A 576716-nucleotide genomic window follows, 5' to 3' on the forward strand; every position below is an offset into this window, starting at 1 on the left:
TAACGAGCTATAAGCTCAGTGCAGGCCTGGTTCAAATAACCAACATAAAATGTCAGTGAATTTAATCATAAAGCAACACAATACCTTTTCTAATCAACACTAGTGCTATCATGACTTATCACTTTACCGGTTCCCCATAATTCTCGTGTCGCAAACAGGGCGTTCCAATCAATACCCTATTTACTGCTGAAGCGAAATATAAGAAAATCATTCGCGTTCTGGTAGCAGATCCAAACAGAGTAACAAATATTATCAGGCTCGATGCCTTTAAACTTTCGGATTCATAATACAGGGCGAAGTAAGTTAATCCAACGGGATATTCCAGCCAACACTAAGTCTATTCGCACCAGGCTTAGAGTATACTAACGATCTCATGGCGCACGCTAGTTTAAAACCTGCATTAGCACCAAAATTCTGTAATGCACACCCAGTTTCAATTATAGTAGATAGCCAATTAAAGAAGATTGTGTGTCATCGAAACAGTGACGGCAAGTAATTGGGCCACTCAAAAAAAAAAAAAAAAAAAAAAAAAAGAAACCATTCAAATGGGTCTGATCACGATCACTATGGGATTTAACATCTGAGGTCATCAGTCCCCTAGAACTTAGAACTACTTAAACCTAACTAACCTAAGGACATCACACATATCTATGCCCGAGGCAGGATTCGAACCTATGACCGTAGCAGTCGCGCGGTTCCGGACTGAAGCGCCTAGAACCGGTCGGCCACCGTGGCCGGCTACTCAAATCTCAGTGCGGTAGTAAAAAAATTAAGTAAGTCACTAAGATCACGTAGAGATTTTAAATAAACATTTAATGCCGAATCAACCATAGATTCATCAGCAGGAAAATGCTCTTGTCGAAGAAAAAAAAGGCGAATGTGTTCCTCTTTAAAAAAAAAAAAAAAAACTGTGACTGAGCTGTCTCAATCCTCATCCACCTTCCTCATCAAAAGTTTTGATATGTGAACATCTTCGTGCTCTTTTAACTCTAAATCCTTTCAACCAGTGTCTCTTTGTAGCTTGTAGCTAAGCCTTCATATTCAGCATCTCCCTGTCACTGCCTCTCTCTATATATGTCTCTGTCACACGGATTCCTTTTTCTCCTAATGATTTACAGTGTATCCCACTGACACTGTCTCCTCTGTCACTAACACTGTCTCGTTTTGTCTTTCTTTTGCAGTGCCACTGTCTCCGCCATACCTAAGCAGCTCAAAAATTCTAGGGGTCCACCTTATTTTTCCACCTATATCGACGTATGAGGTCTGTTGAAAAAATTCTGGAACATTCGTAATTTCGCGCCGATGGTGTTTTGGAGCCAAATGCTGTTGGCATCTCTGAACACGCCTGTGTTTAATTTGTAACTGCCGCCAAGTTTCATTGTTGTATGTCTATTAGTTATTGTTCAGTGCTTTATTGACTAGAACGTTGTGTAGCGTACTTTGCGAATTTCTATACGGCAGAGTTAGAGGAACAATGTGTCTGCACTACATTTTACGGCCGGCCAGTGTGGCCACGCGGTTAAAGGCACTTTAGTCTGGAACCGCGCGACCGCTCCGTCACGGTCGCAGGTTCGAATCCTGCCTCGGGCATGGATGTGTGTGATGTCCTTAGGTTAGTTAGGTTTAAGCAGTTCTAAGTCTAGGGCACTGATGACCTCAGATGTTAAGTTCCATAGTACTTAGAGTCATTTGTAAATCTCTCCCGAATAATGCACTTTTCGTTTCGATTTCCTACTGTTTGCGATGTTAGCCATTAGTTTGATGGTAGCCACAGGACGAATCGTATGCGTGGTGTTCTCGTACACATTAAGTACCCCGCGATCAGCAGCGAACAGCCGCCACAGAGTGAAATTGTGTGTCGACTGAGTGTGGTTATCACATGGCGAGTACGCACAGATTTAATGCGGACGAACTCTTAAGGATCCACGCAGGATAAACTACCCGATGCGCAGTGACCATTTTTCGTCCAAAAAGCTGGATGAGTTCATTCGTTTGTTCGGAAGGGCAGGCCGACGATGTTTGCCAACTATCGGCCAGTCAGCGATGACAGAATCGAGGCGCACTCGCTGCGATTTTACAGAAACTACTCTGTAAAAAAATAAAAAAAAACATTTTCATGATGCTTATAGCTTTATATGTCAGGTTCATGATGATGCGCCCATCATTTCGTTAATGGTCACAGTTGTTGTGATATTTACATCGAAGTAGCACATTACACTAAATTCGAAAGAGTTTGCAATGAAAAGTGGGGGTCGCTATGATTTTGCATTTGGTGCATATTACGTAATATGTTGCTGAATACGAAATTTACTTAACACATCGACATTTTCTTTAGACTTGATTGGAGATCTATATCTGTCACCAATCTCGAGAAAATTGATCTGACGTAGCGCACTTATTTGCGACCACGCTCACCAGTGATAAGGACAGAATTAAATATCTACAACAATCCTCGTATTTCGTAAATTGTTTGAGATATGCAAATGAGATTTTGGCAAATGATTACACATAAAGAGGAGAGTGTTTTATCACATGGTCATTATGCAAAACTTAATTATCCACTGTGTGAATACACTAACTACAGACTTTTTTGATGAAGGAATGTGAATTTTTGGCGCCATCTATAGCTGGTGAAACGAGAAATACGATCGGTTTTGGAACAACATAATTGAAGATATTACACGATTATTTTACGCCAAGGATGTGCTTTTTTAATAAGCTACTGCTTATTTAAAACGGCACTTCGCCTTCAGTCCTTGGCGTTTCCCCTACAGCACCCGCCCACACCCCCACCTACCGCTCTGCCCACACCTGCGCACCAACAGCCACAGTGTTCTGCATTCACTGTAACCTGCGTGTTAACAGTCGTAGCAAGAAAAGTTAAAAGCGCAGCAGAACTTGTGTGACTTCATTATACTCGATGATTCACCTGCCTCTACCGATGTCAGTTCATTTAATCCACAATGTTATATTTGGCCATCGAAAACCACGTGTGAGATTTTCATATATTCTCACTCACTATGCACAAAACTTTTATAACCGTATATCCACTGAGTGCAGCTGTCACATGTAGAGTCTGTTCAGAATACCTACCGGTAGGTGCACAGTCGCCAGACACTCTATAGATGGCCCTTAAAATTTATATTCCTTCATTGGGAAAGTCTGTAGTTAGTGGAATAACATGGTAAATAATGAAGTTTTGTATAATAACCATACAACAAAACACTCTCGTCTTCATGCGCTATCATTTGCCAGAATCTCCTTTCAATATCTCAAAGCTTTTATGAAGTATGTGGAATGTTGTGGATATTTCAATGCGACTTAATCGTTGGCATGGTGCGATCGCAAATGAGTGCATTATATCAGATAAATTTTCTCGATGTGAGCGTGGGGTCGATCTGAGATTCTGTTATTCTGTGCAACGGATTAATATGGGATGTACCCTTTACCTTGTGGCTCCTGCAAGATGCAATTTCCACCCCCACACTACTACAGATCAGACAGACGCTCCTAACGTTCTAAAGAGAAATGCCTGAAAAACTTTCAGCAATAAATATCTTCTGGAGTCGTCCGCTGTAATGAAATGACACAAAAATTCACAAAATTTCTTACGTAACTAGTGGGATACTTGGGTACTGGAGTAGTGCTAGTTAGTGTAAGAAAAACATGAAACTAACGAAAGTTATTATTTATTTTGCAAAAATTCTGAAAAATCACAATGGCACTTTCAGTTATGAATTGAACAAGTTATATCCTGGTTCTTTTCGGAATGTGAAGTTACCTCTCAAGGATAGGATTCGCTAATGAAATTTCTATACAAAGTTTCAGATTGTTGTTGACTTGGGAGAATGGCTGAGAGGCGCGCCTACTCAACTTGAATAATTATCCTTTAGAATGTTGTTAGGTACGGTTGAGGCTGTCGCGTGTGAAATGCAGTGAAGTGCACTGTTGTGGAGGAAATATGGGGCTCGCAATAGCTGTAGCGCACAATACCGTAAGCTGCGATGACTGCTATCTGCGCCGCTCGCTGCTGACAAATAAGATAACTCTCGTTCTATCTGGATTGACCTTCGCCAATCAAACTCTCCCTACGCCTTGACGAAGTCAAGGATTCCTATTCGCCCCTAGTCTAACTATTGGCGTGGTACACCCGTCAGATAACCAGTCCACCGCGATGCCACTCAAAAATTCGCTCGCAGGCGTTTAACTATAACTCTGTCCGTTCACACCGCACAATAAGTGTGTCGGCCAACACAGTGAACAACACTTAATCCCAAGGACTCAATATAGAGAGTCGCACTTCGATTCGCTCTCGACAGAGGTGCTCTCCCAGTGAAGTACCGAGGAGAGACTTGTTCCTCGCTCCAAGAGCGACAACGGAACGGCTCCTCTCCACGCCAGACGTGAAGGGGTATATCTTTTGGTCTCTTCCATTACTCCTTCAGCTCAACACATCAGAAATATCGTCTGCCAATCAGCATTGCTCTTCTAAAACGGGAGAATGACGTTTCGTTTAAGGCGACCAACCCAGAAATCCGTAGCATTGGTGTTTGGCGTTTGCTGTCTCCCTGTGAAAATCTCTGAAACTGCGTGCTATGTGTAAAGAATGCGTAGGCTGGCCGCTCCCACACAATGTAGCGGCATTTGCTTTTAAGCCGAACACGGGGTCGTTCCCCCTTTCACTCGGGCACCCGCTGTCCGCTTCACGGGCGGTCACCTCGGCGTTTGGCGTTGACTCGTCCTCTGAAGGTACTGGCGTCCCGTTGTGCGGTTTGCGTCTCCCGAACTAAAGGCTCCTGTGACCGTCGTGTCTGGAATGTATGTGTGTACGACAGCCTCGAGTATTTCAACCACTGTGCGCACTTGCGATTTATTAGTTATTTGCATATCGTTTACATGAATCAATACAACATTGACTTTATCTTATCGAGTTTCGGTTCGAATGAAGCGTCTTGATGTGTGGAATATGATTGTGAGGGCGGAATATGTAAGCAATGAAGGTCAGGAGACCACGACGTCTTACATCGAGACTGGTGACAAATAGAGACCTCCGCACAAGTCTAATGAAAACTTCAACATGTTAGCTAAATTTCATACACAGAAACATATTATGTAATATACACCAAACGGAAAATCATAGCGACCCTATTTTTCATTGCATTCTTTTTCGAATTTCGCGCATTGTCTCACTTCTACGTAAATCTAACAGTAACTATGACCATTAACGAAACGATGGGTGCATCATAAAGAACCTCAAATATAAAACTACAAGCAAAGTAAAAATTATGTTTTTAACGAATAATTTCTGTAAAACCGTTGGGAAAAATTGCAAAGCGTGCGCGTCGATTCTGCTATCGCCGACCATCCGAAAGGTGGCAAACGCCTGTAGCCTCCTCTCGTGAACAAACCAATGAACTCGCCCAGCGCTCAGGACGAAAACTGGTCACTAGGCATCGGCCACCGCATCCTGGGCGACCCATTTCCACTGGTGCTATCGCTCAAGATGCTGCTGACACTGTTGTTCAGGTTGCTGCTGTGTCTGTTGATCTGGTGATTGTTATTGTTGCTCCTCTGGCTATTGTTACTGCAACTTCAATTGCTGGTGCCAAGTCTTTAAAAATTTGGATTTATTCCGCTGGTTGGAAGTTCGAAATTCCTCATTGCCACTGTAACATTAGCCTACCTTCTCGCTCAAGTGCCACATACAAACAACTTACAGCACTGAACAGTGTTTTTCGCTCAGAGTAGTAATGAGAGTCTGTTCAATTTGCAAACGCAATCTAGGTTAAGAATTGTCAACAGAACAAGCACTAATTGTCCAAGTACATTCGATAAGCCAAATCACATAGGAGTAGCAGCGTTTGTTGTCGTAGAAGCAATCTAAATAGATCTCGTAGGTAGGGAGCACACAGGCTTAATACTCAGGTAACCAGACTCCCTTGGTATCCCTCTTTTATTAGGCGAACGAAGCGTCGTCTATGAAATCTTTGTCGCATTTTCGCGTGATGGCACACTCTCTTCTGGTTGAGTGACCACAGTTGCATCTCGCTGAGGCGAGGCTGTGCGTCAGTATATGTGGTTCGTGACACGCTCGCCTTACTTGGTAGTGACGCCAAATGATGTGTTCTTTAATGCGACTGTGGCAATCTGTAACTTAAGAGACGTAATATTGCTTTCGTTTTTTTTTTTTTTCATGTTATGACAGTATGGCGTTTCCAGGCAATGACACATTGAGATTTATCACAAGCACGTAACCTTCATATCATTTCTTATAATTAAATGTCAGTTAACGAAGCATCAGCAGAAACAACCTTTAGCAGATCGTAACATAATGGATTATATTACGGAAACTATCTGCATTCATCGTGGTCCTATGGTTAGAGACGTTAAGTTCTGATGTGGAAGGAAGTGATTTTATGTTCCGATAGATGCTAACTATTTTTTTTCATCTTTGCATTTGCAACTTATTCTGCAACTGAGCTATTAATGTGATACAAGTATATTATTATGTATTTGATGTCTGCTCTTTTGGATATGTCTAAAAGAACAGACACTATTAATGAGTCAGCAGCCGTAAATATACATGATGTAAGTGAAACACAGACATCATCCACAATTGCTCATTAAAATGAATTCACCGGTAACAAGCGAAGTCTGTACCGAACCAGGACACGAACCCAGATTTCCCACTTTATGCGAGCAGTCGTCTTAACTACTTTGGCTGTCTGGGCACACTTCCCATCCAGCCCAAATTCCCAACTTGTCGCATACTACACATGTAGCATCCACTGTCCGTTATCCTCATTGCTCGCGCGTTCACCTAATTCCCACAGGAGCTACGTTGTAGTTTGCATCCACACTGAAGATATCATTAATGGCCACCAGACCATATATACTATTAGATATCCAAAAGAACAGACACTACTTATGATTCAGTGGCTGTACATATATATGACGTAAATGAAACACAGACATCAGCTGCAACTGGTCATTGAAATAAATTCGTTGGTGACAAGTGAAGATCTCTAAGGTTCCAAGAGTCAAACCCAGATTTCCCACTTTCGTGAGTGGTCAGCTTAGCTGCTTCAGCTATCCAAGTGCGCTTCCTATCCAGCTCAAATTCTCAACATGTTGCACACTATATATGTAGTGTCCACTGTCAGTTACCATCATTGCTCACAACGTCAGCTGATCCCAGCAAGAGTCCAGACATAGTGTACACCCGCACTAAAGATATCATTAACGGCCGTCAGGCCCATATATTTTATTACAAGTGTTGTAACGTGGCTAAAATTTCGCACCTTACAAGCACTCATCTACATACTTTGCTATGATTTAAAACCGGAATTATGTATCATCTGATAGGTTGTACACTGTATATACGAATATTTAAAGAAAACTGACACTGTCACGTACACCTTATAGATAGTTGTTAACGCTTACTGCATGAAAGGTGATGGATTGTCTTTATTATCAAAACGGCGTAATGACTGATTGCCTATACTAGCAGAGGTTGGAACGCCAGTGATAATGAAATAGCAGTCGTAACTCACGCCCTGGGTGGAAAAGCTCAGACAGATGTGTTGGTCTGCTTAACACAGGAAGTAGCCCAAGATGGATGGTTGGGGCGCCTGAGGGCTGAAGCACAATACAGCGGTGGCCAGCCGGTTTTTAGTGGGGCTGGAAGGATAACTGGATAATACTTCGGAAACTCTGAAAATCTTGGACAACACAGAGAGGAACGAGGAAATCACGCAGGCTGGGTTATTTCCGAGGATTTTTACTCTGAGAAGCGTACCTTGGTATGAATTCCTAATTAACAAGTATAGGTATTCTTTAAATATTCATATATACGACGTACAACCTGTCAAATAAAACCTAGTTCCGATTGAGATAAGTAATAAGAGCTCATTCGAAAATAGTTGAAGTGTTAACTCGATGAACACAAAATAGAAACACTATATGCAACTGTGTTATACTTTTTACAGCGTGCTACATATTTGTTTGGCTCTGGGCACATTATCAGTAGATCTGATGCTGCAGTCGTGCCCTCTGTCGACCACCTGTCGAATAATGAAAAGAAGTGGAGGGCTGTGGTGAGATGAGGATAAATGAAGAGTCATGGGCAATCATAGCATGAGACAGAGACCAGAGAAATCAGTTGGGATATGCCCTTACTTACCAGCAATACACTAATGCATTGTGAAATTAAGGAAAAGCACACAATGATTCTTCTAATATCCAGAAGACATAAAAATGCTTATTGTCCTTCTGTATCAACGAACATGTTACAAATTTGAGAGAGGTTAGCAGAAGGGTTTTATCAGTGGTCCACCACTAAACAGGAAAAAGGATTGTCTATTATGCCGCTGAAATTACGAAAGAAATGTAAAGTACATGATTGGCAAACAGATGAGTGGGCAACAGAGGATTGCACCTTATGGAGAAACGATTATTCCTTAAATATACTAAAACACAGTGCATACAGCTTCCTGACAGGGAACTTACGTAAAAGAAACATTCTCTCACCATTAGATGATCAAATAATCTGCTATGTCGAACAACTGAAATACTTACAAGGAGAACATGGCAAGTGTCATTACCTGACTTCCCAGAAACTTTTCTGAGTGGAAGAGTGGTCAAAATAAGCAAACATATGTCTCGCCATAGATACTCGACCGTTTCTGAGAAAATCATGGTCAACGTTTCCGCCGGTATTTATATGCCTTTTAACATATGATAAGCTCAAGTGAAGTTGTGGCACAGTGGCTAGCGTCACAGCTACACGCGTATGTGCCCTGTGTTCCACACGTGATTATTGTTTTTATTTTATTTTTCATTCATCGACCCATGTCTGTGGAAAATTACTATATCAATGCTTTTATCAAATTGTGGGATGCAAATGTGCAATATTAATTGTAAAATTACAACTTTGTTTCACAATAAGTATCCTGCATTTATTATACTCGATGGAGCTATTACATGCAGCCTGCCTCCCTTTTGAATGCAAGTGCAATATTTCTACATCTGAAATAGAATAAATAGCTACAACAATGGATAGCTTTATGCAGTAATCTATTGTTAGCATTCTTCTGTCAGCATTTCAGTTTATTTCATCAGTAAATTTAGGCGCTTCCCTTTGCGGCCTCCAAAATGAATTGCTCGATAGAAGAAAGAATTTGAAGTCGTGGAAGCTTATGTGTATACAGGTTCGATTAAGGAAACTCGCGAAATTTTCGAGGTCAAGTGCCCAGATAGAAATCTACAAGCAAAGAAAGCATTACATAGCCGGCATAAAAACTGGGAAACCTACGTATCTGTGTAAAACGACAAAAAATACCTTCAGTTCGTACACCAGAAGTTGTTACTGACATTCACCGAAGTATTATTCAGAGCTCAAAGAAGTCTGCGTGTAAATTGTGCCAATAGGTATATGTAAGTAGGAGGAACTGCCAGCAGATGTTGAAACCATATTGTGTGAAGGTTGTTCAGCAGTTACTTGAGGACGACCGTCAGAAACGCATAGATCACTGCACATGGAATTTGAATAACATCAACGATAGTTCGTTAGACACTTACATGATCGGAAAGATGAAACCATGCTTCATGAGTGATGAAGCATGGTTTCATCTTTCTGATCATGTAACTTCACACAACACGAGGTACTGTGCAATAGAGAACCCTAATATTGTGTGTTAGCAACCATTTCTCGATGAAAAACTCATGGTTTGCTGACATGTAACAGGAATGTGCATTGTTGGACTGACATTTTTTGACAATACTGTCAACTAAGTTGCTTATATAAAGATTTTTGATACATTTTGTGCTCAACTCACTGAATATGAAAGACAATACTGCTTCTTTCAGCAATACAGGGCAATGTACCACATATCTAAGGTATCCATGGAAAAGTAAATCATGTCTGCGCTCAGGACAAACTGTCAGCAAACATTTATGGCCACCATGTTCGCTATATCTAAGAACATGTGATTTTTTCCTATAGAGACACTTAAGCAAGTTCTATGTAACAAATTCACACACAATATAGGAAATGAAATACAAGATCAGCTAGATGGTGCCATCATTGATATCCAAACTTAATGCCAGATACATCTGAATATGCTTAGACATGCACAACTGTGTATTGATGTTGCAGGGGGTCACTTTGAAAATCTTCCACAAATGTATTTTTCACTGTATTTTTCATTGTAAATAAATGGTAAGTCTAGTTCAGCTAGTCATTTCTGTAATTCCACTGCATTTCGTTTATGCCTATATGGGCTACTTTTATCTGCAGTACCCTGTATAATATTTATGTTTATGGTCTTTTCATGAGCTACAATCTTTTTAAATGGATATATTATTATATTTCATTCTTATATCAATTCTTATATTAAATTTTACATTCTATTCTCATGTTTATTATTCAGGAAGATTTGGTCCATTCCCTTGGATGACAGTGACAGTAGAAATATTCGAAACACAGAAATTTCCAACGCCATTAACATTGCACAAAGACAAGTTTGCTGCAGCAGCATTTTTTCGTACGAATCTCACTCAGGAAAAAAATGTCGTTAACTTTGCTGAAGATTTCATGCATTGGCAATAATTTCACAGCAAACCATGCATAATGGATCATTCTTCCGGTAACTGGTGCTTGCAATTACGAATCAAGATACAATACAAGAATGTCAACAATTTCTAATAAATTTCTCATTCATTTATTTTTTGAAATTCATTCACCATATTAGTTGATGAAAAAGGAAACGTTACTTCAACAAACATTGGAAGACGTTCTTGTAGTAACCTTCTACAGATATGACGTGGTGTACAACATGATAGGGACTTTCCAGAATTTAATGTGTTTTCTACAACTTCGCGGGAAAAGGTGTATGGTCAATTTTTTATGCCGAGAACACTGTTACAGGAAGCACATATCGCGATGTGCTTGAGAACTTTCTTTTCCCACAGCTGGAGACTGATTCGAACTACTGCACTTATCAACAGAGTGGGGCACCATCACACTGGCATCTGGAAGAGTGTGAATTTTTAAATCAAAGGATTACTGAACGGTGGATTGGTTGCTCTGGATCAAATGATTCAAACGTATCTTACTGGCCTCTGAGGTCACCGGACCTGACTGTGTGTGATTATTTCTTGTGGAGGTTTATCAAAGACTCTGTTTATGTGCCTCCATTACCAACAACAATGAATGAACTAAGACATTGCATAACAGCAGCTGTGGAAGCTCAAGACATACTTGCTACAGTGTTGGAACAATTTGAATACCACATTGACATATGCTGTGTATCTCAAGGAGGGCACCCTCAACACTATGAACAAGTATGAAAAAAAAATTTTCGAGTGTTTCCAGCTGCACGGAGGTTTTAATAGGCCACGTTTGTCTGCTCGCCTTCGGTAGCAATGAATACTTAAAAACCTCCCATGAGCGGAAAGTTAATGGCAGATATGTACCGGTATTCAGACCTTGTAAAAGCTTCAAACGCTTCTCGTCTGCCGCAGTGATGTTTGGTATTTTCCTTATAATTTTATTGATGATGACCTGATTCTGCTCTTGAGCTCCTTGAATGTATGAGTTTCTATCTATTGCACTCTGTACCATCATAAGTTCTTGTTTAGCAAACATAATAATTCGCTGCATGTCCTCAAAGTATCCCATAAACATTTTAGAGGTTTTCATGCAGTAAATGGGCGGTACTCTCATGATGTTCTGCCCACAGGGTCGTCTATGAACCATGCTGCGTTTTCTAAATCATTCAAATCCGGGGGTGACGACGAGACATATGTTTTGAGGGTTGATGCTATGTCACCATCACATGTACGATCAGTCTCTATCCCATTAAGGTCATGTCGTATTTATGGAAGTCCGCTGCTCATGGTCTAGTGGCTAGCATTGCTGCCACTGGATCACGGGGTCCCGGGTTCGATTCACAGCCGGGTGGGGGATTTGCTCTGCCTGGGGTCTGGGTGTTTGTGTTGTCCTCATCATTTCATCATCATCAATAATCATCATCATTCGTGACAGTGACTAGATTGGACTATGTAAAAAATTGGACTTCGTAAAAATTGGAACTTTTTGTGGGCGCTGATGACCGCGCAGTTGAGCGCCCCACAAACCAAACACCATTGTCATCGTATCGTATTTATACAAAAGGAATGGCAAATCATTACGTGTCAGCTTTGATCCTACGGCATGACTACCATCCTTTTCGTACATGATCCATCCAAATATATAAAACTCTTGCATGGAAGGGTTAAAGCGTCTTGGTGCTGGATGACAATCCTAATTTCGTCTTTCTTGTTAAATGTCGTTGAAGCATAAGGTTTACAGGAGAAGTAATCCTGGAGTATGACTCGCTCATCGTATTCCACTGGGTGAGATATAATGAGCGACAACAACATTGTGAGGTTTCAAGCCTACTGATTTAAGAAACTCGTGGTTCGCACCTGTTATCGCCTTGTGGTTCTGGTGCGAAGTGCTGTGCTGTGCACTGGGTGCGCTGGTTTTATACCTTCCTCCCATCCTGTCTTAGATGTAGTCGTACAATGATTTCTCACCAAGAAAGTCAACTAGTTGGTTATTCTGGCCCACAATACACAGCTCCAAGTAGTCCAGTGTCTGAACTATCACTGGAAGGTATATAGCGTTGGTATTAGCGTTGGTGTATACCCTGTTCTTACTGATGGGAAAAATCTGTAAGTTGAATAAATCAGTTTATCGTTGAGATACGAGTTCACTGCAGTGTTACACTCAACACGGATTGTACTGACAGGGAGAATATCCACTGTCTGACCAGATCTGTAAAGTTTACTGAGATCCGTCTTGAAAACCTGTCCAGTTGTGAAACCCAGTAGTGGGCCTACTGTATCTTTCTGCTTAAAGTCAATAGCTACTTTCACCGTCCTTATTTCAGATTTAAGCGTACTGATGTTTGCATGGAGCTCAACCCTTTTCCAGGCTATTTTAAAACTTCATTAAATCGTCAATATCGTATGAACAGGTGTAATTTCCACAATTTCGTTTTTACCATTAACTTCCAACCGCAATTTACTGTTAGGCTCTGTGACACTTGGAATGGTCTTGCATGTCTCCAGTTCAGTCAGTGCGATACTCTAATCTCCCCTGCTTGAATCAATTGGTGGAAAGTAATTCGCACGTAATACACACGATCGTTCTTCTAAAGTGAGAGTGTACTACAGTGCATCGAAACATCAACTGGTGAATGGATGCTTAATACCCGACCTTATATATCATTCGTAAACGTAAGGAGGAAAAAATGTTCAAATGTGTGTAAATTCCTAAGGCACCAAACTGCTGAGGTCGTCGGTCCCTAGACTTACGCTCTACTTAAACTAATTTATGCTAAGAACAACACACACCCAAGCCCGAGGGAGGACTCGAACCTCCGGTGGGAGAGGCCGCACAATCCGTGACAATCCGCGCGGCCGTAAGGAGGTACACGATGCATAGACGACCACACAGGAATGTACTAAAGTCTTAGTAGCGTCGAAAATTGTAACACACATGTCTTCCGCCTGTGACGTATTGTTGTAATTCTTCTGGAGGTTGCTGGTCGCCGAATGAGTCGAAATAATACACGTTGTTCGTATTTCTTTTTTTTTTTTAATCTACGTTACCCAATGAACAATGTATCGTAGTGAAACATGGACTGTGGAAAAACCGGAACAGAAGAAAATCGAAGTATTTGAGATGTGGTGCTACACACTAATGTCGAAAATAAAGTGGACTGATAGGTTAAGGAATGAGGAGGTTCTGTGCAGAATCGAAGAGGAAAGGAAGATGTGGAAAAGGCTGACAAGAAAAAGAGACAGGATGATAGGGCATCTGTAAAGGCATCAGTTGCATGGTACTAGAGGGCAAAAACTGTAGAGGAGACAGAGATTGGAATGCATCCAGCAAATAATTGACACCGTAGGTTGCAAGTGCTACTCTGAGATGAAGAGGTTGGCACAGGAATTCGTGGCGGGCCGCATCAAACCAGTCAGAAGACTAATGACTCAGAAAAGAAAAAAAAGCCCATTGAGTTCCAAGTAGCCCTGCTACATCTAGATTCACAATTCCACATTCTCCCGATTTCCACATAGTCTTCGGTAATGCATTCCGCATAAAAACACATCGGAATCTCGCAGTGTTCAATTTCTTCTTAAGGGACTTAAGCAGATCTGCATTTGTGAGCGCCCTGTCGGATGGGACTGCTAGAGGGCATTTTTTGTTTATGAAGTGGCGTGGTCCTTTCTTGTATGCAAAATTTATGGTAACAGTTTCGGAGACAGCGATCTTGTAATTTATATAAAATCCATGAAAGACAGACAAGATTACGGTGGTTCTTTATTAAACTGGCCGGTTTTAGCCTATACTTAGGCCATCTTCAGAGAGAACCATTAGATGCAGATGGCCAAGTATAGGCTGAAACCGGTCATTTTAATAAAGAACATTCGTGATTTAGACTGTTTTTCCACAGGTTTTATACTTTCTTGTATGGTTTCAGTTTTAGCCCTTTTCCGATGTCTGCTGCCTCCATCATACAGTTATGTCTTCGTGCCTCCTGCAGTTGCTTCTGAGAGTTTTGTGCATTCTCTACTATCCGGGCAATAGCCACAGCAACCCTAGCCAGTGAACCCACAGCCGTTAGACCGGTTAGGGCAGGAATGAGGAAGGAAATAATTCGACCTGACGCCTTGGGTATTGATAGAACCCTGGGTGGTTCAATCGATCTTCTTGTTCTCCTCCTTTCTGCTTCAGAGCGCTTTTAGCTGCATATATCGGTGTCAGGACGCAGTTTTTCATGCACCCTTTGGGTGTCATATTCTTCCTTAGCGCCCTACGTGCTGCACTCATAACTTGGCTGAACTTCTTCACACCCAAACTCAGCTTAACTTCACCACGTATAGTCTTTTCAACTGCAAATGCTGCAGTGCGTTGACCTATACCAATATCCCTTCACGCACGTGTTGCCTTAGCTTTATGAGCTGAAATTCAATCGGCTGTATGACGATCTTTATTTGCTGTGTCTCTGATGTTGTGTTCCATACACGCTACGCCGAGCAGTTTTATCCCATTATCACCGCTGCCAAACCTTTTTGAGGTTTTGTTCCAGGTACACAGCAGTTACATCCGGCAATGTAATACGACTGCTAGTTTGGCGAGAATACCGCCTCCTCCTCTAACGCGTCTTCTATCACGCATGATATGCTACTGAGGTGGTTGTGAATGCGCACCCTGTTATATAGCAAATCGTCAGCGTCGATCCAGCTGTTGTGTGATGCGGGAAAACCAAGCCATTTAACTAACGTTCTATTCTCTCGACGCCGATGACCCTCTCTACAAGATACACATCTGGTTCCGAGCTCTTCTGTAACTCTTCTGTGTGTACGCATGCTGCAGTGTCAGTATCACTGCTATCCTTTACGAGGTAGGTTCTGGGATTAGTTCTCTACACTTTGGAAACTGTGAATATCTCGGTTGACCAATTTGGCATGTATGACTTCTCAAATGCTGTCTTGTGTTTTGAAATACGTACTAGATCACCTACATTAAATTGCTGTTTACGTGGATATAGCATTTTAATACGACTGTGTACTGTATCTAGAAATCTACAATGAAAAACATCGATTGGTCTCATTTTTTGTGCGATGTTTGATTCGGTTATACTGTGCAATTATTTGCAGGAAGATATTGGTCCATTTGTGTGAGCCACGAAGATTGAATCGCATCCACATTTGGGCTTTCACTGATCTGTCGAGACTTGCCACGATACTCTTCTCTACGAGGGAGAATGTCGAGTAGTGATGTATTCCACACCTCCCCATCACGGTTTTGAAATATCTATTGCAAAACTCGCCACCGTGATCCGTTTGAAAGTTGTCAGGGCTTCGATTCGTCACCGTCTGCAACAATCCCTCAAACACACACGCGGCATCATTCACTGTTTTCGCTTTCATTGGTAATGCTCAGGCAAATTTAGAATAAGTATCAACGACCATTAAAATATATTTGAATCCGTTAGTCACACATGAATATTCCCTAATGTCGACAAGCCACCTTCCATAAATCGTCCAAACCTTTAAGCATAACATATGTAGATGAGTTTGTTTTGTGTGCTGGTTTGTGCAGTTCTCGAACTACAGTACCTATACTTATTCGATGATGCCTCTCTCTGTAAGCTCAGAACTTATTGAAGCAACTTCATTTGGATGAACTGTATTACCAGCGGCAGCTGAACCCAACTATTAGCTCATTGGGGTTGTCGTATTACACATACTGTGTGAATCGATTGCTCATTATTTTGTGCTGAATGTCAATACCATCACCACTGCTATTTTTTTTCACCATCCAATATAGGTTTTATAATGGATTTGTATTTCACATTGCTTCGAATTTTTGCATTCTCATGCAAATCAGTCAGCGCAATATTTCACTTTACATTTCCAGATCTTGAGGCGAATAATTTACAGTTTTTGTGTGTCATAGGAAAATAAGGTTGAGTAGACCAGATGTTCTTTGAATTTCCCTATCCCCTATCTGTATCGTTTTTTCATTTAAAGCTATAGGCTGTGAGCCCAACATGTATGGTTTTTCACCACTGACAATGAGTGTTTTGTCTATCCTAGCGTCGCTGTGATGGTTAATGAAATCGGCAATAGCGCCATTGTCGTCGCTGAGAGTGCATCGAGAGATTCAGTAACTGCTTTAAAGGTTTCTCACACTGTCTGCTCCTGCTTCAAATGCTCTAACCTCAGCAACCGTAACTTCTCTCGAACGGCCTTCCGTGTCTCGGTGTCTTTATGTTTAGTCGACGTCTTGTTGTACACTAATCGGACTTCTGTGTAACGTGAGGTTTTGTATATCTGCTCTTCTTCTTCTTAAGTTGTTCCCCCTTCTCAGTAAGAGCTATTTTCCCTTCAATTAAGTCCCCTACTTTCTTTCAGTTGCATGCACCGTTCATACAATGTTCCCTTCTCGATAACATCTATTTACCCTTCAGTCGAGTCGTTTACTTTTTTCCATTGCATTAAACCGATCATTCACCCCTCTACAACAACAACTATTTCCCGTTCATTTAAGTCGTTTACTTTTTTTCGGTTGCATTAACTCGATTATTCAATGTATTGTTCAGTCTCAGAAGCAAATGCAATACGTCTCTAGTTCCTTGTGTACATCTCCAACTTCACGTTCGAGAGTTTGAAGTGTCACGTCCATGCACAAGCGAATGTTTTGTTTATGCACACCCAGCCTATTAGACTGAGCTCCCGAGATGCGTGTTAATTCATCCATGGTGATGCATATACTGATCTCGGTTTTCCACAGCAACATCGTCAAATGTGAACGCTGTCTTTGGCTTTCCTTTTCCAGAGGGAGGGATATCACTGTTCTCAAACCATCCTCACTCTGAAATATCTCCTGTAATAGATGGCATTTCCACTCAGGTTAGGTCCTTTGTAAAGAGACTCCTATCTGCAGCAGAGAAATGTGCTTTAACTAAGTTTTATATATATATATATATATATATATATATATATATATATATATATATATATATATATATATGTGTGTGTGTGTGTGTGTGTGTGTGTGTGTGTGTGTGTGTGTGTGTAGGAAGAGATATCCATATTGACTGTACAAGGGACAAATTATATTTAATCATCTAAGTTGCGCCTAAATGAATTTCATTTGTGCAGTATCTTACCAGTTGCCATTCAGTTAAATCAATTCCTTCACTATCCCCCCCCCCCCCCCCCCATAATACTGAAGAATTTGTTTAAAGCATTTGATTTTAAATTCGGAATCAAAACGGTGTCAGCCATTTTCTTAAAATTCTCGAAGTTTACATGTTCCAAAGCCTTGTGCTATAACAGAGCTAATGAGACAGATGACGCACAATATGCTTCTTCAGTGTTTTCTATATGAAACAACATTCCATATTGCTGATTTTTCAGGTTGTGTAGCAACTGCCATCAGCCACTCACTAAATAAATCAATCTTATTGTTGTTAAATGCGACTGTTTTATCTTTACTGGCTGATGCTACCACTAAAAAAAGAGTTTGTTTCTCTTACAGGGAACATATAATGTGTCCTGCAATGTACGAGGTTCCCATATGCCATTTACTACTTGACTGATCCAATACCTTCAGCGTAGTTGGATGAACTGTCTCTAGTCTGGACATTTTATTTTTTTTTTATTTTTTGCTATTTTCTTTTAGTCTGTTGTCTTGATACTAGAACAGACGACATGTTTCAGCTGAATTGGTACGAATATAGCACATAATATTTTAGCCTAATTTCAAATGCTTTGGTGAAATTAAGCATTATAGCGTTTAAGGGGAGAAAATCTACACAAAATATCTACATAAAAAGAAAAACGAAATAATTTTTGAAATATAAAAAATCTACAAACTCCATCTGGCTATCTGGTACACAGATACACGTTCATCCGGAATGCAGAAGTCACAAGCTGCTAGTCTGCTGCACTATGCTACAGAACTGGATCACAAATTTTGTAATTTGTAATTTTGGACTGCGCTACTCTACAAATCTACTCTACACTACACTACTGTACATGATATCAGAATCAAGACAGATTTCTTATTTGTATGGATAGATAGCCCCTGGTATGCTGAGGTGTAACTCAGGATTCACAGGAGCTCTGCTGCTGTGCCACCCAAGCTGTAGAGAGAGGAAATCTATCCTGGTCCTACCCAAGGCTCGTCTTCTCTCTGCTTCCAGAATGTTTCGTGGTTTATGGCCCCTCCTTCGTTATCTCTTGGCCATGTAGGCTTGCAGTTCATAAGCTGTCTTTTACCTGTCAGCAAGTTCAGCTTATGCCACAGTTCCTCATTCCTTATTATGTTATAAACTGTTGTGTTATCGAAGTCGTTCCTGTCCTGGTCTGTAACGTATTGTCTAATCGCACATTTCCAAACAGTGTAGCCTGGGGTACTGATTGCTCACATTCACACGTGTCTGTGGTGCATTGTCGCGTTTCCAGTAAAGTATTTGGGATATGGACCCTGTCCAGACAGGTAGTGGGTAGTGTATAGCTCTCTTGGTCGGAAGAAGTATGACATCCCTGATCTTTCTTTTACGTTGGGATGGGACTGGCATGTTCTCATCCCTGTTTCTGCCCTGTCCCAGATTTCTTGCCATTCTCTATCAGTGCATGCCTTTATTTCCTTATTAGGTGTGGTTCTTCTTAACTTCATCATATTTGACCTTTCTGAGGCAATATTGTGCATCTCTCTTTCTTACAGCTAGGTCTAGAGGTAGCAAGCCTAGAATCACCAGTAGCGCCTCGGTCAGTTTTGTTCTATGTGCGCCTATCAGGCGCAGGAGGACACTTATCTGTAGAGCATGTGTTTTCTTTCCCTTTTTGGCTCTATGAGCCTAAATGCTCGACCCGTAGCATACAATAGCGATTAAGATTGCGTTGTGGTACGTTCTTACAGCACTTTAGTCGCAACTGGAAACTTCTTTGGCTATTTTGTTCAGGATTTTAATGCCTCTCTGGCAGACAATTTCTACAAATGTCTGAAAGTTTTGCTTTTCATCGATGTTTATGCCAAGGTACCTACATATGTCCTTTCTTTTCACAGGCTGGTCATTCCTTCTGGACAGGAAATACGAAATTCCCTAGCAGCTTAAGCGCTGAAAAACATTCCTTGTGTGATGACACGAGTTTTGATGCACCACTGTCAGCAAGTCAAACATTTTCACAATTAATAGCGAAACAGTATCCGATTTTTGTGCACTTTGAACTTGATGTTTATTTCGTTGAGTTTGTCTTGAAGATTTAAACATATTGCACTCGGCCTTTCTTCTGACAATAATTGCCCTCAAAATTCTCGTCGATTACAGAGCTTTTGGTTTAACAGCTTTTTGAGCAGCGACTTTCACCCTTCTTGTGATCAACCTGAACAGCAGCAAATGCAGTTGTCGTTTCTTCAATTTGTAACAAACCCTGTTCTTCTTTCAGTATCCTTGCTGTTAAACTATCGAAAGTCTGCCTGCTTTGGCCACGCGAGTCCCAAGTTGTAACAAAGGAACCACATTTCGCCAAATTCCTCCTAAATCTTATCTTTATCTCCCTCTTGTTCACAAACATCTGCAAGAGACTGTGCTAATGCTTCACCTTTATTAATATGTTGCTTAATAGTGCAGAAGAAGTCTCTACCAGGTGGTGGGGAACAGCCCAATGGTGTAGTTAGAATGGCTGATAAAATAAAAAATTTGTTCACAAAACACAATATAGTGACACATCCACACTCGATCATGGCACAGAATGCATTGAACTCTTTGCTCCGTCCACAGATATACCTCTCTCCGCAATGTGTGTCAGTATCAATATCCCCATAGAGCCCCACTTGTAGTGTGGAGCATAGGTGGGAAGATGTGAACTGCCTCATAGTTTGGTTGTACAGGTTGTACAGGTTTGTGTGAGCAGCTGTGTTGTGGCTGGTTGCTGTGGAGGGCACAGCTGGACAGTTTCTCGGAGGTGTGCGTGTGTGTGCAGAGCTGGTGCTGTAGAGCTGGCGGGGGAGCAGCTGGCACAGAAGGCTCCTGGTGCACCTGTATTTGGGCACTGGTGGCTTGTCGGAGTGTAGAGGGAGTGGCAGTGGTGTGGTCACCTCTGCAGTGGAGCTCCCCTTGTACTTAAGGTGGGGACGTAAGAGATTATCATGAGAGGATTCTTGGACAGGTGACAGTGAAGACACCTTCTGTTGAAAGGTGGTATGATGTGGAACCATAATCTATATCATTGGCGAGGCTGTGCATGTGGTTGAGACATCGGATGCACGCTATCTCACACGTCAATGTGTTTTAGTTATCAGCTGTCAGGTACAGATGTTAGCAACAAGTCTGATGGTGATACTCCTGAAGCGAACTCGCTGAGATTGAGCCGAATTATGACAGGGCCCGGTGAGCCAAGGTCGGTCATCTGTGCACTGAGTAGCGGTTTGTAGGCATCATCGCTGTTTGTGGCATTTCGAAGGATGTTCTCTTGAAGAACCATATCTGGATTCAAGTCATTTATCGAAAGAGTCGTTGGTTTGACATTAATCATAATGTAAATGTATGTGTGCCTCTTCTAAGTACTTTGAAGGGAGCTGTGTATGGGAGCTCCAGTGTTGGTCAGACTGTGTTGTCTTGTAGCATGACACTTTAGGCACGTACTACTTATTACAATCTTCAGAAAGACTCACGAAGTAGTTAGGCTATAATATTTTATTTTTTTTATTGCAACGATAAGCTCATATTAACATTGAATCAATAACAAAAGAACTATTATCTATACTCAAATAATAAACAATCTGTCCCTTGTGCGCGCCGCCACAGAATAATGCTATCCTTCACTATGCGTCTACGGATGTTCTGCTGGCGACTCCCACAACACGTTCATATGTAATGTGATCTATCGCTTGCTGGACTGGAGCAGGTAAGTCCATTTGCTCATGGCCTTGTGTAGGTAGGATGAAATCAGTGGGGAGAATTGGTGATCATATAGTATCTCAGCAAGGATGCTTGTAAATGCTCCTTGAAGACCGTTTGGAAGCCAAGTAGAACCCAAGATAGTGCTTCAGTTCACACCATAATGTGACACATAACGTTGCTTTGAGAGTCCAATGCCGCCAGTTGACTAACCCTTTACTCTGGGGATGATAAGCTGCAGTGCAGCTACATTTGATGCCACAGAGGTTACACAGGGCGGCAAGGAGTGCCAATTCAGACTGGTGGCCTTTGTCTGTAGTAATGATATCTGCTGTGATGAACTGCGCTATCTGTGCCTGAGGAAAGGAAATGAACTCTGCTGTGGAGTCATTGAGTGGGACCGCTTTCACTCACCATGAGGCTCTGTCTATCATTGACAACAAGTATTTGAATCCCACTGACTCCAGGGGAGGGTCCAATGAGGTCGACATGCACGTGGCGGAAGTGAGCTTTCGGGATTTCAAACCGACCTAACAGTTGTTGCAAATGCCTTCCGACACTACTGCGTTGGCATGGTATGACCACCTGTGCCCAGCTGTGACCGTCCTGTCTGATAATGGGCCACAAGAAGCATTCCATTATGAGGCAGACTATGGGCCTTACACCAGGACGAGAAAGACCATGCAGCCAGTTAAAGATTTCTCATCGCATTGTTAGCAGCACCAAAGGCTGGATCCTATTTAGAAAGACATTGTAGATTATTATTGTTTCAGTCCCTGGGATGGTATGTCGTTCGATTTATAGTCTGCTAGTGCTGTTGTGCGTAAGTCCTGCTATGCTCACCTCATTGTGCTGGTCAGTGGTTAGCTTCTCCTAGTCAAAATTGAGGGAGATGGGGTTGATTCCTGATAAGTAGTCAGCGGTGAGATTGCCAGCTTTTTGTAGTGATGTATATCCATCACACACTTGTCAATAAGGTCCAAGTTCTGATAGTGTCAGTGGTTGACATCCTTCAATGGGTGTCATATGGCATTGATGAGTGGTTTATGGTCTACGAAGACTGCAGCATGATGGCTTTCTATGTCTTCTCGAAAGTATCTCACAGCTTCATAAACATCAAGAAGTCTTGGTCAAATGCTGATCGCTCTGACTGAGAGGAGGTAAGTCTCCACTAGAAGAACTGGAGGAGTTGTGTCTCACTGGACAGTAGCTGTTGCAGTGGTGGTGTCGCTTATGTCTGCAGTGGCAGTGAGATGCGCATGTGGAATGGGATGGGTTGACATGATTACATGGACAAGGCAGTCCTTGGTGAGATTGAATGTGTCTTTCATCTTTGAAGTCCATTAAGTCTTCCTTTCCCTGTGTTTTTTAGATCCTGCTAGTTTATTGGCGAGAGGTGCTTGTAAAGCTGCTGTTTGTGGCAGGAGGCACTGGTAAAAGTTAAAAACTGTAGGAAACTACAGAGTTCATAATAATTCTGGGTGGGGTCAGTCTGATTCCTGCTGTACAAACTAATTGTCCAAGGGAGGAAACTTCTGGTTTCTGTAACTAAGATTTATCCTCATTGATCACTATACTGCTCTCTCTTAGGACAGTGAGAACTTGTTTGTGGTGTCAGTCACTGTTTTAAGGTATAGCCGAAAAAAAAAGGCTGTCGCTTAAACAGGCATAGCAGTAATCAAAATGAAAACGAATCTGATGAGTGAAGTAATGCCATGTCTGAGTAGCCTTCCTTAATCCATCATACATGAAAAAATTATTAACCTGTCCAGCCAAGTCAATATCTATTGCTCTGAGTGTCTTATACACTGGAGCGCTGCGCCGCCAATAACGACGATAAGCTTGTCGCAAAGACATTGCTGAGGCAATATTCAAAGAGGCCAAGTGGTGTGATAATTGCAACTTCCATGATGTCGTCTTTGTCCATCAGAATTTGTCGATAAGCGTTTTTACAGTCAGGGGTAATGGATGTACCTTCTAGCGAGTGCATGAAGTTTTGTGCATTGGGTACTGGGTATGTGACATGCACCATATGGGTGTTGAGCACCCTGTAATCACCACAGAGTCTCATATTTCCTTCTTTTTTCGTTATAATTTGACTGGCAGTGCCTAAGAGTTGTCATGCGGGTAAACAATTCCTGCTTGAACCATTTGGATAATTGCTGCCTTAGCGGCACTTACGTTAGCCACGGGCCAGTCAGTGCACTTTTTGATGTACAAGCGACCCAGCAGTTGTTATGATACGATGCACCTTGCCATTATGTATTGCACACACTTGTGTCTTTGTGATGGAGGTAAGTTATATGTCCAATGTGCTGCATGTCAAGGTAGAGTGTGCATTACTAACCCAAGCAGAGCTCACCATCTGCAGCATGCAGCATCGTCGACAGGACTGACTGCGGACCTTTGGTACAGAGCCGAGTGGAGGGTCTGAATCAGAGACTGAGACGGTTCTGCGACTGTGTGGGCTGCAGATTCCTCGACTTGCGCCATAGGGTGGTGGGGTTTCGGGTTCCGCTGGATAGGTCAGGAGTCCACTACACGCAGCAAGCGGCTACACGGGTATCAGAGGTTGTGTGGCGTGGACTGGGCGGTTTTTTAGGTTAGATGGCCTCGGGCAAGTACAGAAAGGGCAACAGCCTCAAAGGGTGCGGGGCAAAGTCAGGACATGCGGGGACCAAGCAGCAATCGGTATTGTAACTGTAAACTGTCGAAGCTGCATTGGTAAAGTACCGGAACTTCAAGCGCTGATAGAAAGCACCGAAGCTGAAATCGTTATAGGTACAGAAAGCTGGCTGAAACCAGAGCTAAATTCTGCCTAAATTTTTACAAAGGCACAGGCGGTGTTTAGAAAGGATAGATTGCATGCGACCGGTGGTGGCGTGTTTGTCGCTGTTAGTAGTAGTTTATCCTGTAGTGAAGTAGAAGTAGATAGTTCCTGTGAATTATTATCGGTGGAGGTTACACTCAACAACCGAGCTAGGTTAATAATTGGCTCCTTTTACCGACCTCCCGACTCAGCAGCATTAGTGGCAGAACAACTGAGAGAAAATTTGGAATACATTTCACATAAATTCAAAGGGAAACTACAGCCGTAATTTTTCCTGAGGGTATGCAGCTTTACTGTATGATTAAATGGTGATGGCGTCCTCTTGGGTAAAATATTCCGGAGGTAAAATAGTCCCCCATTCGGATCTCCGAGCGGGGACTACTCAAGAGGATGTCGTTATCAGGAGAAAGAAAACTGGCGTTCTACGGATCGGAGCGTGGAATGTCAGATCCCTTAATCGGGCAGGTAGGTTAGAAAATTTAAAAAAGGAAATGGATAGGTTAAAGTTAGATATAGTGGGAATTAGTGAAGTTCGGTGGCGGGAGGAACAAGACTTCTGGTCAGGTGACTACAGGGTTATAAACACAAAATCAAATAGGGGTAATGCAGGAGTAGGTTTAATAATGAATAGGAAAATAGGAATGCGGGTAAGCTACTACAAACAGCATAGTGAACGCATTATTGTGGCCAAGATAGATACGAAGCCCACACCTACTACAGTAGTACAAGTTTATATGCCAACTAGCTCTGCAGATGACGAAGAAATTGAAGAAATGTATGATGAAATAAAAGAAATTATTCAGATAGTGAAGGGAGACGAAAATTTAATAGTCATGGGTGACTGGAATTCGAGTGTAGGGAAAGGGAGAGAAGGAAACGTAGTAGGTGAATATGGATTGGGGCTAAGAAATGAAAGAGGAAGCCGCCTGGTAGAATTTTGCACAGAGCACAACATAATCATAGCTAACACTTGGTTTAAGAACCATGAAACAAGGCTGTATACATGGAAGAACCCTGGAGATACTAAAAGGTATCAGATAGATTATATAATGGTAAGACAGAGATTTAGGAACCAGGTTTTAAATTGTAAGACATTTCCAGGGGCAGATGTGGACTCTGACCACAATCTATTGGTTATGACCTGTAGATTAAAACTGAAGAAACTGCAAAAAGGTGGGAATTTAAGGAGATGGGACCTGGATAAACTGAAAGAACCAGAGGTTGTACAGAGTTTCAGGGAGAGCATAAGGGAACAATTGACAGGAATGGGGGAAAGAAATAGAGTAGAAGAAGAATGGGTAGCTTTGAGGGATGAAGTAGTGAAGGCAGCAGAGGATCAAGTAGGTAAAAAGACGAGGACTGGTAGAAATCCTTGGGTAACAAAAGAAATACTGAATTTAATTGATGAAAGGACAAAATATAAAAATGCAGTAAATGAAGCAGGCAAAAAGGAATACAAACGTCTCAAAAATGAGATCGACAGGAAGTGCAAAATGGCTAAGCAGGGATGGCTAGAGGACAAATGTAAGGATGTAGAGGCTTATCTCACTAGGGGTAAGATAGATACTGCCTACAGGAAAATTAAAGAGACCTTTGGAGATAAGAGAACGACTTGTATGAATATCAAGAGCTCAGATGGAAACCCAGTACTAAGCAAAGAAGGGAAAGGAGAAAGGTGGAAGGAGTATATAGAGGGTCTATATAAGGGCGATGTACTTGAGGATAATATTATGGAAATGGAAGAAGACGTAGATGAAGATGAAATGGGAGATACGATACTGCGTGAAGAGTTTAACAGAGCTCTGAAAGACATGAGTCGAAACAAGGCCCCGGGAGTAGACAACATTCCATTGGAACTACTGACGGCCTTGGGAGAGCCAGTCCTGACAAAACTCTATCATCTGGTGAGCAAGATGTATGAAACAGGCGAAATACCCTCAGACTTCAAGAAGAATATAATAATTCAAATCCCAAAGAAAGCAGGTGTTGACAGATGTGAAAATTACCGAAAAATCAGTTTAATAAGCCACAGCTGCAAAATACTAACACGAAATCTTTACAGACGAATGGAAAAACTAGTAGAAGCCGACCTCGGGGAAGATCAGTTTGGATTCCGTAGAAACAGTGGAATACGTGAGGCAATACTGACCTTACGACTTACCTTAGAAGAAAGAATAAGGAAAGGCAAACCTACGTTTCTAGCATTTGTAGACTTAGAGAAAGCTTTTGACAATGTAGACTGGAATACTCTCTTTCAAACTCTAAAGGTGGCAGGGGTAAAATACAGGGAGCGGCAGGCTATTTACAATTTGTACAGAAACCAGATGGCAGTTATAAGAGTCGAGGGGTATGAAAGGGAGGCAGTGGTTGGGAAGGGAGTAAGACGGGGTTGCAGCCTCTCCCTGATGTTATTCAATCTGTATATTGAGCAAGCAGTAAAGGAAACAAAAGAAAAATTCGGAGTAGGTATTAAAATCCATGGAGAAGAAATAAAAACTTTGAGATTCGCCGATGACATTGTGATTCTGTCAGAGACAGCAAAGAACTTGGAAGAGCAGTTGAATGGAATGGACAGTGTCTTGAAAGGAGGATATAAGATGAACATCAACAAAAGCAAAACGAGGATAGTGGAATGTAGTCGAATTAAGTCGGGTGATGCTGAGGGAATTAGATTAGGAAATGAGACACTTAAAGTAGTAAAGGAGTTTTGCTATTTGGGGAGCAAAATAACTGATGATGGTCGAAGTAGAGAAGATATAAAATGTAGACTGGCAATGGCAAGGAAAGCGTTTCTGAAGAAGAGAAATTTGTTAACATCGAGTATAGGTTCAAGTATCAGGAAGTCATTTCTGAAAGTATTTGTATGGAGTGTAGCCATGTATGGAAGTGAAACATGGACGATAAATAGTTTGGACAAGAGGAGAATAGAAGCTTTCGAAATGTGGTGTTACAGAAGAATGCTGAAGATTAGATGGGTAGACCACATAACTAATGAGGAAGTATTGAATAGGATTGGGGAGAAGAGAAGTTTGTGGCACAACTTGACCAGAAGAAGGGATCGGTTGGTAGGACATGTTCTGAGGCATCAAGGGATCTCCAATTTAGTATTGGAGGGCAGCGTGGAGGGTAAAAATCGTAGAGGGAGACCAAGAGATGAATACACTAAGCAGATTGAGAAGGATGTAGGTTGCAGTAGGTACTCGGAGATGAAGAGGCTTGCACAGGATAGAATAGCATGGAGAGCTGCATCAAACCAGTCTCAGGACTGAAGACCACAACAACAACAAATTTTCTCAGCATGTTATAGTCTTAGGTGGAGGTTTCAATTTACCAGATATAGACTGGGACACTCAGATGTTTAGGACGGGTGGTAGGGACAGAGCATCGAGTGACATTATACTGAGTGCACTATCCGAAAATTACCTCGAGCAATTAAACAGAGAACCGACTCGTGGAGATAACATCTTGGACCTACTGATAACAAACAGACCCGAACTTTTCGACTCTGTATGTGCAGAACAGGGAATCAGTGATCATAAGGCCGTTGCAGCATCCCTGAATATGGAAGTTAATAGGAATATAAAAAAGGGAGGAAGGTTTATCTGTTTAGCAAGAGTAATAGAAGGCAGATTTCAGACTACCTAGCAGATCAAAACGAAAATTTCTGTTCCGACACTGACAATGTTGAGTGTTTATGGAAAAAGTTCAAGGCAATCGTAAAATGCGTTTTAGACAGGTACGTGCCGAGTAAAACTGTGAGGGACGGGAAAAACCCACCGTGGTTCAACAACAAAGTTAGGAAACTACTGCGAAAGCAAAGAGAGCTTCACTCCAAGTTTAAACGCAGCCAAAAACTCTCAGACAAACAGAAGTTAAACGATGTCAAAGTTAGCGTAAGGAGGGCTATGCGTGAAGCGTTCAGTGAATTCGAAAGTAAAGGTCTATGTACAGACTTGACAGAAAATCCTAGGAAGTTCTGGTCTTACGTTAAATCAGTAAGTGGCTCGAAACAGCATATCCAGACACTCCGGGATGATGATGGCATTGAAACAGAGGATGACACGCGTAAAGCTGAAATACTAAACACCTTTTTCCAAAGCTGTTTCACAGAGGAAGACCGCACTGCAGTTCCTTCTCTAAATCCTCGCACAAACGAAAAAATGGCTGACATAGAAATAAGTGTCCAAGGAATAGAAAAGGAACTGGAATCATTCAACAGAGGAAAGTCCACTGGACCTGACGGGATACCAGTTCGATTCTACAAAGAGTACGAGAAAGAACTTGCCCCCCCTCTAACAGCCGTGTACCGCAAGTCTCTAGAGGAACGGAAGGTTCCAGATGATTGGAAAACAGCACAGATAGTCCCAGTCTTCAAGAAGGGTCGTCGAGCAGATGCGCAAAACTATAGACCTATATCTCTGACGTCGATCTGTTGTAGAATTTTAGAACATGTTTTTTGCTCGAGTATCATGTCGTTTTTGGAAACCCAGAATCTACTATGTAGGAATCAACATGGATTCCGGAAACAGCGATCGTGTGAGACCCAACTCGCTTTATTTGTTCATGAGACCCAGAAAATATTAGATACAGGCTCCCAGGTAGATGCTATTTTCCTTGACTTCCGGAAGGCGTTCGATACAGTTCCGCACTGTCGCCTGATAAACAAAGTAAGAGCCTACGGAATATCAGACCAGCTGTGTGGCTGGATTGAAGAATTTTTAGCAAACAGAACACAGCATGTTATCAACGGAGATGCGTCTACAGACGTTAAAGTAACCACTGGCGTGCCACGGGGGAGTGTTATGGGACCATTACTTTTCACAATATATATAAATGACCTATTAGATATTGTCGGAAGTTCCATGCGGCTTTTCGCGGATAATGCTGTAGTATACAGAGAAGTTGCAGCATTAGAAAATCGTAGCGAAATGCAGGAAGATCTGCAGAGGATAGGCACTTGGTGCAGGGAGTGGCAACTGACTCTTAACATAGACAAATGTAATGTGTTGCGAATACATAGAAGGAAGGATCCTTTATTGTATGATTACATGATAGCAGAACAAACACTGGTAGCAGTTACTTCTGTAAAATATCTGGGAGTATGCGTGCGGAACGATTTGAAGTGGAATGATCATATAAAATTAATTGTTGGTAAGGTGGGTACCAGGTTGAGATTCATTGGGTGAGTCCTTAGAAAATGTAGTCCTTGAACAAAGGAGGTGACTCACAAAACACTCGTTCGACCTATACTTGAGTATTGCTCATCAGTGTGGGATCCCTACCAGATCGAGTTGACGGAAGAGATAGAGAAGATCCAAAGAAGAGCGGCGCGTTTCGTCACAGGGTTATTTGGTAACCGTGATAGCGTTATGGAGATGTTTAGCAAACTCAAGTGGCAGACTCTGAAAGAGAGGCGCTCTGCATCGCGATGTAGCTTGCTCGCCAGGTTTCGAGAGGGTGCGTTTCTGGATGAGGTATCGAATATATTGCTTTCCCCTACTTATACCTCCCGAGGAGATCACGAATGTAAAATTAGAGAGATTCGAGCGCGAACAGAGGCTTTCAGACAGTCGTTCTTCCCGCGAACCATACGCGACTGGAACAGGAAAGGGAGGTAATGACAGTGGCGCGTAAAGTGCCCTCCGCCACACAACGTTGGGTGGCTTGCGGAGTATAAATGTAGATGTAGATGTCGATGTAGAAATATTACTGGGTGTGCTCAGTGTCACTGCAGCTGGGAATGTGGGCAGCTGGGCATGGTCGGTCGGCAAGAGTGAGAATTTCTTGTGTTTGTTGGGGCAGAGGGCGCATGAGATGGCCTTGAGGCAGTTGTATGTTTGTGCAAGTGTAGCTGATGTGTTCTTGATGCATTGTAGGAGAGATGTGTTCTCAGTGTGCAGTGCGTCAGAAGCTGCGCGACGGTCGTCGTAGCATTTATGAGCCAAGAGTAGTTGTTTTGCCAGCATGATACAGTTCTTGAGTGGGTCAGTGTATGTGAAGTCGTTGTCCTGTTGCCTGGGTGGGCTGTGTTGTGTCACGAAGGCATGGGGTTCTCAGTGTGAACAGCATTGTATTGTGGCATCCCCTAACATGGCGCAGAAGTGAAGCATGTTGGATCTCCAGTGAGAGCTGGAAGTGATGGACGAAGTGAGTTCTCACTACCAGTTTTGTGACACCATGTGAACTGGTGCTGTGTTGAATCTATATACCTTGATCTTTGAATTGCTAGCCTTATAAAGTTATAGTATTGACATTTTGTAGAATGTCGATGTGCTCTCCAGTGGTATGGAGCTTATGTCAGATCCACCAAAAAGAGCTTTCTTTAATTGAGATTGAAAACTTACAGTCAGCTTCCAGAATGTGCAGTTGAGCAGATGTATGCTTGAGTCACTGACAGTGGCTGTTCGTGACGTGACGTCTGTGTATGGACTGATGCACCTACAGTGGCATGTGTGTGAAGTTTGGGAACCTGCAGGGAGAATGACAGTTACATGTGGTGTTGCTGAACTTGGCATGGTACCAGCAGGATTGTGACATTTAAGCAAGGATGGAAGTCAGATTAATGTTGCCTATGGTGGAAGTGGCGCCATGCACAGCCTGCAGGTTGGAGGCTGGGTTTGAAGCAGTGATGCCATGTCAGTCATCCTCAGCTCTGCTTGGGATGGTTCAAAGAGGAGGTAAGGGAGAGGGGAGGGAGCGGCGATTGAGTGGTAACATAGTGTGATGGTACTGTGTCTTTGTAATTAGTGGTGCCTTTGTTGTAGTACCACAACTATTCTGTCCACAAGGGCCACTGTTTTCCCTGGCGTTCAGAGTTGTGTGGTATCTTTGCCAGTTGTAGCTGTGGCGGACTTGAAAAATTCAGAGAGTCCAAAGGACAGCATCTGTCATGAGGTTAATGTTAAGTGTGGATCAGAGTCATCACAAAATTTCGGACGGTATTCTGTCATTCAACCTTTCATCATAGATAGCCTGCTTTAAGTGTTGCTTGGGTGTCAGGGAAAGCTGTTTTAGCAGTGCTGACTTGGCTGCATCGTACTTGTTGTGGGAAGGTCGCGCTAAGATGACTTCACCTATTAGGTCTGCGTGTTCTACCAAATGACAATTGTGGATAGCGAATCAGGTGTCATCATCAAGGATGCTTAATAAACTAAATACACATTGCGCAGTGGTGAACCATTAAGTCGGTTGTTCAGCTCTAAATGGAAACGGTTTAGCTTTTGAACTGAGTCTGTGACGTAGATAATGGCTGTGGTATGATGCAGTTACTATTGACCAAATCAGACTTGGTTATGAGAGAGCTTGTTGAGATTGAGGTGTGGTGAGAAACATGGCACCTGATGCATCATAGTATCCAACTGTCTGTATGGCTACATGCAAAATGGATGAATGTCTGATCATGTTACATGGCACGAGTGTTGCAGTTGGCTCATGAAGCATATCAAAATTTGAAATAATTTCCACTTGGTGATTTTGTACGCACTGTTGCGGATTTGAAGTAAATCATGTTTGAAGTCTAGTAGCAAGTTGTCTTCTGTTGGTTGCTATTGTCAGATCATAGCAAGTGTCATGCTGGCTGGTAGCATTTCAGTTGTAGTGGTGGTAAACTCGTGTTTTATGACAGTTTGGTGGTCCACACAATGATTGCACTGTTGGTACACATCACTTGCCTTAATCACAGATGGAATGTTCTGTGGAGCTGAAAGAGCTGTATTCACAACAAAAGATGATCGCATTGTTAATGCACAATAAGATGTTTGTTATAAAAACTTACGTGATGAGTTTTGTGGTTGACACAGGGTCATCATTGTAGAAGAATTCTCTACCGGGAGACAGGAAACATCCTTATGCAGTAGTCACAACAATTGATCGTATAAATAATTTATTTACAAAGCACACTGACACATCCATGTTCAGTCATGGTATACAACACACTGTGACTTGTGAAAAAATAAAACGCTACTTCAGTGACAAAAGAAACTTTGGTCTTAGCCCATAACCCATTGTGCAGACTATAATAAGTTTACAGCAGCTTAAGATGGATGAGTTTTATTTGAATAAAAGTATACTTTAACACTAGATACAAAATACTTACAATTAGCTACGATTATGGGAAAATGGTACACTATGGAATAAAAGACCATGTGCAGGTCAGATGTGACAAAGATAAAATACATCACACACACAAGAACATCACATACCTATACACATAGATATTCAAAGTAATCAGAAGAAAATTGGTGCAACAAGGTACACTACGAAACAACCCCAAACTTCCCGCCTTTCTTTCCGCTGTTTCTTGAATACATCCTCAAGGGATACTTATTTGTTCAGTTTAATGTTCATGGTGTGTAGCTGTGTGGGAATTTGAGTGCACCAGAAATTGTGAAAGATGTGCGTACCATTAAATTACTCATATCCACTGACCCTGTAAGAGCGTTTCAACCAGCGATCACTATATTACCTGGATGTTGCAGTCCAGCTGTCCGATCGTGTCGACCAAATAGCTCATAATGCGTTTTTCTGGCAAACTACAATACAGTTGCCACGAAATGTCGCTAGAAACAAAAAGAAAACACTTTCAGATTCTACTCCCACTTCAGCCTACTATATTGCATGTTGATATAAGGTTCAAAACCAGAAATACGTTAATAATTCTTTATCGAGTACAGACTGATAGAAATTTGCCAAACTACAAAACATCAGATGATTCAGATGACAGGCATATGCAGGCACATTGAAGTGCTATGCTCAGAGAACAGAGCTATACATCTAGGTAGCATAGTAATCATTGTCTTCAACCTATACAACACACAAACAAGCTCAGACAATTGAAGAAAGTCTGAGGACTGACAAACTTCCGGTAACACAACCTTGGTTTGTTGGCAATCCACTTGGAGCAGTGCAAGTTTATTATCGTCCATCTCGTTTTCTTAGTTGGTGATTTCAAGTCGTTCATATTTGTTTTCATCTCTTAGTTAACAGAAGTTGGTTTCATCGCATTGTGTTTGAATTACGACTTCTTGTGCTCTTTGATTTGCTTTGTAAATGTGTTGCTCATATTCCGCTTAATTTTTGCTCATATCTGTAACACCGAGTGGAGTAAATGATTCCATATTTGTTTTACTTTCATAGAATCTGGTTCCTTCACAAGGTGTTCTGTTCCTGCCTATGAATTCCTGTGTGAACTAAATGACTTAAATGTATTGTAAGTATATTTCTCAAATTCTACTTTAGAACTGATATTCAACTTTTATACATCTTGTCATGGAATTCTACTTTGAATAGTGTTTCTTCCTGGCACTGAATATGCTTTGTAATATTAGCGACCAGTTCTGTCAAAATATGTTAACTTGGAGTTCTCCATTAAATGCGAATAAGTACAAAAAATGGATGCAAACCAAAAATAAAGTAAAATAGAACACAATTAAATCGAGCAATTCACTCATGGATTTGTAGCTGTGAACAAATGTATTCATACATCAGCCCACAGAACATCATGTGGGAAGACCAACTTCTTTTTTACATGAAACAAAAACAAATGTGGAATCATTTACTCTACAGAATGTTATGGGCGTGTGTAAAATCAAACGGAATACGTCGAATATACCTACAGTGCAGTCCAAAGAGTGCAATACACACAGGAAGTTACATCAACAGTACAATGCAATGAAATCAGTTTCTGCATTGTGTTATGTCAGATTATTCTTAGTTTTGGCATGTGCTAAACACAATTATTTCCGCTTGATAACGGCCATGTGATCGAAACGGCAATATTGGGTTTTATAAATATATAATTTTACGGTCAAATGCTGACCATAATGTCATTTATCAAATTTTACATGACTGTGAACTCCAGCTACAAGAAGTTAATCTTAGTTTTGAATTGAGATTCCTTGAAAAAGACCTCTCAGTTTCGAGGCACACACTTTACTATTAGACTATGGGACACACAGATGAACAATGTTGTTACCTAAATCCAACATTTGGAATTAAAAATATAGATTTTAGTGATATATTTTCCTGTATTCAAAGTTTCCTGCCACACCACTTGGAGTATTGCCATCATTCTCTGTTCCTGGATTATAAAATGGGCATTGCACTGCATACATATTTTGGATTTCTGTGTACTCCTTTTCCTTATTTGCAATGTAAAGTTTCAATGGTACATGGGAATTGTGGCACTGTGAAAGACACTGTTCTTATAATTTCGCAAACTGTACAACTGCCTGTCATGAGTACATTTCTGGCAAGTAACAAGCTATCAAATATGTTAATATGTCAAAATTTGGAAATAAACTGAAGATGATGAGTAGGAACTCTGAAGCAGGAATAAGAGGAGATTGTCATTTACAGTACAATTATCTGAAGAGTCAGCTTTACTGACACACCCACATACTATGTACAGGGAGGAGTATGGTGACGTGAAAAGAGAAAGGGTCTGTTTGCAAAAAAAGTGAATTTATTCATTACAAATCAGTACACAGCCAACAGACAAATGAGTTCGATTTGTAAATGTGAATGCAGTTGCGACTGCACGGCCACAGTAAAAACTGTTAGCACAAATAGTTCACTACTGTCGGACATCACAGGCCTCGAATAGTGGTCCATGAGGGTTTAGACTCTTCATTGTTATAAGCACCATGGTAAAAAGTGGACTTATGGCGGAAACGAATGATCTCCTGTCTAACCTGCAAGGTACCATGTCTTTGGTGGACACGTGAAAACAAAAACATAGTGTTAAACTGAACCTGCATGGTCCATGATTAGCAGAATCATATTAAGAGATGAGATCTGCATGGTGCCATTGCTCGGCTTGCACACCTCGTCTTCTCGCCCTGTGCACTTTACACCATTGCAAAAATTTAGCCTAACGGTAAATGACAGCATGTGCCAGCAGATGCCAGGCACCACTAGTTTTGTGCTGGTTGTGAATTGCAGGTCTGCTCTTCTTGCATTCCTGATGTATGATTGCCACACAGAACTCCCCTCCCCCACCCCGCCTCCCCCCCTCCCCCCTCCCCCCTTTGGAGAGCAGGGCTTGGAAGCTGTGAGAAAGTGCAGCCTGCATCTAGCTCGTGTGATGGATTTTGGGGATTGCTTGCCTCATAGTGATGTTAGTGTAAGCACAATGGCAGCACTTGGGACTGGACAGTGGTGAGTGGGCAGCAGCGCAGGATGTTGACAGGTCAGAACCTGTTTCAATAAGATACTTCATTCTGGAGCCCGTGCAACTATTAGGAGACACTTTGATATAGCACTTCAGCTGGGTGTGTCTCAGCATGATTGCAGTTGACATTTGGTGCATCATTGTCATAGTGGACATGGCACCAACAAATCCCATTCAACAGCTATTATGATGTCTGCAGAGTATCCCTAGAATGACCAGTACTTCACTGCTACTTGTGAGAGTAGAACTGCCAGTAACTAGCTCTGCTGCTGCTATAGTGTCTGCTGCCCTCTGGCTGTGAGTTTGACAACTAGTCGAGCTGTATGATTAGTGCCGCCACCTGGGTGGCCAGATTCTGGACTAGGTGATGGAGTTTGGTACCAACGCCGGCAAGTCCAGAGGGCTTGTGTCACTGCAGAGAGACAGCTGATGCCAAGGCCACAGCATTGTAGGTTTCAATGGCTGCAGTATTAGCTGCAGTTGCTAGCATGTCATGCGTCTGCTGAGTCGGAACTACAATGGTGTTCAGCTGTGTTTCTGTCTGCATGGCACTTGCACTTGAGATGGGAAGCTGCAAACCCAGATAGCAAACTGATTCTGGAAGTATGTCAGACTGCAAGAGGCTCCACAAATTGTGTATGAAATGAGAGGACCTCCTTTCTTTGTATTCCTCTTGTCACAGCAGCTAACAAACCCTTAGTTCTCGTGACAATGAAATCCATCAGAGTAATTCCTTCTTCAACAGTCTGTATGAGACCTCTATCAGTAGATACACTTTGGGTGCGTAGTCTTGGTCAAGCTGACTCACAATGTAATCGAATTTGGTGAGGTTGCAGGTGATATTGTTCCTTAAAAAAAACCACCTCCCCTTGGCTGAACCACACTAATAGATCATGAGGCCAAAAGGGCGGCAGCTTAACTGACACCCATCCTAGGCTTATAGGCCCTCCATAACAGAGGGTGTCAGTGTGGTGGTGCTTTATCCTCTGAAGCTTTTTTTCAGCTAACTACGGGTAGGCAGAGTCCATGTGTGCGGGATGCGCCTGTGGGTTGTTCTCCAGCCTCTGGTTTCAAGCCAGCAACTTGTCTATTATCTTTTGCATTTCCTCTGTGGTCGCCATTTTGTTTCTGACGGAGTTCTCGTCCAAGGCTGGGGAAAATGCAAACTAAAAGTAACACAACACATACAAAGAAAAATTCGATGTTCCAAATAGTGTCTACATGTGACTATCAGCAACTACAGAACTGTTTGTTCGTAAGATAATGTTCGTCAGACCGAATGTCAGCGGCTATAAGGAACATAAAAGGAAACACTAGAAAAGTTTACGAGCAAAGCACACACCAGAAAAGGACTCGATGACGTGTCCACCAACTAAGCACTGTTTGTACTTAAGGACATAAGTGTTTGTCAACTCTCGGTTCTGCATCCTTCATACCACTGAGAGTTGGTCACATCACATGTTAGCCTATAGACCACATCTGGTCTGGCTCCACATTAGAAGCTTGCATGCTCAGATCACTTGAGGGTCACCAGTGGGTTCCATTTGTAACAGTCAATGCGCACGCGATGTGTGGCGACGGTAAAAGCATTAGCACAAATAGTTCATTCTTACTGCACGTCGCAGGGCTCGAATACTGGTCCAGGAGGATGTACACTTTCAAATGCTACTAGCAGTCGCTCGATCGCGGGAAAACAATGGACTCATGGCTTCCTGTTCGACCCACGGGGCACCGTGTCTTTCACGGACACGAGAAAACGAAACGAACGACGCCAAATTATCTTCCTGTGCCCGTTGGTGCGGAGTTCGCGTAAAACTCGACACACGTCGTCCGCGGCTAGCAGAATCAGACTTACCGGAGTCTCGCACTCAGGCTCAGCTCGCACTCCTTGTCTCCTCGCCCCATGCGCGTCACACTTTTGCCAAAATCTAGCCTAGAAGTGCGCACGCCGATGGATACCTACCACTGCTCGCTTTATCCCGGCTGTGAAGTGCAGTTCTACCTTACTCTAATTTTAGTATGGCGGCCACAAACTAGTCGAAATGTTGCAACAACACGACGCCCCGACTCGGCTGATAACACGGGAAGATTTCATCAATGATATTCAACGAGAAAGCTTGTATTCCCATATCAACTGAACTTCTTTCGAGTTGCAATAATACTTTTCGGTGTGGGAAAGGTGTACTGGCGTTATAAAAAAAAGAATTGCCAGCTTTTTTGGGCGCAGTCATATTTGACGCGATGTTGTTGATTACGATACTTCTTATGTGATTGTAAATTTATTGGTCTAGGTTTATCAAACAGTATAAATTAGAGAGATGATGTCCGAGAAGTAAAAGTCACTGATGTCAACAACTGTTTAATGTGAAACACATGTTTGCAGCGATATGTCCATCGTGTTTTCCAGTCCGGAAATCTTTATCGTATTGGTTACGACTAATCGAGAGGCAGGGACGAGAAAAGAAGACATATACATTTATTTCATAAACTTAGTTAATAATTTATTTGTTTTGACACGGTGCAGTGTGCGGTATGTACTGTTCGCCAGGACATTACAAATACTGCGCTCAACATACAGATGTAAGAAGAAACGTCTGTTGCATACCAATACTGTCGGGTTTTTCGATCTCAGCTTCTCTCAATAACCCTTTTTGCTGCTCATGTGAGAAGTGATTCAGATGCATGACTCAGATCCACTTCCTTTATTTAGCGTATTACGTTGTAGGGATCCTCATCGGCACAACATGCACTTCGAACAGTGAAGATATCTCCTTTAAATTCACAGAAGAACTTCGCGATTGCCAAAGAAGATACAGGATGGGTGGTGTTTGTTGTTGACACTTGACAGATATGAACTGATAACACAAGCAATGTGGAATGCATTCATTTTCCTGTACCTGTAAAGTAAAATTAAAAGTAACAAATAAATAAATTCCTGGAACAGACACCTCCTAACTAGGCAGAATGGTGAGTGTCACTATCAGATTAACTCTTTTGACGTTAGTATAGTTGGTGTAGGTTCATAACAAACAAGTAGCATTGTTTCCTAAAAATGTTATTGAAATAAAAAGCCGGTGTTTACACTACAGCTTCACATATTGGCCCAGATAACGATTATCAAGAAGTGACTACGAGTAAAAAAAACAGTTCTTTAACGTTTACGGTAAAATCCCCTTTTGTGACCAGGACAGAAGTTTATCAGAATAGTTGCTTATATTTCTATTTACGTAGCTTTGTAAGTGAAAATTTGATACCATTATGTGACATTTACAGTCAGATGATTAGCCTAAGGAAATGTATAGAAAGCATAGAGCTTGTACTAGTGTACATCAGGTTAATGGAAAACACAACCATTTGCCCACAGGTTTATCACTGGCAGTCCCACAATGTTAAACTTTCAGGAGTGGATGATATGGTGTTACTGCCGAAAATTACAGAAGATTCTATTGTTGAAAACCTGAAGAAACGTTATATGGATGATTACATCTTTGTATCCTTTTTGGTACAAGTTACTGAAGTTCATATTTATTGTGCCCGTCTCACAAAGTGAGAAAGAGATTAAATGACTCTCTGCTTCTTTCTTATCACCTTTTTTGTTGCATTGTGGTAGACAAGTCATCCTTTCAGTTTTTGAAATTTGATATTGTCTGTTGTGGGATATTGCTTTTCAGTGTTTATTTTTTTTGTATACCTGTATGCTCCTTAATTTTCTTAAGACATGCATTGGCCCAGTTCTTGTGTCAGTTAATCCATTCAAACAGATGCCATATTTTGGAGAGAAAGAAGTAGAGATGTATCAGGGAGCAGTAAGTATGATGTTCAAACAACACTTTGTGCACAAATTACCTTTGTAAACTTAGTTGTAGGAAAGTTATTTCTGTAAGAATAATAATAATAATAATAATAATAATAATAAACACTTTGAGTTGGTTAATTGTTGTTCAAGCAAGATGGCACATGCACCCGGCATTTGGCTGAAATGATATACGAAAACTCTGTCCTCCAGAATATGAGTCACTGTCTTACGTGTACAGCCTCATTAGGTTGGTCGCTATTCTGTGATGATCTTCGATTTATGCACAGTTGTCTCTAGGTAATTTATCATGTAAAACAAAGTTTTGCACTTGGTCACTGGACACTCTGACACCTGCTAGTGACTCCTGGACCTCGAAAATGCTGCTAAGTCCCTCAAGTCTCTTTGGGAAATGGATGCCATGCTGAGAAACAAGCAGCTACCCCCAATGGCGGTCTTCATGTTTTCCTCAAGGTCCAGCTGAAAAACTGAGTCGGTATACCCCACGATGAATGAGATGACAGAGCTGAGGAGAATGACAAGACATTAGTATCGTGTGCTATAGATTGTGGCACATGGTTTTCTCATAGAAGCAGTACTTGCAATCATGAATTCTAATGTGAAGATGTGATGCAGCTATCCCTTTTCATTATTAATCACTACTCTGAGTCATCTAAGTAATCTTTGTGTTGTACGCATTTCTTATGGAGGAGGTTTCGTCTGCCTTTTCAGACAGGTGTATTTTAGTAATTTTATCCATCTCCTTGGGCAGTTTATTGTGCAACTTTATTCCCTGATAGAAAATGCTGTTTGAGTCTTGTTTTTCCTTGGTAAACGTATGTCCAAAGGACTGATCCATGATTATGTATAGAACTATTAGTGAAAGACATAGTAACATTTTCCTTGATTTGCACAACACATTGGAGGTCAATGGAAGCGTCTGATTCCACCCGTCTGCTGTGACCCTAAGGATATTGTGTTGTGTGACATCATTACAGCGGGGAGTTTGAGTTGGTTGTGTTTGTAGGTGTTGTCTTGTTGTGTTTGATGGTGCCCTCCAGTGTGGGTGTGCGTATAGGCCTATGTGTTTCTTTTTTGTGTTGGGTTCATCTGAGCCTTGGTGTGGTGTGTGTGGAGTCGTTGGCAGTGTTTGTAGCTCGTGACATAAGGTTTGGAAGTTTTTCCAGTGAGTTATTAATCAATTTTTTTTGTTAATGTGTTTGGCATTTTTATTAGGTGTTATTGGTTTGCTGTTTGTGGTGCCGTAAGACATTTACTTTATGTGTGGCTTCTGGTGTTAGGTATGGATATGATGATGAATATAACAGTGTTATGTTGTGGTCGGAGATGGGGGAGGATGTGTCCGTTATTAGATTCCTCCAGTTATTTGGACTGGTTGCTGAGATTGTGTAGTGTAGTATTTGTCGCGAGAACATGAGGTTGACCAGAGTTCCTTCATTTTGGGTCTGGGATGGGTACATGTGGCAGTGTCTTCGTGCGTGCGTGTGTGCGTGCGTGCGTGTGTGTGTGTGTGTGTGTGTGTGTGTGTGTGTGTGTGTGTGTGTGTACAATGAGCACAACTACTACAGCTAGGCTACTTATTTTTCTTATGGCCCTTACTTGAAATTTAAGACTAAGTCCATGGTTTTTGCCTACAATCCTCAGAAAAGGAACCCATAGTTAAGAATTGAGTGTGTGTAGCAGTAGTATGTCACTACAAGGAAATGGCTTTTATAGACTTGTACTAGAACCCTTGGAGCATAATGTGCTGATTACATATTATTATTATTATTAGTCGCAAAGCTCCCAGAGTGAAGGCACTAAGTAAAAATGGTCCATTTTTTGTCCTTGTTCTTCTGGTTCTTTTTATTTGTGCACCAGTTTTTCATTGTTTGCAAGAATTTAGCTCTTCTTTCTTCACTCCATTTTGTTCCAGTTCTTCGTGCTTTTGTCTCTGGTTTAACCTCCCATTTTTCTACTTTTACTCGAAAATTGTTCCTTACGTCAATTTCTTCTTTGATAATTTAGGCTAATTGCAACAATTTTTTAAAATTTTGGATCCATTCTCGTCCATTAGTGAGGCAATCTATGTATTTTACTATTCTTTCTGTTAGTCTGTGTTCGGGAAGCCTCATTATGTGGCCATAGAATTTAAGACGTCTTTTCCTCATGTCTACCTCCATGTTAGAATATTCTTTAATTTTGGACATTTTCTGCAGTCTATATTCATTCTAGGTCCATCTTGGTCCCAAAATTTTCCTAATTGTTTTTCTTCCTTCTTTCTTTAGATTTTCTTTATCAGTTTTCCTGTTTAGTGCCAAGGTTTCACTGGCATATAACATTGATGGTTTAATTACTGTTTTGTAATGTCTAATTTAAGCGTTTAAAGATAAGCATTTTTTATTGTAGAGGTTTTGCACTAATCCTAAACTTTTATGAGCTTTCTGTATTCTTTCTTGTTGTGCATATTTTTCAGAGATAATTTATTCTAGATATTTAAAGTGTGATATTTATTTATTTCTCCATATTTGGTTTGTAATTTGAAAATTTCTAAATTTGTTGTTATAAACACTATCTTTTCAAATGATATCTGCAGGCCAACTTTCTATGCACATTCTTTTAGAGTTTCTATCTGTTTTATAGCCATCTCACAAGATTCTGCCATTATTGTGAGATCGTCCGCAAAGGCTAAGTAGGGGATTCGTAGGTTATTTGTTTATTTATTTATTTTTTGTTTCCTAATGGAATTGGTTTCCAGCAATTTTCTTCAAGTTTCTTTTCCCATTCTTTCATGATTCTGTCTAGAACTACATTGAACAACAAAGGCGATATCCCATCACCTTGTCCAACCACAATTTTTATTTCGGATGGTTTTGAAAGTTTTCCCATAAATTTCACTTTGGATGTTGTATTTGTTAATGTCTGCTGAATGATTTTCTGTATTTTCTGATCCAATCCTTTTTCTTTAAGAATCCTAAATAGTGTGTGTCTGTGGATTGAGTCATATGCCTTTTTGAAGTTGACAAAGACATATACTGTAGGCTTGCCTCGCATCTTCCTTATTCTTGTGATTAATTTTAGGTTTAAAATTTGCTCTGAGCATGGTCTGTTTGGCCTGAAACCAGCTTGGAAATCTGAGATTTTGGGTTCTAGCAGTTGTTGTGCTCCTTCAAGAATACAAGCTGATAATATCTTACATGTGACAGGGAATAGATAAATTCCTCTGTAATTATTCACGTCATGTTTGTCCCTTTTTTATGTAATAGGTGTATTAAGGTACACGTCCAATCTTCTGGGAATTTCTTTGGTGACCCGTATAGTTCGAATAATTCTTACTACTTTCTTGAATTAGGCCCTAGACTTTTGAGAAATTTGGCTACAATTTCATCCTCCCCAGAGGCTTTGTTATTTTTGAGTTTCTTTATGTGTTTGATAATTCTTCTTTCATTGGCAGTGTAGAATCTTTTTGTTGCAGGGCTTTGGTGTTGGATGTTGGGAGGGATTCTGTTGGTTATAGACAGTTTAGTAGTTTTTCAAAAAAATTGGCTAGTATTTCACAATTTTCTTCATCACTTAGTGCTATTTTTATTATTTTTTTAAATTTTTTTGCAGTATCTGTGTTAATTTCACATTAGGTGACAATTAATATTCATCCCTAAGAACTAGGTGTATGCTGCACAGTCTGGAGATCTATCTACATTTAATTTGACAGTTGTTTTCTCTCTTTATGCTGAAGTGCATACTTTTTCTTTTCCTTATGTTTGTGGTATTACGTACTGCCCAGTTGTAAACACTCTTGCTTTCTCTTATAATAGCACTGGTGTTTTCTCAATTACCTTTTACTGTTTGGAGAGTCACTAATATATTGTCAAGATCAAAATTGGACTCAATACAGTATCCTGAGAGGTACCTATGTTTACATTTTTGTCTGAATTTGTTGTCCTAAAAATTTATCATAAGCAGACAACTATTTCTACCTTTTCACCCTGTTTTCTGGATGAGATTTTAACCACTTGTTTGCCTTTCCTCGTACACCTAGCACTTCTCGCTTGTTAAGTAATATTTTATGGTCAACAGTGTCAAAAGCTTTGGACAAGTCTAAGAATATGCATGTAACACAGTCATCTTTGTTAAGAGCTTCAAGTGCCACTTTTGGGAAGTTTGTGATGGCTGATATTGTACTTCTCCCACTTTTGAAACCAAACTGTTCTTCACTAAAAAGATTGTATTCATTCGTGCAACTCATTAGTCTGTTGTTTGTAATTGATTCGATTATCTTTGAGAATGCAGACAGTAGCAAATATGGCCTGTAGTTTTCTAAACTCTCTGTATTACCTTTCTTTACTAAGGGCACAACTCGTATGTGCTTCAGGTATCCTGGGGAAAAATACCTGAACTAAAGGACTAATTTATTATGTTTGTTAATGTGGCTTGTATGATGTCTGTGCATGCCTTCAGGACATGGACTGGAACCTTGTCCAATTTTTAATTTCTGTGTTCTCTTTTGATTTGTGAGAAACATCACTGTATTTGCTGTGTAACTCATTGTGGGTGCTGCAAGTGATTTATTAAGAATTTTGTTGCAACTTCTCTGTAATACCATAGAGCTAATCATTAACAAAATTTGCTAATTCCTGAGAATTTTGTATTATTCTGCTTACATTTTTGGTTTGTGTGTCTTGTAATTGTGTACCTTTCCCAGTTCCATGTTTTGTGACAGCCTTTAGTACTTTGCTTTTATTTTTTGCATTATATATAATTTTGTTGTTGACTTTGCGGTAAGCATTGTGGTTATATGTATTCTTTTCATATATGTGACAGCAATCTGGGAATTGTTATTAGTGTTATGATTTTGTAAAGAACTGAGAAATTTAAGTGCGGATGAGGTCTTTCTAATACCTGCAGTTATCCACCTATTTTTGTAAATGTCTCCTCAGAAATGAATTTAAATGATGAACAGAATTCAGAGATCTTAGAATCTACAATGTTTTCCATATACGCCTCATGACAGGTGTGATTGCCAATGCTGTAGAAAAAATATGTAATTTAAGTTCTGAGAAGTTCCCTTTGTAGGTCTGCATTTTTGTCGGTTTTACCAAGCTTGTCTTTAGCTTTATTATCTGATAGTAATTATCAGAACCAGTTCTGCCTTTCGTTATCTATAAGTAAGTGGTCTGAGACTGATGCTGAACTTTCTGATAGCCTAGTAGCAGGTTTTACCATTTGTGCCAAATGTGTATTCAAAATGTTTAGCAAATTATTAGTAATTTCACCTTCAACACCTGTGTTACATTCATGTCTCCAGATATTATTATGCTAGTTTTGGGAGTGGGGACTTTTGTCCCCAAACCAGTTCCCAGTACCGCATACCACCTTGCCGTTCAAAGACTGTAATTCAGCTTCAAGCTGATGTACTTTATTTTTAATAGACTGCACATTTTGATGAAAGAATAGATAATTTTGAGTAGATTTCTGTGGTGTTTGTGGACTCTTGTATGGACATGCTATCTTTTGTGTACACTTCATAGAAATCACTGAACGGGTTCTCCGTATGTTACAGTCTTCAGCATGCCAGATTGTCTTTTTTGCTTCTTTATGTCATCAATCTTTCTTCCATTAGGTAGTTTCCAGGTCTTTTCCTATAATGAGGAATTCATCACAGAATCTCTTTAATCTATCTCACGTCATTCCATCTTGCTATGTTCCCTGAACCATCTTCATTTCAGTTTCATAAATCAGTATCATGTCCTTAAAATGTGTTTTCTCTTATCCATGTGTTTATTTTCCTGTCACTTCTTGTTACGTTCAGCATGCATCTTTCCATAGACCATTATATCACTTGCATAGGGTGACCTGTCCTTGTGGCCCCTTCACACCTAACTGGGACACCATCGATGTGATGATCCATTGAAACTATAGTGTATACTGCTGTCACCTGCTGGAACTGTGACAGCTGATTTCCTGTAATGCTGCTGTCTGTATTGCCCTCCAAGAAACTCACTTCACTAGAGACTATTCCCCAAGGCTTTGTAGTTACAGTAAAATCTGTGAGTCATACTGGCTTGAGTGGGCAACTGGAGGGGTCTGTATGTTTGTTTGCACAGATACCATGAGCAGATTCCACTTCATATCATGTTGGAAACTAGTGCAAGTGCAAACTATTCCAGCAATCAACATTTGTAACATTTGTAGCACTTGGGTATTTCGATGTACATCACCCCCTGTGGGGAAGTAGCACTTCGTCTGATAGACGCCTTCTGATCAACCAACTTCTTTTAAAAGCCAACCTGTGTCTTCTCAGCGACTGTACTCCTTCCCTCTTCAGTGCCACCCATGGCATCTTTTCGGCTATGGACCATATGAACTCTTCCACCAGTCATGTGGCTTCGCTACATTGGTCACTCCTTGATGATCTTTGTGACAGTGACCACTGCCTGATGATCTTGTCACTTCCTTGTCACCATCCGACTAATGAATTACCACTATGGGCTCTTCAAAGGGCCAACTGGCAGTTATATACATCTGATACCATTTTCACCACCTCTCTGCCAAGATTGTCTCATTGAGGTTGTCGGATGTGTCTCCAATGCAATCACCCGAAATTGCTGTTCCTCTTCCTACAGGCACCTTCCCCAGCTGGTCAGTATCAAGGTGGACTAAAGATTTTGCAACAGCTGTTCAGGATCGCTGTATGGCCCTTAATGCGTTACGTGACATGTGACTGTGCACTAAGGCTTTCTGTCTAATTAAGCACAGTAAAAAGCATGCTGGAAGTGCTGTGGCTTCTCCTTGGGAATGTGTGCCTCTTCCTACTACATATGAGCCAAGCTCCTTGGTCTTCTGTGCCACCAAAGATCAACAGCTGTTTGCATCTTGTCCTTCAGAGTGGTCTTTGTACTGATTTATTGGTCTTTGCTGAACACCGTATGACCAATTTTGCAACGGCATTAGGGTCCTCTTCATGGTCATGTATCTTTCTAATTTAGAAATGATGATTTGAAGACATTGACTCCCCCCTCCTCCCCATTCCCATAACCAAGTTGAATTATATAATGAACCTTTCTAACTCACTGGGAGCTGCATCAGGCTGTTTCCTTGCCCCATAAAACAGTCCCAGGCCCTGATTCAGTTCATAATCAGATACTCCACCATCTGGATATTACTAAGAGGCTGCATAAATCTGTCCAGAGTTTTGTCACATTTGGCTCAAAGGTGTCTTCCCTTTGCAGGGGCTACATAGTATCATTGTCCCAAAACTTAAGCTATAAAAAAACCCCAACTTGTGTTGGCAGCTAACAACAAATTAGCCTCACTGACGTGCTCTGCAAACTACATGAAATGATGGTTGCTTGCAGATTGTGCTAGGTTCTTGAATCTCGGGGTCTTTTGCCACCCTATCAGTGTGGTATCTGGGAGGGATGATCCACAGTTGACCATCTGGTTGGATTGAAAATGGCAATCCAAGAGCCTTTTTTTGAAACACCAACACCTCATCAGTTTTTTTGACCTGTTTAAGTCATATATCACTGCTTGGCATAACATTTTACTTACCCGCCATGATTGGGCGTTTGAGGCTCCCTCAGAGATTTTTATTTGTCACTTTGTACCCCACCAATTGTTGTGGGTTAGAGTTGGTACTTTACTCAGCTGTCCGCAGATCCAATGGAACTCCATCTCCCAGTGCTCCATGCGGTGTGTCACACTCTTCCTCATAACCCTCAATGGGCTAGTGACATCTGTCAGGCCACTGGTAACCCTCACACTGTATGTCAATGATTTTCATGTTTGGTATAGCTCCCACTGTGTAAGCCATAGCAAAATTCTAGTTCAAGGATGCTGTCTGATGTACCAATGCTTAGATCCTTTCCCGTGGCAGATATTGAGACAACTGATCAAGGAATAGAAAAGCAACCATAATCGCTTGGTAGTGGAAAGCTGACTGGACCAGATGAGATACCTGTAAGATTCTACAACGGTTATACGAAAGAAGTTGCTCCCCTTCTAGCAGCAGTTTGTCATAAATCACTGAAGCAGTGAGGCATACCTAGCAACTAGAAAAAAGCACAGGTAAATCCTGTTTTCGAGAATGGTTGTAGAACAGATGCCTATAATTATCTAACATGATTTGTGCTCACATGTTATGATGTGTTTGGAGAATGAAAATCTCCTATATAAAAATCAATGTGGATTCCGCAAACAGAGATCTTGTAAAACTCAGCTTGGTCTGTCCCTCCGTAAAATCCGTAGTGCAGTTGGCAGTGGTGCTCAGGTTGATGCCTTGTTCCTTGACATGTCTTGTATTGCAGTTTAGTGAAAAAATGTGAGCTTATCGAGTATCAAACCAGATTTGCGACTGGATTCGAGACTTCCTTGCTACACAACTCAGCACACAGCTTTTAAGGGTATACGGAACGCCCTATGCTTATAATGTTAAATTGAGCTAAAAGTTAGGAACATTTTCTCATTTGTTATGTGGACGATACTCTTGATTTTTTCACAGAACGCAGAGATATGTTCTGCTTTTATGCTGAATTATTAATTTTGAAAAAATAATGTGTAGTTTTTCAGATATTTTATTTTTGTAAATGTTAAAAAAAGTTATACATTTTAACAAGTATTTTAAAATTTACATCCATTAATACAAAATAATTCCACATATCTTTTAACTCAGATATATTAGAAGGTCTTGAGGAACAACTACAGAAAATTTCATCTTTCTACTATAAATAGGCCGTGAGAAAATGTACCTTATACACAAAAAAACTAAAGTTAAGGGAAATTAGCTTCAAAGTTTTTACTTCAGTACAAGCCTGCTCCATAGCTTGTATCATCAGAATTGTACAACAGCTTCCTCTTGATGGTTCTGCTATGCTGTCTAGCCATCTTTGAATATACTTTTATGGCATTATCTGAAGACCTGAGCCGTTCCTTGTCCAAACAAAGCATAGCTGCGGCAGTTCGTAGTCCTACACAGAGCCCCAACTTCTGCATAACTTTGCACTTTGTTATATTGCCCTGATTGAATGATGAAACAGCATCATAAACACCAAAGTGAAGTGTGTTTATACCCACAAACACAGTTTTAGGTAGTCTATTCCATATCACATGGTTCACACACTCATTTGGATTTTGAGTCCGGCCATGAAGACATTTCTTTAGTAGACTAATATCTGCGAGGTCTCGGAATATTGGTTTTATTTAATCCATTATGGCAGGTGGCAGGTGATGAGGGTGATTGTATTGTTTCTTAGTTACCTTGCCTCTGTTGTACTTGCACCAACTATCGTCTCCTTTTGGACATAGCCCATGTTGGGGATTCTCATTGTTTGAAGCTGTATGAAAAAACAGAGCCCAGACTGCTCTTCTCATTAATTCTGCATCTGCTGTATTCTGTCTTATTGCTAGACCATAGCACTTCTGAATATGATCTATTGTAGCATCTGTCAGTCTATTTTTCCCATCTAAAGTTTTCCCATCGCTCAATTTCTTGCCTTTCATGCTAGCCTTGAGCCGTCGAAGTCATGATCCCATCCTTTTCTGAACATGGCCAACACACTCCAGTTTGGAAATTTTCACATTGTTACCGTAGGGTCTCACTTCCTCAATTTCTTTGAAAGCCTTTGAGTCACCATCTCCAAGATAATTTATGTATCTAACGTTGTACCATTTTACTGAGCGTTGATAAATACTTCTTACACCAGCAACTTCCATACCACCACTTGACCCATAGTAATTTGCCATGCACTCCTCTTCATGTTTATTTTTCATTTTCTCCTTGCATCTGAAATGCTTGGAAAGTATTGCCACATCAACTACCTTACCAGTGTCCACACTTGCAGCTGTTACTACACCATTCAGAGATGTGTGGCCTTTCTTCTGCCAGCTTCCATCAAAAGCTATGGACAAGTCTCTGTTATTATTATTTCCAACAACTGCTTCCTCAACAGCATCTTTCATGTTTTCCTGTGCCACATCTTCTACAGCAGAGCCGATTGCAATTGTGTGTTTGTTAAATTTTGAAGGTGGAGGAGGGAGGTTCATCACACCACACAACATGGCACCTGCAACCCTGCCCTTTCCTATACACTGTAAACCATAAACCAGTCTAATGTTTATATCGTATAGTTTACCTGTATCTGCAGTAACATGTGAGGAATTGAAGAAAGTAACACTGTGTTTGCAATAACTGCACATCAACTCTAATTCACAAGCAAGTCCTACATGTAAGTTTGTTTTCAATGAAACACCACATTTTCCACATTGTTTGCAGCACACATTGTTCTCCAAAACGTCTGATAATAAAGAGATGTTAATTACCTCATATTTTGTAGTCCCAGCATTTAGTTTCTTGTATTCTTCTTCAATTCCAGCTAGTTTTCTTCTTGAAGCACTTTCCGGTGTAGTGGCAGCAGCATCACTCAATGTATCACTATCAGTGTTGAGGTTAGTCGCTACTGGGACATCAGATACTGATGAAGATGAATCAGACGAATTTTTAGTACACTTTACTTTCTTGCGCGAATGTACACGTTTTCTAAATACCTTCAGACTAGGTCTTGGCACGTTGAAGGAAAGAAAACTCAATGACTTCTCCACATACGACTTTCACAACAATTACATGGATGTACTCACAAAGGAAACAATACAAATGGTGCAGAATCTATTGTCAACTGTCTAGCAGTGTAGCCAACAGAAAAGCTAACTCTCTTGTGCTCAATTATATCTCTGGCAAGGCTGTCTATATCAGGTATATTTCGCGTGGAGGAGTGCGGAACATCGTGTGTCAAAATTATTTAAAATAGTTCTATTCACGTCATCCTAAATATTTTATACATGGTATTAAACGGGAGAGACTAAATTTTTTGAAAATACATTTACCCAAAAATCGATTTTTTCATCGAAAAACTCATTCCGTATACCTGTAAGGAACAAAATTTACAGATGTAAAGGTATGATAGGACCATTACTGTTTACAATGTATGTAAGTGATCTAGTAGAAAGCATCGGAAGCTCCTTAAAACTGTTTGCAGAGGATAGGGTTGTCTAGCAATTCCAGAAGACAGTATCGATTTGCAGAATGACATGTAGAGGATTGATGAATGGTGCCTCCTCTGGCAGTTGACCATGGACATAAATAAATGTAACATTTGTGCACACATAGGAAAAGAAAGCCTCTACTGTTTAATTTCACTATTGCTGATAAACTGATGGAAATAATATCTACCATAAAATATCAGGGAATTATTATCGAGAGTGATCTTAAGTGGAATGACCGCATAAAACAAACAGTACAAAAAGCAGATGCCAGACTGAGATTCATAGGAAGAATCTTAAGGAAAGGAAGTGGCTTACAAGGCACTTGTTCAACAGATTTTTTAGTACTGTTCATCAATATGAGATCCTTAACAGATAGAAGAGAGAGAAAATATCCAACAAAGAGCAGCATGTTTTGTCACAAGTTGTTTAGTCCACACAATGATTACAAATGCCAGTGGCAGACACTACAAGAGAGTCGTTGGGTGTCACAGAGAGGTCTACTGTTGAAATTTTGAGAGAGCACTTTCCGGGAAGAGCTGGCCAACACATCACTTCCTCCCATATACATCTCACAAAATGTCCATGACAAGAAAATTTGAGAAACTAGAGCTAATGCAGAGGCTAACTAACAATTATTGTTCCCACACACCATTTGCAAGTGGAGCAGGAAAGGTGGGTGGGGGATCAGGTAGAGGTACTCAAAGTACCTCCCCGTATTAACATACTTAGAATGTACTTCTGTGTTTTCCTGCACTGTTCGGTGGCTTCGTGGGTACAATAAAGGTGTGGATGGATCGTACATTCCTGTCATCGCACCATGGTCCTTCCTGATCCAGAACTCAACTTGGGCACCCGGAGTTTGTATGTTGTTACACAGTTCCATGTTTTGAGCCTTTTCCTTAAAAAAAGACTTGAATGCCCCATATTGGTCATCTAAAGTCTAGATGTACGCAGAAGCTTAGAAACTTCTGTTTTCTTGTCCACACCTCTTGAGGTGCAGATTTTCCTACTCTTCTCTGTATTTACCACACCCTGGTCTTGTCCTGACTGGATTGTGTTTGCCAGTTTTATGGCTGGGTGGCACTTTTAACTTTGAAATTGTTATACTAAGTAAATCATTCTAGCATCTGACTGGCCATTGCTTCCTTCCGGACTAGTCCCATAGACAGTCTCCTCCCTGAAGCAGATATCTCCCCTCTTCACTTCCTACGATACCATCTGTTGATCTTCAGTTCAGATGGTATCAGCTGTTGATCACATACACGATCGCCATCGACAATTTTCTCATCATCCAGTGTATCAGGTTCATTTTGTAAGTGAGGAGTATTGACCCCTGACACCTGCTCTAAGGTGGGATTACCAGTTGGAATGTGTGTTGTAGCCTTCTGCCAGCCCCACCTCTTAATTTGCTTGGAATGTGCTCCCTGAGTTTTCCTGCATAAACCGTTTTGGTTGGTACCCAGGCCACAAATTAGGACTGATTTATTCCATAGTCCTAAAGTTAGTCAACTCCATGACCTTACGACATGTGCTCCTTTCAGTTCTCCAAGAATACCAGGGTGTTGCCATCATTTACTCTGATGATTCTAAAGCCATAGATAGGACAGGATATCATTTTACATCTTCTGTCAGTTATGGACAACATTTGTTGCCTGGAACATGTAGTTCTTTTACGATAGAGCTGGTAGCCGTGACAGAACCTTTCATTTTGTTAACGGAGTTAACCAAGTTTTAATTTGCAGTGATACTGTGAGCAACCTCCAGACCATTGATGACTGTTATTCTCTCAGCCCTGTGATATCTGCTATTCATCAACTTCTCTCTAACCTTAATTATACTGCCTGCTCAGATGTCTTTCTCTGGGCCCTAGGTCATGTGGGTATCCCAGGGAATGAACTTTCAGACTGTTTGGATAGAGAAGTGATTACTCATCACACATCCACTTTGATGATCACAGTTACAGATTTTCAGATGCAAATAAGGCCTTTGCTCACTCAGAGGTGGAACAGCATGTAGTGGGGTACTGTTGTCTCAAATAAACTTCTCACTATTTAGGAAACAACTGCTCATGATGCTTATCTGTCCATTCATCTCGGAGGGAATCCACCATCCTATGCCACCTCCACATTGATCATACCAGACTAACTTATACTTTTACTTTTACTTTATGTAATGAGCCAGTCAAACATTGCGATAGTGGAGTGTTACAGACATAGGACATTCTGGTTTAATACCCCCTCCTTCTGGCCCTCCGTGCTAAGTGTGTTCTTTTGTATTGTTTGCCTCTAATATCGTTTCAGAAGAAGATAAATTGTTAACATCGAGTATAGATTTAAGTGTCAGGAAGTCGTTTCTGAAAGTATTTGTATGGAGTGTAGCCGTGTATGGAAGTGAAACATGGACGATAACTAGTTTGGACAAAATGTGGTGCTACAGAAGAATGCTGAAGGTTAGATGGATAGATCACATAACTAATGAGGAGGTACTGAACAGAATTGGGGAGAAGAGGAGTTTGTGGCACAACTTGACTAGAAGAAGGGATCGGTTGGTTGGACATGTTCTGAGGCATCAAGGGATCACCAATTTAGTATTGGAGGGCAGCGTGGAGGGTAAAAATCACAGAGGGGGACCAAGAGATGAATACACTAAACAGATACAGAAGGATGTAGGTTGCAGTAGGTACTGGGAGATGAAGAAGCTTGCACAGGATAGAGTATCATGGAGAGCTGCATCAAACCAGTCTCAGGACTGAAGACCACAGCAACAACAATGCCTCTAATATTGAGAGACGATACACAAGCTGTTGACCTGGTTCTCTATTTTCCCCAAGTCAGTGATTTTTATTATCCTGTGTGAGTTCTAAACTACCTTTGGGTTGGGGGTGGAGTGGTTGAGTTGTTTGTGTCTCCTGCTGCATCTTTCAAGACTCTTTTACTCTGTTGTAGTCACTTTCAGATGCAGTTTGCATCTCTTTCTGCCACAACCTAATTTCCATTTTAGGGTTAGCTCACTGTTGAATAGTGGGCGCTCTTTAACACTAGATTTTAATGGATGAAGAGTGAAATGGCTATGGATGGGATTGCTCCTACTGTGTATGAGGCCCTGGGTACACCCATCCCTGCCTTACACATTCCTCTCATCTCATTTTTATTAGTGATGCTCCAGCTGATGTCCATTACATGTTTAGCCCTCTCCCACATAGAAATCATTCATTGCTCTGTTACGGTGTTTGGCCTTAACCAGATTGGTGGTGGTTGGATGCATGTGGGGTTTCTCTCACTACACATGAGCTATGGGAAACCCCTTGTCTGCTGTGACCTGCGTACCGGCCTGATTTGTACATATTTAAAGCTCCTGTGTGCTTTCTTCATCCGAACAAGCTACTGGTTGATGTCATTAACTCCAGATGAATTACATCTGGACCGAGAGGCTGATGACCTCACTGTTTAGCCCTTTAACCCCCAAGCAAACTACCTACCAGCCATAACTTCCAATAGTGTCAGTATACACAGGTTGTAGACTGTCATTTCTTCTGTATTCAGCTTTCCAAGTGAACTCCAGCCCATATTTAGCCTCCTCCTTATTTCTATCCACTTGCTGGTTTCAGCTTTCCAAAGTATATAAATTTCTTGACTGTTACTAAAACTTCATGATCAATCTTTGTCATTCTCCTATTGGCATACTGGTGGTACATAGTTTTTTTTTTTTTTTGTTATAATTAATCTTTCAGGTGTACTATCATACATGCTTTGGTTGGTCAGTTTCTCCATCCTTTGTCAAAGCTCTTCCATATCCGAAGCAAACAAAACAATGTCAGCTGCAGTTCAGATAAGATATGTTTGCATGTATTCCTTCTTCACCCCAGTTTAGTGATTTTTAGAACCCTTCCAAGTCTTCAGGAAATGGTTTACCTGAAATGGGATCTCCATGCCAAACTTCTTTATAAATTCTGAATGTTTCACCCTTTGGATGGTGTCGAATAGAAATTCCAGTCTTCTGTATCTTCTCCTACAAACTAACTTGTGTAGATTCTATTACTTGGTTCTTAAATGGTGTCAGCAAAGATTTTTTGTAGTGGAGTCAAAACTCTCTTGTAGTCTATAAACCCCTTTCAGAATTATAACTGATATTTGTCACTTGTTTTATAACTTTTCTCACTTGACATCCTGAAAACCATGGATGAAGGCAGTCAAGTAGCTGCAGTATTTCTTGATTTCCAGGAAGCATTTGACTCAGTACCACACCTACACTTATTATCGAAAGTATGATAGTATGGGGTATCAAGTGAAATTTGTAACTGGATTGAGGATTTCTTCATAGGGAGGATGCAGCTGTTATCTTGGATGGAGAGTCATCTGCATATGTAGAAGTAACTTAAGGTGTGCCCCAAGGAAGTGTATTGAGACCCTGACTGTTAATGATTTTGCCGATAACATTAACAACAACATCAGACTTTCCGCACATTATGCAGTTATCAGTTATCTCTAATGAAATGCTACCTGCAAAAAAAAACCTGCAAAAATATTCAGTTGGATCTTGATGGGATTTCAAAATGGTGCAAAAATTGGCAGTTTGCTTTAAATGTTAATAAATCTAAAATTTTGTACTTCACAAAATGACAACACAGACAAGGGTAATCCCAAAAGTAAGGTCTCCAATTTTTTTATAAGTACATAGACCTGTTTATTTCTACAATGGTTTACATCAGTTTACAGCTTGAACATTTAGCTATTTTTCGATATCATTACCATTCCTGTCAATTCATTTTTGTAGCTGCTGTGGCGGTTTTTGTATGCCCATGTCATACCAGCTCGCCACCGTGCTGTTCAGAAAGTATGAACCTCTTCTTTCACCTCGGCGTCGGAGCTGACTCGCTGGGACCACAATTAACGCTGACAGGTAGTCTGAGACTCTGAACAAACTCAAACAGGCAATTCAAAACCAGAGAAGAGGAATGTTTAGCAAGGGCATACACATTCTCCATGACAACGCTCTCCCACACATTGTCCGGTAAACCATTGCTCTCCTGCAACAGTTTTAGTGGAACATAATCACCCACCCACCCTATAGTCGTGACTTGGCACCCAGTGGTTATCACCTGTTCCCTAGGTTAAAAGAACATTTGGCCGGAAAGCAATTCAGCTCCAATGATGAGGTGAAAGAAGAGGTTCATAACTTCCTGAACAGCATGGCGGCGAGCTGGTATGACATGGGCATACAAAAACTGCCACAGCGTGTACAAAAATGGATTGACAGAAATGGTGATAATGTCAAAAAATAGCTAAATGTTCAAGCTGTAAACTGATGTAAACCATTGTAGAAATAAACAGGTCTATGTATTTATAAAAAAAAAAAAAATGGGAGATCTTACTTTTGGGATTACCCTCATATTATCCTACTACTATAATATTGATGACTCACAGTTGGAATTGATAAACTCGTACAAATGCATTAGTGTAACAATTTGTAAGGTTGTGAAATGTAAGGTTCACAAGGGCTCAGTAGTAGGTAAAGCAGGTGGCAGATGTTCTCAATTGCTCACTTACAGTCCCCTCTTTATACTTCTGTGAGTACTAATGTGTAGTTCAGGTACTTCTATCTGACTTTTGTTACAAATAATGGAAATAGTAAAGGTAATGAGTCACTGCACAGTTGAGATGGTGATAGGCATATAAACTCTAGCTGTTTCCAGTATGATGCTCGTTAAAACACCATTTCTACAATTTCTTCATTCTGCATAACTGTTTACTTATCTACTTCCTTTAAACATAATTTTTTATTAATTGAAACTATATTTTTACATAATGAATATAGTACTTTCTAGCTTGGTGTTGTGGCGAAATAAATAAAAAACATTTTACATTTTAAATTCCACGTCATTGTTGATTTAATCAGAGTTCTCACCTTAGACGTAGAATTAGTCCTTCTGCCACAATATTAATTCATTAGTCGCCATCGATGTTCTCTTTGTTGACCGTGTGTACCATCATGAGTCGGCATCGGTTCACTTCACGAAGACGGTGGAAACCAAGGAATACTATGCTACGTCGCTATAAATAATTTTCGTAACACTTCGATACTTTTCACTATTTTTTATTCACAACACAATAAGACTTGCTGTGCTCATCGCACAAACCATAATTACCAACCACATGGCTGCCTTTCCGCACAGTCCAAAAATCACGTCCATCCTCCACAAGGCAACAATCGAAAGTGTCCCTTAGCTCCTTGGAGTATCAAACAAAAGAGAATCCAATGTGAACTTTACAAAGATTATAATATACATGCCTCTCAATTTATCTTTGGCGCAGCTTTTAAGATATCGTATGTCTCTGCATAGGAATGTGTCATTACAACTGCCCCCCTACTGTATACTGTCACTAGAAAATTTTATTTGATTGACAGGATACAGTAGTCGACCTTGCAATTGATAGGTTTGGGGGTCTTTTATTTACAAACTTCATTTTTATTGTCTCATTTTCATGGCACTGTGAATTCTTTGGTATTTCTGAGTGTGTGTCAGTTTTTTGGTATACTTATGCTAATATTTACAAACCTTAATCCTAATATACAAAGTTCTGGTTAATACTGAGAAAATGACATCATGTAGTAAAGTTTGTACAATAAAATATACACTGAATACAACGTTACATACAAATGTTTCCTTCCTCATCCGAGGTGAAAATTAAGTCCTTGTATTGCTTTCTGTATTTATTCTGGGGCGACGAGCTTTGTTCGCTAGCCCGTGTTGAATATGGGCGGGTGATACGCGCGCCTGATTGTTTGGTCGTCCGTTAGCTGGCGACGTTGGTTGAATGCGCGCGCCAGTGCACTGAATATACACCGACGTGCGGGTACCGTCAAGACTTCCGAACCTCAGTATGCGTGTGCTTTTTGTAGTTCCTTCCAGTACTTAGACTGGATACAACGAGGTACATTGGAATATGTGCCCCGAACAACACACCACACTATGTGCGAGGCGGAGGACGATCCCGTCGATGCAGCTCCTGGTAAGAAGCGTACCATGTCAAACTTGTTTGGCATTGTCCTTTCCTACTGTGACGCCATGGGTCGTTTGACGATACAAGCTTCAATTTTCGCTGTCACTTGTTTAGGGTCGCTGACATTTGCAACGTAGCACTACTTTGCACAATTTTAATTTCTACACACACACCACTTTAACCGCGAGTATTGCGATCGAAACTTCCTTTTCACTACACTTTTTTTTCTTCGCATTAACCCCTTTTACCTATTGTACTGAGATTCATTCCCCTCAATACTTCTGGTCAATGCACATAATTTGTAAGTCACGGGACTTGGCATGAAATACAAAATACATCACATACAATGGAATAACATATAATACATACAATACATTGTTTACATTAACTACAGGAAAAAACTATCGACTAAAATTGAAAAAATTTTTGACCACTCATAGTGGCTTCTTCGTCTTGGATTTTACTGACACACACGCTCGCCTTTTTCCATTAATCTGTTAGAAGGAACAAGTCCTTTGTTTTCCTTCTTGAACTCGAGTATAAGTAAAGGTTTACCTCCGTTACGTATTCTTCATACGCAACGACATGCATCAGCATGCAGAGAATACAGCTGTAGCCGCTCCACTGAAGCTTGGGAAGGGAATTTTCTACCTTCTACTTAGGGTAGTGGCAACGACTACGTGTATGCTACGGTTTTTTGCGTATAAAATCTGAAAATGCACGAAATAATCATTTATATGCAGCATAACCCTAATATGTACAGTGTTTTGTGCTTAAGCACGTTCTGGTGTGCTTGTAAATCATTACCTCTAATAAAATTTTCTACATTAACATGGACATATAAACATAAAATTTTGAAGTTCAGGGTGTAACTACTATTACTATGTACAGAGTTTCATAATAGCGGCACGCCCTTGGTTGCGTGTATCATCTTCAATTAAAGTGCGCTTATAGGCGTCTTGTGTTATCATGGGAGAAAAAATACAGACATTTTAATGCATCGGTTGTCATAAAAATCTATGTACACGAACAATCAGACCTTCATAGCTTCAGTGCAGCATGAAATTCTTTACGACGCTTTTGTTCATAATTCATTTTATAGACGATTCCTTTGCTTACAGGTCGTCGATCACACTACTTACCTGTTTCTCGTATAGCGGCGACATCATTTTCATTCTTTGTGACTGTAAATTGTTATATGTGTGAAAGATATAATTTTGACATGATTTTTTCCTTTCATGTTTCAAGTGGGTAAAGTAATTCATACCTTCCTTTTGCATACATGAGTGAAGCATCGCTAATGTTACACTTTGTATCAGGTTTTTCGCATTTTCTCGTAAACTCGTAGAGTCTTACGGTTTTAATTAAGTTGTTTCCTGACGTTAGGTATACCTGTTTATACGAGGTTGTCTTACAGTTTAATTTCCTTATACACTTCTACGTTGTTTAAGTTCCGTACATGTACAGGGCTTCTTTCGCCTTTCACACGTTCATACATACGTTTATACACAAAAAAATATCTACCACTATAATATACACTTTGCTGGTGGGGCCCTTTTTCGGTACCCTGCACCATTCCTTCAATATTCCAAAATAATTCAGGGTGTGCTGAGCATCGTCCCTTATACTAATAATACTTACAACTAAATATTTCTTCTTACATACATAACTGCCTTACAGTCCATTAATGCGCAACATTCCCTATTTTCCTCCTTTACACTTTAGCTTTCGTACATGTACCCTCGTGTATAGCTTATATATTCTACAAAGTTGTTTGCTGAGTGCTTCAGGTGTTTCCTAACGTTAATGTGTGTGTCTCTCTCTATAAACCCTAGGTATTTGTTTTGAGAGCGATTCAGTTCATTACTCACGCTGCATAGGTCTGTTTATTATTACCCTATTTTAAAGCTTGTGTCACTCTTTTCCTTAGTCACAAAAATTCCCGCGTTTACCTTGTTGTTCATTCTGAAAATCGCTATCTACTGTGTAATGTAAATGTATGCGTTATCTCTTTGATTTCCTCTTTGCTGCTTTTTCCCTATATGTAATTGTGTGCTGTTCTCGTGTACATAGCCTTTCTTCCGGTTATATATCTGCATTATTTATTTTTTTTCTATTTTCTTTCTCCTTCCGTACAAGCTAAGATTTTACTCAGTATAATATAATATTACAATATTACAATACCGTCCATGACCAGTATGTACTTGTATGTTCACTTTCATTACGTAATATCAGCTTATAATTAAATTTTCTAAGTTACTATTTACAAGACTTGTGTACCCTTTCCTTTCTTGTTTTTGAATGACTTTCGTCTCTGTGTCTCATAGTAAGAGTGGTCTCAAAACTTTTAAACGTTCCGCGCATGAGCGCTTACGTACCACGACTGGACTGTAGGTGCGGGGAAAACTCTGCATTGTTGGTGAACATTATTCGTGATAGCCACCATCGTGTAATAGTCACGTGACACCTGGACTCGACCGCGCATGCGCCTTTGCGCTTTGTATACGCTCAGCTGATCGGACATGGAAGGGGGGAAGATTTCTCCCCGGCTCGCTGCCTACAGCGCGGCCAATGACCTCGTCTTGACATGCAGCTATCGCGTGCTCATGAGCTGAGCGTTGGATTGCAACTTCGACGTGTGGTTTGTTGCTCGTCTCAAGCGAACAAACTCTGACCTTCGCGCTAATTTGTCTTTGTTCCCCTCTCTTAAATAACTGAGTTAGACTACAAAAGTACCGTATGGGTTATTTTATAGTGTTAAGACTCACAGTAACACATGTTTCATTAGGTTTGGTTAAATATGCGTTTTTAAGCTGGCATATGCCCCCAGTTGTTCGCACGTTTCTTGGGTTAATGACAGCAATTTTACTATGTGATCCAAGGTTGTACAATTTCAATTTTGCTAAAATAACATATAACCTTTAATGAAAAAATTCCTTGATGTCCTTGTGGGGGTATAACCCTTTCATCTTGCCCGTTCGTGTGTTACCTAACAGATAACATCCTGGGTGAGGTTTGTCTATTATAATGAAACTGCCACTTTTTGTTTAATGCCTTAATTTTAGAGGATTTTGGGTGGGTACGTAATAGTACTTCCTGTCCAATGTTAAATTCTGTAACGTTTCCTATCTTTTTGTTGTTATTACAGCCTGCACGAGGTCACTTACCTTGTCCGGTGCTTTCGTCTCTTCTTCACATAGATCATCTTCTACGGTCGCATCCTAATCATATCTTAAAAATAATTGTCTAAGATGTAATGTGTGCTTGTTTGTGCCCCCTGTTGTCAAATCGGTCGGCCGGTGGGGGCTCATTACGACCGATTGTTGTTTACCGGGGGAGACAAAGGCGTTGCTTCAGTACTGTCCGTTACCTCTACAAAGTGTACTGAGTGGTTATTCTGTCGCCAATTAGTTTCCGGACCGCTGCGTGCAACATTTTCTTGCGACCGGCCGTCGCTATTCCTCCTTGGTCTGTCATTCCTATTACTGTAACTATTGTAATTTTCATTTGTGTGCCGCCTTTCATCACGCGGGCCTGACCAATCATTCACGTGATTTCTATCATTTCCATACCGGCGTGGACCGTAATCTGTACTATACCTTCGGTCTTCACGTCTCTGTGGCGCCGAATTCCTCCGATTTCCGTAATTCCAGGTTCCATTATTTGGCCTTGTCGCATACGGATGCCAACTGTGTGGGTTTTGTCCACTGCCATTAAAATGATATCCGTTACCGTTGTTTTGATTGGTTCCGGAATATTCATTCCGATTACCTGTGCTCGGCTCTTCTTCGTATATTATATCAATTGAGTCAAGCACGGAAAGAAAGTATTCAAGGTCGTTCTCCGGTATGGTTACCAATTTTTCGCGTAAGTTCGCGGGTAGTTTGTTTTTCAGAATTTTGAGAACATCTACGTGCGGTATTGGATTGTTCCAATAGCGCGTCTTATTCAAGTACTTTTCGAAATACTTTCTCAACCCGCCGTTTTTGAGGTTGAACGGTTGTGGGTTGAATACTTCACGGCGCAGTCTTTCTTGGACCCCAGCAGACCAATATTTCTCCAAGAAAGCCCGTTCAAATTGTTCGTAGGTGACGCACTGTTCAGCCATGTCTGTGGCCCACAAAAGTGCGTCGCCTTGTGTGAAGCCTACTACATATCTAATCTTCTGTGCCTCAGTCCAGTTTCTTGGTAAGACATTTTTAAATGCTCTTACAAATACGACTGGATGAGTTTTTCTGGATTCTGTGGAGAAAACTGGAAACTGTCTATGTTTCAACAGGCTCTCATCGAGTAGAATCGTCGAGATGCAAGGCGACACGCCTACTGCCTGTTGCAGCACCGCGTTTGGCGAATAGCCATTGTTTGCCTGTGCCGGTGCGTGCACATACGCCGGACAGGGCGCGTGATGTTCTGCGTTATTGACATCGTAATCTGGCACGGGCGAATAAGTGTCGCGCTGCTTGTTGCTTGACGTAGGCAAGTCATTTGAAACGTTTAGTCTACCAGCAATTTCCTTACGTATTCTGTCCTCGGCTACTTTGATTTCATTACCTAATTTTTCAAAAAGTTTTGTTTCCCGGTCAGTTATTGATTCATTTACATTACCGTTTTCTAAAGTTTCATTTATTTTGATAATGTCCGCGTTGATACGTCGAGTCTCCTGTTTCAGAAAACCGACTTCTTCGTTAACTTTATTAACTTGGTCAGGTATTTCTTCACATGCGGACTGTACTCTTGTTAAATTTAATTGAATAGCCTGTACGTTTTCATGTATTTCTTTTTGTACGGTTTGTGTTTGATTGTGTGTTTCTACTATTTCTGACAGTTCCTGTTCCTGTTTGGTTGTAAGATCTGACAATTTCTTTTCTAAGTCATTTGCCAATACATTGTATACACTATTGACGGTTTTGATGACTTTGTCTTCGATCTTTTGATCGATTTCATTGGTGAGTTTATTTAAGCGTTGATCGAAATGTCTGTGTATGTTTTCAAATTGCGTGTTTACACTTGAAAACTGCTGTTGGAACCCAATTTCCATGTTTGACAATTTTGTGTTTGTCATTATTTCTAGATTCGCCAGTTTCTCGCTCACATTTGACATCAGACTATATAATGCCTCAAGCGTAACTGACGAAGCTTGTGTGTTTGTATTTATGCCATTATTTGTTGCCATTGTTTCTCTGCCACGGTCTGATTGAATCGAAACCGGGCTAGGTTCACTGACTTCACGCGAAATATTTTCATCTGATCTGGTAATCGATGCTTCATCGACTGTGCACAAGGTTTCATTTGCAAGTGGTTCGTTATTGTTAATCCCTGTGGAGTGCAATTGAATTGTATTTACTTCTACATTATGTTGTGCTGAAAAACTAATTGCGTCATCATTTACGTCACTATTGTCAGAATCGGTGACGTGTCCATGAACATTTGTCAAATTAAAGTTCTTCGATTCCATTATGAAGATATTATTTTTATCTGTACTTTACTGTTAATCTAAATCTTTAAATTCTCTCGCAGTTGAATTAATAAAAATATCTCGCGATTGTTATTTGTTGCGCGTCGGAAATTTACAAGATGGCGCACTACGTCTTCTAATTCTGCGATTGTTGAACATAAAAAAGTAATTATCAAAGTGTAATTGTGTGTTGCCACAAACACTACCAGGATTTTAATATGGACAGGAAAAGGTTGTGCTTTAAGTGGAGCTAAGCCAAGGTGCAGCCACTGCATGCGTTTGCGCTTTCCTACCTTAATTCCGACTGAACTGCATCACTCACGATTACGTTAGTTTTGTAAATCCTTGTCCTTGTTCCTTCTGGTTATTGTGCCATCCGTTTATACAGTTAATATTGTTTCACTTTATTCGTCATTTTCCATGTGCGTCATGTAACAGAGAAACAGTAATTAGTACAAGTACATTTGTAGCACAACAATGAAGTACTTACTCTTTGTTCCACCAGCACTGTCCCTGTCAGCGGTCGCCAGTGTGGCGAAATAAATAAAAAACATTTTACATTTTAAATTCCACGTCATTGTTGATTTAATCAGAGTTCTCACCTTAGACGTAGAATTGGTCCTTCTGCCACAATATTAATTCATTAGTCGCCATCGATGTTCTCTTTGTTGACCGTGTGTACCATCATGAGTCGGCATCGGTTCACTTCACGAAGACGGTGGAAACCAAGGAATACTATGCTACGTCGCTATAAATAATTTTCGTAACACTTCGATACTTTTCACTATTTTTTATTCACAACACAATAAGACTTGCTGTGCTCATCGCACAAACCATAATTACCAACCACATGGCTGCCTTTCCGCACAGTCCAAAAATCACGTCCATCCTCCACAAGGCAACAATCGAAAGTGTCCCTTAGCTCCTTGGAGTATCAAACAAAAGAGAATCCAATGTGAACTTTACAAAGATTATAATATACATGCCTCTCAATTTATCTTTGGCGCAGCTTTTAAGATATCGTATGTCTCTGCATAGGAATGTGTCATTACAGTGTACAGTTTTATTTTGAATCGTAAGAACTTGTGGTCACCAGAATTCCTGAAGTGGTTCAAGACCTGAAAACATCCATAATTTGTTTGTTATTTGGCAGTACATAGTGAACTTAATTTTAATTATATTTGGTCCTTTCTGTGCCCATTTTCTTCTTGAAGTTTTCATGAAAAATGTGTTTTGGTTTTTGTGCTTCCTGGCATTGAATTTGAAGTTTACAACTGAAGAGTCACTTTTCAGCTTTGTCTCCACTTTAGCATTAAACAGTTATTTATTTTTAAAACTGTTAATGGCATTGTTTCTGAAACCACTTCAAGGTCAACAGCTTGATCTTTATTGTGATGATGGAACTTTCTTTGGTCTGTGGCTGAAATAGGAAATCGTGTATATAAGGACTTGGTCATTTCTTAATCCAAATTGTGGGTACTATGCTGCTTTTCAAATAATTCAAAGTGAACATGAGGATGATTCTTAACGAAAGGCTGTACCTAGAATTCCTTCCCTTCTTTCTCCATGAGCAGTAGTTTTAAATTAACATATTACACAAACATATTACTATTATGTGTCAATGGGAATTTTCCCAATGTGTACTACTGGTCATAAGCTCTTGGGCATTTCCAGCTAGGTGACACTGTTGTAACTAATGTCATAATCATCATCTTTTGGCAAATTTTCGAGATATTGCAGAAGTAGTTATATTTATACACATGGACAGCCATCCCCTACACATTACTGTGAGTACCAGTGTCTTGTGTGGTTGGGGAGGAGGGTGGGATGCATTGCTTGGATTTCTGCTCCAACATTCTGGATCCAACTCATATTTTGGGCTTTGCTGAGTGTTCTCTAGGCCTGTAGCTGCTATTGCGGGACTCCACACCAAGTGTAGTTAACAAGCTTCATTTGGTTCTCATGAATCATTATTTATTTCTATAGATTCTTTATTATGTTTGCCAACAGCCATTGGCTCAGCACAGCAGTGAGTTGGCACCATCATGTGAGAGGCATTCAGTGATAACCATTCTGGTACATAGGGCGTGTGACATCTGTGAAAAGCAGCTTCCCAGCTGAGCCGCAACATCTGAAGGAAGTGTTCTATTGAAATGTATACAGAGAAGTCCAGATTAGAAGGATGTTAAAGAAAGGAAAGATGTAGCAGCCCATAAGCTCACTTTTCTTCCCTATATGGGGCCACTCTCAGCCAAGATCATGGTGCTGTTTGTAAACTGCAACACCAAAATTGTCTTCCAGCCACCACCAAAGACAAAAGATTTTCTCAGCTTTGTGCAGGATCCACTGAGACTTCACGTATCAGGAATATATAGCATCTTAATTGAGTTTGACCACCAATATATTGGTCAAATACAGCACTGTATCTTGAAACTTCATGGGGAACACAGAACACACATTTGACATTTAGAAAACCCAAATTACTGTGCTGAGCTAGCAATTATTGGGAAAGTGTAGTAAATGAATCTGTAGAAATAAAAATCCTCAAGAATGTCATCAATAACGACAAAGATTGTCAGTATAAGTTGTGTGTGGAATCCCCTGCAGCTACAGGCCGAGAGTGCACCCAGCAATGGTCATTACACAAGACCAGGGTGGCGATTCTTCCTGAAAACCTGGAATTCTCAGTGAATTATATTTTACCTGGAAAAATCAGTGAAATGTCATAGAATTTCATAAAATCTTAGGGAATTCTGTGTTTTTAACTTAGCATTGAAATTGAATTTTATTGAGTTCTATGAATCAAAATTTTTTAAAATACTTATTACTTCAGAGCATATTAATTATATGAATATTATCATATATAAATTATTGATGTTTAAAAACTGCTGTTAAATACGGCTTATGGCTGGTGTATAGCTCCACTGAGAGGCAAGAAAAGTCGTCATTGTTATGGTATTCTGCCACGTGCAACCCCCCCCCCCCCCCCCTTTACCCGTGGCACTCGCCATTTTTTTGTCAGGAGCTTCTTGACATTCTTGACACCACCTTCCTCCTGACACCTGGAATCCTCAGGAAATCTTTTTTTCTTTTCCAAGTTTGAGTAGCCACCCTGAAGATGGATAATAATGCTCACGCAGAGATTTAAGTGAAGCCTACAACCAACTCCAACCATACTGGTCCACCCACGGTCCCTCCCTGCCTTTGCAAGATCACTTATTGTCCTGGAAATATTGAAAAATAGGAAAGCATTGTGACAAAATATTATAGTCATTGGAAATATGATGAGTTAATAGTATAGAACAAGGCAGTGCTGCTATTAGGCATTTTGCATCACTCGCCATGAGACATCAAGAATACTGGAGGGAGGGGTTGGTTGGGGGGAGGGGGGTGCTGTATTAACAGCTGTTTGTAACTACCCCATGAGAGAATGATAGATAGATGACATATCTGTTGTACTTATGCCAATTCCTGAGGTGAATATAACACATAACACAAAGTATTTGCAGGAATAGTATTTCTTATGCCTCGGTTCACATCCCCCATAAATTTTGTGAAACATTTTCTTATGCAAGTCTCTTTTTACTTAAAAATTTTGCCTCTTTGGACATTATCGAAAATTATGTAAGATTTACAAGATGTAATGATCCACACAGCATTGTGGTAGGGACATGGTGTTCTTGAGAAAGGGTCTCAAGCATTTGTCTCTGTTCCTCACAAATTTATCTTAGGCTGTAACAATCACTTGTCAGTTACATCATCATTATGACATGCTGGAAATGTGAACTGCTGCAAGTAACAGTAGTTACTTCAGAGGGACAGCTTATGTTGCTTTTAACCATTCTTCTTCCGTTATTAGGCAACCTGTACTGCAGGCTGAAACTCGTGACGATGATTGTGGTAGACCTGTTTTATGACAATTGAGTTGTTTACCATGTGTAAAAAGAGCTGATGGCATGAATGCTACTATCTTTAAATGTCTTAAAATACCTAGGTCACAGCCTTGTGGAGCAACAAGAGGATAACTACTGCTGTTTTCTAAAGCCATTTCATGTTTTGAGCTTAAGTATGAGTGCACAGTGTAGAATTCGGCAAGGTTACCACATCTAATCATCTTGAGTCCAGAAGATACATTTGTGTACATCAAGTATGGTTGAAGAATCTGTTCTTGTGCACGTGGTGTTGCCAAGCCTGCAGGAAACCAGCAATAACTGCTGTCAAATACACTGTAAAACTTCACATTTGAGGTAATAGGTATTGCATTTGTTAGGGTATAAAATGGCAATAGACCTTTTTTACAATAATGCTTGTACTGAGTTGCAGCTTAGGCTGTGATTTGTGTAGTTCAGTTTTACTGTTTGCTTTCTTTCATCCAGTTGCAAGAGGTGAAGGTCACAGATAAGTCTGTATCACTGTACTATCTGTAGTAAATTTTTATGATTGACACAATCAAAGGCCTTGGCAGTATTTAAGGAAATGCTGATAGATTAATATTTCTCCATTAAATTTTGCAGAGCAAATTTGATTTTGCCTTTAAGGGATTTTATATGTTATTAAACTAAGATGATTGTATTTTGTCTGAAATTTTTCATCTGAAAATTGAGTTTTTATCCTGGCTTCGACAAGGAGATTAAAATTGTAAAGATTAGGGGAAGTTGGATGTATTGAGATAGCCTTTGGTATTTCAATAATTAATGGTTGTTAAGGTTATAGTTAAGGAAAGGGGAAGTGCAAGATGGGATATTTTTATCTGCTGAATGTTGTTTGCCAACAGGCAGTTTCACATAACTATTGGAAACATGGCTTTACGTAAATGAGAGGTGAATAAAGGGGCTGTATGTTTTTAAGGGTGATGTTGAAAGCTTTCAATGTACTTCATAGTTTGTGTCTTGTCCCATGCTGTTCCTTGGAATATATAGGGAAACATGAGGTTGTGATTACATTGGGACTGAAGGAATCTGCTTAAATTGATGCCATTACAGTGTCTTTGATTCAGGCTTCCAAATTAGCTACTGCATATTTCCAACTAAAATTCTTGTAAAATCTATTTTCTTTTTTTATGTATTTGTTTGGTTACATTGCACCTATCAAGGTTGTATTGTGATCAAGAAGTATAGGGTTTTTTTTCCCCTGGAGTGAAGCTCTGTAAGGAAGTGAAACATGGATGATAAACAATTCAGACAAAGGGGAATAGGGAAGTTTGGTGCAACAGAAGAATACTGCAGATTAGATGGGTACATTTGGTTATTAATTAAGAGGTACTGAACCGAATTGGGGAGAAAAGAAATTTATCGCACAACTGGACTAAAAGAAGAGACCTGTTGATAGGACACACCCTGAGTCATCAAGCAATCTTTTTTTGGTAATGGAGGCAAGTGTGGGGGTTAAGGCTAAAAATTGTAGGTGGAGACCAAGGCTTGACTAAGTAAGCAGGTTCAAATGGATGTTGGTTGTAGTAGTTGTGCAGAGGAGGGGAAAGGCTTGCACAGAATAGACTGGTGGGGAGAGCTGCATCAAACCAGTCTTTGGACTGAAGACTGCACTTATAACATTGTGATAAGGACATCAAAGGTTAACCTCAATTCATTACTAAGAAACATGTGATCTAAGAGATATGTAATCTGCCTCTCATTGGTAAACTGCGGTCAGCTGTTGGCACATCCCCTTTCATCCTCTTGGCAGTACTATGCAAAACTTGTAAGTGGAGCACTAAACTTATTCTTAATTTTTATTATGGCTAATAATACTGGATAACAACTCTTCTCAGTGATTTACCTATGTTTGTTATTTCATGACTAATTAGTTTTAAGAGGTTTTTATTAGGTCACTTTCTAGTCTGTTTGTTTGTTCAGTACAAATTTCGCAATTAATTTTTAACTCCTGATGAGCTAGCTGTAAAATTTAAATCTAAAAATGTGTAGGGCATGAAATAGATAATGAGTGTAGAGTGTAGTTCTTGGGAAAAGTCCCAACATTTCATATCATTTGCAGTGCAATAAAATTGTTTGTGATTTATGTGAACTGTTCATTCATCAGTTATTATTGCATGTTCCTGACAATCATCATTATAAATTTTACAAGTATTGTCATAGCTATTAAAAAGTCACATGCATGAAGTTTCATGACTATATGCATGGGGTTAGGATTCTGTATGGGGCTAGGAGAAATTATTTTATGTTTTTTAAAAAACATGTTATATTAAAAAGATTTTTGTGTGAACTTGTTGCTTATGTAATTTGTGTCTAGCTATTAGGTGAAATTACTATACTGTCTAGTCGCATTAATGTGACCACCTGTCAGAAGCTTGAATAACCAAATTTCGCAGTGTGAATTGCTGCAAGACTTGCAGGAAGAGAGTCAATGATATTCTGGAAGTTAAAGACAGGGATGTAGAGCCATGCTGTCCAGTTTTGTGCCCAGCTGCACTAGGTTTCGCAATTGAGGATTCATGGTGCAAATAACCCGACTGAGATGGTCCCTCAGATTATTGATTTGAGTTTAGTGGCCACGGAAGAATGGTAAACTCATCCTGGTACACTTCGAACCATGTACACATGCTATGAACTGCGTGACATGTTGCTTTGTCCTGCTGGTAGATGTCATTGTGCCACGGAAAAACAAGCTGCATATAGAGGCAGTCATTGTCCCCAAGGACAGGTGCGTACTTGTGTTGATCCAGTGTGCCTTCCAGAATGACGAGATCATCGAGGGAATATCACAAAAGTCATGATTCGTCTGAAAAGGCCACCTGTCGCCACTCAGTGGATGTCCAGTTGCAGCATTGGTCCGGAAATTCCAGCCTTCATCACTGATGAACAGCAGTCAGCTAGAGTACATGAACAAGGTGCCTGCTCCAGAGTTCCATACACAGCAATGTTTAGTAAATGTTCATTGAGGAGACACTGTTGGTAGCTCTTTGGTTCATCTGGCTGGTCAGTAGCTCAACAGTTGCATGTCTGTTCGCCCATACACGTCTCCATAACCGTAGTTCACCTCTCTCATCTATGGCCTGTGCTGCACCACTGTTGCCTCAGAACAGCTTTGGATGGTTCTATTATGCCAATGAATGGGATTGGGGAGAAGAGGAGTTTATGGCACAACTTGACTAGAAGAAGGGATCGGTTGGTAGGACATGTTCTGAGGCATCAAGGGATCACCAATTTAGTATTGGAGGGCAGTGTGGAGGGTAAAAATCGTAGAGGGAGACCAAGAGATGTATACACTAAGCAGATTCAGAGGGATGTAGGCTGCAGTACGTACTGGGAGATGAAGCAGCTTACACAGGATAGAGTAGCATGGAGAGCTGCATCAAACCAGTCTCAGGACTGAAGACCACAACAACAACAATAATTTTGCCACTCATGTTAGAACCACAGCAGAATGTAAACAGTTTGCAAACTTACCTGTTCTTGAAATTCTTCCACCCTTGGTCCAGAAACCAATGATCATGCACTTTTGGATGCCAGGTAAATCACTCAGTTACCACATTATGACAGTGACTACACTGTTTCATGTGTCCCCAAACCTGCCTTATATACCCTCCACAGCTAGTGCTGCCACCTGCTGTCTGTGAGTGGTTATTTCATGTTGATGTCGAATATAGGGGGTGGTTGCATTAATGTGACTGAACTGTGTATATTATCAACACTGCATTTGATTAAATTTTGGAAGAGATGAAACTTGGTTTCATGATAGGAATTTTTCTGATAACGAATATGCAGTATAACTTTCTTTTGAGTAGCAACTTTCCTTCTCTCGTATTGTTCCTTATGAGTTGGTTGTTTGAAAATGCAGTGAAGCAGTTCAAGACAGAGATGTAGTTTTTTTTTTTTTAAATATATGTTTATTTTTCATTTTCTATATATCTTCTACTGACTCATTTCTCACCACAAATTGCCTTCCTTGTGTTATACTAATTGATAATGTTCTTACAAATGTTTCATGACTGTTCTCTGGGTAAATGAAAGGTAATTGCTATTTAATTTTTGCAGGCACCATATGAAAACCCGCCACATATCTATGCATTAGCTGATGAGATGTACAGAAACATGTTAATAGATAATGAAAATCAGTGCGTAATAATCAGGTATTTAATTTCCCATCTTTATCCTCTTCTTGTAAATCATTTTGCACCAGTAATTTCCAATACTAAATTACTGATATTCTTGATTTGGACAACTGAGTTTACAACAAAGTAAACTGTAATATTTCTTTTAGATTTGTTGCACATGAGGAAAGGAGTTTGAAGTTTATGCAGAATTTGCTTTGACCATATTATTTGAACTGCAGCTAATATAGTTGATAGAATACACTTTTCTAAGAAAAGAGCTCCTCTAACGTTAAGATTGATCCCTTTCATAACACACTGATGAGGAAAAAATAATTAATGTAGAGTAATGAAGTTTCTGGAATACATTTGTGTAGGTAAAATAGTTAAGTGGTTTAACATTTCAGGAATGTAAACACAAGAAAAGCCATTGAGAATCTGAAAAGTCGGTACATTGATAACTGGTGTAACTGTCAGAATGTTGAATGCAAGCATGCAAAAGGTGTTGTACCGGTGCCAGATGTCAATTTGTGGTATAGAGTTCTGTGTCTGTTGAACTTGGTTGGTCAATACAGGGACAGTTAATGCTGGTTGTGAATGACACCTGAATTGTCATCTGATGGTGTCCCATATGTGCTATGTGTGGCAATAGAGCAGCCCAAGGCAACATGTCAGCACACTATAAAGCATGTTGGGTTACAACAGCGGTATGTGATTGAACATTATCCTGTTAAAAAACACCACCTGGAATGCTGTTCATGAATGGCAGCATAACAAGTTGAATCACTTGACTGATATACAGATTTGCAGTCAGGATGCGAGAGTTAACCACGAGAGCGCTCCTGTTGTCATAGAAAATCACACCCCAATCCATAACTCCAGGTGTAGGTCCAGTGGGTTTAGCACACAGACAGATTGTGTGTAGGTCCTCAACTGGCCTCTTCCTAACCAACACATGGCCATCACTGGCACCGAGGCAGTCATCAGAAAACACAAAAGATCTCTTGTTGGCCCTCCAGTGAGCTCTCATTTGACATCGTTGAAATCGCAAACGACAGTGGTCTGGGGTTTTGGAATGCACACAACAGGGTGTCTGTTTTAGAGCTACCCTTGAGGTTTCTGTTTCAGAGCGATCCTTGAGGTGTCCGTTTCAGAGCTGTCCTTGAGGATCTGTTTCCTTAATGTAAATGATTTACAACAGTTTGTTGTGTCACTGTAGTGCCAACTGCTGCTCATATTGCTGCTACAGACACAGTACAATGCACCACAGCAAGGAACATGGTAGTCTTTCCTTCTAGTAGTGCCATATGGCTGCCCAGAGCCCAGTCTTCTCATGACCTTACATTCTCATGGCCACCACTGCAAGCAATCATGTACAGTGGCTACATTCCTGCCAAGTACACTACTGGCCATTAAAATTGCTACACCACGAAGATGATGTGCTACAGACTCAAAATTTAACTGACAGGAAGAAGATGCTGTGATATACAAATGATTAGCTTTTCAGAGCATTCACACAAGGTTGGCGCCGGTGGCGACACCTAAAATGTGCTGACATGAGGAAACTTTCCAACCGATTTCTCTTACACAAACAGCAATTGACCAGCGTTGCCTGGTGAAACGTTGTTGTGATGCCTCGTGTAAGGACGAGGAATGTGTACCATCACGTTTCCGACTTTGATAAAGGTCATATCGTAGCCTATCGCAATTGCAGTTTATCGTATCGTGACATTGCTACTCTCATTGTTCGAGATCCAATGACTGTTAGCAGAATATAGAATCGGTGGGTTCAGGAGGGTAATACGGAACGCCGTGCTGGATTCCGACGGCCTCGTATCACTAGCAGTCTAGATGACAGGCATCTTATCCCCATGGCTGTAATGGATTGTGCAGCCATGTCTCGATCCCTGAGTCAACAGATGGGGACTTTTGCAAGACAACAACCATCTGCATGAACAGTTCGACGACGTTTGCAGCAGCGTGGACTATCAGCTCGGAGACCATGGCTGCGGTTACCCAGGCAGGAGCGCCTGCGATGGTGTACTCAACGACGAACCTGGGTGCACGAATGGCAAAACGTCTTTTTTTTTGGATGAATCCAGGTTCTGTTTGCAGCATCATGATGGTCGCATCCGTGTTTGGTGACATCGCGGTGAACACACATTGGAAGTGTGTATTCATCATTGCCATACTGGCGTATCACCTGGCGTGATGGTATGAGGTGCCATTGGTGACAGGTCTCGGTCACCTCTTGTTCGCATTGACAGCACTTTGAACAGTGGACATTACATTTCATATGTGTTACGACCTGTGGCTCTACCCTTCATTTGATCCCTGCGAAACCCTACATTTCAGCAGGATAATGCACGACCGCATGTTGCAGGTCCTGTATGGGCCTTTCTGGATATAGAAAATGTTCGACTGCTGCTCTGGCCAGCACATTCTCCAGATATCTCACCAGTTGAAAACGCCTGGTCAAAGGTGGCCGAGCAATTGGCTTATCACAAAACGCCAGTCACTACTCTTGATGAACTGTGGTACCGTGTTGAAGCTGCATGGCCAGCTGTACATGTACACACTATCCAAGCTCTGTTTGACTCAATGACCAGGTGTATCAAGGCCGTTATTACGGCCAGAGGTGGTTGTTCTGGGTACTGATTTCTCAGTATCTATGCACCCAAATTGCATGAAAATGTAATCACCGGTCAGTTCTAGTATAATATATTTGTCCAGTGAATACCCATTTATCATCTGCATTTCTTGGTGTAGCAATTTTAATGGCCAGTAGTGTATTTGTGCAATATCACGGATGGAACATACAGCTTCTGATAGCCCAATTACACGACGACATTCAAACTCAGTGAGGTGTTGGTAATGATGTCTTTGTCACCTTAAAGGCTTTCTTGACTAATATCAACTCATCACATCCAGTCTCTAAGGTAACTTACACTCACAACGGTTAGTGTGTATTGGAAGAAAACCTGATTTGCATCCTCATAGTGATGCTACTAGTGCCACTCTTATGTGACTAGTGCAAAATTTGAATAGAAATTATCTTTAAGATGTAGAAATGTCCCTACCAACTTTCATTTATCTTGCACGACTCTTTTTTTGATGTCAGGATTGTTTTCAACACAACTTCCAATATCTTACAGAACTGGGCTATCATACAGGGATTGTATGCAGTTGTATTCTCAGTTCTTTTTCAGTGGGGTAGGGGTGGGAGGGGGAAGCAGGATGTTACAACGGTTCTGTTGTAGGTATTTTGTTTTTGTAACTAGCTGATTAATGAAATAATATAGAGGCCAGCTCTTTATATCCTCCACAAACAGCTGTCTTGGGGCATCTTTGTTTCTTCATCTCTTAAAAGTAGGTGCACAATGAAAATCACTGTAAAAATGGCGATCACCCTATTTTCTCCTCTTCTTGATGTTTTACTAGATATAACTGTGCTCCTATGTTTGCAAACAGATTAATGAGAGCACCCACCAGAGTATAGTGTTTGTGCCACACAGATATCTGAAGGCACATTTTAATGGTATGTTTTTTTCACCAAGTCAGGAGGCCTGTAGGTGCTCAACAACTGATTTAACTTCTTATGTTAGAAGGCAATGAAATGAATGTTTCATGAGATTCTTCATAGCATCTGATGCTATACTTAAGGTATTAGGTAGATGATTTTAATGTATTTTCTGGGTAGTTAGTTCTCACATATTTTGAGTGATCAATCAGTCAGTCTGCTGATGAATTATTTTAGGTATTGTGTTATTATTGTACATGTCATTTAACAATAGATTATACAGACTGACTGTAGACTAAGTCTTGTATATTGTGTACTTCTGTTTGAAAAAGTGAGTGAAAGCAAGTTGGAATGGAGCAGAGTGAGTTACATTTCTAGTATAATGCAACTTTCAACATTTTAAACCCTTTCATCTCACTATTTTAGTAAGGATGCTAGTGACCTTGGTGCTGACCAAACAACAACAACAACAACAACAACAACTACTACTACTACTACTACTACAATACTACTACAAACAGCTCAAAATTCATGTTGCTTCAGGCTTTCCAAACAGACTAGTTACAGAAATGGTTCTCAGGCAAAATGTTGGATATCACTGTGAAATCCCCAAAATATTTCATCAGCGCACCTGACTAATATCGTAAGTTGCGACGAACGCACTGCAGAGTTACAGATGGCGTGTCCTATTTATAGCAGTCTAAACTGGAAATTTGCAGGTGTGAAGTCACCAAATTTGGTGGCCAGTATTGAAAATTTCCTGATAGAAAATGGGAAGGACAACTATGCCACCTGTGGATGATGAACCAAGGACTTGTGTGTATGTGCAGTGGCTGTCGTTTCTGTAACCTGCCATCGGCTGTCCCAGATGTTTGCAGCTCCAGAAATCTTTTGAACAGATACAGGATTCCAACATAGCACACCATAATGTCCACTGCTGGCAATATTAAAGTCACAGTAGCCACTAAGGGAAACTATTGGTCATACAAGAGAAGATGCGTCAGTGGTGACGTAAATATACAGATGAAAATGGCGAGACTGTTGACTCATCAGGAATGGATGTGTACTTCAGCATGTGGCTTCCAAAAGAGGGTGCTGTGGTGACCAGTGGCAGCACACAATAGAAACAACAGCATTCGTGTGCACACCAAAGTCCTTGGTTCATCACTCAACAGATGATGTAACTGTCCTCCCTGCTACTGATAGGAAATCTTTGATATTGGCCACCAGATATAGGACATTTGCATCTGTGCATTTCCTATGTAGACTGGCATAAATAAGAGGCATCTGTCATAGCTCAGTTTGTTGCAACTGAAGATGTCAGTCAGTTGTGTCAATGAAATATTGAGGGGATTTCATGACATTTGACATCATGCACGAGAACCATTTCTGCAACTCCACATTCATTGGTGTGCTGTCCCAAGGTATTTCTACGCCCATCAGAAAAACACTGATAAAGAATTATTTTCTTACTTTCTTATTTTTGTAGAGTCCAAGTTTCTGCTTCATAGCTTGTAGTATTCCACTTGCAACTTTTGACGAGGTACTTCTCTGATGGATGGTATACAACCTTAACTTTTAACAGACTTTTCTTTATATTAAAAATCTTTCTTTTCATGTGTTGTAGATCATATTTATGTTTTACAGTGTACAGTATAGCTGATAATGTTATTTAAATAATGAAAGTCCTTCACCCTTTTGAGAGCATTTCTTCATTAAGTCTGCTGATGGCACCTTCCTCGCCATTCTTGTAGATTTCTTTACCATGTCCTTAGTGTTACTGATTTTCATATTGTATTTCATCATATAGCCTGCTCATAATTCGTTAACACTTCCAAGTCCACTTTCAGATTTGAGAAGGCCTTACATACAGTGTTGCAGTTGATGTGATAAAATGAAGGTCAGAAAAACTTTCTCAAACTTCTGTTTACATTGTAAAAGCACACTAATGTTTGTGAAAATTGTGACATGAAGAAAGAATAGTGCGAAAGAATCCAAACTTGAAGGATGTTTAAAGCAGAGGACCATCAGTAAGTGATAGAAATTTGCAAAAAGGATGATGTACTGTGAAGCCCAGAAGCAATCTCCCACATAGCAAGAAGGCTCAGTCTGATGCCAAGCACATCCATTGCAAAGTTGCCAAATAAAGAGGAAATGTGACTGCAAGTGTTTAATGCAACAGAAGTTGGTGTTGGTGTTAGTGTCGAGCTTGGAACTCTTTGTACAAAATGCAAGATTGATAATGCGACTTTTAAAGGCCACACTAACAGGTGTGGGCAAGTGATGTCAGTGGTCTTCACCATAGCTAGTCGACAGAGCAGACTGTTATAAAAAGTCAGGAGGTGGCAAGGAGCAGAGTTACTGGTTGGTTTTCCCCCACAGTAATGAGTAGACAAGAGTTGGCATAAGGTTTTGGCTGCCTTGTGGTCATACAAGGCATGTATTCAGTAATCATCTGCTAAAAACACAGTCATGGAAACTATTTGCACTACATTCGCTCTACATAGTCCAAAAGACAGAGACAGTATAGTGATATAAGCCACTTAATTGTACAATAAAAATTATAAAAATTACAGTGTTTCTAATCTGACAGACAAAGATCAACAGCAGCTAAACACATGAAGCTACAGAGTCATGCATAACAAAAGTTATCAGACAATGGAAAATCCTTTATGGAATGTAACAATATTATGAAAAGGATAGTTGCTACTCACTGTATAGCAGAGATGCTGAGTTGCCGATAGACACAACAAAAAGACTGTCAGAAAGGGAGCTTTCGTCAAACAAGCCCTTTGTCAAAAATAGACAAAAAACGCACACGCACACACACACACACACAAACACACACACACACACACACACACACACACACACACTCTGTACAATTTGGCTACGGAAGCTGGAATAACATGATAGTGGACTTTGTAGACAATAAAACCTGTATAAAGCAACCAATATGACTTACCCTGTCCCTATTCTGATCCCGTGGCATCATTATGTTGTAATGTAGTATAATTTAGTTTGGTAAAATTGATATTCTGTTATACATTCATCTAATTATTTGATGACTGGTACAAAATGATACAAAAGGCAGTCAAGTGAATGGTTCTGCCAGATACCTTATTGAAAGAAGACAGTAGAATGTAGCATGTAATGCAGACCAATGTTACTAAGACTGACGTGTATTCGCATTTTATTAAAACGAGTTAGTTTTATTGTATTAATGAATACAGCATATATACATCTTAAATGTATGTCTAATATAATTTGAATGCTGGGGGTTCTTAAGAAGCTTTGTACAACCTAGGAGTGACAGTAGACTAAGGCTGACACCCAACGGACTGGTGCAGTTGCTCGTATGCAGTCATAGGCAGCGGAACTGTGTCACTTTGTTTTAAAGATGTAGATTCAGAGTTTGAGTTACACTACTATAGTGACAGAATATTTTTGCCATGAAATTTATATATTGATCAGGGATCAGCTGATGCACGTTTGAGTGCAGTGTTACACTGTTGCTCCGAATTATATGAATTCTACTTTTAATGTAGTTATGTGTTTACTTTACATTCTGAAGCTTCAGTAATTTTCATCAAGTTGGAGCTAGTGAACTAGTGAATGTCAGATTGTACTCAGTACTAGAATATACTGTTGTGGAGAAGCTTATGTTTTGTGAAAGTCTGTCATTCATCAATGTTAATATTTGGTGAAATAAACTGTTTACGATGAATTGTTTTTATCACATTACGCTGATTTATTTAAATATTATTGAACTTCTGTATGAACTCGCCGCAAGACATCATGACAGGGTACCATGTGTGGTTACAACAGCTGGACAGTAAGCCACTAAGTCTATGCTCCCCTCCCCCCTCCCCTTCCCTCTCTCCTCCTCCCCCAGCCACAAAATAATGAAGCCAAATGACATTTTATCAGGGCCGTGAATTCACAAATGTCTGTCTGTCTTGTCAGTATAGAGGATACTGGCAAATGAATTTGTCATATTCTGCTGGTTCGACTGGTGCCACACATGCCATTGTGTATCAGCTGTTGTCAAGGAACCACACACACCATGCTACAGTGGACAAATGAACACAGGTATCCACATACAAGGTGCCAAAATGTAGCATCCTCTCATTAGTCTCGCTTCATATTGAGCTACAGTGGTGGCTGGATACATGTATTATGCTACATTGGTGACAACAACAATCTTTATCAACATTTCAAACTGCCTAATGTGATGGTTTGGATGTCCATGGTTGCAGCATGCTACTGCTGCATATTGAGAACAGTAATCCCTACACTGAGGAGGCTTCAGAGTTCAAGGTGCTACTCTGTCTTCTAGCAACTGCACATACCATATTTCAGTGGGGCAATGCTTAACCTCATAACATGAGAAATTTTTGAACCTTCTTCAAAGAACAATGGATGCCATTGCTTCCCGCCTGCGATTTGCAGTAATATTGATGCAGCTTTGGAAACACTACAGTATGGTGGGTTCAGAAGGCATATTCATTCATAAATGTTGCCTCCTATCCATAGAACTAAATAATTCCTATTGAAGAATTTGCATTTGTGAGCACTGTATTCCTGTCTTCATATTCCCTATAGGTGCGACACACAGAGAGCTAAAGAATATCTGTAGGCTCTTCACTTAATACCAGTTCATGAAATGTTGTGAGTAGGCTTTTGTGGGATAACTGGCATCTATCATCGAGAGTTTACCAAGTCAAGTTCAAAACGCTGCTCAGAATGACGTCAAATAGATGGCGTTTCACTCATCTTAACATAAATGGGGTTGGCTACAAATGACAGATAAATTGCAATATGATAGCTATGGTTTGAGCTGCACATTACACTATCAGTACTGTTCAATGTGCAAGATTGCATAAGTTCAGCAGTCAACAGTTGTGACATTGTTATTTAGGTAAACTCATACACCACAGCACAGCAAGGTTGTACCACATGGGAAAAATCAGTTTTTAAGTGTCCTGAGGCCAAAAACAGCATAAAAAGCAAAATGCCATCAGTGTTTGTCCTGAGGCCAAAAACCATACAAAAAACAAAGTGACATTGATTTGTGATTTTGATGAGACTGGTGCAAGATATGTTCATTTTGCTGTCCACTGTTTCCTGCCACAAGTTGAAATTTAGAAACAGCACATTCCACAACAGACTGAAGTGTCTCAGGGGTTACATGCAGAATGTGTTGTGCAATGCATGTGTTCAATTCAGCCACATTCATAATCGGAGCACTAAACATGTCTTTCAAATTACACCATATATGAAAGTCACATGCCTTAAGAGGGGGTCACCTGGATGACCAGGCTGTAGAGAAATGACAGCTGATAATTCTATCATTTCTGAAATGCCTCTGCTGCAGCCATTTCACAGGCTGTGCAATGTGTGTAGGAGAGGCATGGTAGATAAAAACGGTCCTACTCACATAGTCATGCTGTTGAAGCGTTGGAGTGACATCAGTACACAGAAGACTCTCATAGCATTTACCAATGATGGTAGAGGTACCAGGATCCGCAGGGTGCATATCGTGGAAAAAATATGGCCCTTCATAAACGATACTGTCAACCTGCACTACACAGTCACCTTTGCATAATAAAATGGCATCACTTGATGCGTTTGTGGATTCTCCGATGCCCATATTCTACAGATCTACATTTGACATGTCCTTGCAGATGGAAATGGACTTTGTCTGTCCACAGAAAGTTTCATGGCCATTGTCCACTACCATGCGAGCAAGAAATTCCAGAGTGAACATTTGTCTTGCTGGCAGTTCAGCAGGGAGCAACTCCTGAACATAGGTGATTTTATGTGGATAGGAATGCAGGATGTTTTGTAAGATTTTATGCACCGTCATCACAGGCATGTACAATATTCAGGTAATTCCCTGTGCACTGCATGCCTACACTTCACTACTTTTCGAATTTTGTAATCGTTTTCTTCAGATCCTTAGCAGATATTGGACCAATGCCTCTCTTTCTCTCTCTCTCTCTCTCTCTCTCTCTCTCTCTCTCTCTCTCTCTTCTTTTGTACATTTGAGTGTCTTGGACTTCTACAGGGCTACTGGTGCACAGTCACCAATTTGGAAAATAACTTTACCAGCAGCACATGATCCTCTCAAATGCAAACTGAGCAACAGGCATATGTATACATCTGTTGGTTTTTCCTGTGACGTTTCCCCCTGCATCAGTAATATGCTGTACAGATTTGACTTCATTCCGAGTGGTGGTTCTCTTTCTACAGTGTTTTGAAATTGGAACTTTAAATATGGATACCTTGTATATATGTTCAGTTTCACCTGTTAGTTCTGGTTGAGCAGTATTCTAAGATGGGACGAACAAGTGATTTGTATCCAGTTTCCTGTGTAGACAGACTCAATTCCCCAGTATCCTGCCAATGAACCACAGTCTGCCACCTTCCTTACCTATAACTGAGCATATGTGAACATTCCCCTTCATATTCCAACAAATTATTGCATCCAAATATTTGTATGAGTTGACTGATTCTAATTGTGATTCATTGATATTGTAGTCACTCAGTACCACAACTTTCATTTTGTGAACTGCACAATTTTGCATTTTCATATGTTTAAATCAGCTACCAATCTGTGCACTGCTATGGAATCTTATCAAGATGTGATCAGATATTTCAGCAGGTTTGGTCACACAGTACTTTATTATAGATAACTGCATTATCTTCAAAAGTCTGAGGTCATTGTTAATATTGTCTACCACATCGTTAACATAAAACATGAACAGCAATGGACGTAACACAGTTGCCTGTGGCGTGCCTGAAGTTACTTCTGTTTCTGCTTCTGTTGATGACCCTCCATCAAAATAACATGCTGTCTTTTCTTCCAAGACATTCTCATTCCAATCATAAATTGTTCGTACCCCATATGGCCGTACTTTCATTATTATTCAAAGATAGCGTAATCATGAAATCAATGTGCAGAGTTAATAAAATCAATTTGCTGTTAAAAATAATGCTATGCAGCATTATTGAATTACTGCAAGCTAATATTACTATTTGCACCCGTCCTCATTGTCATCTGAATACAACGAAGATTCAATCTTTACTTTTTTGATATCTCAGGGGTCTGGTTGGACTTTTGTTTAATCTATCATTGGGGAGGGGGAGTAATGTCTCACCTCTTTTTAATATTTTGATCATCATCTCTTTGTATAACAATCCAATTCTATATAAGCAGATTTTGCAGTCAAAGTATGACAGTAACATTGCTGTATCTCTGTACCAGAATCCATCTCATCATTAATCTCTCCACCATTTTCTACATTTTGTTTGATACCTAATCACATAAATCTCTAGTTACAACACAATATCTACTGGTTAATTTGCCTTTGTCTTTGCCACATCCATTTGTCACTTGTGCCTTTTCACTTTTCCTTAAGTGGTGCCCTTACAATAGACATTCCGTGCACTTTATACTGCATCTTATCCCATGTGTGAGGTTAAGAGAAATACTAGCATGCATTGACAAAGAACTTCAATCCTAGGAAAGGATAAAATTTAAGAACATAGAGCAGATACTTGTTTATAATCTATTTGTAATATGAAGTTTGCTCTTACATTCATGTTATTTAATCAATAACATACTAACCTGTCTGTAATGCTACAAATATTTTTCATGTGTTAAGTGTCCATTGTTGTTTTGGTGACATTTCTGTATGCACCATTCATATTGTTTCATTTTTATCCATTTACATTGACTGTACTGCATCTGAAGACAATTTTAAGGAATTTCACTGATCCTATAATGTTGCTGACAAAGTAGTAGTAGTAGTAGTTGTTGTTGTTTTAGTTGTTGTTGTTGTTTTGATGGTGATATCCTTTCACTTAGGCGCTTCAAATTTTTGAAGCTTGTACATCATGGGAAATTCACTTTTTTAAATTATTCACAGACAAGATTTGTGTTTTGGAAAGTCATATTAAAATTACTTATTAGCTCACTCCACAAACCTTGCAGTTCAGTTTATTCAACCAGAGCTCCTGAAGTCACACTCAGATTGTTATTCATTGCCAATGCACCACAACAAAATGTCAGGTCGCTCACAGTGTTCAAATAGTACTCTGGACATATGTGCTGTATTATTGGGCACTGTTAGCAGCCCATTTGACTATAGCCAGTGGCATCAGGCTAAAATGTATTTGGTCTGTGTTTGCAGCCTGCTTCCTATTGTTTGAACTTAACCAGTGTCTTGCTGATGGGTTAACACTGTAGCACGACATAAAAAAATGTCAAATAACAAGTAGTCCTAGTCAGGCTTTAGTTTCAGCATTCTTTCTGTTGCAGTAAAATGCAGCTTTTTGTATTTGACACACATGGCAGAATTTCAAGGATTTCTGTAGTATTATTTTCAGCTGCAAGCAGAATTACATGCAAAGTAGGTAGTTTTTTGTATATGAGCAATGATTGTGTGTGTGGACATGCATGCGTGCATTCATGGGTGGGTGCATGATGTGCATTCAGTTCCTGGGAAACGGTACTTTTCATCAAAATGTCACACTAATATCACTTAGTTAAAGATCAGATCTGAATAAGTGGAAAAATATATGTTATGTGGTTAAACCTTCAGACACTTTATGTCAAAAAGATTGTTAAGGTGTTACTGGCTGGAGTATATGATTAATATTTACTCTGTAGTCACAGTAGACTTAATGCCAGAAAGCCAACTTTGTAATTTTTTTCCACATATGATTATTTCCTTTACATCACACTTGAAACAGTGGGATAATTACTTATTTTATGTGTGATTTTTTTTTTGTTGCAAAAAATAAATGTCACTTAAGGTAAAGTAGTAATGTTATGATCACAACGCATTATTTGTGGAAATGTGTATGTAAGTAACTTACAATTTCTTGTTCAAGTGGAGAATCTGGTGCTGGGAAGACCGTTGCTGCCAAGTACATTATGTCCTACATTGCCCGTGTATCAGGTGGTGGCCAGCGTGTGCAGCACATAAAAGATGTCATTCTTGAATCAAATCCCCTCCTTGAAGCCTTTGGCAATGCTAAAACTGTCCGCAATAACAACTCTAGCAGATTTGTAAGTATGAAAAACTGAACTTGGTCTTAGACTGTATAATAAATCTGACATGCGTTTTCGAAAAGGGTAACAATGTTGACTGTGAAATGTCAAATATGATATATATTGAATTAATTGCTTCCAAGTAAGTGAGGATAAAAGTTGAAAATTTTTGAGAGACTCAAGAACCATAATATCGAACCAGAACTTCATGTTTGTATAGAGTAAATAGTAAAAATTTCATTGGTGGTACACTATTGGTTGATAGCATTTGACAGGAAAGATCGAGGCGGATGTTGTGCAAAATTCTATACATTTCTGAATATGCCAGCAGAAATTACAGAGGACTCTCACAATTAACAAAAGCAAGTAAAATATATGCAACAGTTCTGAAGGGAAAATTACCAGAAATATTGGAACAGTAGCTTGGAGGAGAACAATGCAGATTTAGGAAGGGATGTTAGTGTTTAGATACCATATTTATAGCTGAACAATTAATAGAGAAAATAAGGGAAGTTAATTGACCTCTTATCTCTAGGCAAACTTTAGATCTTGAAAAGGTGTAAGATGTAATCAAAATGAGTGCTGTGGCAAATAATAGACAAGTAACAAGATCCAAATAATTTAGTCAAACCATTAAAAAACTTACAACAATTTACACAAATAAAATGTAATTAATCTGTCTTGGCAATGGTATTACTAAGTATCTATAGCCAGACAACTTTTCAGGTGTAGTGGTAATACATTGTACATACAAACCTTTCTCTTCAACTAGTGTGTGTATTAGTGAAAACTGTGTCAAAATCCCTGCAATAGTGCCAGAGTTTAGCCTACGCAAACAGACATAAAAACACAGTGGGGAACTTCAATTTAGTAACACGTATAGACATGGAAATCGTGAAACTTACTCAGGGACTTGAACAAGGATATGGTCTATCACCACTATTAGTTTAACCTGTAGGTGGAAAGAAACAAACCCGCCTATTGTAAAAATTGAAAATAACAAACTGCTGTGAACTTCATACCATTTACAGCAGTAATAATATTCCCTAATATCATGCTGCTTTTCTATGAGTAAGTAATGGAACCTGTTAATTTATGTTTTGCTGGTAAGACGTATTCTTTGAAGCTTGAAATTGTCTTGTCGATGACAACGATCATTTTACAGTGTGCAAATCATTTACTAAATAAAAACTTAAAAGGAAATTACCTCTGTGTATGAGGACTTACAGAAGCTGATAAATGACAGCAGATCCCACTACTAGATCATAATGGGAGATTTTAATGCAAAAGTACAAAAAAAGTGACGCCGGAAATAACATAAGCTATATAGTAGTAGAATTTGTTAAACAACAATTTGTTCATGTTCAGCTCATTTTTCTAGAAGAAAAATCTTCAACACATTCTTGGGGGAGATAACAAACAAAAAATATATTTGGCAAAGAATAAATAATAAACCTTAAGTCTCCCCCGCTCCCACTCCCATCTAATTACCCCTTCGGTGTTTTCCTTGAACTCGTTACCTTCAACTTAGCTTCACCCTCCATTCTTAGGTCCCTTGCCAGTAACACAAAGTGCTGGATGGAAGAAAGAACAGCTATACACAAGGTTCAGCCAGACAGACCCTGCAGGCAAAGGCTTGACCAATGTTACATGACAGAAGGTATCTGCCAGATGTCTGATTCTTCCAACTAAAAGCCCTGCTGCAGGCATCCCACCCCAGAAGTCCAGCATAACTTCCAATCTTTACTCAAATCAGTAGGCCCACCTCAGAATCTCTTACAGATCCAACTACCTCATCACATCAACAATCCTCGTATGTGCTTCCCAAAATCCATAAACCAAATGATCTTGGGTGCCCCATAGTATCAGTTTACTGTACCTGCATTGTATTATCTTTCCCATACAGTGTGGCAACCCATGGGCAGTGCCTCTACAGTGAAGAGGAATCCTGTGTCCAGTATGTCCTGAAGGTGTTGTTAAGATCTTCACAGATAAGTCATTTCAGCCCCCCCCTGCCATTCCTCCCTCCCCCCCTCCCCAACCTAGTCTACGAACAGATTTCCTATGCCATACCTACTTGTATTCCAAATCGTCTAACTACTGACAGGAACAATAAACTATATAGCCTGCACCAGAGCTTTGACTACTTATCACTCTCTGTTCTATCACTTCCAAAGTGATATTCCTCTGTGCACCCAATGTAAAAAAATATCCTAGTCTGTTCTTATGCTACATCTACTCCCACCACCTTGCAATATGAGTCAGACCCATTTGGGAAACTCTGGTACAGGACCTGCACCCACCCAAGACATTGTATTAAATTTCCATCGTGGACATGATATCCTAGGATAGGCAGGGTCACCTGTGAAAGCAGTCGTATCATATACCAGGTCTGCTGTAACTTCTGCAAGCATTTTATGGGGGCATAATCATCAACCAGCTGTCCATGTGAATGAATGGCTAGAGGCAAACTGGCCAAGAGTCGGATTGACAGGGCAGTGATGGAAGACACTGCTGATTACAACAAGATGGATTTCAATGAGTGCTTCTGATCCTGTACAGTCTGAATTCCTTTCCCTAACACCAGTTTCTGTGAGTTATATAGACGGAGATCATCTTTGCAATACATCCTGTGATCCCATAATCCTCGCACCAGTCTCAACTAGTCTCTGCCCCACAACCAACTCCATCCATACTCCAGGACCCAAATTCAGTCATTCTGCACTCTCACTCTCCCTTCCACAATCTCCCTCTTCCTCTGTTCTGTATCCCCTTCACAATGCATTCCTCCGTGTCAGTTGCACTATGCACAACTTCCCCTGCCTGTGACCAGAAGTAGCTCATTGGTGCCACATTCCTGTTCCTTGAGTTTTCTGCTACTCCCTCTCCAGTCAAGCTCCAATGACAGCACAATATAGTCTGCTGGAACAATGTAGCTATGTGGTGTATTTGTATTTACGTATTCTATTAGCTCTGAAGTATTCATTTGAAAGCTAACAACAGTTCAGTTTTGTTTATGTGCCTATTCACGACTTAATGCTTCAGTCTCATTTATGTGCCTATCAGCAACTCAACACCCCAGCCATGTGATGAGTTATTAACTTTGCTCCTTCCATTAAATATTTTACTTGTAAATTCAGGTTCTGCAAACATTATTATTAGACTCAAAATTTAAAATGGTTGTCCAAGAATTAAAGACCGTTTGTCATTTGTGACTATACGGACAAACCATAATGGGAGGTTGTGGGGCTTGGTAGTTTATTCAGTCTGACTGTGGCTGCTGTTGGAGGTGGATGCTGTGCTGCAGTCTCCCGTCAAATGTGAGGTGCATGCAGTTATTTGCTATCTTAATGTGGAGATCATCTTCCCAGTTGAAATTTGATGTCTGACAGGTGTTTATGGCTACATGATTAACCAGCATAATGCTAGGAAGTGGGTTGCTGAGTCCACGGGTGGTAGAACCAGTGTGTATAACAAGGAAGGAAGGGGAAGGAGGTCTTCAATTGATGATGCATTGTTGAAGAAAAGAAAATTGAGCCTAAATTTCATGAAGAATGCTGTCTGACAGTTCAGGACCACTCAGTTACAATTCCAGAAGCCAGCAGATGAACGATCCAAACCATTTTAACGAAAAAATTGGAGTACAGGCAATTGTGTGCTTGTTGGCTGTCGAAAATGTTGACAGAGGTTCACAAAGAAAATCGTATGGGGAGCACACAGAAATTTTCACACCATTTTGAAAGGAAATAAGATAAGCCTTTGAACTCAGTTATTACAGGTGATGAAACGGGCTTACCATGATACAAATGAGTCCAGAAGGCAATCAGTGACATGGTGCCACCCCAGTTCATCTCTCATCTGCAAATTTTGTCGGGCAGTCTCTGAAAAGAAAATCATTGTCATTGTATTTTGGGATTGAAAAGGAGTTGTTCTCACCAAATTTTTTCTAAAGGGGAATGCAGTCAATGCTGATTGTTATTGTGAAATGTTGAAGAAACTTCGAAGAGTGATACAAAACAAGCCCAGAGAGGGTTTGGGCAAGGGCATTTGTTTGTCGCATGACAGCATCGGACCCCATACAGCAGCTGTAACCACTGCTCTCCTGCAATCTTTCAAGTGATATATATTCAGCTATCCGGCTGATAGCTCTGACATGTCACCTAGTGATTTCTATCTCTTCCTTCGCCTAAAGAATCATTTGTCCAAAAAACACTTCTCAATTGATGAGGAAGTTCAGAAAGAGGTATCAAGCAGGTTGTGGACTGCAGTGGAAAAGACTTTTGTCAAAGAAATCAAGGTCCTTGGTCTCTGACTCAGGAAGTGCATCGAATTAGTCAGGGATTATGTAGAACAATAGTGTAGCCATGTACAGATTTTATACAAATAAAATTTTCGTGATTTTTAAAATAAAAGTGCTATTCAGTGGTCAGCTAGCATCTTTTTATTAAGGTAATATTCCGAACTGAAATTCCAGGACTGTGTAGACCTCCTTAATCTCTAGCATGTTATTTATTTTCTTATGATCTTGTGGTCAGAAACACCAAAATGTCATTAAATACATGTATGTTTTGTAAACAGTATAATGATTCTGGGCTGGTATCAAATTGTGCATATTTCATGCTGATGACAGGAGTCTTTGAGCTGAGACATATCATCCAGCTTAGACAAAACGTCCATGTGCAGAGTGAATGCTTGCCTACCTTGCACTGTGGAGAGCATCAAGTGTATACACAAAGTTGAACAGAAGATGACACCAAGTGGATGCACCTTAAGAGATAGTTCCTTGTGTTAAAGGCTTCCTGTTTTTTGTCGATGTGAACTGAAATAGAGCAGTTAATAAACCTCAAAACTCTTCATTTTGCACATTATACCATGTAGCAGCATACGTGTATTGTTCGTCCATTTCCTCCATCCATCCGTCCACCCATCCATACAATTTATCATGGTGTTTCAAAGAGCTCATCAGGAAGGAGAAGCTTCTGAGGTCAAGTTATACATTACAGAAACTAAACCTGTATACTGTATAAACAATTAAATATGTCAACACTGTTGTATACCACTTACACTTGTGAAAGCTAAATTTAACATACTATAACTAGTGAGACAATACTACTTTGGAAAAGACTGTGGTTTCCTGTTTACGATTGACAGGCCCCTGCTGTAAACAGTAAATATTGTGTGTGACTTCAGCTACTTCGTCATAGATTTTGATTGGATAAGGATAGAGAGTGTGACTAAATACTACATCAATAACCAGATCATTTTCTCTGGTTGAAAATAAATCTAAGAATTTAGTTTAAGCGGTGGCAGAACGCATACATAAGAGGTTGGGATTGTGCAAGCTTTCGGAGCCAGTGGCTTCTTCTTCAGCCAGTAGGGTTGAAGAGGGAGTAAGACGGATGGAGGAAAAGGACTGTAGAGGTCTAGGAAAAGAGGTAGATTTCGGGAAAGTCACCCAGAACTGCAGGTCAGGAGAGGCTTACCGCACGGGATGAGAAGGAAAGACTGACTGTTGGGGACTGCATCGGACGAGATTTCAAAACCTGAGAGCTTAAAGGTGGAAGACAGGATAATGTGCAAAACAGGGATTATTGCTTCAACATCTGAGATTACTGCTTGAACTGCTTTATCTATCCAATTAAATTATTTTGTCAAAAACTGATTGTTTTCATTGTTGTAAGAATTTATTTTAAAATACATAAAATAAAAATGTATGACTCATTCCCACAGGAAGAACGATGGGAGACATTTTAGTAGTTGGTAATACATGTTGTGGGAAAGTACTTAGAGCCTTAATCTTTGTTAACATAGCACACGAAATAAAAGTAAAAAACTTAATGAGAACTTAAAATGATCAGAACTTTAAATGATCTAAGACTTGTTTCACTTTGTTTCAAAGGAGTAAATATGTTTGGACTTAAAATGGGCTGTAGTGCAGCAAACAGCCCATGTCTGCTTTAGAGGTTTCCTAGTAACAAAAATCCTGTTTAATTATGCATTTACAGACAAGAGCAATGTCTCTTAGGTCAATTTCAAGAACAGACTTGTTTAACTCAAGATGTTTTAATGAAACAACTGGAACTCATTTCTTGCCTAAATCCATTTTGTGACAGTAGTATTAAAGTCACTATTAAAGATTTTTCGCTTTCTTATTGAAAATTAAGTGGTCCTGTTTATGATGCACATAACACTACGCAGCTCCTATGTGGTGTAAGGTATTTTCATGATTGATAATTATTAAAAGCTGAGGCAAATTTCTGAGAATATTATTGTTGTATCAAATGAAACACTTAATAAGTATTGCATATAATATTGATGTGGCATTGAGAACACAGTTCTCATTCCACTCCTCTTCAAACCTTTCATTTCATTCTCATTCCCCTTGTCAGTTCAGCAACTACCACCATTGCTGTTGCTGTTATTACAACCACCACTAAAGTTAAGTTAAAACATGACACCATGACCATTTTGTAATGTGTTTATCATGTTATGTGAGCTACTGAACACTTACTTGGTTGACACAATAAATAAGATTTAAATGATGAATCTGTTGAAATGGACTGATTGAAAAGTTTGCCAACAGTGGATGATGATTTTTCTTTTTTCCTCTTCAGGTTTTTGCTGTTTAAAATAAAGTTTCACACACTTTTTACACACTCACAAGTTTCACACATTTTTTTATTTTTATTTTCCCAGGGAAAGTATGTAGAAATTTTATTTGGAAATGGTGGCCAACCGGAAGGTGGACGTATATCTAACTTTTTACTTGAAAAGTCCAGAGTGACTACTCAAAATGCTGGCGAAAGGAATTTTCACATTTTTTATCAGCTATGTACTGGGGCTTCAAACAATATGAAACGTAAGTAAAATATTTGGCTTCTTCTTCTTGTTGTGCTACTGCCTTTGTCCCGCATTGTGCGCAGGTTCGGCGGGGTTAAATACTGATGTAGCATGGTTAATTTTAAGGGGTGACCGGATGCCCTTCCTGCTGCCACCCCATAACACCCCCCCCGCCCCCCCCCCCGCCCCCCCCCCCCCCCGCCCCCTCCCGGGATGGAATTAGTGTACCCCAGCTGTCTGTGTCTAGTGTAAATCATGAAAGAATGCGAATGTGTTTCAATTGTCTGCGAGTCGTGTAACTGAGGCGGGACGTGGGGGGGCCAGCCCGGTATTCACCCAGTGGGATGTGGAAAACTGCCTAAAAACCACACCAAGGCTGGCCAGCACACCAGTCTTCGTCATTAATCCGCTGGGCGGATTCAGTCCGGGGCCGGTATGCCTACCTGAGTCCAGGAAGCAGCACATTACTATTTCAGCTAACCTGGTGGGTTGTACGTAAAATATTCAACTACTTCAATTAAACTCCAAGTTTTGACATAGATGTAACAGAGGTGTAGTTTGTGTACTTTGTAGAATAGAAAATTAACACCATGGTATGAAGCACACTCACATGCAGGTGAATTAAAAAGACAGTTGCTGTATTGGAGAAAGTGCTTTGGTTGTTATGGCAAATAGTATTGTACAATGTGTTATGCAACCTGACTAGAGTGCCTCTAGACTTTGTATTAGCTACTGATGTGACAGTTGCTTGCAGTATAGATGAGACCTTCTACATCAGTGTATTTAATTGTGACCATGTCATCTGTTAGACACTACATTTTATATGGAGTTAGTTAGTTCCTATCACATACTGCCATGCCAAGGGTCCACCATGAACACCTTGTTTGGAAAGGCCCACCTAACATTAACTCTGGAAACACCGCCCAAACCACAACAAACACTGAATAACCAATTCCACTGACTGAAAGTGAGGAGAGGAGCTGGTGGAATTGGTTAATACAAACCATTGAGAAATGCACAGAAGTATGATTTTCAACACATACAGGGTGTACATAAAGTGCGGTAACACTTTCAATTATTTATTGCACAAGATCTAAACATTATAAGATGTCATACATATCGCATTTTGAAGAGAAACTCTGAAAGGCTTTTTACAAACATTTGATATGCGAACCATGAGTGACCCGGCCGACGTCAATACAGTAATCGAACTTTTGCCATAGCCGTCCCAGCATGGCATCATCGACTGTGGCAGTCACTTCCTGTATTCTCTCCCAGAGCTCTGCTACGTCACATGGTAGAGGCGGTACATACACCAGATCTTTAATCTGCCCCCACAGAAAAAAGCCACACGGAGTGAGATCTGGTGATCGGGGAGGCTATTTCATGAAACAGCTCACTCTGCACCTGAACTCACCATGTTTGTGACTAGTGCTGACTATTGGCAAATTACCAAACTACACTGTGGCAGTACATATGAAAAAAAAATCAGGATTTCTCTTCAAAATGTCATATGTATGATATCTGTACAATGCTTGGTACTTGTGCAATAAATAACTGGAAGTGCTCGTGGACTTTATGTACACCCAGTACTTATATTTTTTAAAATGGAAACCTGTTAGTATTTTTAACACAACTGAATATAGAAACAAATACTTAATCAATACCATTTCTTACATTGTAAAATGTTAAGTACATCCGGAGTAATTTGTAACATGAGGTTGACACTAAAACCTCAGATGTTCAGTCGTGTGTTGTAACAAACAAGATCTGTACGGGTATGTTTATGAAGACTATGATGTTTACGAGTTTGGCTGTCTCTGTGTCTGCATGTAGCACTTGCCGAATTAGTCTTTATACTCAGAATAACTGTAGTACACTGTTACCAGATGACTGTGATGCTGTACTGTACACAAGTAAGAACAGAAGTGCGCACAGTAGGAACGTGAGAAGGTCGCAACTACAACAGTATGTACAGTGTTGTAAAAACTGTGAAAATGGTTTATTCTAATTCTGAAAAGGCACAGATGATAAACATCTATGGCGACTGTAGACAGGGTGTATACGACCCGGGACAACCGGGAGATCCAGGAAAAACCCAGGAATTTTTTTAGAATTCCGGGAATTTTTCATTGTTTTAGTTTCCTGTTAAATTTTTGGAATTCTGACTGGTAGGAACAGATACTCTACTGTAACCCCCTACTGCAGAATAATACTTCAACAATAAAACATAAACGAGAGAAAAAAACAAAAAAACTTAAATTGCAAAGGAAATGCGCCATATACAACGACGACACACAGCGGGGCAAGCATCTGCCAACAGCAAAATGTGTCGAAGGCCTTAGGAAGACTATGCAATGCTTCATAACAATAATTTCCCTCCGATGAGCATGAAGTCACAACTGTTTTACATTATATTTGTTTTAGCAGTTACGAGCGGGCTCATGCGCATGCACAGTTGAGTCGCGTTTGAGTAGTAGATTCTTCTGGCTACAGGAATGTGGCTGTTGGCTGTGCAAGCAGTCGCAGCAAGCAGCTAGATGCTACTGGGAAAAGAGGGCACCAAATTCATATTCTTGAGTGAAAAAAAAAAACTTGTTTCACAAAGCGACTAGCATCCAGCACATGTTGGTCTGTCGATTGTTCATATGATTTTGAAACGCAGTCCTGTTAATTTTTGAACACTAGAAATAAACTTTCCACAGGCAAAAGGGGATGGGGCTATACGATCTCAGTGGAGTAAAGCTGAATGGATGAATAACAATTGACGTCTGATTATGTGGTTGATTGAGTTTGCGAATGATCAGCGTTGTTATAATTACTAGCGAAATCCATAGATTCAGAGTACCAGAATGGAAATAAACGACTAACAGGAATAACACATGAGAAAGATTACGTATTATCTTCTCGGTGTATCCAAAAAAATGAAATTTTGACAGAATATTTTAGGCCAGATTGCTGCACTAGCAAGGACCAGTTTTACAGTCCCCAGCTAGCAGCCGTTTAAGTTCTATTCTGGAAGTAACGTGGAAAATAATCGCCGGATAACTAAACCTGGGATTCTGGCAGAGTTAGTGAACAAATTTTGACAATGGCCGGGGTAGCTACAGAATTGGTGATGACAAGATTGTTTGTTAGGACGAGAAATGAGAAGAAACAGGAACATCACACAAATTATGGAAGCGTAAGAAGATTCCAAATTTATATAAAAATTTCATAATACTACTTTTCAACCTCATGCTTGAGAAATTGGTGCATAAGAATGAAATGTGAAACTATTTCCTAACATAAAGCTTTTTGCTTTTAGTAGGCCTTATAGGCATTTGATATCAGTATTTCGTGAATTATATTCTGTTGTGTTATAAAAACGACCATTTGTGCCAAATCAGTCTCGTTTATTTGATGTGTGTTACAAAATTGCTACATATTAGAAAGGCCTATTTTGTTTTATCTAGCAGACAGTAACAAAATAGATGTAATCAGATCAAAAAACCACACCAGTCTTGGGTATTATTTGTATTAATACCTTTTTCAGTATTAGATAACGACATTTCGATTTTTCATGTAACAAAACATTTGACGAACTTTGGTGAGGTAATAGATGCTTTTGCAGAAAGGAAAGCACACCATGTAAAGCTGTAGCAAGATTAGAGAGAAAAAAATGCTAGGAGCTAAGGACTGAATAAATGTGTGCTTTCTTACTTGTCTCTTGTCTTTATTGGTTTTACGTCTCCTATATTTAATTGTATGTCACACAAAAAAGCAAGTTATTAGCTAATAGGCAATAAAGAGTGCAAATTTTCTGAAGAGTTCTTGTTCTCCCGATTACAAATAATCCAATTCGTTATTAATTGCGATTATTTATTTATTTATTTAAATTTTTTTTTTAAAAAGAAGAGGGGCAGGCTGTCAAACTGGACGACTGGGAGGAGGAGAGGCACCACAGGACATTTCAACTTCCACTTTCCTGATTATAGTTTGATGGCATCCATTACAAAATATACCCATTTCAATTTCACAGAGCGAAATACAGTGGCGTGCGATAGAAGAATGCATTATGAAGAGGCGTGGCACTGCACTTTGGCACACTTAAGACCAAATAACACGTCTTACATTTCCTCAAACACGTATGTTTTATGTTTCAGACTTTTCAGAAAGATGTGCGCTACAAGATGAACATATTTTTGAAAATTCAATTTTTTTTACTATTGACCTGGTTAGCAAATGTCATAGATCTAGGGCTGATGCGCAGAGCAGTCTGAGTTATAGTGGGTAGTCTCCACGTGACCCGTGTTTACATTTAGTTATTTTGCTGTTTCCCCTTCGTTTACTCTCACATCAAATGAAAACAAAACGGATACCTGTGGCTGGGAGCTATCAAGTGAATTAAAATACATTCAAATAATTACGGAAGACTAAAATATGTTATTAGTTTCAGATTTTATTTTATTTCCACCTTTCTGATAGTCAAGCATTAATTGCCTTGCAGAGCAATGAAGTTATTTTTGTCTGTTTGCTAAAGAAATTTGTCTTTTATTAACCTTTTTTCGCAGAGGCAGTCAATGTATTTGAAACAAAATGTTTAATTCCACAGTACTGGCTAGTTTCAACTATTCACTGCATTTCAGGTGCATGTTTTCATCTTCTAGCATGTATGGCATTATGCCATAATATAGAACCAAACACAGTACTGTTCTTCCAAGAAAATTTACATCCCGAAAACCACACCGAGAAGCTTAATTTCAGGTCGAGGTGTACTGTATTGGGAATCTGCACATACGAATGTGCACTTCAAGTATGCACTTTAAATGTGCACATTTTAGTATGGTTCACAAAATTCTGATGCTCTTGGAGTATCCACTGATGTCGTTTCTTTTATGACATAATGTACGATCTTTCAGCATTTTACAAGTACGTGCATACGGGCTTCCTACATCGTGTTAGCTGCGCAAGTGTGGTGTTGCCTGTTACCTGCGCTCTCTGGCAACTGCTGAAATGAACCTGTTTCTAACAAGTCGTGGGAAAATATTGCTAATGGTAGTTTAAAAAGTGTTACTTTCAAAGTAAATATCCTTTTACGTAAGTTGAACTATGTGCGAGAATGTACCATGAACTTCTTAAATCACAGAGCATTTGAATCTCATTTAAAAATCAACACTTTGATGATGAGCCATTTAGAAGAATTTCGAATCCTGAAGCTAGACATTTATGTCATTATTAAAAATTTTACTGGCTCGTGTGTGTGATACATCTTAAAGTGTAACACACGCAAAAAAGATCAACATTATATGCGAAAGCTTAGCTTCTCTTGCAGCTTATTAAACCTTAAAGACCAATATTATATGTGAAAGCTTTGCTTTTCTTGTAGCAACACCATGTATATTAATTTAAGCTATTAACTTTCCCTGTTTTTGTGTCTGTGCTACTTAACAGTGATGTTGCTGTTGCCTGACTACAACACGTGTCCTAAGCTCTGAATATCTGCTGTCATCAGCTGGCAAGATCACGTGACATGAGCTATGACTGGCTTACAAAAGCGCATCACAGCCTCGATTTCAATGATTCGGAAAGTAACATGCGGTGTTTGGTGGAATTCCAATGTATAATTTCGTAGTACGAAAATATGCAGTGTACATGTTGCTGCATATTTACATACGTGTCTTTTTCTCTGAGTTTCGTTTTCTAAAGTGCCGGGAAATTCTATGCCCATGTATAAAACCGTAACCATTCAAAGGATTGAGAAGTTTTGCAGTTCCGAGGGAAAAAATACTGTCACTTAACACGGAAAAAGTGTGTTTTCACCCGGGAGAAAGTATATTTTTAACTGGGAAATCCGGGAAAAATCCGGGATTTTGTTTTTCCTTGTCCGCGTATACACCCTGGTAGACAAAATGCAGTTGCAGCCTGCAGGTTGTATGCAGAAAGGTACCTGAACAGAGATCATCCAACGCGCTGCACATTTGAAAACATCTACACATAGCTGTATGCAACAGGTATGGTTGTAACACGCAAACGGGTCCATAACAAACCCATCATAGGAGAAGCAGGTGCAGTTTGTGTGTTAGCTGCTGTTGCCGTGAATCCACAAGAGTTCATGTGAAATCGCTAGAGGCAGTGCGATGAGTCAAAGTAGTGTAATGTTCATACTTCATTGTTACAAATTTCACCCATATCATGTGTCTTTGCATCAGCAATTACATTGAGATGACTTTAATAATCTAGTGAATTTCTGTCAGTGGGTATTAACAGAGAATGCGTTGCAGTTCTACCTATTCACCGATGAAGCAGGTTTCACAAGCCATGGTGCAGTGAATTTACGAAACATGCATTACTGGTCTGTGGACAATCCTCGCTGCCTTTGACAGTTAGAGTGACAGTGACCGTGGAATGTAAATGTATGGTGCGTAGTAATTGGCGACCATCTCATTGACTCTCACTTCCTTGAAGGCACCCAAACAGCTGCAAAATACATAGAGTTTCTACAAAATGATCTGCCAACATTGCTAGAAAATGTCCTGCTGGAAATGCATAGGCATATGTGGTATCAACATGATGGTGCTCCTGCATATTCTGTGATGAACACTAGGCTGACCCTTGACAGAATGTTTGCTGGGCATTTCGTAGAACGTGGCGGATGCATAAATTGGCCAGCCTGTTCTCCTGATCTTACACCTTTAGACTTCTTTCTATGAGATATGTTAAAGGAGAACATGTACCGTGATTGCCTACAACCCTAGAGGATATGAAACGTCATATTACGGCAGTCTGTGGCAATATTACACAGATGTACTGCGTTGTGTAAGACGTTGACTAAGCAGTAATTGCAGATGTGTGCAGCAAGTGATGGGTACAACTTTTAACATTTATTGGCCTGAAATGTAAGGACACACTCTTTCACATCTGTAATTGAAAACAAAAAACAAATTTGTAAGTTTAACTACATTCTCATGTTAATGTACATTTTCTTCTAACAAATCAGTGCCCTATAGTATTCTTCAGAGAAAAATACTAATAAAAATGTTCGCATGTGGACATAACATGCTGTTCATGTCTCTTCCGTACTTACTTTACACCACTGTTCTTTTCGTATCTCTAATTAATTCAGTTCTCTCTGATACAAATGACTGAACTGCTGAGGAGTTATTCAAGTGTCAGCTTTATGTTACAATTACTCTTAATATAATTAACATTTTACAGTGAAACAAAGGGCATTGATTAAGTTTTTTTTTTCCTATTTTCAGTTGTGCTATAAATAATAACAGGTTTTCATTAAAAAAACGTAAGTACATGTTGAAAATCATATTTCTGTGCATTTCTCAATGGTTTGTATTAACCAATTACACCAGCCCCTCTCCCCACTTTCAGTCTGCAGAATTGGTTATGCAGTATTTGTTGTGGTTTGGGAGGTGTTTCCAGTGTTAATTTTAGGTGACTCACGCAGTATACATATTCACAAAAATTCAAAATTACTATCCCAATTAGAAAAGAGGGGTGATCAAAACATTGGTGAATCATGCTAAAAGAATCTGTGAATGGCAATCCATGGAGAAAGAGCTTGATCACTTAAGAACTATGTTCAGAAGAAACGGCTACTCAGAGAGGTGAATAAGGCCCCATATACTAAAAGATGTGGGGTTTCTAATGAAAAAAAAAAATACTAGTAAGGGGAAGTTTTCCTCCAAAACAACTAAAGGGGAAGTTTTCCTCCTGTTCATGTAAATCACAGACAGCACCAGCAGAGTACTAATAAGGGAACCTCCCCATCGCACGCCCCTCAGATTTAGTTATAAATTGGCACAGTGGATAGGCCTTGAAAAACTGAACACAGATCAATCGAGAAAACAGGAAGAAGTTGTATGGAACTATGAAAAAAATAAGCAAAATATACAAAATGAGTAGTCCATACGCAAGATAGGCAACATCAAGGACAGTGTGAGCTCAGGAGCACCGTGGTCCCATGGTTAGCGTGAGCAGCTGCGGAACGAGAGGTCCTTGGTTCAAGTCTTCCCTCGAGTGAAAAGTTTATTTTCACAAAGTTATGATCTGTCCGTTCGTTCATTGACGTCTCTGTTCACTGTAATAAGTTTAGTGTCTGTGTTTTTCCACCGCACCGCAAAACAGTGTGATTAGTAGACGAAGGGACGTGCCTCTCCAATGGGAACCGAAAACATTTGATCGCAAGGTCGTAGGTCAACTGATTCCTCCACAGGAAAACACGTCTGATTTATTCTATACGACACTGGTGACGGCATGTGCGTCACATGACAGGAATATGTTGTCGACCCACCTAACTTGTACACTTGGCAAATGGGTAAACAGATTCTTCTACCTTGCCCGAATTAGGTTTTCTTGTGGATGTGATAATCACCCCCAAAAAAAGTGATGAAAACATAAGAGTTTGTCACATAAACTGCAACAAATGAATGCAACAGTTTCACAGTCACACAGTTTTCCCTGTGCTCTGTCAAAACATATGTTTTTCACGTTTTCAAAGTTGTCCGTGTGTAGACCGTCAAATCCTGCATATGTCCAAGCAAATCTGAACATGTCCATGAATTTTGGAGAGCGAAGTTGATTATGTGTGAGTGCCTGAACTTTGATAATTGTCTGAAAATAAAAAATTAAACTTTTCACTCGGGGAAGACTTGAACCAAGGACCTCTCATTCTGCAGCTGCTCATGCTAACCACGGGACCACGGTGCTCCTGAGCTCACGCTGTCCTTGATGTTGCCTATCTTGTGCATGGACTACTCAGTTTGTATATTTTGCTTATTTTTTTCATAGTTCCACACAACTTCTTCCTGTTTACTCGATTGATCTGTGTTCAGTTTTTCAAGGGCTATCCACTGTGCCAACTTATACCTAAATCTGAGGGGGGTACGTTGGGGAGGTTCCCTTGTAAGAAGACACAATATGCCACAGTGTTCAAACCAACAACAAAGGCCTGTGATTACTTGAATACTGCAAAGGACCTATACCTCCCACTCAACCACAACAGAAATATATAAAAATCCTTGCATATGGTCTCAAGTGTACATAGTAACTACAAAAAGGAGTGTTAACACCTGGCGTAAGGAACACGAGTAATTGTTGGCTGGGAAACGTGGATAAATCTCTAATAGTACTGTTTCCAGGAACACTGCAAATTCTATGGTTTAGTCAATATCCACTCATTACTATGCTAGAATGTACAGAGAGGACACAGAAATTCAAAAGCAAAAAACAACTTTAACAGAAAAGGAGGAGTATTGAAATTAGCCAAGTTGTATGCTTTAGTGCTAAACAAAGCAAACAATGGCATCTCTTGTCCAAATCACATGTCAAACAATTCTGTGATCTTATGCAACAGTCTGACGATGTTACAAATTGACAGTTTGGCGTGCTGAGCTTGTTTAACTTTGAAACTCACATCTGAGTGTTAATAGCTTCTGGTGATGTGCATTAGGAGACGAAATGTTAGGTACAGAAATGCGGGTTGAACCATGGCCTAATGCCCGTAAAACAGAAATCACCCAGGGTGCAAATACCAGCCGAGGAAGCCTGCATTGTGTGACCATATGAGGTTCAGGTGACATGGTAGATTCCTGCAGGCATAGTCTACAGTGACAAAAGTCGTATGCATGAATATCATGGATACACTGCTAATTTTACCAGTGTAAAATAGGATGCTCATTTGCTCCACAATGCTTCATCTTTTGATGTGGATCTATTGCTATGCCAAACATTTCCCTGTCCTCTTGCCTCTGGCCAGTCTTCTATTTCTCTGCCCTCACCCACCTCCAGTCCTCCACTCCCCCCCCCCCCCCCCCCCTCCCCACTCCACAAGCTGTCATCCATTCCCATGCCCTTGCAACTCCCCATTCCTTCTGCCTGCGCCATTCTCCTTGCCCCTCATCTATTTCTCAATTCCTCATCCACTCGTCCTCCACTCCATTGCCCTTCCACCCCCCCCCCCCCCCCCCAGCATCCCATCCTCTATTCATCTGCCTTCATTCAAACCCTACCCCCCTACCCCACTTGAAAGATCTTAAGATGTAACTGAGCAAAGTGATCTTCTTACAATGGGAGTTGGCAGTACAAATCCCTGTACAACCATCCAGATTAGATTTCCTGTGGTTACCATAAATGGCTTAAGAAAAGTGCTGGAATTGACAGATCTTCTCTCTTGAGTTATTGCAGTTCTTAGAAGCAAAGAAATGACTGATATGTAAAAGTGTATTTTGAGATCACAGACAAAATGCATTCACGAATTTTCTCTTCTTTTGCAGGTGATTTTGGACTGGAATCATTAGACTACTACACATACCTCAGTTATGGTGGGAACCATAAAGTTGATGGAACGAATGATGCTCATGATTTCCAGGAAACATTGAAAGGCATGTGCTACTAAGACTTTCTTCCAGTTCTTTGTGATTAGGCAGTACAATTTCTTTGGTGCTTGGTAGAATGTGTGCTGAAATTATCATTATACTTTTGGTTTGTGTATGCCAGCTATTCAGCATTTGGGAATTTTGTCATTTTTTTAAAATTTTACTTTGTTGTTCATACACATTAGTGGTTGTAACATGTGAACTCATTTACAATTTGGCATGATGGTACATCTGTGTATGGAGAGAAATTTTTACTGTGCTGTCAATATTTAATTGTATTGCAGTTTCTGTGCATTATTAGGACGTGAACTTGATGAGCTAAAAATACAATCTCAGCCTGATACTGATGGTTTTATATTGCCAAGTTACAGGTGTGAAAGTTGTCTGGAATTGAACTTCCTTAACTGCTCCAACTAATAGTTCATACTCAGTTTCTCAGTTGTGGGCAAGTGCATTGTCCAGAAGACATAAATACTTTCCTATGCTTTCCAAACTCTTCCCATATTTTTTTATTCCTGTTGACCAATAAGATAAGCGTCATTTGAATCATTTATCAGTTCAACCTTGTAAGTAAATCAGTAACAACAATCCTTTGTATTCCAGAAACTATTGACCATAACTAATCGCTGTGTGAAATCAGTTTACCGTGTTTTGAGCTACTGTCCACAGCTTTGAATGATGTCCTATATCTGATATGAAGCAATGGATCTAAATCTCTTTCACACTAACAAATTGGTGCATGACATCAGTTGGAGCCTGTCTGAACAAAAGCCATGAAGATGCCATAATTTACATACATGGCTCCAAGTGAGGGGACTCAGTTGACTGTTCAGTTCCTTCCCAGATAATGTTCTCAGGATTTGTTTACCAGCAGAAGGCCTTGTCCTTGAAGCTGGGCTTTTTTTGAAGTTCTCACAAGTGACAAGTACATGAGAAGTGTCAGTACAAAAGCTTTCCTCATCTGTTGAGACTCATTGCTCTTCCCAGTATCAGGGGACTAGTCTCAGCAGAGAAGGCTGTCCAGGAATCCCGCTCCTTACTGTGAAACAAACGTAAACAGAGAAATTTGGATGGGTATTGTAACACATTGAAATGTGACCAATGATGCAGTAGTCAAACAAGCTTGTGAAAAAAATGTAATAATGTTCTCTGAAATCTTTTCGCATTCAGTGGTGTCTGTTGAATATAGTCGTGGATATTTTTGGGAAAGAGAAGGTCTGAAGATCAAATGAGATGACACTTCAAATTTTTAAATTGATTGACTGACTGTGGTTAACTCCATTGTCAAAGCTATTTTCGCTCTGCTTAGAGGATGTCTTTTCACTTATGGCATTAGAAGTTTGTAATCTGCTATTGCAATTTCAGCATTAGACCATTGTCAAGCATTGCATGCATTTTCCCCCTGTTTGTGTCTAGGGATCAAATGCTTGACGGTGGCGTAATGCCAAAATTTAAATAGTAGAATAAAAACATCTACAGCCATAAGTGAAAATGACATCTTTTAAACAATTCGTATTGGCTGCGGACCCTTGTTATAAGAAGTTATGCTTGTTCTCCTCTGCACTTCATAACAATGCCTCCCTGGTACAACATGAAATTTCTTCAGATTGTGACACATAGGGCTTTGGCAGTGCATTGCACCTTATTTATTTGAGTATATTTTGTATGCTGAAGAGGGGACATTTAATTGCTTGGCTACAGATATACCCTGTATTTTATATTGCAGTGATGACCTATCAAGCTTCGTATGGGTAGCACTAAGTACCTATGGCCGGATGACTTGTCTGGTGTAGCGGACAGTTATATACAAAAACCTTCCTCATGAATCATTCTGTCTATTAACAAAAACTGTATGAAAATTCCCAAACTAGTTCCTGAGATTAGCCTTCACATACAAAAGAAAAATTCAGTGGAAGACTTCAATTAATATTAGGCATAGATTTTTTATACTATTACTGTTGGATGTTTTATTGAGAAAATATTTTATCCCATGATTGTCACTGATCCTTTCACATGTTGAATGGTAGTGTTCTTAACAAGTTTTAAACTCACTCATCCAATAACAATTTTGTGTGGACACTAACAGCCACATGTTGAGTATCAAGCAACTTAATGCCCAGGGTTAGAAGCTCCTCATATTCTACGATGCCTAAAATTCTCCTTATTGTTTGTTGTTTTCCTGTATTTACAATATATTGAGAATATGGGCAGAAATTGGCAGTACTGCATCAGAATGGGGAGGTATGTTTTCTGTACCATTATATTATGGTATTTTTGCCACTCTTTGTTGGATAAGTTTTCTGATGGGCTGTTGGGGAGGTATGTTTTCTGTACCATTATATTATGGTATTTTTGCCACTCTTTGTTGGATAAGTTTTCTGATGGGCTGTTTTGCACATACTTTTTTTCCTAGCATTTCTACTCAGATGTACACATTTTGATATAGGATATACTTTCAATGTCATGTATTAAGTCTGATGTTTTGTTTACATTCACTATTTTCTATTCATATGACCATTTGGGCTCTCAGCTCTGTTGTTGGGGTGACTATTCTTCTGGAAATCTTGGGATTCTCAGGGAATTACACTTTACCTCGAAAAATAACGGAAATCTTGGAGAATTTGAGGAATTAGGTAAAATCCTAAGGAATTCTGCATTTTTAACCTTGCATTGAACTTGAATAATTTTGAGTTTTATAAATCACAAACTTTAAAATACGTAATATTTGAAAGAGTGTTAATTATATGAATATTATTCCAAATAAGTCATGGATGTTTAAAAACTGCAGCTAAACCACTGCTTATGGCTGAGATATGGCTCAGCTGAGAGAAAAGAAGAGAGAGAAGTCATTATTGTCACATGCTGCACCCCCCCCCCCCCCCTATTAATTTATCAGGATCTTCTTACACCATCTTCCTCCTCACACCAGGAATTCTCAGGGAATATATTATTTTTTCCCCAAAGTTTGAGTAGCCACCCTGGTTGTGATTCACAAATGAATATACTCTTATTGCCTTCTTGTTCTACTTTTGCCTATCACCCTCCTTCTCCACTCCTCTGGTGCTCTAGTGTGATAAATGAAGGGGTGTAACATATCAGAGAGCAGTTGAGGGGAAAGAGTGAACTTTCAGTGTAAGAATTTTTTATTTTGTTTATTTTGCACATTTTACATACAACTTTCAAAATGTAAAATTATTTCTATTTTGTATTCACTGTTAATTATGTAATATTATGATTTGCAATCATGGGTGGAAGATGAAAAAATGGCATGAGCAAAAATGTCATTACACTTTTCAGAGGAACCAGTGAACTGGCACATAAAAAAGTAGAATAGCCACTGAATTTAATTTCATCAGAACTGCAAGAACTCCTGATATCTAATTACAATAATTGTGACTTTTTCACTTACATGTCCTCTGTCCTTTACTTGCTCTGTATGACATGTGGTGGCTTTAACTCATATTTTCCTCTGCTAATGATGTAGCAAAATAATGTTAATCGGCTCTCCCTGTTGTATCAGAATTCAGAAATAAGCAATTTTTTTTCAGCAATGAGTGTAATGGGCATGGCAGAAAACCTCCAAACTGATGTTTTTCGTGTTGTGGCTGGTGTTCTTCATCTAGGGAATATTATGTTTGAAGAACGAGGGAATTATGCACAAGTTTCTGATAACAGATGTGAGTATTGAAACGTTCTGCTTTCGTAGTCCATTTATATGTTGTGATTCTTCAGTGTCTCCCGGCGTATTTCTTGCTCGAACAGTCCACAGGTGTACTGCCTGTCCATAGTGTCAAACAGGCACAGTATTTCGGTAATTAGACATATCGCCATCGTCAGGTGCGCTGACGAACTGAGCTCCTGAGGGCACCTGATGATGGCGACATGTCTGATCGCCGAAATATTGTGCCTGTCGGACACTATGGACTGGCAGTACACCTATGGACTGTTCGACTACTTATCTGTTGTTGTTGTGTTGGTCTCCTCAAAAATATGGTCCAACAGCAGTGCATAGAGCAATGAATGATAATTTTAAACTGTGTCTAACATTAGATAGGAAAATTTGCTGATTTTCAACAGATGTGCCATAGTTGAAAAGAATGAAACTTTGCTAATCAATTCACATTTGAAGTGGGAATGTGTGTAGGGAATTTGGTAATTGTTGTAGTAATGCATTGCTGAGGGAATGCCACCCTTATGGTATTTTGCACAACTTTCTAATTTGCTTGGTTCAATCCCGTCTCCGGCCATCCTGATTTAGGTTTTCTGTGATTTCCCTAAATCATTTCAGGCAAATGTCAGGATGGTTCCTTTGAAAGGGCACGGCCGATTTCCTTCCCCATCCTTCCCTAACCCGAGCTTGTCTCCGTCTCTAATGACCTCATTGTGGACGGGACGTTAAACACCACTAACCTAACCTTATAATTTGTTTTGCTCATACCCGTAGAGTTTCATAGTGATTAAAAATATTTTCTTCCCAACAACAGGTTTTCTACATTGCACAGGTGAAAACGCTTCTTGCAAAATACAGTGAAACTCCTTTTTAAATAATCTTTGGGGACCCAAATATTTTTCCGTAAATAGGGATTTTGCCTGGTACACAGGAGGAGTGACCCAGAATCGTAAATCAATCTTGCTTATGTGATACAAGTGCTTTTTAATCACAAAATCAGCAATATTCTGTGCTATAAATTTAAATGCAGCAAGTATATAAATATTACACTTTTCACAGAACATATATTTTATTTTTTTAAAATCAATAAGTCTAGTCTATTTTGTCCTTCCAGCATATTTTAGTGAAAGAAGTTGTTACTCCAGCTGGTTGATATTAGTTAGAACTGATTAATCTACATTATAAGAGGAAAAGTAATTCCTGACAGTATCAGTTCCTTGTACATCAGCAACGAAACTGGATGCATTGCTCTCCCCTTTTCTTCTTCTTCTTCTTCTTCATCAGTGCCATTGCCTGCTCCTACCTGTATTCCTCATAAGCATTTTACTTGCATCAGTCGTGGGTGGGGAAGTCAGGATGTCATTATCGCAACAAAAAATGTCCTGGAATGTTGTATTTTCAGAAATACCAATTTCTCTAATCTATTTTTCATCTGGAAGACTGTTGTCTTCAACAGCAACTAATGTGAAACAATTTAACACATACTGTTGTGTTACAGAATTCCAGGCGACAACAAACATATGCATAACCTGTACAGCGCTGATTCTCATCAGTTTCTTCCTCTCAAAGAATGAAACTGACTTATACCCAAATGCTTCTCTGTATTTGGATTTAACAGAGTGTTTTATGCATAAGTTCAGAGGCTGAAGATGACCTGGGCAGTTTGGAGGAAGGAACACAACATATACTTATTCTGAAATTTTGTCTCCTTGGTATGTACGGTGCATATATCAATAAGTAGTACAATTTTGCTTCCTGCTGCACCCTCCTTGGCATCTAAACAACAGAAAAAGTCATTAAGCTTTCTGACATCTCCAGGGACTATTGTTGTACTCGTAAGTACAAAGAAGTGCTTTTTATTTTGGAAAGATCTGGGAATTAACAGTGGTGGGACTTTTCACTACCATCACTATTTATGCACAATAGCGTCGTCATCCTTTCTGTAATTTTTTACCTCTGTGCCATTTTTCTCACTTAAGAATATGATTTTGCAGGAAGTAAATTATAAAAGACACCATTTGATCAGTGTTCAAAATGGACGTGGGCTGTTACCCTGTATCAGTCATGGAAATATGATGTTCTTCCAGTAGTTCACACTTCCTGTGACCAGGGTCTCACTTTCAGCACTTATACTTTGAAATGACAGCTTATGGTGTTTTTTATATCAATTCAACCAGCTCTTCGATGTACAGAAATTTTCAATGCTGATCTTCAGAACAATTTCATGACTTCTCTTGCAGTATGGTTCCTTTTATAAGAATTCTCCCACTTCTCAGTCCTTGAAATTACTTTAGGATATTTTCCACCTCATTGAATGTGGACATATGAATGAAGTTCCTTTTTGGATCCACAGCAATCGTTAGCTTTGACATTTAAGAGCACTCACTTATTTTTGAATATACGTCACATGTAGAATCGTATTTCTTTGTCTTATTGGAAAGATTCATGTAAGATTGTCATTGTCAGCTTTTGCTGAACTGTAAATTTCCTGTACACTTGCAGGCCATAACTCCACAAAAATTAAGGTGATAATGTAGACAATTCAGTAACCAAACAACTACGCTTTTTGCATTTCATATTCGTGGTGTCAGATCATGGGACCTGGGGCCCATGAGAAATATGGGCCCTGTAATGAACTTGTGACATCACATTAGTCACCTTGCCCACCATATTTTGCGAATGCTTGGCTCCATGCAGAGCCCCCAGGAGATCAGTACCTCAGTGGAAAGGTACCCACTGAAGGTCTTAACTTCGTTGTGTGCTATTGGGAGCGTACATACTTTTAAACACACAATTAAGAATTATTAAAGTTGTCTGAAATAGTTATTTGCTCCGCACTGGGGACGTCTCCTGGCACTCAGAAGACCTGTAGTGTCATGAGCTGTAATATATGCAATGTGGCCTGTCTTTCTCGGTTTTGCATGACCTAAACTGCATGAAAATTGATCTCAATTCTTTCAACACATCTGTTGGTATCAGTAAAAGGGAAGTCAAGAAATTTACTACAATGTAGGCACACATCAGCATGTTGAATCAATTACCATTTTCTGCATTCCATAACAAAAATTTCGACCTGTGTGAAGTGAAAACAAATCAGAATCTCTCAACAGCAGCTTATGAATTACATAAGGAAAGGATTTCAGTTTGCAAAAGTTTCATGTTTATTCCTTAAAAGTGGACTTTTTCTTAAAGTAGGACGCGTTAAAAGCAGGGAGAAATAACATTGCTGTTATGGAAGTTTCTCTGGGACTGATGGAAATATTCGTTAAAAGTGAGATTTCATTAGCGAGTTTTAAATCAGGTTTTACTATATCCTTCATTTTCATCACTCATATGGTCTCAGCCTTCGTTAGCCCTTGTATTCCATGTGCCACCTCCCCCTTACTCCTTTCTTTTCTTGCCCCATTCCATCCAGCTGTCCCCAACTAAACTCTTACTCGTGTCTTTCTTTTCTTCTCCATCATAACATTTGGTTCATGTGCTATAAAATTCATTGTTGGTTTTAGCATTCCACCTTTCTCTATTTCCGTTCTATTTTGTTATTTTCTTTTTGTTTTTTCAGCAAGTATTTCTTCTTTTTAAGTATTATCTTTTTAATATTCTCTTTTTCGTATTCCAACCCCCCCCCCCACTTATCCACTCTTATTTCCCCGATGGTCCTCTGCCTCAATACTAATTTCACTCTTCCAATGGGAGCATCTTCAGATATCGATTGCCCTTGAAAGATCAATGCTCCACTTGATGCCATTGTCAACACAAAAGTGCTGTGAGTTTTCCCCTTTCATTTACCTTTGTTTTCCACTTGCATTTTGCAATTTATTTTCAGATTACCATTCATCTGTGGTGTTCAAATTACCATCAACTTACTAGTAGTTTTTTTACTCTAAAATTTGAATCTCAGCTGTTAGTTTGCTGTGTTTCAATATTTTTCTGATTCAATTTGCATTAATGTTTTCTTCCTTATAATGGCCAAAAAGCCCACTTGTTCTTTTTTCTGCTCCTATTTTTGTCATTTTCTCTGATGAGCAGAGAGGGGAAAAAATGAAAATTGGAGGTTTAGCTGTCTCGAGCAGAGAGGGGAAAAAATGAAAATTGGAGGTTTAGCTGTCTCTTTATTTAATTCCATTTTCAGTACATGGAGCTTCTCTTTCATTCCAAATATTGTATTTAATATTCATGTCTATTTTATTCAATGGCTGCAAGAACAGTGCCTTTGTAAGAAGAACCTTATGATGATCTTGGATTTGGTCACCCTTTCTACCAGAGCACCGTGTTATGATTCTCGTAAGTTGATCAGGGAGAAATTCAGCCCCACAGTGACAACTGTCTTCAAATTCACCCTCGCGTTATATTCTTGCTGCTCAGTAGTGACAGTTATAAATAAAAGGATGGTGTTGCCATGGGGTGCTTTTAGTCACCTGTTGTACCAGACCTGTTCATGATGGATTTTGAAGAGAAAGCCTGCACTGAAGATTGCATGTTGATTACACATTTGTGATGTGGAAACATGGGAGTGAAAAGCTTCACGAGTTTTCCCACATCTGAACTCCCTACACCACAGTATCAGATCACCATGGAGGTGGAAGAGAATTGCAAACTCCCCTTTTTGGATGCCCTATTGGAGCACAAGGCAGCGGCATTATGAGACCGGAAAGTCACTTACGCTTACTGGTATTTCTAAACCTCCAGCTGCTATGATCCTTCATCGTGTGAGGATGTGCTACACATACGCTATTCCACATGGCCCATACAATATCGGATGAAGAAAGCCTACTAATGGACCTCAACTACCTTAAGAACATATTCAAAAAGAATGCTTGTGACAGGAGGAAAATCTGACTTGCTTTCAGGCAGAAGATGCAGGTCCACTAAATAGACTACTATGACTGTAGAATAAGACAATGGCATATCTGCCAAACACTGACCAGGTATTGAACAAGATAGGCAGTATCTTGGTTCAACATAACATTAAATGCATTTTCCATCCATCTTTAAAAATACATGCTGTGTTAGATGTAATGAAAGATAAATTGGGGTGTCATAAACTGAATATGTACCATATGTCATGCAAATGTGGTAAGGCGTACTTTGGGCAGACTGTACTGACAATTGAAAAAAGATGCCAGGAGCATAGGAGGTACACTGAACACAAGCATCCAAAAAAATCTGTCATTGCAGGACACTGCATAGCTGCAGGGAAAGCAATGAAATATAAACAAATGGATGTGTTGTGACAGAGCTTGTCATTATGGGATTGCGTTGTAAAGGAGGCTGTTGAAATAAGAGTGATCAATAGAGACTGTCATTTCACGACGGAGCGTAGGACTTGATGCTCAGCCGTCTGAAGTCACAACATCAGTCAACAGCGAGAAGCACTGAGGGCCTGGAGTTTGCATCCATTATTCTGTGGTCATGTCTCCCCACCACTCCACCAGATGAGGCCTGTGACCAGGTAGTGAGGGAAAATGTGGGGAGCAAGAAGAGTGTAAAGGAGGCATGATGTACCAAAGATGTTCATTCTTCAGATACCACCTGAAATGATGACAAGGTAAGCTGTAGAAATATTGTGTTTCTTAAGTGATTGCAGCAGGCTGGACACCCAAGAGCAATACAAACAACTGGTCCAGCAGGGAAGCTTGAGGTCACACAGTATAGTGAAAGGATTATCATAGAAAATATATACAAGAAACAATGATCCTCTGGAGTAGTAAAAGTGCATGTCTTTTAGCTCCATAGGTGAGGAAGATATAAAAAAAGTGTGGTGGGACTAAAGGAATTGTTTTCTACATTATTGGATATGGAAACTGGTGATGAGGCAACTGGAAACAATAGTGGAGAGAGGGGACAGTGGTAGAGACAGTAGGAGATAATGGTCTAGGTTAAAGAATAGAAGAATGAATGATCTGTTAGAATTTTGCACAAAACACAATTTAACTACTGCAAACACATAATTTAAGAGTCATGAAAGAAGGGAAAGGAAAAAAGGAAAAAGAAATTGGAATTGTGGTCCTTTACAGCTTAATGAATTTCTGTGAACATGTCTCAGCGGTGGTAAAAACTGTATTTTTTGTGTGGTTCACGTTTAGTTGATCATCATGCGGACTGGCAGAGGACAAAAATACAAATGAGCAATTAATAAATTTCAACACTTTGCCAATAAAACTTGTCAAGAAATGCCATTGAGTGCCCATAAGCTCCAACTTGTCAAGAAGTCACCAGAAGCAACTACTTCTTGGTATGGTATTTACAAAAAATGTTATCTGTTTGGTATAGATTTCTGTTATGTAACTGATCCAGCAAAGTTCATATATGTCATGGCAGAAAACATCACACAGTGTTATAGTATATTCATATATGTTCGCACTATAATAGGTTTCAATATGATAAGGAAAAACAGCTTAATGTGCTGAAACATGAAACCTCACATCGTAAATAATATATTTAATGCTTTGAGAATAATTTGACAGAGCACTGAAAGATCAAAACTGAAACAGAGCTCCTGAAGTAAATGACATTCCCTCAGAATTATTAGGATCCTTCAGAGAACCATCCATTACAGAACTACCCCACCCAGTATGCAGGTTGTATGACATATGAAATATCCTCCGACTTCAAGAAGAATGTAATAATTCAGATTCCAAAGAAGCAGGTCCTGACAGGTGTGAATATTACTGAACCATCAATTCCATAAGCCATTATTGCAAAATACTGACACGAACTATTTACAGAAGAGCGGAACCTCCAGCAGAAGCTGACCTGGTGCAAGAATGGTTTGGGTTATGGACAAATGTAGGAACTGCAATGCAACACTTACCCTATAACATGCCTTAGAAGAGAGAATGAAGAAAGGAAAACCTACATTTACATCATTTGTTGATTTAGAAAAGGCTTTTGTGAATGTTGATTGGAATAGATACTCTGAAATGTAGAAGGTATCAGAGAGAAAATACAGGGAGCAAAAGATTATTTACAACTTTTGCAGATCTAAGAATCTAGGTGCGTGAAAAGAAGGCAGAAGTGGAGAAGAGGGGGAGTCAGGGTTGTCATCTCCTCTCAGTGTTATTTCTGTACCTTGAACAAGCACTAAAGGAAACTAAGGAAAAATAATTAAAATTCATGCAGAAGAAATGAAGGTTTGCTGACGACATTGTAGTTCTTTTAATGGAGGCAAAGCATTTCAAAGCTCAGTTGGACAATATGTGCCATGTCTTGAAAATAGGTTATAAGATGAAAATCAATAAAAAAAAAGTCACTGATAATGGAATGTAGTTGAATTAAGTTACATGATGCTGAGGGTGTTGGATTAGTAAATAAGACACTGGAAGTAGTAGATTTCTTGCTGTTTGATACCAAAATAACTTAAAATGGTAGATTAAAGAGAATATAAAATGTAGAATGGCAGTAGCAAGAAACTTTTCTTTGAAAAAACAGATGTGTTAGCATTGAACATAAATGTATTTGTTGATAAACAGCACACAGAGAAAGGGAACAGAAACTTTTGAAGTGTGGTACTACACAATAATGGTGAAGAGTAGATTGGTAAGTTGGGTACTTACTGAAGAGGTAGTGAATCAGATCTTGGAGAATAGTGCTTGATGGCACTATTTGATTGAAAGAAGAGTTCAATTAACAGACATATCCTGAGGCACCAAGAAATAGTTAATTTGGTAAGGGAGGGAAGTGTACCTGGCAAAAATTGTAGAGGGAGCCTTAGACCCAACTACAGTAAACAATTAATATTAATACGAACCACCACAGCTGTATTAATGTAAGTTTATTATGACACTTGTTGATGGCCATTGAACGAAACCGATTGTTTCATAAGTAATGTATATTAACACAGCTGTATTGGTTCATATTAATATCAATATGAATCATCGATGAAGCACTGCATGATCAAGATTGTAGTAAACAGGTTCAAATGGATTTTGGGTTCAGCAGTTACTCGTAGATGAAGAGACTTGAACAGAATAGACTTTAGTGGAGAGCTGCATCAGACAAGTCTTCATACTGGAAACAACAACAGTAGCAACAACAACAAATGAGTTAAGAATGGATCACATCTTTTTTACACTCAATAGTGTAATGATAAGATGCAGGTTTCTTCTTCATCAGTACATGGCATAATTGCAGTGATCTTTGGGCTTCTACATCTCGTGTTTGACTTCAGTGAATGGACAAAGTTATGTAAGAGTTAGGTTTCCAGTATTTCCCTTCAGGAGTTCAAAATCCCAGTACTACCAATAAATATATTTAAAAATAGAAAAAAAGTCTAGCTGTGATAATTGTTAGTGCCTCCCTCAGGGAGGGGACAGAGAGATGTGAGGGAAAGTTGAAAAGCAGGGGCAGGTCATTCGCCTCTGCAGTGAGGGCAAGAGGTAGCATAGCTGATTATTTGGTTCCTTTGAAATTCTGCAATTTTCTGTAGTAAATTTTGCTTTTAATACACATAGTAATTATACCTACCAGTCCAATTACTAAGCTAATTGTCAGCTCTCAGTGCTGTCATTAAAGGAAGTATGGCTCAACACTGCATGAGTCTATTCATCCTTCCTTTGAATCATTCATTCCCACGCTGTGCCCCATAAATCCCATCATGAAGGAAAGTCTTCAGGGACTTAGAAAGAATCAAATTATTCATTAACTGGCAGAATTTTGTAAAATCAAACAATGTAAAGTCTGGGATGGAATAACAGCAATATGGAAAGTATAGGTTCATATTCACCACATAGAGGAGGTGTTGAATCGCAGACAGGCACAGTGAAAAGAATACTGGAAACATTTAACCTTTCTGACAAAGCTCTTCCTCAAACATTTACACAACAATAACAGCAACAGCAACAACTCACACACACGACTGATAGTTTCCAACCACTTAGGCCCGACTGTGTCTGATATGGGCATCACTCTGCTTGGATGAGTGGTGGGGGTGAGGAGGTGACAAGGGGCAGAGAGGGGGAAGGATAGCAGGTTAAGTATGGCGAAGATGCTAGTGCTGTCTTTGGGAGCATCCAGGGACATTGCGGTGACGGGATGGGGGTGCTAGGTGCAGCTTCTGGAGGCTGCCCTGAGGGATGGTGGAGGAAAGGGAGGGGGAAGAATTGGAGAAGACGAAAGGGTCAACATGGGAACATGTAGGGGTTGTCTGATAACGAGCCCCATGTTCACCCATGTGTGGTGAAAGGCATTTTCCAAAATACTTGTATGTGCACCAGCAGTTTACTCTTTCATCAGGACTGATCATATCAGTGATGCAGAGGTGACCTTCCCCCATGAATGATACTGGCAGACTTTTCACTACCATGTACTGCATGCACATGCTGTTTCAGCGACATGTATACTTACTGTTGATATCATTGCTTGCTTTCTAATACTGACTTCAAACATTTTAAATAAAATACAAATTTTTTAGTGCTGTTATGTGTTTTGAAAAAGGATGCTTATGGATTGCATTTATATCAGATTATAGCTTTTCCACAGATATGTTATTGTTACTCTCAATTAGTAGTTACTAAGCCAAAAGAAGTTAGTGACAGGTGGTAATGTACTTAAAGACTTTGAGCTAGTGCAACATGGTGTTATAATTCACAAATTCTCACTTGAGGTTTACTGAACCAACAGGAAGAAGAAAGTACTCTTAGATATTGTTTATGATGTACTGTAATTCTGGAGGTCAAGACTTCTGATAAATGTATTTATTGTCTTGTACCAAGGTTACTAAAATTTTTGTTTAGGCTTAATACATTGGTGGAATTCATTGCATTGTCTTCTTTGTCAAATGTGGGAAGGTTATTGATGTCCAGTGTTTTTTTTACATATTCTGTTTCAGATCTTGATTTCCCTGCCTACCTGTTCCAGGTAGATCAAGGACATCTAAATAACAAGTTAATAAGCCGACGCTTTGATAGCAAGTGGGGCAGTCAGTCAGATACCATTGATGTTACGTTGAATGTGGAGCAGGCTGTGTATACTAGAAATGCTTTAGCCAAAGGTGTATATGCAAGGCTGTTTGATTTTCTAGTCAAGGTAAGAATGTTAATTTTTATTAATAAGGTATAGTTTTTGTAGTGCTATTGTGCTGTGTGAAGAAATGTGACATTATTATTGCAGATTAATAAAGTACGTCCTTTTAATAGGCTTCTAAAAACTAAGTTATACACAACAGATATTGATTGCAGTTTGAGTGCTTACTTTCCTTTGTTGATGTTTCTTTAATTTTCTGATTCTACCTTCCTTTATCATTTAGATGTAGAGAGGCACATAATGAAGATGACATTATAGCTAGGTTTTCTAAATTAGGTGCTTCTGTCAGATATTTGTGCACCCTCATGTACATGCATTTGCGTAGGCAGGCAGGCAGGCAGGCAGGCAGGCAGGCACTGGTATGTAAGATAATACGTTGAAAGTATTTCAGAGTAGCCTCACTGAAGAACATGCACATAATTCCTATTTTGAGCCATTGAAAATTTGTGAAAATAACAGATATCAAAATGAGTGAGCATGGAATTCCAAACAACAAGGTGGTTGATAGGGGAAAGGCTGCTGTACCTGATGCAGTTCATTTGCTCTGTATTAAAGACACAGGAGATGAGTCTCTTTTTCCAGCAACAGTATTCTGTAGAGTGCCAGTACAACTGTGTGTTTCATGTGACCCTTTCTTTCTTTTAAATTTTTTTTTTAAGTGGAGATCATTTCAGTCTATAACCACAAGTGGTCTTGTTTTACTCCAAGAAAAATACAGCACTCTGTATTAACCAAGGGTTCTCAAAGACAACTGTGTATGCTTGAAGATGTCTTGTGTTCGTAATAATGTTCCTCAAGATTCTTTATTATTTCTATTTCTCCAACATATGGTACATCCTGACAGTCTTTAGGCTAAAATTGTGGATTTTGTGTACATGTTTTGCAGTAAAGTACAGTTTCTTTTGCCCACCTAGCATCTTCCAGTTGCTAGATATAACACACTCTTTTGTCTTCGTGGCAAGGGAAAACAGTAATGAAGTATAGTTTCCTGCTTCTTAGCTGCTATGCAGTACCTGTGGACAATACATAGCCACTTCCTTATGGTTTTTTGCTTTGAACTTCATTAAGACATTCCTCCATTATTGTTTAGAATGTAGTAGTGGAAGTGTGAACTATTATTTGATGCATTTGATTTCTTTTTTCCTTTTTTTCCAGTTGTTATGCAAGCACTTTGCATTCTTTGCTGCATCTGATTTTTGTTAGCCTGTGGCATGTGTTCAGCATCAGCAGCTTTCCCTTCTTTTACCGTAATGATATCATCATCCCGTCTTCTTTCTTGAAAATGCATACATCACTTTTCTTCTTTTTAATTTTATTTCATATTTTCTTAGCCAAGTCAGCCCTACTCTTTTACACTGTTCCAGCCAAGCATTTATATATATATATATATATATATATATATATATATATATATATATATATATATATATACCTCCAGCAATTTATTTGCCAGTACTATATTTGTGTATAACCTATTTGTGAATACGGTATTCCAGTGCCTGTGTTATTCTGATGACAATGCACTGTGGCGACTCAGTCATCACGTGACACATCAGATGAATTCGCAATTGCGAATAGTGACTACCATCAGCTGTAGAATGGAATGACGACATAGAAAATCTATGCCGGACCAGGACTCGAACCTGGATTTCCCACTTCTTCCACATGTTGTCAACCATACATCTACGATCTGTACTCACACATACATTAAGTGTATTCCCATAAAGATCAGATGTTTTACTTGAGGTACAATATCTGATCTGTACGGGAATACACATAATGGATGGGTGAGTACAGATCGTAGATCTATGGTTGACAACATATGGAAGTTTGGGTCTGGCCGTGAGTTGTGCACCAAATGGTAAGGCAACTGCTCACGATAAGTGGGAAATCCCCATTCAAGTCCCAGTCTGGCACAGATTTTCATTGCAGTCATTCCATTCTACAGCCGATGTTAGTCTTTATTTACAATTGCGAATTCATGTGATGTGTTTTGTAATGGCTGTGGTCGCCGCAGTGCATTTTCATCAGAATAACACAGGCACTGGTATACCATATTTATCTGCTGATACCGGACATGCGACTTTCAAGTACAAAGTCTGGTCTGTATAGGAATACACATAATGGATGTGTGAGTATAGATGTATGATTGACAACATACGGAAGTTTGGGTCTGGCCATGAATCGTGCACGGATAGCCAACTGGTAAGCCGACCACTCACGATAAGTGGGAAATCCGGGTTCGAGTCCTGGTCGTGCACAGACTTTCATTATCGTCATTTCATTCTGCAGCTGATGGTAGTCATTATTCGTAATTGTGAATTCATATGATGTATCTGTGAATACCAGGTGTACTGGTATGAAATGAGCGTTAAGATACAAATGTGTCGATAGGGAACATTTGTTGTGAACGAGCCTTAATTTTTTTTTGTTTGGTTGGTATGACATCTGTCAAAGATATTTAATATACATCAAGTCATGAAACAAACAACATCATATGTTTTCATCATGTTAACAGAAAGTGATGATTTGCGGAAAGCATTAAGTTTTTGTTTTCATTTGAAAAAAAGTGCTGCTGAGTCGCATCGAATACTTGTCGAGGCATATGGTGATCATTCTCCATCAGAAGCAACATGCAAAAGATGGTTTCAACAGTTCAGAAATAATGATTTTGATGTAAGAAATGAAGAACGTGGAAGACCACCAAAAAAGTTCGAAGACGCCGAATTGCAAGCAATATTGGATGAAGATGACACTTTGAGTCAGAAGAAAATGGCAGCAATGCTAAATGTTGCACAACAAACAATTTCTGAGTGTTTGAAAGCTATGGGAAAGATCCAAAAGTGTGGAAAATAGGTGCCACTTGAATTGAATGAAAGACAGATGGAAAACCGAAAAACCATTTGTCAAATTTTGCTTCAAAGACATGAAATAAAATCAGTTTTGCATCGAATTGTTACTGCCGATGAAAAATGGATTTATTTTAAGAATCCTAAACGGAAAAAGCCATGGGTTAATCCGGGACAACCATCAACATCGACTGCAAAACCAGATCGATTCGGCAAGAAGATAATGCTCTGTGTTTGGTGGGATCAGAAAGGTGTGGTGTATCATGAGCTTCTAAAACCCGGTTAAACTGTGAATACCAATTGCTACAGACAACAAATGATCAATTTGAACTATGCATTGATCAAAAAAATATCAGAATGGGCCAGAAGACATGGCAAAGTAATTTTTTTACACGACAATGCACCTGCACACAAAGCAAAACTGGTTCAGGATACAATCAAAACACTTGGCTGGGAGCTGCTACCTCACCCACCGTATTCACCAGACTTGGCCCCTTCCGACTACCATTTGTTTTCATCAATGGGACACGCAATGGCTGAGGAACACTTCGATTCCTATGAAGAAGTCGAAAATTGGGTGTCTGATTGGTTTGCTTCAAAAGACGAAATTTCTATTGGTGTGGTGTCCACAAACAGCCAGAAAGGTGGTCAAAATGTATATAAAGCAATGGTAAGTACTTTGAATAAAATGTTTTTACTTTTCAATTCAAAATTAGTGTTTCATTAAAAAGAAGAAGAAGAAGAAGAAAAACGCTCATTTTATACTGGTACACCTGGTATGTGGAAACTTCAGCAATAATAATTCCACAAGACTTCATCAAACAAATGGAAAATAATTTGTGTTGTGATTGGAAATTTGGACTGATCATTGTCTTGGTGGTGGAATCGCCATAATAGGGTACAAGACAGCTTATGTAACTGTGTCACAGTCAGCTATAATCACTCATACCCTGTTCCTCTGGTTTTTGTGTATTGCCCAATCTGAAGCTGATACTTCCTTTGACGGATACTTTACTTCCGGCAGTGGCTACATAATGGTTCAGAGTAAAGTGCTCTAGAAATTTTCTTTTCAGGTACTATACGATAGTTTGGATCTTGGCCAGGCAACTTTTAAGACACTGTGTGAGTTCCTCATGGAGGGCTTACAGGTAACATCCAAGGCATTTGCATGATCCTGTAATGCGAAAACACATGCAAATAAAACTGAGTGGAAACAAGTGTAAAATTTGAATAGAACTGTTTGATACTGGCATTTTAATTGACAACCATATTCAGTGTCACTCCAGAACCATTTTCAATTCATATACCATCACATTTCTCCAATAATTCCACATGGAATATCTTTTAATGTGTGCTACACAAGTTTTGATGCAGTATATCAGTTTGTTTTTGTCTGCAATACTCTGCAGAAGTTCAACACTAAAAACAGATGTAATAACAGTCTCACTTTATAATGCATATTTCTCAAACCATCAGTTCATCACTACTTCACTGCCTTTCCACTCAAGTCATGATTTTGCAAAGAATGAATAGCAGTTGGCCCACCGTCAAATTCTTAGCATTCTGTATTACTTATTTCACAGCTGGATAACTCAATGAGAATTATTTGGGCTGAAGAAATACTGTGTCCGACCAAGAGTTTAACTCCAAACCTTTGGATTAATAACCTAAAATGTAAAAAGACACATTGTTGACTTACATATGTAACAGTCTCGTGTCAAGTAAAGGCACAGGTGTAGTTGCAGTATATTTTAACTGAGAAAAGTATATTATTAATTCTTGCTGCATGTAAATTCAACTGCTGACAGAAAGACATGTTTGAATAGAAATAACATTTTGGTATATTAACAGATATTGTGCATTTTCTATTGTGGCATCTGATATTACTGTTTTATTTTACTAGTGTGTGAATAGTGCAATGGAAACAACTGTCACGGGCCAGAGCATAGGAATATTAGATATATATGGATTTGAGATCTTCGAACGGAATGGGTTTGAGCAGTTTTGCATCAATTTTGTGAATGAGAAACTACAACAGATTTTCATCGAGTTAACATTGAAGGCTGAACAGGTAAGTTGAAATGTGCTAATCACTTGAGGTGCTTTTATGTTTTAAAAAAAGAATAATTGAGAATTCTTTTTATTAGTATTTTGATTGCTTCTTCCTGTAGTAGTCCCTGCTAACTTTCTGCTTGCAAAAATATTTGCTCTTTCACTGAAAAATGAAAATAAATGTGTGCTAAATATCATGATGTCCTTGATGACTCTTGTTCTTTTGACAAATTTTACACAACTTAATTGCATAATTGTAGCTTTATTATAGAAATGATAAGCAGATCATGGTTTTGGGAATTAAATCTAATCTGTTGTCATAACCAAGAGACTTAACAAATGCTAAAAGAAAGCAGTCATGTGATAGTAAATCAAAAGCTCTTCTTGACTGATTAACATCACCATTATAGGAAATGAGCTTGGCAAATTCCGTCATCCTACTCATACTACCCAAATTTAGTTACAAAAAATTTGTTTGCAACATTACTAGTGTTCTCTATTTCCATGTTTTATGCATCTTCTTTAAAGAAGTAGGGCCTAGTCACTAAATCACTCACACAGACAAAATGATACGCATCATGGATGTAACGGGATCTATGTCCAAATCTAACAATTTTGTTTGTTCACAGAATTATTTAAATTGAATTTTACCACACAAATTTAAGTAGGTTTCTTAATGAGGCCATTGTTTTCTCTTTTTATCTTAGGCATCTAACATAAAAGTTATTTGCACTTTTTAAGTGCACTTTTTTAAAAGGCAGGTTAGTTTGAGTTCACGAATCATTTATATTGGATAGATATGCAAGTTGTGTGTCACAAATTTATGGATGCTCCTCAAAAGTGATATAAAGTTTTCATGAATTTCCAGTTTTTTTTCCAAATTCTTGAGCATTTTATATTGACAGAGTTGTTTTCACCAAACTAATAAGCCTAAGGAATATCACGTTCCAGCCACAAGTTTATATGTATTTGCCTTCGGTCTGACAATAATATGAGAAGCGCTCAATGAATGTGTGCATGTGTTATGTACTTTAGAAGAAGGCTTGTGGCTGAAAGCTCACTTGTTTAGCAGTCTTTTTCTTGTGCTTGTCTGTGACTCAGCGTCTCCTCTATATCAAGAGTAGCAGTCTATCCTTTTCGTAATATTGTCATTATTCCATACTGAAATTTCCATTGTCTTCTTTCTGTTTCATAATCAGCTGCTACATAAAACCGAAAGTTAAAACTGTGATAAGACCTATAGGTAGTGTATATATCTGCCAAAGTCACATTTCCCAACACTTTGTCCCAACAAATCGTACTAATAGATCCATTTTGCAGAGAGATCTTTAATTCAGTGTGTGTTTGCTTTATTGCATGAGTAATGTTTTTTATGTTTTAAAATTTAAACTTGGGATTTTTAATGTTATGTGTGTGTTCAGTCTGCGGTGTTCGCGAATTCGTGAGACGAAATAATGATGTTTCTGTTATGGTACCAGTCTCGTGCTGTGTTGGCTGACAGAAGCAAACCAAGCAGCTGCCATGTTGATTTGTTTGTGAAGCTAACATATTGTATTTCTCAGATACTAGTGTATTGTGAAAGTTTGTAGTTTCTTTCTGAAATGTGTCATTTTTCATATCGTTTATTGTGCCAAAGTATTGAAAAATGTGACATCAGTGTATGAACATGTTACCACCAATTTTTAAGTGCTTCATGTAGTAGGCTGAATAGGTCGTTACAACAAATTAATTGCTTATCATCTACTAATGCACATTTTGCCTTCCTTAATTCATTTGTTTATATATGAAATCAGCTTGTCTCCCCATCTGTCCTGCAAAATGGTCTATGGCCATTTCATTAAAATTTGGATGGTTCAGTAGTTATTTTTTAAGCTCATGCTCCAAATTTTTGCATATGAAATTACTCATTGAGTTAATGCTGTGCTGTCTTCAGAGTCACGGTATGCTGCAGTTATTTATAAGAGAATAGAACTCACTAGAACCCAGGCACAATACACTCTTGAAACAACTTACTAACAATGCTAAAGGGACATTTATGGTATGCACATTTCCTCTATTCATTTGTGAAACTCCTGCTAGGTAGTGACATGTAATTTCATGGCATTCTACTGCTCTCTTAGTGAGACATTTACAAGCATATGTTTACCGCAGATAGAATTGCCATGACCGGAACAAAAAACTGTCTAAAATATTGTCAAAACATTAATACTGAGCATCAGTTAATGACACATCAAAGCGTAATAGGGATATACGGAGACAGGGATTTGATGGCAAAGTTTCAGCCACTCTGTTCATTCCCTTTTGATGTAAGCAGTGGAACGTGAAAATCGTATGGAAGTTGCTAGGACACTCTTAGGCTCTGTTAGTTGAGCCTTTTTGAAGTGTATAAGAGGTATACCCCACAGAAGCCACGCCCCCAAGGCTCTATTACATAATGCTAATGGGCATTTCAGGTTGCAGCCTTAAGACTAGCTACTACCTGTTTGAGAAACATCAGTTGATATCAACAGTTTCAAAAAGTTGTTTTTCAATATGCATGTGGGAAATAGTCTAAATGCGTGTGATAATTTAAATTTTGTAATCAATACTCTTAATACTGTTTGCAACATTGTTGCAAAATAAGAATAAGATATTTTTTTAGATGTTGGGTGTTAGAAACTGGGCAAAAATTCAGATTGGATAAGGCTGGGATGGGAAATGACCATAGTTTTTCAAAGGAATTGCCCTGGTGTACACCTTGCATGATTAGGGAGAGATCATAAGAAATCTAACTCTGGATTGACAAAATGGCATGTGAGCCATATTCTTCCTGGCTGAGAGGTCAATGCCTTAACCACCATGCCACCATGCTCAGTGAATTAACAAAGTCCAGTACAAGATAAAAGGAAAATAACTACTGCCGCCTACCTGAAATGGTTTTAATTGAATGTTCTGTTTGGATATTACTATGTCCTTTGAAATACATTTTTCTTTCTAATACATTTATATAAGTCACATGGGCATTTAAATAAATGAGAAACAGAAATATGTTTGTAAAAAAATGGGGAAACTAAAACCTTGAGAGACAGGTAAAATGAACTGACATAAGGCTGGGTGAGAGAGAAATGATGGTATCTTCCCATTTATCACAGGATGATAAAACTGTTTTGAATGGCACTGGTTCTTTAATCACTGGTCTTAATCTCTAATGCATCCAGTGATTGCCTGCAGACACCAATGGGTCACCAACACTTGCCCAAAAATATTGTGTAATACTTTCATATATATAGCCACGCACCTTCGTCTTCCAAAGATGTATCTTTGTATAGACAGACTGGATGTCATGGGAGTAGTAGTGTTCATGGCAGTCAGCAAAAATATGGCCTCTGTTGAGGTTAAATTTGATTGTGGCTGTGAATGTCTAGATGAAATAGAGGTAATTGTGAGATTTTTTTCCCCATTACCCGATTCTGCCATGACAGTTTTTGTCATTCAAGGAAAGTCGACACACAGTAATGTGGAAATACCAGATCATACGATATTAGTTGAAGGCAGCTACTAAGTATGGACTGGAATGTCTATGGTTTTGGGACACAGGTTATGAACAGATAGTCTTGTGCAGTACTTTTGAAAATATTTTCTGAAAACTGTCTTATACAGATAGACGACCCACACACGATGGAAATATTTTAGACCTTGTAGCCATAAGAGGTAATCAGAAAGTTTCCATTTGAAGGCCGTGCAGTTCAGAATCAGTATGCCAATCAGGCAGAATCACTGTGAGTATTGAATCGATCAGCTTAACAATACACCAGGTTGAAGATACATGTTGCAGCAACATCATCAAATGCAAATTTTTTGATCGCCCTTTCCACAAACAAGCCTGATCTTATCACCTGGGCCATTATAGAAACAGGGATGAATCATGATTTCATCATAGTGACAATGGTTACTAAAATAAGTCAGTCAAAAAGGCTAGAAGAGTATTTTTGCTAGAAAGAGCAGATAAGCAGTTGTTAGTATCCTGCTTAGAGAATCATTGGAGATCATTTAGTTTCAGTATGATGGATGTAGAGGAATTATGGACAATTGAAACAGATTGTTTATCATGTTGTGGAGAAGTACATTCCAGGTAAGGGGATTAAGGACAGAAAAATCTCACAATGGTTTAATAAAGAGATTGATGCACAAAGCATACAGCTACTACCACTGTCATTCCATAGTGATGGATCTTGCTGAGAACCTGAACGCTTCTATCCAGTCATTTGTTGACCACTCTGATGTGGCAGTAGAAGATAGCAAAAGGATAGCTGAAGTTTCACTTTTAAGAGATCATTCACACTGGAGGATCATATAAACATACCGTCATTTGACCATTGCACAGGCTTCTATATGGAGGACATAGTCATAAACGTCCCTGGCATAGAGGAGCAACTTAAGCAATTGAAAACAAATAAGAATAAGGTGTCAGGTCCAGATGGAATCCCAGTTTGGTTTTACAAAGAGTACTTTACCACATTGGCCCCTTATTTTGCTTGCACTTATTGTGAGTCTCTCACCCAGTGCAAAGTCCCAAGTGACTGGAAAAAAGGGCAGGTGACTCCTATACATAAGAAGGGTGAAAGAATGGGCCTTCAAAATCAGACTAATATACATAAAATTGGTTTTCTGCAGAATTCTTGAACAAATTCTCAGTTTAAATATGAGAAATTTTATTGAGACTGAGAAGATTTTGTGCACAAATCAGAGCTGGCTTAGAAAGCGTCACTTGTGTGAAACTCAGCTTGTCTTTTTCTCACACGATACCCTGCACACCATGGATTAAGGGCATGTTCAAACACAGTATTAATAGTGCGTTATGTTTGGCACAGTCTAGTCAATTAAATGTCTAGGAGTAATGTTGCAAAGCAATATGAAATGGAATGAGCTTGTAAGGCATGTATTAGGGAAGGCAAATGATTGACTTTAGTTTATTTGGAGAATGTTAGGAAAGTGTGGTTCATCTGTAAATGAGACCACGTATAGAACACATCATAGCAGAAATGGTGTAAAAACTGTATGAGGGCACTGAATGGATATTGCAGTCTGTGAAGGGAGATTAGATTTTTAGATTAGATTAGATTTACTTTCATTCCAATTGATCCGTAGTGAGGAGGTCCTCCAGGATGTGGAACATGTCAGAAAAACAACAATACATGACAAATATTTAAACTAAAACAAATAAGCTAATGTACCATTCCACAGGTCCCAAGTGGAATGATCGTCATTTTTTAATGAACACTAAGAGTCATTTTACAAATACTATTGCACTGAATTTAAAATAAAAAAGTTTTATATTTATTTATAAGGTAAGAAGCATGTAATACAACTACTGTAATACTTATTTACAATGAACACATTACTGCACTGAAATGGTGCAGAAGTTAGATTATACTTACACACACACACACACACACACACACAAATTTTCAGTGAACACATTACTGCACTGAAATTGTGCAGAAGTTATGTTGTACTTATATACAAATCAGTTGGTTTTCCTCAGAAATTCATCAATGGAGTAGAAGGAGTTGGCCACCAATAAATCCTTTAGGCTTCTCTTAAACTGAATTTCATTGGTTATTAAGCTTTTTATGGCTGCTGGCAAGTTATTGAAAATGTGTGTTCCTGAATAATGCACACCTTTTTGTACAAGACTAAGTGACTTTAAATCCTTGTGAAGATTATTCTTATTTCTAGTATTGATTCCATGAATTGAGCTGTTGGTTTGAAAAAGTGATATATTTTTAATGACAAATTTCATTAAGGAATAAATATATTGGGAAGCTGTAGTTAGTATCCCTAGTTCCCTAAACAGGCTTCTGCAGGATGTTCTTGAGTTCACACCACATATAATTCTTACTGCACGTTTTTGTGCCCGGAAAACTTTAGCTTGGCTTGATGAATTACCCCAGAAAATAATCCCATATGACATTATGGAATGAAAGTAAGCATAGTATGCCAGCTTTTTCATTTTTATATCCCCTATGTCTGACAAAATTCGCATTGCAAACAGAGATTTGTTAAGACGCTTCAGCAGTTCTGTGGTGTGCTCCTCCCAGTTGAATTTATTATCAAGCTGTAATCCCAAGAATTTAACACCGTCCACTTCTTCTATCTTCTTGTCATCATATGTTAGACATATACTCTTGGGACACCCCTTACAAGTTCTGAACTGCATGTAGTGTGTTTTTTCAAAGTTTAGTGACAAAGAATTGGCTAGGAACCAGTGATTAATGTCTACAAATATTTTATTGGCTGATCTTTCTAAGACTACACTTGATTTGCTATTTATTGCAATGTTTGTATCATCAGCAAACAAAACAAACTTGGCATCTGGTAATGTTACTGATGAAAGGTCATTGATATACACAAGAAAAAGTAAGGGCCCCAAAATGGAACCTTGTGGGACCCCACATGTAATTAGTTCCCAGTTGGATGATGCCTGATAGCTTGATACATGTCTCTTTCCTAATAACACCCTTTGTTTCCTGCCAGAGATATAAGATTTGAACCATTTTGCAGCATTTCCTGTTACACTATAATATTCTAGTTTACTTAAAAGGATATTGTGATTTACACAGTCAAATGCCTTTGACAGATCACAAAATATACCAGTTGCCTGCAATTTTTTGTCTAATGAATTAAGTACATTTTCACTGTAAGTGTAGATAGCCTTCTCAATATCAGAACCTTTTAGAAATCCAAACTGTGACTTTGACAGTATGTTATTTGAGATAAGATGGTTATAAAGACGACTGTACATTACTTTTTCGAAAATTTTTGAGAATGCTGGCAACAGTGAAATTGGACGGAAATTTGATGCTATTTCTTTATCTCCCTTCTTAAACAGTGGCTTAACTTCAGCATATTTCAGCCATTCGGGAAATATTCCACTGATAAACGACTGGTTACACAGATAGCTTAATATGTTACTTAGCTCAGAATCACATTCTTTAATTAACTTTGTTGATATTTCATCATACCCACTAGATGTTTTTGATTTTAAAGATTTTATGATGGACATTATTTCTGTTGGGGTAGTGAGGGTCAAATTCATATTATGGAAGTTACTTGAAATGTCTGGTCTAAGGTAATCCATAGCAGCATCTACCGAACCTGACAACCCCATCTTTTCAGTAACAGTTATAAAATGTTTGTTAAAAAGTTCTGCAACACTATACACATCTGTCACCAATGCATCATTTACTCTTAATGCTATTTGTTCCTCTTCATGTCTGGTTCTACCGGTCTCCTCCTTCACTATATCCCATATTGTCTTTATTTTGTTATCTGATATGACTATCTTTTCCTTGTAATATATTTGCTTTGACATCCGTATTACAGTCTTTAATATTTTGCAGTATTTCTTATAATGTGCTATAGCATCAACATTGGAAATGTTTCGGATTGACAGATACAGTTTTCTTTTTGTTTTACAAGATACCCCTATTCCTCGAGTAATCCATGGCTTCTTTGTAGACTTTGCTCTAACCTTGGTAAGTTTTGGGGGAAAGCAGTGTTCAAATAAGGTAAGCACTTTATTAGCAAAAATGTTATATTTTTCATTCATGCCATGAGCACTGTAAACATCAGTCCAGTGAATGTCTCTGAGGAGTGTCCTAAAATAATCAATTTTTGGCTTACTGATTACCCTCTTGAGCTCAGATTTAACAGATTTTATATCCTGTTCAGTATTAACATTTAACAGAAGGAACTGCATGTCATGGTCTGAGAGGCCATTGACTATTGGTTTTGTAATATAATTTTGTTCATTTGACTTTTCTATAAAGATATTATCAATGGCTGTTTGTGAGCAAGTGGTTATCCTAGTGGGGAACTTTACTGTGGGAATTAAGTTGAATGATAGTGTTACTAACTCAAATAGGTTCTTATTGGGAGAGTCTTTAAGGAAATCTACATTGAAATCACCAGCAACCACTATTTCTTTGTTTTTGGTTGTTAAATGGGCCAGTACAGCTTCAAGGTGGTTTACAAACAGATTAAAGTTACCTGCAGGTGCTCGATATACACTTAATATTATGAAAGATTTTTTGTGAAAATCTAATTCTGTTGCACATGCTTCCATATGCTGTTCTAGGCAAAATTTATGAATGTCTATGTTCTTAAATTTATGACAGTTCCTGATGAATGTGGCAACTCCTCCTTTCTCCATTTCTGATCTACAATAGTGAGATGCTAACCTAAACCCTGTAATACTTAAAAGTTCTATACCAGTGGTCACATGATGTTCAGAGAGGCAGATTATGTCAGCTGGGTTTGAAGACTCTAATTCATCTATGCAGATAGTTAATTCATTAATTTTATTTCTCAGTCCTCGAATATTTTGATGCAATAAAGATAGCTGACATTTCACATTGACTGACTTAAAATTGGATGGAGTTAAAATATCTGCTGACAGTTGAAAATTCTTAACCAATGGCTGTTTATGTTGATGTAATAAGCTGGAATTATGTTTTTTGATTTCTTTCTCAAACTGAAGGTTTGTCTCAGTTCTAACCACTCTTAAAATTTGTTTTCTTTCTGTCCTCCCTACCCTAAAAAAGGGTCTTTTCTGAATCCTATAACCACTGGTATTTTACCACTCATGACAGTGCCTCCCCCCTTTAACTTTCCTGCTATTTCCCCAGCCAATTTACCCTTCCCCTTCCTGTTGAGGTGAAGGCCATGCCTAGTATAATCCCACCTACTGACAGAATCAACATGAACCACACCAATGTGTGACCCCGCACCCGACATGAGCAGCCGTTCCAGCTCCAAATTAACTCTCTTGACAGAAGAGTTCAAATGAGGTCGGTCATGGCGCCCAAGAACAGATACAAACTCAACACTGGTATGCCTCGATGCTGATGCAATCTTCGCCAGGTCACACTCTATGCTGTACCCAGGATCTCTGTCAATACTGTTACCTGCCCCACCCACTATAACCACGGTGTCTTCCTTAGTGAAATCTTTGCAAAGTGATCCTAAATCCTCTGTCACCTGCTCCAGACCAGCACTAGGTTTAAAAAAATTGGTGACCTGGTATTCTGATCCTAGTTCATCCTGCAAGAGTTGGCCAACACCTCTTCCATGGGAACTACCTAACAACAACACTTTCTTTCTCTTTACTGATTTCCCTACATTCTTACTTTTCAATTTGCTGCTGAAAGTTTGTTGTGCCCTGTCTACACCTGTAACTGCTTGAGGCTCACCAGCTTCTAACTGAAGCAACAGGTCAAATCTATTTTCCACATTCACCATAAAGCTGTCAGACAAAGTTCTAGGCCTGTTCCTCCTGTTGCCTGTTGCCACTTCCCACCTCTCTTTACCCTTCTCCCTCCTTAACCTGTCAAGATCTCCCCTGGCCTTGTCTAACTCAGCCTGAAGGGCAGCAATTTTCCCCTCCTGTTCCAGTATCTTCCTATCTCTACTACAAATCCTACAAAACCACTGATGAGTCTCATTTACTTCCCCTATTCCCACGCCACTACAGTCACCCACATGGAAAAAACTACAGCACCCATCACACCAAAGCCCCGACCTAACAATTCTACGGCAAGTCAAGCACTTTTCACTCATGATAAACGTAATAATTTATTAAGAATAAGTCAGTTAAATTGCAGATAAACACGAAAATATGGTTACACAAATTTGGCCTATACGCAACTGTGTGTAAACAAAAACAAAAGTGCAAAGTTTCTGAAACAACAAGTTAAACTTTACGCTACTTTCCGGAAATGCTAGTTAAATAATGAAGAGGTACGCTAAGTTAAATTGCTGGAGAGAGCAAGGAACAACTAAACGAAATTCTATAGATTTGCTGCAGCAGAACGTAAACAGAAAATACGACTGTACGGTCTTTTCGCGTTTTCTGCTATATTACGTAATGAGAAATGAAACCTTCAATGGTACACTTAAACGGCACACTAATACACTTATTTACCACGTAATCAGTACTAATCTATGTGTTTTATTATCTAAAATAACTTATCTTTACGAGAACACCAAACCTCGCGCTAGTCGCTTGGCTGCAGGGCTGATAATCTACTAGTCACGGGGATCTGTATTACGTCATGGTCAGGCAAAGGTTCTGAAATTGCATAGTGGATTGTGAGGTAGGAGCAGTTATATACTTGGATCACAATTTAGTAATGATGAAGAGTAGGTTGAAGTATAAGAGACTTATCTGGAAGAAACAATGTGCAAAGAAGTGGGATACTGAAGTACTTAGGGATTGTTGTTGTTGTGGTCTTCAGTCCTGGGACTGGTTTGATGCAGCTCTCCATGCTACTCTATCCTGTGCAAGCTTTTTCATCTCCCAGTATCTACTGCAACCTACATCCTTCTGAATCTGCTTAGTGTATTCATCTCTTGGTCTCCCTCTACGATTTTTACCCTCCACGCTGCCCTCCAATACTAAATTGGTGATCCCTTGATGCCTCAGAACATGTCCTACCAACCGATCCCTTCTTCTGGTCAAGTTGTGCCACAAACTTCTCTCCTCCCCAATCCTATTCAATACCTCCTCATTAGTTATGTGATCTACCCATCTAATCTTCAGCATTCTTCTGTAGCACCACATTTCGAAAGCTTCTATTCTCTTCTTGTCCAAACTATTTATCGTCCATGTTTCACTTCCATACATGGCTACACTCCATACGAATACTTTCAGAAATGACTTCCTGACACTTAAATCAATACTGGATGTTAACAAATTTCTCTTCTTCAGAAACGCTTTCCTTGCCGCTGCCAGCCTACATTTTATATCCTCTCTACTTCGACCATCATCAGTTATTTTGCTCCCCAAATAGCAAAACTCCTTTACTACTTTAAGTGCCTCATTTCCTAGTCTAATTCCCTCAGCATCACCCGACTTAATTAGACTACATTCCATTATCCTTGTTTTGCTTTTGTTGATGTTCATCTTATATCCTCCTTTCAAGACACTGTCCATTCCATTCAACTGCTCTTCCAAGTCCTTTGCTGTCTCTGACAGAATTACAATGTCATCGGCGAACCTCAAAGTTTTTATTTCTTCTCCATGAATTTTAATACCTACTCCGAATTTTTCTTTTGTTTCCTTTACTGCTTGCTCAATATACAGATTGAACAACATCGGGGAGAGGCTACAACCCTGTCTTACTCCCTTCCCAACCACTGCTTCCCTTTCATGTCCCTCGACTCTTATAACTGCCATCTGGTTTCTGTACAAATTGTAAATAGCCTTTCGCTCCCTGTATTTTACCCCTGCCACCTTTAGAATTTGAAAGAGAGTATTCCAGTCAACATTGTCAAAAGCTTTCTCTAAGTCTACAAATGCTAGAAACGTAGGTTTGCCTTTCCTTAATCTTTCTTCTAAGATAAGTCGTAAGGTCAGTATTGCCTCACGTGTTCCAGTGTTTCTACGGAATCCAAACTGATCTTCCCCGAGGTTGGCTTCTACTAGTTTTTCCATTCGTCTGTAAAGAATTCGTGTTAGTATTTTGCAGCTGTGACTTATTAAGCTGATAGTTCGGTAATTTTCACATCTGTCAACACCTGCTTTCTTTGGGATTGGAATTATTATATTCTTCTTGAAGTCTGAGGGTATTTCGCCTGTTTCATACATCTTGCTCACCAGATGGTAGAGTTTTGTCAGGACTGGCTCTCCCACGGCCGTCAGTAGTTCCAATGGAATATTGTCTACTCCGGGGGCCTTGTTTCGACTCAGGTCTTTCAGTGCTCTGTCAAACTCTTCACGCAGTATCGTATCTCCCATTTCATCTTCATCTACATCCTCTTCCATTTCCATAATATTGTCCTCAAGTACATCGCCCTTGTATAGACCCTCTATATACTCCTTCCACCTTTCTGCTTTCCCTTCTTTGCTTAGAACTGGGTTTCCATCTGAGCTCTTGATATTCATACAAGTCGTTCTCTTATCTCCAAAGGTCTCTTTAATTTTCCTGTAGGCAGTATCTATCTTACCCCTAGTGAGATAGGCCTCTACATCCTTACATTTGTCCTCTAGCCATCCCTGCTTAGCCATTTTGCACTTCCTGTCGATCTCATTTTTGAGACGTTTGTATTCCTTTTTGCCTGTTTCACTTACTGCATTTTTATATTTTCTCCTTTCATCAATTAAATTCAATATTTCTTCTGTTACCCAAGGATTTCTACTAGCCCTCGTCTTTTTACCTACTTGATCCTCTGCTGCCTTCACTACTTCATCCCTCAAAGCTACCCATTCTTCTTCTACTGTATTTATTTCCCCCATTCCCGTCAATTGCTCCCTTATGCTCTCCCTGAATCTCTGTACAACCTCTGGTTCTTTTAGTTTATCCAGGTCCCATCTCCTTAAATTCCCACCTTTTTGCAGTTTCTTCAGTTTTAATCTACAGGTCATAACCAATAGATTGTGGTCAGAGTCCACATCTGCCCCTGGAAATGTCTTACAATTTAAAACCTGGTTCCTAAATCTCTGTCTTACCATTATATAATCTATCTGATACCTTTTAGTATCTCCAGGGTTCTTCCATGTATACAACCTTCTTTCATGATTCTTAAACCAAGTGTTAGTTATGATTATGTTGTGCTCTGTGCAAAATTCTACCAGGCGGCTTCCTCTTTCATTTCTGTCCCCCAATCCATATTCACCTACTATGTTTCCTTCTCTCCCTTTTCCTACACTCGAATTCCAGTCGCCCATGCCTATTAAATTTTCGTCTCCCTTCACAATCTGAATAATTTCTTTTATTTCATCATACATTTCTTCAATTTCTTCGTCATCTGCAGAGCTAGTTGGCATATAAACTTGTACTACTGTAGTAGGTGTGGGCTTCGTGTCTATCTTGGCCACAATAATGCGTTCACTATGCTGTTTGTAGTAGCTTACCCGCATTCCTATTTTCCTATTCATTATTAAACCTACTCCTGCATTACCCCTATTTGATTTTGTGTTTATAACCCTGTAGTCACCTGACCAGAAGTCTTGTTCCTCCTGCCACCGAACTTCACTAATTCCCACTATATCTAACTTCAACCTATCCATTTCCCTTTTTAAATTTTCTAACCTACCTGCCCGATTAAGGGATCTGACATTCCACGCTCCGATCCGTAGAACGCCAGTTTTCTTTCTCACTTAGGGATTATGAGATGTATTTGAAGTTCTCTGAGGCTGTAGATGATAATGAATACAACATTAGACAGTGCAGTTGAAGTATAACAGACATATCTAAATGGGCCAATCACAGAAGTTGTGCAGACAAACCTAGGTACAAGAGAGGTGAAGAAAACTTACATAACTGAAGAAATCCCCTGACTGATTGACAAAATGTGGGCAAAAGGGACATACAGGAATTTGTCAAAATAAGTCACGTAGGAATGAAATAAATAGGAAGTTTGTGGAAGCAGAAGCAAAATCTTTGCAGAAAAAAATGTGAAGACATTGAAAAAGAAATTTTTAATAGAAAGCAAATAAAGGAAGGTTCAGATGTAAAATTAAAATCCGAGGTGACAGGATTTCAATATAATATTTGCTGATGACATCGGTATTCTCAGTGAGAATGAGGAAGAATTAGAGGACCTATCAAAACAAATGAACACTCTAATGAACACAGAATATGGACTGAGAGTAACCCAAAGAAATACTGAAATAATGAGAAGTAGCAGAAATGATCTTCAACATCAAAATTGAAGACTCTGTAGTAGACAAAGTAAAGGACTTCCGCTGCTTTGTAAGCAAAATAAATGTAACAGATGAAGCAAGGAGGCTATAAACAGCAGACTAATGTAGGTGAAGAATGCATTCCCCTCTAAAAGAAGTTTTCTACTATCAAACATCGGCCTTAATTTGAGGAAGAAATTTCTAAGAATGTGCGTTAGGAGCACAGCATTAATCATGGACTGCCGGAAAAGTGGAAAAGAAGAGAATCGAAGTGTTTGAGATGTGGTGTTGGACAGGGATGCTGAAAATTGAGTGAATGATATAATGAGGAAAAAGGAGGCCCTCCTCAGAATTAGTAAGGAAATGAATATGTGAAAAACATCGACTATAAGAAGAAAGAGAATGATGGGACATGTGTTAAGATGTCAAGGAGCTTCGGGGTACTAGAGGGAACAATAGAGGTAGAGACAGAGATTGTAGTGTGTCTCAGAAATAATCAAAAGTGTTGGGTGTAAGTGTAATATCCTTTTACAGAATGATGTGGCTGGACATAGCAAAATGCATACTTTGCAGTGACAGTGATCTATTACAGGAACTAATCAAGGTATTCTGCTGAGAGTGGATGTCTTTACAACTTGATAACAGAAAATTATCTATCCTGGACAATTCGTCAAGGAGCAGGAAAGAGAGTACTACACAGTCTTATAAGGTGAGGACCTTGTAGGGAGCCTTGTAGGGAACCATAGTGAAGCGATGCCCTTGCAAGTGGCTGTTGGAACTGCAGTGCCAGATGTGGCACACAGCGAAGGTGGCATGACAACTTGGCATGACAACTTGTCAGGCAGCAGAAGTGGCAGTGGCCATGGCAGGTGGGGTCTGTCACAGAGACATAGAGCAACTTTTGATCTGTCAGAGTGTACAATGTGTCTGTGTCCAGAGGTGGAGCACTGACCTAAGTAACACTGGCAGAAGAATACATCCATGTTGTCACAAGGACATGCGATCGTGCAGACGTACATAGGCTCCTGTGATCACAGCACTGCATATGGGTGGTGCCAGTGGATGCCATGTCAGCTGCAGGCAGCTTCACTGTACACAGTACCTCACCTTCTATTTGCAAACAGCCTCCAATTTGAGGTAGTGGCCATTTGTGGTCCACCAAACCTGTACTGGCATGTGGGTCTAAATATGCTGGGGCCCAGCCCTGTATGTGCCACAGTAAGAGCTACTCTAAGGTGAAGAAGTTGTCATAGGACAGGAAGTCATTGCTGGCTTTATCAAACAAGTCACTCGACTGATGACAAGTATGTTAAAAAAGCCCACTATATTAAAAAAAACACTTAAATTTTAACAGCAACCTGTAGCATTGCATTTCAAACATATTCAGTTTCTTTTGTTTCACCTTGCTGACTTTTTCTATCAACCATTTATATTGTTAATAATTAGCAAAAAAAAATTTTTTTTTAGCTAGTATAAGGTAGTTCCTGGACATTACATTGCATGACCCATTTTGAGGGGCATGAGCATTGCATGTCCCAGAACACAAACTTTTTGATAATGGACTTTTCTTTGTTAAGCTGTCAATAACAGCATTGTAAAATACTAAGTAGTATAAAATACTTGCACTTTCTTGTCACGGGCTCATGGCCTATTATTGTCCTCTGTGATGGAGTCCTTTGTCACCCTTGTTTTTATTTTTCAAAGTTTAGCTCCCTTGTTTCACTTCCTATTTTTTAAAAATTTAGATTGTTTCTCTTTTTATGTCTATCCTAGTTATTTTTGTTTTGTTTATTCTTAACAAAATTGTGTATTGAGCACCAACAGTCATACATTGATCATTAAGTATTTTGTCAGATGGGGAATATTTTCACTGGACTCTGCCATCATTATCTGTGCTTCGTGTACCTCTATTACTAGTGTGAGGTCTTCACTCACTTACTTCAGTACCTCTTGAGTATAGCATACATGTACATCCGTTTTACGTATTTATTGTCGTGTACTCTCTCCTGCCTCCTATCCGTGACTTTCAATGATTACTTACCATACTTTGTCAATTGTGAATTATTTATTTATATGTCCACTTCATATATTCTGTCATCAGAATTTGAACGAAATGTGCCAGTCCGGGTTTACTGTATGTAACTTCACAAATGCTGTTGCAAAACCATAGTTTACTTAGCTTTGTCTGTCTGTTTGTAGCAATAACCATACTGATTGTACTCCAGTACCTTCATAAATACTCTTGAGGTGCCATAGTTTACTCATATTTTTCTATCTGTGTGTAGTGATAACAAAACTGATCATACTCTAGCACCTCTCCAGCTTTTGTGTACACTGTTCTGGTTATTACCTGAAACTAGATTTGCTAATCTGATTGTCTATTGATGTGATTAGTAGTCTCTGCTGAAGAAAGCATGGTACATCTCACATTTTCCAACTTTTCGTTGGTTAATGGTATATCGAGGAACTTCAAGAGTTTCATGTGAGCTGCAGAATGCTTTCATTGAAGCCTGATGGTGCCTCTGATTGATAGATTGTATTCTGCATATTTAATGTTCTTGTTGTTCTTTAAACACTCATTGAAATTATTTTATAACTTACAAAGTAATTAATAAATACCATTTACCTTGTTGGAACTTATCAAATTCACATCATTGGATTGGGTGCTCTTTAATGTCATTCTCTTTCTAAGAGTCTCCCATGCCAGTGTACAGTCCCTTTTATCAGCTTTCATTATTTTTCATCTGTTTGCTCTTTCTCTTGTACATTTCAACCCGTATTTTTTATGTTACTTAATTGTTAGTCATTTCTCTGATTTTTTCTGGTGCTAAGACAAGGAGAAAATTTCTTGGGATGGCACACTCTTCAAAAATATCAACAGAATCTTATTTCTCTCATTTTAACAATGATGAGTCAATGTTATCTGCAAATATTGCCAAAGGACATTCAATCAAAGCTATTGAAGCTATTGGAGGTTCATAAATAGCCTGCTCCTCCATTTTTCACAATTAAGAAATGTGGCCGATTTCAGACATACCTTTACTTTTCGTGGAAGTTACCCACCTGAACAGTGTTCCAAAATTGCAGCCACATATAAAACTGTCGCGGAAGGGCACTACAGTATATGGTATCAGATGATCAGGAATAATATGGGTGTGAAGGAAGAGTGTGGTACAGTTAACATGAAGAACTGACTGTGAAGTTTTGACAGTTAACCATTTAAAGATCCATTGAAGAACCTCAAGATTGAGACAATTTATTCTCTTACTATGTGATATGTGTTAACCAGCATTTGGAAGATACAGGAAAAGCTCATCTCATCGTAGAGTGTGCCATTATATAAGAAGTTGTGAAATGCATGATGTTGACCATGATAGTTGTGTATGGTGGTCTTGGGTCATATGGAAGTTCAAACTGTGAATGGGGGGTGTGGGGGTGGGGGGGGGGGGGTGTGGGGGGGGGGGAGGTGATTGATGGGTGAAAGAAGAATGCAACCTGCATATCCTTTTGCTGTTCACTCAAGCTGACATGCTGCGACAAAGAGAATTTTTTTCTAAGTATTTGCAGGGAATCAAAGCATATGCACTATGTCATTCAGGTCTGTATTAGGAATCTCGCAAAGTACTACCCAGAAATGATTTTCATCCTTTAGGCAAATAGAAGGTGGACGTGTTTTAACTGAGAGGCTATCTGCAGAGCTGAACTTGTGACTAGCATCTTTAAAGACCAGTATTATTTCATGTGGGAGGGTATAGTGAATTCTTGTAATTTGTATGAGTGAGCAGAAGAAAACTGCCACAGCACATCAGTATGAGGGTATAAAAAAATATATGGTTTCAGTATGTGGCGTGAATTTGCTAATAATATTCCAAAGGGACAGAAGTTATACCTTCAAGACTGTCACATGTGGTTAATGCCTGACAGAGCTCCTGAACAATTCCTTTCCTTTAGACTGGAATGATTATGGAAGTTCTGTAGCGTATCCAGTTGGATCGTGAGACCTAAATCCATTTGATTTCTTCTCAAGGAGCCATCTGAAATTCCTAATTCATGAGGTTTGGTTGTCAGACATCAGTCTATGGCAAAGACTGCAGCATGCCTCTGACACTACACAAAAGGACATAGACCGGAAGGATTGTGTTCAGCCATACTCCCTGCAAGATTCACAGTTTGCTGTGCACACCATTGCCTTTATTCTGATCAATACTTATGGAACACCAGTGTAGCTGAAGAAGTTTTGTTTGTTTCTATATTAGTTTCAGTTTTTGCACTTAAATTGTATTCATCTGATTTGACTGAGCTGTAACTCAATGTTTGTAGCTTGTATTTTAGTACTGTATACCTGCTCCTTAAAACGAACTCCAGGAAGAAAGAAAAATAGAAATAAAAGAAATTTGTGCGTTTTAATACAGTTCCTTCCCAGTTTTCTTTTATGATTCCATCTAGTCATGATTCACGGTAATGGTTGAAGAAAAGAGAGATAAATGGATACTGTCTTTGATTGCATTCACACATGCAGACTATTGTGTGACAGTTCATGACTTGCCTTACAATCTTCAGCATAGCCCACTACATCTTGGACTAGCTGTGCTGTTAGGATTGCCAAGTGTCCCATACAGTAAGGGATTTCCTGTATTTCAAGGTTACAAAAATTATCTCATACAGACGTTGCAAGAGACGATCTCATATATAATAATTTTCTGCTAATTTGTCTTGATTTGTCTAACTCATTTTACAATTAATGATGCTTTATGTAGATGAGCCAATACTAACTGCAGCTCCAAAGCAGTGGCAATTTTGCTTAGACAGTAGATATTAACCATCAGTGATTGACTGTCAGTATTAGTTGTTTGTTGTATGAATATGATTAACTCTTAGTAAAAATATCTAATTCACCTCCTAGGTGAGTTGAACACCTGTGTGTTTATCTACAGAAATGAGAAAAGAAATATCTGTGGCCAACAAGTGTCAATAATTACTTGTCTGAGGCAAAATGTGTAACATATAGATACAGGTTTAAGGACTGTTTTCTTTTGAAATTTTCATGACAACAAGAAACTGTGTACCATAGCAAAAGAAGTATATGAATGTAACTTTGCCAGAGATTAGCCTCATGATGGAATGATATATGTTAATGTTTAACTCTTTAGTATTTGTAGTCAAAGTTAATAACACAGTATTTTACAGTTAACTGATTAACATACATTATCCAGTTACTATATTGTGCATGCCTGATAGAAAACAGCTGTTCAGAGTAAAAATTTGGAGTTATTATTGGTGTCCCATATTGGATGTTGTAGAAGTTGGGGAACTTTATGTGCAGTCCTGCTGCTCTTTCCCCCTGGATCATGCAGTAGAATTGCATTGTAGGAATGGATTCTGTTAACAGGACAAACATTAGACAAAATGAATTGGGTGTAAAGGAATCTGTGTCTAAAAATTTCATAGGCAGGGAAATTTTCTCTTTTTCTCAGTAGTGATATTTGCAGTTTAATGAGGCGGAGCAGTTTCTGTGGATGCCTGGCACAAAGAAATAAGGTGCTATAGAAATTTCTCAAGGTTGAAAATTTTTAACTGTTCCATAAAAAAAGTCTCTTCCATGTATTTAACTATCTGTTATATTGCATCACCTCATCCACAATCACTTACGTCTGATGTAGGGTTGACTGATTCACACTGGCAAAATAAGCTGTAGTTTGTAAGATGTGTTGTGATGGGTTGTGCCATTATTTATACCATAAGATTTTATGAGACATGATAGAGAAGTTTTGAGTTTTGGAAAGAATTTTTATCTGTCATCATCAGTTTTGAAGTAGACTCCATTAGGTAAACAGTTATGCTAGCTTTTTTTCCAATCCCTGAAACACGTCTGTAATTTGATCTTTGAGACAACTTTTAGTTCTTCAGGAATACATTTGTAACCTCTTCTGTGCTTTGATTTAAGGTTTTCTTTATTTTTGGGACCAGGATAAGTCAAATGGTGCCATCCCTGATGGATATGAAGGCTGGTGCATTAAAGCATTTTTTCCCCCAAAAACTCATGAACAGGTAGTGAAGTGTAAGCAGGTGAATTATTGTGGTGCAAAAACCATGAATTGTTTCACCATAAATCAAGGCCCTCTCGCCCTATGCACTCTGATTGCTGAATGTAAATGGCATTGAACTTGTAAGTAGTACCCAGTAAGCAGTAGTAATCATCTGACCATCTGGCAAGAATTCATTGTGCACTATAGTGTTAAAATCAAAGAACGCAGTTTACATTTGACTGCTCTTGTTGAGGTTTTTTTGTTCTTGATGAGGCAGAATGCTTCCACTGATATGTTTCAGCATAGTTTTGAAGTCATATCCATAAACCATTTTCACCACCTGCAATGATATGTTTCTGTAGATCTGCAAAGTTACTGACTTCAAAATTTGTAACAAATTTTGCTGTCGCTTGTTTCATACCAAAAACATATGAAAAAATTTCTCCATAAGTGACTTCTCTGTGATCCTTCAATTGTTCATAAATACTTCTTTCATTTTTGCTACAGTTTCAGTGTTTGATGACGTGCAGGGTGCTCATTATCATGATTGTCCTCACAGCTGTCTTCCAAATGCTTATACCATTTACAGAACCATGTTTTACTTGTAGTTGACTCACCAAATGCAATATTTAACATTTCTGAAACTCTGTTGCTCCTTATTCTATTATTATATTAAAATTTAATGCAAAATTTATGATCAAGTTTCGTACAAAATAAATGTCACCAATACTACTAAAACATGTAAACTTTTTGACGGCTGACACCAGACTCAATATTTATCATAATATCCTAGATATGGAGGAGGACTTGCCAGTAGTTACTGAGCATGCAATGTGCAGTCATCTGTAAGCTGTGGTTCACACCAGTGCTAGTGATGCCTGTCACTTGGTTTCTGAGGCATCCTCAGTTCATACGGATGGCTGGTGGAAGTGGTGGAAACTGCTGGCCTTGCACACAGGGTGCAAGCCAAGCTCGCAATTTGCAGCGTTGTTCCCAGAATTGAGAGGGGTCATTTAGTTTGGAGCCAAGTGAAGGGTCTGTTATTGTCTTGGCTCCAGATTTCTGAACCTGAGTTATTGGGTGGAGAGCTGTAGGTCTCCTCTTGATAGGTCAAGGGTGCACTACACAAAGGAAGCAGCCACTCTGATAGCAGAGTACTTTAGGGTGCACTTGAAGGTTTTGTAGGCTAGGTGATAGTTTGAGGACTTTTGATTAATACTCATCAGTCAGCATGCAGATAGCAAAATGGGATCAGGTTGAGAGTAAAAATGCCTTGACTGTCAAAATTTTATGAGTAAATTGTCAAAGTATTTGTAACAAAGTTCATGAATTTATTGCCCTTCAGGAAATTTGTCATGCTCAAATTATTCTCAGGGCCAAGAACTGGCTGAAATCTGAAGTAGAAAGTTCTGAAATATTTAGCAAATCATGGAGTATACATCGGAAAGACAGATTAGATGTCATAGGAGAGGGAGTGTTTTGCAGTTGACAAAAATATGGTCTTCAATGAGGTCTGTTTTGAGCATGACTGTGAAGTTATCAGGATTCAAATAACAGGTCTAAGTGAAATAATTTTAATTTGGATGTTTTTATCAGCCACCTGATTCTGCAGTTTAGGAGTCATTCGAAGAAAATCTACTCTCAGCAGAGCAGAAATACCTGGATGATTCAGTATTAGTTGTAGGTGAGTTCGACCTGCCGAGCATAGAATGGAATATCTGTGGATTCATTCTAGAGTTTACGGACAGGCAGTCTTGCAAAGTAATTTTGAAATCATTTTATGAAACCACCTTGAGCATCCAATTTGACAGCCCACATGAAATGGAGATATTTTGGACCCTGTATCTACAAACGGGTCTGACCCTACCTTTTCAATGTCATCAATATGGAGACAGGGATTAGTCGTCATAATTTCATTATAGTAATGGTCGTTACTTAAGTTGATAAATCAGTTGGGAAGACTAGGATAGTATATTTGCTACAAAGAACAGATGATTGGAGATCATTTAGTTCCAGTATAATGGAAGTACAGGAATACTGACAAAGTTTAAATGGATTGTAAATCTTGCTCTGGAGAAGTGTGTATTGACTAAGTGGATTAAGGATGGAAAAGATACTCCATATTTTAATAACAAAATTTGGAACATGCTGAGGAAGCAAAGGCCATTGCATGCTTGGTTTCTCGGTTCGAAAGAGAGTGCGCAAAACAGGACAGGCAAAAATTAGTAGAAATTTATGTGTCTGTAAAAAGATTGATGCATGTAGCTTGCAACAATTACCACCATCATGCCTTGGGAAAGGATCTAGCCAAGAACCAGAAAAAATTCTGGTCCCTGCAGAAATCACTGAATGGCTCAAAGGCTTCTGTCTGATCACTTTTGACCAGTTTGGTGTGGCAGTAGAAGATAGCAAAAGAAAATCTAAAGTTTGAAACTTCACATTTAAGAAATCATTCACACAGGATTGTACAAACATATGTTCATTTGACCATTGCAGAGATGGATGACATTGAAATGGGCATCCCTGGTGTAGAGAAGCAACTGAAAGAATTGAAAACAAACAAGATGTCAAGTCCACAAGGAAACCGAATATGGTTTTATGGAGAGTATTGTATCGTATGGGACTGGGGACCAAGAAATCAGAAAGGCTTCGACTCTGCCTTAGCTTGCAGTGGTAAACAACCCCACAACAGACTACAGCAGTCCACTCACCCCACTGCTGCCTCACACCGAACCCAGGGTTATTGTGCAGTTCGCCCCCCCCCCCCCCCCCTCCCCCTGCACCGGGAACATTTCACACCAGACGAGTGGAGTGTAACCCCACTGTTTGTGTGGTAAAGAAAAGATGGTGTACACGGGTTTGCACAGTAATCACTGACATAGTGTAACTGAGGCAGAATAAGGGGAACCAGCCCTCATTCATCAAGGCAGATGGAAAACCACCTTAAAAACCATCCACAGACTGGTCAGCACTTCAGACCTCGACACTAATCTGCTGGGCAGATTCGTGCTGGGCATCGGCATGCCTTCCCGCCCAGAAAGCAAAGTGTTAGATTGCACGGTTAACTGGGCGGGCTTTATGAAGAGTACTCTACAGCATTGGCCCCTTACTTAGCTTGCTTTTATTGTGAATATCTTACTCAGTGCAAAGTCCCAAGTGAATGGAAAAGGTTGCAGGTGATTCCTGTATATACGAAGCATAAGAACTGACCCACAAAATTACAGACCAATTTCCTTCAACATCAGTTTGCTGCAGAATTCTTGAACATATTCTCAGTTCCAATATAATAAAGTTCCTTGAGATGGAGAATCTTCTGTCCTCAAACCAACACGGTTTTGAAAAGCATTTCTTGGGTGAAACATGGCATGCCCTTTTCTCACATGATATCCTGCCAACTATGGATTCCGTATTACATTCCAGAGAAGCTTGTGATATGGTGCCTTACCGCAGACTGTTATCGATGGTACAAGCATATGGAATATGTTGCCAGATATGTGAGTGACTGGACAACTTCTTAAGTAATAGAACCGAGTACATTGCCCTCAATGATGCATGTTCAACATTGACAGGGGTATCATCTGGAGTGCCCCAGGGAAGTGTGATAGGATCTATACACACAAATCATCTGAGGGACAGGATGAGTAGCAATCTGTGGCTGTTATCTGATGATGCTGAGGTGTACAGGAAGGTGTCACCATTGAGTGACTGTAGGAGAATACAGGATGACATGGACACAATTTCTAATTGGTGTGATAAGTAGCAGTTGGCTCTGCATGTAGAAAAATGTTAGGTAATACAGAAGAGCAGGAAAAACAGACCCATAATGTATGAATACAGCTTTAGTAGTGTGCTACTTGACACGTTCAGGTTGATTAAATATCTAGGTATAATGATGCAGTTGAATATGAATGGAATGAGCATGTAAGGATTATAGTTGGGAAGGTGAATGGTCAACTTTGGTTATTGGGAGAGTTTTAGGAAAGTGTGGTTCATCCTTAAAGGGAACTGCGTATAGAACACTGATGGGACCCATTAGTGTAGCTAAAGTGTTTCAGTCAGATTAAAGGAAGGCATCGAAGTCTGAGGTGGACTGCTAGATTTGCTACTGGTAGATTTGATCAACATGCAAGTATTATGGAGATGCGTTTGGAGCTCAAATCGGAGTAACTGGAACTAAAGCAACATTCTCATTGAGGAAAATTATTAAGAAGTTTTAGAGAACCTGCATTTGAAGCTGACTTTAGAAAGCTCCTACTGCTGTCTGTTTAAATTTCATGCAAGGACCACAAAAATAAGAGAAATTATGGCGTGTAAAGAGACACGTAGGCAGTCATTTTCTCCTTGCTCTGTTTGCGATTGGAACAAGAAGAGGAATGACTAGTAGTTTTGTGTTGCAGAGTATGTACATAGGTATACATGTACAGATTCTTTTTAGACGTACATACGAACACAACAGTAACAAAATTTCATGAATCATACTAACACAGAATGTGAAATTACAAAATTCCCATTACTTTTTGAATACACTGCATATTAACTGATACAACTGACATTATTGACTTGTGTGACATGTGCTCTATAAAACCAATGTGGATGAATGTATAATGGAGTGGGTAAAACAAGATGGCAGTACACAGCTTCATCGTTTGTTAAAGTGTCAAGAACATCTTGAGTTTTAATGCTCCATCAGAAGTAAAAACAGTTATGTACACTGTTAAAAATCTCACAGAATAAGGCATCACAAAGAATGCTATACACTTGTTGAGACCATTGGTACACTGATTGCTGAGTAGGACCTGCATATCACAGTCAGTTAGACTTGTTTTTGTGATGTGCATTTCATGTACTCACACAGTTACATGATTTGGCATTTATTATTTGCCATAAGTAATTGAGACAAACAAAGTTTTTTTCCCCCCAAGAAAGTCCTTCATAATATGTATTGTATAGAGTTCTTAAGTTAGGCATGTTTTGTCATCATTACAATTTTATACAGACTCGTACAATTGTTAATTCTATTTGTCATCCAACCTGTTGGAGCAAAAGATATTAGTAGAAAGAACAATGTATGTCTGCAGCTACAATTTTGGTATACAAATAAGGAATTGTTTGTTCACTTGCGTGCAAACTTGCTTGCATACACACGCCCACCTATATACATACACATATATTCAACAACAACTTTTAGACACATTTATAACATATCTTTTGGACAAATCAGTCTTTGCTTTGTTTTTAAAACATAAATTTGTGTTGAGGGTTCCAGCTTATTTTGATGGTATGGGCCATCAAAGTTACAGACTACAATAAGTTACTTCTCAGTAATGATTGCAAATTGCAGCTACTGGTGTGTCTTTTCAGTTAACTCACATTATTAATTGTGTACACATAGGGAGACTGAATGATGCCTCAGAAATATTTCCAAACTGCCACAGATATGGTATCTCTTTGATAGGAAATACAACTATTTCATTAAATTGTTCAGTTTGACAGTTCAGTTGCAAATCACCACCTGATCGTGTTGCACAATTCTACATCTCATCACAGTGAAAACAGTCTTTGAAAATCTGTGCCTACTGTGACAAAGTGGAAGATGGCAGTCAGTTTCATAGAAGAATTAGACAGTGTTGGGCAACAAGTCAGTACGATGTGTGTATCGCTGCACTGTTGGTGTAAAAAGTCTTGGAGGCAGTGTAACTGATGGGCGCTGCCTGTCTTCCCAGCGCAGCTGTAGTTGAATCAGTGCAGGTGTAGGTCTATGCTGCATTACTGTTCGTGATGGTGGTGCTGGTATTTGTTTTGGCAGTTCACTTGATGTCACGTGAGACCTTGGTTCCACAGTTGCTGCACGAATGTCTCTCCTGTTCCTTGGTTCAGCTCCAGGAGGAGGTCGTGGTAGTACTACTGCTCCAGCTATTGCTGTGAGTATGGCAAGCAGCCCCCAGATGCTGCATCTGAAACCAGAAGTGCATTGTGTTTTATGCAGATATTAAACAGCACCAGCATTAAGTACTAAATAGGAATAATAATAATAATAATAATAATAGTTGTGCCTGTGTTTGTCCTAAAAATGTTCCTTTACCAGCTTGTAGGTGCACTGTTTATGACTGTCATGTCTTCCTCATAGTAAGGTCAATGTAATTCATTATTTACAAATCATTTTGTATCTGGAATGAAAATATGTAACCAGTAATTGTAAGTCACTGATTATTCATGTCAATGAAAGACAAAACAAATTACTTTTAGGGAGGAAAATGGGAAGCAAAAACCTTATGAAAATTGGAACTGTAACAGCTGCATGTCCCTTATTAATAATGTCTTCCGATAAATTTATTGTAAATTTACTTATGACAAAGCACTATTGTCCATTTGACTGCTGGTGTCATACACAGAATACCTACTCTGATAGTCATCTGTAAGAGGAAAAAGTTCTGTTGGTGTTGATTGGCATTCTGCTATGTAAGAGCGAAAGGTACTTCTTTGACTAAGAGCTTTCTGTTCATCAGAATTCAGTTACAAAAGAATGAATAAAAACCTTGATAGGCAGGGATCTTTGCTGATTGAGATCTGTTGCCAGTAGAGAGGTATAGTACCATTTTGTATGTATAATGTACAGACAACTGTACACAACATATTCCAGCTTAATGAGATATTGTAGAAGTTAAGGATTTAATCAAAATTGCTGATCGATTGTTGTTGTTGTCGTCGTCGTCGTTGTTCAGTCCAAAGACTGGTTGATGCAGCTCTCCATGCTAGTCTGCCCTGTGCAAGACTCTGCAAAACCTACAACTGTATTCAAGTCTTGTTCTTCCTTTGTAATCCCCCCTCCCCTCCCCCAAACTTCTTCCATAACCAAATTGATATTTCCTTTATACCTTAGGATGTTCCCTCTAAACCATTCTCTTCCTTTAGTCAAGTTGTGCATACATTTATGTCCGCCCCCCCCCCCCCCCCCTTACAATTGAATACCTGCTTATTTCCTACCTAATCTAGAATTCTTCTATAGCACTACTTTTTTTCAAACTTCTGTTCTCTTCCTGTCTCAAATACTTATTGTCCACATTTCACTTCCATACAAGGCTACACTCCAGGCAAGAATTCCTAACATCTAAATTGATATTAGATGTTAACATAATCCTGTTTTTCAGAAACGCTTTTCTTGCTATTGCCAGTCTGCTTCTTATGTCCTTCATACTTCCACCTTCATTAATTCTTTTGCTGCCCAAATAACAAATTTCAACTACTTCTTTGTGTCTCATTTCTTAACCTACTTCTCTCAGCATTGACTGATTTAATCCTCTTACCAAATTTCTGCTTGATTTCCCTTATTGCTTCCTCAGTGTGCAGATAGAATAACATCAGGGCTAACATGTGCTACACTGGCTCGCTCCCTCCCAACTACAGCTTCTCTTTCATGTCCTTCGACTCTTTTTACTGGTTTCTGTAAAAGTTGTTGGTACCTTTTTCTCCATGAATGTTTGCTCTTCTACCTTCAGAATTTCAGTGTGTGTCTTCCAGTCAACATTGCAAAAGCTTACTCTAAATCTGCCAATGCCATGTCTGGAGGTTTGTGTTTTTTCAACGTATCTTTTAGGGTCTGTTGTAGGTCAGTATTACCTCAAATGTTCTTACGTTTCTTCAGGACCTGACCTGACCTTTCCAGATGTCAGCTTCTACCAGTTTATCCATTCTTTTGTAAATAATTTGTATTATTATACTGCAGCCATGACTTATTAAACTGATGATGCAGTGGTATTCGCACCTGTCAACACCTTCCTTTGTTGGAATTGGAATTATGACATTCTTCCTGAAGTTGGGAGGGTATTTCACCTGCTTCTTATATCTCGCACACCCAGTTGAATAATTTTGTCATGGCTGGTCCTCCCAAGCATCTCAGTAAATCTGAGGGAAGATCATATACTGCAGGGGCTTTAGTTCCTCATAGATGTTTCAGTACTCCGCCAACTTCTTCTTGTAGTATCATATCTCCTGCTTCATTTTGACCTAATTTCTGTTCTCTTTCTATAATATTGTCTTCAAGTTTGCCTCCTTATATAGGCCCTCTGTATATTCCTTCCAGCTTTCAGCTTTTCCTTATTTGCTTAGTGATGGCTCCCCATCTGAGCTCTTGGTATTCATACAACTGCTCTTTTCTCCAAATGTCTCTCTAATTTTTGTACAGGTGCCATCTATCTTTCTTCTAGTTGTGCATGTCTCTACAGCCTTGCATTTGTCTTCTAGCCATTTCTGTTTATCCATTTTGCACTCTCTCTCATTCTCATTTTGTAGACATTTATATTCTCCTTTTGGTGCTTTATTTTTATATTTTCTTCTTTCATCTCATAAAATCACTATCACCTATGTTACACAGGGACTTCTACTCCTTATACTTCCCAAAACAGCAAATATGATGTCAAGGCTGTGGTGTTGAATTTAAATAGGAACGTGCCTATCGTAAGTCAACTTTCATTCTGTAAACTAATTCTGTGACCAAGTTGAGAGGACACCACCCATTGTCATCCAATTCCTGCAGTGCCATTTGACATATCGTCGCTAGGCAATGAAAACCTCGTAACTCAAATTGGTCAAATTTTACAGGAGAAACAAAAAACTAATTATAGAAATCACATGAGGACCTGATTAGTTAAATGTAGTGGTTTCTGCTACACCATATGGATCCGGTCATTGGTACATAAGACTTTATTATGCACTTCAAATTGTCTGCTGGTTTTTGGAGTTACGAGGTTTTCACAGTTATTTTTTTGGTAGTGATGGAGATAAGAGGCATGTAACGAGTGCACGGTTAAGAATTAAAATGAACTTGTTTTAAAAAAACTTACTTAAATTTTACATTACTTGTGTATTATGAAACGTCTGTAACGATACATTGTTACAGATATAAAGTGAAATGAATAATTTCACTTTGATCAAAATATTGGAATCTGGATGTTAATAAATTGCAGTGTTTAAAAAACATAGAAACAATGTTGTTAGCTTTAATTAACCTTTTCTTACTGTAAACATTTGTGCAGTTTATTAACATTTATTATTGTTACTATTGCTGCTACACTGACAGTCATAGGTGGCTGTAAACAAGTTTAATTTCGGCTGCATTTTTTTATGCACGGACATGTTCTCTCGTTACAAATGTGAGGCAGTGTGTCATAAAATGAATGCACGTCCTTAGGACGGACCAGCTTTAGTTGTTGCAATTGCATAAACTTTTCTGCGCTGATCTTTAGTGGTGAACTGTAGAGAGGGGGCACTGTAAGTGAGCTGGGTATGTTTGACATCCTTCTTGGAAGTGGTTCCCATGTATCGCTGAACTTCAATTTATATTCCATTTTTCCCGAGGGATCATACTTGAGACACCGGATATCAGTCACTGTTGGATCCCCAATTTTGGATCCTGGCCGAATAGATGAATACAACGAGAGTTTATCATAGGACTTGAAAAACGTGTGGTCCAAATAATTGACAACATAAGGTCTAGGACTTTGTCTTGCGGTAGCACAAACTTCTACATAGCCAGCAGGAGTATAAACGTGTCTGTTCTTTAACTTCTTTTCTATGGTGGAGTGCATAGAATCACACTCCATTTGAGTGTGACCTTTCTCCAGAAATTTTTGCACTATTGTAATGCCTTTCTGATTGGCGAGATAAGCCAGTGCATTACTCATGACTGAGTTTCGATTCTGGTACGTGCATCCGTCGCTATAGAAAATAGCTTCTTAATCATTTTGGACGTACGTTTCTATAAAATGTACGAGTATACTGGCAAATTCCGAAGCTGTTAGTCCACCTTCACTCTCGTGCCAAAGGTAACAATAACCATCGTTACTTTTTAAATCATAGATGGTAAAGTTGTGGACCTTCAGTTTGCTTTTATAGTACAGTGCAGATGCTTTTAGCCTGGGAGAAAGGAGAAGTGCTTGAACGTCCATTGTAAACACTCTAGCTGATCCTAATTTATCACTGTTTTTCGCTTCCCTTGCCTCAGTTTTTGGGCCATATGCAAAGAGTATTCATTGTCTGAGAGATTGCCTATCTGGTGAGAACAACAAAGATCGCACTGGTCCTTTTTAGGCGAAAATAAGTTAAGATTATTTTCATCGAATACCTCGCAGAACTGTTTGTAAGCAGCTGGGATTTGTCCTCTTTTCTTGGAAAATTGTATATATTCCCTATGTAGTTCTGATTTACTCTGCCAGTCAGGTTCCAAGTAGAGTTTTGTGGAAGAACGACGGCAGTAATGCGATTCCAGTTTCGGCAACTCTGCAAAAAATTCTGATGCTGATTGTCGTCCACCTGAAACTTTCGTTGGTCTCTCCTGCAATTGAGGCCCTTCTGCAAGCGTTCTTCCTGATGCACTAGATGCCCATGTTCTGACACTCCATTCGCCTAAGCACAAACTATTCAGAAACATAGTCTTGCAGACAGTTTTTCTTTGCCCTTCTACTACAAAATTGTAATATAGCGTGTTAGAACGGTGAGATTTATTAGATTCTGAATTATTTCTGCGTCTTTTAACTGGAACGTAGTAGACGTGGCTTCTAACAAAAATTTTTCTTTCACCCCAAGACATATCCTGCCAGAAATGATTAAATATTCGCTGTCTCTGCTCTTCTGTAATATCCTTGCAATTCCTGTTCCGATTTAAGGAAGAATGTTTACAAGTACATCGTGGTTTCATTTCCCTCCTGCTCCTGCTCATTGTTGGTCTCTTTTTGCCAAACTCTTTGCATTCATAAATAATCCTGTCCCCTCATACGTTTTTCTTTCTGCAAACTTTGAAGTGATTGATTGCTTTTCCTTTTACGGCGCTGCTTAGTACTCTTCACTCCCACACCAACTTCGTCATCGTCGTCTTCCTTGCTCTTGTTACTGCTATGATCATTTTTGTTTTTATCTGGATCGTACGCATCACTACTGCCACTGGAGATATCATCCTCGCTGCTGTGTTCGAAAAGACTTTCAAACTCAGAAGTGGAATTCGCCTCTGTATTGGCTTCTTTTTCCGCATTATCTGTAGTGTAAACCATAACGTCATCAATAACATTTAAATAATTTAATCACCCCAACTTCCAAACAAGGATCTTACTTCCAGTTACAACAATATAAACTACGGTTTACCTTCATTTTGTAGGTCTACCCTTTCTTTTGGTGTAGGACAACTAGGAACCTGACTAGAATCTTCTTCCGGTGATTTTATACGATATGATCCGTTGTCGGCTTGTTTCACAAGGTGAAGAGTGAATTTACTCTTTTTACCCATAGCTGAAATCAAATTAGTTACTCTAGAATGTATAGGATTCTGTTCAGTTCTAAAATTAGAACCTCCTATGTACCGAGCGCATCCTGCTTTACGCGCGATGAAAAACTCGTAAGTCAACATTGTATTTGAGGTCATTATTAATTCTGTATATTAAAATACAATACATAAATACCTAGAAATACTAACACGTACCTGTAGCAATAAAGCAGTGTTGGGTCTGTCAGTCAAAAACGTTACTATCACGTCAAAAAACGTTTAAATCTCGGAGTATGTGTTCGCCCTGCACACTAACAATGGCGATTATCGGAGATACGAGGTTTACAGCACAAACTACTTATCGCTGGAGATGTGAGGTTTTCATTATTGCCGCTAGATGGCAACACCGTTCAACTCGAAGATGGAAGGTTTCAACAGCCTATGTGGCATATTTTTCTACATTTGGTAATGCAGTTACGTGGATTTCATTGTCAGATGGAGTTACGAGGTTTTCATTGCCTAGCGACGATATGCATTAGAGGGAGCATGTGGTTTGCACACCTCTCTCCCAGCCTTTTACATGCATAGTTCATTCTTCTCATAAGGCTAAGTGGACTAATCTCCTGCTGGTAAACAAAAGTCCTTGATGATGTGGAGCTCCAACACAGGTCATAAAGCAGCTGTTGTGCTGCAGTAGCAAAGTTTCCCATAGAATTAAAAGTTCTGATGAGTCATCCTGTTTTTACTGTCAGTGCTTTCAAATTTCATTCCTGTGGTTTGTAGTGAATAGGTCTGTATGTATATCAAGTGGTCATGCCTATTAGTAATTTTGTTAGTAGACCTTGAGAAGGACTTTGATTTTAGTTCAGTGAGCAATTGAAAAAAAAAATTTAATTTAGTAATGCATTTGGTGTTCACCAAGATACTCTTCCTGTTATGAAACAAGTTGAAAATATCATGTAAAAAAATAAAAATTGTGATCAGGACGAAAAAAGTGGGCCCAAAAGGTGATGCTGCCTTCCATTCTGAGCTGTGAACAGCTTGGGTCAATAAAGGTCTGTTATGGATGACTGAAACCTCTAGCTAGTTAATAAGGTCGGTCAACCTTGGTTACGACAACTTGTTCGCAGTCCACATACTGCATCGCCCACCCGTCCTTAATGTCCACCACCTGTCCTGTTTATGGGTGTTCAGGCGTATGCTTAACGAGTCTACCATTCCATCTACCCTTTCTCTTTTCTAAGGCTGTTGTAAACATTAACAGAATGAAGGTTGTTTTTCAGCTCGAAAACAAAGGGGCGCATAGGTAAGTGTGGGATAGAAATCTCCCTCCACCCACGGTCTCCCCTGGGAAAACTGTAGGCGAATGACGGGATAATTCCTTAAGTATCACGACTCCCCCCCCTCTCCCCCCCTTGCACGGCCCTCACCACATTGCCTTGTTTTCCTGCGCCAGGTATAGTGTTTCATGTCGAAGTGCATCGACCTCACGTTAAATATTAACTGTCCTTCCTCTTTCTCTAAATAGTGTACCGTATTGGGCGCACACCACGTTGGTCAAGTGAAAACAGTTTTTTAACATAGTAATATGTAAATATGAATAGAAATACCACAAAAGAAGTTGCAGTTAATACGTACGTTACTTGGATTTGCGTGTAGATATAAAATGACACACATGACTTGTTTTGTACTTCCGTATGTCCTGAGGGTTTCGTAGAGAGTTTCAATGAAGACGCGACACTAAATTTTGACGATTTTTTTCCCTCTAAATAGGAGATCTGTTTGGAACAGGTTGTGACCCAACTCACTGATTTTGTTTACCGTTCATCCACATAAAGTTGGCATCACGTGACTCGGCTTAAAGTAAGTGGATATTGACGCGCAGACATAATCTGGGAGGTTTAAATTTTTGGAGAACAGTGTGTTGGACAATGCCTTTTCATAGATGGGAAGTGTGACGTGCACAGACAACAATCAGTATCAGAATTGCGTTTATTTTTCTGCTGTACATGATGAAGTTCCATTCGTCATCTCCAACAGCATCCTCGGGGATTATATTTCAGTACTGTGTTGAGAATGAAACATGATAAATAAGAATTATTCCGTGTGCGATCAGTGCCGTTATGATGAAAAGACAGGCAAAGGATAATATCCGTGATTTTTTTTTTTTTTTTTTTTCCTGCGGGCGCGAACATGGAAGCTAGGTTCAAATGGGACCGCGCAAATTGCGACGCGACGCGACGCGACTGGGACGCGACACGCGCCTGCGCCAGGTCATGCGGCGTTGTGGTTATGGCACAGTTTCCCGCGTCGCGCGTGCCTCGCTAGCACCGTGGGAAATTTGAGGCGGGAAGCGGAAAAGTAGCCCGGCCATATGCTCACATCGGAACGGCGCATATGAGCCCATAGTATAAATTTTGCCTTACTGTGTACTACATGTTATTGCCCTTGGGTAGTGTTTCGTTTTTCGCCATTTAAGCGCTCCAGCTTTCTTCGTTAGTACATTATACTTTTCTGTTATTTATATCTGTGTAGTTTTGTTTTGCTTTGTTTTTCTTCTGTCAAGAAAAATGCATACTTCAGTAACTGGTGAGCCATTGGCCGCTGGAATTGTATCATATGCCTCCGCGATGTTTTCAGATCGCAAGAAGGGACAGAGGGTAGTGAATAAGGAAGCAAGGAATATTATAAAATCATGTGGTTAAGAAGCAAGGCAGGAAAGTAAAACAAGGTTATCTTCTCGCTGCCTAGTATGCTGGCGTATATATACGATCTGTTGCAAAAAATTAGAAAGGGATAATCTCCACAGGTGTAATCCCTTTGTGCTCCTGGTAAAAAGCGTCCAAGATCTGAAGTACAGAAGTCTCACTGTGATTACTTGGATATGGATGTAATAATGCAATACGACACACTGTACTACATGCATGTGAACATCACATTTCCACTGAAAGCTAGAAAACAGTCGAAAAGCAGTCACAAATAACAATGTTTTTATTAGTTCGCCGCGATGAGAGAAAGCATTTCAATTGTTGCAGGCACATTATGAGCATTAATAAACTAATTATACAACAGGCTATACAAATGAAGAAAATGGTCGGTATTACTACGAAAGTAGGAATATCCTATAAGAGTGTCATGATTAGATATATTTAATTTGTTGAAATGTGTCGCGTCCCAGTCGCGTCGCGTCGCAATTTGCGCGGTCCCATTTGAACCCAAAATTGCGCGCTGCGGTGCGTCGCGCTACCCGCGTCTCAATGTTGTGCCTAGCCTTGTTGGGCGAACACCCGCTCGCCGCTCACCTCATGTCGCCACCCATATATATGTGGGGCGAGTGGGTTGAGCTCTCTGTTCGACCATCATCATTTATGTTCTTCTTTGTTTCTCTTCGAGTGAATGTTTGGCACTGCGATTGTCTGCTAGAAGAGTCCAGCATCTCAGGTAGCGCGCCGTGTTAATCTCGCGTCGACAATAGTTTAAATTGTAACCTTCCCGTACTGCTGTTTCTACATCATTAGAATCATGCCCATTACCCACATATGCCATCAGATGCATATGAGATGAATACAATGAAGACAAATCAATTTGTCCGTAATCCATCGTGTACAACCCACTCATCTCTGAACAATTACTGCAAACTACATCCTTTTGAAACAGTTTACTGTCTCCATCCTTTGGTTTCTCTCTATAATCCCTCATCCGTCGTCCTTTCAACACTCCTCCCTCTCTCCCTCCCACGCTTTCCCTCCCTCCCCCCCCCTTCCCTCCCTCCCCATATTCGGTACTACAAATTTCTATTTTTCAGAAATGAATTTCTTGCTGTTGCTAGTCAGCATTTTATATCATCTTCACTCCGACCATCGTCAGAAATTTTGCTGCCTATATAGCAGCATTAAGTCTTAGTCCCTAACCTACTTCCCTCATCACCACCTGACTTAATTATACTGCAGTCCATAATCCTTGTTTTGCTTTTGTTGATGTTCATCTTGTATCCTCCTTTCAAGACACTGTCCATTTCTTTCAACTGCTCTCCCAAGTCCTTTGCTCTCTCTGACAGAGTTACCGTGTCATCGGCAAACCTCAATTTTTTTTATATTTTTCTCCCTGAACTTTAATTCCTACTCCTCATTTTTCCTTGATTTCTTTTACTGCTTGCTCAGTGTACATATTAAATAAGATTGGGGGTAGGCTACAACCCTTTCTCACTCCCTTCTCAATCACTCCTTCCCTTTCATGCACCTCGACTCTAATAACTGGCGTCTGGTTTCTGTACGAATTGTTAATAGGCTTTCGCTCTCTGTGTATAATTCCTGCTACCTTCAGAATTTCGAAGAGTGTATCAACATTGTCAAAGCGGTAGATACTGTTGCTACATGTAACACTTCTGTAGGTTATGTTTAAATTCCCTTTACTTATACTGTTAGTTTTATTAACATCTGAGCGATTAACACACCCAGCGAATGTTTTCAGATGATATTTTGTGTCCGCCAGTGCAATATCTTATAATTCTTCAGATGCGCGAGCGATTAACACACCCAGCGAATGTTTTCAGATGATATTTTGTGTCCGCCAGTGCAATATCTTATAATTCTTCAGATGCGCGTTATTTACTTTTGAACGCCGCTCCGAACCTACTTCGTAAATATACTGTCGCGTATGCCTCTGTGATAGCATCTATCAATCTTGACACGCAGTCAGTGATTGAAGTTGAGTGTACAGTGGACTGGTGTAGTGGTGAAATAGTTCTAGGACGCTTAGAGTCGTAGTCAGCCTTCTCTCCACGATCTCACCATAAACTACGTTGGCAAGAACGTCATTTTACGGGAGAACGGCTCCAGCGAAATGCGATGGGTGAAGAACAGCCGCAAAAAAAGTTTTGACCGTAGAGGAAAGTGTAGCGAGAGAACTTTCACGGCATTATGGTGGTGCTGTGGGTGCTTTGGCAGCTGCACTACACCGGCAGGCATGCTGCAACAGGCTTTCAGCAGTCAACATTTTACTGAGAAGTGGTTTGATTCTAGTTGAAATTCATAAGTAATAGTTTCAGAAAGTTTTCCATTTTTCATAGTTTATTTACGAGTACATAATACGCACCAAAATACTTATCGGAGACTCGTTCTCAAAATTAACCATGCAGTCCTAGTTTTTATAGTGAAAAGTGCGCTAAATATGCAAGGTGCGTTAAACATGGCGCGAATGTAGTTATCAAGTTACAAGTTACGCAACAGTTCGATCAGGACCTCCGTCTACGCTACAGGTCAGTTTGTCATCAGCCAAGATTTCAGGAGTAGTCCACTATTACGCTCTAGCTGAAAGAAGTTACCAGTATTAGGACTAATGGTCGCTACTTGCTGAAGAAACAAGCAGTTTTCGATTGATATTAAACTACGTATTTTTATTCAGTGAGCGGAGAAATCACGTCACGCGCGTCTTTGTTCATAACAGGCCGAAAAAAAAAAGTCATACAGACACACGTACAATGTAGCCAAGCAGAAAAGGTTATGTTGCTCATTTTTCTTCCTTTTCTCCAAGTCCATTTGATCTCTTTCTTGTAGAGTCTGTTAGGCACTTTGGTCATATTGCATCGTTCAAGGAAAAATTACAGAAATAGATCAGTAATTGAGTTTCAAATGGTGCTATGCGCAAATAAAAGCGGCGCGTGCGTACAGGAACTGTCAGAAACTGTGGGCTTCATTTTTCTAGCATTGTAAGACATATTCCGCCATAATGTTGCGCCTAAACCATGTTGTTGGCAGCCAGTACTAACTGCTTGATTTCGAGAAAATTCTCTAACGTGCAGTAACGAAACTTAGCGCTGCAGGCTTTTCATAAGAGCTCTCAGTTGCTTCTAGTACGCGTGGGCAGACAGGAGTGTGTGCAAGTTACCAATACGTCCTTTTCTCCAACAGTGGTACCCCATCCACATCTACAACTATACTTCGCAAGCGTTATTGTCTGTAGTGGAGAGAACTTTGTGCAAAATTTTTTGTGCCCCTTTTCTTATTCCAATCGGGATTGGTGGACTATAAGAGGAATTGTTTTTGTGCCTCTTTGTGAGCTCGATTCTCTTCAGTTTTATCTTCTCGGTATTTCGCGAGGAATCAATATGTTAATTGACGGTTCATGGAAACTATGATCTCGAAATTTTAACAGTATGCCACACCGTGATACACAATGACTTTTGTAGCATCTGGCACTAGAGTTGGGTAAGTATCTTCGTGACTTATTCGCGCATACTAAACTAATCTGTGACGTAACGCTGTGTTCTTAGACCTCTTCAATCCTGTCTCGTACGGGTCCCAGATTGACGAGCAGTATTAAAGTAAACTGTCGGACAAGGGTTTTGTAAGCTACCTCCTTTGTTGATGGACCGCACTTTCTGAGGAATCATTTACTGAATCTCAGTCTAGCACCTACCTTTCCTGTGATTAGTTTTATGTGGTCGTTCCACTTCAAACCATTCTAGAAGCATCCTCCAGGTATTTAATGGATGTGACTTTCCATTGATAGTTCGGCAGTTGTGTAATAACATAGTAATACGCGAGTGTAAAACGTGTTCAGAAACTGTTCAACAGCCGGACGTCAGTGTTATAGAATTTATAGTTGTGCGCATCTGTGCGGCGACCCTATTTGAAAATGGGAACTATCTCCGCTTTCTTCCAGTTACTATGAAAGCGTCGCTCCTCTAGCGACCTACGGTAGACGACTGCTAGAAGCAGAAGCAAGTTATACGTATTTCCTCACTAATTCCTTCTAGTGCATACTTATTTCGACTGTGACGGTGCACCCAATTTTTAACATTCTTCTGTCGCTTCACATTAAAAAGTTTTTCTACTTATGGATGAGCACGACCCACGTTCCATTTCGAAACAGTGCTGTGCTGAACACTTACTGTTTCAAACCTTTTGTTCCGTTAGGCTTGAACCAGTAAATCCTTCATCCGCCATTCTTTGAAGAATCGAAGTTCTAAGTATAAAACAGTTTAGAACTTTCGATTTCATTATAAATCAGTTAAATGTTTGACGGTAAGGATGTTTAAAGAGAGAAGCTTAGAAAAGGTTTGAAATTATGCCTAAAGTTTGTTCAAAGTCGGTAAGTGCACTCATTCTCAAATATTTCTCGGCCAATTTCGGTTGAAAAAAAGATTACAAAAAATGCGGAATTTGCTGTGGGATATCGGGGAATATTCTCGCGTCAGCCCATGTAATTTCATGAAGTTCCGATAGGTGGTGGCGCTGTACTTAGCCTTCAAAATGGCGTCTTTAAAGAAGGTGCGTTCCAAGCAGAGAGCTATCGTTGAGTTTCTTTTGGCGGAAAACCAGAGCATCGCAGATATTTATAGGCATTTGCAGAATGTCTACGGAGGCCTGACAGCGAACAAAGTAAGGGTGAGGTATTGAGCAAGGCGTCTGTCATCTCAAGAAGGTCGCGAAAACCTCCCCGATCTTTCGTGTGGCGGCCGGCCGCACAGGCGTGACTCCTGCAATGTTGGAATGTGGGGATATTCTGATTCGAAGTGACTGACGGATCACAATCGAACACGTTGTTGCGCAGCTGGATGTCTCTATTGATTGCGCTGTCACACTCGTCCACTAGTTAGGATACTCAAAAGGAGTGTGGTCGCCGCCTTCCTCACCACCTAACAGAAGACCATAGAGAGCAACGCAGGACCATCTTTGCGGAATTGCTTGTGCATTACGAGGCTGATCATCAGTTTTATTTGTCGAACATCGTCACATGCGATGAAACACTGATTCACCACTTCGAACCGGCAACAAAACGGCAGTCCACCTCTCCTCCGAAGAAAAAGCTGAAAACCACACCCTCAGCCGTTAAAATCATGGTGTTGGTCTCCGTTAGCTCTGAAGGAGATATCTTGTTTGATGCCCTCCCACAGGGTGCAACGATCAATTCAAGTGTATCGTGAAGAAACGACTTCATTCTATTCGTCGCACAAAAATGCAGACGAACTGCTTCTGCATGACAACTCAAGGCCTCACACAAATCTGCACACACTGTTCTGCCTCATCCACCACACAGCTTGGATCTCGCACCGTCCGACTTTTTTCTGTTTGGCCCAATGAAGAGCGGACTCCGCGGGAGGCAGGACATTGATGGCTGTTAGGTTATTTACGCAGCCAGACGTTGACTCCGACTTCGACCAGTATAGTGGTATCTTGTGGATATACAGGTGCTCCCAGTAAGGTGATGTTAGGTTGTTGTATTGAACATATATTATGTTGAAAAATGTTTTTTCAGACAAAAGAGTGGGGAACAATACGGTGTATTGGAATCCTGAATAAAACCAGTCTTCTTTCAGAAAAAAATGTGTCGCTTTACGTATTGAACGCCCCTCGTACTAGGTGAATATGGTCTGGGTAATTTGCGCGCCGTAAGTTAAGCTGCCACAAGACATATACACAGTTTCCAACAGTAATACTTGTCTTACTTCGTTAAGCCTTTAGCCTAAATGGGTAGATACCTCCTAATGGCAGATACGTCTTAACGGAAAGATTATGTCAGCATTTTAAATTCGGTCAGTAATTATATAAAAAACTGAAAATCAAAATTTTGTTGCCCATGGTAGTCTGTAGACAGGTAACTTGCAATTAGGACCGTACATCGGGTTAGCCGTGTAGTAATACAGATATTTGACACCGTCTGGTCTCTGCTTTGTCGAGGATATCTGCTTTGCAATTTCACAGATTGAGAGATAGGCGTTTACAACTAGTCACATCTCGGCGAGATTTTAGACTTGAGACGCCGGCTTCTCGGAAGGCGTCCGTTCCGCTTGCGCTGTCTGTCCAGCGAGCATGCAAGGGCAGCGACGGCGGTAGCGAGGCGCGGCGCGGCGTGCCGCTCTGGTTTCTGCCGACTGCACAGCCGAGTGAAAGTTATTTCGCCTGACCGCCCGTGCCTAGTTGTCGGCGGCAGGCGCTCGGTCTGGTAACCTTTAGCTTAGCTGTACCCGCGGCAAGGTCGGCCGCATGCGCACGCACACGCAACACGCACTGCGCGCATCGGTCGCGCACGTCCCGCCCAGTACGCGGGTGAAAGCCGGGGCAAGGCGCAGCGCGTGATAAGAGAAACTGTCGGGCCGTGCTACGAGCCGCCGTGGCCCGTGTCCGCGACAGGTGCTCCCCTGCGTCCTTCGGCCTGCCGTGCTTCCCAACTGTTATCAGCCGGCCTCAGTGGTGTTTAACGGCCTAGCTTTCTGTGTGACATTAGGGGCGAAGCGAAAACAAGCGGACGTGCGTCAGTACGTCTCTCCGCTGTAAAAGGTAGGCGAGCGCGAGCAAACGGCGTTCGACGGAGTTCGTTTCGCATGCGTTTGTGTTCGCCCGTCTTTCTCTGGTCTTTTAAGCCCCTTTTACACGATGACTGTCTCAGTCGACTACAGTGACACCTCTCAAGACTACACCTTTAAGCCGACCTCCTCTCTAAACTACCATAGTCTTAAGGAACGAAAATAAACTTCCATAACACCAATGCGCCTTTGTCCCCTTTAACCATAGAATACTGTACTAGTTTCGAACCCTTCCGTACGTATACCTTCGTCGATTCGACTACAACACCTAGGTTTGGCCAGGAAAATTAGTAAAAGCGACGCAGTGGTGGAATTATAAACCCTCGCCTTGCTGCGAGGACGGCGCACCCCTCCCGTCCACAACAATTCTGGGGTACTGAAGGGGAAGTTGTTTGTCGAATTGAGTACCACTAATATTCTAGCGTTAAGATGAGCCCCCCTTTTCCCGACCAGCGACCACTCGTTAATTAACAGTGTTCTCCCTTTAAGACGACCACAATCAATCATAGAAGGAATTGAAACACGGTATTACTGTAAGGTTTCTCGATCTTTAAAATTTCTTTGTCATTTGTACGTCTAACCGCAAACAGTTCAGAATTATCCCCTGTAATAAAGAATCATGGCAGCCATGGCTACTCCAAATAAAAGAAAACTTGAAGTTTCAAAAGAAAACTTGTTCTTCTACCAGAACAGTGAATTTCCGTTATTAGAGAAATTGAGAAAGTAATATCTCAGCGTCAGCTAGCTAGTGAGTTTAACAAGTTTAACTGTGGAAAAAGTCAAACGCAAAATACCATTGCGAATCCCTGCAGGTATGTTAAGGAATGGGAAGAAAACGCCAGCAAAAATTCAAAGAAAAACAGTGGCAACCATTTTTAGAGTGGGATTATAGAGCACGTCCCAAAAGATTGCCCGTTAGTGGTCCGATGCTACAAGAAAAACTCTTAAATTTGCTTATGATCTTGGAAGTCCTAATTTCAATGCAGGGGTATGGTATTGTTTTCCGAGCAGTCTGTAGATAACCTGCAGAAGTTAATCAAGATTTATTATCCGACTGGATGTCGAGACTTAATTATAAATACAAGCGGCTATTGCGATAGTGGCATTTACAACATGAAGCTTTGCCAGACAAAGCTCTGAAGGGTGAATAACTTAAATTTAAAAAATGAGCATTCAGAAACGTAAAATCTTACTTTTCGTAGATAATGCAACATGCCATTGCAGCGAAAAGTCTGAGATGTGGAAGTTAATTTTCCTCTCAACACAACAGCGTATTTTCAACGTCTTGACCAAGGATTGATCCGGTCTTTTAAAAGAAGCTTTTGCGATCTGTATTTGCGAAAATGGACAACGCTACATCCGTTTATTATCTAGTTAAGTATGTGACCGTAGGGGATGCTATCAGCTGGATTCAAAGTGCGTGGAATAAAGTGGAAAACAAAAATTAGAAAGTGCTAATTAATTCTGATTTGCAGTCTTCAAAAATGAGGACGCTGGGGAAGAAGAAGGTAACGATGAATCAGTAAGAGTTCTCAATCAGCTGCGCCATGCTGCCAGTATTGAATTGGATGTTTCTACGATGAACATTGTTGGTAACTGGGAAGACATCGTTACAGAAGCCAACCCAGATCTTCAGTGTAGTGGCAACAAAAACAGAGATAGTGAAGATAAAGTAATTCTTGTAGTGGCTATCCCATTGTGTTTTTCATTGTAGCAGTTGTCATTAATTGTGTTTAAATGATTATTTCAGCGTCACATTTTAAGTTGATCACCCTTTAAGAAGACCACCCCTCCAGATGACCACTTTCTCACAAAAATTCGTGTGGTCGGCCTATAAAGAAGTTTCCATTTGTGGCAAGTGAGTTTACGGCGGACGTTTTATTTCCGTACTGAGTCTCACCTGTCACGAGTGGTCGTTCTCGTTTTGCACATCATCGATAAAACTGGGTTGTTTTGAGAGCTGTCTGCTTTGCAGTTTGGCTCCCAACCGGCGGAAGTGAGATTAGCAGGGACCACTCTTTTACGAAAAATTCCAAATATATAAGGGGCGATCAAAATGTTCCCCTTCGAATGCCTTGGATATATCTCGGTGCCTATATACCCGCGTCGGAGTCGCGCCGTTATGCCTGTGTGCTGCAGAAAAGCCCCCAAACGAAAAAATTTTCATCGCCCCTTTCACAGTTTAGTGGACAGTCAAATGGCAACGAGACAGATGGAGTAACCTAACCTAATCTAACCGAAGGTAATCAGCTGTTCATTGTTTGAAAAGTCATCGCGATAATTGTTAATACATTTATTCCACTGCGAGACCAAGACTGTATCTGGGCGCGCACCTCTTCGCCTGAAGCAAATTTACAGACACGAATGTCTTTCTTCAGGCTCCAAAAATATGGAAATCGCCTTTGGGGAGGAATCGGGACTGCATGAAAGATGTCTGAGACGGGCCCGCGTGGTGCCAAGGGTGTGTCGACTATAGTGCAGAATTTCGCTGGGAAGTCCTTACACGGTCTTCTTTACGGTCCCGATCTGTCCCCAAGTGATTTCCATATTTTTGGATCCCTGAAGAAAGACACTGGTGACCGTCGCTTTGCTTCAGACGAACAGGTGCACCCCTGGGTACAATCTGGGTTCCGTAGGCAGCCGCAAACATTTTTCCATGAAGGCATTGATCGTCTTGTCTGACAGTAGGGTAAATGTGTTAAGTTATGTCTCCTTTTCATTTGAGTGCCCCTCGTAGTAACAGACATTAGAAACAAGCAATGATAATGTCCAAACCGAAATTCATAATCGACGTTCAGTACAAAAGTCACATGGTAAATTGAGAACTATAAGAATAGGAAAAGTGCCGGTGAAACATTTCAGAATATCTACATTATTTCCTCGATGAAATATATACTTCCAAACACATCAAACAATATTTATAAGGTGGTAAAAACGCATTTTTACTTTATGCTTTGTAACTTGTTTCCTTTCTAACAAGTGCTAAAAACACTGATAATTATTGTTCCTGATTTTTTTCAGTGTTAAAACACCTTTCATTAAAGTCGTTCATCTATTTACGTTATTATTTATGCGTAGTGTAGGAATTTTTTTGTCCAGGTATTGTAAAACGTAAATATCTTGTTGCTTTCAGGTATTTTGTCTCCCTTGTGGGAGTACACTAGTAGGGAAAATACCATTCCCTCCAGCCACTTTTCCACTGTGTCACGAGAGCAAAACAAACAACGAGATGAAGAAGACACACAAGCACGAAATCCTTTAGAGTAATAGGAGTGAGCTCGACAGGAACAAATTGACTTCTGATGTTGGCAGACGACACCACGGTCCTGTGTTTCTGCACATGCGCAATCTGCAACAGACTCAGGCACAACTCCACCTACTCGCGACGTGGTTGGCGGCTGCTTTGCACGCAAAACACGTGGCGCGCATCCACAGCGAGTAATCGATTTTGACCAGAAAGCCGCTCGTGTAAAATGGGCTTTAGCGAACAATCAAAGCAGTTCACATCCTCTCCGCTTCGGCGTTAGCAGCACAGAGAGTATTTGTCTGCTGTTCTCTTCCGAACTACTGTTGTTGAATTGTGCGAGCGATTGAGTGCATGACGAAAATTTAATGTTGATAAACTGGCATTCTACGGATCGGAGCGTGGAATGTCAGATCCCTTAATCGGGCAGGTAGATTAGAAAATTTAAAAAGGGAAATGGATAGGTTAAAGTTAGATATAGTGGGAATTAGTGAAGTTCGGTGGCAGGAGGAACAAGACTTTTGGTCAGGTGATTACAGGGTTATAAATACAAAATCAAATAGGGGTAATGCAGGAGTAGGTTTAATGATGAATAAAAAAATAGGAGTCCGAGTAAGCTACTACAAACAGCATAGTGAACGCATTATTGTGGCCAAGATAGACACAAAGCCCATGCCTACTACAGTAGTACAAGTTTATATGCCAACTAACTCTGCAGATGATGAAGAAATTGATGAAATGTATGACGAGATAAAATAAATTATTCAGGTAGTGAAGAGAGACGAAAATTTAATAGTCATGGGTGACTGGAATTCGTCAGTAGGAAAAGGGAGAGAAGGAAACATAGTAGGTGAATATGGATTGGGGGGAAGAAATGAAAGAGGAAGCCGCCTTGTAGAATTTTGCACAGAGCATAACTTAATCATAGCTAACACTTGGTTCAAGAATCATGAAAGAAGGTTGTATACCTGGAAGAATCCTGGAGATACTAAAAGGTATCAGATAGATTACATAATGGTAAGACAGAGATTTAGGAACCAGGTTTTAAATTGTAAGACATTTCCAGGGGCAGATGTGGATTCTGACCACAATCTATTGGTTATGAACTGCAGATTGAAACTGAAGAAACTGCAAAAAGGCGGGAATTTAAGGAGATGGGACCTGGATAAACTGAAAGAACAAGAGGTTGTACAGAGTTTCAGGGAGAGCATAAGGGAACAATTGACAGGAATGGGGGAAAGAAATACAGTAGAAGAAGAATGGGTAGCTCTGAGGGATGAAGTAGTGAAGGCAGCAGAGGATCAAGTAGGTAAAAAGACGAGGGCTAATAGAAATCCTTGGGTAACAGAAGAAATATTGAATTTAATTGATGAAAGGAGAAAATATAAAAATGCAGTAAATGAAGCAGGCAAAAAGGAATACAAACGTCTCAAAAATGAGATCGACAGGAAGTGCAAAATGGCTAAGCAGGGATGGCTAGAGGACAAATGTAAGGATGTAGAGGCTTGTCTCACTAGGGGTAAGATAGATACTGCCTACAGGAAAATTAAAGAGACCTTTGGAGAGAAGAGAACCACTTGTATGAATATCACGAGCTCAGATGGCAACCCAGTTCTAAGCAAAGAAGGGAAGGCAGAAAGGTGGAAGGAGTATATAGAGGGTTTATACAAGGGCGATGTACTTGAGGACAATATTATGGAAATGGAAGAGGATGTAGATGAAGATGAAATGGGAGATAAGATACTGCGTGAAGAGTTTGACAGAGCACTGAAAGACCTGAGTCGAAACAAGGCCCCGGGAGTAGACAACATTCCATTAGAACTACTGACGGCCTTGGGAGAGCCAGTCCTGACAAAACTCTACCATCTGGTGAGCAAGATGTATGAGACAGGCGAAATACCCACAGACTTCAAGAAGAATATAATAATTCCAATCCCAAAGAAAGCAGGTGTTGACAGATGTGAAAATTACCGAACTCTCAGTTTAATAAGTCACAGCTGCAAAATACTAACGCGAATTCTTTACAGACGAATGGAAAAACTGGTAGAAGCGGACCTCGGGGAAGATCAGTTTGGATTCCGTAGAAATGTTGGAACACGTGAGGCAATACTAACCTTACGGCTTATCTTAGAAGAAAGATTAAGAAAAGGCAAACCTACGTTTCTAGCATTTGTAGACTTAGAGAAAGCTTTTGACAACGTTAACTGGAATACTCTCTTTCAAATTCTGAAGGTGGCAGGGGTAAAATAGAGGGGAGCGACAGGCTATTTACAATTTGTACAGAAACCAGATAGTAGTTATAAGAGTCGAGGGGCATGAAAGGGAAGCAGTGGTTGGGAAAGGAGTGAGACAGGGTTTTAGCCTCTCCCCGATGTTATTCAATCTGTATATTGAGCAAGCAGTAAAGGAAACAAAAGAAAAATTCGGAGTAGGTATTAAAATCCATGGAGAAGAAATAAAAACTTTGAGGTTCGCCGATGACATTGTAATTCTGTCAGAGACAGCAAAGGACTTGGAAGAGAAGACACTCTTGAAAGGAGGATATAAGATGAACATCAACAAAAGCAAAACGAGGATAATGGAATGTAGTCAAATTAAATCGGGTGATGCTGAGGGAATTAGATTAGGAAATGAGACACTTAAAGTAGTAAAGGAGTTTTGCTATTTAGGGAGTAAAATAACTGATGATGGTCGAAGTAGAGAGGATATAAAATGTAGACTGGCAATGGCAAGGAAATCGTTTCTGAAGAAGAGAAATTTGTTAACATCGAGTATAGATTTAAGTGTCAGGAAGTCGTTTCTGAAAGAATTTGTATGGAGTGTAGCCATGTATGGAAGTGAAACATGGACGATAACCAGTTTGGACAAGAAGAGAATAGAAGCTTTCGAAATGTGGTGCTACAGAAGAATGCTGAAGATAAGGTGGGTAGATCACGTAACTAATGAGGAGGTATTAAATAGGATTGGGGAGAAGAGAAGTTTGTGGCACAACTTGACTAGAAGAAGGGATCGGTTGGTAGGACATGTTTTGAGGCATCAAGGGATCACAAATTTAGCAAAAAATGGCTCTGAGCACTATGCGACTTAACTTCTGAGGTCATCAGTCGCCTAAAACTAAGAACTAATTAAACCTAACTAACCTAAGGACATCACACACATCCATGCCCGAGGCAGGATTCGAACCTGCGACCGTAGCGGTCGCTCGGCTCCAGACTGTAGCGCCTAGAACCGCATGGCCACTCCGGCCGGCACAAATTTAGCATTGGAGGACAGCATGGAGGGTAAAAATCGTAGAGGGAGACCAAGAGATCAATACACTAAGCAGATTCAGAAGGATGTAGGTTGCAGTAGGTACTGGGAGATGAAGAAGCTTGCACAGGATAGAGTAGCATGGAGAGCTGCATCAAACCAGTCTCAGGACTGAAGACCACAACAACAACAATATAAGAATATAGTAGACATGGTAGGTGCTTGTGGGATCTAAGATATCGGCAGCACAGATGCCGAAGGAAAAAAAAGTGAAAAACGCAATTGCTTAAGAAGTTTTATTTGCCCAGATAACAGTGATTACTGGTATAGATGACTAGTTTCGGCAGTTTGGAGTGCCATCTTCAGATCACCTATATAAATCAACTATTGTGCCACTCCACTGATGCGTCTTCTCAAACGAGTGACCCTCAGATATGTTTGTGACTAGTTGAGGTATGTAGATAATTTGAAGATGGCAATATAAATTGCCGAAGTTAGTCGTCTATATATGTAATTACTGCGATCTGGGAAAATAAAATTTATCTAGTAAGAGGATCACATTTTTCAAATTCAGAAATCGCTTACCTGTTGACAATGTCAGGCAACCATAGAAAAGAAAGTTGATGGCCAGAAAATTGCTGAAGCACTTAAAGGTCCATAACCGGCGACATGAGAAAGACAGTAAATTCATTATATGCTTGCATCAGACGGGAATGGGTGAATAAGCCAATCTTTGTATTTGTTTTTGTTAAGAAGTAACAGCACAAAATTTTTCTTGAAAGTAAACAATTGCGAATTTGTCTCTCTTATACTGATTAAAATTAAAGATCCACGAAAGACCTGGTCATTATCGTTGCTTACCTTCACGGTAGCTTTTATTACAGGACTGATGCCGCCGGCCGAAGTGGCCGTGCGGTTAAAGGCGCTGCAGTCTGGAACCGCAAGACCGCTACGGTCGCAGGTTCGAATCCTGCCTCGGGCATGGATGTTTGTGATGTCCTTAGGTTAGTTAGGTTTAACTAGTTCTAAGTTCTAGGGGACTAATGACCTCAGCAGTTAAGTCCCATAGTGCTCAGAGCCATTTGAACCATTTGACTGATGTTACAGATTGTTGATGTAGTAAACGTATTTAACAGCGATCACGGAGATACAAGAAGAAACTGTATTTACTTCTCACTACATTGAGAGATTTTACAGCACGTTTACAAGTTTAGACCGCGGTGACTGCGGAACATTAAGCAGGGAAGACTTTCTTCACATACCTGAATTGGCAATCAATCCTCTTGGCGACGGAATCGTGCACGTATTTTTTGAAGACGGTTGCAGCGATCGCGTCAATTTTCTACCTTTCTAGGTGTGCACAACTGCTCGCCAGTTACGTTGCACACGTTCGTAGTTCTCCTGCGCATCCGAATTACCGTCTCCTTTTCCCAACCACGGCGGTTTATCTCCCGCATCGGCGGCCTAGGTTGGGGCTAACGATTGCGGTTCGCATCCGGTCCCTTCTGTCTGAACTGGATTCCTTCCCGTTACCACCTCTCCTCGAGGTCCATTCACGTACACCTCCATGGTGTACACCTAGGTTGCATATTCTTCTGCACCGTTTGTCAATTGACCACGTTTTCGATTGCACTAGGGTAATCTTCATCAGACTAAAAAATTACGTGGTATACATGTAATCACACCATGGTTTAAAACGACTGAGCAAAAGTGCATTTCAAATTGTATAGAGGGACTGGACTTGTAGGGGTATGAAGGCAACCTCATGAATCCATGGACCCTGCATGTCGGCAGGAGACTGTTCAAGATGGTGGAGGCTCTGCAGTGGTGTGGGGCGTGTGCAGTTGGAATGATATGTAACACCTTATACGTCTAGATACGACTCTGACAGGTGACAAGTACGTAAGCATCCTGTCTGATCACCTGCATCCATTCATGTCCATTGTGCATTCCGACGGACTTTGGCAATTCCAGCAGGACAATGCGACATCCCACACGTCCAGAATTGCTACAGAGTGTCTCCAGGAACACTTTTCTTAGTTCAAACACATTCGCTAGCCACCAGACTCCCCAGACGTGAACATTATTGAGCATATCTGGGATGCCTTGCAACGTGGTGTTAGGAAGAAATCTCCACCCCCTCATACTGTTATGTTTTTATGGACAACCGTGCAGGATTCATGGTGCCGATTCCCTCCAGCACTACTTAGACATTAGTCGAGTCCATGCCATGTCGTGTTGCAGCACTTTTGCGTGCTCGCGGTGGCCTTTCACGATATTGGGCAGGGGTACCAGTTTCTTTGGCTCTTCAATGTATTTTCATCCATTGTGACTTTTCGGCTGCTGCCAACATCAGATCAAAATTTAGAATTCATGAAACAAAATTCATTGTGAACTGCAATAAAAGCTACCCGTATGCCTAAACGTTGCGTTGTGTTTTGAAAGTAGGAGAGAGGTACCAAATCAATGCCTTTGAATGTCGTTTAGGTACTACAAGTAATCGGTCAATGTGGTTTAGATTTTCGGTTAAGGGCAGCAGTCAGGCTATTTACGCCCAAGCTCTCCGCCAAATAAGCCTTTCGGAGTGAATTCATTGCTTCTATAACACCTCGCCGACAACACTTCAGTGAAGCATCGAGCGAGAAGGTAGTTTGCGAGAAACTGGAAACGAAATGAAGTTACGTCTTGGGCTCGGTTAGAGGCACTGCCCCGCTTGGGTATAGGTTTTTATTGCAAATGACACTCAAACTTATTTTCCGGATTCTGAATTTTGATCTGATGATGGCACTAGCTGAAACGTCCTAATAAATAAAGATATTTAAAAACTCTGAGCGACTTCACGCGCAAAAATCCACAACGTTAACAGACTTATACGAACAGCTGTGAATAAATTACTTATGCAGGGTGTCAGAAAAATCCCGAATACTTTGAGAGATGGTAGTACTCACCGAAACAAAAAAATAAGACCAATAAACATGGGCCCGGAAACGCATACTTTCCGAGATAATCACGTGTTTACAGGAAGGGCTACGCGACGCTTTGTTGCGGATATTAGTGCTGTCGTTGCATTGGCGCTCCGTCACATGGTCGGCATGGTATTATGATGTCCTACACACAGTACTCTACCTACCATTAGATGGTCCGCAGTCAGTTGTGTGGTTCGAATCGTGTTGTAGGCTACGTTGGTTTCCCTCGTATTTGTGCGCCTTATTGTACAGGATTGTCAGCACTGGGTATGTATCATGGTGTTTTACCTTCTTCAAACGCGGGTTCACTTCTGTGTTTACTGTTATTGCGCTTCTTATACGTACAAATGGTGTGGTACGTTTGCATTTTCTCTCTTCCACCATTTGTTAGCAATGGAAACCTACTACTCGACAAGTGAAATGGTGGATATGATGTTCTGCTAAGGTTTAGCAAATGAACATAACCTGCGAACCCGTGCTCTCTTGGCTGAGAAATATCCACAGCGCAGAATGCGCTCTGATAATATGTTCGGCAGTCCGCACGCGTGACATGGAAGATGTGTGGTACATTGGGTGGAAGAAGCCCCTGGGACCAGTGTGCGACGATTAGCAGCAACAGAAGGCGTGTCTCATTCTCCTATCTGGGGGTACGTCATGAACAATTGCTGTACCCATGTCATCCACAGGACGCCCTGAATCCGCTGGTTCATAATGACTGACTACTAGTCCGTAGGCCTCAATTCCCTAGACTTTTGGTTAAAATATCACTTGGAGGAACAGGATTGCGTCTTCAAAGTGTGCCAGCAGGTACAACAACAACCGGGTGTACCTCAAAGGGTGCGTCATTCCTTACGCCGGAGCGTAGAGACGTGCATTGTCATAAATGGTTGCCACGTTGATCACCTCCTGTAAACAGGTGTCTATCGCAGAAAGTATGCACTTCCAGACCCATGTTCATTGGACTTATTTTTCTTGTTCGGATGAGTACTACCACCTCCAAAGAGTTCTACACTTTTCTTTTGAACACCCTGTATATTTTCAACTGAAATAAAATGAGTTTTCGAGGCGTCAGTAAAACGGCTGCTAAACCATGGATATATTGTAATCTGTCAAGGATTAACAACTGAAGCAAGGAAACTCCCTATAAAATGTGCCCTAAAGAACGTGGAAACCACCTGGACAGGAAAAGTTTCGGTGAGTGTGTCATTTGCACGCCGTAAAAATTATCAAGAAAAGCACCTGCGGACATATTTTCCAAGGAATTTTTGAAGATGTCATTGCATTTTAAAAAGATCCTCTTCCGGAGGGCATTGCCCTCCACATTCCTATAGTCAGGACCAAAATTACGAAATCGTGATAAGCATTCCTCCCTGATTATCTCCGTTATTGACATTTGGCACTCTTGCGACTACTCCGTCTCCGTAAGATGTGAGAAGTGGCTTCGTTCGAGAAAGTGCCCTTGGAATGAGGAGATTAATAAATCGATTACTTTTAAATGATCAATCACCATAGGAAAATGTGTCCGTTAAAACTACATAGGTAACGTTAAATCTTCCACCCGCCACCCACCCCATCCCGCCGATGTTTCGCCATCGTTTCAGGAACCCTTTTCGTGCGACTTTACCTTACTGAGCTTTCTACGATGGCGTTCAGTGCACGTTTTTGTATTAAAAAATTAAATAAAGTCGTCACTTGTTTTTATGTTTTAACAGGTGCTCTCGTTTGGTGGCTCCTTGGGTCTTATTTGTATTCGTTTGCTTTTTATCGGATGACACAGGAGGAGAAGGTGGCAGCTGCTGATGCAAAGATGTTTGTTTACAAACGTTGGTTAGCTGCCTTACGGCTCCTACAGTTTACGTAGTTTCTCTGCCGCGTGGCAACACGCTGTCTGGGCCGCCTTGTTGTTACATCGAAGCCTGGGACCCATACTGTTAGCAATCTGAAAACGTTTTCCTTGCTGAGGAAAAACAGCCGCAGTGAAGTTTCTACGGTCTCGCACCTCTCCTGGATACTAGACGAGTGGGAGGCAGTAGTTTACCAAAACATTCGAAGCTCTTACAGCAGAAAAGGGGGCGAGCTACTCTCATAAGACCAAGGAGGAAACTTCCCGTCAATCTGAAAATTTCGGCGAAGAGAAGACATCTCCGAGAAGAAGACTCTTCCAAAGATACCAGAATGTTGGAATCAAGACACGATGGTGACACGGTACGAAGTCATTTTAAGCAACGAATGCAAGGTTAAAATTTACCACCCTGACAATGAGAGACTGTATTTTATAGGTAAAAATGTACTTATTTATCTGCACTTTGATTTGGTTTTCAGTGAGTAACGTACAGCCAACGGTATTTTTTTAAAGGTCTGCAAAATGCCGCTACTACAACTTCATTAGACTCAAAACGTTTGCCAGTCTTCAAAGTCCTCAGTTTTTTTCGTTTCCAAAGCACGTTTGTGGTCAAGTGCATTGTTCTGAAGAATTCTTATTTTCTTTTGTTATGAATGCCTGTGTTCAAGAATTTTTTTCATCCATTTGATGCGAAAGACCTACGTACTATCCGCCAGTTAATGCTTCAACTTTTCAAACACTGTGAGTAAAAACATACCAGAGAGCAGTGGTCTTAAAATTGATATCAGATGAAATCATCTTTTTTTTTTTTTTTTTTTTTTGTTTTGATGGACCATCCGCATTCATCACTTTCTTCAGTACTTTTTTTTTCCTCTTTTGCGTGACGTGGTAGATCCGCACATCATACCCAGTAAAGAATCGACGCAAACATCGGAGGTTTTTAAACTACCCAAACATCCTGAGGAACTGGATTATGCATTTGCTTTTGGTCAGCATTCAACAAACACAGCACCTATGTTGCGCATTTTTTTTCCAGTTAGGCCTTATTCTTGGCATAAAATATTTCGCACAGTTTCTCCGGACACGTCCAGGATTTTAGCTGCTACATACAACTTTATTCACTGATGGTTCAGTACGATATTGTGCTTGTTGTTTTTCTTTATGTCTGCGGTTTCACCCCTTGACGTGAATTATCGTCAGGAATTGTAAGCTACGTTTAAATGTCTCTTGTGAAACTGATCAGGGGGAGATTACTTTCGACGATTTAGAGACAACGATTTTGTGATGGGTGATAAAATGCATCGACGTGGTGTGGCATGAACTGCTGCAGCCGGGTTAAACGGTGAGTGCTGAGCGCTACGATGCAGACTTATCTTGAATCGCGCGCTTAAGGACAAACGCTCGCAATACGCTCAGAGAAATGACAAACTACATATTGACATATTGCAAATCGAGTGAAGGAAATGTTGAAAGGACTTCGATAGGATGTCTTACCTCACTCGTCATACTCATCAGACATGACCCCTTCCGATTGCCATTTGTTTTGATCCCTGCAGCATGACCGTTTTGAACAACGCCTCACAGCCTTTAACGATCTCTTAAACTTGTTCCATGAGTGGATCACTTCAAGTGAACTTGAATTTTGTATTGCGGAATCCATCTTTACCCGAAAAGTGGGAAAAGTTGTAGCTGCCGAATACTGTTCTTTTGACATAAGGAATTGCATTCTGCCCAAGAAGCAGTAAGAATTAATTCAAGTACCCAATACTATCGCATATACTATACACATTTTTCACGATGGTACAAACTTTTTAATTTTTGGTTCATAAATCCTCATCATCAGTTTTCTGCTATATTAGCAGGTCCTTTGACTCTCCATTTTCTGCGATCCATTGCTTCCTTCTTAAGGCTGCTGTATGTTGTACCGTCCATCACGTCATCCAGTATCTGAAATCTCTTCCATCCTCGCTTCCTTTTCCCTTCTATATAACCTAAAACTGTTTTCATCAGTCCGTCATTCTTTCTTAGTATATGCCCAATCCAATTTATTTTTCTTCTTTTTATTACATCTAGTAACTGTCTTTTCTACCCACCAGAGAGCGCTAACGCTAACGTGCTGCTTCCTGGATTCGGGTAGCCGCGCCGGCCCCGGATCAAATCCGCCCAGCTGATTAACGACGAGGGCCGGTATGCCGGCCAGCCTGGATGTAGTTTTTAGGCGGTTTTCCACATCCCGCTAGGTGAATACTGGGCTGGTCCCCACATTTCGCCTCAGTTACACGGCTGACAGATATCTGAAGACATTCGCACTCTCCGATGGCTTACACTAGATGCAGGCAATTGGGGTACACTAATTCCGTCCTGGGGGGAGGGTGGAGGGAGGTGTACAGGGTGGCGACAGGAAGGGCATCCGACCACCCCTTACATTTACATGCCACTTCCGATTAACCATGGCCAAGGCCAACCTTGCATCACCGCAGGACTAGGCTCAAGAAAGAGAGAGAGTAACTGTCTTTTCTCTCCCACTCTTGTCAGTACCTCTTCATTTTTTACTCTGTCCATCCAACTTATTCTTTCCATCCTCTGCCATGTCCACATCTCAAAAGCCTCCACCCTTCCTCTGTCTTTCTTCCTCAAAGTCCATGTTTCAGCGCCATACAGAAGAACACTCCATACAAAACATTTTATGAGTCTTTTCCTCAGTTCTCCGTCCAGACTGCAGCAGAAAATTGTCCTTTTCTTATAAAATGCCTCTTTTGCCATTGCTATCCTTGTTTTAATTTCTGTGCTGCACTTCCATTTGGTGTCTATCCTGCTTCCAAGATACTTAAAATTTTGCACCTGTTCTAATATTTCTCCATTCAGCATAATTTTTATTTCTTTATTTCCTCCTAGTGCCAGTACTTTTGTTTCCTTTGTGTTAATTCTCATTCCACAAGTTTCTTCCGTTAGCTTCAATGGTGTTCACTAAATCCTTTAATTCTTTTTCCCCTGTGGCTAGAAGGACCATGTCATCGGCAAACCCCAAACACCTTACTCTTCTTCCTCCAATCTGCACTCCTTTGTTATATTTTCCAAGTAGAGATGGATTGAAAAGGGTAGGTGATAGACAGCATCCTTGTCTTATTCCTGTTACTAGTCCGATTCAGTTTGTACTTCCTCCTCTCACTTTAACTGAGGCTTTTTGATTCAGATATAGTGAGTTTACAAGTCTTCTAGTACAAAAAATTTTATAAGCAAAAATGTACAATATTTACGTATTTTCTGGTTTTCCAGAGTGGACTGGAAAACTGGAAAACCAGAAGATTCATAACTCTTGTACATTTATTCTTACAAGACTTTTTGTGCTTTTTACTTATTCTTTGTAGGACGTCTTTATCGTGATATCCTTACTTGACGTAGGCTCACCCGTGATTTAAGCCTGTATCGAACTGCAGATGACCAGAGATTAATCTGTTGAGCCCGGTAAAGTGCAATAAAAGAAAAGTGCAGCTGACGACTGAGGTTTATTTGGTGAATAGAATCCTTCACTACTTTCGATGAGTTTCCGTTGGTGATAAACCGTCCAAAGCGAGTTTTACGCAGGCTAGGTTTCCCAGGTTATTCAAATGCATTCAATGCGACGCGGTGCCGCTGAGTGACCAGACGTCGTGAAAAGGCACTTGATATGATGTCGGCTGTCAGCCATCGGCTACTGAAGCCTATGGAGTGCATTTGACTCCCTGCAGCGCTGGTAGAAGTGGGTTCCTGAAGCCCCACATTCAAATAGGCGGCGATGTGACTCAGAGCATATCGTCGATGACCCACTATGGCTCTGTGGCGACGACGTGACGTCCGTTCGTCACTTTATGGTCGTCCGGTGTGGCTTTTTACGCTTGTGTAAACGTTGTCTCTGCACTATTGAAGATTCGCCCCTCGACACTGTGACATCGACCTCGGAAACCAGAATTCCTGTGGAACCTCCGATATGCTATAGCCCATGCATCTTGCGCTGATTATCATCCTACGTTCAAAGTCAGTTCTCTCGCGGCCAGCAGCCACGTGCACTACACACGTCTGCAACGCACTGCTCACATATTGCGTCTACGCTCGCGCCATATACATCGTTTTGAAATTGGGCAACCCTAAACAATAAACTGGTGTTGTTTATTTCCGATTTTCTGTTTGCCGTAAAGTTACAGAAAGACAACTTCAGGGCAAGAGAGGCAGAACAACATACACGCAAACATCCAGTAAAATGAATTTGCACTTGATAATGAGAATAAATTCTCGAAACGGGTCGTACTACGCAAGGCAAAATATGTACTTGATACAGTGCAGGCTCCCTAAAAGCATCTCCTGCAATGACTCAAATTAATGTTTTTGAATTTTGGAGCAGTGTTGGTTAAGTTTTTCTTGACTGAATGGACGGTCTAGATTAACTCCAAAATATATTTGGAAACAGTTGTGTCACATTGGTACATTTACGAACGACCGCTGGAGTTAATCTGTTAAGAAAGGCGAAAAAGATGACTCAAGTTTTGCTGGCACTTGGCGGTACACACCATTAATTATTATAGCACTATATTAGTTCAAAACTGCTAAATCGTTGGTTAAGGTGTGTTCAGTATCAGCAAAACATTTTCGGCCATGTCACTAGGATAGTAGAATTTTTTCCCTTGTCTTTGTGGCATGTGATATATTAATAACAGTGATGCCAGGACGGATCCTTGTGGTAGCCTGTACCTTAGTTTAGTCACGTTTACTTGTTTCAGCGAAGCCCACGTGAAAAATTGTATAATGTAGCATGTTGTTGATTGTCCTAGCGTAAGTGTGGCAGGGAATAATTCAAAGCTGTACGTCAACCACAGTGGTTCAACAAGTAGTCTAGGTTAAAATGAAAGATTTCGGTGCGCAGCGTGTCAATCATACGAAGCGAACTGGTCTGTAGGAGATACGAAAGTTGGGCGCGGCTTTTCTCTACCGTAAGTGTGTGCCGTATTGTAGTGGCGAGACCCACGCGTTGAAGCCCGAACGTAACGTCGCGGCAGGGCTAGCGGTCAGCCTTCAGCGGAGCAGGTCGCCCGCGCGCTAGGGCGGCGTCCGTGGCGAGTGGGCAGTGTGGCCGGCGGCACGGCACGGCACGGCACTCCTTTCGCTGCCCGCATCGGGAAGGTGCGGAACACGGGATCCGGTCTGTGTGAGCCGTCTCCAAGACACCAAAGATCGATCCCAGCGGATTAATGCTTCTCGGGAAGGTCCTGTATGCGGGATCGGTCTGTGTTAGCCTTTTCCGAGACGCCAAGGAACGATACCAGAAACTTAATGCCTCTCTGGATTATGCTGTACTTGAGATTTGCCTGTCAGACATCTCCTGCAGGGCAAGAAACAATCCTACACTGAAGAGCCAAAGAAACTGGTACATCTGCTTAATATCGTGCAGGCCCCCGTGAGCACACAGAATTTTCTGAAGTAGTGTTGGAGGGAACAGTTACCATGATTCCTGCAGGGCTGTTCATAAATCCGTAGCAGTACGAAGGGGTGGCGATCTATTCTGAACACCACGTTGCAAACCATCCCAGATATGCTTAATAATGTTTATGCCTGGCGAGTTTCGTGGGCAGCGGAAGTGTTTAAACTCAGAAGAGTGTTTCTGTAGCAATTCTGGACGTGTAGGGTGTCGCATTGTCTTGCTGGAATTGCTCAAGTCCGTGGGAATGCACAATGGACATGAATGGATGCAGGTGATCAGACAGGATGTTTACGTACGTGTCACCTGTCAGAGTCTTATCTACACGTATCAGGGGTCCGATATCACTCCAACTGCACACGCCCCACACCATTACAGAGCCTCCACCAGCTTGAACATTTTACTGCTGACGTGCAGGGTCCATGGATAAATGAGGTTGGTCTCCATACCCCTACACGCCCATTCGATCGGTACAATTTGAAACGAGATTCGTCCGAGCAGGCAAAATGTTTCCAGTCATCAACAGTCCAATGTCGGAACTGACGGGCGTCTTGTGTCGTGCAGTCATCAAGGGTACACGAGTGGACCTTCGTCTTCGAAGGCCCGTATCGGTGATGTTTCGTTGAATGGTTCGCACGCTGACACTTGTTGATGGCTCAGCATTGAAATCTACAGCAATTAGCGGAAGAGTTGCACTTCTGTCGCGTTGAACGATTCTCTTCAGTCGTCGTTGGTCCCGTTCTTGCAGGATCTTTTTCCGGCCTCAGCGATGTCGGAGATTTAATGTTTTACCGGATTCCTGATATTTACGGTACTTTCGTGAAATGGTCGCACGGGAAAATCCTCACGTCATCGCTGCTTCGGAGATGCTGTGTCCCATCGCTCGTGCGCTGACTATAACGCCACGTTCAAACCTGCCGTTGTAGCAGCAGTATCCGATCTAACAACTGTGCGAGACACTTGAATTATATAGGCGTTGCCGACCGTAGCGCCTTATTCTGCCTGTTTACATATCTCTGTATTTGAAGACGCATGGCTATACCGGAGCCGGCCGGTGTGGCCGAGCGGTTCTAGGCGTTTCAGTTTGGAACCGCGTGACCGCTGGGGTCGCAGGTTCGAATCCTGCTTCGGGCATGGATGTGTGTGAAATTCTAGGGGACTGATGACCTCAGATGTTAAGTCTCGTAGTGCTCAGCCATTTGAACCATCTATACCGGAGTTTTTTCGCTTCAATGTACAAGCCTAATTCGCTTCTTAACAATATCGTGTCTGGTTAGTGCTCGTATGTGACCACCACTTCGTCCTCGCTTTGCGCAAATAATGATACATAGCCAGACGGTAGTGGAGAAGGGAGTGACAACGCGGCACAGCGTATCCACCATGCTTTTCGACCCATATATATACAGACAGTAAGTTGTGAAGAAAACCAAGGAAAAATTTAGAAGGTGGTTTAAGGTTCAGGGAGCATATGGTACTCCCCATCTGTTTGTCTTTTCGTCAGGTTAATTAATTGCCCATGAGTCAGAGGTTACTTCGACCGATTGTGCATTTATGCCTGGCAGATTAAGTAAGTGAATGGAATACGGTCACCAGATTAACGTTATCAACGATTTGTCTGGAAGAGTAATTGTACACATAACCTAAATAGAAATAAAAATACTGTGGATCGAAGGGCATCGGTTCGATCCTACTTCCAGGGTTTGGCAGCAGTATTGTAACCGTGGATCGTTTCCATATGTGCTGGATGATATATGGTAGCAACACACAATTATTTTATCTAGGTGTGCAACATAATTTATAAAAACAGAATCCTGGTTAAAAAAAAGTGAGTATTCTTAACGTATTTCAATCCACAATCTGTAATGATACAGCCACAGAAACCCGATGAGCGTGGGAGAGAAAACAGGGTTGAGCTATGCGCGGAAAGTTTACCTTCATAGGGCAAATTGGGTTGTAGCGGCGAGAATGAAAGAGAAGTAGAATTACAGGAGCTGTTAAATGGAATGAACAGTTTAATGAGTACAGAATATTGTTGCAGAGTAGATCGAGAAAGACGAAAGTAATGAGAAGTAGTAGAAGGGCGACATGGGTTACAGTGGCGACAATGACCTCGGTGGCGCGTGGACCCAGTATCGGAAGCAGAAGCTTATTCTTCATGGAGACAGTCGCACGATACGTCTGCTCACAATCATTGTCCATCTGCGAGTGGTTTCTTGTTCCACCACGAAAACTGTTGACCTTCCTTCCGCTGGTGGCTTGAAACAGTCTACTGCACTGGTTTCTCCCAGACTGCCAACACAGTTCCATAGGAACAACAGAAGAATTTGTCCCTGTTAAGACACATGGTAAGGTCGATTTTGCACGAGGTCTTACAGTATATCTGTCTTCTCTACCGAGTTTGATCTTAACTACTTCGATCTCATTTCCTGTCGCAACAAGCCGCCATTGTATAAAAATCAAAATCGTTTCGACACGCAACGAAAGACCACGTGTCGCCAAATACGTGCCATGCTGTCCTCGTGCCATTTCCCTCGCCCACTTCATAACAGTTAAAAAAAAAAGTATCTTGATGTATCTAACATTCCCTCAGTATCACACGTTCATCTATGCAGTGACGAATCAAAATATTCGTCTCACTACAAGCAGAAATAAGCTTTGAGGTTCGCCGATGGAATTGTAGTTCTGCCAGAGAAGGCAAAAGACTTGGAAGATTAGTTCAACGGAATGGAAAGTGTCTTGAAAAGAGGTATGCAGATGAACGTCATCAAAACAAGAATAATGGAATGCGTAAAGTTGAATTCAGCCAGGCGATGCAGAGGATTAGATTAGGAAATCAGACACTAAAAGTAGTTGGCGATTTTTGCTATTTTGGCGGCAAGAGACAAACGATGGCCAAAGTGAAGGGGATGCAAATGGATATGCTTATCGAAAATGGCAAGAAAGGAAAGGAAAGGAAAATTTTGTAACCTCGAAAATTAATTTAAGTGTTAGCAATTCTTTTCTGAAGGTGTTTGTGTGAAGTGTAGCTTTGAACTGAACTGAGACGTGGACGATAAACAGTTCAGAGAAGAAGAAAATTGAAGCGTTCGAAATGTGGCATGCACAGGGATGCTGAGGATTAGCTACATAACTCAGGTAACTGGTAAAGAGGTACTGAATCGAGTCGGAGAGAAAAGAAATTTAATAAAATTAAAAGAAGCGATCGGTAGTAACGGTACATAAAGAGGCACCAAAAAATTATCATTTTGGTAATAGGTGACGACGAGTTAAAGGATAAAAGTAGTAGATAGAGACAAAAGCTTGACTGTAATAAGAAGGTTCACGTGGATGTAAGTTGCACATGACAGACTACAGTGAAGAGCTGCATCAGACCAGTCTGCCGACTCAAATCAATAGCACAGCCGTTGCACTAGAGCGGTGTTCATTGTCCGCGGGCTGTATGAGAGCATCGTCACTGATTCCCTAATCCCGTTGACGGATGCAGTAGTTTTATGTTGTTCGAAAAAAAAGAGCGATGAAGTCTTTCGCCTCTACTGTTCAATCTTTACATCGAAGAAGCAGTGACGGAAATAAAATGAAGATTCAAGTGCGGAGGTTAAAATACAAGGTGAAAGGATATCAGTGGATAAGATTCGGTGAAGACATTGCAATTCTCAGTGAAAGTGAAAAAGAATTAGTGGAGCTGTTGATAGAATGAAGTCTAATGAGTACGGAATATTGCTTGAGTGTAAATCGAAAAAAGACTAAAGTAAAGAGAAGTAACAGAAATGAAAACAGCGAGAAACTTAACATCAGAATTTGTGATCACGAAGTAGATAAAGTTAAGGAGTTCTGCTACCGGGGTACCCAGATAACCCATGACGGACGGATTAAGGACGACATAACAAGCAGACTAGCACTGGCAAAAAGGGCATTCCTGGCCAAGAGGAAGTCTACTACTATCTAACATAGATCTTAATGTGAGGAAGAAATTTCTGAGACTGTACGTCTGGAGCACGCCATTGTATGGTATTGAGACATGGACTTCGGAAACCGGAATAGAAGTGAATAGAAGCATTTGAGATGTACTGCCACAGACAAATGTTGAAAGTAAGATGGATTGATAAGGTAAGGAATGAGAAGCTTCTGCGCAGAAGCGGCGAGGAAAGGAATACATGGAAAACACTGTCAAGAACGGACGCTAGGACATCTGTTAAGACATCGGAGCAAAACGTAGGGTAAAAACTGCAGAGGAAGACAAGAGACTGGAATACAACCAGCAAACAATTGAGGACATAGTTTGCAAGTGCTATTCTGAGATGGAGAGGTTGGCACAGGGGAGGAATTCGAGGCAAGCCGCGCTGAACCAATACAAGGAGGTGGTTTCTATAAATGCTAGGGATGATTGTGGAGTAGCATAGTGATACTGGTTAATTATTCAGTGATGGAGAACTCAACAGTTATGGTACTTACACGCTTCTATCGCTTCAAAAACTACTATTTCCAATCGACGATAATTTCATGTGGAGGAGGAATTTTTAATGTTGCCAAAACAAAGTTTTCGCAAGAAGTATAATCTGAAAAATGCGGAGGATACAGCAGAACGTAAGACGGTTAGATACTTCTGGTTGTGACAGCTGCTGACGTACGAACGCTGGTTGTGACAGCTGCTGACGTAAACGGAAGCAGGTCGTCATGAAAAAGATTCTTCGGTTGTTATAATTTCGCATAAAATTTATTCAGTAAGGATATGTGTAGTCATGTATGGAAGTGAAACATGGACGGTAAATAGTTTGGACAAGAAGAGAATAGAAGCTTTCGAAATGTGGTGCTACAGAAGAATGCTGAAGATTAGATGGGTAGATCGCATAACTAATGAGGAGGTACTGAATAAGATTGGGGAGAAGAGGAGTTTGTGGCACAACTTGACCAGAAGAAGGGATCGGTTGGTAGGACATGTTCTGAGGCATCAAGGGATCTCCAATTTAGTATTGGAGGGCAGCTTGGAGGGTAAAAATCGTAGGGGGAGACCAAGAGATGCCTACACTAAGCAGATTCAGAAGGATGTAGGTTACAGTAGGCACTGGGAGATGAAGAAGCTTGCACAGGATAGAGTAGCATGGAGAGCTGCATCAAACCAGTCTCAGGACTGAAGACCACAACAACAACAACAACAAAAGGATATGTGATAGATTTGGCGCTTTCTCACACACATTCTAAATGCTGCGGCTAGCGAATTGCAAATGCCAGTTTCTGACTTCTTTGAAACATATTTGCTTTAAGGAAAATCTACGCTTCGATTCGTAACTGCTCAGACGTAAGGTATTGTGATTTCGCTCAGACATAGCTGGATTTAAATGCCTCTTTGGGCATACTAAATCGGGTTCAACTCTTTTAAGCTTCGTCGATGGACGAAACAGAATGAGTAACATTGTGGTAGTCACCTAAGGTATGTTATGCTCCACCTGATTATCGTTTCCAAGCAGTAGTTGTACTGGTTTCTTTTTTCCTTTTACGAAAAATCCAGTTTGTTTTAAAAAAAAGTAAGCTAACATTTAGCACTGCAAGTTATTTTTCTAAGATCCTTGCCCTCAAAGTCTGACAGGTATTATTTCTCCAAGTAAAATATACAGAAAAACATCAGGAGCAGTTGCAACAGCAGGATGAAACTGTATGGAGTAACGTGACGTCACTACATTCTAGACTCAAGCCGCTGACAACAGGCGTTTCACTGTGATGGCGGTGTGATCCTAACATCACCAGCTTAGTTCTTCACTGCCAGTTGGACATTTCTGAAGTCAACTGAAACTGGTTTTGACATGTTCCTCGTTTGCGGTAGGTGTCAGCAACACAGTGTCTCGCCGTTAACGGTGGATGAATATCCTCCGTTTGTCTTCCCGGCCTGTGCAGCCTGCGACAGTTTCAAATTGCCGTAATTTCCCACTGTAAAAGCTTTCAGTACCTGATGGTATTTCTTACCCAACCCAGAATGCTGTTCAGTCCCCATCGCAAGCGACAAGGACCATTAGAATACGAGAGGAACAAGCGAACCGCCGCTTATTAGGACTGCGGAAGAGGGAATCCTTATCGGGCAACTGGCCGTGTTACACCGTTTCGCTTTTGCCATTCTCACCGGGAGCTGGCCATGAGAAATGAAGATGTCTTTCGTAGTAATTGGTTGGCCGTTTTAACATAACGTATGCCTTAAGCCGCGTCTGCTATTATACGCAGGGGCATTGCGCCGCACTTCCTCAATCCGGGCAGATTTTTTTATTTTATTTTTTCCACACCTGTTCCAGAGCAAGTTCCGTGGATTACACAGTTGAATAGTTATCTTTCAAACTGCATTTCTCGAGGTGTACTTCTTTTTGGGTTGAGTTTCGTCAGTTTTCTGGCAGGTTTCATGCGGTCCTCAGTGTCTCCAGGAGCAGGAGTAGAAGTCGTGGCGGTGTACCTGATATGCTTGATAATTGGAACTTTCCACGGAAGTATGTTCACTATATAACCTTTTGTGACATTACTGTGCGTATCACTCAAAGTCAAATGAAACACACAAGAGCAAGCATGACATACAAATTAGAAGCGCAAAAAAAGTGATCCCTCCCTCCCTCCCTCTCTACTGAAGCTGCAAACGGACTGATGTTTAGAGAGTGCGAATGGGTCATCATGGATGATAATGACCCTAATACCATGAAACAAAAATGTGGGGAATTAGGCTGAAAAATACATTTTGAAAATACAGAGAAGCTGGTTATTGGATGGCACGGACCAGATGTACACGAGCGAGTTACCCCATTATTGTTTTGAAAATAGATTGGAAACTGTTTAAGCCATTGCTACAAGATTTTCGATGCTTTCCCACCTAAAAAGTAGGTAGAAGCGTCAAACTGGAGCTGCGCTGGATGTCTGGACCTAAATAGTTCGCATTTTTGCAAAACATTTCACTGCAGCTCATAATAAATGCAAAATAATTACATAACTATGTTCCTGTTTTCAAGGACTCTCAAATGCTGTTAAGGAAGCACATAACATCAGTTAACTAACAACACAGCATTATACTCGTCCGTTCGCGAACTATTTCTACTTAGATATCTTGGTGCAACATCTTCAGAATCTCCGGCAATCTTTAACGTTAACAGTTTCGGCAACTCATCAGGTGCTTTGAAAGACGTTATTAACAACTTTAGGGAGTTTAAGTACCTTGGGTATATTTTCGTAAAAGGATCAATTTGTGAAAGATACATACAAGGTGTTCTTAACGTGGGACAAGAGGTCGCACACGAAAACACTATGAAAAAAATGTACATCCCGTCGCAAACCTTTGAGATCGAAATTATTCTTACGGGAGAGAATCTTTATTTACTTCGATACTCAGCAATCCACCGTTCGGCGCGTGGCGGGTATACCCCGTACTGTTCGTAAATTGAGAGTTTAGATAAGGAATGAATGCTCGGGGGTGATCGAAAGAAGCCTGATGGGTACGTGCTTATAAGCAGGTCATATTTTACAACTGCGGGTAACACCCGCTTGCCTCATCGGCTTTGCTGGCGCTATCTGTGATGTGAACACGATAGAGTTTACTACCGTTTGCAGTTCGTGACTGATAGTCGGAGACGGAGCATTACCTGTTACAGGAATGTGCGTACTTGCTTTTAATGTATGGTCCAGCACGACGCAGTGCTCGGAATGTACTATGAGAGGTTTCATGAAAGGTATCATCCTAATTGGAACAACTGATACCATGATGGTGGATCGTGTGGGGGAAAAAATATGAATAAGAATCGGCCAGTTTTCCAGTCACGCCCATAATGCGAGGAAATGCAGTGTGGAGAGGGCTGCAGGAGAAGCTATTAAGCACCTATGGTCAACAGCGTGTGCAAGCCATGGGCAAGCAAGTAATTTTCAGCACAGAGTAATAGTTTCGTCAAAAGTTGGGTATACCATGTCTGTTACTGATGTTGAATGAATTGTTTACAAACAGTTTAGCAGGTGCGTATGTTAAGCAAAGAATCAACCAGACAGACAGATGGATAGACAGGGAGGAAGACGATCTCTGTTAGACAGTGTAGAAAGAAACAGCCTGAGTGGAAGATAGGAGGCAGTCTTTTAAAACATGGATTTTTAAGCACCGGGAAGAGGACGAAGGATGAGGATGAGGAAGAAGGGGAAGTAGAAAGAGAAACAGTCCGTACGAGAAGACGTGAATATCAAGCTACTGACGAAGCATGACAGACACATTTGACGTGATGGTCGTATACGATTAAATATTTCTTTCTGTTTGATATACAGATAGTTTAGGTCAGTTGTACACATCAAAACGCAAATGAGATGTTCGCCAATTAATTGAGAGATGACTCCAAAAATTACTCAGCACTGATCACTTTCCGCGGCTGTTACTGACTCGATTAACACATAGTCTGTTCGGAAAAAAAAGAAAAAAGGGAGGAAGGAAGGAAGTGGTAGAAGGCTTCATCCCGCATTATGCAACAAAGGAAAAGTGGTTGCCTCGCACTTTCGAATTGACTAGGAGTGTTCAAATTATGCTGTGACAGTGAAGAAGTGAATTGCTAAAGTTCACGCAAGCCAGATTGTCACTAATTTCGGGATGGTTCATGCAGTAACAGGGATCGTTAGATGGGCTTGTGAAGGCCATTTGTTTTCACTGTCGGCTACTTGTCTCTTTTTTTTGAAGCCTTTCAAGAGTTACACCGGGGACGCTAAAAGAATTTCCTTCTCGTAGTTCAATTTGTGCCGAAAATATGTACCGTCATGAAACAAAGACCTAAACCGATTATATCTTCCGTCTCTAATGATATAGTTTATTGTCAGCTGGAAGTTAAAACATAGTAAAAAATGGAGTCCAACGCGTCGTTTAATAGTGTTCAGTGCACAAGTTATATCTGAACGTGATTCTAGTTTTTATTAAATGTCAGTAATACACACGTCTGCCGGCCGTGGTGGCCGAGCGGTTCTAGGCGCGCAGTCCGGAACCGCGCGACTGCTACGGTCGCAGGTTCGAATCCTGCCTCGGGCATGGATGTGTGTGATGTCCTTAGGTTAGTTAGGCTTAAGTAGTTCTAAGTTCTAGGGGACTGATGACCACAGTAGTTAAGTCCCATAGTGCTCAGAGCCATTTGAACCAATACACACGTCTAGTCGCAAATTTTGTTGTTCCACCATGGTTTTGGGGGCTTCGAGCATCTTTATATGGACGGCTGTATTTTTGTCTGTATTATTTATATCACACATGGATTCAGAGAGATCCTGCCATATGCTGCATATCAGTAGCATAAGGACAGCAAGAATAAAATGTTGTGCCGACTGAATATTACCAAGAGTGAGTCATAGCTGCTTCTTGCTATTTTCACACTACCCTCCACCCTGATTTTCATTACGGCATGTGTAAGCTAGAAACATGTTGATATTTCCTCCCTCCATTCCGCCAGTGTAGATTTCAAGGCGATTTCGTGTTTAGAATTCTGTTATTGGCACCTTGTATTGCAAGAACGTCTAATACTTTGTAATACCGTCGAAATTTTTCGTTCCAGAACCATTTCGAATCGTGCACGGCGTTCGTTAGTGGCAAACCTAAGTTGGCTAACTGCGTTAGAGGCCGTAACGCTATTTTCAAATGCTTATTTATGCGCTGTCTGTCTGGCACACGCGCACCCGTTCACCTCGTTCCGAGAACATCGCAGACGTTCACTTTCGCTGCGGATCGAATAACGGAGCAGCCATGGAACGATACGAGCGCGAGTTGCACTTGTTTTTCTTTCCTGTTGAAATACAGGTAGCGGCGACTCCTTTCGCTCTGGTTACTTGCGGTGCAAGGTCGTGGCCTCAGGCCCCGGTCTTCCTGGCAGGCCATGCTCGCGCCTGCAGTGCGGGAAGGCTCGCATTGCCATCACGACCACTTAGTCGCGTTGCTTCGTACAAGCGAGTTCGGTGCGTAAATCACATACTTTCTGTTGTCGATTCTCTTAGCACTTCACTTTCTGTTCACGGTTAGCTGCGCCTGATTAGCTGATCGAAATTATCTGGAGAACCTATTAGTGGATATTAACGTGGATTGTTCCACCCTTCACGTTTACGACGGCGTGAATTCTGCTGGGAATACTTTCAGTGATGTTGGACGCTGAGTTTTGGAGCGAAGCTCAAGTTCTAACTCATCCCAAAGGCATTACACCGGGTTCAAGTCGGAACTCTTGGGAGGCAAGTCCGTTTCAATAATATTACTGTCCACAAACCAGTGCCTCGCGGATGCTGCGTAATGATACTTGTCATACTTTGGAAAGCATCGCTCCTTCGAAACGCAACTCGCCCTTTTTTCACATGATATCTTGCGAACCATGGATGAAGGGTATCAGACGGATGCCATATTCCTTGACTTCCGGAAAGCGTTTGACTCGGTGCCCCACTGCAGACTGTTAACTAAGATACGAGCATATGGGATTGGTTCCCAAATATGTGAGTGGCTCGAAGACTTCTTAAGTAATAGAACCCAGTACGTTGTCCTCGATGGTGAGTGTTCATCGGAGGTGAGGGTATCATCTGGAGTGCCCCAGGGAAGTGTGGTAGGTCCGCTGTTGTTTACTATCTACATAAATAATCTTTTGGACAGGGTGGATAGCAATGTGCGGCTGTTCGCTGATGATGCTGTGGTGTACGGGAAGGTGTCGTCGTTGAGTGACTGTAGGAGGATACAAGATGACTTGGACAGGATTTGTGATTGGTGTAAAGAATGGCAGCTAACTCTAAATACAGATAAACGCAAATTAATGCATATGAATAGGAAAAATAATCCCGTAATGTTTGAATACTCCATTAGTAGTGTAGCGCTTGACACAGTCACGTCGATTAAATATTTGGTAGTAACATTGCAGAGCGATATGAAGTGGGACAAGCATGTAATGGCAGTTGTGGGGAAGGCGGATAGTCGTCTTCGGTTCATTGGTAGAATTTTGGGAAGATGTGATTCATCTGTAAATGAGACCGCTTATAAAACACTAATACGACCTATTCTTGAGTACTGCTCGAGCGTTTGGAATCCCTATCAGGTCGGATTGAGGGGGGACATAGAAGCAATTCAGAGGCGGGCTGCTAGATTTGTTACTGGTAGGTTTGATCATCACGCGAGTGTTACGGAAATGCTTCAGGAACTCGGGTGGGTGTCTCTGGAGGAAAGGAGGCGTTCTCTTCGTGAATAGCTGCTGATGAAATTTAGAGAACCAGCATATGAGGCTGACTGCAGTACAATTTTATTGCCGCCAACTTATATTTCGCGGAAAGACCACCAAGATAAGATAAGAGAGATTAGGGCTCGTACAGAGGCATATAGGGAGTCATTTTTCCCTCGTTCTGTTTGGGAGTGGAACAGGGAGAGAAGATGCTAGTTGTGGTACGAGGTACGCTCCGCCACGCACCGTATGGTGGATTGCGGAGTATGTATGGAGATGTAGATGCAATACAATCGTCGTTGCCGGACTGTTCCTCCACTGTATGCAGTACACAACGCTGTACAATGCGGTCGTATCTGCCCACATTTAGTGTTTTCTTGAGCGGAACAAGGCGACCGCACAGTAACCCAGAAAAGCACGCTCATACTGTAACACGATCTCCTCCGTACTTCGCAGTTGGCACTACACTTGATGGCAAGTATCATTCTCCAGGCATTCGCCAAACCCAAACTCTTCCTGCGGATTGCCAAAGGATTTAGCGTGATTCTTCATCCAAATCACTCGTTTTTAGTCATCCACCATCCAGCGGTGTCGTTCTTTACACCACGTCAAGCATCGCTTAGCATTGGCTGCAGAAATGTTTGGCTTACGTCGAGCTGCTGTACCGTTGTTCCCCATCCTTCCTTTTAACTCCCCACGCACAGTCTTTGTACTAGCTAGAACAGACGAGTGATACCTTCTACTGATTTCACGCGATTTTTTACAACCATCCTCTTGTCCCGCAGTATGTGCCCTGGTTTAGATGTGGTTGTTCCTGTGTGTTTTGCACTTCAGCATTACATCATCAACAGTCGACTTGGACAGCTTTAGAAGCGCGGAAAGCCCCTAATGGATTTGTTACTCGGCTGACATCTAATGAGTAGTCCATGTTCGAAGTCGCAGAGCTCTCCTGAGCAACGAATTTCGCTGTTACCGCGTCGCTATTGACAACACAGTACTCCCTGTCTCCTTTCGTACCGGTGGGCCCGCTTCGCGTTGCATTCAGTGGTCAGTTTCGTATTACACAGGAGTGTCCACATACTTTTGATCAGATAGTGTGCACTTTCCTGTCACGTTATTATAAGTCCCGTGTAGCACCGTTTGCTAGACGAAGTGTCATGACACAGATTACATGCCGATTCGCCTCCCTTGATTATCTGGAGTACGATGTTTACTTTTTGTTTTGCGTGTTCCGTGGATCATATCCGCAACAATTCGCCATAACGGCTTACAATTAAGATAAATTTTGTCCTTGAAAATATGGCTGCATGATTCGATTTTTTAAATTTTAGTTTTAATGTCTGACAAAATTTGATAAATCTAACCCAGCCACGTGCTACCTACTTAGAAAATCGTCTGTGGAGTAGAAGCAGTTGTCAAGTACAAATGATTTCGGTTTATTTTAAAAACTTATTTTATCTGACAGCACGTTTAATTCACAATGGATGTGGTCGAATGTTTATATGGCTGCATACGTTGCTTGTTTATGTCTAAGAGTAAGATTGTAGATAGCGGGAGCTATTTTTGTTCTTAGTGTTATGTTTGTAAGCGCTGTTATGACTTTCAGATTGTGCCTGATTCATCACAACAAACTTCACATGAGAGTAAAAAGTTAGCCGTGCTAACAACAGCCGCATCATACATTTAAACAGTTGCTACACGAAGTTGGAGGATGGACACGAGATATTGTACGTTTGTGTGGAATGAATACTTTCTGTCCAACTATTCCATATGATGTAACTGAACGGAAGTATGCGATGTTAGGCAATTTGCTAGTGGTTTCATCACCAAAAACAACAGTTACACGGTTTTCCCTGCTGCGCTTCTAATTTGAAGGGTTGTCGGATGGTAGCAGCGGGGGGGGGGGGGGGGGGGGGGGGGGGGGGGGTGTTTGGATTCATAACGCTTAAGGTCCGTACTTAGAAGTTTTGATTGTGAGTACAGCAATTTTTGGACACTGCGTGCAGTGTGACAAAGCATATCACCTCCGATATGTTTTATCCTCCATAGGGCCAATAATTATGATCTATTGATAAAAGCGCACTCATGGGACGGATTTAAATCAATTTTTCATAGAATGCTTTGCAGATCGTTTAATGATTGTGGAGATGGCCACAAATTATCCAGAGCAAATACTGCCCACATTGACAGAGTTATTGCAGTAACGGTTGTGCAGCATTTCTTCTCAGGTGTTTCCCGCTGGATGAGCCGATCTGTGAAGCAAAACTTGTGACTCACCTGAGGGATCAATACGCTTTCGATACTGCGGTTACGGCATCCTCTCCCAGTGCGCTGCGGGTTTCGCTTCATTACCGCCGTGAAGATGCGCCCGATGGCCCGTCGTGTATTGAGACGACGAGCTATTTCACTTTTGCTGATTACTTCGCTTCGACAGTTGTCATAGTCGATATTTCCTCCAGACTTCAATAGCGCTTTAGCTTCGCTGTTTCCAGTCTGTTATCCACAATGGCGCGAGCACTCTGCGCCTATTACACTTTCACCAAGGATGTGCACGAACAGTTCGCAAATATATTCATATATAATTTCTGTCATTAACCGAAAGTTGACAATAATTATTTTTAGAAATTGTACCTAAGACGACAGCGCTGCTGTGAACTGCATAACAACCGACTGCATGCCAGTTTACTTACAAGGGGTATCATAATTAATAGCAAAAACTGGCGCTGATGAAAATATGCAATAATAGAAGTAAAACGTGACAATTGACCTGGGCCTGCAAAAGAGTGATTTATTGAGTACGCACGGTCACGAGCCTCCACTGGCTTCAGTATGGTATACAAGGGGCGGACATAAGTATGGAAACAAAACAAACACAATGCATTACGGTGTAGGAAAGCCGCTGGCGTTCAAAAAAGATCCCAGTCATCGCGGAACGGATAAATACAGATCCTTTATGGCTTTCGATGGGCTCTTCTTCCCGTAAAATAATAGCAAGTTCAGGTATTGGTGATGGAGGTGGACAGCGATCACACAACAAAGCAGACCAGAAGGAATTAATAATATTGAGATGTGGTAACTTTGATTCTCACGAGAGATGCGACATTTATCCTCGTGGTCACAAAACCATTCCTGGATGATGCAAGCTGTGTAAATAGGGGCCCTATCGTCTTGGAAAACGACATCACCAGTAGGGCAACAAACAACTGTGGGATGGACCTGATCAGCCAAAATTGTCCCACAAACCTTGGAAGTAGTGCAACATTGCAGAGCAACCACGTGGCCTATGAAATAGCACTATATGGGTGCTCAAATCATCACCAAATCTCAGCCAATTTAACGCTTGGGACGTAAAGTCTGCCAGAAGTTGGAAATAGAGTGAAACAAGACCCTTCCGACAAAATGACTTTGTTCCATTGATCCACAGTTCAGGTTTTATGGCTTCCGCGGCATGTTTCGGGCATTTGCATCACTGACGAGTGGTTGTGGAATTCCAGCTCGCCCTTGAATCCTCAGCATATGTAGCTACCTTCGTGCTCTTTAGCTGCTGACGTGGTTCGCGAGTGCGACATTCTACAGTGACTTCTGCAGCTGGCACCTTTTTGTTTTTCATCTCAATCCTCTTCAGTGACCGTCTGCCACGATCACTCAAAGCTTCGATTCGGTGCCGCTCGAGACACCAAACTCTTCGGCTCCTTTGGTTCAGAAGCACCCACCATACGAATATCAACAAATTGCCCACGGCCGAATTCACTTAGCTCTGACATACTACACATGTGCCCTTCGTGGTCAAATACGACGACACAACCTACAGCCTTGACTAGTATTTGCAGTTAGGTTCTCGCGAAGTTTCCATATTTTTTGTTCAACTCCTGAATTTTCCTAATCAGTAGAAATGTAAACTTTTTTGTTAAGTCTCATTTAATTCGGCTCAGATTGCATGCGTGGCCGGGTTAAAAAAAACTTTTCATAGGGTTCCACTATTGCTTCAGCTTTTTACACGCGCACTTGTTAAAACACACCTTCCACTTTTCGCCCTCTTATTTTGATGCAGTGCTGCAGTGAGATACGAACTGTTTTTAACACCCTCAAACCATCTCGCAAACTTGTCAAGACTGTATACAGTTCGCTGCTATAGTTCTTCAACCGTATAAGTGAGTCAGGTGGTATTGACGACCAAAGTAAAGGCCATGTTCGCCCTTATCCACCTAGGACAATGTTGGCGCGTTACATGTCATCTTATATCAGCAGCAAAATGTGTCGGTTCCTATTATTTATTTACGTTTCCCAACCATGAAGCATAGGTGATATATGAATGTAAATAGGTGGGAACTTAACCCATTCGCTTACAGTGAGGGGTACATCCGTTACAGCACTGTAGATCAACACGCGAGTTTTCCATAGCTGTTCCGGATTGTCCCTCGGTTATTAACTGATACTTTTTCACTCGTTGGTGTTTCTTTAGACGTTGCCTACAACTCGTAGTTATCGATGGTTATTCCTTGTTGCAACGCCAAAGCCGAAGCAAGATTTCCGATGTGTCACTGAATGAGAAAATTTTCGTCAACAGCTGAACTTTATCGGTGAATTTCACTTTGTAATGTGATCAATTTCGGAGTTGATAATTCCATCTTTAGGTGTTATCAGTTAAAATAATATGTGTGTCTTATTGCATCTGGCGCCTCTTCATTGCGTGCATTAATTGCTCTACGTAACTAACAGACCTGGTTGAGTGCATTCGATGGCGAGCCTGAGAGAAAGATGGAATCATCAGTTTTGAAAGCGACCGTGCTGTAAGCCTAAGTTCAGCTGTAGAAGAAATCTTATCATTCCATGAAACATTTTGGGGGCAATACCTTTTCGGAATACTAAATTTTATACAGAGAGTAATGGAAAGTAGCACAAGTAAAGAGGAGTAACAGAAATGAATTAGCGATAAACTTAATGTTAAAATTGTTGACAAAGAAGGGTTTTAGCTACCTTGGAGGCAAAATAACACATGGCGGGCGAAACAAAGAGGACATAAAAAGCAGAGTAGCACAGCCAAAGACGTCACTCCTGGCCAAAAGAAGTCTACTAATATCAAACATCTGCGTTGATTTGAGGAAAAATTTCTGAGAATGTATGTTTGGGGCATGGCATTGCGTGCAAATGACTCATTGAGTGTGGGAAAACCGGGAAAGAAGAGAATCGTAGTATTTGAGATAAGTTGCTGCAGCAGGATGTTAAAAGAAGATAGGCTCATAAAAGATGTGAGGAGGTTCTCTGCAGAATCGGCGAGGAAAGGAACATGTGGAATATAATGACTAGAAGAAGTGATAGGATGAGGTGACAGTTCTCAGACATCAGGGAATGATTTCCTTGGTGCTAGAGGGAGCTGTAGAGAGAAAAACTGTAAAGGAAGACAAAAATTGAAATACACCCAACAAATAATAGAACTCGTGGGGTCCATGAGTGTCTTCGAGATGAAGAGAGTGGCACAGGAGAGGATTTCCTGGCGTTCCACATAAAACCAGTCAGAAATCTAATGACTAGAAAAAGGAATAATGCATGATGTAATCACAGATATTAAATTTGACAACAAACGTAGAATAACAAAAACATTTCGTTGACCATAGAAAATTACTGTGAAAAACATTCACGGGGCACTATATTTAAGGAATTTAAAAGAATTTTTTGGGATAACGGTTCTTCTTGTGTATTCCTGTTCAGTTTGGCTAACTCGTCCTTTCTTCATAGAAGTTTTCTGAGAAAATACGCCGTAGGTGAACTTTTGTCGCATCCTTGTTGCCATTCTAATGATTCATTGAACCCGTAGGGAGCACGGGCTACATGAATTCCCGAACACCCTGTAAAAAGCCGCCAAATTATACCCACATTATGGGGACTTCGCATTGCTGTCGTGACAGATATGATTTACCGCCTTTACTTTGAATACAGCCTTTCGTGATCTTCGGCGACTAACTTTTATGACCGAAAGCTCCATAGCTGTGGCCCGTAAATTCGTTCTCCGCCTATTAATACAGTGTTTTAAGCTTTTATTATGACGCCATAGCAGCAGCACATTTCTCGATTCGTTCTTTTGTCGTCTTGTTGTTGTATAGCTGGCATTCTGTTGTTATAACGATGGATGATTGCTTTTCTCCTATTGTACCACCATTTACACGAGTAGTTTCCTTGCTTTTTGTTATTCTGTTTTAAGCGTTGAGCTATTTCAGTAGGGAAAATTATTTCATTATTAAACCTGCAGCGCGAAACACATTCCTCTGCCTATGTAATCTACAGTCGCAAACATTAAAGTTTGCCAAGTACACACACAGAGGTAACACTGTGAGGTGCAGAATATTGTACAAATGGTGGCAGGTAATGTAGTCGTATTTGGTATACAGATCCTCAGCTTCCGTGATAGTTGTTTTATTGCACGTATCTGCTGCCATAAAGTTTCGCGTAATTATCGTCGCTGTTCTAGCTGGTAACGTTGCGTGTGAGGTGACATAACTGGCAGGCGCTTGTACCCGTCTTGCAGCAACAGCAGTGAATCCTACTGTGACGGACAATTGACCCGCAATACTTGGCTAGCTGCGTTTGTATTGATGTAGTCATTACAGTAGGAAGAATGTGTCCTGTGTTAAACGAAGAAAACATTCGTCTGAATTACACGCTTTCGCCTCCCGATTTCATCCACAGAGTATGCACATGAAGTCTAAGGCGATAGTGTACGTCGCCGTGGTTGCGAGGATGTATCGTTGTCGTTCTGACGGTTAAGGTGCTGTTCCTATCTTCAGCACATCGTAGTGTAGTATGGAAATGGTCGCGGGTAGGAATAGCGGAATGTAGGTGTGAACGTGTAGTGAACGGCGACGCAAAGTGATGCCGCGTAGTTGTTGACCATTTAAGATGAAGGAACTCTGCTATCGGATAAAACTACCTGCTGTCCTACCAGAATCGTAATTTTATTGTTAGAAATAGCTTCTCGAAATACGAGTTGTCCATGAAGGACTTGTGGTGTCTAAGTCGTGGTTATCAAAGAAACGGAAATGACGGAAGTACTTTAGTTTCAGTAGCTCCGAAATATGTGGCTCGGTGGCTCATTGACGGAAGACAGATGGAAAGGTCCAACAAGTTCTTTTTCCTCTCACTTGCCGCTTCTTCCACCATTGACAATAATTTGTTAATGTGAAAAATGCCAAATTGCGCCGGGATTCGGACAGTACGCAAAACTTTGGGTCTCCCCTCCCCCCCCCCCTTATAACTTTGTAGATAAGTTAGTTCAGATGTCGGAGGATGACGAAGCCATACCTACTCGAGTATTGTCTAGTAAAGCAATGTGGTCAAACCAAGCTTCAAGTCGATGACGTCTGTATCTCGACACAGAAATACGCTGCTTCAAACATCACTAATGATCAATTAAAATCTGTGAGTTAAGTATTGTCATGTGGATTTGATTAAACGACTGCGATGGGTGCTTTGTCAGAGTGCTATGATTACATTATTTCACGATTTAGTAGCAAGTATCTTTCTTCAGCATTGACATTTTGCTGTAAAAAGATTTCTGCTCTTGAGCTGGATGCAGTTCAACCAGACTCACCTTTCTCAGTTATTCGTATATGTGTGCACTGTATTATAGTTCCTGATTTTGAATCTTGTTCATCATACTGGTAATAGTGGAGGCCCTGTGAAATCATAGAAAAAGTGTGTCTATGAACTTTTGATTGTGCAGGAACTATTCTAGAGTGAAGGGTGGGAGTGCCACTTCGTTAATCTTCTTGTAAGGAATTTTTAGTCGTTCGAGTATAAGGGACTATACCCGCAAAGAAATGAACAACCATGTTGCTTGTTTAAGTGGATATGCGTTTCAGGCTGCAACATCAGTACAAGTAATTTATGATGCAGACGTGATTGTATGCTCATTTCAGACAATTTTTTTCAGTTTGCTTCTTATTTGAAATAATGTACTTATATTTAAAAAGTCATCACGAAAAACCGATTTCAGCTCTTGATTTCTTGCGCGGCCCCTCCCGCCGGTGGTTAGAGTCCTCCCTCGGGCATGGGGTCTGTGTTGTTCTTAGCATAAGCAGTGTCTAAGTTTAGGGACTGATGACCTCGGCAGTTTTGTCCCTAAGGAATTCAGATTTCTTGAAATGAACATTGCATATTTGACGGCGGTGATGTTTTCGCTAGCATGGGAAGAAATTGCATATGGTTACAGCAGCATTTATTTTATTTAGATTTCTTAAACGCTTTTCATTTATGATCTTTCTTCATTTAATGTGGTATATTATTTTGGTTTTGGCATAAGAAAGCGAGAGATAACTAGTGCCAATCATGTCGACAAGCTAAGCCAGGTAATATTGTCGACTGTTAGCTATATGTTCGGTACTACACTCTCCAGTTCCGCACTGCAGTATATTGGCATTGTATTCGACATTACGGTCTCAACTGCAGCATCATATGTTGCGCAATGTTCGGATCTGCATTTTCCCAATCATCTATGGTACAACAAACACCGCGCTTTTTCATTGCGAATGGCTACACTCTACACGCGTCATATGCCGAACTTCAGAGTAGCGGAGAAAGCTCCATTTTACGTCGGACCATTTTCGGGTGGCAACTGGTCCTTAAACTTTATGTTGCAGCGTCATCTTGTTAAAGAAGTGTCGAAAAATGCCTACGGGAGAGTGCTGGACAAGTATAAATGTTTTAGAATTATAATGAAATTTTACTCAACTTTAGCTTTAAAAAATGCTCAGGACTTTCCTCCATGTCAAGGCGAAACACGAGAGCCAGGAGTATGTGAATGACTCTTCAATATCATTGTTGGAGTGTCATTATTAACGTCTCGAATTGTACGTATCATTACCATGCCTCGAATTATACAGTGAATACCTGGCAGCGGATAGCTGTTGTTGGATGCCGTTATGGGGTGCTAATGTCTTTCTGTTCGTCATGAACACTACACCGTCAGTCCAAAAAGTTTTATGATAGGGTAATAAAAAATAATCAAAAGTTATTATAATGGTTTTAATGCTTTGGGTTTTGCACATAGACTCGCCCCTTCCCCCCTCCCCACACACACCATCCCCACCCCCACCGCTACCTCACCAATTAAGTTCAATGTGCAGGACGTACATACAACCATGTTAAACTGTCAGAAAAGTCCTTCTGTGGGATGATGATCAGCTCGTGCAACAAATTGGCTTGAACGTCGGTTATGTCGTCAAAGCGATAACCCTTCATACGAATTTCCGCACTTTGTCGTTTTGTGATAGGTTTGCATTGATAACAACAAGTCTCATCACACGTGACGATATTTTCCTGAAAAAAATTGTCTGCGTTTTGTATTTCAATCAAGTCGCGGTAGGCGTCCACATGTCGCTTTTGTTCGGGAGTCAAGGCATGCGGGACAAAATTTGCACACTCTTTTCTTTTTTTTTTCCAGAACATTCTAGGGAATGTCTGGAACATTTGATTTAGAGATGTTCCCCATTTGCGATTTGTGACACAACAACGTTGACACACTACAGTGGTGCGTCCTCTACTTAACGCTGCCTGCTCACGACTGACTGGTATAATGCAATATCTGTTGTCTGCAGTTGTTAGGTCAAGCTGCTGTCATAGCTACTAAGCCGACGATGATTATACGCCAGGAATAAAATCACTCTCGAACCTTTCTAGGTGGTCAGTGTTTATGCCAAAGATGATAGTGTGATAGGCCTGTGAGCTTTTCCTTGTTGAGCTTTGTAATAATTATGTGATATGCGAGTTGTTTTAGGACTACGCCGATAAAAAACCGTGCGAGGTAACACGCAGAGCACGTTGTTGTGTTGTTGTTGAGAAGCGCACCTCTTTTAAACTGTCGTTTGAGTAATGCATATGAGTGTAGCTCTTTGCTCATGGCAAGCAATATTCCGTAACCAATTCGTTGTTGGTTGTTTTGTTTGTCACCCGCTAAGGTAACCGTACCACGTATTCATACGTATAAGACCATGGATCCAGCGTTCAGCGTAGCTCACCGACGTTGTGTGTTACGGTGAGCTATGAATAATCAGAGAATATCGTAGTGTCTACGAGAATTTATTCCTTAACTGGAGAGATTCACGGTATACGTGTAGTGTATTTGTTGCTCATCATCAGCGCTTGAGCGAAACACAGACTATTACTTCTTTGCATTTTAGTGATGGAAGTCAGGATTTGAGAACTCTGAATTCTATTGCTTTCAAAGAGAAGTGTGACACCTTGTGTTTCTTACAGGGGCTCAAATCACATAATTTGTTTGGAGGATGTCGCAGGAGAACAACGTAGATGACCTTCTAAAAGTTCGAACATAAAACCACTAGATTTCGTATATCGTATGGTGTTTGTGTAGTGATTTGTCCATCGAAATGCAAATAATGCTGCCTTCTAGATATCTGTTATTCACAAATGAACCATATTTTACACGTGTGGGTTGATTTAGTCGGAGTAGTTACATCTGAGAATACATGTGACATAGCTGTCACATATAACGAACAGGGGTGGAGTGATTGATCCTGTAGGGCCTTTGCTGTTACCTGCACAACAGGAGCGGCTCTGTTTCTGCGTGTCACACTGACGTAACTGCTTGGATGTTACCCCAGAATATTTTGATGTTTATACCCGATTTCAGGTAACATTTATTTTTGGGGAACTCTGGATAGGCCGAGCAGGACCTGTCGCATGGCCAGCGAGTTTAACTATTTATAACAACCCATACTTTTGTTTTGCTATGGTGGAATGTCAAGAAGGTGTTGAACGTTAATTCATCAGCCACAAGTGTTGAGCTGATTGCCCGAGTCAGTGCTCCGCATCACCGCTGGAAGCATAATGTTGTCATGCCCGATATAGTTGAAAGGTCACCGCAGCAAAGGCATTTAGCACGTGGTGAGCTCCAGGGCAGACAGTTTGAACAGATCTCCTAAATTTATTCGAACATGTCTTGAATAAAATGGCTTTTGTGTACAGTTGTCGTTATGCGTTCCCAATTTTACGTACTTCTCTTGCGCGTAACTCGATGGTTAAAAAAAAAAAGTGCTATCTAACCAAAAATTATGCTTTGTATGTGATCTGTCATGGTTCTATGTGAGGTCCCAGTACAGCCTATGTAATTTTACTTTATAGTTCGATTAGATCGCAGTAGGCCACCATGACGGTGTTCTTATTATAAAGTGAAAGTTATGCCACTTGTTCAAATGGATAATTACTTTCACATTGTCGGTCATTAGCGCAGGTTTCCGTTCATAACACTGACCAAGACTAGTAAGATACAGCCTCCGGAGCTAATGTGAGAGCTGTTGGCAGTTATCCCCTTTTCGTCAGCCTGACACGTTTCTCGTGTGTACCGTAAACATTTTCTGGGGTGATTTCTTCGACAGTAACAGAGTTCCTACGTCACTCTTGTCTGACAAATGTAACATTCAGTCTTGAATGACGTCGTTGTCGACGGTATTCTACAAATCTCATCCTCCTTACATTCCACCCATAAATTGAAACATACTTAACGAAAATTTACCTGAACGTGTAATCGTATCCGTCTTCCAGAATTAAGCCACACAAGGAAACATCGGCAACATGACCACAAATTATAAGGAGAAAAATGCACACCTCCAAGGTATCGGCTCCTACAGTCGATCCCGCGGAAAAATTTGGGCCATACTCTAAAAATACGCAGTTATGAGCTTCTGAAAGCACAGATTTTAATCATGCGCTCGCACCGGTTGTTTGTCACTCGCTCGGCCCCGCAGCAGCCGCTTTATGTCCGAGTGCGAAGTACTGTGGTTTGCTTTGATCATTGTGTCGGAGTGCTCGGTTTCTAATCTGTAGCTGATACCAGAGATCTCTTTGCTTTGAACATTTTATGTCGCAATTCACAAAAGCTGATTAAGTGAATGAAATGAGTATCATTAAATAAGTAGCGTAGCGCTATTTGCTTATAAACATCGCTGTTATGCGCTCTTTTCTTTGGATTGTAAAGATGAATGTTAAAGTGGAGTACAGTTGGAGGAGTTGGGCTGTTCTTTAGTGTGTTGTGCAAGATTATCTTGTAAACCGAAGTCGTTAACTTCATTTCATAGTAATTCTTCAGTTTCTTAGGTGCGTCAATTTGATTTTGAGACATCTTGAACATTGTTAAAATCATATTGGACATATATGTGTGTAAAGTTGATATCGTACTCTTTTCTGTAAAATATTGAGTACTCGTCGAACAAGATTTAGAAACACAATCGGCAGACGTGGCTGCGTCCTCCCTTCCCTCGGCATCAACAGCCCGCAAGTAGGAGGGCTGTGGTGTCACTCCGCTGCACAGTACTTCGCGTTCGATTTCAGGCGGCGGAGTGAGTGACAAACTGGCGCGCGCGAATATTTAAAAGGTCATAACTGCGTGTTATCATGATTATGACCCAAATTTACGCCCGGGATCGCTTGATGGAGCCGATATCTTATAAGTGCGTTTTTTTCCTCTTGAAAATAAGAGCTCTAATCGGTGATGTTTCTTCATTAGTAATACGATGGTCGGAAACATTCGACAATGAACTTTTTGAACAGGCTTCCGATAACCTGTCTAATGCAGTCAGTTCTACTTCAGATGCAAATTTCTGTGGTACTGACCCACGTCATTATTAAGTTAGTGTTATCTTAACGAAAAAGTTAATATGGCAACATAACATGTTGGCAAATATTTATGATACTCAGTTTGAGAACTTTTGGGCAAGCACTCAGTACGAAGTTGAAATCACTGTTTAAAAGCATGCATATTAATGACATTCGTCTCTGCTGCCGTTCAATAAACTACTTCCGTCAGTAGTGGGGAACGCTGAGCAGATAGTTGTCGGTATAATACACTCCCATAAGAAAGTTTAAAAACGAACTAAAAGTTACATAGACTAGACAGGCACGGTGGAAACCACTGACCGATTAAAAAAAGAAGTTATTGTATTTCTCAGCCTCTGTTGATGGAGGTGATGATATGACCGGTTTCAATTTCTTAGTAAATCTTCATAAGATGACCAGTTTAAAAAGAAGGAAAAAAGTGGGAAGCAAAATACTATGAAAGTAAATTACAAATAAAACTGAGTTCTGTACACAACCGTAAGCACTAGAATACAATACGTAGTGACTCGATTTGTCAGCTGAACAGGCCAGGACAGGTGCCTAAAGTGTGAACATATATTTGGGATTCAAGAGTTACGAACCGTATACTGTTATGTAATTAACCGCAGTTTCCAGTTCCAGCTATCTGAGCACAGATGTGTAACGTCGTCAGATGCCTGTCGTGTTTATAACTTAGTTTCATTTGTAATTCAGTTTTCTGTTATTTTACTTTTATTTTTAAAAATGTTATTTGATGATTACCGCGTCGAACCTGGCCATGATATTTTTTTCGTCCTGAGACAGAAAAATACAATAAAATAACTTTAGTCTAAAAGTGTTTCTGGGATAACTCCTTATGTTCCACTGACAACTTTTTACCCTAGAAACTTGTAGCGTGTTGTAAAAAGAATAGCATAGAATCTATATATATTTTTGCTAGGTGGATACGCGGATTTTGCCTCAACGTAATATGAATCTTTTATTGATGTAGTCATTGCGTGATAGAAGTGTTAGCTTTTCATCCTAAGAAACTACTGAAACTTCCACTACATTGTAATGAGGCACCGAATCATTGGTTGCTGCCTGACCGAAGAATCTTCAAGCGCTGCTGTATGTGTGCATCTTACTATACTTTTTCGTCAATATCCCTAAGTGCTGACGGTGTTGGTTACCGGCCCGTTTGGTAACCCACCCCTTTCCGCTTTCTAACGACACTGAGCAGTGACGCACAAGTCCAAAGTCTTCCAGAGGAGCGTTACAAAATGTAGTAAATTCCTGATGTATCGCGAAAAAGTGTGGTGAGCAACTGTAGGTGTGTGCGCGTGCATCTCGTCGTGTTTACCTGTGTACGCGGCAACAGCTGACGGACATGATGGGCGGGGTAGCGGAGGAGCTGGCCGTGTTTGCGTGGGTGAGCGCGCCGCTTTGCGTTGTGCGAGGTCGCGTGCCCGACTGACGGCGCAGCCCTCAGGACCAGCTGGTTCGGCCGCCGACCGTCACTCCCCCCTTCCACCCCCCCCCCCCCCCACCGCCACTCCCACCGCCTCCCCACTACTGCCGCACTCCATTTCTTTCGCTGCTCGCAATGTTTCACTTAACTGCCCGCTCCGTGGTTGGGGTGCGAGGCACATCACGGGTAAGGTTGGCCTTCACTGTCGTCTCTACCCCACCACGGCGTTATCACCAGACACAAGTCAGACGCATAGCTGCCTAACGCTTCAGTTTTAAAATCAGTCGAAGTAATTTCCCCTGCAGCTTGGTTTTCGCAGCATAACTGTCCCTTCCTTGGAGGTACAGTACGGTACACAACACAGAACAATGCTTGCGGAAGTGAGCCGGGGACCAGGGAAACAGGCCTTCCCTTCTCAAATGGGCTCAAATGGCTCTAAGCACTATGGGACTTAACATCTGAGGTCATCAGCTCCCTAGAACTTAGAACTACTTAAACCTAACTAACCTAAGGACATCATACACATCCATGCCCGAGGCAGGATTCGAACCTGCGACCGTAGCAGCAGCGCGGTTCCGGACTGAAGCGCCTAGAACCGCTAGGCCACAGCGACCGGCCTTCCCTTCTCATCTTTCCGCCCCACGACTGCTCACGGTCTGCGTTGTTGTCGTTATTGTATTTTTTTCATATTTACAATCATATTGTTATCTACAGCATACAAAATGTACTATCGCTTGCACAATGATAGCGTAACATAGTCATCACATACATCCAGGACCGTACCGACGTGGTGGCGAGAAAGGCTCCCGCCAAGGGCGCAGGCACGTAAGGCCGCACACACTGACCGAAAAAAAGAGAGAAAGAGACTCAGTTTAACAACTGAAGAATGGAAATGTCAGACGTTCTAAATGTCAAATCTCAAATTTGTTAGTAGAATCAAAAAACAGTGTGCTCTGTATCTCCGAATCCAAGACGTATTTAACCGAAATTTCTTGCCCAGATGTTAGAGGGTCGTGTTGCATTTGCGGCATATGATATGCAGTTTTTCTTTTCTTTATGGAATAGAACCTCGAGCTCCCGTTACACCGTAACTCTACTCTCTGCCATGACGACCTCTTTAACCTTGAACTTACGCTTATACTTTGAGCATTGTTGTCTGATAACAGGAAGTGTTTACTGCGGCAATTTTTTATCAGCTATTGTTTGGCTTTAGAGATCCCACTTCTAAACTGCGTAGTAAAGTGTGTGATTGATTGTAATGATGAACAACGGGTTTCAACATCGAATTTATCACCAGGATCAGGCGTTACTGTGAAGCAAATTTCGGAGTCATGCTCGTTCGAGATGCAGAAACAACAAATTTACCGCATTGAGGAAGTATGGAGTCACGGAATGCAGTGTTCGGAGGTAGCAAAAAGGATAAACAACGTCCGAAAAATGCGAAGTGGACTAGGAAAGTTTTCAGTGGCGCACAGAGCGGACGTTTCGAAAATATTGACAAGGAAGTAGTGACGTTTGTGCGCGAGAAAAACAAAGTATAACATTATGGAGGATGTCATACTAAATAAAGCACGTAAAATTAGCACAGGAATGTGGTGTTCAATTTAAAGCGAGGTCTGCTTGGTGTACTAGGGTGACGCTTAGCTTCTTACAGCATCGTATGTGGAGAAGTTGGTCGAGTAGCAGCGACACGTAATAAGACTGTGAAAGGAATATGCTTACCTCGTAAGGGAAATCGGAAACGTTGACAAGACACCTATTTACTTCGACATGCCATCCTGTATATCTGAAGAGAAAGGCGCCAAACGTGTTCTGGTCCGCACTGCGGGCAGTGAGAAATCGCGAATCATCGTGAAGTTGTGTTTACCAATGGAGGAAAGACGCGATCCTATATCATCATCCACTGTAAAACAATGCCAAAAAACAGCTGCCGCCTGGCGTCATATTTCGTTGCAACGAAAAAGTCTGGATGACCAATGAGTTGGTTATAGATGGGCTGTTTACTGTCTGGAGCAGAAGTTCAGATACTCTTCTAAAGAATGGCAGGATGTTGAGCCTTGATGATTTTAAAGGGCTTCTGAAAGCAGCAAGGAAGGCAGAATCCTGAAATGAAACACAGATCTTGCCGCCATTCCAGGAGGCATGACGTCGCAGCCACAAGTTTAGATGTAGTGATGAGTTAGCCATTTAAAGACATCTGAAACAGGGTACAGCCATAGGTTACTTCAAGGTTGTCGAGCCCTGACCCCTAATGGGAAGTTAATGAAGCCTTCAGCATATCTGATTGTGGTGATGATGATGATGATGATGATGATGATGATGATAACACAAGCACCCAGTCCTCGGGCAGAGAAGATCTCCAATCCGGCCAGGAATCGAACCCAGGACCCCGTGATCCAGTGGCAGCAACGCTAGCCACTAGACGCGAGCTGCGGACATGAGTGTGGAAGGGATCCAGACTGCTTGGACATGCACATCCAGTGCATCAGTTGTATTGGCTTTAAGAAGTGCTTTGTAAGAAATGCATTAGATGGGAATGAAGACGATGTGCTGTGGGGAAAAAGCAAGATGGCAGTGGCAGTGACACTGCAGATTCTTCGGAACATTCCAGTGAGGAGGTCTAAGTGGCATCTGTATCTGACCAAAGGAGGTCTTAATCTGATTTTATTTTCTGCGTACCGGTACTTTTATCGTTTCCTTCAGTTACCTGTAATAAGATATCCGTTTGCAAAATAAACTAGTATGTGTATACTTGTTTTTCGGCAACTCTTTGTTGCACAGTGGTGAGTCGTCTTGCAATCGGTCACTCTTTTTGTACGTAATTTATTTGTATCCAAAGAAAAAAAAAACTGGGCAGCTATTCTGATACCAGCCAATTATATTGCTCACTTCGTCACTGCAAAAAAGAGAGAAATTAGAAAATAGATAATTTATTAAAAACATTCTAAGTTTCATGCTTGGCAGCTGACTCGTTCTAAACGTCAAAAAGAAAATTTTCGTTTCAGTTGCTGTTAATTCTGAGGCACCACATTTTATTTGTTGTTCTGCAAATACAAAAATACTGCGGTGGTTCTATAACTAGTAGAACTGTAAACAACAAAAATTGTTCCTCTTGTCTATTAAATTTTTTGCTAGAGAATAACAAATTCATATTCAATTAAAAAAGCAGAACTGACTTCTGCCCCCTACACAATTCTTGGGGATCAGATGCTGCAAAGTTCACTTAAAATTCCGTCTGCTGTTGCAAAAGAAATGCTAACATCGTGAACAGGTCTTCCTGTACACGCCTGCGTTGGTGACAGTGTTCCAACAGCGTCATTAAAATCAAAGTAGTCAGTTATACGCATTGGAATCACATGGAATGGGTTCATAGCTTTATGTGAGCCTACAATTTTGTGTAAATCTTGCGGAATAGAGATCTTGTTTACCTTTCTTCGTTTCTCTGAAATTGCAGGATCTCTGTAACGTATCAGATACCTGTGCCCACTCACCAATAATTTCTGTGTTATCCCTTCAAACCGTCCCAGGCTGAAAGAAGATCTTGACGCACTGCTTGCTACAAAGACCAACCACCATCTAGTATTAAGTGTTTGAAATATTTTCTCGATTATTCGACACTTTGAACATGTCGACGGCTACGCAACAGAATATGAAAACACAGTAACGCTGAAACGCGTTTTGAGGACAAATGGCATTTAGAACTTTTACATTTCCACTCTTCAATTAACAGAGAGACGTACGTGAGTTACCTTCGCCTTCGCCTCTTGTTTCCCTCTTGTGCCTATTGAGACGAAAGCCCTTCCTTTAGCCCACAACTTTATAAGTGCACGCTGTTATTACGACGTCTTTTCTACGGTGTCATTTGGTGCAAGTAGCATTATAAAGAAACGAATACAGTACTAGCGAACAGACGTCTATCGACAGCATGGTGTATATAGAAACAGTGCGCTTGGTTCTCTCAGCTACCGCCTACACAATTCACTCAGGTTCAACAATAGAGTTCTTGCTGCTGCTTCGCTACGGTATTGTATGATTTCTGAGGTCGGCGAGCGCGTGCTGAAGCAAATATACTATTTGACTGAAGGCTTCTAGTTTTTTGCGATTTCTGCTGACTCAGTACTGGAGCGAGACGCCAATGTGGAGGAATCGAGCTAAAAAAGTGGAGGGATAGATTTTCTTCCTCCCCCCATGGGTGTTCGTGTTCTCAAGTCTCCTTTGAAACAATCTGCTATGCTTTGGGAGGAAAAAAGCAGCAGCATGCTGTGGCTGATAAATAATAGTGCGTGAGTTGTTACTCGTTGTGCCTGCAGACAGTTACATTCTGTTTACTTGAGTTGAATCATCGTGTAAAGAACGTAAAAGAAACATTTTCTCAAACTTCTTTCTTTTATTTCAAATTAATAATTTATGAACTCTTATAATATCTAAGGAGCAAATAAAATGTTGCTCATTATAGATCGTAGTAATACCAATGTACAGCAACTATCATAATCAATAAGATAGTTTTCATATTCCTTTTTTTTTTTAGATAGTGTACGCAATTTGTAATATATTTACAACACTGATATTTGTTGTGTGCAGTATTTTACTTCAGTATAGATTATTAACTATTACTTTTCAGTAATGTTTCATTTTCATTCAACGTGCTTTACAAAATAGTGTAGGACAGAAAAAAAAGCAGATAGGTAATTTCCGGAGCGCGCGCGCGAGAGAGAGAGATGTCAGGAGCGTAATATCGCTTCGGTACGGCTCGGGGCGTCAGACGAATCCTGTACTAGTATTTTTATATGTGTATTATCTTTTCTTTCGGACATGTCCAGCATCTCGACGTGGCATGGACTCAACAAGTCGTTGGAAGTACTGCAGAAATATTCCGTTGCAGGATTTTGTGCACGATTTGACACCTCGATTATTTCTCATAAATGTATTGGGGGGGGGGGGGGGGTGCAAATACTTCAAATTGTAGACCGGTGACATGACATCGTTGTTTGGGAAGATGAAGTCCGTGAATTACTGCAAGTGGTCTCCAAGTAGCCGAACGTAACCATTTCTAGTCAATCATCGGTTCAGTTGGACCAGAGAACCCAGTCCATTCGATGTAAACTCAACCAATACGGTTATGGAGCCACCACCAGTTTCCGCAGTACCTTATTGACAAATTTGCTCCATGGCTTCATGGGATCTGGGCCACGCTAGAACCCTACCATCAGCTGTTACCAACTGAAATCGGGACTCATCTGACCAGGCAGCGGCTTGTCAGTCGTCTAGGGTCCAACCGGTATGGTGACCAGCCCATGAGGGATGGTACAGGCGATGTTGGGTTGTTAGCAAAGGCACTCGCGTTTGTCGTCTGCTGTCATATCTCATTAAAGCCAAATTCCACCGCACTTCCCTAATGCATTCGATCATCGTCCATCCCACATTCATTTTTGCGCTTGTTTCACATAGTGCTGTTTGTCTGTCAGCACTTACAGCTGTACGCAAACGCCGCTGCTCTGGGCCGTTAAGTGAAGGCCATCGGCCACTGCGTTGTCCGCAGTGAGAGGTAATACCTGAAATTTGGTGTCCTCGGCACACTCGTGGATCTGGGAATTTTGAATTCCCTTACCATCTCCAAAATGAAATGGGCCATGCGTCTAGCTCCACCATACCGTGTTCAAAGTCTGATAATTCCCGTCGTACGGCCATAATCACGCGTGAAACTATTTAATGTGAATCACGTGAGTACATATGGCCTATTTCCGTCAAGGCAATGCCCTTTTCTGCGTTGTGTACGCGATACTATCGCCATTTATATATGTGCATATCACTATCCTATGACTTTGTTACCTCAGTTTATGTAGTGTACGACAAGTTCGAGAATTTGGGTCGGACATGAAGCTTGCTCGGGTAGCCGAAGCGATTAAGGCGAACGCTCGCGTAAAGCGGGAAATCCGAGTTCGAGACCAAATCCGGCATAAATTTTATGTTGTCGACATTGAATTTATTTCAATGCCCGATGGCGGCTAATGTCCGAATTTCAATATCGTCAAACCCTGTACTTGTCGGTGGAGCGAACCTGACACAATTGATCCAAGTTCCATTCAAAGTGTCCCTAGCCCGCCTTCTCAGCGAACCATGGTGTTGGGAGATGTTTACTATTGCTCATAATGGACGTCTAGACATCCAGTTGATCATGTGGAGACGACTGCGAGCTGCTTTGGTAGACACAGCACTCCCGGTATCCTGCAAACAGGCAGGGTTCAATTCTTTTGTTTTCCACTCAGGGTACGTACGCATAATTTGTAGTAGGGATCCTGAATGTTAGGATGACGTCGATGTGGTGTAAGAAGTTCGGCGGGCAACATACGGTGCTGATAAGCTCTCTTGACTAAAGTGATACTGTGCACACAGTCTAAGCCTGAAATGACCTTATGAGGCATGTCGACAAACTGCATTGCCCAGTTCACGATTGGAGACACAGCGAGCTCTAGTGAACTCCTCAGAGAACACATGTTTACCTTTATCTCCATTACCCAGGTAGGTATTAAATTATTGAGAAAGACGTTGCCAAATTGTAGTATACCAGTTAGGTTCCTTTCGGAGTATGCCGATGCAATAGCTCCACACTGAACAATCATATACAACCGCTCTCTCGACGAATGACCCATACCCAAACACAGGAAGGTTGCACATGTCATACCAATATTCAAAAAAGGCAATAGGAGTAATCCACTAAATTACAGGCCCATATCATTAACGTCGATATGCCGTTGGATTTTGGAACATTTATTGTGTTCGAACATTATGAATTACCTCGAAGAGAACGGACTGTTTACACATAGTCAACACGGATTTAGAAAACATCTTTGTTATAAAACATAACTAGCTCTTTACTCACATGAAGTGTTGAGTGCTATCGACAAGGGATTTCAAATTGATTCCGTATTTCTGGATTTCCGGAAGGCTTTTGACTGTGTACCTCACAGGCGGCATGTAATCAAATAGCGCGCCTGCGGAATATCGTCTCAGTTATGCGACTGGATTCGTGATTTCTTTTCCGAGAGGTCATAGTTAATAGAAACTGGTGGAAAGCCACCGAGTAAAAGAGAAATGATTTATGACGTTCTCAAAGGTTCCTTATCTGTATAAACGATATAGGAGACAGTACGAGCAGCCGTCTTAGGTTGTTTGTAGATGATGCTGTCGTTTGTCTAGTAAAGTCGTCAGAAGATCAAAACCAATTGCAGAACGATTTAAATATGTGTGGGTACGCATATTGGCAATTGACTATAAATAATGAAAAGTTTGAGGTCATCCGCATGAGTGTTAAAAGGAATCCGTTAAACGTAGGGTACACAATTAATCGGTCAAATCTAAAGGCCGTAAGTTCAACTAAATGCAGAGGAATTACAATTACGAACAACTTAAATTTGAAAGAACAGGTAGAAAATGTTATGGGGAAGGCGAACCAAATACTACGTTTTATTGGCAAAACACTTATAAATGCAACAGATCTACTTAAAAGAGTGCCTACACTACGCTTGTCTGTGCTCTTTTGGAGTAGTGCTGCGCGGTGTTGTGAAATCCTTATCAGGCAGGATTAACGGAGTACATCGAGGAAGTTCAAAGAAGGGCAGCACGTTTTGTATTATTGAGAAATACGGGAGGGAGTGTCAGGGACATGATACAGGATTTGGAGTGGAAATCACTAAAATAAAGGCGTTTTTCATTGCGGCGGGATCTTTTCACGAAATTTCAATGACTAACTTTCACCTCCGATTGTGAAAACATTTTCTTGGCGCCGACCTACATAGGGAGAAACGATTGTCATAATAATATAAGGGAAATCAGAGCTCGCTCGGAAAGAAATAGGTGTTTATTTTTTCCGCGCGCGGTTCGAGTGTAGAATAATAGACAATTAGTGTGAAGGTGTTTCGATAAACCCTCTGCCAGGCACTTAAGTGTGGTTTGCAGAGTAACCTTGTGGATGTAGGAAAAGCACTAATTATGTAAGTCTTGAGGATGGTGCTAAACTTTTATTGAGCTCTTAAGATTACCCGCAACTTGGATGCATTTCAAAGTAGTTTTTTCCTTGAAGGTACAATATCAGTTTATTGACAACCATTCCCCCCACGTGGCAGACAACTGGAATCATAGTCTTATTTGAGCCATTCTAATTAAATTTACCGCATGTTCTTTGATCGACTTGTGGCGAATTCTACGATAGTTCTGTTGAGAGCCCAGTCAGCTTGTACCTAGTACCTTGAGTCTCAAGACACCACACAAATTATTACAATAATGATGGGTGTGTATTGTACTGTCCTTCACGTCGACTAGGTCTTCAGTTGTACATTTCTATCCCTTTTCGCGACAGATAAGGTAATGTCCTTTTGTTTCACACCTGTTATCTTTGCAGCCCCACTAGGTTACTTGTATATGTTTGAATGTGTAAGTTGTTATTCTTACTCAGTTGAATGTTTTATATAGACGGCACATGAAATTCGTGGTCATCCTTTATCTTCCTCGCAGAGATAAGACATTCTTAAAACTTAATAAGTAGTGGAATAGCTCTTACGTTTCCTTCATGTGGCAGATTGTGATGGCGTGGTTACACTCAGGAAACTGAACGTCTCATATGCAGCTTCCTCACACTCCGGTGCTACACTGCGCTTAAAGCTAGCTGGTGCCGTCCCAGACCTGATGGTATAGCGTGGTCTTACATCTTCGTACCATTATAGTCGCTTCATACAGAGCCTACTCCATTCACTTTGTATGAGAAAATGCTTACCCTGTGACTGCGAAACACAGTTCCGTTGTACTTGAAACAGCAGGATGGTCTCGTCTAGTTGAACCTTTCATATTTCTCATGATAGCGCTTGCACTATTTTTCCCTTTCAGTTACTGGTATTGCACTGTGCGGCAGAGAACTGTCCAGCTTCACTGCTTGCTATTTTGGTGTTTGCATAGCTCTTCGTCATTCTGTATATATGCGTTTCCTTGCCCCCCGCCCCTCCCTTTTTTGCTCAGCAAGTGAAAGGTGGGCACGAGGGTCTTCCTGGGTTTGGGCTTCAGATAACTAGCCTCATAATAAAGGTAGCGGCTTGGGAGGCACAAGTGACAGTTTCTTTTTCCCTGCCATTGTAAAAACTTAATTGTTAATTTTACTTGACAGAGCCAATGGCCCTCTCCTCATAAAGGCTCTCCTGGTTTAACTAAATCACTCGAGGCGAATACACGGATGATCCCTTAACAAGGCCACAGCATAATTCTAGTCCTTATTAACTGAGATGTCGACAGAATTGTAATGCAAACACGATTTCCTTTTTGTCAGGTTAAATGGAATAAGAGAAGCTGTTTTCCACTTACTATCATTTTTCAGGTCGTAGAAAGGAAGAGCACAGTCCCTCAATTAGGAGTAAGCATAGTAATGCACTACATTGTTCAAACAGCATTCAGTTTTTTGGCAGATTTACTGTCGCTTCACTTACGCGGAACAATGACATTCGAGTGTTTGCTCCTTTTGTGTTCCCTTTCGTTTTCCCTTTTTTTCACGATTTTTGGAATATGAAACTTGATACATTGTCATGTGTGATAAATGGGTCCAGGCTAAAGCTATTCAGCCGGATGTTCCTTAATGTCGACTGAGAGTTACATACGACTGGCATCATATGGGATCCATGATTTAGTCTCAAGGTAGGTAAAAAGAGAGAAGAACTAGTGCAGTTAAAAGTCATAAGCCAAAGCAAAGCTGTTAGTGTTGCTTCAATTTGAAGAAGGTAAAATAGTTTCTTAATTTGATGTACTGGATTATGCCCTCATAAGCTTTTCGAAAGGATCCGGAAGAAAGCGGCGTAAAATCTCGTTCAACGACGGCAACGCATTTGTTTTATAGGCTATCAAACACAAACGTGTTATGAGAAATATCTAATCAGTACACGTCTATGTTCAATCCCGCGTCCGGCCATCCTGATTTAGGTTTTCCGTGATTTCGCTAAATCGCTGCAGGCAAATGCCGGGATGGTTCCTTTCAAAGGGCACGGCGGACTTCCTTCCCCGTCCTTCCCTAATACGATGAGACCGATGACCTCGCTGTCTGGTCTCCTTCCCCAAAACCAACCAACCAACCAACTTCCGTGTTCATCGTAACAGCTCGGATCCTTTCACCGAACGAGGTGGTGCAGTGGTTAGTGCACTGGACTCGCATTCGGGAGGACGACGGTTCAAACCCGCTTCCGGCCATCCTGATACAGATTTTCCGCAATTTCCCTAAATTGTTTCAGGCAAATGCCAGGATGGTGCATTTGAAAGGGCACGGCCAATTTCCTTCCCCAAACTTCCCTAATCTGAGCTTGTTCTCCGTCTATAATGACCTCTTTGTCGACGGGACGTTAAACATTAATCCCCTCCTCCGCAGATTTTTTCAGGTGCCTTTAAAACTCTCTCTCACCACTGTTTCGAATTTTCTTAAGTGGCGATCGCTGGTGATCAAGCGTGTCGGAACAATTTTTCCGAGGAGGAATGCTGTGAAATCTTCAGCAAAGTGGGTTGAAGGGGTGAAACAGTAAATATGATTTAAGAGAATTGGTTTGAGAAGAAGAATTGGGGAAATCTAGAAATTTGCATTTCTTTCTCTACATTCTCAAAATGATTCAACTGTCAGAACACTAAGCACCTTGTCTTTGAACACCCTCTGGTAACTTGATAGTGGAGTTTATTTCCATAGTGCTTGTACGTTTATGTTAGGTCGTATTGTACCGACATCAAGCTCATTTTGGGTGCACAGATTCCTTTTACACAAGCTGCTTGTGTGTAATCTACAGTTTTATGCCAAGCAAGAATGTATCGGTAATATGTACTTGAAGTGTAACTTCTTTTGTTTGCAGGGAACTTCCCCCAAAAATTTTTTAGTTTCGTAGAATTCTACGATATCATATCTCCCGTCGCCTTATCGTTGTGGCAGTTTGACTGCGCTGCATTCATGACGTTATGCATGTGAGATGGCCGGTCTCTTCCGCGTTTGGCGAGCCTCATAATGAAGTAGCGGATTTTGTTTAATGCTCTGCTGCGCACGGCTTTCTACTCAGAATAATTCCGCCGCATGTAAGAGACCGAACGCAGAGAGCCGGAAATAATTTGCTTTAATCACAGAAAATCTAAATTAGGATGACCGAATTTAAATTCGAGCATGCGTCCATACAGTGATAAACTATTTAAAACAGTGCAATCTCATTCGTTTTGTCCCTAGTGTACAGTAATGTTTTCTCTATAAATTCTTGCAAAAAACTATTCAATTAACGAAAAAGCTGAAGCTACATTGTTCATTTGTTTCTCATGGTCGATTACTACATACATAATTTCTTAGTGTAAAACTATGCACACTATCACTGACATTGGGACCTTGACGACTATGCGTGGTTTTCATTTTGTGTACCAAACTTCCCGTTTGCTTGCGTAAAATATTGAATGGGTATCCCTCCACAATTTGTAGGACTTGGAGCTCAGAATGAGGATAATATTTTGTGTTATCTGAGAAGTCCTTCATTGTTTAGAATGTGTTGCTTACTAGGTACTGCTTTTCAAAATAAGTTTGTTCCAGTAATTTTTGTAATGCCCTTAAGTCATCCTGGTTCAGGATAGGTTTCTCAGTGTGAATCGTGCCAGATGTGTATTCCAGTGTGGCTGGTGGACGCTCAGACAGTATGTGGTATATCACGCGGAATGTGTTCCTTAACGTGATTTTTGAGTGCAACGCTCTCCACCGGATGTTGGCATGTCTGGCGAGCAAACGACACAACTTGCTTACGAAAATGGTCTCGTATAAAAGAGCTACGTTAGCTCTCTCAGTAGTCTTGCAATCATTGGTCTATTAAAATTTTGAACATGGGTGCGTTGTGAGCAACCGTTATAACGTAAAATTAAAGCAATTACAGCCCTCGGTCGCAAAAAATGAAGTCTCTTTGATCTAGGTTTTGGCCGCTTCTAAGAGTGTCTTCATCAGAAATAAAACATTTAAACTGGCATGTCACGTATAAAATAATTATAAGTAATAATTATGAGTAATTGTGTGATGAGAGCAGGAAATTCAAAGCTGGTCGCACAGATGTGCATGATGTAAGTGGTCGACAAAGGCATTCAAATGTGATACATGAATTTTTGGAACATGTCGAAGAAAATGTATATACGAGACGTGGATTCACATTTACCGAATTTTCTGAACACGTGTCTCAGATTTCAAGGACAACACTGTCACTGAGATGTTAGCTAACCGTAAGTGAATGGTGTGTACCAAAATGTCTAACTGATGTTCACAGACGTCGTAATAAAACTGATTATAGTGATATAGATGTACTAAACGATCTTGGGTCATAAGAAGTGTACGATATCGCACCGAAAACATAAAAACCAAAAATCCACTACTGCATATCTGTGCAAAAATGTTTAAATGTCCACATTTATAAATACTTAATGTAATTACAACCATGACTATGGACTTCTCAAAAAAGATAGACGATTAATTGTATTTTAATTATGAAATGAAATGTATGCTCCAAAGATTGTTTTGTATAAATAGGTCGATAAATGTTAGTAATTTCTTTCTTACATGTTGTTAGAGGTAAATCTTTGTTGTTCTGTGCAGTTGGTTGTATAAGTTTGAAAAAAATAATTGTAGTAAGGACTATGTGACCAACCTGCTGACGTCATCGGTCCCTAGGCTTACACACTACTTAAAATAACTTCCGCTAAGGACAACACACACACACACACACACACACACACACACACACACACACACACACACACACGCGCGCACGCACACGCGCACGCGCGCGCCTGAGAGAAGACTCGAACCTCCGACGGGAAGAGCTGCGCGAACCGTGACAATGCGCCCCAGACCTCACGGTCCACGTTTGAAGTGCGAGGATGGAGAACGAGTTATGTGTGTTCCATTGATTTGTGTTGTGAAGTGAAATGACTGGAAATATATGTGTAATTCTGCAGAATTCATGTTACGTATATTATTGAAACATTAATCCGATGATCCTCTAGACTATTATGGAAAGGTAAACCATAGAAAGGAAACGCACAACGGCCCATTACTATACAACAAAGAAGAGCAACAAAAAGATGAGTATTTTTACTAACAGAACTGGTTATTTAAATTCCACTGTCTCTGTCCCTCGCTGCATTGTCACTATCTTAGCGTGGCAAGTGTTGTGAAAATGCGATCGGCCGCCCAAGCTACTAACTTACTCCGACTTTGGGCAGCAAGAGGATGGAGTTCGGTCAGAACCTGAAAGAATGGATTCGACCTTGACATTTCTCGAACTGATGGCCATAGAAAGAATGGGTTCGACCATTTAATAGTCCTTGTTCTTTACTATGAATAGGGAAGGAAGGTAATGAATAGAGTCGTGACTGGGGACGAGGCATGGGTGCAATACGTGAACTGTGAAACTAAGTAACAGTCCAAATAGTGGATGCTCATTCATTTTCCCAATAAGCCCGTAAAATTCAGACGCTGCCAAACTGCGACTGAATTTTGACATCGAATTTCATGAGAGTACGCTTTAGAATACTGCATCAGAGGTTTATTGAGAGACTCGTAGGAAACTCCTGAGGTCAGTCCAGAACTAAAAGGTGTGGGATTATTAACGAAGGAATCATCCTGCTTTACAAGGCGTGACCCCATTCTGCGAATCGAACGAAGGGGAGAAAATCAAGACTTTTTTGGCTGGATGATTTTTCCTATAGTCCGGACTTGGCAACGAGCGACTTCCATTTCTTCCCCAAGATGAACCCCTCTCTGGCTACTCAACGCTTCACGTCCGGCGACGAACTCAATGATGCTGTCAGCGGTTGGCTGAAGCACCAGGCGGCACAATTCTTTAATGAAGGATTTAGAAGGTTGGTATCACGGCACTACACTTCCTTGCATTTGGGAGGCGACTGGGTGGACAAGTAATGACAACATGTATGTACAGCTGTATCCACATTTTAAGCACAAACCTTCAATCCTTTTCAAAGTACTCTTCACATGCACTAATACACTGGTCTAATCTTGTATTCCATTTTTCAAAACATTGTTTAAATTCAACTTTTGTAATTCTTGACAGCACTCAGTCATTTTTTCTACACCTCAGAAAATCAGCAAAACGCTTTCGTTTCATGTCGCTCTTCATTCTAGGAAAGAAAAAAAAGTCTCACGGGGCAAGTTCGGATGAGTATTGGGAGGTTGGGGAGAGGGGGGGGGGGGAGATACCATTTTGGGCGTACCGACAGGGCTGGAGGCTGTATGAGCAGGGGCATTGTCATGATGGAATAACTAGTCACCCAGCCACCACGATTCACGCCGCTCCCGCCGCACAACGTTGTGCAGTTTTTCAGAACTTCCAAGTAGAAAGCCTGGTTAACTTCTGACCCTGCGGAACAGACTCTGGACGGCTTCTCTCACATCGAAAAAACAAGCCAGCATTGTTTTGTTTAATTTCACCTGGTGAGCTTTCTTGGAGCAAGATGAACTTCCACTGGCTTGATTGCTGCTTTGATTCAGGTTCGTAAGCACCAAGTTTCGTCACGAGTGAAAATTTTTTAAAAAAGTTTGGATCTTCTCGGGACTCTTCTTTCAAACCACATCATGCTTCCACGTGACCTTGTTTTTGTGCATTGAACTCTCAAGCCCTCCACCATTTCTTCAGTGGTCCTTCGTTGATCTTCGGTGATAATTGCAAGAATATTTTCAACAATCTCATGTGTTCGGGTCGTAGGAGGACGACCAGAACGACATTTGTCATCAGTTGTCATTTCAGTATTTTTGAAACGAGAAAACCACCCAAACACTTGTTTCCCCGGTTCTAACATTTCAGAGGTTTCTGTTCTTCTTTTTCCAAGCAAAAAACAGAATTTCACCGCCGTACGCTGTTAACGAAAGTCAGTCATTGGGAAACGACTGTCACGCACAACAGTTGTTACTATAAACTCTGCTGACGCTGGTCCTAACCTCCTTCACCATTGGCACTCGGCTGACTCTGGAATGCTCGCTCTACGCCCTCCTACCGGCAAAATTCGGTATTACAAAAGCTATGTGCACCAAAAAATTCGTTCGCTTTCGTTTGGGTACCTCCTGTTCTTTCTTTTTTTACTCGTGAATCGGATGTTAATTTACGAGTCGCCCTCTTATAAAGACACTTAGTGCACATTAGTTCCGCGCCTCTGGTTGTCGGCGGAGCCAAACGCAGGGAAGAGCCGCGTGGGGAGCACCGCCCGCTCGGAGAAACGGTGAGCACTTCCTGCGGTGCTTCCGCGGAAGGCGGGCAATACAGAGGAGAGCCGGTCGCCGCCGGTAAAAGTCTTTTCCTGCCGCCCACAACCTCATTGTCCCGACTACTGCCTTAGCACTTGTCTCGTATTGATACGGCCGCCGTCTTGAGCTTCCCACACTGGACGGCGGCCTCTGTGTCCTGTGTGAAAGTAAGCGGATACGCCTGTCGGCCGCATGCATAAAGCTGGCGTTTCCGGCGACTTCATCGGGGGCCTGTGTCAGGAAGCGGGTGTTGCAAGCGGGAAACGGCGGAGGTCTTGCTTACCGTGTACGTGAACCTCTCTTACCCAACCTCGCTAGTTTGGCGAAAATATGACGCGAGTGCATTTGAGAGACTATCGTGTTCGCGTATTCGAAACCTTCATCTCTGCTCAGCCCACCGCTATGTTGTCTCCTTCGTATTGAAATCCTCTTCGTATTCCGATAATTATTAATTTCATTGATACCGACTGTGGCTGGACTGAACTTGATCGGGAGTAAATGCTCAGATTAACCATCAACGCTTTTGTCTGTGTCGCCGATCGAGGCGACACAGTGGTTAGACACTGGACTCGCGTTCTGGAGGACGATGATTCAAATCCCCGTTCTGCCACCCACATGAAGTTTTCTTGTGATTTTCCTAAATCGCTTAAGATAAGGCCAGGATGGTTCGCCTAAAAAAAGGACACTACCGAATTTGTTCCCCGATAGCAGCCGGCGTCGGCAGGACGTTAAACACTAATCTCTCTTCTACGACTGTTACACTAGATGTTACGACCCTAGAGTAAGTGATGCAATCAGATTTATGTGATAACACCACACACAGTTTGTCTAGTGGTTTCCTCGTTGTCACGACCCTGTGAAACTGTACTCGCGAACACGCACTGCATCACTGTTTACGAAACATTCAAATGTTCCGCCATCTTGTCTTAAGTGAAAACACACTGGTGTGCTAGACTTAAGGACAAAAGTAACTTTCACGTGATGTGCCACTGCCAAGTAACATAGATCGTTGAAACTTCGACAACACACACAAAAATTGCACATTATGAAACTGATGGTAACTGAAATAAATACGTAATCACACGAATAGAAATGACACTTTTATTAAAAGATAGTCATAACACTGGAGTCACTGCGATTTATGATGGTACCCTGGACATTACAAAAGGCGGGACGTGATTCTTAATACGGTTCGTGATCACCACGGACATCAGTGCATGCTATGCAACGCGCTCCCATGTTGTCGACGAGGTTGGTAAGGAGTTCTATTCCTCCAGCAGCGTTTTGACAACCGGTGAATCGTCGTTGGTGCACGTGGAGGTGCTGCAATACGTGTCCCTAACGCATGAAATGGTTCAAATGGCTCTGAGCACTATGGGACTTAATATCTATGGTCATCAGTCCCCTAGAACTTAGAACTACTTAAACCTAACTAACCTAAGGACATCACACAACACCCAGTCATCACGAGGCAGAGAAAATCCCTGACCCCGCCGGGAATCGAACCCGGGAACCCCGGCGCGGGAAGCGAGAACGCTACCGCACGACCACGAGCTGCGGACCCCAACGCATCCGACATGTGCTAGATAAGATTGAAATTGTGGGTACGGGCAGTCCAGTCCATTCGCTGAATATCCTCTCGTTCAAAGAACTACTCCACCGACGCACTTCGACTCAGTCGTGTATTGTCATCCATAAAAATGAAGTCCCGGGCGAATACTCGAGAGACGCACATACGGAAGGAGTACAGCGTCACAATAAGGTTGACCTGTGAGCGTACCGTGTTCAGAGATTTGCGATGGTGCCACGACGTAGGAACTGAACGAACGAGGACTGCGGTCGCGTGCTCTCCTCTGAGACAGGATAATCGGTCTGAGTAGTGAGTCTGGTTGTACCATGATATGCCGAGATGTGGGAATACGTAATGCATCCAGTAACATTGTCGAAAATGATCGTTTTGGTTGTCTAGGTCGCACGGTGTTGGAAGCCATAATGTTGCATGCGTGTACTGACCTCAAATCTTCCAAAACGGTACAGTCACCTCTCACCAGTCTACGCTTTGTGATAGTGCGCTCCTTTCCCATGTATGTCTTTTGAGGGGGTATTTCTATGGATGACAATGCGCCACTGTGTCGAACTACGTCGGTGGAGGAACTCTTGGAAGAAGAGGGTATTCTTCGAATGGACTGGCCTCTCCGTTGCCCGGATTAAAATCCACCGAGCACGTTTGGGGTGCTTTGGGGAGACACGTTATAGCACGTCCACATGCACCATCGACCATTCAGCAGTTCTCAATCATGCTGGTGGAGGAATCAAAAGTGCTACCACAAGAACCCCTTGCCAGCCATGTGGTCAGCATAGGAACACGTTGCAGAGTATCCGTGTCGTCTGTGGTGATTTCGCACCGTGTTAAGAATCGCGTCCCGCCTTTTGTAACGTCCAGGGTACCATCATAAATCGTAGTGGCGTCAGTGCCGTTATTGTTTCTTATCAAAAGTGTCATTTTTGTACGTCTCATTTCGTATTTCTTTCAGTTATCGTCGGTATTATACTGCAGCAATTCTTTCTTTGTATGGTTAAAGTTTCACCGAGATATGTTACTTGCCAGTGACACATAATGCGATGATAGCTTTCGCCCTCAAGTCTTGCACACCAGTGCTTCGTCAACAGTAATGCAGTGTGTATGTGAATACACTTTAATAGAGTATTAACAATGTTAACTCAGAAGTTGTGGAAAAATTAGAGAAAGGTTACGTCTGCAGAACAAATCTACAAATTAATTAAATTACACAGCAGATAGTGGATTGCCAACTTCAGTGGTCTGAGATAAAACAAAGAAATGGCTCTGAGCACTGTGGGACTTAACTTCTGAGGTCATCAGTCCCCTAGAACTTAGAACTACTTAAACCTAACTAACCTAAGGACATCACACACATCCATGCCCGAGGCAGGATTCGAACTTGCGACCGCAGCGGTCGCGCGGTTCCAGACTGTAGCTCCTAGAACCGCTCATCCACTCCGGCCGGTTGAGACAAAACAGTATCGTATTTCGCCTCATAGGTGGTGATATGGCGCAAATTTGTCAGAAGAATGACTCAGTTTTAATGAGGTTGGGTAAAGAAATCTGTGGCGTTGTTTCTGACATTCGCATTAAGCCGCGAACATGTCAGTTATGCCTCGCTGTCTGGTCCCCTCAGCCGGCCGCTGTGACCGAGCGGTTCTAGGCGCTACAGTACCGACCCGCGCTGCTGCTACGGTCGCAGGTTCGAATCCTGCCTAAGGCATGGCTGTGTGATGTCCTTAGGTTACTTAGGTTTAAGTAGTTCCGAGGGTAGGGGACTGGTGACCTTAGATGTTAAGCCTCATAGTGCTTAGATGCATTTCTGATCCCCTCGCCCCAAATCAACCAACCATGTCAGTTATGTCACTTGAACCAAGATTAAAGCGTTTTGCCACTCAAGTGATGTCTGGAACATTTTAGAATGGCTCTGAAATTATGAGGGCTGTTCAATAAAGAATGATCATAAGTTTTTGACAACATACCTTTACTCATCCTCACAATTTTGATGGTCCTTCTCAAAGTAGTCTCCCATGAATGCGATGCACTTGTCCCAGCGTTTCTGTCAGTCTTGAAATACATGCTGGAAAGCATTTTTTGAGGGATCCTTCAGAATCGCCTCCGCAGCCTTCACCACTGCTTCTGATGATTCATAATGCCTCCCACGAATGCGTTTCTTCGTGTTAGGGAATAGAAAAGAGTCACATGGGGCTAAATCCGGACTATAGAGAGAGTGAGGGATGCACTTCACGTTGATTTTTGCAAGGTATTCTAGCAACAACATTGGCAATATGCGGCCGCGTACTATCGTCGTGCAGCATCCAGCCAGCTTCACGGAAATGTTGTCTTTTGCGCCTGATATGGTCTGGCAATGTTTTCTGGACTTCCCTTTAGTATTGTCCAGTTACTGATGTGTGTGCAGGTACAACATGCTGATAAACCATTCCATGAATATCAAATAATGAGATGATCACATCCCAACAGAAGCGACCACTTTTGCTTTTTTGGTGGTTGATGTTGGAGATTTCCACAGTGAGCTTTGCTGTTTGCTCTCGTGACCAAAATGATATAGCAAAGCTTTATCAGCAGTGATTACATTTGAAAGAAACTCCGGATCTTCGTCTAACATCAACTTTAATGCATGCAGACCTGCTCGCGAATATCCTTTTGTTCGGGAATCAACAGTCTTGGAACCCATCGCTCACAAACACGTGTCAAGTGTAATTTTCCTGCCACCAACGTGTGGGTGGCACTTAATGAAATGTTCAGTGTTTCAGAAAGTGATCTTAAGGAATGTTCAGTGTTTCAGAAAGTGATCTTAAGGTGATTCGTCGATCCTTTCTCAGAATGACAGCAGCAGTGGTGATGTTTTATTTTTCGTTAAGAGCAGTAACTGGAGCACCGAGTCCACCTTCCTTTGAAATTGATTGTCTTCCATCTTTAAACATTTTAAACCACCTTCGAGCTGTACAGTAGGGAAGAACAGACACTCCACAGGCCTTCTGTAACATTGTATAGGCCCCACAGACGGGAACCAGGAGTCCCAACAATGAAACTACTACGGAGTGTTTGTTGCACATTAAGCTAACAGAATATCATAAGATTAAATTTTAGCGCGAGAAACTATGACCATAAAAAATTATAATTCTTTATTGAACAGCCCTCGTAGTAATGTTGTCCTTTGACATTAAAAAGGTTTGTAGAGTGTTAAGCCGACGCTAAGGATTTTTAAGCTCGAGGGAACTGTTCTGTTCACAGCAAGATAGTTGCAGATATAAAGGAGTACGAATCCGGACGAAAGAAACATAAAAATATGTGTTCGCTTCTTATACCAGTTTCCTGTGCGGCTAGTTCTAGAACCAACGGCTACATTACCGCGCTAGGATGTGATGTGTCAAATTTCACTGTAAAATAATATGGCGTGTGTTCCAGATAGAGTTATTAGCAGCATGGAAAACAAGGAACTGAATGGTTGCATCAGGATGTGAAGCAGCCAGTGGCAGCTTATGAGTCCACAAAGAATTGAACTGTATATGGAGAGCAAGAATGCGGGAAGGAATCTCCATAGAAGAGATGTAGAAAAAATCCCGAGAAACCTAAAGCAAGATGAGCGCACAGGGAGCTAAAATTTCTCCAGACTGTAAGCATTTTCACCACCGTGTCAAGTCGCTTGGTAACAAGCAAAAAAAAAAAAAAAAAAAAAAAGGTTATACTGATTTTTTTGTGATTTTACTGCTTCCTGGCAGGTTTCTGGGAGACAGTAGTGTTAGGCAGTAGAGAGATCGTTATCTCGACTGAGGCTGTCATCCAGATTTTTGTCGTCTGGCAGCAGAACGTGGTCCTTCACTTAGTATCAACTTCGATTTTATACAAGGTCTGTGGACTGATCCTACTTGTCTGGGACTGCATTCCTAAACAGAAATAAACATTCTACTGTCAGCATGACAGGCGGGAAATTTAGGACAGGAGGTGAGTCACCAAGCGCTGCAGACTGAAGACAGCAATTGTGCGTGTGCGCGTTGACACATACCAGTGTCGGCCTGTTGAGCTCAGTTATGCCGCCAGGAATCTGACCACACAGCACGCCGGAGCGTGGGAAAGGCCACATAGCAAATAGCTGTCTAAGCGATACGCAGCGCATCTGCAGAGTTAACCGTCTTGTTGGGTTGTTGAATACCTTCGCCGTATGTCGAAGTGAGATAATGTATAGAGTAACTACACTGAGGTGACAAAAGTCGTGGGATACTTCCTAAACGTGTCGGACCTTCTTTTACCCGGAATAGTGCAGCGACTCGACATGGCATGGACTCAACAAGTCATTGGAAGCCTATTGTAGAAATATTGCTGTCTCAATAGCCGTTTATAATTGCGGAAGTGTTACCGATTGAGGATGTTGTGCGCAAACTGCCCTGTCGATTATGTTCCATAAATGTTCGATGGGATTCACGTAGGGCGATCTGGGTGGCCAAATCTTTCGCTCGAATTGTCCAAAACGTTGTTTAAACCAATCGCGAACAGTTGTGGTCCGGTGACATGGCTAATTGTCATACATAAAAATTCCATCGTTGTTTGGGAACACGAAATCAATGAATGGCTGCAAATGATCTCCAAGTAGCCGAACAGCCAGGGAGCCCAGTCCACTCCATGTAAACACAGCTCTCACCCATTATGGAGCCACCATCAGCTTGCATAGTGTTTCGTTGACAACTTGGTTTCGTGGGGTCTGCACCACACCCGAACCCTACCATCACTTCTCATCAATTGAAAGTCGGACTCATCTGACCGACCCACAGTTTTCAAGTCGTCTAGGGTTTAACCAATACGGTCACGATCCCAGGAAAGGCGCTGTGTGCGGTTGCGAGCTGTTAGCAAAGGCACTCGCGTCGGTCGTCTGCTGCCAAAGCCCATTAACGCAAAATTTCGCCGCACTGTCCTGACAGACACGTTCGTTGTACGTCCCACATTGATTTATGCTGTTATTTCATGCAGTGTTGCTTGTCTGTTAGCACTGACAACTCTATGCAAACGCCGCTGCTGTCGCTTGTCAGCTGAAGGCCATCGCCCATGCGTTGACCGTGGTGAGAAGTAATGCCTGAAATTTGGTATTCTCGGCACCCTCTTTACACTGTGGATTTCGGAATATCGAATTCCCTAACGATTTCCGAAATGGAATGTCCGCTGCATCTAGCTCCAGCTACCATTCCGCGCACAGTTCTGTTAATCCCCGACGTACGGCTATAATCACGTCTGACACCTTTGCACATGTATCACCTGAGTGCAAATGGCAGCTCACTGCCTTTTTATTTCTTGTGTACACAATACTACCGCCGTATGTGTATGTGCGTATCACAATCACATGACTTTTGTCATCCCAGTATACTCGTATACTATGCTCCTCATAACAAATGCAGCGTGCGGAGATGCACACAATCACCAGACCTGACTGACGTCGCAGCTTTGCGACTGTAGTTCTACGTCATCACCGCAATCGCCATCGTCATATAGTCAGTATCATTATACAAGATCTGTTCAAAAAATTCCGAAACATTCCTAATTTCGCGCGAATGTTATATTAGCATCCTTGCACACGCCTGTGTTTATAACTGCCGGAAGTTTCATTGTTGTAAGTTTGTTAGTTATTGTTCATTGCTGTATTGAGTAGAGCGTTGCATTGCACAGTTTGCGAATTTCGTGATGGTAGGGTTAGAGGAGCAGCGCGTTTGCATTGAATTTTGCGTGGAACTCAAAAATACCTTTACAGGGACACAATAAATGATGCAGGGAGCCTTCGATGATGAGTGCTTGAGCCGTCTGGGTGTTGTGTGCTGTCCTTAGGTTAGTTTGGTTTAAGTAATTCTTAGTTCCAGAGGACTGATGACCATAGATGTTAAGTCCCATTGTGCTCAGAGCCATTTGAACCATTTTTTTGCTTGAGCCGTACTCGGTATTACGAATGGTTCAGGGGTTAAAAATGGCCGGACGGAAGTTAAGGGTGACACTCGTTCAGGACGCCCTTCAGTGTCTACCGACGACGCTTTTGTCAGGAGCATCAACGAAATTGTGTGTGTCTATAAGGCTGACGGTCCGAGAGATTGCAGAAGAATGTAACAGTTCATCTGGATTATTTCATGAAAATCTGACACAGCATCTTGAAATGCACTGTGTTGCCGATAACTTCGTCCCACAGCTTATGAGTCAAGATCAGAAAGACCTTCGCTTCGCAGTCTGTGAAGAGCTTTTGGATCGCGCAAATGAGAACGTGATGTTCCTTAAGAGAATCATAAATGGTGATGAGACGTGGGTTATGATGTTGAGACCAAGGTTCTATCTTCACAGTGGGTCGGGAAAGGTTCTCAGAGACCAAGAAAAGCTCATCAAGTCAGGAAAAATGTCAAAGCCATGCTGATAGTTTTCTTTGACCTTGAAGGATTAGTTCATCATAAATTCTTTGACTTTGAAGGATTAGTTCATCATGAATTCGTGCCACAGGGACAAACTATCGGGACGTTTTGCGATGCCTGCGAGAACGTGTGAGAAAGAAACAGCCTGAAACGTGGCGAGACAATTCGTGGCTCTTGCATCACGATAACGCTTCCGCACATTCACCCCTGTTGGTGCGTGACTAATACACAAAAAACGCAACCACTGTGTTGCCTCATCCTCCGTACTCTCCAGACCTGGCCCTTGCGGACTTTGTTTTTATTTCCAAAGTTGAATGTTTTTATTTCCAAAGTTGAAAACCCCATTGAAAGCACGAAGATTTGCAACGATAGACGAGATAAAAGAAAATTCGCAGAAGGTGCTCTACGCGATCCGGCAAGAGGCAGCCCAAGACCTCTTCCGTTGGTGGAAACGGCGTTGGGAGCGGTGTATCAACTGTGGAGGAGAGTATTTCGATAGAGAACATGCACGACAAGTAAAAGATAAGTATAGAAAAATTTATGGGCAAAGTTCCGGAATTTTTCGAACAGACCTCGTACACTGCTTGACAAAAAAAGTGAAGCATCCAGAGATATGGTAGGGGTGTCATTGTAACTTTGTGTGAATTGCAGAGTAACTAAGTAGATGTAGACGATTAGAGGCAATTTTGTATGACAGATGGAAGACCGCAAGAGTGCGTTAGTGTTATTTGTATTTAGGGTTGTCACCAGGACTAATAGGAAACGTAACGGCGTGAATGATGTCGGATATTGAGTGATCACTGTGAAGCACAAAGAAACGCCGCGTACTACTGTTAACGTTATCAGCACTTGACATTGTGGGTTTCCGTGTGGCCAGCCGGTCGAACTGTACAATATCCAGATTTGTTGGGCATTCTGATGTCACAGTGACTCGATGTTGGACTGCATACGAACGTGAGGGCAGGCATATTCGTCGTCGAGGTTCTGCTGTACCATGTCGGACCATCATAAGTGTGTCTCGAGTTACAGGGTGGTTATAATTAAACTTTCCGTACTTGAACCAGCGTAGACGGAAAATTGCTTACCGTATGGGTACTCAACATTATAGGAATGATGTTCAGACTGTGCGTAGCAGGATTTATGTTGTTAGTAGTGTTAGTGTCATGACTTTCCGGTAGGTGCCGGTACTGGGACGGCAACGTGCAATGGAAAGACAAGCATCAGTGTGCATTAGACTGTCAACATAGGTCTGGACAAGCCGAGCAAGCTGTTTTATCAAAACAACTGCATTAGCATCGACACATTGAATGAATACGGAGATGTCATCCTTCCGTACCGGAGTTGAAGAACGTGATTCAGAAGTACGAATTAACTGGGGATTTGGCAATAGTTCACGGGAGAAGCCGACAGCCAATTGCGCCACAAATTGTTGAAGTGACTGTTACCATACATGTGATTACTGGACGCAGTGCGCGATGTTCAAATTGTGCACGATGTGTGTCCCGACAGCTGAATATTCCATGGTCCACAGTTTTAAAAGTGCTTCGAACGATTGCGAAACGATATCCGTACGACTTCCAGACTGTCGTGATTGCAGATGGTCGCAACACTGAGCAACGTTGGTAACCTGGAACATAGACGTAAGCGATTATTACTCACAAGTGGAAATTAAAACGTATTTCTTTCAGGAGTTTATTTGTTATTTCTCTTCCACTTGTCCTTACAAAAATTTACGGAAAAAAGTTTTATTGTCCTATGGTAACTCGTTTTCCACAGAGGCCCTCTCAAGTAGCGAAAATGTAATTGCACTACTGACCATTAAAATTGCTACACCAAGAAGAAATCCAGATGATAAACGGGTATTCATTGGACAAATATATTATACTAGAACTGACATGTGATTACATTTTCACGCAGTTTGGGTGCATAGATCCTGATAAATCAGTACCCAGAACAACCACCTCTGGCCGTAATAACGGCCCTGATACTCCTGGGTATTGAGTCAAACAGAGCTTGGATGGCGTGCACAGGTACAGCTACCCATGCAGCTTCAACACGATACCACGGTTCATCAAGGGTAGTGACTGGCGTATTGTGACGAGCCAGTTGCTCGGCCACCATTGACCAGACGTTTTCAGTTGGTGAGAGATCTAGAGAATGTGCTGGCCAGGGCAGCAGTCGAACATTTTCTGTATCCAGAAAGGCCCGTACAGGACGTGCAACATGCGGTCGTGCATTATCCTGCTGAAATGTAGGGTTTCACAGGGATCGAATGAAGGGTAGAGCCACGGGTCGTAACACATCTGAAATGTAACGTCCACTGTTCAAAGTTCCGTCAATGCGAACAAGAGGTGACCAAGACGTGTAACCAATGGCACCCCATAACAGTCATTGGATCTCGACCAACGCGAGCAGCAATGTCGCGATACGATAAACCGCAATCGCGATAGGCTACAATCCGACCTTTATCAAAGTCGGAAACGTGATGGTACGCATTTCTCCTCCTTACAAGAGCCACCAGAAAAACGTTTCACTAGGCAACGCCGGTCAACTGCTGTTTGTGTATGAGAAATCGGTTGGAAAGTTTCCTCATGTCGGCACGTTGTAGGTGTCGCCACCGGCGCCAACCTTATGTGAAAGCTCAGAAAAGATAATCATTTGCATATCACAGTATTTTCTTCCTGTCGGTTAAATTTCGCGTCTGTGGCACGTCATATTCGTGGTATAGCAATTTTAATGGGCAGTAGTGTATAACCACTCTGCATTGTGCGTGGAGAACAAGTAATGGACTCCCCGCAACAATTTGTGTCATCTCCCACCGTTGTTAGGAGACTAGCAACATCCAGACCAAGAAATTATCATCTCATGCATAGGTTACCATTGACACCACACTGCGTTTCGAGTGATACCTTGCCCAGGACCGTGGACTGCTTATGAATGGCGTCGCATTGTGCTCAGCGATGAATCGCATTTCTTCCAATCTTTTAGAGGGGCACAGCGGTGTTGCTCGTGGCGTCGTGGTGTGGTGAGCCACCGGCGTGCGACAATGTAGTGATATTATTGTTCTATAGGACAAGACTCGTCTACTCATGGTTCGTGTCTGTATGAACTGTCTGCGTCATGTTGAGGTATGCCAGTGGCCAACAAAATGCCCAAATCTGTCCCCGATAGTACATGTGTGGAATTAACTCCTTCCCACTGGCAGTATCCATGATATCGAGGACCAATTGTAAGAATTGTGAGCCAGCTTGCCTCAGGAGAGGGTACACTGACTTCCCAATCGAATCAATGCATGCATCCAGCCCGGAGGGGTTACAGTTTCATATGACAAGAGGGTTTATGCTGCCAAGTTCTTTGTAAATTTCATTCGATCTTGTGATCACTGAAATAGCGTCACATACCGTCTCAGTCCGTAAAGTATCATTTCGCTTCCTGCTCCGCTTCTGAGTGCATTACTTTTCTTGTCAGGCATTGCATTTTGGACGTGATGGTTCTCTTTATCCTTTTGTGAAGCCTTATTCAGTAGGTAATTGCGGAATAGAAATTCAACAAAAATAACAGAGAAAGGTGACTGTAACTGATGCTGAGGCAGCCCGCCATCAGAACAAGGTTTTTGACATTTATCAACCAAAATCAGTCGAAATATTTCGGTAACGTTGGCAGAAGGAGAATATGGAAAGAACAATAATAGAAGAAAAGTCCACAGCTGGAGACCTAGAGGGAGCGCGGCATTACTGTGGATAAACCATATTAAGAGCTAGACCGGGATGGGGCTTGCAGCAAGCACGTCACCACGCTCAAGACATAAATTCGTGGAGACAGATCGTGAAGGGGCTTAACTCGTGATGCCACTACACCCTTGCGTAGGGTTAAATCAAAGAGAGTTATGCTCTCGTATTACGACCTTTCTGCAGGCTGCAAATCTGTAGTACGAATCTACGTGGACTTCCGCAAACAACTGTCTTGTGAAACCCAGTCCAGCCCACTCAGTTTGTGTGCGAGACCCAGAAGGCGGTAGAAACCAGTGCCTGGGTTGATGCCTTGCTGCTTGACTTCCGGAGGACTCTACATACTGTTCTGGACTGTTGTTTAATGATCAAAATACGAGCGTGCGGAATATCAGACTAGTTTTTTGGCTGGACTGAAGAATTGGTAGCAAATAGATACAGCTTGCCACTCTTAAAGGAGGGAAATCTTAGGCAGGTAAAGTAACTTCGGGCGTACTCCAACAGTATGCTATGGGACCGCTGTACACTGGATTACATCGGAAACTCCATAAGGCTGTTCACGGATGCTATTTTTCTATATGGAGAACTCGCAACGCTAGAAAGTGGTGGAGTAGCGAAGACCTGCAGAAGATCGAACGTTTGGCGTAGGACTTGGCAGTTGACCTTCAACATAACAAATGTAACTTATTGAGGATAAATATGCCATCATTGTGTAACTACCCGGTTGCAAGACAACCATTGGAAGCAGTTACGCCCATAAAATAACTAGAGTATGCGTACAGAGCGTTTTAAGGTGGAACGAATCCATAAAAGTAATGGTAGGTAAGACAGATGCCAGATGTGAGAGCTATTGGAAAGGCCCTCATAAAATATAGTCAGTCTAGAAAGGATGTAGCTTACAAAATCCTTCTTCGACAAGTAACTCAGGATTGCTTGTAGGTTTGGAACCCTTACCAGATAGGATTAGTAGATCGAAATTGAGAAGATTGAAAGAACAACGCGTCTCGTCACAGGTTCGCTCAGTAAGCGCGGGTTGGCCAGCTAAGCCCAGTGACAGACACTTCAAGAGAGGCGTTGGGCATCGCTGTGTGTTTATTGTTAAAACTATGAGAGCTTACTTTCCTGGAAGAGTCAGTCAGAATATTGCTTTCTCCTGCGTATATCCCGCAAAAGTGCCATGAAGGTAAAACTAGAGAAATTTGAGTTCATATGGAGACTTACCGAGAACTGTCCTTCTCCCGAACAATTCGCGACTTTAACAGGGAGGAGGGAAGTGATAGTGATACACAAACTACCGCCTGTCGACACCATTAGGTAGCTCACAGAATGTACATGTGGATTCAGAAGCTGTCACAATTGTTTTTATGATTCTGCATCAGTATGCATTCGTTTCGAATTTTTTTATACCGTTGTAGACCGACATTTGAGACATTACATCTCATCATGGACAACGCAATGGCCGACGACCTTCACGCAAAGACAGAGAGTAGTGGCATTTGCGTGGAGTTGTCAGTGCTAACAGACAAGCAACAAAACGTGAAATAATAGCAGAAATCGATGTGGGAAGTACGACGAACGTATCCATCAGGACAGTGCGGCGAAATTTGGCGGTAGTGGGCTATGGCAGCAGATGACTGGCGCGAGTGCCTTTTGTAAAGTACATCGCCTGCAGTGTCTGTCCTGGGCTCGTGATCACATCTGTTGAACTCTAGACGACTGGAAAATAGTGGCCTGATCAAATGAGTCCCGATTTCAGTTGTAACAGCTGATCGTAGGGTTAGTGTGTGGCGCAGACCCTCAGACCACACGGGCCAAAGTTGTCAAGGCATTGTGGAAGCTGGTGGTGGCTCCATAATTTTGTGGGCCGTGTTTACATGGAATGGATTGGGTCTTCTGGTCCAACTGAACCGATCATTGACCATTTGCAGCCATTCATGGACTTTATGTTCCCGAACAACGATGTAATTGTTACGGATGACAATGTTCATGTTACTGGGTCACTATTGTTGGCTATTGATTTGAAGAACATCGAGCGAATGATTTTCCCAACCAGATCGCCCGACAAGAATACCATCGAAAATTTGTGGGACATAATCGAGAGGTCGGTTCGTGCACAAAATCCTGGATCGGCAACACTTTCGCAATTATGGGCGGCTATAGAGGCAGAATGGCTCAACATTTCTGCAGGGGACTTGCAACGACTTGTTGAATCCATGCCACGTCGGGCTGCTGTGCTACGCTGGTCAAAAGGAGGTCCGACACGATATTAGGAGGTATCCATGGATTATGTCACGTCAGTGTACGTACACTATGTAGAGGGCTCTCGAAGACGGATAACAGTTCATACCGCCAGTTATTCAGTAACGTATCACCACAGCATCACCAAGAACTGTATATGACAGCATGTCTTTTGGCAAAAAAATTACGCTATATAGTTTTTACATTTATATGTTCTGGACCTAACAACGCTATATAGTTTTTACATTTATATGTTCTGGACCTAACAAAGATGCAACCGGACGAACTAGCGATAACTAGCTATTAGTATTAGTAGCGTAAGTAATATGTATGCCACTACATCAGAGATGATAACTAGTGCTCCGAAACACAACGCTGATAGTCGTAAGATTAATGATCCTGAACATTGTGACCTGTTGTACGTACAAAGTCGTACATGAACCCTTTGTTTCGTCCTTTCATATCACTGGCTATTCATCCAGTGTCCCTATAAAAACTTTTGCACACACTCACAAAACAGGGCATTTATATTTAATTTGGTTAACACATTCACCGTAGCCGTCGGCCGAGGAACACCCCTAAAAGGCGATGCACATTCGAGCTTAATCTTGTAACGCAGACATCTTTACACCTCTCCTGGGTGTACCTGCTCGTATTTCCAGAAGGTGCTGTAAAATTTGATCTATGGAACACGATGTTGTTGTTCGTGATTTTTTGTTGACACATCCTGATAAGCTGTGTTGATATGCATGGCTGTTACTCTTATTCACGCTTTCGTAGTTGCTCTGGAATGGTGAGCGGCCTCAAATGTCCACTCAAGTACGCGCTTACCTCAACAGACCTTGAGTTTCTAACTTTCGCGCGAGACTTGCCGGCAGAGCAATTTTACGCCATTGACGAATCTACATCTACATCCATACTCCGCAAGCCACCTGACGGTGTGTGGCGGAGGGTACCTTGAGTATCGGTCTCGTTCTATTTCTTTACTCGTCTGTTTCCATTAAAAACAAAAACGCCGAAAATATTAATCCTTTGACAGATTTTGTACATATTTTGGAGCATCTCGTGGTAGAGATTCTTCAGTATGCTTGCCTAGTGTCGTCAAACTGTTTATAGGGTGAATCACGTAAAACTCGCACTGCAGATATTGCGGAAATGGAAAGTGCTATTGATGTACGGTTTTCACAAAACGATTTAGTAGTCAAGGACTCGTATTGTTAGCCAATCAACAGATTATAATAATTTTTAATGTAAGCATACACTTTTTTGAATGGAACAGTGCCTGTTGACATCCACAGACTAAAAGTAGGGTAAATTGGAATGTCAGTCGTGTTTTTCTTTTTTTCAGGATCCTAGTGCTAGTCTTTTACGAGATATCGTATTTTGAGAAGTTCCCACACCGACCAGTTGTAGCACACTGAAACGTCCCCTTTGAACAATTATATATGACTGTGCTTAAACTGATACACAATATTTTGTTAGCGCAACGCAATCTGACTTTCAAAATTCCCTACAAAAGAATGGGCCCTGACTAACATTAAACTATACCTTTCACAAATCACTTACCTCACAAAAATCTTCGCTGCTCAAGCTACTGCAGTACAGCGAGCGCCACTACTGCCAGCTAAATAAAAGATTCAAACTACTGAAGGCACTAACTACTGATAGGGGTAGTTAGCAAATGAAAGATATTAATAGAGAACGAACAATGTATTTACCTTAATATCATCACAAGTCATAATATATATATCAGTTCATGACAAATTAGAAACCTCCGCCATCTCTCTCCCCACATCCACCACTGCTGGCGGCTCACCTCCAACTGCGCAACGCTACGCGCTGTTCACAGCCAGCTGCCTAACACTACAATGGCGAGTATTACAACAATGCAAAGCAGCCACAGACTGCACACAGCACAGCCAGTGATTTTTCATTTTCATACAGAGGTGGCGTTACCAATAAAAAAACCTAAACAGCCTACTTACAACACACTAAAGAACTCTACAGGTGCACATTGTAGTTATGTGAACTGGGCCAAGCCGGACAAGGTCCAGGTCCTGTGTGTCCAATCCAACGATTTGGAAATAAGTCGTGAAGACTTGCTGTAGTACTTCGTGCACTGTGGGCTGGATAGCCATCATGTTGGTACCACAGGTTTCTCCTAGTCTGCAGAGGAACGTCAGACGCATGCGTGGAAGATGGTCTGTTAGGAAGCTGCAGTATTTGTGCGCATTCAGTGTTTCTTCCTAAACACTGGCCTATAACTGTTGGTTCACTTTCTCAAAACACATGTTTACTCACCATGGACGCTGATGTTCCACCTGACGAAGCCAAAGGCGGTTGTCAACAGAACAGTAGTGCATGTTTCGGCGGTTTACCAGGCCGTGGTAAGTAAATGTGTCTTCATCACTAAAGAAGATACATGATAAATCTGGAGTATCCTGCCTTGTGCCCATGCGCAGAAGTTAACACGATTCACATTGTTGACTCATGCCACTTCCTCGTGGGGTTGCGCGGAAGCTGACGTGCCGATCCACTGCAGCAGTAGGAAGAACATTCAGTTCCCATCTTCTGTCATCACTTGTTTCATTCTGTTACGTTGTCTAGATGTTGCACTACAACTTTCACGTAGCTGGTTGAAGAGGTCGATACATAATTTCAAAGATGGCTGATGTCTATTGGAATATCTCGCCGCACACACTGTACAAGAACGTACTGCATTCTTGCTACAGTCTGCTTTTTCTGCACTGGTAAACCCCATCGTCCACTCACGTTTATTGCTTGGACTGTCCCACTCTGATTAGCAAGTTGGAGTGTACTCAAGGAACACACAAGCAGATTGTAAGCAAATATAACAACATCCTATCTAACAACTACGCAGGTAGAATGGCGCAAACAAGTATCGGTGTGAAAACTTTTCCAAATACAATATCTCGTAAACGACTCGCAGTAGACTCCTGCAACAAACACCACTGACATTCTAATTTACCCTACTTTTAGTTTGTTAATGTCAACAGGCATTTTCCATTGAAAAAAGTATATATTTGCACAAAAATACACTTTCTAAGTCTTATTACAGTCTGCTGATGGCTGACAATACGAGCTCCAGACTACTAGTCCATTCTGTGAAAACCGCACATCAATAGCACTTTCCATTTCCGAAATATCTGTAATGCAATTTTTAAGTGATTAATCCTGTATAAACGTATTCCGGAACACTTTAATGTCGGAGGGAGGAAATGTGTGTTTAAAATCGTATCGATACCGAAATGAACTGTCTCTCTTGGTTAAAATGTAGCCAGGAAATGACCCTTGATTTGTAGAAGGAGACGTCTTGGCATTCACCTGAAAAGGTTTAGGGAGAACACGAAGAACGTGCAGTAGTTGTACCGAATTGGGACGTGATATGACGTCGATTCTTGACGAGTACGAGTCCACTATTATCGTAAACAGTGCATCACGTCGCCCGCTCAATGATGGAAGCGACGTCGGCTGATTTATAGGTGAGGGTTGATTAGAATATTAGGCTGAATGTTTGAAGGAATCTGGTGGATTTGCTAACTCATTACTGAGTAATTCCATTTCTAAGGGTAAAATGATGATAAAGAGGACAACCTCGTGGGATGATGAGCTCAGCTAGCGCTTAATGGCAGTAATAAAACGTAAACAGGTATATGAAAGAAAATTTTGATTGTAGTCCTTTGTCTTTTTTATTTCCCTTTCGCTATCGGCCATGGATCTCGACAACCATCGTTGATAGAATAGTGTCACTTTCTTCGTTTTGTAAGTCAACTGTAGAAGTATTACTTCTTGGAAGAAGTACTTCATATGTATATTTTAGTGAAGGCTTAAATAGGCGGACAACTAACGCGGTCCCTTTTCTAAGGGCTGCTAAATTTGAAGAGAGATACTGAGGCTTTTGTATCGTTCAGAATCGTGTGAAGGCCTACGTTTATGAGAATTCAATCCCACAGTCGTAAGGGAATTTGAGTTCACTCATCTCAAATGCGAATCCGTTCCCTTAACCAATGCACCATCTCACTAATGTACATTTTGCGAAACAATTGTAGTGTAGAGTACGCCTGAGTGGTTAAGTGGATGCCAACTTTTGAGTAGTTTAACTTCAAGGTTAAGTCGGTCATACGACTTTGTTTTTAAGTCACTTACTGCTTCTTACCCCCCCCCCCCTCCCCGGCAACGATTTGTGTGTGTGTGTGTGTGTGTGTGTGTGTGTGTGTGTGTGTGTGTAGTGCACGTAAAACTCTAGTTCAAAAATGGCTCTGAGCGCTATGGGACTTAACATCTGTGGTCATCAGTCCCCTAGAACTTAGAACTACTTAAACCTAACTGCCTAAGGACATCACACACATCCATGCCCGAGGCAGGATTCGAACCTGCGACCGTAGCAGCCGCGCGGTTCCGGACTGAGCGCCTAGAACCGCTAGACCACCGCGGCCGGCAAAACTCTAGTTCCTAGGGAAGTCAGTTCATTAGCCGGATGGAGGCAACGGCATGCCTTCAATGGGCCCTTGCACTGTGCCGTTTGAATCAACCTTTGGAATGGGGATAGCCGTAGATTAAATTTTGAATTCCTGTACTGCTTAGCGTACTTGTTTTGTATGACAAGACTTTGTGCTGAACTGCGACTAGAACCGAATACTTGGGTTTCGCGAGAAGTCCGCTGCCAGGTACGCTGAACACATCTCATTGATCGATTCGTGTACACTCCACGAGGTACCTTGTGGTGTGTGGCAGAGCGTACTTCATGTGCCAATATCACTCCCCCCCCCCTTTTCTACTCCAGTCGCGAATCGTGCGATGGAAGATTGTTTGTAAGCCTCCTTGAAATGACTCTTCCCTGCGATTTTACCTTCACGGTCTTTTTGCGAGATGTCTGTAGAAATAAGCGGTATATTGATTGACTTTTGTAGTAACGTACGCTTTTTGAATTTTAACAGTAAACCACATTGTGGTGCACAACTGTTCTGTTTGAACATCTGTCTTAACGGTCGGATGAGCATCACCGTTACGCTTTCGCGCTTATCGAACTAACCTCTGACGAAACACGCTATCCTTTTTTTCCTTTTTCTCTGTTTCGTCCATCAGTCGATTCTGTCTCGGGTTTCTCCTAATTTCAGTCATACTCAACAGATGACTCCCCTCGATGATCTTATCTCGAAGAGAATGGGTAGAGCGAGGCACTGGTTTGTGTAAGATGTTTCATTGCAAGCAAGAAATATAATTTACGATCCATGCGTCGCAGCAAAAGCAATTAGATGCGGAGCAGATATGAAATAATTTGGACCAAGAAGTAGAGGCTGGATCGTAGAATACGACTATGAATGGTATTAGTGCCATGTGTAAAATAATACCAATGTTTTATGTACTGCTTTCTTTTTGATCAGCAGAAATGCTACCTCTAATTATTAGATAACCTTCTTTCACAACTACAAATTGTCTCATAGTTAATCGACCTGTATGAATTTCAAACAGATCCGCTTAGTTGTGCAGTTCTATACAATAACGACTGTAGATCATTTGCGGGCTTTTGTCTCTAATGGCGGAAACGAACTCGTAATAATGTATACACTTCATCTTTCTCTACGGAAAGGAAACGTGAGACGGTAGACAGAGATGTGTATTTGATCGTTATCTTTAAGTTTACATAATCTCGGATCGAGGTTACTCATTTAATTACTACTTAAAATTTTATTAAAAATTTACGTCATAATTTATAGCTACGATGGAAGGCGAAATACATGTGATACACTACACTTCTCCACAGCCTCAGGCTTTTGGTTGAAATTAAATTATTCTCCCATTTACAGAAATACCTTGTATTGATTACGCGCTCTACCGAGTATGGTAATCGGATTCCCTATCGTGCGCAGATTACTAACTTTCCAGATCTAGTTAACGTATACTCTTCTAGAGAACAGAATGTTTTCAGTCTCAAAAGAACCCTGAGGAGTCTATAGAGAAGCAAAATTCCTCGTGTAGCTATTCTTCCGGAGGTGTTCACACAGACGGACGTCTTAGATTTTGGAAGGAAAGGGAAGCAGCCCATGATTAGGTGAAGCTTTGAACCGTAGCTGTCAGTACACTGCCACGAAAGGCAAGGTCAAATGTCTCTGAGCACTATGGTACTTAACATCTGAGGTCATCAGTCCCCTAGAACTTAGAACTACTTAAACCTAACTAACCTAAGGACATCACACACATCCATGCCCGAGGCAGGATTCGAACCTGCGACCGTAGCGGTCGCGCGGTTCCAGACTGTAGCGCCTAGAACCGCTGGGCCACCCCTGCCGGCAGGAAATTCACACTCATTCCCTACAGGTACTGGTTTTGTGTCGGGAATTTTTTTTATAACCGCAATGTTCCTTTCAATGTTGAGGCTGTTTGCCCTCTAATCTTGTTATCGCACTAAGCATCACAGAAAGTGGAGAGCAGCATTCTGTACAATGCCAAGACTCATGTATAGGATGATGCAACAGATATCTAATACTTCTGCACCATTTACTCTTAATAATAAAGACGTGACCGGGCATTTGAGATTAACCTTTGAAACACTCTGGGGGTATTTCACTTCTGTCTAGTGTAGGTGATCGCAAAGGATAGAGAGGAACTTTTCGTAATTGCGAGTCCTTGTGATCAGGGAATCGTGACTTGCCTCTCGGTATCGCACAGAGCTCAGGCCACCGAATTTTAAATGTTTTCTCCGGTGCACGACACAGGTACTTTCCAATTCCACTCTTAAATTCGCGCTCTGCAGATTGCTCACACCCTCTTGGCGTGTCCTGCTTCGGTTGGCTGCCCATGTAATGGCCTCACCGGTGGCGGCTTCGAGAGCCTACGTGCAAGTTTCTATGGCGGCGAAAGTTTTAAGGACTCGTAAAGCCTTGTTTGCGCTTATCACTCGAAATGAAAACTTCCTTTCACACATGACAAAGCAGACACCGCACTTACTCTGTTGTCTCGTCATTCATGAGATACTAGCAAGTTATTTAACCGGAATGCGAATATAGCAAGTAAGCCGTCCGACGTCTGTAACAGATGGTAAACGATGCCTGCTGACTGTATTCGAAACTCCTCTGACGTAACGTTTTCTTAGAACATAGCAGTTAAAAGTAGCCTACGTCGCTCGTACGTGTATACCCGAGCGACTGAATACGTTCGTTCTGCGAGCTGGCGGAGAATTTAAGCAGTAGCTGCATTCTAAAGGCAGTGGGGTCTCACTTCACAGTAAGAATGAAAGTGCTTTGAGGACACATACCACTCATCTAGTCCACAATAGATGATGCTCTTCCGAATGAAAGTAAAGAGAACTCGGAAGAATAAATTTTCCTTACTTTGCATTTTGTGGTAAACAACAAGAACGCAGAGGAAGAAATTGGTGAAAGTGTACATTTGATGTACGTCACTCTATGAAATTGAAATATAGACACTAAGAAAACTGGGAGGCTTTGAAATAGGGTGCTACAGGAAGCTTTTAAATGTTTATAGAACTAATTACTATTAAAAACAGTCTTGATCACGATTTATTTAACAAGGTGACCGGTTTCGAAACCCGTCAACTTGTTAAATAAATCGTGATCAAGACTGTTTTTAATAGTAATTATTTATAAGACATTGATCACTGCTGTTCCTGTAATGCATTCAAAAGTAATTCGTTTACAGAACTGATAAAGTACAAAATGAAGATTTGTTACAGAGAATAAGTGAGAAGAGCATAATGCTGAGATAACTTGCCAGAGATGTGGACATACACGTTAGATGATCATGACTCTAGGCAGTGCGAAAATAGGTTGACGAGAACTGTAAGAGACAGGGATTGGAAAACATGCCATTGGTTGTTAAAGTCATAGGCACTAACAGTAAACGGACGTGAGGAGATGATCACTGATAAAAAGATGAAAAGGGAGGGAAAGAAGACAATGACTGCAGAACGACGGTTATACGCGAGCACATGTTTTTGCGTTCCACGCTTCATATGGCTGTGTTGCCAAAGCATAAGGAGAACGAGAGACGGGAGAGGAGTCCACCGCAGATAAGCCACAGTCCTTGCTTTGCGAAGATAGCATTTCTTGCAAACGTGCATCTAATCTCACTGCGTTTACATTTACTCATTTTCTAGGTGCGTACACTGTGTTGCCTTTGTTGGACAGAGTAAATGTGACGCGTCAAGAATCCGCCTACACTCGTACGTCAGATACCAAACTCGTTCGGAGTCTTACATGTACTTGTAAAACACAGCGTTAACGAGTCCGGTAAAGTAGCGTGAAGTCGCTGGGGAGTTTGGTAAGCGGAAAGACTGCTAATAATGTTGACACTGCACCGATAAAGCACTTTACTAAAATAGATGTTTGGCTCACATACAGAGTTTAAGGAAGTTCGAATGGACTCTGCATCAGCATTCAGCAATGATTGTTAACTATATACATTAATTTAAGCGTTATCACACCAGCGCCACACGTTCGATTCATGTTCTCCTAAAGAAAATGCCGATAAAATTCATATATAGTGATGGAAGAGCGTGACGATGGGATTCACTATCGAAATGTTAGGCGTGTCTTAAGAGTGGCTACAGAACGTCCCAAATGAAGAAGCCGAGTGTGTGATGCATGGTATTTTTGACTCCAGGCAAAAGACACTCGACGAAGGACGTTTTCAAAACCGTGCTTGGAAAGTTTAGAGAATAATCAGTTGAACTTTTGTGATTTTTGAGAATAGAATAAATGTAATTCACCACTACGCTACAGAGACCAATTTTGAGTCGAAACAGTAGTTCGGCGCTGGTTAATCTGCACAGAAATCTGTGAAAACAAGCTGTTCACGGCAGTATAAATGACGACGACTGCTTTCTTTGTTTTTTGCCTTATTCTCTGTTTTGTATGGGCTGATGCAGGGAGCGAGCAACTTATGGTTGGAAGTAGGTGAAAGAATGACTGGGCTTCGTTAGGCAAAGTTATTGGACCATTGACGTGGAGAGTAGAAACAGAACATCGAGGGACACGGCGCAGTGCTTAGTAGCCGAAAGGACAGTAGTTACAGTCCTCGCCCGGAGATGCAGATTTAGAGTTTCCGTGTTTTCTCTAACTACAATAGCATAAGACAAGTGGCGGGACGGTGCTTTTTGAAGCAATCTGAGCATGTGCTGTGCCACAAACGAACCAGCCGTCGAGGCTACGTTAAAGCCTAATCTTCCTCGCTTCTTCCAGTGGACGCGGAAGCAACGAGGATTAGCGCACAAAATAGCGGTCCGACACACCGACTGTTCTCTCGATTCAGTCTATTTGGTTCCTTTCTGTTTCATAACCGCAACACATCGGTGAATGAGATAGTATTATGTACAGCCAATGACTATTAGGCGAAGTTGCAAATACAATTATTTTATGAGGGAATAATGAAATTTCACTTTTATTGGAGCAATTTAATGCTGAATAATGATGATGGAGAGACAAATGTTTTGTTGTTTGTAGAAAAACATTATTTATTATGCTTTTTTAGGGTTCTGTATCTCAGTCGGTAAAAACGGAACACTTATAGGAACACTTTGTTGTCTGTCTGGCCGATTGTTAGAAACTCTATTTATCAGAGCGGATAGACGCATCAAGTCGAAATTTATGTCACATGCTATGGTCTGTGATTCCGTGGCGGTATAATAAACTTCAGATTAGATGTCAGTGGAATCAAAAGATACGGTGATTTATCACTTATTTTGTTACTCGCAAACTCACTCGCTAAAACCTATAGGCTACTTCCCAGTGACGTAGAGTGATGAAATTGGGCAATAAGGAAGGTTTCACAGTACAAGTAAAGGAGAAAATCTGAAAATTGTTAATGTGTAATAATATCACACGAAAAAATGTTTTGTAATTTGATTTCTGGCTTCGGACTTGAAGTGAAAACATTCTTGAAAGTCTTGAAACCCCTGGGATCGTTATGTCGCCAGTATCTACGTCGCTAACAGGCAAAAATCGTCAAGTTCCTCGATTCCTGGAATCGATGAACTATCTGCGCGTATATGCGTAATAAAGTGTGCACGGAGCCTCAGTGCGCGTGTCTACTGGTTCCTGGCCTTTTTTTTTTTTTTTTTTTTTTACTAAAGTTATCAATCTGCTAATGTAATACCGAAGTTAACGCGTTATGATTAATTCTTGTTACATTATATTATTGTGTTGGAACTGTCATTCTCATATTATTGCCGCATTTTCTTGCAAGGATCCGGATAAATGTGGTTTATTTTTTAAATTAGGCCTTAAATTTGCCTCAGTAAGGGGTGTATGGCAGACGAAACAGTCTTCTGTCCTTGTTCATCGGAACTCATTGCTGTACTAGAAACTACTCGTGCTGTATTGATTGCACCCCAGAGTAATCGGTACCTGTTTAACAAGTTAGTCTGAGTGACTGTATTTACGTTACATTCTGGCTCTAGTTGGCTGAAAGGAGAACGACCTGCTGCACAGCGAATGTCACGGTTGCTTGACCGTGTGCCGTGAAGACACGCGTGTGGCCGGCGGTTGCCAATCGCACTTAGCAGGGAACTCGCCGCGGAATGCGGGATGGGCTGCGTCGTGAGGCAGGTGGTGCTTTCTTCCTCGTCTCTCGGGCCACCTGCATGCCTTGTTTTCGTGTGCTTTTGGTTGTTATCCTCGCCAAAAAGAGGCGATACACGTGCTGTTCATTTCATAGCAAAAATCACGAACTAGTTTTATTTCCTTCTCTCCTGTCATACACCCTCCTTATTTCACGTATATAGATTAGTCACTGAGAGACCGTGATAGGCCGAGGTTTATTAGGATGTTGAGGTGGTAATCTTACGCCTGTAACGCATTAAAATGCAGTCCATGAAAACTCAAGAATCCAATAAGGATCGAATTGCCAGTAAAACTAATGCCTTTCAAGAGTCAGATTCATAATAAACATATAAATAATTTATATGAAACCCGAAAAATTGCCATAAAGTGAACTATACCATCGTCATACGAAAGCAGGTAATGAGGTGTTATTCTAAGCGAGTACCGGATTTATTTTGGCAGTGCTCTTATACGAGGGTTGGAACTTAAATAGTCGCAACTATTTATTCACAGCCGATACAAAAGAGTTACATGTTTGCACCTGTTACTGTCCTTCAAAGTAGTCACCAGCGTTGTGTAGAACCCGTTGCCGCCGGCCGGTATGGCCGAGCGGTTCTAGGCGCTACAGTCTGGAACTGCGCGACAGCTACGGTCGCAGGTTCGACTCCTGCCTCGGGCTTGGATGTGTGTGATGTCCTTTGGTTGGTTAGGTTTAAGTAGTCCTAAGTTCTAGGGGACTGATGACCTCAGAAGTTAAGTCCCGTAGTGCTCAGAGCCATTTGAACCCGTCGTCAGCGATGTGGAAGACGTAGAATACCGTTAACAGAGCCTGTCTGTTGATGGTGCGAATGAAGCGGTCTACTGCCTGTCGAATCTCTGGAATAGTTCTGAAGTGAATGCCACGAAGTGGTTCCTTCATCTTCGGAATCAAATCAAAGTCACAAGGACATAAGTCCGCGGAGTATGGTGGATGGTACAGTACTTCCCAGTCCCATCGTCCGAACAGAGCTGCCACAGGTTGCGCTGTTTGCGCCCGCGCATTGTCGTGCAAAATGATGGGTGGGTTGCGCAGAAAGTGTTGCCGTTTCTTTCGTAAAGCTGGTCGCAGGTGATGCTCCAAAAACGACCAATCGTGATCCATCTCCGTTGTTCCTGTTTCGAAAACATGGTGACACCGTTACATTAGACCGCTCGCTCACAAGCGACTGTTTTACCCTCGATTGTGCGCACGCCGGTGACGTGGAACGGGGGAGTCCATTTGCTCGGAGGTAAGATAGGTATGTCAACAACGTGGGCTAACAAAGACAATAGTAGATTCCATTGCATAGCGTCTCCACAGCAGTGTTGCCACTATTTAAGTTCGAACCTACGTATAATTCATTGTTTCCTAATATAACATTATATACAATCTGTAGTTCCTTCGTAGAAGAGGTATTTAGTCGATGCAAAACGATTATCTCTCCTTTAATGTGGATTTGAGGAAAACTGGAAACTTTTGTTTGCAAAATACGAAAGATTCGAATCATTACAACAACACTTTGACTTGAATTTATTTCACTCCACTCTTACGCTCATGCAATGCCGTTCGACATCCGTGTTGTCAAATATCCCGTGCTGCACATATGCTCAGAGAGAGAGAGAGAGAGAGAGAGAGAGAGAGAGAGAGAGAGAGACGAATTTTCCGACTGGGACGGAAATTGGTAGATGTAATGTACATGTACAGACAAACAAATGTTGATAATTTCAGAAACATTGAGTGATGTATTAAAGAGAAAGAGCTTCACAAATTGAAGGAGGCAATCACGCGTTTTTCCACCCGTCGGCCTTATGCAAGCGTCCTGCCATGTAAAGAAATGTCACTCCAGACCGTCACCCACGTTGCCACGCAGCCAGGCGTGCGACAGTCACGTCGGTATCCCATCACTGTCCAGGGCGTCTCCAGACACGGCTTCACTGGTCATCGAGGCGCTCGGAATGAAGCGGGAATCATCATTGAAGAAATTTGTGCCACAGTAATGACATTCCAGGCCAAAGACGAGTCTGTACGGCGGTGGAATACCAGCCTGACTGCCGCCCGCCACACGGCGTGATAATCAGGAGTGATGATCCGGGTTGCCATTTCTTTTCATAGCAGGACCCCTTTGGTTGTCATCCGCTGCGCCGTTACAGCGCACCATTATCTCGATGATACTCTACGCCCCATTTTGTTGGCCTTCACGGCGAGCCATCCTGGCCGTACATTTCAGCAAGATAATGCCCACCTGCACATGGTGAGAGTTTCTACTGCTTGTCTTCGTGCTTACCAGACCCTACCTTGACCAGCAAGATCGCCGGATCTCCTCCCAGTTAAGAATGTACCGAGCATTATGGGCACGAGCCTCCAACCCACTCGGGATTTTGACGATGTAACGCCCCAGTTGGACAGAAGTTGGCACGATATCCCTCAGGAGGACATCCAATAACTCGATCAATCCATACAAAGTCGAATAACTGCTTGCCTAAAGGCCAGAGACGGAGCAACGCACTATTGACTTGGTCAATTTTTGAAGCTCTTTCTCATGAATAAATCATCCAGTTTTTCTGGAATTGTGCTCATTTGTTTTTCTTTACATGTAGATGATATATACACGTACAGACAAAAAATGAGCACAATTTCCGTCCCAATCGGATAATTCCTTCGCAGTGGATGGTGTTTTGATGAACTATTGTCATTTCTGTTCACCCTGTTTCTTTCACGCTTTGAGAGATTTATTAGAGTGACCCCACATAACTTCTAGAAGTTCCCAATAATGATACTACGTGTGGATGGTAGTGTCGTATCTGAAAAATACTGCGTCTGAATATTACTAGTTTCGCTGTTTTTTTTCTCTTGCCATTATTTTAAGCTTCAATCGGAAAAACTTCACAAGTCTCGAGAGGTCTGGCGCTTTGTCTACGACGAATATCGAGGTCACCGCTCCAGGTCGCTGATTAATTAATCAGACTGATTCTTATGCCGTCCCAAAATATGCCTTAGGTTGGATTTGTGTTCGGCTTCCGTTGATGCCAGTCAGGAAGTATCTTTTTTATCTCGAGTGATTTTGCTACTTCTCCTATGGTCATTCATTTGTGCCGTAATTCAGTGGAATGTCGTTGCGATGACTTTTGGAGGGAGGAGGGGGAGCGAGGTAGCGTAGCACCGCTGACTCTTGTCTGAAGGACTAGGGTTCGATTTCCATCTGTTAATTATATTTAGTTTCTCCGCCTTTTTAGCGAATCACTTCAGTCGTGCCATGCTGGCGCCTCAGAAGAATTCACGGGTGATTGCTTCGCCCATTCGCTACGGTCGCAGGTTCGAATCCTGCCTCGGGAGGCGCGCAGTCCGGAACCGCGCGACTGCAACGGTCGCAGGTTCGAATCCTGCCTCGGGCATGGATGTGCGTGATGTCTTTAGGTTAGTTAGGTTTAAGTAGTTCTAAGTTCTAGGGGACTGATGACCACAGATGTTAAGTCCCATAGTGCTCAGAGCCATTTGAACCATTTGAACCTGCCTCGGGCATGGATGTGTGTGATGTCCTAAGGTTAGTTACATTTAAGTAGTTCTAAGTTCTAGAGGACTCATGACCTCAGATGTTAAGTCTCATAGTGCTCAGAGCCATTTGAATCATTTTTTTTTTTTTTTAGCTTCGCCCATTAGAGGTAGCGGCCCGTCTTCAATGACACACATGACGACAGGACGGCAGCATTGACGTGTCGTCATATGAGATTCGCACCCTCTCATAAAGTTTGTGACGAGTACCTCATTCAGTCAGTCCGTAGTACGTTAGCGAACGTGTGGTTGTGTGGGGGCAGACAAAAGGGACTACATGTGCTGGGGCCAACGAGATACGCAGGCCCTGCAACGAACTTCTGACGTCACCACTAGTCGGTTTGTCCGCCACACTTCGTGAATGCTCGGCTCCATGCAGGACTCACGGAAAATCAGTATTTAATTGGAAAAGTGCCCAATAAGATTCTTGATTTTGTTGTGTGCTGTCTAGAAATTTCAAACATTTAAACCCGCAGTCAAGAATAAGTAGATTTGTCTGAAATAGTTACTCGCTCCACACCGCAGACGGCTGCTGGCACTCGTAAGACTTGTAGTGTCACGTGCTGTGACGTATGCGCCACGGCTGCTTTTCTCTTGGGCTTCGAATTGTGCTTGCTGAACGGTTGGGGAGGGAGGGTATGAAGGTTGGCACGAAAAATTCTGAACTAGAGATGGGCAAACTGAAACACTTGACTGTTTCGAAACAAATGAAACAGTACAATGTAATGTTTCGATACGCTGTTTCGAAACAGTTTGTGTTTTGTAATCTAATAAACGTACACATTTAATCATCTTGAATGTCTACTGTATAAGTATGTCCATATAAACACAAATGAGGTGCGAGAGCGCTAATCATTTCGCAGGAAGTATGAAACTATCACCTGGGCGTCTTGGCAGTTTCGTATTTCCTGCAGCAAATGCGCTGCTTTCGTGTTGTGTGACTTTCATACTTTTCAATTGGCTGAGGACAGCCATAGATGAAGGCAGAAGAACCACCACGAACGGAACTGGAGGTAGGAGCAAACTGCAGAAACAACGGATATGCTACTGGGATTCCCACATTCCGTTAGTATGGGTAATATACCCATCCTGCTAATTTCCATGCACACAAAGGGAATCATTGTGGATAATAGGCACAGTGACTCTAGACTCACAAATAACGCCAAATAATTCGAATAAATAACAAAATATAACAGAAAAAAATTTTGTCTTTCAAGGGAATCATTGTGGATAATAGGCACAGTGACTCTAGACTCACAAATAACGCCAAATAATTCGAATAAATAACAAAATATAACAGAAAAAAATTTTGTCTTTCAAGGTGTTTCGAACCTTTACTATAAAGTCACCATGCTTCCCAGCCCTTCCCGTTCACCATTACACTATTAGTGATCAAACCGATTGCTTGCAACTATACCTAGATCAGATTTATGTGTATGTCTAATAATTGTCACTCTAAGCCTTTTTTATTCAAAATGTTGTAGGCTTACTTGCGTTTCTTAATACGAGTACTGTACATGAAAAGAGAAGCATATGTTATAAAAAAAGTGTAATTTAATCGAATGATTTTCACATATTTATTATTTTGAATGGGAATAGTATGCGTTGTTTCATTGTTTGGTTAGTGTTTATAAAGCAGATGTTACGCCATTTCGTAATAGGACAGTCAGCTAGAAACGAAGCTTTATTTTCGGATATCTTAAGCTTCATTCTATTGCTTGTCAAAAAGAATTCGACACTCTTGAAAGTGTTTCATGAAGTGTTATGTTGTCTTTCAGTATCTGTGCCGAGCCCGAATCTCGTACGACACAGAGCGGAATGAAACATCACTGTTTCGATACAATTAGTCCGTTCCAAGCGCAGGTGGACTGAAACAGCCTTATTTTGAAACAACGATACAGTTTCTGTGTCTAGCTCGAGATCGAATCTGGTGCGGTTATCCGAAACAGGGGCGGAATGAAACACCACTGTTTCGAAACAGTGAACCACAGCCGTTCCGAAACACTGAAACAGTTCCACGTATCGATACACTGTATCGAAACATAGAAACAGTGGCCAAGTCTATTCTGAACATATCGAGGGACTTTCCCATCCGTAATATTTGTGGTCTTTGAATATTACACATGGCGACAGTCCTCAGAGATTTTCAAACACGCAGTACTTGGCTACTGTTCCGTCTCTGGTGTGAAATAGTGTACCCGTTCCACACAGTGCAGCCAATGCGCTCAGTTTTGTAAAACCGACCAAACATTGTTGAAATATTCGTTTCTGCACACATCAAATGAGACACTCATGTTAATGCTTTTTATCGTTAATTCATTACGTAAAAAATACCAGGAAAAGACCTACGTAGACAAACAATTGTTGTTGATGGTGAATTACTAGAACAAGTATTTCAGCTGCCTTGGATGTCACATTACGTACCAATATGACTGAGATACAGAGAATAAACTCCCAAAATTCTCCAACAAAAAAAAGAAAAAAACTATTAAGGGATCTTAAGATCATGGCTGCTCATACGGTATCATACGGAACTGAGTGTTGGTTACATATAAGCAGGAAGAGAGTGGAATTCAACTTGCAGCAATGACATTTCTTGCAGCAGTAAAAGGGTGTAGTAAATTCGACAGAATTAAGGGTGATAACATTAGAATTGAACTGACCATCTATAAATTAGGAAATAATTTCAGGTAAACAGAAAAAATTGAATGACCAGTTAACATAAGTAACCACTGGTAGAACAAAACGATGAAATGCACCATACTTTTTCCTCTGATGTGCCTACAATACTATCTATCTCATAAATATTAATCCTCGATGAATGCCTCTATCGATTGTAGTTTTCAGCTGTTCTGTACGTGGATAATTTGTGGCGCCTTTGAAATAAGCCACACATTTTTAACTGTTGAAAATCTAAGAGCAGACTGCTTATTAACTTTCATCAATTTTTGATAAATATCCATTTGCTGTAAACAATCAGTTTATGACGGCAGGAATGTAGTTTGTCGATTTGAATTGAACACACACACAAATGTAATTTAAGTAGCCGTACAAACAAAACAGTACGGCACATAGAGTTGGAACTTACTTTAGCATATATTGCGCAAAGCATACAAGAAAATTCATTAATATCTCCTCACCCAGGTGCCAGACATAGAAATTTGGTTAAAATCAGCGTACGGCCATCCAAATTGTTTTTTCCTGGTTCCCCCAAACCGATTAAAATGAATCCAGAAATGTTTGTTTTAAAATGAAACACGTATGACTTCCCGTTCGGGTGCATTCGGTGCGTGAGCTCCTTCTCAAATGATCTCCTCAGCAGGACATTGAAATCCGGTATTCCTTCCTTTTATAAATTTTGCTCCGTTCTTACCGTAAGCCAATTACTAATAGCACAAACTATCCCTCAGTAGTCCTATTAGTGACTTCGCGTGCTCGCTTGGAACGAACAGCTATGTGTCAGGATATTTTTGGCGACATAGTGCACATTTAACTCTATAACTATATTGCGGACGGAGAACAATCGACCAGTAGGGTCAGTTGTTTGTCGCAAATGCTGTGCGCCACCGTATACAGCGACTTTGGTGCTTAAGGACACGTCGTCTTGAGGCTTTGGGCGTGTCAACTTCCGTGTCATTTGGGATTGCCCGCGATTCGTCTCTGGACAAACACTCAAGCACCATCCTCACAGCAGTGTAAGCCAGAGGTACATTTTATGCACAGTGGGGCAGGTTTTCAAGGATCCAATAAACGTGAGGCTTTGCTAACAGAAATTATTTAACGCTGATAATTTAAAAGATACAGATTCTTTAAGTTTTGCAACAGCTTTTATTTGATAGCTTTTTTTATCTGTGCAGTGCTACAGCCCGGGTTCGAATCTCATTGCAATACGCAGTTTTAGATTGTCATATATAATTAAGGAAAGTGAAACTTATACATAGAGGGTAGACTTTTATAAATTACTCTCGGTTGCGAAATTGAGTACGTGATGCAGTATTGACACCCAGTGCTGGACATGCAAACCGTTTTCAGGAATTTAAAGTGCTCCCATTTCATTTCTAAATAGTTAGAAACGTGTAGCAATAATGTGGAGTCGCATACTTGATGCGACGATTAAACATAACATTTCACGCGAACGGCAAGGTTTGGGGTTTGCATTTTAATCTGACGGGAAGTTTAACAACACAGCATGCTCTTCTGCAGATGAAAAATTGCTTCTGCGTTAGTTTTGTTAATGAAATAACGAGAGAGAGATGTGAGAAGGTGAAATTCAATGTTGTTATACAGTCTGTTAGTCTCGAATAGCACCAAGTGTGCCCATACGACGGTGGGATCACCTTCAACAGTTCCACCACACGCCCTCACTCGATAGCGCTCTGCAGAAGGCTTTGAATTGAAGCCAGGGCACAATTTAGCATTAAATATTCCTTTTCTGCATTTGCGGCGTACGCATTCTTTCGTGGTGGACAACATATATGCGCAAGATTGTAAACTGGATTTCGATCGGAACTGAAGCAGTTCGGTCTACTTTCTCTGTAACGTCTCGCAGTAAACAAGTCCACACCTTTACCAACCAGAATGACATATAGCGTACTAGTTTCTGCTGTCTCGAATTTTAAATTGGGTGTTCAAATATGAACCAGTATACAGCCCAAAATAATTGTTTATGGTTTTCGTCAGTTGAGAACTAACTGCCGTTAAGTACATCAGAAAATGCTTTTTAATCATCAGCTGTTTTATTTAGCCTGTATATCATCTATCAGTTTCGGCCATTGACCATCATTATCAAATGGTTCAAATGGCTCTGAGCACTATGGGACTTAACATCTGAGGTCATCAGTCCCCTAGAACTTAGAACTACTTAAACTCAACCAACCTAAGGACATCACACACATCCATGCCCGAGGCAGGACTCGAACCTGCGACCGCAGCGGCCGCGCGGCTCCAGACTGAAGCGCCTAGAACCGCTCGGCCACACCGGCGGGCATCATTATGAAAACAGATCAGTTAAAAACATATCCATTTTTCCATTTAAGCTGATACAACATCAAAGTGAAACCGTCGAAACAACTGTCGTACCTCCTCCTTGAAATACAAGCGAACATATTTCACAATTCTTCAACTCAAATAGACAATGTACCATGAATGGTAAGTAAATTTTAGCACAAAGTTAAGTACTACATGAAACCATCTTAAGCATGTTTCATTTTATTTTTGATTCTCAGATTTTTGTGTACGTTTCGAATTTCATGAGGCTAATAATACGAGTAAGATTTTCGTTCATCCAGGCACACGATATTGTGCAAATGGTAGTAACGAAGTACAGAACTGATATGAATTATTCGCGCTATAGATAATGCATACTACTGCCGAGAGTATCATGTGATATGTCAGTCTTGACATACTTTTTTAATAAGTGCATTTACCTTCAGAGAAAATGGTGAAAAATTTTACATGAAGTGATAAGAAATGAGATAGTTCGTTGCGGTTATTAAAAAAAAGACACGCGCGTAAATGATTTCTTGCTGTATCCTTGGTAAAGACTAGTCATCCATTGAAATAACTCAGGAATATGTGTAGGAGGCAGATTAGTGTCCCGGTGACCTGTCTACATCCAGAAATAGTTCAAAATTAAGTGTTTGCAAACGCAAAGTTTGTATTCGTGAATTGCCGTCTACTGACAGTCGATGTTAAACAGCAACGAATTGTTGAATATTGTATCTGTGAAATCAGTTGTTGGTGCGTAGATGTATTCGAGCGTATGAAGAGATCAAATAATTTACTATTCGGAATATGCACAAAATATGCATACACGAAACAAACAGCTAGTGTCTTAGCTTTCATAGGTCTTTCTCGTTCAGAACAGACCACCTAGAAGGATCTCGACAAATTGTTACGGAAATACAGTACAGATTTCTCAAAATAGGTAACAGTTAAATATGTAAGCATCGGGGATCTGAAACTCTTCCGTCAGTGATTTAATGTTACTTGCAATCAAGTTTCCTATTTATTTATTTCTCTTCGGAGCTTTCCGCACTTACTGTCTGTAGGAAATTTGAGATGCCTTACTGGGAGTTGTGCTATGATCGGTCGTTTTTCTTTGCAATGTTGCTTCAGTATAAGGCCGATGATAGTCCATTGTCTCAGAGTGCATCAAATTGTGTCTTATTCTGACAGATTTCTTTCTACATTTTCTCTTTCTTATTGTGAGTTGAGAGCTTGCAATTTTTTGACCGCTTCTCTCTTGTGTCCTGGGAGCCTAACTTTACGACATCTGCAGGCCCTTGAAGATGTCCCATTCTTCGAGTTACAGCGAAGTGCAGCTGCGTGCAACAGAGACCTTCGCTTAATGCTTGAAGAACCAGCACGTCATAGCAATTGCTTGTAGGCGTGTCTGCTGCCACTATAAACCTCTTTCCGCGTACACTGAGCGACCTGCCGCAGTGCCAAGCAGTTATTTGTGAATTGCATATTAGTCATGTATATGTATGATAGGCATTCAGTAAACAATGCAACACATTTTTATCTTAAAGCCAGTTGGTTCTATTCAGGATTCCAGTACACCATATTATTCCCTACTTTTTTGGCTACAAAACCCTATTTTTCAACATAATCTCCGTTCAATGCGATGGCCTTGCGCCACCTCACTGGGAGGGTCTATATGCCCGATGGCACCACTCTGCTGTTCGAGGTCAGAGATGTCGTCTTGCTGCCTCAATAACCTCCCCATCATCCACATACGACTTTCCGCGGAGTTCATCCTTCATGGGGGCAAACACACGGCAGCCGGAAGGTGCGAGATCCGTGCTGTAGCGTTAGTGAGGAAGTAGTTTGCGCGACCTTGTTTTGATGATGAGAGACGCCTCGCCCAACGGCTCACCGTGCTTTTTTTCACTGCCAGGTCATCTGCAAGGGGGTACGAATATCTGCGATGTTCTGGTTTTCCGTCAAAAGAAAGTCAATGACAGCTCTCTGCTAGGAACGCGCCTCCGTTACAGAAGTATTTTGAAGGGTACGTATAGCGCCGACTACTATCGGAACTTCATGAAACTGTAGGGGCTGAAGCGGTAATATTCCATGTCCCACAACAAATTCCTCATTTTTTCAACCGTAATTGTCCGAGAAAAGAAATGTATTGCATTACTTGCTGAACACCCCTCGTAGATGGTTCGGTCGGAGCAGGGTCAGTCCCCATAAGGTTTCCTCACTTCTACGTTTCCTATGGTTTCCTTTAATAATTTCATGCAATTGATGCCTATGAACTTGCCATGGCAGAGTTTCTTCCACATCCTGTCTAATCCCAGCGTATTATACATCTCTAATGACGTCGAAGTCGACAAGATTTTGCACTGTAATCTTCCTTCCATGCTTGTTTTGGCAAGATAGGCAACTGGCAATATATTCTAATCAGTGCTCTCTCTGTTTCCATTTATGTGCAACCAAGAAGGAACTTATTACTATAGTTTCAGTATGACTGAACGGACTACTATGGATACGCACGTGGAGTATCGTTGATTGTTGTAAGGCCTAACAGCTAACACGGAGTTTTCGATCTTGTGTGACTATGTTGGTGTCGTCTTATGGGTCTCAGAACATGTATCCACAGATTAATGGATCCTAGGGATTTTCTGACGTAGCTTCTACCTGAGGATAAAAATAACGCCGTGTTAATATTGAATACATTCCGTCTGTGAACAGTGCACCTTCCCGGGTGGCAGAGTCCTTATGAACTATGTAAATTGCTGGATGTGCTGACTGTCAGACCGGATGAAAGGAATGGCGTATCATCTTCTACATCAGGGCTTCTCAAACTTTTTCCATTGCACCCCCCTTCTGAAACTTTTTTTTCTTCACTCGCTCTTCCCTATTCTTTCCGCCCTCAGAACTCCTCATAGAAGGCACAAAAACGGCCTGCGATATCTAATTACTTCTAATTATTGGTCATGCATTTGTATTATTTAAAGATGTTGAAGGTTAACAGTTACAACTAGTTCATAAATAACCACACCGGCGGGTGCAGTTATTGTAATCGAACAAATCTAGGTTTTTCACTTCACACATTTTCACAAATTTGTTCAGAAAGTAGTTAGGTAGTTAAAGTTTAACTGTTTCTATCTATATTACGTGTAATTGATGTAGAATGTTTTTACAATATAAGGATAACTACATATAAATGACAACAGGAAATAGTCAATATTAAAATGCCAATTTAAAAATAGTTGGATTGAAACTGGTCATACTAGAACGAAACTAGAGTAAAAATGCATGCGGTTCAAATTCGGAAATTAGCCTATTTGAGATTTGCATATTTAGTGTGATGTGTGTACTTGAATTTGTAAAGAAAGCAGTCCAATATTGGTTGGCTCTTTGACACAGCGTCTCGCTGCTGTCCAAGACCGATGTTTTGTCTTTATTAATGCCATTTCATAAAATCTTCACAAATTGTCATTGGTGATTGTTACATATTCAGCACGTAGTTAACAGTGCGGGTGATCGATAACAGGGGCTGTGTGACGAAACATTACTAGCGACTTTTTGGAGCATTCCTGCTGACAGAATCTACTGGTCACTCCTTGTAAAGTAAAACAGCAAATTAACGATGGGGGAGCTTCCTAACTTGGTTCATGGAAATGAGAATCTGACGTTAGCAATATTTGTTCATCGGATGTCTTTCTTATACGCGCCCTCCGCCAGCGGGGCGCACCCCACACTTTGAGCACGGCTGTTCTACAATACCGTACTCAGTAAAACACTGTGAGTGTTCAAACCAATCTTCATGTTGATGACCGCTTCACTTGATCGTACTGTGAGAAAGTAGAATGGGGCGCCCCGCGGAACTCGCGGACTTCGAACGTGATCAGGTGATTGGGTGTCACTTGTGTCATACGTCTGTACGCGAGATTTCCACACTCCTAAACATCCCTAGGTCCACTGTTTCCGATGTAATAGTGAAAATGAAACATGAAGGGACACATACAGCACAAAAGCGTACAGGCCAACCTCGTCTGTTGACTGACAGAGATCGCCGACAGTTGAAGAGGGTCGTAATTTGTAATAGGCAGACATCTATCCAGACCATCATAAAGGAATGCCAAACTTCATCAGGATCCACTGCAAATACTATGTCAGTCAGGCGGGAGTGAGAAAACTAGGATTTCGTGGTAGAGTGGCTACTAATGAGCCACAAATCACGCCGCTAAATGCAAAACGACGCTTCGCTTGGTGCAAGGAGCGTAAACATTCGATGATTGAACAGTGGAAAAACGTTGTGTGGAGTGACGAATCACGGTACAGAATGTGGCGATCCAATGGCACGATGTGGATATGGCGAATGCCCGGTGAACGTCATCTGCCAGCGTGTGTAGCGCCAACAGTGTAATTCGGAGGCAGTGGTGTTACGGTATGGTCGTGTTTTTCATGGAGGGGGCTTGCATCCCATGTCATACTGAAACTATAGTAATAAGTTCCTTCTTGGTTACACATAAATGGAAACAGCATAGGCCTACATTGATGCTAAGCATCTTCTTGCTTCCCACTGTTTAAGAGCAATTCGGGGATGGAGATTGCGTCTTTCAACACGATCGAGCACCTGTTCACATTGCACGGGCTGTGGCGGAGTGGTTACACGACAATAACATCCGTGTAATGGACTGGTCTGCACAGAGTCCTGGCCTGAATCCTGTAGAGCACCTTTGGGATATTTTGGAACTCCGACTTCATACCAGGCCTCACTGACCGACATCGGTACCTCTCTGCAGTGCAGCACTCCGTGAAGAATGGGCTGCCATTCCCCAAGAAACCTTGCTGCACCTCAGTGAACGTATGCCAGCGAGAGTGGAAGCTGTCATCAAGGCTAAGAGTGGGCCAACACCATATCGAATTCCAGCATTACATATGGAGGGGGCCACGAACTTGTAAGTCATTTCCAGCCAGGTGTCCGGATACTTTTGATTACATAGTGTAGATTTCGATGAACATACTTGCGAGCTGTATCCGTTCACCTACTTTACACGGAGTACCAGATCGAATACATTCTAGCTTCTTGCACCGCTACTACGCTTAATCAACAGGTGTGACGAAGACGACTGTCTGACCTGCTGAGAACCAAGCACGGCACGACTGTGGAGTGAAAGCGTCTGAGAGTTGTTGGTAACAGTCGGTTTCGCGCTGGCCCTCTCCGTGCACGAAGCAGAGATGAAGAGATGTTGCCCGTTGAGGTTGGTTTCTAGGCGCCCAAGAATAGTGCCCGCCGAGCGGATGTAGCAACGCGCGCCGGTCATGAAGTCGTCCCGCTGTCAGGATTGCGTTTCGCCACGCCGTGCTGCCGGGCGCCGCAGAATGCAATCCTCTGCGGTTAGCGTACCGACGCCGCGAGTGGTGAGGGTGTTTCATTTGGCTTGCATTACTTAAGCAGCTACCGTTCGCGTATTGTTTGAGAAGCCAACAAAAATACCGGAAACGAGAAATAGCAGCCGCATTTGTCCACAGGTTTTCTCCTGCCTTTGCTTTTAGTTCAAAAGCTTAAACTAAGCAAGGTGTTACGGAAGTTAAAGGCCTGAACTATTATAGGGGAAGAATGTGATTCGAATTCCCGTCCACGTGTATAGAATTGAGAGTTCCACGGTTTTCCTGTATCACTTCACGCCGTGTGCAATTTCCCTCAATATCCCAGATCACTTCCTTCAACATCCAACTTAATGATCGCGCTGGTGACTTTGGATAAATCCACTCTTACATAGAGGGGTCTCTACATTTAGTACTCCCGCACATCACCCATGTGACAAACATGCAGATGACGTAAATTGTTGCAGAATTATGTTTTTAACACCTTTTGGTGCTGTATGTAAAAAAGTCTCATCAAAGCTCTGGAGTGCAACCTTAAGCTAATCTTATAGATGTGAGTCCTTGTCCAGTTAAGGCAGTGCTCTTTTTCATATCTTCATCGTCCTCATCAGGATGATTACTTAAGCAAGACCACGTAATGTTTCTTTCCTCTTTCTTTACGAAACTGAGTCAGTTTCCCATCTCGCCAGTGTGACCAGTTCTGCAGTATTGTTCCAGTGCCAGTCCTTATCCAAACAGATATGGCAACAGACATCGAAAGATTTCAGATGGGCGGTACTATGACAGTAACATATCGATTTAGCCGATACGTAAGTGCAACAGAAATGTTCGGGGAACTTAAATACGATCCTTGGAAGAATATATACGAAAACACAGCCGAGCCTGCAGGTTGCGCTGACCTCAAACTGCACCTTTACGGTGCAATTGTCAGTCATGGTCAGAACAGTGTTCTGTGTAGTTGTGAGTGCATAATGTCGGAGCCGCGTGAATTCGAACGTGGAAATATTTTTGGTACTCTTGCGATAGATGCTAGCGTAACCAAGGTAGCCTAAGTTTTTGGTGTCCCAAGAGGCACCTTGTACAAGATTTATAGCGCATACGCGGAAAGTGGAAAAACATCAACCGCGTATGAGTGTGTGTGTTGAATGATCGTGACGGACGGTCTATGAAGAGGATTGTGATGGAAAACTACGGGGGCGATAGCTTGAAAATTCACTGCAGAATTGAATGTCGCAATCGCGAACCCGGTCAGCAACAAAACACATGAATATCTACAAGCTGGGAATGTAAGGGCGAGTTATAATCCCGTACCCACTCATCAGTGATGCAAATTCCCTTAATTGGATAACGTGGTGTCGCAGCCATAAACCCTGAACTATGGAGACATGGAAGAAAGTCATGGAGAAATGGAAGAAAGTCATTTGGTTGTTTCACGCTGTTTCCAACTTTTGGCCGAGTTGCGTCCCAAGCTTGAAACATGGCGGTGGTTCGGTAATGATGTGGTCCGCCATAGCGTGGTCTTCCATGGACGTTATGGTTACTCTGCAAGGTCGCATTAATGCGAAGCATTATGTGAGTATTTTGGCTGATCAAGCCCATCCCAAGGTACAGTGTTTGTTCCCCAGTTCAAAGACGACAGAGCCCCTGTTCAGACAGCTCGCATCGTTCAGGACTGGTTTTTCGAGCACGAGGTTGAATTGTCGTATCTCCCCTGGCCACCATATTCACCAGATATCAATATTATTGATCCTTTGTGGTCTCCTTTGGAGAGAAGGGTACCGCGATCACTATCCATCTCCATCATCGTTACCTGATTTTGCCACTGTTTTGCAGGAAGAATGGGAAAAGATTCGCTTGTACACCATGCATGTTGTGTTTATTCAATCCGAGACGACTGGAAGCTGTTTTGAATGCCATCGCTTTTCAGGCACCGTGTGAGGCATGGTAGTGTATTGTGTTTCTGGTGTTCCCGTATTTTTCTCAATCTCCTGTAGTTTTCAGAACTCTGTTGTGTAAATTTAGAGATTCTGTATTCGAAGAAGACTGCGCGACCGTTATAAGGATGTGACAAGGGAGGTTGGTGCAAGGGAGGTTGGGGCACGCTCACACACACACACACACACACACACACACACACACACACACACACACACACACACACACCTTTTTTCGCCCGCTCAGTACGCGAATTGAACAGGAAAGAAAATCTATAATTTTTTTTACGATGTACCTTCCATCATACACTGTGCAGTGACTTTCTAAGTGTGCATACGGATATAGATGGAGAGGGACGTTGCTATCAGCGACCCATTAAAATGTAATACAATAAAGAAGGAAGAAAAGTATCCTTTCTTTAATTTCCCGTGACGTCAGTCTAAGACAGAACGCTTCGCGTGGCTTCCTTTCAGTACTACTGTAGAGGACCTGTCACCCTCACTTTTATTGTTTGCAGTTGGTTTTGATCTTCTGATGACTTTATTAGACAGTAAACGACAGAAACATCTGCAAATAATATAAGCGGGCTGCCATGTTGTTGTTGTTGTTGTTGTTGTTGTTGTGGTCTTCAGTCCAGAGACTGGTTTGTTGCAGCTCTCCATGCTACAATATCCTGTGCAAGCTTCTTCATCTCCCAGTAATTACTGCAACCTACATCCTTCTGAATCTGCTTAGTGTATTCATCTCTTGGTCTCCCTCTACGATTTTTACCCTCCACACTGCCCTCCAATGCTAAATTTGTGATCCCTTGATGCCTCAGAACATGCCCTACCAACCGGTCCCTTCTTCTTGTCAAGTTGTGCCACAAACTCCTCCCCAATTCTATTCAATACCTCCTCACCGAGCGAGGTGGCGCAGTGGTTAGACACTGGACTCGCATTCGGGAGGACGACGGTTCAATCCCGCGTCCGGCCATCCTGATTTAGGTTTTCCGTGATTTCCCTAAATCGCTCCAGGCAAATGCCGGGATGGTTCCTTTCAAAGGGCACGACCGACTACCTTCCCCGTCCTTCCCTAATCCGATGAGACCGATGACCTCGCTGTCTGGTCTCCTTCCCCAAAACAACCAACTAACCAACCAATACCTCCTCATTAGTTATGTGATCTACCCATCTAATCTTCAGCATTCTTCTGTAGCACCACATTTCGAAAGCTTCTATTCTCTTCTTGTCCAAACTATTTATCGTCCATGTTTCACTTCCATACATGGCTACACTCCATACAAATACATTCAGAAACGACTTCCTGACACTTAAATCTAAACTCGATGTTAACAAATTTCTCCTTCAGAAACGCTTCCCTTGCCATTGCCAGTCTACATTTTATATCCTCTCCACTTTGACCATCATCAGCTATTTTGCTCCCCAACTAGCAAAATTCCTTTACCACTTTAAGTGTGTCATTTCCTAATCTAATTCCCTCAGCATCACCCAATTTAATTCGACTACATTTCATTATCCTCGTTTGCTTTTCTTGATGTTTATCTTATATCCTCCTTTCAAGACAGTATCCATTCCGTTCAACTGCTCTACCAAGTCCTTTGCTGTCTCTGACAGAATTACAATGTCATCGGCGAACCTCAAAGTTTTTATTTCTTCTCCATGGATTTTAATACATACTCCAAATTTTTCTTTTGTTTCCTTTACTGCTTGCTCAATATACAGATTGAATAACATCGTCCGCAGCTCGTGGTCGTGCGGTAGCGTTCTCGCTTCCCGCGCCCGGGTTCCCGGGTTCGATTCCCGGCGGGGTCAGAGATTTTCTCTGCTTCGTGATGACTGGGTGTCGTGTGATGTCCTTAGGTTAGTTACGTTTAAGTAGTTCTAAGTTCTAGGGGACTGATGTCCATAGATGTTAAGTCCCATAGTGCTCAGAGCCATTTGAACCATTTGAATAACACCGGGGACAGGCTACAACCCTGTCTCACTCCCTTCCCAACCACTGCTTCTCTTTCTTGTCCCTCGACTCTAATAACTGCCATCTGGTTTCTGTACAAATTGTAAATAGCCTTTCGCTTCCGGTATTTTACCCCTGCCACCTTCAGAATTTGAAAGAGAGTATTCCAGTCAACATTGTCAAAAGGTTTCTCTAAGTCTACAAATGCTAGAAATGTAGTTTTGCCTTAATCTTTCTTCTAAGATAAGTCATAGAGTTAGTATTGCCTTACATGTTCCAATATTTCTACGGAATGCAAACTGATCTTCTCCGAGTTCGGCTTCTACCAGTTTTTCCATTCGTCTGTAAAGAATTCGCGTTAGTATTTTGCAGCTGTGACTTATTAAACTGATAGTTCGGTAATTTTCACATCTGTCAACATCTTCTTTCTTTGGGATTGGAATTATTATATTCTTCATGAAGTCTGTGACTCTCCTGTGTCATACATCTTGCTCACCAGACGGTAGAGTTTTGTCGGGACTGGCTCTCCCAAGGCTGCCATACTGTCTCCTAAATCGTTTATGTACGCACTGCCGAAGAAAACAAAAACATTAGCACATCCTTTTAGAGGCTTCCGATTCATTCAAGATTTATTTTTACAACAGTGCATGAAATGATTGTGTTTACAGGTCAACAGCACAAGCGATTCTGAGGTACCAGGTATTCAACCATGCGGAAACACCCATATTAGTACGGTGGTGTAGCCACCACGGGCGGCAACGTGTGCGGTGACACTGGCATCCAGTCGATGTACAGATAACGAATACCATCCTGGGATACGTTACGCCACGCCTGCTCGACTTGTTCACGTAGTTCTGTAAGAGTTATTGGCTGATGAGTCGCACGGGTCACTTCTCGTCCCATCATATACCACATGTGCTCGATTGGAGCCAAGTACGGAGATCGTGCTGGCGAAGGAGACTGCTGCACGTTTTGCAGAGCACGTTGAGTTTCATGGGAAGTGTGTGGCGAACATTATCCTGTTGCAACAACACAGCACCTTCCTTTTTCAAGAACGGCAAAAAATTGATCTAACAACATTCTGAACCTACTGACCTCTGGTTAGCGTCTCCACCAGAAAAAAAGGATGGACAGGAGTTATATCCAAACGTACCCGAGACCATAGGGCCTGGGACGGGGCCAGTGTGTCTTGGACGAATGCACTCCACGAGACGGCGTTCGCCATGTGTATGTCGTAAGCGCAAACGATCATCATCTGTGGGCAGGCAGAAACTGCTTTCATCGCTGAAGACCACGGAGCGCCATCCCATCTTCCAAATGATCCTCTGACGGCACCAGTCGATCCGTGCACGTCGAAGCTGTGGCGTGAATGGAAGACGGGTTAAAGCTGTGCGTGCCCGTGAAAGGAAATTCCGCCGCTCGGAAGGCCACGGTTTGATAACTTTCAAATTGTTCAGTTTTCTGTAGGAAGCACAGGAACGTTTCCAAGGTATGGTTGCGTGCTTGCTTCACACTTTGCGCCAGACTGAGCCTTCTGGCTGTGAGCATTCTCTATTAAAGATTAGACACAGATGGCGCTCTGGTAGCTATGCCGCTATGCTATTTGTTGGCGGACGACGTTGAAATCCTTATAAATACATCTACTACCCCCACGTTGCCATCGGATCAAAACTGACGCCGTCTTTCCAGGTGCACTAATTTTTGTTTCCGGCAGTCTATTGGCAATAGCAGAGGACCTAACACTTTCTTGAGGAACCCTAGACAACCTCATGAATGAAAGTGGCCGATTTTTTAGTGTATCAACAGGGGCGTCCAACATGTCTATAGGAATGATGTGCTACTCGCAATATATAGCAGGGCATAAGAACAATATATTTACTAAGATGGTATCTGTACTTTCGGACATGTCCGAAATAACGGATACCATCTTAGTAAATATATAGTTAACGCTCACCGGCCACTTGACCATCTTCTTCTTCTGTGCGAATGCACAAACAGTGCCCGAACTCTTACGGGAATCGGCAACGCGCCGCGAGTAATGAGTATAATGGGCGGGAGCACTACGAATGTAGTGCGGGACAATACGTTGAGAATGTGGGTTTCGCAGGAGGCGTGCCAGAGATAAATCCCTGCAGTAGCGCTATCCTCTGTGTCCTCGGTGGCTCAGATGGATTGAGCGTCTGCCATGTAAGCAGGAGATCTCGGGTTCGAGTCCTGGTCGGGGCACACATTTTCATCTGTCCCCGTTGACGTATGTCAACGCCTGTAAGTAGCTAAGGGTGTTCATTTCATTGTAATTTCATAAGAACAATGGTCGTAAAAAGATCCTAGCCGACCATGACCGGACAAGACTGTCAGGCTTTATCAAAGACAGTCTTTTTCAAACCAGATAGGAAATGCTGCTGTAAGTGAATATAAGTCCATCTTAACCAGTTTCTGAGCGAACATTGTGAAGGAAACAGCGTGAAATGGACAGTTGGAGCCGGGCACCTCGCAAAAAGCCACTGCTCATGGCGGCATATCAAGTTGCACGTCTTCATTGAACCAAACAACACACAAACCGGACACTAACTGGCAGGAGACGTCTAATGTGGTGAGGCGAATCGCTATTTTGCCCCTCTTAAAACGGTGTTGAGGCGTAGAATGCACTGACGGTTCAATGAGACGTTTAACTCCGAGGGTCTAGAAGTATGTCTCGAGTTCAATGTCCCGCCGATAGCGTGGTCATTACTGACGGGCAGTGTCTGTAGGGTGTAGGCTATTTCTGGCCGCAGGGGTTCTGTGATATTTCGGGGATGTCTACCACACCACAGCTAGTACTTGAACCGCTCAACTATCCTTATACGCATTTACTCGCTATATTCATTAAATTAACCGGTACTGGTTCGTATATTTGTACAATGTCGGGGTCATTAGAGACAGAGTGCGAGCTTATGATGGACAGCGATGGCTAGGTATTTGGTAACGGCTGTTTTGAAGTAACGTCACGGCATTCACGGATGAGAGATTTCGAAAAACTGTGATTTGATTGCCGTTTCTCTCGCTTTCAAGTCCAGTGTGCTAACCCCTGTACTATCTTGCTCGGTATATGCATGATTACGTACCTCATGAGTCGAATTCTTTACTTAAGTCAAAGTGTGATCTTCCTTCTCCAGGTGATTTAACGTAATCCCACATAAACGATGTAGGGTGATAAACAGCAGCAGAAAACAGGCCAGTTTTCGTCGGAACAAAATGAAGAGTGTCACAGTTTGATAACTTGGCACACCATAAAACGATTGTCTTGAAAGCAGTGCTGCATTGAGGAAATTTGTCAAGTTGTATTCGTTCTTATTACAGCACGCAGTTTTTCAAAGATGACAAGCTAGTTAGTTTTCAGTCTTTAAAACGAAGAAACTGATGCTGCTTCCCAAATAGAAAGAAGCGAAACGCGTGTGGCAACAAAACGAACTGCCCTCAGTTAATGCATAGACGGTACATACCTCCCCGAAAACGAAGAATATTGCAACAATGTAACAGGCAGGAAGTTCTTGCTCTTATCTGAAATTATCAACAGAATAATCACGACTTTTCAATTCGCCCTATTTCCTGCAATTATACACTCTTCCCAGCACCTGTCACAGTGCTACGAAGCCCCCTCGGGACAGTTAAATGGAAGGGTCCTTGGTCTCTAGCGAAACCCTAATTTCTGTCACCTTCTTGCCACGAGCAAAGACTGCTGGCCTCGCCCGGCAATGTCTTCAGCAAGGACGGAACTGTGTCGCTGTAGACCGCGTAACTCCACCAAATAGATTTGAGTTGAAGCCTGAAAAATTGAGCGCAAGCAAGGCTACAGCACCTTGATTGCTACCGAAGACTAGTTTCAATAAATCAAAGCTGAAGGTCGATTTCCATGTACATTCGCAAAACTGAAACAAGAAGTTACGCCTTTGTATTGTCTGCCATATCTCCTTGTCCACGTAATCGCCGTAGAATGAAGGTCAAGTTCGACGTAACAGCTGCGGTAAACCTTAAGGTCGCACTTGTGGGTAAACAGCACAATGGGGGAAAAAAATAAAAAAAAAATAAAAAAAATAAAAAAAACTATAGTTTTTATGTTCTATGATTTCATGGTGAGCGAATACACAATAAATCAGACAAATTTAAAACTTGCCAGTTCAGCTAAATATCTTTTCTTCGGATCATGAGTTTTCTTACCGATTTGGCGCGGCCTGCCACATTTCCTGTCTTGTGCTAACATCTTCATCTCAGAGTAGCTCTCGCGCCCTACGCCTTCAGTTCTTTGTTGGGTGCATTCCAATCTCTGCGTTTTCTCCTTTAGTTTTTACCCTCTGCAGTTTCCTCTCCTTTCCCTGATATCTCAATCGATGTTCTATCATCTTATCCCATCCCGTCTTCTTGTCACTGTTTTCGATGTGTTCCTTTCTCCACTGAACCTACGGAGAACCTCCCCATTTCTTATCGTATCAGTCAATCTACCTAATTTGCAACATCCTTCTATAGCACACCATCTCAGATACTTCGATTCTCTTCTTCTTCTTCTTCTTCTTCTTCTCCTTCTCTTCCTCCTGGTGCTACACCAGTCGATTATTCACTTCCATTCAATACTGTGTTCTAGACATCATCTACTTTTTGATCACCAATTTTGATCTTACTTTTTTTTCCTAATATTTTTTCTACTCCTTATTACTGTCGTCTTCCTTCGGTTTACCCTCAATCTATTTCTGTAGTTATTAGACTGTTCATGCCATTAAACACGTCCTGTAATTCTCCTTGACTTTCACTGCGATCGCAGGTTCGAATCCTGCCTCGAGTATGGATGTGTGTGATGTCCTTAGGTTAGTTAGGTTTAAGTAGTTTTAAGTTCTAGGGGACTGATGACCTCAGAAGTTGAGTCCCATAGTGCTCAGAGCCATTTGAACCATTTATCTCGTAACTCTGTCTTCTATTCCTTCCCACGCCACATTATCGTCAGATTTTCATCTCCCTTCAGGTACTGAATTACCCATTCAACATCATCATGTACTTCGTCTCTTCATCTTCTGCTTGCGATGTCAGCATATATGTCTGAATTACTGTTGGTGGCTTTTTCTGTTTTCGAATCTGACTGGAACAACCCTACTACTGAACCGTTCACAGTAAATCATTTTCTGCCCTGTCTTCCTATTTACCACGAATCCTCTGTCCGGTACAACATTTTCTGCTGCTGCCGATGTTACCCCATAGGCCTGTTAGTCTGACGAGAAACCCTTATATTCTTTCCATTCCACTCCACTCCATCCACTCCACTTCACTGTTTCCACCGTACCTAGACTGAGCCTTTACATTTACCTTCTCAGACTTTATAGTTTCTCCACAACATTCGAACTTCTGTCATTCCGCGCTCTGATCTGTGGAAAGATACCCTTTACAATGTTATCCTTTTGTTGATTATTCAATCTTTTTCTGTTGGTTACTTAGCCCCTTGGCAGTCCTCCCCCAGAGATCTAAATGGGGCACTAATTCGGTATCTTTTGTCAGCTAACGGCTGTGTGTCGTGTGGAAGGAAGAATGTGTGTTTAATGCAGTGATTTCTGTTGCCTTCTGCATCTTCATGTTGTTGATCATTGCTAATTCATCCGACTTTTGGGGGCAGTTTCCCACCCCTAAGGGCAACAGGGTGCCCTAACCCTCTGTCCTCTCCTCAATGACAAGGCCGTTGGCAGAAGGAAATTGACGGCTATGTGAGAAATCTTCGGTCGCCATTGCTGATGATTTTTTAAAATTCAAAATAGCTGTTCCCCTCCATTCATTGCTGTGGCTCATTTTGGTCAAATGAAAAGAAAGTACACGTTTTAAAATACATGAGAACTGGATATAATTCCTAATCTCCTTCTCCCCCCGTCTCTGTTTACCTCTTGCTCCCCCCCCCCTATCTTTGTCAATTTCCTCCCCTTCCCCCCCCCCCCCCTCTCTGTCTATCTTCTCCTCTCTCTCTCTCTCTCTCTCTCTCTCTCTCTCTCTCTCTCTCTCTCTCTCTCTCTCTTGCCCCCTCACTCTCTCTGTCCTCACCTCCTACACCTTTTCTGTGTCACTTTCCTCGTCCCCCCCTCCCCCCTCCATCTTCTCCTGCTCCCTCTCAGTGTCGGTCTCCTCCTTTCTGCTTTCTGTCTCCATTTCCTCCCACCCCTCTGTCCATCTTCTCTTCCTCCCACCCCTTTCTGACCTTGATCTTTGATTATTGTTACTCCGTTTTCAGATTGTGCAGTAGTGCTCTAATTTCTAATTATAAGCCGATAAGCCATAAATACGACTTTCTGTTTGCGAACAACGTTTCCCTAATATAGATATGTTGAAAATATGTAGCCTATGTCTGCCTGAATGCTCATTAGAGTATTGTGCAAAAATTTAAAGTGAATCGGTCAACAATATTTCGAGATTTTTGTAATAAAGTCTCCCCTTTGTGTATTACGTATTTATTTATGATATATATATAAAAAAATGGGTATATAAAAACACGCAACGTTGTCAAAATTTCAAAGCAATCGGTGCAGAACTTTCGGAGATATACGATTTTGAACAAACGAACTTTTACATCTATATTTTTACCGAGTGAGGTGACGCAGTGGTTAGCACACTGGACTCGCATGAGGGAAGACGACGGTTCAGACCCGCGTCCGGCATCCTTTTTAGGTTTTCCGTGACTTCCCCAAATCGCCTCAGGCAAATGCCTCGGTGGTTACTGTGAAAGGGCGCGTCAGATTTCCTTCCCCATCCTTCCCTAATCCGATGGGACCGAGGACCGATAACCCCGCTGCGTGCGTCCCCCCCCCCCCCCCCCAAAACCAACCAACGTCTTTATTTATATAGCAGTGACTGAGTTCGAAATCGGGACCCAGGACATTTTGATTACGTCAAAAACGCTACCCCTAGGCCAGGGCTTGCTCGCTAGGGATTACGATTATGAACAACTGATTTACAACGATCACGTAGGTAAAGTTGTGGGAAAGGCGAACCAAGGACTGCGTTTCATTGGCAGAAAACTTACAAGATGCAACAAATCTACTACAGAGACTGTCCGCACTGCCTACCTGCTCTTCGGGAGTCTTTCAGCGCGGTATTGGATCCTTACCATGTAGAATTGACCGAGCAAATTCAAAGAAGGGCAGCTCGTTTTGTATGATTGCGAACAGGGGAGAGAACATTACGGATATGATCCGCGAATTGGGATGGCAGTCATTAAAACAAAGGCGTTTTTCGTTGCGGTGTGTTCTTTTCACGAAATTTCAATCATCAGTTATCTCCTCCCAAGGTGAAAATGTTTTGTTGAATCCCACCTACTTAGGGAGAAATGATCTTAACAAATTAATATAAATTTGAGCTCGCACGATTTTTGCCGCGTGTTATTCAAATGTGAAACGGTCGAGAAATAGTCTGAAAGTGATTCTTTGAACCCTCTGCAAAGTAGTTAAGCGTGAATGTACATGTAGATATACCTTATTACCATATAGTACGCATGTAATCTGCATGTGGAAGACAACCGTGTCAAGGTAGTCCCTACACGAGCCCAGTGTTTGCGATAGGCTCCGAAAGGCACATCGTAAAACACGTCTCCCGTAGACAAAAACGGAGGGGGAACTGACCTAGTCCAAAGATTAGATATCCATTAAATGCCGCCCTATCCACTGTCGTTCTTTCTCCGCCTTTAACTGTGGAGTTTTACCGGTCTCTTAAGTAGCTCAGTTTTCTTACTGAGGGATCGCACTTTGTTTCTTATTTTTCTGGCTCACATTTTGGTAGGTGTTTCCAGTAGCATCTATATTGATGTGCAACACTTACGGACGAAAGTAAAAATTGGATATTTGTGGTAAGGTCTTATGGGACCAAACTGCTGAGGTCATCGGTCCCTAAGCTTACACACTACTTAATCTAACTTAAACTGACGACAATGCACACACCCATGCCCGAGGGAGGATTCGAACCTCAACGGGGGGAGCGCCGCGAACCGTGACAAGACGCCCCAAACCACGCGGCTACCCTGCGCGGCAACGAAAGTAACTTTGGAGTGATGTGTCACTGCCAAATAACAAAATTAGATAAAACTAGGTCCATATATAGACAGAATTACTGCAGTGTATTACAGAAGGTAATTGAAAGAAATACGCAGAGAGGCAAACAGAAATGACACTTCTATACAAAGTCAGTTATTACTCTGAAGTCACCACGATTCATGTTGGTGCTCTGGACATTATAAAATGCGGGACATGCGGCTTAATAGGGTGAGAGATTACCACGGATAGCAGTGCGTGCTCTGCAATGTCGTCCCATACTGGCTACAAAGTTAGTTGTGGTAAGGCCTACCATTCCCCCTCCAGTGCGGCTGACAACCGCTGAATGGTCGTTGTTTCATGTGGAGGTGCTGCAGTACGTATCTCCAACGTATCCCACACATGCTCGACGTGATATAAGTTGGGCAGAGCAGTCCACTCACCGAATATCCTCTCGTTCGAAGAGTCCCTCTACCTGCGCTGTTCGACGCGGTCGCGAAGGAGTATAGTGTCGCAATATTGTTGACCGGTGAGTGTACCATGTTGTAAGACTGAGGTCAGATTGCTCATGCAGCGCTATGTCTCCCCATACTTTAAGTCTTGGACCACGTAAACTTATGTTGGACGATGTTTCTGGGTGCATAACGTGGTTCCCGTCACTCGCCATATGAGGGTAGGTCCATCATTGTCGAACATTATCGTTGTGGTGGGCCAAGTGTTACTTAATGGGGAGGCATAACGTTACATGGGTTACTGATGTCCAAATCTTTGAACGCGGTACACACACCGATCAGTGTTATTGTGACACTGTAGTCCTTTCCCGTGTGCATCTGCCTAGAACGGCGCTACAAGCGCATCGACCGCTACGGTCGCAGGTTCGAATCCTGCCTCGGTCATGGATGTATGTCCTGTCCTTAGGTTAGCTAGGTTCAAAAATGGCTCTGAGCACTATGGGACTTAACATCTTAGGTCATCAGTCCCCTAGAACTTAGAACTACGTAAACCTAACTAACCTAAAAACATCACACACATCCATGCCCGAGGCAGGATTCGAACTTGCGACCGTAGCAGTCCCGCGGTTCCAGACTGCAGCGCCTAGAACCGCACTGCCGCCGCGGCCGTCGGGTTAGCTAGGTTTAAGTAGTTATAAGCTCTAGGGGACTGATGTCCTCAGATGTTAAGTCCCATAGTGCTCAGAGCCATTTGAACCGGGTGCATCTTCTGAGGGGTGCATTTGAAAGTGACTTCATTTTTATGAGTGAGAATGCGCGGCCGCATCGAAAAACGCAGGTGAAGATAGTCTTGGAAGACTATACTCGGCAAGTAGACTGGCCTGCCCGTTCCCCTGACTTAAGTCCCATAGCGCACGTGTGCGATGCTTTGGGGAGACGTATTGCAACATGTCGACAAGTACCGACGACCATTCAGAATATTGTCAACCCCGCTGGTGGAGCAACTCGTTAGCAACCTCGTGGCTAACGTGGGAGCAGGTTGCAGAGCATGCATTGGCGTCTGACAAGATCAAGCACCCTATGAAGAATCATGTTTCACCTTTTCTGATGTCCAGGGCACCATCATGAATCGTGTTAACCTCAGAGTAATTATTGCCTTTGAATAAAAGTTTCATTTCTATTTGGCTCATAATGTATGTCTTTCAGTTATCTTCTGTACTACACTGCAGCAGTTCTTTCCATGTATGGGCGGAGTTTCGTCGATCTGTGTTACTTGGCAGCGACACATAACTTGAGTGACTTTCGTCCTTTAGTTTTGTACATAATTGTATATATACCGCAACTCACAGTATGGTGATGATGTAGAGCTTTTGGTGTACATCTATCATTTCCCCCAGCTTGATATTGAGTCAACAACTTTTACACTGGAAGTATACCTGTTTGTACATATCATTTACGGTCCAAATAGCTTCTTGCTCTTTGCATTAGATGATGGCCGTTAACAAGAGTTACAGTAGATCCGTCCCAAATCTACAGGTTTTGCGGAGGGTTGCCGTTGTCCTTGCTATGGTCTGAAGGATGGGATGTGTAATAGTGGTTGCGTCGATTCTCTCCTCCGCGAGTCAGCCATAAATATTGTGTGCGCTGGACGGCCGTTTGAGTAGCGGCACCATCTGGGCGCGGAGCAAGGCCGTCCAAGCACCAGAGATCGCGAGGGCCGCTGGCTGCCTTTCTCCCAGGCGCGGCGCTCGCGTTAAATCTGGCTGAGCGGACAGCTCCCTGCTGAGGCACGAGGGACGTGACTCCCGTCTGTGCACACCTAACACGCGCCGCACCTCGCCTGGCCCTAACGGCATCAGTTGAGTGAAGTGCTTTTGGTTGGCTGGGCCCAAGTATTTTTTTGGTGTAACGAAATCGTAGTAGACTCCGGTGTAATTATTATTTTTTCGGTACCTTTCGCTAAATTACATTTGTTTCTGGAAAAATACGTTCCCTGCAGTGAGAAATTCTGTAATATGAAATCACCAAAACGTTCAACACAAAACACAGTGCAATTTACAGGTGCAAAGGTATTGTGATGCTGCGGGAACAGTTCCAAATAGCACCGTGGTGACGGTCGTTTCACTGCATGCTCAAATTGGATATCGGTCGACTCTCTCTCTCTCTCTCTCTCTCTCTCTCTCTCTCTCTCTCTCTCTCTCTTTTTTTTTAGTAAACCTATCGGTACTGCTGTCTACTACTGTTAACGCGCTGCCGGAAGAACAAGCCCGAGCCAGGACAGAGCAGTACTAAAGGTAAGCTGGAGACCAGAATTGTCAACAAAATAGTTTCAAATGTCTCTGAGTACCATGGGACTTAACTTCTGAGGTCATCAGTCCCCTAGAACTTAGAACTACTTAAACCTAACAAACGTACGGACATCACACACATCCATGCCCGAGGCAGGATTCAAAAATGGCTCTGAGCACTATGCGACTTAACTGCTGAGGTCATCAGTCGCCTAGACCTTAGAACTAATTAAACCTAACTAACCTAAGGACATCACACACATCCATGCCCGAGGCAGGATTCGAACCTGCGACCGTAGCGGTCACGCGGTTCCAGACTGAAGTGCCTAGAACCGTACGGCCACACCGGCCGGCAAGGCAGGATTCGAACCTGCGACCGTAGCGGTCGAGCGGTTCCAGACTGTAACGCCTGGAACCGCTCGGCCACTCGGGCCGGCAGTTGTCAACAGCAACTATGGGGTGTGAATGGAACAAGTTTGTTTCCAAACAAGACACACGGCATATGATGTCGACATCATTATTGTTCTTCAGATTTTTCAGTGCTGTACAGGTAATGGTGGTATGAAATCTGACAGAAGCAATTACACTGTAACGAGTCACCGCAAACCACAGGTCTGTTGTATCCAAATACGAAGAAAATATTCCAGAACAGTCTCCGAAATTTTGTTGGTGCAGTTCGGGTTTACCACGTGTTGTGTGTGGAACAAGTATGTTTCAGAGTGAAACTTTTTTTTTTTCATGACCGGGAAAAAACGATGTAATTCTTTTCGAACCAAAAGTTTCAATAGGTGCAAATTGTAAATGTGCGATTCCAGTGCGGAGCTATAAGGGCGGCCGTTTCCGTGCGTCTGCCCAGTGGCTCACCATTATGCAACTAAATGTAGTCGCGCGCCGCTTTGGTGTGTCTGCCGTCATTCTACAGCAGGCGCGCCATTTTTTGAAAGGGTTGCATTCGGCCACATTAAAGGAGTGCAGTTGGACAGGAGCACGCGCGGCTCGTGTCGCCACATTGGAATCGCATCTTTACGTGGCCGTGAAACATCACAGCATATTTGAAATGAACTCTAGCCGTAAAATTTAATTGTATGTTCGGCGATGTTATCCGACTAATAAGAGATAAGCAACTCACACTCGTCAGATGATGTGTCGTAGATAATCCATGTGATGTGCATGTAGTTTTTAAAGTTTCGTAGTACCGTAATAGATGCAGAATGGTGCAATTTGTTCGTTTGTAACAGATTTCGATTTTTCCGGTGCTATTGTTAAATTGTTCTCGTAAGTGCAGTTTTTTCTTCATTTTCCTCATCACCTAATGTTCGTCCGTGATTTAAATTTTAACTTCTTAGTTCACAGCACTTAATTTGCTGAACCAATCAACGTGTTTAAAGAAAAAGACGTAGGTTTGTAACTTGTTTATAGAAATTTAAATAAATTACTGGAAAAAGTGGGTGTCAGATTATAAGTCCAAAGCTTCGGGGTTCAGTCCTCAGTTGCCACTTGCATGTACTTTTTTTGCACTTGGTGCAGCTTGACCCTCTGCAAAGATTTATATAGATATGCGAAAATTCCAAGTCGCTCCGTGGTTTGGAGTGTACATTATACTGTAGAAGGGACTGTCTCAAGTAAAACAACTAGTGTACGTGTTGTGAGGACAGATTTATGTTGTTTTAACATCACGGGATTGCACCCCACTTTCCTCAACGTTTTAGGGGCAACTTCGTTGTGCTACAGCACAAAAAATTGCCATTTAGAGAGTATAGTATATTCGTTCGACCATGTTTGTATGTTAAAGCTAAGACCAGACTGTTGTTACTGTACACACACCATGGGTACATGGTATGAGATGTTACCGTTTTTACAACAAAAGTGTCACAAACCAGTATGAATTAAACTGCCACAACAATTTCTTGTAAGTTATGTTGAGTTCTTGTGTGGCTCTCTGTAAATATAAATTTGGTTGCACTGCGAAGCACAACCCCTGTGTGCATGTCATTCGTCGGGACGTTCGGGTTAAGACAGAGCCGAAAGGATTAGTTCCAATCCTGTGTAGACGGAAATGCGCTTCAACTGGGAGCTTTATTTCGCAAAGAAGTCTCCTTGTGACGAACAGTAATATTGTAATGTAGACACGGATATAGAAACACGTTGTAATGTTACACGTCGTCAGTCATTGAAGAAAACCTTGCAGACCTGTGATGCGATTTATACGGGTTATAAGAAGACATGCGGCGATTTGAGCGGCCGTGAAGCGATTTGCTTCTGGCAGACAGCGTGCCGTATCTACCTGCGGCTCTTACTACAGCATGCTCTCGTATTACGGACTGCCCGAGGTTACATTCCGCTCTGGGGGCTAACATGTTCTGCAAGCGCCGCAATGCTCAAACTGACCCCGACAGTGTAGGCTCCTTTCCCTTTAAGCGTTGTCGGTTGCGTCATTTATCGTTGTGCGTGCTCACACACTGTAGGAATGTACTTAGTCGGCTACTCACTTATCTAGTATTTCCTCCGTCGTTGAGCTTGGTCGGCACACTTTCTGAACTCCGACCATCCAGATTTTGGTTTCTTGTATTCTCTAGAGATCGATTAAGGCGAATCCCCTAATAGCTATCGAGCGATATCGTGGTCTGCTCTTAGCCAAGTAAAACTTTTATTGTGCCTGTAATGACAGTGACGTCTACATCCATAATCTGCAAACCATCCAATTGTGTGGCAGAGTGTACTTCCCATTGTACCAGTTATTAGGGCTTCTTCCCGCCCCATTCACGTATGGAGCTCCGGAAAATTGACTTGTCCACAGGATTATGACTTGTACAGATGATTATAAACTCTAAACCTCGTTTTTCTTTCCATTTCATTTTAATTGGGTCTCCGGCATCTATTCAGAATGAGGTGGCACAGTGGTTAAGACGCTGAAGTCGTATTCGGACGTTTGTATCTCTGTCGGGCCATAGGTGTTCTGTGGTTTTCTTAGGTATTTCAGATGAGTTCTGGAATTGTTTCTTCAGTAAATCCGTAACCAATTTTGATTTCCGTACCAATTTAGATGACTGGTGCTTTTGTGTGTGTGTGTGTGTGTGTGTGTGTGTGTGTGTATGTGTGTGTGTGTGTGATAGAGAGAGAGAAGGCGGAGTGTGTAACTCAGTGTTGCATACGTCCGAAAAAATATGCCATTGTTTTGCAAACGAGCCAGTGCAAATTGTCAGAGTCCTAAAGTATGTAACGTAGGTGGCAGACTTCATTTCATTGGCGGGATATTGAGAATAAGCAGTCGACGAAGGACACTGCTTAAGAAGCTTTTCTGTTTACATGTAGATAGAACGGCAGCACTAAGAGTCACAGATTTGATGGAGCCATTCGAGGGCGCGACGGAGATGCTTAAAAAAGAAACTAGGCTGGCACTCACGTGCATAGGAGCCAACTATCCCGCGAAAGCCTGCTAACAAAGTTCCGAGAACACGTTCCAAGTGAGGAAGCTAGGAATATACTACAGTCCCCTATGACGGGTAGTGACCAAGTTTCAATTATCACCTCGAAAAATCGTCACGTAATGAATTTTTTATTTGTTTACAGGTAGGTGTCTGCATTCGCGGTGTTGAAATTCCAGCACCACAGTAGCGTAGCCCGGCGCTACTAGCGCCGAAACAAAGTGGCACAGCCCATTGATAAGGTGGAGAAGTGCCTTTGACAGTTCGTTTTGGCTTCTGTAGCGATGTGCTGCTAAAGTGTGTTGCGGGGATTTCATTGTCTACCACGACTGCAGACAGGTACAAACAAACAAAGAAGTTGCAATGCTGTTTTATTTCTTCGAGATGATGATTAAAACTTTGATTACCTCTCGTACGTTTTGCTCCCGTAGGCACCGCGGAGACAAAATTAGACTATTTACAATGCGCACACGGGCATTTTAAATAATCATTCTTCCTGCACTCCGTAGTGAATGGAACGGGAAGAATCCCTAATACGATGTACAATGAGAAGTATCCTTTGCCATGCGCTTTACAGTGATTTGCAGAGTGTAGATACAGATATAGAAAGTTGTTCTGCCTGACTCAAGATGCTGCTGATGACGACGAAATTTAATCCTAGAACTCTAAGTGGAGGAAAAGGTTACGTTGCTACTAAACTACCGTAAAGTTTACTTCTCCACAATTTAATCAAAGGAAGTCATAATTTACAAGTTATGCATTGCTTAATTACCATTATTAGATCTCCAGTCGTGAGATACATACCAAATTAAGTCCAAAATGTATATCAACTGCTATCGCAAAATTTACGAGGGTTTAGTCATCTAGGGTTAATATTGTTATTGGGATTATACGAATCGTGTGAATTTTATCTGCGAAACAGTTTAGTTCAACAGGTAAGCAATGCAAGTCTAAATTCAGTCGTGGTCACATTTCTCTTGAAGATGATCGATGTAAACGACGTCCCAAAATTGCAGATACATATTAAAATACTGAGACTGTACGCTGTCTGTTCTGGGACGATCGGGGCTTAAAAGTATATGAAATAGTTCGTACTATAAGTATCCCTGCATACTTGGACGATATTGTGTTTCGTATTGAAAGCTCGTGATAGTGTGACACACACACACACACACACACACACACACACACACACACACACACACGCGCGCGCAGAGAGAGAGAGAGAGAGAGAGAGAGAGAGAGAGATTGATATTTTTTTGTGGAAGAATGACAGCCTCGTAACTGTTTTGAAAATAATTTGGGGCGCAAATCAAGGGAATTTCTTAGAGTAAGGTTTATGGGCATTAGATGAAAGGTGCTTGTAAAATAGCGCTGCGAGATCCAGGATAAGTGAATTCCTGCATTTACGGTGATCGGCCTCGGTAAATGATGTGTTTGTTTAAAACTTCCTGGCAGATTTCACTCTAGATGTGTTTGTTTGTTGGTAAGTGCGAAAGGAGGCTCTGCATGCTACAAATGTGTCTGCTGAGGCAACCATGTTGGTAAATATCCTTTCTCCTGTCCGCTCTCATTTGATCATGCGCACTGAACTCTGTTTCGAGGGCATCGTGTATATCGGAAAGTTCGACAGCCGCCACAGCCAGAATAAGCGGTGACTGAACTGGAATCTGGAACGCAATTATCGTTGGACGAGATCTCTGCGTATGAAAGCAGGACTCTGTGGGGCACAGAAGTGGGCAATAATAGTTTCCTAGATCGAGATAATGGTTTGACTAATACTAGCAGCGCAACGAAGTTCTTGGATAAATATGTTACGTTCAGAATTTGGGAGCACTGTATATGCCGTTGCAGAAGTTTCATTGCAGGTTCTGAGGACGTGGAAAGTTTTAATTCCGCAGAGCACTGAACTACTTAGGCGTTAGCCGTGCGAAAAGCAATGTTACTTAAGTGATGATGGTTTCACTAAGTGCCTCCGAAGTTAATGATTCTGAGAGGTATCACCTCTTGAAATATTCAGCCTCAAACAACAAGTTCTGACTTGGCTGAATCTAAAGCTTTTCAGAAGTATCGGGCGATGATTGTGCTGAATGTGCAAAGCTGAATGAGCTCGTTTGCAGCAGACCTAAGAAGAGGAAATTTGAAGATTGGAGTAGGTAGCATGATACAGCCTCATGTAGCAGCATGGCACAGCTTCATGTTAATCCGAGGTATTTGGATGATACTAAAAGCATCTACGTGAGCAGTTAATGACATAGTAACGCATTGTTTCCATTTTCAAACATCGAACGTACTCACAGCTCATATTTGTGTTTTTAAAAATTTATTTATCGCCTTGTAATAGATCTCTATCTAATGATGATCGGAATAAGTTGAAACTGTTTACAAAGCTAAATTTTATGTGATCGGGACTGTTAGATAAAAGTTTACTCCGATCACTGAAATATTTTCACAAAAGATACGATGTGGCTGCTAAATGCAGCAAAGAACAGCGTCGAAAGGACCTTGGTAAGAAATTGTGTTACCGGAAAGGAATACATTTATTCTCTAAGAAAAAGGAAGAATACCAAAACAAGATATCAAGTAGGCAACAAGACGAGTATGAAAATTCGTTTCGAAATTAGATATGCAGTACGCTCCCTCGTGCGCGCGTGTCCTACAGACTTGGAATATTTAACTGGAATTGGTCAGATTTTACGAAGCCGTGAAATGATAATGGTGAAAAACTATATCGAATTTAGTGAAATTTGGCGTTTGACTGCCTGAGAAGTACTTTCGATTTGTAATTTTATATGCAACGAAGCGTACTGAATACCTTGCTATAACCTACTTCAGGCTTACTAACTTAAACCTATACTGAACTTCGTGCTCTTACATAAGCTAATGGTTCGAAGTTTGATGTACTTCGGCGAATACTAGCACCACGTCAGCGCAGTGTTGTGTGGTTTGGCACCCGCTCACGGTAACCTGGAACGAGCACGAGATCGTTGGCTTCGAAGGCGTGTTTGGCCTATGTGATCGAGAACCCGACACGTGAGGTGGATACCTGGCCGCCAGCGCCTCGTAGCACGTACCGTAGCGGCGATAAACGCACTTCGGCAGGAAGACACCTCCCATTCTGCAAATCCGTTCACGTTTGCGCAGAGCACATATTCATCCCCCCCCCCTCTCTCTCTCTCTCTCTCTCTCTCTCTCTCTCAACGAAAGGAGGCACACAGCTTGCATAATGCAGTCCCTAGGCGGAGCGAGGTCGGTGACTCCAGCGGCGTTTCACGATCTTTTCTTACACGGCAGAGACCTTGTACGTCTGCGAGGCAGTAGCGATTTCCTGTCCTACGACCCAGGTTTATTTGTTAGCGGCTGATATCGACAGACAGTCACCTGCAGCTCACCTGGTAGTTTCTTTTTTGTGTCTCTTGGGATGCTCTGTACGTCCCATTTTTATGTACGTATAAAAAGAATGGCTGATTCGAAGGAAAAACCTGCAAATTTTTCAGAAAGCGGAAGTCGAGAACAGACGGGAGTGTAATCTTATGGAAACCAACGGGAGAAAGATATTAGTAACCCCCTTAAAAGATCACACTGATCGCTTCGGAGTGCCTTAGAGTATGTAGAAGTGATACCAGACGTTCATGTGACCCTTCTCTGCTAACGTGGATCATGATATTGAAGTGGTATGTTTGTCCCAGTCAGCTGTGTGGACTCAGCGCAGTAAGACGTGCCCACGTGGAGACTGGAGAGAATGCCAGAAAGGAAATCGTGTTCGGAAGGGCCCGTGACCACTTACACACCGTGAATAAAGTCGCCCAATTTATTGATGCATCAACGGGGACTATCCGACATGTCTACAAGAAACGGTGACGTATCACCCCAGTGACGTAACACGTCGTCAGAACATTAGTCGTAAAAAGATCGGACGGGATACTAGTGTCACTCTTTGTCAGTGCTACTCAGTTTAAAATCAGACAGGAATTGCTGCAGTCAGTGAATGCACCACGTCAATCAGTTCACGAACGATTATTGCGAAGGGAACTGCATGAAACGGACATTTGGAGCCGGATCTTGGCAAAAGGACATAGCTCACTGTGGCACAAAAAGCTTCTCGTTTTCAAAGGGCCACAAAATACAAATTGGACTGATTGGAGACTTGTAGTGTGATCCGACAAGTCGCGATTTTGCCTCTTTTCAAATGACGCAAAGCGTCGAGTGCACCGACAGTACAATGAAACGTTTAACCCGCAGTGTGTGGAGGGAGTGGTCCGGATTGGTCATATTGCTATGATATTTTGGTAGAGCTCTTCTTATCACGACTTGGGCCCACTCAATCTGGTTACCGTGTACGTGAAGCAGGGTGTTTATTTCAAAATTCTCGGTGATCAAGGGTTGCGCTGTCTTCTACATGTTCATGAGGAGTCTACTGTGGACACAAGCATCTTCCAAGGTGACGACAGCCTGTTTACAGGGCTGCACGCATATGTTCCTGGCCAGACGCCCTATCGCACCTATTAAATCACGCGATTTAACCCTGTACCAATATGTAGACTGTTTGGAACAGCGAGTGAAACACGTGGCAATCAGCATATCCGAAATTTGTCAGTTATTCGGGATCTAATCGTTAATGATTTACTTCAAAATGGCTCTGAGAACTATGGGACTTAACATCTGAGGTCATCAGTCCCCTAGAACTTAGAATTACTTAAACCTAACTAACCTAAGGACATCACACACATCCATGCCTGAGGCAGGATTCGAACCTACAACCGTAGCGGTCGCGTGGTTCCAGACTGAAGCGCCTGGAACCGCTTGGCCACTGCAGCCGGCTTGATTTACTTCAGTTACATATAACGTACCTGAAGAAACTTGTGGGTTCTCTTCCTTGCTGCATTGGGGCTTGTATCGAGCCTAGAGGTGGAGTAACATGGGACTATCGTGACATCTGCCGGAATTATTTATTTTTTTGTTCGGTGTGATTATTAACAGTCATAAACATATACTTTCCTCACACACTACTACATTCGAGAAAAGGAATTGTCTCCCACGATTTTTAAGCATTAGATCTATCTTCAGGCGCTCTGTATCCGAGAACTGTCCGTGGCATATATAAACGGCGTCTGCCTTCCTGATAGCTACGCTGAGGAACTATTGGACTGGTGCATAACTTCGTAGTGTTTTTCCATAAGTTCAGTAAACACAACAGAAAATCATAATAGAGGTTTTAGTCGTCAATAACATATTCTCTATGTTCACCTTCACTATTTACAACAGTCTGCCAACGCCAGGGTAACTTGTCGATTCCACGACTATAGAAATCGCCGCGCGAGGCGAAGAACACGTCGAGCCATGTTCTAGGCGCATTTTCATCCGGAAAGGAAGATCCTTGAAGGTTGTTCGATAGAAAGTGGAAAAGTTGAAAAATTTGAGGGCGCAAGATCAGGTGAATAAGGCGGGTGCGGGATGGCTTCTCAATCCCACTCCTGTGTAGTGTTTCTTGTCAGTTAGCGGAATGCGGGCGGGCGCTACAGTAGAGTACCACCACTTCACGCAGTCTTGCTGGTCGTTCTTATTGGACTGCGTCTGCAAGACGGCTCAGTTGTTGACATGTTGACAATAAACGTCAGTAGTGATGGTTATAACTCGGGTAAGCGATTCGTAGCCCATCACACTGTCGCTGTTCCAACAGAAGGATAAACATTATAATTTGTGGATGCGCACGGTCCTTTGTGCGGGGAGTTGCTTTGTTTGGACTCAACCGTTCCTTTCCTTATGTTAGCATAAAGGCACCATTTCTTGTTACAAGTAACGATACAGGATAGGAATGGTCGGTGTTGTTCACGAGCCATTTGATGAGCAAGCAGAGATACATATGTAGCCACCCACAGATTTTTCTGATTTGGGCGTATAGCATGCGGTACCTTTACAACTGATTTTTGAACCGTCCCCATTGCATGCAAATGTCACACGATGGTCTAATGATCACAGTTCATCACATTTGTCAGTGCCCCAGTACACTGACTTATGTCATTATGGTTTATATGTTTAAACGATCCTCATCAAACCCTAAAGGTGTTCCTGAATGTGGAGAGTCATTAATGTCAAAACGATCCTCCTTAAAACAAGAGTACCACTTTCTTGCCGTGCTCTGCCCAGTGACATTATCCCCATACACGGCGGAAATGTTTCTGGGTGCCTCCGCTGTTGTCACTCCTCTCTTGAACTCAAACAGAAGAATGTGTCGAAAATGATCAGATTTCTCCACTTGGCACTCCATTTTCAAGCGTCCACAGCTCCACTCACTGTCTTCAAATGACAATATGTAATCTCAAATAGTAACAGTGAACTACAAATAAAAATGACAATCGATACATAAAAATGTTCGACTGCTGCCCTGACCAGCACATTCTCCAGATCTCTCACCAATTGAAAACGTCTGGTCAATGGTGGCCGAGCAACTGGCTTGTCAGAATTCACCAGTCACTACTCTTGATGAACTGTGGTATCGTGTTGAAGCTGCATGGGCAGCTGTACCTGTACACGCCATCCAAGCTCTGTTTGACTCAATGTCCAGGCGTATCAAGGCCGTTATGACGGCCAGAGGTGGTTGTTCTGGGTACTGATTTCTCAGGATCTATGCACCCAAATTGCGTGAAAATGCAATCACATGTCAGTTCTAGTATAATATATTTGTCCAATGAATACCGGTTTATCATCTGCATTTCTTCTTGGTGTAGCAATTTTAATGGCCAGTAGGGTACATAAACCGAGACTAACACACAAACACAAAGTCGCTAGAATCTGGCGTTATTAAAAAATTTTAATGACGTCACATCGGGCAAAAGTGGAGTCATCTGTGTCTTACCGCGTGCAATCAGTTCAAGGAGGCAAACCATCAGTATTACTGTTCTAGGACGCAGTGGTTGTCAGCGAACCCTTCATTAGTGAGCCAAAGTTTCAGTGCCGGGGCAACGCTCGATTCGGTCCAGTTCTTTCTTCTAGAAGGAATACAATCATAGCAGCATCGGAGAGGTGGAAAAATAAAGCGCTGATGGCTTGCTAATGCGAGTTCGGCTGCGAACAGCGCTTCGTATAGTCCGGCTGATAGCGCGTTCTTCACGCAAGAGGAAAATCCGTGTTCTGTGTGTGGCACACAGTTCTAATGTTACTGTTTGGTCAATTGACTATAGACTTCGAACAATTTTAAATACCCGAAAATTTCGAGTATTTCGCGTCAGAGTGATAACATGTTACTGAATTTTTCTTTTATTATTTTGCCCATAGAGAGTTGTACCAAAGGATTAAGTTGTTCGGTCTGAATAATACCTTGTCACTGACAATCTCGATCAATTTATGAGATGTGGCGTACTTCGCTTGTTTGCTTCATGTGTTTGTTGTGTTATCCATGTCCACTTTAAATCCTTTGTTTGCCTTGAGCTATGGCACATTTGTCCTGATCAGCCGAACTGCCCACAAAGCGAGATGGTGCGGTGGGCTTCTGTTCGCCGTCCATTAGTCCTTCCCACTGTTTCCGTACAACACTCAAAACGAATGCTGGATTCGTTCGTAAACAAAACCGCAGCCAATTTTCTTTCGTGTTGTTGTCTAACTGAACTAGTACCTGATCGTAGACGGACTTTGATGTCGACGGGACAATGAACTGTTAACTTTCCATCTTTTCACCTAAGATCTCGGTTAAAATGGCTGACGTGTTCCTTTTCTCGACTTCCATTGGACGTGTTACACTCCACCGTCAGTATGCTTCCCAGAAGTAGTTAGCTTGATGCAATAACCAGCACCCTCCCGTATTTCTCGTAGTATAATCCCAGATGATTGTGTTGACATTTGGTATTTATATTTCACCTGATTGTTGCAAGTGACGTAATGCCATCATTTATCCGTTTTGGTGTCTTTAGGAAAGATACTCCATGCTATACTGTTTTAAGAATGTCTTCAGCCGGCACTAGACGTATGCAATTGAGTGCGACATGTCTCTCTTTTGTACCTCATGAGTGCAAGATGGACGTCTTAGAGGGAGTATTTCTCCACCGTCAGAGGAACTGCTGGGCACAGTTACTTGCTGTCTGTCGTCACAGTGGCGATCGCAGTATTCAACAGGTGTTTTGCTTGTATTCATACAACGGTGAATCAGATAGTTGTTCACAGAAGGCGACGCGAGGCAGCTTGTTTCCTCCGTTCTCCAGAGAGCTCCAGATGTCAGACTAGAATCAGATTTGTTCCACTTTAAACACGGGTCATAGCCGTTACGTAACTCTCAATTTGCTCACTTTCATAACCAGAGCAGGCATACTTCTAGCCGCCGCACCTGTTAGTAACTGTGGAACACACACTGTGAACGAGGCGGTATATGTGCTGTACACAGTGTTCTTATGCTTAATGTGTTCCAGTATCATCTGGCAGTTTCCGTAGGTATCTAGATTCTGCCAACGATATCGAGAATCGTTGTGCTTAGGACATGCTGTGATAAATTACTTTAATTGATCCTTGGAAATTAGAAAACCGCTTCAGCCAACATGTATATTCGCAGCTATGGTTGTCCCGACTATACTTTTTTGCGTTTCTTGAAACTGCCAGTTTCTTGTGAGTAAATAAAATTAGAACCAAAAGCTATTTTATTTCCTTCTTCAAGGACTTATAGTTCTTGAAAATAGTTCTTGACGTACGTTAGGATATCGAAGTAATGTGGGAATTGTCAAACAGTGTGTGTTTTCCAAATAAAAGTATACAGTGAATATACACATATTGTGTACCTCTTACCCATAGACGTTTGCCATTATATCTCATGTAAATCCTAGTACGGTAAAAATAAATCTAGAATTGTGAGTTGAGAAAGAGGAAGAGGCTAAAATTTACTTTCACACGATACCGAAAGTACTCTCTCCTCTTTATCCCGAGTTCGAGTCTCGTTTCGGCACATAGTTTTAATCTTTCAGGAAGTTTCATAAACTTCGAGCTTTGCCGATGAGATTGTAATTTTGTCAGAGACGATAAAGGATTCGGAAGATATGTCAAACGGAATGGATGAAGTTACAAGTTGAATACTAACAAAAATGAAACAAGAATTATGGAATGTAATTTAATTAAATCCGGCATTGCTGTTACGTTTGTTATGTTCATGTAAGTGAACGTCACTTTGTTGAGTCAGATCATACGGCGACGTTATCGCGGTATACTGCCTAATAATATGTGATTAATGCAGTCACACGTGGTAAGTTACATGTTAATGTATAAGGTCTGTATTACGACACTGTTTTAGATTCGCATCTGTTAACTGTCAAGTTGGCATGTGGACTTTCCAGAAATGCTAATGGGACAAAAAACGAAGGAAAATCTCAGCGTTACTGTGCTACATGCATATATTTCCGAGGCGCACAGCAGTATTTATTTCGTTGACTAATCAAGATATATTCCGACATGTGCTCGTGCGCCCATGCCCTAGGCGGCAGCACACCTTTGAATACTTACACAAGAAAAATTCCGGAAACTTGTCAGCTGTGTATGTGATACAGTTAGAAAGGAATCCTAGAGGTTTGTTGAAAGGAAGAACCGTCCTATATTTTATTGAGGAGCCTATGAAGGACTCACATTTCGTCAACCCATGGAAACAGCTGATTCAAAATCTCAATTCAACAATTCGTTATTGCGCCTGCTGATAAACAAGTGTCACAACAAAATCGGAAGTTAAAAAAGATGATGGTAGCTTCACATCTCGTCAATGCCTAGATCAATAGAGTCGAAGCAGTTTTCGCTTTGAGAACGGTAGCGGAAAGAAGCGCCCATGATATTTAGTGACTTTGGGAGACCTCTTTAAACATTAATCTGAACGAGTGGATCCCTAAAGCTCCCAGACACGAGTGCAGTACCTTAGCCACTGCTTTACTTCGCTGTATGTGATGGTATTGACAACATAAAAAATAAAGTACTTTGGCGTCAGTCAGGACACGTGCTGACCTCGTACGTGTGCGCCGCGTGCAAGGTGTTGGTACCTGCGCGCTATCTGCATACAGAACAAAGCGACGAAACGGTACGTCACGTTTCGCTATTCCCCACCTGATGGTAGGCACGTGCTCAGCTTGTGTAAATATGGGATACCATTAATGGCTACGGGTACTGATTTTTTTTACGTCGGGTACTCGTAAGGAGGTACGAGGCAAGACGACATCTAACAAGGGAACCTCCCCATCGCACCCCCCTCAGATTTAGTTGCCTCGTGATGACTGGGTGTTGTGTGATGTCCTTAGGTTAGTTAGGTTTAAGTAGTTCTAAGTTCTAGGGGACTGATGACCATAGATGTTAAGTCCCATAGTGCTCAGAGCCATTTGAACCATCAGATTTAGTTATAAGTTGGCACAGTGGATAGGCCTTGATAAACTGAACACAGATCAATTGAGAAAACGGGAAGAAGTTGTGTGGAACTGTGAAAAAATAAGCAAAATATACAAACTGAGTAGCCCATGGGCGACATAGGCAATATCATGGAGACAATTAGCACACGAGCGCCGTGGTCTCGTGGTAGCGTGAGGAGCTGCAGAAGGAGAGGTCCTTGGTTCAAGTCTCCCCATCAAGTGAAAATTTTACTTTCTTTATTTTTGCATAGTTATTATCTGTCCGTTCGTTCATTGACGTCTCTGTTCACTGTAATAAGTTTAGTGTCTGTGTTTTGCGACCGCATCGCAAAACCGTGCGATTAGTAGACGAAAGGACGTGCCTCTCCAATGGGAACCGAAAACATTTGATCGCAAGGTCATAGGTCAACCAATTCCTCCACAGGAAAACACATCTGATATATTCTATACGACACTGGTGACGGCATGTGCGTCACATGACAGGAATATGTTGTCGACCCACCTAACTTGTACACTTGGCGAATGGGTAAAAAGATTCTTCTGCCTTGTCCGATTTAGGTTTTCTTGTGAATGTGATAATCACTCCCAAAAAAGTGATGAAAACATAAGAGTTTGTCACATAAACTGAAAATAAAAAATTAAACTTTTCACTCGATGGAAGATTTGAACCAAGGACCTTTCGTTCCGCAGCTGCTCACGTTACCACGAGACCACGGCGCTCATGCATTTCCGGCGTCCTTGATGTTGCCTATCTTCCCATGAACTACTCAGTTTGTATTTTTGGTTATTTTTTCACAGTTCCACACAACTTCTTCCTGTTTTCTCAATTGATCTGTGTTCAGTTTTTCAAGGCCTATCCACTGTGTCAACTTATAACTAAATCTGAGGGGGGGTGCGATGGGGAGGTTCCCTTGTAAGTGTTGAATTAGAGGAGTCATCTTAGACAATTGTGATGTCTCTCAAGTATCTAGACGTTACGTTGGATCTAGATTTCCCATACAGAGCGAAGTACCGAGAAATAAAATGGAAAATAGTGCAAGGACTAATGTATTAATTATGGCAATACGTTCAACTTCGTGGCTCAGCCAGGAATTTGAAGGACGACAACTGCAGGATACTTTTTCGCATTTGAAGTGTACCCTACACCAGTCTGCAAGAAAACCACCCAAAATCACTTCAGTTCACATAAGATCAATCGCAGTTCAGAAGCTTTATAAGTGGTCTACATAACAACGCACAAAATTTAGCGCTACGTAGTTCCAGGAGTGAAGTCAGGGTGGTGGTGGTGGTGGTGGTGGTGGTGGTGGTGGTAGTAGTAGTAGTAGTAGTAGTAGTTGTTGTTGTTGTTGTTGTTGTTGTTGTTGTTGTAGTAGAAGTAATGATAGATGATTGGCATGTAGAACCGCACCATCACAGGCTTTCTGCTTGAAACCACGGCATAGCTTTTCACAGCGAGCTACTGCACACTACAAATATTTTCTCTCTTTGCGGACAGTACCAAGAGGCAGCGATGATCCGAACGAAGGTTTGGTTTCAGTCCTATAGTTGTGCAGGAGTGCGTGGAAAGCCTTGAAACTGCTGAGTATTGGATACATAAACCACTCTCTAAAGTGATGCTATGAAGATGATAGTTTTGAGTGTCGCGAACAACTTATAATTAATCATCTTCGTACCCGATAAAAGGAAGAGTATACAACTACAGGCAAAACTGGCAAACGACAGTTCAATTCAAGCCTCTGAACATATATCAGTGTTACTTAGTTCGGTACTACTGCGGTCTGAAAGAAAGTGCTCCATCTGGATAATATTTGTCGTTATTTATCATTACAGTAGAATAGTGTGTACTGTTGTATGAGGATTTTCCTATATTGGCCCGAAATCACTGACGCTGTTTGGAAATGAATCATGTCCGATAGAAACCTCTCAGGTACGGTACGGGCATGTTAATTACCCTTCCAAATTGATTGTCAGTAAGAAACGCGGTCGCAGTGGCGCAAGAGGTGAAAGTTAACGTTGGCGTTTATAGCTTCGGGGTAGCGTTTGACCGGGAAGCAAACAATAACACACAATGTGTGCAAACACGCCGTCGCAAAAATTTCGTCGCATGTTGAACGCGTAATCTCATGACATATATTTCCACACTCTGCACGAGCATTAGAAGGTCTACTCTTATTTTTTAATTTTATTAGCAGTCTTCCTCCTGGTTCCACGAAGTTCTTGTATAACAGGTGCTCACGTCTTTCTAGGCGTTGACGATATCCTCAGGGCTACATATATCCTGCGACAATTCTCAGATCTTTTATTTTATTAGTGCTGCAGAAATACTGTTAGTCGGCCCATCCCAAGACGAACATGTCATGAGTGATTTAGCAAACTCGAACCATTTCTTTCTGTAGGAGGTTATACGTCTCCACAAGTTCCGAATATACCCAATTCTGCAAACGGATGTACAGGGTGGTCAAAACAGTCTCGAAAGTTGGTAATAGAATTGCAGGGGAGGTTGTGTTGAGAAATAAATGTTAAAAAACAAATTCGAGATCTTGCCTCTTTCCCGAGTTTCTTTGTGTTAAAGTTAACATATCAGGTCGTTACGCGCGTAAATTCAGGCAGCCTCCCAATGACACCGCCACACTTTTTCTTCGTTTGGTTTCCTCACCTAGCTTAAATTTATCACTTCCGAAAAAGCAAACAATGAGCGTTTGCACAAGTGGTAGCTTACGGACCTACGGAAGAATGTTCATTATCGAATTTTAGCGCGTCCAAGTTCTTGAATTTGCGGGCGCAACGACCTAATTGACTAACTTCAAGGCTAAATAACTCGGAAACGGTGCAACGTATCGATTTTTCGTCTTAACAAAACTTCTCAGCTGAATCTCGCATCACCCTTACAAGCTTTTCACACCATTTCTGACCCCCCTGTGTACATAGTCCATTTGCGTCACCTGTAGCGACAGCGACCAGGTTCTACGAAATTCTGAATATTCGGCCCTTACAGGGAACTAAATGTTTCTGACCAAAACTTTCTTACCTAAAGTAGCCCCTTTTGATGCTGTCCTATCGTTTCTCGATGTCTGTGAATGTTTTTCCCCCACTACTGATATATTAATGAAGTGTGCTTAGAAATAATTGCTAAGAATCAAATTCGAGTGTTTCATTTCACACTTCTCGCAGCTGACACGGTAATGTATTAAGAAATGTTGTTAGAAAGTATGTAGTACAGAAATAATGCACAATATGAACTGGCGGTCGCGTAAAAAAGATTTTTTAAATGACATTTTTGCTTTTAACTGTAACTGTTTCCATTACGCTATTGCAGTTCTGTCCTATGTGCAGCTGTTAGATATGATTTGATGTCTTATTCAAATGGTTCAAATGGCTTTGAGCACTATGGGACTTAACTTCTAAGGTCATCAGTCCCCTAGAACTTAGAACTACTTAAACCTAACTAACTTAAGGACATCACACACATCCATGCCCGAGACAGGATTCGAACATGCGACCGCAGCGGTCGCGCGGTTCCAGACTGTAGCGCCTAGAACCGCTCGGCCACTCGGCCCGGCCATGTCTTATTACAGCATAGAAATGGGCTCTTGCAAGGGTGTGTCACTCTTGATAATAGCCATGGTCTCTGCCCTACATGAACGTTGTTATTTTTACGCCTTTCTATACCGTAATTTGTTATTTTTACCCCTTTCTATACCGTAGTATGACATCAAATCTTATGCTTGACAGTGGTATATAAGCCAAAATTGCAAAGCGTAATAAAAAAAGTTACAGCTAAAAGGGAAAATTAAAGAATTTGTAGAGGCTGTGTAGTCGTGTTACAAGAAATTAACGGACTTAAAGAACTGACATAATTATTGCGTAAATCGTTAGTAAATTCCGAAAACAGAGTTTTAACGCCGAATCTTCAAATATTACTTATTCCGGTGTATAATGATTCCATAGGAGACGTCGAAGATGAAACAAGATTAATAACAACTCTTATAGAACCCGTATAAGTAGGCTGTCTACTCGTTCTCTGTGCACAAAGGAAAAGGAAGCAGACCTTAATATATAAAAACATGTTATGAAGTAGGATTAACTTCCGTCCATTAAAATTGCGACATAACGAAGGAACAATTTGCAAGAAGTGTATTCAAAGGATTAGCGATACAGTGCAACCGCACGAAGTAGACACAATCTACACTTCGTATGTAAGGAAAGATTACACAGTGGATTTCCGATTCAGAAATCGCTTGTAAATGGAAAATCGTGTTTAGCCTCGCGTAAGAACAGGGGAACATCAATCAATACGCACCGGAATTTGATACTGGCATTATTGTAGAGATTGCAGTTTATCGTTTCGCGATATTGCTGGTCGCGTTGGTCGGGATCCCGCGACTGACATTTGAATATAGAATCGGTAGTTTCAGGAGGGCCATGCACGACGCCGTGCAGGATCTCAACGGCCCGAAGCAGTCTGCTCCCGATAGACCAGCCGTATTAACTGCTCGGCCGTATAGAATCTTCATTCCACGTCACGTTTCTTGAATGAGGAAATGCAATTCCCTGTAGCAAGACATCCACATCCACATCCACATGCACAAGCGACGACGTCTGGAGCACCACGGACTGACAGCAAAGTGACCATTGTTGCGACCTCCCTTGATGCGGCAGCTGCAGACAGGATAACACCGACAGGGCATGCCCGAAGACAACACAGGACGCAGGAGTAGCACCAGTCGTCTTTCCAAACGTGTCCTGGTTCAGTGTACAGAGTCACGATGAACGTATCCGAGTGTCGAGGCTCCGAGGAGAACGAACTTTGTCAGATTGCATCCATCATCATGAGATGGGCCTAACGCCTGGCGCGATGGTATAGTATGCCTCTTGGCGCACAACACGGTCACCTCTAGTTCACATAGCCGGTAGTTTCGACTGCAGGCAATACATTTCCGACGTGTTAAGGCTCGTGGTTTTGGGCGTTCTTCGACGGCTCCTTGACTTTCTTTCAACAGAATAACGCAAGACCCCATGTTGCCCTACTGTCCTGATCTACCTAGACACAGAGAGCGCTCGATAGTCGCCGGTACCAGCTTGTTCTTCAGGTATTTCATTGAAAACATCTGATCATTGGTTGCGGTGATACTGACACGCCACCACGCACCGGGGAGTGCAATTAATGAACTCTGGAAAACAGCTGAAGCAGTGTGGACTCACGTACCCACATCTGTCATCCTAGCTCAGTTCCTCTCGATGCACAAGCGGATTACAGCCACTCCTATTACCAGAAGTTGCAGATACTCATCATACACTGTTTACACACAATAAGTAAAATTTCGTTATTTGTTATAGACGTGGTGTTCAGTTTTAGTGACTACGTATGTACAATATAAATAGAGATTAACTGAAGCTTTCGATACTGCTTCTCGTGCTCTCACCCAAATTATCGCCTACCGACGTATCCTAGATCCTGGGCTACACTAGAGAGCAGTATGTCACTACAACTTCACACACACACACACACACACACACACACACACACACACATATATATATATATATATATATATATATATATATATATATACACGCAGACAATTGTTGGTTCTCTGTCATCTTCCTGCCGGCCGGTGTGGCCGTGCGGTTCTAGGCGCTTCAGTCTGGATCCGCGTGACCGCTACGGTCGCAGGTTCGAATCCTGTCTCGGGCATGGATGTGTGTGATGTCCTTAGGTTGGTTAGGTTTAAGTAGTTCTAAATTCTAGGGTACTGATGACCACAGATGTTAAGTTCCATAGTGCTTAGGGCCATTTGAACCATTTTATGATCTTTCTGTTTACGCATACATGACGTCAGACATCACATCAACATTAGATCACAAGACGAAGACACATCCGGCGTCGGTATGGTCAGTTCATCCATAAATGAAAAGTATAATGCAATATAAGGTATTTACGCTGCAGCTATATAGCCAGTTGATCAGTTTTGTATTTAGTACAGAAAAAGAAATTAACATAGGAGTAATACTTTAATTAAACTTCCAATGTGTATGAAATGGAATGTTTATAATCAGTATGTAATAGCGGTATTGACTTAAGGCAGCGAAACGTACCCTTTTAATAAGAGAGTCTCTGAAAACTGAGGGGTATGTAGTGAACTGTGGAAATGTCCATACTTGGGAATTAATAGGCGAGACGGGCTAGGAAATAAATTGATCAGGAAATAGACTCGAGTGGAAACGTAGTTATAGCTTTAAGGAAAATGACATTGTGATGATCGGGGCATTTAGTCTGGTGAATGTACAGTATATGCTCAAAGTTCTTTCTGGATTCCAAGATCTAAGAAAAAAGTCGAGACAATGACGTTATTGAAGGTGGGTAGATGAAGTTAACTACATGTCTGCGTGTATCTGAAGATCGTAATGCCAGGATGAGTCTGGAGGCGGCGTTTATCTAAATATCAACTGCCTGCTATGATAAAGAACCGTCTGCTACAAACTTCACAATGATTGGTAGAGTGTAGGTTTCGATGCAGAAGCAAAAATAGATGCAAACCGAAACGTTTCTCCTATGATGGCGCCAGGCTTGTGGCAGCGTTTTGTAACCGTCGAGCCAGATAACACTGGAAAGTGCAGGCCGTCGTGGCGGTCCACTTAGCCGGCGGCTGCACCGCGGCTACAGATCTAGCTGCAGCAGCCGCCCGCCGGAGAAAAACCCTGGCCGAGCTGGGGCTGTGTGCGTTAACGGCGTGCAGCCGGGACTGCGGACTTTCACGATTACGTCAATGGCGGCTCGCCGAGGAGACCAGTTTGCCCGAATCGGACACCGCTCGACGGCCGCCGAGCGACCGACGGGCCGGCCGGCCGCTCGCGTGCTGCCTCCGCCTTCCTAGTCTTGCGAAACGCCGCGACCCGCAACAGGTGGCTGGCGGTTCGGAACCGCGACCCTCGGCGCAACCAGCACGTGTGTTCCTCGACAGGCCCCACGTGCGCTTAGCGTTGCCCAGAAATGGTGTCCGCAGCCTTCTCACAGCTACACTGTATACACGGCGGAACATAGTGAAAGGATTACTTTTTCGAAAGGTCGTAATTGTCTCCCATTGCGATGAATAAGTTTGAAATTTGGCTCAAAGGTGTCTACAGTAGACCAAAAGCATGGCGCCCTGTAGCGTCACCTTCGGGCTTGGCGACGCTTCAGACAGCAAGGTGTCAAAACATGCTAGAAAAAGGTCAGAGCTCAGAACTTCGGTTGAGGTGCGTTACTGATGCTTTGGCACCAAATTTCACCACAATTCTGCGCAATGCAACCCTGGACATCCTACCCGGTGGGATGGTTGTCACACCCTCTCTTACCCCCATTTCACCCCCTCTTCTGATGTGATGTAGGTCAGAAACATGACGCCCAGCGTTGAAATCACGTCGAGGAAAAAATTTCAGACACATTACTGTCAACATCGAAACGAAAAGACCTGGGGGGGGGGGGGGGGGGGTGAGGAAAATAACTTAAACGAAACGATACCTTTCCTTGGGACGTTGATACCCACACATTCTGCAGTAAAAAAATGACATTGCGATGGGAAATAGGAGAACGTCATTGACAACCTTTAACACTGCTGACATTCCCAGAAAATTCAACCCTCGTCTAAGAACACCGTGGACCATCAACTCCATTTAATCTACTGATATGGATATGGTATCTGTTCTTTCGGACATGTCCGAAAGAACAGACACCATATCCATATCAGTATGTAGTTCTGGCAATACCGGCCATGACCTTCTTCTTCTGTGCGGATGCACACGTATTCCCCGAACTCTTAAGGGACTTGGTAAGAATGTCTTCCACGAGTAATGAGTGTGTTGGGGTGGGACACTACGAATGTAGTGTGTGGACATACAAGGTGAGAATGTGGGTCTCGTGGGAGGCGTGCGCAAGATGGTCCTTGCAATCGCACTATCCTCTGTGCCCTCGGTGGCTCAGATGGGTAGGGCGTCTGCCATGTACGCAGGAGATCACGGGTTCGAATTCCGGCCGGGACACTTATTTTCACCTGTCCCCGTTGATATATATCAACGCCCGTCAGCAGCTGACGGTATTAATATAGTTCTAATATTTTTAACCCCATTTAACGTGATCGCACCCCTGCGACTGCAAATTTTGCTCTTGGTGTACAGGCCAGAACCACTAGGGACGAAATTTGCGCGTGAGCCGAAGCAGCAAAGCGTGCTTGCGCATTTTCAGCCCTTCTGTTCCATGCTGTCCTGTGAGCGTGATCACTGAGGGGTGCGATATTGACACATGCGTGAATTAAACGGCAAAAGGACCCTCTAACACCACCCAGGTCATCAACACCCATGGTACCACTCGCCCTTATTTTTTAAGCACCTAAAATGTACCTGTAAATAGAGAACCCATGACGAGAGCTCAAGGCGCCCTGTAGGCATGCTACGAACCGGAGCGGAGTCGAAGAGGTGGCGTGCCTGCAAACGACTGGGAGTTCATTACAGGTTGTCTCTTTTCAGGTACATTTTCGAAGTCCTCAACAAAGATAACGGATCACAGAGGATGTTGCCAAACTGGGGGAGGGGGTCTTAGAAGGATCCTTTTCCCTTTTATTCGCCCATGTGGCAAAGTCGTATTCTCTGTGATCACGTCACAGGAGCGCGCGAAACACGAGGGCTGAAAAAGCATAAGCAACATTTGGTGCTTCGGATCGCGTTCAAATTTCATCAAATGGTTTTTAACGGGCCCTAGTGGTTTCTCCCTGCACACCAGAGTAGACATCCCAGCCGCACTGCTCTTCTAAGGGGTGACATCACATTCAGTGTAATTGCAGGCCCACGGTGTCCATAGAGTAGGACTGGATCGTTAGGCGATTTCGGCAGCGTCAGAAATTGTCAACAAGGTCGGCCTCTTGCTCATCGCACGGCGAACTGTCGTTTTCGACCGCGAAGTGTGTGGGAATCGACGCTCCAAAGGTAGGGTTCGTTTCCTTGACGCCCTTCATACCACCTTCTAAGGCCTTTTCGTGCTGATTCTGAGCGGCTGTGTGACTGAAATGTTTTCCTCCGCCACCCTTAAGAATAACGCGTGATTTGAACACTGGGCGTCACGGTTCTGTTTTCTATCGCAGAGGTGTCAAAAGAAGGAATGAAGTGTGGATAAGAGCACGTCCGTGGTACCATATGGATGAATGGTGGTGAAATTTGGTATCAATGTGACATTCATTAAGTCACTTTGCACCTCACATGAACTTCTGATCTCTGACCCCTTTTTTATGTGGGTACCTTTCTGTTTGTTTGAAGTGTCACCGAGCCCGAGAGTGACGTCGCAGGGCGCCATCTGCGCAATTTCGGAGGAAGATTTTTGGCACCGTTGAGCCAAATTTCAAACTTATGCATCGCAATGGGAAAGAATTACGGCGTTTGTGTTGGGCAGTGTAATTATTCGGCAAAGCTCTGAGAGCTTCGCTGCGGAGGGTATGTTGTACCAGTAGTAGCGATTTTCTGTCTTATTACTTTCGCATATTGAACGATGGAAAAACTAAAAGTCTGTATACCCGTTGTGCGCACACTCACGTCTTTAATATTATTCTCGTGGTCCTTACACGACTATACGATAGTGGCAACAATTGACGTAATTAGGGTATGGCCGCTGGGACCGTGTGCCCTGGGAGCTTTTTCCATGGGGCATAGTTTCTTGGGGGCATGGTTTTGTTGCAAGTGAAGTAAATATGAAAAAGCGAAAGAAAAGGCGGAGGAGAGAGGGCGAGGAAAAGAGTAAGAAAAAGAAAATGAATGGCTTAGAGGACACAAACATGGGAAGGGAGCTGACGTGTATAAATTGAGCTCATGATGACATTCGAATTGGAGTTTTTGAGGAACATACGACCTACTATGTAAAACAAGATATTAAAAGGAATACATTCGAACAACGCAGTAAAGCTGGAAAACACACCTATTAAAATCAGTACAGAATATCTTCTCACTTCCTTATACATTCCATAACTCCATCAGCGGCCACCTTACATGGGCAGTTCGCCATTTTACAAAGTAAACAATTTTACCAGTTGGTGGCGTTAGTGATAGCAATGCCCATGACATCAGGCAGTTTATTAGAAAAATACATGTATTATTTAAAATAAGAAAATTGTTAATAGAGGAACCAGATTGTGCTAATAAGGCCGTAGCTGTAACTTTGCTACAAATTTGTCAATAAATGTATACTTCAGAATGTTGTACAGTGCACGTAGTACGTTTACAGGGATCTGCTGCCATTTATGAGTTACTGGCAGGGAATGTTTGTAACACCAAGATCTGTCAGTACAAATACGTTGCAAAAAATGATCTGTCAATACAGATACACATTTCTGTCAAGAAATCCGTAGGTCCAGCACATAAAGTTTCTGAAATCGAAAAGAGAAAGACGGTGTATGTTGGACTATTCACTATGCAAATATCAAGCAACCTAATGAAAAACAAGCAACCTAATAAAAAATGAAAAATGTGCAAAGGAACGGAAGGGACATTTATTACGACCAAGGAGGACCAGTGACAGCTGTGGCCTAACAGCAGGTTACACATAAGACATCGTGGTCATCAGTGATTGCATTGTTCAACAAAACAACAAACATCAGTCATTTTGATTTCATTAACGACTCAAATGGGGTGCTACACCTTATCCCAAACGAAACAAACCACAGCCACACCCTTAACACCACAACAATAGATCACAGCGCACGGCGCTGAACGTGAATTAAATGTATGAATGTTTAAACAGTGTGTCATGAATTTTATAAGTTTTTACAATTTGAAATTAGACAGTTAAGGACTAAAATACAATGTGAATCTATAATACGATTCAAAATGTTTTTAATAAACGTTCGTCGCACTATTACTCCTGATGACAGAGGGTTTTCGTCACAGCGCTACCTACTGGCGAATTTGTGTACCTTGTGCAATGCCGAACTGCCTATGCCAGCTGGCCGCTGATGTTACGGAAAGGAGTAGGAAGTGACAAGATATTCGGTATTGGTTTTAGTAGATACTTTCCTCTGCTTTATTCTGTTGTTGCAATGTATTCCTATTGATATGTTGTCTTAAATCGCATGTTTCTTGCCACAGATGTGATGATGATCTCCTGAAACGCATCAAAGTTACCTCTCCCTGGTGCGGAGATGTTTGTCTGCTTTTCATCTAATAGATGGAAACACTCTCTTTAAGCCAAGAAAGCCAACGCGACAAAAGTGCAAAGAAAATATTTTGCGTTTGTTGTTTTTTTCGTTACGGTTTTTCATTGTTCAGCATTGAAAAAATGAAAAAGAAATCACGTTATTCTTCTACCTAGGACCGCAAGTATACTCTCCTTGTTTTGTATTATCCCAAACAAAACAGAATTAATGAAATGTGTACCTTTTACTTCGTTGTAAAGTTGTGTTGATCCCAACAAACGATGAGAGTTAAACGGAAAATGGAATGCTGTCTGTAGGTGGAGGGGTGAAGGAGGAAGCAGAGTTTAAGTTCGCTCAGGGTGCTAATTAACGCCATAGGTGGCAACAGAATTATCGCAAAATCTTCCTCGAATAACTGTTACATTGTTGTTTAACGAGAACAACGTCACATTTCTTTCACGCAATCGCATTTTTGTTCTCCGAGCGTCTCTCTTACACTTTCGTTTGAGTTCGACCTGTTTCGCTAATAGCAGCGCGTCTCTGAATTTGTTAGATGTTTGTTGTCTTACCTACTTGATGAATACTCCAAAAACTATGAGTATAGATTTGATCGCCCTGCTTTCACATTTTCCTAGAACCCTGGACACGGCTATGTCTTCCATTCGCCTTCCGTAACCTGATTTGATGTGGTAATCCCATTTCATTTCGCTCCTTAGTATTGCACATGAATACGTTACACGATGGGACGTGCTCGAGACTTTCACCATTGCTCTTCTTATCGGATACTATCGCGCACTCTCTCCTTGCTACAAGCGTTATCTTGCATTTATCCATACCTAGTGATAGCTGCCATTCATTAAATCATGCGGCAGTTTTGTCTAAAGTCTTACTGCTTTTCCATAGGACACTCAAACAGCGACACTTTCCTGTACGCAAGGGCATCATCAGCGAGTAATGTGATAATGCCGTTGATCGTATTTGACAAATAGTTTGTGTGTATATTAAGAAGCCCTAGTACAGTTCCTTGGGATACGCCCGATGTTACTTTCGCTGCTATTGAACATTCGCCGTCCGGTATAATACACTGCGTTCTATTAGTCAAAATATTTTTCGAGCCAGTCACATATCTACGAAGATATTCCGTACGATCGTACTGTTACAGCATACCGCAGCCTCCAGCAGAGTCAGATATCTGGGCTCGAGTAGCTACCCAGTCGAGTTTCAGTGGAAACGTCGATCTCTTATTGAGTGACACTTCAAATCTCGTACTTGTTTAACCGTCTAATACCGTTTGTATTGGTAGGAGCGCAGGCGACGTGTTGAAGCATAGCTCTTAGGCGTACCAGTTTTAGTTATTCTTGCTCCACTTCATTTGCGAACTATCCACGGCGCTGTAAACCCACATTGTAGTTGTTCGGTGTCGTTCCGACAGCAGAAGTGCGTATTCGTGAATGACCATCGCAATTTGGGGCTAGCTCACCCGAATGTCAGCCGTTCCTAAGCACTGTACAACGATGCGCCTCCATGCTCGTATTTATGCTAGGTTGTGCGTCAGGAAAAATGCTTTAAATTAGAAGATAAATGTTTCATATGTTTAACGACTCATTATTGTGAGAAGGCATAGACATCTAAAGTCTGCAGCGGAAATTATATTTAACAACGATTCTGGTACCAAGATGACCAGTCATGGCAATGCTCCAGAATACACCGTAAACTACGTAAAATCAACCGATTAATTGCTGTTTTGCTACATTTTGAGATCGTGGATCTTGCAGCTGTTCATTTACAGTTCAAACAATAACGTTACTAACACTGACTGCGTGTAAATCGACACAATGGTCCTTTATTGTTTTATTACGCCACTAGAAATAAATCAGTAGAAAGAGTTCAACCATAAAATAACTAGAAGTATCAGTCTGGAGCGTCTCAAAGTGGAACAGCTTCGTAAAACTGTTGTTGTTTACTTCAGTTTTGCGATTCAACTTTAGACGGTAGGCCGTCGTGTGCAAGCGTTTTCATCTCTGCTACCTACATTCATTTGAACCTACTTGCTGCAGTCAAGCGTAGGTCTCCCTCTTCAACTCTTACTCCCCCACCCCCGTCCCCAATCTCTCTCTCTCTCTCTCTCTCTCTCTCTCTCTCTCTCTCTCTCTCTCTCTCTCTCGCCTCTCCTCTCCATTACCAATCAATCAATTCATGTATTCATAAGGCTGTGCTCTATAAACAGACCCCTTCATTTAATTAAACTGCGCCATAATTTTCTTTTTTTCTTCATTTATACCCAGTTTCTCGTTAGCTACCCTATCTACCAATTTAATGATTGACATTCTCTAGTAGTACCACATTGTAAAAGCTTATATTCTCTTCTTGTTTGTGCTGTTTATTGATCAAGTTTCAGTTCCATACGAGACTGGTCACCAAGCAAATACCTTCAGCAAAGACTTCCTAGCACTAGAATTTATATGCGGTGCTGACAAATTTCGGATGACTGCATTTTGTATCCTCTCTAGAACTGCCATAGTCAATTGTTATGCTGTCCAAAGCAGAACTCATTTACTTTTAGTGTCACCTTTCCTAATTTATTTTCCCAGCATTGCCCGATGTAGTTCGATACATTCCATTATCCTCGTTTTACTTTAATTGATATTCTGCTTGTGGCCGCTTACCGTCCGGTTCATCTTCGGAATGATTTGCCGTCGCTGACAGACACAGAAAACTGGTATGACGAACAGCTCTCAGGCTGAGATTTATTACAAGAATGCTAAGGGAATATCAGTCAGTATCGAGGGAAGTAGCTGATAAAACTTTCCTTCGACCTGTTCTTGAGCATTGCAACTCTGTATGGGACTGTTACGAGACATGATTGATATAGGAGACACAGAAGAGCCAAAGAAGAGGTACACGTTTTGTGACGGGTTTGTTTAGCAGGAGTGACGGCCCCAAGTCTAGGCTCATCTGGCCCGTGGCGGATGCTACAAACGTGTCGTTCTGCATTGTGAGACATTTACAGCTAAAATTACGACAGCATACATTCCAAAGAGAGTGAGACAGCGTAGTACTTCGCAGATCGCACGAATCGCGATTGGTGCGAGAAAAGAGGAAAATGATAGTTGTTACGTAATTAGTCTGTGGTACTCCTCATAAGTTAGCTTGCGAAGTATGGATTACATCTCTTAGTTTATGAAGTGTTAATTACCGTCTTTCCCGAGGAACTCTCTTTAGGAAATTCTTTCACTAACAGTTTCGCGTATGTCTACGCAGTCATTTGTCGAGCGGCCTGACGCAGAGTTCACGTTCTTTGCCCTGCGTCGTTCTGTAGCCATCGCGAGTAAATGACATTGTGTACGTCTTCCGTGGTCCGTACCGTACGTCGCAACGGGCGTACGGTAGCGTAGCGTGGGAAACCCCTCCTGACCGTTCTACATGACGACCAGAGACTAGGCCTAACTAAAATGTAGCATAAATAAACGGCGAAAGGAATTCGCACACAGTGACCCATCCAATTTAACGATTATAACTTATTGTGAAACCGCTGATATGTAAAAATAAAAGTAATTTTTTACCGAAATCAATCACTTACTCTGATATTTATACTATTTATTGTAATAAAACAGTGCCACTATCGATTTCATACCTGATATGTTCGTCATGAGACATCAGCACAACTTTTACACGAGCACTTGTTACATTCAGTTCTTAACAGTGGAATGCAGATTCATATTGACTATTTCGTCTACTGCAGTAGAATTCTTTTGGAGTCATAGAGCCCTCGGAAATTCTTTGATTCTTTGACAGACTAGTTGTTTTACCACTCTACATTATACTGTCATGCTATAAGTGCTCAACTGAAATCATTAAGGCTCCCATACACAACCAGACAATGTGTCCAGTTTAAGTATGTTTTCTGTGATTTCCCTAAAACGCTCCAGCAAATGCCACGATGCTGCTTTTGAAAGGGCACGGCCGATATTTTTCGCTATCCTTGAAACAATCCTTGTGCTTCATCTCTAATGATGTCGATGAGACGTTAAATCCTAATTTTCCTTCTTTCCTTCCTTCTTTCCGTTCTTCCTTCTGCCCACGCGCACCTTGACCCCCGCCCACACTCACTTTGTCCCCCGCCCACTTGCACCTTGCCATCTCTGTTCATGACGGTGGACATCGGCATTCATTTTCCCGCACAAAGATATTGAGAATTTGTTGGTCAGTAACATTTTCTGTGGTCATGTGGCAATTTAACGGTGAAGGAATATCTCTCAGCAATTAGGACTCTGCACTAACTCTGTACAGTTAGCTCATGGATCCCACGACGCTGCTTAAATTTTCTTAACTACTGGCAGGAAGCCATCAACTCTTCCTTGTCAAGTCTTTGCGGGAAAGTCTACACAGGCTTGTCTGCTGAAGATGAATGATTCCGACCGCTTTTGTATGAGGTACAATGCAAGACTACCTCTGTCTTTTCATATGTTTTCTGCTCTAAAAGGTCAAATGATCCATCATTGCTGTCCGTACTCCGAACGATCGTCACACACTTTTACTTGCTTTATTTACGACACAGTTCACAATTCAAAAAACTCTCCAGCAGCGTAATTTAATTTCTTTCCATGTTATTTGTCGTCCATGGTAGTGACACATTAAAGATCGGGAATCATTTACGCCGATGACGATAGGTTGTGCACTTATAGCTAGCCGTCTTTTTGCAAACAGTCCAACCCGTACCATCCTATTTCACAACGAAAAAAAAAAATGCGTACTGTATTTATTTGCATGTTTATGCTGAAAACAATGGCCAACTGCGTGAATTAGTTTGGTATACTGCATTTATTCAAAAATTAGATTTCATAAACCTAAGATCGGAAGTGAAAAATCAAGAATACACTGTTAGTTGCATAAAATGACGAAGAACACGCATTTAACACAATATATATGGCGTGAAATTGTGCGTTTAAGTAGTTAAAAATGGTCGCTCACATTAGATTTCATGTACAATTTCGCTGGAAAATAACTGTTTCAGATGAATCTAGTGAACTTATCGGGAGGAATTAAATGTTGTGCAACGTAACATTCATTTGTTAGCATTAATTTTTGGTAATCATTTATAAATAATTAAATCAAAGAGGCCGTCCGTGCTAGTGAATAATTTTGAGATTTTCTTTCTTGTCGTCTATATTTTATGTTAACCCTCAGTAAGTCGTTATCTCCACTGATTTTCCTCAGTGACAATCAGAGCCTCTAAATTTACCCAACGGAAAGACTACATTGTGTCACAGGAGAAACTGACGTTGTGTTATAATTTTATAAACAGAACAAGAACCTACATTTTTTTTCGTTTAGGCTGATTTGGGACGTCTTCAGATTGAGCGCAACTGCACAGCAGTACACTGTTACGCGCAAAGTATGTTGACTTGCTTCCAAAGATTCTTATTTAAGTTCTCACATCATCTCTGATATGCGTTCTCATGAGCTGCATCGACTTGTTACGACAAAAGCCGCGCGTCTCTCACTTCGTTTGATAACACGTCATGCCTACGTACTTGATAAGGGCTTCAAATGCTGGAAAAGTACTCTACACTTTGTCGGATTAGCGTCTTGTAAGCAATTCTCTTTGCTGCACTCCGCCAGAATCCCTGCAGCAAATCTACGTCTTCGATTTGCCTTGCCCGATACTGATTTGGCGTGTTTCTGTCACTTCATATCGCTTCTAAGTATTGTCGCTAAATTCTCATAGTTTGTGACGTGCTCATGATGTTCACAACCAATCTTGTTGTCAGATGCTGTTGGGTTTTTTCCTCTTTGTTATATGCATTATCTTCCGCATATCAACATCCAGAGAGAGCTGTAATTCATTACACCAAGTGGAATTTTTGTCCCCATCTCCCTGAAATACCTTACAGTCGTCCAACGAGGATACTTTCATGTTAACAACAGCATGATCAAGGAGCAACCTCAAGCCGGCCGGGGTGGCCGAGCGGTTCTAGGCGCTATAGTCCGGAACCGCGCGACCGCTACGGTCGCAGGTTCGAATCCTGCCTCGGGCATGGATGTGTGTGATGTCCTTAGGTTGGTTAGGTTTAAGTAGTTCTAAGTTCTAGGGAACTGATGACCTCAGAAGTTAAGTCCCATAGTGCTCAGAGCCATTTGAACCATTTGAGCAACCTCATAGTACTGTTCATCGTATCTAAGGTATCGTTTATGCTTATTTAGAACAATGGATTAAGTTTAATGGGGTCACATCCCATTGTACTCGTACTTTCTGTCATTGTATTTGATGTCAATTAACGTTTCAAGTATTGAAGTTTATTCATGAAATTCAACTTAACTATAATAGGAATAGATGTACTACCTAAAGCGAGATACGAAAATTTGTGTCGTACGAGAACTCGTAACCGGATTTCCCGTTAATCGCGAGCGGTCGCCTTACCACTTAGGCTATCCGAGCACATCTATATCTATAGTTGAATTTCACAAATTTTAATTTTACTTTAGTTTCTGTTGAATTTCTCCATCAATTGTACCGTACCGGTTTATGTTCTTCAGATATTGATGGGGGCCAACGGCACAATTTAAAACTGACGTATTGTCGTTGGCTTTTGTCACAGTCTCTTCGGCCATAATATTTGTAATGATCTTATAATATAAAGTTATATAATTGTACTGGGTGTAGTATACAAAAATGGAAAAGAATATTGTCTGCGTAAATGTTGATTGAAATACCAGTGATTTGTTAATTTTAACCGGCCGGAGTGGCCGAGCGGTTCTAGGTGCTACAGTCTGGAACCACGCGACCGCTACGATCGCAGGTTCGAATCCTGCCTCGGGCATGTATGTGTGTGATGTCCTTAGGTTAGTTAGGTTTAAGTAGTTCTAAGTTCTAGGGGACTGATGACCTCAGACGTGAAGTCCCATAGTGCTCAGAGCCATTTGAACCATTTTTTGTTAATTTTAATCTCTGAATAGGATCTCAATCTATATTCTGCTGGTTGTTTAAAACGTATAACTGAGTATCTGATGGGCAAATTAAAATGAATAATATTACGTTACTGTGATCTTTTTCGTCTTTCCAACTGATGATAACCAATTGTTGCTCCACCAGCTTTAATGCATGTATTAGTGATCTTAGTAAGAACTCTGATGTTGAACATAAGTGGAATTCACGAGATTATTTATTTAATTATCGTAAGATATTATACAGTTTGGCGGCAGTGTGCCTCTGTTATACCCACATCAGTCAGGATCAGTACTGTTTGCGCAAACCAAATTCACAATCGGCGCGATGGCTGATGGGAGCGACTGTAAAGGCATTTCCCGTTTACGGCCGCTGCCATCAGCCAACGCGCCGAGTGTCAACTTGGTTTTCGCTAATAGTACCCATCTGAGTACAAGACAATAGCAGGTTTGTATAACCTCGAGCGCGAATCTAGTCCGCCACCAGGAATGGGAGATGAATCTTTGAGAATGCCATTGAGAATGTTATTCCGTTCTGTGAGACAGTAAGGATGACTGAAGGATAGTATAAGTCATTTCCCTTGTAGAATTTTCGATCTGAGATTGATTGCCGACAGCAAACTTCAGAAGGGACTAAACGTACTTTGAGGCTATTCTCAGTACTGATTGCAGAGAAATCTGCGGAGATACTCGTTCAATAGTTGACGATGTCTGTACAACGCAAGCGCGTCCACTTTTTGAGGCGTAAAACGGGCAAGAAAATTACTGTGGCGTTGCTCCAGTTTCGAGCAGCGCCGGCGTGTTTAACCGAGATACGCGCGCACGCGCCTCGAAGTGTGCTGCCGGCCGTGGGCGTGTCGGAAGGCGAGGTGCGAGCGCTGTGAAAAGCGAGCAACGCCTTCCGGTGCTCCAGCAGCAGCAGCAGCAGCAGCAGCAGCAGCCGCCCCCGGCGCGCAGAGCGTGGGAAGTAGGATGTGACGTGGCGAGGCGAGGCGAAAACTGGAGCGGCGTCGCTAAACCCGCGGCCAGGTCGCCGGTTTCGCCCCCCAGTTACTGCCATGGCCGACACACTGTTTCCGCTGGCCGCAGTTTGACGACAGCTGGCCGCAAAGAACCAGAACTTGGTGCTCTGGAGCGCAGCAGAGGGTATTGCGCGTCTGCCACCTGAGCGTGTTCAGCTTGGCGCGAGATGGAAGGTATAAAATCAAACGGTAGGTTCCAGCCGAAGAAAAAAGGGCGAGCAATGAAGGAATAGCAGGCGTGCCATTCTCTCTCTCTCTCTCTCTCTCTCTCTCTCTCTCTCTCTCTCTCTCTCTGCTAGAATTCACAGGCTTCATTTCAAAGGGTGACGCACAACGTGAAGCAGCTCGTAGGGGAATCGAAATACAACTACTTTGGAATAGAAACTCATGGTCTGGGAATTAATCCTGAACCAGTGAAACCTTTGGAGCGTCAGGAGCAACAGGATAATTAATACACACGTGCCTTAAGCTCCGCAAAGTACGACACAGCACGTTATCTTTGCTGTGTCCAAAATGGCGACGACCACATTCAATGCAGGAATATCTTCATACACAAATCTGGCGCACTCAACCAGGTATACCGGTCATTGCGAAAGCTCATTAGGCGCTCCAAATATCCTGCCGAGAAGTGTTTCTTCGTCGAGAACTGAGTACTGGTGTTACGGGCACAAGGCTTTTGATCTGTCCCCCCCCCCCCCCCCCCCCCCTCACCCAACACACACACACACACACACACACACACACACACAAGACATCAAATCAGGGAACGTGAGGTGACCATGGAATTGGAGAATAGTACCTCACCTTCTGATACAAAACCTGGAATATGTGGCATTGAGTACGTCACTTACTGGCGCAGTAAACTTATCAGGTGCTTCGTCCACAACAGACAACGCACGTTAGGTGATTCCTTTCTCCAGTGGTTTCGGAAGGACTTGTTCGATGAAGAGCTTCCATCTCATTCCATTCAAACGCGATGGCAGGAGATATGGTTCGATAATATCGGCTCGTACATTAACTTCAAACTACTGGTGCTGTTGGCAGTGTTCGCAAGGGATATGAGAATTCTGCCGCGACCACATATGGCTGGTAAGACAATTAAAGAATCCATCTCTGGTGAACTGTACCTGATCTGTGAAAAACACTTTGTTTAGGGCACTGGACTTATTCTGACATCAATGAACAATCCTATACATAGGACCGAACTCTTTATCGGAAAAACATCCACACCAGAACCACCAACTCGTGATGACAGGGGATGCAACTGGTTGTCATGCAAGACTCGCCACACATCACTTCAAGACGTGTCTGTGGCTCACGTAATTGTTGATGGCTGTTCTTCCCCATGAGGCAATATCTCATCTTCCTTATCAATTGCTCGAGTACTCCGCGTTAGGCTCGCATGATGACTGGACGTAAAATACCTGTCTCCTCGACACGGCGGTGAACGATTTTAAACTTAAGGGTGTTGTTCACGTTGTTCGGATATTGAGCGCGGAGAGGCACCGTGGTTGTTGTGCTTTGCCTGTGGCTCTCCCATACGTGAAAGCATGTCTCTCAGTTATGCAAACGTGTACCGTTCTATTGTACTAAGTAGTGTTTTTATTATAAACACTTATTATATACACTTATTATAAACACTTCGGTAACGTCCCCGTGTACAATACCAGTCCACAGCAGTGCTGCAACGGAAACAGCCGATGTGTTTCAGAATGAAAAAATGGAAAGCAGTACACAATACATACACTGCAGATCCTAACAGCATCATGACAGACGGAATGAGCTTATCAGCTCTTCCTATTTGTGCCCAACCTCATGAGTCAGCTTACCGGGTTTCCAAATTCGAAGCTTTGAGTGTCTGACGCTAATTCTTCCTCGTTGACAGTTAGCTACCATAACATCTTTAAGTTCCGCTCCACAGCTTTTGAAAATACACATTCATGGAAGCTAAAGTTTTTATTGTTGTGCGTCTAGTTCTAATATCAGTACCATTCTCAGACAGACTTGAAAGTTATGTGATTAGGAACCATTTGAAACTGTGTGACCTAGGTGTGTCCGTATTATTTTGCCCACAGTCATGAGGGGCGTGAGTTTGTAAGGTACGATGAATAGCAGCTTTTACCTATGCCCAAGATGCACCAAATCTGTTAGGTGAGTGATACGAAATGTGGGCTGATCCGTGTGTAGACTAATTGTCTTTGGAGAGAGCTGGTCCTGACGCTCGACATTGCTGTGTTGATATATTTACAAAGGCTACGAGTTATCACGAATCATCTTTGGTGTAAACAGATGTAACGTATTGCGCTTGAATAAGTGGTACTGCCAGTTATTAGATGATTAATCGATTACCGAACTGATACTGGAGGCAGTCATATCCATTAAGTACGGAGTGACTTAAAGTTCAACGACCACGTAAAGCTAACCTCAAGAAAGGCAGATGCCAGACTCAGATTCATTGAAAGAATTCTCAGGAAGTGTAGTCCATCCATGAAGTAAGTAGCTTACAAAACCGTCGTTTGATCAATACTTGAGTACTGTTGCTTAGTCTGGAATCGATTGCAGATGGGATTGATAGGCGAAGTACAGATGATCTAAGAAGACGACACACTTCGCCACAGCTTCGTTTAGTAAACCAGATAGCGTCAAGGATTGTCTTCGTTTATCACGATGTGTTACACTGTCGTAATTCTGTGTACGAATTTTCCTAGAAGAGTCAGCCAGTCAGTCAGTATGCAATACACTTCCTCTTCCATATATTTCGTAATACCATATCTGTGACGCACTCCCACGGGTCAAACAAACCTGTGATCATTCGTGCTGCCCTTCTTTGTATACGTTCAGTACCCTCTGTTAGGCCTATTTGGCACGGGCCCAACACACTTCAGCAATATACAAGGATCGCCCGGGGATTCGTAAACAGTCTCCTTCGTATGCTGATTGCATTTCCAAATATTCTATCAATGAACCGAAGTATCTGATACCTGCTTTATCTACAACTGAGACTATGCGATCGTTCCATTTCATATCTCTACAGATTGTTACACCCAGGTAATTAATTGTACGAGTTGACCGATTCCAGCTGTGACATTGATATTGCAGTTATAGGATATAATGCTTTTCTTTTTGTGAAGTGCACAATTTTAAATTTCTGAACATTTTAAAGCAAGTTGACAATATTTGCACCGCTTTAAGGTCTTTTCAAGATCTCACTGAATATCTGTGCAGCTTTTTTTTTTTCGGACAGTTCTTCATTATAGATAACTGCGTCATCTGCGAAAAGTCGCAGGTTGCTATTAATAATTTCTACAGCATGAACAGCAAGAGCCCTAAAACACTTCACTGGGGTACACCTGAAGTTACATCTGTTGATGACTCTCCACCCAAGATAACATGCTGCCTCCTCCGTAGCAAGAACTCCTCAATCGAGTCACACATTTCTGCTACTGAATGAATGCCTTTCGGAAGTCAAGCAACACTGCATTTACCTGACTGTCTTTTTCAACAGCTTTCAGGATGTCGTGTGAGAAAAGCACGAGTTGGGTTTCACGCGATCGATGTTTTCGGAATCTACGTTGGTTGATATGGGGGAAGTTATTTTCTTCTAGACACTGCATTGCGTTTGAACTCAGAACATGTTTTAAGATTCTGCAACAAATGAATGTTAAGGATAATGGACGGTAGTTTTGTGGATCACTGTACGTAAATCCGTAGCCGAATGGTTAGCGTCGTTGCATTTGGTGCAGAAAGACCTGATTTCAGTTCCCGGTAACTTTTTTTTTTTTTTTTTTTTTGCTGCTGTAGGGAGGGCTAGAAAGGGGTCTACTCAGCCTCGCGGAGCCAGACGAGCTGACTGAATAAGGAAGCAGCAGCGTCATCATGGTTCATCTACTAGCAATAACGACCGGACGAATTGGCTGATCACGTGTCCCACGATCACGAATCGCTCCTCGTGTTGCCTTGTAGGCAGCAGTCGAAATAGGCGCAGGCCTAATCTTTCAACTGTTACTCAATTCCACTGACGCTAATATCAATTTCAACCATTTCTGCCGTGGTATGAGAGTTAAATTGCGGCAGTACCCAAGGGTTTTTCTATGTAAAGGAACATTTGAAAACTGAGTTAAGTGTTTCTACTTCTGCTTTGATACCCTGATGCTACGAACGACCTTGTTAAAAGATCAACGTTTTTTCGGATTTTGTGAGAGATCATGCGACACTATTCTGCTACGGTAGTCACGGAAGGCTTCACACATTGCCCTCTTGATGGTCAAACGCGTTTCATTCAGCATCTGTCCATAGCCGTATGGTTTGTTATACATCTATTATGCAGTAGTCTCTGTTTCTTTGTAAGTTCCTTTACGGTGACTGTATATCATGGAGGGTGAATGGTGTTCGATAGAATGACACGATTACCATTTTAAGCTCACCCTTGATGGAGAGTCTTCAATATCCGTCTCGGTGGACTTGAGTTGCTTGTCTACTGAAACAGTAACTCCTTTTTCCATTAGCCTATCTTGCGATTTACGCTTAAATTTCCCCAAAAAGTCTCATTGGTTTCAATTTCGAATTTTATCCAGCTTTCTGTATCTAGTATTATGTGAGCACTGCGGTTAATCACTAGGATTGTAAGACAGTACAGTACAGAAAAAAAGAGAATATAAGCTTTTGAAATATGGCGCTTAGAAGAATGCTGAAGATTAGATAGGTAGTTCGGATATCTAACGAGGAGATACTGCACAAAACGGTTAATAAAAGAAATACATAGCACGAGTTGACTAAAAGATGGGATGGGTTGATAAGACACAGTCTAAGTCTTCAAGGAATAGTCTGTTTGGTAATGGACGGAGGTGTGTATATGGGGGAGGGGGGGGATAAAAATAGTTGAGGCCGATAAGAATTAAGTAGGCCCTACAGTACACGGTCACAAGCGGATGTAGGGTGCAGTATTTACGAATAGGCTTGCATGGGATAGATAGTGTGAAAAGCTGCATCAAATAAGTCTTCGGACTTAAACGACAACAAGAAAAACAAAACAACAAAAAAACATTAAACTATCGTTAATGGGTTTTTAAGACACAAGGGAGACCGTTGATTGACGATATTAAAGTTCTCCCCGTGACTTTGGGTCATCAGGTTCTGATCATGCTGGTCTTCCTCTATCCAGGATCGTTTCAGGCTAGTTTGATTCTTTACTTGTTCCATAGCAACATGAATTAAGCCATCCCCTTCTGTATCTTCCAAGATACCGATATTTGTGCATTTCTAACAATTTCTCTGCTCCAATTTTCGTCCTCGAATTGTATTGGTTAAATCACAGGACGATGGCCCAGGCGATGGCAGCTGCCAACGCAAAGCAATGATGTTGCAATGTCTCTGTTCCACGAACCGCACCATTCCAGCCTCTGTTTTGCTAGCGTCGATCGATAATTGCTCCATATTCAACGACTCCATATATTATGCATACTTTTCATATCTGCTGGGACTTAAAATATCTTGTTGTGTGTCCTTATCTAGTCTCGAAATGTATTCTGTTACAGGAAGTTCCATTGAGTCTGCAGCCATAACTTCATACTTGGAGTTACAAAGCCATTTTTACGGTCTTGATTTGTTCTGTCACTTTCCTTATCATGTGTAGGCTGGACGCACACCCGTGCAATTGTTTGCTAGCCGAACTCTTGGGCCACCGGACTAGGCTTCGGTTGCTCACCCTCTGGGCAGCAGCTATTGAATTAACTTTAAGTCACGTGCTTGTCCATTTCCCTCATGTTGTCCCTTCAGAAGACTGCGTCACTCACTATCACGATTCTAATACAATTGGCTAGATATTAAGTGTAGGGATGCAAGCTCTACAAAATTCCTGTAACAACACAGTTCTGGACTGGATAGTGATACCCAGGAAGTCTTATTTATTGATTTGAAAAATAAAGGAAGTACTCAACAGTGATGAATGTCGCTAACATTATTGTTAAGTTATGATGATTATCGTATCTATTTACGGATTTACTACCTTTGTTTCTCATTACTCTTTCTGGTCGAGTGAAGGCACTCGGCTTGCATTTATTTTTGCGCCTCTCTTAACACCATTCTTCATTTAATCAACGTCATTGAATGGAGAGAAGCTTGTGGGAGGATGAAACTTCGAAACAATCCGCGAGCCGGTAGTAGAGGACAGCTGTCAGGTCTACGTTAAAAAGCGTCGCAGAAAAGAAGAAAATTTCGATCCCATCCAGACGTCGATGATGAATTTAACAGCACGCCATATTTCTCTGCGGGTCTTTTTATTTTTGGCATTTGTAGTTGTTCAAGCCGGTAATGTATTGATGTCAAAGCGCTTAAAACCAAAATTGCGGCTAAACAACTGTTTGGTGGGAGAATTAAAATAAATGTTACCGCCATCACTGTACTTAACATTATCACGTCGATATAATCACTCAGTTAGGAGACGATTTAACACCTAATCCTAACCAATAGAAATAATGTAAAATGGAGGACAAATCCACAAAAAGAATTCAATTCTGTGAAACAAGCACTGTGATATGGAAAGTTTTGAGATCAGTGTTTTCTGAAAATGGCACATCAAAGATATATGGAAGTGCTAATGGTGCTGTATAAATATGTAGCCAATGGTAAAGAAAGATCTGTGATCATAGTTTGTTTGTGTAGAACGTTTCTTATTTTATGTGGAAATTATTGTGAACTCGAGTGACCTATTTATTGAACAGCGGGTGATCCAGAAAGTTCCGTTTACGAAACCTGCTGATGCGCAGTATGGCGTCTATTTTGTGCATACGCCACCGAAGGTTGCTTCTGGATGGAAATATACCCAACTTGCGATTAGCTGTGGCGCATTTATTGTGATGACTTTTTGTGAAGAAGAACGAAATCTTGTGAGACTTCTGAAATGCATGCTTAGAACATCAGCAGACAATCTGTATAAAATTTAAGCGCCTAGGCAATGATGAAGTCGTGGTTCGTAAGTGTATACAAACATTCAGTTAGGATGAGAGTATGTTAGTGATGGAGAGTGAAGCGGATAGTCACAGACGTGACGGATGAATTGATGAAAACGACCGATGCGGTGACTGTAGAGAACAGACTTTCCCGCTCTCGAGACTTTCGCGTCCGTGGCGAGGACTAAGTGAAAGGAACTGTTTACCAACAAAAGTGGCAGATTTTGTATGGCGGTGGTAAATTCTTATGGCGGTAGTGTAAAAAGTGGTGGTAAGTGGGTGCTGCACGTAGCTACAATAAACGTCATTGTTATTACTGCTTGGGTTCCATTTATACACTACGACTGGTGACACCTTTGAATGTGCTGAAAATCAGCTGTAGTTTATAGGTCGGACTGCTTTCACATCCATATTCGCACCTATTATGCGTAGGATATTAAAACATTGTCGGTGATGACAAATAAAAAATCGTATAGATGACTGGAACGAACACGGAGAACAGTATTTTCCGCTTATGAATGGTAGCGATTGTTTTGCAACTGTTCTACTTCTGCTGCCAACTCGCAGAGTCGCGGGAAGTCAAGTTTCGTCCAGCGCTAGCCAGCATGGGAACCTACACGCGGCGTGCGCCCTTGAACTGGCAGCTGGTCTTGACACTGCGCTCTGACGACAGGCTACCCGGACACGGCCGAAAATTTATTTCATGCTACATTCACGCCAAGTAGTTTTTTCAGCGAGACGTGAACGTCGAGCTAAATGCCCTATTTAAATTTGAAGGACGAAAACCCTCTAAACCAGATGTCAGGAAACTCTTTTTATTTTTTATTTTGCTACCCACAAAGTGAAAAAATTCTGGAGTCGTACTCTGGAGGACCTGTGTTCGATCCCTTGTTTGGAAGCTGCATTTTAGCTGGAGTCCTGAAAACATTGTAAGATGATACCTCGATGACGAATTAAGGCTTTTCTGAACCTTTCATCCGTTACTTAGTCAGCTTCTTCAGTGAAATTATTTTGCAAGAGTTGATACACCTACTCGGCCAATGTTCAGAAGTTTGTATCTCATACGATTTTCTGAGATGGAGTAAGTATTGACGCAGTCAACTGAGCATTCTGTCAGTTTCGTTTTACATAGTATGTCCGGCTTTGGTGACTATCTGCATTAGTCAAGTGACCATCTACAACATCCTCCGTCATTCTAACAAAACTGTCCCTTACTTAATTAGGTATGATGATTATCAATGTAATAAAAAACAGATAAAATCAATAAGAAATAAAGTGCCCTGTCTGCAGGTGTACTTAGAAATGCCAATAATATTCTCAGCATGATTCGTTACAAGAAATCTTGTACGTCTGATGGCGCTGTAAAGGTCTGTTTACTAATACTTTAAAAGATATTTTTACTGTAATATACACAGATGTGTTGAAACTAGGAGATGGATTAAAGTGCTTTGTAATAGTCCCTCCTCTTCTCAACACTTAAGTACCAGAAACATATGCTGTATACGAAGCAAAGCTAAAAGGTGTTCGGCGGCTAATGGAGATGTTTAAAGTTTACTGTGCGGTAAAGTTCCTTATCTGCTTATATAAGTGTTCTGCAGTGAATACAACATAAGTACACAACACACACCCCAACACTTACTGATAGAAAGTGTCGTTCTGTGGTACCCAGTAATGCTCAGGAATACAGGTAATTGTGTAGCAGGTGCCGCAAGAAATTAGGTGTGGTTGTTGAAAATCGTGTTCGAAGTCGATGAGGAAGGTTGTGAGCGAGTCAGGAAACTTAGTGATCGGCAATAGAGAATAATAAGATAGTCTACAAAGCAAACGACCTGCCCATGGAAACTTCTTATCGGTAGCTTAGGTTGAAGGGAGTGGCCTTCCCTAGGCTTTACATAAGACAGTGCTCAATGACAGTCGTTTCTTCCATCATGAAGACACAGTAGTGTATGGATTCTGGTAGTGAAGTGTATCATAGAATAGTATAGTATATTATAGTACAGTACAGTACACATTTGTACCCATGCACAGGGCCCGGCAGAATGATTAGTAGGATTTGGGTCAGGTAGTACGGTGTCGCTGTTGCCTCTATATGAAATATATATAAGCGCGCTGTATTGAGGAAGGGCTGCCATTTCTAATTACGGGTTCGTGGAGTTGAGAGCATCAAGCATTCGCCGTCCAGACTTATTTTAAAAATGAGTTTCCCATCAAAGTTAAGCGACTCTTTCGTCGCCATTTCCAGTTGAAAAGACATATTAGTCCTGGATCGTCAAACGATTATACGGTGGGTGCAACAATTCAAGACTACTGCATCTTGTGCGAAGAAGGAAAGTCCAGGGCGAAGGAGGACGCAGCGGACCGCGGGAAGAATGGATGAGGCACATAAAGCATTCATCTGGTGTCCTCACCGTTCTTCTGCCAGACATGCCTTGGCGCTAACGACGCCAGATCGCTCCCTGCGGCGAATCATCCGTGATAACTTGCACGTCCATCTATATAAAGTGCAGGTCGTGCAGAAACGAAACGAACAGGATATAGTTGTCCGACGAACCTTCGCCTTACGCTTTTTGACTTCATCCTGAATTCTCCTTATGGGGATGTTCAAAGATTCAAGTGTACGCTACACGCCCTCATGCCGTGCTTAAACCTAAGGAAAGGATATGTACAGCTATGTAGGAGATACTATTCAGCATGCTGAATCAGTTGACAGAAGCTTCCGTTCGTTACGTGGAGAACGCACGGGAAGTGATGGCGACGTTACGTATAGTGTTGTACTCAAAACCAAGTAAAGGGCGTATATAATATGTACTGGGATATATTTTTCTCTGTTTTCAACGTGTAATTCAATAAATTTGTCATTTTGTTTCCAGGTTCGGCCCTTTTTATGTCGTACTGTTCATTCTGCCGAATCCTGTATGTATTCAGCAAGCTTATGTGAGGTGCATGGCGGATGGTACATCGTACCAATATTATGGATTTTCTTTTCTATTTCATTGTGCGGGGAAAAATGACATACTGTATGCTTGTACGTGCCCTAACCTCTCTTATCTCATTCTCATGAGTCCTACGCGAGATGTACGATGGTGACAGCATAATTATCCCATTGTTATTCGAAGACAGGTTCTCTAAATTTACGCAACAGGGTTTCGCGAGATCTGCCTCGTCTTCCGTCGAAGAATTCCCATTAAAGTTTCCCAAATATTTCTGTTACATTTGCGTTTGGGATGTACCGACTTTTTAATATCGTAAAATCAAGTTTTTGAATTCGTCCCTGTTGTCATGCGTACAGGGTAAGGACTTTAAACACTAGAGCAAATCCCTAGAATTGGATGCAACAATGTCTTGTAAGAGATTTCGTTAGTAAACGCACTGCATTTCCCCAGAACTTTTGCAACAAATCTAAAGCTACCAATGGCCTTTTCTTCTACTGATTATATATTTTCGTCCCATTCCATATACCTACTTAGTATTATGCCTAAATTCGTATACTGTGGGACCTGCTAAAGATTCTCACAGCTAGTCTTTCAGTGAGACGATATCGGGGCATTTCTCTTTGTTATAAGCATTGCCCTACGTTTATGCATATTTAAAGAGAACTGCATTACCTTTCACTAAGTGGGGCATTCCCTTTCACCAAGTGGGGATTTTGTGAAAGTTTTTCTGCAGTTCTTTACGGCTCCAACGACGATAGTTTGCTGTGCACAGTAGCGTAGTCTGCGAACCACCTATAGTCATTCTAATCGTGTCTGATGGTTCGTTTATGTATATTGAAAACATTGAGGTCCTATTCTCCTTTCTTGGGATATTTTCTATTCAGTGGAACATTGGCCATCGAGTTCTGTTAGACAAATATTCCTGTCCGCCCCCATTAGCTGAGTGGTCAGCGCGACTGAATGCCACGTCAAGGGGCTCAATTCCCGGCTGGAGCAGGAGATTTTCTCCGCTCAGGGACTGGGTGTTGTGTTGTCCTCATCATCATTTCATCCCCATCTCCGACGCGCAAGTCGCCCAATGTGGCGTCGAATGCTATAACCACGTGTCCTCGGCGGCCGAACTTCTCCGAATGGGGGACTCCCGGCCCACAATGCCGTATGCTCTTTTTCATTTTTTCCTCGAGCCAATCACTTATTTCCGAAGATGCCTTGGTTGGCAGTCGACGATGTACTACAGTGTCGAACGCCTTATGGAAATCTAGGGAGACGGAATCTACGGATTCATCTATACCTGTCGTTTGCAACGTGTTTTCTATTAATAAAATGGTTCAAATGGCTCCGAGCAGTATGGTACTTAACATCTGAGGTCATCAGCCCCCTAGAACTTAGAACTGCTTAAACATGACCAACCTAAGGACATCACACACATCCATGCCCGAGATAGGATTCGAACCTGCTACCGCAGCAGTCGCGCGGTTCCGGACTGAAGCGCATGGAACCGCTCGGCCACATCGGCCGGTTGTTAGTAAAGCAAGCTGTGTTTCATAGGAGAGTGTTTTTGTATTTTTTTTTTTTTAAATCGGTGATGATTCTTTGAGACAAAGTTGTTTTCATCCCGGGACCTCAGCGATATTGGTTTATAACTCTGTATGTCCGATCTGTTACCCAGTTTGTAAACAGGAGTGACTTTGTTATTTTCCGGTACACGAGACTGCTCACTGCGCAAATGATTCTCGATGAGTATGAGCTACGAAGGGGTCTATTCGTGACGTATTTAATGTAAAATCTAATTGCCGTTCTGTCATGACCAGGTGTCTTGTTCGCTTTAAGCAGTCGTAACTGTTTGTCAGTACCGTTGGTTCTAATACTTGTTTCTCTTATTTGTGAGCCGCGCGGGCTTAGCCGAGCGGTCTGGGGCGCTGCAGTCATGGACTGTGCAGCTGGTCCCGGCGGAGGTTCGAGTCCTCCCTCGGGCATGGGTGTGTGTGTTTGTCCTTAGGATGATTTAGCTTAAGTAGTATGTAAGCTTAGGGACTGATAACCTTAGTAGTTAAGTCCCATAATATTTAACACATACATTTATTTGTGAATCCATGTGATGGTCAAACACTGGTACGGCAGGCTCATCTTGGGTCAATACATTTTTGAATGAGGAATTAAAATTTCATGCTTTCTGCCTGCTTTCTTCGGTTTCAGTACCTGACAGAACCGTGAGAGATTTAATGTAACGTTTGGACAAGTCGTTGACTTTACGTAAGACGAAAGCTTCGTATGATTTGCTGATAGATCCGTCTCCAGGATCAGACTATGAAAATTATTGTAGGCTTGACGTATGGTATTTCTTACCAGTGATCAGTATGGTGATGCCATTATCGATGTAAATTATTTTATTGGCTTATGTAGCTCGATGCCTTGATTCAGTGTAAGACAAAAAGATCCAACTCGTCGGTTGGTATATGTGATTTTTTTTTTCTGGCAGTTATCACTTCTGAACCCTCCGACTATTATACGTGGAAAATGTGAAGTTGCACCCTGGTTCGGAGTTCCCCTCTAATTGGCCGAGTAATTCAGTTCGGAGGTCGGAGGGAGGCAAGTGCTTACCGCCTGCATTATTCGTAAGACCGTGACTAGTTAGTGGTGATGAAACCAACCTTTGGGTTGAGAGCTGGTTTGCTGTCTTTTGCGTACCCTGGCAGGAATACAGTGCCACACTTTTGTAGTGACGTGCATTCAACTCGAAAGTGACACGAGCGTGCCAATTGTTTGTTGTCGACGCTACGTCGCAAATGGTAGGTAAGTCTGCCGCCGGCACAGAGTTCGCTACAGATGGCTGCGGGAGTGCTGAAGAGTTGGTTGTTGTGGGACTGGCAGGATGTTTGGCTGTGCAGCTCCGTACGTGCGGTGGCCCGGACAGCAGCAACGGTACCGGGGTCGGGCGGCGCGGCGCGGCGTGCGGACTTCCTGGACACGGCACGGCACGGCACAGAGCGGTTCCGCCTGTGAGCCGTGCTCCGTGCTGCACGAACGGTGACAGCCGCGCCTCACACTCCGGAGCCCTCGCAACTCTGCGGCGTGCTCAGCCAGACGCATGTTAAACCATTCACGATTCTGCGTCAATATTCCGCAATCTCCAGCCAATAGACTGCACATTTCCTTCGCTGTGCTTGCGATTTCGACTTCTCAGCCGATAATTTGACGTATCTTATTCTTCATTCAGCACATAAGTATACGTTACAAGCTTTCCTTTTTCTCCGGCAGAACCTAACAGGCGATTTGAGGCGTGTAAGATTTACAATGACTTGCTCATGAATTAATACCATATTCGAGAAAGTCACGATTGTCCGTTACAGACTCAAGTATTTTATTCAGAAGAGAGTCGTGCTTTATACTATTTACGAGTTCTGCAAGTAGTATCGTCTTGCCGATTGATTTTTCTACGTCGTGACGCCTAAAATGCGAGTAAGAATTTAGAGAACTACGTGAAATCTGTAAGTAGGCTGTTTAGGGTTTTATATTGGTAACGCCACGTAGCGCTCTATATGAAAATCACTGGCTGTGCTGTGTGCAGTCTGTGGCTGGTTTGCATTGTCGCAATTTGCTATTGTAGTGTTGGGCAGTTGGCTGTTAACAGCGCGTAGCGTTGCGCAGTTGGAGGTGAGCCGCCAGCGTTGGTGGATATGGGGAGAGAGATGGCGGAGTTTTGAGAACGGATGATCTGAACTGTGTCCATCAGAGACAGTAAATTTGTAAGACTGGATGTCATGAACTGATATATATATATATGTGACTTTTGAACACTATTAAGGTAAATAAATAGTTTGTTCTCTATCAAAATCTTTCATTTGCTAACTATGCCTATCAGTAGTTAGTGCCTTCAGTAGTTTGAATCTTTTATTTAGCTGTCAGTAGTGGCGTTCGCTGTATTGCAGTAGTTCGAGTAATGAAGATTTTTGTGAGGTAAGTGATTTGTGAAAGGTATAGGTTAATGTTAGTCAGGGCCATTCTTTTGTAGGGATTATTAAAAGTCAGATTGCGTTGCGCAAAAAATATTGTGTGTCAGTTTAGTGATGATCTACATCTATACTCCGCGAGCCACCTTACGGTGTGTGGCGGAGGGTACTTATTGTACCACTATCTGATCCCCCCTTCCCTGTTCCATTCACGAATTGTGCGTGGAAAGAACGACTGCTTGTAAGTCTCCGTATTTGCTCTAATTTCTCGGATCTTTTCGTTGTGATCATTACGCGAGATATATGTGGGCGGTAGTAATATGTTGCCCATCTCTTCCCGGAATGTGCTCTCTCGTAATTTCGATAATAAACCTCTCCGTATTGCGTAACGCCTTTCTTGAAGTGTCCGCCACTGGAGCTTGTTCAGCATCTCCGTAACGCTCTCGCGCTGACTAAATGTCCCCATGACGAATCGCGCTGCTTTTCGCTGGATCATGTCTATCTCTTCTATTAATCCAACCTGGTAAGGGTCCCATACTGATGAGCAATACTCAAGAATCGGACGAACAAGCGTTTTGTAAGCTACTTCTTTCGTCGATGAGTCACATTTTCTTCGAATTCTTCCTATGAATCTCAACCTGGCGCCTGCTTTTCCCACTATTTGTTTTATGTGATCATTCCACTTCAGATCGCTCCGGATAGTAACTCCTAAGTATTTTACGGTCGTTACCGCTTCCAATGATTTACCACCTATGGCATAATCGTACTGGAATGGATTTCTGCCCCTATGTATGCGCATTATATTACATTTATCTACGTTTAGGGAAAGCTGCCAGCTGTCGCACCATGCATTAATCCTCTGCAGGTCCTCCTGGAGTACGTACGAGTCTTCTGATGTTGCTACTTTCTTGTAGACAACCGTGTCATCTGAAAATAGCCTCACGGAGCTACCGATGTTGTCAACTAAGTCATTTATGTATATTGTAAACAATAAAGGTCCTATCACGCTTCCCTGCGGTACTCCCGAAATTACCTCTACATCTGCAGATTTTGAACCGTTAAGAATGACATGTTGTGTTCTTTCTTCTAGGAAATCCTGAATCCAATCACAAACCTGGTCCGATATTCCGTAAGCTCGTATTTTTTTCACTAAACGTAAGTGCGGAACCGTATCAAATGCCTTCCTGAAGTCCAGGAATACGGCATCAATCTGCTCGCCAGTGTCTACGGCACTGTGAATTTCTTGGGCAAATAGGGCGAGCTGAGTTTCACATGATCTCTGTTTGCGGAATCCATGTTGGTTATGATGAAGGAGATTTGTATTATCTAAGAACGTCATAATACGAGAACACAAAACATGTTCCATTATTCTACAACAGATTGACGTAAGCGAAATAGGCCTATAATTATTCGCATCTGATTTATGACCCTTCTTGAAAATGGGAACGACCTGCGCTTTCTTCCAGTCGCTAGGTACTTTACGTTCTTCCAGCGATCTACGATAAATTGCTGATAGAAAGGGGGCAAGTTCTTTAGCATAATCACTGTAGAATCTTAAGGGTATCTCGTCTGGTCCGGATGCTTTTCCGCTACTAAGTGATAGCAGTTGTTTTTCAATTCCGATATCGTTTATTTCAATATTTTCCATTTTGGCGTCCGTGCGACGGCTGAAGTCAGGGACCGTGTTACGATTTTCCGCAGTGAAACAGTTTCGGAACACTGAATTCAGTATTTCTGCCTTTCTTCGGTCGTCCTCTGTTTCGGTTCCATCGTGGTCAACGAGTGACTGAATAGGGGATTTAGATCCGCTTACCGATTTTACATATGACCAAAACTTTTTAGGGTTCTTGTTTAGATTGTTTGCCAATGTTTTATGTTCGAATTCGTTGAATGCTTCTCTCATTGCTCTCTTTACGCTCTTTTTCGCTTCGTTCAGCTTTTCCTTATCAGCTATGATTCGACTACTCTTAAACCTATGATGAAGCTTTCTTTGTTTCCGTAGTACCTTTCGTACATGATTGTTATACCACGGTGGATCTTTCCCCTCGCTTTGGACCTTAGTCGGTACGAACTTATCTAAGGCGTACTGGACGATGTTTCTGAATTTTTTCCATTTTTGTTCCACATCCTCTTCCTCAGAAATGAACGTTTGATGGTGGTCACTCAGATATTCTGCGATTTGTGCCCTATCACTCTTGTTAAGCAATGATCAGAATAAGTAAAGAGAGAAATGTCTGAGTACGTTCAGTTTTGCTCAGCTGTTTGAAAATCAAATAACGTAAGGGGTTTACCAGCATAGTAATTCACTAATTTTTCTAAGGGGACGTTTCAAATCGTCATGCTCCAGACATGACTTATATCAGGGGGCATTTCCGAGACGATCGACTAATAAACACAAAACGCTCTATAAGCTTCATATTAAATGCTAGCGCGTTACACTATTACGACGCTATAATACAGCTTCAGCCATTAGATATGAAAACTGCCCATCTTTCCAGAGTTGAGCCGTGCCAAAGGAGGGCTAACGCACTACTAGTTATTCCATCACCTTTCGGACGTGCATCCGGGATAGTTACATTTCTTCTTTCCATCCGACACAATAATAAACTGTCAAGTGGTTGAAATATTGCCGTCCCGCATGCACACTCGAAAAAATAATGGAATAAGCTGTCTTAGTGTTGCAAACAATATGGGTTCCGAATGAAAAAATAAATGCCTTGAAAATGTCCTTAGTGAATACCAACTTTGTTTTCAGCTAAATAGGGGCATCTCAGGTCAGTTGTCTGTCAATATACAAATAGCAAAAAATGCCATCAATGACAAAAATCTGCTATTCCTATACGTTGATTTTACACAGGTATTGAACAAAATCATCATGTTCGACAACTCCACGTACTTTCATATCGCGAGAGGCGGGAAGAGGTAATGCGCCGAGGAACATTTTCGAATAAATTGTTTTGTTGTTCCAGATGTTAGGCAGTGGCGAGGCATAATGTTGCATGGAAGTACTCGCCTCCAAGTCTTTGAACAGAGTACATTCACCGGTCAGCGTTATTGAGGCACTTTACTCCTTCCCCGTGTACGTTTTTTCAGGTGTGCGTTCGCTCCTGCTTCATTTTTATGGATGGCAGAGCCGACAGCATCGAACACAGTACGTGGAGCAGCTCACCCTTTTAAGAATCATGTTCCGCCTTTTGTAATGTCCAGGGCACGATCAAAAGTCACGGTGACTGCAATGTAATTATTGTCTTCGAATAAAATTTCTCTCCGCATCATTGCGTATTCCTCGTATTTACCTTCTTTACTGTACTGCAGCAGTTCCTTCTTTGTGTGCCAAGTTTCATCGAGTTACGTTTCTTGAGAATAACGCATCATGCGAAAGTTATTTTCGTCCTTAAGTTTTGCTCGCTACTGTATAGGTGCTAATAACCATCATCAATAGCGCACACATCTCTTACAGATGGAAGCAAGGTGCACAAGAATTTACATATGTATGCGGCATTACAGAAACACTAAGTAACAATTTTATTTCAAGTGAAAACGCTATTTTGGAGAGGATTGGCGGTGGTTCACCGCGTCAGAAACACAACTGTCTAATCGAAACTATTGTTTTATATTCTCAGCATGTATCTTGGTCCTTCTGTCTACACTCATTACGATATTGGGTTCCATAGATGCATTAAACAGAAAAGGAGGAACAGTAGAAATGGTGTCACACAGAAACAAAAACAAATGTTTGATTTATGCACTACATAATATTGCCAACAACCGAGAAATGACTTCTTTTACATTATTTTCATGATCGAGTACAGTGCTTAGCTTTGGAATAGGCCAAAAAATTAGAAATTAGTGGGTGACGATCCCTTACGGCCTCGGATGAGCCAGCCTACGTAACTGGGGACATGGTGAGTACTATTGCGGATAGGAAAGCCTTGCTTTCATGTAATTTATTTAACTGACGACTGTATTTCATATCATTTAGTTAACTGAGGATTGTACTTTCCCAAGTGTTACTTGGTAAGTGCGGTAACAAAAGTTAATGGATATCATAAGAATTGCAATGACTAAAAATGCATTCAGAAATAAGAATAATTTATTAACAAACGACCACTGTAATATAGAAACAAGAAAGAAATTCATCAAGACATTTATTCGTAGCTTTTTAAGCTATGGTAGTGAAGGATGGACTCTGGGGAAATGAGAAGAAAAAGCGGTAGGGATGTGGGCATGGAGGAAAGCCATATAAACAGTCTGGACTGAAAGAAAATGGAATGAACAAATAATAAAAGAAATTAGAAAGGAAAGGACGTCGATTAAAAAGATACAGATAAGACAACGACGACGATGATGATAGGCTATTTGGTGCTATTTCAATAATTTTGATACTGACTTGTCTAAGATGGCGACAGCATTGGCGTAGCATTTTGTATCCGGTGCTGATAACGGTCTCATTATATTGCTAACTTCTTATAAGCCCAACACTAAATTACGGTATGGTTATAATAAAAATTTCGCTATTTGAGCCATCGTAGAAAAACTGTTTATCGTATGAGTGCCGAACGTAATAAGAATGATGTTCACAATATACACTGCAGGATTTGCGTTCTTAGCAGTGTTACTGTCATGACTTGGCGTTAGGCCCCGATGCTAATACGGAACTCGCACTCCAAGAACCAAGGACACGCAGCGTGAACGGCACACGTTACTGTAATCTGCTTTGATCCCTGCTCTGCGGGAGAGAAGTGGTTTGGACTCAACTGTTTTGATGCACGATGCAGCTCCAACTTACATTGGTCGTGAGGTCACTCGGTCATTCCGTAACACATTTGGAGAAAACCGAATCATTGGCCGATCGTTCCAAACTCTCTGACCACCAAGATAACCAGATTTGAACAAGAGTGATTTCTGTCTGTGGGGTTACCTGAAGGACACTGTTTATCAACGGGACTCTTAACACACGTTGGAGGTTGAAGATGTCCGTAGCGAGGGTGTAGTCAGCATCCCACCTGAGATGTTTCGGGTAGCAGTAGAGCAATCTCTAACGCGGTTCCAGGCTGTCCTGGTCGTCACATTGAGCAACGTTTGTGACCTGGAACGTAATCATGGTACGCAATCATGGTACGCAATCAACAAACGTTACCCTCTCGCGTGAAAATTAAAATGTGTTTCTTTCAAAAGTTTATTCGTTATATTTCTCTTCCACATGTCCTTACAAATCTGTACGCAAAGTTTCATTGTCCAACGATCACTCATTTTGCATGGGAGCCCTCTCAAACAGCGAACGTTTAATTTTAACCACCGCACTGTGCTATAGTCAACTCGCTCAGCTTCGCGATGAGTTGACGAAATAGTTACTGTTAGCGAGTATCCCATTACATGTCCAGGCTTTCTCTGATACTGAGTCGTCACTTCTGCTTGGCGAGCAGGATCCGTACTCAGCTTACGAAGATTTTTTTTCGTGGCCGCTGCGTACACCCTTGTACTTACACAAAAAGGGAAAGAAAGATTAAGAGGTCAGACACAAGTCAGAATGACTGTAATTAAGGAGGAGCTGTTATTTATGTTTCTAACTTCCTAATCAGCGCTTGCCATACGTTGGTCTGTCGTAGAATTTTTTCCCGTCACATACCCCTTTTAGGAATGAATTTTTAATGAGAAAAATGCCAATCTGACTAGAGGTTAGTAGTTCAGTTCAATCTGTAGGTCTCGCGATTGTTGTCTGGATTAGTTTAGTTCAAAGGGCGGGGAAAAGCAAGGAGATACAAAATCCAGGAGAACTATGGGAAGTAAAAAAAATGGCTCCGAGCACTATGGGACTTAACTTCGGAGGTCATCAGTCCCCTAGAACTTAGAACTACTTAAACCTAACTAACCTAAGGACATCACACACATCCATGCCCGAGGCATGATTCGAACCTGCGACCGTAGCGTTCACGCGGTTGCAGACTGCAGCGCCTAGAACCGCTCGACCACCCCGGCTGGCCATGGGTTGTAAAGCACTCTGGTGTACGAATGAGCATTCGGATTGATGACGGCAGGTTCTATAGCCGATGTTGAACATAAACAGAAATATTTTCCAGTGTTGCATACAAATACGAAACAACTTTTAGTTCAATTCAGCTGTTCGAGAGGATTACTGAGAGAGTAGAAATGTCATTGACATTTTTGTCGTAAACTTACATTGGTTCTCAAAAGTCAAGTAATAGTACCACAGCGTGAGGTTTGTCCACAAGCCTTCTGCAGATTTTCAACGTCGTTACTTCACTCGTGGAGACGTATCTCGTTCAGAAGAACCGTAAACTTTGTACATGCGATGCATGGACAGCGTAATAATTTGCATTAAATGCCTGGGATGAACTTGGCTTAAATTTTTTTGGTACTGCATTTGATCGTATTTTCGAATTTCGGTTTGTTAATAAATTACGGTACGGTGGCATTGCAAAATGGCTTCCAAGTACATCAAAGTGAAAGTGTTCCGAGAAACGTCGTATTTTGATCAAACATTTGGAGTGAATTAGCGATTTCTCACACTGAAAATATTTGTAGAGACAAAGTTCTTCCGTTTTTACTTTCTGGTGCCATATGTTAATCTTGGCTTATCCTTATGGAAAACGGAAGCCTTAAACTCACTTCCTCATTCTTCACGCCGTAGGTTCTAGTATTACAGTTTCTTATTGTGACTAAAGTAAGCACAATGGGTTGGAGATATCTGTAATCTGGGGATAGTGACCCAGTGTCACTTATAAATCGCACCTGCAGGTGAACGTCGCTCGAAATACACATTCAACGGATTGACCAGCAACACTGCATCTAACATTTGTCTCATACAATCACATAAATTAGCCGTATGATTTTATGCCTTCATAACACTGTGTGTCTATGTTAAGAAGTGTATAAAGCGCCTCGTAATGCCTATGATTAGACTTTCGTGGTGTAACTGCCTAAGACAACTTGCATTTCCCGTTTGACAAATTTCGATTTGCATCCATAGCAGCAACGGTTCAGCATTGTTGCTGTATGAAATGAAGGAAGAAACCGCAATTTGTTAGTCATGGTCTTAGCTCGAAATGTAAACAACAGCGTCATATCAAGGTCACGTGACTTTCAGTTCGATATTGGCGACATGCGCAGGATAACAATAATAATTTCGTGTGGCTCAATGGCCAGGTGCTTGTCTATTAATTGGACGTCATTTCGGCAACTTGGGTGTTCCCAATCTACCCCCGTTATCCAACCTGGGAAAGGGAACCACGTGTCGTTCATGGTGGTTTCTCAGCTAGTTCAGAGGTGAGGGCTAGATTAAAGGTGAACCGGTCCGATCGAGACTCGATCCCACGACCTCTCGGTTTTCAGGCAAGCACTTTACCACTAGAGCACCAGACCTGTCATGCGCAGTACGCCTTGATCATGTCACAGATATTCCTACTCTACGGAATCAAAGATTTTGATATTGTTGCTGTGCCTGGAATGTGCAGCAAGCAGGCTTGCTCCACGGGCACGGGCGCAGTATTACGGTCAGCGTGGTCGTTATCCGGCCGCAGATCAGGTTTCCGCGTACGTATTGCGTGTCGTCGGCGCGACCACTTTTACTTTCGCGAGGCGGGGCTGCTGTGCCGAGCGGTCAGTGGGCAATCAGAGCAGCGCGGTGGGGGAGACGGGGCTGGACGGACGCAGGCGAGCCGCGGCGCCAAAGAAACGAGGAAGTGCGCAACGGCAGGGGGCGACCACGCCCTGCCATCTCAGCAGGAGCGACCTGGCGCCGTGTCTGAGATCACGCGCAACACCGGGTCATAGCTAATTACGCCTTACGTTGTGCTGACTCCCGTTCCTGTTTACCGAGGTACTCGAGGGAACTGGAGGCGAGCCAAGGAGAATGTCCACAAACACAAGAGCCGTCGAACGCGGATTCAGGGTTTGGGAGTGGGGGTGCGGGGGCGGGAGCGATCGCAGTTTGCTACTGAAACCCCCCCCCCCCCCCCCCCCGGAAAAAAAAATATTACTTGCCGTCGCTAGGGACGGTTTAAAGTCGCACGGAACTCTTAGTACTGATCAACTTCATGAATATGCAGCGTGAAACATTCCTTTCGTCAGTGCTTCGGAGCTTCCTGTGGCGTCAAAGCCTCAGGGTTTTGGCCAGAATCCACACGCTCTTGACGGTGTGCAGCACGTGAGACAACTTACACTAGATAGTGTCCCACAGATTTACTCCGAAACGGATCCGGATTAATTCCCTGCAGTGCTGTACTTAGGGCTGATTTCATCAACGTCGATTAAAAGTTAACTGTTGTCAAGTGGGCATCTAACCCTGGCCAACGCAAAATTCGCTGCACCAACCTCAATTAATGTTAATTGAGGGAGTTGATTGCTGTTAAAGTTGACCGAGGTCAGAGGATCGATTATCTTGAAGTGATTGCCTTTCAAATAAACACACAAGACAGCGGTACATTTTGATGTTTTGGATGGCATAGAGCAGGGGTACCCAACCTTTTAGCTTATCTGGCCCACATGAGAAGAAGGCGAGCATTTTTGAGCTGCACATAATATCCTTAACATTACTCACTGTTAAGAATAACTGCTATAAAAGAAGAAAAAGGTGAACCAACGACACAATAGCATCGTGTGGCAGGAGCAGATTAAAATACTCAGTTTGCCATAACTTTACGTAAACGTAACTTTGTGTTCTTTCAACTGATCGTGTGATAGATGCTTGTTCCGTGGGCCACATTGATAATTGCTTTGGACTGAATGCGGACCGTGGGATGGACACCCCTGGCATAGAGGATGAAGAAATGTTACAACTTGACCCTGTAAAACGTCGCCGCAACCGTATTGGTGTAGTTTTGGAAAGAGGAAATCACTTCGAAAATGAGGGGGACAGGAAATATGAAGAGTGAGTTTGTGTTACAAAAGAAACTTTCTGGTTATAGGTCAAATCTACGATAGGTTGTAATTTCCTGTCTCGCCCATGAACAGCCTTATGATGACATTAATGGCTTATGCAACTGATGCATTTAATATAGCCATTTGTGCCAGTGTTAATCTATATACTTCAACAGTGCAAAGAATTATCAGTGTTGTATCAGGGATCATAGCAGCAGTATCTCCTTAATACATAAATTTTCCTTCAAAATGGTTCAAATGGCTCTGAGCACTATGGGACTCAACATCTTAGGTCATAAGTCCCCCAGAACTTAGAACTACTTAAACCTAACTAACCTAAGGACATCACACACACCCATGCCCGAGGCAGGATTCGAACCTGCGACCGTAGCAGTCCCGCGGTTCCGGACTGCAGCGCCAGAACCGCACGGCCACCGCGGCCGGCAAATTTTCCTTCTCAAGCAGAATTATACTCCATGATGGTTGGTTTCAGCAGCACACCGGCTGAATTTCCTGGAGTCATTGCTACACTGGATTGTTCTCAGGAGATGATTAAGTCTCATGGGGGACACAATGCGGAACTTCTCCACAATAGAAAACCATATTTTTCATGTAACTGTCAAACCATCACTGACTACAGTTTAATAATAAGGAATACGGTGGCTCGGTGATCTGCCCTGTGTGTGACAGTACAATATTTCATAACTGTGCCTGCAGAGCTAAGTCTGAAAATTCGGAAATACCTGTAGATCACTTACTAGAAGATAACATTACAACCCACCAGCTCTGAAAGCATACCAAGTTCAAATTTAGAGAAATTTGGCGTCCTTTTCTTGCTTTCCGTAGCAAACCAGCCCTTATCTTACCTATGTTGTGATAATAAAGAAGACTGGGTGGTGGTATGTGTAACAGCTGAGTTCAAACTATGAGTGTACAGAGGTATACCATTTAGAATTTTCAGTGTGTGTAATGCTCCATACTTAATGATTGCAAATGGGACATGTTCATAAAACCTTTCTCTTTGTTTCCATAATTTGAAGAAGATTATCACCTTTTGAACTTACATGTAAAGAACTGAATCATTCAAAATTTCAAGTTCTTGTAATAGAAGCAGTTTGTGCTCATATGTGTTCTTTATACGTATTAGCCAATTTCTCTCTTTCTAATTTTAACGATTGTGTTTTCATCTATGAATTTTTGACTAATCTCATTTGCATGTTGAAATAAAATCTACAGCATCTTATTTCACACAGATTTGTTAAACATCTGTACCTCTTAATTGGACACTTTATTGTTTCAATGTCAGATGCTTTATTCAGCTTTTAGTATTTATACTTGCAATCTGTGACATCCACTAAATTATTCAATAATTAGAGCTATGGTAAGAAACAGAAGAAAATAATATAAAATAGGTATACTACATGAATTATGATCATGTTAAACAGTCTGTTGCGTGACCTGCTCAAATAGCATAACGTGCAGACAATGAAGTGAGCAGACCCAGGGCAAATCCACATAGAGGATTAACAACTGCAGGTTTTACACCAACCAGCTGAGTGTGTGTTTTAGGCAATTTCCCCATACACTTTTTTAGGCAATGGATGGGCTGGTCCCTACATTCACCTCAGAGAATACAATATACAAATGGTTACAGTCTTCAACTGATCTTTGACTCAAGTCCTGCACTGTATCAAACAGCTTTCTTTTGCAATTTAATTTTGTGCCTTCAGAATTACTTTAGCCAAGTTGGAGTAGAATAATGCAAAATATGCGTATAATAAGAGATCTCAGTAGCACTGCTCCTCACTTGTATGGTACATAAAAGGGTTTGCTGAAAAGTAATGCCTCTGGAATTATTTTTATGTGAAAACTTTTAAAGCTTTTTAGGTAAAATAAATAGTATTTACATTCTAAATCTTTATTCTTCATGTCTACATATTTGCAGCTCTCTGCCACTAAACGGCTATGAATTGCCACATATATAAGCTGAAAGAAACAGCATGCTGAACAGAGTATCGAATTTGAAGAGCTCGTCCATGCATGACAATGCCAGACCATATGAGCCTTCAACATCTGCAACAATCCAGTGCCTTGGGTTCACTGTTGTGTAGAATGTTAATAGCATTTGTTTTATTTAAAAAGCTTTAAGTGTTTTCTCATAAGAAATTTGGAGGCATTACTTCCCAGAATACCCTTGCAGATCTCACATGATAGTCTGCTGCATTTCTCTTGTGCCATTTCTCTTTTGTATCAGAAGATAGTGGTTATACATATGAAATCAGATACTGAATGGATATTTTGCTTCAGTATCATTACGTTTTGTAGCTATTTTGCCTTAGGGAAAAATCAGTGCTTTGGCTGTAGAATGGACTGCTTATGCACTGGTAGAATGTGCTCAACAATCAATCATTTCTATTTTGATTTGAAACTGAGACAGTTAATGACATAACTCACACACAATTAGTATTACAATGTTATAAAAAGTATGGTGGTAAATGGGAGAATAGCATACGCTGCTTGTACATGTAGATGATTTGTGAACATTAGTGGATCAGAATCTGTGCTACATGGTACCCCAACCACTGCATTCAATGGATACACCCACCAAACCACAAGAAATACGTGATCTAACATCAGCAAGGGAATATGAAAAGCACCAAGCCCTTCTTGGTGCTACCAAATTGGGATGAAGATTATGTAAAGTGAAAGGGAATTGGGGACTGACTAATTCTTGTTAAGTCTCATTAAATTCATTGGTGAAACCAGTTGCTGGATATTGTCAAGCACTTCATGCTTCAACCATAACACCTCAAAATGTACTTAGTTTATGAAGAAATAATTCAATACTAAGTTGTTAGGTCATGATTTATTTGCAGGATGTAAGACCAACAGTGCAAGAGTAAGATACAGCTACCAAAAAGTGAATTTTTGAATTAATCAGAGGACACACACACACACACACACACACACACACACACACACACACACACACACACACACACACACAGAGAGAGAGAAAGAGAGAGAGAGAGAGAGAGAGAGAGAGAGAGAGAGAGAGAGAGAGAGAGAGAGAGAGAATGTCATCTCTCTTCAGAGTTGAGAGAGAGAATGATATGAACAAAGATGCCTCTACACTCTGTTCCAAAATGCATCAGTGTCCTCCCAAGCTCAGTTGGGTCATAAAAGGGGGTGGATGACATTTTTTGCATTGGGGAATGGTGCCATTTTCATGAGCAGTATTTGTTTTGCATCTCTATATTGCTGTCAGGCATGTGTAAATCTGATAAAACATATGGAAACAATAGAAGCTTTCTTTTGGGACAACCCATTAATTTTATACCTGAGTTTGAGAAAAAGAATTCACTTCATAACAGGTAGTGATAAGCGATCAGGCATCTTCTTTGTAGCTAATACTGCATTTTATGTTTGTGTGATACTATAATCGAATAATGCCTTACTCTTACTGAAACTGAAGTGCTTATTGTGTGAACCATTCTAAATGAACGATGTCTGTTCTGTTTAACTTGTTTATTATTTCATTCTCATTCATATTTGCTTTGTTTCTGATGCTCACTTTGCAGTTTGTTTGGAACTTCCATTACTTATCTGATCACATTAAAAAAAATTGTTACAGGAGGAGTACATGTCTGAGAACATACAGTGGACACCCATAGACTACTTTAATAACAAAGTAGTGTGTGATTTAATAGAAAGTAAACGGCCACCTGGACTATTTTCTGTTATGGATGATGTGTGTGCAACAATGCATGCTGTATCAGAAGGTGTGGATCAAGATTTGCAAAAGGTAAGCTAGTTTGTCTACAACATTTGTGTATGTAATTAATGGCATTTAAATGCAAAATGGAGCAGACAGCAAGATGACATTTAAAAAATTCTCTAAATTATGAGCCTGGGACATACCAGAAATTTGAAAAAAACATTAGATGATAAAATCCATGATATTAGCAAATTGAGTCATATATGTAGACAACCAGACATGATGACCTCCTCCTTAATAGCAAGTTGGTCCACCTTTGGAATGCACTACAGCAGCATTTTCGTATGGCATGGATTCAGCAGGGCCTTGGTAGATTTCCAGAGGTATGTGGCCCAGATATATATGCAGAGCTCATGCATTTCCTGTAAATTAGGCGCTGCTCATGTGTGGATAAGGGGCTGGTGCCTGATAGTGACCCATCTGTGTCGTGTCAGGTTCAGTTTAGGCAAATTTGCTGGACGAAGCACCAGTGTAAGTTCACTGTCATGCTCCTCAAACCACTGTAGCACAATTCTGACCTCGTGACAGTTATCCTGCTGGAAGAAGTCAATGCCATTGGGAAAGACATCAGGTACTGAAGGATACAGGTGGTCTGCAATAGTTTTCATGTAGTCTGCAGCTGTTATGGTGCCTTCAATTACTTCCAGAGGCCCATGGTAATGCAGGTGACTGTTCCCCACAGCTTAATATGGCATCTACTGGCCTGAGTCTACTATGGCACATGTTTAAAGCAGCCATTGGCCTGGATGACATGACCATTGACTTGGTGGAAGAAGAAATGTGATTCATCCAACCAATTTCCATTTATCCATGGTCCAATCCGTAATGATCCCTTGCCCACTGCATCGTAGTTGGTGATTTCATGAGGACACCTATGGGTATTCTGCAGCCTCATGTTCAACAATGTGCATTGAATGTGATTCTCTGAAACATGTATGCCTGCACCAGCACTGCACTCTGTCATCAGAACTGGCACATATTGATGCCTATCCTGCTTTACAGAATGGGGAACCCTCTGACATTCACATTCTGTGATGAGATGTGGATATACAACACCTTGTCATCTGAATGTGGTTTCACCATCCTTCAACCACAACCAACCAGCTTGGCCATTCCCGAGATCCTTGTCCCCAGGCAATGGTCCATATCAATGTGCCCTTTGTCAAAGTCACTTTTTCCAGTCAGTTTCCCCATTTGTCACCTGTATCATTACTACAATGATTCTCCATTCATTTGTGCTCAACTTATGTACTTCCCTTACTACACCATGTCAACAATGTGTGGTGGCACATATGCTTATTCAAGGTAGCAACACATGCCAATTCCTTTCTACTGTGCCAATGAAAGATGGTTGCATAGAAACCTTAATTTGTGGTGGTGGTGGTGGTGGTGGTGGTGGTGGTGGTGGTAGTAGTAGTAGTAGAAGAGTGGAGACCGCATATGGTGCACATTTTTTATCAATGCACAAATATGAAATGCAAATATTAGCACAGTACAGCCACAAGGCGTGACGGAGGGCGAGTGTTTTATTGGTGATAAGGGACCATTTACACTTTGACGTTGTGACTTGGAGGTATCGTGGACACCAAAGAAAGAGAGGTCAGGACGGCAATGGCTGTAGTTTCTTAATAAAAACAAAACAAGATTTTATAAAATAACTTAATTAATTATAAATATTTCTTTAATTTGGGATACTAATGATCTGTCAGTCAATGAATCTGATTATTAAGAGCTTAAATGTAAATGTTTAATTGATGGGTTAAAAATGTTATGGGAACTGTTAAACGCATAAGGATTCTGAAAAGAAGTGGTTCTGTGACTTTGTAGCTAGTGAGTAGCAAACATAATCTTCCATTATAATAGCATGTTCGTGCAAATGGTGAAGAAGTTCGATATAATTACAAGTGGCATTGCATAGCAGGACTACATCTTCAAGGAGCACCGGGAGTCCATAAAGAAAATATTTGAAGCTAATTACGAACATATGACTTACAGATCACATTCAAGGAAATGGTACCATGGTTGAGCAGTAACATTCCAAACTTCACCATTCAGCATTCAGTTTAAAGGCAGTGGTCACAATGTTTCGGCTAATCAGTGCATGTTGCATGCCATATGTAAAAGCCTTGTTTTGATCCACAACGAGATTTAGATGTCACCCACAACTGAGTGACACAGCTTCCTATTTATCACCTTTCCCTTTTTTATGCAGTGAATCCGGGATCAGTTTTGTCTCTCACTTCTGCCAGTTTTCTTCCATTTTCCCAGTCAAAGACTGCCAAACACACACACACACACACACACACACACACACACACACACACACACAGAGAGAGAGAGAGAGAGAGAGAGAGAGAGAGAGAGAGAGAGAGAGAGAGATATGCAGGCATATATTGCAGTTGATATGGTCAGAAATATATGTGCACCTAAGCAATTAATCTCTCTCCCTCTGTGATCTGTAAGGCATTTGTCAAAAGTAGAAAACACACACACACACACACACACACACACACACACACACACGCACGACTGCAGTCTCATATTTTCCATTGTTTGAATATTACAGCTTGATAGTTACAAGAAATCAACAAATTTCGAGAATAAGCGTGGCAAATAAAGTGGGTTAGCTGAGCCAATGAGACACAGAATCAAACCTGTCAGCTGAGCTCACTGCTGTCTGAGGTTTCTATTGGTACTAGGCCTGCTCCCCTACAGCTGACCATTAATGGTTCCACTGCTGCTGTTGTTGGTTCTACTTAGGTGGTGGGGGGAAGGTGTTTGTGGGACAGGGGCGTTCACTGCTGTAAGTGGTGCTTGTGGCACTGAATGGTGCTGTTGCTGGGGGCCATAGTGTAACAGTTTCTTCCACCTGGTGTCCATCCTCTGCATTTCCACATCAGGGAGTGATGTAGGTGGTCTGCAGGCATGAGATGTTGCTACTGCAATGAGGTCCATGGCTGTATTCTGAGGATTATCTTGTTGTGGCTTGTCTGGTTCAGTATGTTCTGATGAAAGATTTTTGCTGCCTTTGTTGAGATCTCCCTGTCAATTTCTGTCAGTTTCTGTTGAGGCAATACAAACTCCTCTGCCTTTCCTGTAGGTGAAAAATACAGATCGTCACATGTTTGATGTTTTTGTAGGACTCCACAAAATACTTTGTGTTAATTGTGGTCCATTATGTATCACATTTATATGTTAACTCACAGATGTATATTGCTTGAATTATGATGTAGGTGATAGTAGGAAACATTCTGACACTGTATGGAAAATTGGAGAATGTGTGTTTCAGTCCCAGTCACATGATATTCATGAATGGCCCAGCAAAATTTTGTGGATGTACTCATAGAGCTGGCTGATGTTTTTTCACATATGGGCCAAGTATGGATGAGTTCTTTGCTTGCATTTGTACTTTTCAGCCGTTAAACTCATTGGAATGCTACCTGCCTCATTTGGGTTTTAGTCAGGTGGTTTATGTGTAACAAACTTGGACCATAATGTAAAATGTTGAGAATAATAACTCAACATTTCTGCGGGCTTGTATTAAGTCTCAGCGCTACGTTGACTAGAAAGAGCTTGTTTCACTGTAAAATTATCATCAGTGGCATCTTTGGAGCAGGGTCGGCCCTCCTGGGACACAGTCTTAGGCTGCCTTTTGTAGAGTGTGGGGCTGTAGTGTTGTGCAACTGTACATGGTATTACTGAAAAATCACATCTGTGCTCCTAGAGCTTGGTATAAAAATCCTCATTTTTATCGAATGCTAGCTTGTTACCCTGTAGAAAGCCTGAAGAGTGCATCAACATCGGTTTGTGCTATTTACTGAGGACAAACTCCATCCGAACAGGCCTTGGAAGGCCCAACGGTACCAACCAGGAAGACATGCAACTTTGCTTTATGATTTAATGATGATGGCATCCTCATGGCTAAAGTATTCTGGAGGCACAATAGTTCCCCATTCAGATCTCCTGGCATGGACTGCTCAAGAGGATGTTGTCAACAGAAAAACAGATCTGACATTTTGCGGAGCAGTGTGAAATGTTAGATCCCTTAGTTGGCTACGGAGGTTATAGAATTTAAAAAGAAAAATTAATAATTTGAGCTTAAATGTAGTGGGAATTAGTAGAGTGTTGGGACAGGTCAGGTAACAATGGTTATCAGTACAAAAAGAAATGGGTAACAAGGGAGTAGGATTAGATAATTAATAAGAAAATGACAGTGCAGGTGAGCTAGTGTTTACAGCCTAGTGAACTCATTATTATAGCCAAGATAGACATTGAGCCAAGAAATACCACAGTGGTAAAAGTTTGTGTGCCTATTAGGTCTGCAGTTGATGAGGAAATGGAAAGGAAGTGTGAGGACATACAAGATATTACTCAGATTTTTGAGGCAGACAAAAATTTAGGTGCAGTGAGTGACTGGAAAATGAACGGAAGGGGAAAAAATAGGGGAACATAGACTGGAGGAAAGGAATGAAAGGAGAAGCCATTTAGTAGAATGTTGCACAAAACACAATTAAATCATTGCAGACACGTTTTTTAAGGATGTATACATGAAGAGGCCAGGAGACACCAGAAAATTTCAGGTAGATCGTATAACTGTAAGACAGATACTTGGGCAACATAGAGATTTAGATATAGCAGGAATATAGTAATAAAACATGTAATTAGTTTTAAATACTTGGGTGAATGGGTTACAGCCAATGGATTAAATAAGCATGACTTGAAGCAAAAGCCATAAAATTTGAAATAGCTTTCTAAACCACCCAAAACATTAAAAAATATGTCCCAACTTTTTATGGAATAATCTGTCTAAGTTTGAAATAAAATAGATTAGAGACACATTTGATGCACCTTTCAGTGATGCTCAAAATCATGCACAGCAAACAAGGTGCTGATGAGAATTTAGAGTTCAATATTTAATTTAGATTCCAAGAATTTAAAGAGTGTTCTGCGACATTCCAGTACCTGAAATACATGAATGTATTCGCAGTTGCGAATATGGACTATCATCTGTGTAATGGAATGACGACAATGAAAATTTGTCTCAGACTGGATTTGAGTGCAGATTTCCCACTTATTGCTTGCCTTACCATTTGGCTACCCGAGCATGACTCACTACCCATGACAGCTGTAGTCACTGCAGTGCCTGTTCCTTTGGACATGCACGCATGTCTGAAGGAACTTTACATCATAATTCAGAATAAAACAGACACTGCATTATTCAAACAATCGAAAATCCAGAATGATATCATACTTATCGCTGACACTGGGCAAACGGCTTTCAAGTGAAATGTTTCCCCTCTACGGGAATACATATAATGGATGTGTCAGTACAGGATGTTGACATGTGGTTGATGACATATGGAAGTTTCGAACCATCCATGAGTCATGAATCAAAGGAAGTCATTTTGACAGTTAAATATGACACTAATGTAACTTTTTGTGTGCAAAATTTCTAAAGAGTTTTTTTAATTACCCTGATTTTCTTCGAGCAACTAATTTTTTTCCTTCAAAACTACACCTCACACTGGTCTGTATGATACCCAGTTTGTTTATTTGCCACTCCATGTTTGCCTATGAAACTTTGGACAAAAATATCCCTCAAATTGATAGTTAAATTTTTATTAATTACACTAATTATACTAGAACTGACATGTGATGACATTTTCACGCAATTTGGGTGCATAGATCCTGAGAAATCAGAACCTAGAACAACCACCTCTGGCCGTAATAACGGCCTTGATACACCTGGGCATTGAGTCAAACAGAGCTTGGATGGTGTATAAAGGTACAGCTGCCCATGCAGCTTCAACACAATACCACAGTTCATCAAGAGTAGTGACTGGCGTATTGTGATGAGCCATTTGCTCGGCCACCATTGACCAGACGTTTAGAATTGGTGAGAGATCTGGAAAATGTGCTGGCCGGGGCAGCAGCCGAACATTTTCTGTATTCAGGAAGGCCCGTACAGGACCTGCAACATGTGGTCGTGCATTATCCTGCTGAAATGTAGGGTTTCGCAGGGATCGAATGAAGGGTAGAGCCACGGGTCATAACACATCTGAAATGTAACAGCCACTGTTCAAAGAGCCGTCAATGCGAACAAGGGGTGACCGAGACGTGTATCCAATGGCACCCCATACCATCACACTGGTTAAAATGCCAGTATGGCGATGACTAATACACGCTTCCAATATGTGTTCACAGCGATGTCGCCAAACACGGATGCAACCATCATGATGCTGCAAACAGAATCTGGATTCATCCGAAAAAATGATGTTTTGCCATTCGTGCTCAGGTTTGTCGTTGATTACACCATTGTAAGCACTCCTGTCTGTGATGCAGCATCAAGGGTAACCACAGCCATGGTCTCCGAGCTGATAGTCCATGCTGCTGCAAACTCGTCAAACTGTTCGTGCAGATGGTTGTTGTCTTGCAAACGTCCCCATCTGTTGACTCAGGGATCGAGACATGGCTGCACGATCGTTACAGCTATGCGGATAAGGTGCCTGTCATCTCAACTGGTAGTGATACGAGGCCTTTGGGATCCAATACGGCTTTCCGTATTACCCTCCTGAACCCATTAATTACATATTCTGCTAACAGTCATTGGATCTCGACCAACGCGAGTAGCAATGTCGTGATATGATAAACTGCAATAGCGATAGGCTACAATCCAACCTTTGTCAAAGTCGGAAACGTGATGGTACGCATTTCTTCTCCTTACTCGAGGCATCACAACAACGTTTCACCAGGCAACACCGGTCAGCTGCTGTTTGTGTATGAGAAATTGGTTGGAAACTTTCCTCATGTCAGCACATTGTAGGTGTCACCACCGGCACCAATCTTGTGTGAATGCTCTGAAAAGCTAATCATTTGCATATCATAGCATCTTCTTCCTGTTGGTTAAATTTCATGTCTGTAGCACATCACCTTCATGGTGTAGCAATTTTAATGGCCAGTAGTGTAGCTTGATTACATTCACCCTTTTTTGCATAACTGGGCTTCACACTGGTCAGTTTTATATACCATTTGTCCATATCCCATACTTTGTTTGGCTATGAAAGTTAATACAAAAACTCATTGTATAATTTATAGGGAGACATGGTTTCGTTACTCTCAAACATTATCCAAAAATTCTTTTCCATAAATATCAAATAGTCTTTGTTACATACCTCATATTGCTAATGTATGTAAGTATCTATCACAGTTGTGTTATCCTCTCTGAGAGACGTTTACTAACGAAAGAAGAATGAAAAGACAAACAATACATTGGGTTCAAATTATAAAAAAATAGGATCTACATAAAAAAGGAAAACAAGAAAAAATACTAAATATTATCGACACACAGTTTATTTGATGGAACTTATAATAAATGAATGACTTGAAATGGACAGAACACATATTCAACATTTTGACTTGAAACCAGAAACAAGAATACTCTGCTACTTGAATTGCAGAAGAGATATAGGAGGACTAGTCATTCAATCACAAGACATACAAAATTGGAACGTCTGAAGAGCAGCTGTTGTAACATTTGGGACTTTGTGATATAAAACATTGTCAGCTCATGCCTGATTGTTGAATAAACATTGTCCTGGACTAAGAGAAATGAGGAGAAACATTTGTCTTAAATGAAAAACAATAAGATGAATGACTGTCATCTTGGGCCTGAGCTTATGACGAATTCAAGATGACTGTCTAATGAAGTAGATTAATAATAATAATAATCATCACATTTTATAAAAACGGATATATTTGTGTGTGTGGGGGAGGGGGTGGGGGTGGGGGGTGGGGGTGTAGGTAGGTAGGTGCTTTTTACCACATCTCCTCCAAAACCAATGGAACAATTTCAACCAGACTTGGTACACATATCCCTTACCATCAGGCGACAGTCACGAGGAGGGGGGGAGGGGGGGGGGGTGGTGGTTAAAACCACCTACCTAACGTAGTTCAAGAGATATGAAGTTGCAAACTACCATATCATGCTTGTTGTTTAAACGTTTTACTTCTGTGCTACTGACCATATTTCAATAAATTTCACAGACAGTATCCACATATGCCGCCAAGTTCACCTACAAAACAATATACTATTAACAAATATAGCTCAGGAAGTATGATGTCGTAAACACTGAGATGCATGAAAAACCGCTGCATCATGCATAAAGCTTTAATACATTATTTCTTTACAACTAAGCCACTCGTACAGTTGAATCAACTTAAGGAAATCCCTGATACCTGCCAGTGCTGTTGGCAACTTTCAACTGCGAAGCACAAATGGCTGCAGACAAAAACAGTCGTGGTCTGTATAGTTATGAAAAGGCATTGCCATAGCAACGTTTATAAAATTGTATTGTAGACATGTAAAGCAGCTGCACTGAGTGTACAGAAACTGTGTGGAATCATGTTTTTTTAATTTGGATATTGTACTTACACATTTGAACATTGTGTGTATATCTTTGTATGACTGTTTCATGATTTCGAGGGTGTTTTCATGAATAGGTGGAAATGAAATTTTTTTGATACTTGACTGCAAACACAGTTTATTTTTTGTTTTTGTTTCTAATAGAAAATTGGCAAAATGAATTCCCGGGCAGTGCCAGGTTTGTCAGCTACTAATAATAAGAAATATAACAGGAACATCAAATGGTAGAAAAGTATTCTATGTGTCTTCACAAATCAACCTCTCAAAGAAAGTAAATGATTCACTGTAACAGTTTTGGGACTAATCAGAAGATCAGACTCAATTTTAAAAAGCATTCGATACTTTTTATGTCATCACTCAAAAGAGGAGGAAAGTCCACAGCAAAAAATTTTGGCATACCCTCTTGACTTCATGCAAAATACAGTCAACCAAAATGTGGCATGATGATAAGCATACACCTCAAGTATTACTCACTAGCTGGTCCTCCTGTTGGAGAAGTGATCAGTGATCCACACTTTGTTTGTTGAAAACCTTTTGTTTCTACGTGATCAGTAATATGTACTAAATCAGCAAAAATAATTGGTTTTTGAAAATAGAATGTAATTGGATAGATAGATAAAATCTACTCACCAAGTGGCAGCAGGAGGACACACATATAAAAAGTATTAAAGTTTGCAAGCTTTTGAAGCCGTTGAGTGAAGGGTTGAAGGGGAAGGAAGAGGAGTAACGGGAAAGGTCTGGTGAGGTTTATGAAAAGGGGTAGAGATTGGAGAAGTTGTCCAGGACTCCAGATCAATGGAGACTTACCGGACCAGATGAGTAGGACAGACTAGTTGTTGGTGACTGCACTGGATGAGATTTGCAAACCTGAGAGCTTAAAGGTGGTAGACATGGTAATACACGAGAGGGGATTACTGCCAAAATATTGTGCACGAGTTAATAAGAGTGGAAAGTTAAGTCCTTTGTATGTGATGGAGGTAGGTGGGTGCCACAAAAAATAGACAGGTCAGAAAATGAAAGATGCAGAAAACTAAAAAGGAGTGAAGAAAGAAATAGCTGCTGTGAAGAAATGCTGAGACCAAAGAAATCAACATAAATTAAGACCAGGTGAGTGACAATTACCCAGGACATGTTGTATCACCAGGTCCCACCTGGCAGGGGGTGGGGGGGATTAAACAAAGGCTGGAAAATGTTCCTGTAAGCCCCATTCCAGCCTGCCAATACATCTCACAGCTGCTTTTATCAGCGTCAGGTAATGAATGATGGATAAAGACCTTGAATCGAAGAAAGTGTCTGGATAAGACACAATACACTAATGGCACTGCCGCAGTGGTAACACCGAAGTTAAGTGCTGTTGAGCTTAGCTGGCACTTAGGTGGGTGACTGTCTGGTCTGTCAAGCACTGTTTGGAAGCCGGGAGCACACAGCCCTTGTGAGGCAAATTGAGGAGCTACTCGATTGAGAAGTAGTGGCTTCAGTTATGAAAACTGACAATGGCCGTGAGAGTGGTATGTTGACCACACACCCCTACATATCCCCATCCAGTGAAGCCTATAGGCTGAGGATGACACGGCAGTCGGTCAGTATTGTTGGGTCCTTCAGGACCTGTTTGGACGGAGGAGAGTTACCTTCTCTATACAGATAGTTAAGGCAATTCTGTAACAACTATCTTCAAATGAGATGAATCCGATCAAAAACGGCAGTTTTTTTTTAAAATTTCATCCATTTACTGTTGTGATATCGGAATAAAAGTTCAATATGTTAATTTTATGACCTTGATAATGATATATTCATGTATTATGTAATTTTTAGTTTAGAACTGCAGTTATTATTTTAAATGAATTGTTGATCGGTTTCACCTCCTCAGTTGGGGTGAATCTGATCACCATTGTATTTTGTATGCAGGGATAAAATCAGACTTCCAGTGGGTGAATCCGTTCACTGTTTTGATTTTTAAAAATATATTGCTGTATTTGCAACAAAATTTTACAATTACTAGACTAAACAGATGTTTACAAGCACATAAAACTTGAGATTTTTGCTATAAAAACACTTGCATTCAGGAAATTTGACTAACAAATATTAATTTTTGGTTATTGTATGTCATAATCAATGTGAAAAGTATTTACTCAATGTCATAATCATCTGTTCCTTCAAAATTAAATTTACCTCACCTTCTATGTTCTGTAACATTTTTAATAATTAGGGCTCTTTCTATCTCATTTGCATCATCAATTTCTGGAAAGACAAAATAAACATTACCATAAAGAACATTCTTTCTGAGAAATATCATTTCATAGGTGTTATTAGAGATGCTTTCAATTTTACCAATAAAAAGACCTGAACTTTTTTTCCTGGGAAATTTTACTATGGTGAAATCGTTTTCTTAAATTCATGCCAATCTTTATCCTTCTTCTTGTCCATTTCTTCATTTTCATTTGCCTCGTGCTGTTCTAGAGCACTGTTAGATGTTTCCGTATAGGGACTCCCTGCTTGCAGCCCCATCATTGAAGTCGCTGATAACAATTCCTTTTCCTGGAGTTAATGCTAAATGCTTTGCTTGGCGTGGTTTTGCTTTTGTTTCATTAGAATGAACCTGTTTCAATTGCATTTCGAAGGCTGCTGCCCAAGAAACTTCTGATGAGCTGGTGCCATGTGCATTGTTATCAGTTGCTTCTGGAATCTGTGAAATGACTTCATCAGAACAGAAAGGAAAGATATCTACTTTTCTGAACCCAGATATTTCATTTGATTTGGACATGATAGCTATATTTTCAAAGATAACTCTAGAAATTGTCACCTATAATCACTTTAGGACCCCCCAATTGCAGGGGCATAAGGCAAGACAATTTCAGCAAACCATGATTCAAACATTGTTAGGTCAAACCGACCACTTCAAATTCCTATTATAACCTTCACCAGTTACGCCCCCTTCAGTCCAAGTATCGTAGAGGTGTTTTGCCCTATAAACTTTGTATGGTGGGAGGACTGACATGTCGGCAGCTGCTGTTATCGTCACACTGATACTTGACTTTGAACTATCCACTAACCTTTCAGGATATCTTGTGCCTCGCTTCACTATTACTTTCACTTATCCAGGGTCATCACAAAAGGTTGTCTCGTCATAGCTTATAATGTTGGAGGGAGGGACACCACTGCTTCCATTGCCCTCTTCACATTTTCAGTTACTTTAACTGTTAGTTCTTTATTTCTTTTCAGAAAAGATTTTGCTCACTCATGCCCAGGTCGATTGTCAAGAAATCTTTTTTTCAGTCCTCCCTGCTTGATTGAGATACACATGTATGGTATACCTAACACAATTATTCCTCAGAGGAAACCCCCATTTTGCGCAACACAATAATCCTTTAACCAGGTTTTTTTCCTCACTGTTGGTTAACACTGGTTGGCCGCCTATTTTGTATTTGTACCTTTCCTTGAGTTTGTCATTTAATGTGGTATATGGAGCTGCTTATTGCTCTGAAGCTTTCCAAATGCTTAATTTTCCTGATTTGACAGCTTTCACCACATTTAGAATAAATTCTGGTTTGTAATTAGATTTCCATGTTGGTCCCAGAACCTTTTGATATACTCATGTGATTGAATTCACCCTACAAAAACGCAGTTTTGTAATTAGGCCTGCATAGTGACCTAAGCAGTATTAGCAATGAACGAAAAACAAAACTGTATCACATAAGAAGTTCATATGCCAGCAATAAAATTGCAACTTACCAGTTACACTGAAGTAACAGGCGCCAGCGGAAGGTTGTGTTGGTTACACAAGTGTAGCACAAGAATCACACACCTACTGACAATGCGATTTGCTGGTTGCGTGCACTCCGATTCACCTTTGTTGTTTATAGATTAGTTAAGAATTCATGGCAATGGTCAGCTGCATTGTAATTGTTAAAATACTATGGTCAGTTATCTAAACGTGGAAAAACTGGTAAATGACCAGATTGACACCACCGGATCGGATTCACCTCATTTTACGGTAGATGGCAATGTTATCTTTTCCAGTGCTCTGTTACAAGTTACAGGTAATGTAAATCCAGCTATCACATGAAGGAGGTAAATGCCGTTAGTGGAACTGGAATTCCAGCCATGCCTCTTTACAAGCAGATGGTTGAATCCTGGCTGGTATTGCAGTAATCTAGCCACTTTATGAGCTGTATCTTATCAGTTCATCTTCAGACTTCCATACTGCATCACAACAGTAACTGGTAGTGCCCCATTTTGTTCAGGAATCATCGCTATGTCATGCTGTACTTATATAAACTTTCTGGTAGAGTTTGTTGTGTTTACCAACTAACTTGATTCTATATAATAATTCAGAGGAATTTTGATCATACTGCCTGAAAGGTTGTGAGACGTTTAAGCGTTAAAATGCCTTACAGCTTTCTAGTACAGGGATAATTAGTTACACTATGTCATGCATACACTGATATAAAATCTGCATTTAAGTCAATGAACATTTGGAGTGACAAATAAAATACATGTGACTGAATAATGTCACCTCATAATGTGTTGTAAGACATTCTTTGTCAATCTGGAATTATAACTGATGTTGCTGAGGGTTCACAAACCGCTCATGTTCCCTATCTGCACATCATAAAGAGTACTGAAACATTGTTTCGTGCCCAATTAAGACATAGAAATCTCTTCACTGTGTTTTTCAGGAAAATATAAAAATATTAACATGTACCCAGATTTCTCAAAAATTTAATTTGTTCAAATATTTATACCAACCAGTTTGATCGCAATACGTAAGTTTACTAATGAATTTCTCATGTCATGAACCAATACTGTCAGACAGTTGAAATGGCTGATGAAAGCTTAGACCTCATTGATTTCTTTAACATAGTTACAGTTTTTGGTAGAAATTTGTTTGGTAATTAATAACAGCAGGAAGAACGATGTAGGATTTTATCCTCCTTGTGATTAATACCAAAACAGTATAGTTAATAGAACTAATTTTCCCTGTTATTGAACTGAACTGAAGGGTGAATGCTTTGGAGAATATATAACTGTGATAATCAAAAAGTATGTAGGTGTAGTTTAAACAATAATATATTATTGATTTTTTGAAAAAGTTTTGAAGTGTAGATGGTGAACTAAGGGACTTTACAGAAAGGTTTCAATGAGAAAGGAGAAGATTAAGTAATATTACATAACTAAACCATTTCAAACAATGCAAGCTGCAGCAGACCATGTGTATTTATTGCTGTAGAGGTGTAGGTTCATTCAATATGTCCTGAGATATTAATTCCTCTATTGCCTTTATATTTTACCAAATTTGAGTCATCTGTTTTATTTTTTAGAAATTAACAAATGCATCTGCAGGACACCAACACTACCAGTCCTGCAAAGAAGGTTTCATTATTCATCACTATGCTGGAATTGTTAGCTACAGCATTGAAGGCTTTTGTGATCGTAATAGAGATGTCCTATTTCCTGACTTAATTGAGCTGATGCAGTCAAGTAAAAAGTAAGTAGTGAGTTGTGTAGAATTTGATTTTTACAGATATTAATATCTGATACTTAGAAGAAATTAGTATGTATGTGACAAGACAAGATTAATTTTGATGCTGCATAATTTCCTATCATTAATAAGCAGCATAAATCTCTGATAAACTTGATGTTTTACTTTGTGAATAAATTACAATAGGTATCAAGATGGCAGCTATTTTAGAGTAAATAATTTGTAATTTAATTTGCAGTGAATTTTTGCGTAGCTTGTTTCCCGACCAGATAAGTACTAGTGCAAAGTCTCGACCAACAACAGCTGGGAGCAAGATTAGAGCACAAGCAAATGCATTAGTTGATGAACTGAAAAAATGCACACCACATTATATCAGGTGAGTTGTAGAATTCTGTCTCATGTTTTTGCAAATGAGTTAAAATGAAGAACTGCTGATTCTTTTATCACAGTTCATATTGTCTGATATATTCTGGGGCTCACATTCAAATGGTTTGTTAATGTCCCATTTGTTGTAAAAATGTCTTAGTAATTATTAACAATTCAAAAGTACTTTTACATGATTATGTGGAGCAGCCCTAAGAGCTACGTTACACTGTTAGAAGGGAACAGAACTTTGAAAATCACGTAATAGCTAACAACGACTTTCATGTGTATTATGTGCTCATGTGAAACAGTATACAATGAATATCAATGTTACCAATTGCAAACAACAACTGGCCTAGAAAAGGTGGAATGAAATTGAGGGGGTCAGTGGAAATAAATGCTAACCCACAAACATAATGTTGAGCTGTTTAGTGTTATATGTTTGGTTAAATTTATTAATTATTAATTAAAATGTTAATAATTGTGACTTTTCCTTCCACTATTTATTTAGCTGTGAATATGTGATATGCATTACAAATCTTTGGACAATCACATAGTTTTTTTTTAATTTGTAACGTAGTTCCTACTTTTGTTGGGTAGAAATGTCTTCATCAAAAAGTATCTGTAAAACTTTTGAGACCAAATATGTAACTCTTATCATCATACATTAGAGAAGAATATACCGAAGTTGCTAAACACAATAAACTTTCACAGTATAGTTGAAAGGAAAGTGTGGCCAGGTATCAGAAAATAAGATTCAATTTCTTGAAAGACGTGGTATGAAGTTGGCAGCTATTTCAATGTAAAAAATTTGTAATTTATTATGGAAAGGATAGTTGCTACTTACCATATAGCACAAATGCTGAGTCACCAATCTGCTGAGACCAGAGAGAGAGAGAGAGAGAGAGAGAGAGAGAGAGAGAGAGAGAGAGAGAGAGAGAGAGAGTGTGTGTGTGTGTGTGTGTGTGTGTTTTGGCTAATACCGATGAAGGCCTTTTTGGCCAAAAGTTTATTTGCTGACAGCCTTTTTGTTTTGCCTATCTGTGACTCGGCATCTGTGCTATATGGTGAGCAGCAGCTTTACTTTTCGTAATATGTTGTTATTCTGTCCTGATTTTCCATTGTTTAATTTGTAATTTAATTTGCAATGAATTTTTACGTAGCTTGTTGCCAAGTAAGTACCATTGCAACTATCTTGTAGTTTTAATATTGTGCACCAATGTTGTCCAAAAATAGGATCAACTTCTTCCTCTTTATCTTCATATTATGGACATACTTCAGTAAACAGCTGTCTATCTCATACTCTTTCTAATAGGTTCTGTTTTGTTGACGACCATGCACCACCAGAAAAAACTTTCTGCTCACACTCTGCAATTATTCATATGTATTGATGATAAAATTATATGACTTCCACTCTTGGGAAGATTGTGATGACATTCGGCCATACCACAGGATATGATTTTGCAAGTCTAAATAAAAATGAATTGTGTTGGTCAGTCAGTCAGTCAGTTTCCAGTAGTAATAAAAATATCATTCTTGACATTTCATAGTTTTTCTTAATTCTTCTGAAGACAACTACACAGTTGACCAATAGTTTGTTCAGGAACGACTTCCCATTTATAATGTATTTCTGGTTTATTGTGGTCTATTTGGCATAAGATGTGGTGACCTGCTGTTTCCATCTTTTCTGTCAGTGGCTGTAGACCATGATTGTTTCTCAAAATACACACATACACAAACGTTTGTAGAGAACTAAATCAGGAAAAAAATGTGATAACACACATTGTTTAACATTAGCACTAAAACAATGTTAACCCTCAAACACATGTATAGTAAGTTTTCCTCTTGCTAGAAAGTGAAAGAAAAAAGTTACAACTCTCTGATATTTTTTACATTAAGTTTATACCCTCAAAATGTTAATGAATGCCCCAAGATCATAAGAAATTCTATGCCAAAACCATTTGAGGTTAGACTGGTGGCAATATAGTGCTAACCCACACTTCTGGTATTTTCAACAATTGATGATTCCCAAATGGGTAATAAGGATCTGCAGCATTGTCATCAATGAATGGATCACAGTCGTCATTAACATTCTTGTCAAACAGCCATCTTTTTATTTGATTACAAGATTTCAGAATAACTCGTATGGTAACTCTGTCAGATGACACTTTTCATTCAAAGGTAAGAACAAAACTATGATAAGACAAAATAGTGCATTTATCCATCAGCACTTTCTATCAGTAGAAATGTAGCTGGATGTCATCAACTTGCAATGCAGCTGAAACCATAACAGACTAATTTTCATGAAATTAAGGGTTAGGACTTTCTTCCACTGACTACTTCAATTATCTCAGTACAGTTAATTAATGTATCAACAGAATTTTAAAGAAAGACCACTGCAATAATTGATATTTGAAAGTAGCATTATCATTACATTTGTTTCTTGCTTCTGTTTTGTTCTCAGGAAATGACACCATATGAACTACAAATAATAGTTAACAGAACTCTCTCTCTCTCTCTCTCTCTCTCTCTCTCTCTCTCTCTCTGTCACTGTTATCATTGCTGTCTCTAATAGGGTGACACTCAGCCCTCGGCATTCCATAACTGTTTCTAGAAAAATGGTGTTGTCAGGTTCAGTAGATGCTGCAATGGAATATATCGCACCAGTCATTACGGTATCTTCAGTAATATGAATGTGACGCTCACTACACCAGTAGGAGTAATGTGCACCATAAGATCTTTAAATATAAAAATTACAGTGGTTGTTATTAAAAAAAATCAATGAAGTCACTTAAAGAGTGTGCATCTGAGTTTAACAAAATATTGAGTTATCTGTGTAACCAGTCATTTACCAGTGAATCATCTTCTGAGTGGTTGAAATTTGCCTTTGGTTAAGAAAGGCAATAAATAAATACAGTCAAATTTATGTCCAATTTCACTTTTGCCAACATTCTTGGAAATTTTAGAAAAGATAATAACAATCAACTTCTTAACTATCTGACAACAAATACTTTATTGTCAAAGTCACAGTTAATGTTTCTAAAGGGTTCTGATATTGGGAAAGCTTGCTGCACAAAGAACAGTAATGTACTTCATTCAGTAGACAATAAATTACAGGTGACTGGTATATTTTATGATCTGTCAAAAGCATTTGACTGTGTAAATCACAATATTCTTTTTAAGGAAATAAGAATATCACAGAGTTGCAAGAAATGCTGCAAAATGGTTAAAATACTATATCTCTTGACAGGAAATGAATGATGTTATTAGGAAAGAAACAATATTAAGCTATCAGGTATCATCCAACTGGGAGCTAAGTACATATGGTGTCTCACAAGGTTCCACCTTCGGGGCCTTACTTTTTCTTGTGTACATTGATGACTTTTCACCTGTAACATTACCAGATGTCAAGATTGTTTTATTTGCAGATGATATATGCATTGCAATAATGGCAAATCAAATATACTCCTAAAAAGATTGACTAGTGAAATTTTTGTGGACTTTAATAAATAGTTTCTAGCTGATTATTTGCCAGTAAACTCAGAATAAATGTACTACATGCAGTTTAGAACTTGTGAGAGTTTTCCTGCCAGAATATGTCTAAAACATGATGACAAACAGATAGAAGCAGTTAAGTGATAAATTCTCAGGATTACAGCTCCAAATTCAACTGAGAGGTTCATACCACAGTACTTCTGAAACAAACTTTATACACAATGCAAATGTTGTTAGACATAGGTGATATAAAAATAACCATACTATGAAAAGGAAAGTTTCCACTCAACATATAGCAAAGATGCTGAGTCACAGATAGGCACAACGAAAAGAGTGTCACAAAAAAGCTTTCGGCCAGTAAGGCCTTCTTCAAAAGTAGATGGGGCTGCTGTTCGCAGTGTGGCTTTCAGTTGCCAGAGACTGCAGTCATGTGTATATGGTGAGTGACAACTTTCCTTTTCATAATATTGTTATTCCAACTGGAATTTTCCATTGTTTCATATAAAAATAAAAAAAAACTAACATATTATACTTACTTTTATTACATAATGTCATATAAAATTTTTTGTGGTAACTCATCAAGCCAAGCTAAACTTTTCTGGGTCGATAAACATGCGATAAGAATTGTACAATGAGCGACCAAAAAGTAACGGAAATTTTGTAATTTCAAGGACTCGTACATCTGATTTTAATTTTTTTTCATCTTGTTGGTACACATATTCCTGATTTAAGTTTGCATTTTCAGCTGATTTGAATATTTAGTTTATTGTTGACATTCGAAAAGGTTATATGTGCTTTTGAATCCTTGGAAAATTTGTACTTATGAAAAAAATGGATCAAAGAATTTTCTTTAAATTCTGCTTGAAAAATGGAATAAAGTGCAGCACCACATTTGAAATGTTGACTTTGGCTTTTGGCAAATCTACTGTGTGTAAGACAAGAGCTCATGAGTGGTATAAACCTTTCAAAGAGGGTCTAGAACACATTGAAGGCAATGACAGCCCTGGACGCCCTAGCACATCAGTTACTGACTACAATTCGGGGGGGGGGGGGGGGGGGGGTTGCTAATGATGTTGGCACAGTCTTTGGCTCGTGCCAAGGCCAAGCAACTTCTGTGCCAACAAAGTTTGTTTCAAAATTGTTGAAATTCAACCAAAAACAATGTCACATAGACATCATTTTAAGGTTATTCTTACTGTTTTGTTTGATTACAATAGGATAGTGCACTACAAGTTTTTGCCTTACAGTCAAATGGTCAATAAGGAATACTACCTGGAAGTTACTTGTCATTTGCATGAACCAATCTGAAGAAAACAATCAGAATTGTGGCAAAACTACTCATAGAAACTGCCCCACAAGAATGCTCCTGCTCACACCTCAGTGCTTGTTAGTGATTTTTGGGCGAAAAATAAAACAGTTATGTTGCCTCAGCCATCGTTTTCCCCAGACGTGACCCCTTACGACTTCTTTCAAGGTTGAATAGAACCATGAGAGGACGTGATTTTGCCACCATTGATGAGATAAAAACAGAATTGCTGAAGGAGCTGGACACCATAACTAAAAGTGAGTTCCAGAAGTGCTTCTGAGATTGGGAAAAGAACTGCCACAAATGTATTATATCTGAGGGAGTTTACTTTTAAGAAAAACATAAATTTCTGTCACTCTTTGATCACATTTCTTACATGGTGCGAACTCAAGAACATCGTGCAGAGACCAGTTCAGGAAACTAGGAATACTAACTACTGCTTCCGAGTATATTTATTACTTACTGAAATTTTTCAGTGAAATATATATTTCTCTTTCATCTAAGGCTTGGATCATGCAGTTGGTACTAGAAACAAGAATAATCTTCACAGATCTTCACATCTTACTGTTGTGTCTAGACAAGACAGCCTAGACACAATGCGAGGAAGCCGAAAGGCACGCGCTTAAACTCACGCAGGCTGGCGTGAGGTCTGAATCATGATACGTAATGAATGTTATAAAGAAAAGTACGTAGCTTCTGGAATACTTAACTTTAATCCACATTTGTAGAACATCGCTCTTGATGATACATTAATAGAATCTCAATATCAATTCAATACGGCGCCTTGCTAGGTCATAGCAAATGTAGCTGAAGGCTATGCTAACTATCATCTCGGCAAATGAGAGCGTATTTGTCAGTGAACCATTCCTTACAAAGTCGGCTGTACAACTGGGGCGAGTGCCAGTACGTCTCTCTAGACCTGCCGTGTGGTGGCGCTCGGTCTGCTATCACTGACAGTGGTGACACGCGGGTCCGCTGTATACTAACGGACCGCGGCCGATTTAAAGGCTACCACCTAGCAAGTGTGGTGTCTGGCGGTGACACCACACTTACTTTCAATAACTTATCAGCAGCCATAAAAATTTTAACTACTTCTAAAGTTCAGTGTAAGAGGAGCATAAAGATTTTATTGATGGCCAACTCCTCCTCCTCCATTGATACATGTCTGATGTGTATATGTTACTGATAATGTCAAATAATGTGAGTATTAGTGCAATCTGACTTTTTTTATAATTTCAGGTTGGTAATGGAATAGTTGTAAATAAGGGCTATAAAATGATTTATTCAGTTTGATGATGCATGGTTCAATAGCCTAAGAATTATCATAACTGTGAACAACTGGGAGTTGAGCATTTACATTCTTTGTGATGAATTATTTATTACTTTTTAACTGAAAATATGTTTAAGATATTTTGGACTTGTCCACATCCATGAGGGCCATTTCTCTTTGGATGTGTAGAAGGCTTATTAGCATATTTGGTTTTCTTTGTAGATATTTTTTGTGTCTTCTTGTTTTTCTGACAAGTTCTACATCCTGTTGAATCTTCTCACTGTGGACCTATTGGAATGAAAAGTACATCTAATCAAATTTAATCAGTGGGCAAAACTTAGCTGTCAGTTGTTTCATACACAATGTTCTGCAGTTGTTTATGTAATTTTAATTTTAATTGTGTCAAATGAAAATTCAGGTAAGAAAACTACTAAATTATGTGGCATACTTGCTGATAAGAATTTAGCATTAAGGGGTGAAATGTTTAGCACTGCTGACAGATACATATAAAAGTAAAAGTGATGACACCATTCTAGCTTTTGTAATTATTAGTTCCTTCCTCAGGGAGAGATAATTTGGGAAAGGTGAAAAAGAAAGGGCAACTACCTAAACTCCTAGGATGAGAATTACTTGCTCTTATTTATTAAACCTCCCTGTGGAAGAAGCTAACAGTTACAAAAGCTAGGATAATATCATCGCTTTTGCCTTTAAATATATCTATTGACAGCATTAAGAATGTCCCTAATTGAGGTAAGTATTGCCCAGCAATTCTGTCTCATAATATATTAATTTTCATTTTATTACCTTATGTTTTCCATAGAGTTGGCAATGTCATAGAAATCCATTTTTCAATAATAAAATAACTTGTCAGTAAACCCTTTCTTTAATTCTTGCCAGACTCATAGTTCCATGTGTACTTCTATCTTACTTGTGCAGCGATTATCTTTATAATCATAAGAAATGTAAACTGCAGCTCAGATTGTTGAAAGTGACGATATCACACTGACACTCTAAGATTCTTATTTATTTGTTTTTAGATGTATAAAACCAAATGAAACCAAACGACCACGAGATTGGGAGGAGCTGAGGGTAAAACATCAGGTGGAATATCTTGGACTGAAAGAAAATATACGTGTCAGGCGAGCTGGCTTTGCTTATCGGCGACCATTCAGAAAATTTCTGAACAGGTAATTTAATTTTAGTTAATGAACCATACCCCCAAGTGCATGCTAAGTAAAAGGTTATCAGTCATGCTCTATACATAATGTTTACATTAAGTGTTTCCATTACCAAATGGAAACTCCTGTAAGAACATACATGTAGACTGTGATCAATTGTCTCTTTGCTGCATCTTGTTTATCACGTTTGGTGGTAATAATCAATTTGATGTGTGTGTCAATGTGGTGTGTGGTGTGTGGTGTGTGTGTGTGTGTGTGTGTGTGTGTGTGTGTGTGTGTGTGTGGGGGGGGGGGTGATGATGATGATGATGATGATGATGATGATGATGATGATGATATGAGAGAAGAAAGAAGGTGAAACCCAGTGCCAGCACATAGCCTACTCCTTGCAAACAGCACCAAGGGGGCCGCCAAGCTTAACAACCCTCCTCTTGCTGACCAAATACTGGTAGTGAAAACATTCTCCACAACTAGTATTTGAAGCAGCTTACCCCCTGGTAGAGTGCCACCGCCCGAACGTGCATTAGTGACCTCAGCCACGGAGGCAGATAATTAGGTTATGTGTAAATTGATTTAAAAGGAAAAGGAAATATATTGCTTTAATATCACTTACATAATTGTTTTTACATTGGAACTGTCATTGCATCCTAATATTGTGGTTGTGACTTTTATTAAGTCAGTTCGGTCATCAGTAGTTGAGAAATAAACGATTGTTCGTAAATAACATTGTAACATTGGTATTTATATAGAATCACAGTGAATGTGTTCTAAATGAAGCATCTAGGAATTATGTCATTCCAAACTGAGAGTAAACATGTAAGAAGTAGTGTGCACTTAGGTGAAATAGCCACAATTCTGCTAAAAATGGGACAATGCCTTGTACCTTCCATGCTGACCGTAACCCAAGCATCAGATTTCATTTTCTGTTTGCATTGTGGAATTGAGCATAGGCTCTCTGCTTAACCACAGTTGATACGATAAAAGCTATACTTGCAAAAATAGGACAGGTGAGGATCTTACAACACTTCTGATATAAGAGCCATTCTCACTTGAATAAAACAGATAGATTGTGTTTGTTAGGGCATATGCAGACAAACAATGCTGACTGAACAGTTTAATTGTACCGAAGTATATGACAAAGAGTACCTGCTTTGTAGAACTTAAACACACGAAAAAATTTGGCTGATGTTGCTCAGATAATTTGATAATAGGAGTATGGATAAATAAAAATCTTTAGGTAATGAGGCCTGCAAGTGAGAGATATCATCAAATAGTGATACATTGGCAGTAGATCATTAGACTCTGGAGTCATTTGGACCATCAGCTAGAGAGTCTACCTTCTGTCGCTGCTGCAGGTAAGGCGAGTATATCACTTCCTTGCTAATTTTACTTACGAGCTTCAAACAAGAGCGACTTATTTTCAGTTATTTTAGTGGATACCAGTTTACTTTCTTAATTTTTTGTGTGTTTTAAGTGCTTACGGGCACAGTCTAATGTTCTAACAACTGTGTAGCATGCAATTTGCTGTCTTTGGTGTGGATAGGGACTGTGATTGCTGTGGTCAATTCGAGCTAAGTTGGTGACCCTTAGCGGTGCTCCAGGTAAGTGTTGGCATCCTTCACACAGCTTGAAGCTGTAGCCAATGGGAATCCCTGTGAGGGGGCCAGATGTGGGCATCTGGGCGATGTCCAGTACAATCCATGTATACCCCGATCGGCCCACTACTATGGCCACGGTAGGGGTACTGCCCCCACTGATTAACCCCAAACTCGTGGTCAAGTGGGGGGTTGCCCCAAGGAGAGGCAGGCACCAAAAGACTTTACGGGGAGCCAATCGGAGGGCCATTCTGATTCATCTGATGAGCAGGTTTCGGGCACTGGCTGTAGCTGATGAAGTCCATGAGCCCGATGAAGTCATTCAGCCTGTCCCAAAGGAAGCCTCTCGGGCCACAAAGCTCTTTGTGTATGCTGGGAGAACTCATTCCAGGTGTGAAAAGGGTGCTTCCGGTTGCCGTGAAGAGCACAGGGAGCAGCCAATTGCAGGTAACCACTCATGTCTCTCTGGTTTTGGGCAGCTAACTGAAGTGGTAAAGATTGCCAGTCTTGTTTGGAAGATGAAGCCAGAGCTCACCATCTGTACCATCATTGACAAAAACAACTGTGGTCCTTTGTTACAGAGCACAGTGGAGGGTCTGACTCAGAGGCTCAGGCATTTCTGGGACAATGTAGGCTGCAGATTCCTTGATTTGTGCCATAGGATTGTGGGTTTCTGAGCTCTGCTAAATATCTCAGGCATCCACTGCAAGTAGGAGGGGCTACAGAACTATCAGGGGCTGTGTGGAGGTGACTGGGTTGTTTGTTATGTTAGAGGATCTTGAGAAAGTGCAGAAAGGGCTTCAGTTTCAAAGGGTGCAGGATGAACTCGGGAAGAGGGTAGCCATAGGAACAATCAATATTGTAGCTGTAAATTGCCATAGCTGTGTTGGAAAAGAACCAGAGCTCAAATTGTTATAGGTATGGAAAGCTGGTTAAGGCCGAAAAGAAGTTCAGCTGAAATTTTGACAAGGGACCTAACCATGTTCAGAAAGGATAGTTTAAATAAAGTAGGTGGTGGAGTGTTCATTGCTGTCACAAATAGTTTACCTTATAGTGAAATTTAAAGTAGATAGTTCATGTGAGTTAGTATGGGCAGAGATTATACTTGATAACCAGAATAAATTAATAATTGGTTCTTTTTACTGACCCCTTGACTCAGTTGCTGAACAGTTCAAAGAAAACTTGTTGCATTTCAAATTGGTACCTCAATCATACAATAATAGTTAGTGGTGACTTCGGCTACCATGGATATGTTGCTGAAAATACACATTTAAAGTCAGAGGCAGGTGCAAAATCCTTTCGAAAATCATTCAGAATGTGTTCTCAGCAAATTATTTTGAACAGTTAGTTCAGGAGCCCACTCAAAGTGTAAATGATTGCGAAAACATGCTTGACCTCTTAGCAACAGATAATCCTGAGCAGATAGGGAGCATCATGATAGATAGAGGGATTAGTGACTACAAGGTTGTTGTAGCTAGATTGAATCCTGTAACATCCAAACCCACCAAAATTAAACACATAATACTTCTATTTAAAAAAGCAAATAAAAATTCACGAGAGGCTTTCCTAAGAGACAGTCTCCACTGCTTCCAGTCTGAATATGTAAGTGTAGACCAGATGTGGTTTAAACGCAGAGAAATAGTATCTACAGCTGTTGAGAGACATATACCGAATAAATTAATGAGAGATGATATTGATCCCCCATGGTATACTAAACAGGTCAGAACACTGTTGCAGACGCAATGAAAAACTCATGCCAGATTTAAAAAAAAGAAAAACCCTCAAGATTGACAAAGCTTTAGAGAAGCTCCCAATGTAGTGGCTAACTTATTTGCAAGATACTTTTAATACTTTCCACAGTGAAACTCTGCCTCGAAATCTGGAAGAAAATCCAGAGAGATTGTGGTCATATGTAAAGCACGGCCAGCAGAAAGACACAATCAGTTCTTCACTGCATGATAACAGTGGTGATGTTACTGACCACCGTGCCACTAAAGCAGACTGCTAAATATGATTTTCTGAAATTCTTTCACCAAAGAAGACAAAGTAGATATTCCAGAATTCGAACCAAGAACAACTATCAACATAAGTAACTTAGAAAAAGGTGTCCTCAGTGTAGCTTATCAGCTTAATGTAAATCACTTAGTAAAGGCAAGGCCTCGATTGTATAAGAGTCAGGCTCCTCTCAGAGTATGATGATATAATAGCTCCATATATAGCAGTCATATACAACCAATTACTTGTTGAAAGATCCATACCTAAAGATTGGAAAGTTGCAGGAGTCAAACCAGTATCCAAGAAAGGAAATATGAGTAATCTGCTGAGTTACAGACGCATATCGTTAACATCTATTTGCAGTAGGGTTTTGGAACATATACTGTGTTCGAACATTATGAGTTATCTTGAAGAAAACACTTGCTTGACAAACAGCCAACATGTATTCAGAAAATATCATTCTTGTGAAACACAACTAGATCCTTATTCTCATGAAGTAATGAGTGCTGTTGACAGGGGTCTCAGTTTGATTCCATATTTTTAGATTTCCAAAGGCTTTTGACACCGTACCTCACAAGCGACTTCTAATCAGATTGTAAGCCTATGGAATATTATCTCAGTTGTGTGACTGGATTCATGATTTCCTCTCAGAAAGGTCAGAGTTCATAGTAACTGAAGGAAAGTCATCAAGTAAAATGGAAGTAATATCGGGCATTCCCCATGGAAATCATTTAGGGCATCTGCTGTTCGTGATTGACATAAATGATTTAGGCCACAATCTGAATAGCACTCTTAGATTGTTTGCAGGTGATACTGTCATTTAATGTCTTATAAGGTCATCAGGTGATCAAAACAAATTGCAAAATGATTTAGACAAGCCATCTGTATGGTGCGAAAAGTGGCAGTTGAGTCTAACTAATGAAAAGTATGAAGCCAGAGAGTACTAAAAGGAACTCACTATGTTTCAGTTACACAATAAATTGCACAAATATAAAGGCTGTAAATGCAACTAAATACAAGGTCTGTTCAAAAAATTCAGGAACTTTGTCCACAAAATTTTTCTATGCTTTCAAAATACTCTGCTCTACAATTGATATACTACTCCTAACACAGTTTCCATTTCTGGAAGCAGTTTTGATATGCCTCTTGCTGGATCATTCAAAGCACTGTCTGGGAATTTTCTTTTATCATGACTATCATTGCAAATCTTTGTCCTTTCACTAGGGTTTTCAACTTTGGAAATTAAAAAATGTCTGCAGGATAGATTAGATAAGATTAGTTTTTCGTTCCATAGATCTGTGCTGAGGAGATCCTCCTGGATGTGGAACATGTCAAATTCTATTTTTTTTTTTCTTTAAAAAGCTGTAATAACAATACTAATAGTATGAATATATACAATACATCATTTGTTTCTATTAAAAAATTTGTCAATGGAGTAGAAGAAGTTGGCCACTAGTACGTCTTTCAGGCTTCTTTTAAACTGATCTTTTTTTGTAATTAAATTTTTTATGTTTGGTGGCAAATTATTGAAGATGAGTGTACCTGAGTAGTGGACCCCTTTTTGAACTAAAGTAAGTGTTTTTAAGTCCTTGTGCAGATCATTTTTGTTCCTAGTATTGTATGTATGAACTGAGCTGTTTGTTGGAAAAAGAGATATATTATTTAGGACAAATTTCATTAAGGAGTAAATATACTGAGAGGCAGTAGTTAGTATACCCAGTACTTTGAAGAGGTTTCTACAGGATGTCCGTGAATTTACTCCACAAATAATTCGTATTACACACTTTTGGACTCCAAAAACTATTGTTTGACTTGAAGAGTTACCCCAGAATATAACCATATGACATTATGGAATGGAAGTAGGCAAAGTATGCAAGCTTTTTCATTTTTATGTCGCCTATGTCAGCTGACACTCGAATTGCAAATACAGATTTGTTAAGGCATTTCTGCAGTTCTGTGGTGTGCTCCACCCAACAAAATTTATTATCAAGTTGTAATCCCAGGAATTTAAGACTGTCAACCTCTTCTACCTGCTCTTCTTCATACTTTATGCATATGCTGGGTGGAAACCTCTTACAGGTTCTGAATTGCATATAGTGAGTCTTTTCGAAGTTTAATGTCAGTGAGTTGGCTTTAAACCATTTATTAATATCCATGAAAATATCATTAGCAGATCTTTCTAGAACTACACTCGACATACTATTTATTGCAATACTTGTGTCATCTGCAAACAAAATGAACTCTTTTTCTGGCAGTGTAACTGATGCGAGATCATTAATGTACACAAGTAAAAGCAATGGCCCTAAGATGGATCCTTGTGGGACACAACATGTAATTTCTTCCCATTCTGATGATGACTGACGACTTAATTCACTAGTCTCTTGCACTGACACCCTTTGTTTCCTGTTAGTGAGGTATGACTTGAACTATTTTGCAGCAGCACTGCCCGTGACACCATAGAATTCTAATTTATTCAAAAGGATGTTGTGGTTCACGCAATCAAATGCCTTTGACAAATCACAGAAAATACCTGCTGCTTGTAATTTGTTATTTAATGAATTAAGTAAATTTTCACTGTAGGTGTAAATAGCCTTCTCAATATCAGAACCATTCAGAAATCCAAACTGTGTTCTTGATAATATGTTATTTATGGCCAGATGTTTGAGAAGCTGCCTGTACATTACTTTTTCTAAAATTTTTGAGAATGCTGGCAAAAGTGAAATCGGTCTGTAGTTTGATGGTGTCTCTTTATCCCCTTTCTTGAATAGAGTCTTAACATCCGCATATTTTAGTCAGTCAGGAAATGTCCCAGTTATAATTGACTGGTTACACAAGTAACTTAGACTTGTACTAAACTCACAAGAACATGCCTTAATTAACTTTGTTGATATTTCTTCGTAACCACTAGAATGCTTTGTTTTTAAAGATTTTATTATGGAAGTTATTTCTTTTGGTGAAGTGAGCGACATATTCATGTACCTGAAGCTATTTGTAAAGGCTAGTTTCAGACATTCAAGGGCATTATTTACTGATCCTAACAATCCCATTCTATCAGTAACAGATGTAAAGTACTTGTTAAATAAATTTGCCACACTATGCCCATCGGTTACTAATGTGTCATCTACCCTTGATGCTATTTGCTCCTGTTCCTTTCTGGTTCTACCAGTCTCTTCTTTCACTATATCCCATATTGTTGTTATTTTGTTCCCTGACATTGCTATCTTCTTATCGTAGTGCATTTGTTTAGATGTCTGATTTACTTTTATAATATTTTACAGTATTCCTTGTATTTAGCTAAATCATCAGCATTGGAGCTATTCTTGGTCGACAGATACATTTTCCTTTTTGTCTTACAGGAAATCTTTATTCTTTGTGTAATCCATGGTTTTATTATAGACTTCCGTTTAATTTGAGTAACTTTTAGAGGAAAACAGTTTTCAAACATGGCACTGACATTGTTCATGATTGTGTTATAATTTGCATTCATGTCATGAGCACTATAAACATCTTTCCAGTTCATATCTTTGAGCAGTTTTCTAAAACACTCAATTTTTGGTTGACTGACTACTCTCCTGTACTCAGATTTAGCAGTTTTGATAATCTGCTTAGAATTTACATCTAAAACAAGGAGCTGCATGTCATGATCTGATAGTCCATTTATTACAAGTTTTATGATATGATTTTGTTCCTTTGATTTGTCTATAAAAATGTTATCAATAGCTGTCCTTGAGGATTTAGTGATCCTAGTTGGAAAGTTTACAGTGTGAGTTAAGTTGAAAGACAACATTACTAACTACAGTAAATGTTTACTGGAAGATTGGATTAGAAAATCTGTATTAAAGTCACCATCAATCAAAATTTCTTTGTTACTTCCTGTTAAATAACGCAAAAGAGCTTCTAGATGGTTTATGAATAGATTATAATTTCCTGCAGGTGCTCGGTAAATAGTTCCTATTATATAGGATCTGTTATGGAACTCTACTTCTGTTGCAAATACTTCTAGATGCTACTCTACACGGAATTTATTAATGTCAGTGTTCTTGAATTTATGGCAGTTTTTAATGAATGTGGCAACTCCTCCTCCATCCATATCTACTTTGCAGAAGTAGGAAGCTAGCTTAAATCCTGAAATGTCTAACATATCTATACCAGTGGTCACTTGATGTTCAGAGAGGCAGATTATGTCAATTTGGTTAGATGAATTCATTTCTTCAGTACAAATGAGTAGTTCATCAACTTTATTTCTGAATCCCGGAATGTTATGGTGTAATAAAGATAACTGATACTGCATACTAATGGGATTATAACTGCTTTGGCGAAGATGAACTGGCAGTTTCTGATTACTTTCTGTTGAACATTGTTTAAATGGAAGCTGTATGCTAAAATCTGACTCCTGTTCATCTGTTTTCTCAAACTGAGTGTGTCTGTCAATCTCTCTTTTCTTTCCCCCTTCCCTACCCTAAAAAAGGCATCCCTCTGACACCTGTGACCACTGGTATTTTACCACTTGTGACAGTGTCTCCCCTTAAGTTTTCTGCAATCAACCCAGACAGTTTTCTCTTCTCTTTCCTAGGTCTTAGGTCTGGAGAGTATGGAGGATGAGGCAGGACAGTGATTTCATATTTTGCACAGTAGTCTTGCACCAACAGGGATGAATGTGTGGCTGTGTTATCGTGATGCAAGAGCCATAGATAGTCTCGCCACATTTCAGGTCGTTTCCTTCTCACATTTTCATGCAGGAGTTGCAGCACATCCTGATAGTACCATCAATTAACAGCTTGTCCCTGTGGCACAAATTCATGATTAATTAATTCTTCAAAGTCAAAGAAAACTGTCAGCTTAGCTTTGGCATTTGACCTGACATGACGAGCTTTTTTTGGGCTTGGAGAATCTTTCCAGATTGGTTGTGAAGATTAAACCTTGGTCTCAATATCGTAACCATAGACCCACATCTCATCACCAGTTAAGATTCTTTTAAGGAACATCTCATTCTCCATTGTGAAATCCAAAAGATATTCACAGATTGTGAGGTGAAGGGCTTTTTGTTCTTGACTCATGAGCCGTGGGACGAACTTGGTGCCAACATGATGCATTCCAAGATGCTGTGTCAGGATTTCATGCCGTGATCCAACTGAAATGTTACATTATTCTGAAATCTCTTGGACAGTGAGTCTCCGGTTGGCATGCTCAGTTTAACTGAAATGAGCATTGTTGGCAGACATTGAAGAGCGTTCTGAATGAGAGTTATATTTAACTTCTGTCCGGCTATTTTTAAACTATGTGAACCATTCATAACACTGTGTACGGCTTAAGCACTCATTACTACAGGCTTCCTGCATTATTTGATGTGTCTGTGTAAAGTTTTTCTTGAGTTTCATGCAAATTTAATGCAGCTGCATTGCTCCTCTAAATCTGCCATCTTATAATTTGCAAAATGTGACACAATGTTCTATTTGCATACAGCACTGAATAGTAACTAACAGACATACGACAATGAAACTTCTGGCAGTTACACATTAAACAGAGTCATGTGCAGGGATGCCAACCACATTTCGCTCCTACACACCATTGGTGTAAAATTATGAATGTTCTGGAATTTTTTTTGAACAGACCTTTTATTTACCGAAGAATATTGAGGAAATGCAACAGGTCTACTAAAGAGACTTCCTACACTACACTAGTATGTCCTTTTCTGGAGTATTGCTGTGCAGTGTGGGATCCACATCAGATAGGATCCACAGAGGACATTGAAAAAGTCCAAAGAAGGGCAGCTTGTTTTGTATTATTGTGAAATAGGTGAGAGAGTGCCACTGATATAATACGTAAATTGGAGCGGCAGTCATTAAAACAAATGCGTTTTTCATTGTGACAGGACCTTCTCATGAAATGTCAATTACCAACTTTCTTCTCAGAGTGTGAAAATATTTTGTTGGAGCACACCTACACAGGGAGGAATAATCACCATAATAAAATAAGAAAAACCAGAGCCTGCACAGAAAGATTTTAAGTGTTTGTTTTTTCCCACGTTCCATTAGAGAGTGGAACAATAGAGAAATAGCTTGAAGTTGGTTTGATAATACTTCTGCCAGGTATTTAATTGTGAATTGCAGAGAAATCATGTAGATGCAGATTTAGATTAAATGAATGAATGGCAGTAAGGATGACATGATGGGTCAGTGACAGTCATACAGTGTGCCACCATTGTTGAATTAGCCAATGTGTTAATGTGATCCAACAAGTAACAATACAATTGAAATGATAGTTCATTATAACAATAGCCTTCACAATGCTTCAGAGACTTCATCACTCTGGTAAAATTATTTCAATGTGGTACCAAATTTTTGGTTTGTGTGGTGTAGCAGCATTGTACTGATTGCCAAATCATATGTTTTTCCTCTGAAGTTTAGCTAAAATGTGAACAAAGCTATTCCTCCTAGTCCCTATTTAAAACATCTAGCTCAAAGAAAAACAGTCAACTATCCAGAGTTGCACTAATTTTACGAACAACCTAAGAACCAGTATCGGATGTTAGGCTGCCAGGCATTGGCAACCTTTTTACTGCCAGTTTCATCTTGCAGACGTATCCCTACATATGAAGACAGGGTCTATGTACAAAGATTAATAGAAATCACCATCTTGGTGATCATCTGTAACTTTTATTAATTATTTAATAAGAAAAATCAGGTGGAAAAACACTGCTGTATCTGAAGAACATTATTACATTATTGTGATCTCTGTCACTTCCAGAAAATACATAAGTTTAATATACAATTTTTGTTTCTTAGTAACAGATTATTTTTTTGTAATTAATAATTGATTTCAATTACTTCTCCTGCTTAAATATACGTAGTCCTTGATTTCATGTTGGGTATCACTACCCCTTAAGGATGTGGCATCGCAAATATCAACAAGGAATCGTAATGTCTATAGTTAGTTCATGCATACATGCTCGTTTTGTTTATCTCCTTCAAATCTGTGAAATTTTCTGCTTTTAGGTATGCAATATTGACCAAAGAAACATGGCCACATTGGAAAGGTGATGAGAAACAGGGTGTTGAGGTAATCATGAAGAGTGTCAACATGGAAAGAAACCAGTATCAGCTGGGTATTAGTAAAGTTTTCATCAAAGCTCCTGAATCAGTAAGTGATGATACCATGAACTGTTTTGAACCTATAAACTAGAACTGATTTTTGTATTATTTAATAATAATGGTAAACCAGGCTAGTGGGCACTTGAGGTTATGATTCATAAATAATTCACTTTACAGACAGTGTCATGAGTGTGCTCAAAAAACAATGACCTTGACTGTTATAAATTACATATGCACTCTTATGCACCTTAAATAATTGTTATTGCTGAAATATACACAATCTATTTTGGTTTTGAATCTCTCATCACCTACTTGGATGCTACTTTTAATCTTCATCTCAAACATTTAAACTGTAATCTTGCCTGTCCTCTCCATTATCTGTATCTTCATGAGCAGTCCACCAGTTCTTCACTTTCTAGTACTGCTGGAAATTTGTAAAGGAGTTCTATACCAAGGCATGTCCCTTACAAGAACTACTGCAGGGAGACATCACATTTCCCTGGAATAAGGTGCAACAAAGAGGCCCTAAGGAGGGACTAAGGCAGTAACTTCTTCTCCAGCGCTATCACTGAATGCCATGGCACAACTTCACACTGATGTTAGAGGTTATGGGATAGGTACAATTCTAATACAAATTCAGTAAGGTGCTGGAAAGGTGAATGCTTATGCCTCCAGAGTGTTCTCCAATTCTGAGATGAACTACTCTACACCTGAGAAAAATTGTTTTGCAGTTATTTGGGCCTTCAACAAGTTCCAGCCATATTTATTTTGCAAATTATTCACCATTGTGGCAGATAACACTCTCTGTGCTGGTTGGCTAGCTTGAAGGGTCCACCTGATCAACTGGCAAGATGTGCACTGAGACTTCAGGAGTACAATGTCATAGTGGTATACAAAAGCAACTTCAACACAGGGACACTAACAGCAGAACACAGCAGCTTGGATGAAATCTCAATCATCACTGCCATATGTGACATTGCTACTGAACAGAGGGAAGATCCAGCACTGCTGAAAATCACAGAAGCCTTGAAGGAGAATTCCAATTCAGGAGCAGGTTATTGTATTGTACTGCAAGTGGAACAGGACACACATGGATAGCGTGACTGCAGGGACTTATCCCTTGCATGCTTTCCGTGAGACCCACATTTCCAACTGTCCCTGCAGTTGCGCTATTCATCTGTGTCCTCGGTGGCTTTGCATGTACTGTCATTGGATTCTCCGATTGAGTAAAATCTTTATAGTTTCACCATTGTAAAGTGACACAACTACTGTCGTCTGTTGCCAGTACAAAAGGGCTGGGGCTTCATTAACTTTGTTACCTTTCCCTCAATTGTAGAAGCCACATTTTTAACTAGTGCTTCCATTTTGGTTCTCACACAGTTGTACATGGAGGCTATTTTTGAATTGGGAAACACTTTCTTGAACAAACTTCCTGCATGGTCACTATATGTTAAGGCAATTTGTGCCCAACAAAGAATGTCGTAAATAACAACTGTGCATTTGTCACCAAACTTTCATCTTCTGAGATTTAGTAAAAATTGTTAAATTCTTGTTTGTGTCCCTCAGCTTAACTGTATCTGAATGAATTTTGTTACCCATATGTTTGTGGCAGTCGTCCCTTCCACCATGCACAATTGGAAAATCCTGGCTACACACACTACAAAACCGAGGTAAGAGATGAGGTACTGGTGGAATTAAAGCTGTCAGGACGGGTCATGAGTTTTGCTTGGGTAGCTCAGATGGCAGAGCACTGGCCTGTGAAAGACAAAGGTCCCAAGTTCTAGTCTCGATCCAGCACACAGTTTTAATCTGCCAGGAAATTTCATATTGGCTCCCACTCCGCAGCAGAGTGGAAATTTCATTCTGCAGTGAGAAACTATTTATTTTCTCAATAATAAATGTGATTAGGTGACAGTTGTTTGTTTTGATTGCTGAGAGAGTAAGGGCCATATTGCAAAACAAAATGTTAACAGTTTGGTTCTCAGTTGGCCCTAGGATTTTGTTTCTCACTTATTGCAGTATCTGTCTCTCTCTCTCTCTCTCTCTCTCTCTCTCTCTTTAATCTGAAAAGGCCAGTGCAGATAGGAAATATTTCATACAACACATTCTCTGCTGCAATAAGTATACCGACCTCAACCCATGGTAACATACTGCCCCCCCCCCCCCCCCCCCAAATCCACCTAAAGCCCCTCCCCCCTCCCCGTCATATCGTCTTCTCCCCATTCTGATCTCCCACCCTGTTTATTTGCCACCCTCTGCCAATACGTCCTCCTGTCTTCCCCCATTCCTCTCCTTTGTGCGCCTTTTTTCCCGACCTCCCTACCCCATAACCTCCTGATGCTGCACCTGTTAGCATTCTAATCCCAGCACACTCCACCAGAAAGCGTTCATCTCTCTTCCTGCATAAGCAACTATCCCTTCCCTTTCCCTGCTCTTTTCAGATTGTTGCTTGCATCCCACGTGATAGTGGCCTTCCGTCCCGAGATGCTGTTGCAGTAAGAGCAATCTTTCTTTTGCTACATTTTTGATATTCCTACCTGGAGTTCCCACTGTTTGATTTTGCTGAATGACTTTTTTCCATCCTACAAGCTTGTGGTGTTTTCCTTTGTTACTCTTCTCTGCAGGATGACTCTTCTCAGTGTCCGTTCTTTCTCTTATTTCTTGTGTTTATTCACCACATTTCACACCGCATCTATGTCTGAGCCACACCATATCAAAGATCGTCTGCACACAACACAGAGTTCGTGACCGTGCGGATTGTTGATGCTGCGTCTGATGCCCCAAATTCTTTCCTCCGATAATTATAATTATATTTATTTCTATTGATCCCACTTCATCTCTCATCCTGAGATACTTTAATGTTTTCTTTTCCGTACCTAACCCACCCACCCCACTCCATCTCTCGTCGCTTATTGCAACACACACACACACACACACACACACACACACACACACACACACTCACACTCACACTCACACACTCCCCCATACCTCCCTGTTCTCCAATGTTTCTGTACATTTTTAACATATTTGTGTGTATTTTTATGTGGTTTGCATATTTTTGCATATCTGTGCATATTTTTGCATATCTGTGCATATTTTTGCATATCTGTGCATATTTTTGCATGCCTTGCGAATTTTTTACACATTTTTACGCATATTTTCACTTATCCAGCTCCTCTCACAAACATCAACTGTTTTGCCCATTTCTGCATCATTACCATTTACTTTACACCATTCCTGCCAGAGTGCACTCTTGCTTCATCTTTTTGCACCAGTTAAGAAAAGCATCCCTCTCTCTGGCTAAACCCTAGTCCCACATCCTGTTATTCAAATGCTGCTTATACCATGGAATCTCTCTCCCCCCCCCCCCCCCCACCCCACCCCCCACCCCCCCACCCCCAAAAGGCCTATCCGTAAAGATTCCTTTCTCTGAATTCCACACCTCCTTTTTCACTGACCTACACATTTCCAGATTCTGCAAATCCATGGCCCTCATTAACCTGGTATTGCAGAAACACCTCTCCAATGTCACAGGCATCCCAGAACCACCTCCGTCCCCTCTGCAAGGTACTATTACTCTGCACTCCATACCCCATACATGATGTCTCTGAAATTGAATCCCTTGCTCTCCAGCACCTGGAGGAGCATTCCTGACACCATCTCTGTGTGTTATCCAAACTGATGCTGCCTTGGGGCACCACTACCCAACCTCTATCATACCCACAGTGTTCCTCCTCATCCACCCCTCATAACAAATAAACCCTGGCTAGCTGACCTTTTCAGCTTAACACATCCCTCAAAACTCCCTACCAACTCTCCACCAAATCAGATCCAACACTGTTGTTAACCTTTCCACCAAAACCCTTGGCTCCACAGAAGTTTCAGTCCTATCCAAAGGCCTCACATTTAGCCTTACACCTAAATTTAATCATGTTGGACGAGTCAAAGACCTACCCTCGTTCTCCTGCTCCCTGCAATGGAAGCCCTTCTTTGCCTCCAGTCGCTCCAACCAAACCACCCTAATATCAACACTTGAACCCTGTCTCTTCCAGTTCATACCACCACCCAATTGTGATCCTCCCCCTCTCGCAGCTAACCACCTGATGGTCCTTCCCCAGGTCCCTTCCTCAGAACACCAACTTTTCAGTAGAAGAAAGAATAGCCACACACAACTTCAAAACAAATACTGACCTAATTGTGGTCGGAAAAAGACCCTGACTGAGAGAAACCAGAGACATTTTCCCTGCGGCTTTTGAATTAAAATTGCTTCCAAACCTGACAGGAATTACTGCAGGCAGTGAATGAAGTTATGCCCCAATGTCTTATAAGAGAACATTGCGACAGGAACTGGATGCAATTTGCATTTCGAGTTGGTCACCTCACAAAAGGCAGATGCTCACACAGGCACATGAAGATCACAGCAACAAAGTTCATCAGGCTGGTTTTCTGAATGCTCCCCCACCATATTACATCTCAGTTGGCCTGCATCACCTGACTTGAACCTATAGAAAATCTGTGGGACAGGTTGGAACAGCAGATAAAATGCCGATGTCAGCATCCCCACAATTTGGTGGAACTGCATGACCAAAGCCTCAGTGAGTGGCTTAACCTCTACGCAATGTACCTGCGCAACCTTGTGGAGTCACTTCCTAACTGGATCCAGGCAGGTATCAAGTTCAAGGGCGGAATTACATGGTATTAAATGATGCATCTAAAGATTTCTCTAGGGGCGATTAATCTTTTGTTATTGAACCTGTATCATGGTTTAAATATGTATATTTATGCGGTGTTGTGAATCGTTAAAACTTGTCTCTGCCCATATGGTCTTCTGGAATTCAACTTGTAATTGGTTAAGGTGCTCACTTCTGCGTACACACTCAAATACATTTGTATGCTATGGCTATGGCTATGGCTATGGCTGTGGCTATGGCCTGTTACTTGATGTACCGCTGGCTAATAATCATTAATATACAGCTTATTACCATTATTATTGAATTTTCTGACTTCCTCCAGCTGTCTGAAAAAAAAGTATTGTGAAAAATGGGCATTACTGTGGGTTACTGCTTTCTTATGTCGAAACTGATGTTGCAGCAGAATACAGTTTGGTTTTCACAGTTGCTGCTCTGAAAATAATGCTCTTACAATTTGGTCAGTGTGTTACTTCCTCACTGTTAGTAACAAATGATCTTCCTCGTAAAGATACCTGGAAAACATTCCATTTTCAGCTGTTACTTGTCCGAAGGCACCACAAGTTTTTACAATACACTGATGCTGATTTATTGTAGCATTATAGTGTCATTGAACAGATAAATTTCACTCTTTTTCAGTTCAGCTTTAGATTGGACATATCTAAATTTTTGATACTGGTCTGCTATAGCTTACAGTGGTTCCACAATTGAGACCTCCTCCATCTCCCCCCCCCCCCCCCTCCCCCCTTCACCCCCACATGACATTTCTCTTGACTGTCTCACAGAATATTTTTTCATGCAAATAAGGCTATTTTAACATTGTCTCTTTATAATATTCCTAGTTGTCTTGATCGTCCTTTGTACATGTATCTCCATCTTTATATCTGACCTTTTATCAGTTTTTTTGCATATATTCTCATTTTTATTTTTTGAAATAATACTGTGTTCCTAAATATATCTATAAACAACAAAATCAAATGTGACTGCATAATGTATGCTGAAGAAACAAAGCTGATATAATAACAAATATTAAGGGAATATTAGGAGGAAATTTATGTATATCAGAGGAGAGGGGGGGACTATATTTAGAACTCAAGGTTGGAGGTATCCATTTGGTATAGATGGTAATAAAAATAAAATAAAAATAGTTTCATTTGCAGATATTTGTTATACTTTACTGATGTTAGTTCTAGTAAGTAATAATTACTGAATGTTTAAAGCGATTTTAAGTTGTTGATCTTTCTTTTTTTGTAGTTATTTATGCTGGAAGAACTTAGAGAGAGAAGGTACAATCAGTATGCAAGGGTTATCCAGAAGGCATTTAAGAAATATTTTGCCCGTAGACAGAATGAGAAACAGAAAAATGAAGCTGCAGGTCAGTAAGCTGAATGATAGTGAAACTACATCTTTTCATTACTGTAGCACACAATTTCTAATAAAACCGAATAGTCTGCACATCTAACTGACATTATTTTATTTTTAGAATTAGTTTTTGGAAAGAAGGAAAGGAGACGTTATTCACTGAATAGGAATTTTGTGGGTGATTATATTGGATTGGACCTACGACCTTCTCTACAGAATCTTGTTGGTCGCAGAGAAAAAGCTGCATTCGCTGAAGTGGTTAAGAAATATGACAGGAGGTTTAAGGTCTGTCTTTATAAGCTAACTAATATATTTTCTTCATTCTCAGTAACTCATGCAACATTGGCTTATGGTGTGTTATTCGCTTATTTATGTCTTTTTTTTTTTAATGTAGCCCGTACGCCGTGATCTGGTCCTGACGTCACATTCATTATTTCTTATTGGAAGAGAGCAAGTGAAAAAGGGTCCAAACAAAGGAAAATATGTTGAAATTATCAAACGGAAGCTCAACTTGGAAAATATAAGTCATGTTTCACTTAGTACTTTTCAGGTAATGTATTTCAATGTAGTTTATTTCCATTTCTGTACTATTTCAGTTGTACAGTCATTTTTTAACTACTAAATATACCTTTTGAAATATCTGTTTTTTTTTTACTTTGGCAGGATGATTTTATAATCATTCATATGAAAGAGGAGTATGACAGCTTCTTGGAAATGGTGTTCAAAACTGAATTTTTAACTACTTTGAACAAAAAGTTTCAAGCCCATTTAGCACGAAACTTGCACATAAAATTTTCAAATCTGTAAGTAACTGGCATTTTAATTATTATTTTCAGAATGTAGAAAAATATTGAAATTTATAAGATATTTATGAAATATATGGAACATTTTGAACATCCAGTGTTTCATTAGGAAGAGGGAAGTTACCATGTACAAGGACATATTGAGAAGTAACACCTCTGAATTTTTTGTCCTGTTCTCATCAGTTGAGGTATTACTTGTCATTCATATTACTCTTTTGACTTTCCTGCTGCTTTGCTGATGCAAGTTGAAATCCTCTGCTGCCAGAAGTTTCTAAAATGTAGCATGTAACATCATGGTGTGTAACATAACTATGTCAGAGCATGAGAAACAGCATGCTGTAATTGAGTTTCTAACCACTGAAAGGGTTCTCCACACATTGAGCACTTTATCCTTCAGCATCACAAAGCCAGACCACACAGGGGCACTGAGACATCTGCACAATTCAGTGTCTTGGGTTCACTGTCATAAATCATCCTCTATCATGTGGCCTCATCTGATTTTCATCTGTTTCCGGAACTTAAAGCATACCTTAGAGGACTTCAATATCTGCCAACAAGGTCAAACATTCTACAGTGAAGGTATCAAAAAACTGGTCTCTCATTGGGAGAAATGTGTTTGGCACCAGGGTGTCTATATTGAAAAATAAATATGAAGATATGAAGAATAGAAATGCAGAATATTAGTAGAATTTGTTTTATGTAAAAAGCTATAAGAGTTTTCACACATCAAATTTGGAGGCATTACTTTTCAGCATTCTCTTGTATTATTTTTTTGCATGTATAGAAACTACTACTTTAAGAAAAAGGACAAAACTGAAATCACAGGTGCAAAAAATTCACTTACATTTGGTTTGGTATATGAGATTGTAAACAGCTTTCATACGGGATGTATAAGTATTTTACTGGGTGCTCTTTTTCTCCCCATATATGTACCTTCTGTGCTGTCATTAAGGTAAATTTGTCAACTCATATCTGTACTACATTTCAGCATTTTTCTGCTGTGCATGCTTCCATGGTGATGAAGGAATATTTTTCCAAGAATTACGAAGATGTTTCTTGTTGGTGTCTGATAATTCACTAATAAATATTTAGCAGTTCATATCTTTTGACTTAATGTTCAACAACTGATATTATATAAAGAATTTGTTACTCTATGCTGTTGCAGCCTCGAATTTAAAGTGAAGAAGGAAGGATGGGGTGGAGGCGGTGTTCGACAGGTGAAATTTGTGTCAGCAGCTGTAGGTGACATGGCAGTACTAAAACCTTCAGGAAAGACACTTACAGTGCTCATAGGTCATGGTTTACCAAGTAACACAAGTAAGTATGTTTTATCACATATATTCGGTTGAATGTGGAGCCTGGTAGTTTAAATTATTTCCCTATTGCTAAACAGAATGTGTTATGTTGCTGTTAATATAATTAACTTGTGTCAAATGTGTCCTTACAGTTGTTTTATAAATAATGGTAAGTCACTGTTAACTTTATACGGGATGTTATTCAGTGTTCAAGGAGACTCTGTGTATGTTTAAATAATGTTGGATGCTTTGTTTCTGTTTATCTAATTTTTAGTGGGAGATTTTTTGATGGCGTTTTTGCTTTATTATGTCATGATTCTCAATGGATTTTTCTTGCATAAGCCTCTTTGTAACTCTTTTTGGACTTAACGTCTTTTTTGTACCTATCCTTCCTTAGTGATACGTGCCCGCCCCAAGTGTTTTGTCTCTCTCCAGTTGTCTTTCTTTGTGTTCTTATTTTGGAAATTAGTAACTAATGTTGAGTTTCATTAGCTATGCTCTTTAAGACAAAGTTATTAATTACAAAATAGTCCTCCATTTCAGAATTGCCAAGCTCCATTAGAATCTGTGAGAACAGTATCATCATTGTGTGTAGTTTTATTTCACTTTTGATGACATTCCACGCTACTTTACAGCTATTTTTTTCATTTAAATATGTATCTGTAATTTGCTTCACACTTGACTACTTTAATTTGTGTTTGTTTGACTTCAAGTTTTGCTACAACATCGATCTTCACAGTCCGGTAAGGTACAGACCAATTACTGATATTTAAATGAGGTCTGTATGATACACATTTCCACTGCTGAACATAATCTAAAATATTTTTCATTGAAGAACCCATAATCCCACACTGAAAATAAAACATGTGGTTATGCAGGGTACATATCGTACTAGTCACTACTGTTTTCACACATTTTTTTTACAATACTTAATGCAGTCATTTGATTTCTTGGGCATTTAATCAATGCTGATTTCAGTTTTTTTTTCCTGCCATGTACAGTTTTGTAACAATTTTATTTAACTATAAACTAGAAAAATTAGCAAAGCACTTATAATTACAATGCAAAAATTAATTTTCGATATGAATAAAGGTTTTATGTGAAAGATTGACATGAAAACAACACTTTGTTGTTGTTGTGGTCTTCAGTCCTGAGACTGGTTTGATGCAGCCCTCCATGCTTCTCTATCCTGTGCAAGTTTCTTCATCTCCCAGTACCTACTGCAACCTACATCCTTCTGAATCTGCTTAGTGTATTCATCTCTTGGTCTCCCTCTACAATTTTTACCCTCCAGCTGCCCTCCAATACTAAATTGGTGATCCCTCAATGTCTCAGAACATGTCCTACCAACTGATCCCTTCTTCTAGTCAAGTCGTGCCACAAGCTCCTCTTCTCCCCAATTCTGTTCAATACCTCCTCATTAGTTATGCGATCAACCCATCTAATCTTCAGCATTCTTCTGTAGCACCACATTTCGAAAGCTTCTATTCTCTTTTTGTCAAAAGTATTTATCATCCACGTTTCACTTCCATACATGGCTACATTCCATACAAATACTTTCAGAAACGACTTCCTGACACATAAATCTATACTCTATGTTAACAAATTTTTCTTCTTCAGAAGCACTTTCCTTGCCATTGCCAGTCTACATTTTATATCCTCTGTACTTCGACCATCATCAGTTATTATGCTCCCCAAATAGTAAAACTCCTTTACTACTTTAAGTGTCTCATTTCCTAATCTAATTCCCTCAGTATCACCCGACTTAATTCGACTACATTCCGTTATCCTCGTTTTGCTTTTGTTGATGTTCATCTTATACTCTCCTTTCAAGACACTTCTATTCCGTTCAACTGTTCTTCCAAGTCCTTTGCTGTCTCTGACAGAATTACAATGTCATCAGCGAACCTCAAAGTTTTTATTTCTTCTCCATGGATTTTAATACCTACTCTGAACTTCTCTCTTGTTTCCTTTATTGCTTGCTCAATATACAGATTGAATAACATCGGGGATAGGCTACAACCCTGTCTCACTCCCTTCCCAACTGCTCCTTCCCTTTCATGCCCCTCGACTCTTATAACTGCCATCTGCTTTCTGTAAAAATTGTAAATAGCCTTTCGCTCCCTGTATTTTACCCCTGCCGCCTTCAGAATTTGAAAGAGAGTATTCCAATCAACATTGTCAAAAGCTTTCTCCAAGTCTACAAATGCTATAAACGTAGGTTTGCCTTTCCTTAATCTTTCTTTTAAGATAAGTTGTAAAGTCAGTATTGCCTCACGTGTTCCAACATTTCTACGGAATCCAAACTCATCTTCCCAGAGGTCAGCTTCTATCAGTTTTTCCATTCGTCTGTAAAGAATTCGCGTTAATATTTTGCAGCTGTGACTTATTAAACTGATAGTTCAGTAATTTTCACATCTGTCAACACCTGCTTTCTTTGGGATTGGAATTATTATATTCTTCTTGAAGTCTGAGGGTATTTGGCCTGTCTCATACATCTTGCTCACCAGATGGTAGAGTTTTATGAGGACTGGCTCTCCCAAGGCTGTCAGTAGTTCTAATTGAATGTTGTCTACTCCGGGGGCCTTGTTTCGACTTAGGTCTTTCAGTGCTCTATCAAACTCTTCACGCAGTATCATATCTCCCATCTACAGCCTCTTCCATTTCCATAATATTGTCCTCAAGTACATCACCCTTGTATAGACCCTCTATGTACTCCTTCCACCTTTCTGCTTTCCCTTCTCACTTTATTAGGCAGGAATCATGTGTCCTTTGGCTTATATTTCCTTTCCTCTTCTCCTTAAAGTATCTAATATAAATCTTTCTTTAATGAATTACCTAAAATACATCGTGGTGCAGTGATCTACATTAGTCTTCCATTATATTGGTATTCCAGCAACTCTGACACTATCTTTGAATCATTTTGACATCTTGGTGAAAAGCATTTGTGTCTTACTGATTTCACTCAAATATTGAGATGAAAAAATCAAGTTAACATTTCAAAAATGAATCTTGAGCCTTATTAAAAGCAAAACAAAGTGAACTTTTCAATTGTGTTATCTGCAACAGAAGTTTAATGTGGGTTGTTTTTCATGCCTGTAAACTTAGTAATAACCTGTTGAGTTAGGGGCTTGGCTATCATTTTGTCATTTTTTATTTAAAATTGGAATCAAACACCAATTTTCGAATTTTGTTTGCAACAAACATGCAATCTTTGAATATCATTTCTGATAGATGAGGGAAATGTCACAGAGATACTGGAAACATTTTCCTCTCTGTGACAAGACTTCCACAATCTGGTACATTAGGCCAACTTACCAGTAATGGGTTGAGGTGACAGTAGAATTTTTTTTAGATCCACAAGGTTCTTGCACAAGAAAAATGAGTGTCAAAGCTTGCAATTGTATGAAATTCTCTTATTGTATTTTTCAGCGTTTGGTTTGACTAGATACTGAAAAATACAATAAAAGACTTTCATTTATAATACTTTCACTGTGATTCTCTTAGTATGCATTGCCCGTAACAATCAAAACTTTTAAGATACATTGCAAGCAGAGTGGCCACTGTCATTGAAATTAGATATTAATAACACTAATAATAATAACAGAAATATTATATGAGGTGTATGTACATGATTTAAATCACTAGTAACGCATTTTCAATTTTTTCTGTGGTGGCCCCTGTAATCATACAAACACAGTATATTTTTAGATTTTAACTGAGAACACTTGTAAGTTTCATCTGAAAATATTTTGCATGTTGAGAAACATGTCAGTTTAGCTTATTTTGTGTCAACAAATCTTTCATAGGACAGTGAAAAGTAGAATGATTGGTAATTTGTAAGTAAGTTACATAAACTGTTCTGTTCTCAGAACATTATTAATGATGTCAGTATATTCTAGACTGAGGGCACGCCAACTCTCTTAGATTAAGCGCAGCTTAAATTATCTGAACATTTTAAGTCCTAGTGTGATTTGAAATTATAAGTTAATCCATCCTCTAAATGATGTAAATAAGTGATTTATGTTAACCCATTCACTATACTATTGGTATGTACATGTCATGCAATAGATTATTAGAGAACACGAGAGAATTTTCTGTTTGTTATTGCTATCTGTCAGTGTTCCACTGTTAAAAGGAAGCCTGCTAATGGTTTGCAGAATTCTTATAATTACAAATTGCACCTGTAGGTTGAGCTATCTTTTAAGTTTTGTTGTTGATCCTCTGCTGGGTAGGTGTCTTGTTCTTTATCATTTGGTACGGACCTAGATCACATTTAATTTTCTTTATTTTTAGTGTTTTATCATTTGAACTAATTTGAACTAATTAATTTTTGTCTGAATCTTCTATGCACAAGGGACTTCTTTTGGAGGAACTTATTTATCTCAGTGATTGTGAAAATCATAGTTATTTAGAAAGTGTATTTTGATCATCAAAGAAAAATAAATTCGGGCATCACTGATATAGGAAGTTGAAGACTCAAGTATGTTGGAGATGAAAATCTAAGATTTCTTGAGAACTGTGCAAGTGACACCTGCATAGCTGATGAAGATTATCACAGAGATAGCAGTTGAAGTAAAAGTGGAGATAATGAAACAGATGAAAGTGAAGAATGAGGTGCTAGAGATCAAAGAGTCACTGGACCATCAATGCGTACAGATGTACTGTGGTGACTGGTAAATCCCTCTTTCAAACCAAGATTTTCTGTTACTAACAAATGTATTCCTTCTATTTTGTGTCAGAAAGTTGATAGGTCTTCCAGTGACGTAGATTTGTTTCAGCAGATATTTCCTCATAGTTCTCTTATATCCATAACATACGGGGAAATAGGGCAATCAAAAATACTATTTTGCACAGTGGATGCCAGCTTATCCCATAATATTTGTAGTTCAAGCATCAAACCCTTATATAGATGAAGATATTGTTTGCCTCAAGCAGTCATTTCAGAAAGCAAGAGAGGATAGTCCATACCAAAGTGTTTCTGAACTGATGGTTAAGACCAAAGGTAGCTCTGCTGAAACAATAACTGATACTGAAGAAGAATAAGTGTAGAATAGAATTATGAGGATATTGTGACATGGAAAGTGGTTATGAATAAGATGTGGAAGTCTGTGGTGGTAGGGACAATGAAGGGAATATTTCATTGGCAACGAGTGAGAAAAGAATTGTACATAGCCCACTGAAACAGTTGGGAACAAAGGTGTCACAATGGTATTTGACAGGTTGTTATTTATTTATTTTTAAACAGTCAATCTCATGGATAGTTTACCGATTGAAGTTGTAATAACAAGCAATGGTGCCTGGCGAAATATAGTGTGATTTAGCATGAAACTGCAGAAAAGTGAATATGAATTTCCTGAAAATAGTTCTGAGACTTTAGCATCATGATGGATGGGTACTAAAGATGTTCTTGTTATGAATAATTGCCACATATCGGTCACAATTGTTGCTCAATGCACTCAGAAAGACAAAACCAAACATGGTCTCCCTTGTCCTCATGGCTGTGTCACATATAATAATATTATGGCAGGTATGTCTTTATCTTATCAGAAATCAGTCTACTGTACTTTTTATAGGAAGACAGCAAAATCGTGAAAAGATGTTCTTTGAGCACCCGATGACTTCAGTGGTGAATGATTGGATTATATTTCACAGCTTACACCAAGAAAATATCACTTTTCAAATCTCAATTGGTACAGCCCACAGCAATCAGTATTTCCTCCTCATTCCATCTGGCAAGTCTTTCTTGACCTGGTGTTCTGGACAACTTTTCTGAACTATCCCTGTCTCCTAAACTCGACAGTCCTTTTCCTTCATCCCTCTTCCACCCTTTCAACCATTCTGCCAGAAGGAGTCACTTTCTCAAAAAGCTTGCATATTTTTTTAACCTTCATATAAGTTTTCTCGTGCTGCTGGATGATGAGTAGAGTTTTTATATATGCAGTTACATCAATTTTTTAAACATTGATTATTTGTGCAAAAATTATTTTGTGCTGTATCAAAAGGAAGAGTAGCAGTGTGACTATCACATGAGGCACTTGAATTTGCACTTAATGGTAAAAAGTTTGCCACTTGGAATGATGTTCTGAAATGTCACATACCTGTAATCATACCACTAGTACATAGAGGTCATATGTCAAAATACCAGTGGGACACTTGGAAAATGAAATAACGAGATGTACTTTTTCGTGGTGTTACTGCTGGTTATGACATTGATTAATATAACCAGATGTTGTCGTTCACTCAAAATAAAAGTGATAATGATAAGATTAATATGTACTTGTACTGCAGTTTCATAAAATGTTAATACATATAGATAAATAGAGATGACAGTTTTATTGAAAGTGATATATTGTGACCTTCTGACATATGGGCTATAAACTATTCTTATATATTGGTGTAAATGTTAAATTTCATTGTTACTTGCTTCTTGTTTGTAGCAAATTTTGTCTAACACAATAGTTCATAGTTGCTTGTAGTAATGCCTCAAATTGTAGTGCTGGTTGTTTTATTATTTCCTCTGTCTGATCTATGCTGTATCCCTGGAGGTTGTCAGCTTGATACACTCACAAGGAGACCACATAGCAGTTGGATTTTGCTATTCTTTTATATTTGTGTTATGTGAATTTCAGAACTCAAGTATCAGTATCCAAAAGTACTTCGATGCAACTCTATAAAATTCTCGAGAAAATCAACTTCGAAGTTTTCTGAGCATCTTTAACACCCTAAAGTGAGGTAATTTTTTTCAGTGGACTGCATGGCTGTATGGTAGAATGCTTACGTGCCACAGGGGCAGTCTAGGTTTGTTTCCCAGCTGTGTAAATTTTTAAAGGTGCATGTTCTATCAGCATTTCCATGATGTGAAAGTATATAAAGACAAACAGAAATTTAAGTTGTAATGTTTTTTTTTAACTGAAACAATCTTTGTTAACAATCTTTTATGAAAGGTCAGTAATTGTGAATGTATATTTGCATTGAAAACTATAATTTTGTGTACAATATGTAAGTAGTAAAAATGACATTTAGGTATATGTTAATTAGCAATATTTTATGAATTTTATTTTATGAATTTTATATTTAAATGATGTAGGTATTTGAACCGGCATGGGTGGGTGGACTAAAAGGATAATGACCAAAATCAGACTTGTACCAATGATTACCAGTCCCAAGTGCTACTGTTGTCCCCCTCCATTGTTATGTATTTTATGCTTCATGGAAATGTTCATAGAACATGCACAGGTGTCCGCAAAATTGCATTGATCAGTAATTGAAACTCAGGGCCCCCACATAATGGACAAATATTCTACCACAAAGCCAGGCCACCTGTTGAAAAACCTACCTTACTTTACCGTATTACTGGCCCATGGTAAACCTCAAAGTCAATTTACTTGGGAATTTTTGAGACTTGCATCAAATTGTTTTCAGACACTGGTATTTGAGTTCTGAACTTCACTGCCATAAAATAAAAAATTACAAAATGAATTTTCCATGTGGTCACCTCTTAGTGATTTGAAGTAGGTTATGTTATACATTTTTTGAATAACTGTTTGCAATCTTGCTGTGTATATTGCAGAACCGGATGTACGGCATTCGGTGATGGTACAAGGTCAGCGGAATTTACCTTCAAGAATGCCTACGAAACCACCGCCTAATTACCCAGCACCAGCCCTGCCTGCATCAGCAACACCAGCAACTAGGCGGCAAGCTCCGGCACGACCTCCTGCACCTACCCCAGCACCTTCTCAAGCTGCTACACCCATACGTGCACCTTTTCCTCTTCCTGTGTCAGCAGCCGCACAGAAAGTACCTCAAAATGCACAACAGACACGCCGGGCACAGATCAGACCACCTCCACCGCCAAGTGAGCCGGCTCCCCCAGACCAACCTATTGTACGGCCAGGCTCGAGGCTGCAAGCTGTCAGTAAGTATATAACTTTTTTGAGTCTCTATCACTGTTCAACATCAAATGCTGTTTTTCAGCTAAATTATGTGAATTGTTGATACGCTTTGTCGTGAAGAAGTTAATTTCAGAGCTTAGAATTGGAGTCTGAATTAAAAAAAAGGGGCATTCAGTATGTATAGAGGGTGGTTCATGTGACACCCCTTTTATCTTATGACTGGTTTCACGTATCTAAACAAAGTTTTCTCCAATTGATAGTTTCCTGTGAGGCAGGGAAAGTTTTGTGTGTATAATGCTCTGAACTCTGGTATCAACCAAGACATTGAAACAGGCATGTTTTTTAATGAAACTGTATATGATTCATAACTGCATTCAATAGCTTTTGTGAAGACAATTACATTTGCGTAGCATTTGTTAATATTGTCATTGAAATCTTTCACAAAAGAGTTTGACAACTGTACTAAAACTGGAAAATAGTGCAGCCAGAGTTGGATGTTGTGGTGTGAACATTACCAAGCTGAACTCTCATGACAGGCTGTGTTATTATATGCAGCAAGACAGGCCTATGCTACTAAGATAAAACCTCATTTCCTGAACGGCATAGATGCAGGGTCGACTGCAATACTTTTTTTTAAATTATGGAAGTATGACATTGTCGGCTTCTGTCACAACAATTGGGGCTTAGGAAAACTATTTCACATGTATATACATTTCCAGTTTTTTTAATGTCTATAGCTTCATCAGATAGTTTTCCATTTAAATTCTCGCGTGTTGCTGCTTACTTGTCAAAGCCGAAACAGAAACATTGGTCATTCATACTTCCTAGTCATAAAACTACCCTATTCATAGGGAAAAAGAAACTGCATCATTAACCTTCTTAGATTTGGAAAAACAACGCTGACCTCTCTTTGCCTGGAGGCAATTGAGTGCTTCTTATAGGTAATACACCTGCTGTCAGACAGATATGGGCTATAGGTACTATTTGAAATTGTAATTAGACTGAATACACTTAAAATAAATTAAATATGTTATTCAAAATGACGGACAACATTTCATCCAAAAAATAAATACTGTTCTGATAACATACTTTTACACTTTACTTAAGCATGTGCTCAAAAATGTTTACCATCGACTGCAAGGCACATTTGCGATCACCATTTGAGAGATAGGTAAACAGATCAAGCTGCATAGGATGATATACCCTTGCATGCTGTGGCAATTTGATGGCATGTATCATCTGGCATAGTTGGGGTTTCATGATAGACTGCATCTTTCAAAGCTCCCATAGAAAGAAATCAAGAGCAATCAAATCAGGGGACCTAGCTGGTCATTGTGTTGCTGGATTCCATCCTATCCAACGATAAAGAAACGTTTCATTAATTATTTGCATTGCAACACAGGAAGAGTGAGCTGGGAAGCCTTCATGTTGGAACCACATACACTTTTGCTTGTGAAGTTGTACCTCTTCTAGAACAGTGTGAATGTTTATAAGAAAGTGTGCCTTTGAATTTCCATTTAACAGGTGAGAGATCAAGTAGGGTCCTGCAGTGGAATTTCATATGATGCTGCACTATACGTTTATGCTCCATAGTTGTTGGTGTTGTACTTGATAAAGCCGGTGTGGATATTTAGCTACCCACTAGTGCACATTGCGTTAATTTACATTACCGTGTTATGTAAATGTTACATTGCATCATCGGTAAAGAGCACACATAAAAACGTCATGTCGCCTCTCAGGTGCTGCAGAGGAAACAGATGAAATCTTATATGATGTTTGAAGTCGTGTCCTCAATGCCTGTGTGGTGATTGATGAAATAAGTGGCATTTATGTTGATGCAAGATGCGAAATACACTTATCTGGCTGATCGCATAGCCTATGGCAATACCTTATGCCACCATGCGGATAAAAAAGCTTCTTTGTGCGCTCTGTCAGTTGCAGTCTTTATCCTCATCCTTTATTTGATACTGAAGCTGCTTGTTCACACTAGTAAGCTAATAATTCCTGCACGTGCCTGGCACGATGGACAGCAAAGATCAGTTTTTGACTTTCCTATGCTGCCATACATACCTACAAACAAGTCAGGGGAACGGCCATGGGAACCAGAACGGCTCCGTCGTATGCCAACCTCTTCATGGGCCGCATGTAAGAGGCTTTCCTGAAGACCCAACAGCTGCTTCCCCTGGCCTGGTATAGGTTTTGTAGATGACAACTTTGTGGTCAGGACTCATTTTGAAGAAACACTCCTTAATTTCCTCCATAACCTCAACTCCTTGTTGAATCTGAATTTCACCTGATCCTTCTTCAAAACCCAAGCCACCTTCCTGGTTGTTGACCTTCATCTTGTTGAAGCTCACATCCACACCTCTGTCCACATCAAACCCACAAACAAACAACAGTACCTTCACTTTGATACCTGCCATCCATTCCACATCAAACACTCCCTTCCCTACAGCCTAAGTATTCATGGCAAACGTATCTGCTCCAGTGACGAATCCCTCAACAATTAAACCAATAACCTGACCAGTGCTTTCCTCTCCCGCAACTATCCTGCAGATCTTATCCACAAACAGATCTCCCGAGCAATACATTCCTCCCCATCCAACAACAATGTTCCTACCCCCAGACCACACAGAAGCATCCCCCTTGTCACCCAGTATTATCCTGGCCTCGAATACATCAACAAATTACTCCGCCAGGGATATGACTTTCTCAAGTCAAGCCCTGAAATGAGATCATCCCTTGACAATATTCTCCCCACACCACCCAGAGTTGCCTTTCGTCACCCTCCTAACCTCCGTAACATCCTTGTCAAACCCTACAATATTCCCAGACCACCTTCTCTACCCAGCAGTTCCTACCCCTGTAACTGACCCCGCTGCAAAACCTGCTTCATTCATCCCCCCACAACCACCTACTCCAGCCCCACTACTGGTAAAACATACACAATTCAAGGCAGGGCCACATGTGAAACAACACATGTCATTTAACAGCTGACATGCCTGCACTGCACAGCCTTTTACATTGGTATGACGGCAACTAAACTGGCTGAGCGCATCAACAGCCACAGACGAACTGTCCGCCTAGGAAATGTCCAATGCCCAGTAGCAGAGCATACCCTCCAGCATAATTTTAGGGACCTAGGAACCTGCTACACTGAACGTGCCATTTGGCTTCTCCCACCCAACACCAGTCTCTTGCACTCCAACACATCCTATCATCCTGCCATCCCCCTGGACTGAACCTACGTTAACCAACCTCACTCCCATTTACTCTTCAGTCTTCTCCTCTTTCCCTTTCCTCTTCAGCCATTCATACATCTTTTCATCCTACATAGTTGTGTTTATCTTTATACTATATACCTCTTTACTTCTGTATGCATCCTCTTTGGTGTGAAGCTGGCACAGTACTTACAGTAGAATATCTTTGGCTTCCCTCTGACACCAATGTCTCCATCTTTGCTACCCTCCCTGTTTACCTTCCCCCTGTTGCTTAGTAACCTGAGTTGTGAGTAACTGAATCCACTTTCCCTTCTTCCCCTTTTCTTCCCCTCTCTCCTCCCCGATGAAGGAACAAAGTTCTGAAAGCTAGGATACTTAAATTTTCTGTTCTGTCTTGTGTATCTATTGGCTGTACTGAGCTGAGATAAGTACGGGCCAGCCCCTCTATCTCTTTGTTAGTATTTGTTTCATATCCATAAGTTATTTTGTCTGCGAATCCAAGTGCTCACTTTAGAAATAACCGATGTCCGTACTATAGAGCAATCTTCTCTTTACTAATACAAGCCCTTAATTTAGTATTCTGATTGGACCCTTCTTTGTGAGTGATAAACATATGAGTCATCCATTACATACCTGATAATGTCCCCATGACAGATGGCCTTGGTTATGTGTTCCATTGTTTCGGGGAATATCCTGATATATAACTGATGTACCTAACTGGAAACATGAAATCTTTTACATGTTAATAGGTCAGGGTTTTGGCCCATGGGAAATTGTGATAGCAAGTCTGTATCAACATATTGTACCATAGATATCTAGTGAATATTGTAATTCAGTGCCTGTAGAAAGAGGGTCATATCTGTAGCCTTTGAACTGTTTCTTCTGAAAACTGTAAGTGTGGGCCAAAGTGCCAACAATGGCTGAGGATTGGTGACCAAGTGCAATTTATTCCTTTAGGGTAAACAGTGAGCTGTTCATTTTATTTTAATTTTTTATGGCACAAATAGTTTAGCAGTGTGACTGTTTAAGTTTGGGAGGCTAAACTGTCTGCTGCTCTGACTCACTGGCATTTCTGTATGCTGCTATGACTCCAGTGCACTATTGTGAAGCATCTGATTTGAGCACCAGTTGTTTTCCAGGATGCCATGAATGGAGGCCATGAATTTTCTTTAGTAGCTTATTTTATCGTAAAAGAGTTGTAGCTCTTTAATATTACACTACCTTGTTGGATTATGAATTACAGCAAAACACTGTTGCCTGAATTTTGTGCCTTTCTGTGGTAGAAAGCGCTTAAATATTTAATTTTAGTTTTAAAAATATTTCTACACATTCATTGTGAAGACCACCAAAAACTCAGAAAGGCTAGTGAGATACTATATTGGTTGAATTTATAATTGTAAACCCAAAGAAATTGAAAGAAAGTCTAAAGATATTTTCATGTGTAGTTTTGTTTGAATCGTGTGTCTTCTGACTGGTTTGATATGGCCTGCTACAAATTCCTCTCCTGTGCCAAACTTTCATCTGAATTGCAACCTATGTCCTCAGTTATTTTGTCTACATCTACATCATACTCAACAAGCCACCTAATGGAGTGTGGCAGAGGGCACTTTCGGCACCACTACTATCTGATCGCCCCAACCCTGTTCCACACGTGAATAGTGCGGGGGAAGAAAAATTGTCGGTAAACGTCTGTATTTGGTTTACATTCTTGAATTTTCTCCACAGGGTCAATATGCGAGATGTATGTAGGGGGAAATAATATGTTATTCGATTCCTCCTGAAAAGTGTTGTATCGATATTTCAGTGGTAAATCTCTCCATGATGCACAACACCTCTCTTGTAACATCAACCAGTGGAATTTGATTAGCGTCTTCATATCACTCTCTTGCCAGCTAAACGATCTCATGACGAAACATACTGCTCTTCATTGGATCTTCTCTATCTCCTCTATCAGTTCTACATGATAGGGGTCCCAGATAGATGAACAGTATTTGGGAATTGGGTGAACAAGTGCCTTATAAGCCACTTCTTTCATGGATGAGTTATATTTCTTTAAGATTCTTCCACTGAATCTGAATCTGATACCTGCTTTTCCCACTATGTGTTTTATGTGGTCATGCCACTTAAGACTGCCCTGGGTAGTTACACCTAGATATTTTACGGCAGATACTGTCTCCAGCTGCTTGTCATCAATAGTGTAGCTGTACAGTAGTGTGTTTCTTTTCCTACATATGTGCAATATGTTACATTTATTTACGTTCAGGATGAACTGCCAGAGCCTTCACCATTGATCAATTATCAGCTGGTTGTTCTGCAAATTCTTATCATCTTCTGGCATTGCTACTTTTGTATAGACAACTGCATCATCTGCGAATAGTCTTATAGAGCATCTGATGCTTTCTGCTAGATAATTTATATGTATTGTAAACAGCAACAGTCCTATCACACTTCCCTCTGGTATTCCAGATATTACCTTTACATCTGTTGATTTTGTTCCTTTAAGAGCGACATGTTTAGCTCTGTCTGCAAGAAAGTCATGAATCCAATTGCAGGTCTGCTCTGATACTATGTAAGCTTGCATTTTTTTCATTAAACAGCAATGTGGAATGGTGTCAAATGCCTTACTGAAATCCAGGTGCACGGCATCAACCTCAGCACCATTGTCCTCTCTGCACTGAGGGTCTCATGGAGCAACAGAGTGAGCTGAGCTTTGCAGGATCTCTGTTTACAGAATCTATGTTGATTTTTATAGAGGAGATGTTCATTTTCCAAAAACGCAATAATTCTTTAGCATAAAATATGTTCCATAATCCTACAACAGATTGATGTCAGTGATATATTTATAATTGTGTGGGTCTGTCTTATGGCCTTTTCCAGTCATTAGGTGCCTTTTGTTGCTCAAGTGATCTACAATAGGCCTAAATTGCTGCTAGAAGGGGAGCAAGTTCTTTTGCATAATCTTCATAGAATCTTATAGGAATCTCATCTGGTCCTGACACCTTTCCACTACTAAGTGATTGTAGGTGCTTTTAAATTCCACAATCGGCTATCTCAATATCTGCCATTTCGATGTTTGTACAACGATTAAAAGGAGGAACAGTGTTACGATCTTCTGCAGTGAAACAACTTCAGAAGATCGAATTCAGTATTTCGGCCTTCTCTCTGTTATCTTCCTTTTCGGTGCCAGTGTGGTTGCTGAGAGAATGAATAGATGATTTTGACCCACTTACTGATTTTAGATATGATCAAATTCTCTTAGGGTTTGTACTCAGGTCAGTTGACAACATCTTACTTTCAAAATCATTGAATGCTTCTCTCATTGCTCTCCTTATGGTCATTTTTGTTGGATGTATTCAAATCTCTGTGTTCCTCTACAGTTTACATCCTCAACAACTCTGTCTAGTACCATGGAAGTTATTCCCTGATGTCTTAACAGATGCCCTATCATCCTGTTCCTTCTCCTTGTCAGTGTTTAGCAGCGATTTTGTGGAGAATGTCCTCAATCCATACCTGATCAGTCCACCTAATTTTCAGCATTTTTCTATAGAATCACATCTCAAAGGCTTCAATTCTCTTCTGTTCCAGTAGATTTACAGGGGTGAATGTGGTGGAGCAAATGACTTGCTACAGATGATATTGGTGATGAATTGACCCTTGAGTCAGATCAATTGCTTGTTGTACTGGACTAAATGACATTGGACAACTAACAGTGTTGGTGTTAGCAAATAAATGTGTGCCTAATGATGGGTTCTGCATTAAATGTTGCATCCGTTTTTTCATCAGATTAAGTTTACTTTTTCATTTTAGGAGTCAGAATTTTAACAGTTACATTATCAATAATTCAGTTATCTTTCCATGTAGGTAAAACAGCTGCTGCCAAAACTAATCAGGCAGGTGGAGTCAGGGTGTTCCCAGGTGCTGGTCAGCTGAAACAAGAGATGAAAAGTCCTGTACCAAATGAAAATGCTAGTTTCATGAGAACACCAGAAGCTGGAGTTGCTGGGTAAGTTCATCAATTTCATCCTGTGCTTTTATTTTATTACATTTTATTTTACAAATTAATTATACATTGTGCATACAGCACTGACAGAGGGATGATGGTTCAGAGTGCCATATTGTGGATGGCTTACAAACCACCAAATGCTGAGTCCATAACAGTTATGTTTACCCATAAATGGCACAAATTCAGAGACAAACAGTACCTTACCCAGTATGCTGGAAGTCTTGCTAAGGCCTTCAAAGACAGACATCACCCCTAAACCTAGTACACTCCAAGATTTCCCATACCATATCCATGTATGCACCTAATTTTTTGACCACCTCCAGGAACCAGATGCAGAGGTGTACCTCCATCAACAGTTAGTATCATCTTGGACTGGAACAACTTAATCATTGGTGTCACCGGGGCTTCAACTATGTACCATCAAGCCTGAAAAAGAGGAACATTGTACTTGCACCCTTCTTATACTTCCCAAAGTGGTATTGTGTCACAACTCAGCATATACAATATCCAAGCCCATTCTTATGCCACACTTACTCCCAGCTCCTGCTACATGGGTCATACACATGTGGGAGATTCACATGTGAGACTTGACCATTACACTCACCCAGCATATCCTACTCCAGTCCCGTCACAAACTTATCCTATCCTTTCAGAAGTGGATTGCCTGTGAAGGCAGTCATATCATATACCAGCTGTGCTATAATTTCTGCACAGCATTTTATGTGGGCATGATCTCCAACTAATTGTCCACCTTAATGAATTGCCACCAAAAAACTGTGGCCAAGAACATAGTTGACGATCCATTGGTGCAACATGCTACTGAGCACAACATGCTCAATTTCAGTAGCTGCTTCAGTAGCTGCTTCAGTAGCTGCCATCTGGATCCATTCCATGTGAGCAGCTTTTCTGTATTGCATAGGTTGAAGTTATCTCTGTAACACATCCTTCTACCCCATAATACTCAATCTCCATTTACCCTTTCCTAATAACCACCTTCCCTCCTCTGCCAGGACCCTAACTTATTTCATCCTGCATTCACCCCATCCTTTCTGGAGTCTTCCTATTCCTCTGTTCTGTCTCTCACTCCCAATTCACTACTCCACATTATTGTGTACTGCACACAATGTTCCTTGCCTGCTACCAGAATTAGCTGACTGGTGCCACATTTATATCCCATGCACATGTTGCACTTTCTGACCAGTCATCAGCAATCCTTCCCAAAGTCTTCCTCCCTTGCCTGTCTCTTTTCTCCCCTCTCCGATTCTACCCACCAAAACTCTTCATCTTCATCCCAGATGAAATGCATTTCCAGCATAATGTAGTCATGGTGTGTGTGTGTGTGTGTGTGTGTGTGTGTGTGTGTGTGTGTGTGTGTGGATGGCACACGCACGCATGTGTGTGTTTAGTAATTACCTTAGTAATGAGGATTCATAAGTTACCACTAGCTGTATTTTGATGTTAGCATACTTTACAGGCATATTCTGCAGTGACTGCTTATGCCTCTGTCAACCTATAACTTGACTACTGTCACAATCCTGAAGGCTTGTCATCATCATGGCTTGTGTATGAGTAAATGAATAAATGAAATTACAGAAATGAAATTCATCATAATTATAAAACAGAAGACCAGATGAAAATCTGAACTGCTGGGAGTGAAGGCGACATAGAAGTGCCCATTACTGATGTACTAGGGAAACATTAGCTGTAATGAGGTCATTATTTAATGAGAACGTAAAACAGCAACCAAGTATCCTGATGGAGAGGTTTTAGGTAAAAGACTAAGAGAAAACCTAAGAAAGTGCTGTGTAGATGCAGTTGTGGACTTACTGGCAAGTGCTAGTGCACCACACCTGGGAAACCACATTTGGGAGGAGGTAATTATTTTTTTTTCCCTTCAATCCTCATGTTGTGTTTCATGGCATTCACTAAGAAACGTTATTGAGAATTCATTTCACCTTTGCATTTAGTGTCATCCTAACTTTCATTTAATCACTGTTGTTGGTATCTATTACTACCCATTATGAATCAAACAATGGAAAATCCAGGATGAAATTTAACAACATCATGAAAAGGGAAGTTGCTACTCACCATATAATGGAGATAATGAGTCGCAGATAGGCACAACAAAAAGACTCTTACAATTAGAGCTTTCGGCCATTAAGGCCTTCGTCAACAATAGATGACAGATGCGCACAGGCAGACAGATGCGCACAGACAGACACACACACACACACACACACACACACACACACACACACACACACACTTGCAATCTCAGGCAACTGAAACCAAACTACAAGCAGCAGCACCAGTGCATAATGGGAGTGGCGACTGAGTGGGGGTAAGGAGGAGGCTGGGGCGGGGAGGGGGAGGGATAGTATGCTGGGATGGGAACAGGGAAGATGCTGGATGGGTGAGGACAGTGACTAATGAAGATTGAGGCCAGGAGGGTTATGGGAACATAGGATGTATTGCAGGGAAAGTTCCCACCTGCACAATTCAGAAAAGCTGGTGTTAGTGGGAAGGACCCATATGTCCCAGGCTGTGAAGCAGTCATTGAAATGGATATCATATTTGGCAGTTTGTTCAGCAACAGCATGGTCCACTTGTTTCTTGGCCACAATTTGTCAGTGGCCATTCATGCAGACAGATAATTTGTTGGCTGTCATGCCGTCATAGGATGCAGCACAGTGATTGCAGCCTAACTTGTAGACCACACGACTGGTTTCATAGGTAGCCCTGCCTTTGATGGGATAGATGATGTTAGTGACCAGACTGGAGTATGTGGTTATATGGATATGGTGTCCGAAAGAACAGACACCATATCCATATAACTATATAGTTCTGGCAACACCGACCATGACCTCCTCCTTCTGTGTGGGTGCACACATATTCCCCAAACTCTTATGGGACTTGGTAAGAATGTCTTCCACGAGTAATGAGTGTGTTGGGGTGGGACACTACTAGTGTAGTGTATGGACATACAAGGTGAGAATGTGGGTCTCGCGGGAGGCATGCGTGAGAGAGTCCCTGCAGTCACGCTATCCTCTGTGCCCTCAGTGGCTCAGATGGATAGAGCGTCTGCCATGTAAGCAGGAGATCCCGGGTTCGAGTCCCGGTCGGGCACACATTTTCAACTGTCCCCGTTGATATATATCAACGCCCGTCAGCAGCTGAAGGTATTAATATAATTCTAATTTCGGAGTAGGTGGTGGTGGGAAGATGTATGGGACAGGTCTTGCATCTAGGTCTGTTACAGGGGTATGAGCCATGAGGTAAGGGATTGGAAGCAGAAGTTTTGTAAGGATGAACGAGTATATTGTGTAGGTTCGGTGGATGGCAGAATAGCACTGTGGGGAGGTTGGGAAGAATAGTGGGTAGGACATTTTTCATTTCAGGGCATGATGAGAGGTAATTGTAAACCTGACAGAGAATGTAATTCAGTTGCTCCAGTCCTGGGTGGTACTGAGTTATGAGGGGAATGCTCCTCTGTGGCCGGACGGTGGGACTTTGGAAGGTGGTTGGAGACTGGAAGGATAAGGCATGTGAGATTTGTTTTTGTACAAGGCTGGGAGGATAATTACAGTCATTGAAGGCTTCAGTGAGACCCTCGGAATATTTCGAGAGGGACTGCTTGTCACTGGAGATGTGACGATCACGGGTGGCTAGGCTGTATGGAAGGAACTTCTTGGCATGGAACAGGTGGCAGCTATCGAAGTGGAGATATTGCTGTGGCTAGTAGGTTTAATATAGACAGATGTACTGATGTAGCCATTTGTGAGGTGGAGGTCAACATCTAGGATCCATATCCAGGGTACGGCTGTGGGCACCCTATGGCACCATTCTGTGCCAACCTATTCATGGGCCATCTAGAGGAATCTTTCCTAAAAATCCAGAATCCTAAACCCATTCCCTGGTTCAGCTTCATTGATGACATCTTTGCTCTCTGTATCGAAGGTAAGGACACCCTATCCACATTTCTCCAGGACCTCAACTACTTCTCCCCCATTTGCTTTACCTTGTCCTAGTCAACCTCTATCACCCTTATTGTGTAATACTTGAATCATCCTCTGTTTCTCTTACTGTATTGTTGTTATATTCCTGTTTCTCATATCTTAGGGTTCATTGTGTTTCCTGTCAAATTTTGTAGCATCCTACTTTCAGTGTCATACAGATCCTTTCTTGAATCCACACTTTCCTCAGCTTTCTTCTCTCCACCACTCTTTCTTTGCACTTTATGTTAAACCAAATTTTGTTATATTCTATTCTTCTTAGTATATCTTCAGAAATTACTTCTCAAATAATGTTCTTCAGATGTCTCCATCTGCTTTTGACGTCTTCTTGTTCCATATTAGTCAGTCTAGTTTTTGCTAGCTTATTTTCCATTTGTTTTGTATTTTTTCCACCACGTATCCTATGTTGTGCTTAGTAATTTCCAATTTATTTCTATTTAGTTTCCTTTTGAGTTTTATTTTCGTTTTTAATATGATTAACATATGGTCTGTTTCACAATCTGTGCCCCCAAGGACCGGTTGTGTAAAGCATTAACCTGGAAATCTGCATTGTATAAACATTAATCTTATATATATCATTTGACTGGCGAAAATTTGCGGTTCAAAGTTAAGTTCAGCTCTAATCATCAGTTGATAGTGTAGTCACACTACGATTCATCACTTTTGTGTTTTGCAGATACCAATTGAAATAATTAAAAAAATTGTTATTAACACAAAAAATGGCAAGCAAATATGTGACTACACCATTCCCACACCGCTAATGCTGAAAATACTTTCTTTGATCTGGAAGGTTATGTTAAGGATATTACCAGCTACCATGTGTACTTAATGATCAACCTCATAACAGCTCTTGGGAGACGACTAGTAATTTATGCAATTAGTTCAAAGGCATTTTATAGACACTTAGCAGTAGTGTAAGAAAGGAAAATTCAAAGTATTTGCAGTGAACAGTTAAGTATGAGAATTTTGGCAGCTGCCAACAACGATTCAACATCACTTATATATATTCTCTTTCCGCTTCGGGAGCAGTAACTATGCAATTCATATTAAATTGTTGACTACCGAACACATCCTTAAACTGCTACAACAATTTCACTTGTGTTCATAAAGAGAACGTAAGCAGTTATGTTGAAATATACAAACTACATAACTTTGTTTCATTCAGTTTGGTGGCTCAGAGGTTGTGTTGTGGACTGCAGTGCAGAAGATCGCATGAACCCATGTCAATTCCATAATTTTTTTTCCCATATGTTACTACTTTCTCTACATTACATTAAAGATAATTATAGCAGCATTACCATGCCATTTCATACAATTGAAAGCGTTCTGAATCACTGTTGGGAAAAATTCTGTGTGCAATAACCATATTTGATGTGAATTACATTGTTTCATTCCATTTACCACACAAACAACTGTGCATTCAGATGTGTCCACAGGGGTTGACTATGATGAGATCCAATGAGCTCTTCACATGTCCGTGAAAGGGAGAACCCACTCTTGGAATTAAATAACATATCATTTAAGCTGATGTTTCATTTCGAGAAAAGTACTATAGAGCAGTGGGAACTAAGGCTCAGAGACTATCTGCTGAAACCAGTCGAAAGAAACAAACCACTGACTGCAATGTGTATGTTGCTGTTAACCTTAATATTTTACGCCGCAGGAACCTTTTAAATACTGTTTGGTGATCTGTTTAAAACAGACATAGCTTATTCTCTCCATGCCTCTACCTTGTTGGCCACAGTGTCTTTTTCTTTTTTTCTGCACTCAGTTATATCGTTATACTGGCCCAACATAGTTTCCAGCAGCAAATCTTTCTTGTATTGAGAAAAGTTTGATAATCATCCCTTTTCCTGTTTACTTGTTCCCACAGTTATACCACAACTCCTTTGATAATAAATACTGCGTATTTACGATAAATACCTGCGGTCTAAGTGCAATAATTGTGTCAATAGCCAGTTTTAGCAGTGTTGCCAAGCATGATATGTGCTACCTAAAATCAAATCTGAACCTGGTTTGGTGATCCAAGTGTAGCGTTATACAATAATTCACTTTCTGATCTAATGTCAGATTTCATCTCCAGTCAGGTATGTTTGCGCAGTTGGCCTTAAATGTTCTAATGCTTTTAATACTGTTTTGGAATCTTTTTTGAATACCTATTTGATTAATTTGATTCACTAATTCTCCATCTGGCGATATTCATGCCCCGAATGAATGTGTTTGTGTTGAAATTTTGCACTGCTTAGTGTGAGACCATTTGTCATTGCAAAGTATATAAATTGTACTCAATTATTTGAACTTCCCTTGTGTAACATGGAATTGCCAATTGTTGGTTTGTGAATTTCCTCCTTTCCTACTTTGGAGTTAAAATCTCCTAACATTACTTTTACATTATGTCTATAATGAGTTGTATGTGTGTTCCATTAGAATGTACAAATTTTCTTTCATATCGTCATTCTTATCTCCTGTGTGCGCTTGTGAATTTAAAGATGTAATTTATAGCCACTGAGTCTGGATTGTGGTGTATGATATTGGATTATTGATTGTTTGAATTTCTTTATTAAGTCATTTATTGATTTGTGAATGTAGAATATTGTCCCAAATTCATAGTACTGATTGGAATATCTCTGCATTATTGTCCCATCTCATATTTTCAGTGACCCCATTCCTTGCCACCTTACTTTTAATTTGAGGAACATGATACAGTTGATGTACAAGTCACCACCCCATCAGTAAATGAAAAACAGCAAGCAATAAAGAAATTACAGAACAACATTGAATATGATGAAGACCAGATATACATGGAGAGGACCACAACTGGAATTAGAACTACATTCTTTAATAGATGCACTTTGGAAGACAAACTATATCTGCAGACCAGAAAACCACAGTTATATACTCTGTATTTAAGAAGAATGATCCTCTTATGTGCAATAATTTTGGATCTCACATACAAAATCCTAGCAACAGACTGATCCCAATAACTGAAGTACTAATTGGTGACTATCAATGTGATTTCCACTCTCGGACAAATATATGAGAAGCTGTGGGAATGTAATGTAGATGTCCACACATTATTTCTACACAGTCCTAAATATAATGAAGGAATTTGAAATACAATCGAAGATAATCATATTAGTTAAAATGTGTATAGACAGAACTTTGTTGTATAAGGACACCTGTAGTAGAAACTGAAAATTTTAAGGTGTTCACTCTACTGAGACAAGGAGGTGCCATTTCAATGTATTTTATTAAACAGGGTATGTAGTAAAGCTAAACCACAAAGGATCCAAATGCAGGAGGTAAACATTACTAGACTTGTCTTTGCAGATGATGTAGCATTAATAAGTAGTTCCAAAACAGAATTAATCTGAATGATACAAAATTATTACAAAATGGCTGAGGAAACGGGATTCTGCAGTGTTAGAGAAAAGACAGAATATCTAATCATAAGTAAGAAAATCCAAAGTGATGCACCTTTGGCTGTAGATGGATTCACTTTCATGACAGATGAACACTTCAGGTACTTAGGGAGTCATTTTAGTAACAGCAGTGGAACAGATATTAAATAGATGCCCGTCTAGCAACAGTGACCAAGTCACTTTCTAGTTTTATCAAAATCTTAAGGAAAAGGTCACTTAGTACTAACTTCAGAATCTACTTGTATCAGTCGACTATCACACCAGCAACATTATACGTGTGTGAAGCATTGATATTTATAAATAAAGAGGAAAAATAACTGCTAATATCTGAAAGAAAAATACTAAAAAAATTTTTGGACCAGTATATGATGAAAATAAGTGGAATGGGCGATAAGAAAAATGAAGAATTAAGAGAACTGAATAAATGCCATAATATCATCAACAATATAAAGAAGAGGAGGTTGACCTGGACACGCCATTTAGCAAGAATCACGGAAAATAGACTGCCCATAATAGCATTTGACAGGACGATGGATGGAACTGAAAGATGAGGAAGATCCAGAGTTAAGTGGTAAGATAACATCCAGAAGGACACAGCTAGGATGAACAACAGCATCAAATGGACAAATACACTCGACAGAAAGAAATGTGAGAGGACCGTAGAGCAGTTGTGGCCCTTGCCACACGCAAAGTAAAGTGAAGAATATATATACATACAATTTTTTGTCAGAATTAGAAATAATACATGTGTTACCCACATAATTAATATTTCTCATTATAGTATAGGTAAAAGTCAGTGTACCATACTGTATAAACCGTGAAATAAAACTAAGCGTACTTACTTCATTGAGAGTCTGTCTCTAATCATCGCCTTCATCACAACCTGTAGACCAGCTTCCTCTGGATTCCGTAACTTGTAGTAAAAATTGTAATCAGTGGTGAAATTTGGGAAAGAAATTAAATTTTGGGGAGAAGAAATAAAAACTTTGACGTTTGCCAATGACAATGTAATTCTGTCAGAGATGACATAAAACTAGTAAGATGAGTTGAACAGAATGGGTAGTGTCTTGAAAAGATTATGTAAGCTGAGCATCAACAAAAGTAGAACAATGGTAATAGAATATAGGTAAATTGACCAGATGATGTGGAATGAAGTAAGTTAGAAAATAAGATACTAAACGTAGTAGATGAGTTTTGCAATTTGGCCACCAGGTTAACTGATAATGGCCGAAGTAAGAAGTATATAAAATGCAGACTGGTGATAGCAAGAAAAGCACTTCTGTAAAAGAGAAATTTGTTAACATCAAATATAAATTTAAATGTTAAATCAAACAATGGAAACTTCAGTTGGAATATCAACAATGTACAGAAAAGGGTAGATTGCTACTCGCCATAAAGATTACACATTGAGTTGCAGACAGGCACAATGGGAAGACTGTTACATATTTAGCTTTTGGCCTAAGCCTTCTTCAAAAAGGACACACACACACACACACACACACACACACACACACACACACAAATGTTCATTCACATAAGCAAGCACACCTCATGTATGCGTGACTGCCAACTCTGGTAGCTCGGACTCGAATGCAGTTTTCCTAATGGGTGTTTGTCGGGAGTGTAGTCTTGTACAGAAGCAAAGTGTAGATGATACGCAGTTTGGACAAGAAGAGAAAAGAAGCTTTTGAAATGTTGTGCTGTAGAAGAATGCTAGATTGAATAACTGGTGAAGAGGTACTGCATCATATTGGAGAAAATGAAATTGATGGCACAACTCAACTAAAAGGAATCTGTTGACAGGACATTTCTTTGAGAAATCAAAGATTCATCAGTTTGGTAATGGAGGGAAGTGTGGGGTTTAAAGTTGTTGATGGAGGGCTAGGCATGAATCAGTAAGCAAGTTCAAGTGGATGTACGTTGAAATAGTTACCTGGAGATGAAGACGTTTGAAGAGGACAAGACTAGTGAGGAGAACAACACCAGAGCGGTTTTTGGACTGACGACCACTACAATAATACATGCAGTAGTAGGGCTGCTGTCATATTCCGACCTGCTCAATGAGATAGGTGTTCTACTATGTCCATTCTTCAATTTTTGTGAAAACAATATTCATCATCCTATTCCAAGCCACAAAAACCACAATACAGGAAAGATGATAACAAGTCAGTGACCTCTCATAGGCTATGCTTATAAGAAAGAGAGAGAGGTAGTCAATAAACACTAGTGTAACTGCTGCAGGCGGTTCAGCAAATTAACCATTATTGACAAACATCAAAGGGTAATTGAGGCTACTTTAAAGCTTGTAGTTACTGACAGTCTCTTAGGCAGACCCACAGACATATATATGTGAACTGTAGGTTGTATTAGATTACTGCAGATATAAGCTCCTTTTTAATAAGTGTGTTTTCTGTTTCCATTGGAATACATGTTTCTCATATACCTCAATAAATTATCATAATTCATTAATATGGGAGGAAAGGGTGTGTGAATCATACAGCATGAATGTTGTATTGCTTTGAAGAGAACTATTTGCAGTTTTATAAAAATGCATGTATGTTGTGTTATTGTGCATGACAGTCATACGTAGTGATCAAGGATTTTGGGAAGGAAATATACTGACGGAAAAAATTGCAACACCAGTAGATAATTTTTGTAGGATATTGAAATTTCAGAAGTACATTTGTCTAGGTAACTTTCGTAAATGATTAACATTGCAGGATCATAGGTTAATGTAAGTGTGAGATAAACCATTGCAGATGTGATATGCTGGTGCGCTAATAGCTGGTGTAACTGTCAGAATGTTGAAAGCAAGCATGCAAACCTGCATGCATTGTGACTGTACAGGTGCCAGATGTCAGTTTGTGGGATGGAGTTCTATGCCTGTTGCACATGGTCAGTCAGTGCGGCTTGTGGATGATGCTGGAGCTATCGTCCAATGACAATGTGCTCTAATGAAGACAGATCTGGTAATTGAGCAGGCCAAGGTAACATGTAAACAGTCTGTAGAGCATGTTGGGTTACAGCTATGGTATGTGGGCAAGCATTACTCAGTTAGAAAACACCCTCAGCAATTCTGTACATGAATGGCAACATGACAGGTTGAATCGCCACACAGACGTACAGTTTTGCTGTCAGGGCATATGGGATAATAATGAGAGTGCTCCAGCCATCATACGAAATTGCAGCCCAGACCAGGTGTAGATCTAGTGTATCTAGCACTTAGACAGATTGGATGCAGGTCCTCAACTGGCCTCCCCTTAACCAACACATGTGGCCATCATTGTCACTTGTAGAGAGTGAGCTTTCATCAGGAAACACAACAGACCTCCACCCTGTCCTCCATTGAGCTCTCATTTGGAACCACTGAAGTTGCAAATGATGGCGGTTTGGGGTCAGTGGAATGCACACTATGGGGCACCTGGCTCAAAGCTGTCCTTGAAGTAACCAATTTGTAACAGTTTGTTGCGTCACTGTGATGCCAACTGCTGGTTAAATTGCTACTGCAGATGCAGTACGATGAGGCACAGCCATATGCCAAAAACGACGGCCGACCCTCTCGGAGGTGCCATGTGGCCAGGGCCTTGTGGCCAGTGCCATGTGGCCACTTGGAGCCCAGTCTTCTTGTGAACATACATTCTTGTGACCATTGCTGCTGGTAGTTGTGTACAGTAGCTACATTCTTTGCCAAGTGTTTCTGCATTATTGCAGAAAAAGCATACAGCTTCTAATAGCCCTGTTACATGACCTCATTCAAACTCAGAGAAGTGTTGATAGTGGCATCTTTGTCACCTTAAAGGCGTTCTTGACTAACATCAGGTCACCACGTCCAGTCTCAAAAGATAACTAATGCTCATGATTGTTACAGTATGTATTTAAAGCGAACCTGATGTGCATTCTCACACCACTCTTGTGCATCTGGTGTGATATCTGAATAAGAATTGTCTTTGAGATGTAGAAACATGACTTCCAACTTTTGTTTATGTCTCCCTTTCCTTCTTGGTGTCGTGATTTTTTTTTTTTTCCACCCATGTATATGTTACTGTAGAGTTCATAAGAAATTAGTAAGCGCTTCCAAAGAAAACACACTATTTACACAGTAATACACTGGACTTCAGGCAATAGATGAGACCGAGCGATAACTGGCAGTTTCTGATGGTGTGAATCCATCAGTTCTTGATCATCCCCATCCTCCTCTATATTTAATTGTCTGGCAAGATCAACAACTTCTTCATTCATATTATCAATTTGATCAGTATCTGTTGCAAATTCCTTCTAGGTTTCAGCAGTGGAAAAAAGACAGTTTTTTCCAGATTCCATTTAAAATTTTTTTGTAAAATTTGTTTCCAAGATTGTCCAATAATTCTCATGACATCTAAAACAGTGAATTTCTTCCAGATGTTTTTAACGGAGAGCTTTTTTTCTCATAGCTTCATGAAGATGTGCAAATGGCTGTCTTGTGCAGTTGGCTTTAAAGGTTCTAATAATTCCCTGGTCCATCAGTTGAAGCAATCTAGATGTATTCAGTGATAAAAATACAACTTTCACATGAGTCAGAATTAATTAAAGTAACAGGAGGATGACCTGTTGCATTGCCGATCAATAGCATGACTTGAAACAGGATTTGTTGTAATTTGTAATAATGTTCAGTTTCAGATATGAAGTTATGACCAAGCTAGTCCTCAAAGAGAAAAGCTGTCGTCCAAGCTCCAGCATTCAACTTCCAAATCACAGCAACCCAGCTTTAGATGTATGCTTTAAAGTTCTTGGATTTTTTGAGTGATAAACTAAAGGAGGTTTCAGTTTACCATCAGTAGCTGTTCGCAGCATCCATCACTGTCAATCAATCTTTGGTAGCTTTGAAACATGGGAAAGTTTTTCCAGATGTGGTGCAGGATGAAATGGGAACCAGTGTGTTGGTCATTGTCTCTTGTAGATGAATGATTCAGGTACTTGTTCCCAGCTCGTGAATGGTATCCTGTTAAGAAGAATGTGCGTATCGTGTACACTTACCTTGTCAATCCTGATGTACTTTGGATCACTGTTGTGTAGTCTAGAATCACCACTGCTCTTGTAACACTTTCAGTGTCTTGTGATATCCATACCTTATCAAGAAGCTGCTGTCAAAGTGTTTCTATGAACATATCCCAACATATTTATCATAATAGACGAATTAAAGTTTCATGGTAGTTGACATCTGTCACTTGCTGCTACAGTGTTGCCACATCAGTAGCCAGCTACTATTCAGTTTTAGGTGACAAACAAACATGGAGGATCATTTCACAAATGCTGTTAAAGTGTAATTGCGGAGCATTGTTGGAAGTGGCAGCAGTGAGGTATGTCAGAAGTGTGAGATACTTTGTTTACAACTGATTTTAAGTGATCGATGACCAAACTGCGGCAGATGATGCATTTTGTAGCCCTCCATTACTCATGGTGTAAGCTAACCAGAACCTCATGATGTGCGATGTATCCAACAAAACTGTGGCCAACAAACAGCAGCAGAACTAAAATCATGATCGCTTTGCTGGCGATTAAAGCTAACCTTTAAGAGCATACTCAAGACAGAAAAAATTCAGTTTCGGCACTGATAGCTAACTGTAATTTCTTGCTTTCGTGGTTGCCTGAAACTATCCTTACACTGGCTACATGAGCTGCCATGTTACCAATCAATGAGCAATCCTCTTTGGCTACTCTTGGATGTGGATTATAGGGGAGACAAGCAGATTCTGAATGAAAAAAGAATGACAGGAAGAAAAATAAGAGCAAATAAAGAAGTCAATATGATGATGAAAATGACATGGAAAAGTATTAGAAATAAAAAAAAGTTTAAACCAATTAATTGAATGAAAATGAAAACAATTATCAAACTCTTTTGATTACATTTAGAAAAGAAAAAAAATCACTACATTTGATGAGTTTTGAACCTATGACATTCCACACATCAATCTTTTAGATTGACCATTGCATTAGGCCACTGTTCTGGGCTACGTAATAATAACTTTGGTGATCCAGTCACAATGATGAATTGGCTTCATGCAATGTTATGCGAAGCTTATCTGATGTAAGCCAGCCTCTTTGGTTATGATAACTGTATATGTGACACTGAACTGCAGAAGTATCCAGTAGAGTTTGGTTAGTGCTATGTATGAACATGTGTATTTCATTAACATTGTTGTGTGCACATGGAGGTGTGTGTGTGTGTGCGCGCGCGCTTGTGGGCGTGTGGTTATCACATGTGATGAAATATGAAATGAAAGTGGCAGACTCATGATTCAGGATGCGAATAAGGAACTGGAAGTGAACTGACCAATTGTTGTGGCAGTTTGGCAATGACAGATGGTTCGGATGTGATGGTGAGTGTAGTATCACTGTTCACGTTTACGTCGCACTTCACTTAGCGTAGACCGGGACTGTGCCCTAGGCATGCCCGATGTTAACTGACTGGGCACGGCCCGTGCTGCCTGAGTAGTTGTTGTTACGCCGGCAGAGGTCGCATCCGAATTCTCGTGTGCCCTCTGGTGGACGGGACTCTACTTGCGGCAACTACCGTCCGTGACGCGCCGTGCCGATGTGCACCTCCCGCGATCTTTCTGGTAGCTACTGCACTCCTCCTCCTTCGGGGGGTGAAGCCACTGTGATCCACTGCGTCAGAAGGTGGAGCGTCGGGCAGGAGCGATGACCTCCACATCCATTGGAAGGCCGGAGTCGAGGGGATCTGCCAACCCTCGAGCCGGAATCTTCGAATACGGCTGGAAGTGACCCGCACGAAGAGGCCCCCGTCATCCCACCACCGGAGCCTGGGACAGAACGGGCGACAAGCTGTTGAACTCCGGATCCTGTTCCACCTCGGGAGGGGCAAGACCCAGTGGCGGGGACGATGGGGAAGGGACGACCACAGGTGAACCAGCCTCCTGAGAAACCGGGCCTGCGAGGGGGGCCGGCTCTCGCTGGGGCATCTTGAATGATGGCGATGTCGGTGCTGGAGCTACTGGAGGCTGCCAAGGCTGAGAGTCACAGCGGGGAGAGGCGGTAACGTCCCCTGAGAAACCAACACGGGTGCCGGCAATGGGGAAGCCGGTGTCCGAGAGGTCGGAGGGTGGGTGCCCAAACGTGGACGTAGCTGATTTTGGTGACGACGTACCACCTGGTCCCCTGCCTGCAAGGTATAGAGCCGGCGGCCATTTCGGCACAGGACCGCCGCCGGTATCCAACGTGGATTGCGACCAAACCCACGTGCCCAGACCGACATACCCAGTGGAAAGCCAGGTACTCCGTTTTGCGAAGACTGGCGAGGACCAGGCCGGAGGAGGTTCAGCAGAGTCCTAGATTGGCGCCCATGGAGGAGCTCTGCGGGGCTGTGTTCTCCCATTGGTGTAGTCCGGTATGCCGTCAGGAAAAACGTCAATGCCTCCTCCGCAGGAAGTTCGTGCACATACTTTTTCATCTGCATCTTAAATGTGCGCACCATGCACTAGGCTTCCCCATTCGATTGTGGATGGAAGGGGGGAGAGCAAAAGTGCCGAATGCCGAAGTGCCTACAAAAATCCTGGAAGGTCTGCGAAATAATCTGCGGTCCATTGTCCGAGACCAGGGTGATTGGCAGACCTTCCACAGAAAAGATTTTTGCTAGTGCCTGGATTGCAACTTCTGAAGTGCTTGAGGAGCAGCAAACCACATATGGGAATCGGGAATAAGCATCAATGACAATGAGCCAAAAGCCATTGAGAAACGGGCCTGCAAAATCGATGTGAACACGTTCCCATGCTTGGGTTGCCGGTGGCCATGAAGAGAACGCTGCCCTGGGAGATGCCTGTTGGCTCGCACACTGGGAACAGGCGGCCACCAAGTGCTCAATTTCTCTGTCAATACCGGGCCAGTACACATGTCTGCGAGCCAAGGTTTTAGTACGGGAAACACCCCAGTGCCCCGCATGTAATAACGTGAGGACCTCCCTTCGTAAACTTGCAGGAACAACCACGCGAGGAGCTGTATCCTCAGTAGCCAGAAGGAGAACTCCTTCCAAGACCGAGAGGCGGTTTCGTAGAATAAAATAATTACGAAGAGGGTCCGAGGCCCGGCCTGGAGGGCGGGATGACCACCCCTGCTGAATGAGGCGAACTACTTGCCGGAGAATAGGGTCAGCTGCCAATTCCCTGGCGACTCGAGAACTAGTGATTGGGAAGCCATCAACCGCTTGGCGGGACGCCACATCCAAGTGAAAACACATAATCTCCTCTCGATCGAACGTAGGATCCGGGCCCACCGGAAGACGGGAAAGAGCGTCGGCGTTGGCATGCTGTCCGGTAGGGCGAAAATGAATGTCTTAATGGTACTTAGAGAGGAACAAGGCCCAGCGCTGTAGTCTGTGGGCCGCCTTATCCGGGATCTGAGAGGCGGGGCCAAATAACGATATTAACGGCTTATGGTCAGTGATTAACTGAAACTTCGTGCCATACAAGAAAGGGTGAAACTTGGTAACAGCGTAGACAATGGCCAAAGCCTCTTTTTCCACCTGGGAGTAATGGGCCTGCGCGGGACTAAGAGGGTTTAGATGCAAATGCCAGTGGTTGCTCGGAACCATCTGCGTTGCGATGGGCCAGGACCGCCCCCACGCCATACTGCGAAGCATCTGTAGCCAGGACCAACGGCTTATGGGGGTCAAAAGTAGCCAAACAAGGCGCTGACGTGAGGAGGCCCTTCAACGAGGTGAACGCTCGCTCGCATGCAGGCGACCAATCAAAAGGAACACCCTTGCGCAGAAGGCAGTACAAGGGGCGGGCTATGGTGGAAGCCCTGGGAATGAATCGGTGGTAATAGGCTATCTTGCCTAAAAAAGCTTGTAACTCTTTCAGCGAAGCGGGCCGAGGAAGGTCTACGATACCTTGGAGCAAACTTCCTAGTGGCTGGACGCCGTGCCAAGAGATGGTGAAGCCCACATACTCAATGGACGATTGGAAGAAGTTTGACTTATGCAGGTTTGCAACGCAAGCCCACAGACCTGAATTTGAGAAAGAGGGTGCGAAGGTTGTGCAAGTGTTCCTTCGTGCTGCGGCCTGTGACAATTATGTCATCCAGGTAATTAATACAATGAGGGATTGTCGACGTGACGTGCTCAAGATAGCGCTGGAATATCGCCGGGGCACTGGGTATTCCGAAGGCCAACTGCTGGTATTGGTAAAGGCCAAACGGGGTGTTGACGACCGCCAGCCGTTTGGAGTCCTCATCAGGTGGTATCTGATGATAAGCCTCCGAACGATCGATTTTCGAAAAATATTGGCCTCTCGTCACGGCGGAGAACAATTCATCAGCACTAGGCAAAGGATAGGTGTCCACCACCAATTGGGAATTAATGGTGGCCTTGAAATCACCACAAAGACATAATTTTCCCGAGGGCTTCCTTACAATAATGAGGGGCGAAGCCCACTCACTAGAAGAAATGGAAAGAACGACCCCTAGGGCTGTCAGCCGGTCTACCTCTTCCTTTACCTGAGGGCAGAGAGCCAAGGGGATCTGCCTCGCGCGTAGAAAACGCGGGCGAGCCGACGCCTTTAATGTTAAGTGAGCTTCAAAATCTGAAACACGCCCCAGGCCCTCCTCAAAGATATCTGGAAAGTCTGAGATCAAAGATTCCAATGATTGATAGGGAACGTCTTCGGAGACCGATTGTATGGTGTCAGCGATAGAAAAACCGAAAGCTTGAAAGGCATCCAGGCCAAAAAGGTTAGCGGAGCTTGCATCACTGACAACAATAAAAGTAATAGGCCGAGTGACTGATTTGTAAGTCACGTCGGTAGTGAATTGACCTAGTAGGGGAATTAACTGTTTACCATAACCGTGTAGACGCCGGTAAACTGGCGCCAACGGGGTCGATCCAAGGTCGGAATAAGTTTGTGCATTCAACAACGAATCTGCCGCGCCCGTATCTACTTGCAGTTGTAACCGGCGCGACAGAACCGACACCTCGATAAAGAGTTTGTGTGCCGATGCGTCTGGAGCCTGGCTTGATGAAACTACCTGAATGTCAACGTCCATGTCCTCTGTACTTGCTTCCTTCGATTCTTTTGAGGCTGAGTGGCAAACTTTAGCAATGTGACCTTTTTTATTACATTTGCGACAAACGGCCCAACGCTGGGGGCACTCTGACCGATCATGATGTATATAGCACGACGCACAGGACGGCAACGGGGGCCGGCGGCCGGAATTCTGTTTACGCGCCGTGCGGGAGCGGCCGTAACGGCCGGATTGTACCGCTCGCACGTCGTCCCCCCCGGACACAGTGGACGCGGACGCACCGCCTTGAACCGCCGCGACGTCGCACCACGCTTCCAGCTGTTGACCCCCGTGAGAGACTTCATACGATTGAGCAATGGACAGGACTTCCTCGAGGGAAGGGTCTTCTAACTGCAGGGCCCGTTGCCGGACCTCCCTATCAGGGGCCGAACGAACAATGACGTCGCGTACCATAACATGGGCATACGACACTCGCGATTGCTCCGTGACAAAATGACACTTGCGACTAAGACCGTGCAGGGTAGCGGTCCACGCCCGGTAAGACTGATGGGGCTGTTTCTTGCATTGATAGAACTCGACCCTAGCCGCCACAACATGCGTGCGGCGGCGATAATATGAAGACAGCAATGAACACAATGCGTCAAAAGACAAGGATGAGGGTTCCTGCAACGGCGCTAGCTGCCGCAAAACTTGATACAGCGAGGGAGATATCCAAGACAAGAAGAGAGCACGACATACCTCCGCATCGGCAACATGAAACGCCTGGAAATGCTGCCAAAGGCGATGTTCATATGCGTCCCAATCCTTCGCCGTCTCGTCATATGGGGGAAAGGGAGGAGGGAATGGCGCTGGAGCAGACTGCGTGGAGAGCAACGCCGGAAGCACATGTTTCATGGTGGCCACGAGCTCCGTCTGCTGCTCAACCAAAACCTGCACTAAATCCTCCATGCCGTGGAGAAGCTGCGAAACCGGAACGACGACGCAACACGTGAAAGAACGATCCCATCCTCGTCGCCAATTGTGTAGTAACACTGTTCACGTTTACGTCGCACTTCACTTAGCGTAGACCGGGACTGTGCCCTAGGCATGCCCGATGTTAACTGACTGGGCACGGCCCGTGCTGCCTGAGTTGTTGTTGTTACGCCGACAGAGGTCGCGTCCGAATTCTCGCGTGCCCTCTGGTGGACGGGACTCTACTTGCGGCAACTACCGTCCGTGACGCGCCGTGCCGATGTGCGCCTCCCGCTATCTTTCTGGTGGCTACTGCAGTGAGTGCTCTGATTACAGGAAACCAGCTCCAATGCATGAACTGTCAACTGTTAAGTAATTTTAATTGGACTGTAGTGCAGTACTTTTTTGCTAAAGACTTGTTCCGTATCCATTGTTAATTTCTATTTAATTGTATCGTGCCATATCTACCTTGGCTAGAGGGCCTGAGCAATGACCCTACCAGCCTTCCGAAAATGTTTCTGCATATCCCTCATTCCTTAATTTTTTATCATAAGTCTCCAGAGCAGTCTTCATGGTTATTGGTGTGCAGTTGGCAGCAGCCTTTCATGATGCCAAGATCTGTTGTCACCCATCACTTTCTTTTTTAAATTTGTATGTTGTTTCCACTGACAGTTAACTTATTCTTCATTCATAAAATCTATTACTCTAGAAAAGAAGTCACTTTTCAGTGCAATCTGATTTTGAATAGTGTGTGTTGATTTATTTTTACTTACCTGTTCAGTTACATGTGTAATATATATTTAGTTGCAAAAGTGATATAACATTCAATGCAGAATTTATTAATAAATAACTTGTCACATGAAAGTTATGTAGTTAATGAGGATGATCTCAAAACAATGCAGATGTATTGTTTCAAGAAATCTGACACTGGAAAACTGTTCGTCATTTCTTGTAGCCAGAAGAGAGCATCAGTCAAGCCTGTACCTGGTGGGGGGAAACCAAAACCACCAGCCAAACCCAAGAAGCAAGTAAAAGCAATGTATGATTATTCAGCGCAGGATTTAGATGAGTTGTCATTCCAGGAAGGTGACATCATTGAAGTAATTAAAGAATGTAAGTGATTTAGTTTTTACAAGGTTTGAACAGTTGTTATTTTTTGTAGATAGAGGGAGAGCTATTGTGTGTGTGTGTGTGTGTGTGTGTGTGTGTGTGTGTGTGTGTGTGTGTGTGTGTCTACACACATGTGTGTATACAAGGGTGGAGTGCAGGATTACAAGCAGAATTTAAGCAGAATCCCTTGTCTCTATTTATAAGGTCACTTGGTAATCCCCCCCCCCCCCCCCCCCCTCCCGCCCCCCTCCTGTCGGAGGTTCGAGTCCTCCCTCGGACATGGGTGTGTGTGTTGTCCATAGCATAAGTTAGTTTAAGTATTGTGTCGGCTTAGGGACCAGTGACCTCATAGGATGATGGAAACCAAGGCAATGTTCTGCAATAGCAAATTGGTAGGCTGTTGTAAGAGTGCGTGACACTTATACTCAACACATAGTTCTCCACATCCTTGACGATTTGAACTCTGTATGCCATGTCACAACAACATGATAAGTGGCAGTCTGCCACCTTAAATAAGGATTGCCCTTCACAGATTGTAAAGGTTCCCTCTTACATGGTAGCCAAAAAATATATTCCACACCATGTTTCCAGAGAATATGAGTAATCCTATTGTAATACTTCCTGTGTAAGGCAAACCTTATTCATTTGTGACCGAAAATGGTTCACGAGTTTGAATTGATGAATAAATCTTCAGAAATGCTCCAGATACAACAACACAAACCTACTTAAACCAAATATCTCAGAGACACAAGTTTGTGCTTTTCATATGAGAAATAGAGCGCCTAGTTGCAAATTAAAGATCATGTGGTTAGGTGTCAGACTGTACCAGTGTGAGACCCCAAAATATCTAGGAGTTCTCTTCATTGATCTCTTACTTTCAAGAAAAAGTTCATGAACTGCAGGGCAAAACTTTCCACCAAAAACAATCTTCTATGGAAACTAGCCAGATTGCAGAGGGGTAGTCAGTCTGAAACTATGTGAACTTCTGCAGTGGCAGTAAGCTGTTCTGTGGCAGAGTATGCATGTCCTGTTTGGTATAATTCAACAAATGTAAACAGATGGACATGGCTCTCAGTGACACCTAAAGAATCATAACAGGTCCCTTGAAATCCTGTCCATTCGAAAGGCTTTACCAACTCACAGGAACAGCACTACCCCAGATCAAAGAAAAATTGTTGTAAATGAGGAAAGAATGACAGTGGAGAAGCAGAGAATCCACCCCCTGTATGGGTATTAGCTGCAGTTTCAATGCCTGAAGTCAAGGAGGGATTTCCTTAGGACATTAAAGGCACTTAGAACCACTCCTGAAAAAGCTAGATTGCGACTGAGGAAGGCTACGGCCTATCTTCCCCCTGGCTGGAAAACAGTTTCTGAAACCTTACGTCCTGACGGTATGAGCTAACAAGTAATGTTAACAAATTTCCCTTTCATGTTGGACAATCCCATGTAACCATTTGCAAATCTTCGACATGCTGTAAATCATTTACATCCCTTATTAAGTAACACACAAAAAAATCACTTAAGGACAATGTTATTAATCCCATCGGTGCATTATAATGCAATTAAAGAATCTACTAACATCATAATCCGTGAGAAACACATTTTACCATCTGACATGGCCCTGCAGGCATTAGCAGGGATAGATACCAGGGAAAACACCAGACTACACCCAAAGGACAATGCTTTGAATATTTGAAAGTTGTGGGGGGTACAGGCAAACACTATTTCTGTAATAAATGCCTTTTTTTCTTACCTTCGAAATTTTACAACATTATTAACTTTATTTTAAAATAGTAAGTGAACGTTAGTTATCATGAACAACAAGATCCTCAATAGAGTTTGTTAATGGAAGTTTCTGAAGTATTATTTCCACAGATCAAAGAACATTTCTCAGAATCAATTTACAGTGCTTAAAACTCAAAATCCCTTTCCAAGCAAAGGAATGAAAATACAAATTGCATAATGCAAGGTTAAATAAAAGATTCTAACGCAACATGGCAACACCAAAATTTTCGTAGATATCACCTGTGATATCTAAAGGCAATAAAATATTGATCACAAAATTTTTAATTGAAACAACTTAAATGCAATAAAATCTGATTACTGTCAACGTACACTCAAACCCAGTAGCCATTACGATGTGCGCTGTATCACAAAATATTTTCCTTTCTTTTAAACACTTTACACCATAAACCTCCCTACATGTGATTTATACTACACCCAATGAATTAGGGCAAATAATTAAGCATAGATGTTATAATTTACCAGGGATGTAATCTTTTTCTTTCAAATAAATAAAAAAAAAACACAAATCAACTCTTAATCTCAGTGATTACATCTCTTAAAGAAATATACAATACATGTCTTTTGATTTCCTTGTGGTCACGCATTGTTGTGCACCGTGCTCTCCTTCAGGATCACATGCGGCATGGGAAAGATTTTGTACGATGTACAAAACATTAACAGGGTGCAAACAACTTACACAAATTGCATACTGGGATTATACGTCGATGTGGACACGACTCACAAATCTTAAAACGGGTAAGGGAGCAGATGCGGAACTGCTGAACACTTTGACTATACCGCACTGCACCAAATAGCAGTACGGTGTGGTAGACTAGAGACAAATCAACAACTGTTTGCAAGACAACCTCAGCAAGGCAGTAAGAAAATATTTGGGACTTAAAACTCTTGGGAGGGCCACACCAAACCACAGAATGACATCCCAAGCTAAATTATGAAAGTACTATCGGCGATTTCGCCAGAACTGGAAAATACCATTAGAAGTGAACTGTAATTAATGCAATTCATAAGCCTCTGACTGAATAGCTCGACAGTCAATCTTTCCGTTACTACAAACACTTAACAGTACCTCCAAAGTTCACTTGTGTACGCTACCAGAGTGTCAATTACATGTTATAACTGTAGGTAACAGAGTTTAACACGCTGGTGCCAACTTAGGTTCCTTAATAATACAAGCAATTATTCGGTCCTTCACTTGGTTCCACCTTCGGTCTAAAACAGTCATTTAGTTTAAAGCAGCTAAATAGATGACAATGCTGATATCAATGCTGTCCTCCCAAGCAGCACTCTAACTGGAGACTGCAGTACCAAAGCTTACACCACTCACAATTCTGATATACGCGCCACCAATGTGTACCATTTTAGAATTCTTATGTTCAGTTCATACACCAAACTTGCCATAACTCTTCGTCGGAATCCAAGAGCAGAACCAGGAAATCACTTTTCAGCCCTTGAATGACCACACAATGATTGTCATCGGGACAACACCGGCTCTCCACACTAGTATCTTTGAGCCCACGGCACTCTGCCCCAACCGACAGCTTCTGCAGGGCCCACCGACCAAGCGGATTTGCCCTCCAACACCGACGTTGCTCCTCACGCACAGTCTTGAGCTAACTCGCAGCAAGCCCCTTCTTCCTCCTTCTGTCCACCTCGCAGCACATGGCAACCTAGCTTGCAGAAGATATGCAACGACCAGAGACTTCAATCCGATTTTGATATTGACATCATGGCGAGAACTGAGAAGGCGGGTGGTTTCGAAAAACAAAGAGATTATAATAGCAAGCCGTTCCAACTTAACCTCCCCCACTAAAACAGAAACTCACTGTGCAAAGGACTAACTCTGGCGAATCTGGCTAGCATGAACCTGCATCATCCGCCCGTGCTCTTAAATGCTTGACCAGTAAATTCACCAGACTGGCCACCTGTAGGTCCTCATAAGGCTCCAAAAAACGGGGTTCCAACTTACCGATATAGTCTGCGCCACCCTTCTGAGGTAGGCCCGTGTTGCAGATGAACACCCTATCCCCGGGTTTGCAATTAAATTCCTTCCTGCCCTTATTATACCGCTGTGCCAGACTCTGATGGTCCCACTGAATATTACGCTGTACCCGCTTCCAACTCCACTGAATAACACCAGCATCAGTGCGCTCTGGGAGCAGATCATTAATCGACCACAGATTGGACAGAGCGGAGTTCACCTGGTTCCTTAAGACCAAGGAAGATGGACATACCTTAACCAACTCATGCTGAGCTGTGTTAAATGTAAAGTTTAGCCAGCCCAGTGAATTATCCCACTTGGTGTGAGAACGGCTGTGAAACGCATTTAGGGCAGCTTTTAAATTCCTTTTTACACATTCCGCAAACGAAGGCTGAGGATAGTAAGGAGTTGTGGTGATATTCCAAATGGCCTGTTCAAAACAGAATGTCCTGAACTGTTTGGAAACAAAGGCTGGAGCATTATCACTAACTAGGGTATTCGCTGGTCCAAATATTAAAATAATTCCCAATAAGTGACGAATGGTAGTCGTAGCTGTGACACTACTGGTTGGAATAAGCCATAAAAAACGTGAAAACACATCAACTGCCACCAGAACATACTGGTTACCCTGTTGAGTACGAGGCAGGGGTCCAGTATGATCAATGAACCACTTGTCCATAAGGTCACTTTCTCTAGTGGATTGGAGGAGCTCCCTGGGAGGTCCCGAGTCTGGTTTCGCTTGCTTGCAAATTTCACACTCGCCAACCATATGCAGGACATCTTTATATAAACTGGGTCAATAGAGCTGCCTCTTAATATTTGCAATGATCTTATTCGCACTTAATTGGCCACCGACAAGAGTATGGTGGCAGTAGTGAAGCACCGGCTCCACCAGTTCACTAGACAAATATATGCGAAAACCATCGGCACCCGGGCCGCAACAGCAGACCAACCCCTTACATAGGGCATATCCGGTTACCTGCTTGCCCGCAATTTACCTATCTTTAATTTTCCTAATACATTGCTCACCTTCCAATTCTGAGACCTTTGATAAAATAGCACCTCCTCCAGCCTGACGATCTGGCCCGGCGTCCTCAAGCTCACCCTCACTCTCAAACATATGACTTAAGGCATCTGCCAACTGGTTATCGGTTCCCCTTGTATGCTTTACATTAAAACGGAAGGCAGATATCATAATAGCCCACCTGGTTATCTGACTAGTCGTATGCGAGTGGGCCAGCACTCAGCTAAGGGCCTGATTATCCATTTCAATCAAAAACTTGCTGTGTTCCAAATAAATTTTAAACTTTTACAGTGTGAAAAGCACTACCAAGGTCTCCCACTTATACACAGAGTACTTGGCCTCTATAGGGGACGATCTCCTGGAGGCGTAAGCTACCGGTTTCCGCTCTCCCTCTTGCTCTTGTAGCATCACTGCCACAATCCCACAAGTAGAGGCATCAGTCTGCACAGATCGAAATTTGGGATGGCCAACACATGAGGGTTACTCAAGGCCAGCTTAATAGCCTTGAACGAAGTCTGATTACTCTCATCCCAAATAAATTTTGTGCCCTTCTTACGTAGTTTGTTCAAAGGAGCAGCCAACTGAGCAAACTTCAGCATGAACTTACGAAAGTAGTTTGCCATCCCCATGAATCGTGCCACTCCCTTCTTATTAACTGGTGGACGAAACCTTCACGAATCTTTAGTTCACTCTTGGTCAATGCGACCACCTCCCCAGAGAACAGGTGCCCCAAGAAAGAAATCTGACTACGAGCCAAGGTGACCTTGGATGGCTTAACAGTAAGGCCAGCCCACCTCAGTCTATGCAATACCATCTCCAAATGTTCCAGGTGCTCGTGGAAAGTATGACTACAAACCACATTGTCATCCAGGTAGTTACAGACGCACTTAAATTTTAGGTCTCCAAGCACGCTGTCCAACAACCAGGACAAAACCGCTGCTCCGATTCACACTCCAAATGGCACCTGATTGAATAGTAAAAGATTCCAATTGGTGCAGAAGGCAATTATGTGCTTGGAATCTTCAGCAAGTGGGATCTGGTAATACGCCTAATTGAGGTCCAAAATGATAAAGTACCTTGCCCTAGGAAACCACGTAAAACAATTGTGGATGTCTGGCAGGGAAACCAACTCCAAAATTACCTTTTTGTTGACCAGGCGGTAATCAACTACAGGCCAAAATTCTCCCTCATTAGGCTTAGGGACCAGGAACATGGGAGATGCATACAGAGAGGTCGAAGGTCATATGACCCCTTCCCTTAGCGTGCCCTCTATTACCCCATGCAAACTCTTCATCTTCGGGGCTGACAACGGATAAGGAGGTTGTCGAACTGGTATGTCATCCTTCAGCCTAATCATATACTCTATTTGGCTTGTCATTCCTAACTTGTTGGTCAGCACTTCTGGAAAAACGCTCTAAAACCTGCAAGAATGACTCCCTGTGCTGATTATCAAGATGACTCATATCATAGTTCTCTGTGCTACCACTCATGGAATAAATCGGAACTGACACCCGACATGAACAAAAAGCAATGCGCTCCTCAGGCCGGAATTGAAAAAATAGAACAAGTTCTTGGCCAGCCAACACTAACCCAGCCTTAGCCATAAAATCACAGCCCAGAAGTAAATCCACAGCCAATTTCCTGACCACCAAGAATTGAAATGGCCAAGTAAAATTTCCTATGCCCACACTAACCACATACTCCCCCACTATCTCCAACTTTTGTTTGTTGACTAAGCGACAAACTCAGGACAACTTACACAGGGGACCTAAGCGACATAATGTGCGAAATTCCAAAAACCACTGATAGTCCACTGCTGATAAGGCACTACCCGAATCCGGGAGAGCACAGACAGGTTTGTGATTCAGGTGGGCACACACAAAAGGCAGCTAGGTGTCCATAGCTTCCAGTATTCAGCAAAAACGCTTGGGAATCCTAACCTGCGTATTTGTACCCTCCTTCATGTTATTTTCCTTCTTCTGAGCATATGGGCAGTCACGCACAGGGTGACCTTCCTAGCAACAACAAAAACATACTTTTGGCTTGGAAATTATTGGTTGCACCACCTCACTCTGGAATAAACGACAATTCAGTTGTCGATACCTAATTTGAGAGCTCACCCACTGACTGTCAGCATATGACAGCTTCCCAATATCTGATACTAATACACTAAGTTCGCCCAAGGTGGTAGGTTTCTTGGTAAACGTCATCCGCGACCTATCTTCAGGTTTAACTCCCCCCCAAAATGATTTTGACCACCTGTGTTTCTGACACCTGTAGCTCCAGAGCTAGGATGGACATTTGCACACTTTTGCTGAATTTAGTCAAGGGTTCATTGCCCCCCTGTACCCACCAATAATGCTTATGTTGTAAGTCATGCAATAAATGAGGGGACACCTTACGTGCAATTACCTGCTTATGTAGTTCCCTCGACCCCTTTCCTTCCTGCAAAATTTAAGCAATAACTTGGCTGAGGGTCCCATCACTCATTGAGTATAGTAGTTGGACAACCTGATCCTGGGGCAACTTCAAGGTATCAGCATGGAGTTCGAACTCAACAGAAAGCCACAATAACTATTCAATTTCCAGAATGAATTCCATTGATAATCTATTTATTCCCTTTAGCAAGATTCCCATGGGGTGAGGTCAGTTAGCAAAACTTGAATGCACGCATACTGACAATTTATTTTCCCCTTGTATTATCGGTTCCTGTACGCCCTGCACAACTGAATCGTGTTGCCCTCTCTCATTTGTAGCCTGCTCAACATCTAATAGATTCGACATCGCCCTCAACGCAAAAACCTGATCCTGAAATTGCTGCACCTCCTACACTTGCTCTTTAGTAAGCTGAATCTCACTCAAATCTGTAATGTGCCACTTCCAAAGTGCCAGTTGCGCTTGAGGAAGCGCAAGCTCTTTCGCAATTGATGCAAAATTCTCAAAAAACTCAACCTGCTAATTCAATGAGGACAATGAAGTAAAAGCAAAACTAAAGGCATCTCCTACAACACCAATGAGTTGTGGAGAAATTACCACCAGGTTTTCCAAGGATGCCTTTACCTGTATCAGTAATTCAGGCATGCCTGCCTCGCCTGTCTGTCTGCGCGTATGCCCTTTGTATTCTAACAGTTCGCGCTTCAGTAGCACTAGACCTGGACAACGCCGTGCTTCCATATCAGCTTATAACCTGAAAAGAATTAAAAATCCTAATAAAACAAATATGTAAAATTTTAATAATAGCCAAATCCTAATAGAACAGGTACTCAACAATTTGTTATTATTAGCCAAGTCCTGATGAAACAAGTACTTAAAAGCTTTAATAGAATTTAGAGAAAGGGTGCCCTACAATGCCCCCTACCCAGGTTACGAAAGATCGCAGTCATGCTCTGCTACCATTTGGCATGGCCCCGCAGGCGTTAGCAGGGATAGATGCCAAGGAAAACATCAGACAATGCCTGAAGGCCAATGCTTTGAATACGTGGAAGTTGTTGGGGATACGGGCAGGCACCATTTCTCTAATAGAAGCTTTTCTTTACCTTTAAAATCTTACAACTTTATTAACTTGGTTTTAAAATAGTTAGTGAACATTCGTTATCATGAACAACAAGATCCTCAATATAGTTTGTTAATGAAAGTTCCTGAAATATTATTTTGAAAGATTAAAGAAAAGCTCTCAGAATCAATTTACAACGCTTAAATCTCAAAATCCCTTTCCAAGCAAAGGAAAAAATAGAAACTGCATAATGCAAGGTTAAATAATTGGTTCTAATGCCACATGGCAATACCAAAATTTTTGTAGATATCACCTGTGACGTGTAAAGGCAATACAATATTGACCGCAAAATTTTTAATTGAAACAACTTAAATGGAATAAAATCCGATTACTGTGAACTTTCACTCAAACGCCGTAGCCACTACGATGTGCACTGTATCACAAAATATTTTCCTTTCTTTTAAACACTTTACACCATAATCCTCCCTACATGTGATTCATACTACACCCAACGAATTATGACAAATAAATAACCATAGACTTTATAATTAATCAGTTATGTAATCCTTTCCTTTCAAATAAATAAAAAAAAAAAAAAAAAAAACAGAAATCAACTCTTAATCTTAGTGATTACATCCATTAAAAAAATATACAATACATGTCTTTTGATCTCCTCATGGTCACGTGCTGTTGTGCACCATGCTCTCCATCAGGATCACATGCGGCATGGGAAAGATTTTGTACAATGTACAAAATGTTAACAGGGTGCAACCAACTTACACAAATTGCTTACTGGGAATATACGTCGATGTGGATGCGACTCACAAATTTTAAAACGGGTGAGGGAGTACATGCAGTACTACTGAACACTTTGACTATACCGCACCACACCAAACAGCAGTACGGTGGGGTAGATAAGAGAGAAATCAACAACTGTTTGCAAGACAACCTCAGCAAGGCAGTAAGAAAATATTTGGGACTTTAAACTATTGGGAGGGCCACACCAAACCACAGAATGACATCCCAAGCTAAATTATGAAAGTACTATCGGCGATTTCGCCACAACATGTAGAACTGTAAAATACCATTAGAAGTGAACTGCAATTAACACGATTCATATACGTCTGACTGAAAAGCTCCACAGTCAATTTTTCCCTTACTACAAACACTTAACAGCACCTCCAAAATTCACTCGTAGACACTACCAGAGTGTCAATTACTCGTTATAACTGTAGATAACAGAGTTTAACATGCTGGGGCCAACTTAGATTCCGTACATATATACATACATTAATGCTTGTTCCATAGATCATGAATATGATATTTTGTACTGATGTTGCACATGTTACTTTGACATAAGTTCTCTTTACACAAAATAATTAATTAATTAATTAATTAATTAATTATTTTTTTTACAGTTTCTAAGTCATATCTAAGAATTCATCTATTGAGTGGAAGGAGTTGTCATTCAGAAATTATTTTAATTTGCTTTTAAATGTTGATTGGCTATCTGTCAGACTTTTAATACTATTTGGCAAATGACCAAAGATTTTTTTGTGGCAGCATAATTCACCCCTTTCTGTGCCAAAGTGAGATTTAGTTCCAGAATAGTGTATATCATCCTTCCTTCTAGTGTTGTAGCTGTGCACCTTGCTGTTATTTTTGAATTGGGATGGGTTACTAATGACAAATTTCATAATTGAGTATATGTATTGCGAAGGTACTGTGAATATCCTAAGTTCCTTAGATAAATGTCTGCAAAGTGATCTTGGGTGGGCTCCAGCTGTTATTCTGATTACACACTTTTGTGCAATGAATACTTTCTCTCGTAATGACGAATTGCCCCAAAATTTGATGCCATATGAAAGCAGTGAATGAGAATAGGCATAGTAGGCTACTTTACTGATATGTTTATCACCAAAATTTGCAATAACCCTAGTAGCAAAAGTAGCTGAACCTAACCGTTTCAGCAGATCATCGATGTGTTTCTTCCAATTCAATTTCTCATCAATGCACACATCCAGAAATTTTGAGTATTCTGCCTTAGCAACAGACTTCCATTCATAGTCTCTATTTACTAATGGTGTTATGCCATTTACTGTACAGAATTGTATAAAATGTGTTTTCTCAAAATTTAGTGAGAGTCCATTTGCAAAGAACCACTTAATAATTTTCTGAAAGACTTTATTTGCAAATTTCTTCAGCTGATTCTTGCTTCTTGGGTGTGATTACTATACTTGTATCATCAGCAAAAACAACTAGCTTCGCATATTCATGAGCAAGTCATTAATATATATTAAGAACAATAAAGGACCCAAGACAGAACCATGTGGGAGACCATTCTTGATACCTCCCCAGTTAGAGGACTCTGCTGCTTTTTGCAGACTATCTGTACCATTAATTTCAACCTTCTGCATTCTTCCGGTTAAGTATGAATTAAACCATTTGTGCACTGCCCCACTCATACCACAATATTTAAGCTTATCTAGAAGAATTTCATGATTCACACAATCAAAAGCCTTTGAGAGATCACAAAATATCCCAATGGGTGATATTTGGTTATTCAGTGCTTTTAATATTTGATCAGTGAAAGCACATATAGCATTTTCTGTTGAAAAGCCTTTCTGAAAACTAAATTAACATTCTGTTAGTACTTCATTTTTACAAATATGTGATGCTACTCTTGAATACATTACTTTTTCAAGAATTTTGGATAAAGCTGTCAGAAGTGAGATTGGGCAGTAGTTGTTAGCATCAGATCCATCCCCTTTTTTGTGCAATAAGACAAGCAATGATTCAGTCCGTCTCTGGGTTCCACCTTCGGTCCAAACAGTTATTTAATTTAAAGCAGCTAAACAGATGACAATGCCGATATCAATGCTCGCCTCCCAAGCTGCGCTCTAACTGGAGATTGCAGTACCAAAGCAAAGCTTACACCACTCACAAGTCTGATATATGCACCACCAATGTGCACTATTTAAGAATGATTATGCTTGGTTCATGCACCAAACTTGCCGTAATTCTTCGTTGGAATCCAAGTGCAGAACCAGGAAATCACTTTTCAGCCCTTGAATGACCACACGATATCACCATCAGGTAAACACTGGCCCTCCACACTAGGATCTTTGAGCCCACAGCGTTGTGTCGCCAACTGACAGCTTCTGCAGGGCCCACTGACAAAGCGGACTTGCCCTCCAACACAGACGTCGCTCCTCACACAGAGTCCTGAGTTAACTCACAGCAAGCCTCTTCTTCCTCGTCCTGTCCACCTCCCAGTGAGTGGGAAGCCAACTCCCAAAAGGTATGTGATGGCCAGAGACTCCAATCCGATCTCAATATTGACACCATGGTGAGTATTGAGAAGGCGGGTGGTTTAAAAAAAACAAAAAAATTTAAATAGCGAGCTGTACCAGCTCACCGTCAGTCAAAACAAAAATGTTCACCTAAAATGATGAACCCTCTAATACCATTGCCAACAGATACAGAACAAGCTGAATGTAATACTGTTCTCTCTTAACAAGTCGTTTTCAACAGTACATAGTCAGACTCCATTGATCCTTTATCCCGCATCTGGCCATCCTGATTTAGGTTTTCTGTGATTTCCCTAAATCGCTCCAGGCAAATGCTGGGATGGTTCCTTTGAAAGGGCACGGTCGACTTCCTTCCCTGTCCGATGAGACTGACGACCTTGCTGTCTGGTCTCCTCCCCAAAACAATCCATCCCATTGATCCTTTATGGCCAGGATTTCTGTTAGTCTATCCAGTGGTTTCTTAGCCTGTTGTTTTGGCACATCTTTCAGAACTCTATCTCTGCAACAACAGTTCCTCTCACATTTTCCTAGAAAGAACACCCCTAAGGCTATGCTTGCACAAAACTTGTGTACGGTACAACCACCTACAATACGCTGACAGGTAGTTCCACTTACTTCCCTCACTGTAAGGCTAATCACAGATGGAATTCTTCTCACAATGCTAGACTTTCTTGTACCGTTGCTCACCTAAAGCTACTTCCTGGTGCCTTGCAGCACGTACCAAGTGACTTAAAAAAGGCTTCTAAGTGATATTGTCTGCAGCTAACTGGCTTGTCCATCAAGATAGACAAACCTTGAAACAGTATTTCACTGGTGATAGCTTCCTCCAGGTGGAACAATGTTCCCCTGACTTCTCCTGTACATTGATGAAGGTCAGCTTTAGCGTGATGCTTAAACAGAAAGACTAATCTTTTGGTTACACTGTACCCTTTACCTGCATTACACCCATCATGCACAATGAAGTGCAGCTGTGTTGTAAGCAGCTTCCATCTGCATCAGCAACCTGTGCTTTCTACCACTCTCAAAGCCTGTGATCTAGCACTCGCATTACCATAATCTGTGAAATAAATGTATCTGTGCCACTTCATTCCTTACCCACAATATCTGCTACAATGTCAATCTTATCAACAGCTTCTTGTGCATCCCCTGCTGTATCTAGAACAAAATTAGTTCCTTCAATTCCACTCTGCTTGTCACAAAGAGGATAGACACATGTACTTCTGGCTCAGACTCCATGGCCTCTAAACAACACCCATTACCACCCATTGTAGCAGATACTACTGCACTACTGTCACCAATGTTACTATCTGCACACTTATTTACTTCAGTACAGCTCACACTTACTTCATCCAGCACACACTTACTTCATCCAGCACACACTTACTTCATCCAGCACACACTTACTTCATCCAGCACACACTTACTTCATCCAGCACACACTTACTTCATCCAGCACACACTTAGTTTGTCCAGCATGCAGATGATTCAAACTCCCCAAAAACAAGATCTTGGACCTGGTAATTCTACATTACTACCCTTAAATTCTACAACATTAGTACTCTGTGCATCAATAATACTTACTTTTTTGACTACTTTTTCCTTACTTTTTACTCCTGTGCAAGTCCTATGCTTTTTCTTTCTTTAAAGCGTGTTACGCTTTTTCTTTCTTTAAAGCGTGTCCAGCATCCTCATATTCCTTTCCAGTGGAAGCCTGTTTTCAGCTAACCACTCATCAGATTCCATCTGCCTCTTCTCTGCATGCTCTGCACAAAGTTATGTTTCATTCCTCATTCTTGATTTCCTCAGACAAATATGCATTGCCTGCTTGCAACTGAGCCATTTGGATTGCAAAAATTTGCAATGTTTCATCCAGGGTAGTCCCCCCATGGTGTTGCAAACATGGCTGACCCCCTACCAATTAAAAAAAAAAAAATACTGCCCGTGCTTAAATGTACATAAGCCATCTGTTTAAAACAAAGCACATTGCCCATTCTAAATGACATGCTATGCTAAGTCCATAGTTGTAGACTTAGAACCAGCAGTAGTCCTGGTGTGGTTGGGGCAAAATCTTATGGTGCCCACTTGCAGAAGCATGCTGCCCCATTGCCCAGCATAGACCTCCCTTCGTAGTTGGTGCTGTCAGACTGGGATGCCTTTGACTAGAAATACTGGGTACTTATGAGATGTAATCAGAAAGTAATGAGAATTTTTGTTGTTATCTGCTTATGATCTTCAGAAGTCCGTATAATCGAAGGGGTGCAATACATTAAGAGTTAAGATTCTTGTTAGTTTTCAAGAGGTTGGTAATCTCTTTTTCAACCCTGTTCGTTGAGTCAGCCTTGAGCCTGCGATACGCTGAATCAGATAGCTAACTCTACATCTTTTGAATGTAATCCTTTGTGTCCCAAGCAACCATGGCTTTGCCCTTTTCCACAGCTAAGATAAAAATTTCAGGAGACTGGTAGAACCTGACCACTAGGAAGATTAGTTCAGGTTTCGTAGAAACATAGGAACATGTAAGGCAGTGTGAGCTACCACAGAATATGGACAGAAGCAAGCAACCCTACATTTGTATATTTAGAGAAAGCTTTTGAGAATATGGTGTGGAATACACTGTGAAATTCTGAAGGTATCAGGGATAAAATACAGGGAATGAAAGGTTATATACAAGCTGGAAATAAAACAAACTGAAACTCTAAGAAGCAAAGAACATCAAATTGGGGCAATTATTCAGAAGAGAGCAAGGCAGATTTGTGTCATGTTCTCCACATTGTACAATCTGTACACAGAACAAGCTGTAAAGGAAAATAAAGGAGAATTGGAAAATTAATTGAAGTTCAGATACAAGTGATAAGAACTTCAAGATGTGCCGATGACATTTTAGTGCAGTCAGAGATGGTAGGAAACAGAAAATCACTTATAATGGAATGGGTAGTATCATGATTAAAAAGTGTAACACAAGTGTCAACAAAATTAAAATGATGATAAATGAAATGTAGATGAATTAAATCAGGTGATGCTGGGGGGGGGGGGGGGGGATTAGATTAGGAAATAAGACACTATAAGTAATAGATGAGGTTTACTATTTGGGCAGAAAAATAACTTGTGATGGCCAGTCAAGAGAAGATAGAAAATTCAAAGTAGCAGTAGCAAGGAAAACATGTCCAAAAAATAAGAATTTGTTTGAGTACAAATTCAAGTATTAGGATGTTTTTTCTAATAAGCAAGCTAAACGTGGATAATAAACTGCGTAGACAAGAGCAGAATATGACGCTTTTTAAATGTAGTACTAGAGGAGAATGCTGGAGATTAAACAGGTAGATTGGATAACTAATGAAGAGAAATTGAATTGAATTAAAGAGAAAACTGTGTTATCACTTGACTTCACTGAAAGAGGGGACTGGTTGATAGGGAGATATTCTGAGGCCACAAGGAATATTCATCTGGTCTTGTGTGCATGTGTCTGCATTTGTGCGTGAGTGGGTGGAGGGGAGGGGGGATAATCTGTACAGGAGGCTAAAGCGTGACCTCTGTAATACAGTTTAAGTGAGTGTAGGTTGCAGCAGTTATGCAGAAGTGAATAGGCTAGTGTGGCATGTTGAGCTTCATTTACTGTAGTTGGCCAGCTCTAATCAGAACTTAAAAGTAGACTTCAGTAATAATACAGCATAATTCCTCACATTTCCATCCAAATACTAAAATCATGCATTGAGAATTATAAGATCAAATTAAAGTGTACTTGGATCATTATTAGTTGTGAAATGAATTAACTTAGTAAGTTAAATGATGACTGTTGTTTATATGTTATGTTCAGTAAGTTGCAAATTTAATAATGTGCATCAGTATTTGTTTATATCATGTATTTATTTTGTTCTGGTCTCATTTCCAAGCCTAACTGGAGTGTAGTTTGTAAAATAAAGCAAAATCTATCCATACATGAATCTTAACACCTTGCACTACTCTAGTTGAAGTGGTCTCTGCTATTCCTTAAGCATGAGTTTATTCAGACAATAAAATGGCTGACAACATTTCTTGAATTCCTTAAAGTGTTTATTAGTGATTCTGTCTACAGCTGCATTATTTATATTAAGTGAATAGTTTCAAACCTTACAGATGTATTTTCAAGCCTGGCCTACTGAGGCTGCACTGACTGTGCCTGTTCTTAATAATACACATCAAAGTGGCAACACATACTTCATACAAATGTTTGCAGAATGAATGCTACAACCCACACATAGCTCTTACCAAGTCAAAATCCAAAATTTTGACTTGTTAAGAGGAATGTGTGGATTGTGACATTAATTCTACAAACATTTATAAAGTACATGTTGCCACTTTCATGTTTATTAATAAGAACAGGCACAGTTGGTGCAGCCTCAGTAGGTCAAGCTTAAAATTGAAGGTGTGAGGTTCAAAATTAGTCATCTAACACCACACTACAGTTCTTGACAGAATTGTTAATACATGCTCTAAGGAATTTAATGAAGTTGCTGGTTCTCTGTCAACAAAATGTTGAAACTGAAGAATTGTTTGAATTTTCAGTTGATGGAGGTTGGTGGCTGGGGCGGCTGGGTGAACTCCAAGGACTGTTCCCTGCTAATTATGTTGAAAAAATGTGATGTTTGACTGTTTGTTAGTATTAACACATGCAAGCTGAATACTGAAGTAATAATTTTCCCTGCTGCTTGGAAAAATATTCGCATTATGCACTGTTGTGATTGTGTGAAAGTCATTATCTTGTTGGTGTGCAAAGTAACTGACATTTATTGTGATGATATATTAGGCATGTGAATGATGTTTGAATGTGGGACTCTTCACAGTAGCTAAATAGTATTAAAATTTTATTCAGTATGTTTGTCCCAACGGGAGTTGTTTCCAGCAGGTGAACAGGCAAATGTGTTTACTGTCTACAGGAACATTATCAATCACTGCCATTTTATGTAAGATTTATTCAGTATTCTAGTTAAGAATTCCAGTGAAAATGGATAGTAATATTCCAGTCTAATGTTTCTAACATTGGAAAATAGCAAAATTTTTTCTGTGATGATGAATGTTTACAAAAATGAGAACATTTTCTGATTATCAGAAGCTGTTCATAAAAAGATATAAAAAAGTGTGATTCTGATTATAGCTCATCATTACAACTTTTGGTAATGTCATCTCTTTACACCCACTGGAAGTGTTTCCTGACTGCAGCAATCATTTTGGATCTTGTGAAATCCAAGCATTATGCACAGTTTATTTAGTAAAACATATTCAGTTGTGTAATACAGATTGAATATGGCTTAGTGTGTTACATCACACTTATTTGGTAACAACAGGTTGTGATTATAGACTGTGATGATCTTCCTTCCTCCTACTCCTCCTCACCCTCTCTCTGCCTCCCCCCGGTGTCCCCCCCCCCCCTTTTTTAAAGGAGTATACATGAACATTCCTTCTCTGCATTTGCCTGTTCTGCCAAATGCCATTCATAAGAAGAAGCATTCATGCACATGCCTAATGCTCAAGTTTGAAGGATGTGGAAAATATATTTTATACACATATGTTGTTCTTTCTTTCAGCTACATCTTAGCTGAAATCAGAAAGTGATAAATTGTGGCTGTTTTCCTTGTAGTTATGTTGATAATGTGATACAGTATAAGTGTTTTAAAAATTATATTTTAAACTGCAAATAATTATGTCTTTAACATATTGCTAAAGATTGTAGGTTCCATTTTATACACAGTGTGGTTATTCACATGCATTGAGTACAAAGGAAGTACTTGTAGAACATATTAATGTTGTCCATATTTTCAGAGTTAGTAGAATTTGTGATTATTTTGTTTTTTACATGTTGTATACAATGTTTCATTGTATTCATCAAAGAAGCTGTCACAGCAACATATGCAAGAGCTTCAACAAGTACCAAAAAGAAAGTGAGATGTTTGTATACAATTATTGTTAGATTTTTGTATAAAGCTGTTATCTATTATGTGAAAGGACTTGTAGCAAAAAGATGTAGGCTAAAATAATCAGAAAAAGTGTGTGTGTGTGTGTGTGTGTGTGTGTGTGTGTGTGTGTGTGTGTGTGTGTGTGCGTGTGTGAGAGAGAGAGAGAGAGAGAGAGAGAGAGAGAGAGAGAGAGAGGTGGGGGAGTTTATACTTTACCTTTTTGGGTATGGAATTTGTAACTGAAAAATGACTGATGAAAAATTTCCAGTTTCTCTCCTCTCTGAAATTGGTATTTACTTATCAAAACTATGTTATTTTTATCTTCAAGGTATCTGTTTTCCTATCCAAATGCTAGGAATTTTACACTCTTTATTTTCAGATGGAATGCTTAAACAATAAGGTCATGAATTTTTGTATAATTTTTGTACGTCTGAACTTAACTTATTTTTTATTTTTACAGTATGTCATCAGAAACACAGTTGTGCTTTTATTGTGACTTCATTCTTATTTTTTTATTAGTAGTTTTGTCTGTTCCAAAAACTGTGTTTATATTGAATGTGCTGAGAAAAGACATTATTGCCATATTCATTATTTATTAAATTATTTTGTATGTGCTTTATGTGTCTCTCCAAAGTATTACCTGTATGTGTTACCCTGGTACTGTTTGTGAAATTTCCATCCTAGTTTTGTATATAACCTGGCTACATTTATGTGTGTTACATTTACAGTTCATTTACTTGTATTTACATTTGTCTGAATGTTATCAGTAATGCGAGGTACTGGGGTATCATTCATCAGTGCAGACAGAAATTAAATGTGTGTGAGAAAGAGAGATTGAAAGGGGGAGAGGGGCAAGACAGATAATCATTTTCATTATTATGATAATGGACTAGTTGCATAGAAATGTTTGCACTCCGCACCTATGCGAGATAAAGGGAAAATTTAGTTAGTATCCCAATTTGAGATATTGTCCTGTATCACCATAGTTCCTTTTCCTTGTCTTCTGTTGTTTAATAACTTCCTGTTCTCTCTCTTAATTTTGGACCTATTTGGTCTTTTATTTATGTCTGATTCATTGTAGTCCTGCCTATAACAAGAGAGCAGAAGCGTGCCACACTTCTTTTTGATAAACCGTTTGTAAATATTTGTGCTCTGCTGATCTCAGAGTGTTCTTACTCTCTTTTTAAAAACAATTTAATGAAAGTTCCTGTGTCTCACAAATCTTTGCTATGTGCCAATGTATTTATTGGTTCTATGTTGAAATTGCCGTCTGTCTTTTTTTTAGCTGTAATTCTTATATTAAAGTAGGCTTGTGTTGATTCCACGAAATTTTACAGTACAGATGAATATTCATAGTTCTCTGTCTGTGTGTAAACAAAGCAGTTGCTCATGTTTTAGTAGCAGAAGCCCATGTATTTCTCTCTTTGTCTCTATTTGATTTTTGAGTCATTCATGTGGCATATTTTGTAACATTAATGTCACAGCTTTAAGTTAAACTTTCGTATTTCATCATGTTAGATTTTACAGTTATTTGAAATATATTTGAATGTAATGTGACACTTGAAAAATATGTGGAATAAAGTTTAATATATAACACATTTTACGTTTTTGTCAGAATTAGGATTACATGCCACAATGAGTTCATTTATAGTAAAAATAAAATAAAATTCAGGATAAACACTGTGCCTTTAAGACAATCAGTTGTGTGAAGTTTTGGAAATTCATATGACAATTAGCTTGTTTTACATAGTAGATATACTGTCCGCCTGTGTACCCTGCCAGATTTGCTCATGAGAACAGTATATTTAAGAGTAGGTTTATATGAATGAAATAAAATGTTTATTACAGACCCATAATGTCTAATGTATTGTTGTGCTTATTTTCCAAGTAATAACTCACTTTTATTTCATAATTGTTGTTGAGTAGGTTAGAGCAAGTTATCACACAGTACTGCAGCTGTCACTTTTGAAGTTGAAGAGTTTTGTTGTGCCAAGATTGGATGTTGTGTTACCATAATTGAAAAAAAATGTGCAGTTAAAACAGTTTTCTATAACATAAACAACTAATTTGTAAAAATGAAGAAATATACAATAAATAATAAGAAAGAAATTTTAAAATTGTGTAATATAATTCGTACATATTATAAAAATGGATATTATGATTTTTTGTGTGTGTGTGTGTGTGTGTGTGTGTGTGTGTGTGTGTGTGTGTGTGTGTGTGTGTGTGTTTGCGTTTTGAGAACCCAATAAAGCCAAGAATGGCAAGTGAAGATGGCAAAGCATATTAACCAGTTCATTAAGTGTGCCACACGTGTGCGGTGTATGAATTTCAACCAAACTTGGTACAAATACCCCTTAAGCCATCCTCACAGGGTATGAGGCAGCTAAAGTTGACATGGATGTGGATAGGACATCCAACCTCACAGAAGACTGTGCCATCAGTACACAGGATGAGCTGGTTAGTGTCCTTTGCATTCTCAGATTAGATTAGATTAGATTTACTTTCATTCCAATTGATCCGTAGTGAGGAGGTCCTCCAGGATGTGGAACATGTCAGAAAAACAACAATACATGACAAATATTTAAACTAAAACAAATAAGCTAATGTACCATTCCACAGGTCCCAAGTGGAATGATCGTCATTTTTTAATGAACACTAAGTCATTTTACAAATACTATTGCATTGAATTTAAAATAAAAAAGTTTTATATTTATTTATAAGGTAAGAAACATGTAATACAACTACTGTAATACTTATTTACAATGAACACATTACTGCACTGAAATGGTGCAGAAGTTAGATTATACTTACACACACACACACACACACACAAATTTTCAGTGAACACATTACTGCACTGAAATTGTGCAGAAGTTATGTTGTACTTATATACAAATCAGTTGGTTTTCCTCAGAAATTCATCAATGGAGTAGAAGGAGTTGGCCACCAATAAATCCTTTAGGCTTCTCTTAAACTGAATTTCATTGGTTGTTAAGCTTTTTATGGCTGCTGGCAAGTTATTGAAAATGTGTGTTCCTGAATAATGCACACCTTTTTGTACAAGACTAAGTGACTTTAAATCCTTGTGAAGATTATTCTTATTTCTAGTATTGATTCCATGAATTGAGCTGTTGGTTTGAAAAAGTGATATATTTTTAATGACAAATTTCATTAAGGAATAAATATATTGGGAAGCTGTAGTTAGTATCCCTAGTTCCCTAAACAGGCTTCTGCAGGATGTTCTTGAGTTCACACCACATATAATTCTTACTGCACGTTTTTGTGCCCGGAAAACTTTAGCTTGGCTTGATGAATTACCCCAGAAAATAATCCCATATGACATTATGGAATGAAAGTAAGCATAGTATGCCAGCTTTTTCATTTTTATATCCCCTATGTCTGACAAAATTCGCATTGCAAACAGAGATTTGTTAAGACGCTTCAGCAGTTCTGTGGTGTGCTCCTCCCAGTTGAATTTATTATCAAGCTGTAATCCCAAGAATTTAACACCGCCCACTTCTTCTATCTTCTTGTCATCATATGTTAGACATATACTCTTGGGACACCCCTTACAAGTTCTGAACTGCATGTAGTGTGTTTTTTCAAAGTTTAGTGACAAAGAATTGGCTAGGAACCAGTGATTAATGTCTACAAATATTTTATTGGCTGATCTTTCTAAGACTACACTTGATTTGCTATTTATTGCAATGTTTGTATCATCAGCAAACAAAACAAACTTGGCATCTGGTAATGTTACTGATGAAAGGTCATTGATATACACAAGAAAAAGTAAGGGCCCCAAAATGGAACCTTGTGGGACCCCACATGTAATTAGTTCCCAGTTGGATGATGCCTGATAGCTTGATACATGTCTCTTTCCTAATAACACCCTTTGTTTCCTGCCAGAGATATAAGATTTGAACCATTTTGCAGCATTTCCTGTTACACTATAATATTCTAGTTTACTTAAAAGGATATTGTGATTTACACAGTCAAATGCCTTTGACAGATCACAAAATATACCAGTTGCCTGCAATTTTTTGTCTAATGAATTAAGTACATTTTCACTGTAAGTGTAGATAGCCTTCTCAATATCAGAACCTTTTAGAAATCCAAACTGTGACTTTGACAGTATGTTATTTGAGATAAGATGGTTATAAAGACGACTGTACATTACTTTTTCGAAAATTTTTGAGAATGCTGGCAACAGTGAAATTGGACGGAAATTTGATGCTATTTCTTTATCTCCCTTCTTAAACAGTGGCTTAACTTCAGCATATTTCAGCCATTCGGGAAATATTCCACTGATAAACGACTGGTTACACAGATAGCTTAATATGTTACTTAGCTCAGAATCACATTCTTTAATTAACTTTGTTGATATTTCATCATACCCACTAGATGTTTTTGATTTTAAAGATTTTATGATGGACATTATTTCTGTTGGGGTAGTGAGGGTCAAATTCATATTATGGAAGTTACTTGAAATGTCTGGTCTAAGGTAATCCATAGCAGCATCTACCGAACCTGACAACCCCATCTTTTCAGTAACAGTTATAAAATGTTTGTTAAAAAGTTCTGCAACACTATACACATCTGTCACCAATGCATCATTTACTCTTAATGCTATTTGTTCCTCTTCATGTCTGGTTCTACCGGTCTCCTCCTTCACTATATCCCATATTGTCTTTATTTTGTTATCTGATATGACTATCTTTTCCTTGTAATATATTTGCTTTGACATCCGTATTACAGTCTTTAATATTTTGCAGTATTTCTTATAATGTGCTATAGCATCAACATTGGAAATGTTTCGGATTGACAGATACAGTTTTCTTTTTGTTTTACAAGATACCCCTATTCCTCGAGTAATCCATGGCTTCTTTGTAGACTTTGCTCTAACCTTGGTAAGTTTTGGGGGAAAGCAGTGTTCAAATAAGGTAAGCACTTTATTAGCAAAAATGTTATATTTTTCATTCATGCCATGAGCACTGTAAACATCAGTCCAGTGAATGTCTCTGAGGAGTGTCCTAAAATAATCAATTTTTGGCTTACTGATTACCCTCTTGAGCTCAGATTTAACAGATTTTATATCCTGTTCAGTATTAACATTTAACAGAAGGAGCTGCATGTCATGGTCTGAGAGGCCATTGACTATTGGTTTTGTAATATAATTTTGTTCATTTGACTTTTCTATAAAGATATTATCAATGGCTGTTTGTGAGCAAGTGGTTATCCTAGTGGGGAACTTTACTGTGGGAATTAAGTTGAATGATAGTGTTACTAACTCAAATAGGTTCTTATTGGGAGAGTCTTTAAGGAAATCTACATTGAAATCACCAGCAACCACTATTTCTTTGTTTTTGGTTGTTAAATGGGCCAGTACAGCTTCAAGGTGGTTTACAAACAGATTAAAGTTACCTGCAGGTGCTCGATACACACTTAATATTATGAAAGATTTTTTGTGAAAATCTAATTCTGTTGCACATGCTTCCATATGCTGTTCTAGGCAAAATTTATGAATGTCTATGTTCTTAAATTTATGACAGTTCCTGATGAATGTGGCAACTCCTCCTTTCTCCATTTCTGATCTACAATAGTGAGATGCTAACCTAAACCCTGTAACACTTAAAAGTTCTATACCAGTGGTCACATGATGTTCAGAGAGGCAGATTATGTCAGCTGGGTTTGAAGACTCTAATTCATCTATGCAGATAGTTAATTCATTAATTTTATTTCTCAGTCCTCGAATATTTTGATGCAATAAAGATAGCTGACATTTCACATTGACTGACTTAAAATTGGATGGAGTTAAAATATCTGCTGACAGTTGAAAATTCTTAACCAATGGCTGTTTATGTTGATGTAATAAGCTGGAATTATGTTTTTTGATTTCTTTCTCAAACTGAAGGTTTGTCTCAGTTCTAACCTCCCTTAAAATTTGTTTTCTTTCTGTCCTCCCTACCCTAAAAAAGGGTCTTTTCTGAATCCTATAACCACTGGTATTTTACCACTCATGACAGTGCCTCCCCCCTTTAACTTTCCTGCTATTTCCCCAGCCAATTTACCCTTCCCCTTCCTGTTGAGGTGAAGGCCATGCCTAGTATAATCCCACCTACTGACAGAATCAACATGAACCACACCAATGTGTGACCCCGCACCCGACATGAGCAGCCGTTCCAGCTCCAAATTAACTCTCTTGACAGAAGAGTTCAAATGAGGTCGGTCATGGCGCCCAAGAACAGATACAAACTCAACACTGGTATGCCTCGATGCTGATGCAATCTTCGCCAGGTCACACTCTATGCTGTACCCAGGATCTCTGTCAATACTGTTACCTGCCCCACCCACTATAACCACGGTGTCTTCCTTAGTGAAATCTTTGCAAAGTGATCCTAAATCCTCTGTCACCTGCTCCAGACCAGCACTAGGTTTAAAAAAATTGGTGACCTGGTATTCTGATCCTAGTTCATCCTGCAAGAGTTGGCCAACGCCTCTTCCATGGGAACTACCTAACAACAACACTTTCTTTCTCTTTACTGATTTCCCTACATTCTTACTTTTCAATTTGCTGCTGAAAGTTTGTTGTGCCTTGTCTACACCTGTAACTGCTTGAGGCTCACCAGCTTCTAACTGAAGCAACAGGTCAAATCTATTTTCCACATTCACGATAAAGCTGTCAGACAAAGTTCTAGGCCTGTTCCTCCTGTTGCCTGTTGCCACTTCCCACCTCTCTTTACCCTTCTCCCTCCTTAACCTGTCAAGATCTCCCCTGGCCTTGTCTAACTCAGCCTGAAGGGCAGCAATTTTCCCCTCCTGTTCCAGTATCTTCCTATCTCTACTACAAATCCTACAAAACCACTGATGAGTCTCATTTACTTCCCCTATTCCCACGCCACTACAGTCACCCACATGGAAAAAACTACAGCACCCATCACACCAAAGCCCCGACCTAACAATTCTACGGCAAGTCAAGCACTTTTCACTCATGATAAACGTAATAATTTATTAAGAATAAGTCAGTTAAATTACAGATAAACACGAAAATATGGTTACACAAATTTGGCCTATACGCAACTGTGTGTAAACAAAAACAAAAGTGCAAAGTTTCTGAAATAACAAGTTAAACTTTACGCTACTTTCCGGAAATGCTAGTTAAATAATGAAGAGGTACGCTAAGTTAAATTGCTGGAGAGAGCAAGGAACAACTAAACGAAATTCTATAGATTTGCTGCAGCAGAACGTAAACAGAAAATACGACTGTACGGTCTTTTCGCGTTTTCTGCTATATTACGTGATGAGAAATGAAACCTTTAATGGTACACTTAAACGGCACACTAATACACTTATTTACCACGTAATCAGTACTAATCTATGTGTTTTATAATCTAAAATAACTTATCTTTACGAGAACACCAAACCTCGCGCTAGTCGCTTGGCTGCAGGGCTGCAGGGCTCTCCAGTGCTCTCCAGTGACCAGTGGCTTTATTGGCACAAAACAGCTGTGTTAACTCTGTTAGAGATTGTCAAGAAGAGCAGAGGAAATCACAAAGAAGATTTTGGATCCATCATTGGTGTGGAAAGAAACTGCTGGTAGAGGAAACCTACATAATGTTGTATAATAATCTGAGACACACATGAGTAGAAGCTATTAATTAACTCAATTGAATTTTCATTGTACTTTAAATTTTAAATTAAATGTAGTCAAGGTATAATGCCTAATTTGCACATGCATAATATTCATTTTTTCGATGTTGCATTAACTACCAACACTCTGAAATAATGTACTTCATCCCATAGATTTCAAAATCGAGATTTGTTTCATAATTTCATTCTTCAGATAAATGAGGAAATTTTTTTTTTGAAGCTGCTCATGATATTTGTAAAAGATATTTACTGGCAGGATACAAAAATGAGCCAGTCCAGAAACCCAGAGACAGGTATATATACAGGCATCAGAAAAAGTTTTGCATCACCTCAGTTCTGAGAGTTCCAGAACCTGTACAGAAAATTGGAATAGAGATCAACTTAAACATCATTTTCGCCCTTTTTATTGCTCATGAAAACCACACATTGCATGTTGTACCACCATATAGCGAGACCTTCAGAGGTGGCGATCCAGGTTGCTGTACACACCGGTACCTCTAATACCCAGTAGCATGTCCTCTTTCATTGATGCATGCCTGTATTCATTGTGGCATACTATCCACAAGTTCATTGAGCCACTGTTGGCCCAGATTGTCCCACTCCTCAACAATGATTCAGTGTAGATCCCTCAGATTGGTTGGTGGGTCATGTCATCCATAACTAGCCCTTTTCAACCTATCCCAGTCACGTTCGATAGAGTTCATGTCTGGAGAACAATCTTGCCACTCTAGTCGAGTGATGTCGTTACCCTGAACGAAGTCATTCACAAGAAGTTCACAATGGGGGTGCGAATTGTCATCCATGAAGACAAATGCCTTGCCAATATGCTGCCGATATGGTTGCACTATCAGACGGAGGAAGGCATTCACGTATCGTACAGCGGTTACAGCACCTTCCATGACCAACAGTGGCGTACATCGGCTCCGCATAATGCCATCTCCAAAACATCAGGAAACCTCCACCTTGCTGCACTCGCTGGACAGTGTGTCTAAGGCGTTCAGCGTGACCGGGTTGTCTCCAAACACGTCTCTGCCGGTTGTCTGGTTGAAGGCATATGTGACACTCATCGGTGAAGAGCACATGATGCCAATCCTGAGCAATCCATTCGGCATGTTGTTGGTCCCATCTGTACTGCACTGCATGGTGCCGTGGTTGCAAAGATGGGCCTCGCTGTGGACGTCGGGAGTGAAGTTGTGCATCATGCAGCCTATTGCACACAGTTTGAGTCATAACACGACATCCGGCTGCACGAAAAGCATTATTCAACATGGTGGCGTTGCTGTCAGGGTTCCTCCGAGCCATAATCATTTCAGAGCTCTCAAATGAATCTGGTGATTGGTCAACTGAACCTGAACAAAAAAAAATGGCATGCATGGATTTCTATGCATCTAAGACACGTAGAGCTAAACCAACACAAGCTGCATGTAGAGAATTACATCCACCTGCAAGATGCAATTGCGAACAATGGCAATGAGAATCTGAACAACTTAAGTCGGATGGTCATCCTCCCACTGTCATTCGTGAACAGTACAAAGTACTTACACAAATATACCCAGGATGCGTTCTCTTACATCTGCAACTAAGATCAGCCACACTTGTTCATCACCTTCATGTGCAACACAGCTTGGGCCAATATCAGGGAAGAACTGTTGGATAGGCAGCAAAAGCTGGTGGTCCTCCTCACAGAATGGAACATTTTTCGACAGGCGCAGTGCTTCATATATTCCACTGGGTGGCAAAAACATAGCTTGCCACATACACACTTGCTGCTGTGGTGAAAACAGAAACTGCTGCCAAACCAAATCAATCAGGTGATATCAGCAGAGCTGCTCGACCCCAAGGCGGACAGCTATATGACACAGTCACTAAGAGCCTAATCCACCATCCTTGCAGAGTGCTGAACCATACATCGCTGCTCATGAAGGATGGGAAATGCATCAAAAAGTATCCTCGGGACCTGTTAAGAGACCCACACACTCTAGAGTGAATATCCATTGTACAGGCACTCTGCACCTGGCATAGTCCATATCAGTTCAGACAGACTAGGAAAAAATCTTACCTTCATAGTCTCGAATGTTATTGAAGTTAGCAAATGTTAAAATGAAGGACTAAGTAAGGAACACGAATTTTTTTGTTTTCTCCAAAAATATTTCTGCTCCGAGGTACAGCTCTCCAAAGATAACACTGCACATACCATTTGGATGATGCAAATGTTAGAAAAAATTTTAAAATGCTGTGTCTTTAGAACAGTTCTAGATATATTGGTCTTTTTTTTTTTTAATTTGAAAGATAATTGCTTTATGATTATGAAGAAATCCTCCATTTGGATTTATCTGTCAAAGCTCTTTTAGTACAGCATTCTGAAATTTTTTATAATTTATGGGTAAAATTTTTTTTTCAAAACTGCCAATCCATAAAATTTTGATTTTTTTTTCTGTTGATTAGTACCACATAGTTCTGCATTAGCTGAAAAGGAGAGCTTTCACTTTTAGGTTGAACAGGTTTTATAAACAATTGAAATTTTTGCCATACATAAAACCTGTTTTATTATCACATAACAGGCTCATAAATAAATGTATGTGAAAGGTCCAAAGACTTAAAGGTTTCAACTTATGCAACTTCTGTGCACTCTGTTTTGTACTGAAATTAGTCTGTCAATGAACTAAAAATTTGTTCCACTGCTTCAGAATCTTGCTTTGATCTTCCTGTTGAACCAATAAGAACTGGAGCACTTACAATCTTCAAAACATTGTGAACAAGAAGTGAGCACTGATGCCATTGTTGCCGTCCTTCAGCTCGAAATCTATATCCAGCAGCTGGTCCATGTGCTAGAGTAAGTTCACTACAATTTCATTTAACTCATAATTGGTGTCTATAATCTCTGCAATCCACCAGTCACAGTCATACACACATGCCACAAACATCCCCCTTCTCAAGTTGTGAATCCAAATATTGTCCTGCTGTTTCTGAGGTGTTGACCGAATGAACAAAATTTCTTCTCACTCTTTCAAGTGCATGCAATATGTGTTCACCCATCACTTTGAGTCCAAAAATGTGTCATCTGAATTCGTTTCACAGGAATAGTTTGTTTCGATCATTCGTCTTTTTTCTGCTCACTGAATTCTTCGATTTCCTCTTTGGACAAAAGAATGAGGGCTGTGGATGTGTAAGATTTCGTGACTCTCATAAAATCCTCAGTATTCTGAATCGCAGCTGTATTTGGTTTGTAAAGATTATGTTTTGTAGCATGGTGCTTCAGCAGGCCTCGTACACCATCACATGGCCCATTCCCATGACTAGTAGTAGCACTGTGTGCCCAGTCAGTTGGCACAAGTGACTTATTCAGTTCAAACAGCTGGTAATGATTTTTAAAATGACCAGGAGCACCATCAGAAATAATGATGATCTTCTCTGCCCCTGTTTGCAGCTGAAGAATTTTGCGCATTGCTAGCAAAGCATGTGCTGAGTCATGTCCCGTGTCATCACTTACAACTGCAACGCTTGTGGTCTTGTTTTGAAAATATGTCACTCCTGTAAAAATTGAACCCTGGTAATTACTCCAATGATATCCTTATACTTATTGTGGGAGAGTTACAGACCAATTCTTAGCAAAATTACAGTGAAGCGCTAAACATAGTTCTTCTGACTGTACACATCCTTTTACTTCTGCAATGTGTTGTTACAATATCTTCAGATGCTGGTGTGTTACTGCTTTCACTGACCATTTACCAAGTTCATCAATGAAACTGTCAAAGGCAACAGATTTTTAATTAGTTTCCTCCCATGTCGCATATGTAATTTCTGCAGAGTTATCTGCTATGCCTTCCAGGCCAAGTGTCTGTAAAGACAGTCCTCCCTTTCCAGGGCAGTCACCACATTCTTGAAACAAACAAGTCTCTCGCTTTATGTCACAGGCTACTAATGACTTCACTTGCGCTACCAAGGCGTCATACGTCACGTGCTCCAGTAAGTTCTACAAAGTTACCACACAAGAACAGTCATCTCTAGGCGGGTGTGGAACTACCCACTTAGGTCATAGTGCATAAAATTTTGATCTTCCAATATGTGAAGTTGTCTAGTTGCACTTATAAATTGCAAAAGTTTCTTTAATACTGCGAGTCATGTACATTTTCACTTTCACAACTTTTTGACCTTCAGCTGTTACAGTTATAGTGTCTTTTTTGTTGACACTCTGGCGAGAACAGTCTCATTTATCTTACAGATAAAATGACTGCACCAGTTGCTTCTACAGGATGACCATAATAGTGATCTGGTCTTCCAAAGACTCCTTTTACAGACCTCACATGTCTTGATTTGTCTACCATGTACTTTGATACTGATGGAATGTGGTTCAAAATTGTTTTCTTTGAAAATGTATCTGGAATAATAATTAAAACTTGCACCTTTCCACTGTAGGATGCACAATATTCCACATCTGAATTGACATTTGTGAAAAATTCCTGGCAAGAGGTGCAAGAGTGCTTTGGTTCATTTTCTTCTGAAGATGGAATTTCTACTTTGAAGAGTGTGGTCAGTTTTGCTGTAGTATGTTCATCCATAGCTTTAGTAATTTCTCTGCACTTTCTGACTCGACATCACTGACCATGGTTTCTTAACAGGACTAACGGCTACCTCTGTAGTTGACTGATTCAGGGTATTTAATTCTTCCTCTATTGATGCAAAATCTGCATCATCAGCACCATGAGAGGCTTCACCTTGTTCAGATACTATCATTGTTGTTATTCTGTCAAAACATTTAGAACACAAAAAGTCATCACTGGAAACATCTTCACTTTGAAACAGGGTCTTCAAACGAGAACACTTATTCCCAACCTGAACAATGTCTGTTTTTTTTGTTTGTCTTATACATCACTCTTTTTATGGATATGCAAGTAGTCAACACACTTCATTCTCCTGTGGCCCCATTCAGAAGACATTTCAAACAGTCCTTTTCACAAAACACACAGCAACTGTGTCAACTGGCAAATTCCTCACGAAAACACTGAACTCCCTGGATGGTCTCAGATTTCTTAGAAGCCTCTTCAGTAAACAAATTAGCACTGATCAACTACAGTACAGAAACCTGCAATGAACAACTACTGCAAAGAAACTGACAAGAAACTACAACAAAGTGTAAGAACTGCAACAATGCAAGTAACAAATAACTGCAACAAAGAAAGTGATAAGAAATAACTTCAACAAAGACAATAGAAATAAACATTGTAACAAAGAAATTAGTAAGAAACAACTTCAATGAAGACATACATTACCCTTGAAAGTTAAAAAAATGATTTTTTAAAATAAAACCTGTCCAAGTGGAAGCTTTCCTTTACAGAGAATATAGTACTACATGGTACTAATCAACAGAAAAAAATCTAACTTTTCTGGATTGACATTTTTGAAAAAAAGATTTTTTCTGTAAATTATAAAAAAATTCAAAAGGCAACTGTAAAAGAACTTTGGCGGGTATGTCCAAATGGAGGACGATTGTAATCATAAAACAATTATCTTTCAAATAAAAAACCTCTAACAAAATATCTAGAACTGTTACAGAGATATAGCATTTAAATTTTTTTTTCAAAATTTGCATCTTCAAAATGATGTTCGCAGTGTCATTTTTGGAGACCTGTATCTTGGGGCAGGAATTTTTTGGAGAAAACAAAAAAAATACGTGTTTCTTATTTTCTTCTGAATTTTAACATATGCTAAATTCAATAACATCCAAGACTATGAGGTAACTCCCCTGCCTGAAGTGATACGGATTGTGCTGCCTGTACAATGGATATTCACTCTAGAGTGTGTGGGTCTCTTTTAACAGGTCCCGAGGATATTTTTTGATGCATTTCCCATCCTTCATGAGCAGTGATGTATGGTTCAGCACTCTGCAAGGATGGTGGATTAGGCTCTTAATGACTGTGTCATATAGCTGTCCGCCTTGGGGTCGGGCAGCTCTGCTGATATCACCTTGTCGATTTGGTTTGGCAGCAGTTTCTGTTTTAACCACAGCAGCAAGTGTGTATGTGACAAGCTACGTTTTTGCCGCCCAGCGGAATACATGAAGCACTGCACCTGTCGCAAAATGATCCCTTCTGTGAGGAGGACCACCAGCTTTTGCTGCCTATCCAACAGTTCTTCCCTGACCTTGGTCCAAGCTGTGTTGCACAGGAAGGTGATGAACAAGTGTGGCTGATCTTAGTTGCAGATGTATATATTTGGGTATATTTGTGTAAGTACCTTGTACTGTTCACGAATGACAGTGGGAGGATGACCATCTGACCTAAGTTGTTCAGATTCACATTGCCATTGTTTGCAATCGCATCTTGCAGGTGGATGTAATTCTCTTCATGCAACTTGAGTTGGTTTAGCTCTACATGTCTTAGATCAGGCTATTCCAGCTTGTCGGCTCTGTGGTGAGCCGCGGAGCGCTCCCTGCTCCTGGGAGCCGTGTTGCTCGCTGTGGCCATTCAAGTGGGCCGGCACACCGGTACGTGGCACGGCTGGCCGAGGCAGGTGGCAAGGCAAGCTTTTTAATGTGCCAGCTGCGTCTTACGAGATCAACAATCTCATACTCTTAGCTGCTAAGACGTGGTGACATGCTATACCAGGAAATACGATGTTCAGGAAATAAATAAGAAACAACTGTCTCACAAGAAATTGCATACTAAATTTATTGGGCCTTTGTAGCTTGACATGTTTTCATTACAAGATTGGAAATATCAGGCGTGAAAGTGTTCGCAGCATCAATGCGGAGGATGGCCTTCATTGTTGCATCCTGAAGAAATGATCGTTCCTTACTTTTTACTCTTTTCATTGATGACAACAGCTGCTCACAACAATAAGTAGATCCAAACGTGCACATGATCTGGGCGGCATTGTTGTGAAGCTTGGGAAATGTTTTTTGCTGTAATGAATGATACCATTGTGACAAATCCAACGTATTGTAGTACTCCTCTTTCAACAAAGTTGAATTTTGCAAATCAATAATCTCGAATTGAAGTGACGATGACAAGTCATAGGGGAAACTGAAAATGGAGTGCTGAACACCTTAAGTTCTATTTCCAAACTAGTGAGGTCTCGGAATCGTGTTTCAAACGACGTGATGAGCTGCTTTAACTTTGTTTGGTAATCACCGAAAGTAGTACCTTCAGGTAGTTTTAAAGAAGCAAGACCACTGAAGAACGTTAAATGTCCATTACTCATCTGCCTCTCAAACTAACGTAACTTTTCCATGAACGCTTTGATCTGGTCATGCATGTCAATGCCCTGAAATGACAGATTTAAATTATTCAGATGCATAGTTATGTCAGCTAGGAACGCCAAGTCTGATATCCATTTTATATCTTTCAGATAACGCAATCCTTCCCCTTTCATTTCGAGATAAATGGATATTTCCTCACGAATGGCAAAGAAAACATCAAGAGTTTTTCCCCGACTCAGCCAACGAACAGTACTGTGGTATGGTATATCCCCATACTCCGCTTCCATATCTTTCAGGAATCCTTTGAATTGGCGATGATTCATACAGTGATGCCGCTAAAATTCACACATGTCACGACATCTTTCATTACGCCACCTAGCTCTACTGTTTTAGCACACAATGTCTCTTGGTGAATAAAACAATGAAGAGTCAAAATATCTTTCCCGAATTCGTCCCTGAGCTTATTTTTCAAACGAGAAGCAAAACCTTCGTGATGTCCGATCATTTGTGGTGCACCGTCTGTCGCTACAGAATGGAGCTTATCCCACGGCAAATTCATATTGTCCACTGATTAACAAACAGCTTCAAAAATGTCACGTCCTGTTGCGGTGTAATCGAGTGGTACCACATCCAAGAGTTCTTCAGTTACTTGCAGCTCCATGGCGACACCACGCTCAAAGACTGTAAGCTGAGAACAGTCTGATGTGTCGGTGCTTTCGTCAAGCGCTAGCGAAGATGCAACACAGCTCTCCGCCTTTTTCCTGAGCTGTGTCTCTAAATCCGCTGCCATGTCCAGGATTCGACGAGACATTGTTTGCTTCGACAGGCAAACCCCTTCAATTGCCTGTACCTCCTTTGGAAACAAACATTCTGCAACTGCTACCATGCACTATTTTACGAGTGGTCCCACCGAAACGGCTTTCCACTCGTCGCAATGATGTGAGCGACCCTGTAGCTTGCCCGAATTGCAGATTCAGTAGTGTTTTCTCCGTTCTCATTCACCTGAAAATTATAAACGCATTACAGAACACGAACTATGTTGCATGTTTTGATACCCTCTGTATTACGAAACCGTTTTTAATCTTACGTCTCCTGGTATGTCGTTCTTAAGCCTCGCTACCAGTTCTCTGCGTGCAACTCCTTCTACCTTATCGTAGTACGCTGCGTGAAGACGTGTATAATGTCGTTGTATATTGTACCTCTTCGCAGAATTAAATACTTATGACATACAAGACACTGAGGACGACCATCCCTCTTAATGAATAGAAAAGTATCCTCCAATAGAGGTACAGGGCTCCCGCGGGTAGTCATAGCTGTCATTGAATACGGATTATTGCGTCAGTTGCGGCTGCATGCGGCCAGGGGGCAGTGAGTTTGCTTTCCCCCTCCACACGGGCTCCGAGCTGTCGCAGTGAGCGCTCCGGAGTGCTCCGGCTCCCTGGAGCTCGGTTGGAACAGCCTGTCTTAGATGCATAGAAATCCATGCATTCCATTTTTTTTTGTTCAGTTGACCAATCACCAGATTTGTTTGAGAGCTCTGAAATGATATCATTCTTGCCCTTTTCAAAACATAATGGGATACTGTAGAGCACTGTAGATGTGGTGCATGTCTGCAATCTTGGCAAGAAAATCATCATGCTTGTGCAGGATGATGTCCCTTGGGGTGGTGGGTTGAAGCCTGCGACCTTAGCTGCATCCGGCGCATTGTAGTGGCGCACATGCTGCCCACTTGGCACATGATCTGCGTGTATCACCACCCAGCAGCTCTTGTCGAATGTGCTCTCAATCGCTGTTTTAAACTTGTGCAACACATTGTGATTGTGCAGAACTTCTTGTATTTTCAGCAAAGTCACATGTTCAGCTCCCTGAATAATTTGACACTGCCTATCATTCTCCATCTCAACATCTCTCATAAAGTAAACTTGAAAAAATTGTGCTTGACCATTAGTCATGCCCACATAAAGTACGGTGCAGTCCTTACAGGACAGCTGGTATATGATGTGGCTGCTTTCACAAGAGGCCCTGCATCTGCTGGAATGGCTAAGCCTGAGTGGGACTGGAGTAGGATATGCTGGGTGGATGAACTGGGCAGTCTTGCAACTGCATCTTCGACTGGGATGTGACTGTTGTGGCAAGGGGTTGGGAGTGGGAGGGGCATAAAGATGGATGAGGATGTTGTGTAGGATGAATGGGTGACAGAATACCTCTCTAAGGGAGGTAGGGAGGATCTTGAGTCAGATGTCCATTATTTCTTAGCATGATGATAGACAGTCAGAGTCCTGGTGAAGGGTATGGTTCAGTTGCTCCAGTTCAGGTGATATAAGGTGCACTGTTCCACTGGTTCTTTACTGTGATGGTGGGTCATGAAGTAAAGCATAATCTGGATACACTCATAGAATTCTATTATTCAATCTTGCTCACCTTGTTATTTGTGCACACTCATCAATATCTTCTGACAGAACTTCATATTCGAAGTGCTGCAGTTACTGCTGGAAGCTAGAGAGTAAATCCAACCTCCAATTCTTCAAATAAATACAATCCTTCTTTTAAACAATGTGTATTGTACTCTTGTTAACAATGACCATGTATTACAAGGTTGCTTCCTTATTCAAAACATCATAGGTACATTAATAAGGACTAAGTCCAAAAATGGTCTATCTTATGTAACAGATTCCAATTGAGTAAGTGTATAACAAGTTTTCTCTTGTCCCCATGACATCCTAGACATTGTCACAGCCACTCCTTCTCCACAGTTTGCATCATATCTCCAAGGCTGGACCTGACAACGTGGACTAAAGTGCCCTATTTGCAGGTAACACAAATGCAGTATGCTGTGTATTGTCATTCCAGTTTTGCAGGTATGCTGCATCCACCCATTTCATAATACAATTACAAAAGTGAAACATACATCCAGACAGAAGGCTACATTAATTCATTATGAAATTAATTTTTTATAGTGGCTACTGTCTTTTGTTGCTTTGAAAAATGCTTGTGCAACACATACGTCACTATATAAAATGAAAAAAGATTTGAAGTTCAAAACTAGTTTTAACCCTCTCAGCTACAAGTATCAATATCTTGTGTCTATTTTATATATAATCACAGTTGTAATTGCATCACGCTTTGTAAGAAACATATTTATTCATGTCTGTTACATGTGGAATGCCCCACAATGGAATATAACACGCAATCATCATAAGCATTTATTTGCTTCAACTTCACTTTGATCAAGTTTCGTATAATTGCTACCAGGTAATCGTTTTTTTACTATGGATATGGGACCCCAGATAACAAGTATTTTTTACCAATCCAGATCATTAAACTGTTTTACAGTTTACAGGATCTTGTTTAGAGGATCTAAGTCCACTAGTCATTTTATCTAATTGTCTGTATTTCATTTAATAAAATAGATTTCTTCCAGAACTCATGCTTTTCCAGCCATGCTCATAACATGTTTGGAAACCACTGTATGTGTGCTACACCTCTGGCAAGGCAAACTTTTAGTAAACTGAATTAACACTACTTTTTAGGAACAGTATATGAAATTCTGCAAAACTTACAGGGCTACATTGGATATTGTCTTGTATAGTTGTTACAGAGAACAGAACCTCTCTTATTATGAGGCCAGTTTCCTGAGCAGACATTTTCCACAGTCATAAAACTGCCACCTGAACCAGGGAAGTTACATATTTTAACAATTAACAAACATTTGTTGTTGGGCATTCTATAGTCAGTTATCTGTCTTTCCAAACCTGAAGATTAGCAAACAGTACTCAGGCATTTGTCTCTTTAATATGTCATCATTAAATCAGCATATGGAACAGATTAACAAACTCAGATAAATTTATCTAATTTGCTACTTTTGATGAACCTTGAAAGTAATGGTACTAGATTAAGTAGTAATCATCAAGACACACCTCTTTCCAGACACTCACTCTTGACACAATTTTATGCTTTTCCACAGTGATAGTGTCCCTATTTATGTATCTTCCTTTTTCTCTCAGGTGTACGTCAACCTATTCCTTTAGGTCCACTTGTCCTTACCAACATGCCAGGCATACGTACTGATAGGGTACAATATCCTGTTAAAAACATTTACAACTCTACCTTCTCCTTCTATATACATATATCAAAGTAGACTAATCTTAGTGTAGCCCATATTCATACCTGGTTTTTAATCTGTCTTGTATACTGTATTTATTTTACTCCTCTATACATAGTCACTCATTACTGTAACTCTGAATGCTCTCCTATTGTATGTTTCATCCAATGCCATCCTATTATATTGTTCAACAATCATACCTGGATATTAGCTCATAATTTTTATACTTGATAGCTAAGGATATATCCCCCTTGACTCCACCTTACAAAAGTAACTGAGCTAACATGCAGCTCCATATGGGAAAAAAATATCTTCATTGTTCTGCAGCCTATTTGCTGGCTGTCAGTCATGAAGTATAGGACTGTCAAGAGTAACTACAGTTCTAAAGGAGACAGAGAAAGAATTAAGAGACTGATATACAGAAATCTAAAGCTGAAGAAATATAACAGATAACTCAATACACTGGATGTCATCACACTGAATTCACATGGAATATGAATTTATCTGAGGGATGTTGCTTAAGACACACATCTTTTGATCACATCTATTTAACATTACATTGCATGCCCTAGTTTCTGGTACTGGCTTCAGAATGTTTGGGGTTTACACAGTCAGAAACGCAATTCAAACTCATCTGAATACCATTCCTCATATAAAATAAAATAAATACAGAACACATCTGTATTGCCCTATGCATACAGCAATAATGTAATAAAATCACAAACATAATTAAAAACGATTGTAAAATCTTGTTCATTAAATGGAAGTTTCCGTAGTCTTGCACCAGATTATGGGAGAGATTGCATTAGTAATGCTCTAGGATGCCTCTACCATCCTCCAAGATCAGGAACATAAATTACTCTTAAGCATGCTTCCCAACTATTTTTACAATGTGTCAAGATACTCAAGTGCCAATTTTTCTTGAGTATTAGGAGGCCAGTAGTTGTTTTGAAACTTTTCCTGAAAATTGATCCAAGATGTAATTTCTTCAGCATGAGCATTTCCCAACTCCACCATGTCACTCTCTAAATAAATTAATGCAAAATCAATCCTCTTTGCATCATCACACCACTTGGGTCAAGATTTAGTAATAATCTTAAAAATACATGAGGTGAACCTTCCCACCTGGCTTAAATTTCGGAAATTGTTTAGATGGTCTAGTACCATTTCCTAATACATCTCCTCTATCAGCTCGGGTGATGGTTCACTTATTTCTACTAAACTTTCTTTTATTTAATTTCCTCTTAGTCTTAGTTAATTCACCCCAATTTTCTGTGATTCATTCTCTGTTCTGTTTCTTTATCAAATGAGGTGTATTTAGAGATGATTCAATCTTTTCATGTAGTTTGTGATTGACTAAATCAGTTACAGTCCCTCTCTGTTAACATGGAGAGTGTCATCTGCAGTTGTGATATTAATTAATGCTGTTTATATCTCATTTTTTAATTCTGATTTAGTCTTCTCTATACTGCCAGTTAACTATTTTATGTTATTTCTCAGTTGCACACTAAATATTCTGAACCAAGCTGACACATACACATCCATTCTTCTCATCATCATGGGCACTCAACATCTATAATAACATTTCTTTAATTAAACTCAGCTTAATACTGTAACATGCAGCTGTAGTATACCAAAAAACCCTTGGTTGCAAAATCACTTGCACCTTATGCCACAACACAAACACCAGCACCAAAAAAACTTTTGGACACTAATCATCCTAGATTTTATACAGCTCAACAGAATCTCGCAGTGACCAGATGTTGACAAGAAGCTGGACAAGAGTGTAGATAGTGCTGCATCACCCAAGTGAGTGTGCCATAGGCATTGCCACCACTGCAGGTTGACAAACTACACCTGCAAACTGCGGTGACTGTTGTAGACTCATTGAGAGTTTAATACAATTGAAGCTCTCTGTAAATGTCCAACATCTTCCTGTTCATGGAAAGTTATTTTTTTCTCCATCATAATTGTGCTCAAAGGATTTAATAATTATCTATAAATTGATTTTGTACTGCTGGGTGACAAAGTGACGTCTGATCGGGATTGCTCACCTTGTTGTTTCTGCACATTCGCCAATATCTTATGATTGAACTTCATTTCTCAGAGTGTGCAATTAATGCTGGAAGTTAAGAATACAGATCCAAGACTCAATTCTCCAAATAAATATAATTCATCTCATATACAGTATATCCTACATTCCACTCTTGTTTACAGTGACCGTGCATTACAAGGTTTTGTCCTTATTTGGAACATCACAATAATGTTGATAATTACTAGGTCCAAAAATTGTCTTTCTTATTTAATATTTAATTAGTTACATGTTCCATAGATCAGAATATGTATACATGATTAATGTTAACATTAATCAAAACATTGTCATTTTATTCCTACTCATGCGACTACATTTAAAAAGAAGTGGTTTTTTTTTTCCAGTTGAGGAAGTATGTAACAATCTTGTCCCCATGACATCATAGGCATTGTCATGGCCACTCTTCCTCCATGGCATGCACCATATCTTTAAGGCACAACCCAATGACTCAGAATAAACCACCCAACCAGCATGTACTGCAAACATGGTACAACATTTATCATCATCCTGGTTTGTAGATATGTTGCATCCATCCATTTCATAATTCATGCACACAAATAAACCATACTTTCAAACAGTAGGCTATACTAATTCAATACAAAAATAAACTTAAAATAGTGGTAACATTATCATTTGTCAGTTTGTAAAATGCTTATGCAACACATCATACCAAAGTGATATGCTACACTACAAGGGCGCCTCCATGCAGCTGATTCTTGGGAGTTGTGGGAGGATTAAAAGAGTATGAGGATGTTGCATGTAAATGTGTTTGCAGACTAGATTTGATTGGGGGGGGAGGGGGCTACTGCCTGCCTTTGAAGGCCTTTGTGAGACCTTAGTATACTCAATGAAGGAATTCTTGTCGCAACAGTCATGCCATGCACACATGGGCAAGCTGTATGAAAGCAATTTTTATATGTGCAAGTGGTGACAGTTGCCCAAACGCATGTATCATTCGTGGTTTGTGAGTTTGATATGGAGAGAGGTGTGAATGGAGCCAACAGAGAGATGGAGATATTGTCCAGAAAAATGTCATGTTGGGTTGAGAAGGATGGGGTGAAAAAGATAGGAGAGAAGGTGTTGAGTTTTTCGAGGAATGAGGAGAGGGTGTCTTGGCCCTGTGTCTATATCATGAAGATATTGTCATTGAACCTGAACAAGACAAGGGGTATGGAGTTTCGTTAGACAAGGGAGGTTTCATCTAGATTGCCCATAAACAGGTTGGCTTAGGATGCCTATAGCTGTGTTGTGGTTTTTTTATATACTCCCCTCAGCGCAGAAGTTGTTTGCGAGGATATAGTTGGTAAGACATACCAGGTATGAGGTAGTGAGTTTGGAGTCAGAAGCACTTTGGAAGAGATAGTGTTTGATACTGGCAAGGCCATGTGTATGAAGGATGTTGGTTTATAGGGAGGTGACATGAACCATAATGAGTAGGGATCTAGGTGAAATCACTCCTCTGCAACACTTGGAAGAACACTCCAGACACCACTGTAGAGCAGCTACCCAAAGTAAACACTGTTGTCAACTCTTTAAAGCAACCAGACCTTTCCTTGCTGAGATTTTAAGTTTGCCAAATCCTCTAAAACTCCATCACACTACTCCACTAATTCAAGAACCCAAACAAAGCCAAAGCAATGTTGTTAATCTTTCCACCAAAAACTTCAACTCTACAGAAATCTCAACCCTATTCAAAGGCCTCACCTTCAATCCAACACTCAGGTTTAACCATGCTGCACTTGTCAAAATGTACTCTACTTCTCCCAATTCATACAGTGGCAACATTTCTTTGTTACCAATCCTTCCAATCAATGGCAACCTAATCTTTGCATTGAACTTTACCTCTTGCAGTTCATATCACCATCTAAAAATGATCCTCCCCCCAACCTCCATCCCCCTCCTCTGCCCCATCCCACCTAACAAACCCCTGGACATCTTCCAGGAATTACTTACCTCTGGCTTGGCTGCACCATCCTTCTCATGTCCCTTTCTTTTGACTCAAAACCCACTGCCTCATGTACCTTACTAACTGTATCCTCACATACAACTACTTCTCCTGTGAGGGGAAGGTATATAAACAAATACGCAACATAGCTAGGGGCATCTACATCTCACCACCTTAAGCCAACCTGTTTATGGGCCATCTAGATGAAACCTTGGTAGCCTCCCAAAACCCCCCTAACTCTTATCTGGTTCAGGTTCATTCATGATATGTTCATGGCATCTGACACAGTATTGGTTAATAAAACTGCCAGTGACTCCATGACAAGATGTCAATAAGCTATTGGAACAACACCTTGAAGTCATGCCCTCACCTTCTGCACATATTGCCTACTTCCAGGTTCCCCAGTGGATAGAAACAAGCCTTGCAAGTAAGGAAAACAAACAAGATGTGGAACTTGGTGATAGTAAACAAATGTCCTCATGTCAGCCTGTCAACAACAAGCTTTCCAAGCAGGGCAGCTGGTGTACACAACAGGGGGAAGGTGACAGTCAAGGTGTATCTGAAAGGTGTTCAGAAACTGTGAATCTGTTTCATTTGCTAGAAACACATGGAAATTTGTGCTGTAAAAAACTCAAACCTGGATTTCCCACTTGTCTTGATAAATTGTCTTAACCACTTTGGCTATCTGAGCACACCTCCAGGACTGATGCAAACTTCCACATGTCCTAGTGTCTCATCCAATACTGCTTGCATATTGTGTGGTTCCCATGCAGGATGAGATAATGTTATTCTCACCAGATTGCCTTTGCTTTGGCATGAAATACAGTTATTGCAGTGTCTATATTTTACAGCATGTGTGTAGTTGGATGCAAATGTGCTTCAGACATGCCTGCATAATGCTTGTCTGAAGGACATTTGCATTGAACTACACAGACACTGTAAAAGAATATTAAGCCTATAACCTTTCTTACTATTCTCCATAAAGAAAAACATTGTTTTTCTCTTCTTTTAATTGTTTTTGTTCTGTGCCATAACTATTATTCCTACTATGTTAATTCTATTCATTCTGAGCACTTTAATGCTATCTGCACTGGACAGATGGCTCTTATCAACTGCAGTATCATTTTGCAGCATTTCCCGTATATTTAAATTGTTACCATTTTTATACTTCTGTTGTTAAGCATGGTATTTTGTTATAACTGTTTTCATTTATACTGTAATGGTTTCTTTAATATGTGTTGCTCTACTCCATTTGTGCCCCATAGCTTGAGCGCACTGCGCTGTTTCTAACTAGCGGCGTATGACAAACCTTTGATGTAAGTTCCTGTGGCTTGCTATGCTTGTACTTTTAATGTTGACTGGAGCATTGGCTTAAAGGTGTTGCAACAAAAACTTGCATCAAAAGTTTAAAGGTGGTTCATCCAGAAGATCCCCCCCCCCCCTTTCCTGTTCCAATCGAGAATAGTTCGCGGGAGGAACGAATGCCGGTAAGCACCTACAAGAGCTCGAATCTGTCCAATTTTATCTTCGTGGTCTTTGTGCGAAATATACCCAGAAGAAAGCAATACAAACTGAAAAGCCAAAGAAACTGGTACATCTGCCTAATATCGTGCAGGGCCCCTGCAAGCACGCAAAAGTGCCGCAACATGACGTGGCATGGACTCGACTAATGTCTGAAGTAACGCTGGAGGGAATTGACACCACGAATCCAGAAGAGTAAGAGGGGGTGGAGATCTCTTCTGAACAGCACGTTGCAAGGCATCACTGATATGCTCAATAATGTTCATGTCTGCGCGTTTTGTGGGCAACGGAAGGGTTTAAACTCAGAAGAGTGTTCCTGGAGCCATTCAGCAGCAATTCTGGGCATGTGGGGTGTCGGATTGTCCTTCTGAAATTGGCCAAGTATGTCGGAATGCACAACGGACAAGAATGGATGTAGGTGATCGGACAGGATGCTTACATAAGTGCCAGAGTCGTATCTAGACGTATCAGGGGTTCCATATCACTCCATCTGCAAACGCCCTACATAATTACAGTCCTCCACAAGCTTGAACAGTCCCCTGCTGACAGGCAGGGTCTCCAAACCTCTACACGTCCATCCACTCGATACAATTTGAAACGAGAGTCATCCGACCAGGCAAAATGTTTCCAATTATCAACAGTTCAATCACGGTGTTGACGGGCCTAGGCAAGGTGTAAAGCCTTGTATCGTGCAGTCGTCAAGGGTACGTGAGTGGGCTTCGGCTCCGAAAGCCCATATCGATAATGTTTCGTTGAATGGTTTGCACACTGACACTTGTTGATGGCCCAGCACTGAAATCTGCAGCAATTTGTGAAAGCGTTGCACATCTGTGACAATGAACGATTCTCTTCAGTCATTATTGGTCCCGTTCTTGTAGGATCTTTTCCCGGCTGCAGCGATGTCGGAGATTTTATGTTTTACCAGATTCATAATATTCAAGGCACACTCGTGAAATGGTCGTACGGGAAAAATCACCATTTCATCGCTACATCGGAGATGGTGTGTCCCATCGTTCGTGCGCCGACTATTCACTTAAATCTCGATAACCTGCCATTTTAGCAACAGTAACCGATCTAACGACTGTGCCATTTTTTTTTTTTTTTTTTTTTTTTCTTTATTGTATTTCAATTCCCCATCGGGGCGGGCTGGCAGCAGCATATGCGCTGCTCTTCAGCCGAAAGACATAGAACAAAACAAGAGAAGACATTTAAAAACAGCAAAGGAGAGAAGAAGGCGAACATAGATATAAAAAGGGAGAACATCATGGAAGGCAATATACAAAAAACGGGGTGACTGTAAAATGGAGATAAAAAACTGTTTAAAAGTAGCACACACAAAAAGCCACACACTGCGACGATTAAAAGAACACAAGGCACAGTATGACTGGAGCATAAAGGTGTTGACGGATGGCATAGCACACAGCGTAACACTGACGGCGAACATCAAGGCAGTACACAATTAAAATCACACCTCTTGACGCACACGAGAAACAGCACGAAACACAACACTGACGTGGCACACTGATGATGAGCAATACAGAGGATCTGCCAGGTTCAAGGAGATGAGGGAGACCTGAAGAAGGGAGGGAGGGGAAGAGATGGGGGAGGGGAATGGGGGGCGCTCGGAAGAGGGCCAGGTAGGGAGGGATGTGGGAAGGAGAGAGGCAAGTATGGGGTGCAGGGTCTCAGGGGAGGGGGGGGATGGAGGAAAATCCGCTCTGGGAGAAGGAAGAAAGAGGAGAAGGGGGCCCTGGGGAGGGGCCGACGGTGCCAGACACTTGTTGCCTTATATAGGCGTTGCCGACCGCAGCGCCGTATTCTACCTGTTTATGTATCTCTGTACATGAATACGCATTCCTATGCCAGTTTCTTTGGCGCTTCAGTGTATAAATCGGCTGAAGGCCGCAGATGAACACTTGTAAGTGAAATGATATCGTTTATTTTTCAAATACAACATTATTGTCTTTGTTTTTTAAACTATTAATTTTCGTTATTGTTCGCTCGCTGACAACGCCCATTTCCCAAACCATAGCAGAATATCATATATGGCATTTCACTTGTCGACCGTTAGGCTTCCATTGCTAACAAGTGGTGGAAGAGAGAACATGGAAATGTACTACACTATTTGTACGTGCAAACAGCGCAATAACAGTAAACACATAAGCGAATCCGCGTTCGGAAGAAGGTAAAACACCATTATTTGTACCCAGGATTGACAGTACTGTACAATAAGGCACACAAACACGACGAAAACTAACGTAGCCTACAACACGACTCGAACCCCAGAACTGACTGCAGGTAGGTAGAGTACTGTGAGTGAGACATAATACCTTGTCGACACATTCCATGGGGCGCCAATGTAACGACTGCGATAATATCGGCATGCAAGCGTTGCGCAACACTTTCTATAAACATGTGTTTATCTCGGGAAGTTCACGTTTCCCGACCGATGTTTACTGGACTTATTTTTGTTGTTTCGATGAGTACTACCACTTATCAAAGTATTCGACACTTGTTTTGAACACCCTGTATATATACACTACTGGCCATTAAAACACCAAAAAGAAATGCAGATGATAAACGGGTATTCATTAGACAAATATATTATACTAGAACTGATATGTGATTACATTTTCACGCAATTTGGGTGCATAGATCCTGAGAAACCAGTACCCAGAACAACCACCTCTGGCCGTAATAACAGCCTTCATACGCCTGGGCATTGAGTCAAACAGAGCTTGGATGGCGTGTACAGGTACAGCTGCCCATGCAGCTTCAACACGATACCACAGTTCATCAAGAGTAGTGACTGGAGTATTGTGACGAGCCAGTTGCTCGGCCACTATTGACCAGAAGTTTTCAATTGGTGAGTAATCTGGAGAATGTGCTGGCCAGGGTAGCAGTCGAACATTTTCTATATCCAGAAAGGCCCGTATAGGACCTGCAACATGCGGTCGTGCATTATCCTGCTGAAATGTAGGGTTTCGCAGGGATCGAATGAAGGGTAGAGCCACGGGTCGTAACACATCTGAAATGTAACGTCCACTGTTCAAAGTGCCGTCAATGCGAACAAGATGTGACCGAGACATGTAACCAATGGCACCCCATACCATCACGCCAGGTGATACGCCATTATGGCGATGACGAATACCCGCTTCCAATGTGCGTTCACCGCGATGTCGCCAAACACAGATGCGACCACTATGATGCTGTAAACAGAACCTGGATTCATCCGAAAAAATGACGTTTTGCCATTCGTGCACCCAGGTTCGTCGTTGAGTACACCATCGCGGGCGCTCCTGTCTGTGATGCAGCGTCAAGGGTAACCACAGCCATGGTCTCCGACAGCCATGCGGATAAGATGCCTGTCACCTCGACTGCTAGAGATACGAGGCCGTTGGGATCCAGCACGGCGTTCCGTATTACCCTCATGAACCCACCGAGTCCATATTCTGCTATTAGTCATTGGATCTCAACCAACACGAGCAGCAATGTCGCGATACGATAAACCGCAATCACGATATGCTACAATCCGACCTTTATCAAAGTCGGAAACGTGATGGTACATATTTCTCCTCCTTAGATGAGGCATCACAACAACGTTTCAAAAGGCAACGCCGGATCAACTGCTGTTTGTGTATGAGAAATCAGTTGGAAACTGTTGTGGATTGGCAGGAGACCAACCCACTAAATTGAGAGGAAGCCGAAAGGCACGCGTTTAAGCTCACGCAGGCTGGCGTGAGGTCTGGAACAGGACAAGGAAATTAGAACTTAGAAAAAAGGAGGTAACTGGTAGAATACTTAATTTTAATCCATTAATGTTGAACGTAGCTCTTGTCTATACGTTATTTACAATATCAATAGTAACTAAACATGGCGCCTTGCTAGGTCATAGCAAATGACGTAGCTGAAGGCTATGCTAACTATCGTCTCGGCAAATGAGAGCGTATTTTGTCAGTGAACCATCGCTAGCAAAGTCGGTTGTACAACTGGGGCGAGTGCTAGGAAGTCTCTCTAGACCTGCCGTGTGGCGGCGCTCGGTCTGCAATCACTGATAGTGGCGACACGCGGGTCCGACGTATACTACGAACCGCGGCCGATTTAAAGGCTACCACCTAGCAAGTGTGGTGTCTGGCGGTGACACCACAGAAACTTTCCTCATGTCAGCACGTTGTAGGTGTCTCCACCGGCGCCAACCTTCCGTAGCACGTCATCTTCGTGGTGTAGCAATTTTTATGGTCAGTAGTGTAAATGATGTCGTAAACAACGTCGAAAGTTCCATGAGACTTTCGTGGATGAGGGTGCTGGGTACAGAGAAGTCGCAACGTTAAAACATTGTGGCGAAATGCAGGAAGACCTGCAGAGGATGGACTGTTGGTTCAGGGAGAGTCAATTGACTTTCAACATAAGCAGATGTAACATACTGCGTATACGTTAACAAAAAAAGTATGTTATGATTACACGATTGCAGAACAATCACTGCAGGCAGCTGTTTCTATAAAATATGCATACGGAGCTATTTAAAGTGCAACGACCTCATCGCAGGAAAGGCAGATGTCAGATCGAGATTGATTGGAAGAATTCTCAAGAAATGTAGTTCATCAATAAAGGTAGTAGCTTACAAAACCCTCGTTCAACCGATACTCGAATGTTGCTCCCCAGTCTGGGGCCCGTACCAGATAAGAATGATAAAGGAAATAGAGAAGACGAAGAAGTGCAGCGGGTTTCGTTACGGGTTCATTTAGCAAGCGTAAAAGGGTCTCCATGATGATCAACCAACTCCAGCGGAGGGCGCTACAAGAGGGGCGTTCTGCGTCATTCCTAGGAGAGTCAACAAATACACTGAAGCGTCAAAGAACTGGTATAGGCATGCGTATTCAATTACAGAGATACAGGGTTATTACAAATGATTGAAGCGATTTCACAGCTCTACAATAACTTTATTATTTGAGATATTTTCACAATGCTTTGCACACACACACAAAAACTCAAAAAGTTTTTTTAGGCATTCACAAATGTTCGATATGTGCCCCTTTAGTGATTCGGCAGACATCAATCCGATAATCAAGTTCCTCCCACACTCAGTGCAGCATGTCCCCATCAATGAGTTCGAAAGCATTGTTGATGCGAGCTCACAGTTCTGGCACTTTTCTTGGTAGAGAAGGTTTAAACTCTGAATCTTTCACATAACCCCACAGAAAGAAATCGCATGGGGTTAAGTCTGGAGAGCGTGGAGGCCATGATATGAATTTCTGATCATGATCTCCACCACGACCGATCCATCGGTTTTCCAATCTCCTGTTTAAGAAATGCCGAACATCATGATGGAAGTGCGGTGGAGCACCATCCTGTTGAAAGATGAAGTCGGCGCTGTCGGTCTCCAGTTGTGGCATGAGCCAATTTTCCAGCATGTCCAGATACACGTGTCCTGTAACGTTTTTTTCGCAGAAGAAAAAGGGGCCATAAATTTTAAACCGTGAGATTGCACAAAACACGTTAACTTTTGGTGAACTGCGAATTTGCTGCACGAATGCGTGAGGATTCTCTACTGCCTAGATTCGCACATTGTGTCTGTTCACTTCACAATTAAGAAAAAATGTTGCTTCATCATTGAAAACAAGTTTCGCACTGAACGCATCCTCTTCCATGAGCTGCTGCAACCGCGCCGAAAATTCAAAGCGTTTGACTTTGTCATCGGGTGTCAGGGCTTGTAGCAATTGTAAACGGTAAGGCTTCTGCTTTAGCCTTTTCCGTAAGATTTTCCAAACCGTCGGCTGTGGTACGTTTAGCTCCCTGCTTGCTTTATTCGTCGACTTCCGCGGGCTACGCGTGAAACTTGCCCACACGCGTTCAACCGTTTCTTCGCTCACTGCAGGCCGACCCGTTGATTTCCCCTTACAGAGGCAACCAGAAGCTTTAAACTGCGCATACCATCGCCGAATGGAGTTAGCAGTTGGTGGATCTTTGTTGAACTTCGTCCTGAAGTGTCGTTGTACTGTTATGACTGACTGATGTGAGTGCATTTCAAGCACGACATACGCTTTCTTGGCTCCTGTCGCCATTTTGTCTCACTGCGCTCTCGAGCGCTCTGGCGGCAGAAACCTGAAGTGCGGCTTCAGCCGAACAAAACTTTATGAGTTCTTCTACGTATCTGTAGTGTGTCGTGACCATATGTCAATGAATGGAGCTATAGTGAATTTATGAAATCGCTTCAATCATTTGTAATAGCACTGTATGTAAACAGGCAGAATATTGCACTGCAGTCGGCAACACCTATATAAGGCAACAACTGTCTGGCACAGTTGTTAGATCGATTACTGTTGCTACAATGGCAGGTTTTCGAGATTTAGGTGAGTTTGAACGTGGTGTTACAGTCAGCACAAGAGCGTTGGGATGCAGCATATCCGAGGAAGCGATGAAGCGGGGATTTTACCATATGACTAATTCACGAGTGTACCGTGAATATCACGAATCAGGTAAAACATTAAATCTCCGACATCGTTGCAGCCGGAGAAAGATCCTGCAAGAATGGGACGAACGACAACTGAAGAGAATCGTTCAATGTGACACAAGTACAACCCTTCGGCAAATTGCTGCAGATTTAAGTTCTGGGCCATCAACAAGTGTCAGTATGCGAACCACTCAACGAAACATCATCCATACGGGCTTTTGGAGCCAAAGGCCCACTTCTGTACCCTTGATGACTGCACGATACAAAGCTTTTACGGGTTCATTTAGCAACACTGACATTGGACTGTTGATGACTGGAAACATGTGCCTGGTCGGAGGAGTGTCGTTTCAAATTGTATCGAGTGGATGGACGTGTAGAGGTTTGGAGACAACGTCATGACTCCATGGACCCTGCAAGTCAGCAGGAGACTGTTCAAGCTGGTGGAGGATTGTAATTATGTAGAGCATTTGCAGTTGGAGTGATATGGAACCCCTGATACGCCTAGATACGACTCTGAGACGTATGTAAGCATCCTCTCTGATCACCTACATCCGTTCTTGTCCGTTGTGCATTCCAACATACTTTGGCAACTCCAGCAGGACAAACCGACATTCCACATGTCCAGAATTGCTGTAGAGTGGCTCTAGGAACACTCTTCTGAGTTTAAACCCTTCCGTTGCCCACCAAACGCCCAGACATGAACATTATTGAGCATATCAGTGATGTTTTGCAATGTGCTGTTCAGAAGAGATCTCCACCCCCTCGTACTCCTACGGATTTATGGACAGCTCTGAAGGATTCATGATGTTAGTTCCCTGCAGCTCTACTTCAGACATTAGCCGTGTCCATGCCACGTCGTGTTGTGCCACCTTCGCATGATCGCGGGTGTCCTACACGATATTAGGCAGATGTACCAGTTTCTTCGGCAATTCAGTGTATATGTAAATGTTCTCTCTCTCTCTCTCTCTCTCTCTCTCTCTCTCTGTGTGTGTGTGTGTGTGTGTGTGTGTGTGTGTGTGTGTGTGTGTTTCCTGAAGCGTTATTGCGTAAACTGCTTGTCCGTGTTTGTAACGTAATGTAATTTACCGAGCTCATGTCAAACAGATAAAACGTTAAAATGTAAGTTGAGTTTTATTTATAGAAGTGTTAAACCTGTTTCAGATAATACCAGTTTTCAATATTACGCCCTTGTCTGCTGCAGAGCGAAAACATCGCTGGAGCGCTACGGCCCACCGCCATTACGCGGCACATTTAAAATTTACATTATTGCTTTACAGGCGCGTTACTTCCTGCGCAGATTGTTTAATGATTTGTCTTCTGGCGAAGCTGGAGTCCTGGACCAGGCAGTCATTTTAAGGCATTATGTGGAATTAGGCCCTGGCCTGTACTACGTCTAAAGGACGACGACTTTCATTCAAGAGTGAACATTATATTTGACCTAGCGTGTTGAAAAGCAAAGTGACAACTAAAAGCACGTTTATATTCTCGAGTATTTTATCAAAGTGCATTTGGTTTTCCTTTAATGTATTCGTAAGATATTGATCATATGTGGCTTGCATAGCGTTGCTAGACTGTTTCAACGTTTTATCAGTAGTAGCAATATTACGCCATACAGACTTCAGTGAAACATAATAACAACGTTTTCAAGGAGTATATAAAACATAATTTAATCAGAGTACAAGCACATTAAAATGCTTCATCAAGAACCGGTTTTAGATTTGGTGGCGTCTTCTTGTCGTGAGTGCTTGTCAATGCGGGCTACAATTGCTAGAACTACAGTTTGTGCTTCACTTTTGTTGGTTATATTGTTCCTGCTATTTATCGATATTTTCCGTTGCGCCATTTGGACATATGTCAATGCAATCATTGTAATTGAGATGATTTATTTCAAAAACCTTGTTAATCGTGTTAAAAATGTCTTTTGTGGTTGTGTTAGTTGGTAATTTTGCACCATTAAGCAAGGCTTCCTCCAGTGTATGTTTATACTGATATCGTCTTAATTATTAACAGCAAGTTGGCCAGTCCAGCAACATCAGTCAACTCATCCATTTGCAAGACAAATTTGTGGTGATGAAGGCAACTAACTAGCTCTTGTTTAATATAGCCTGCAAGAGCGTTAATTCGACGCAAAGTAGTGCCATTCAAAAACGGCGCTGTAGAAAGATCCGTTGCAGACTTTTCATCAAGTGTACACGTCTACCACAATGGTTTTATTAAATTCTCAGCTGTAGTGTGCACTTCTCCTGCTTGTGCAATGGGAAAGCTGACCAAATACGATACATTTGCGGCTTTTTCATTCACAGCACGAGTCGCATACTTCACAGTTTCTTGACTTCTTAATAATTGTTCTTTCTTGGGTATAAAAAATTCTTCATTCTTGTCTTTGCAGTTGGGGTGTACAGTTTCTAAATGTTGGTGTATCTGTGCAGATGGAACTATTTGGAAGCAGCTTGCTATATAACATGAAAAAAAAATTATGAAATGATCGTGTGGCGTTGTTGGCCTGGAGGCCCCAAACAGTGAAGTTCGGCCGCCATGTTTTAAGTCTTATTTCAGGTGACGCCACACTGGGCGGCTTCCATATGGGTGGTGATGAATGAATGATGAGGACAAACAACATCCAGTCCATGAGCGGAAAAAATCTCCAACACGTCCGGGAATTGAAACTGGACCCACTGCATGCTAGGCAAACACATTACCATTCACCACTCAACCAAGCAGGCGGACGTAACATGCAAAGAGGTGAGTCGTTAAAACAACAAAACAGAGATTGATCATACTTCCTTTCTTTCACCTTTAACGAATCCATGCAGCTTTTCACTACACCAGAACACAGTGTGATTGTGGTTTGTTACGTGTCCCAGCATTTTACTACGCTATTCGTGGAAAATACTTAATAGTTAAGTATGCATCACAACATCTCAGCACGATACAGAGAATGGAAGTGCTTGCCACACGAAAACGTAAGTAAATACGAAAATAGGCGCGAAAACATCGCAAAATCTAAATTACATTCTAGAAGATAGGTTAACTCCCAGCAAGGAGCCTTCTCATCAACATTGTTTGGTTGCATATGACAAGCTACCTGTAATATTTAACACAAAAGTGGTCCAGAAAATTCATTCTCCCCAAATGTAGAGGTATTTACAAAAAGAAATGATCTGTTGTTTGAACTAAAAATGCACATAATTTTATAATCATTTAACAAAAATGTTCACATTGCAGAATAAATAACAACGAAAACCCACTGATGATCGCACAGTGGTGCCGAAACATGTTTGGGTACTGAGAAAAACGGTATTTTGCATAAGTGGCGGACCTCACATAAAAAAATAAAAAAAATTGATTTACCTGTCACCTTCCATATCTATCTGCTTTGCAGACCCTAGTTGCATGGAACCCTAGTTGCATGGAAACCGCGAAAATGGAACGAAAGTGCCCCACAGAATAAGATGGCTGAACTAAAACAAAGCCGATTCAACGCTGGTAGCAGCAGTCGGAACAAAGGAGACACCAAAAAAAAACGCTAACACAGCAACCCATCCCACATTCTAACGTAAGTACAAAGCTACATGACAAAATACAGGGCATGCCTCTGCAACAGACACTAGTTATATTTACTTCTTCTATATCTACATCTAAAAATTTGTTACAGCAAGAGTAACTGAGTTAAATTGTAGAGTTGATGAAATTATTGGAACTATCCTTATCTTTTAATTCTTTTGTCCTCAATGATAAACTTTACACTCAGCCAACAGGTCTAGTAATGTGTAACTGTTTGGCGGGTACTTTAGCAGAGATTTTTATTAATAATTTCGGATGTGAATTTTTCACCTCCAATTCTCATTTTGTACCTAAGATTTTGTCGTACCATCGTTATGCTGGTGACATATTTACCTTATATGAAGGTGATGACGATGAGATTATCAACTTCAGTTGGTATTTCAGTTCCAATAATCCTAGAATTCGGTTTACTATAGAATCCATAAATTATTTAGACCTCACGATCATTAGACAAGGGACAAAGCAGGATTTCGAAATTTTTCGTAAGCCGATGTACACGGACGTCATCGTTAACAGTGATTCACGCCATCCTACGATGTACAAATGGACATATTTTCGTTCTATTACACATAGACTGCTGAAGGCTGATATGAGCCTGGAAACTAGACACAACGAATTGGAGACGATTATGCAGGAGTATGTCGCTAATGGGTACAAGGCAAAAGCGTTCGTAAATTGCTTAATTCTATGAGTAAGAAAAAATCTATTGCTCAGAAAGAAAACGGTAAACATGTAACACTTACTCAGAGTGGCCCCCTTGCGAAAAAATTGCTAATGCGTTAATAAAAGTCATGATGCAGGGCAGAAGCCATGAAATACGTTTCATAAATCTGGAGAGTATAAGATAAGATGTTGGGACTCTGAAACTTTTACATTGGTAAGACAGGCAGAGATTTTTCGCCTCGGTATAGAGAGCATACCTATGCTAATAACTCTAGCGCGTTAGGAAATAATTTGAAACAGAAAAAAACATAGTATGCTTCCAATCGCAGAGGGTCGAAGCGCGCTGCAGGTCGCTCCTAATGAACGGTATCTGGACATCCTCTTTTTTTCTTTATTATTATTTCATTTCCCCATGCCTCATGTGGGCGAATGGGGGGAGGGGGGGCTGGCATCGGTACAAATAATAACCCGTTCATCAGCCAGTGGAACTTAACGCTAACTTGGATGCTATGAATTTAAAATTATTTGAAAAGGTGATGTGAACGGGAGAAATATAAATAATATAATGCTGTCCTCAGGAATTGTCTAAAAACAGTGATAAACATGTGGACAGACAGCACAGTCAAAAACACTTGAGAAACACTTATAGAACGCTAAACACTTGAGGAAAGAAACACCTGAAAAAGATCAGTAAAAACCGAGCCATTGCACTTTCACTGAAGCTGGAGGACAGTGTATTGCAGATGAAAAGAAGGTGATCACAAGACAAGGGTGGCTGTGGAGGACTGGTGTTGGGATTTATAGACTGGAGAGGAAAAGGGGGCTCGACAAGGCTGGGGGGGAGGAGGAGGGAGGCCTTGGTCGGTGGATAAGATAAGGTGCATTCAGAGTTGGTAGGACAGGTAGATGTCGGGGTTGAGTTTTTGGTCCAGGAGACGTAGATGGTTGAATTTTCTTTGAGAGAGGATGTGGAGGGTGTGCAGGTGAAGGGTAGATGGGGTGTGTAAGTAGAGGCGCAGCAGCATAGTGGAACTGGAAAGGAGAGCGGACGCAATAGGATTGTTGGACTCAAGTTTATGGATGGTGTAGGTTATTCAGAAGTGATCTGTGTGTGTGAGGAGAGGTGGGAATTTTATGAGCTGGTAAAGGATCCTTGTGGGGGGAGGTAAGTGGCTATGGAAAGTAAGGTGGAGAGCATGCGTTTGAGGATATGGGGAGACTTGCAACATTATCAGAGCAAAGGATGGGGCAGATCAGAGATTTGTAAGTATGATTAACAATGCAGGGGTATAGTACCCATATTATACGGGTTAGTAGTTTTAGTCTAGAGTGGGCTTCCTGTTGGATGCTTAGTAGGTAAGGTTTCCACGTTAGTTGCTGGTCGAAGGTGGTATTTTAGTGTGTTAGTTAGCTGGATGGGACAGTCGTAAATGGGTAGAAGTCATGGAGACTGAAGGTGCAGGCGGCGCGTCCTGTAATTATTGCCTGGGTTTTGGAGGGGTTAATCTTAAGGACCCATTGGATACACTAGGAGGTTAACTGATTGAAGTGGACTTCTGGAGTGTAGGATAGAGGGCCAGGAAAAGCGGTGTCATCAGCATACTAAAGGCGGTGGAGGGGAGGAAGTGGTTTGACCATATTAGGAGTGTACAAAAGCTAGAATTTACGGAAAATGGTGTCGTTAAAAATGACATAGTATGGACGATTGGAGAGGAAAGATGCAAAACGGTGGATAAAGTTAATTGGAAGTGCATAGGTCTGGAGTTCGGAAAGGAGACTGGAAGCCATACTTGATCATATGCTTTCTCTACATCAAGAGAGACAAAGATGGTGGAGTTGCCTGCACATCCTTGAGGAAATTTAAATTTATACACATCGAATATGTCATCTGCATCACTTATTGAATGAACAAGAGGGGTTCAGTAGTTCTTTTTCTTTTTAGGAAACTTTGAAAGAATGCATCTGATTAATAGTTCTCATGTGATCGTCTTTTTTATGATAGTTTCGTATCAGTTTCTTGTATGCATGGATATCTGGCAGCAGCAGAATCCACCGCTCTTCATCCAAATGACATTACAAATACAAAGAGGAAACGACACCTATGACAGGCAATAACAAGGGGGCTATAAGAACGTAATAGGAGGAGAAAAATGGGTGTTAAAATTGACACAGAGACGTTCATAGAGCGACAATTAAAAAGTCCACATAAAGATAAAAAACACAATGGGTTATGTGCGTAGCACTGAAGTCACATGCACAAGTTAAAAGTTGGCCACAGTATTAAAACACACCTGAAAGACGACACTTGAAAACCACTGCATGAGACAGAGCACATTCGATGAAGATTAAAAATTACTGCAGTGACCTGCTGAAGGAGTGGAGGCCTGAGGGAAGGGAAAAGAGGGGTGAGGAGCGGCAGTGGGGGAGGGGAATGGAGGGGGTGGGATGAAAAGAAATGGATTGGGAGGTGCACCAAGGGGCAGGAGACGAGCAGGGTGGGAGTGGGAGAGGGAAGGCAACTCAGAAGGGATGCAGAGATGTGGAAAAGGTGCACTGGAGAGGGAGGGGAGTAGGAGGGAGGAAAAAACCGCTCAGGGGAAGGAGAAGGAGGGGAGAGGGAGCCCTGAGGAGAGAAAGGGGGAAGGTGGGGTTATAGTCTTAGAGTTGGTAGGAGGGGTAGATACTAGGGTGAAGCTCATCATCCGGAGGAGGTAGGCACTGGAAAGTACGTTGGTAAAGGAAGAGGAGGACGTGGAGATGGAGAGAGGGCGATACACAACAGTAAAGGCGCGGCTACAGGCTGGGAGTAGAGAGGATAGGAGACACCAGGAGGTGGGGAGGACTGAGCCTGCAGACAATGTACAGGGTGCAGATGTCTTGAAGAAAAGGAGAAGATGTGGGAAGAGGATGAGCTCATAGAGGATCTGTATGGGGGACGGGAGGCAGATATGGAAAGCGAGAGGGAGTGTGTGGCGTTCGAGGATTTGGAGGGCTTTACAGAATCTGGGTGGGGCAGAAATCCAGGTGACACTGGCATAACAAAGGAAGGGATGGATCAAGGATTTGTAAGTGTGGAGGGTGGTGGAGGGCTGGTGGATATAAAAAAAAAATGGTTCAAATGGCTCTGAGCACTATGGGACTCAACTGCTGAGGTCATTAGTCCCCTAGAACTTAGAACTAGTTAAACCTAACTAACCTAAGGACATCACAAACATCCATGCCCGAGGCAGGATTCGAACCTGCGACCGTAGCGGTCTTGCGGTTCCAGACTGCAGCGCCTTTAACCGCACGGCCACTTCGGCCGGCTGGTGGATATCCTTGAGGAATTTTAAATTTATGCATATCGAATATGTCAACAGCATCAGTTATTGAATGAACAAGAGAGGTACAGCAGTCCTTTTTTTTTTAAGAAAAAGAAACTTTGAAAAACTGGACATGATTAGTAGTACCCGTGTGATCATCATTTAGATGTTAGTTTCGTATCAGTCTCTTGTATGCTCCATACGTTCCTGGTTGAATATTGTTTGCAGATCCACTGACGGAGGCGCCTCCTTGTTTCTTTTCGGCCCAGTAGATGGTGCCCTAAGGTGGCTTCCTCTTTACTGTGACTTCGCGAGGTCTACATCTACACCTAGGTACATATATACTACGCCAGCCACCTTGCTGTGTGTGCGACGGAGGTTACTTTTTGTACAACTGTCACTTTCCCCTTGTCCTGTTCCAATCACGAATAGGGCACGGGAAGAATGATTGCAGATACGCCTCGGTGTGGGCTCTAAACTCTATAATTTTATCTTCAAGGTCGTCTTGCAACATTTACGTAGGGGGAAGCAACATATTTGTTCACTGTTACAGAAACATACGCTCTCGGAACTTAACAAGTCACACCGTGGCGCAGGATTCCTCTCTTGCCGCATTTGCCACTGGAGTTGGTTGATCATCCCTGTAATGCTTTCGTTCTTGCTAACCGGCGCAAGGTTACGCTACTGTGCTAAGCGTTTTTCTACTTACTAGAACTGAAGCTTGATACGATGTATTTAAAATGTAACTTCTCTCGTCCATCTGTTTTGTCTATTTTCCAAACTAACATTGCAAGCACTGATTTAGTTGCTACACTGCCTTAATTTATTACTTGTCACTCTTATTGCCTTTGGTGGTGCTTGGCTAATATCATCAGTTTAAAGTGTGATACACTATGTAATTCGTGTCATATACTGTGTTTTTTAGTTCTTTCTCTTGTGCCTTATCTTATGTCCCTTCTCCGATTCCCCCTGCCCCCTTCTTTGCCGACATTTGTGTTGTCAGTTTGATTTGATTCGACAATAATTATTCTGTCGTGACAGAGGGTTTCAAATTTAGTAACTGATAATACCTCGCAGTGCTCTGATCATGTACCTTGCTGCGGTCTCTTACAGACTGGCGTTAGGCCGGTGAATTAGAAAAGGCCTTGTTCGTCTTGCGCTGGATGGTCCGTGATACTTTGGCCTTTACTTTTAGTTTTTGCTTTAATGTAATCTTGTGGCTACTCTATCGTTACTGCTGGTGACAAACTGCCTGTTGGCTCCTGTCTCGGGTTCTTCGCCCGATGTTAGTCTGATGATTTTCCTGACGTTTCGGCATCACGAATGGCTGGTACTGTCAAAGTTCCACGCTCCATTGCTGGTGGTGGACTGGAGCCGAGCTCGCGGTCGCAAACTACATGGACCTGGGGCGCCAACGTCCAAGGTCTTCTCCGCGGTCATTTCCGGTGTGGTTCTCTTCCTACCTGCGACGGTCGTTCGCTGCAGTGCGGGAAGCCAGGATCCGTTTAGCCTGAGACTTTCATCTTTCTTGTTGAATCTATTCTTGTGTTTATTTATTACTATGTATTCTCTGAACAAGCGGTTGTGATAGTCATTCTCTACAGCCAGAACATCCGTGGCGGCGAATTTTTCTACGTAGTCCATCTCACATAGCGCATACTCCGCCACAGACAATTTCTCCACCTGCCCCAACCTGCAGTGTCGCTTATGTTTTGCGATCCTGGTGTTATTGATCAAAAATGGTTCAAATGGCTCAGAGCACTATGGGACTTAACTGCTGTGGTCATCAGTCCCCTAGAACTTAGAACTACTTAAATCTAACTAACCTATGGACAGCACACACATCCATGCCCGAGGCAGGATTCGAACCTGCGACCGTAGTGGCGGTTCCAGACCGTAGCGCCTAGAACCGCTCGGCCACCCCGGCCGGCGTTGATTGATCGTCCAGTCATTCGGACATAAACTTTTTCTCATATGCATGGTATGCGGTATATTCCTAACATTGCAAGAAGATCAAATAGTCTCAGATCGGCAAAGGAGAAAAGGGACCCACTTGCAATACTCGGGAGAATACCTCATACCATGCACATGTGGAAAAGTTTATGTTGGAATGACTGGACGACCAATCGACACCAGGATCGTAGAACATAAGCGACATTGCAGGTTGGGGCAGGTGGATAAATCGTCTGTGGAAGAGCACGCTCTGTATCAGATGGACCATGTAGTAAAATTCGCTGACACGGAAGTTCTGGCTGGAGAGAAGGACTATCACACCCGCTTGTCCCGAGAAGCTATAGAAATAAATAAATACGAGAATAGATTCAACAAGACAGAAGAAAGCCTCAAGTTAAACTGATCCTGTGCTGGAGCGAACGACCGTCGCAGATAGCAAGAGAACCGCACCGGAAATGACCGCGGAGAAGCCCTTGGACGCTGGCGCGCTAGGTACATATAGTTTGCGGCCGCTACCTCGGCCCCAGTCCACCACCAGCAAAGGAGGGTGGAACTTTGACAATGCCAGCCACTTGTGCTGGCGAAACGTCAGGAAAATCACCAGCCGAACATTGGCGCGAAGAACCCGAGACAGAAGCCAACAGGCAGTTTGTCAACAAGTGGCCACGAAAGCCTTAACAATTTTGTATTAATTCTGGTATTATGTTTATTTTACTTACTGAATATCCGAGAGCCGGCCGAAGTGGCCGTGCGGTTAAAGGCGCTGCAGTCTGGAACCGCAAGACCGCTACGGTCGCAGGTTCGAATCCTGCCTCGGGCATGGATATTTGTGATGTCCTTAGGTTAGTTAGGTTTAACTAGTTCTAAGTTCTAGGGGACTAATGACCTCAGCAGTTGAGTCCCATAGTGCTCAGAGCCATTTGAATATCCGAGAAACCTGACGCAACTCAGGTATTTATTTACAGCTGTACGTCCATGCCAGTGCCAGGCAGCGTGGCGCCTTATGCTTAATGTTCGTGACTTCATGTCTTCTGAGCTATGTGTTGTACAGTGACATAATTGTGTAGGTACAATCAGCAGCGTAAGTGGGTACTATCTGCAAAACGTATTGCGAATAGATTTAGTAGCAGTGAAGTAATAAATGTAATCGTGGTTCACAATATGGCGGTTTTTCAAGCACCTCACTGTTTATGATGTCATATCTACTGAATTACGTGTCGTACAATGATATAGTATTGTGAGTACATTCAGCGGCATATGTGGATACTGTGTGCGAAATTTATCGAGACTAGAGTTAGTAGCAAAGATGTAATAAATTTAAGCGTTATGTATGATGCGGCCGTTTTTCTCGCGTCTAATCGTTTATGACGTCATATCTCTTGAACTATGTATCCTACAATGCTCCTCATGAACCATGGACCTTGCCGTTGGTGGGGAGGCTTGCGTGCCTCAACGATACAGATAGCCGTACCGTAGGTGCAACCACAACGGAGGGGTATCTGTTGAGAGGGCAGACAAACGTGTGGTTCCCGAAGAGGGGTAGCAGCCTTTTCAGTAGTTGCAGGGGCAACAGTCTGGATGATTGACTTATCTGGCCTTGTAACATTAACCAAAACGGCGTTGCTGTTTTGGTACTGCGAACGGCTGAAAGCAAGTGGAAACTACAGCCGTAATTTTTCCCGAGGGCATGCAGCTTTACTGTATGATTAAATGATGATGGCGTACTCTAGGGTAAAATATTCCGTAGGTAAAATAGTCCCCCATTCCGATCTCCGAGCGGGGACTACTCAAGAGGACGTCGTTATCAGGAGAAAGAAAACTGGCGTTCTACGGATCGGAGCGTGGAATGTCAGATCCCTTAATCGGGCAGGTAGGTTAGAAAATTTAAAAAGGGAAATGGATAGGTTAAAGTTAGATATAGTGGGAATTAGTAAAGTTTGGTGGCAGGAGGAACAAGACTTTTGGTCAGGTGAATACAGTGTTATAAATACAAAATCAAATAGGGGTAATGCAAGAGTAGGTTTAATAATGAATAAAAAAATAGGAGTGCGGGTAAGCTACTACAAACAGCATAGTGAACGCATTATTGTGGCCTAGATAGACACGAATCCCACGCTTACCACGGTAGTACAAGTTTATATGCCAACTTGCTCTGCAGATGATGAAGAAATTGATGAAATGTATGATGAGATAAAAGAAATTATTTAGGTAGTGAAGGGAGACGAGAAATTTAATAGTCATGGGTAACTGGAATTCGACAGTAAGAATAGGAAGAGAAGGAAACGTAGTAGGTGAATATGGATTGGGGCTAAGAAATGAAAGAGGAAGCCGCCTGGTAGAATTTTGCACAGAGCATAACTTAATCATAGCTAACACTTGGTTCAAGAATCATGAAAGAAGGTTGTATACGTGGAAGAACCCAGGAGATACTAGAAGGTTTCAGATAGATTATATAATGGTAAGACAGAGATTTATGAACCAGATTTTAAATTGTAAGATATTTCCAGGGGCAGATGTGGACTTTGACCACAATCTGTTGGTTATGAACTGTAGATTAAAACGGAAGAAACTGCAAAAAGGTGGGAATTTAAGGAGATGGGACCTGGATAAACTGAAAGAACCAGAGATTGTACAGAGTTTCAGGGAGAGCATAAGGGAACAATTGACAGGAATGGCGGAAAGAAATACAGTAGAAGGAGGCAGTGAAGGCAGCAGAGGATCAAGTAGGTAAAAAGACGAGGGCTGGTAGAAATCCTTGGGTAACAGAAGAGATACTGAATTTAATTGATGAAAGGAGAAAATACAAAAATGCAGTAAGTGAAGCAGGCAAAAAGGAATACAAACGTCTCAAAAATGAGATCGACAGGAAGTTCAAAATGGCTAAGCAGGGATGGCTAGAGGACAGGAGAAAAGAGAACCACTTGCATGAATATCAAGAGCTCAGATGGAAACCCAGTTCTAAGCAAAGAAGGGAAAGCATAAAGGTGGAAGAAGTATATAGAGAGTCTATACAGGGGCGATGTTCTTGAGGATAATACTATGGAAATGGAAGAGGAGGTAGATGAAGATGAAATGGGAGATATGATACTGCGTGAAGAGTTTGACAGAGCACTGAAAGATCTGAGTCGAAACAAGGCCCCCGGAGTAGAAAACATTCCATTAGAACTACTGACAGCCTTGGGAGAGCCAGTCCTCACAAAACTCTACCATCTGGTGAGCAAGATGTATGAGACAGGCGAAATTCCCTCAGACACCAAGAAGAATGTAATAATTCCAGCCCGCATCTCGTGGTCGTGCGGTAGCGTTCTCGCTTCCCACGCTCGGGTTCCCGGGTTCGATTCCCGGCGGGGTCAGGGATTTTCTCTGCCTCGTGATGGCTGGGTGTTGTGTGCTGTCCTTAGGTTAGTTAGGTTTAAATAGTTCTAAGTTCTAGGGGACTGATGACCATAGATGTTAAGTCCCATAGTGCTCAGAGCCATTTGAACCATTTGAATAATTCCAATCCCAAAGAAAGCAGGTGTTGACAGATGTGTAAATTACCGAACTATCAATTTAATAAGTCACAGCTGCAAAATACTCTCGCGAATGCTTTACAGACGAATGGAAAAACTGATAGAAGCCGATCTCGGGGAAGATCAGTTTGGATTCCGTAGAAATATGTCGGAACACGTGAGGCAATACTGATCCTACGACGTATCTTAAAAGAAAGATTAAGGAAAGGCAAACCTACGTTTCTAGCATTTGTAGACTTACAGAAAGCTGTTGACAATGTTGACTGGAATACTCTCTTTCAAATTCTGAAGGTCATGGGTAAAATACAGGGAGCGAAAGGCTATTTACAATTTGTACAGAAACCAGATGGCAGTTATAAGAGTCGAGGGACATGAAAGTGAAGCAGTTGTTGGGAAGGGAGTGAGACAGGGTTGTAGCCTCTCGCCGATGCTATTCAATCTGTATATTGAGCAAGCAGTAAAGGAAACAAAAGAAAAGTTGGGAGTAGGTATTAAAATCCATGGAGAAGAAATAAAAACTGTGAGGTTCGCCGATGACATTGTAATTCTGTCAGAGACAGCAAAGGACTTGGAAGAGCAGTTGAGCGGAATGGACAGTGTCTTGAAAGGAGGGTATAAGATGAACATCAACAAAAGCAAAACGAGGATAATGGAATGTAGTCGAATTAAGTCGTGTGATGCTGAGGGAATTAGATTAGGAAATAAGACACTTAAAGTAGTAAAGGAGTTTTGCTATTTGGGGAGCAAAATAACTGATGATGGTCGAAGTAGAGAGGATATGAAATGTAGACTGGCAATGGCAAGGAAAGCGTTTCTGAAGAAGAGAAATTTGTTAACATCGAGTATTGATTTAAGTGTCAGGAAGTCGTTTCTGAAAGTATTTGTATGGAGTGTAGCCATGTATGGAAGTGAAACATGGACGATAAATAGTGTAGACAAGAAGAGAATAGAAGCTTTCGAAATGTGGTGCTACAGAAGAATGCTGAAGATTAGATGGGTAGATCACATAACTAATGAGGAGGTATTGAATAGAATTGGGGAGAAGAGGAGTTTGTGGCACAACTTGACTAGAAGAAGGAATCGGTTGTTAGGACATGTTCTGAGGCATCAAGGGATCACCAATTTAGTATTGGAGGGCAGCGTGGAGGGTAAAATTCGTAGAGGGAGACCGAGAGATGAATACACTAAACAGATTCAGAAGGATGTAGGCTGCAGTAGGTACTGGGAGATGAAGAGGCTTGCACAGGATAGAGTAGCATGGAGAGCTGCATCAAACCAGTCTCAGGACTGAAGACCACAACAACAACAATCCTACAATGACATAATTTTGGTCTTACATTCAGTTGTATATGTGCTTACTGTCAGTTAAATGTGTCGCGAATACAGTTAGTAGTAAAGAACCAACAAATTATACAGTCCTGCCTGATGCAGTACTTTTACTGCATGAAACAGGGAAAAGCAGCAAGCGATATACATTTTTCCTTTCATTTTGTACGGGCTGTGAGTGAGAAAAAGTTTTGTAAAAGTTTTGTGTAAGTTTTTTGCAAGTTGCCAATGCTATAATTCTCAAATACTGGATTGATTAAGTCTAGGAATTCGCCAGTTGCAGGCTACGCTTCTTTTTCACCCAGACTCCAACCCATTTGATTGGCAGTTGGGTTCTTATCTCCACGGCGATTGTCACCAGATATTAAGCTATGTGTTCACTAAGTTTGGTTGAAATCGTTACGGTGGTTTAGGAGGAGATGTGGAACACACACACACACATTATATATATATATATATCTATATACGGTATATATATATATATATATATATATATATATATATATATATATATATATAAAATGTGTGTGTGTGTGTGTGCTCCACATCAGTGAGGGATGGTGCCATGAAATTACATGTTTATCGTGTCATACTCATACATGCACATTTTGTACTTGATCCTGATACAATACAACATTTCCTTCTGTAATGTTGGGTTCCGGAAGACATCATGTTAATTATTTTATTACAGCATGGTTGACAGTTTTAACAAGCTATATTTCAAGTTATTCTTTGAAATTTTACGTATTGTCTGCATCCCTACACAGCAAGCTTTCGTCAATTCATGTCATCCTTAACCAGTTTCACTGATCATAGTGCTGCGTCGGCGACTCTTAATCGCGTCCCTCAGCAGGTACAACTTTGTCGCCTCATTTCGAAGCTAAACATTTTACATCTCACGGACCCCTATCTAGATAACCTTATCGCTGACGTGTGGGGACGGGCAAGCCGTTCCCAAGGGCAGTATCCCCCACTCACGGACTTACTTCATTTTGGCCCTCAGTGTGAGGCTATTGGCATGGCATTACAGCCTCAGTTCACAGACAATTTGGCGCCCGGCATGAGGCCACACCATTTACATGTCATTACTTCCTTGAATTCACTACATTTTCAGCGCCCAGCGTTGGGACATTTGCATTTAAATTCATTAGGATTTTGGCGTCGTGGAACGACCTCATATGTATTTCAATTCGTCAATTAATTTCACTATGTCTTGACGTCCAGCGTGGAGCATGATTTTGTTTTATCCTCAATTAATTGTAAGTAGGTCGATTTTATAAATTACGTGACATCACTTGGCAAGTAATTAACTTCCCACGACTGTATAGAAAATGCTAAACTTTTTCTACTCTGTGTGAGGTACACGAATAGACCACTGTGTGTGTGTGTGTGTGTGTGTGTGTGTGTGTGTGTGTGTGTGTGTGTGTGGGTGGGTGGGTGTGTACGCGCTACGAATGAACTGTATGCTTTCTTCACTTGATAAATAAATACTTCCACCTACGCGGTATTTAATGAATTGTGGAAAGTCTTGGTCGCAATTTAATTTATTTAAGCGCTTCGACGCATCATCAGAACATAATTGTGATAAAAAGAGAAAGAAGGAATTACAACATGAAATGCCTTAGAACAATTGAATGCACAATGTCAGTCGTTGCATCATTACTTACAAAGAAACACAAGAACGAGCCACACAGCAGTGGGCACGTAAGGTATTGAAAACAGCTCATGCACATATCAAACCTAGATCCAAACTGAACGTACGTAGAGGCCAGCAGTGGTGAGGAAAGCAACTGCTATCTTGCGTTGGCGCATGGCTATCGAAAAATGTAACCGACAGCAGTTCATATGCTGAACATCCATTATGTACTATGCAACTTCCTGGCAGATTAAAACTGTGTGCCCGACCGAGACTCGAACTCGGGACCTTTGCCTATCGCGGGCAAGTGCTCTACCATCTGAGCTACCGAAACACGACTCACGCCCGGTGCTCACAGCTTTACTTCTGCCAGTATCTCGTCTCCAATCTTCCAAACTTTCCAGAAGCTCTCCTGCGAACCTTTCCTGAAAGAAAGGATACTGCGGAGACATGGCTTAGCCACAGCCTGGGGGATGTTTCCAGAATGCCATTATGTACTATGCAGTTTGAAACCCACGGAGGAGCCATTCAGGCATATAATTTTAAAAATTCGTGTATTGCACAGAATAAAAGGTAGGTAATAATAATAATAATAATAATAATAATAATAATAATGTGGAATGTTAGCTGCTACAATTACTAAACATAGAGCACGTATCAATTGAGACTGATACAAGGTGCAAAGTATAAAACACTGAAACAATGTGACTTACGTTCATGATTGATTACGCTGTGAGCGTAGAATGTGACATAGCTTCATACAACTTACGCTGTAGGCATAGAAATAAAGAAATAAAATTTGGTTTCAAAACCAATTACAAGTTGGACAAAAGTATTTGTTTTTTTTAATGTTATTTTAGCAACAAAGTAAGAGGCAGGGCAGACATATATACACCATAGAGTCAACGTGATCCGGCTACAATCCCGAAATCTCATCGAACATTCAGTGCGCCGGGAAAAATTCAAGAATCACTGCAAAATACTAGTTTGGCGTTTACAGAATCCTCCAGACTGGCACACACACAGTCCCAAAGATGTCACTGAATTACATCAAGGAACCAGATTCCTGACTAGCTGACACGGGGGCAGAATTAACAATGTTTAAGTCTCCATATATAATTTCGAATAAATGCCAAGGAGGCCGATAGCTTCGGGGCTCCAGGCAGGCACCGGACAATACTGCCTTCCTGCCTTAGCTGGTAACAAGTTGTCTAGTACATCACAATTGACTAACGCATTTTGTATCCAGGTTGCAAGCGACGACACCCGTTCCTTGCCCGCTAGACTCGCCGGTAGCATAGGTCAACGCTGCAGAAAAACGCGGGCTTCCTTGGCCCAACGGCCAATGGTTTAACTAGCTGTAATCGTCAGGATGCCGAATACCCAGCCACACCCGTCCAGCTCCATGTCCCATACACCGCTCACTACCAAACAGCCCCAGAGGGAACGCATAACCAAGCAAAGATGACACGACGACCGCCGAGCCGAAGTCTATGGAACGCGCGTGCAAGTGGCGCGAGTAGGAGCTCAGTATGCCTTCTGTGTATCAGAAATCCGAACAAGACGGTCATTTCTGCACCAAAATATAGACAGTGGATACGGAGTCAGAGGACATTTTGCGTAGACAGTGGACATACAGTCAGAAGACGTCTTGGAACATACTGTGAAATGTGTGGTGCCTTATAATAGCTTTCCGTTTGGTGACTAGTTAGCTTCGTCTGACAATTTCTTCCTCTCATAGTCATCTCGGTGTTAATGAAGACGCCGTTCCTTCAGTCGCACGCAGTCCAGCGCATTTGCACTCTACTCGGACTGTGTGCTTATTGCCGCTTGGCGCCGACCGGCTACTGGCAATTATCTCCCGAACGGCCGGAGTTCCTCTGAAAGAGCAGCAACTGCCGTAATACCGGTCCTCCGGCATCGCGCTTCGATATTAAAATTTCCGCGAGGGCTCCCTCCACTCTCCTACTCTATTGCTTTTATTCTTCTTCGGTATTCTTTGAATTTTCATTTCACTTCTTCCATACTCATCGCTGCTTGGCTAAAAAAAAAAAAGGGGGGGGGGGAAGACAGAAAAAAACTGAGAAAAAGAAGAGGGCGAGGACAGAAGTTGAGAGTTAAATCGGAGATCTTGCGGCAGAGGATGCAGCGAGCGAACTCGCCCAGGGCGAGCCTTTGGCGGAAGAAAACAAAAGAAGAGCGAGCACTGGGAAAGGGGTGCCGGCGAGACGGGGGAGGGGGTGTGGGATTTTTGCATGCGCGCGGTCGCGAAGAGCTCGGCTGTCGGTTCGGGAAGAACTTTTATCATTAGCCGCCGCTGGCGCCCGCAGTGTTTGCTTCCGGAGGAGGCGTCTCGGCCCGAGATGCTGGCTGCGCGGTGCCGCTTCCGCTGGCGAGTGCGCGAGCTACAAGCAAGTGATTTGACATCACTGTGACTCGGGCGTCCGCCACATGCGTGACAGGGGGCGCTGAAAATCTCCTGGCCAGAGCAAGAAGAAACTAACACAGAGCCAAGAACGTCATCTCCTTATTTGGCATACGTAATCGAACGACAACACATTTAGCTCAGCGATTCACATGTTTCTTTAACTGTGATCTAACAAAGCTGGCTTAACAAAAGTCGGACTCACGATAAGTACAAAGTGCTGCTCCGCTGCAGACTGTTAACGAAACTGCGAGTGTGCGGAATCGGTTCCCAGATATGTAAGTGAATCGAAGACTTCTTAAGTAATAAAATCAAGTACTTTGTCCTGGCGGCGAATGTTTATCAGAGACAAGGGTATCGTCAGGAGCGCGTCAGGGAAGTGTGATAGGACCGCTACTATTCTCTATATGACGGGTGATCAAAAAGTCAGTATAATTTGAAAACTTAATAAAACATGGAAAAATGTAGATAGAGACGTAAAAATTGACACACATGCTTGGAATGACATGGGGTTTTATTAGAACAAAAAAAAGTTCACAAAATTTCCGACAGATGGCGCTCGTCAGCAAAACGTCAGTGACTGCACATAACAATCGTGTATAAAAGAAGCTGTAATGACAGAGAGAATCACAGGCGATCAAAGTAGGCAAAACCACCCCTTCCTTCCGCCTCCTCGATTTCTATGTCACCGTCTATGGCCGTCCTATCGCCCTCACCCCCACCCTTAAGTACCTTAGCGTCACCCTTGACCGTCGCCTCTCCTGGACCCCCCACCTCCAGACAATCCAAGCCAAGGCACGCTCCCAACTCCGTCTCCTCAAGCTCTTTTCTGGCCATACATGGGGTCTAGACCCCTCCACCATCCTCCATACCTATAAATCCCTCATCCGCCCTGTCCTCTGCTACGCCCACCCTGCCTGGATCGCCACTCCCCCTACCTTTTACAAGTCCCTTCAGATCCTAGAACGCCATGCTCTTCGCCTCGCCTGTCACATCTGTCTCCCCTCCCCCACGCAGATCCTGTACGACCTTATTCCGTTCCTCCACCTCCTCCTTTTCCTCGAACGGATACGGATCCTCTACACCTCCTGTAAATTCGATCCTCCTCACCTGCTTGTCTCTCCCATCCTCTCCCACCCCCGCCCACTGCCGCACCTGTATTTCCACGTCCCACCTGCTCTCCATCTCTCCACTCTCCATTACCCTCTCCCAAGGTGACTTCTTCCAGCTCCCCCTCCCTGATGATGCCCTCCTCCCCTCCATCTACCCCTCTTACCAACTTTGATACTCCCTCCCTCTTTTATTTATTTATTTATTTATTTATTGTTCCGTGGGACCACATTTAGGAGAAGTCTCCATGGTCATGGAACGAGTCAATACATGAAATTATAACACGATTGTAGAAACAGATAAAATGAAATATAAGAAACATATTCAGGTGACAAGTCGTTAGTTTAAATAAAGAAAATCAAGAATGTAACACTGGAATTTGCTTAATTTTTTAGCTCTTCCAGGAGCTCCTCGACAGAATAGAAGGAGTGAGCCATGAGGAAACTCTTCAGTTTAGACTTAAAAGTGTTTGGGCTACTGCTAAGATTTTTGAGTTCTTGTGGTAGCATATTGAAAATTGATGCAGCAGAATACTGCACTCCTTTCTGCACAAGAGTCAAGGAAGTGCATTCCACATGCAGATTTGATTTCTGCCTAGTATTAACTGAGTGAAAGCTGCTAACTCTTGGGAATAAACTAATATTGCTAACAACAAACGACATTAAAGAAAATACATACTGTGAGGGCAATGTCAAAATTCCCAGACTATTGAATAGGGGTCGACAAGAGGTTTTCGAACTTACACCATACATAGCTCGAATAGCCCGTTTTTGAGCCAAAAATACCCTTTTTGAATCAGAAGAATTACCCCAAAAAATAATACCATATGACATAAGCGTATGAAAATATGCGAAGTATACTACTTTTCGTGTTGAAATGTCACTTATTTCAGATACTGTTCTAATGGTAAATAAAGCGGCATTTAGTTTCTGAACAAGATCCTGAACATGGGCTTTCCACAACAGCTTACTATCTATCCGTACACCTAGGAACTTGAACTGTTCCGTCTCGCTTATAACATGCCCATTCTGTCTGATTAAAATGTCAGTTCTTGTTGAATTGTGGGTTAGAAACTGTAAAAACTGAGTCTTACTGTGATTTAGCATCAAATTATTTTCCACAAGCCACGAACTTATATCATGAACTACATTATTTGATAATGTTTCAATATTACACACAAAATCCTTCACTACCAAGGTGGTGTCATCAGCAAACAGAAATATTTTTGAATCACCTGTAATACTATAAGGCATATCGTTTACATAAATAAGAAACAGCAGTGGCCCCAGCACCGACCCTTGGGGAACGCCCCATTTAACAGTGCCCCATTGGGACTGAACATCATTACCACTCTCAATATTGCGGAGGATTACCTTCTGCTTTCTGTTCTTAAAGTAGGAGGCGAACCAATTGTAAGCTACTCCCCTTACTCCATAATGTTCCAACTTCTGCAGTAATATTTTGTGGTCAACACAGTCAAAAGCCTTCGTTAAATCAAAGAAAACACCTAACGTTCGCAACCTTTTATTTAATCCGTGTTTGTTCCTATGGGCACCCTCTCTCCCTTCTCTCCCCCTTCCCTCCCTCCTCCCTTTCTCCCCCCTCCTTCCCTGGGCTTCCCCTAACCCCATACCTTCATTCCTCCTGCCATCTCCTCTGCCATTGGCCTCTTTGCTCTCCCCTCTCCCTCCCCCACCCCCTTCTTCCACTCTTGGCAGGTCCCCGGACTCGCACATGTTCAGTGGACTTTCGCGTGCCGGAGGTCATCGCCATCAGTTTCTCGTGTGTGTGCCATCGTGTTGTGATTTAGTGTTTTTCACCGCCACGCTCCTTCGTTCACTTGTACAGTCTAAGTCATCAGTGTTTGTGTGCAGTGCCGACAGTTTTTGGTGTTCTTTCGTCGAGTGTGAACGGCTTCGTGTTTTTTTAATTTTTGTATCTACTGTTCTTTTACCCACTAATCTGTTACTTTTCTATCTTCATTTTCTCTTTTCCTGTAATACTTGTGGCTGAAGAGCGGAATAGATTTATCCGCTGCTAGCCCACCTTTGTCTAAGGTGAAAAATAACAATGAAGAAAAAAAAAAGAGAGAGAGAATCAGATGCGCCAGCAATCGCAGCATGTTGACGTTACCTGAAAAGGCGCTTTTAGTGAAGCTGTATTATCAGAATGGGGAATGTGCTAGTTCAGCGTTACGATCCTATCGCCATAAGAAGGGGATTCGAACGGGTAAAGGTCCGTTGGCAAATGTAGCTGTGGCGAGAATGATTTCGAAGTTCGAAGCCACGGGTTGTTTAGACGATAGACCCCGTAGTGGGCGACCGAGCACAAGACGTAATGCTGCTGAGACAGTTCAGGAAGAAATGGAGACTGTAGCGGGTTCGTCTATGCGCGGGGAAGTCAGCGCTCGTGCAGTCGCACGTCGCACCGGGATTCCATACACTACTGTTTGGTTGCCACCGAGGCGTACCCTCCGATGCTATCCGTACAAAATCCATCGGCATCATGAACTGTTACCTGGCGATTTAGTGAGGGCATTTGCGGTGTGGGCGTTTCAAAAGATGGCGGAAGATGACGATTGGTTGAGTAACGTGTTGTGGACCGACGAAGCTCATTTCACGCTCCAAGGGTCTGTCAGCGCCCACAACTGCAGAATTTGGGCTACCGAAAATCCTAGAACTGTCGTGGAAACTCCATTGCACGACGAGAAAGTCACGGTATGGGTTGGATTTACCACATCTACCGTTATTGGGCCTTTTTTCTTCGAGGAAATGCGTGATTCTGGTTTTGTAACTGCTACTGTGACGGGTGAGAGGTACGTCGATACGTTACAGAATCGCATCATCCCCAGCCCGGCTGATAAACACCTGCTGGAACGTACGATGTTTATGCTGGATGGCGCTCCACCCATATTGCTAGACGCGTGAAAGATCTCTTGCGCGCGTCGTTTGGTGATGATCGTGTGCTCAGCCGCCACTTTCGTCATGCTTGGCCTCCCAGGTCCCCAGACCTCAGTCCGTGCGATTACTGGCTTTGGGGTTACCTGAAGTCGCAAGTGTATCGTGATCGACCGACATCTCTAGGGATGCTGAAAGACAACATCCGACGCCAATGCCTCACCATAACTCCGGACATGCTTTACAGTGCTGTTCACAACATTATTTCTCGACTACAGCTATTGTTGAGGAATGATGGTGGACATATTGAGCATTTCCTGTAACGAACATCATCTTTGCTTTGTCTTACTTTGTTATGCTAATTATTGCTATTCTGATAAGATGAAGCGTCATATGTCGGACATTTTTTGAACATTTGTATTTTTTTGGTTCTAATAAACCCCCATGTCATTCCAAGCATGTGTGTCAATTTCTACCTCTCTATCTACATTATTCCGTGATTTATTTAGTTTTCAAATTTTAGTGACTTTTTGATCACCCGGTACGTAGGGGGTTCAGTAACTAATGCAACATATTTTATTTCTCGGTCAGTTTCGGTTGAAAAAAATGAAGAATTTTCTGTGGGACATCGTGGAGTATCCCCGCTTCAGCCACTATAGTTTCATGAAATTCCGATATGTGACGTAGCCCTCAAAATGGCGTCAGTAACGGAGGTACGCTTCAAGCAGAGAGCTGTCACTGATTTTCTTTTGCGGAAAACAAAGAGTCGCAGGTATTCATAGGCGCTTTACCGAGACCTGACAGTGAACAAAAGCATGCTGAGTAGTTGGGCGAGGCGTGTGTCATTATTGCAACAAGGTCGCGCAAACCAGACAGATCTCCTGCGTGCCGCCTACCACACATTGCTGAAGAAACGAATTCAGTGTGTTCGTAGCCACAAAAATGCAAACAAACTTCTTCTTCTCCATGACTGCGCAAAGTCTCGAACAAGTCTGCTCACTTAAGATCTCAGACCGTTCTTCCTCATCCACACTACAGTCCCGGATCTCGCACCTTCCGACTTCTATCTGTTTGGTCCAATGATGGATGCATTCCGTGAGAAGCAGTACGTGGGTGGTGAGGAGGTTATTGATGCCGCAAGACGTTGGCTCTGTATTCGACCAGAAGATTGGTACCATGCGACCATAAAATCCCTTCGAATATGGTGGCGTAAGGCCGTCGCATTGACCGGAGATTAAGTTCAATTGAACGTCCCCCGTACATAAATGGTCTGACGGACAGCTTGTAAAGCAATCTGCGGTTGGGAAGGCGTCTTCGTTGAGTGACTGTAGGAGGAAACAGGATATCTTAGAAGAAATTTGTAGTTGGTGTGATCAGTGGCAACATATTCTCACTGTAGAAAAATGTAAGTTAATGGAAATGAGTGGGAAAAAACAATCCCGTAATGTTCGAGAACAACATTAGTAATACGCTGCTTGGCACAGTCACACCGATTAAATACCTATACATATCGTTGCAATACGATGTGAAATGGAACGAGCATTTAAGGACGGTAGCAAGGAAGGCGAATTGTGTACTTTTTTGGGAGAATTTAGGAAAGTGTGGTTCATCTGTAAAGAAGGTCGTGCATGGACCATCTATTGCTACCCATTCTCGGGTACTGCTCGAGTGTTTGTGGTCCCCACCAAGTCGGATTAAAGAATGACATCGAGGAAGTTCAGAGACGTGCTGCTAGATTTGTTAGGTGTAGGTTCGATCAGAACTCGAGTATAGCGGAGATGCTTCGGGAACTCAAATGAGAATCCCTGGAGGGAAGACAAGGTTCTTTTCATGAAATACTTTTGAGAAAATTTAGAGAACCGGCGTTTGAAGTTGTCTGCAGAACGATTCTACTGCCGTCAATGTGCATTTTTCTTAAGGATCACGAAGATAAGATAAGAGGAATTAGCGCTCGGACACAGGTATGTAGACAGTCGTTTTTCCTTCGCTCTGTTTGCGAGTGGACAGAAAAGGAAATGACTAGTAGTGGTAGAAGATACCCTTCGCCATGCACCATATGGCACCATATCGTTGCTTGCAGAGTGTGTATATAGATACAAAAGAGCTGTGTTCAAGTAAATACAATTTGAAACGTTTGTGCTTCGATTATTGTGAGGTTTATTAACATCTGGCTAACTGTTTCTCTGTATTTCAAAGGACTACTGATCTGTCTGTAAAGCCCAGTCTTTACAGTCTTTATATTCTTCTTGTCATGGTAATTATGTTTAAAGAGAACGTGAGAGCATGAAGCCACTCAATAAACTGGATATAAGTAACATGATAGTAAAAAGTGATGTGTTGTCTATAGTCAGCGTTTGTTGTTATTAATTAATTATAGAAGTCTTACTTCTGAATATAGTGGTAACGGGATGAGTCTATCAAATAGCTCCTTAGAACTGTGTTGTTCGTCAAACTAGACATGTAGTTGCTTCCAACTCAATAGGCCTAAACGAAGAATCTGACAATGAAATTCTTTTCAAATAAAGAGCTGTGTAATGACATTACAAACAGTGGATATTACATTTAATACATGGTAGCAGATTTTCTCACACCTTACATTTGAAGAGTGGAAATTCCAAACCTTCTAAGTGCCAAATCTCACAGTTATCAGGAAAAAACGAAAAAACAACGTATCTCTTTCAGTACATAACTTTGTATATATAAAAAAGCGAGAACGTATATTACTACCACAGAATTATGCTACCCACCCTCACCACTGCAAAAAGTAATTAAACAAATTAGAAAGTAAATAATGCATCAAGAACGTTCTACAAGCCTCAGCAGGGGACCGACTGCTTCTAGGTCCCAATAAGAAATTTTTTGTTTCAAGTGCCATTACGTTTTATTTGTGACAATACACGTACAGAAATACAGCGGTAATGTTTTAACTAGTAGCACTGTCGTCAACTAAATCATTTCTCATACATTTTAAATTTTTGCAAGAGAAGAAGAAAATTAAATGCAAGAAAAAGAATCTCTCAGTACTGGCTTCCTGTTCTCCCACAACTCAGTTTTTGGGATCAGATGCTGGAAAGTTTACTGTAGAACTCTGTGCTGTTGGCGAAGAAATAACAACATCGTCAACAGATCTTTCTATTTTGCAACTCATGAACTTAACAAGGGTAGAATTCGTTATGAATAAGAAGGTAGGGCAGTGAGCGTGTTACTGTGAACAGGGGTTGTTCTTATCAGAATCGACATCAAACCAACACAGATAACGGTAGTTTAGGTATACATGCCGACGTCGCAAGCTGAAAATGAAGAGATGAAGAAAGTATATGAGGGTAAGGAAAGGGTAATACAGTATGTACAGGGAGATGAAAATCTAGTACTTATGGGGGACTGGAATGCAGTTGTAGGGGAAGGAGTAGAAGAAAAAGGTTACAGGAGAATGTGGGCTTGGGATGAGGAATGATGGAGGAGAAAGACTACTTGAGTCCTGTAATAAATTTCATCTAGCAACAACGAATACTCTGTTCAAGAATCACAAAAGGAGGAGATATACTTGGAAAAGGCCGGGTGATATGGGAATATTTCAGTTAGATTACATCATGGTCAGACAGAGATTCCGAAATCAGATACTGATTTGTAAGGCGTACCCGGAAGCAGATACACACTCAGATCACAACATAGTAGTGATGATGAGTAGGCTGAAGTTCAAGACATCAGTCAAGAAGAAGCGATATACAAAGAAGTGGAAATCGGAAGTACTAAGGAATGACGAGATACGCTTGAAGTTCTCTAACGCTATAGATAAAGCAATAACGAACAGCTCAGTAGGCGGTACAGTTAAAGAAGAATGGACATCTCTAAAAAGAGCAATCACAGAAGTTAAAAAGAAAAACTTAGGTACAGAGAAGGTAACTGCAAAGAAGCCATGAGTAACACACGAAATATCTCAATTGATCGATGAAAGAACGTAGTACAAAAATGTTCAGTGAAACTCAGGAGTACAGGAATGAAATAAACAGAAAGTGCAGAGAAGCTAAGACGAAATGGCTGGGTGAAAAATGCGAAGAAATCGAAAAAGGAATGATTTTCGGAAGGACTGACTCAGCACATAGTCAAAACAACCTTCGGTGAAATTAAAATCAACGTTGGTAACATTAGGAGTGCAACGGGAATTGCACTCTTAAATGCAGAGGAGAGAGTGGATAGGTGGAAAGAATACATTGAAGGCCTCTATGAGGGGGAAGATTTGTCTGATGTGATAGGAGAAAAAACGGAGTCGGCTTAGAATATATAGGGGATGCAGTATTAGAATCAGAATTTAAGAGAGCTTTGGAAGACTTAAGATCAAATAAGGCAGAAGGGATAGACAATATTCCAGCAGAATTTCTAAAATCATTGGGGGAAGTGGTAACAAAACGACTATTCACGCTGGTGTATAGAATGTATGAATCTGGCGACATACCATCTGGCTTTCGGAAAAATATCATGCACACAATTCCAAAGATTGCAAGAGGTAACAAGTGCGAGAATTATCGCACAATCAGCTTAACAGCTCATGCATCCAAACTACTGACAAGAATAATATACAGAAGAATGAAAAAGAAAATTGAGGATGTGTCAGATGACGATCAGTTTGGCTTTAGAAAAGGTAAAGGCACGAGAGAGCCAATTCTGACGTTGCGGTTGATAATGGAAGGAAGACTAAAAAAAATCAAGACACGTTCATAGGATTTGTCTAGCTGGAAAAAGCGTTCGACAATGTAAAATGGTGCAAGATGTTCGAATGTCTGACGAAAATAGGGGTAAGCTATAGGGAAAGCCGGGTAATATACAATATGTGTACAAGAGCCAATATGTGTACAAGATGTGCACAGTGTGTGTATGACCAAGAACGATGTGCCGGGTTAAAAAGGGTGTAAGGTAGGGGTGTAGTCTTTCGCCCTACTGTTAAATCTGTACATCGAAGAAGCAATGATGGAAATAAAAGAAAGGTTCGGGAGTGGAATTAAAATTCAAGGTGAAAGGATATCAGTGATATGATTCGCTGATGACATTGCTATCCTGAGTGAAAGTGAAGAAGAATTACATGACCTGCTGAATGAAATGAACAGTCTAATGTGTACAGAATATGGATTGAGAGTAACTCGAAGAAAGATGAAAGTAATGAGAAGTAGCCGCGCGGGATTAGCCGAGCGGTCTATGGCGCTGCAGTCATGGACTGTGCGGCTGGTGCCGGCGGAGGTTCGAGTCCTCCCTCGGGCATGGGTGTGTGTGTTTGTCCTTATGATAGTTTCGGTTAAGTAGTGTGTAAGCTAAGGGACTGATGACCTTAGCAGTTAAATCCCGTAAGATTTCACACACATTTGAACATTTTTGTAATGAGAAGTAGCAGAAGTGAGAACAGCGAGAAACTTAACATCAGGATTGATGGTCAAGAAGTAGATGAAGTTAAGCATTTCTGCTACCTAGGAAGCAATATAACCAATGACGGATAGAGCAAGGAGAAGATCAAAAGCAGATTATCACTGGCAAAAATGGCATTCCTGGCCAAGAGAAGTCTACTAGTATGAAACATAGGCCTTAATTTGAGGAATAAATTTCTGAGAATGTACGTTTCGAGCACAGCTTTGTATGGTAGTGAAACATGGACTGTGGGGAAACCAGAATAGAAGAGAATGGCAGCATTTGAGAAGTGGTGATGCAGACGAATATTGAAAATTGGGTGGACCGATAAGGTAAGGAATGAGGAGATCCTGCGCAGAATCGGAGAGGAAAGGAATATGTGGAAAAAACTGACAAGGAGAAGGCGCTGGATGTTGGGACATCCGTTAAGGCATCAGGGAATGACTTCCTTGGTACTAGAGGGAACTGTAGCGGGCAAAGCTGTAGAGGAAGATAGATATTGGAATACATCCAGCAAGTAATTGAGGACGTAGGTTGCAAGTGCTACTCAGTGATGAAGAGGTTGGTACAGCAGAGGAATTGGTGGCGGCCCGCATCAAACCAGTCAGAAGACTGTGTAACCTCCCCGCAATATTTCGAAAGACAATATTTAAATGTTAATGAGAATCGTGCTAAGTGTAACCTCCCAGCAAAAAACAAAACTTAATGACAATGAATGAGAACTAGCAATCTGAGCCATGTGTAAGCTCCCCACAAAAATGAAAGTCAATTCAATAAAAATGAAATCTCAGTGACAATGAAAACGCAAATAGACCGAAATGTCGATCTTAGGCCCTGTTCTTACCTCAGTAAAATTGCATCTGCTCTTATTTTTCGCCATAGCTTGGAGGAAATGCATCGAAAAAATTCTTTGAACTTAGGTAAATTTTTTCTTTAAGGAAATGCATGGGAAATTTTCTTTCAATAAAATGTTTGTTTTGTTAAAATGCTTGGTTTGAAAACAAAATTATTATTGGGGCGATTCTTGAACAAATTAATTACACTTAAGATGCATTACATTATCAGATGAGCGCAATGCTTATTTAAAAAATATACCTCGTCCTGAATCTTGACCAGAGTCCCATGTCGACGCCCGCCGACTCCTCACACACAACTGCACCTGCCGACTCCCTACATGCAACTGAACTCTCGCGCGGTCAAGCGCAGACTAGCAACGATAAATAACTTTCTGGTCAGAGATTCTGTCATGCCTCGCCATCGCTGGTACTGAATACATGAATACATACGCGTTTCAACTGATGATAAAAAAGAAAAAAAATGCTTGTCTTTCAGATTAAAGTACGGCATGGTATATATCAGCCGTCTTCTTTTTCCTTTTGAATACATTGACATCATACCATTCTTCTGTTTCTGAGTAATAATAACAGCTATTTGAGATGGATGAGTGTGACGTATGGAGATATTGCGCACTTGCAGTGACAATGTTTCAGCAGCATCTTTAATCTCAAAGAAGTCAGTTGTGTGCATTTGAATTACATGGAATGAGCTCATAGATTTATCTTTAGTAAATTTTATAGAGACATATTTTTATCTGTCGACTTCTTCAACTTTTTTGAAATGCAAATTATCTGCTTCCATTACAAAGAAGTTTTGTTGATGCAGAGAAAAGCTTAGACGCACTCTGCTTGCTACACAAACTGTGCATCAACTAAATGGAAATTTTGCCGCAAGGCAGTTAGAACTCCAGAGGAAAGCATTTCTTGGCACAAAGACCATGTGGCAATCTGATAATGAATACTTGAAACATTTGCTGCCTAATTTGGTTCCTAATACAAGTATAGGGACATGCTACAGAGTACTGTGGACAGTGTAGCACTAAAAAAAAAACGCTTTGTAAAAAAGAGGCACTTGGAACTTTTGGAATTTCAACACTTCGTTTGTTGGCACAGATTTTTTTAAGGTCATGTGAATGCTACACGTACTGCCCAATATCTGATAGGCGCAAAATACTTTATTTTCGTGTGTCATAATTTACGTTATTTATTAAAATTCCTTTCTTGGCCATCTGAATGGGAATAGACATCACTGATTCGATCCTGTGTACACGTTTTAATCGTTCCGTTGCACTTATACACTGTCCAGTCATATTAATGCGGCCACCTGTCAGACACCTGAACCCACCTTTTGCTTCGCGGACAGCTTCAAGACGTGCAGGCAGAGGGTCAGTGAGATTCTGGAGGCGCCGACAGTGGTATGGGGCCATGCCGACTCCAGCACGACGGCCCGCTGCGCTATGTTTCTCGTTTGAGGATCCATAGAGAGTCTGGTGGCAGGGCAGTGCGGCAGATTCATCCTGGTGCTCGTCGAACCCTGCGCGTTTACTGCGAACTGTGTGACACGTTACACTGTCCTGCTGGTAGTTGCCATGGTACCAAGGAAAACAAACTGCGTTTAGGGGTGCGTATACTTGTGATGATCCATTGTACCTTCCAATCACGAGATCACGAAAACATTCCCCAGAACATAACGCTCCCTCCTCCGACTTGGACGCCGGCCGCTGTGGCCGTGCGGTTCTAGGCACTTCAGTCCGGAACCGCGCTGCTGCTACAGTTGCGGGTTCGAATCTTGCCTCTGGCATGGATGTGTGTGATGTCCTTAGGTTAGTTAGGTTTAAGTAGTTCTAAGTTCTAGGGGACTGATGACTTCAGAAGTTAAGTCCCGTAGTGCTCAGAGCCATTTGAACCATTTTTTTTTAACCATTTGAACCGGCATGAACCCTTCCGATGATTGTTGCAGGGTGTTTGCTTTCAAACGTTTCACGACGTACACGCGAACGATCATCTGTCCAGTGGAGCATAAAACGTGATTCATCTGCAAGATGCCACTCAGCGGACGCCGGGCTGCGCTACTATCGTGCCGATAGGCAGCAACATTCGATGAGAGGTAATTGAAGAGACACTGTTGCCAGCAGAACCCTGAAATGTCATCCCTCATACGCTGGTCAGGTGACACTGCAAGTAATTACGAACGAAAATAAAGTACTCAGAAACGAGTTAAAGCTCGGACTAAACGCTCGAAGAATTTAGGTGGATTGTAGAGGGTCTGTAAACAGAAATCCATAGGTCGCCGGTTCGAATCCGGCCCGGAGGAAACATTTTTATAGCTGTAGCTCGGAAGGACAGTCGACACACAAGCTTGCGGTTGTTCGCGCGGGACGGGAATTCTCCTTCACCGGATTGAATCTTCACCTGGGCGACGGTCATTATCGCAAGGAGCCCGAAGCCTTGGTGTGCCATGAGGCGGCTATGATTATTCATAGAGACAACAAGACTAATATATGAATGATTGAATATTAATACTGTAATCAGTTATATTCTGGGTACGATACAGTTTATATGTGTGTTTTGCACTGCTGGAAGTTTGTAATACGTGGCATTATTTTGTACTCTGTGGTGACAAATAAACTCGGTTCATCCGAGCAGTCAGTTGCTCAACAACTACACCTGTATTCGCCCGCACACTTCTCTGCAGCCGTCGTTCGTCCCCATCATCTGTGGCCCACGATGCACCACATCTGCCTCTGCACCGCTGATGGAGAGCAACATTTTGCCATGCACGGCATATGTTAACCACGGCAGCATGCGAACAGTTTACAAACTTAGCCCTTTCGGAAATGCTTCCACCCCTGTCCCGAAATCCAATGCTTGGACGTCACATAAATCGCTCCGTTTCCGCATTGCGACAACGATGTCTCGGGCATGGATGTGTGTGATGTCCTTAGGTTAGTTAGGTTTAAGTATTTCTAAGTTCTAGGGGACTGATGACCTCAAAAGTTAAGTCCCATAGTGCTCAGAGCCATTTTTTTGAGGCTACTGGTAGAAGACGACACGGCGGCGGGTCGGTACTAAATGGCCCCGTAGAGAAACTATACAGAGCTTAGTTTTAGCTTTTAAAGAACAAGCTGGTTTTATGTTTCTCTCTCCCCCTTTCCCTCCCCCCTCTCTCTCTCCCTCCCTACCTCCCCCCTCTCTCTCTCTGTCTGTCTGTCTGTCTGTCTCTCTCTCTCTCTCTGTGTATGTGTGTGTGTGTGTGTGTGTGTGTGTGTGTGTGTGTGCGTGCGTGTGTGTGTAAAAGGGAGGCTGAAAGGGCAAGAAGAAAGTAATTTCGCAACTCTGCCATTTTACAGAGATATTTAATTTGTAAAGGCACTGCCTACCAACCTCAGATGTCTACGACGTACTGTTCACGAGCCACAATAGTTCAGTCCATGAACACTCCTATTCAGAGTAACAAATGCCGTTGCAGGGTGAGCATCATTCAGTGTTTTCTGCGAAACCGTGGGAAAACGACGACTGATGTCGAAGATTCTTTTTACTGAAAATTCATGTCTGGCTAATAAATGCATTAATTTCAGTTGAAGAACAGGAACTTTACAATCAACTAGGGGAAGGATTTTTCCACAGTAAGTGGATTTTTGACGAGAGAGTGTGCGATAAGCGTTGATAATTTCGAATCTGGAGATAAGGGTGGGGTATCAGAGAATCTTTGAGAAAATTACCAGCGAATCTCAGGGTAAGAAGTTTCGATGGGGTCTTGGGGAACATGATATACTGCAACATTTGCAAATTTTGCTTCGCCGATAACAAGGCACGTGATTTTATGGAGTGTGCAGAACCGTATGAGCAACTGTAATTTATTATCTTCGACCGCAGTTAGAACATCCATTTCCCCCCTCAGAAGCTACAGAAATTCGATACTATACAGCAGCTATGCAGAACAGACGTCAGCGCCCAGCTGAGACCATGGAGGTACAGTGACAAATGAGATTCTCTGTTTACAGTAACAGTGCCGCTTATCAATCTCGCCACCCCTTTAGCGATGTTCTGTTCTCACCTTGCAGTTGTTTACCATTTCCGCGCCGGATATGTTACTGTAAACCTAGAGTACTCCCGTGGTGGTACAACTTTGAAACTTACACTTTTCTATGTCTAAGAATCAAAGGAAAGTAAGTAATTTTGATTTTTTAGTTGCTCGTTTGGTTTCTGTTATTTGCTAAGGTACACAGCGATACAATTTCTGCATCAAAAAAACTGAATTTCGGGAACCGTTTCCATCTATCTTGTTTACACGGTAAGGGATGAATCGATTTTTTTGGACTGGTCAGATATCGGTTTTCGACCATCAGTCGTTTTGCACTAATGGTCTCGGAAATAAACTGTTCCTGTTTGGTCAGCACGATGACTGTTTCTCTTCAGTTCAGTATAAGTCGAATAATTCATTGTTCTTCTGCCATGGTACATCAACAGTCACTTTTTCCAAAGTAGCTAATATTTTTAAGAACAAGACAGGAACTGACTACCTCGGTTCGCATCGAAAACGACCGAACGTTTACGTGTACGCGAAAACCGAGCGTGGTATAGGAAATGTGGCAACTGGAACCGCATTTCTGAAGTCGATATCGAACTGCTTACACGACCAGTCGGAAGCGATACTGGAAAATCAGTTTACAGAAACTCTTTTTGGGAGCCCAATGTAAACATAGTACCAGACGCCCTATCTCACACTAATAATCAAGTCCCGAATTTCGTGGGTGGATTTCGTTATTACTGTCTTGCAAGTAGTTTGCTATGTATACTATCATTCGTTTCAAAATGACTGACTCGTGGCTTCGAGCTCCTCTTTTGGCTCCATCGAATAATGACCATAGATGAATCACACATATCTGGAAGCGTAAAGAGTGTTGCTTCATTTGACATGTAAAAATTATATTTTGACTTACAAGTAGACAGCTTGAGAGGAAATAATATTTAAGTGAAAGCATCGTTTGCCGGCCATGTTTTGGGACCTGTCACCTCTGAAAATGGTGAAATCCGCTACTTCACAGGGCGCCACTGGCCGAAGAGTGGAGGCGGCCAAAGGACTCACCAAATGGGGCTGCCCCTGCATTGAAAACATTCTTCTTCTTAAGTAAATGACTGAATGTCACCAATGGAATTATACTGCTACCCACCGTGATGGAAGAATGCCAGTTTGACATCCCACCCATGGTCCTTCTCAGTGTTAGGCAACAGAAAATATGTATTATCGGAAAACGAAAAATTTTCTCAAAGTCCTCTCCAGCCAGCACCAAGCCAACACAATGCCACATGTCACAATCAGAATAAAAAAACAAGCAGAAAACCGACATAGCGAATAGCAGAGCAAACCCAGAAAATATTGCCTCACCTCGCGCTTCGTAGAGGCCTATGTTGTGAACTCAGCAACATGACCTCAGCGAGGAGACATAACGTCATTCTGACAGTAAAGCTTGAGCTCGCAAGAAGACCTATCAGTCGCCGGCCGCGGTGACCGAGCGGTTCTAGGCGCTTCAGTCCGAAGCCGCGCGACTGCTACCGTCGCAGATTCGAACCCTGCCTCGGGCATGTATGTGCGTATGTCCTTAGGTTAGTTAGGTTAAAGTAGTTCTAAGTTCTAGGGGACTGATGACCTCAGATGTTAAGTCCCATAGTGCTCAGAGCCATTTGAACCTATCAGTCTGCTGAAACCGTGAAAGCCAGTCTTGCGAAATGGAAGCTGAAGACCGCCGATGGGCCCAGAACGGGAACATTCAGTCATCGCCGGCCAAGCACAACATCATTGTCTTAGACAAACAGTAATTAGTGCTCGTGTTTTCGGACCTTCAGAGGAATTACCGTTGCAGTACATCACCTACGAAGCCGAACTTGTTATATGGTGCTACCATTCACCAAGATCACTTTTGCCTTCGAAACTGCTACACGTTTCTGGTCATCTGTACTTATTACCACTTGTTAGCAGGTACGTCGTTCACCGGTAAAGACCGGATGGACTGCGTCAGTCTCAGGAGGTTACAACTACACAAGCATTATAAGGCAAGAACAAATTTAGGATAAGTATGCATACTAATAGAAGTACAAATCTGCATAACTATAGCATAACACTTAGTGCCATATGGAGTGAGAACTTTTTAAAAAGCACACTTTCACTTCATTTCATACTGTAGTGCATTGTTTAGATAGTCAAATTTGCTGCTTCACTGTAAAAAAATTCATTCAATCTGTACAGTGGTTTCTGGAGTAGATTTTGTGACATCTTGCCTCGAAATTTCACCAATTCCAAGGACTGCATTTTACTATTCAGATGGTTGATATTAATAGCTATTAGAAAACTGCCCCGTGTCATGGAGAGTCGAGAGCTTGGAATGTCCACGTTTTACTCATTGAACATGTTATAAGTGTCGACGTCACTGCTGTGAATGCTTCATGATTATCTTTCACATGAGAAAGATGAAGACATATTGACTGAAAACTGTTCCTGCTTGATGTTATGATCCTTTTTGCTTTTTGTAGTAGTAATATTTTCTTGCAGCATATAGAGTGATCCTATAGTAACAGGCTATAGCTGTGGATCGGCAAATAATATACCACAGCAGATATTGGTCGGTTTATCTCATGCTTCCGTTGCCTCAGGAGGTATACCACTCATGACAGTTTGTCACACACATGCGCATGTTTTCTTATCAAAGTAGTTTACTACCCATCATGAAACCTAGAAGCTTCACAGAGTTTAGGTATCCTTTGTAACTGCGGCTGCAAACTAGTTTTTACGTTTTTTTCCCTTTTATTTTAATTTTGTTTATAAGAAACCACTCCTTTGTAGCGTTAAACAGTGTATCTGCTTCTTATTGAGCCTTGCTGGCATCAATGCCTTTCGAGTAAAGAGTTGTGTTATCTGCGAATTGCAAGTATTGTCCATCAGAGCTTAAATCATTTAAAAAACTAAGAACAGGAGGGGCCCATTACCAACCACTGTGGCACGCCTTATTCCAACTTCAATTCACGTGATAGTGCTCCTTGGACTGATACAATCTGCCTTCTCTTTTCCAAATAAGATTTGGTGTTCCCACAGCAGTGCCTCCAACTCCATATTTATTGAGCTCTTTTAGGAGAATGTTATGGAGAATCTAGTCAGACGTCTTACTACGGTCGCAAAGTGCAAGTGATACAGATTTTTTCCCTCAAAACTGTGCTTTACCCTGGTAACCAGGTCTAGAGTTGTTGCCGTTGTACACTACTGGCCATTAAAATTGCTACACCACGAAGATGACGTGCTACAGACGCGAAATTTAACCGACAGGAAGTAGATGTTCTGATATGCAAATGATTAGCTTTTCAGAGCATTCACTCAAGGTTGGCGCCGGTGGCGACACCTACAACGTGCTGACATGAGGAAAGTTTCCATCCGATTTCTCATACACAAACAGCAGTTGACCGGCGTTGTCTGGTGAAACGTTGTTGTGATGCCTCGTATAAGGAGGAGAAATGCGTACCATTACGTTTCCGAACGATTGCAGTCTATCGTATGGCGACACTGCTGCTCGCGCTGGTCGAGATTCAATGACTGTTAGCAGAGTATGGAATCGGTGGGTTCAGGAGGGTATACGGAACGCCGTGCTGGATCCCAACGGCCTCATATCACTAGCAGTCGAGATGACAGCCATCTTATCCACATGGCTGTAACGGATCGTGCAGCCACGTCTCGATCCCTGAGTCAACAGATGGGGACGTTTGCAAGACAACAACCATCTGCACGAACAGTTCGACAACGTTTGCAGCAGCATGGACTATCAGCTTTGAGACCATGGCTGCGGTTACCCTTGACGCTGCATCACAGACAGGAGCGCCTGCGATGGTGTACTCAACGATAAACCTCGGTGCACAAATGGCAAAACGTCATTTTTTCGGATGAATCCAGGTTCTGTTTACAGCATTATGATGGTCGCATCCGTATTTGGCGAGATCGCGGTGAACGCACATTGGAAGCGTTTATTCGTCATCGCCATACTGTCGTATCACCAGGCGTGATGGTATGGGGTGCCTTTTGTTACACGTCTCTGTCACCTCTTGTTCGGATTGACGGCACTTTGAACAGCGGACGTTACATTTCAGATGTGTTACGACCTGTGGCTCTACCCTTCATTCTATCCCTGCGAAACCCTACGTTTCAGCAGGATAATGCACGACCGCTTGTTGCAGGTCCTGTACGGGGCTTTATGGACACAGAAAGCGTTCGACTGCTGCCCTGGCCAGCGCATTCTCCAGATCTCTCACCAATTGAAAACGTCTGATCAATGGTGGCCGAGCAACTGGTTCGTCACAATACGCCAGTCATTACTCTTGATGAACTGTGGTATCGTGTTGAAGATGCATGGGTAGCTGTACCTGTACACACCATCCAAGCTCTGTTTGACTGAATGCCCAGGAGTATCAAGGATGTTATTACGGCCAGAGTTGGTTGTTCTGGGTACTGATTTCTCAGGATCTGTGCACCCAAATTGCATGAAAATGTAATCACATGTCAGTTCTAGTATAATATATTTGTTCAATGAATACCCGTTTATCATCTGCATTTCTTTTTGGTGTAGCAATTTTAATGGCCAGTAGTGTAGATTTGGCCTTCCAGAAACCATGTTCTACATCTGTAAGAGTTCATTAATTTCAAAATAATTTGATGTTTGGTCTTTCACTGTAGTATCAATGACTTTAACGAACATTGGAATTATTATTGTTATGGCTGGGTCACCCTTTTTATAAACCGGCACCGTCCGTGCAAGTTAGGTCTAAAACATAGACCTATCTAAACCTAACTAACCTAAGGACATCACACACATCCATGCCCGAGGCAGGATTCGAACCTGCGACCGTAGCGGTCGCGTGGTTTCAGACTGTAGCGCCTAGAACCGCTCGGCCACCCTGGTCGGCCAAGGAAAGGATCCTTAGCATTTGGGAGAGAAAGGTTCTACGTAAAACATACGGCCCAATATATGATCAAGAAAGTTGGCGCATCCGTAAAAATGCAGAATTAGAACAACTTTTTGAAAGACCTGACATTGTCACTACCATTAAAATAAGAAGACTGCGATGTGCAGAACACATGGTCAGAATGGAGAAAGACAGAACATGTAAGACGATAACTGATGGCAAGGCTGGGGGCAGACGACGGAAGGGACGTCCCAGAAAGAGATGGGTCGACGGAATTGAAGAAGACATGAAAAAGCTGTGTGTCAGAGGACGTCGACGGAATGCCATGGACCGGATAGAATGGCAGGATATTGTGATGCAGGCCAAGGCCCTTCAAGAACTGTAGAGCCGAAGAGTAGTAGTTGTAGTAGTAGTAGTATTTTGTGTGTGTGTGTGTGTGTGTGTGTGTGTGTGTCAGCTTATATTTTTCACTTATATATATAATATAACTTGCAAAATACAATGTACATGAAGGATTGAAAAATATTTATATAATAAAAAAGGGTATTATTGTATTCAATTAGCTGTCACAAGTAGATGAAAACTGAAACTTGACTGGTCAGTGTTAAAAAGAACTCACTGGGATTTCTGACATTGTTTGTCACCTAATAAAGAGTCTGTATCTAGATTAAAACTGGTTAGTTGTAGCCTCAAATCACTCTCTACATGCAGTCTATTTTTATACTACTTTTTCACAAAAACTGAAACATGAGAAGACTCCTTCACATAGACAGTTTGTCGAAAAGTCAATCAAGTCTCCCAGTGAATATTAAATCAGCTGTATCTCTACTGGGACTGGCAGTCCCTCTTAGAGAAGGAGGTCAGATTTAGACACGACATAATGGTCCATTCCCTTGTGGAGTGGTACAGGGTAATGATGGAGCATTTCAGTTCTTACTTCATTCTGTACTCTCTGACCTTGACGACTGACTAGTGAAGCTGCTGAAGTCTGAAGCCATTAATTTTTACCTTGTCTTCGATTCTTTACCACCGTTCGCCGTCCAGTCCCACGCTGCCCGCGGCCCGCTTTTTGGGACGCGCTGGTGTAGGGAGTATGACAACAAACCCTCAGCGAAGTGTAAACGGAAGGAGACACAACGTAACGGAACAAATAAGAATGCATAAAACCAGCAACGGATTACGATTTCAGGGAAAGACTCGTCGCTGTTGGTTAAACGGCGTTTTTTGACTACCGCGATGAAACAAAGAGAACAGCGTACGAGAGCGACAGAAAGTGCGTTCTCCATGGAGAACGGGATTCAGGTTTCATTGTTCAGCAGGTAATCCTATGGAAAAAAATCTTTGAGGATTTGGAAGGAGTTGACCTTGAGTGAAAAGCCGCAGCTCCAAGGTCTGGGAAACTGACGACGTCTGGGAACGTGGTGTGCTTACTCCAAGCCCCTTCACACCACATCCGAATGAGCCTACTGGGCCGGCCGAAGTGGCCGAGTGGTTCTAGGCGCTACAGTCGGGAATCTAGCGACCGCTACGGTCGCAGGTTCAAATCCTGTCTCGGGCATGGATGTGTGTGATGTCCTTAGGTTAGTTAGGTTTAAGTATTTCTAAGTTCTAGGGGACTGATGACCTCAGCAGTTAAGTCCCATAGTGCTCAGAGCCATTTGAACCATTTTTTTGATTCTTTCCTTATTTGCAGCCATGGTCCATGTCTCGGCACTATACATAGCAACTGGTCTTGTAATTGTTTTGTAAATGAGAATTTTAGATTTTCGTGACAGAAGTGAGCTCCTAAGCATGAATAGAATGGCAAAGTAGCAAATGTTGCCTGCTGCTATTCTACCTTTCACCTCGCTGGTGATGTCATTTGTCTCCGTGATAGTCGATCCGAGGTATTTAAAGTCTCTCATGCTTTCAAACTCCCTGTCGGCTATCCTGAACTTTGGTAGGCTTCACTGGTTGGTCATTGCCATATATTTGGTCTTTTCGGCATTGACTACCAGGCCAAGTTCCCTTGCACCCCTCTCTAGTTGTTGACAGGCATCAGCCAGCACAGTAGTGTTTCATGCGAGTAATGTCACATCATCTGCGTAGGCCAAGTACTGCAGTGAACGATTAAAATGGTTCCCCTTCTATTTATCTCTGTCTGACTTATGACTTTTTCTAGGTAGGGGTTGAATAGGAGTGGGGAGATATGAAATGATAAATGATATAAATGATTTAAGTTGCTTCACTATCCGAGGATATTTACTTCTACGTTACTCATGTTGGCAGCTGTCCTTGATTCGATTTCGGGAATAATTACTTAGTCTTCTTTTGTGGAGGCATTTCGGAAGGCTGCGTTTAGTAACTGCTTTGGCCGCGATTATCGAAAGTCTTCGCGCTGGGCATTCTCCCACTGAAGTAGTTCGATTCTTCGGGTGCTTACGATATTGTGGCCAAGTATAATCCTTCGAAGAAGTCCGGGCAAAATTCCGCTAACCCGGCAAGGAAACCTCATTCGAGGAAACGCGTCCCTTCTTCACTTCCACTTCTCTGGAGATTTCGCCCTGTATTTTTACTTTACAGTTGGTTTCACTGAGGGTCATCATAGTAAGTTTAACGAGCTTCTTAGGATTCCAGCTTCTTCCATCACATACCGCAAGGTCACTCTAGAGATGCTATCATAGGCTCGTTTAAAATCGATATAAATCTGATGTATGTTTATTTGATGTTTATAACAATTTTCAAGTAGTATGCGTAATGCGAATATTTGGTCAGTTGTTGACGTATTTCTTCTAAAGCCATTCTGATAGTATCCAATTCTCTCTTCCACATAGAGTAAGCCTCCTAGTTAGGATCTTGGAGAACACTTTATATGTAGTATTTAGCAGGGATATCGCTCAGTAATTTTGGATGTTTAATTTATCTTCTATTTACGTATGGGGCACGTAATAACCGTTTTCCACTGCATTTGCATGCTCTCCTCCTGCCAGATGCTCGGTATTACTTTATGTATTGCTTTACACAGTGCTGCCTCACCATATTTGAGAAGTTCCGCATGGAGATGATCTTCTCCAGGTGCCCTATTATTTTTTAACGTCTTAATGGCTTGTATCACTTCTTCCAGTGTGGGTTCTGGTATTACGACCTCTGGTCCATAATAAGTTATTTCTACTAGTTCTTCTTGTTCTAATCCTTCTGCTTATGGGTTCAGTAACTCTTGGAAGTATTCTGCCCATCTGTCAAGTATTTTATTACTCTCCCCTAGCAAATCCCCTTATTTATTTCTACATATATTTGTTGTGGCTTGAAGCCCAGTCTTTCCTTCTTTAATCTTTTGGTACATTTCACGTACTTGCTTCTCTTCCCCTAGCTGTTCAATTTCTTCCAATTTTTTTTTTCTAGTGCTGTTTTCTTCTTTCTGCAAACCCTCTTAGCTACTCGGCGCTTCTCATTATATTTCAGATTTGATCTAGTTCTTCTCTGAAATAATTTCATTCTTGCTCTGCCACGCTCAGTTCTTCTCATACATTCTTCATCAAACCAATCTGTCTTCCTTTGAACCCGTACATGTCCCAAAACCGCCCCAGCTGTCTCGAGCATTGCAGTCTTACATTGTTTTCACATTGTTTCTGATGTGTCGACAGAAGTGCCGACACAGTGTGATTTGAAGGGACCGCAATGCACGCTATAAACACACGAAGGATGGCGTGAGGTCTGAAACAGGATACGTAATGAATGCTATAAAGAAAAGTACGTAGCTTTTGGAATACTTAACTTTAATCCATCCTTGTTGTATACATCGTTCTTGATGAGACATGCTTTATACGATAAGTATCAATTGCTATGTAAGGCTAATGGCGCCTTGCTAGGTCATAGCCATGGACTTAGCTGAAGGCTATTCTAACTATCTGCTCGGCAAAAGAGTGAGGCTTCGTCAGTGTAGTCGCTAGCAAAGTCGTCCGTACAACTTGGGCGAGTGCTAGTCCGTCTCTCGAGACCTGCCGTGTGGTGGCGCTCGGTCTGCGATCACTAACAGTGGCGACACGCGGGTCCGACATGTACTAATGGACCGCGGCCGATTTAAAGCTACCACCTAGCAAGTGTGGTGTCTGGGGGTGACACCACAGTTTCTATACGTTCATTTGATGTGTCGGTATCGTTATTAATTCCCTCTTCTATTTTCGTCTGATATGCTCTCCATATTTCTTCTGACTTTAGTTTCTTAATGTCAAAACTTTTTTATTTGTATCCTTTTTGGTTACTCAGTAGTGAGATCCTTTGCCTGTAATTAATTCTTCTCACTAGATGATGGTCTGAAATGCAGTCAGCTCCACGTTGGCTCCTAGCATCCATTATGTCTCATCCATGCCTCCTGTCAGTCAATATATGGTCTATCTGATTTATAGTTTGTCCATCTGCTGACATCCATGTTTCTTTGTGTATCTTTTTGTGTGGAGAACACGTATTGCTGACAGTCATGTTTTTACTTATAGCAAAATCTAGAACCCTAATTCAATTTTCATTTGGTATTTCACGGAGGCTATGTCTTCCTTATCTTGGTTGATAAGCCTCTTCTTTTCCTATTTTTGCATTCAAGTCTCCTATTAAGATCTTAACATCATGTTTAGGAGCCTGATCACACAACTGTTCTGTCTTGCTATAAAACTCATCCTTCTGTTGTTCATCTGCCTCCGCTGTGGATGCATGTACATTAGCAATTGCTATGTTGAAAAAATTTCCACTTCATCTTAACATGGATATCCGTTCATTGAATGGTTCGAAGCGCATTACAGCATGTTTCGGTCCTTTGAGTCCATTATGTCACTTCCCTTCCATCTAATTTCCTGGAGAACCAGTAGTTTTGTACCGTAGTTGTTTACTCGCGTTAGCATCTGCCGTAGGGCTCCAGCTTGGTATAGACTCCGCACATTCCATGTTCCTATGTACATATCTATTTCTTTTGTTTGTTTGCCGGGGTCGTCATCAAAATATCTGTCCGGCGTATTCCTCTGTTAGCATTCGCAACAAGTGATTTTTACAGGGGAAGAATGTTAGCCTTCCATCCAACCATTTGAGGGGTTGCCCCTTACAGCTCCTCAGGTAGCTGGTTCTATTTTCAGGGGAACATCCTTAGCCTTTGTAGATCCATCTACTGGCTGCAAGGCATCAGTTGATTGTTGGGGGCTCCTCTGCGTTTCTTCCAAACCATTGGCTCTCATACCTCCTGGTTTTGGTCCGCTACAGGTATTTTATTTCCCTGGTACCCTCCATATCTGGAGGACGTTCCCCTATCCGCCACTTGGAGAGGAGCCCGATGGGGGACCAGCAACCCCACACGACACACACAAACACACACTCACAAACGCACGCGCGCGGGTATGAATGTGTTTGTGTGTTTATTTATATTTATTATTTGTTTATTTAGTTACTGCGTCTCTAAGCTTCTTTTACAAAACAGGGGGTCCGCACGACTAGAAAGTTGGGAATCGCTGCCCTACACCAATATTGTTTCGAATATGTACACTGCGCGATCACTGAGCTACAACGAAAGCACCTAACTCACAAAAGGCGGTCGTCTGGGGCTAACCTGCTGGAAACCAGGCGGCAGAAGGGATTTTCACCTCAAGAATTCCCCCAGAAAGTGGAGGACATGTCGCTAAGCATTGCACAAATTTTGTGGATTAATGTGAACACCTCTCCGCAATGAAAACATGTGACACTACTGATGGTGATACATGTGTCGGATGGGGATATTTATCTCGGCGGTTGAGAATATGGAAGGGGCATTTTTGTATTTTCAGTAATTTTCGCTAATTCGACAATTGTACAAGTTTCTCATTACTTCCGTCCATTCCGATTATGTCTCAGGTCGCAGATTTGAGTACTAGTGGCAATGATATTACTATTTTCGTTACAAAAGCATACCATTACATCTAGCCGGCGCCAATGCGTCCTACGTTGCTGCCAGAGACGATTTTTACTTCATAACTCGGCATACGCCTGAGTTACATCCCAAAATATCAAGGGTTCTACCCCATTACGTGTGTTACTCCTCAAGAGATTACGATTTCGAACCCAGACATTGTCATTCAGAACAAAAAGTGTTTATAGCTGGTGGTACTGTACAGCGTGGCGCGGGTTTGAACCTCAGAAGCTATAGCTCCAAGTCTATGAACCATGGGCGTAAGTTGTTGCACGTTATCGACTTGAGAAAAAAAACTGTCGGCATTTAGTATCGAACACGAAACCTGGGACGCAGTGAGGCCGAACAGAAATAAAGAGATGTTTATGTTACCAAATAGCAAAACTCTGGCCACTAGTACTCAAACCCGCAACCTGTAACGTAATCTCAGTAGGTAGAAATAATGAGAGGAAATCACTAAAAATATCACAATATCTCCAACGTATCTTGAGCCCAGTGCCCTGCAGCGTAAATCGGCTTGTGTATGTCTGTCTCTCATTTTATCTTACGGTATTTAGTTCATTGTCAAAAAGAGAATAATGCCCTTGAGGGTCTGGATCCAGGACCTCCTAGGGGCAACCCCATTTAAGGGAATTGCCCGCCATTTTAGCTTAGGAAAAGTGTGCTACTTTTTATCTCCCACAAGAGGAACTGCGAGGGGGGGGGGGATGAGTGGAGGGTTTTTGAGTGGCACAACTGGCTGATTTGGATTTGTTACCCTTGCATTTTCGCTGACTGTTGGTCACGTGAAGGGGTAGCTGCTGAAAATCGACACGGAGCACGAGTTCGGCGACTGACACGTATCAATTGAAACAGCACTGTGGCACAGTTGACCAAGGAGTATACCTTCATCAACAGACAACATGTGCCTCATAAAGTTGCAAAAATCTAGCACGCACAGTATGAGTATACTACAACATATACTCACTACAACGATCTTCTATAGGTTAATAGCGAAAAGACCCCGCACGGATGGCAGTAAGGTTGTTGAAGAAAGAGAAAGATTGTTGATGAATGACAAAGATTATTGGTCTGCTGGGTGACGATTTATATCTTCAGTATATAATGATTAAAGACTGTTTCCTTCAGCTCAGACGACATCTGAGGATTAAAAACGGAAAAATATTTTCCGTAAACTTGCCAGTCCAATTTTATCCGTCGAAATATTTCCTATTTTAAGTCTATGAGACATCAATATTAAATAAATTCATTGTTCTAAAACTCATAGTAGATCAAAGAGGAAGGCAAAGATCAATGGTGGGCGATATAAAGAAAGACAGAAAGAAAACAGTATATATATCAGACGTACAACAGTAAAGAGTAAATACCTTGAAATGGCAGTGGACTGGTCACGTCCCTCGACGAAAGGACGACACTCAAAACAAACACTGGACTGGAGCCTCGTTTATCAAAAAAGATGGAGGGAAAGAATTCCAGACAGATGAGACAAAAGCTTACGAAAGACAGCTGGAATGGACTGCCAAAGGGAAGCTCAAGATTGGCAGAAATGGAAGACCATGCTGGGATACCATGTTGCACGCCGCCTCAAAGATGCCTTATCACCAAGTGACTGAATTGGCTGCTGATGATGATCATGCCTTCATTCCGTGGATTGTGGTGTGTGTGTGCTTGTCGTTAACTGCATGAGGGGATGGTTGTATTGCGCACAGTGTCCACAATGCCTGATGGCGAAGGGCGATTGTGGAGGAACTAAAGTGTTCCATCAATCGCTTGACAGCATGAAGTTCCTCGTTTCGCCCTTATTGTTGCTTTGGAGACTGTGATTGTTGTATTTTGTTGATGACTTAGATATGCTCAGAAGGAAGGATACCTGTGAACTTGGGAAGCAAAATTAATATTCAAAGTTCCGTCGAAGTCAGAGTCATTGGAATGGGATGAGTTAGAAAATACTTTCTAAGTGGGATAAAAGAGAAAAAAAAAAAAAAAAAGACGGCGGACTACGAAGGAATTATTCGAAAGGAAATCGGTACATTTTATGTACATGTACAAACAAACAAATGAACATAGCTTCAGAAAAATAGGATGATTTGTTGAAGAAGCTTCACAAATTGTGCGAAAGTCAACAACGCATTGGTCCACCTCTGGCCCTTATACAAGCAATTATTCGGCTTGGCATTGACTGACTGAGTTGTTGGATGCCAAATTTTGTCCAGCTGGCGCTACAGATCGTCAAAATCCCGTGCTAGTCGGAGTGCCCTCCTTAACGCTTCAAAAGTTGTCAACTGGGAAGAAATCTGACGACCTTGCTGCCCAAGGTATGATTTGGCGATCACAGACAAGCAGTAGAATCTCTCGCCGTGTCGGGAGGGCGTTACATTGCTGAAATGTAAGTTCAGGATGGCTTGCCAAGACGAGGAATAAAACTGTCTCCCCCCATATGGCCCGTCAACCAGGAGTGATGGTCTGGTATGTCATTTCTTTTCATAGCAGGACCCCGTTTGGTTGTCACCTCTGGCACTCTTACAGCACAGCGCCACGTCGACGATATTCTACTTTCCGTTTTGTTGCCCTTCATGGCATACCATCTTTCAACGGCCGTACACGACGATATTTTTTACAGCTTGTCTTCGTGTTTGCCAAGCACTACTTTGGTCAGAAAGGTTGCTGGATCTCTCAAAATTGAGAACGTTTGGAGCATTGTGGTCGGGCACTCCAACCATTTCGGGATTTTGACGATCTAACTCGCCAATTGGACAGAATTTGGCACGATACCCCTTAGGAGTATGTCCAACAACTCGATCAATCACTGCTACGGCGAATAACTGCTTGCATAACGGCCAGAAGTGGACAACTCGTTTTTGACTTACTCAGTTGACAGCTCTATTAGTTGAATAAATCAGCAATTTTTTTCTGAAATTGCAATCATTTGTTTGTCTGTACATTTAAATCGTATCTGCCAATTTCCGTGCCATTCGGATAATTCCTTCGTGGTGCAGCTTTTTTTGTCTTAAGAGTGTATACTGCGGCCATCCCAAAGGAACCGTCGCTATAGTCGCCGTGAGTGATTTAAAGAAACGTGGGAAATCTAAATAAGGACGACCAAATGGAAATTTGAGTGAACACAGGTGCTTCCAAATGCGACGTCAATACGTTAACCACTTCTACGTCTCTGTGTAAGCTACGTGTTGGTCGTACCAGTCCTGCATAGTATAAGCACGGTGGGTAAGTGGTGGGCTTCCAGTCATCGAAGAAACAACCCGTAGACGACATTTGACGACGTTGGAAATCTTGGCACTTTTCCACGCATCATCAACTAGCGTCCTATTCTAAAATAAATGCAGTGTATGCTGTGTGGAAGTCACACAAGTGTACTACAGTCCCAATGGTTTGCTTATGGAATATGAGTACACCTTCTTTGCGGTAACAGTAATTTTTGTCTAAATTTAGTTTTCACGAGTTATTTGATTTTTCATAACTTTTCCCAATTTATTAAAAAGTGGATGAGATTTTGGAAGGCCATTCTACTTCTATATAAACAAAGTACGAGCTCAGAATTGCCATATCTAACGGGGCACAGAGCTTCCACGCGATACAAGGGTGTCATTTGGGTTGCCTGCTTAGCAGGCACTAAGCAGCGAGACGACATACTATTACAGCATATGACATGGTGTCTGTCCTTTCGGACATGTTCCAAGGAACATATATCGTTGTTGATCCTGCAGCTCTCGAAGAATGAAATTACAATGAAATCCAGATCATTAGCTGTTTACAGGCGTTGATAAATATCAATGGGGAAATTTGAAAATATGTGCCCCGACCGGGACTAGATCCCGGATCTTCTTCAGTGCGGATGCAGCCACATTGCTCCAACTCTTATGGAAATCGGTAGACTGATTGCCGCCAGTAATGAGTATAGCAGGCAGCGACACGAAAAATGTACTGTGTGGACAGTAAGTTGGACATGTGGGTCTCACAGGGAGCGTGCCAGAGATAAGCCCCTACAGTCGCACTATACTCTGTGTTCTCGATGGCTCAGTGTGATAGAGCGTCGGCCATGTAAGCAGGAGATCCTGGGTTCGAGTCCCGGTGGGGATACACATTTTGGACTGTCCTCATTGATATTTATCAGTGCCTCTAAGCAGCTAACGGTCTGGATTTCATTGTAATTTCATAGTGTTACAGCTGTTGTACTAGTCTCGTCCTACTTTGCTTGGCCTTTCACGTGGGCAGAAATTCAGCGTTGCTCCGTATCATTCTGCACTCTGGGTGTTAACGTGACCTGCACGGCTCGATACAGAGACTCGCCTGGTGAGTCAATTGCCGAGTCTACTTTCCGAGTCAATGTCCAGCTGACTAGTTACGACGACATCTAGGGAATAATAGCCCGCAACCAGGCGTCGACCGCCGCCACTCGTCCACCAATTCATCGCGTCACGATTGTCTCAAAGAGGAACTTCTTCGACGGGCCTATTAACAGGATTAGGAATTTGACTCAAAGTGATATTGGTCAAATATTGTACCTAACATCGCATCTCTTCAAAAAGAGAGTTAATTACTGTATGAAGGACATTCAAAAGAAAAGGTACGAAGCAAAGCCGTGGGTATAACAAGTTTTTATGCAAAAATAACCACCAAAGGCCTGAACACAGCTGTCCTACCTTTTCACGAGCCAAAGGATTTCTTGTTCGCAGAATTCCTACGACTGACACAGGAGCCAATTATCCACTGGGTCCCAGTTCGTCCAGTTTGTTGTCCTAGTTGAAGCTCTAACTTCGAGTTTTTTTATTTATTATTTTTTTTTAGGAACAAGAACATAAGTCGCCTGGTGACATGTCCGGGCTGTAGGGTATATGCTAAAGCTATTCCCACTTGAACTTGGCATAATACTTTGTGTAACCTTGACCTTGGAGACGTGTGGACGCGCATTATCGTGTAGCAGAATCCTCCCTGGGCAGCCCTGTCGTTTAGTCTTAGTGGACTTGCTCAGGCTGTGGGGTGTCTCACAGCACACATTTCCGTTGTCGAGGGGACCGATCAGTATAGGACCTGGGACGTTGAAAAGGACGGTGAGCTTCACTGTGTCTGCTGAGGGTGCAGCTTGAATTTCTTGATTACGCTACATTCGTGTCCCTAGATGTCTCACTACGTGATCCCAAAGAAGCACATTCAAATTTCAACTGATTTGTCTGTTACGACGTTTCGTGCCTTTTCATTTGTTGTTGCGTTAGTCGTTGCCACTTTGGCAGAAGTGATATAATAACGTTTGCACATGTTCTGTGTTGTACTACTCCGAGGCCTAGCAAACCTCGTTGCTATAGTGTATCCTATAGAAGAGTACAATACAGTAAGAGTAAAAAAAAAATATAAGGGTGTGGCTTTGTTTAAGATATTATTTCTGCATTGCCTTGTAGGGAAATCTCAGAAAACCCAACGTGGGTAGCTGTACTGTAATTTGGATCCTACTTGTTCAGACTTCTTACCATTCAGTAACATCTGTCGGCAAATTTACGGATACCAACGTAAAAGCTGTGCAGAGATTCTCCATTTTGATCCCCGGTATTGCAGTGAGCTTTTTCTTGCTGCAAGGACTGGAACGGGTGCACTCAGCCTCGAACGTCAGATGAGGAGCTACTTGAGTGAAAAGCCGCAGCTCCAAGGTCTGGGAAACTGACGACGTCTGAGAACGCGGTGTGCTTACTCCAAGCCCCTTCACACCACATCCGAATGAGCCTACTGGGCCGGCCGAAGTGGCCGAGTGGTTCTAGGCGCTACAGTCGGGAATCTAGCGACCGCTACGGTCGCAGGTTCAAATCCTGTCTCGGGCATGGATGTGTGTGATGTCCTTAGGTTAGTTAGGTTTAAGTATTTCTAAGTTCTAGGGGACTGATGACCTCAAAAGTTAAGTCCCATAGTGCTCAGAGCCATTTTTTTGAGGCTACTGGTAGAAGACGACACGGCGGCGGGTCGGTACTAAATGGCCCCGTAGAGAGCTTAGTTTTAGCTTTTAAAGAACAAGCTGGTTTTATGTTTCTCTCTCCCCCTTTCCCTCCCCCCTCTCTCTCTCCCTCCCTACCTCCCCCCTCTCTCTCTCTGTCTGTCTGTCTGTCTGTCTCTCTCTCTCTGTGTATGTGTGTGTGTGTGTGTGTGTGTGTGTGTGTGTGTGTGCGTGCGTGTGTGTGTAAAAGGGAGGCTGAAAGGGCAAGAAGAAAGTAATTTCGCAACTCTGCCATTTTACAGAGATATTTAATTTGTAAAGGCACTGCCTACCAACCTCAGATGTCTACGACGTACTGTTCACGAGCCACAATAGTTCAGTCCATGAACACTCCTATTCAGAGTAACAAATGCCGTTGCAGGGTGAGCATCATTCAGTGTTTTCTGCGAAACCGTGGGAAAACGACGACTGATGTCGAAGATTCTTTTTACTGAAAATTCATGTCTGGCTAATAAATGCATTAATTTCAGTTGAAGAACAGGAACTTTACAATCAACTAGGGGAAGGATTTTTCCACAGTAAGTGGATTTTTGACGAGAGAGTGTGCGATAAGCGTTGATAATTTCGAATCTGGAGATAAGGGTGGGGTATCAGAGAATCTTTGAGAAAATTACCAGCGAATCTCAGGGTAAGAAGTTTCGATGGGGTCTTGGGGAACATGATATACTGCAACATTTGCAAATTTTGCTTCGCCGATAACAAGGCACGTGATTTTATGGAGTGTGCAGAACCGTATGAGCAACTGTAATTTATTATCTTCGACCGCAGTTAGAACATCCATTTCCCCCCTCAGAAGCTACAGAAATTCGATACTATACAGCAGCTATGCAGAACAGACGTCAGCGCCCAGCTGAGACCATGGAGGTACAGTGACAAATGAGATTCTCTGTTTACAGTAACAGTGCCGCTTATCAATCTCGCCACCCCTTTAGCGATGTTCTGTTCTCACCTTGCAGTTGTTTACCATTTCCGCGCCGGATATGTTACTGTAAACCTAGAGTACTCCCGTGGTGGTACAACTTTGAAACTTACACTTTTCTATGTCTAAGAATCAAAGGAAAGTAAGTAATTTTGATTTTTTAGTTGCTCGTTTGGTTTCTGTTATTTGCTAAGGTACACAGCGATACAATTTCTGCATCAAAAAAACTGAATTTCGGGAACCGTTTCCATCTATCTTGTTTACACGGTAAGGGATGAATCGATTTTTTTGGACTGGTCAGATATCGGTTTTCGACCATCAGTCGTTTTGCACTAATGGTCTCGGAAATAAACTGTTCCTGTTTGGTCAGCACGATGACTGTTTCTCTTCAGTTCAGTATAAGTCGAATAATTCATTGTTCTTCTGCCATGGTACATCAACAGTCACTTTTTCCAAAGTAGCTAATATTTTTAAGAACAAGACAGGAACTGACTACCTCGGTTCGCATCGAAAACGACCGAACGTTTACGTGTACGCGAAAACCGAGCGTGGTATAGGAAATGTGGCAACTGGAACCGCATTTCTGAAGTCGATATCGAACTGCTTACACGACCAGTCGGAAGCGATACTGGAAAATCAGTTTACAGAAACTCTTTTTGGGAGCCCAATGTAAACATAGTACCAGACGCCCTATCTCACACTAATAATCAAGTCCCGAATTTCGTGGGTGGATTTCGTTATTACTGTCTTGCAAGTAGTTTGCTATGTATACTATCATTCGTTTCAAAATGACTGACTCGTGGCTTCGAGCTCCTCTTTTGGCTCCATCGAATAATGACCATAGATGAATCACACATATCTGGAAGCGTAAAGAGTGTTGCTTCATTTGACATGTAAAAATTATATTTTGACTTACAAGTAGACAGCTTGAGAGGAAATAATATTTAAGTGAAAGCATCGTTTGCCGGCCATGTTTTGGGACCTGTCACCTCTGAAAATGGTGAAATCCGCTACTTCACAGGGCGCCACTGGCCGAAGAGTGGAGGCGGCCAAAGGACTCACCAAATGGGGCTGCCCCTGCATTGAAAACATTCTTCTTCTTAAGTAAATGACTGAATGTCACCAATGGAATTATACTGCTACCCACCGTGATGGAAGAATGCCAGTTTGACATCCCACCCATGGTCCTTCTCAGTGTTAGGCAACAGAAAATATGTATTATCGGAAAACGAAAAATTTTCTCAAAGTCCTCTCCAGCCAGCACCAAGCCAACACAATGCCACATGTCACAATCAGAATAAAAAAACAAGCAGAAAACCGACATAGCGAATAGCAGAGCAAACCCAGAAAATATTGCCTCACCTCGCGCTTCGTAGAGGCCTATGTTGTGAACTCAGCAACATGACCTCAGCGAGGAGACATAACGTCATTCTGACAGTAAAGCTTGAGCTCGCAAGAAGACCTATCAGTCGCCGGCCGCGGTGACCGAGCGGTTCTAGGCGCTTCAGTCCGAAGCCGCGCGACTGCTACCGTCGCAGATTCGAACCCTGCCTCGGGCATGTATGTGCGTATGTCCTTAGGTTAGTTAGGTTAAAGTAGTTCTAAGTTCTAGGGGACTGATGACCTCAGATGTTAAGTCCCATAGTGCTCAGAGCCATTTGAACCTATCAGTCTGCTGAAACCGTGAAAGCCAGTCTTGCGAAATGGAAGCTGAAGACCGCCGATGGGCCCAGAACGGGAACATTCAGTCATCGCCGGCCAAGCACAACATCATTGTCTTAGACAAACAGTAATTAGTGCTCGTGTTTTCGGACCTTCAGAGGAATTACCGTTGCAGTACATCACCTACGAAGCCGAACTTGTTATATGGTGCTACCATTCACCAAGATCACTTTTGCCTTCGAAACTGCTACACGTTTCTGGTCATCTGTACTTATTACCACTTGTTAGCAGGTACGTCGTTCACCGGTAAAGACCGGATGGACTGCGTCAGTCTCAGGAGGTTACAACTACACAAGCATTATAAGGCAAGAACAAATTTAGGATAAGTATGCATACTAATAGAAGTACAAATCTGCATAACTATAGCATAACACTTAGTGCCATATGGAGTGAGAACTTTTTAAAAAGCACACTTTCACTTCATTTCATACTGTAGTGCATTGTTTAGATAGTCAAATTTGCTGCTTCACTGTAAAAAAATTCATTCAATCTGTACAGTGGTTTCTGGAGTAGATTTTGTGACATCTTGCCTCGAAATTTCACCAATTCCAAGGACTGCATTTTACTATTCAGATGGTTGATATTAATAGCTATTAGAAAACTGCCCCGTGTCATGGAGAGTCGAGAGCTTGGAATGTCCACGTTTTACTCATTGAACATGTTATAAGTGTCGACGTCACTGCTGTGAATGCTTCATGATTATCTTTCACATGAGAAAGATGAAGACATATTGACTGAAAACTGTTCCTGCTTGATGTTATGATCCTTTTTGCTTTTTGTAGTAGTAATATTTTCTTGCAGCATATAGAGTGATCCTATAGTAACAGGCTATAGCTGTGGATCGGCAAATAATATACCACAGCAGATATTGGTCGGTTTATCTCATGCTTCCGTTGCCTCAGGAGGTATACCACTCATGACAGTTTGTCACACACATGCGCATGTTTTCTTATCAAAGTAGTTTACTACCCATCATGAAACCTAGAAGCTTCACAGAGTTTAGGTATCCTTTGTAACTGCGGCTGCAAACTAGTTTTTACGTTTTTTTCCCTTTTATTTTAATTTTGTTTATAAGAAACCACTCCTTTGTAGCGTTAAACAGTGTATCTGCTTCTTATTGAGCCTTGCTGGCATCAATGCCTTTCGAGTAAAGAGTTGTGTTATCTGCGAATTGCAAGTATTGTCCATCAGAGCTTAAATCATTTAAAAAACTAAGAACAGGAGGGGCCCATTACCAACCACTGTGGCACGCCTTATTCCAACTTCAATTCACGTGATAGTGCTCCTTGGACTGATACAATCTGCCTTCTCTTTTCCAAATAATATTTGGTGTTCCCACAGCAGTGCCTCCAACTCCATATTTATTGAGCTCTTTTAGGAGAATGTTATGGAGAATCTAGTCAGACGTCTTACTACGGTCGCAAAGTGCAAGTGATACAGATTTTTTCCCTCAAAACTGTGCTTTACCCTGGTAACCAGGTCTAGAGTTGTTGCCGTTGTACACTACTGGCCATTAAAATTGCTACACCACGAAGATGACGTGCTACAGACGCGAAATTTAACCGACAGGAAGTAGATGTTCTGATATGCAAATGATTAGCTTTTCAGAGCATTCACTCAAGGTTGGCGCCGGTGGCGACACCTACAACGTGCTGACATGAGGAAAGTTTCCATCCGATTTCTCATACACAAACAGCAGTTGACCGGCGTTGTCTGGTGAAACGTTGTTGTGATGCCTCGTATAAGGAGGAGAAATGCGTACCATTACGTTTCCGAACGATTGCAGTCTATCGTATGGCGACACTGCTGCTCGCGCTGGTCGAGATTCAATGACTGTTAGCAGAGTATGGAATCGGTGGGTTCAGGAGGGTATACGGAACGCCGTGCTGGATCCCAACGGCCTCATATCACTAGCAGTCGAGATGACAGCCATCTTATCCACATGGCTGTAACGGATCGTGCAGCCACGTCTCGATCCCTGAGTCAACAGATGGGGACGTTTGCAAGACAACAACCATCTGCACGAACAGTTCGACAACGTTTGCAGCAGCATGGACTATCAGCTTTGAGACCATGGCTGCGGTTACCCTTGACGCTGCATCACAGACAGGAGCGCCTGCGATGGTGTACTCAACGATAAACCTCGGTGCACAAATGGCAAAACGTCATTTTTTCGGATGAATCCAGGTTCTGTTTACAGCATTATGATGGTCGCATCCGTATTTGGCGAGATCGCGGTGAACGCACATTGGAAGCGTTTATTCGTCATCGCCATACTGTCGTATCACCAGGCGTGATGGTATGGGGTGCCTTTTGTTACACGTCTCTGTCACCTCTTGTTCGGATTGACGGCACTTTGAACAGCGGACGTTACATTTCAGATGTGTTACGACCTGTGGCTCTACCCTTCATTCTATCCCTGCGAAACCCTACGTTTCAGCAGGATAATGCACGACCGCTTGTTGCAGGTCCTGTACGGGGCTTTATGGATACAGAAAGCGTTCGACTGCTGCCCTGGCCAGCGCATTCTCCAGATCTCTCACCAATTGAAAACGTCTGATCAATGGTGGCCGAGCAACTGGTTCGTCACAATACGCCAGTCATTACTCTTGATGAACTGTGGTATCGTGTTGAAGATGCATGGGTAGCTGTACCTGTACACGCCATCCAAGCTCTGTTTGACTGAATGCCCAGGAGTATCAAGGATGTTATTACGGCCAGAGTTGGTTGTTCTGGGTACTGATTTCTCAGGATCTGTGCACCCAAATTGCATGAAAATGTAATCACATGTCAGTTCTAGTATAATATATTTGTTCAATGAATACCCGTTTATCATCTGCATTTCTTTTTGGTGTAGCAATTTTAATGGCCAGTAGTGTAGATTTGGCCTTCCAGAAACCATGTTCTACATCTGTAAGAGTTCATTAATTTCAAAATAATTTGATGTTTGGTCTTTCACTGTAGTATCAATGACTTTAACGAACATTGGAATTATTATTGTTATGGCTGGGTCACCCTTTTTATAAACCGGCACCGTCCGTGCAAGTTAGGTCTAAAACATAGACCTATCTAAACCTAACTAACCTAAGGACATCACACACATCCATGCCCGAGGCAGGATTCGAACCTGCGACCGTAGCGGTCGCGTGGTTTCAGACTGTAGCGCCTAGAACCGCTCGGCCACCCTGGTCGGCCAAGGAAAGGATCCTTAGCATTTGGGAGAGAAAGGTTCTACGTAAAACATACGGCCCAATATATGATCAAGAAAGTTGGCGCATCCGTAAAAATGCAGAATTAGAACAACTTTTTGAAAGACCTGACATTGTCACTACCATTAAAATAAGAAGACTGCGATGTGCAGAACACATGGTCAGAATGGAGAAAGACAGAACATGTAAGACGATAACTGATGGCAAGGCTGGGGGCAGACGACGGAAGGGACGTCCCAGAAAGAGATGGGTCGACGGAATTGAAGAAGACATGAAAAAGCTGTGTGTCAGAGGACGTCGACGGAATGCCATGGACCGGATAGAATGGCAGGATATTGTGATGCAGGCCAAGGCCCTTCAAGAACTGTAGAGCCGAAGAGTAGTAGTTGTAGTAGTAGTAGTATTTTGTGTGTGTGTGTGTGTGTGTGTGTGTGTGTGTCAGCTTATATTTTTCACTTATATATATAATATAACTTGCAAAATACAATGTACATGAAGGATTGAAAAATATTTATATAATAAAAAAGGGTATTATTGTATTCAATTAGCTGTCACAAGTAGATGAAAACTGAAACTTGACTGGTCAGTGTTAAAAAGAACTCACTGGGATTTCTGACATTGTTTGTCACCTAATAAAGAGTCTGTATCTAGATTAAAACTGGTTAGTTGTAGCCTCAAATCACTCTCTACATGCAGTCTATTTTTATACTACTTTTTCACAAAAACTGAAACATGAGAAGACTCCTTCACATAGACAGTTTGTCGAAAAGTCAGTCAAGTCTCCCAGTGAATATTAAATCAGCTGTATCTCTACTGGGACTGGCAGTCCCTCTTAGAGAAGGAGGTCAGATTTAGACACGACATAATGGTCCATTCCCTTGTGGAGTGGTACAGGGTAATGATGGAGCATTTCAGTTCTTACTTCATTCTGTACTCTCTGACCTTGACGACTGACTAGTGAAGCTGCTGAAGTCTGAAGCCATTAATTTTTACCTTGTCTTCGATTCTTTACCACCGTTCGCCGTCCAGTCCCACGCTGCCCGCGGCCCGCTTTTTGGGACGCGCTGGTGTAGGGAGTATGACAACAAACCCTCAGCGAAGTGTAAACGGAAGGAGACACAACGTAACGGAACAAATAAGAATGCATAAAACCAGCAACGGATTACGATTTCAGGGAAAGACTCGTCGCTGTTGGTTAAACGGCGCTTTTTGACTACCGCGATGAAACAAAGAGAACAGCGTACGAGAGCGACAGAAAGTGCGTTCTCCATGGAGAACGGGATTCAGGTTTCATTGTTCAGCAGGTAATCCTATGGAAAAAAATCTTTGAGGATTTGGAAGGAGTTGACCTTGAGTGAAAAGCCGCAGCTCCAAGGTCTGGGAAACTGACGACGTCTGGGAACGTGGTGTGCTTACTCCAAGCCCCTTCACACCACATCCGAATGAGCCTACTGGGCCGGCCGAAGTGGCCGAGTGGTTCTAGGCGCTACAGTCGGGAATCTAGCGACCGCTACGGTCGCAGGTTCAAATCCTGTCTCGGGCATGGATGTGTGTGATGTCCTTAGGTTAGTTAGGTTTAAGTATTTCTAAGTTCTAGGGGACTGATGACCTCAGCAGTTAAGTCCCATAGTGCTCAGAGCCATTTGAACCATTTTTTTGATTCTTTCCTTATTTGCAGCCATGGTCCATGTCTCGGCACTATACATAGCAACTGGTCTTGTAATTGTTTTGTAAATGAGAATTTTAGATTTTCGTGACAGAAGTGAGCTCCTAAGCATGAATAGAATGGCAAAGTAGCAAATGTTGCCTGCTGCTATTCTACCTTTCACCTCGCTGGTGATGTCATTTGTCTCCGTGATAGTCGATCCGAGGTATTTAAAGTCTCTCATGCTTTCAAACTCCCTGTCGGCTATCCTGAACTTTGGTAGGCTTCACTGGTTGGTCATTGCCATATATTTGGTCTTTTCGGCATTGACTACCAGGCCAAGTTCCCTTGCACCCCTCTCTAGTTGTTGACAGGCATCAGCCAGCACAGTAGTGTTTCATGCGAGTAATGTCACATCATCTGCGTAGGCCAAGTACTGCAGTGAACGATTAAAATGGTTCCCCTTCTATTTATCTCTGTCTGACTTATGACTTTTTCTAGGTAGGGGTTGAATAGGAGTGGGGAGATATGAAATGATAAATGATATAAATGATTTAAGTTGCTTCACTATCCGAGGATATTTACTTCTACGTTACTCATGTTGGCAGCTGTCCTTGATTCGATTTCGGGAATAATTACTTAGTCTTCTTTTGTGGAGGCATTTCGGAAGGCTGCGTTTAGTAACTGCTTTGGCCGCGATTATCGAAAGTCTTCGCGCTGGGCATTCTCCCACTGAAGTAGTTCGATTCTTCGGGTGCTTACGATATTGTGGCCAAGTATAATCCTTCGAAGAAGTCCGGGCAAAATTCCGCTAACCCGGCAAGGAAACCTCATTCGAGGAAACGCGTCCCTTCTTCACTTCCACTTCTCTGGAGATTTCGCCCTGTATTTTTACTTTACAGTTGGTTTCACTGAGGGTCATCATAGTAAGTTTAACGAGCTTCTTAGGATTCCAGCTTCTTCCATCACATACCGCAAGGTCACTCTAGAGATGCTATCATAGGCTCGTTTAAAATCGATATAAATCTGATGTATGTTTATTTGATGTTTATAACAATTTTCAAGTAGTATGCGTAATGCGAATATTTGGTCAGTTGTTGACGTATTTCTTCTAAAGCCATTCTGATAGTATCCAATTCTCTCTTCCACATAGAGTAAGCCTCCTAGTTAGGATCTTGGAGAACACTTTATATGTAGTATTTAGCAGGGATATCGCTCAGTAATTTTGGATGTTTAATTTATCTTCTATTTACGTATGGGGCACGTAATAACCGTTTTCCACTGCATTTGCATGCTCTCCTCCTGCCAGATGCTCGGTATTACTTTATGTATTGCTTTACACAGTGCTGCCTCACCATATTTGAGAAGTTCCGCATGGAGATGATCTTCTCCAGGTGCCCTATTATTTTTTAACGTCTTAATGGCTTGTATCACTTCTTCCAGTGTGGGTTCTGGTATTACGACCTCTGGTCCATAATAAGTTATTTCTACTAGTTCTTCTTGTTCTAATCCTTCTGCTTATGGGTTCAGTAACTCTTGGAAGTATTCTGCCCATCTGTCAAGTATTTTATTACTCTCCCCTAGCAAATCCCCTTATTTATTTCTACATATATTTGTTGTGGCTTGAAGCCCAGTCTTTCCTTCTTTAATCTTTTGGTACATTTCACGTACTTGCTTCTCTTCCCCTAGCTGTTCAATTTCTTCCAATTTTTTTTTTTCTAGTGCTGTTTTCTTCTTTCTGCAAACCCTCTTAGCTACTCGGCGCTTCTCATTATATTTCAGACTTGATCTAGTTCTTCTCTGAAATAATTTCATTCTTGCTCTGCCACGCTCAGTTCTTCTCATACATTCTTCATCAAACCAATCTGTCTTCCTTTGAACCCGTACATGTTCCAAAACCGCCCCAGCTGTCTCGAGCATTGCAGTCTTACATTGTTTTCACATTGTTTCTGATGTGTCGACAGAAGTGCCGACACAGTGTGATTTGAAGGGACCGCAATGCACGCTATAAACACACGAAGGATGGCGTGAGGTCTGAAACAGGATACGTAATGAATGCTATAAAGAAAAGTACGTAGCTTTTGGAATACTTAACTTTAATCCATCCTTGTTGTATACATCGTTCTTGATGAGACATGCTTTATACGATAAGTATCAATTGCTATGTAAGGCTAATGGCGCCTTGCTAGGTCATAGCCATGGACTTAGCTGAAGGCTATTCTAACTATCTGCTCGGCAAAAGAGTGAGGCTTCGTCAGTGTAGTCGCTAGCAAAGTCGTCCGTACAACTTGGGCGAGTGCTAGTCCGTCTCTCGAGACCTGCCGTGTGGTGGCGCTCGGTCTGCGATCACTAACAGTGGCGACACGCGGGTCCGACATGTACTAATGGACCGCGGCCGATTTAAAGCTACCACCTAGCAAGTGTGGTGTCTGGGGGTGACACCACAGTTTCTATACGTTCATTTGATGTGTCGGTATCGTTATTAATTCCCTCTTCTATTTTCGTCTGATATGCTCTCCATATTTCTTCTGACTTTAGTTTCTTAATGTCAAAACTTTTTTATTTGTATCCTTTTTGGTTACTCAGTAGTGAGATCCTTTGCCTGTAATTAATTCTTCTCACTAGATGATGGTCTGAAATGCAGTCAGCTCCACGTTGGCTCCTAGCATCCATTATGTCTCATCCATGCCTCCTGTCAGTCAATATATGGTCTATCTGATTTATAGTTTGTCCATCTGCTGACATCCATGTTTCTTTGTGTATCTTTTTGTGTGGAGAACACGTATTGCTGACAGTCATGTTTTTACTTATAGCAAAATCTAGAACCCTAATTCAATTTTCATTTGGTATTTCACGGAGGCTATGTCTTCCTTATCTTGGTTGATAAGCCTCTTCTTTTCCTATTTTTGCATTCAAGTCTCCTATTAAGATCTTAACATCATGTTTAGGAGCCTGATCACACAACTGTTCTGTCTTGCTATAAAACTCATCCTTCTGTTGTTCATCTGCCTCCGCTGTGGATGCATGTACATTAGCAATTGCTATGTTGAAAAAATTTCCACTTCATCTTAACATGGATATCCGTTCATTGAATGGTTCGAAGCGCATTACAGCATGTTTCGGTCCTTTGAGTCCATTATGTCACTTCCCTTCCATCTAATTTCCTGGAGAACCAGTAGTTTTGTACCGTAGTTGTTTACTCGCGTTAGCATCTGCCGTAGGGCTCCAGCTTGGTATAGACTCCGCACATTCCATGTTCCTATGTACATATCTATTTCTTTTGTTTGTTTGCCGGGGTCGTCATCAAAATATCTGTCCGGCGTATTCCTCTGTTAGCATTCGCAACAAGTGATTTTTACAGGGGAAGAATGTTAGCCTTCCATCCAACCATTTGAGGGGTTGCCCCTTACAGCTCCTCAGGTAGCTGGTTCTATTTTCAGGGGAACATCCTTAGCCTTTGTAGATCCATCTACTGGCTGCAAGGCATCAGTTGATTGTTGGGGGCTCCTCTGCGTTTCTTCCAAACCATTGGCTCTCATACCTCCTGGTTTTGGTCCGCTACAGGTATTTTATTTCCCTGGTACCCTCCATATCTGGAGGACGTTCCCCTATCCGCCACTTGGAGAGGAGCCCGATGGGGGACCAGCAACCCCACACGACACACACAAACACACACTCACAAACGCACGCGCGCGGGTATGAATGTGTTTGTGTGTTTATTTATATTTATTATTTGTTTATTTAGTTACTGCGTCTCTAAGCTTCTTTTACAAAACAGGGGGTCCGCACGACTAGAAAGTTGGGAATCGCTGCCCTACACCAATATTGTTTCGAATATGTACACTGCGCGATCACTGAGCTACAACGAAAGCACCTAACTCACAAAAGGCGGTCGTCTGGGGCTAACCTGCTGGAAACCAGGCGGCAGAAGGGATTTTCACCTCAAGAATTCCCCCAGAAAGTGGAGGACATGTCGCTAAGCATTGCACAAATTTTGTGGATTAATGTGAACACCTCTCCGCAATGAAAACATGTGACACTACTGATGGTGATACATGTGTCGGATGGGGATATTTATCTCGGCGGTTGAGAATATGGAAGGGGCATTTTTGTATTTTCAGTAATTTTCGCTAATTCGACAATTGTACAAGTTTCTCATTACTTCCGTCCATTCCGATTATGTCTCAGGTCGCAGATTTGAGTACTAGTGGCAATGATATTACTATTTTCGTTACAAAAGCATACCATTACATCTAGCCGGCGCCAATGCGTCCTACGTTGCTGCCAGAGACGATTTTTACTTCATAACTCGGCATACGCCTGAGTTACATCCCAAAATATCAAGGGTTCTACCCCATTACGTGTGTTACTCCTCAAGAGATTACGATTTCGAACCCAGACATTGTCATTCAGAACAAAAAGTGTTTATAGCTGGTGGTACTGTACAGCGTGGCGCGGGTTTGAACCTCAGAAGCTATAGCTCCAAGTCTATGAACCATGGGCGTAAGTTGTTGCACGTTATCGACTTGAGAAAAAAAACTGTCGGCATTTAGTATCGAACACGAAACCTGGGACGCAGTGAGGCCGAACAGAAATAAAGAGATGTTTATGTTACCAAATAGCAAAACTCTGGCCACTAGTACTCAAACCCGCAACCTGTAACGTAATCTCAGTAGGTAGAAATAATGAGAGGAAATCACTAAAAATATCACAATATCTCCAACGTATCTTGAGCCCAGTGCCCTGCAGCGTAAATCGGCTTGTGTATGTCTGTCTCTCATTTTATCTTACGGTATTTAGTTCATTGTCAAAAAGAGAATAATGCCCTTGAGGGTCTGGATCCAGGACCTCCTAGGGGCAACCCCATTTAAGGGAATTGCCCGCCATTTTAGCTTAGGAAAAGTGTGCTACTTTTTATCTCCCACAAGAGGAACTGCGAGGGGGGGGGGGATGAGTGGAGGGTTTTTGAGTGGCACAACTGGCTGATTTGGATTTGTTACCCTTGCATTTTCGCTGACTGTTGGTCACGTGAAGGGGTAGCTGCTGAAAATCGACACGGAGCACGAGTTCGGCGACTGACACGTATCAATTGAAACAGCACTGTGGCACAGTTGACCAAGGAGTATACCTTCATCAACAGACAACATGTGCCTCATAAAGTTGCAAAAATCTAGCACGCACAGTATGAGTATACTACAACATATACTCACTACAACGATCTTCTATAGGTTAATAGCGAAAAGACCCCGCACGGATGGCAGTAAGGTTGTTGAAGAAAGAGAAAGATTGTTGATGAATGACAAAGATTATTGGTCTGCTGGGTGACGATTTATATCTTCAGTATATAATGATTAAAGACTGTTTCCTTCAGCTCAGACGACATCTGAGGATTAAAAACGGAAAAATATTTTCCGTAAACTTGCCAGTCCAATTTTATCCGTCGAAATATTTCCTATTTTAAGTCTATGAGACATCAATATTAAATAAATTCATTGTTCTAAAACTCATAGTAGATCAAAGAGGAAGGCAAAGATCAATGGTGGGCGATATAAAGAAAGACAGAAAGAAAACAGTATATATATCAGACGTACAACAGTAAAGAGTAAATACCTTGAAATGGCAGTGGACTGGTCACGTCCCTCGACGAAAGGACGACACTCAAAACAAACACTGGACTGGAGCCTCGTTTATCAAAAAAGATGGAGGGAAAGAATTCCAGACAGATGAGACAAAAGCTTACGAAAGACAGCTGGAATGGACTGCCAAAGGGAAGCTCAAGATTGGCAGAAATGGAAGACCATGCTGGGATACCATGTTGCACGCCGCCTCAAAGATGCCTTATCACCAAGTGACTGAATTGGCTGCTGATGATGATCATGCCTTCATTCCGTGGATTGTGGTGTGTGTGTGCTTGTCGTTAACTGCATGAGGGGATGGTTGTATTGCGCACAGTGTCCACAATGCCTGATGGCGAAGGGCGATTGTGGAGGAACTAAAGTGTTCCATCAATCGCTTGACAGCATGAAGTTCCTCGTTTCGCCCTTATTGTTGCTTTGGAGACTGTGATTGTTGTATTTTGTTGATGACTTAGATATGCTCAGAAGGAAGGATACCTGTGAACTTGGGAAGCAAAATTAATATTCAAAGTTCCGTCGAAGTCAGAGTCATTGGAATGGGATGAGTTAGAAAATACTTTCTAAGTGGGATAAAAGAGAAAAAAAAAAAAAAGACGGCGGACTACGAAGGAATTATTCGAAAGGAAATCGGTACATTTTATGTACATGTACAAACAAACAAATGAACATAGCTTCAGAAAAATAGGATGATTTGTTGAAGAAGCTTCACAAATTGTGCGAAAGTCAACAACGCATTGGTCCACCTCTGGCCCTTATACAAGCAATTATTCGGCTTGGCATTGACTGACTGAGTTGTTGGATGCCAAATTTTGTCCAGCTGGCGCTACAGATCGTCAAAATCCCGTGCTAGTCGGAGTGCCCTCCTTAACGCTTCAAAAGTTGTCAACTGGGAAGAAATCTGACGACCTTGCTGCCCAAGGTATGATTTGGCGATCACAGACAAGCAGTAGAATCTCTCGCCGTGTCGGGAGGGCGTTACATTGCTGAAATGTAAGTTCAGGATGGCTTGCCAAGACGAGGAATAAAACTGTCTCCCCCCATATGGCCCGTCAACCAGGAGTGATGGTCTGGTATGTCATTTCTTTTCATAGCAGGACCCCGTTTGGTTGTCACCTCTGGCACTCTTACAGCACAGCGCCACGTCGACGATATTCTACTTTCCGTTTTGTTGCCCTTCATGGCATACCATCTTTCAACGGCCGTACACGACGATATTTTTTACAGCTTGTCTTCGTGTTTGCCAAGCACTACTTTGGTCAGAAAGGTTGCTGGATCTCTCAAAATTGAGAACGTTTGGAGCATTGTGGTCGGGCACTCCAACCATTTCGGGATTTTGACGATCTAACTCGCCAATTGGACAGAATTTGGCACGATACCCCTTAGGAGTATGTCCAACAACTCGATCAATCACTGCTACGGCGAATAACTGCTTGCATAACGGCCAGAAGTGGACAACTCGTTTTTGACTTACTCAGTTGACAGCTCTATTAGTTGAATAAATCAGCAATTTTTTTCTGAAATTGCAATCATTTGTTTGTCTGTACATTTAAATCGTATCTGCCAATTTCCGTGCCATTCGGATAATTCCTTCGTGGTGCAGCTTTTTTTGTCTTAAGAGTGTATACTGCGGCCATCCCAAAGGAACCGTCGCTATAGTCGCCGTGAGTGATTTAAAGAAACGTGGGAAATCTAAATAAGGACGACCAAATGGAAATTTGAGTGAACACAGGTGCTTCCAAATGCGACGTCAATACGTTAACCACTTCTACGTCTCTGTGTAAGCTACGTGTTGGTCGTACCAGTCCTGCATAGTATAAGCACGGTGGGTAAGTGGTGGGCTTCCAGTCATCGAAGAAACAACCCGTAGACGACATTTGACGACGTTGGAAATCTTGGCACTTTTCCACGCATCATCAACTAGCGTCCTATTCTAAAATAAATGCAGTGTATGCTGTGTGGAAGTCACACAAGTGTACTACAGTCCCAATGGTTTGCTTATGGAATATGAGTACACCTTCTTTGCGGTAACAGTAATTTTTGTCTAAATTTAGTTTTCACGAGTTATTTGATTTTTCATAACTTTTCCCAATTTATTAAAAAGTGGATGAGATTTTGGAAGGCCATTCTACTTCTATATAAACAAAGTACGAGCTCAGAATTGCCATATCTAACGGGGCACAGAGCTTCCACGCGATACAAGGGTGTCATTTGGGTTGCCTGCTTAGCAGGCACTAAGCAGCGAGACGACATACTATTACAGCATATGACATGGTGTCTGTCCTTTCGGACATGTTCCAAGGAACATATATCGTTGTTGATCCTGCAGCTCTCGAAGAATGAAATTACAATGAAATCCAGATCATTAGCTGTTTACAGGCGTTGATAAATATCAATGGGGAAATTTGAAAATATGTGCCCCGACCGGGACTAGATCCCGGATCTTCTTCAGTGCGGATGCAGCCACATTGCTCCAACTCTTATGGAAATCGGTAGACTGATTGCCGCCAGTAATGAGTATAGCAGGCAGCGACACGAAAAATGTACTGTGTGGACAGTAAGTTGGACATGTGGGTCTCACAGGGAGCGTGCCAGAGATAAGCCCCTACAGTCGCACTATACTCTGTGTTCTCGATGGCTCAGTGTGATAGAGCGTCGGCCATGTAAGCAGGAGATCCTGGGTTCGAGTCCCGGTGGGGATACACATTTTGGACTGTCCTCATTGATATTTATCAGTGCCTCTAAGCAGCTAACGGTCTGGATTTCATTGTAATTTCATAGTGTTACAGCTGTTGTACTAGTCTCGTCCTACTTTGCTTGGCCTTTCACGTGGGCAGAAATTCAGCGTTGCTCCGTATCATTCTGCACTCTGGGTGTTAACGTGACCTGCACGGCTCGATACAGAGACTCGCCTGGTGAGTCAATTGCCGAGTCTACTTTCCGAGTCAATGTCCAGCTGACTAGTTACGACGACATCTAGGGAATAATAGCCCGCAACCAGGCGTCGACCGCCGCCACTCGTCCACCAATTCATCGCGTCACGATTGTCTCAAAGAGGAACTTCTTCGACGGGCCTATTAACAGGATTAGGAATTTGACTCAAAGTGATATTGGTCAAATATTGTACCTAACATCGCATCTCTTCAAAAAGAGAGTTAATTACTGTATGAAGGACATTCAAAAGAAAAGGTACGAAGCAAAGCCGTGGGTATAACAAGTTTTTATGCAAAAATAACCACCAAAGGCCTGAACACAGCTGTCCTACCTTTTCACGAGCCAAAGGATTTCTTGTTCGCAGAATTCCTACGACTGACACAGGAGCCAATTATCCACTGGGTCCCAGTTCGTCCAGTTTGTTGTCCTAGTTGAAGCTCTAACTTCGAGTTTTTTTATTTATTATTTTTTTTTAGGAACAAGAACATAAGTCGCCTGGTGACATGTCCGGGCTGTAGGGTATATGCTAAAGCTATTCCCACTTGAACTTGGCATAATACTTTGTGTAACCTTGACCTTGGAGACGTGTGGACGCGCATTATCGTGTAGCAGAATCCTCCCTGGGCAGCCCTGTCGTTTAGTCTTAGTGGACTTGCTCAGGCTGTGGGGTGTCTCACAGCACACATTTCCGTTGTCGAGGGGACCGATCAGTATAGGACCTGGGACGTTGAAAAGGACGGTGAGCTTCACTGTGTCTGCTGAGGGTGCAGCTTGAATTTCTTGATTACGCTACATTCGTGTCCCTAGATGTCTCACTACGTGATCCCAAAGAAGCACATTCAAATTTCAACTGATTTGTCTGTTACGACGTTTCGTGCCTTTTCATTTGTTGTTGCGTTAGTCGTTGCCACTTTGGCAGAAGTGATATAATAACGTTTGCACATGTTCTGTGTTGTACTACTCCGAGGCCTAGCAAACCTCGTTGCTATAGTGTATCCTATAGAAGAGTACAATACAGTAAGAGTAAAAAAAAATATAAGGGTGTGGCTTTGTTTAAGATATTATTTCTGCATTGCCTTGTAGGGAAATCTCAGAAAACCCAACGTGGGTAGCTGTACTGTAATTTGGATCCTACTTGTTCAGACTTCTTACCATTCAGTAACATCTGTCGGCAAATTTACGGATACCAACGTAAAAGCTGTGCAGAGATTCTCCATTTTGATCCCCGGTATTGCAGTGAGCTTTTTCTTGCTGCAAGGACTGGAACGGGTGCACTCAGCCTCGAACGTCAGATGAGGAGCTACTTGAGTGAAAAGCCGCAGCTCCAAGGTCTGGGAAACTGACGACGTCTGGGAACGCGGTGTGCTTACTCCAAGCCCCTTCACACCACATCCGAATGAGCCTACTGGGCCGGCCGAAGTGGCCGAGTGGTTCTAGGCGCTACAGTCGGGAATCTAGCGACCGCTACGGTCGCAGGTTCAAATCCTGTCTCGGGCATGGATGTGTGTGATGTCCTTAGGTTAGTTAGGTTTAAGTATTTCTAAGTTCTAGGGGACTGATGACCTCAAAAGTTAAGTCCCATAGTGCTCAGAGCCATTTTTTTGAGGCTACTGGTAGAAGACGACACGGCGGCGGGTCGGTACTAAATGGCCCCGTAGAGAGCTTAGTTTTAGCTTTTAAAGAACAAGCTGGTTTTATGTTTCTCTCTCCCCCTTTCCCTCCCCCCTCTCTCTCTCCCTCCCTACCTCCCCCCTCTCTCTCTCTGTCTGTCTGTCTGTCTGTCTCTCTCTCTCTGTGTATGTGTGTGTGTGTGTGTGTGTGTGTGTGTGTGTGTGTGCGTGCGTGTGTGTGTAAAAGGGAGGCTGAAAGGGCAAGAAGAAAGTAATTTCGCAACTCTGCCATTTTACAGAGATATTTAATTTGTAAAGGCACTGCCTACCAACCTCAGATGTCTACGACGTACTGTTCACGAGCCACAATAGTTCAGTCCATGAACACTCCTATTCAGAGTAACAAATGCCGTTGCAGGGTGAGCATCATTCAGTGTTTTCTGCGAAACCGTGGGAAAACGACGACTGATGTCGAAGATTCTTTTTACTGAAAATTCATGTCTGGCTAATAAATGCATTAATTTCAGTTGAAGAACAGGAACTTTACAATCAACTAGGGGAAGGATTTTTCCACAGTAAGTGGATTTTTGACGAGAGAGTGTGCGATAAGCGTTGATAATTTCGAATCTGGAGATAAGGGTGGGGTATCAGAGAATCTTTGAGAAAATTACCAGCGAATCTCAGGGTAAGAAGTTTCGATGGGGTCTTGGGGAACATGATATACTGCAACATTTGCAAATTTTGCTTCGCCGATAACAAGGCACGTGATTTTATGGAGTGTGCAGAACCGTATGAGCAACTGTAATTTATTATCTTCGACCGCAGTTAGAACATCCATTTCCCCCCTCAGAAGCTACAGAAATTCGATACTATACAGCAGCTATGCAGAACAGACGTCAGCGCCCAGCTGAGACCATGGAGGTACAGTGACAAATGAGATTCTCTGTTTACAGTAACAGTGCCGCTTATCAATCTCGCCACCCCTTTAGCGATGTTCTGTTCTCACCTTGCAGTTGTTTACCATTTCCGCGCCGGATATGTTACTGTAAACCTAGAGTACTCCCGTGGTGGTACAACTTTGAAACTTACACTTTTCTATGTCTAAGAATCAAAGGAAAGTAAGTAATTTTGATTTTTTAGTTGCTCGTTTGGTTTCTGTTATTTGCTAAGGTACACAGCGATACAATTTCTGCATCAAAAAAACTGAATTTCGGGAACCGTTTCCATCTATCTTGTTTACACGGTAAGGGATGAATCGATTTTTTTGGACTGGTCAGATATCGGTTTTCGACCATCAGTCGTTTTGCACTAATGGTCTCGGAAATAAACTGTTCCTGTTTGGTCAGCACGATGACTGTTTCTCTTCAGTTCAGTATAAGTCGAATAATTCATTGTTCTTCTGCCATGGTACATCAACAGTCACTTTTTCCAAAGTAGCTAATATTTTTAAGAACAAGACAGGAACTGACTACCTCGGTTCGCATCGAAAACGACCGAACGTTTACGTGTACGCGAAAACCGAGCGTGGTATAGGAAATGTGGCAACTGGAACCGCATTTCTGAAGTCGATATCGAACTGCTTACACGACCAGTCGGAAGCGATACTGGAAAATCAGTTTACAGAAACTCTTTTTGGGAGCCCAATGTAAACATAGTACCAGACGCCCTATCTCACACTAATAATCAAGTCCCGAATTTCGTGGGTGGATTTCGTTATTACTGTCTTGCAAGTAGTTTGCTATGTATACTATCATTCGTTTCAAAATGACTGACTCGTGGCTTCGAGCTCCTCTTTTGGCTCCATCGAATAATGACCATAGATGAATCACACATATCTGGAAGCGTAAAGAGTGTTGCTTCATTTGACATGTAAAAATTATATTTTGACTTACAAGTAGACAGCTTGAGAGGAAATAATATTTAAGTGAAAGCATCGTTTGCCGGCCATGTTTTGGGACCTGTCACCTCTGAAAATGGTGAAATCCGCTACTTCACAGGGCGCCACTGGCCGAAGAGTGGAGGCGGCCAAAGGACTCACCAACTGGGGCTGCCCCTGCATTGAAAACATTCTTCTTCTTAAGTAAATGACTGAATGTCACCAATGGAATTATACTGCTACCCACCGTGATGGAAGAATGCCAGTTTGACATCCCACCCATGGTCCTTCTCAGTGTTAGGCAACAGAAAATATGTATTATCGGAAAACGAAAAATTTTCTCAAAGTCCTCTCCAGCCAGCACCAAGCCAACACAATGCCACATGTCACAATCAGAATAAAAAAACAAGCAGAAAACCGACATAGCGAATAGCAGAGCAAACCCAGAAAATATTGCCTCACCTCGCGCTTCGTAGAGGCCTATGTTGTGAACTCAGCAACATGACCTCAGCGAGGAGACATAACGTCATTCTGACAGTAAAGCTTGAGCTCGCAAGAAGACCTATCAGTCGCCGGCCGCGGTGACCGAGCGGTTCTAGGCGCTTCAGTCCGAAGCCGCGCGACTGCTACCGTCGCAGATTCGAACCCTGCCTCGGGCATGTATGTGCGTATGTCCTTAGGTTAGTTAGGTTAAAGTAGTTCTAAGTTCTAGGGGACTGATGACCTCAGATGTTAAGTCCCATAGTGCTCAGAGCCATTTGAACCATTTGAACCTATCAGTCTGCTGAAACCGTGAAAGCCAGTCTTGCGAAATGGAAGCTGAAGACCGCCGATGGGCCCAGAACGGGAACATTCAGTCATCGCCGGCCAAGCACAACATCATTGTCTTAGACAAACAGTAATTAGTGCTCGTGTTTTCGGACCTTCAGAGGAATTACCGTTGCAGTACATCACCTACGAAGCCGAACTTGTTATATGGTGCTACCATTCACCAAGATCACTTTTGCCTTCGAAACTGCTACACGTTTCTGGTCATCTGTACTTATTACCACTTGTTAGCAGGTACGTCGTTCACCGGTAAAGACCGGATGGACTGCGTCAGTCTCAGGAGGTTACAACTACACAAGCATTATAAGGCAAGAACAAATTTAGGATAAGTATGCATACTAATAGAAGTACAAATCTGCATAACTATAGCATAACACTTAGTGCCATATGGAGTGAGAACTTTTTAAAAAGCACACTTTCACTTCATTTCATACTGTAGTGCATTGTTTAGATAGTCAAATTTGCTGCTTCACTGTAAAAAAATTCATTCAATCTGTACAGTGGTTTCTGGAGTAGATTTTGTGACATCTTGCCTCGAAATTTCACCAATTCCAAGGACTGCATTTTACTATTCAGATGGTTGATATTAATAGCTATTAGAAAACTGCCCCGTGTCATGGAGAGTCGAGAGCTTGGAATGTCCACGTTTTACTCATTGAACATGTTATAAGTGTCGACGTCACTGCTGTGAATGCTTCATGATTATCTTTCACATGAGAAAGATGAAGACATATTGACTGAAAACTGTTCCTGCTTGATGTTATGATCCTTTTTGCTTTTTGTAGTAGTAATATTTTCTTGCAGCATATAGAGTGATCCTATAGTAACAGGCTATAGCTGTGGATCGGCAAATAATATACCACAGCAGATATTGGTCGGTTTATCTCATGCTTCCGTTGCCTCAGGAGGTATACCACTCATGACAGTTTGTCACACACATGCGCATGTTTTCTTATCAAAGTAGTTTACTACCCATCATGAAACCTAGAAGCTTCACAGAGTTTAGGTATCCTTTGTAACTGCGGCTGCAAACTAGTTTTTACGTTTTTTTCCCTTTTATTTTAATTTTGTTTATAAGAAACCACTCCTTTGTAGCGTTAAACAGTGTATCTGCTTCTTATTGAGCCTTGCTGGCATCAATGCCTTTCGAGTAAAGAGTTGTGTTATCTGCGAATTGCAAGTATTGTCCATCAGAGCTTAAATCATTTAAAAAACTAAGAACAGGAGGGGCCCATTACCAACCACTGTGGCACGCCTTATTCCAACTTCAATTCACGTGATAGTGCTCCTTGGACTGATACAATCTGCCTTCTCTTTTCCAAATAATATTTGGTGTTCCCACAGCAGTGCCTCCAACTCCATATTTATTGAGCTCTTTTAGGAGAATGTTATGGAGAATCTAGTCAGACGTCTTACTACGGTCGCAAAGTGCAAGTGATACAGATTTTTTCCCTCAAAACTGTGCTTTACCCTGGTAACCAGGTCTAGAGTTGTTGCCGTTGTACACTACTGGCCATTAAAATTGCTACACCACGAAGATGACGTGCTACAGACGCGAAATTTAACCGACAGGAAGTAGATGTTCTGATATGCAAATGATTAGCTTTTCAGAGCATTCACTCAAGGTTGGCGCCGGTGGCGACACCTACAACGTGCTGACATGAGGAAAGTTTCCATCCGATTTCTCATACACAAACAGCAGTTGACCGGCGTTGTCTGGTGAAACGTTGTTGTGATGCCTCGTATAAGGAGGAGAAATGCGTACCATCACGTTTCCGAACGATTGCAGTCTATCGTATGGCGACACTGCTGCTCGCGCTGGTCGAGATTCAATGACTGTTAGCAGAGTATGGAATCGGTGGGTTCAGGAGGGTATACGGAACGCCGTGCTGGATCCCAACGGCCTCATATCACTAGCAGTCGAGATGACAGCCATCTTATCCACATGGCTGTAACGGATCGTGCAGCCACGTCTCGATCCCTGAGTCAACAGATGGGGACGTTTGCAAGACAACAACCATCTGCACGAACAGTTCGACAACGTTTGCAGCAGCATGGACTATCAGCTTTGAGACCATGGCTGCGGTTACCCTTGACGCTGCATCACAGACAGGAGCGCCTGCGATGGTGTACTCAACGATAAACCTCGGTGCACAAATGGCAAAACGTCATTTTTTCGGATGAATCCAGGTTCTGTTTACAGCATTATGATGGTCGCATCCGTATTTGGCGAGATCGCGGTGAACGCACATTGGAAGCGTTTATTCGTCATCGCCATACTGTCGTATCACCAGGCGTGATGGTATGGGGTGCCTTTTGTTACACGTCTCTGTCACCTCTTGTTCGGATTGACGGCACTTTGAACAGCGGACGTTACATTTCAGATGTGTTACGACCTGTGGCTCTACCCTTCATTCTATCCCTGCGAAACCCTACGTTTCAGCAGGATAATGCACGACCGCTTGTTGCAGGTCCTGTACGGGGCTTTATGGATACAGAAAGCGTTCGACTGCTGCCCTGGCCAGCGCATTCTCCAGATCTCTCACCAATTGAAAACGTCTGATCAATGGTGGCCGAGCAACTGGTTCGTCACAATACGCCAGTCATTACTCTTGATGAACTGTGGTATCGTGTTGAAGATGCATGGGTAGCTGTACCTGTACACGCCATCCAAGCTCTGTTTGACTGAATGCCCAGGAGTATCAAGGATGTTATTACGGCCAGAGTTGGTTGTTCTGGGTACTGATTTCTCAGGATCTGTGCACCCAAATTGCATGAAAATGTAATCACATGTCAGTTCTAGTATAATATATTTGTTCAATGAATACCCGTTTATCATCTGCATTTCTTTTTGGTGTAGCAATTTTAATGGCCAGTAGTGTAGATTTGGCCTTCCAGAAACCATGTTCTACATCTGTAAGAGTTCATTAATTTCAAAATAATTTGATGTTTGGTCTTTCACTGTAGTATCAATGACTTTAACGAACATTGGAATTATTATTGTTATGGCTGGGTCACCCTTTTTATAAACCGGCACCGTCCGTGCAAGTTTCAGAAAGTCTGGAAATACACCAACAGTGAAACTCTTATAAATTGTCGCAGTTAATGTATCAAGAATTTCATAGAAAATTTTCTTCAGATGATCGCCTATACATTCTGACTGTCAGAAGGTTCATAAGATTTTACAACCTTTATTACATTATTTTTTTGTAATGCGCTCCAGTTTATCATGGTGCATCTTTTGCCATTTGTTACAGCAGCTGCAGGATATATATTGAGGTCTGTGATTATACCTTTAGTGTTTTCCACAATGTCAATAAAATAGCTGCTGAAGTCAACTGGACTACACAAGCTTAAGGAACAGGGGTTTTCTTCCTGTGTTGATTGATCAGGTCACAAGCTGCCTTGCACTGGTTGCCAACTTATTCAATAAACTTATTGCTTTTCTTTTTGGCTTCTTCTATATCATTTCTATGTTGTCTTCTTGCATGTAAATGTCTGCTGTAGAACATTTCCTTTCCACTGGGTCCTGTTGCTGTTTTGTAGTGATCATGCAATAGCAGTGTCATGCATTTTAATTTTTTCAGTTCATCAGCATACTATGTTTTTTCTTTCACACTCTGGCTGTGATTTGACATGTTTACAGGGAATTTTTTGGTCTTTTGGAGGTAGGAAAAATCAAATTTGGCGTTGATGAACTGGAAATGCAGCAGTTCTTGCCGTTTCTTGCAATCCAGGCTGCCACTTCACTGCAGATACTGCTGCCTTGAAAGCATTCAATGCTTCCTTACATATGACCAGTTTTTTGAATATACAATTAGAATACCAGATAACAGTTGGTTGATTTTTATCTCACTGCGGTCACAGATCATTGGGTCACCTACAGTCATCTCATTTCCTCAAGATCGTTGTGAGCTGTCATCTCTCAACCACTACCTCCGGCTTTCTGAGCCCAAATGATGCTGTCTGTGGCCGAGCGGTTCTAGACGCTTCTGTCCGGAACCGCGCGCCTGCTACGGTCACAGGTTCTAATCCTGCCTCGGGCATGGATGTGTGTGATGTCCTTATGTTAGTTAGGTTTAAGTAGTTCTAAGTTCTAGGGGACTGACGACCTCAGATGTTGTCCCATAATGCTTAGAGCCATTTAAACCATTTTTTGATGCTGTCTGGCGCACCGTCTATCTGCTACAGTATTTGGAAGACACGCTAACCAGTTTTGCCCTTGACTAATACCTGTAAGCAGTCATCGACATCCACAGCCTTTAATATAATAAATTCTTATTCCGCCTGATGTTTTACCATTAGCGCCCAGCGCATCGACTGGCCTGATCCACCACGCTCCACGCTTCGTCATCCTAACAACTGTAGGGATCTCAGCCCAGTCCTCTACAAAATGTAGTCAGAAGAGTTTACCTCGGCTGCTGCGGCCGTAGTAAAACACGTCAGCAGCATAATCGTCATCACCATGTGGACCTCCAACCTGACGGAATGAAGTGCGGTGAGTGAGCATTTTTCCGTAGGCCTTTCAGATTGTGTTATTGTTTGTGGCCACGTCGAATCGTAGAGACTCTAATTCCACTCTTAAAATGACGTTTGTTAAAGCGTAGGAACATGCAGACTTGTCATTGTTTAGAGGAAATTCCAGGGGTATTTAAAGCCAGTGAGGTGCAACTTTTGTAATTTATCAGTCCATGAGTTGCCACGCGCTAAATCAGTAACACCTACATGTGACATTCGTAGAAGGTTTGGGTGCATGGCGCAGGACTGTTCAGAGTTAGTTTGGGCTATTCTCCAGCACAGAAAATAATTTGTTGTGATTTGTTTGTTACGTAAGTGTAGTTTCTCGTACATTTCTTTTGTAACAGTAGGAGTAGAATCCAGAAAATGGCAGACACACTTGCTGTTACTACGGGTGAGATTGTCACCGCTTTAACAGAGTGAGTAAGAGCGTATGAGCAGGAACATAAATACCTACCTAAGCAAACTGAAACCTTACAAGCTGCGCCACACCAACTGCAGTCAGGATCAGGAGAAGCCAAGATCGTGTTAAGTACGCCTTTCCCTCCTCACGATCCGTCCGTAGCAAATTTGATGACTCCCTTTTCTGGGAAAACAACGGAGAATGTTACTGTGTTCAGGAGAGATCTATTAGCTACCGCTGAATTGTGCAACTAGACGAATGTAACATGTCTGTGTATGGCTAACTTAGTAGGCGAATCTGTCATGTGGTACTTAGCAAAGCAGAAACGTTCCACGAGCTGGCTGATGGTTTGCGCCTGCACTCTGGGAGCGAGGGAGCGCTAGACTTTTTAAAGAGAAACTAAGTAGTTTAGTGCAGAAGCCTAATGAGTCAGTGGGATCTTTTTTGCATAGAATCCAGAAGATTAGTGTACAAACATACTAGCTGATACAAAGGCCAGAATCTGATGCCGTTACCCTGCATGAAGCTGAAAATAGGGCTCTCACTGGTTTTTATGGGATATTCCCGCCGAAATGTCATCCAGTCAGGTAGGAGGGCTAAACTGACCTTGCTGAAGCTATTAAAGGTTGGAGGAAATCTCCATTGCTATGAAAGGCCGAAATGACCGCTGGTTCTTCGCCTCTGAAGCAAAGTGCTACAGACGTGAACATTAGATTCAACTGCAGAAGCAATGTCACTACCCAGATTGTTACGTGTGTGGTCGGGTTGGGCATAAATCATAAGAATAAAGGAATGAGAAACAAGGGAAACATCACCAGAAAAAACGGAAATGCATCGCCTGTCGGATGGCATTCCCAGTACAACAAAAAATCGTACATACATGTGCAGCGACGGTATGCCGCTTGTTAGACATAGTGCAGGGCAAGGAACGTAAGATTTAGTAGACACAGGTGCACATGTGTCATTCGTTAGTCTGGACAGAAGAGACTTATAGATCTCCACGATACAGGTCACAGACATGAAGTTGTTAGGGACGACACTGCTCGAATTTAGCACTGGAGTTGAGTTTCCGAGAATATGTGGAAGACCTCCCAAATGTTGGTGAAGGTTATTCTGCAGTTCTTGGACTAGATTTCCTTGATAAATATCATGCCAAAATTGATTTTTCGCCGTGTACAATTGAACTCAGTCGAACTTCGCGTCCACTGGGAACAACAACTGCAAGCAAGACAACGGTGCAAGGTGCATCAATCATAAAGGTGTGGCCAACTGAAATGCGAACACGAACGCTAAAGATTTATTCTCGTAGTAAGGTACCACCAGGTACAGGAAAGCTGGTCTGGATTCTCGTGGATGCCAATGTACCACAAGAAGTGTCGAAGACATTGATAGGACATGTGACGACCAGACCCAGAAGCAAGCCGTAAGTGCATCTACATTTTTGTATATGTTTATGAATCAGAAGTAATCTTCACTTCTGTTTTTACATGAGTAATGTAGGTGTGAACGCAACAGCTTCTTTCGTCTTACAAACTAAGCTACTATATCAACATGCGGCCACAGCTGCATGAACGAGCCTGTAGCCTCCCGTAGCTTGTGGTGAGACCTGAGCCGCACAACTGGTGCGATTGGGACTTGGATGAGGGTGGTGAGCACCCATGGTGGAGTCTGAACTGTGATTGAAGCCTAACTGCGGATACTGACATCTTGTGATGTGTGAGTGGAGGCACAGGTTGTGTCTGTTGTTGCTGAAGCTGGTCCCTGCGGCAGACCATCCACTGTTGTCCAATAATGGCACCAAAAATCTTGCACCGGCTGTGTCCTATGACAACACTTTACACCCGCCCCCCTCCCCCCAACCCAGATATGTAAACCTGCACCATAGCATGAGCCCGATCGCTAACTGTGCACCCTCAAGGACTGGTGCGGAAGCTCTAACAACGTGTGAATACTCCTATGCAAAACTTTAGCTGGTCTGCGACTCTTGATGGATGTAGTTCTGTAGGTGGCGAGGAAGTTGATTTGGGCTTCTTTGGCTGATGACATTATTGCTTTCCTCACCTGCGTCTTGAAAGTTTTGACCAAATGTGTACAAGTACTTCCCACATCTCCTCGTTAGCCATTGTATCGATTTCAACCAAACTTGGTACAAATACAACCAGTTGTCTGGAAAGGAGTACTGTGATTAAGAACCACCTCTTATTAGGGTGGGAGATGATGTGAAAATGGAGTGACATTGGAGGATAAATGAGAGAGAGTTGGGCAGAAAGAGGAGGAGGATGAGGAGGAGGAGGAGATGGACAGAGAAAGAAGGACCCGATAGAAGGGGAGGGGTAGATGGACAAAGATAGAGGTATGGGGGTAGTGGAGATGTATTTCACATATGATACACGCGTACGTTGGTGAAGCTACGTGTAAAAAGCCAGTCTTTTTTCATAACTACGAAGTTATTGCTCGATATTACCATTTTTACCATGTGCAAAACGTCTGATTTTCGAGAAAATTTCGCATCCTCCATAGCACAATGTCTCCAGAAGTATATGAAGAGAAACGTGTCTGATCCTTGACTTTGGTGAGAAGCTACATCCAGTTTAACTGTGACAAAGAAGATGTAACCAAGTGTACATCAATTGTGACAGGCTTCTTCACAGAATTTTAAGAAACTGAAACTAAGAAATTCCCAGGGTAAGTCATCTGCGAATATATTAAAGATTTCTTTGAGACTTTTCACCGTTTTCGTTAAATGCTCCACACTTTTATCCTCACGCGAAGCGATTGCTGCGCTGTGCTTAAGTGCGATGTTGTGGGTGTCCTGGGTTGTACTGTGTTTGTAGACAATTCGAACAGGTCGAGCGATTTACATCACAGTTAGAGAAATCTTGGGATCTGCTCGAGCTTTCGGTTGCCTGTTAATATCGCGACGTCTTTTGGTACTACCTCCACGATGTAACTTACTTGCTAGCATCATACAGGGTGTTTCAAAAATGACCGGTATATTTGAAACGGCAATAAAAACTAAACGAGCAGCGACAGAAATACACCGTTTGTTGCAATATGCTTGGGACAACAGTACATTTTCAGGCAGACAAACTTTCGAAATTACAGTAGTTACAATTTTCAACAACAGATGGCGCTGCGGTCTGGGAAACTCTATAGTATGATATTTTCCACATATCCACCATGCGTAGCAATAATATGGCGTAGTCTCTGAATGAAATTACCCGAAACCTTTGACAACGTGTCTGGCGGAATGGCTTCACATGCAGATGAGATGTACTGCTTCAGCTGTTCAATTGTTTCTGGATTCTGGCGGTACACCTGGTCTTTCAAGTGTCACCACAGAAAGAAGTCACAGGGGTTCATGTCTGGCGAATAGGGAGGCCAATCCACGCCGCCTCCTGTATGTTTCGGATAGCCCAAAGCAATCACACGATCATCGAAATATTCATTCAGGAAATTAAAGACGTCGGCCGTGCGATGTGGCCGGGCACCATCTTGCATAAACCACGAGGTGTTCGCAGTGTCGTCTAAGGCAGTTTGTACCGCCACAAATTCACGAAGAATGTCCAGATAGCGTGATGCAGTAATCGTTTCGGATCTGAAAAATGGGCCAATGATTCCTTTGGAAGAAATGGCGGCCCAGACCAGTACTTTTTGAGGATGTAGGGACGATGGGACTGCAACATGGGGCTTTTTGGTTCCCCAGATGCGTCAGTTCTATTTATTGACGGAGCCGTCCAGGTAAAAATAAGCTTCGTCAGTAAACCAAATGCTGCCCACATGCATATCGCCGTCATCAATCCTGTGCACTATATCGTTAGCGAATGTCTCTCGTGCAGCAATGGTAGCGGCGCTGAGGGGTTGCCGCGTTTGAATTTTGTATGGATAGAGGTGTAAACTCTGGCGCATGAGACGATACGTGGACGTTGGCGTCATTTGGACCGCAGCTGCAACACGGCGAACGGAAACCCGAGGCCGCTGTTGGATCACCTGCTGCACTAGCTGCGCATTGCCCTCTGTGGTTGCCGTACGCGGTCGCCCTACCTTTCCAGCACGTTCATCCATCACGTTCCCAGTCCGTTGAAATTTTTCAAACAGATCCTTTATTGTATCGCTTTTCGGTCCTTTGGTTACATTAAACCTCCGTTGAAAACTTCGTCTTGTTGCAACAACACTGTGTTCTAGGCGGTGGAATTCCAACACCAGAAAAATCCCCTGTTCTAAGGAATAAACCATGTTGTCTACAGCACACTTGCACGTTGTGAACAGCACACGCTTACAGCAGAAAGACGACGTACAGAATGGCGCACCCACAGACTGCGTTGTCTTCTATATCTTTCACATCACTTGCAGCGCCATCTGTTGAAAATTGTAACTACTGTAATTTCGAAAGTTTGTCTGCCTGAAAATGTACTGTTGTCCCAAGCATATTGCAACAAACGGTGTATTTCTATCGCTGCTCGTTTAGTTTTTATTCATCATCATCATCATCTTGGACAGTTTCCAGCCACTGGCTGGGTCTGTCGGGAACACAAGCCTCTCCATCGTGTTCTGTCTTTCCACCATTCCCTCTCTTCCACCTTCGTCCAGTTCTCTCCTCTTCTTATCACACATTCCTTCACTCCCTTCACCCATCTATCTCTTGGTCTTCCTCTGGGCCTCTTCCCCTCCAGTTGCAGATCAAACATCCTCTTTGGAATTCTTCCCTCGTCCATTCTCTTCATGTGTCCATACCACTGCAGTCTTGATTTTTCTATCCTGTCCTGTACTGGTTCCTCCTTTAGTCTTTCCCTCACATACACATTTCGCAATCTGTCTCGTCTTGTTACACTCAACCTGCTCCTCTGGAACTTCATTTCACTAGCCTGTATTCTACTTTTGTCGCTTTTGTGTATTACCCATGTCTCACTTCCGTATGCCAATATGGGGACAAAGTAGGTTCGGTATATAATTCCCTTGGATTTCTGTGGCACCTCCTTGCTCCAAATAAGCCCCCTAATGCATTTGTAGAACTGCCCTGCTTTTCTGCACCTTTCATTTATTTCCATCGCGTTTCCCCCCTTACTTTCAATCATGCTTCCCAGGTACTTGAAGTTCTCTACCACTTGTAGTTTTTCCCCTCCACAAGTTATATCCACATTTGGCCTATTCTTCTTCCTTGTTGTGACAGTTATTTCACTTTTCTTTGCAGAGAAATGCATTCCATATTGTGCTGCCGTTGCCTCCCATACATCTAATTGCTCTTGCACCTCCTTCTCGCAATTTCCCCATAACATCAGGTCATCGGCAAAAAGCACTGCTTTCATTTTATGATCTCCAATTGCATCTGATACTTGCTGTAGGATTTCATCCATAACAATAATAAACAATAAAGGCGAAAGTGCACTTCCCTGTCGCAGCCCATTTTCCAGCTTGAACCATGCAGTACGTTCCCTCCCCACTTTCACACAACTCTCACTTCCCTCATACATTTTTCTGACTTTTCGTGTTATCTCTTCATCTATCCCTTTTGCGTTCAGCACATCCTAGAGCTTGTCCCTATAGATACTGTCATACGCCTTCTCAATATCTAAAAAGGCCATGATTAAGTCCTTCCCGTACTCATAGTGCCTTTCCTGCAGTTGCCTTACCGCAAATATGAGGTCCGTTGTTGATCTTCCCGGTCTGAAACCATACTGCTCCTCTTGCAGTCTACTTTCAATACTGCTTCTTATTCTCTTCTCCAGGATCTTTTCATAGATTTTTCCACAGTGGCATAGCAGGGTGATTCCTCTGTAGTTCTCACATCTCCTTTTATCCCCTTTCTTGAAGATCGGGACTATAATTCCTTTCTTCCAATCCTCAGGAATTCTGTTCTCCTTCCACACCACCCTCAGCACTCTGTATAGCCACTGGGTTCCTACTTCTCCTGCTGCTCGTATCATATCCACTGTTACTTCGTCCCAACCCGGTGCCTTGCCCCCTTTCATCCTCTTTATGGCTTCTTCCACTTCATTCCAAGTTAGATCATCAGTTTCCCCACTATTATAATCGTCTGCTGCCTTAGGCTCTCCATCGCTGTTAGTTACCCGCTTGGCGGCATTCAACAGATCTTCAAAGTACTCCTTCCAAATCTTTTTGAGCTCATGCATTTCCTCCACAACTCTTCCATTCTTATCCATGATCCTCAGGCACTCGCTTCTGTCATTCCTCTTATTTCTTACCATGGTGTAAAGTACTTTTTTGTTCCCTTCACTGTCCTCTTCTAACATTCTTACCCATTTTTCCATCCACTTCTTCTTCTCCGCCCTTACTATGGTCTGTGCCGCTTTCTTGCTTTCCTTATATTTTACCCTAGCTTCCTCTGTTCGGGTCTGGAACCATTCTCTGAAGGCTTTGTTCTTTCGAAGTACTGCCTCTTTACATATGTTGTTCCACCATGGAGTTTCCTTACTTCTCCTCTTTGTGCTAGTTCTTCCGCACACAGTCTCAGCTGCCTCAACTAGAGCCCTCTTAAAATCTCCCCATTCTTCTTCCACTGTTCTCTGATCTTCCTTTGGCAGCTTCTTCCTGATCAGTGTCTGGTACTGGGTCCTCCGTTCATCCTCTTTCAGCATCCATGTCTTCAACCTTTTCTCCTGTATATCTGTTGCCCTCCTATCTTTTTTCTCTCTCAGGGTGGCTACCAACAGCCGATGGTCACTGTCCAAGGCCTCAGATGGAATGACCTTAACATCTGTGAGGCTGCTCATCATCTGCCTATCCACTAGTACATAGTCTACTAGTGAAGTTTGGGACCAGTCTCCACTGTACCAAGTTATTTTGTTTTGTTTAGTTTTTATTGCCGTTTCAAATATACCGGTCATTTTTGAAACACCCTGTATATGTACTATGGATTTGGTTACTAAAAATATCCGTGAAACACGGACTAAAATATCTTTTAGAGTGCACGTCACATGTAAAAACAGCAGCTAATAAATAAACAAAAGATCAAATCACAATTCAGTCGAATTTTCCTCGTCTAATGAGCTGCTGACATTGTGAGTTGGCTCTGGGTCAGAGAGGTGGCACGAACGCCGCCACATACACTTTTAGCCCCACAACAGCATCCGCTGTTTGGTTGAAAGGTTTTGCAGAAAAGCACCGATCACACATAGTCAGAAGTAATACAAATAAAAAGATAAATAAACGACAAGGAAAATAAATAAAATTAAGTAAATAAGTGGGAAGGTAATTGAACCAAGTAGTCAACAGAATGACCAAGCTGATTTAAAATTGAATATTGTACTGACAGTAAAACTCACACAAATAAGATGATGGCCTTACAAAATGACATTAAAAGCGCATCATTTCCGTCTCAAGTTGAAATTTGAAACTGTAGCTAGTTCAGTTAAGTCCACGTAATACAGCAAACCATTTGGCAGCGTTCCCAGTGAATTCAGCTAACCCAGCAGCAATAATAAAGTCCAAATCCCGATGAAATGGCACAGTGAAAGTTCCTCAGTTATGCTGTTTTACTGTTCGTAGAATCTCATCACGTGCTAAGATAATGTTCTTCAGTCGCGAAAAGTACAACACTCGAAAACAGCGAGAAGACGACTAAGAAGGGAATGGTCCAATCCGGTGTCGTTACGTTCAGACCAAGACTCCAACAAAACCAATGAATTATTTTGCGCAAGTCGTGATAAGAAGTACCACTGAAAATTAATCTCTCCCATTTTTTGAGATTTTGCTACGTCGATTACAAGATTTTGAAGTAAACAGTCCTTTTTTTTAAAAAAAAATTGGCCCCAATTTGCCTTCATGTTCCTGAAGACAGATATAAAGCCCCGGAAACAGTAATCCACTGCTACTTATCACTAGAATTGTTGTATAAAAAAGTGTCACATTAACTATGTCTTTCTTTCATACGAAATGATGAAGTGCGGTTTGCACGAAACGAGACTTGCTGGCTTTATACACAGCGTTTCAGAGGATAACAAGACCCTTCGTCTTCACGTCAGCTACGAATTTCTATGCAGTATTATCTGTTAACGATATCTCCCCTACACGTTTACTTGAGGTAAACTTCATACTTTTTGGGATTTGCTGAATCTGTTTAACCAGGTCGCAAAAACTTGGAAATCAGTAACGTCCATCTCACGTGCAATTCAGTGCTCCCAGTGTCCTAACAGAGCCCAGCCACCCACGGGCAGTTCTAAATCGTTCGAACAGATTTTCTTTCACATTTCTACGAGTTTCATTTTAGCGCATATTTTGTACTACGTGTAAATCTTCCTTCTATTTATGTAATCCATGTTCAAATTTTACGAAGCGAAACTGGCTTTGCGCACTGTTTATGTATAAACGTTTTCTCCTTCCTTCGATCAAATGGTTCAAATGGCTCTGAGCACTATGGGACTTAACATCTATGGTCATCAGTCCCCTAGAACTTAGAACGACTTAAACCTAACTAACCTAAGGACATCACACAACACCCAGGCATCACGAGGCAGAGAAAATCCCTGACCCCGCCGGGAATCGAACCCGGGAACCCGGGCGCGGGAAGCGAGAACGCTACCGCACGACCACGAGCTGCGGCCTCTCCTTCCTTCGTTTAAAAATTTATGGACTTTTCTGTCTCACAGAAAACTGTTACTGTAAATTTTTTCTTTGGCCTTAGAAGTTACTCTGTTTTTATTCTGCACTTTAATTAGTACAACAATCACAGTTCAAACAACAACTCACGAGTTCGACGAGTTGTTTCCTATTTCTTTCGATATTTTCACAATGTCGACATCATTCACAATGAATGTCCAAGAAATTTACCGATAAATAACACATATTGAGGTCTTCAGGAGAAGTAGATGATTTAAGTTCCATACGACGTTCTTCATTTTTCACCTGTGCAAGGTTGAAAACGTTAATTGGATTCCGCGTTACTGTGAAACTCTGGGACCTGCACAAAAGCAGATCCTATTACCAGGCATATACGAAGAAATCACAAAGAAAATTAATTTGGTTCCGTCCGCATCGCTAACACTCAGCCATACCGTAAAGGCAACTGCTAATTGTTACGACACTAGATGAGTTGCAAATTCGAGCGAATAATAATTGTGACCAACCATGTCAGAGAAGCTATCAACGGAAGCTTTGTTGGTCACAGTCAACAAGCTCCAGAGTGCCACCTTGCGGTGCAGTGGGGATGGGGTGTCTGGGGCAGCCTCTGCTGTGCTAGATGTGCAGGAGAGGGGGGGGGGGGGGATGTCACAGCTCTCTGTCACTGAGCCGACCGCAGGTGCGACTGAGCCGGCCGACCCACTCTCACCTCAGTGTGGGTGGCGGACTGTGTCGAGGTCTCGAGCCTCAAGGCGATGGCTGCATGGGGGAAGCAGGCTCCTGCCAAATCCCATGCACTTTGTTAGTAGATTCGGTGTGCTATCTGATGCTGGGGTGGGGGGGGGGGGGGAGGCTGAGCCGGATCAGACTGCACCTTCTGCCAGGATAGTGACCGCTCCTTCAGCAAGGTCCGGACGGGCAGGTGGGGGTAAGGTTTTTTGTTAGTTATTAGGAGCTCCAATGTTAGGCGGGTCATGGAGCCCCTCAGGAACATAGCAGCTAGGGCGGGGAAGAAGTCCAACGTTCACTTGGTGTGCTTGCCGGGGGTCCTTGTCCAGGATGTGGAAGAGGTTCTTCCGACGGCTATCGAGCGTGCGGGGTGCAGCCAGCTGCAGATTGTTGCGCATGTCGGCACCAACGACGCCTGTCGTCGGGGTTCCGAGGAAATCCTTGGGTCCTTTCGACGGCTGGCTAAATTGGTGAAGGCGGCCTCCATCTCTCGAGGAGTGGAAGCCAAGCTGACGATCTGCAGCATCGTACCCAGGGAGGACCAGGGTCCTCTGGAGTCGAGTGGAGAATCTAAACCAGAGACTACGTCGACTCTGTGACGAAAATGGCTGTAGATTCCTCGACCTGCGCTATGGGGTGGAAGGTTGTAGGACGCCCTTCGATAGATCAGAGGTGCACTACACACAGGAAGCAGCTACATGTGTAGCACAGTACTTGTGGCGTGCACATGGTGGTTTTTTAGATTAGGTTCCTCCCCATGGGAAACAAACCGCTGGCCCGAAAAATTACCAGTTCATGACACTGATGTGGGTGTGCCAACTGTAAAAATTGTTAGTTCGCCTAAACAGGTCATTCCAAAGGATTTAAATATGCTTGTAGTTAGTAAATTGTCGAAGTGTCTGTAGCAAGATCCCCGAGTTAATCTCCGAAATAAACAGTAGCAATGCCAATATTGTATTAGGTACCGAAAGCTGGTTGAAACCAGACATAACAAGCAGTGAAATTTTGAACTCTGATTGGACAATGTTTAGGAAAGATAGGACTGATGCTATGGAAGGTAGTGTATTCATTGTAGTTAAAAGCTGTATAAATGCAGTTGAGATCGATACTGCGTCGGACTGTGAAATAGTCTGGATAAAGCTGTCAATCAGACAAGGATTGACCATTGTATTAGGATGTTTTTATAGACCACCAGCATCCGCAACAAACGTCGCAGAAAGTTTCAGGGAAAGTCTTGAGTAAACAGGAAGTAAATATCCAAATTATCCATTAGTTATAGGTGGAGACTTTAATCTATCATCCATTGACTGGGAAAATTACACTTTTATCACAGGGGGCAGAAGCAAAGATTCGTGTGAAGTTACTCTAGGAGCGCTCTCAACATACAGCCTTGAGCAATTGGTTAGAAAACCAACTCGAGATGGGAACATATTAGGCAGAAGCAAAGATTCGTGTGAAGTTATTCTAAGAGCGCTCTCAACATACAACCTTGAGCAATTGGTTAGAAAACCAACTCGAGATGGGAACATACCAAATATCTTGGCGACAAGCAGACCTAATCTTTTTGAGGAAGTTAATCTAGAAGGAGGTATTAGCGACCATAAAATCGTTGTGGCTTCTATGTCAGTGGAAGTGGCAAATAAATAAATAAAAAAAACAAAGAAACAGCGTAGAGTTTTCTTGTTTGGGAAAGATAATAAAAGTGTCATTAATGAATATCTTCATAGTCAGCTCCAAGTATTCACCGCGGGACACAAAGATATTGAGCATCTTTGGTCGGAATTTAAAGGTATTGTCCACCATGTGCTAGTAGTATGTGCCTAGCAAGAGTATAGGGAAGGGAAAGGATGCACCTTGGTACAACAAACATACTAGGAAGTTACTGAGAAAGCAGAGAATCTTGCACAGTCGTTTTAAACGTAGTCACTGCCCCGCTGACAAACAGAAATTATGCGAAATGAAAGCAGCTGTCAGAAGGACAATGAGAGACTCTTTTAACGAATTTGAAAACAATATTTTATCTGAAGATTCTAAAAATAACCCCGAAAAATTTTGGTCGTACGTAAAATCTATGAACGCAACAAATAATTCAATACCTTCTCTTGCTGACAGTGTGGGTAATGTAACAGATGATGGTAAACAGAAGGCCGAAATCCTAAACCTAGCTTTCAAAACTCGTTTACGATAGAGGACTGCAGCACCATTCCCCCTTTCAATTATCGAACAAACGAAAGGATGGCTGACATAGTGTTTAGTGTATCTGGGATTGTAAAACGGTTAAGATCCTTAGACACCAGAAAGGCATCTGGCCCAGACGGTATCCCCGTAACATTTTATGTTGACTATGCTACAAATATAGCACCATTCTTATCCATCATCTATCAGAGATCGTTAGAACGGCGGAAAGTTCCACGGGACTGGAAAAAGGCCCAGGTCATAGCAATCTATAAAAAGAGCAGAAAATCAGATGCACATAATTACCGGCCAATTTCACTGAGATCGATTTGTTGTAGAACCATGGAACATATTTTGTGTTCAGACTTAATGACCTTCCTAGACTTTGAGAAGCTCATCTGCAGAAACCAGCACGGTTTTAGGAAAGAGCGGTCATGCGAGACACAACTGGCCCTCTTTGTGCATGATATACAACAGGCTCTAGATACCGGCTCCCAGGTTGATGCAATATTTCTCGACTTTCGAAAGGCGTTCGACTCAGTTCCGCACTGTCGCTTGCTACAAAAAGAACGCGCTTACGGTCTATCCAGTGACATATGCGGTTGGATAGAAAGTTTTCTAACAGACAGTGAGCAGTATGTCGTCCTGAACGAGGTAACTTCAATAGAAACAAGAGTAACTTCAGGTGTGCCCCAGGGCAGCGTAATAGGTCCTCTGCTTTTTACGATTTACATAAACGATCTGGTTGGTGGTATTGACAGCGGCCTTAGACTGTTTGCCGATGATGCTGTAGTCTACAGGAAAGTAGTATCACACAAAAGTTGTGAACAAATCAATGAGGATTTGCAAAAAATAAATGCGTGGTGTAATGACTGGCAGTTATCTCTCAATATTAGTAAGTGTAACCTAATGCGTATAACAAGGCGAAAATCCCCATTAATGTATGAGTACAAAATAAACGATCAGTCTTTGGAAGCGGTAACATCAGTCAAGTATCTGGGTGCCACTATTCGAAATGATCTCAAATGGAATGATCAGGTTACACAAGTAAAGGGTAAGGCGAACTCTAGATTGCGGTTTATTGGCAGAATCCTGAAGCGATGCAGCCCTTCAACAAAGGAAATAGCTTACAATACGTTAGTTCGTCCAGTCTTAGAATATTTTTCGTCTGTATGGTATCCTTACCAGTTGGGTCTGATTCAAGTAATTGAGAAGGCCCAAAGAAGAGCGGCAAGATTGGTGACTGGTACATTTAGCCATCGCGAGAGCGTTAAAAATCTCATACAAAGTTTGACGTGGACACACTTGCAGCTAGACGACGCGCTAAACAGAAGGGGCTGCTCCCTAAATTCCGAAATCCAATCTTCACCGAGGATGTAGAGCTTATATTATTACCACCAACTTTCAAATCGCGTAATGATCATCATTCAAAGATAAGGGAAATAAGAGCTCGTACTGAGGCGTTCAGACAGTCGTTTTTCCCTCGTGCGATCCGCGAATGGAACAGAGGGGGGGAGGGGGGGGGGAATATGACTTTGGCGCGAATTGTGCCCTCCGCCACACACCGCTTGGTGGCTAGCGGAATATAATGTAGATGTAGGAAACTGAAATTCGCTTTACAAATTACGATCACGTTGTGCCGTTTCGTCTGTCTACCGATGTGCCGTCAAACAAGGGTATGTGCCTGCCGTGTTACTAAGTGCGCTGTCTGCTACATCTACGGCAGGAATATACACTTCTATAGCCGTCTGGTGACGTACGACTTCGCAAATTTCAACTTTAAAAAAAAAAAAAAGTTCTTGCAGTTGGTCTTAACAGCCGAAATTTTTACATTGTGTTTGTTTTGGTGTATTCTTTCTATTTAAAAAATTTTAAGGCACATTTCGACCTGTCAGATTGGACACTTCCATTATTTAAGTCCACGTGGCTGCCCAAATTCTAAGTGTAGGAAAGATTCTGTTGTACGGCCGCTCAGAAAACTAAGTCCAGCTCCCGTCTAAACACTGTACCGATTCCCTTCATCGACTGCTGACCAACCAGAGACCATAAGGCGCTCCGGTGTAGCCTACTTCAAACTTTGGATACCAGACCATGTTAATCAAATTCATAACTTGTTACAGAATTGTAGTTAAAATGAACATCGTCATCCATTACATAAATATCATTACAATAAAAATATCAATATAAGCGTCTTCTCATGCTTGTTAGTTCCCCACCTTCTAAATCATTCTAATATAAATATTATAGTAGTTATCAATAAAGGCATTGAGTGGTGACGTCAAGAATTCCCTTAAAATGAATAAAACACGAAGAAAGATCTACATGTAAATCGCGATACCATATCCAAAAGGCACACAGAGTTCAATTCTTTCTTGTGACGCATTCAGTTCACATATAGCGCACATCATATTTGAATTATGGACGATTTACATAATGGCCCGTTTGATTCTACCAAGATAATACAGAATTTGGCACATAAATATCATTTGGAACCATTTAGTGAAAGACACATGCTGATGTCATGCTGCTGGCTCCTGTGAATTACTTTGAGTTGTAGTCCATATGATTCATATGAATGACTCATATTTATTACTCTAATATCACTTGAGTTTTAGATAAACCAATTATAATTCGTTTACAGCATATAAAATTTCCAATTTGTCATATTGATGAAGAGTGTAGCTGCACTGGTTTGCCAGTAATATAACTTAAAATGTTTCTTAAATCATAGTTTATAAAAGCTTTGTTACTCTGAACTAGAGGTCATTAAGTGAAGTGGAAAGCTGCAATGAACTTGTTAAATCAGGACACACAATTCGATATCCTCATATTATTAGTATTTTAAATAATCTTATTACTTTTATGCTAATTAAATATTTGTTAGTTCTTTCGCTTTTTTCGTAGACATATCTCTGTTTTAATTACTGATTGTAACGAAAATAATTGCATAGACGTTTCACTGCGTAAAAAAAACAACATAATTTTACAACACTGAACAGGCTCTGTGTTTCAGTTGCTGTCGTGGTACGTTCAACAAATTAGTATTTCTTCCAAATAATTAGTTTCTTGTTCTTATTCGTTTGTCATTACATATTGTATTTGCCTTTGCGTCCGTTTTAGGCTGAGTATTACAGATTTTGCCTGAAGATTAAAAATGGGAGTGTTATGGACGATACAGCGGTGTTTTACGCTGCTATCTGCATTTATAATAGTACATGTGGTGTGTTAATCCCCCTTATATTTTTTTAATAGGAAGCTAATAGCAATTTTTACATAACTTGTTACTTAAAGCAATTTTTCTTTTGGTTTGTCTGTTCTCAGATCTGAAGATAGTAGTTAAGCTACCGAAACTGGTCATCACTTCGTAAAAATCTGTAATGTTAAATGCGATTGAGACAATATAGAGAAAATTTTTGAAAATTTCAAAAAGTTTTGCAGTAATTTTTTAAAATTATATAACTTTATATTTGATTACATTATACATTAACTCTTGTCCTTCATCCCTGGATGTAAGTAACCTCATCACGGAATCTTCTTGCATACCTCTATATTGATGGCATGCGTGTCAGTTGTAAATTATTTGTGTTGATCAACTTTATGTTCTCCTCACAGTACACAGGTTTTCGTGCCTGTTACGGCAACCATTTCTTAGGTAGCGATATATGTGTTGGTCACATTTCACGCAATTGTCATATATTGTAAACATGTCTAAATTATATGAGAGTCAATACACTCCTGGAAATTGAAATAAGAACACCGTGAATTCATTGTCCCAGGAAGGGGAAACTTTATTGACACATTCCTGGGGTCAGATACATCACATGATCACACTGACAGAACCACAGGCACATAGACACAGGCAACAGAGCATGCACAATGTCGGCACTAGTACAGTGTATATCCACCTTTCGCAGCAATGCAGGCTGCTATTCTCCCATGGAGACGATCGTAGAGATGCTGGATGTAGTCCTGTGGAACGGCTTGCCATGCCATTTCCACCTGGCGCCTCAGTTGGACCAGCGTTCGTGCTGGACGTGCAGACCGCGTGAGACGACGCTTCATCCAGTCCCAAACATGCTCAATGGGGGACAGATCCGGAGATCTTGCTGGCCAGGGTAGTTGACTTACACCTTCTAGAGCACGTTGGGTGGCACGGGATACATGCGGACGTGCATTGTCCTGTTGGAACAGCACGTTCCCTTGCCGGTCTAGGAATGGTAGAACGATGGGTTCGATGACGGTTTGGATGTACCGTGCACTATTCAGTGTCCCCTCGACGATCACCAGTGGTGTACGGCCAGTGTAGGAGATCGCTCCCCACACCATGATGCCGGGTGTCGGCCCTGTGTGCCTCGGTCGTATGCAGTCCTGATTGTGGCGCTCACCTGCACGGCGCCAAACACGCATACGACCATCATTGGCACCAAGGCAGAAGCGACTCTCATCGCTGAAGACGACACGTCTCCATTCGTCCCTCCATTCACGCCTGTCGCGACACCACTGGAGGCGGGCTGCACGATGTTGGGGCGTGAGCGGAAGACGGCCTAACGGTGTACGGGACCGTAGCCCAGCTTCATGGAGACGGTTGCGAATGGTCCTCGCCGATACCCCAGGAGCAACAGTGTCCCTAATTTGCTGGGAAGTGGCGGTGCGGTCCCCTAAGGCACTGCGTAGGATCCTACGGTCTTGGCGTGCATCCGTGCGTCGCTGCGGTCCGGTCCCAGGTCGACGGGCACGTGCACCTTCCGCCGACCACTGGCGACAACATCGATGTACTGTGGAGACCTCACGCCCCACGTGTTGAGCAATTCGGCGGTACGTCCACCCGGCCTCCCGCATGCCCACTATACGCCCTCGCTCAAAGTCCGTCAACTGCACATACGGTTCACGTCCACGCTGTCGCGGCATGCTACCAGTGTTAAAGACTGCGATGGAGCTCCGTATGCCACGGCAAACTGGCTGACACTGACGGCGGCGGTGCACAAATGCTGCGCAGCTAGCGCCATTCGACGGCCAACACCGCGGTTCCTGGTGTGTCCGTTGTGCCGTGCGTGTGATCATTGCTTGTACAGCCCTCTCGCAGTGTCCGGAGCAAGTATGGTGGGTCTGACACACCGGTGTCAATGTGTTCTTTTTCCATTTCCAGGAGTGTATGTTTACATGTGAAATGTGACCAACATAAGTCACTACCGAAGAATTGGTAGCTTCAACATACTCGGTAACTTGTGCACTGTGGAATCAACATCAAGTTGAACAGCGCAAAGAATTTATAACTGACAAACATCTCATTATATGTCACTGACGATGGGATATATACCCGAGCATCAGTTTATCTATTAAACATTTTAGCTGCAGCTCATGATGTTTAGATTATATCCTTTAATGAATATCGTTTGTCTGCTGGTAGACGTGAGATTTGTAAGCGGTCTGTAGAATCTGTAGAATTCGATATAGTTTCAGTCACGAGGCATTAGCTGTTTAGACGTATACGGATATGTAGTGCAGTAACACAATGGCTGGCGAGCTTTCGAGTCGCTCAGTAATGAATACACAGATTGCGCAGTACACGATGAATAGAAGTTTAGAATTTCGATGAGAGGAATTGCGATGTACGCAGTGAGACAGCAGTAGCATAGTAAAAAGTATAATGTATGAAGCGTGTGGAGTGGTATTGGCGAGAAACGGTTCGCGTAAATAATAATCAGCCACGATGCGAACGGTTACGCAAGTTTTGAATACGCTGCAAAGTTAGTAATGAATTTCTGCGAACGATAACTGCGAAACGTTGTGCAGACACGCAGTAGATAATTACCACGACATTTCGGTGTACTGACCGAACGAACTGCCGTTGTAATCTGTTAATCCGTCTATGGAAGACCGTCTGCGGTTTAATCGGAAATCAGTCAAAATGTCAACGTTGAGGTGTGAACAGTGCAGTTAAACATTGCTTCGTTGATATCATTACGAAGAACAGTTTCTTGCCCAGCTGTGTATGCTTTATTAACTTTCCTTTGTCGGTGTCTGTTCTAGAAATGTGTTCACAGCAGAAGCAAAATTGATTACAGGAAGAAGAAATAGCTGGCAGTACATAAGGCCAAGTTACTATATGCACAGCTCGCAGAAATCTATCGATACCCGCTTGTAGAACAACAAGGTCAGAGCACAAAAATAGCAACGAACAATAGGTCCTGTCCCTTTCAGAGCAGCAGCAGCTTACACACTTATTTCCAGAATAAGCATATCAAGAAATATGACTGTATTTCCCGAAAAGATGCCGAAATAGCTAAAGATCGAGGTAAGGCTTAATCAGAGACATTTGGTGTAGAGTAGTGTCCAAAAATGTGAGCCCAAAAATTATGAAACAGAAGATAAACGTTTCAAAAATAGTAACGACACCGGAAGACAGCTTGAGCAGAACAACTATTCTGCAGGAGCCAAGGTTTCTCTAGGTCGCACACATCTTTAGCAGTGTCGTGATGTGTGGTTCCAGAATGCTAGGGGCGGGACATCCTTTCCCTGAGAAGCGGCTGTATGAAAATCTGGAAGAGTACTCATGTGGATCTTCCAGGCTGCAGGTCGTGTCCTCACTGCGCCTCAAATCTCAATCGCGTTCCACATATTTCAGATCAGAGGTACCCGCATCAGTAAGAAATTCATCCCCCACTGAAGCTTAATGCGGACCGACTACTTTGTTTTCCGGCCCATCGTTGTCTCACGGGTTTGATGCGAACCACCACGATTCCCTCTCTTGTGTCAACCTCTTCATTTCACAGTAGCTCTTACACTCAGCGTCTTCAATTACTTTTTGTATATAACCTAACACACCGTGTTTAGGAATAGTTATTAAAATGTCCTCGGTCCCAAGTTCGACCCCGGTCACTGCTTAAATCGATACTAATAATAAAACTAAAACCATCGTGACTGTTGGTCTGTTTGAAAACGCTAACCTCCAAAACCGCTTGCCTAATTTCCGTGGGGTTTTCGTAGGCAACTTAAGCGTAGTTTGGTGCAACAAATGGATTTTAATTTTATCGGAATCGGAACACGTGTGAAAAAGACATCGTAATTCAAAGTTTTATCTGAAATCGTCTGCTTAGCTTAGTAGTTCGAATGCTTAATCATCATGGTGTAGTACACCAAAGAACCAATAGATGGAGCTGTTAGTCATAGTGTATCAATGAATCAAGAGACGGCGCTGTTAACTTTTTTTTAATATAAATTCAGTGACAGATGTATTTTTACAAGTTTACGTCATTCACAGAACTAAGCGCCGGCATCTTGTCTTTATGAATAAAAGCCAACAGCTAATTTAAATGGCTAGGATATACGGATTTATTAACTTCGCTTTGTGTATTAAAAATTTTTTTTCGATAAGTTTTATTTATATTTGCCTTCTTTCCTACGAATTTTTTTTTACCTCAGTGACAGAAGTATTTTCCGAAGTTTACGTCAGTGACAGAGAAATAAGGGCTTCAGTCTTGTTATTACAATTATGAACCAACGTCGAAATTGATTGGGTAGGATGTACGGATTATTGATTTTGCTCAGTGTATTATAAGCTTAACGACATTCCTTTGCTTCTTTCGATACGTTCCATTTTTATTCTTTACCAGGAAAAACGAATTTCTGAAGTTTGCTTCGAGATTTAGGTGCCTCTTCATTATATTTTATTTCGTTTTCTTTACGAATTATTACGCCTAGAAAACGGTCGTGTCTTTTTGAAAACATCAGAATGGCTAAAGGACTGAATGTTAGACACTCTCAAGAACCCAGTGAGGACCGCGAGGCGAGGCTTGCTGCGACTCGAGAACGTTAGCCTCCAACTCACTCTTTGGAAACTCCTTCCAATACCGTGCAGCGACGTTAACTCTGATCGAGAGCGTCGTGCAATACTCGCTCCTCTAACCTTTCACTTACAGCGGCTTAAAGTTACTTGTCTTCAGTGTAACGTCTTAGAAGCGGAATTTTTAACACGAAATGGGGCAGGCGAGCGAGTTTTTATACCCAGGATCACAGTTATACTTAACAATTTACCATTTCGCTTTAAACATGTACTGTTCCCAGTGAGCTTATGTCAGGAACAGAAGCAAAGCATAAGGTCAGATACTGAATGTTGTGGGCGTGGACCTTATTGTCAGCTGCTTTTCAAAGAAGCGAGAATATTTTATACACTTTAAGTAATATCAGTCGCAACAGAAAATGTTGTAAAGAGAATAAGAGGCAGAACAGAGGCTTAGTTACTTTGACCAGTTCAGTTGTAAACTGTTCTCATCAAACCAAGAAAAATAATCAATAAAATTTTTCTGGCTTTGTGACCTCATTGTCAATAATGTAAAACTACCGATGCTTCGGTCATTGTTGCAACAGTTTTCCATTATTGACAATGCGGCCACAAAGCCAGAAAAATTTTATTGACTGACAATGGCCGCGGAAGCCTACGTTTATATTTAACCAAGAACAATAGTTTAGGTTACATACCGACGTCGCAAGCAGAGTATAAGGCAGAGAAAGTATATAATGATACTGAAGGTGCAATTCAGTATGTAAAGGGATATCGAAATCTAATAATCATGCGTGACTGGAATGCTGTAGTAGGGGAAGAAAAAATGGCCCTGAGCACTATGGGACTTTTAACATCTGTGGTCATCAGTCCCCTAGAACTTAGAACTACTTAAACCTAACTAACCTAAGGACATCACGCACATCCATGCCCGAGGCAGGATTCGAACCTGCGACCGTAGCAGTCGCGCGGTTCCGGACTGAGCGCCTAGAACCGCTAGACCACCGCGGCCGGCGTAGTAGGGGAAGAAACAGAAGGCAGAGCAACAGGAGAATATGGGCTCCATAACAGGAATGAGAGGCGAGACAGACTAATTGAGCTTAGCAATAAATTTCAGCAGGTAATAGAAAATAAACTGCAAGAGGAGGAGATATACTCCAAAATATCCTGGAGGCCAGAAGAATTCCAGTCGAATTAAATCATGATTAGACTGGGATTCCGGTCAGATATTCGTTTTGAAGGGGCCTCCAGGAGCAGATAGATCACAGTCTGGTAATGAGGAAAGTGGACTAAAGTTTAACAGAATCGTCGGGAAGTATCATTGTGGAAATACATGGGATAATGATGATATGCATTGAAATTCTCGAAAGCTGTAGATACTGTGATAGTGAAAAATCACAATCAACAGTTCAGTTGGAGAGGAATGAACATCTTTTCAAAGGGTAATCACAAAAATTGGACCGGCAAATGTAGGTACAAAGAAGGTAAGAGGGGAGAAATCTGGGGTAACATAAGAATTACTTCAGTCGATCGACGAAAGAAAGAAATAGAAAAAATTTCAAAATAAGCAAGGGATTCAACAATATAAGTCACTTAGGAACAAAATAAATAAGAAGTGTAGGGAAGCCAAGGAGAAATGCTGCAAGAAATATGTGAAGAAATCGAAAAAGAAATTATCTTTGAAAGTACAGATTTTCCACGTAGAAAACTGAAAGCAACTTTCGGTGAAATAAATAGCAACGCCGTCATATTAAGAACGCAAGAGGAATATCTGCATCTACATCCATATTCCGCAAGCCACCTGACAGTGTGTGGCGGAGGGTATCTTGAGTACCTCTATCGGTTCTCCCTTCTATTCCTGTCTCGTATTGTTCGTGGAAAGAAAGATTGTCGGTATGCCTCTGTGTGGGCTCTAATCTCTCTGATTTTATCCTCATGGTCTCTTTGCGAAATATACGTAGGAGGGAGCAATATACTGCTTGACTCCTCGGTGAAGGTATTTTCTCGGAAATTCAACAAAAGCCCGTACCGAGCTACCGAGCGTCTCTCTTGCAGTCTTCCACTGGAGTTTATCTATCACCTCTGCAACACTTTCGCGATTACTGAATGATCCTGTAACGAAGGGCGCTGCTCTCCATTGGATCTTCCCTATCTCTTCTATCAACCCTATCTGGTACGGATCCCACACCCGTGGGCAGTATTCAAGCAGTGGGCGAACAAGTGTACTGTAACCTACTTCCTTTGTTTTCGGACTGCATTTCCTTAGGATTCTTCCAATGAGCCTCAGTCTGGCATCTGCTTCACCGACGATTAATTTTATATGGATATTCCATTTCAAATCACTCCTAATATCTACTCCCAGATAATTCATGGAATTAACTGCTTCCAGTTGCTGACCTGCTATATTGTAGCTAAATGATAAAGGATCTTTCTTTCTATGTATTCGCAGCACATTACAGTAGTCTACATTGAGATTCAATTGCCATTCCCTGCACCATGCGTCAATTCGTTGCAGATTCTCCTGCATTTCAGTACAATTTTCCATTGTTACAACCTCTCGATATACTACAGCATCATCCGCACAAAGCCTCAGTGAACTTCCGATGTTATCCACAAGGTTATTTATATATGTTGTGAGTAGCAACATTCCTACGACACTCCCCGGCGGCACACCAGAAATCACTCTTACTTCGGAAGACTTCTCTCCATTGAGAATAACATGCTGCGTTCTGTTATCTAGGAACTCTTCAATCCAATACCACTGTTAATTGTCGAAAGTTGGAAAGCTGGCAGATGTGGCCGTGCGGTTCTAGGTGCTACAGTCTGGAGCCGAGCGACCGCAACGGTCGCAGGTTCGAATCCTGCCTCGGGCATGGATGTATGTGATGTCCTTAGGTTAGTTAAGTTTAATTAGTTCTAAGTTCTAGGCGACTGATGACCTCAGAAGTTAAGTCACATAGTTCTCAGAGCCATTTGAACCATTTGATAGTTAGAAAGAGTACTCTGAAATTCTCTACTAGGAGCAAGCACTGATGAAGTAATAGAAGGAGAAATGGGAGTCGATATGGAAGGCTTAGGTCGTACACTATCAGAGTCAGGGTTTAACAGGGCTTTGGAAGACTTGCTTTAAGATAAAGTGAAAGGGATTGGTAACTTTCCTTAAGAATTTATACTACCATGGGGGAAATGGCAACTAAAGGACTATTCGTGTTGGCTTGTAGAACCTATGAATCAGGTGACGTACCATCAGACTTTCAGAAAAATATCATCTACGCCATCCTGAAGGCAGTAAGCGCGAGATGTGTCGTACAATGAACTTAACATGCATGCATCCAAGTTACTGACAAGAATGTTATACAAAAGAATAAAAAAGAAATCTGAGAATCTGTTAAGTGACATTCAGTTTGAGATAAGGAGAGATAAAGGCGCCAGAACATTTCTGACGTTGGAGTTGGTAGTGGAAGAAAGACTTAAGAAAAATCCAGACACCTTATTAGGAAAAGCGTTTGGCAATGTACAACGGTGCAAGATTCTCAAATGCTCAGAAAGATATATTGTGTACAAGAATCAAAGGGAAAAATAAGAATGGAAGACTAACAACGAAGTGCTCGGATTAGAAAGGTCATAAGACACAGTTCAACCTATACATAAAGAAAGCAATGACGGAAATAAGGGGAAGATTCAAGTGCGGGATTAAAATTTAGGGCGAAAGGATATCAATGATAAGATTCACTGATAACATTGCTGTCTTCACTGACAGCGAAGAAGAGTTACAGCATGTGTAGAATGGAATAAAGAGATCTAATGAGTAAAGAATATGGATTGAGGATAAATCGGAGAAAGAAGAAAATAACGAGAGGTAGCAGAAATGGGTACAGCGAGAAACTTAACATCATAGTTTGTGACCACGAAGTAGACGAAGTAAAGGAGTTCTGGTACCTTGGAAGCAAAATAACACTTGACGAACGAAGCAGGGAGGACATAAATAACAGAGCAGCACAGGCAAAGAGGGCATTCCTGGCTAAAAGAAGCCTAACAGTGTCAAACAACGGCCGTAATTTGAGGAAGAAATTTCTGATAACGTACGAGGGTTATTCCAAAAGTAAGGTCCGATCAGTCGCGAAATGGAAACGACTATGAAAATCCGATAAAGCTTTGCACAGATGTGTTGGGTAGTGTCTCTAGTATAACCCCAGTTAGCATCACGTCGCTCTTCTCATTTCTGAGCTCGCAGTGAGTGCGTAAAGATGTCTAGAAAATAGTGTCTGCCGCCAAGTACGAGGGCCTGGTGAGAAATTTCGCCTGAAGCTATGCAGCCAACATTACATAACTGTCGTGCTGTTTCGTCTTCACGACAATTCTCAGCCGCATTCTGCAGGGGCAATGAAGATGCTCCTGCATCGTTTTCAAATGGAAATGTTAGATTACCCACAATACAGTCCGCAATTGTCTCCCCCTGAGTTTCATCTCTGGTCACATGAACCGCTGTCTTTGAAGACAACATTTTGACACAGACAACGAGGTGTAGGCCAGCGTGGAGAATTGGCGGAAAGCACTGGCGGCTGCCTTCTATGATGAGGCTATTGAAAAGTTGGTACAACGCTATGACAAAAGTCTAAGTCAGAACGGCGACTACGTAGAGAAGTAGCAGAAAGGTGTAGCTAATTGTTACAAGTAAAACATTTCTGATGTTCACTGTGGTTTCAATTTGGCAATCAATCGGACCTTACTTTTGGAATAACCCTCGTACATTGGAGCACAGCATTGTATGGTTGTGAAACGTGGGTTATGGGAAAATCTGAAAAGAATGGTTTCGAAGCGTTTGTGTGCCGGCCGCGGTGGTCTAGCGGTTCAGGCGCTCAGTCCGGAACCGCGCGACTGCTACGATCGCATGTTCGAATCCTGCCTCGGGCATGGATGTGTGTGATGTCCTTAGGTTAGTTAGGTTTAAGTAGCTCTAAGTTCTAGGGGACTGATGACCACAGATGTTAAGTCCCATAGTGCTCAGAGCCATTTGAAGCGTTTGTGGCTTGCTGCTATAGAAGGATGTTTAAAATTAGATGGCGTGACAAGATCGGTGGGTAATGGAACACTTGCAAAACGATGAGAAGAAGGGACGGAATGATAGAACATCAAAGAATAACTTCCATGGTAATAGAGGGGACTTCAGAGGGCAAAAAATGTAGGGTTAGGTAGGGATTGGAATGCATCCAACAAATGTGTGAGGACGCTGCGCTCAAGTGCTACTCTGTGATGAAAAGATTGGCACAGGAGAAGAATTGGTGGCGGGTCGTGACAAACCAGTCAGAAGACTGATGATCCTGAAACAAATAATCGTTCTATCGCTTCTTCTCATTGGTGTTTTCTACATATTTTATTCCTCGCTGATCCCTCCGAAAACCCAATTTCTTATTTTTTCAGATCATTTAATTTGGAGGTTCCTTCTGTAACATCAGTCCACCCCGATAGCTGAGTGGTTAGTGCGGCGGTCTGTCACGCCAAGGGGCCCGGGTTCGAGTAGCCGGCACGGTAGCTCGGCGTGTTCGGTCAGAGAGCTGGTTGGCCTCTGGAATAAAAAACTGAGTGGAAGGATCAACAAACGATCTTGAACGGATATCATGTGACGTCCGCAACGACCAAACACAACGATCAACAACGAACAAAATGAAAAAAAAAAAGAATGCTGAGTGGTTAGTGCGGCGGTATGTCACGCCAAGGGGCCCGGGTTCGATTCCCGGCAGGGTCTGAGATTTTCGCCGCTCTGGGACTGGGTGTTGTGTTGTCCTCATTATCATTTCATCATCATCAGTGGAAGGCAACGGGAAACCACCACTGTAATCACTTCCTTAGACGCTCATGCGGTGGACCTCTCTGACGAGGCTTTCCCCATGACAAGACCAGCCGTAAGGCACAACACAAAGTGTTTTTTTTCTATAACATCGCAGAACAGACGTTTCCATTCTCTTCTTCTTCGGATTTCCCACAATCCATGATTCTCTTCCATACACTGCTGTGCTCAAGAAGCATATTCTCAGAAATTTCTTTTATAAATCAAGGCCTGTGTTCGATACTACAATAGTGAACCTGTTTTAGCAATGAACTCTCTCTTTTCCTGTGCTTATGTACTCATATCCTCCTTACTGGGTGCATCATTGTGCTTTCAAGGTAGCAGGATTCCTTCACTTCATCCACTATCCGGTCCCCAGTTTTGATATTAAATCAGTCATCAATCTTATTTGTGTTACTCCTGACTACTTTCGTTCTACTTCGGTTTATTTTCAATCTATGTTTTGTCAGCATTTCACTTCATATTATTCAACAGCTTTTCCACGAATTCGCTTAAGATAGGAACGTCGTCAGTTTAATTTATCAGTTATGTCCTTTCACCCTCAATTTTAATCCCGTCCTGAAGCTTCCTTTAATTTCTTTCATTGGTTCTTCGTTACAAAGGTTGAACAGTGCAGGAAAAATACTACAGCCCGTTTTAGGCCGCTTTTAATCCGAGACTTTAGTTTTCCAATCTTCTTGTTCTCTCTTGTACATATTGTAGCCTTCAGGTCTGATTGTGGTAATAACATTTTTCTAACGTGCCTTTTTGAGTGGCTGTAATCATTAAGTTATCAACTATTTAATTATATTTGATGTTAGCATGTCCCTCGATCCACACAAATTTTACCTCACTCCCAGGGTTTTTGTTTTCCTTGGTGGCTTTCGTAATGCTCATTACCGGTGGATAAGTTTTCCTGACAAGGGCTGGTATGTGCATATCTTGGAACAAGATTGCTACTATGATTCTACCGGATATGGCTTTTCCTCCACGCGAATGTCACAGGAATTGATATATCGAAACTCCCAAATATCTAACGATCAGTCGACCGCAGTTTCTAGGGCAGCACACTGTTGTTCTGCTACCAGGAAAAATTCCGAATAACTCTGCCAAATATCAGAGGCAATGACTTTCGATGCCATACATAAACAGTTCAGCTTTCTCCACATATTCCAGCACGGCTATGCTTACGGACAACGACTTGGCTTCTCTGTAGGACAACGGCAGGGTAGGACTTGGATTTTTTGTGCATTTCAGTTGTGGACTCTATATGTGGAGAGGACTTGAATCATTGACAGGTATTGCAAGGCCAATCTATATTCATTAAATGACTGTCAGAGATACAACAGTTATGTGTGAATCTTTAAACCAAACTTGTAATCGTCCAAATAGAAAAAGAATTATTCTGGAAACAGAACCACAACTACGAATAGTCATTTGGCGCTGCCGACGGAAACGTACGCGACTCCTGCCACCTGGAACTCTCTAAAATTTCCAATGTCTTTAGATATACAACAGAAAGATAAAATGCAGATGGAAACCTATGTCCGAAACTATCATTCACTAAGGCAACAGCGCATAGCAGCTACAAGAGACAAGGCCTTTGAAATACCAATCATTTGCTAATTCAGGCCTGTAGTACATTACGTGCCAATTTGACGTTTATGCAACAACCTCCATAGCGTTGCATTTTAATGACTAGTGGTGTACTTTTCATTAGTGTACTTGTTCAACCCATGATTTTTATCCAACATTGAGAGTTCACGGCCTATATAAACCGCGAAAATCTAAGGACTTGCGAGGCTGATTATGGCGTATGTTGTCCCCAATTTGTCTGGACAGCGCAAAACAGATAGTATTAATTTTCGCAGCTTATTAAATTGCGCGTGGACGTGGCGCATATTGCCGAACACACCTCATTTGTGACGGACTCTATCAGGGTCATGACTGACAAGAGCATATTGCATTTGGATTCTGTTTTCGAACGACTGGTTTAATTACGTCGCGAACTGAATCAGTCTGCAACAGCGTACTGTTTGGTTTATTTATCCCATATCGGGAGAAACAATCCAGCTAATTTCGGCCTGTTATCAATAAATTTTCTGGTAATGAATATCAACAAAGCCAAAGGTAAAATCGGTACTATGTTTACATCTGCACCGCCATTTCCTGTCACGTTTATACACATCATGAACCGTGACTTGAAGATACCGTTTTCCTGATTACGATGACATTAATTGCAACATAGTCCTTGTCAATACACGTTCCACTTTCTATAGTGTTATTAACTGTAGAATTATTCAACTGGAGTTTGTTTATGAAAGTGGGTGTAATCATTTGGTGCCATTCAAGTAGCACAAAGATTAATTTCAGTAGAAATCGCACTCGGAAATACCTTAATATAAGTAAATCCGAGCAAATAGTGCTTTTAAATCATAAGACGTTTTGTCTGTGTTTGCAAGACGTTGGAGATGTATAGGTGAAGAAACCGTATTTTTCGAAAAGAAGGAAAAAACCTGTTTACGAAATGTTTGGCTCTCACTCTAAAGTACAGTAATTAGCAAAAATACTGACTTTAAAAAGCTGTCGTCATCCATTTGCCCTCTCACATTTGTACTTAGTCAAGCTAAGTTTAGATTAGTAAAACACAAAGAAAAGTAATCACATTAAAAAAATGTAGCTTCTTCAGTTATATTAAATAGCTACTGTTTATCCCCCATCGCTGGCTTAATATGTCCAACAACGATCTTCGTGTTAGAAGAAGAGTTATCGATGTGCCCTAAGGAAAGAGACTAGTTTAATCCCCCCTCCCCCCCTCAGTATGCATAACATTTTTTTCATCTGGTTTTTATGAGTTTTAGCTTTTTGTTTCCTTTTCCTAATTAACCGCAAAAATGTAACTAAAATAAACATTCAATAAAAAACGCAAACAGAAAGGTACATCAAAAAATGTTGACAATGGGAGGAATGGTGAGGTTGGTTTATAATTTTTTGTTGTAACTGGGTTTTGTAATACTCAATCTAAATTCAATTATTTATTAAACGCTATCTGCAACAACACTTGTACATGTTAAATATACATTTATTTATGCTTATAAATAAAAAAGTAATAATGCATTTTAAATTTACTGAACAAGCAACCAAATTCGAGACTTATTGTTACAATTATGAGGTGCAACTATTCAAAAATCATAAGAGAGACATTTGTATCATTTTACATAATGGAATCTTCTAAAAGAATGACAATGGCATGTAACGCCACGGTTTTTCAAGGACTTTCTTGAACAAAAAGGGCACTGAATTTCGATCGAATTTGTGGCAAGTACATGTTCTTTCCAATCTGATCAGCAGGAACACGCCGCTTTCCTTTTGCCTTTTGTTGATTTTATATTTAACGTATCACACTTTACCGGCACATGCATAGGGTGTCCCATCTAGCCCTGCCACCATATGTATTTCCGAAATGAAACACAATGTGAGAAGTCCAGCTGTCTAGGGATGCACCTAAGTCAGGGGCTCACACAATGGGTAGGAATACACAATCTATCAAATTAGACAAACATCACCTTCAACACAAAATTACGTTTATTTAAATGGCACATTTGTTTTTTCTGCCGAAATGAAAAATAGAGGTAGAATTTAGTGATATGACTAAACACAGTAATTAGGTGCCTATAACCCAGAGAAACTCCATGTTCGTGCATTACATCAAGCTCGGAAAACGCACTCGTAAACAACCAGTCGGAGGTTCGAGTCCTCCCTCGGGCATGGGTGTATGTGTCGTTCTCAGCTTAAGTTAGTTTAAGTTAGATTAAATAGTGTATAAGCTTAGGGACCGTTGACGTCAGCAGTTTGGTCCCATAAGACCTTACCACAATTTAAAGGAAAAAGTCAATAACGTCATGTCCGAAGAAACTGCGACAGTTCATTAAATGTTCGAAGTGCCCACTGTTTGCATCTGTACGTTTTCTGAGACGCTGAACAAATGAGATTTGCACAGAGTGTAGTGTTTCTACAGATATTGCCACACACACTGCAGTAAAACGTTGTTGCGTATTTTCTGGTTCGCTGGGGATTCATGACACACGTTCTCTTTCACTGCATCCCAGAGAAAGAAGTCTAATGGAATCACGCAGGGGGACCGGGCTGGCCAGCTTATAGGGTCTCCTCGTCCCATTTGGGAACATTCCGTGGAAATATGTGCACAGTGAGGGGGTCGTCCACCGTGCTGGAGCCACACTGATAGACGAATTCCAATCCCACGAACTCCATGAGAAGGGGTAAAAAGTCTAGAAGGAATTATGCATATCAACGAAAAAATACGGGACCTACAATATGGGTACGAATGACAACGCATCAAATATTGATACCCTACTGTCGTTTTGCACGGACCAATAGTGCATGTTCCGTAGACACATATGACAGTGCTTTGTAAACGAAGCCCTATCCGCAAACAACGTACCACTTAGGAATCCAGGATTACGTTGGAACTGCTGAAGTGCGAAACGACGGAATGCAATACAGTCATTACCATACAGTTATTAGTGGAGTTAGATACGAAACGAATGAAGCATATACCCACGCAAAATTCTCCACACACTACAACGGCTTATTCTAGAAACGGGTACAATCTGTCGCACACTGACCTCAGGACTGTGTACTGCAGCAGCCAGAAAAGCAATTTCGTTTCCATTGTTTGTTGTTAAGTTTGGACGCTGACGCTTTCTGGGGGCCCAGCTGCCTGTTCCACAACACTTGCGCAGATAATGGCAATGGTATAGATGAAGCACACCACCGTTCTGGGTAGTGTTCAGCGTACAGTGCTATATATGTCGTTGCATTTCTGTGACATTCACCGTCAATTAACATAATAATCACTTTTTCTTCGTTACTGAAGATCGGTATATCGACTAGACGAAAGCAAATGTAACAAGTCACACCAAAACAGGGAAAGCAAAATACTAATAGTATGTGAAATGTGTCACAGTGTATTTCGCTATTTGACAGCAGGCTTCACATCAGTGCAGACAACCATTGCTCTGTCAATTATGGCAGAAATTGTTGCGTCGTTGCCATCCCTTAAAGTTACAGTATTTCAGAAGGTATGAGGTTTAGACGGTGGAAACTAAGTCCGTCATAACTAATTTATTGTAAGTCTAGTTTTCTTTTCGATGGAAGAAACATACATGTACCATTTAAATAAATGTAACTTTGTGCTGCATGTGATGTTTGTTTAATTTTACAGACTGTGCGTTCCCGCCCACTGTGTGAGCCGCTGACATGAAAGACGGATAATGGGCAGTAGCTGAAAGAACTCGACATATCATATTTCCATCGCAGCCGGATATCCAGAGGCTCCTACCAGCTGCTTACCGCAAATGTTGCGTCTGCAAAGTCTTTCGAGATACCGATACCCATGAATTTTCTTTTTGGGCAGTCGTGCAAAATGTAGTGCATTGTTTGTTTTGATGTTTCGAATTCGCATTGGCCATCACCTGTCATTCCCCATGTGTGTAGTGTTTCTTGGTCATGGTATGGCAAGTGCAGACGCGGTTGAGGGAGCTCCATAGTTTACTTCGTTCGCTCTCGGGGGTTAGATGGTCATAGTTATTCTACCTATCTTCTCATAACCGTAGAAGGTGTCCACTGATTTCTCCATTCTTCTCATATATTATAACTTTCTGTGGTGAGTTGGCCATTTTTATCCAGATTGGTTCTCTAGATTTTAGTGGGTGCTTGGTAAGTTTTTCAATGTTTCATGAACTGGTAGTTCTTTGGATCTTTTGAGTTTCGTCCATTGACGTGTTATTGCCTTTTGTCGTCGGATATTTGGCGGGCCAATACTGGCGAGATCCGACAGCCGTGGTATTGGTATGGATTTAAGAGTTCCTCTCACGATCCCTGTGGTGTCACCGCAAGGCACCACACTTGCTATGTTGCAGGCTGCAAATCGGCCGCGGTCCGTAAGTACAAATCAGACCCGCGAGTCGCCACTGTCGACGCTAGCAGACCGAGCGCCGCCACTCGGCTGGTCTTACGAGACAAGCTAGCGCACTGGCCAGTTCTACAGCCGACTTTAATATGAGTGGTTCACTTGTTATAGCTTCAGAGATCTCATTTGCAGAGACGCTAGTTAGCACAGCCTTCAGCTTAGTCAGTGGCTACGACCTAGCCAGACGCCACACACAGTTTATGCATTGACAGTTGATCTATATGTGTGAAGCAATCAGAATTGTAAAGAAGTATTCGCAGTTCAGTCTATAACTGCACTTGTAAATATTATTGTACAAAGCCAAAATCGACGTTCACCGCTGATGCTGCATTAAAGCAAAGTATTTAATTGTATTCCTGTCTACTAACTTTATAATCACCTAAGATGTTCCGGATACATACCGTCAAGTATATAGTTCATTGATCCTGACGTCAGCCTACGTGATCAACGCGTGCAATTAATGGCCACACCTCGTGATCAAACTAAGAGTCAAATTGAGTGACTCAGCCGGGTCACCCTTTTTCCATGAGGCCCATAGTTCCGCCTCATACAAAACAATCCTCACTGCGTCGTTTATATGGATATCTATTTTTGTGTTTTGTTTTTGGACATGACTACTTCTGCTCCAAATGGAAGTACAGTATTCCGTGGCAGGATACTTAAGTGCCTGTGCTGTAGCTCTTAAGGTATTTGTATTAGATCCCCAGCTAGCACCAGACAGTTTCCTTAATACATCATTTCTTGATTTTAGCTTTCTTTCTGTTAGTTCTAGGTGTTTCCTAAATTTTTCGAGGGTCACAACCACATATTTTGGGCGTCGACAGTGTCATAATATTTTGTTTCGGAGGATTACTTTCAAAAATTTGTTTGTCATTCTATTGGCTGTGTGGAATGAGCTGACTCCTGTTGTATTAGACTTCAGGCAAAATCTCCCCCTTTTTAGTAGTGTTCAAGCTTTTCTAGATCGTTCGTGTGCTGCTTTGAGTTGCTATTGATAGGTCGTCGGCGTAGCTAACCTCTACAGTGCCCGTGGTTATTATGTCGTTGGTATATAAGTTAAATAAAAGTGGAGTCAAAACCGAGCCCTGTGGGAGATCGTTCTTGATGATACTTCTAAGTTCTCTGCTGTTTCTAAGCGTGTTTTCCTTTAGTGCTGTGATCCTTTAGATTGGAAGGGTTTGCCTTCCGTAGTAAGTTCATCAGAGGACAGCCTGATGAAATTACTTCTAACAAGGAGTCTTTCGAGAGCGAGGTCGCAAGTTTACTCTTTAGTAATTGTCGTGTTAACGGTTATGACAGGAAGAATGACTCACCACATGCATCAAGACGATGACAGAAAATCAGTGTCGGAAGGTGCAGAATCAAATTGGTGTAACGGGGTGACGAGAACTGATGGGATGTGAAGGCATGCAACTGAATGCGAAACAGTCTGTCGTGGAGCTTATCGTGAAACTGGCTTAAGACGTAGCTGCAGATACTGCGACAATATGCTTTATAGGCAAGGAAAAGGAAACACCCAGGGGCTGAATTTGTCTAGTGGTTCCAGGTGATATGAATTGCAGTTTCACACACTTTTGGGAGGGATAGTTTGCTCTAAAGGGGTGTGATTTTTGTACGCAGATTATGAATTTAAAAAAAAAGGAAGTTATTTTGACCAGCTATTGGCCAGAAGGAGTGCTTATACCGTAGTTGTAGTTCTCTTACGCCCATTTTCCTTGCTTGCCGTGACGTAAATATTCCCTGCTGCCCTTGCAGGATCACGCACACGAGAAAGAATCGTAGGGGGCAGAGCACCTCTAACTTCTCGCAGCACAATAAACAGCTTTCTAGCCAATTTACCATCCAGATTAACAGTCGGCATAATTGTATACGAATGCGTTAAGGCATTGATGTCAACTGATCTTGATGCAACTCTCTTGGTGCCTCTAATTTGCAGGATTCCTTTCAAATGCATTTCCTCTTCAAATCCCGATTGGTTGGAGTTGAAAGCGAATTCCTTACTGAACGATGGGATAAGTTTGTTTGCCTCATCTACAAATTTTCGGACCGATTCCGCAGTCTGTTGTGCAACGTCAAGTTGATGCTTTGTTTGAAATTTCGTTATCTGGCGTCTCCCAATTCTGTAGCACTGTACGAAGTTATGCAACCGTCCATCGCTTCCCTAGAAATCGCTGTAATCTATGTCGCGTGCAGTCTGATGTGTATATCGTGGTAGGTCACTATGATGCACACGCTGCAAAATTGTATCGAGCGCTTTGAAACGCGCAAACATCAGTTTTTGTAACGAACGCGCCTTGTCCTCCCTTGAATATCCATAGTTTTTCTTATGAAGTGCATGGTTCAAAATGGTTCAAATGGCTCTGAGCACTATGGGACTTAACATCTGTGGTCATCAGTCCCCTAGAACTTAGAACTACTTAAACCGAACTAACCTAAGGACATCACACACATCCATGCCCGAGGCAGGATTCGAACCTGCGACCGTAGCAGTCACGCGGTTCCGGACTGAGCGCCTAGAACCGCAAGACCACCGCGGCCGACAAGTGCATGGTCATATTTCTGTGAACTTATTCGAAATCTGTTCATAATTGTTTTTGCACTATGCTGCGGATGATATTCCGTGTATGTAATCACATTTAGGACCCGCTCCTTGGACAAAGATTATCCTTTACTGCTCTTCACTGGAGACGGGATTTTATGGCTCCCTACCCGAAGGGTGGTGAACTACATGGCTCGACACCTGTTTCAATATCACTTTCACTTGTTACGCACGTATCATCATCATTGTGCTCTTCTTGTACGTTGTGCGCACAGTCGAGCGTATGCGACACCACATATTCTACTGACTCATCTTGAAGAAAAGCTAATATTTCATTTGCTAGTTTTTTCTCACTCTGTGACATGCCTTGGTTTCCTTTCTGACGAAATGTCAACTTCGGCAACTGCTGTTGTAGATATAATGCAATTTTTGCTTTGTTTATCGTTGACATTGCTCTGCTTTGTATCAAAACCACTATCGCTGTAGCACTGTTGTGAGTTACTCATCAAGTAAGCAGTTCAGCTACTCTCTGTAGCCTCATGCTATGCTCACTACCTCGATACCTCCATGTCCGCCTCCTGTTTCCATTAGCAGATATTGTGGTTGCATGGTAAACAATATGTTGGACGTCGAATGGCGGAATGCCGTAAACGCCATTGGCCTTTTGCGGCCTTGCACTCAAACTGTTCCTTGTAAGTATTCTTTAGCAATAGTTCGAATGAAATCCAACAAACAAGGTCCATCCGCTTTACCTCAGAGAGGCTGTCTGTCCAGAAGCCACTCATTGTTCATGCTATAGTTGAAGAGAATTGCCAGTAACAGCTACCGTCGAAGCGCTTTTTGGAAGCAGGAAGAGATTTCTTTTGAGTCCAGAACGTACATGGAACCAACCATGACTACAGAAAGACTTTTCTGCTTTAGAAATATCCGAAATATTTTCTTGTGAAGAAATAATTCCAAACAGAAGCGAGAAATTCAAGATTTCTGGAAGTGGTATAAAATATTTCACTGCCATTTTGTTTCATAGTGGGTATAATAATATAACATTATAGAATGTATTGAGAGGGATCCATTGGTACTCATTATCCAGTAGTCTCAAAGGCTATGAACAGGAACAAGTTTACTGACATTATGGAATATTTTCTTCCCTTTGACAGCTAAACTTGACCCCGCTGATAAGTCAGACAAGATGCGACCGTTGTGGTACATGCTAAATGAGAGATTTTTAAATGCATTCCAGGAGGATGCGAATTTGAGTGTCTATGGAAATATTTTTTGCTTCTATTTTTGAGAAAATTTGAGAAGTTATTGTGGCAGAATTTCTGTTCACATTAGCACTGCTCGATGGTGTGCATGACCACATATCTTAGAAGAAGGTACAATATAATTTTACTTATTTACTTCAGTAAACTGTTGTAGCCCATCGCTGCAAATTTTACCCACACAGCAGCATATTCCGGTGGCTGTAATATGATACGTGCATCAGCAATATCATCCTCTTCCTCCAGTACGGACACGATCTCGTCTAGTGTCAAACTGATACGAAGTTAAACAAAAAATTATTAATTTTGAAACAATCATCCCCGCTATGCGCGCAGATGTAGGCACGTATATTATCATGGTTACTGTGGAATTCATGTTTTCATTTCTCAGTACTCATTCCGATTAGTTGTTACTACGAATGATTATAAGTAATATAAAAATAGAGTTGGTTTTAACACTTAGAAAACGCTTACCTTTTGTTCTAATACACAGATGCTGAAAAAATGCCTTCTTTTCTCTGTCACTTAATATGATGAAGTGTTACAATAACGAAACTCAAACGCAACATATTGTCACTTGGGTGTACCAATTGATGTGCAGTAATTTTAAATTACGTATAGTTTTATCACACAAAAATTATACACAGTGGCATATTTAATGCTAACAAATGTGGACAGTGATAACTAATGGGTCACAATAAGAAATGGAATTAATTTTGCAGCTAACATAAATCTTCAATCCTTGAATTTGCACTATGTGACCAAAAGTACCAAGACACCCACAACAACATACGTTTTTCATATTAGGTGCATTGTGCTGCCACCTGCTGCCAGGTATTCCATATCAGCGACCTCAGTAGTCATCAGATATCGTGAGAGAGCAGAATGCGACCTCATGGACTTTGAACGTGGTCAGGTGACTGGGTGTCACTTGTGTCATACGTCTGTAAGCGAGATTTTCATATCCTAAACATCCCTAAGTCCACTGCTTCCGATGTGATAGTGAAGTGGAAACGCGAGGGGTCACGTACAGCACAAAAGCGTACAGGCCGACTTCGTCTGTTGACTGACAGAGACTGCCGACACTTGAAGAGACTCGTAATGGGCAAGAGGCAGACAACTATCCAGACCATCACACAGGCATTCCAAACTGCATCAGGATCCACTGCAAGTACTATGACAGTTAGGTGGGAGGTGAGAAAACTTGGATTTCACGGTCGAGCGGCTGCTCATAAGTCACACATCACATCGGTAAATGACAAACGACACCTCGCTTGGTGTAAGGAGCGTAAACATTGGACGATTCAACATTGGAAAAACGTTGTATGGAGTGACGAATCACGGTACACAATATGGCGATCCGATGGCAGGGTGTGAGTATGGCTAATGATCGGTGAACGTCATCTACCAGCGTGTGTAGTGCCAACAGTAAAATACGGAGTTGGTGGTGTTCTGGTGTGGTCGTGTTTTTCATGGAGGGGGCTTGCACCCCTTGTTGTTTTGCGTGGTACAATCACAGCACAGACCTACACTGATGTTTTAAGTACCTTCTTGCTTCCCACTGTTGGAGAGCATTTCGGGGATGGCGACTGCATCTTTCAATACGATCGAGCACCTGTTCATAATGCACGGCCTGTGGCGGGGTGGTTACACGAGAATAACATCCCTGTAATGGACTGGATTGCACAGAGTCCTGACCTGAATCCTACAGAACACCTTTGGGATGTTTTGGAACGCCGACTTCGTGCCAGGCCTCACCGACCGACATCGATACCTCTCCTCAGTGCAGCACTCCGTGAAGAATGGGCTGCCATTCCTCAAGAAACCTTCCAGCACCTGATTGAAGATGTGCCTACGAGAGTGGAAGCTTCATCAAGGCTAAGAGTGGGCCAACAATATATTGAATTCCAACATTACTGATGGAGGGCGCCCCGAACTTGTAAGTCATTTTCAGCCATGTGTCGGGATACTTTTGGTCACATAGTGTATATAATCTGATAACTTGCAGAAGGAGTGACTGATAATGTATGTTATTAATTTTTACGTAAATTTATAAGGGTGCTTAATCTCTTGCTTGGTGTTCGACTAAAAATTACGGAATGATTCTGCAACGTAATACAAACTGGAGTATATATCGCAAGAGAGTGGAGTTTATGTCACAAGGAGAGAGGACGAAGCCAATGGTAGAGGCGCATTCAATACTTTTAAAAACCTCGTAGTATCTGTTATGGTTATTACAGATTCCAAATGCGAAATAGTCCTGGGATAAGTGTCTAAGATGGCCAATCTTCGTAATCGGAAGTTTTTGCGATCGAGGTGTAGTGGCAAGACTTTGAAGATAAATGTAGAGAATATCGCACGTAAACATTCTGCTTATCTTTTCCAAATAAGGATAGCTAGAGACTAAATAATGTCAGCTAGAGACTGGGAGAGCGAACGATTAACAAATGAAATGCACTGGGACTGCTAAACATATTTTTAATACAATTAATACCTTAAATTAAACAAAGACGACTGAATGACTTTATTCTCACAATTGATCGGTCTGGGTGTGAAGTTATATAGTAATGAGGTGGAGAATCTGAATGAAATGCCAGTCACCATTTATGCATGTCCCACAGAGGATAAAAATGATTGATGAGTCGGTAACAAAATTTTGCAGCGTTAATATGATGTTTCTTTTCCTGTCCATTAATCATTGTTTCCTGATGGTAGCACTCAAGTTGTCTTCTTAATTATGGCTCAAGGTCGTAATTGGGCAATCGTGGAAATTAAGTTATTCAGTCGTATGAGGGGAAAATGTAATCATCTAAAGAAATAGTTACGACCATGATATATATATATATATATATATATATATATATAAAAAAAAAAGGAAATTAACCTGAGCGCTTAGAGACACGACTTCTCAGGGCGATTAACAGACTACAGACCTTTCTTCTCGATTCAGTTAATGTAATGGTGAAATAGCATTGGTGTCTGTAGATAGGCATTTGGATCTGATGAGGTACCTGTGCGATTCTAAAAAGATTATGTGAAAGAAATTGCTTCTTCTCTACTAGCAGTCTATCGTAGGCAGGTAACATGCCAATCATTCGATTGGAAGAAAGCGTGGGCCATTCTCGTGTTTAAGAAGCGTCGGAGGACAGATGCACATTATTACAGATCGATATCACTGACGTCATCTGTTGTAATTATAGAATACATTTCATGCAGTCATGATTATTCTGGAGACCTAAAATCGTCTCTTTACGGCTCATTGTGGCAGTCGCAGCCTCACGCTGTGTTTTGCTCTGTCTTCCAGCGACTATAGGAGCAGCTTTGTGAATGAATTCATATATCAGCCGGCGCTTTTCATTTTGTGACACTGTTTAGTAGCATCGACTTCAGCACCATATAATGGACACCACAGCTAGTTTTTATTTTTCCTGATTGTCTGTTGGAAATGGATACGGACTGCGCTTTTTGTGTGCAGACGTAAGGAGAAATGGCTTCTGTCCGGAAACCGCTGGAAGCTGCGTGGGTGGCACGTTACACAAATTGGTTTCTTTGTTTTTGTCTGGGAGTTAGGGGAAAGTTCGTTGACTTTATTTACGCCTGCCTGGCGGGAACAAGTCTCAGTGATAGAGGCCAACGTTCTCGAATTTCTTAAAATCGAGTTTTTTGCCTGACCCCTTTAGAATCACCCGCAGATCCTTCCTAGAACTTTTCTCTGTTCGGAAAGAGCGTGGGGGCAACGACAGGTTGCCCTTTTTCAGCTCCCCTCGTTGATCCAGCGGCCGCCTCTTTGTAATAGGCACTGCGATTGGTCAATTGTCGCCTCTCCAGAAAGAACTTACTCTGAACGCTGCATACGCTGGAGTTTGTAATTTTTTCACGAGACACACTCGGACACGGGCAGCCGAGTCACTCATTTCCGATGGAACGTGGTGTTAGGTATGTCAGGTTGAGGTTTTATAATTTAGGTCTTGATCATACCTGACGGTGTCACCACCATCATGTGTAGGAATTGATTCATATTACTTGTTATTACTTTTGCTTTTGGAAATTAATTCTTTCGTGCTGAACCTAGAATGACGAACTTGTGTTGTAGGGTGGCCTTGTAATAAATCAAAAACTGATATTAGTCTTGAACATTGTATTTATTGCTTTTATTCTACCTTACTCCTTTCTCAAAGGCCCTACAAGAGAAATATATGAAAGGGTATCAGTGAAAACGAAACAAGAAAGCATTCAGTGAACAAACACTGATAAAATAAATGAAGTGCATATCGTAAGAAACGAAGAGAAGTATAACTCACACAAATATCTATAACATATTTTTAGCTAAAACGAATCTGAATTTGTCAAGCATGGAGACAAAGTGTCTGATCTACATTCCTTGATGAAATCTAAGTGAAAGCTGAATCGCGGTACACATCGAAGTATTAGGTGAAGACCCGCCAGATGGCTGTTCTTTACGGTGTATGTGAAAATTATATGTTTTGAAATGCAGTAGTACTGATACAATTGATTGGTACAATGTTGTTTTAAATGGCAGTTAATATTATACTGTGACTATTACATCACCCAGTTTATTATTTGACAAATATCTATCTGGTGCAAAGAGACTGGCAAAAATTGGGACCGCAGGAGGGCGTCAATGTATAAAGAATAAGTTTGTCTACTTCTTTGTCTATTTAAAATCCGCTGCTAAGCACTATAATAAATAGCGAGTTTTCAGAACACAGCCACCGTGTCATTTAAGACTGCACAGTTCTAAGCAAAGAAGGGAAAGCAGAAAGTTGGAAGGAGTATATAGAGGGTCTATACAAGGGCGATGTACTTGAGGACAATATTATGGAAATGGAAGGGGATGTAGATGAAGATGAAATGGGAGATATGATACTGCGTGAAGAGTTTGACAGAGCACTGAAAGACCTGAGTCGAAACAAGGCCCCCGGAGTAGACAACATTCCATTGGAACTACTGACGGCCTTGGGAGATCCAGTCCTGACAAAACTCTACCATCTGGTGAGCAAGATGTATGAAATAAGGCGAAATACCCTCAGACTTCAAGAAGAATATAATAATTCCAATCCCAAAGAAAGCAGGTGTTGACAGATGTGAAAATTACCGAACTATCAGTTTAATAAGTCACAGTTGCAAAATACTAACACGAATTCTTTACAGACGAATGGAAAAACTAGTAGAAGCCAACCTCGGGGAAGATCAGTTTGGATTCCGTAGAAACACTGGAACACGTGAGGCAGTACTGACCTTACGACTTATCTTAGAAGAAAGATTAAGGAAAGGCAAACCTACGTTTCTAGCATTTGTAGACTTAGAGAAAGCTTTTGACAATGTTGACTGGAATACTCTCTTTCAAATTCTAAAGGTGGCAGGGGTAAAATACAGGGAGCGAAAGGCTATTTACAATTTGTACAGAAACCAGATGGCAGTTATAAGAGTCGAGGGACATGAAAGAGAAGCAGTGGTTGGGAAGGGAGTGAGACAGGGTTGTAGCCTCTCCCCGATGTTGTTCAATCTGTATATTGAGCAAGCAGTAAAGGAAACAAAAGAAAAATTCAGAGTAGGTATTAAAATTCATGGAGAAGAAATAAAAACTTTGAGGTTCGCCGATGACATTGTAATTCTGTCAGAGACAGCAAAGGACTTGGAAGAGCAGTTGAATGGAATGGACAGTGTCTTGAAAGGAGGATATAAGATGAACATCAACAAAAGCAAAACGAGGATAATGGAATGTAGTCTAATTAAGTCGGCTGATGCTGAGGGAATTAGATTAGGAAATGAGACACTTAAAGTAGTAAAGGAGTTTTGCTATTTGGGGAGCAAAATAACTGATGATGGTCGAAGTAGAGAGGATATAAAATGTAGACTGGCAATGGCAAGGAAAGCGTTTTTGAAGAAGAGAAATTTGTTAACATTGAGTATAGATTTAAGTGTCAGGAAGTCGTTTCTGAAACTATTTGTATGGAGTGTAGCCATGTATGGAAGTGAAACATGGACGATAAATAGTTTGGACAAGAAGAGAATAGAAGCTTTCGAAATGTGGTGCTACAGAAGAATGCTGAAGATTAGATGGGTAGATCACATAACCAATGAGGAAGTATTGAATAGGATTGGAGAGAAGAGAAGTTTGTGGCACAACTTGACCAGAAGAAGGGATCGGTTGGTAGAACATGTTCTGAGGCATCAAGGGATCACCAATTTAGTATTGGAGGGCAGCGTGGAGGGTAAAAATCGTAGAGGGAGACCAAGAGATGAATACACTAAGCAGATTCAGAAGGATGTAGGTTGCAGTAGGTACTGGGAGATGAAAAAGCTTGCACAGGATAGAGTAGCATGGAGAGCTGCATCAAACCAGTCTCAGGACTGAAGACCACAACAACAACAACAACAACAGTTTCCTTTCCCACAGAGGAGCTATCAAAGGTAATAAACAATGTATGCAAGCATGGTCGTGCCGGATCTTCGCGTATCCACTGCGTTTGTCTTGTTTTTGTTCCTTCGGGTTAGACCATTTAGTAAATGTACGGCCTAAATGTGTGATTTAATAAATCCGGACTATGTAAGACACTTGCACATGCAGTGAACGATTTATCCGCCATGAGATATGACCAGTGAAACCTTACCAGTGTACCAACTTAGACACTTCTTTCCCCATTTTCCCGTAGAGAGTCTGTTCAGATTTCTTAGTGGAAATACAAAGCAGCACTTAACAAGCTGACATAACCTCCATGAATGAGCAGCTGTTTGTGAAAATGTTGTCCATTTTTCTAAAAATTAATTTAAAATACTTTGAATCCCACGGTTCCGACCACGGTTTTGGGCAATGCCGGCTCTCTCGTATATACCTGACCGAGAGACCGCATGCTCCACTAACAGTTCGCCTCATACTTATTTTTCCCTCGCACTGTTTGCGAATGGAACAACAAAGGAAATGTAGTGGTGCAGAGTACACACCGCCACGCACCACACGGTGGCTTGCGGAGTATCTACGTAGAGAACCAAGACGTTGTAATGGGCCGGACCTCAGACAGACAGCGTTGTATGTGACTAGAAGTGTCATTTAAGGGTGCATTTGCGTCGTAGGTCAGTACACGGTCGACATACTGTACAGAATCTACAGTACGAGCGATATTTATCTTTAACACTGCAATTAAACTGAAAGGTATGAACAGTTACCTTGAGAGTCGCCTCGCAAATTGCAGTTTCCCGACATAATGTGTATCGTAAGTTGGAAACAAACATCTGTGTGTCAAACTTCCGATTACGTGCGTCCTTATAACGCCAGTGCACAGACGAATCCAGCGACATAGACACTGGACCGTGAGAGAACACAGCAGATGAATCGGTGGGTAACAGATAACACCGCGGGGCAGCGCCTCCAAACGCTACGAACAGCTCGGAAAGCCGAGAGCAGACACGCTACTGGACTGCTACACTGTGTAGAATTGGTAGAGCACATAATTTGTGATTTATATTTCTGGACTACACTACAGTACAACACTACACTACACAGCACTACACTACACGACACTACACTACACGAAACTAATGGTTCAAATGGCTCTGAGCACTATGGGACTTAACATCTGTGGTCATCAGTCCCCTAGAACTTAGAACTGCTTAAACCTAACTAACCTAAGGACATCACACACATCCATGCCCGAGGCAGGATTCGAACCTGCGACCGTAGCGGTCGCGCTGTTCCAGACTGTAGCGCCTAGAACCGCTCGGGGATTCACAGGGGCCGCACTGCTGTGGCACCCATGATGTAGAAATTGGGAGATGACTGTCAGGGTCTCATGAAATCTTTCCTGGTCTTCCCCGAGGGTCATCCCCTCATAACTTGAGGAAATTTGTTGTAGGAGGATGTTGCCGTGGCGCGTCTCGTTGCCGTCTTATATTGGCTCTTGTTGATGGTCTGTCAGCTATGTAGGCTTGCAGTTCACTAATATTTTAGTTGTCAGCGAGTTCAGATTTTTCTTATTTTGGTACAGGTGTTCAAGTCCTGTAACATCTTGTCTCATGACTCATTCCCTGACGATGCGATCCAGGATGTCCATTGCTATACATTCACAAATGTCTGTGGTGCGTTGCCGTATTTTTAGTAAGTAGTGGGATATGGACCATGTCCTAACGGTGTATAACTCCCTTGGTTGGAAGGAAATATGACTGACATTCTTGTTCTTTTTTTGTGAGGAAGGAATTGGTAGGTTCTTATCCCTGTTTCTGCCATCCTCTACCAACGCTTGTCTGTATTTCTTTATTGGATGTGGCTACTTTTATTTTTATTTTTTATTTACACGTCAAGTTCCGTAGGACCAAATGGAGGAGCAAATCTCCAAGGTCATGCAACGTGTCAGTACAGAAAATTACAATATAAAAGTCATAACAGAAAAAAATAAAATGTTTATGAACCCGAAAAAAATCAAGCCATGAGTTTAAGTAAACGCAACCAACAAAAAAAAAAAAAAAAAAAAAAAAAAAAAAAAAAAAAAAAAAAAAAAAAAAAACAAGAATCAGCTTAATTTTTCAAGGAACTCCTCGACAGAATAGAAGGAGTGACCCATGAGGTCAGTTTCGATTTCAAAGCGTGTGGATTACTGCTAAGAGTTTTGAATTCCAATGGCAGCTCATCGAAAATGCACACATTTTGGGACAGGAGTAAGGAAGTCCGATCCAAAAGCAGGTTTGATTTCTGCCGCGTATTAATTGAGGGAAAACTGCTTATTCTTGGGAATAAGCTTATATTGTTAACAAGAAATGACAGTAACGAATATATATATTGAGAGGCCAATGACAAAATACCCAGACTCGTGAACAGGGGCGACAAGAAGTTCGTGAACTTACACCACTTATTGCCCGAACCGCTCGATTCTGAGCCAAAAAAAAACCTTTTAGCCTGGGAAGAGTTACCCCACAATATAATACCATACGATATAAGCGAATGGAAATAAGCAAAGTACACTAATTTTCGTGTCGAATGATCACTCACTTCAGATACCGTTCGAATAATAAAAATGGCAGCATGAAGTCTTTCAATAAGATCCTGAATATGAGCTTTCCACAACAGTTTACTATCTATCCCAACACTTAGAAATATGAATTGTTCAGTTTCACTAATCATATGCCCATTCTGTGAAATTAAAACGTAAGGTTTTGTTGAATTGTGTGTTAGAAACTGGAAAAACTGAGTGTTACTGTGATTTAGCGTTAGTTTTTTTTTCTACAAGCCATGAAGTTAGGTCATGAACTGCACTATTTGAAACCGAGCCAATGTTGCACACAACATCCCTTACTTCCAACCTAGTGTCATCAGCCGACAGAAATATTTTAGAGTTACCCGTAGTACTACAGGGCACATCTTTTATATAATTAAGGAACTGGAGTGGCCCCAACACCTATCTCTGGGGCACCCCCCACTTGACCGTACCCCACATCACAGCCATTCTCAACACTGTGAATAATGACCTTTTGCTGTCTGTTGCTAAAGTAAGAGGTGAACCATTTGTGAGCTACTCCCTGTGTTTCGTAATGGTCCAAATTCTGGAGCAATATTTTGTGATGAACACAATCAAACGCCTTAGTTAAATCAAAAAAATTTGCCTAGCGTTCGAAACTTTTTGTGTAAACCATGTAGTAACTCACAGAGAAAAGAGAATATAGCATTTTCAGTTGTTAAACGACTTCTAAAGCCGAACAGTACATTTAATAGCAAATCGTATGCCAAGTACTCCTCTACCTTATTGTATTCGCCCTTTTTGAGCCAGTATTGTGCACCTCTCTTCCTTACTGCTAGGTTTAGAGGTAGTAAGCCTATTATCACCAGCAGCGCCTCAGTCGGGGTCGTTCCATAAGTGCCTGCCAAGCGCAGGAGTACCCTTCTCAGCGCTCGTCGTAGAGCTTGCGCTGTCTTTCCCTTACTGGGTCAATGAGCCCAGACGCTCGACCCGTAGCATACAATAGCGTGTAAGATTTGTTGTGAAATGTTCTTACTGCATTTAGTGGCAGCTGAAAACTTCTTGATTTCTACGTGTACATGAAAGTTTTGCATTCCGTCGATGATGATTCCAAGGTACGTACATTATGTGATCATAAGTATTTGGACATGTAGCTGAAAATGACTTACAAATTCGGGGCACCCTCCGTCAGTAATACTGGCATTCAATAAGGTGTTGGCCCACCATTAGCCTTGATGATAGCTTCCACCGCTGCAGGCATACGTTCAATCAGGTGCTGGGAAGTTTCTTGGGGAATGGCAGCCCATTCTTCACGGAGTGCTGCACTGGGGAGAGGTATCGATGTCGGTCGGTGAGGCCTGGCACGAAGTCGGCGTTCCAAAACATCCCAAAGGTGTTCTGTAGGATTCAGGTCAGGACTCTGTGCAATCCAGTCCATTATAGGGATGTTATTGTCGTGTAACCGCTCTGTCACAGCTCGTGCATTATGAACAGGTGCTCGATCGTATTGAAAGATACAGTCGCCGTCCCCGAATTGCTCTTCAACAGTGAGAAGCAAGAAGGTGCTTAAAACATCGATGTAGGCCTGTGCTGTGATAGTGCCGCGCAAAACATGTGGTGAAAGCCCCCTCCATGAAAAACACGGACCCACCATTAATACCACCTCCTCCGAATTTTACTGTTAGCACTACACACTTGGCTGCTGACGTTCACCGGGGAATTCGCGATACCCACACCCTGCCATCGGATCGCCACATTGTGTACCCTGATTCGTCACACCACACAACGTTTTTCACAGTTCAATCGTCCAATGTTTACGCTCCTTACACCAAGCGAGGCGTAGTTTGTCATTTACCGGCGTGATGCGTGGCTTATGAGCAGCCACTCAGCCGCTCGACCATAAAATTCACGTTTTCTCACCTCCTGCCTGATTGTCGTAGTACTTGCAGTGGACCCTGATGCAGTTTGGAACTCCTGTGTGATGGTCTGGATAGATGTCTACCTTTTACACATTACGACCCTCTTCAACTGTCGGCGGTCTCTGAAGTCAACAGTCGAGGTCGGCTTGTACGCTTTTGTGGTGTACGTGTCCCATCACGTTTCCACTTCACCATCACATCGGAAACAGTGGACCTAGGGATGTTTAGAAGTGTAGAAATCTCGCGTACAGCCGTATGACGCAAGTGACACACAGTCAGCTGACAACGTTCGAAGTCCATGAGCTCCGCGGAGCACCCTATTCTGCTCTCTCACGATGTCTGTCTGCTGAGGTCGCTGATATGGAGTACCTGGCAGTAGGTGACAGCACAATGCACCTAATATGAAAAACGTATGTTTTTGGGGGTGTTCGGATACATTTGATCACATAGTGTATATATACTAGTTTTCTTTTCGTACAGGACAGGTAAAGGTTCAAATGGTTCTAAGCACTACGGGACTTAACATCTGAGGTCTTCAGTCTCCTAGATTTAGAACTACTTAAACCTAACTAACCTAAGGAAGTGCAACGCGATGCTCCACTAGTACCAGTGGCAGATGCTGCAAGAGATGCGTTCTACGATACGGTGTAGTTTATTGTTAAAGTTTCGACAGCGTACGTTCCTAGAAGGATCAGCCAGTAAATTGGTTCCTCATACATATATCTCGCGTAAAGACCATGAAGGCAAAGCCAGGGAGATTAGAGCTCACACGGAAGCTTACCAGCAATTGTTCTTCCAGTGAACTGTTCACGATTGGAACAGGAGAAGGGGGAAGCAGCAGTGCTACATAAAGGGCGCTCCGCCAGACACCATAAGGTGGCTTGCGGGGTTGCAGATGTAAAAGCGAACATGTAGCCAGTAAATTAGGCTCTCATTCCTTGGATACAATTTCACTATCATGTCCGAATTAATTTGTAGTTTGTAATTCAACATTCACATGTAAGCACAATCAGTCTGAATAGCCAGCTTATGGCATTCATCCCGTTACCCTAGAAATACGCAAGGACTGTCTGGAAAGATTTGGAAATTTGTGGTAAGGTCTTATGGGACAAAACTGCTGAGGTCATCGGTCCCTAAGCTTACGTTCTACTTAAACTAACTTAAACTAATTTACGCTAAGGATAACACACAAACCTATACCGAGAGAGGACTCGAACCTCCGACGGAGGGAGCCGCATGGATCGTGTCAAGGCGCCCTAGACCGCGTGGCTACCCCGCGTGGCTAATTGTCTGAAATTTATGCACACTCACTATTCTACAAACTGTTCACTTCGAACTATTAGTTCTAGATTCAGATTTGTACAATAGGCCACGCGCATTTAATTTATCCAAAAATGATACAGTTTACACAGAAAATTCACACTTTGTGCATTTGTCTTTATCATTCGTCCATTATCACTTCCCCACACTCCGCGATCTTTTTGCTACACAACTGCTCGGAATTCAAATACCTTTCCAGAGCTCTATGTTAACAAGTCTGATCGCCTCGAATCCCTTTTCGATTCCAGAAAGCAATTCCTCTACCCCGCAAAAAGGGCGCGAAATCTCTCTCCTCTGATTAGCTAACTTCCACATAGTCGGTCACCTTACAGATCTAAACCTCACTATCCTGGATCTTAGACCATGCGCCAATGGCATTATCAATACACATTTAGGGCGGTTTATTAAATAAATATTTTCCCAGCCCCTTCTTTACATAACTGAACTATCGGAATATGTTTATCGTATTCCCTGTACCATAAACTGGTGAATTACATACATTCACACTAATCGTCCAACACATGAAATTAGCAATCATTAAAGGAAAACGTAATATCTGGAGAAAATTAAATTATTTGCGAAAAATAAAGCTTTTTACATAAAGGAGTCGTTCGCTTGCTAATGAGAAGCTAAACGTGCAGTCAGACTTCTTAATAGATGGTTATCTAACATTTATGTACATGACAAGAAGTTATTGATCAACGTAAGCTTTAAATTCTGCGTTTTTAATGATTTTTCGAATCTCCAAAAGTGTGACAAACATTATGCTGTAATTTACTCTGCAGGAGAGCTTCTGTAAAGTCTGGAAGGTAGGAGACGAGATACTGGCAGAAGTAAAGGTGTGAGCACCGTGCGTGAGTCGTGCTTCGGTAGCTCAGGTGGTAGAGCACTTGCCCGCGAAAGGCAAAGGTCCCGAGCTCGAGTCTCGGTTGAGCACACAGTTTTAATCTGCCAGGAAGTTTCATATCAGTGCACACTCCGCTGCAGAGTGAAAATCTCATTCTGATTTTGATTACTGATGTATGACAACACAGTATAAAGTTTTGTTCCATTTGGTATATGGCGAAGTTTACAATATCAAGCTTAAAATTTCGTTGCTGTACGGTAGTGACACGTCTCTGCCGGAGCCGTAACTACCAGCACATAGCTGGCTCGTATGGACGAACACCTGTCATGTACGAGCCGTGACTCACCGCCTATATGAAGCTACCAACTATCTTACGTTTTCTATAGGACCGATATATGGCGCTGCGCCACAACCTTCTTCTAACTTGACTCTCCTGTGTAAAATTAAATAAGGTATGTTAATAAATGTTTAATAACTATAACGTGTACCTTAATCATTACCTTAAGTGTGTTCTATTTCTGATAATGAAATTAAAATTACATTACAAAGTTTCACACGTGGGTAGACTGAAACTGTTGGTGAAGATAAGGGCGAGCTTTCCACGCAGCCCGGCTGCCCTCTCGCAGTGACTGGCCTGTGCACATATCTTCTATGTCGATCGTACAGTGTGAACATAAATCGGTGACGATCTCTTCCATTACCACCACTCGCCCACTCAAGACTCGCGTTGTCGTTCCGTGAAGTGTGATATACAACAAGCCACCGCCACCAAGTGCGGGGATGCGTCGCGCCTCAGGTCAAGTGCTTAGAAAAATGACGCAGTGGTTAGTACACGGTACACAAATTTGGACCTGTTCTGATTCAAGCTTACTAGTGGCATTCTCTAATTGATTTACGGTACTCAGTTCATTCTCGGATTTTTTTCTGTTTTTCTTCGTCAGTCTTCTGACTGGTTTGATGCGGCCCGCCACGAATTCATCTCCTGTGCCAACCTCTACATCTCAGAACAGCACTTGCAACCTATGTCCTCAATTATTTGTTGGATGTATACCAATCTCTGTCTTCCTCCACAATTTCTGCCCGCTACATCTCCCTCTAGTATCGTGAAAGTCATTCCCTGATGTCTTAACAGATGTCCTATCATCCTGCACCTCCTCCTTGTCAGTGTTTTCCATATATTCCTTTCCTCACCGATTCTCCAGAGAACCTCCTCGTTCCTAATTTTCACGTTCTTCAGTAGCACCATATCTCAAATGCTTCGATTCTCCGATTCTCTTCTGTTCTGGCATCTCACAGTCCATATTTGTGCTCCAAACGTAAATTCTTAGAAATTTCTTCGTCAAATTAAGGTCTATGTTTGATACTAGTAGACTTCTCTTGGCCAGGAATGCCCTTTATGCCAGTGCAAG

General features: G+C 41.5%; 2 protein-coding genes across 5 annotated transcripts; one reads left to right on the forward strand and one right to left on the reverse strand.

The window, feature by feature from the left end:
* Positions 1 to 38202: 38202 nt before the first annotated feature.
* On the forward strand, positions 38203 to 454890 carry LOC126485168 (unconventional myosin-Ie-like). 4 transcript variants are annotated; one of them, XM_050108845.1, is made up of 24 exons: positions 38203 to 38434; positions 38832 to 38957; positions 39184 to 39273; positions 70745 to 70839; positions 83222 to 83399; positions 90078 to 90240; positions 100490 to 100597; positions 104140 to 104268; positions 114091 to 114287; positions 119037 to 119204; positions 328998 to 329168; positions 342882 to 343048; positions 343281 to 343418; positions 350514 to 350663; positions 361240 to 361384; positions 367281 to 367401; positions 367510 to 367673; positions 367783 to 367938; positions 368052 to 368191; positions 369357 to 369508; positions 377060 to 377407; positions 384467 to 384608; positions 403964 to 404121; positions 454627 to 454890. In XM_050108845.1, the coding sequence occupies exons 1-24, from the start codon at positions 38432 to 38434 to the stop codon at positions 454698 to 454700; spliced, it is 3483 nt and encodes a 1160-aa protein (XP_049964802.1). In that variant the 5' UTR covers positions 38203 to 38431; the 3' UTR covers positions 454701 to 454890. The 4 variants fall into 4 exon arrangements, with proteins under 4 accessions (XP_049964802.1, XP_049964805.1, XP_049964801.1 ...); XM_050108848.1 differs by lacking the exon at positions 454627 to 454890 and adding an exon at positions 453894 to 454030; XM_050108844.1 differs by lacking the exon at positions 454627 to 454890 and adding an exon at positions 420273 to 423777.
* LOC126485169 (uncharacterized) lies at positions 143520 to 201387 on the reverse strand. The gene is made up of 2 exons (XM_050108849.1): positions 201288 to 201387; positions 143520 to 144831 (listed from the first exon to the last, which is right to left on the reverse strand). The coding sequence occupies exons 1-2, from the start codon at positions 201314 to 201316 to the stop codon at positions 144495 to 144497; spliced, it is 366 nt and encodes a 121-aa protein (XP_049964806.1). The 5' UTR covers positions 201317 to 201387; the 3' UTR covers positions 143520 to 144494.
* Positions 454891 to 576716: the final 121826 nt, after the last annotated feature.

This window comes from Schistocerca serialis, chromosome 6 (genome assembly GCF_023864345.2).
Source record: "Schistocerca serialis cubense isolate TAMUIC-IGC-003099 chromosome 6, iqSchSeri2.2, whole genome shotgun sequence".
NCBI lineage: Eukaryota > Metazoa > Arthropoda > Insecta > Orthoptera > Acrididae > Schistocerca > Schistocerca serialis.

What these genes read in the sequence shown, in the direction of transcription:
- LOC126485169 (XM_050108849.1), bottom strand. Translation starts at nt 201,316, where the DNA reads ATGTCCGTCAGCTGTTGCCGCGTACACAG. An exon ending in AGCTGTTGCCGCGTACACAG is followed by an intron (nt 144,832 to 201,287) that starts GTAAACACGACG and finishes TTCTGGTTTCAG; the next exon opens with ATGCAGCATCTGGGGGCTGC.
- LOC126485168 (XM_050108844.1), top strand. An exon ending in TGCACACCACATTATATCAG is followed by an intron (nt 343,419 to 350,513) that starts GTGAGTTGTAGA and finishes ATTTGTTTTTAG; the next exon opens with ATGTATAAAACCAAATGAAA. An exon ending in CTCGAGGCTGCAAGCTGTCA is followed by an intron (nt 377,408 to 384,466) that starts GTAAGTATATAA and finishes CTTTCCATGTAG; the next exon opens with GTAAAACAGCTGCTGCCAAA.